The 576716-nt window shown below is 42.9% G+C and overlaps 1 protein-coding gene, 2 long non-coding RNA genes and 1 pseudogene across 8 annotated transcripts; 3 read left to right on the forward strand and 1 right to left on the reverse strand.

The window, feature by feature from the left end:
* Positions 1-44579: 44579 nt before the first annotated feature.
* Positions 44580-288828, reverse strand: RUNX1 (RUNX family transcription factor 1). 6 transcript variants are annotated; one of them, XM_033856037.2, is made up of 9 exons: positions 288626-288825; positions 288382-288498; positions 138570-138608; positions 132516-132769; positions 126427-126583; positions 108061-108165; positions 83470-83661; positions 50967-51128; positions 44580-45420 (listed from the first exon to the last, which is right to left on the reverse strand). In XM_033856037.2, exons 2-9 carry the CDS (start codon positions 288437-288439, stop codon positions 44945-44947), a joined length of 1443 nt encoding a protein of 480 aa, XP_033711928.1. In that variant the 5' UTR covers positions 288440-288498; positions 288626-288825; the 3' UTR covers positions 44580-44944. The 6 variants fall into 6 exon arrangements, with proteins under 6 accessions (XP_033711928.1, XP_033711931.1, XP_033711930.1 ...); XM_033856040.2 differs by lacking the exon at positions 83470-83661 and having other exon boundaries at positions 288626-288827; XM_033856039.2 differs by lacking the exon at positions 50967-51128 and having other exon boundaries at positions 288626-288827.
* LOC117312185 (uncharacterized) lies at positions 65561-75799 on the forward strand. The gene is made up of 3 exons (XR_012331600.1): positions 65561-65715; positions 65808-65882; positions 70424-75799. It is a non-coding gene; the product is annotated as an uncharacterized lncRNA (long non-coding RNA).
* A 176455-nt stretch (positions 288829-465283) lies between the features above and the next one.
* LOC109547967 (uncharacterized) lies at positions 465284-480459 on the forward strand. Its single transcript, XR_002173977.3, has 4 exons — positions 465284-465453; positions 471826-471911; positions 473674-477934; positions 480273-480459. It is a non-coding gene; the product is annotated as an uncharacterized lncRNA (long non-coding RNA).
* Positions 480460-564511: 84052 nt separating this feature from the next.
* LOC101327708 (DCN1-like protein 2 pseudogene) lies at positions 564512-569757 on the forward strand (annotated as a pseudogene).
* The last annotated feature ends 6959 nt before the right edge of the window (positions 569758-576716 follow it).

A 576716-nucleotide genomic window follows, 5' to 3' on the forward strand; every position in this document is an offset into this window, starting at 1 on the left:
GATGTGTTTTTCTGAGCAGGTCTTACGGGCTGAATTGTGTTCTTCAAAAAAATATGTTGAATTTCTAATCCCCGGCATCTCAGAATATGACATTATTTGGAAATAGGATTGTTGCAGATGTAATCGGCTAAGACGAGGTCATGCTGCAGTAGCGTTGGCCCTGATCTGGTATGACTGGTGTCCTTATGAGAAGAGGACAAAAGGCACAGACACGTGGGGCAGATGGCTGTGTAAAAATGGAGAGATGCAGGGAGAAGGCCACACAATGGCTGAGGCAGAGATTGGAGTGATGCTACCACGAGCCAAGGGATGCTAAGGAGTTCCAGTCACTCCCGGAAGACAGGAAGAGGCAAGGAAGGATTCTACACAGAGTCTCAGAGGAAACCAACCCTGCTGACACCTTGATCTTGGACTTCTGGCCTCTAGGAATGTGAGAAAATACATTTCTGCTCTTGGCGCGCCACCCAGTTTGCGTTGCTCCATTACTGCAGCCTTAGGAAACGAATACAGAAAGCTTCCCAGGTGATTCCTGTTTCAAAATAATCTACAACCACTGAGCTGAAGAGTCTCTTGTGCCTTCCAGCTTGGAGACCATGGTGCTACGATGGATGCCTCTTTAGGTCTGGACGCCTCCTCTTCCCCAAACCACTGTCCGTCCATACAGGGTCCTGATACCAGGGCTCTCCAGAAGAGGAAAAATGCCAAGGAGAAGCTTCTGAGGAAGATATTCATAACCTCGTCCCCACTTTGCAGATGGGAAGTGAGGAAATTTGTCTGAAGTTTCCTGGCTGGCGGGGGACCGAGCACGGCTTCCTACTCGGGTCTGGGGGATGCTCAGTTCTCTGCTGTGTCTGCCCTCCTGTTGTTTCTGGGTCTGATCTGGACAATTCAGCACATACCTTGAGCACCAGCTACCGAGGTAGGTCCTCAAGAGGCAAAAGTGAAACTCACCTCCACCTGCCAAGTGCTGCGGTGTAGACTTTTTTTTTCTTTTAAATAAATCAAAGCTTTCATTTGCACAGCCAAGTATCATTTGCACTCTTTGCAACTTGAATTTAATACCCCTGTAACAGGTTCTAAGCTTCTGTTGCCCAGGGAATAAAAGCTGCAACAGGCAAACTCTCTTCAACAGCCACTCCTACAAAATCTAAACCTGAAACAGATGTAATGAATGACACCAGTGCAAACGGAAATACTAAGTTCCACCATCCAACACAGTTCATCACAGCGTCTTTAGGGTTCAGCTGAAGAGGGGGTAAGTTCTAAAAAGAAGGTCACTGTCTTTCTCCCGTACTTTATAATATTGGTGGTTTTAATCCATATTTCTTTGCAACTTCTGTCTGGGATGGGCAGCATCACAGAGTGAGTGTAGATAGGCCATCTCCATGTCCGATTTGGCCAGGTTAATAGCTTTGTTGAACATGTTAATGCCTTTCTCCACGTCTCCTCTTTGTACTTCAATAGCTCCCATGGTTTCACGTGCAAAATCACATTTATTGTCAATTTCAATAGTCTTGCCGATAACCTCCAAATCTCTATCCATATCTGGGTGGCGCCTTCGGGCATCTGGGCTCTGCCTGCTGTCACCTTCTAAAGCCCAACAAGTGACACATTCCCCAAAGTTCGTTCTCTCTTGAAACCCTAAGGCAATGTAGAGAGCAGCCCCGACTCGGGTCCCGGAGAGATGCCCCCGTCTATCCTGCAGTGGACATTGACTCCCTCAGTGCCTGGCGGCTTGCCGAGTGCAGCCGGGGGAAGCCCGAAGGTCCTAACATGACCTAATTCTCAAGGAGCTGTAAAGGCTACGGATTCTGCATGAGTTCCCAGAAATGCTCCAGACTCGGGCCTCATCATCATCCTGCCTGGGGCAGTGACTGTGAATCACACAGAGGGGCACTTGTAGGGGTCCCGGGGCCCAGCAAAGGCTCCTCCTTGGTCTGTGTCAGGTCACAGCGGGCTGACCAGCTGAGGATGGTTTACAGCTCACGGACCCTGGTCCTCGGCCTTGTGCCTTCCCATGTTCCGTTTATGGCCCTTAATTGTTCCACAGAACTGCGTGTCAGACTCAGCTGTGTTTCTCTTCTCTGCTAGCCAAATCTGATTTTTCTCTGGGCCTTACCTCCCTCCAGGAAATATGTGAAAATTAGCTCAGACCAGCTGGCACAGGCCAGGGCTCTCCGCAAAAGAACTGCTTTAAAAGCTTTGAGGTTCGCTGCTTCCTCTTTTAGGGCACAGTAAAGCCAGGCCCCTGCTGCAGCCCAGGGTAGCTTCCCTCCCGTTTATTAAGACCTAACAAGCTCCAGTCTGTCAGACTAGCCTTTTACATAGCTTTGCTAATGTAGTCCTTGCAAACCATCCAGTTAGATAACCACTCTTATGCTTCCCAGTTTACAGATGCAAAAACCCAAAAGGAGGCACAGAGATGTCAAGTAACTTATCCGAAGTCACATAGCTAGTGATTTTTGGAAACTGGACTCTGACCCAGGTGCTACTGAGAGCTCATAATCAAAATTCCACATGGCAGCTTGAATGTCTGAGACTGTGAGCGTGTGGGTGGGAAGATAAATAGGTGACAGATAGATGTTAGATAGATGGGTAGATAGATAATATGTAGATAGATAATAGGTAGATAGTTAATAGGTAGATAGATAATAGGTAGATAACAGTAGGTAGGTAGATAATAGGTGGCATAAATAAATAATAGATAACATAGATAGCTTGATGGAAAGAAAGATAGAAAGGTAGAAAAATGGATAGAGGATAGAGGAAAAAGAGGATAGATGAATGGATAGATGATAGAAGATATAGATAGATAAAAAATAGGTGATTGAGAGATGATAGATGATTGATTGATAAATCAGTAATATAGATAGAGTGATAGAAAGAAGGAAAGATAGTTAAATGGATGGATGATAGATGATAGATAGATAGATAGATAGATGATAGATACTCCCTATATGTAAGAGACTGGTAAATCCCACAGGAGATAGATATAATTTGTTGTTATCACGTAGTTTTTCTAGTCAGTCTTCTGAAATTCCACGCAGGCACGCAGCCTCACAATGGCCATCTTCTAAAGGATGAAAGAAATGTTCAGAGGAATCAAGCTCGTCATGCAGGTGCTGCGACCCAGAGGCTGCGTGCTGACCTGTCCCCAAGCACTCCCTGTGAGGGGGCTTCCTGTGGCCGTGCATCGGGGGCTACGGTGGGCAGCGGGGACAGGAGCCTCTGCCTTGGAAGTGAACTTGAGGCAGGGAGACAGGAGCAGCCCTAAAGATGCTACCTTAAGTCTTCAGGACCCTGGATGTTGGGAACGAGGCCTCGCCCCCAGGGGTGTGTGGGCCACACCCAAGCACAGTGTCTAAGAGGGATGTGCAGGCCTAGAGCCTCTCTGGTCCTGGATCCCCATTCGCCCACCCTGGGGTCTGCAGCTGAAGAGGGTGCCCGGGTGGGTGAGGGGCTGGGGCAGGGGGATCCCAGCCCTGGGAGGCTGATCTGGAGCCAGACCCGGGGGTTCAGCCGTGCCCCACCACCTACCGTGAGAGCTAACCTCGTGTGCCTCAGTTTCCTCACCTGTACAATGATGACCTTAACAGTAACTGTGTCATAGAGAGGTTATGCGGTCAATGAGTTTCTCTGTGAAAGGTGGTGGGTAGAGGGCTGACCTTTGGGCCCATGTGACAATAGATTTGCCATGGCAGTTGCTAAGCCAGGCCCCGGGTTTGCCTTGGCCTGACGTGTTTCCATTTTCAATTGGAAATTGAATTTGGATAGACTTCACCCTGACTGGGTCTGCACCCTGGACCTCAGCCAGCCAGCTCTGAGTAACTGCAGAAAGGATGGGCTCACTGGGATTGGGTTATTGGATGTTTTCCCCCCTGCGGTTTTGGGCAGGCTGCTGCATGGCAGGCAGCTGCATTGTCTTAAGACTGGACTTTCCCGGAGGGAATTTGGATCACTCTGGGTATCGTTGGAAAGGCCTGTTCCTGGACAGACAGGGTCATCAGCTGTGCCGGAAGTTGCTTTCTTTTCACCACCCCTCAGCCATTCAAAGTCTGCGTGACACCAACTCCCACGGCAATTGCTCCATTGCAAGGCAACTGGGATCGCTGTTTCCATTCGGAAGGCATTGACCTCTCCTTTGTGACCATCTCAGTGCTTCCCTGGCCATAAGCCCCTTCTCCAGCCCCCTGACACCTCACCCATCTGGGCTCTGGGGGACGCAGAGGTAAGAAGCCCCAGCCAGCCATGTCCCTGGCCACCATGTTTCCCGCTCACCTCCCACCTTGAGGTCCCTTCCACTGGCAGGGATTCAGTCAGCTGGGCTGCTCTCCAGCTGTCCGCAGTGTGCTGACTGGGCCCCATCCCTCCATGCCCTCAGGAACCACTGCAGTCAGTTCCCATTGCCTATGACACCAGGATAGGATGAACACTGAAAATTCTGTGAATCTAAAACTCGAATGAAAAGAGTTTAGCTTGGGACACACAACTGTGCATGCCCCTCTCCCCCTCTCTGTTGGGGGCTTTTTAGTTATTAAAAAATTTTTATCTAGTGCAAGAAGTCCCTAGACATGCCAGCCCAGAGCCCTAAATCATGAGAGGCCAGACAGCCTTCAAAACATACAGACTGAAGGCTCCCTGTGGGCTAAGCCAGTCTTCTAGGGGACTGAGCTGCCAGCAGCCCCCTGAGGTGACCGGGTTATGATCAATGGGGGGCGGTCCTGAAGCCCCGGCACTCTGCACCTTGTCAGTGATGTAGGAATGATGCTCTTTTCTGAGTGCGTTCTGAGGCTTTATACCAGGCAAGGCCATTGGCATCAGATGCAAACAGAGTCAATAAGTCTGCAAAAAGTCACCAGATAATTTATCCCATTGCCGCCAAGCCTAGAATTATAATCAGTTCTTGACTTCTTCAAAGCCTTCTTGCCGTGGATTTCCCAAATCCAAACTAAATGTCGAGGGCAGTTACCTTCCCTTGGTCCTCTGGTGTGTGAAGCAGCGTTCTCATCCACAAATTCAAGAACCCTCTCGTTTCATTCAGAAAGCGTTGGCCCCTGGAACTTGTTAACTCAGTATGAACACAGTTTGTCTAGATGTTGAATAAAAAGAGAGAGGAATTATTGTGCAGGAAATATTTTCCTGTCTTGAAGAAGTCTTGGGCACGCCTGCTACTCCTCAGTTGAAAACAGCTGTTTTCTTCCCGTTACTGGATGCAGTGTTCCATCCGCCTGCTATCCTCAAAGCATCCTCAAGGGGGCAGCAAACTACAAAATCTGGCCGCGTTTCCGGGGCCGGGGCCGCCCCTCAACCCGCAGAGCCGATTTGGAACTTGTCAGCAGAGGGGGATGCTTATTGGATTACTGGTCGCCTTCTCAGGCGTTTCTCTGAGCTTGATGGGAAAGCAGTTCTCGTGGAGGGAAAGCCGGAGCTCCCTCAGTCTCATTTTTAGAGATCTGTGAACATGACCAGACCTATTAATTACTTGATTGAGGTTCTGGGCTTTGAAGACGACAAAGCTGTGTTAAGGGGGGAGCTCTTTCTCAAGGCGCGTCTGAGTGTCTCCTTCAAGCTATCAGGTTCACTCTGGTGACCTTCTCCGGTGACACGGACAACCCACCCCACCCCTGTGGGTCAAGGAAGTGTCTCCTCCGTGAAGCCACTTGCAAGCTGCCCACAGAGTCCCAGCAAAGGGCTTAGTCACACTCGGTGTGTGTCCCTGTCACTCTGCTCTGCCCAAGTCACAGGCCCCCAGTGGTGGCTGAGAAGCTGCGAGGGGTGCTGGCTCATGAATGACTCTTTGCTGGGCTGAGACCAACTGACACGGGAGCCCTGCTCGGGGTCAGAGGGGTATTGGCCGCATAACTGAGCAACACCTCCAGGCGCGGGGCCAGCTCTGCTCAGGTCCATCGTCCAGTGGAAGCGGGGAGTGGTGGTAATAATGGAAATCCTCGAATGTGGGGCTGGGGCTTCGTCTCCAAAGCACTTTCACAGCCGACATTATCTCCTGGGGGTCTCTGCAAGGTTCTGTGAAGTTGAGGATGTGCGTGGGAGGAGTAGGCAGGAGAAACCCAGAGCCGCAGAAGGAAGAGAGATGCTGGCGGGAGATAAGGACCCGGGAGCAGAGCCTCTTCCTTGAAAGCCCTGCTGCCCGGCTTCCTCTTTCCGATTAGATGGGACCGCCGATGTGGTCAGAAAGGCGAAATCCTAAAGGCCACCATCCCCAAACTGTGACCTCAGCTAAGATGGGAACCTTCGTGGGAACAGAATTTAAAATTAATCCCTTATAAAGCGGGACGTTTGACACTCCGCTGCTCTTAGTGAAGTAATTCTTGTAGATGCTGTGAATCGCTCTCCTTTGCATCTAGACCGAAGGGCAAGAGAAACCACTGAAGAACCTAAACAGTCCAGTTTCACTGCCAAGGGCTGGAGGGGAAAGAAGCCCTGGCTCCAGGGCGAGGTCTTTTCCTGCGCGGGGGAGCGTGGTTTCTTCCCCAGCGCGGGTGTCCTTTCACCGCAGCCCACAGCCTAACCCAGCTCTGCTTCACTTAATTTTTGGGGAACTTGAACAACTCTCTTGGCTGGATTACTGCAGCCTCAAGGGCAAGACCTTGACCTGCTTCCCTGGAAAGGGCACGAAGCGCCCAGCACAGGGCCGCCTACGTCGGTCTTCCACGCACGCGCGTGCTGAGGGCGCGGATGCGCAGGGGCGGGTGGGGTTGGGAGGGGAGACGCGAGGAGAGGGGCCGGATTCATTAACACGGCTTTGTGGTCGTTGAGGTCCTTTTGGTTACAAACCACAGAAGTGGATTTTGGCTTATCGGTTTAATCAAAGCGTTTAACTAAAACTGGGGATGTACTGGAGGGAGACCCGGGTTTCATGGCTCAGAGAGGGTGCTGGTGGGCGAAATTGTCCCTTCCTTGCGCAGCTGTCCAGAGAGATCAGAGGGATGACCTTGACTTGGCCACCTCAGCTCCTGGTGTGCGGGGTCGCTGGTCCAACCTCCAACTCCCCGGAGCCTGGATCTGCTTAGATCAATGGGGTGTGGCTAGAGGGTCAGTGTGTGCCTGTGTGTGTAGGTGTGTGTGTGATTTTAGGGAACCAGTAGCTCCTCCAGATTGTGTATTTCATAGCATGTATTTTCATGCATGACCTTCTGTAACCCTAGCAGAGGGGCCATCATTTTTATCTTACTGAATGCTAAACTCAGCAGGAAAGAGCCCTAATGTCTAGAATTTTCTTCACTTAACTCTGCATATTTCCTACAAGATAGCATATTTTCTTTAAGGGTTATCAGGTTTTCTCTTCATAGAAAGTTTATAAAACAGAGAGAAGTACCAAGAACAAAATTAACATTGCTCATGATCTCACCACTCAGAGAGAACAATTGTCTCCTTTGGTGGATATCATATACGTATCATATATCACGTATGTAATAAAAATGTATATGTATTATAATGTATATAAATATAATGAGCACATTGTTTTGTGATCTTTCTCTTCATTTGCTGCATTTCCCATTCCATTAGATAGTCTCTCCCATCATTTAAAATGGGTGTTTAATGGGTCCTATCACATACATGTAGCTAAATTTATTTACTCAGTCCTCCATTTTTGGACATCACGGTGCTTCAAATTCTTTGCTGTTATAAGCAATGAAATAAGCATCCTTGAAGAAGCATCTTTGTACATCCGTCTGATTATTTCCTTAGGATAAATTTCTACAAGTACAAATGCTGGATAAGAGATGGATATTTTTTAAGGTTTGCCTTTTTGTTTAAACTTGTGTGACCCTATTTTATTTTTAGTTTTTAAAATATTTATTTTTTTTTGGCTGTGTTGGGTCTTAGTTGCGGCACACATGGTCTTTTGTTGGGGCTTGCGGGCTCAGTAGTTGCGGCACGCAAGCTTAGTTGTCCCGCGGTGTGTGGGATCTTAGTTCCCCGACCAGGGATTGAACCCGTGTCCCCTGCATTGGTAGGGATTTTTTTTTTTTTTTTTTTTTTTTTGCGATACGCGGGCCTCTCACTGTTGTGGCCTCTCCCGTTGCGGAGCACAGGCTCCGGACGCGCAGGCCCAGCGGCCATGGCTCAAGGGCCTAGCCGCTCCGCGGCATGTGGGATCTTCCCGGACCGGGGCATGAACCTGTGTCCCCTGCATCGGCAGGAGGACTCTCAACCACTGCACCACTGGGGAAGCCCTTTTTTTTTTTTTTGGAAGGCAGATTCTTAACCACTGGACCACCAGGGAAGTCCCTAAGGTTTTTTGATAAGTAGGATCAAATGCCCTTCTGAAATGTTGTACCAAGTCCTCCCCACTGTACTAAATAAGATAGTAACACTGAGTATTATTCATTTGCAAAATAGTTTCCTATTTTACAGGAGACAATGACATTTCATTGTGTCTTAATTTTTTAATATTTTATAAATACTTTTTATTGAGGTATAACCTGTAAACCCACACATCTTAAGTGGGCAACTGGATGAATTTTTATGTATAGAAATGCCCACGTAACCACTGTCAAGATCAGGGTATGGAACACTTCCACCACTCCAGGAGGCCCTCTGTGCCCCCTCTTAGCTAATTTCCCCCACTGCAAGATAACCACTATTCTGCCCTTTTCCGCTTTAGACAGTTTGTCTGTTTGTGGCCCTCGTATAAATTGAAACATACAGTAACTACTCTGTCCGTGAGATTCACCCAGGTCGATATGTGCACCTGTAGTTTGCTTATTCTCACTGCTGAACCTATTCCATTGTCTGAATAAACTGCACTTTACTTATCCATTTGTCTGTGGAAGGATATTTTGGTTGTTTTCAGTCTTGAGCTGCAATGAGTAAAGCTACTATGAACGTCCTTGTAATGTCTTTTGGACCTAAGCACTCACATCCATGGAGTCTACGCCCAGGAGTGAAGGGCTGAGTCAGAGAGCATTCATATATTTAGTTTTAGTAGATCCTTCCAAAGATATTTTTCTAAGTGGTTGTATCAATTTAACTTCCCACCAGACATGCATGAGAGTTCCAGTTGCTCCACACCCTTGCCAACACATAGTATATTTGTCCTTTTAATTTCAGACATTCTGGTTTAATTTGTATTTTTATTATTAGAGGGGAGGTTGATGATTTTTGGTGCCTGTGCGTTGACCATTTGGATTTCTTCTTTTCTGAATTGCTTGTTCAAGAAGATTTCTACCCTTCCTTTGTATTGGAGTAACTGTATCTCTTATTGTTACTATGAGTTACAATAAGGTACAAGAGTTACTGTAACTCTTATTTTAAGAGTTCTTTGTATATTATTATTATTATTATTGTTATTATTACTTTAACACTTGGCCATACATGTTGCCAAGACCTACATGCTTTTAGATAAAATGGGGCTGATTGCAAACAAGTATAGAAACCTTATTATGGACCAGGCACTACTCTCAGGGTTTTATGTATAATGTCATCAATCCTTATAGTTTATAGGAGAAGAAACTAAGACACAGAAAGGTTAAAGAACTTACCTAAAATCATACGGTGAATAATTACTGGGGTGGGATTCATAGGTATGCCATTGCACACCAGATCACGACAGTCTACCATCTCATGAATTTGCACCTGGACCGCTAATTGTCAAGGTTACTGGCGGGAATTGTGGAGTCTTCCTTTACAATCATTTTTGGAGTGATGATTTCATTCCATGATGTGGCTGATTCTGTTTGAAGGGGGGTTTTGTGCTCATGACTGGAAGAGACACAATGTGACCAAGATTTCTGATGCCATTGGGCAGTAAGCAGCTGAGACTCCCTTGGTGGTCATCCGTCAGTCCTCAGTTCAGTCCATGACCCTGTATCTCCCACCCCCACCCCCGCTGATACCCTTGGCTCCTGCCGGACTGCGCTGCATGCTGTCTCCTGCCCACAGCTTGGGTTCAGGGCTGTCTAGCTCAGTCTTGTAAGTGCAGGGCTAAATTGTCGTTGGAGACATAGGTGTACTTAATTCTTTATCATCCTCCTCTCATGCCCAAGACATCTATACTCCCACTTTTGAGAAGTGATTCCTGAAATAATAGTGGCAGCCAACTCTACTCTGTTCATTGCAAGTACTTTATGTACAATACAGAAAAGTAGGTCATTTAATCCGCAGTTTTTCTGAATAACAATCATACCTACCACAGGTGTCATATTGATACTTACCTGTGCACAGTGATATAAAGTGGAAATTATTATACAGTGATTTATTAAAATGTGGTATTTAAAATTTAAGTATTTTTAAAACTAAAAGTTCAAAAATCTAACAAAGAAATTAAGATGGAATACAGAATAGTGGGATTTGGACAAAGTTTTTTGGACACACACACACTTCCTGGTCTTGGGAACTGTAGCCATCTGGGGGGTGGTGCCTGGGCTAGGCATTGGACAACCCCAGCTCTGCCCTGGGCACAGGCCACTGAATCCCTTGCAGTTGTGCAATCCCCGTCGCCAATTTTCTAGACCCTGTGTGGCAGGTCCCCTTCCTCTCAGTGGGGCTGGTGGCCACTCATCCCATCCTTGCTGTCATCACTCTAATCTCAGGCTTCCCCACTGGCCCCTTAATGACTCTTGAGTGCCTCCCTTCTCTGCCACTCCCTGCCAGATGCTCTCCCCAAAACCAATCCCCAAATCACTTCTAGGTTCATCTAAAACCATTCATGTCAACATGTCATTATTCAAAAACCCACAGTGAAGAAATGCATTTTAGACTGTGACCCCCTAGCTATGTAAGTGAGCACATATATACATGTTTGTATGCATACATATATGTGTATACACACGCACAGGTGAAAAACTCAAGACAAGATTCATGAAATGTGAATTTCCTATAGGATGTCCTCCCTGGCATCTTCTATTCCATTTCATTTTACTTTATTCTATTCCCTTCATTTTATTTGATTCCACTTCATTAAAATTAATGCTGCTGGTGCCCCAATGCCTTTATTTCATGACCCCTTAATGGGTTGTCCCATTTTGACTGTCCCACTTTGACTCAGAGGGAAAGTTCAAGATTTTTAGCCTTGTTTTCAAGGTTTTGCCAACCTGCCAGCCCCAGGCTCCCCACTCCTGCCACCCGCCCCCATCACCCCTTCAGCTTTTTTTTCAGGACCCCATGTAGGAACTTTTGGTTTTATTTCCCCAAACTGGCCCACCCTCAGTGGTTCCTGACGCTCAAGGCTCTTTTCTGCCTGTCCCAGTGTGTCCCATTCTCTTCTTCATCCTGTTGGTCCTGTGGGCCCAGCTCAACCCCTGCCTCCTTCTGAAGTGACCCGGACCAAGATGCCCACACACCTGGCACCTAGATCAGGAGGATGGGCTCTGTTTTCATGACGCTTACTTTATGAACAACCCACCACAAACAGATTGGTTCCCCGTTCAAACCATCGAGAAATACTGGGCCAGGAGCAGGACACTTAGCACTTCAGCAAGTTACTGGTGGCCGAGAATACCCACTCCCTCTTTCCCCAGAGCCCCTACCCTCAGGCTGCCCATGGTGTTGGTGAGGAAATCAGAATGTTTTGGTAACCAGAAACCAATTTTCCTGCAGAGGTAAACAACACTTCATCGGCAGGTGAACCTGAGAAAACGTTTTGAGTTCTGTGCTTAAAGACACAGGGGTACATAGGTTTTCATGAGCTAGCCAAACAACCTCTACTCAGAATATCGTTTTACAGGAAAATGCATTACATCACATACATGCTCTAAACTGCCGACCTACCAACTTTTGGAATTCTGCCCGTCCTTGGATCAAGCACCTCTTGTACTACCCTGTCTCACCACGTTTCCATGTGGGCATGTCTTATCTCTCCAACTCAATGGCAAGCCTTGGAGCACAGAACAGTGTCCCCAGCCACCCTCCACTTTCTCCCGGGCTGAGCAGGGCGACACCTTGTTCTCCCAGCCTCCTCCAGCCACCCAGACACCTCAGCTCTGCCTTCATCTTGGTTCATTCCAGTGTACGTGGGTCCCATCTGTTGTTTGGAAAATCTTAAGGGATTCTTAGCAGGAAAGTGAGGACAAAGAGAGAGAGGAGACAAGAGAATAGGGGAGGAGAAGAAAGGAAGAGGGATGGATGGAAAAAGGGATGAGAAAAAGGGAGAGAGGTGAGAAGGAAGACACAGCAATGAAGAGAGGAAGACAGACAATGAAAGGGGAAAAGCAAGAGAAGAAAGGAAGAAAAATGAAAACAGGGAAAGAAAGAGATGAGAATAGAAAAAGAAGAAGAGGAGAAAATGGAAAGATAAAAGGGTGATAGAAAAAGAAAAAAGAAAAAATATTCTACTAATCTTACCAGAAATTGTCTCCCTGCAGAAAAGAACAGGGAACCAGACTAGGTGAGGACAAAGGAGTGAGAACGGGATTCAGGATTCCCATCCTGGACAAAACGAGACAAAGGTGTACAGAGTTTCAGCTCTACAAGATGAAAAGGATCATGGAGATGGGTGGTGGTGGTGGTTGCCCAACATTATTCATGCACTTAACACCACTGAGCTGTACACCTGCAAGTGGTGAAGATGGTCAACTTTATGTTATCTGTATTTTGCCACAATGAAAAGAACAGTTTAAAAACTCCCCATAGATCCCCATTTGATCAAGCTCCCATTTGACGAACAATTAGGAGTTTGCACTTCGTATATGTACTAAATGTTATTGCATATTTTTAAAGTATAAAACAAATCCCAAGCTTCATACTAGATATTCAATAGAATTATTTATTTAAAATAAATAAGAGAAAGGCTCCAGGGTCAAGGTTTGACTGAAAAGGGAAATGAGGGAAACTTATGGGGTTTCGGTAATGTTCTATACCTCGATGAGGGGTTAGGTTACATGGGTGCATGCACGGACACTTAAGATCACAGATGTACATTTAAGGATTGTACATTTCCTTGTATGTAAATCTTACATCAAAAGAAAAAAAATGTAAATAAATATTTAACTCAAAAAAGAGAGGGCTTTGGACAGGTGTTTCTGACGGATAAGGAGCTAGATGACCTAACGGAATCAACAGCTGTTTCCCGACCCAGCTGAGCCACTGAGGACAGACTGCTCATTTTCCCAGGGCCTGGTTCAAGTCCCAGCCTCTTCAGTGTGAGGCATCACCTTGCAGCTGATGGGGCATCTTCCCCTCAGATTCCCTAGAGCTGTGGTCCTGCCTATCCTTGGAGCAGGAGGAGACAGATGTCAAGACGATAGAAGGTTCTGGAGGCTTTCAAATCCCCGACTGCTGTCAAGGTGTGGCCCTGAGCACCCACACGAGGGACCAGTGCACACCTGCCTCAGACACAGCAGGCTCTGAAAAGCAAAGAGAAGTTAAGAATACAGAATAAGATGTGTAGGTCCACTGGAAGGCCTTTCCTCCAACCTCCTAAACTGGCCTGTTTGTGGCACTGACAATAGGATTTTGGAGGACAAGGGGAAACTAACCCTCTGTGCTTCAGTTCCAAATGCGCTCTCTTGACTTATAACATGTTTGTCCTAAGGAGGATCCTTGAGCTGCAAGGAGAAAAAAAAAAATCCGTTGTGGGCTACATAATAGAAAACAACTTAATAATGAGTTTAACTTTGAAAGGGTGATACATGTAATGTTATCTACTTTTTTGGTAAACAATGTGGGACAGAAAACTCCATTTGACAAAAACAAAAATAATAAAATACATATGTTGGCTTAATACTGAAGTTAGTTAAGAGAAGGAGGCAAAAAGAGAAGGGGAGTGAGGATAGATGGAAATAAGAAAGATGGAGAGAGGCAAAAAAGAATGAGGCAGAGAAGGAGAATGAAGGAAGAGAGAGAGAGAGAGAGAGAGAGAGAGAGAGAGAGATGATTGACAGAGAGGGAAATAGAGACAGATATTCTGCATAAAGCACATAGATGCACGCAGGCAGAGACCATCAGAGACCAATCGAGAAAGATGCTCATGTGGGAGTGTACCTATAGGCAGGCACAAAGGCTGGATCCAGAAGAAACAGTTTCAACCTGAGGTCTTGAGAGTGGTCCCTAAAAGATAAATAAATCATGTTGCTTTTTCACATCTGCAGCACTGTGGAAGATTTCATCTGCTGCTTTCACCATGACCAGAGGCATTAAGCTAGAGGTCAGACATCAGAGTGACCATCTCTATTCCTGATTGACTTGGATGACACATGGGTCCCATTTTGGTGATAAGCTTTTTTATTTCCTTCCTCAGTGAAGACAGATTTTCAAGTACCAGTTATGCCTTTAGGATAATCTGTCATCAATTAATTTGGACATTAGATGAGCTTAATGACCCCTTAAAGATGTCCAGGTTCTAATCTTCAGAATCCATGACTAGGCTATGTTACACATTAAGGGGGAATTAAGGTAACAGATGAAACCAAGGTTGCTAATCAGCTGTTGGTGATTATCCTGGATTATATGAGGGACCAGGTGTAATCACAGGGTCTTTGAATGGGGATGCAGAAGAGTCCGGATCATCCTGAGAGAGACTCTATCTGTCATCGCTAGATTTAGGATGGAGGAAGGGACCATGAGCCATGGAATGCAGGCAGCCTCCAGGAGCTGGAAAAGGCAAGAAAATGGATTCTCCCCTAAAACCTCCAGAAAGGAACGCAGCCCTGCTGATACCTTGATTTGAGCCCAGTGAGACCCATTTCAGACTTCTGACCACCAGAACTATAAGAGAATAAATATGCGTTGTTTTTAAGCCTCTAAGTCTGTGCTAATTTGTTACAGCAGCCTTTAGGAACCAAATATAGACATAAATCCCTTGAACTTCTATTTGAAAGACTTGAAACTCTTTGGTCCACGTGCAATGAATACCTCATTTTCAGACCGCCTCTGTATTGTAGGTGTGTTTGAAAATATCAACCCTGATAATCTGTCCTGCAGTTCAACAAGTTGACTGTTATTATTATTATTTTTTAATAGCTGTTCTTTGAACTCAATTGAGGAGTATTCATTATTTTACCATTAGTTGGGAGTGTGTTTGTGTGTGTGCATCACCTCAAAACCCACATTACACAGGAAATTTGAAGTGGCCCAAGCTCCAGAGAGCTGTGAAAGTTGATCATCCGGAGAAGCTGGGAGGATAGAGACCCTGGTCATTTAACCGCATTTGCCGCCTTCTCACATTGGTACAAGCCTTAATTGTTCCCTTTATGTGGAGCTGAAACCTCCAGAACCACAAATCTTTGACTGAGAGGAGGCTTAGACTCTAGCTGCATGTTGGTACCACCTGGAATCTTCTAGAAATCCTGAGGGTCAGGTCACATGTAAATTGGAATCTTTGGAAGTGCCAGTAGCTATCAGTATTTTGTGCAGCTCCCCAAGTGATTCTGGTGCAGCCAAGATTAAGAACTAATGCTTTCACGGGACCTAAGGAGCAGATCTCCAGACCCTCTGGGGGCATCGAGCAGGCCTGCCTTCTGTAGACTGGCTGCACGGGTAGATGCAGAGGTGGGGATAGGGAAAGGTGTGGGGTGATTCAAGACTCCATGGCATAAAAAAGAATGGAATAATGCCTTTTGCAACAACATGGATGGACCTAGAAATAATCATATTAAGTGAAGTAAGTCAGACAGAGAAAGACAAATATATGATAACACTTATATATGGAATCTAATAAAATGATGCAAATGAACTTATTTACAAAACAGAAATAGACTCACAGACATGGAAAAACATCTTATGGTTACAAAGGGGATAGTGGCAGGGCAGGGGGCAGGGAGATAAATTAGGAGTTTGGGATTAACAGATACACACTACTATATATAAAATAAACAACCTACTGTATAGCACAGGAGAGAAGACTCAATATCTTTTTTTTTTGGCTGTGTTGGGTCTTTGTCGCTGTGCGCAGGCTTTCTCTAGTTGCGGCGAGCGGGGGCTACTCTTCCTTGTGGTGTGCGGGCTTCTCATTGTGGTGGCTGGGCTTTGTTGTGGAACATGGGCTCTAGGCACGCGGTCTTCAGTAGTTGTGGCTCGCGGGCTCAGTAGTTGTGGCTCGTGGGCTCTGGAGCACAGGCTCAGTAGTTGTGGCGCACGGGCTTAGTTGCTCTGCGGCATGTGGGATCTTCCCGGACCAGGGCTCGAACCCGTGTCCTCTGCATTGGCAGGCAGACTCTCAACCACCGCGCCACCAGGGAAGTCCCGAGAATACTCAATATCTTGTAATAACCTATAAGGGAAAAGGATCTGAAAAAGAATATATTTATTTGATCACTTTGCTATACACTTGAAATTAACACAACATTGTAAATTAACTATACTTCAATTTTAAAAAATGACTCCATGGCAAAGGCCTTACATGGTGTACCAAGTATTAATTAAGCCTGTATTAACATTTGCAATAAAACTAAGATGCCTTGGGAAGCGGTTCCAACAACTGCCTTACCCATATCAGCAGCCGACCACGATGGTCTTCAGTTCTCAATCCTTAGCACAGGGCTTGGTGCTGATGGAAACCTGTGGACAGGCAGCGCTCACAGAGGTCAAAGTCTCGGAGAGGTTCAAGGTGGATTGACAACTTCCAAGCGGGTCAGCCTCATCCCTCCTCAGTTGCTGCCTTATCCTCCTTGGTGACAGGGGCCCCACCTGTCTCCTCACTTCTCTGCTTCATAGGGTTGTGGGAGATAAGAGGACGAAAGTCATACGTGGGAGAGCAATGCTTTGGACACTCAGACGTCTGTGGAATGAATGAACAGCCCAATGTGGGAATGGAATCTCTGTTGGTGTTATCCTCTCTGCCCACAGGGGATCAAGGGGAAATAACTGAGTCCAAGGGTGGTTCTTCCTTCTAAAGTAATTGTCAAAAGAAATCTCATAGATTTTTTAAAATTTTATTTATTTATTTTTCTCTGTGTTGGGTCTTCATTGCTGTGCACGGGCTTTCTCTAGTTGCAGTGAGCCGGGGCTACTCTTTGTTGCGGTGTGCGGGCTGCTCATTGCGGTGGTTTCTCTTGTTGCAGAGCACGGGCTCTAGGTGCACGGGCTTCAGTAGTTGTGGTGCGCGGGCTCAGTAGTTGTGGCACACGGGCTTAGTTGCCCAGCGGCATGCAGGATCTTCCTGGAACAGGGCTCCAACCTGTGTCCCCTGCATTGGCAGGCAGATTCTTAACCACTGCGCCACCAGGGATGTCCCTCAAAAGAAATCTAGCTGTAAAATTCTACTTTGCTTGTATAAATAAACAGGAACCTCATAACCCTGAGCCACTGGAAAGTTGGAAAGTTCTCTCCGTAAAAATTTGTAGGGACTAGGAGCTTTTAAAGAACTAGAATTTCTCATGTTCCAGTCACTGATACAACAGTAACGTCATTAATTTGGATCCTGCAAATTTGGAATCTGCAGTAATATATACTTGTCCAACTAATTCTCCTTGAAAAAATGTTCAAAATAATTTGTTCCCTTATGGAAAAACTTTGTACTTACCAGCTAAACTTTTGACTGAGTCCGAAGTTTGAAAGTCTAGGGTCAAATCTCAGATTGGCGATTTATTAGCTAAGCGATGCTGGAAGAGTAGCAGCCTCTGTGACTCTGTTCTGTAAAACCAATAATAACCCCCAGTTTGCTGTAAGCTTAAACGTGATGAAACCATATGGCAAACTGTAGAGTGCTTTATCTAGTCTTTTTTTATCATCTAAATCTAGTTGTCCATGAGTAGCTTTCTTAAACTCAAGAGATATCAGATTCCTTCATGGGGCTCCTGCCCGTAGACCTCTCTGACCTGGACCTATGGGCTCCTGCCTTGCCGGGGCTGAGCCTCAAGGTCTCGTGTGTGCAGACAGCACTGATGACCAGAACAAGCCGCATCTGGTGCAGGTCCTGGGTGCTTCATGGTACAGCCAGGAAACAACGACTTATTGATTGATCACTTATTATCCTTGTCAAATTTGCAGCCCTCTCCTCATCTTCCATGGGACCGACAGGCTGGTTCACGGTTGGCACTGAGAATGAGAGGCTTACATTTTAATCAGGTTCAGGTAACAGGTGAGGACTGGTTCCCCAGCAAGGGGAAAAGCACAGCAAGTATTTTAGATTCAGCTATGTGTGCCATATCCTGCTGGAGCTTGCAGGCCCTTTGGAGGCTCTCAGGCGGCTCTTAATTAATGGCTGGAGCCCAGTGGGGCAATCTTGTGAGGGCCGTTGCTTTTACTAATCTGATCCAGCGAGCACTCGGGAGGGGGGCGGGGCTGGCCTTGGATTGGGGGGAATGAGTAGGGCGTGGGAGGATCTCGCCCTAGGTGGTTGGGACAAAGCTTGAATGGCCAACCTGTTGGTCAAGCAAAGGAACAGACTTTCCCTTCTAGGCTTAGTTCCCTGGCTTGGAAATAAGGGACCTGGAATTGAATCCCGGCTCTGTCACTACGTATCCCTGAGACCGTGGACCAATTAACCCCTCTGAGCTTCAGTGTCTCATCCGTACAATGAATACAGAACGACAACCTCGCAGGTTTTTGTGGGAATCAAATGAGATGAGAATGAGGCCATGTAACATAAGCCCGGGGTCTGGTCCTGCAAGGCTGCTGAGTAGCTGGGCATATGCCTGCAGCTAGAAGCTGTGCTGACCCTGCGGATGCGGATAGCGGAAGAGATCTGGGTGCGCACATTTCCACGGGGTGCCAAGGATTGGAGATTCTGGGGGTGGGAGCCTGCAGGTGCCAGGGACCATCTCCCTAACTCCTCTGCAGCAGGGCCGGCAGCTCCCAGGGAGCCTGGCAGAGCTGGACTTGGAGGGAGAGGTTCCTGCCTACCTGGTCTAGGCTCCCACTGGGTGCAAGGGGACCTTTCCCTTGGCCCTGGTCCTGGTAGAGCTCTGTTTTTGCTTTCACCGCCTCTGATGTAGCCTGTGCCTTGGTCACCGAGGTTGAGGATTCCTTCTATACGCTCCCGCGGAGGGCCACAGCCTCCTGGAGAATCAGTGGGCTGGCCCTCAGGAAGGACACAGGTATAGCTGCACCTGCCACTCCTCCTGGACCCACGCTGCCGCTTTAGTAATCCGTGCTGCTCCCCCACTCCTCTCTTTGTCTGGGACACCTTGCCCCATCACCCTTCTCCTGCAGGAAGTCTTCCCTGACCACACCAGAGAGGGACAAACTTTTTCCAGGCCCAAGAGCTCCCTGGAGATGTCTCTGCCATGACCTCTGACACATTCTGTCGCTCTTGTCCTTGTCTTAGCTGTCTCGTTCAGCCAGTCTGAAAGACTCCTGAGGGCAGGCTCTGGATCTCACACAGCTTTGAGTCTCCAGGATGAGAGCCACCTCCCAATATATATTAACGGAACTGAACTAATTCCTTTCTTTCTAGCGTAAGAATTGAAGCCACAAGAGGGATGGGGACCTCCCTAAAGTCTTGTGCTCATCAGCTTCTCAGGCAGGGTCAGACATAGCCTAGATTCTCATCGCATTCTTATTTGATTGAAGAATGCTATATTCATGACTCAATAGATCAGAATTAGTCAATCAGAAAACACTCCTTGAGCATCACAATGTGGAGGATACAGGTAGAGCAGGTAGTAATTTTTTACAAGTCTCAAACTCAGGTATGCAGAAATGCAACTTTATTTTTTTCTTATTTTTCGATAGATCATATTACATATAAGCAAAAAATATTAAAAAGCTATAACTTAATGTCTTTTTTTCTATTTTACTAGTTGCTTGTGAATCCTTTGAAAGTAGAACCAAATGTAAATATTCTCTCTTTTTTTTTTTGACCATGCTGTGGCTTGTGGGATCTTAGTTCCCTGACCAGGGATTGAACCTGGGCCCCTGGCAGTGAAAGCACTGAGTTCTAACCACTGGACCACTAGGGAATTCCCCAAATATAAATATTCTTATTCCTCCCTTTTTACATAAAAATGTAGCATATTGCTTGCACCTTGCTTTCTTCATTACCTTTCCATATCATTATTATTTCATAGCTATAGAATATTCCATTATTGATTTAAAAGGTCTCTTGTTGATGTTAGCTGTTTCCTATTTTTCTTTATTATAAACGAAACCGCAGCGAGTGACTATATGAATATGTCAATTTGAACAGGTAGGTCAAGAGGAGAAATTCCTAGAAGTGGAATCACTGGGATAGAGGGAAAATGCTTTTGTAAGACTTATAGACATTTCCAAACTCCCCTGCGCAGGGTTGTGTCAATTCAGCCAGCCCTGGAGAGAGCACCTGTTGGCCACAACTGCACCAACAGAGCATCATCAACTCAGTCCATGTTGGAGATCCTCTTTCTACCTAGTGATAGTGCCGTGGATTGAATTGTGTTGCCCCGAGTTCATATGTTGAAATGCTACCCTCACCCACTGTGACTGCATTTGGAGACAGAACCTTTAGGAGGTAATTAAGGTTAAGTGGGGTCATAAGGTTGGGGCCCTGATCCAATAGGATTGGTGGTCTTATAAGAAGAGAAAGAGAGAGACTACTCTCTCCCCACATGAGCACAAAGAAGAGGTTATGTGAGGACGAAGTGGCCACCCACAAGTCAGGAAGACAGCCCTTATCAGAAACTGAACCCTGATGGGCTTTGATCTGGGACTTCGAGCCTCCAGAACTGTGAGTAATAAATATCTGTTTTTTAAGCCACCCAGTCTGTGATGTTTTGTCATGGCAGCCCAAGCAGACTAATGTAGGTAGAAAAATCTTAGTTACTTCAGGGTAAACTCATTCATTTTTGTGTTTTTCTTAATTGCTTTGGGATCACGGTTGGGAGTTTAGGAGTCTCTGCCTTCCCCTTGCTTCCAGGGTAGCATCTGGCTGAAATCATGGCATTTTGTCACTAACTTTCTCTGCCCTCCTTGGCTTCCACTGAGAGGTCTGTGATCCCAACATTCCTGCCTCCAGGACATGGTATGTCTTTATCAGCCTGCTTCTTTTTCTTTTTGTGGGTCTCTGATGTGCAGATTGGATTAATCATAACCCTTAGTTCATGCCATACTTTCATTATGGTCCACTTTTTTGTTAGTTATTTCTAATAATGATTAAAATAATTAGTCATTTTATGAGATTCCTGTGGTCCCACCAAGGTCTCTAGTTATTAGCCCATGACTCTGTTTCCTTTTTGTCCTGACTATGACCCCTTTGCACTCTCCTCTGTTGCTCTCTGAGCCTCTCTGGTGCTATCTCAGGCCCTCCCGTTTGGTTCTGCTGCCTCTTGCACTCAACTGCTTTGGAGGGTGGGGGGGTGACTCTGTGAGGTCCCAGGCTCAGCTGTGCTGTTAAGTGTCTAATACCTGGCTCTGATGTGGGGGGAGGGGTGCAGAGAGGGCCCAATCTGTAGCGTTTACTGTTTTCAGGGGTGTCAAAACCCACACCCTGACCAATTTCAAGCTGCTAATCCCAACCAGTTCACAAAATTCCTGAAAATTTAACAGTTGGCTGCTGGAATGAGTTGGTTCCAGGTTCACCACTGGGATAAGGCACAAGGGCCTTCTCTAGACACCCACAACTTTCTCCTTTTCAGTTTGCATTCCCTAGCTGGGGCAGCCCTTCTCCAATCTCTAGGGAAATGGTAATCTATCTCCTCTTTGTGCTCTTTTCAACCCGTTACTTGACTGGGGCTTGGCATTCTTTGGGGGTTACCTTAGACAATTTTACTCTGGTCTCTGTCCTCTGTGTAACCCCTCTCATTCGTGTCTACAGGAACAAGGGAAGAGAGTTGTGGGGAGACCAAGGCAGCAAGGGGGGAGAGTGCACCCACTGCAGAAGGGATTTTGGTCTGTTTGTCTCAGTTGTCTTTTTGGTTGGCATATTGTTGATATGCCAACAATACATATCTAAAAATTAGTACCTGTCTAAAAATCTTATCATGCTACACAAAGACATAGAAGACATAGTCTTTGCCTTCATGGAGCTTACACTTGGTATAAGATACGGGATGAACAAAGATATGGAATGGCAAGTGCCAAATTATGGTCCAGACCATGAGTTTTGGTGGTTGTCTGGAGGATGGAGAAATTGCCCTGAACCAGGATGCTCAAAGGGTGGTCTGTGGAGAAGTTGGGATTTGTACTGAGTCTTGAAGGATGCTGTTTCTGGAATAAGCCCAATAACTAATTGAAAGCACATAATTCAACTTTGACAGTATGTCAAGGTGTCTCATAGAAAGCCAGCAGAATTCTTCCTGCTTGGCCAAGAGATATGTACCCTGTCACCAGGAAGCAGGTTTGATGGGCGCACTCTTGAGACTTTAGCTCTCCCAAGCAATGGCCCAAATTTGAGAACAGTCACATTGAGTCAGGACCTGCAAGTATTGGAGGCATGGTCCTTATTCTCTAAGAGCTCCTAGTCTGATTAGGAACATCCTGACACGCTCAGTTGACAGGGACATGTGCAATGCCAGAGAATTATGATTTCCCTTCTTTTCCATCTGCATGGATTGCAAACTTAGGAAGGGGAGGTATGTAAGAAGACCATTATGAGGAGCTTCCCAGGTGGCCCTCCACACAGCCAGGACTCAACCTAACACCTTCCTTCCAGGCTGACCAGATGCTCAACCTGTTGTGTTCTTTATCTCAGGGTCTGAGGGTAACACCTACCTGGATGTGAAAGTGAGAAAACTTAGCAGCACCCTAGCTTGCTGCAAGGCATGACGTACGTCCTCGATCCATAGTCCATTTCATTCACTTATTCATTTAACTGTTCATTAATTAATTCAGCAAACAAGAGCTTACTCTGTGGGGAGGTAGTATAATGTATGGACCAAGGGCATGGGCTCTGGACAGAGATAATTTGGGTTGGAACCCTGGCTTTGCCACTTACTAGCTGTGTGATTGTGAGCAAGCTGCTTAAAGCCTCTAAGGCTCGGGTGCTTTTATCTGTGATGGGAAAATAATAGCATGCTTTTCATATGGTCATTTTAAAGATTAAATGAGATAATCCATGAAGGGTGCTTCATAAGCATTAGACACGGAGTTAATACTCAACACATGTTTGCTAGTTATTATAACGATTGCTAGCAGCACTACAGTTGTGTTCTTGTACTTTAGGAGGAGTATGGATGAATACGACCCTGCCCTAGCGCCAGAGAAATTCTGTTGCCTCTTTTCTGAAGAGTGTACATTCCCCTTACCAAAAATGTGTGTGTGTGTGTGTGTGTGTGTGTGTGCTCCTTTTAATTAAATCACCCACGGGAGGTAGTGTCCACCGGGTGAACTTGACTTGAAGGGAAAATGTGAGCCCTACTTATCCCTTCCCTGTAGATCCATGTGTGGAAGGCCTCTATCTGCATCCTTCCCAATGCAGGGAATGGAGCTTCAAGTCCTACTTCAAATGGCGCTGTGACCGTGGGCTGCCGAATCCATGGCTGGATGGACTTCAGCTGCTTTTGTGCCTCAGCAGGTGCCCCCAGCCTCATTCCCAACAGTAGGATGCCAAAAGAGGGTCCCAGATGCCCTCTAAAAGATCCACCTCTTGCTGAAGGGAAAGGATGCAGACACGCGCAAGAGGACAAAGACGTAATCATGAAGCCCAGTACCAGCCAGGATCAAGCCGATTACTCAACCCCAGGCTCTGTGGCAGAGGCAGGGAGGACAATGCCACACAAACAACAGAACACCCCGTGTGGAGCAAATGTGGGCAGCGATGATTGCACCATCCTACCATTCAGACTTACTCAACTGTTAGGTTGGAGACGGCTGGGCCACATGGGTGGATTCAGCTGCAGAACCCAGGTGAGGTGGCCACTAACCTACTGACACCTGTGGGGAGAGAGGGAGGCCTCTGGTCAGAGTCACCAAGGAAAAGGTGGCCTGGTGGGAAAATGGGTGTGAGGGGTAAGGTCTGAGAAGACAAACAGGGAATGAAGTTCAAGGGCTTTAAGATTAAGTAAGCACCTCAGGTCTAGTTTTCCTCATGGCTTACACTAGGGTCAACTTCATGGCTACTGAGAAGGCTCCCTGTCTCCAACTCCACATCTTCCTCACCGGCTTTCCCTTAACAAGGCACTAAGCCTCCTGTAATTCCCGGGGATACTTGAAATGCATATCCCGCCATAGCAGGGAAAAATAAAACCCGAGTGATTCCTAATCACACTAGCATGTAAATCACTGGCCTGGGGTCTTTTTCTGATAAGAGGACATCAGAAAGGTGAAAAAAATACTGCCCAACTTGGAAGCCTCAACGGGGTGACAGAAGCAGTGGGAGGAGAAGGACGAGATTGCAGAGAAAGAGGCTTGAGTGTTCAAAGACAAACCTTGCTTCCTTTGCCCCCAAATTAATTTGAATTCCTCCCTCCCTTCCTTCCTTCCTTTCTTCTTTCCTTCCTCCTTCCTTCCTTTACTCCCTCCCTCCCTCCCTGTCTCCCTTCCTTCCTTCTTTCCTCTCTCTTTCCTTTCTTTCTTCTATAAAACGTTTTTGAGACTCACTACATTGTTTTGGCACTAGGCATATGAAAATAAATACTACACAGACCCTGTCCTCTCTGAGTTCCCAAGAGAAGACTAAGGGTAAACTAGCAAATTATCACAATGAAGTGTGACCATGCACTACAGAAAGATGAAATATAAGAGGCAATGGGAGAAAATGGGAGGGAGCGACTGCTTCTGTGTGGGGTTAACCCTCTATTTGCACAGGCTGATCTCGAGGGATTTCTATGAAGGTTGCACGTCTCACTCTTGCCTTCAGCTGGGATAAAAGCAGAAACAGGGGAAAAGAAAGGATGGTAGTGGTGGTGGTGTGGGAGTGCGGGTAGATTTATCTGAGTTTGGGGAACCTAGGTGGCTTTTAGACTTAACTTTTAAGAGTAGCTTGTGTCTAAGTAATGACCTTGAACAAGCCTGTTTGTCTGCAAGGGCCTCTGCTGGATTAGATAAACTTGGGTGTCCCTCCATGCCTTATTCCACAATTGTTTGAAGGGTTTTTGTGTTGATCTCCATGGGGCAGATGACTCACTTCCTTCACGAAGTTGGTGGCTGGGAGGGAGGGGTAGAACCGACCTAACTGAGCACCAGTTGCTTTCAGGCACCATGCTAGGCAATTTTCTGTGTCATCTAATTTACTCTTCCCCAAAACCCTATTGAGAGGCATGTTATTAGTTCCATGTTGTAGGTTAGAAAAGCAATGCTTAGAGCAATGCAGTCCAACTTTACGCAGTAAACTTGTGACACGGCATGGATTACCCCCTCTACCCCCAGATCTGATCTTACTTCAAAATCTGTGTTCCATGACACAGTATGTTCTGGCTTTTAAAAGCAATGGAAAAATGGAATCTGGGTAGCCATGTTCATGAATTTCATTAAATAAGCTTTGTGAAATTAGACTCCAAAGGGAAAATATGGTCAATCCTGGATTGCTCTGTTGTTATTAGATGACTTAGCATTGTGAAGTAGCTGTATCATCTTGGATGAGTCACTGAAATTTTCGTTAAAATGTTTCTTCATCTGTACTTGGGATAATAATACTATCGTAATACCCTATACTACCTTTGCCGACTGAAGTGAAGAGCAAGTAAATATAAAGGCATGTTTTTAAATCGTAAAGTTATGCAATTTTGATTTGCTCTAACTTGGTTTACTAGGTCTCAGGTGTCCAAATGTCAGCTTTTAGTTCTGATATTCAAATCCATTTATATTTTTTATATTGACCTATAAATAGATACAGAAAAATACACAAATCATAATTTGTGAATTAGCTTGATGAATTATTACAAAATGAAGCACTTTTATGTAACTGCCCATATCAGAGAGTGAACATTATCGGTACTCAAGACACCCCTCTTATGCCCCCTCCCAATTACTATGCCCTTCTTTCTTCCTAGAGGTAGTCACTACGAAACAGATCAGGACCCTACGGTCCTCCTCCACTCCCCCCAAGTGTCCTCAGCCTATCTTTTGTCTGTAGAAAAACTTCAGGCAAAGAATAAGTTTCATCAGAGAAGTGAGAAAATGCAGAAGCAAAGGAAAGCAGTCAAGCAGGACAAAATAATTATAGTTTAGTCATTAAGCAAAGTCAAGGACCTTTAGTTCCTCTTCAAGGGCTATTGATAATATTCTGAGCCATATCCCTTGTGCTGTTTGGTAGATACTGAAACCTTCACCAGGTGGAAAAAGTTAACTACGTAATGACCAGACTGTAGCCATCACATAAGCTGCCACAATTCTGAGAACTGGCTTCAAAGGAATGGGAACAAATTGACCCTGGAACTGAAGACTAACTGTACTGAAAACAATCAAGATGATGCTGATCAGACCACTAATGACCAATTTCAGGATGACTGTCAGAGCTGACTGTGCTCTTTCTGCATGTAGCCCCTCCCTCCACCTGTGCACCCCTGAAACTCCCCTTTAAAAGATCTTGCCCACGGATTATCAGGGGAGAGTTGTCGGTCTTTGGACATGAGTCCACTCCCCACCCCTTCGCCAGGCTGCAAAATAAAGCAAACTTTCCTTTCCACCAACTTTGCCTCTTTATTGGCTTTTGAGCAGTGAGCAGCCGGACCCCACTTTCAGTAACCACTATCCTGACCTAACCTTAGATTCATTTTGCCTAGTTTTGAACTTTACGTAGATGGAATCATACAATATGTATTTTTTTTGTTTCTTTAGCTTCTTAATTCAACCTTATGTTTGTGAGAAATAAGCAGGTGTTTATTAATTTTCACTACTGCCTAGTAAACTATTGCCTAAATAGATCACACTGTATACTAATCTAATAGATTGACTGTTGAATAGTAAACCAGTTTGAATTCTTGGAATAAACCCAACTTGATCTGATGTATTATTCTTTTTTACATAGCTGAATTCCATTTGATAGTATTGGCTCAACATTTTTGCTTCTGTGCTTGTGAGTGAAATTGGTTCGTACTTTTCCTTTTTTGTTTTACAGTGTTCTTGTCAGGTTTTGGTGTCAAGGTCATTCTGGCTTCATAAAAAGAGGTAGGAAATGTCTTTTCCTTTTTCCTCTGAAAAAGTTTGTGTACAATTGGTACTATTAATCTTAAGGAATTAATAGCACCATTGTACACAAACTTTTTACCAATGAAAGACATGGGTTTGGAGTTTTGTTTATGGGAAGGTTTTTTTTTTTTTTTTGCGGCACGTGGGCCTCTCGCTGCTGTGGCCTCTCCCGTTGCGGAGCACAGGCTCCGGACGCACAGGCTCAGCAGCCATGGCTCACGGGCCCAGCCACTCCGCGGCATGTAGGGATCCTCCCGTACTGGGGCACGAACCCGTGTCCCCTGCATCGGCAGGCGGACTCTGAACCACTGCACCACCAGGGAAGCCCCCTATGGGAAGGTTTTAAATCATGGATTCAATCACTTAAATAGACATGAGATCTATTTAGAGTTTTTATCACTTCTTATGTCAGTTTTGGTAAGCTATATATTTTTAGGAATTTTTTCATCCATTTAAATTTTCAAACTGATTGACGTAGACTTGTTCTTAATTTCTTTTATCTATTTAATATCTGTCGTATATTTCTTGGAGGATAAACCCTTTTACTACAAAATGTCATTATCATTATAAAATGTTCCTCTTTAGTAAGTCTTCTTGGCTTCAAAGTTATTTTGTTTGATATTAATATGGTTACATGCACTTCCTTTTGGTTAGTGTTTGCATGGAGGTATATCTATTTCCATCCTTTTATCTTAAATCTCTCTGTACACTTATATTTAAGGTATGCCTCAAAAAAGCAGCATATTTTTCTGTCTGGTCTGTTAATCTTTGTTATTTAATTGAAATATTTAATCTTTATACTTAAGAGTTTCTGATATATGTAGTTTTCAATCTGCTTTTTAAAAATGTTTTGTTTCCTATTTGTCTCACCTTCTATGATTTTTTTTCTCATGTTTTTCATGGTATTAAAATGTGTCCACAGGTTCTTTGATATGTCATCTTTCAAGAGGTGGATCTTGAAAGTCAAGATCTTCTGAGATCTTGACTTTCAAGGTCACATTTCCCTGAGTGTGACTTAATGGTTCAATTCTATCAAATAGAATAAGGCATAAATGACAGTGAGTGATTTAAAAAACTAGATCATGGGTGTAGCAGCCATGTTCTGAGGACACTAGAACAACCACTCACATGTAGTGAAGCACTGAGACCTCCTGCCAATAGCCTTAGGAACGAGTCATCTTGAAAGTAGGTTCTTCACTCAGTCACACCTTCACATGACTGCAGCTCTGGCTGACATCCTGGTGGCAAGCTCATGAGATGCTCTGAGTTAGAGCCACCTAGCTACCCTGCTTCCAAATTCCTGACCCACAGAAACTGTGAAGCATCAAATGTTCTGTTGTTTTAAGCTGCTAAGTTTTCTTTAAGCTTCTACGTTTCTTACTTTATTTGGAATACTTATCTCGTATTATTCTTTAATTCTGTTAGACATCTGTTGGTCACACATTCTTTTACATTTCTTACTCTGGGTTTTGTACACCTATCTCAGCTTATAGATAGTGACACTATCAGCTAGAAATGCCTAGGGACACTCACCTGGGTCTATGTCGAGCCCCCCCCACCCCCCGCCGCCCCGACAGACATCTTCCCTTTCAGAACCAATGTTGTAGCTGGACCAGCCCTCCTTATTATGATTGCAAAATGCCCTTAGCAACAACTACTTGGAAACTTTGAAAAAAAGAGACAAGGTTTATCACTCCCAGGTCTTGGAGGGTAGACAGCATGCCTGGGGCCACACGGTGAGGTGGGTGTGAGGGAAGAGAGAGAGTGAGGAAGCAGGCCTGGGGTTCTGCTTTTATTGGGGTCGAGAAGGGGGGCCTAGGGTTTGGCCGGTTCATTCTTTATTGGTGAATTGAAAACCTAAGAGTGAGAATTAAAGCGCGGGAAATAATGAACAAATAGCCCAAATAGTTATCTATGCCAACCAGAGATCTTTAAAACAAAGGAAACTTCAGCGGTGGGGTGGCCTGGCTCTTTGTCTAGTCTCTGGCTGGCGATCTGTTTATTTGAGATAGCTTCTTTGAAGTAGATGTCTCAGCAATCAAAAGCTTAAGTAGGACACTCGCATTACAATAATAATAAAAAACCCCAACTGTCAGACACTTATATTCATGGGTACTCTAGCTTACAACATGCATCTTTGACATTACAATCTACTATAAATTAGTATTTTTTATCACTCATGAATAATGCAAGGATCGTAAGACACCTTAACTTTTCTTTTTGCCTTTAGTGTTATTATCAGGACATATTTTAAATTTCTCTATATAGTTTAAACCTCACAAGACATTATTATCACAAATTTATACCCAGGTGTTTTACCATTTCCATTACTCTTCATTCCATTGTATGCTTCCATATGGAATCATTTTCCTTCTACCCAAAGAATTCTGTTTGTACTTGCTCTGTGCTGCAGTCCTATTTGGTGACAAATGGTTTGTTTTTGTCAGTTTGTCTAAAACTGTCTTTACTCCATCACTTTAAAATATATTTTGACTGAGTTCTAAGATTGCAAATTTTCTTTCAGCACTTGGAAGACACCACTCCGTTATTCTCTAGGTTTTGCTTTTTCTGTTTAAAAATTATCTGTCAGCTGTATGGTTGCTCTTTTTTTTTTTTTTTTTTTGATTGCTCTTTTGAAGGTAATATGTCTTTATTTCTCTCTCTGGCTAATTGTAAGAGTTTTTTGCCCTTTGTTTTTGGTTTTCAATAATTTTACTATTATGTACCTAAGGATAGTTTTCTTAGTATTTATACTGCTTGCTTTTTTTGTTTTTAATTTTTTTTAACAGTTTAAAATCTGTGGCTTGATGCCATTGGTTGTGGACATTTTTGGTTGTCATCTCTTTGAACATTGTATCTCTCTATTTTCTTTTTCTTCTCCTGGAATTTTGATTACATGTGTATCAGACCTTTCACCATGTACCATATGTTTCTTGTGCTGTGTTCTGTACATACTTTTTTTTTTTTAACTCTGGATATTACTTTTGACCTGTTTTCCAGTTCACTAATCCTCTCTTCAGCTGTCTCTCATTTACTATTAAATTCATTGATTAAGTTCTGAATTTCAGTACAAGTACTTTTCAGTTGTAGAATGCCTACTTTTTCTTTTGCTGAGGATCAACACCATAGCCATCTAACTTTCTTGCATTTATTAATCACATATATTTTGAAGTCCATATCTAATAATACCTGTGGGACTATTTCTTTAATCTGTGATTTCTCTCGGTTTTCAGTTATTTGTTCACGTCTTTTGGTGCACCAAATAATATCCAATTGAACGCTAAGCATTGTGTATAAACATTTTTTGAGGTAATTTGAGGCTCTATATGGTTTTAGTATATTGGTTCCTTAAGTCCATGCTCCCTTGGCTTGATGTTCTCAAACATACACACACACACTTGGAAGATTATTTTTTTAGTTCTTATCTCTGGGAGTGTTGATTTGCAACACACTAGTCCATCATTACTGGAGGCAGGGATCTTTCAAAACCTACTTTTCACCTACCACATGCATAAATCTTTTAACTTCAGGATAGGCAGCCTGGTATACTTCTGAGAACCAAGTCTTTGAAAACTGAAATTATATTTATGATGTCAGGAAAGGCATAAATTAAAACTGAAAGCTTCTGGCATTTATTAATCCTCCAGTTTTGTCCACCATCTCTTTGTCTGTGTAAGAAATACTTCAGCTGTCCCAAAGTTCAGATTTGAACTCAGCGTTGAATGTAAAGATGTTGCAAAGACAACACAAGGTAAACATGTAGGGACCACGACTGGTAAGCAATGTGACCTGGTCCCCAGGCTGTACATGGCTTTGGAACCATTCTTTACACTTAAGTTCTGGCAGCACCTAGCGAACTGGTGTTTTATAAGCTCTTATCTTTTTCCTGACTTTGTGATGGTTTCTTTTTCAATGTGACCAACCAATTTTTAATCAGAGTTATGGCATCTTCAGAATGATATTACATATGGAGGTTCTGACCTGCACCCTTTAAAATTCAGTTTCATTAAAGGGAGGCTGGGCTTTTTAACATGTTGGAAATAGTGTTGAATCCTCCATTAGAGACATTTCTTTACACAAACTGTAGGACTCAGTGTTAAGACAAGATGGGAAGAGCCTAATGGGCCATTCTGAAAGAACCACCTGTTAAAAGGTAAAGTACAGCATGTTTTAAGTGACAAAGCCCAAGAGCTGAACATGACTCTTTGATCTTTAAAAGGGTCATAAACAGGGGCAGTGCACTTGCAGACCTATATTTATGTATCCAAATACTGGGAGAAAATCCAAGCAGAGTCTCAGGACTGCAGGAGTTTGCAGTTTAGACAAAAAGAGGCTGTGGGGGAGGGCAATTACATCAAACTTTTTACAGCATGGAGCAAGCTTTCTTCCTTCCTTGTTAACCAATGAACTGGAATCTTGCTAAGAGCTTGTTTTTTAAGTGAGGTTTGAACCAATCATTACACAGACGTGAGGTATTTGTGAAGAAAGAAAGAGACAATGGAAACCAAAAGAAAGGATGTTTTGTTTCTGAATTAAATCTGTGGTCGTTACCACCTTCTTTTACTTCAGTGAAGGGTGTCCAACTATCTCCTATCCATCAGTGTTATATATAGATAGATAGATAGATAGATAGATAGATAGATATAGATATAGATACAGATATAGATATAGATAGATAGATAGATAGATACCCCTTCTTTAGTATTGAAATCATTAACCACATATGGATGGAGAGTTAATCTATGGACAACATGCCTACTTCCTCTGTTTCATGGAGCAACTAGAGAGGGCTCATAAATAACTGCAGGGCCCCTGTCAGGGCTTTGAAGGTGGTGGTTGTTAGGAGACATTCAAAGGAAGTCAAATAGCTATGCAACTTACACTCATGGCTACTTTCAGTCTCAATAGCATGTTGGCGTTTTCTCTTCCCCTGACCCAGATAGTCCATCCTTGAGAAGAAGTAAATTCTACCTTGCATAGAAGAACCACAGGCACTGGAATAGGGAATCTGAGTTGTGGTTCCAACAGCAGCCATTTACTCTTTTACCTGGTTCCCATGGTGACCACAGGTATGTATTTGTCACATGAGAGTTTGGTTCTAGGGATCCAAGGAAACCTTGGGCCAGAGCAAACTCTATTGAGTGAGTTCTGATCTCATTAGCTGTCTACTTAAACTAAGTTCTATGAATAATAAAATAAATACACATATTTACCACCTAAGCAAAGAAACAGAACATAACAGCATCCCAGAATCTCCTCAGTGTCCCTCCCCTTACTCACCAAATGTAACTGAGTATCCTGAATTTGGTATTAATCACTCCCCAATTTTCTTACGACACCTATGTATGAATCTCTAAAAGCTAATTATTTCGCTTTGCTTGCTTTTGAAGTTTACATAAATGGAATTATACTCTATATAGTCTTCTGTTTTTTTCCCCTATAGTTTATCTTGTTACATACAATGGTAGTTCATTCACTTTCACATATACAAATACTATCCCAGTTTAAGAATAAAACACAACTTATTTATTCATTCTTCTGTAGTGGACACTGGTGTTTCCAGGTTTTGCTATCACCATTGGTGCTGCTATTCGCATTTGTACACATCTCTTGGTGTGTATGAAGAGAATTTATGGAGTATGTTTTTACTGGTAGAAATGTTGGGACTTCGGGTAAGTAGGCATTCCGGTGTTTTGAGAGTAGCGTCAACTTGTTTTCCAAACGTGGTTAAACTAATTTATTTTCCCAACTGCGAAGTTTGGGAGCTATAGTGCTCTTCATCCACTCCGATGTGTTCCATTGTCCTCCTTTTCATTTTTTTTTGCCAAATATATTTATTATTCAAAATGGTTAAATGGTGCTTCCCTGGTGGCGCAGTGGTTGAGAGTCCGCCTGCCAATGCAGGGGACACGGTTTCGTGTCCTGGTCCGGGAAGATCCCACATGCCGCGGAGAGGCTAGGCCCGTGAGCCATGGCTGCTGAGCCTGCGCGTCCGGAGCCTGTGCTCCGCAACGGGAGAGGCCACAGCAGTGAGAGGCCCGCGTACCACAAAAAAAAAAAAAAAGATTAAATGGACATTTTTATTTGTACCTTAACTGTGTGGATGCTGAAGCTTGTAGGTTTCAAGTCATTTGATTAGGTTTAAGGAACATAGATTCTGGAAATGTGTTATGTGTAGGAAGGCGATCATATTACCCAAAACCAATCCATAGAAAGCCTCAATCATCTAATGGTCAGTTCTCTTCAAATTCACCTCTTTGAAAGTTTTGTATCTGTTTGGAAGCCCTTCATGTGAAATGAAATACAAAGCAACATTACTAAATGAAATTAAACTAAAAAATAAAAACCAATATAGCTTAACATTTGAGAAAAGGAGCTTTAGAATAAAAGCTTAAAAGTCCCACATTTATTCACAAGGGGAACAAAGGACACCCAATTAAAAAAAAAACAAAACATTATCCATAAAACACTTCAAGCTTGCTGACTGCTTGTCAAAGATTAAAAAAAGAAAGTCAGAATTGCCCTTAGACATATTCAACAGTTTAAAAACCAGGATGGAAAGTGAGGATGGGACATGGGAAAAAAATGCCAAAACCCTTGAAGCTGGATTGAATTTTAGGGTGACTTGACTCTCTCAGGCAAATGGATCACAGGCCAAGTAGTTTCCAACAAGATGACCCAGACACTTTTGAGTTGTTACAAACCCTAGGGCCGAGTTAAGGATGAGCCCTCCGTGAGGGCACTAGGCTGTTCATCACGGTAGTTTCTGGAGCCACCCTAGTACCCCCTCTCACGTCCTCATTACTTTGTAGTCCCTGAACACCCTGAAAGACCCTTGGTAACCTGGGAGGGACTAGAGTTTGGGAGAAAAGAAATCACTTTTTCCCCTAGCCACTGCTTCTGCTGGAGGTGACCCAGCAGAAACCATTTATGTATGTGTGTCAATTAGGATTGTTTGTCTGCGGTGACAGGAAATGCCACAGATGAGTGGCTTAAGTGAGAGAAATATTTAGTGTTCTTGGGTGTAGATGGATCCAGATGCGGGCAGCCCAGGGCTGGAATGAGGGCTCCACAAAGGCACTGGACCAGGCTCCTTCTAATGCCGGCTGCCCTTCTTGGGCTGTGGCCCTCTCCCTCTAACCATCGCCTCACCATTCTAGGCAGCAAGGCTGGGGAAGGGATGAAGAAGATATGCATTTAAGGAGATTTTCCAGAAGCTGCCACACCACACCTTCACTTAGATAACATTGGCCATAAATTTGTCACATGGGACACCAAACTGCAAGGGAGCCTGGGAGATGTGGTCTTTCTTCCAGGCAGTCATGTGCCCAAGGGAATCTCTTACTAAGGAAAATAGAGATTGGGGTAAGCAACTAGCAGGTTTTCACTCTCTTAAATTCGTTAATGGAAGGGAGATACAGGTATTTCAGCTCTGTGAATCCTATCGTTTTTGCAGGTTTTAACATGCAGGCCATTCTGTTTGGCAATCAAAATCAAGGCGCACAGAAACTTTGTGAAATTCTCCCTCCATCCTTGGGTGCCAGCTGGTTGGCATAAGAGGAAGATGAGCTAACACTTAGGACACTGCTGTGGGGCTGCCTGCCTGTGGACAGTAAGGCCAAAGGAAGAGGAAATCCCTCACTTATCAAAGTAGACTATGAGGACATGCAGAGGAGAGTTCAAGGGTCCCCCTTGTTTTGCAAAGAGTCAGCTCTAGATCATGGAGTACATGTCAGAAAATGGAATACAGCTTTCTTATCAAACCTATGCATGTGACTCTCAAGGAGCATTCCTAACAAGCAAGGTAGATCAACTTTTTTCATAGCTTCTCTTTCCACCTGGATGGATCCTTCATTGTTGGAAGAAATCTTGAAGAGCATATACAGTCCAGTCTCTCCTTCCCCTGCCCCACCATGAGACTGAGGTCCCTTGACAAACTCAATCTTCCCCAGATTTCCATCTCAGAGAATGGCTACATCATTCTTCTGGTTTCTCAGGCCCAAATCCTTGAAGGTGTCCTCAGATCCTTTCTTTCTCACACACCAGATCTAACCCATCAGCATACCCTGTGGACTCTACTTTGAAAATGGATTCAGAATCCAAACGACCCTTGCTACCTCTACTGTCACATCCCTTACCTACCTGGAGAACCTAGCTGAGCAGGTGAACAGGAGTGGAAACCCAACCCTGCTTCACTCACTGAATCATGTGCTTTGCTCCAAGGCTGTCCATTTGGACAAGGGGCACCCTTTTCGATTTGCACCAAGATGCCCTGTAGACAGGCAACTGCCTCGTATGTTAGCTCATGTCACTCATCTCCTCAAAACCCTCTCACTAAGAAGAAAGTCAAAATCCCACAATAATGGCTGTGTGTGACCTGGTCCTGCTCCCTCTGTGACATCATCTCCTTTTACTTTGGTCACACTGGTCTTCTCAATCGATCTCAGATATACCACGCAAGGTCCTGCCTTGGGGCCTTTGTACTTCCTGTCCCCTTTGCTTAAAGTCCCTAAAATGGCTCACTCCCCCTTTCATCCTTCAAGACATCTAATGTTCCATCTTTGGAGCACACCATCTTCCTTACTCTCCATAGCTGTACCCCCATCTGCTGTGGGCTGAAAAGATGTGTTCAAGTTTTAACCCCTGGTACTGTACCTGTGAATGTGATCTTATTTGGAAATAGGATCTTCGTAGACGTGGTCAAGATAAGATGAGGTGATACTAGATTAGAGTGGATTTTAATCCAGTGACTGGAGTCCTTATAAGAAGAGGGAACTTTGCACACAGAAACACATGGGGAAGAACGCCTAATGAAAGAGGCAGAGATTCCAGCGCTCCATGTACAAGGCAAGGAACACCAAGGATTGGGGTAAGCATCAGGTTCTCCCTCAGAGTCTACAGACAGAGTCAACCTTGCCAACGTCTTGATCTTGGACTTCGGCTTCCAGAATTGTGAGACTAAATATCTGTTGTTTGAAGCCATCTAGTTTGTGGTACTTTGTTACAGCAATCCCAGGAAATGATTATGCCCTCTGACATACAGTGTATTACTTGTTCATTGGTTTGGGGTCTGCCTCCCCTTTAGGAGGGAAAGGACTCTGCGCTTCACTGCCATAGGATACATTTTTGATGAAGGCAGCGATTCTGTAAGAGAGACACTGCAGCTTTTAACTACCTGCAGAAACCCTCATGTAACCAAGGAAGAAAGTGGTCTCATACAGTTATTTGTAATAACAAATAATCGTACTTTGTATGCGTGTAAGACTTTTCATCCTCAAAGCCCTTTCAAAACATCAATTAAGGGCTTCCCTGGTGGCGCAGTGGCTAAGAATCCTCCTGCCAATGCAGGGGACACGGGTTCGAGCCCTGGCGTGGGAAGATCCCACATGCCGCGGAGCAACTAAGCCCGTGCGCCACAACTACTGAGCCTGCGCTCTAGAGGCCGCAAGCCACAACTACTGAAGCCCGCACGCCTAGAGCTCTTGCTCCGCAACAAGAGAAGCCACCGCAATGAGAAGCCCATACACCACAACGAAGAGTAGCCTCCGCTCGCTGCACCTAGAGAAAGCCCGCGCACAGCAAAAAAAACTAATGCAGCCAAAAATAAATAAATTAATTAATTAAATAAATTAAAAAAAAATTAAAAAAAAAAACATCAATTAATCCTTACAACAGCATCAGTGAAATGGAAACGAGGGAGAATTTAAAGTATGCAAAATTTAATTTCTAATGTTAAAATTTGGCCCACGACTAATACTCCTCCTGCCTGGGCAGTAAACACATTCCATGCCATCTCCTCTCCCTTTGTAAAAGTGAGCTGGAAACTTAGTTCCGTAATATGTCAAGAAGGAGGCACACCTATTCCTGGGAAACCCCCGGGGGTGGGGACAGGTATTTGTGTATCAGAGAGAGGGGTGGATTCAAAGTTCCCTTAGGATGGTGACCTCTTGCGGTCATAGGCCACATTTGGATACTTTGGTGAGGATTTTATCAGCATCCTCTGGTTGCCGGGGAGTGGGGGGAACTTGGCTTTGTCCAAAGTGGGCCCAAAGTGACAGGCAACAGGGAGATGCTTCTAGAGCCCTGAACCTTTGGATTCTCTAAGCTGGAGGGGTGAAAGAGGGGGTGCACAAGCACTCAGAAGAAAGGGGAGCTGCCCATCCCCTACGGAGCAAAGAGAGTGCTTCATGCTGGGAGCATCTGGCCCTTGCATCCCACAGGGCTTGCCGCCTGCTGGTAGAGCTGCCCCAGCCAAGGGAGGGAGAGCATCATTTTCCATTTCTTAAATGTGGCCTGTGTGTAGGGAGTTCCTTCCAAAGAGTACCGTACAGAAAGGGGGAAGTAAAGGGTAACTTTGCAGAGGAGAATCTTGCAAACACCACTCCCCACCAGCTGATCAAGGTCAATGTCAACAGTCATAAGTCATGTTGATCGTACATACACTTGGTATGATATGGTAAGAATAGCATGTTACCTCTGTGATCGTGTTCCCCAAACCCATAACCTCAGTCAAGTCACAAGAGAAAACAGCAGAAAATTCTGATAGAGGGGCATCCTACGATACACCTGACTAGTACTCTTCAAAAGTATCGTGACCCTCCTAAACAAGGGAAGTCTGAGAAAATGTCCCTGCCCAGAGGAGCCTAAGAAGCCCTGACAATGAAATGTAATGCTGGACCCTGGAACAGAAAAAGGACATTAGGTGAATCCTAAGAACATCTGAATAAACTATGGACTTCAGTTAATAATGAGGTATCAATATTGGCTCACTCATTGTTGCAAATGTACCACCTTAATGTTTAAGATGTTAATAACCCGGGAAATTGTGTGCTGGTGTCAGGAGGTATGTGTAGGGGTCGGGGAGATGGGAACTCTCCTACTATCTGCTCAGTTTCTCTGTAATCCTAAAACTGTCCTAAAAATCGAATTTATTAATTAAAGATAAATAGATAAATGGAGGGCAGACTCGGGAAGGTGTGGAGGACTCCTGCAGAAGCTTCCCCTCAGAATTCACGGGGTCTGCCTGACATGCTCGGTCCTGCAGGGAAGGAGACTTTAATCTGGAACCCCTCCCCGGTCTCGAGCGCTGAGCAGGGTTGAACCATTTCCATGGAAGCCCTGTGGGCTCCAAGCCCTGCCCCCCTTTACCAGAAACCCTCCCACAATCATCTCTCCCTTCTGCTTTTCAGACTAGCAAGAAGCAGCATTATTTGAAGAGCCCGGCCACCCTTGAAGGTTTAGACAACTCTTTCGTCATCAAGGAATGTCTAGCGTCTCTCAGAGCTTCAGTACAGAAGAGTGATTAAGAGCAGGGGGTCCCGGGCTGGACTGCTGCTCCTCCAATAGCCGTGGGGCCATGTGAATTACTTAACCTCACGGACCTCAGTCTCCTTATTTGCAAAATGGAGACAACAACAGGATCTCTCCCATGGGGCCAGTGTCAGAACTGAAGAAGCTAGCCTACGTGAAGCGCTTAAACCAGAGCCCGGTTTGTAGTAGGCACTTTAAAAATGTTTGTTGTAATTTTTTTCTTCAGGCCGACACTCCTCCTCTGGAATGCTTTGAGCGCTTCCTCAGAAGATCCAAAATCTCTCTGACACTAAGGTCTGGATTAAACGCCTGCTACAGAGAGCAATCTACCTGGCAAGTTTCCGTTTTCTTCTTCCTAGTACAGGGCCCTGACCCTAGAAATCTAATTCAATAAAACCTTCCGAAACAGGTATCTGGAGGTACCTGTCAAAATGTAAAACTGTTTTGAACCAGCGGTTGCTTTTAAACGTACAAAAATTCTAGAACAAAAATTCTAGCACAAGGTGCTAAGATATATACAGAGAACGGTTGTCATAGCAAGAAGTTGGGAGCCACCTAGATGTCCAGCAATAAATGAAGGGGTAAATGGATTAGTACAACCATGAAATGCTATGCAGTGCAGTCGTTAAAAAGAATGATGGAGATCTAAGCTGACTGATGTGGAAGGATGCACGCTGTATACATATTAAGTGAAAAATCTATGCAATGATATGTATCATCTGATGCCTTTTTGCTTAGGCGTAGATTAAATACATGGTGTATGTTACGGTTATAGAAAAGAGTCTGGAATGGTGAACACGAAACAGTGACTAGCAACAGCAAGGCAGGGATTGGGCGAAGTGGAAGTCATTTAAACTTGCTATTTGATATTGTTTACATGTTTAATAACGTGTGGTATCACTTCGTGTATTTAACATTTATTGAGCATGTATTATGTGCCAAGAGCTTTTTAAAGTGTTTGATATGTATTAACTTATTTAAATTTCATAACTTAAAACAGTATCATCTCTATTTTACAGGTGAGAAAAACTAGGTCACTAGTTTAACTTGTTCCCTTGTGTGAGACAGAACTAGAACTCAAACCCTGAGTACATGCTTCCAGCAGCTCCCCTAGGCTCCCTTTCGGAATGTATATAACCCAGTCCTTCCACCCATTTCCTGCCCCTGCTCATTAGCCATTAACTCCTACGTCTGTGATTTCTGTTCTTTTTTTTAAGTTTTTTTTTGATATGGACCATTTTTAAAGTCTTTATTGAGTTTGTTACAATATTGCTTCTGTTTTACGTTTTGGTTTTTTGTCCACAAGGCATGTGGGATCTTAGCTCCCTGACCAGAGACTGAACCCGCACCCCCTACATTGGAAGGCAAAGTCTTAACCACTGGACGGCCGGGGAAGTCCCCGTGATTCCTTTTTTTTTTTTTTTTTTTTTTTGTGTGTGTGTGTGTGTTACGCGGGCCTCTCACTGCTGTGGCCCCTCCCATTGCGGAGCACAGGCTCCAGACGCGCAGGCTCAGCAGCCATGGCTCACGGGACCAGCCGCTCCGTGGCATGTGGGATCTTCCCGGACCGAGGTACGAACCTGCATCCCCTGCATCGGCAGGCGGACTCCCAACCACTGCGCCACCAGGGAAGCCCCGTGATTTCTTTTGATCACACTTGCTTAGGTTCCTGACATTCTGTGTGGCCATCCTGTAGGTCACTTGGGACCATGAGGTGGCAATGGCAAGAACTGGGAAGCAGCTTTAGCCCAGTCCTCGGCTGAGAGGTACATTGGATCACACAGAGCCTTGAGACTGAAGTACTAATACTCCTCTGCACAGGGCTGGTGGTGAGGGAAGCCCTTATAAACAACTTCCCATCACAGGCATCAGGGCTGACTCCTGAAATGTACAGAAATGGAGGCGGGTAAGGGTGTCCGGCCTCAGCTTCAACATACACCCTTTCCACCTTGTGTTTGGAAATCCCACTTAATTCCTTTCTTTTGTAAGACAGGCATTTATGCCATTTATGCATGTTTCGGTGTTCCTTCATACCCACAGCAGCAACCCCAGGAGCCTGGGCTGTGCCTAGGCCGTGGTGCTGTCGGCAGCAGGAGGCCCTGGGAGGGAGAGGCACAGACTTCAGCTTGCAGACTATAAACTGCCCGTTGAAGGCGGTTTCCCGTGTGCTGCATGGGGCTTCAGTTGGCTTCCCAGCCCTCCATCTCAGAGAAAGACAAAACCAATGTGATATGGTGTACGTAGTTGCCAAACTGTTTATTTGCCATTCACTAGTTATAATACTGGATTTACACAAGAAACTGTGGTACAAAGAAAGTAAGGCCCCGTGGTTCCTGGGCAGCAGCAGTCCAGCTGCCCTGCACAGGCTGGGCCCGGTGGATGCTCCTGGCAGAGGGGGCAGCCACTGTGACTACGTGCAGTGAGTGGAATCACGCACCGTGGAGCGTCTGCTCTCCTGCGCTATCTAGAAACACCTCGGAGAGGGGCTTCTGGGGTGTCCTCTCACAATGTATCTGGTTTAAAACTCAAGATTGGCAGTTCCCTTGCAGAAAATGTTCACTAGGTTAGTACGAGGGAGAAAGAAACCACACACAAATTTCCAGGATGCTTTGGGAACAGATCCAGTAAGTGCTACACAAATAGACACGAGGTGGAACCTAGTCAAGTAGTGTGCATTTCCCATCGTTACTTTTTCAATAGATGTGTTATACTGTCATTTCAATTTGGAAGTTTATTTTTTTCCATTGATTTTTATACATCCAGAATAGCACAAATAACCAACAGGTTTTTTTTTTTGCACATTCATTTCCCCAGAACAAAAAGTGAACTTCTTAAAAAAAAAATTAGAACCATGCTATTAGCTCTTTACAAAAGTGAATAAAAAGTAGCTCGTTTTTAAGTCTAAAATAAACAAAGTAGAAAGAAGCGGGGTTTTTTTTTGTCTACAGTATTTAGCAAACATAAGAAATGTCCTTAGAAACACACACAAAAAATTGAAAAAAATTATTACAGGTATTAACAATATTTTATAATGAAGCTTAAAATCTATTTACATACATAAATACAATTAACTTTGTTGATGCAACTCTTCTGGAAGGAAAAAACAATGCCAAATGATCAGCCTTATCCATACTGATCTGGCTAAAGGGTGGGGAAAACTCCAAACAAAGAAACAGACAAACAAGAAGTCCCAAAAGACTGTATACTGCGGGTAAACAAAAAGGCATTTTGTTCAGATGTAAAAAATGATATCATTGTTAAACCGACTTTTCATGTATAAAAGACCCCAAACATGTCATCCCCCAGAAAACAAAAAAACACCAAAAACAAAAGTCACCAGGACAGAATGTCCCAAGGAAACAGGTATTTCAAGACAGAAATCCGCAGTCCTAAATCGCAGTACATTTGAGTGAAACCATTCATTTCCTTTCTAATCAGAGCATTTCTGTTTATCTGCACAGAAACCCTAGGCAGCAGAAAGGCTGTCTGTTAAGTCACTGATTGTAATTTGCCCAGGAAGGCTTCTATTGCTGCATTTGGACAGCAAGCAGATCCCAAATGGTTGGCAATGTCTCCATTCTGCTGGAAGAAACCCATAGGCAGGAGAAAGGCTGACTCACTCTGTTCCTTTATGTAAAGGGAGGAAGCGTGTTTGGTGTCGGGATGGGTGTGCGTGCTATCTCCTTACACAAAATTGGAGAATGGAGGAGGGAAGAGGTGGGATTTGGAGGAGGGACGGGGAGAGACAAAGAGGGAGATAATTGCGGGGGGCAGAGAGGGAGAAAAATAGAAGTATTTTTAGATAGTGAGAAAAACAAAAATAACTGAAATATGTCTATGTTGAAATGATAAATAAGGGCATGAACGAGCAGTAAAGATGGCTATTTAATCTTTCTTCTCCTGGACCAGTGCTCCCAGATACATCCAGTTATTACTTAATTGGCTTAAGGATCTACTTGATAAAAGGACCACCTTAATTTAACCTGAAGGCAATAGAATGGAATTCCTCAGGGGAAAAATGCATTAAGTATGAGACCTATCTCCAAAACAACTAAGGTTTGACTTTTTTTTTTTTTTTTCTGGAAAGATTAAATACTATACATGCTGGTAAGGGTCTGTGAAACTCTGAACGGCCAAACCTGTGGGTCCACGACAAAGTGACAAGCTCTCCTCACACGTGGCTTTGAGAGTGAAGATTCAATGTGAGAGATTATCTGATTTCCCTTGTAGGGCATTGGGCTGATTTTGAGCTGGAATATCTTCAGGTACCAGAACTGAACTGAAAAGTATACATTTTTTTCCTTCATTTTTTTTAACCAACATTTTGTCAGGTCAGATAAGGCAACGTGCTGAAAAGAACGTTGATCATGAAAAGAAGGCTGATCATGAAAAGAAAGTTGAATTTGGGGCCAATGGGCTAATGGTCCTTTTCAGAAATAAAAAAGTTTTAAATTTACTGACATTTAAGGGTCATTTTGCTGTAAAAATGTAACATAGAATAAAACATGAAAATGTGTCATGGAGGGAGAATTATGCCTAAAATGAAAATAAATATATTCTGAGTTTCTCCAAGATCTGCTTTAGCTCTTTTCTAGATAAGAACGACCTGACTGACAACACAAACTGCTTTACTCTTACCAAAGTGCTACTGCATCTGTGTATAACAAATAATATATATATATATATATAAGAAAACTCAAAAACAAGTTGTTTTAAATAAGACCAGCTGTTTTGCTGCCTGCAGCCAAAGATCTTTCTAATTTGAATCCTTAAATTTATAAAATAAAAATCGAACACTGTTCTGAAGTCCTGCTTTCAAATACTCTTCAGAGTTGACCTGAAATCGTTTCAACTAATTTAAGAGGTACATTAAATAACAACCAGATCATTTTTGAGCACACATATGTCAAAATCAGCAGTTAGTATTTATGAGCTGTACAACAACTGCATTCTGACCAAATCCTCCAATAAAAATAGTGCCATAAAATTTACAGTGACATTGGGTATGTTTGGATTGTAGCCATGGGCAGCAGTGACATGAATCTTTCCTGTCATGCCGATGCACGGGTAAAAGTGCACACACCCTACGGGGTAGGGTCTCAGCCTAGTGAGAACAACACAAAGATGGGTGGTCAGTGAGCAGCATGGGACGGGGTCCTGCACAGGTGGGACGATGCTCTCCCATATGACTCCACTGAGGCACACGGAGGGGATTTGGCTTGTTCAGGCCTGCTTCTGGGCCCACCCTATGAAAACTGAGCTGGAGACCTTCAGCTGTCAAAGGCATCCGGTCTAGTCCCTTCCACTCCCAGCCTGGGGGGACAGCCACAAGTTTCGTTCTGCATCAATGAACAGGTACTCTATCAAAGAGGAATATTTTCTTGGAGCTAAAAAAATCTGAACTTTAGATTCAGATGATCTCCTCTCTTGATCTCCAGAATCAAGCAGTTAAGGAACCCCTGAATTCATCCACTCGGTTTCCATGTGGATACCGCTCCTCCACACAGCTTACTTCAGATTCATTCTGTTACAAAGCATGTCTGACATTAACAAGAGGCCATGGAGTGAGAAAACCCCTAGGCAGAAAATAAATCCTTTCCAGAGGTGCAATCATGGCATCTGCATGAACCCTCTGGAACCAGATTTGACCTTCTCCGTTTGAAGGGAGGGAGTCAGATATGAGACCCTTTGTTGAGCTTGGCAGAAAATTCCATACTTTAGATCTTTGGAGTGACCCTCAGTATCTAAAAAGCCTACTGAAAACATTGCTGCGTTAGCTACCAACTCGTTTGATTAACATTAAAGGGAGTTTAATGTAAACAATATTTAGATAACCAAGTGATCACATTACCCATCCTTTTTTTCCAACTTTCTTCAATGTGATACAATTAACTTTGGCTACTATCAAAAACAAAAACTGTAGTACTTGATATTTTTCTTCTTAATATAAGTACATTTAAATAATAAAAAAAGTATCAACACATTAAGTAAGTGTCTAAACATCAAGATACATAAATATCTAGGGATTCCTTGTGGGAATACAGTAGTTGAAAATGACCCAAAGCTGTAGCCGTTTCTCAAAAAACAACTACAAAAAAAGTCCAAAAAAAAGTTAAATAAAACTTACAGAAAAAGGAATCATATTTCTTTCATTTGTCAAAGCAAGAAAGAAGCAAGCTCAAATTTATGTATATATAAAAATAAAAACCACCCCAAATGCAAATACGCATTTTGCAATTTATAAGGTGCTGCAAAAGAAAATTAAAAATATGAATTAGATGCCAAACAGAATGAGTTGCATCTCCCCACCCCCCCCCCCCAAAAAAACCCCCGAAAAACCCGAATTCCATACTCTTTGGAATAAACAACTTGGTTAAAAAGTGAAGTCAAGGGTATAAAATCTTTCTTTTATTCACAGCATTGCTAAATCAGAAGCATTCACAGTTTCCCTCTGGGAATCTTTCTGTTTGCCTTACAGCGTGTCCACGGGGTGGTGAAGCGGACACCCTCAAGTTGCATCAGGTTAGAAAAATCTGAGATGGGCCAACGGCAATTGCGAACTGCACGGACTTGAGAAGCACAGGTGGCCCCGAGGCCCCGCCCGGAGCGACATCACCATGGCAGTTGGCAGCGGCGCGCTCCCCAGGGCCGGCGGCCGGGCCCACGCGGGTTTCCCAAGCACACGAGGCCGGAGCCCGAAGGAGGCGCTTCCGGGACGACGCCCGGCCGCACGGAGAGAGCGTGCGCAGCCTCAGTAGGGTCGCCACACGGCCTCCTCGAGGCGCGCGGCGGGCGCCATGTTGGTTGGGGAGTTGCTGTGGCTGCCCTCGGCCTCCACCACGTCGTTCTGGTTCGGGAGGCTGGGGTTGAGCAGCGCTGAGCCGGTGGAGGCGTTGGTGCAGGGCGGCAGAATGCGCGGCGGCGACCGCTCACCGCCCACCATGGAGAACTGGTAGGAGCCGGCTGACGCGCCGTAGTATAGGTGGTAGGACGGCGAGCTGGCCTGGAACGGGCCGCCCTGCGCCTGCGACGAGCCAGGGTAGGGCGGCGGCAGGTACGTGTGGTAGCGCGTGGCCGAGCTCATGGCCGACATGCCGATGCCGATGCCCGACGTGACGGGTGTCGGGGAGTAGGTGAAGGCGCCGGGGTAGTGCATGCGGGGGTCGGAGATGGAGGGCAGCGCGGAAAACTGGCGCGGGTCGCCGAAGGCTGTTAGGTCGGGCGCGGCTGCAGGGAGGGAGAGAAAAATATCGTGAGACAGGGGTTCAAGGAGGCCACGCCCCTTCCCCCGCCGGCCCGCTCGCGGGAGGATTACCCAGAACGTTGCTGCCCAGACAGCTGATACGATGATGATGGTAATATACGATCTCATGCAACGTAATACGGTATATGAAATAACACTTGCTTAATATAACCGTATTTCTGTAACTCTGGGGTTGGCAAACCCACCTGCCAGATCCACCAGCTACCAATTTTTGTAAGCCCACAGGCTAACAATGAGTTTCACTTTTCTAAATGGTTGAAAAAGAAAAAAAAAAATCAAAAGATGATGTCCTGACATGAAAATGATACGGAATTTAAATTTCAGTGTTCATACATGAAGTACTATTGGAAGGAGCCTGACTCATTCTTTTATGTATTATCTATGGCTGCTTTTTTTTTTTTTTTTTTTTTGCGGTACGCGGGCCTCTCACTGCTGTGGCCTCTCCCGTTGCGGAGCACAGGCTCCGGACGCGCAGGCTCAGCGGCCATGGCTCACAGGCCTAGCCACTCCACGGCATGTGGGATCTTCCCGGACCGGGGCACGAACCCGTGTCCCCTGCATCGGCAGGTGGACTCTGAACCACTGCGCCACCAGGGAAGCCCTCTATGGCTGCTTTTAAATCACCGCCGCAGAGTTGAGTGGTCATGGCAGAGACTGGAGGGCCGGACTGTAGGGCTCAGAAAGTCTAAAATATTTAGAATCTGGCCCTTTGCAGAAAAGTTTGCCACCTCTCTATATAATCAACATATTAATATATCAATAGTAATGTACATTTAATCGGTGATATTAATATAACAATATATAACAAAACAATGTAACACTAGAACTACTAATATAATGGATGCATTAATAGATTAATATTAATAGAATATATATACGTAATACGGTATTGTCATAACAATATTAATATGTAATAACATTTTAATACGTTATAATACGTTTAAAACTGCTGTTTCGGTAGGCCCGGAATAGTTAAAAATTGGCCGTTTCCTATGGTTGAAGCTGATGCCCGCCATAGTAGTGACTGGGACTGGGTGTCCGTGAACCGTCACATCACTCTTTCTCTCCCATATCTACCTTCAGACTAGTTCCACAGTTTTAGAAACAGTACAGCGTCGGTTTCACGTGCTTTTCTCTAAGATGCATCACCGGTTTGTTAAGAGGAGTGGCTGCAGGACCTTGACTTATCTGCTCCGTTTTGGTACATGTTGAAATTCCACCAGAAATGGCAGAGCTTTGTCTATACAACTCATTTGGTTAGGATGACGCATTTACCAGTGCGCGGACTGGCTTTGGCTGTCCGTTGTGGCATCTCTTTGCATTTTCCTTAACCGCAGGCTGCCCTTGGGAACCACTCGTGGGTTTGGGTGCTAGGATGGTTTCCTGTGTCCTGTAGATCAGAGTTTCCCAACAGTGGCATTACTGACATTTGAGGCCAGCTTTGTTGGGGTGATGTGGGTCTGGGATGGGTGTTTGGCAGCATCCTTGGCCTCTGCCCAGCAGATGTCAGTAATGAGCCCCACTCCCCCCATTGTGACCGCCAACAATGTCTCCCGACCTTTCAAGTGCCCTGGGGGTAGGGGTGAGGGGGGCAAGAGTCCCCCGCCCCCGCTGAGAACCACCACTGTGCATGTAGGATGGTGTCCTGGGGTAGTTTCTGTTCCTCAGAATTATGCGTTAAATGACCAGGCCAGGACCGTAGTCTTTACGTCAGCAAACCCAAAAGACAGCAACAAAACAGAGCAGAGGCAAGAACTGCATGTTTTAAAATGTATCAGTTCTCAAATGAACATACGAAATAACTCCAAGCTCAAGATGGCATGTGGCCTGTGTCCTTTTGTGTTCAGGCCCACAGAGAAACCTGGCTGGGCCAAAAGCTTGCTCTGAAAGGAAAGCCATCGGGTGGGTTCATCTGCTTTTGGACGGCATGGGCTGTTGATCAGCTTCCTCATATTTCAAGCCTGTTATTCCAGCAGGGAGAGCTAGTGTTCTCGTTCTCGCGCTCTCTTTCTCTTTCTCTTTCTCTCTCCCCCTCCCCTTCCCTCCCTCCAAGTGAACTCCTGTAAATTTGGGGTGCCTCTGGTGAGGGGATATACTCTTCATCAGAGAGGTAATTATAGAAACAACAGAAGTCTGCAGCAAATCTCTCCACTGATGAGGAAACCAGGAGTCTGACTTTGAAATAAACACTCCTGTTAACCTTTTCAACGCGAGTCAGACGTATGGGCAGGGAAAAAGTTGCAAACTGACAGTGGTTCTAGGGCAGCCCTTCCACGGACACTCTCTAGCTCGTCCTGAAGCCAGGCCGCACCTCATTCCACAGGGTTTGTCCCTGCCCGCTGGGGCCTTCTGTGAGCAAGCCCTGTGTCACTTGTTTGTGTTCACACACAGAGCTGTGACATACTTGAGAGTTAACAGGAAGCTTTACTCCATTTTTCCAGTGAGATTTCTATAGTCCAGGGAGCAGCATTAGGCAAATACAGTCCATTTGTTGTCATCTGATGCAATACTCTGGACACAAATAAATGACTCCACCCATTATTCCTCTTGCTTCATTTGCCATGAGACAAAAAGGTGAATCCACTGGAAAATGAATGAAAGGTCACCCTGTTTCATGATGGTGTCTGGACATGCTCTGCCAGTCTGTTCCAACTGCTGTGTGGTAACCTGGTGATGACAGCAAGTTACTGGAATCCCAAGTGAGCCCGTGATTTGTCACGGACATAAGTAATGGAATGATGTTATGGTCTCAGCTGTCAGGAGAAAATAGTTCTTTCACTTGTGGGCAGAATATCTGGAAGATCTTAGATGTTGCCTGTGATTCTTCTTCTGGCCACATAGTACCAGTGTCACACTACAGAAGACCATCCGTTTGGCCAAATTGTCCTTTACACACACATTGTGATAACAAAACAACTTCGGCCCACTAGGTGGGCTCAGAGTCAAGTGACCTATTAAAATATTTGTTTTCATTTCTATGTCCGGTCTGACACCCGCTACCAAGCACGCCCCACCAGTGACGCACGGTTCACCCCCCCGGCCTTAGCTCATTTGTCCTTTTGGCTGGGCTTGTGCCCCCTTATTCGGTAGCAGTGTGGGCAGAGGTGGGGACCCCTGATATTCACAGGGAGCTTTTAAACAGTAGGAAATCTGGGGATTAGGCGGCGCAGGTATTTTAGTTGGAAATGTTGCCCCACCGATGAAGCTGAATATTTGCCATGACAGCTCAAGTCTTCATTCTGCAGCTTGTTGTGGATGAAAGCGGCCCTGCTCTGGGCCCCTCCCACTGCCCCCGAAGGATTAAACAGCCTGAGCAGATAATGGCTGCCTTAAAAGGATCTCGCATGACTCAGATTAATGCATGCTGTCTGTCGCCCAGGTTGGCAGCTAAACATTATTTTAAAAAAAAGAAAAGAAAACCTCCAGATGACAACTCTTTTCAGACAAGGTGTGGAGCCTGTCTGCAAAGGTAAGAGACAGACACAGAGCACAGGTCTCTCCGGCCAGAGGAAGCCCAGGTGGCGCTGGGGGTGGGGAGAGGGGCAGAGCACAGAGCTGAGCTGGGGGGCGGGATTCAAGGAAAGCAGGCTCTCAAAGCAGCCACTTTTCTTTTAAGTATCCCAGACCCCTCCTGCCCACAGGTAGATGACAACACTTTTCAGGCCTGGGCTCCAGGCTCGATTTCTCAGAGGGAGACCTGCCCAGGTGGAGAGCAGTCTCCCATGCTATGCTCTGCCACCGGTGAAAGCTCCTCTGGCATTCTCCTGGGTCCACCGTCCAAGACAGCGCAGGGTCATGCTTGGGTGCTGAAATGGGATGCGGTTTTTATCTCCTTATACCCTCATGCCATAAAACGCCCTTCCATTGCTCCTTGGCTAACTGAAGTCCAGGCTATTCAGAAGTGTAACTGTGAGACGGGATTGGGGAGGGCACGTGTTACTCATTCCTATAAAAAAAGAAGTCACCCTTCCATCTGCACTGGTCAGCCAGAACAGCTGGCCCCTAGGGTTCTTGGACTCGAAGGTGCCGATGATCTTGGGTGCTGACCAAGTCAAAAGACTTATGAAATAAATTCCAAGGGACAGACCCACAGCAGGGACATTTCCAAGAAAAACAGTAATTGCTTCAGATGTAGACCACAGCCAGTGGGCAGAGCAGTGCCAACAAGAAGAAGAAACAATGAAAGATGACAAGTGCCTTTGGAAGCAGACCAGTCCTGAGGGGACAGAGCTTCTGCAACAACAACAAGCTGAATGGACTTCATAATTCCTACGCTAGTCCCTTAACTCCTTAGCCCGGCAGGTGCCATGAAATTCTTGGCAACAGTGGCTGAAAATAATGTGGAAACTGGGCAACGAAGTTGGCTTTCCTATTCCACTACCTCGCCCAAGAAGACAGTTCTGAACTGTGGGGCAGTGTGGCCCTCAGGACATTTGGCAACGTCTGGTGATTTTTGGTTGCCATGACTGGGGGTGCTGCTGGCATCTAGAGGCCAGAGACACTGATGAAGGCCCTGCAGTGCACAGGACTGCCCCCCCACAGTGAACAATCATCTGGCCCCAGGTGTCAGCACTGCTGCTGCTGAGAAGCTGAGAGGGATTCTGTGAAGCTCTGAGAAGAAGCTGAAGCATCTGGGGAAATCTCAAATAATCACAATCGTCCACAAAACACAACATTACACCACACGTAAAATGGCAGACGCAATGCCTTTGCCCCTTTGCCTGCCCCTAATCTGCTATAATCTGATTCCAGGAGCTGAAAAGCAAAAACAGCCGCCCTTCCACAGAAGTGTGTTCTCAGGCTTCCTACTGCTGAAGTCCTCTGAAGTATTTTCACAGTCTGGTCCAGCTCCAATTTCAAAGCCCCAAACAGGGAGTCGCTTCTTTTTGCTTTCAACAAAGGAATTTTTCTCTGTAACTCTGATTTCCCTGCCCACAAGCAAAGGTGAGTGCCAAGCCCAAAGGTCTCATAGGTTAAATGACTAGGTTTAATGAGCACGTATTAACAACAATCATGCCAGCCATGACACCTGAGCTTTCCAGTCTGTTCCTCAAACCTGATATAAGCGGCTCTTAGTTGAGAGTGTCCCGTTGGGGTAGATGTGTGTCTCACTCCATGTGTGCCCCAGTGCGCTGTTCACGTGGCCTGTGAAAGCTCGCCACCGCAAGATGGATCAGTCCCATCTGAGGCCCAGAAGCTGACTACTTTGGCCTTTTCTGTCACTGACCCTTCAGCTGCCACCCGTGCCTGCCGAATGTGAGCACCCCCAAACGCCCAAGGAATCCACTTTCTCCAAGCCACTTCTCCCTTCACATCTGTACGTAATCTCTGCCTCTGAGTGTCAAGGAAAATCAGCGTGTGGGCGGGGGACTTAGAGATAGACAGCCTTGTCTTTAAACCGTACTGCATCCAATCAAAAATGACTGCCACCCCGTTCGTGCATCCCTTCTGGTCTCCAGAACCTTCCACTGCAGCCGGACTTCAAAGAGTGTATTTTCAAGCAGCTTACTTGAGAGTCGACTGGAAAGCTCTGCAGAGAGGGTTGTCATGCCGCTGGCCCGTCCCGGCGAGATGGGTGTTGCTGGGTGGACAGAAGGAGAGGCAATGGGTCCCAGGTATTGGTAGGACTGCTCGTAGGACCATGGTGGGGATGGCTGGATCTGCCTTGTATCTGCAGAGAATCAGGGAGGTCACTTACATGTAGAGTGGGTCAGGATTTAGAAAAAAAAAATCTTTTAATAAAAAACCAGCTACCTTTGTTTAAATCTAATACATGTTTGTGGCCTGTTTACCAGTGTTTAATAAGCCTCCTTAAGTCCCAATATTTGCTTTTGTCTGATGATTTCCCCCCAAAACGATACTGAAATATAATTTATGTTTGACTCTTGAAGATTTTCCTCCGCTAACTGTTCCTTCCAAAGGTTTTCTTTAATCACACTACTGATGAGAGAGGCTGATTTATGCTTTCCAGGTAGAAGTGTTAACATTCGGACCGTTGACTGCATGTATTGGCTGCCCAGCTTTACGAGTAATCGTGGTTATCATTATCAGGCGATCACCCGTCTCTCTGTACTCAGTAAGCGCAAAAGAATGCAAGGGTTTGGGTCTTCTTTTTGTACCTTTGGCAAAAATATTCTGTGGCATTTAAATGTTTTCTGTTCAGGTGAACTCTCTCCCAAGGATAACTGAAAAGAAAGTCTGGCTAGGAAACTGGCAACAAGGCCTGATGACTAGTTCACAAACCCGGCAGTGCAGGGCTGCCTCTATCAACCCAGACTAACAGAGATGGCTTCCACTTTTTCTCAAGACCTCAAGTTTGCAACTTTTAAAGGGCAGAATGTTGAGCAAGTATTTTACAGATTGCCATTGAAAAAAGAGGCCTGGTTTGTAGTGAGGTGAATGGACCTAGAGTCTGTCATACAGAGAGAAATAAGTCAGCAAGAGAAAAACAAATACTGTATGCTAACACATATATGTATGAAATCTAAAAAAAATGGTTCTGAAGAACCTGGGGCAGGACAGGAATAAAGACGCAGACGTAGAGAATGGACTTGAGGACACAGGGAGGGGGAATGGTAAGCTGGGACGAAGTGAGAGAGTGGCATGGACATATATACACTACCAAACGTAAAACAGATAGCTAGTGGGAAGCAGCTGCATAGCACGGGGAGATCGGCTCGGTGCTTTGTGACCACCTAGAGGGGTGGGATAGGGAGGGTGGGAAGGAGACACAAGAGGGAGGAGATATGGGGACATATGTATATGTATAGCTGATTCATTTTGTTATAAAGCAGGAACTAACACACCATTGTAAAGCAATTATACTCCAATAAAGATGTTAACCCAAAAAAAAAAAAAAAAAAAGAGAGGCCTGGGCGAGAGAAGAGACAAAGATCTGACTTCAGAAGATTTAGGTAAAAAGCATTTTGTAAGTTTGACTCCAGCATTCATAGGAGTCTTAGTTTTCAAAAGCATCATACTGTTTGCAGAAGAGGAAAAAAAAACCCAACACCTTCTATTCTTAGGCAAAATGTGTAAGAAAATGTAAAAATCAACCACTGTCTCACCATAAGATAGCTTTACATTTCTGTCTTAGAATTAAATGTTAATTTTCTCTTTGTGTTCCACCTTCTTTGTAGACAAAGGTGACAGCAAACTACACTAACTCCAAAGGGTCTTCATAGCCAGGGGTTCATGATGCTGGGAGTAAATACAGAAAGAGCAGCAAAGTTCCTTAGGAAAACAACAGGTGTCAGTTTTCTGCGTGTCGTGACATAAAGAAATGAGTTATTCCTACTCGTTATACATTGTCCACACCTCCTCCCTCTGGGGCTTTGCACTTCCAGTTAAAGTGTCCCTTGTCTATTATGCCTTTGAAGCTGTCACCGTGGAGAACAGGATCAAGTAAATGGAGAGCCAGGTCTGCCTTCCTACTCTTCTCCCGAGATCTTCTACCCGGCTTCCCTCATACTGATATACTTCTTTCTTTTCTTTAAAATAACTGACATTTTAATTCTGAATTTTGAAGAACCTGGGGAAATATTTTAACTCAGAATCTTTGAAATCTATTATTAAAGAAAGGTCTTCATTTTCTTCTGAATTTTAGAGAATTGACGGGATGGCAAGGAATAAAGAGCCAGTCCATTCCAGACTCAGTGGAAAATAAGTGTTCAACTATAGTCAGAGATCCTGCATAATCTTACAGCTAACAGTGTTTCCAGCAACTGAAAGCGAATAGCAATAGCAGATTGTTTAACATTCCCATACTGCTACAAGTATTTTGCTCCAAGTGAAAATAAAATTATATACTCAGATATTTTCCGTAAGACATGCACGTGTCCTGGATACACGTATTTACAAAGTGAATATATATAGTATTCAAATATGTTAATCATTTAAAAAGCAAACAGAAGAGGTTTTATAATTGCCATAAAGCCCTTTGGGTGTGAATTGCGGTACAGTAATTCATGCGTTGTTGTGTAGACAGCCCAGCACCCCTAACCCCATGTCTAAAACTACAGTAAGCATAAAGTATTATGCCATGATTCATGCTCTGTCATGTTTTACTGTAGTGAAAAAGTTGTGCTAGGCTTTTCTAAACTCATAATTAAACCATGCAAATGTTGCATAATGTTTCACAGCCTTTTAAAAATATGCTTTGGTAAAATGATCTTTATGATTAAAGTCCAGGTTCTATGATTTTTTTTTTAACACAGGGTTTCAAATTCAACATCTTCTTTCTTCACACCACAACTCAGCCTTTCAGTGCTAGTTGGGGGACAGCATTAAAAACTCAATGACCCCTGATCATTTTTCATATCTGTGACCACAGTGAACTGTGTTTGGCTTCATTGGCAGAAGTGGGCCAGAAGGTGGTGATGGCGAGCTTCTCATGTCGGAGTTTGACCGTGTTTTCTTCTACTACATGGATTATTCATTAAAACGAAAACAAAACAAAACAAAAAACGAAGGGCCAATAATATGGTTTGCTGAGTTTACTATTGAGTTACCATGCTTGCCATGATGGGGCCAACGTGAACACACGAAGGCAAGTGTGGAAGTGACAGTGCTGTGGGCCACACGAGCACTGGACTGAGAGGCAGGAGACATGGCCTCTGGCCTGTATGTGTGATGACCCTGGGTTACTTGCTTACCCTTTCTTATTCTCATTTCTGAAAGGAGATGATCTCTGAGCCCCTTTCAGTGGTGACAGTGCAGGATCCTAACTCAAATAGGTCCCAAACAGTACTTCTCTGCTTAACTCGTATATTAAACAGAGTTAGGGAAGAATCAGGTGGGTGTTTGAGGTGAAGAACGGTGCTTGCAATAGTAAATACATGTATTCTGGGAAGAGGAAGTAGGACAGGGATAAGATGGGGGTTATCAAGAAAAAAGTCATAGGCTGAGGAAGAGAACCACTGTCCGTCATTCTTCAGAGGAGGGCTGCTTGTTCTTGAAGGGAATGCCTCTGATAGGTCAATCCACCAAAAAGAACAAGTTTATTGAAACTTACTATGTGCCAGGCATGTGCTAATTTATGAGTAAGAACAATACGGTCCCTGTCCCATTGGAACTTAGTGAAGATCCCAGGACTGTATGATGGTTGGAAAGGCTTTTTCCTATTGCATTCATCATCATGCTGAGTTACTTCATTCATTCACTCTTAGGCTCATGAAGTTATTTACTTCCTCATTCATTCATCTTGCCAATGGGCTTTTTGCTTTATTAGGGCCACTGTTTTGGGAACTCAGTAGTGAGTGGATTATAGTCCTTGCCTTCTGGAGTTGTGGCTAGTGGGGGCTGTATCCACGTGAACAGCTGGATTACCTCCCTAAACGGGACTTGGCAAACAGCCCTTCCCAAGTTAGAGATAAGAACCCTAGTGGTATTTATTACATGCTATGTTATACCTCTGAGAGGAACAGACGAGGGAAAGCACCTAATTTAAGTGATAAACAGATTTCGGTTTGCATTCTCCCTTCACCATAAACTAGCTGTATGACCTTGGGCAAGTCACTGATTTCCTCGGATACATAGTTTTCCTATTTCAGAGGGTAATAGGGATAAGTGAGATAAACTGTATATAAAGTGGGTGTCACTGTTTTTGGCCATATGAAATGCTCAGTGAGTCTGGCTAATTTTTATGATTATATTATTAAAAAGGAAAAGAAATCCGTGCCGAGGGACTTATCTGATATTTATTGGTAAGGCCACACACACCTGCTCCAGGATGAGACTCAGGTAACGCTGTTCTGTTCACTGAAAGAAGGCTGATGACACACAGAGTCTTCAGCACCGGAGAAGAACTGGACTCAGGAGATTAAGTGGTAAATGGGCAAGAAAACTGGAGAGTTGAGGTGAGGACGGAGAAGGTGAGGATCCAATCTCAACCAGCTCATGTTTCCGTTAAAAAAACTACTGGATTAGAAAATTTAAGTTTTAGTCTGTCTGCGTCCTGTTTTTTCCAGGGTACATAATGTTTTGATGTAGCTGCTTTACTGAGGCCGTTTTATGATGGGTTATTTTTAGCTTTTTGATCCATCAAGTAGTGGATAAAACAGCCCCCTTCCTCTGAGATCCTGAGCCCCACTCCTTTCCATTTGAGATGAGGTCAAAGAAGGGGGGGAGTTAGGAATAAGGGGGGTTGAGTCTAGTGGTGAGCTCAGAAGTATCCATAGCACACGTAAGAGTTAAGAGGGTAGAGTGCTTTTACCTCTGATGCAGCAATATCAAAATGTCTTCAGAGTAAAAAATGACTCTATCAGATAATTCAAGTCAAAATGTTCTGCTGGTTCCAAGTTCAGCTCTGAAATGTCAAGAGCTTAGAAGTTATCACTCCCATCTTTACAACATGAAAAAAAACCTAAAACTGATAATCCACGATTTTTCTCAGATCTAGTAGAGAATTGAGGTCATAGGGCAAACTGCCACCCTGAAATCTTGAGAGAGGTGAATACAGAAAATTACGCTGAGGTGTGCTTGCTGGGAGCAGAAGCCACTGGAGCCATGAGCTGGTAGGAACATATAAATGGTAATTTTGACAAATTGTTGGAGGCTGAGTATAGACTAGTGTGAGAGTAAGAAACTCGTGAGGGCTGCATTCTTGTCTGTGTGTATGGGGCTGGGGTGGGGACACTTTCATGGGTTTTTCATTTAGGGACTTCTCCAGCTCTTCATGGGATCCTGTATAATAGCAGCGGGTTACAGCTGAAGGAGCTGCAAGGCAGACTATTTAAGGAAGGGTTCTTAGGGAAGCCCAAAGACAGAAACAAAAACAAGGACATTAGTGTAATTTAAAGCCTCTGGCACCTTCAGCTACAGCAAACATTAAACACAGCCCAACTCCTAGTTAGATGAACATAAAATCTCACACCAAAGGCCTATTTACTTCAGTTCCTGTTACCTGATACATCATATCCAGCTTCCAAATCAGAAATAAGGCACGACAGAAGGCAAGAAAAAAATCTGAAGAGAGAAAACAAGCGTCAGGACCAGACACAGATGTGACGTAAATTTTGGAGTTATCAGGAAATTTAACTGATCAATATGTTAAGGGTTCTAGCGTGCTACAACTACTGAAGCCTGCATGCCTAGAGTCCGTGCTCCGCACAAGAGAAGCCACCGCAATGAAAAGCCCGCGCACCGCAACAAAAGAGTAGCCCCTGCTCTCTGCAAGTAGAGAAAGCCTGTGCAAGGCAACGAAGACCGAACTCAGCCGGAAAAAAAAAAAAAATGTTAAGAGCTCTAATGGAAAAAGAAAACAGCATGGAAGAACAGGTGGGTAATGTAAGCAGGGAGAGAGAGACTCTTAAGACTCAGAAGGAAATTCTGGAAATGAAAAACACTCTAACAGATATGAGAAATATCTTTGATGGGCTCATCAACAGACTGGACATGAGTGAGGAAAGAATCAATGAAATATGAAAGAATTTCAATGAAATTGAAAATATGTCAATAGAAACTTCCCAAACTATAAGGTAAAGAGAAAAAAGAAAAACACAGAAACAAAAAGTCAGAACATCCATGAACTTCGGGACAATTTCAAAAGTGTAATATATGTGTAGTAGAAATATCAGAAGGAAAAGGAGAAAACAGAGTGGAAGAAATATTTGAAGCATTAATAGCTGAGAACTTGACAAAATTAATGACAGACACGAAACCACAGAGCCAAGAAACTCAGGGACCACCAAGCAAAATAAATATCAAATAATCTACATCTAGGCATATCATATTGAAACTGCAGAAAACCTAAAGACAGAGAAAATCTTGAAAGAAACCAGAAAGGAAAGGTGTGAGGCAGATACCTTGCCCAGACAGGAGCAATGATAAGAATTACTTCAGACTTCTCTTCGGAAACCATGCAAGCAGAAGTAGAGTGTAGTAAATAAAGTGTTGAAAGGAAAAAGCTAGCAACCTAGAATTCTATATTCAGCAAAATCATTCTTCAAAGGTGAAGGAGAAATAAAGCCATTCTCTGACAAACAAAAACTGAGCTAATTTATCCAGCAGACCTGTCCTGCAGGAAATGTTAAAAAAAAGTTCTTCAGGGAAAAGGCAAATAATATACGTCAGAAACTTGGATCTACATAAAGAAAGGAAGAGCATAATAGAAAGAATAAATGAAGGTAAAGTCTTATTTTTCCTATTCTTAATTGATCCAAAAGATAACTGTTTAAAGTCATAATAGTAACGTATTGGGTGGTTGTAAGCGATGGATAAGTGAAGTGAATGACAGTACTGACAGAAATGGGAAGGAAGAAGTGGTCTTCTGTTATCTGACAGTGACTTACATTCATTACACAGTATTTTGCAAACTCTAGGACAACCACTAAAAACATTTTTTAAAGTATAACTGATACACCAAGAACAGAGATAAAATGGAATGGAATCAAATAAAATGCTCAGTTAAAACCAGAGAAGGCAGAAAAAGAGGAGAAAAGAAGAATAGGTGCGACGAATATAAAACAGTTACAAACATGGTAGGTGTTAATCCAGCTATATCAGTAATCGTTTTAAATATGAACGGTCTAATACATGTACCAACTGAAAGAGATTGTCAGAGTGAATTAAAAACAAAACTATGTGTTGTCTACAAGGAACCTACTTTAAAGTGTCAGGTTGAAAGTAAAGGGGTAGAGAAAGACTGGGCTAACAGTAATCAAAAGAAAGCCAGAGCAGCTATATTAATTTTATACAAAACTGACTTCAGAAGAAGGAAAAGTTTTAGGGAAAAAGAGGGGAATTACATGAAAAAGACTATATATGTAATATATAGTCTTTATATAACTGAATCACTTTTCTGTACAGCAGAAATTAACGCTGTAAATCACCTATACTTCAATAAAATACATTAAAAAAAAGAGCGGACTTACATGATGAAAAATGTTATGTCTAAGAAAACATAACAATCCTTAACACGTATGCACCTAACAGAGTGTCAAAAGACATGAGGCATAAACTGATAAGACGACAGGGAGAAAGAGAAAAATACACAGTTACAGCTGAAGCCTTCACAGGCCTCTTTCAGTAATTGATACATCAAGCAGGCAGAAAATGAGGGCACAGTTCATCTGAACAGTGCTACCAACCAGCTTGACCCAATGAACATCTTTGGAAAATTCCATCCAACAACAGCAGAGTACACGTTCTTTTCAAGCTCACAGGGAACATCCACCAAGATAGACCATAAAACACACCTTAAAATGAAAAGAACAGAAATCATACGAAGTATACTCTCAGGCCACATGGATTTAAACTAAAAAGCCAATGACAGAAAGACAGCTGGAACATCCCTGAATATTTGGAGCTTCAACAACACACTTCTGAATAACCCACGGGTCAAATAAGAAGTCTCAAGAGAAATTAAAATGTCTTTTGAACTGAATGAAAATCCAACACCACAATTTGTGGGATGCAGCGGAAAGCAGTGCTTAGAGGGAAATTTATAGCATCTTAGTGCATATATTAGAAAAGAGGAATGATTCAGAATCGATGAGTTTCCACCTTAGGAAACTAGAGAAAAAACGAGCAAAATAAACCTAACGCAAGCGGAAGGAAAGAAATAATAAAAATTAGAGTAGAAATCAAAGAAATCGAATACAAGAAAGCAACAGAAAGTGAACAAAACCAAAAGCTGCTCTTTGAAAAGTTTAAAATGTCCTACTTTGTCCTCATGTTCCCGCAGGGCCATAGAAGAGGATGGCCAGAGACGCCTGCTGGTTCTCTGAGCACCTACGTCTGTGGGCTTTTTAACACCCACCCTCAAAACCTGGGTCCCCTAAGGCGCACAGGTACACACATGCTGGTGACCCCCTCAGCCTGGGTCCAGAAGGTTGATGGCTTCTGTTGTTGGTTAGAGTTCGAGGGCCCTTTCCTTTGGCTATTTAGCTGATATCTCTAAAGACCTGATTTTTCAGACACCTTTCAGAGCCACTTAAAAACAAAGACCAGACAAGTTACGTATGCGTCAGGGCCCCAGTGTCTGTTTTTAAGAGCCAAACCTAAGTGGTGAACATATAAACGCTCCAGGCGGCTCTGGTTTTTTCCCTAGAGGGTTTTTTTTTTCCGCCTTTCAGCTTGGAAGGTGGCAGGGCAGTTCCCAGGGTGCCCTCCAAGTTCACCTCAGTCGTGGGCAGCTGGTGTAATGCCCTCTTGGATGCTTGAGAACACACAACAGGATGTGACTCAGGACTCAGATGTGAGTCAGTTTCCAGGGCGATGTGTCAGGGTGAGCCCCGGCGGTGGTTTGCATCTCCCTGTCTGGGACCCCTGGAAGAAAGATCCAGGCTCCCCTGTGAACAAAAAGGGTGCCCCCCGATGCTCTGCTGCTACCTTCAGAACCATGTGATACCAGCTTTCACGGCCCCAGGGCCTGTGTCCTCTGCTACGAAAGAGGCATTTCCCTGAAAGTCCCCCCATCTGTCTGAAGCGCTGTTTCCTCCGGCCTGTGCAGTACCAGTGTAGCACAGAACAAGAAGTAGGAACAGTGGTGCACCCAGGCAGAGACACTAACGAGCCTGATGTTGCTATCAGTGAAACACCCTGCTAACGTGAGTCAGTTCCCACCAGCTCTGGATCCTGGAAAAAGAAGTTGTGAAAGAGCTCCGGTATCTGCCAACCGTTTGTCTCTGCTGGCCGAAGACAGCTTGGTTAGTCATGTACAGCTAGGATGCGTTCCTTGTTCCGGCAATTACTCTGAAGGGGAGCATCCAGGACCGAGCCGGGGCAGAGGCCTGCCTCGGGCTGCTGCGTGTTAAAGGCCGTTGGGGTCTTGAGGGATCCCGTCCTCATAGCTGACCGGTGGGCCTGGGAGGTGACAGGCTACCTGCGGGAGGGCAGAAGGGAGCTGTGTGGCCACGTCCCTACCCCTCACTGCCTTGGGGACCCTTCCCTTTACCCGACCGGGAGAGGTCCCTGGCTTTGTGGTCGGGGTGCTGGTTCCTAACACGAGACCCACCGCCAACTCCGGCGGCTTACCACAGCCCTTTCCCTCTCAGACCTTTGTTTCTTCATCTCTAAAAATGGGGGTAACCAGACTCACCTGCCTCGCAGGTGTGAGAGTTAATTACTGTTTGTGGAGCAGCTTTGAGAGCCGCAGATGAAAGGCGCTCTGTAAATTCAAAGAGCTATTCCTCGTTAGACGTGCCAGACAGTTCCCAGGGGAAACAGTCCAATCCAGCCATGAGGCCTCTCGCCTCGGCCAGATGAGTCTGAGCCGCGTCTGGAAAGAGGCTCTGGACTCAGGCACAGTTGTCTCCGAGGCAGGGTTTGGGGACAAGTCACTGGCTTCTAGAAAGGATGGGGGTCTGGATAACACCTCTGATTCTCTGCCAGCGCTGACTCCCTAAGACTGGGGGAGAGTGGCCTTCAGGTCACACGGGGTGCAGGGATCTTGGTTCCAAGAGAATCCTCCCTCGCAGACACGTTATTTCCCTGGCCTTTGTCAGACAGACATCCATTGCAAACATCTTCCCGTAAAGATTTTCTGCACCCTCACTTTCTGAACCTCTGTCCCCCCGCCCCCATACACACTTTCCAGGCCTGAACTGATTGTACAGATGGGCTGGGTAGGTTCCTGTAAGGCCAGGCCATCACGGGCATGTTCAAATTATTCCACGACTGCCCTGCTAATTTCTGTCCATTCCTCCATGTCTGTCTCCTCCAACAAAAAATCTCAAAACGTGGAGGAGGGTAAAAATGGCTCTCTGCTCCCAACCGCTCATTCTTCAGCACCCTCGCCCCCTCTGCTAGTTCCCGAAAGGGATACCTGTCGAGGGCTGGGAAATCTCAGGCAGCTTCTAGCTTGGGACTGAGCCCCCAGTGCAGCAATGAGGACCCTCACTCATAGGAACCAAATTACTGACGCCTCAAAGTGGGACGCTACCAGCGGGAGAGGCACGGCACCCCTAGGACTGCCCATAGCTAAAGAAACTTAATTTGATGAAGGAACATCCCACCGAGGGCAGCACGTGCTCTAAAGAGGACGGTGCAGGCTTGAGAGCCTTGTTCCGTGGCCCAGGGCGAGAGACTGTCAGAGCCAAGCTACAGTCCCTACTGAGCACCGAAGGCCATGTGCCGATGGGGTGGGAGGGGAGCCTACGGGACTCCCCGGGGGGTGGGCGGGGGAGCAGCCATCTCTCCGACTAAGTAGATACAATAACAGCCGTCCCTTGGGCAGATCCTATCAAGTAACGTGGCTGAAGCTTTGCCAGGGTCCTTGAAATGCCTCAGGGTGGCAGCAGGCAAGAAAAAAAGAGTGATGTTATCACTGGGACCTCAGGGGCCATAAGATGAGTGCCCCTGCCCCGCCTCTGCCCTGTGAGTTGTCGGTATTGGAGGATGCTCTTAAGGCCGCCGCATAAGGACGTCTGACGCACAGCAGGTGCTGGTGAGGCCATCCTGCAGCCTGGCTGCCTCTGAGTGCCGCCCACCCCCTCTGGCTCTGTGCTAAACTTTTTACTTCAGCACTTCTGCGGGTTTGGAAAAAGTTAGGGCCTTTTGACAAATTCTGTTGTATTATTACTATGAGATTTGTTTATTTGTTGTAAAGTTATGATGCAAATCCATTCCACCGTACTTTTCGAGCTCCAGGCTGTAGCCTACACACAAATTTCAGAGTGGCTCGAAGCCCGGCCAAGCAGCCTCTGTGTCTTGTGCTCTCATGTGACATGTGCCCCAGCGCACCCGTACTGCATTTTACACCAGATACTCTGATTTTAAGCAGCAAACTCGGAAACATGGCGTTCTAATAAAACCAGAAGAAGAACTCTCATGAAGGGGGAAAAAGGGAGTGCAATAAATACCGTCTAGAGAATGCTGAGAGAGAACACAAAAGACACTGAACTCCTCCTTTGGTTTGTGTTGGCTCCAAACATTTCCGAGTTTTGGGAACCTCGTCCCTGAGCTGCCCCGCAGGGAGAAAGGGCCTGGACAAGGGCACGAGGGCAGGGTTTGGGAGTCTGAGAGATGAGGACTGAGCCCCCGCTCGCCCCTCACTCACCCTGTGCTGAGGCCAGCAGCTGAAGCCCTCGGAGACTCAGTTTCCCCACCTGTGAGGGGCTGGGGGGGGGGGCGGTGAAACGGCATCCGGACTCCAGCGTCGTTAATGCACCACCTGGCTCCTAGTAAGGCTCCTCTCCCCTGTCCCCTCAGAGAAAGGGTCCGTGTCCCGAGAGGGCCTGCTCCATGCCCCTCAGGCCCGAGTGCCCCATACGAGGGAGGAGGGTGGGCACAGCCCACGGAGTCGCCAGGATGAGGCCTGCCTCGGCCTCGGCCGAGGTGCAAAACGCCCTCAGCCCCTCACCTGGGGAAACATGGTTTCACCGTCGACGTGTACACCATTTCCGCGGCACCTGCACAGACTGCCAAACCGAATACAAGCCCTTTTCTGCCCGCCGAGCACCAGCCTCGCTCAGCGGGAGCACCCCGGCACCCTGCCCTGCGGAAGGCGCCCGCCAGCTGCTGCTCGGAAACCGGAGAGCCGAGCCTTGGAAACCGAGGATGCGCGGTTCTTCATCTTCGGGGCTGGGATTCAGGTTGAGCAACCACTCGCTCTCTAATAAGAGCTTCCATCCACACGCCCAGCCTGAAGAACGTTCTGCCAAGGGAAGTGCAGTGACGCCCACGCTGGGGCGCCACCCCCTAACACGTGCGCGCCAGCCAAGGCAGCGGCTGCCTCTGGTTGTCCCGTCCTCCCCGCCTGTCCCCACCGGCCTGTCCCAGCTTTCCCTTCCCGACCCACATGATCCTGGTTTTCCTTTCCTACACATCAGGCCCGGGCTCCCGGGATTCCCAGCAGCAGGACCAGGAGGCCAGACCCCGCGGGGGCATCACCCGCCCGCATCCCTCTAGCACCCTTCCTCGGGGGGCATGAACACACTGCGCCTGCCTCGAGGGGGCAGCCAGCACTGCCTGGTTCCTGGCCGTCCCTTCACCTCCAACACTCTGCACGTCCACGACGCTCCGGGAAGGTCTCTGGATGTACTGAGCAATGGATTTCTCCCTCTTAAAGGGCGCTGCCATCCCAGCTGGCCCCGACCCTTTTCTCCTCCCACTCTGCTGTGCCTGAAGTAATGACACAGTGAGACAGCCTGTTCTCTCCACATAAGGAGGGCCCTCACCCCCGACGCTGGAGACAGAAGACGCTGCAATTCGCGGACTCCCATCTTTTCGGTTGGGAGATGGCGGGACCGGCAGTCCTGAGCCCAGTGTCCTGCTTCACTCCTAGAACGTGACACCCTACAGCGCCGCCAGCTCTGGTTCACTTTTTGTAAACATCCTTTTTGGAGTAGTTTACGTCTTAAACGCAAGGCTTCTCCACACATAAAAAGACCCCAAGGAATGGCTCCGTTACGCTTCTCTGTTTTTTGAAAATCGGTAACCACTTGGATATTTGCCGTCGGAGCAGCTGGGAGGAAGAGGCGGAGCTGCCTGGCCGCTCGGTGGCAGGTTCCTGTGCCAGGATCACTGGGTGTCTCTGGCTTGCGAGCTGGGGTGGGGGGAGGGGATCACGATCGGCTTCCTCTGTGCCTCCTGCCCCTCCTGCGGTCTCCCCCCCCCCCCCACCTCCCTGCGAGATCCGCACAAGAGGAATCGGCTCACCTAAGTCTGCAGCCATTTCGCACACCCCGAAGAACTGACCTTGACGTGAGCTAATTGGAACGGCGACAGATTAACAGCACAGGTTGCTGAGGTGGAGTTTTGCGGCATCAAGGAGGCCTTTGAAGATAAGAGCCGCGTGTACTTTCATAAGCTCATCCCTGGTGCTCTGAACAAAGAACGCAAACTAATAAAGTCAGATGCGTCTGTGGGCGATCTACACTCACAGGGGAACATCGCCCCAAACTCTGATTCAGAAAGGCAAATGGAAATCTGCCGGAATTCTTTTAAACTCCAACACAGACCTCGGTTTTAAAACTGACACACACACACACACACACACACACACACACACACACACACACACACACACACAAAACTCTTGGTAATAAGCAGACTTCTGATGATCTGAAGGTCCACAGCTTCATGTACTGACTCAGAGAAAGTAAACGGCATTTCAAATACAACCTTCGTCCTTTAATAGATGAGGTCACTCTGAGAAAGATGATACTGTGAGCCCAGCAGTGGGAAACCTCCCTCCAGAGAACCGCTTTGATTTACAAGGTCAAGGAAGGCTTTCTCAGAGAAGCAGTAGGTTTTTAGTGACTTGGACTAAAATGGAGACTTTTTAAAAATTAAAAGCTGAGTTTGAGAGAGCAGACAATTAGAAACTCCTGCTCAGCAATAGGGACGACCCCGGAGAACAGGGATCCTGGCGACCTGCAGAAGCCAGGAGTCAGCACTGATTTGCTGATGAGGATAGAGGCCCAAGGGGCTGCCGTTTGTGGCCGACACTGACATCCTGTGTGGACCGACTGAACCCTTGTGAATTTCCCAGATGGGTCTCAACAAGGGCGGTTTCTCCTTCAGGGGACGCTGGACAATGTCTGGAGGTGTTTTTGCTTGTTGCCACTGGGGTAAGGGGATGCTACTGGCATCTCGTGGGTGGAGGCCAGGGGTGGGGTGCTATTAAACATCACCCAGTGCACAGGATGGCCCCCCAACAGCAGGGGATGATCCGGCCACAAATGCCAGTGGTGCCTTAGGGAAACCCAGCCCAGGGTAGGCATGCACAACCCCAGTGTCAAACCATGATGACAAAGCCGGACGCCGTGACTACCAGAGGTGCCCCCAGACTCAGAGAAATTTAATGCAGCACGTGGCCTGGGCCGAGCACAAGTGAAACTGAGGAGTGTTAAGAGATAAGGAGTGTGGCGGGCACCTTCTGGAGCCCTTCTGGGAACCAGGGGTGGCCATCCGTCTGCCGTCATGCTGCGGCCAGGGCTCTGTCCCCATGGCAGGGTTTGGGACGGCCGCTTTCTCACAGCCTCACGGCCTGGCACCCAGTCTCGGAGCTGGCATGCCGAGCCCCGGGCGAGCCGCAGGTGTAAACGACCGACAAGATCGCTCCTGAGCTGACCGCCGGCTTTGCCACCTGGGAAGGGACAGGCTAGCGCTTGCCTCTCCTGAGCTACCTGGGCATGAGTCACACGTAACCAGATAATGATGCAACTCACTGTCAACATTTCTAAGGTTTCATTCCAACATCTCGTGGAATGATAGAGCAGAAAGCAACCTCGGAGGCTATTCGAGCCAGCCCCACGTCGGAGCAAGCTGAAGTGTGGCGAGGTGAGAGGACTGCCTCTTGTTCCCCACGGCAGGTTAGTGACAGGGCAGGGACGGACCTTCTGGTTGCTCGTAGAGTGCTGCTCTTACTATATGATGATCGAAGCCATTTCCCCCTCGAACCTAGTTACCGTATGCTGACAAAACGAAGAAACTGGTCTACATTTCAAAAAAGAAAAAAAAAACACGCGCGCGCACGCAGGTAAGTAATCTCCAAGTACAGAGCCGTTTGGAGGCTGGGAGGGGTACCTTTTCCTGCTAACAGACCTGGGATTCTGAGCTTCGTGGGGCTGGCGGGAAGCCCTGACCCCATTTACGTCTCCTTTCCATCCTGAAACTGAGCCCAAACAACCCCAAATCTCAAAGAAAAGTTGATACCTGTTGCTGTGAATTCATGAATAATGCAACTCGAAATTAGGGAGGGAGGGAGGGGACCATTCCCGTGCCCCCCAGCCCCCGGCTGTGTTTTCGGGTGGGGGTTGCAAGAGGTGGGAGGCAGGGTCACACTGCCACCCTGGTTCTGCCTTTTCTTCTAATAGCCTTCAACTGCCAAGTGGCTGCAACCAACATGCCGATTTTAAACCCTTTTATGGAAAGTACCATACCCTCTTCTGCTCACATCACTTAAAATAATGAGTTAGGCGCAGTTGTATTAGTCTGTCTTTCAAGTGGATTAAATTCACGGGCTCGTTCTCCTGCAGTCTCGCAAGCTTTGGCCTGGCTGTCTGAACGTCCAGATTAGACAGACGAGCACATGCCAGACGGCAATGAAACGCAATTACCTAGGCAAACTTTTGAAGGATTTGAGCCCTGGGGCACAGGCTGTTTACGACAGACTAAAAGCACCGTTTGTACTGAGCAAGACCAGTTGCCTCCGTCTTTTCGAGTTCTCGGTCCTGCCTCTGCCACTGGACTCCAGGCAGGATTTCTAGGGGCCTGATAACATCAGGCTTCTGTCCACACCTCAGCACCTCGGTGTCTTTACCGTGTTTTTCAACAAGAAAATGCAAGTACCAACAAAAGCCTATTATAACATCTCCCTTTGTGTTCACGGACTCTCCCCCGTTGGTTTATTTTTTGGTATTGTGTACCACCCCCAAAAAAGGCAGCGAGAAATCATCCTATAGCTAGTTGCTTGGCTCCGTATACGGCGTCTTTGGAAACGAACAACCTTTCCAATAAACAAGAACTTCCTGCCATCCTTGAAAAAAAGAGCAAACCAGCCTCAACAACACGTTCAAAGTACTTTCCCCTCTATTGGAACTGAGGGACCAAGGGAGAGGAGACAAAAGTGGAAGGAAGATTGATAAGGAGGGTAGCAAATGGCTTTTCTGCTGCTGGCCCACATTCCAGCACTTTTTTCAGTTGGAGACCAGCGGGGCCAACACAGATGGGTTGGCGTGGCCCTTCGTCCACCAGCTGAAAACTATCATGTGACCATGAGAAGGGGTCTGGGGGAAGGGGGTTAACTGGATTTCTGTCGTCCTGTTAGGCACAGAGTGAAGCCGTCAAGGTGGTGGCAGGGAAAGGTTTCAGTGTTTGGGGACCCAAGGCCCTGAGGCCGGTCAGTGGGTCAGTTTGGGCAAGAGGCTGTGAGCACGGGTGGGAAGATAAGACGGGCTAGCAAGATAAAGAGTGAACTTGGAAGGATGGATTTGAAAAGTGCTGGAACCCAGAGGAACCTAGGGACGCTTCTGGGGAAGGAGGTGACACAGGGACACCTGAACACGGCGGGGGAGAGGGCAGAACACAGGCACCGGGGAGATGGCAGGGAGGTGGGGGCATGGCCTTAGGAGGAAGCAGTGGACAAACAGCCTGGTCCAACTTTGGGGTTCAAATCTGTAATTAAACACGTGAACCCAGGTTCAGGCGTTTTAATGACAGGCCCCGGGTGAGCTGTGTCAGGAGCTGAACGATGGCAAGGAAGGCAGGAGAGAGTTTGGCTTGCATGGGGCAGGGACAGCAAAAGGGAAAGGGTGGCTCTCTAGTTAACGGAAGCCGTAGAAGGTAACGAACGGGGGCAGAAGATTAAGAAGCGTAGAGACTTCCCAATTTCCTCTTTGTCGCAAAAGTGGAGAGAAAGGCCCCAGGGAGGGGTAGGTGTGCTGTCACCCCGGTAGGCCCAGCTGGGCTCCCTCCCCCAGGCTCCCAGCCAGGCTCTGGGAAGCAGAGAAAGGGCAAATGACGAAAGCAAGAAGCGAAAGTACCGAGGCTTGGTGCCTGCAAATCCTGCAAATCCTGAAAGCAGGGAACATGCTTCCTCAATGACTCCCCCTGAGCCCTTTCCCTGGAGATCCAGGCCAGGGTCGTGAGGTCTGGAGACGTCGGGGAGAGCGTTCCTGCCTGCCTGGAACTTCTAGGAGAACTTGTCATTCTTGGAAAACTGTGATTGCAGATGGGGAGGAGAGGGGCAGGTCGGTGGGGTGCTGTGTTGACCATCTGAGAGTCATCCCTCTGGTGGGTTTTGAGGTTTCGATGATCGCACCGCACAGAGGGAAACCTTAGGTGCTCGCTCCTGGGAGCCCATGATGGTTGGAGAAGCAGCAAACCTTCACCCTATCCAGTAACAATGGACAACGTATAGGGAGGGGAGAAGGCAAAGTGAGAGGTCCCGGGGCTTCCCTGGTGGCACAGTGGTTGAGAGTCTGCCTGCCGATGCAGGGGACACGGGTTCGTGCCCCGGTCCGGGAAGATCCCACATGCCACAGAGCGGCTGGGCTCGTGAGCCATGGCCACTGAACCTGTGCGTCCGGAGCCTGTGCTCCACAACGGGAGAGGCCACAGCAGTGAGAGGCCCACGTACCGCAAAAAAAAAAAAAAAAAAAAAAAAAAAGTGAGAGGACCCGATAGACGGGTCCAGGAGTAGAGAAGGGGGGTCCGTTTGGTCCTTGGTGGGGACGAAGATGTCCTGAAGGAGATGGGGCAGGATTGGGGAGGTGGAGGGGGTTAGGGGTAGGAGCTTTCTGGGTGGGCCACCGGCATGGACCAAAGCAGGTGGGCAGGGCTGGTCACAGGTGCTCAGAGCCCAGAAGAAAAGGCAGGTAAAAAGACAGCTGCTCACAGCGTCGGGGCCCCAGCTTCCCTTCGGCTCGTCTGCTTGCCTTTCGGTCATTTCAGAGCACGGCGGGCTCAGGGAGGAACATCTCATGACCCAGAGAAGGCAGGGCCTCGGCTGGAGGGGAAGCTAGGAAATCAGTGGCGAAGGTGCTCTTTTATTTCTGGACCAGGCCCCCTGTGGCTATCAGACATGGCAACATCTGCTTCCTCCGCCACGTTCCTCCACAGGTGACGTGCTTAGACAGGATGGGTTTTAGGAGGAGCCTGAGGGGAGGCTGGCCGTGCGATCCCGGCCTCCCTGAAGGCCAAGGTCTCAGCAGTGATGCCACCTCCCACTGCACAGGATCCAAACCCAGGTTGGAGGGGAGCCAGACATCCCCAGATTTTCTGTCACTCATTGCTGTTCACATGCCTCACTCCGCTGCCCCTGAAAAGTTGTCCTTTGGTCCCTCTGGGGACATCGGCTGATACATATATAGGCACCAGTTAAAAGTGATTTATGCTAAGAAAGTGGCCGGGGCACACACCGCCCCTCGGCTAAGTCCTAGGTCTCAGATCTCCCCTGCTGTGTCTCCGAGGCTGAGGTAACGAGACAGCAGTGGGCCTTAGTGCTGACACAGTAGTTTGCAGGTTAGGAGGATGGGGCTGTCTGTTTCTTGTTGGCGAACAAGCCGAACAGAGGGACCACTGGTGCCCAAATGCCTCCCAGCTCAGGTAAGAGCCTTGCTTACTGAGAGGTGTTGGCCACCGGAGCCCCCTAGACACGACAGCTCCACAGGAGAGGAATCACGAGGTGCTCCTGCATGGGCTCCCCACTGGCAGTGCTTGCGGGAAGGGGTGGATTATATAACTCTGGGAAACTCCTTTCTGGGCCGTTCTCCTATGGACCTCCACATCATGCATTCCTATGAAAAGCAAGTCATTTCAGGATGGCTTTGACCAACTAATGAGCACTCAGAGCCGCTGGCCTTGAGGGGTGCCAACCTGGACCCAGAAGAGGTCCTGCCCAGTGGTCGCCTCGAGTCAGGGTCTCGGGAGAACTGGATTTGCAAAGGGTCCGCAGACTTAGTGCTGGTGGCTGGCTCTGTCCTCTCTGTTGACGACAAGGGATGGGGGGGGGGGCTGAATTGGGACAGAACAGTTTGCTGTTTCATCAGTGGATAAGGACAGAGCTAAAGGCGAAGTCCCCTTCTGCTTTTTGCTCCAGTCACTGACACGTCAGCAATGGAAGGGAAAACCAGGAAGAGGAGACCCCATCGATGTGGGAAGAGTTCAAGTGTCAGCCCCATTTGCAGGAGCCGTACACCTAGCCCTAGGCACCTGGCTTCCCACTGCCTCGCTTAACCCGCCCGATGACTGAATTCATTCTCCAGCAGGCCCCGAGCTCCTTGTTTTGCAGTAGGAAATTCTCTTTCGTAAGAGGGCTACTGTTGGTATTGTTTATTTGTGTTTTTAAATTTCCAAAAATAAGGAAAGATTTATAAGATGGGGGGAGGGGAGGAGGGAGGAGAGGGCAAGGGAGGCAGCGACTCCAGCTTGTCCCAGCCCCAGCACGTCCCAGGTTCGCCACGGCTTCTCCTGGGCCCCCAGACCCCCCCCCCCCCCTTTCCCGTTCTGAATGTGAAAAGTAAGCAGCGTGAGCTGCCTGGGCTGGAGATGCGTCTAACAAGGCCCTCATTGTCTCAGACAGGTGTGAGATTGGACTTGATTCGGGGCCAACACCTCCAGTCCCGGAGCCAGGTCTGTGAGCCGAAAACATGCACCAACCCTCCAGTAATACCACTGCAGCCAGCCACAGTCTCAACAATTTAAGACTTAACACACACAGCATAAATCAGAGGAGGATGGACCAGCCGACCGGCAGGTTCTTGGGTGGATGCCTTCAGACTGTCTGCAGATCAGACCCTGCCTGTTTGGGTTATTTGAGGCTTTTTTTTTTTTTTTTTTGGAATATAAAAATGAGAAACTGGGTGGAGCGGCGTGCAGAGGCATACTGGTGTTTGCCCTATCTTGTTCCAACGGCCCCTTTTTCTCCCTAAGTGCTGTTTTGCAGGGACGGCTCGGGAAGCTTCGCTTTGCTCTATCCAAATACTAAGAATGTGTTCAAGCTGGGCAGGATGGGCAGAGGGAAGCCGAGCCCTCCAATACGGGTGCCGTCTGTGTGACCTTCAGCAAGTCACTTAACCTCTCTGGGCTTCCCAATTATCCATCTAAATGAGGTGGCTGGCCATCCCATTCTGGCCTGTCTCTGATTCACTCATCTCCAGTGGTCAGAAGTTCAGAGTCATTGTAAGAACTGCCTAACTCAGAGGAAATCATCACCCTTGGGAGAAAATGTACGACTGCACTGAATGCTCTGTGTCTGAGTGGATCAGTTTCTTGGAGCAAGAAAAGGCCCGTCATTGGTCTCCTCTTATCTGTTCCTTAGGAGTGTGTGATCCTCAAAACCCGGAGCTCCAGGCCTCGGGGCAGTGGTCAGGATGCTCCGAGAGCCCAGCACCGCCCGTGTCTCCTGTCGACCCTGAACTAAGTTTCATTTAGGAGAGGCCGCTATGGAGTCATGGGATCTCGGCCAAAGAAGGGAGCCCGGAAGCCACCAGTCAGTGCAGCACCTCAGGGAGAAAGGCATCTGGTCTCCGCTCATGGGATTCCTGCCACCGTCCTGGGTGGCTCTGGCCCGGGCATTCGTGCCCTTGACCCTGAGTTCACCAGCAAGGGCGTGGCCACCGCAGGGATGCTGGGGTCTGGCCAGGTGCCCTGGCTCTCACTGCCCTGCACCGTTCAGGGAGTGAATGACATGGACTTGGCAGCATCCTGACCTGGGACGGGGAGGACTGTCACTCAGCCCCAGGCCCTGACACCCCGCGCCTCGCTCCCACAGCTGCGGCTGCGGCCCTGGCCCATCTCACCCCACACCTGTTTGCTGGCCTGCTTCTGCCCCACGGCCTAGTTTGCAAGCAGGCTTTCAAGGCCTGGGCCTGGGGGTGGAATCAGCATGGGAGGCATTTACTTCAGATCACACAGGAGGGTGAAACATGGTTCAAAGAACTCCTTTTGTAGATGGTTTGTACAAAATGCCTTAGAGGCTGACCTTCCACATCCTCTGAATGTGTCTGATTCATGCAAGTAAGGGGACAGGGCAGGGGTCACCCCTGGCTGCTGCCCACGTGGGCCCTGTGGACAGGGAGTGTCCTGTCAGCCTCCCTGCTGCCGTCTTCCCCCTCCCCACCCCGGAGTAGGGTTGGGGACGCTTGGCGGGGCTGAGAAGGACAGAGGGTGGCCTTGGGACAGGTGTTCTATCCTTGCCTTTAAAAAAAAAAAATCCCTACCGCTTCAGTATGAAATTCAACGTTGAAAGGATGGAGACACAAGCACGTGATACCCAATCGAAACATGGGGATCCACCATCTCATCGAGAAAGATAGGGAGAGGCAGAGCCGGCGTAAACGTCCTAATGCGCCCTCTGTACTCACAGCAGAGCCCACATTCTGTGCCCCCCCATGCCCTGCCCCAGGCAGAGAGACAGCAAGCCAGTGGGCCAATCACTGATGCTCCCCGGGCCTCAGCGCCTCATGAGTGAAATAAAGGGCTTCTAGAAAGACATTTAAGGTCCCTTTCAACTATAAGAGTTTTCCATTTGCGTTTGACCCTGTGGAGAAGTGGGTATGTGCTCTCCTGTTAATTTACCCAAGGAAACTGAACTTGAACAGAGACGACACTAAGACCACCCTGCCCTTGTCTGCCCCAGGGCTATCATCACTCCCGGAAGTAAGGGGACACGGAAGAAGGTCATGATCACAGAGCAGCTGTGTGGCTCATAGGAGAGGACGGAAGTGCACCTCCCTGGTGAGGCACCAACGCCACCAACAAGAGCACGACAATAGCGATAACAGTAAAAAGCATAACACTGACCACTTACTGAGTGTTTAAAGTGCACCGGGCTCTACGTAAATACCTGACGAAAGTATATCTCAATCTCTGTGATGAGTTCGTGAGGCAGTGAGGGTAAATACCGCACGCCAGGCATCCAGTGCTTTGTGCATATGAACTCATTTCATCCTCGCACTCTCCCGTGAGCTGGGTACCGTCATTACCGTGCCTGTTTTACAGATGGGGAACAGCGGTGCAGAGGACTGAAGTAATTCTTGCAAGGTCACCTAATTGGGAAGTGGCCAGCCGGGGATTTGAATTCCCATCATTTATATCCACATAGATCTTAGCGTTAATCCGTGGATCCAGGTTCTGCTCTCCTCATGTACTGCACTCTGGGGGTTCCCATGTTTTTTCTGATTCCCTTATGACGATAAGGTGGGAGGAACAGCTCCATCCCGACTGATGGGGTGGATGGACAGAAGAACTGGCGTTCCGCTTTGACTTCTGCAGACCACTGAGCACTCCCGTGAACGACCAGGGAGAAAGTTTGAAAAATAAGAGAAATTCCTTATAGATTCTCTAAGGCGTCTCCGCCCACGGCCCTCCCCGCAAGGCGTGAAAGTATCAAATGAGGAAATCGGGAAGAGATTCTGGAATAAGAATAACAAGATTTCCTCTCCCTTCCACCTGAACTGGCCACCCGTAATTTTGCACTCATTCAATTTTAAAGTCATGCCTTGTAATTTGTGGAAAATCATATTAAACAGAGCCACGTCTGGGCAATGGCTTCTCCCATTTAGCAATACGTGGTGGCTCAGAAAGTCCAATCACACAGCAGAAATATTACCACAAAAAGAAAGGGGGGCCTCTTAATCAGGGGGCAGAGTGGGAGGCTCTGGGACATCTCTACTGGCTTCCTGAGAATGTTAGGCGTTAATCCCTGAGAGCCGCGGAATTACAGCCTATTAGAGTTAGGGCCACCTTGTTAATGACTTTCATGATCGGTGAGGGCCTGGGACTCACGGGCCTGCCAGCACCTGAGTGAGCACAGCAGGCAGGACCCTCAGGACCATGCCACGCACCTCGTGGGTGGCTAGTGGTGGGGGTTAAATGAACCAACAATATCAGTCATTCCAGAAACGTGAGCCATAATTATTTTGTTTCTGCCTTTAGTAAACGTGAGAACTAGGCAATGTCCTCGTCATTCTGCGGTGGCCCCGGCTCCAATAACAACCCAGGTATAGACCCGATCACAGACATACGCTGCAGTTTCAAACCTGGGCGGGGGAAAGATCTGCACATTTCAAAAGCTTCTGCATTCATCCCAAAGATCCCAGCCCCGCTGGATGACCAACAGAAGCACGGCTTAAAACTCAGGCAACGATGGTTGTTCCACATAGCAGGCAACTGACAACAAAGTACGGATGAAGATTAACAGACCCTGAGAGGAACAATGCAAATAAACTACTTAATGGGTAGAAATGCCAAGTCGAGCCCTTGAGCTTGTGCTGACTTTTACAGATATTTTAATAACTTTATCGTTATATAATTTGCCATCTGACATGGACAGAGAGATGCACTAATGGAGCATGCATGAGTGGCCGCAACAGTGAGATAACCCCCAGGAGATGTAATAAGACAATCACGTTCTCTTCCTTGTATGACCTACAACTCCAAGAAGCGCAATCACTAGTCGGATTATTCCTTCCTCCCTTTTTACCCCGAGATATTCTTTTGAAACCTCCCAAGCAAGTGTATGTGTGTAGCCCTTCCCAAGATGCATAGCATAAGCTCTCTCGGTCTTGATCTGGCCTTGGGATGATCAGGTTGAGCACATAAAGCTGGAGGGCAAAGAGGACTTCTTCTGCAGCAGGAACCAGCAAGTTACGGATCTGGGAAACTTCACTGCCCCAGATGGGTGAGCTGCTGACACCCAGAGTAGTGCTGACTCACCTGGGCCCCTCAGTTCCTCACACGCCTTCCCTAGGGACGCTCTGCTCTTTCGACACCTGGGTGGTCACCCCCAGATGCCAAGGCAGAAGGACCATAGCGCATCCTCCTTCACGCTCCCAGAAGGACCCAGATCTTGTTAGCCAGACTTGATAACATCGACTTGTGGAGGCTCAGATCCAGTGACACTGGGTGGAAGGACCCGTGGTGTGCAGAAATAAGCCCTATTTCAGTCCGTGCTGGCGAGTGTTTTAATGCTCAGGTTTCCCGAGCTGTTAAGTGACCTGAGATGCACAGATCAGAGTCCCCCACTACCTCCTCCACCCTCTTGTTCACGCTTCCTCCAGGTGGGAAAGCAGGGGGTCCCATCTTAAGAAGGAGAATCAACTTTACAAAAGGGACAGTTAACTCTTGCTACTGATTGCAACTGGAGGATGTTTTGACAATCCTGAAATGCTTGGAATGTTCTTATCCCCAAACCTGACCCTTAGGTGGTGTGAAATCACGGTGGGCCCTTGAGCCTGAGTCTGGAGGAAAGCACTGTCTTTTCTGCCCAATGATTCTCTCTCCTACCCATGGCTCATTCGGGGGCTTGGTGCCGTGGTTCTGTTTTCCCTGGAAACATGCTCATTTCTTTTAAACAAGAAATGTTATATTCCATGCCATTTGGGAGAGGCTGAATTAGCTAACACTCCATCTGAAGACTTTCCATAGCTTGATAATCAACAATCAACTGGATAAGAAGTGGTACATTCCTTTTTTCCTCCCCCCTATCAATTGTCAGGAGTGCCCAAAGAAACAGAAAATAAACATGATTGGCCAATGTTTGTTTTTAGGGTGCGTTCTATACTGGCTTTTTTTTTTAAATTATTATTATTTTGTTTTATTTACTGTGGCTGGTAACTGAATCTCTAGTATCAAAACATCAAATGTTCTGCCAGAAGGAGATTATGGAAGAAAAGTCTATGCTAGGAAACTGGGTTTGTCAGTGAAGACTTTATTTACAGGAGTTTTGCAATCCAGATCTTTAATCTCCATAACAATTGAGCTGTTCTAGGGCTTTGAAAGCAATTGTTCAATAATAAGAAGGCTCAGGTAGGGCTCTGTAGAGAATGGGCTTGAGGACAAGGGGAGGTTAAGCTGGGAGGAAGTGAGAGAGTGGCATACAGTACCAAATGTAAAATAGATAGCTAGTGGGAAGCAGCCACGTAGCACAGGGAGATCAGCTCGGTGCTTTGTGACCACCTAGAGGGGTGGGATAGGGAGGGTGGGAGGGAGATGCAAGAGGGAGGAGATATGGGGATATATGTATATGTATAGCTGATTCACTTTGTTATAAAGCAGAAACTAACACACCACTGTAAAGCAATTATACTCCAATAAAGATGTTAAAAAAAAAAAAAGGAAAGCTCACGTAGGGCTAAAGCTTTGCAAATAAAATGTGAAAATATAATACAAATACACACTGAGGTGTCTCTGAACAGTTGATAACCCCCCTGCCTCCCTACATTTTCCCCCTAAAAGTCAGGCTGCAGTGCTCCGAGGGTCAGAGGGAAGTAAGGGAAGATAGACGTAATTACAGTTCCTCAGCATTATTTAAATCATATGTGTTGAATTTTAAAGAGCCCTAAAATAACTGAATTACAGTGGGCCTGCATTTCTGTTCCATGATGTGAGGAAAAATAATGCAAATGAGGAAAACCAGCTCCGTTTGGAGAACTACAACCGACAAGAAAACACAATGGGTCGTTTTCTCACCAGAGCCTTTTTTTTCTCCCCTTATCGGCGTATATTGTTTGCCCCTCTCTTGGTACAAACTTTTGGTAAACTTTGATACTACTTCACGGCCGCAGTCAAAGTTTTGTTTTTAAATATCCAAATGTGAAAGGCTATCTTCGGGTGATTTGTAAATGTGGGATTATGAGATATGCAAAGTGAATCACCAGCCTTTAGCAATGGGTTTCTGGTCAACAGCACCTCGCAATAAAGCCATTTTTAACAAGGCAGCTTGTTCAAAACAACAGTGATATGCTGAGCTCCAGGCGACCACATTCTTGAGTCCCTCCCAACTGGCTGGCTGTGGTCCCCGTGTCATCTTCTGTCGCTATGCTTACTCCCAGCCGCGATGTCGTGAGCTTTTGGGGGCCAGGGCCAGAGGCACCCAAGCCTCCTGCTTTTCACGGCTCCCATGACACAGGGGAGAATCCCTTTTCTCTATCACTGCTGGGCCCTCTGATTCCATCAGCATAGGTGTCTAGAAAATGTTAAGAAATATCTGATCTCATGTAGAAAAAAAACATACATTCTCGTGGCTGGAAAATAAAAGTACCATGATACTGAGTTCCAGTAAATGATGGCCTGAAGTGAGAGTAGCTGGAAGATGTGCTTGATTATGCGTGGCATAAGACACTTGAGTTCACAGTTACCTGCCCATCATATCTGTTCTGGGGAAGTGAACAAGGGAAAGTGATCTCTGGACTCACCTGATGCCCTGTATCTGTTCCACCTTGGTGTAATGGGTAGAATGGTGGCCCTGCAAAGGTATGTCCATGCTCCGACCCACGGAACTGTGAACGTGACCTGATTTGGAAAAAGGGTCTTTGCGGATGTAATTAAGTGAAGGATCTCGAGATGAGATCATCTGGGTTATCTAGAGGGCGCCTAATTCCAATCACAAGTGTCTTTAGAGAAGGAGCGGGAGGTGACACAGAGAAAGAGGCCATGTGAAGATGGAGGCGAAGATTGGAGTGATGCGGCCACAAGCCAAGGGACACTAGGAGCCCCCAGAGGTTGCAAGAGACAAGAAAGGATCCTTCCCTGGGAACTTCAAAGGGAGTAGGGCACCTTGATTTTGGCTCCCGGCCTCCAGAACTGGAAGAGAATAAATGTCTGTTGTTTTAGGCCACCGAGTTTGTGGCAACTTGTTACAGCAATCACAGGAAACTAACAGACATGGTGTGGTGCTGCTGATGATAAAAGCCCACAGTTACTAAGTGTTACCCATGGGCTGGCTCTCATGCCCACTGCTTCACCTTTCACAGTGGTTCTAGGATCTCCAAGTACAATTATTACTCCCATTCTGCAGATAGGGAAAGTGAGGCTTTAAGAGGTTAAGTAACTTGCCAAAAGTCCTACGGTAGTACGTGGTGGAGGCCAGTTTTGGGCCAAGGTGGCCTGCCTGTTGAGCCCTCATTCTTAGCCACCAGACTCTGCTATCTTTCTTGGACGAGAGATTTTCAGCTTAACCTTCCTGCTGTTGTACCACTGATGACAGATAAGTGCTCCAACCACAGCTTTGTTAAACACTTATTCTTTTGAACAAAACCTTCGTGCATTTGTGAGTGTGCGTGTGAGTGTGCGTGTGTGTATTATCATTAGGTGTTGATAATAATAACTGAGTGTGTGCTGGGCCACAGATCACAAGAAGAAGGGAACATTTCAGAAGGTATCAAATCCATGGAAGGAATATTTTATCATTAGGATCAAACCCTAAAATGAACCCTTCATTCCTCTAATTAGAAAAGATGTCCACAGGCATTAACAACATGCTCTGGAAAGCATGGTCTGATCACCTTGAGTGACATCCATGAAAACACTTGGTCTGAAAACACGGTCCCACTAAAATGTGGTTTATGATTACTAGGGTGCTGACAGCTCACGAGGTTGGCGGCTCCTTTGAAGGGCTGGTTTATTAAGTACTTAGCTGAGGGGTGCTTGTAAAGACATCACAGGCATCAGAGCAGTGCTGTTCAAGGGAGTTCTGTGTTGGTGACCGTTCCGTCCATAAATAGAGCACGGAGGAAACGTAAGGCTGGTCACCACTCTGAGCACCGCTCCGTAAGTCACTCCAGGCAGCGGATGGGAAGCAAGGGCAGCTGACACGCTGCAGCCACATCAGACTCAACAAAGGCCACAGGCGGATTAGGAAGCCAAGGCCCGAGGGCCTTTTTTAAAGGAAAAAAATGAAGACTTAGCTTTCTCCCCATCCTTCGTCCCCATTTTTTAAATGCCTACGATGCAATTGATTAGCAGGGGCTTTTCAAGCCTTCCTTAAACTTTGTTTATGTGGCATCAGCCCAGAAGACGGAAAACAGTAACGGAGTTCTCAGTTCCTCTAGTTCTAGTAACTTGGAACCTCTCGGCCTGCTGGTGACGAAGAAGGGGGATGCGGCTGCAGCGCCCACCAACCCGCTTACACCCCACGCGAAAGCTCTTCATTTTGAGTTCATTCCACTGTTTTTCCTCTCTTCCCTGCCCCCCTTCCTTCTTACATTTATTTATTTTTATTTATTCATGGGAACACCCGATTCAGGCTTGTTTTCCGTGTAAGATTCTGGTGTTGTAGACCTTGAAAGGCTCTCAAACTCTACTATACCTAGATAAGAGTTATTTTTAGATCACTCCCTTTTCATGTTCACAGCATGTCTTGTAAGCTGATTTCTAGCACCCTGAATATTTTGCTTTGTGTAACCATGACCATTTGTAGATTTTACGCAGAAGAACGTCCGGTGTTTGACTGAGGGTAGCCTCTACCTCCAAGGTATTCCAACAGCTCCCGCCCCTGCCCTCCCACCCACTTTGTTTTTGAGCTTCCAGAATTGCTAGAAGAGAGAGGAAGGAGAGAGAGAGACAGAGAAAGAGGAAAGGGGAGGGAAGAGACGTTGTGCATTTTGATATTTTACCCCTGAGGCTGGAAAGGGCATTTATCTCTCCTCCTACAGAAAAGTGAAAAGGTTCTTTTTTTGTTTTTTGTTTTCTTTCGTCAATCCAGCTGATAAAGATTGACATAAGTAACCTGGTACAGCTGAGATTCAGTATCTCAAAAAGCTACACAGACAACAGGCACCAGAAAATGGTGTATCCAAAGTAACTTTAACTTGTAGGGTAACTCACTAGCAAAACAAAATCATTTGGAATACTAAAATTCAGGAGGTGATTTAAGAGGTCAAGGCCCCTCTGGACATACAGAAGTCTTAGAGCAAGGCACCCACACTCCTGCAGGCTGATCAGATGTTGCCGGAGTCTGGAGGTTAAGAAGGCCTCGGTCCCAATGGACCCCACAAGCGAGACTCTTTCATGCAAGAAGGCCAGGCAGTTACCCCAATAAAGTAAACAGAGTGGCTGGGAAGCTCTCTCGCTGCCCCCGCATCCTTCCTTCACTCATGCTTAGAGAGTCATTATTCTGCGTTCAGTTTTCTTTTCTCCCCATCTTTAAAAACAAATGTACACATCTCCAAAGGAGGGAATTTATTCAGATGCCCACCACAGAGTCCAGCCCTAAAGTTATTATTATCAACACCTAATGATAATAGAACACAGTCTTTACAGGCCTGCCGGGTGAGTGGCCAGCCCAGCACTGCTCCTGTCTCCCCTTTGGTGATTGGGATTTTACTTGACACGGGTCAGCCCTGTGTCTAATTGATCCTTGATCCAAGAGTGAGAGCCGGGGAGAAACTGCCACCCACCCGGACTGGCTTTGGAGCCAGAAAGGTCTGCGTCTGAGTCCAGGTCCTTCACTTCCAACCTTGGAGATCTGGGCAGTTGTTAACCTCTGAGGTTCAGTTTCTCTGTCTATGAACCACACCACAGGATTGTAGGTATAACACAATGTACACAAAAGGTCTGACTTGTTTCAAAATATGTCATAACTGTTCCAATTAAAGAGTTAAACCTCGTGTCTCGATGTTGATGGCAACACACACAAGAACAAAACTCGGCCTCTTAGTTTCTCTGGTTTTGACGGTTTTCTGCACCAGTAGATTTCACCCCGTCTCCATTTTCCCAGAAAGGAGGGACTTATGTAGCTTAAATGTGGTTCATCATTTTTGGTAAATCAGGAGTCAGAGTCTTAAAATGACGTGCTCGGGTTGCCTGAAGCCATCTCTAGGGGGTAGGTGTGGCCGCATTGGCAGCAGTGCCCTGTGGGTCTAGATTCTGCCCTGGTCCATCTTGGAAAAGGACATGTGTCAGTTTTCTTTCCCGTGACTGTAAAAGAATTCTAAAACTCGGCTGTAGAAGTTCATGATGATGTCCTGACTTACTTAAACGCGTAGCCACGACAAAATGGCTTTCTGTTCAATTTTAAAGACCTGGTAAAGTAGGAAGTTGAAATTAACCTCAGCCCTTTTATAGCTGAAACCTCAACAAATAAACAGTGGTTTGGTGGCATGGCAACCTGGCCCCCTTTCCCATCTGCACCCTGCTTCAGATCATTTGAGATGTCTATTTTGGGTGATTCTCAAGCACATCTCCTTCTAGATACATAGAGGCATTATTCTATATCTGTGATTTCGTACTGAAGGAGTTAAAGGGCCAGGCATGACCCTCTGATGAAATCCTAGCAAGACAGGGTGTAGCAGCCTATCAACTCGTGATCTCTCCGAGCCCGTAACTGTCGACAACTCCGCCGGGCTGAATACATCCACACATTGGTACGGCACTGCTGTAAAACTGCTCTGACTACTTTGGGGAGGTTTTGCTTCCAACTACTGCTGCCATTTCAAAGCGAGCCATAAACACATGCTGAATTTTTATATAAAGCATCTTCTTAAATATAATACAGAAGCTCTAGCGCTAAGCTGGGAAAATAACCATTTTCCTGTCCATCAAGAACAAAATGAAGGTTCTGGCTGAAAGAGACTTTACTGTTATCCTTGTTAACTTTCTAACTTCAGGGAGAAAAAGCTCCCAAGGGTCTACTCAAAACAGGACGAAGGTAAAAAAGCATTTTCTTATGGAAAAAAGAAAGAAAGAATAAGGAAAAGTAGATTTACATGAAAATCTCCCAGATACTTATTTTTTAAAAGTTGTTCCTACAATTTTACAAGTGACACCCTGAACGGCAAATCATGTTTTGGAAGGAAAGAACGTCAGCGATGTAGTTAACACATTCTCTCGAGTAGCAGCTAAGCCTCCAAGGCACTCTAAAAGCAAGTTATTATTACTTAGATGTTGCAGAAGTACAAAGTTTTTAAAAGGAACAAGAAACGGGGTTAAACCTGATACTCTGCTAAGCGTACAGTATTCCAAAGAGCTGAGGAATGCCCGTCCGTGGCAGTGCCTCCGCCTGAGAGATGCTGGCTGCTGAGGACAAGAATTCAACACCCCACCCTGCCATTTTCTTCTTGGTAAAGAGAGTGTATCTGACCAGGAGGGAAATCAGATCTGATTCACTCTTCACCAAAACTGAAACCAAGCCGAATTCACGGTGACGATTTCCACTTGCCCCCATGTGGTTACATTTTCCATTGCCTTTCAAAATGCTTACTATTTTTAGTTCCAATAGCAGTAGAAAAAGGCAAATCCCTTTATCAACCTAGTAGTAGAAATGGTCAGTTATGTCATGAGAGAATAAGAGAACAGAAGTCTCCTCTTAGATGTTACAGATGGAATCCTGAAGATGACATAAATGAATGTAAATGGCCCTAAACACAAGATCCAGCCATCCCCTGGAGAATTTTATTCTATTTAGAAGAAAAGTGGCATTTTCCCCTCAAGCCCATCTCTCTCACTTAATGTGCCGTTTCATCTAATTTCTCATACACACTTGCATTTTGGAATTAAAAAAAAATCTATATGCATATTTTGAATAAGTATGCAATGATTGAGCACCAGGACACCAATGGTTTCATGGGACCTCTTCTTAAATACACCTAAGATGAAACTGTAGATAAGAGGCAGCCCCCCAAAATCAAGCTGAGGTTTCTGTGGTCCACAAAAGGGCGACTCTACAGAGAAGCCACTTAACAGCTGTCTGCATAGTATCTTATGGGAGGAGTTCTCTGGGAATTTCCCCCGCAAATAAAAATAACTTCCCCCAGAATCATGACTGTGAGAGTGAATGGCATGGACCATCGGGCTCTGAGAAAGAGGGTGGGTGTGCCTTTAAGAGCCCCACATGTGCTAATCCCAAAAGAAACCCACGGGCTGGAAACCCTAAAGGACTTAGGATGCTTGCACATCTCACAATACAACTCAAACAGAGAAAACACCCGGGAAAGCTAATTTCTGCTGTCCCAGAAGGGCAAGGAGCATTCCCCTTGCTGGCCACCTGCCCTTTCCCCCAGATGTGTTGCTTATCTCTTCCTTTGAGTTAAACAAGCCTGACCCTTTGAGAAAGGAATCTTACTGTGACCCTACCATACACAGCTGTGTCCTGCACAGCACCGAGAAAACGACTGCCTTTCGGAAATTTGACATGGTATCACAGAGCAAATAATCATTGACGTCAGTGCTTTCTACAGTGTAAATGAACTCTGTGTATTATCTAATTTGGCACAGTGGGTTTTATGCAATTACTGTATTTTACAGTGTTTTTGCAATTGCCAGCTAACCCCACGGTGGGAGGGGGGATAACCCGCCTTCTTTATTGATTGCAGGCTTACGAATTGCAATGAATACCCTTGATGGGGTGGCATCCAGACACTCTTCCTATTTCTTTACATTTGCCAAAGAACGTATAGTAAATACAAACCGCTCAAGTAATCAGTAAGAACTTGAAACATCCTGACCTTCACCTGGCCTGATGTATGTGTGTGTGTGTGTGTGTGTGTGTGTGTGTGTGTGTGTGTGTGTGTGTGTGTGTGTGTCTTCAAGCTGAGGAGGTAAGAAAATAACCTAGCCAAAGCTAAGCTTAAAAAATTCGAGATCTGATCTACACAGCGATACATATCTGTCCATAACCTCTCTATACCCTCTGTAGCAGTGCCTTTCAATCTGGGGATCTTGTTACCACGCAGATCAGACTCAGTGGGTCTGGGGCGGGCCGAAGACTCTGCTGTTAACAAGCTGCCAGGCTGCTGGTCCGGGGACCAGCCGTTTCTGAGTGCGGACGAGGAGCCACAACCGGCCTGGGTGGGTTCCGCCCAAGGGTGAGGCGGGAAGCGGGCTCTGTCCGTCCGGGTACTTACCCTGCATCTGACTCTGAGGCTGAGGGTTAAAGGCAGTGGAGTGGTTCAAGGAGGCCCGAGGGTTGGGTGTAGGGGCCGGATGGTGTGGGCTGACCCTCATGGCCGTGCGCCGCAGCTGCTCCAGTTCACTGAGCCGCTCGGAAAAGGACAAGCTCCCGGGCTTGGTCTGATCATCTAGTTTCTGACGATGTCCTATTGCGGGGAGGGGGTGGGGAGGGGAGAGGGAGGCAAGAGATCAGAAAAGGTACCGTGGATTTGCTAAAACTCGGGCTTTTCTCGTCTTTCCCCTCCCTCTCCCCTCACCCCCAGCGTGGATCTGCTGGAGATCTGCACAGTTAGCTGCTCCCGGGGTCAGGGTGGGGGGGGATTCGGGGCCGCTGTCCCCACAGCAGACTGGGGCCCCTTCTGTCACACTGGCCGCTGGGCGCTCCGCCCAGACTGGGCCCCGGCACCCACCGCAACCCTCTGTGCCCGTCTCCACTGGGCGGGATGCGGTGGGCACGCGGGGCTTGGTGGCGGTGGCGGCTCGGAGAGAAGGGGCATTCGCTGTTGGCACTTGGCCAGGAAAGGAGCCCTGCCAGTGGCGTCGGAACAGCTGCCCCAGCTGCACACCCAACCCCGGGCAGGTTTCAGAGGCAGCAATGTGGGCCCTGGAGCTTAGAGGCGCGCCCCTTCTAACAGGAAGCGAGGTGTGGCTGCAAGCCCACAGCCCTGGGAGGTCAGATTTCCTGTTAAGTGCACGGCACGGGTGGCCCCTCTCCTCTGCTAGCAAGCTTTGCATGAGCATCCTTTCTTCCCTGAAGCCGACTTCCCCAGCTTCGGCCTTGTCCAGTCCAAGACTCCCAGCAGGCCGGGCCCACTGGAGCCCAAAGGGAGCCGCCAGCAGGTTGGCCGGGCTTCCCCAGGGGGCTCAGGGATCCGGGGTGGGGAGTCGGGCCCCTCAGCATCTGTAGACACAGCAAGTATCCTCGCCTCGCTCCTGGTCTAAATTGCTATCACCGGGCTGCAGCGGGCAGAGGCCATTCACTCAAGAAGGGCCAGGGGGGTTGGGCCTTAATCCTTCATCAAAATGTCTTTACACCAGAGACTCAGGCTTGTCGAGCAGAGCTGAGGCTCCCAGGTACTGATGTAGCCACGGGGGGCGGGGGGGTGGGGTGGTGGCGGTGGATTCATTCCTCTTTCAGAGAGGCTGCCCTCCTCCTCCTTACGTTGAACCAGGATGGTTCGAAGAGTCACTGACCAACTTCACGAAACCCTCGCCGGACTGTCAAGTGGCCTCAAACCAAGATTGGAGAAGCAGCCTCCTTGCTGCCACGCTCAAGTGCCCTTTCGCACACCCGACCCAGTCCTCAGTGAGGAAGAAGGTCCCTTGATTCCATGCCCCCCAGCCCGGCGTGGGAGTCGGGGTGGGAGACGTATATTTTAGCCCAGCTCCCGCTGCTACGATTATAAAATTAAAATTTATAACTTGTATTATGGTTCCAAATCTCCGTGGTTTGCCGTTTCTTCCTGCTGCCAGGCCCCATGGCACAGTTGACACTGTCTCAAATTCCAGACCAGAAAAAGGACGCACTATATTGCAGTGATTTTATCATGAACAAGACCTGTTTTGGCTCCGAGATGAGGAAAAATACTTAAGCATAATATTTGTGTAGTTCAAATGCAACGCTCCCTCTTTTCATGTGTCACCAAGGCAAATCTGGACTCTGATTCAGCCCCACAGCCCACAGTACTCGGTCTGAACACAAGGCAGCCTGAGTCACGCGGGCCCAGCACACATGTGAGAGGCCTCTTACCCGCTGAGTATTTTAAGCACCGGCCTTGTGGGCGAAAGGCCATGGGGCCAGGTCCCGGAACAACCCCTGTCGTCCCTTTCCCTCAGAAGTACGAAAACATCTTTTTCTAGAACATTCTATTTCGGTCCACCATGGACTCATCTGTGGTCCCTGGATGGAGCTTCCCTTGACTCCTCCTTCCTCTTATCTCTGTGATACATTCTCGGCTTCCCGATGGTCAGACTGAAAAATCTGAAGTTTTCTCGTAGAAGAGCAAACAATGCCAACTCAAAAGCCATCCCAGGCGTAGTAATTCAGCCCTTTAAATGCCTACCATGACCTGGTGTTAGGGGTCAAGCAGGGAAGAAGGCAGGACAAATGATTCTGGAAAGTTCTACCTCCTCAGAAAGAATGCCGGTTGGCAAAGCTTTGGAGTCTCCGGCCAGCCTTTGAAGAGAGGCCTTCCATTGTGTCTGCCTCAGTCACCAATCTTGAGTGCCATCACACATCACCAAGAAACCAAACGGGAATAAGTCATTGCAGGTGACAGCCACTGCTGCGGCCAGGAGCAACGTGAGATTACTTTTTCTTTATGAGACCCCTCTCATTGCCCTATGCTCAAAAAAAAAAAAAATAAAAGAAAGCTTTCAACACGTGAGCAACTTCTGCACCAGCTGACACCTGCCAAAGCCGTAGTCATTTACAGAGATTAACTGATGACTGTCTGCTCCACTAGGAATGTTCGGGCATAGCTCTCAGAGAAAACAATTCTTCACTCTAAGCTATTTCTTAAGCCCTGAGAGTTGCAGGGCTGAGTTTAATGCTGGAGGAGGGGATGAGAGTTCATCTCACACCCTCCCCGTGCTGTGATCCACAGAGTAAGTAAGAGCGTTACTGCCCTCCCAAGGAACCCTGAGCCCCTCCCTCACTACTAGTGCTAGAGAGCTGTGACACCAAGGCACGGGGGAAATAAAAAGCATTATCATATTAAAGGTGTGGTTCTGATGTGTTTATAAGCTAGATCAAAGGAAGACCTCATTCCTCTTTTCTGAAACCATCAGATTTCGTGCGCCAAAGAGCAATGTTTTGCGTGAAACGTAGAAGCTTCTGATATAAACTTTCAAGCTGGGGGAAATGAATGCGTTACGTCTCCAGTTTCCTGTATCTGTGTGCGATTAGCCCCCTGAATTTTAAATACAGGAGTATGGAAAATGTCCACGATCAAATTCACTTTTCTTCTTTCTTACTGACTACTGGGCCTCAGAGGGCAATAGGGAATTCAACCCCGGTGGTAGAATTACGCAATGAAGCCTCAAACACGTGCATGCGGGCAGCCTGGCTTTTTGAACACGTTGGAAGTCAGCTGTGTGTGTCTACGTGGCGGTCCTGAAAATAGTGGCTACCTCAAGATTTCATACTGGGACATCTTACTGAATCTTTAGCAGAGTTGAAAGAGACCCTAAACTACGTTTCTCTATTACTATTTTCACATTTTCCAAAAAGTACTTGATTAGCATTTTATATATATGCAAAACTATACGAAGCCAAAAGAACAAAAAAAGAATAAAAACAAACTAATCCCATCTGCTCAATTTTACGTCTTCATTCCAAAGACATATGTCCTGCCGTCTTCTGGAATGGGTGCCCAAGGGGTATCCCTAAATGTTAGGATATTTGTGATGGATAATGAGACCAGCTTTCAGTTTTCTGCTATAAGAACTGTAGGCTGAGTAGGTATACGCGTATTTCACTGACAAATGAAGTGCTTTTTCAAAGAAACATTGTTGATCTGTGGCTGTAAGTAACTGCAATACAACACAGATCATCCTTGAATTACAATTGGGTAATGTCCCAATAAATCCATCCTCAACTGAAAATACCATAGGCTGAAAATACATTTAAAATACTTAACCCACCGAACAAATTAGCTTAACCTAGCCTACCTTAAACGTTCTCAGCACGTTTACATTAGCCTACAGTTGGGCAAAATCATCTAACACAAAGCCCATTTTGCAATCAAGTGTTGACCGTCTCAAGTCATTTATTGAATACTGTACTGAAAGTGAAAAACAGAATTGTCATCTGAGCACAGAATGGTTAAGTGTATCAGTTGTTGATCCTTGAGATGGCATGGTTGATCACACAAGCATCACACCACACATCAACGGCCCGGGAAAAGAGCAAAGTTCACAATTTGAAGTGTGGTTTCTACCGAATATGTGTCGCTTTCACACCATCATAAAGTCGAAAAATTGTAAGTAGAACCATCCTAAGTCAGGGACTATCTGTATATGATTTTCTATGAAAGAAAACAGATGAGGCTAAGTTGTTACCTTTTCTTGGCAAGTTCTGGGTAGAGAGAATCATTTCCTGACAATCAAAGTGCTTGTCCATGTTTCTGATATGAGTTTAGTAGTTTTCTTGAAAGATTCTCCGCAGAAATATTAGAAAAGGCATATACTCAAAGCAGTGTCATGATGAGCAGTTGAAAAAAACTGATGCAAAATGATGAGACCAAAAGGATATCTGTCTATATGTGTGTGTATATAGATCTCTATCTCCTTCCTTCCATCCATCTGTCTCACTGTGATTCTTCCAAAAGGATATAGGTTTTTCTTTTCTTTTTTTTTTAACATCTTTATTGGGGTACAATTGCTTTACAATGGGATATAGGTTTTTCAAAAGATGTTTGCCAATCAATCTGATACTAACGACATATATCCGGGTGTAAGAACATTGACATTTCCTTCTTTAATTTGCTATTCTTTATGACTAGGGAAAAGAAACCAACACGTGTAGAGAACAGCTCATTTTTCCTGGTTTAACACTCTACCCAGGGTGAGAGTGCTCTGGGGTCATCAAAGGCATTAGGAATTTAAAGCACTGGTACTGAACATGGATGTGATCCTTCCTCAAAGTACCTTGCAGGCGGTGAAATAAAGCTTCCTAGGACTTCCCTGGTGGCACAGTGGTTAAGAATCTGCCTGCCAATGCAGGGGACACGGGTTCGAGCCCTGGTCCGGGAAGATCCCACATGCTGCGGAGCAACTAAGCCCGTGTGAGACAACTACTGAGCCTGTGCTCTACAGCCCGCGAGCCACAACTACTGAGCCCACGTGCCACAAGTAGTTAAGCCCACGCGCCTAGAGCCCATGCGCCGCACCAAGAGAAGCCACCGCAGTGAGAAGCCTGCGCACTGCTATGAAGAGTAGCCCCCCACTCGCCGCAACTAGAGAAAGCCTGCACGCAGCAACGAAGACCCAACACAGCCAAAAATAAATTTAAAATAAATGAATTTATTTAAAAAAAAACCCTTCCTAACTGCAAACCTATCCATCTGCTGGCTAATTAAATGTTGGGAGATACGGTCTCATATTATATATTGTGTATATATTGTACATATATTGTACATAGATTTATACATATAATTGTATACATAGATTATATATAGATTGTATATACCTTATATACACAATATATAATGTGATATAAAATATATACTGATATATGTAACTATATTAGAATACATATTATAATACATGTTTATATATCATCCAACTTTACATGTACACAGGTAGCCTAACTTTCCCCCCCCTCTATCTCCTCCCATATCGTTAAGCTTAGAAAACAGCGCAAGGTTGGAGTCCTTCTGAACTGAAGAAGGGCTGGAGAAATTAGCCTCGTTTTTTTCTTTTTTTCTTTTTTTTTTTTTTTTTTTTGCAGTACCTGAGCCTCTCACTGTTGTGGCCTCTCCCGTTGCGGAGCACAGGCTCCGGACGCGCAGGCTCAGCGGCCATGGCTCACGGGCCCAGCCGCTCCGCGGCATGTGGGATCGTCCCGGACCGGGGCACGAACCCGCGTCCCCTGCATCGGCAGGCGGACTCTCAACCACTGCGCCACCAGGGAAGCCCTAGCCTCGTTTTTTAACCCATACGTGGGAGTGAAGTTCAGAGAAGTTATGTCATTTTCCCAATCTCACACAGTCAACTAGAGAAAGAGGGCAGGTCTGAAAACACACCCACTCCCTCAACCTTCCCCCACCACCTCATGCTCCGTGCACCTAGAAATACCCATTTCCACGACTCCCACGTAACAGAGAGGAAAGGCGCACAATGTCCCATGGTTGTCCATCACAGGGACCCCGGGCACTTGCATGATTTGCACACCCTGCCTTTACAGTCCCACTTCTGTTCCCGGCTCGTCCTTAGAACAGAAGAGAGCCAGAGTCGTGGGGTGACCCCTGGCAGAGAGCTGGGTCTCACACGTCTGCAAGGGCATCCGAATCACCCGGACATCCTGGCAGGGCTGGGATGGGGCCAGTGAGTTCAGAATAAGGTCCCGGTGATGCTGAGGCTGCTGGTCCAGGCACCACCCTGGGAGCATGGGTGTGAGTGCCAGCGATTTGTCCCTGTGGTGCACATACTTCCAACATGCTTCTCATCTGCCGGGCTTGGAAATTAAAACACCAAATATACCAGAACTGTGTTTAGACTAAGTGCCCATGGACGCTGAGTGATGGCCTTGTTTTGGTGATAACTATTTTGTGGCCTTTAAAAAAAGTTTTTAAATTCTTCAGTGTGCTGTACAGAGTGGCTGAAAATGCCAAAACTCTGCCCGCAGAGAGGTGGGTTGTGACCGTCTCTCTCCCACCATCCCTGAGATGACTCCCTGAGTCGCTGTTGCAATAATCAGGTGGGTCTGCAAGGGGAAGCCAGCATTCTCAGGCAGGAAGCAACTTCCGCCCTGCCGTCTAAGGAAAGACTTTGGGGAACAGCAGAAAAGGGTTACTTGGACGCTATGAGTCCATTCCAGAAATGCAGCGGCTGAGACCTCTGAGCCCCCGCAAGGCTGGGGGTGCTAATGCGGATGCTGTAATCCTTCTCTCCCTGAGAGATACAGCATGGCACCAGGGAAATGGGGCTGCCAGTCTGGATGTTAATAACTCTCCATCGTAAATCTGCTTTTCCACCCAACTTTCCTGCGGACAAGAGCAAGTCTCTTCAGCCTCCTTATCTGCAAGCCTGGAATTAAAGGACTAAGACGGATTACTGTGAAGGCCTCTAAAAGCATTCGCGGCAATTACATCTGCAGCGATTCGACTCAACTGGTTCCTGTCAGACGACTCTAAGCGGGGGCTTTCTTGAACAACTTCATGTGACATTAGGACTTTCAGAGTTCTCTTTCTTTTTTTAAGGCAAATACCTGACCTTTGGGAGCCATGAGACTGGTCTTCAGAGCTCTGTCTTGAACCCGGGATTCTCCCTGGCCTGCCCGACCCTTGGGTGTGCTGGTGGCTGGCAGCTTTGTACAAGGTATCCTGAGAATTCACTCTCCCTCTGCCCCCTGCTCTTTCATCCGTGGCCCTTTGAACAGTTACTAGTGACCTTGGACATCAGTTTTCCCAGATCCTTCCCTCTCTCCCCTCAAGCCTCCACTGAGCCTTTCCTGGTACCCACTGAGCATCCCATTCTGTTTTTGCCCCTTCCCCACAATGGCCCAAAGGCCGCATCCAGAGGGAGTGGGCCATTAAACTCAGCTTCAAGCCTGCTAGCAGGTTGTCAGGGGCTGCAGCTGGGAAGAAAACCACTCTGCTGAATCTTAATCCAGGGTCTCATTTTCCTGCATGTCTTATTGGTTAGCAAATAATGATACTCTTTGGTTCCCTGCCCACCCCTTCCCATCAGCGGCCAGAGGAAGGTAAGGCTGAGATTAAGGCTTATCAACCTACCTGTGCAATTGTCCACCCGCCCTCACCCATGCGCCCTGTGCAGGGCTTCTGTTCCTCTCACTCATGCTCCTTCTAAACCACACCAAGCCAATGGGGCAAATCCACTAGGACGCCACCACTTCCTAGGCCATACATTTCTACTGACTGAGGGATTCTGCAGACGCGATGCCTTAGCCCAGAAGAATCACCAGCAGGGATGGCGATGCCTTTGGCTGAGAAGAGCTCTGGTTCTCTTGCAGGTGGCAACAGGTAAGTGAGTGACCCCTGAGTCTACCTGTGCACGGGGCTTCCCTATCCTGGGTCTTCCCAAACCGTGGTCCTGCACTGCCCCCTCACATGGCATGAAGCGCATGTTTTAGGGGTCAGGCTGGCGTTTTGCTAAGCGTGCTTTCTAGACTAGAAGGCAGACAGTTTGAATTCCCCACTTTGCTCCAGTCACACTGGCCATCTTGCTACTGCTCCCATAGGCCTGCCTCAGGGCCTTTGCACTTGCTGTTTCCTCGGCCCAGAACACTTATTCTCCAGATACCTGTGGACCAGATCTCTCCTATTTTTTTCCAGTCTTCGCTTAAATTTCATCTTCTCCCTGAGAAATTCCTGAACACCCTAGTTTAAGTTGCAAACCCTCTCCAACCTGGCCAACCCCTGACCCTTTACCTTGGGTTTTCTCCATACCATTTATTAATGTTACTTACAGTCTGTCTAGGCCCACTGGGCTGCAAGCTCCGTGAAGGTGGGATGTTGTCTCTTTTCTCCACAGCTGTATCCCCAGTGCATAGGAGAGTACCCGGCACACCGTAGGCTCACTAAATGTTCACTGAATGACCGACCGACTGGCTGAACACTGGTGCCAACCAATTGTCCTCCATTAGATTGTAGGAAAGTAGAACTTATTTGGGGCAAAGGAAATGTGAACTAAAGTTTTCAGCTGAAATGGAACTGTAGAGGGCTCAGGAAAACTACTTGGGGAGGAAAAATATCATAACTGAACATAGAGAGTTTCACGGAGAATTGACTCATGAGACGTTAAACCGTCCATAAAACTTGTCTTCTCTATTTTTTTCCCCTTCATTACACAAAAAGATAAAAAAGAATGGATACAATAGTGTTAGTATTTATAGTGATGCTATATTTACAATAAATTGCAACGTATTTTTCATAGAACCCATATGATCTTGTGGGTTAATTTACTGTTTACAGTTTCAAAATTAAAAGTAGTGATTATAATAATAAACGTATCAGCAAGAACTTAAAATAAAAAAAGAATGGATAAAAGGCCTTTCGTGCAGAGCTGAGTGTAGCACCCTCGTATAAGCAAGGCACTGCTACAGCTTCCTTGTGTTTCTGGGAGAGAGTATCCCCATACACACACACACACACACACACACATGCGCGTGCGCGCGCACGTCCCTCTAGACATGGGCTAAGCGTCCCATGTCCCTCTAGACATGGGCTAAGACATAACTGCTAGAGCAAAGCACGAAAGGAAAGGTGTAGAAAGCTAACGTGGAGAGCAAAGCGGCGGGCTGGGGCTAGAGCAAGAACGACAATTAACCCAGACTTTAGGCCAACACAGGGCCCGCCCCCTCCATCCCTCCCTGAACCTTGCCCTCAAAATTCATGGGACAAAAACAGAAACAAAACTGAATTTCCTGAAGTTCCAGGCTCACAGTAACAGGCAGTGGAGTTTTTAGCTCATATGCATGAGCTCTTGGAGACCTGGGCCTCCCTAAAAGCAGAGGAGTCAGGATCTGTGGTCATCGGTCGCCACGGGTTACCTCCTGTTTCTGTCTGGTGACTAAGGAGGTCATGGTAGCTTAGAGCAGAGAACCCTCCTGGTTTCTTTTGCTCCTGACCAGAGGCAGCCCTCTGGGGAGCGGCGGAGGCAATCTCCGTGGAAGGGTGCAGACAGCTCACAAGTTCCGGATTCATTCTCCTCTACAAGCTTGTGATTCCAAGGACTGTCAGCCCGTCCTCGGGGGAGAGACTGTCTCAAGAAAACCCCGGTAGAGGGTAACAGAAAGTAACCCCAGAGTGGCAACTGTTGGTCATGTGATCCATTTATCCGAATGGCCCCTGCTCCCCAAGGACAGGCTCTGTGAATGGGAGGTGACTTCGGAAGGGTACGTTCTGGTGGTGAGGCAGGGGTCAAGTTGAGAGGAAGTACTCCCCGAGGCTTTGACCTGGCTTTGGAGTCCAGGTCTGCAGCAGTGCTAGCTCTGGGAGGACAGGCGAGGCCTGGGGGAAGAGTCCACAGGCTGCGCCTCCTGCATCAGGCTGCCTGGGCGTTCCTGGTCTCCCCACCAGGCGTTCTGACACCCCTGCGGGTCTCCACTCCCCTCCTGTACCCGCACACACCACGCATAAAAGCCAGGGGCCCCGAGCCTGTTCAGAGAGGGCTGCGGTAAACCGAGGGCCCTCTGGAGGTTGGGTGGTGCCCCAATCAATGCTGGGTGAATGAACGAGTGACGAATGAATGCGTAAGTGAATGAACACCCCCTTCCTGAGCTAGGCTTACTCTGGGATGCACATCTAGCAGTGGGCAGGATGGTCCATTTCTCTTTGTTTTTAACAAAGGGTAAGGAAAGTTCCCTCCCATTCCTAAAAGCCCTCCTGTTGGTCCCTGGGGGAGCAGTATCTGATTCCCATCTCCTCTCATGGCACAAATGCCCACTGAATTCTGGGCTGGCCTCATGGCAGCAGGAGACCAAGGGGCCAGCCGAAGTCCTAACCCAAGTCCTTTAATAGATGGCTAAGCAGGCTTCGGCTGGTACAAAAGGACAGTGGCCCTCTGGCCGCTCACAGCTCTTGAGCACTTGCTAGTAAGAAAGCCAAGAGTGACTAGTGGTTGTTTTTAACAGGCCATTATCCCTACCTCACACCATCCAGAGAAGAAGCGGGCAGATTGTTTTAGGGATGATAGCCTCACTCAGGCTAACTTTTATCCACTGTCCACAGCTGAGTAGGAGTGTTTGTGGGGCAGGGGTCCTCCCCCCTCAGTTACTTGAACGGGCAGTGGCTCTTTGTCTGGGACTCCCTAAGAGTCACAGCACGGTGATGAAAATGTTGGTCCCAACGCTTGCCACGTAACGTTGGGAGGGAAAGTTCCATTTATTCCAAGACACAAGTGCCCCCTATTCACCCTGATGAGCGCATCTGAGTCTGGAGTGAAGGACAAAAAGGCTGTCAGAACTTCCCTCCAAAACACTGGCACCATTCTGCCATCCCAATCCTTTCCAGATTGGAAAGCAACAGGCCTTCCTCCTTCTGTCTTTACCTTGGGACTCTGCCTCCAGAAGGCTGGCACGGTAGGCCCAGCCTCCCTGCTCTGCTATGAATGCAACAGGACCAGTGTTTTGAACTTTCCTTTTCACACCGTCAACAGTCCCTCTTCTGTACGAACACTCTGCTATGTGAAAGTATACCTCACTGGGTGAGGGCGCCCTCGTAGACTGCAGGTCGTCATGCTTTGTCTTTTCCCAGCCCGAGGGCCACCCCCACTCCCTTCCCTGTCTCTTCCCCACCCCACCCCCACTTTTATTTTTTTTTTTAAACCACTTCTGCTTCCTTCATCTTCTTTGCAGCTGTGACCCAAAGATATAGGAAAGCTACTGTATAGGATTTTGAAAGCAGGGCCTCTGAGAGCTTTCCAAGCTCCGTACAAGCCGGTTATTCTCTGGCTTGTTTTCTTTGGCTTCAGGTTAGTAACACAGAATGAGTCAAACAGTATTAACTTTCAATAGGGAAGTGGTGTGGTCAACCCAAGCTGTTTGCGGCTAGATTGTGAAGATAGGTAAGTGAGGCAGGTAGTGAAGAACTGCTCATAGCCTGCGAGGAGGCAAAGGGGAGAGGCAGCCTCACTCAGAAACATCCAGCAATGAGGTCAACAGGACTCAACCCATCTTTCTTAAGTTGGCTGAGGAATAACACTGAGGTCTCCGGCTGGCCAGCTTCCGGAATTTGGCCGGGTTGGGGCTCTGTAGCTTGCACAACTGAGCACTTTGTGGGTATAAGGATGACTTTTTCCCCCCGTCCTTTCTTTCCCTTCCTTCCTTCCTTCCTTTCCTCCCTCCCTTCCTTCCCTCTTTCTTTCAAATGATGCCAAAGTCATGGGAAATCTAGTTAGGATAATTGGCTCTCCTTATGGCATGTCACTCTGGGTGGACCTTTATCCATTTCTTTCCCCTGTTTGGGGTGTGAGTAACTGTGCCTTCCCCCCTCCCTCCACCTGGCCCTTGCCCATCCTCTTAGCCCTAGATCTGGTTCCCCAGGTGGATGGGCTGGCTGCAAAGCCGGGGCTCTCCTCCAGGTTGGGTGATGCACTTGGCGGGGGTGGGGTGGTGGTGGAGGTGATGCAGTCACTCCTACAGACATCGAATCTTACTTTTAGAAGCTGATAAGGATCTTAAAACCATCAAATCCTCTCTCTCTCTTGTTCTGCAGAGGAGGAAACGGAGGCTGCTGAGCTTTGCAGAACCAGCCGGGGCCAGGATCTAGGGCTCCCAGCAGTCTTTCCATGCGGCTGCCTCTCCCTCGCCCAGGGCTCAGGATTCCTCTTACAGCTCAACAGAGTGGCTCCGAGAACAGCTCAGCACTCGAGACTCAAATTTCAGCAGTTTCCAGTTCTTTCTCCCTGCACTTGGCTACTTATTTATTTCGAGACTGGCTGAATCACCCAAGGAATAGAACGAGTTTCTCCTCCCAACCTGCTCTGAGCAGCACGTCCGCGAATGAACAGGACGGAAAGCCGGCCTCCGGAGCCTTGCAAGTTTCCCACCTTGGAGCAGCTGCAGGTTTTGACTCCTCCTGGGAAACTGGCACGAAGGCTCAAGGGTGTAATATTTCACCTCCTTGCAATCTAATCCAGAAATCTCAGGCGAGCAGCATATATAAAAAGCCACGGGTGGAAAAAAAAAGAAAGAAAGAAGGACTCAGCAAGCTGCCCTGCAATCTTTGCAATTCTCCCTAAGCCTTTCATGGAAAGAAAATGAAATAATACAGCTGGAGAGGAAAAACTGTATTTGGTTTTGGAAAAGAAATAGATCTTAAAATACAACTCAGTTCTCTTAACTGTCAAGGTTGCCTTTTGTCTGTTTGTTTCCAAAATGCCTAAAGGGTGTATAACGGTAGGAAAGAAAATATTAAGATATTTTAATGGCAAAAAGTAAACTTTCTGAAAGTATGGATTCACAGTGGGGCTGATTAAAATGTCTCTATTTTTCTCTATAGTTTTCTTCTCATCAATCCCGGAAGAAAGTATGAGATGAGATGTACCTTCAAGAAACCAATAATTATTTTATTTAAGATCCCTGAGATTTTTGTACAATATAATATACATATCAAGAGTAAAATTTCCTGATTGTTTTTCTGTTCATCTAATTCCATATCTCTATATTTCTATTATTTGATAGACTGTTTACAAAGCACCTTGATATCTATTATCTCAATTCATCCAAAGCAATCCTATGCATTAGAGCTCATATAATTATCCCCACCTTATAGATGACTCAGTGGAAGCTTCTAGATGCTAAGAATCCTAGCAGATCACACAGCAGCGTGTTCAGTTAAGAAACAACTACCTTCTGATAAAATCTTTGCTTGGGAAAAGAGACAAAGAAGCAGGGCCATATGGTGAACTTAGTTTTGCTTCAGTGAGGAGAATATTGGTGAAGTTGGCTCCGGAATTCAGTATTTGGGGTTAATCATAGGTAGCGGGGAAGGAAAACGAGAAAAAAGCCCTCCCTGTATTGTATCCTGAGAGTTCCATCTGCAATGATTAAAAAAAAAAAAAATTAGGGAGTATGGGATCAACGTGTACACACTGCTATATTTAAAATGGATCACCAGCAAGGACCTACTGTACAGTACAGGGAAGTCTGCTCAATGTTATGCAGCAGCCCGGATGGGACGGGAGTCTGGGGGAGAATGGCTACATGTATATGTATGGCTGAGTCGCTTTGCTGTGCACCTGGAACATCACAACATTGTTCATCGGCTATCCTCCAGCATAAAATAAAAAGTTTAAGAAAAAAATAACTTGGCAATGGCAAGTATGTGGCCTCCCACTTGGGCAGCATTCCAATTGCTTCTGCAGTGAGGACTATGGGATGTGGGAAGGGGGCCCACCTGTGTCCAGGGCATGTGCTTTAATAATAACAGCTAATACTTAAGAGGTACCTCTGTGCCAGACACTGTGTATCATCACATGTGTTACTTAATTCAGTTAGCACAAGAATCCCCCAAGATGGGGACATCTTCCTGGTGTGACACCCGAGGAGACTGAGCTTGGGGAAGCTAATCTGATCACAGTGGAGACGTGACCTTGAATCAGGCAGTCAGCTCTCTAGCTGGGCTTCTAACCACCACTCCAGCCTGCCCCTCAGGCTGTCTCATTTAATCCTCACATCCCCCAGCAAGGTGGGTGTCCCAAGCCCATTCTACAGATGGGGAAATTACACAGTTAGTAAGTAGCAGGGCTCAGACGTGAGGCCAGGTTGGTCCAGCTCCAAACTCCTCTTTCACTCCCTCAAGCTCAGAACTCTCTGCTTCATTTCTGAAACTTGGGGCTATGCCCTGTTAGCAACGCCAGAAATGAACAAAAAGATGTGACTGTGGACGTTTCTCCTTAGCTCTTTAACGTGAGTGAACTGGAAATATCATACATCTACTTCAGAGGTAGGGAAAAACAAGGTGATACGAGGAACAAATTCAAAGAGGGCCATAAATGTATATAGTTCTTAAGAGCTTAGTTATTTCAAATATTTACTTTTTATCTCAAATGACCAGAAGGCTGACTTCTAAGCCATGGTGAACAAAAACAAAAACAAAAACGAACAGATGGGATCTCAAATGCTCAACATTTCAGTGTATGAAAGTACCCTGAAAGATTCAGTAACAGGCTGAGTTTTAGTCAATACTTGCTTTAATGAACTCTGAGTATATGTAAATCATGGAGGTACCAAAGTAATGTATTGCCGCTAACTTACTTTATAGGGGTCTAGGGAGTTGGCAGATGAATTCAACTGTGTTCCTTAAAAAAAGGCAAACAGAAAAGAACTTTGCTTTGGGTACGGAAGTGTCTTTCACCTTGGCTTTCATCTACAAATGTACAGCCAGAATATTTCTCTTGGCTATTGGGAATTTTCCCAGTGACGATGCATAACTTACTTGCAGAAAGAACTCACTGCAAATATACCACGTGTAACTCAGAATATGAAAAAGGCATTTCACATCCACTGTCAGTGTTTGTGGTGTGTCTGATAATATAGCTGTAATGTTCAGTAATAGATTATACCTAATTTACCCCTTCTTTATCGTCAGCTTTTCATAGCAAAAAAGCAAACCTCTAAAACAAATTGTTTATAAAGGAAAAGAACATGGAAGAAATGGGAGAACACAGAAATTGCAAGCTAGCTCAAATGAACTTAAACACAGATCTAGGGCAAGGGGGTAGTTTTACTTAACTTACTTAAACTTAACCTGCATTTTTTTTTTTCTTTTTGGTCGTGGTGGAGTTCTATCAGACCTACTGGATCCAATTCTTACTAATGCCTTTCTTAGCTACATGCCTTACAGGAAAAAAATACAAGCCTTTGCAAAAACTCAAGTAGAGTTTTTTTTGAAAAATAAAAACTAGAACGTGGTTAGAGTATAAAAAATATTCTAAGTCCATCCCAAAGCCGACAAGCAGACGCATTATAATGCGCTGTGCCAACAGCAATCCGTCTGCAAACCGTGGGTCCACCCCCCGCCAGGAGAGTTTCGCACACAGAGATGGGGCCCATCTGGCTGCGCAGCGCCCAGGGTTCCAACACGCTTAGGTGCTTCCCAAAGTGCAACTAGATGGCAGCACGGACCTCAGCGGAGCTGTTCCCCAACCATCCCAGGTCAGAGGCCACTCCATCAGGTCACAAGGTGCGCAGGCCACAAACGAGGCACTGCGCATGCCCAGAAGGGTTTCCGATGGTGAAAGGTGGAAGCGCTGTCATTGAAATGTGCTACTGAGTGTCTTTGGGGAAAGAGAAGAAAAGGCCTAGCAAACACATACCAAAAAAGAAAATTCCAAAAATCCCAAGGCGAATCTAGAAAGACACATTGGTTTAGGAAACTCAGAGTGGCCGAGTGTTTCCTATGCCCGCAAAGCTGGGCTGCGGCTAACGGGTCCAGGCACCACCGCCCCTGAGGTGAGTTGCATGCATCTGACGCGAGAATTCAGACACCAAGAGACTCTGGCACATTTCATGTCAGTTTTCTAGATCAGTGTGGAAGAGCCTCTCCCAAGCTGTGTCATGCATGTATCTGAAAGGACCCAGACGTTAGACCTCAAATACTTTCGATGTTACTCAGGCAGGATTTTTCCCCCTGAGTTTGTGAAAACAAAGTTCAACCTTTGGGGGCAAAGCCATTTGCCCATGAGGGACTTAGGAACGGTGCCCGGAGTGTTTCAAGGGTCCATAAAAATGCCAGAAAAGAAATTTTACCTTGTCTAAATACAAAAGGAAAACTGAAAAAAAAAAAATCAAAATTTATAAATGTTTAATTGTGTCTAAAAAAATGAAACATTATGGCAACTTCATGAATTTTTAAACTTAGGAATCACAACTGTTTTTTTTTTAGCGTTTTCTCATTTCCAAAGGATTCTAAGACTCAAGGTAAATAAGTGTTCCATCTCCTGAACACTGACTGTGTGCCAGACATTGGTTCAAGATGTTCTACCAAGACTGTCGCGTGCAGGCTCCCTGCCCTGGGAGGCGCGTTCAGGCTCCCTGCCCTGGGACGCGCGTACAGCCCCTGTCCTTGTTCTGCGAAGGCTCAGCCAGGCTAGCATGCACCCCAGGTATGGTCACCCACACAGTAAGCAAATGCCAAAACGGGGATCTCAACCCGATGGCAATCACTGTGTTGACGGCAGCGAGATCAGGGCTGCAGGAAATTGAATGAGTTACTCATAGCCAGATAATTTCAACACCAAATGATAACAGCCGTTCAAAAACGTAGAGCAAAAAAATATCTAACGTAGGAGCTGAGTGTATATGGATATGTCTGACGTATGAAGGATACACCCCTGTGGACGGCGGCCCACGGGGGTCAGCCTCTGAGGGGCACTGTTTGTGGGGCAGCCCGTGGCTTCTGTTTTTCTGATGATACTTTGTTACTCCTTCAGTGCAGACTAATTTAGATATTATCTCGTCCCATTGCCTGGTTGGACAGAAGAGGGAAGTGAGGACAAAGTACTTAAGAACTGCCTGAGTTCACACCCACTGGCCTGGTGGCGCCAGTCTGAAACCCAGGTCCCCCCAGTTCAGGATCTAGAAAACTTTATACATTTTTTAAAAAAATAAATTTATTTATCTTTGGCTGTGTTGGGTCTTCGCTGCCGTGCGTGGTTTTCTCTAGTAACAGTGAGTGGGGGCTACTGTTTGTTGCGGTGCGCGGGCTTCTCATTGCGGTGGCTTCTCTTGTTGCGGAGAATGGGCTCTAGGCCCGTGGGCTTCAGTAGTTGTGGCATGCGGGCTCAGTAATTGTGGCTCGTGGGCTCTAGAGCGCAGGCTCAGTAGTTGTGGCACATGGGCTCACTTGCTCCGCGGCATGTGGGATCTTCCTGGACCAGGGCTCAAACCCATGTCCCCTGCATTGGCAGGCAGATTCTTAACCACTGCGCCACCAGGGAAGCCTTATACGTGTTCTAAGATTAAGAGATGGAAGCCTAAATGCAGACAAGATTTTTTTTTCTTTTAGCACTTCGTATACTAAATTCTAACAAGGACTGTGATATGTTAGCTTAGATCTTGACTTCACTGGTGTGGCATTTAAAATATTGATATGGGTTTGCAATGGTCTGGATGGAAGGAGATATTCAACGTCATGGTTTAAGGTTCATTCCATGTTTCTTCTCTCCCCCATGCCCGCTGCGTTAGACTGAGAAGGTACCTAGATCATTTCATTGGGTTCTCACTGGTACCTGGAAGGAACTATTTCCTTCCTTTCTGTAGCAATACAAATGCCACCTAAACATCTTGGTGACTTCTGTATAAGACAGAGCTAGTTACCAAGAGGTCACAGGTCTGCCCAGGTCTCGGGCGAGCTACTGAGGGGGGTTATCACTGCTTCCAGAGGCAGAACCCTACTCCCTCCAGGGTCCTTTTACACACCCCTCATCCAAGGGACCCTTTCAGACCTCAGCCTGGGTAAGTGCACTAAAAGCTCTATGAAGTCCACTAAAAGCTCAAGGGTCATGGAAGTCTTTATGTATATAAAATTCTTCTGTGATATAAAATTCTAGTTTGATGTTACTAAGCATAAAAACCAGAAAGACATTCTAAACTTCCTTGGAAATATTTAGGCAGGATAATCAGCACTTTAAAAACTGCTTTTGCCAAGGCATCAGATAGTTGGGGAGTTCAGCACAGTGGGGATTATAGCACCAGCGGAAGTCACCCCAGAATGTCTACGTTAGCAATGAATTGCCTTTCACAGTGGGAGGAGGAATATAAGTAGAACGTTCTACCTCTTTGACCCTCTGTCTCCTACTTTATATTTGGGTGAGAGGGAAGAAGGAATTATTTCCTTTTCTTTCGGGGATCGCAATTTCATCTAGAAAGAATGAAAATCCAAATCCGACATTGGAAGGATCCAAGGAAAGGGGGATTACGTAGATCATCGTTCATTACTTAGAGGACATGCTCGAAGCAATTCCCAGCGAACCAAGTAATCGGGGATTGATAATTACGATCCTGAGGTTACAGATCCAGAAAACCTCCTGGCATTCCACTAACAAGTCAGGAGCAAAGAATGACACGAACTTGCATCCTCCTAACAGGCTCCACAACTGTGTACGTGGGCCCTCTAGGAAGTTCTTTGCCGAAGGGGGAAACGGACTCGGACGGTTCACCTGGGGGTCATCTTTGTCACATGACTCATCTTTCCTGCCTGCCCGCACTGGAGGGAGAGGTTTATGTTGGGCAGCATCCCTGCTTCAGGCCCCCACTGATGCCAGGTCCCCAAGCAGACCCTGGTGAAAGATGTGGAACCAGAAGTTGGCACATGTGACAGCATGGCTGTACATTTCACTGCAGCACCGCCCCAGGGAAAACACTGATTCCATCCCATCGGTACAAAAATGACGACTGCCGAGGCTATGAGGCTCTGCTTTCTCCAAGAAAACTGTATTTGAACCAGAATTTTACTGATAAACTCTCCTAAAAATACAATTTCTGCACAGAAATTTCAACACAGTAAAGCTCAAGTAGCAGTTGGTGTAGTTCTTAAAACAGACTTTGGCGTCTGTGGCCTGCGGTGTCTGGACTGCTTCGTTTCAGTTCTGGCTGACTAACTGTGTGACCCTGGGCAAGGGAATGGATTTCTCTTTGTGTCAATTTCCTTACCTGATCTTGCAAAAATTATGTCAATGAAGGTATGCGCAGCACTTTGAACAGTGTTGGGCAAACAATTAGCGCTGTCTGAGTGTTAGGTATTATTATTATTTTTAGGTATTTTTATTATTAAGAGAAAATAACATTTTAAAAGAGAACTGTATGTCAGTCAATCACCAGAGCAAATCCATAAACATTTCTGCTCATCCCACACTTTGCTGGACAAACTTGATTTCAAACGTTTTTAGGTCCATTAGCACCATAAGTTTATGGGTGCCTGTCATGCATTCCTCTTTTTCACTTGAAACATGACTGTCATAAACAAAGATCCTGTTTCTTCTCTCTCTATGTATATTATAGGTTTGCAATTTACATTCAATATCATAGAAGAAAGTTATAGTTGTGTGATGTACTCTCAACAAAGTCCTTAACAAAGCAATTGAGTGATGGGGAATTAAGCGTATTTTAAATCGACCTATTTTAACTGTAACTCCCCATAAAAATAGTATTATAGTTAGTTGGCAAAAAGGCTAATGTCCCAGAAAGTAGCATATTCCGAAGTTTTAAAGTAACGGCTCCACCTGGCTATCCGTTATTCTGCATCTCAAGGGCTCAGACACAACAGTTACCGTGAAGGGCTCCCTTAACCTGAGGGCAGAAGTTGTCCCAGAAATGGCCAATATTTGTTTTAAGAACCTTTTCAATTTTTAATTAGTTACTCAGTGTTCCAGATGTAACGGACACCTGGCCAGCCAGATGATGGCTTGTGCCATCAGAATGTCCAATCCACGATCCACGCTACTGGGACATCTCCCCCACTCCCCGGCCCCCCATCACTGGGTCAGTCATTGGGGTCCCAACTACTCTTCAACCCCTCATCAGCCAAATATCTTCCTCTATAGCACTGAATTAATTCACGCATTCAAATGATTTAGGGAAATATCTACAGAGAATATGCTTCGGTATCTCAGTATTGTCATATTACAGACACATGGGCTAAATTACAGGCACATGGGTTGAGAGCTAGAGTTTTCCATTAGATCCCCTGAAATAGTAAAAAAAAAACAGAAAACAAAAACATAAAAACAATCTCAAATATCCTTTTCTTGAAAACTCCTTTCACTCTATCTTTCATGCTTAAAGAGAAGACTATCTTTTAATAGGTTGACAAGCTTCTAAATGTTCTACCTACAAACTGAAAACAGACCCCACATTGCTGCTTGCAAGAAGTATCCCAGCAGGAGATAGCTTCTGATGGTGTTCTTTCTCCGTAATAAATTTAATTTTTCAACAATTAATAATTTCTCTATTAATCTGAGATGTAAAAATAATCCTGTGGAATGTGGGAAAAACAAGTCTTGACTCACTAAGAGGCAGGTCAGCTACTGTCAAAGGGCAAGTAACCATCCGAAATGAAAAATATTTTCAATTCTCTTTGGAAGACTCTTTTTGCTACAACTTCACCACTGAAAACCAGGAAGATGGCTGGGAAACATCAAGTTATCCCATCGGCCCAGCCAGCAGACTAGCTGTGGCATGTTTCTTAATTCTTTGTCCTGTTCTTATTGACCTGACTGGCAGGTTGAATGAGATAAGCTTTCCTTCTGGTTTTGCACAAATGGTTTACGTTGAAGGCGCCGTGCCTGCAATCCAGCGCCAACAATTGCCCTTTCTAGACAATCTTAGAGCCGGGACACATGTGAGAAGTCCTATAAGCCGACACCTCGTTTAGAAAATGAGGATACCGAGGTTGGGTCAGAGAGCCTAGAATAGATGAGGTGTAGACGGTGTGGTATGGACGGGGAGGTGAATGCATGAACGGACAGACAGACGGATGGATACGAGCACAGGATGAGGCATCAGGAGCTCCTCATTTCTAATCCTGGCTTCATCACCAACTATTTCTCCCAACCTAAGCAGATCATGTCATTTCTCTGGGCCTGCTTTCCCTTATCGAGGAGGCCGTTAGCCCTGAAGCCTCTTTCAGGTCCCTTTTAGCTCTCAAAGTCATTGATTTCATGAAACAAAAGAACTTTTCAAAACTATTCACCTTGGTGATGCTGGGACCATTTTGCCAGAATCACCCAGAATTCATAGCACCATAATAATGATAGAAGGGACTTGGGAGGTGTTATTAACCCATAGATTTGACACCGCCTGGGCGTACGAATTTCTGTGCAATGAGCTCTCTTAAAATTGCATTAGAAAGAATAAGTCACAATAGTAAAGACATAGTAACAACCAAAGTATCTATCAACAGACAATGAATAAAGAAAACGTGACACACACACACACGTGCACATGCACACACGCACACATACAGGAATATCATTCAGGCATAAAAAAGAAATCCTGACATTTACCATTTGCAACAACATGGATGGCCCTTGAGGGCATTATGTTAAGTGGAAATAAGCCAAGCAGAGAAAGATAAATACCGTATGATCTCACTTACATGTGGAATCTAAAACAAAACAAACTCACAGAAACAGAGAGGAGATTGGTGGTTGCCAGGGGTTGGGGGTGGGGAAATGGGTCAAAGGGTACAAACTTCCAGTTATAAGATGAAAAAGTTCTGGGGACCTAATGTTCAGCATGGACTCTAGTCAACACATTTTTGACCAGAGACGTGTATTATGGCCACAGGAGTTAGTTTCTGCAAAAATCCCCCGGTCAATAATGTGTTAACAACAAAACTGCCAAGAAGGTAGATCTTAAAAGTTCTCAACACACACAAACAAACTGTCACCATACGATGTGATGGATGTGTTAACTAATCTTACTGAGGTAATCATTTCGCAATATATGCATATATCAAATAATCATGTTGTAAACCTTAAACTTATACAGTGTTATAAGTCAATGATATCTCAGTAAAGCCAGGGGAAAATTCTGTTAACTTTCTCTTAAAAACACAGAACAAAACTGGCTGTGAGCAGAGTTTCATCAAAAGAAGTAGTTCCCACCTTGAATCAAGACATTCAAGTAACCGTAAGAAAACAGCATGCCTTTAGGCCTGCCTTGCTTCAGAGAGTGAATAGAAAAGTGAGCATTACCTAAGTCACCCTGGGAGACTGTGTGCATCTGACTTTTGTGTAGAAGTCCCTTGTGAAATGGAGACTATCCACCTAGGCCTCTCACACCTCTTTATAGCATACGCATATGTATTCATTTAACTTAATTTGGTTTTTAAGTTAAATTTTCCCTAGACCCCAAACTCCATTTGGCAGGAAAGACTCTGTAAAAATGGGTGTCTTCTTGGAGCAAATCCCTTCTGCCTGCTCAAAGAGCCCTTCCCAATAATGACTGTTTTCTTAAGTCAACTGTATATACAGGCGGGCCATTACAATCACATGTTTTTCCCTTCTGACTGCCAGTTCTTAAAAATCCAAGCGGCCATCATTTGTTTTCCAAAGCTCAACCACCATTAGTTCTTTGAATGTTACAGGAAATACTGCCTGTGGGGCAAAAACTGCCCTTCATTATGCCTGAGAGAAGAGGGGCAGCGGAAGGCATATGGAGGGGTCTCCTGGTTTAAGCTTCCTCCTCCAGGCAGGTCTACCTTTGAACTGCCCCAGAGGTGGCTATTGCTCCTATTTTTATTTTTTTTAATGTTTTTATTGAGGTGTAGTTGATGTACAATATTATATAAGTTTCAGGTGTGTAACATAGTGATCCACAACTTTTAAAGGTTAGATTCCACTTATAGTTACTATAAAATATTGGTTATATCCCTATGGTACCATATATCTTTGTATCTTATTTATTTTATACATAGTAGTTTGTACCTCTTAATCTCCTACCTCTATCTTGCCCCTCCCCACTTCCCTGCTTCTGTTTTTAAAGATAGGGAACCTACAGCCTCCTAAGTGAGCCTTTCTGGAAGTTTAATTACCCTCAAGGTCAATTGCCTTACACCTCACAACTGCCGGCTCCCCAACCCCATGCCTGCTGTAATCTGAGCCTGCTTCCTCTTCGGTCCTCTGCAAGCACCAAGGTACCTGTGTGGTGTGTCTGTTATGTTTAATGCAGGGTCACTAGGAGTCTTCAATTTGCCATTCCTACTTTGGAAACCTCCCAAGTTGGGTTTGGTTGGAACTGTGTGTTTCTGAGCCTGTGGTTTGCTTTTCACACAGAAATTGGAATCAGGGGATGCTACCAAGTCCCAGAGTTTCCTGAGCCCGGATATGGCCAGAACATCTCCAGGCGCTTAAAGAGAAAAATCTGCCAGGGGGAAATGAGGTCACAAATAACGCGAGTCATGGAGCAGGCAAATGGCACGAAGGAGATGGTGAACGGACACCATGTCCTGGGGGGCAGGGGGGTGTCCCTGGTGGATGTGGTGGTTCTCTGCTGGGTTCTGCCCACTCTGGGGTATGGGGAAGGTTGAGGCAGCACCCAGGATGTTTCTAGCGGGTGATCAAGATGCCATGAGACTGTGGCCAGGACTGTAGGAAAGACTGCCATGAGCTGCGGTGCTCACAGGATGACCTGCAGAGAGCCACGCCCCAGGGGCGACCTTAGAGCCCCCAGAGGCACCAGGCAGGTCCTCTGGAGGAATGGTCCTGGGGTAGGGGGTGCAGAGCAGCAGCCAGAGATGCAGGCAGGGAGGCTCCGCTGGCATTTCCTGAGTTCATTCTCTGTGCCGGGCATATACAGCATTGTCTCATTCAAATTGATAGAGAAGCTCCCATTATTATCCCCATATTACAGATGAGGAAACTGAGGTTCAGAGAGGCTCCGTAACTTCCTGAAGGCTTAAGAGCCTCAACCGGAACTCCACTTGTTTGCCCCAGAACCCAAATTCTTAACCACTTCATTTTACGACCTGTCATCCCTGTATCTCAACTTGCTGGCATGGTAGGAAGCCCTGTTTCTGACACCCTCAACCCCACCCTTTATAAAAATTAATAGAGAATATTAATTTTCCACCGGGGGCATGACATGGTTAGGAGGCATGCAGATGCTGGGCGGGGGCTCCAGTCAGCTCCACAGATCTGGAACTGGAACCCAGCCTCCATCCCAGGGAAGGGTGTGGTTCTGGAAAAGTGTTACTGTGTGTTTACTCAAAGATAGTCATTAAGTCACCGTGAAGACATTTTTCTGCAGACTAAACAACCCCACTCCTTTTATAAAAAAGCTTTCCTCACAGGAACTATTTTTTTTGTACCCTCTTTCTATATTTACTGGTTTTCTCTCAGGCACTCTTCTCCCCTCCCATGCTCTATTTTAAACAATCCTGTAATAAGATTTTGATCTGTGGCACAGAAAGGAAAGGGTCATTTTCATAGATTTCATCTCCAGCCTCCAAGTGAATAAAAGGCCAGCATGGATGGTGATCAGCCCCTTGTGGTCCACTCTGACCCTCTGGCCTCTTTTGACCACCTCTGCCCCTGGCCAATCTTCCTTGAACTTTACCACGTATTCGGTCCTTAGGCCCATGCAGTCCTGAAATGATTCTGACATGCACTTGAGTCAGCCTGATTTCCTTTTGCCCTCCAAGAAGATGCTTCAAAACAAGAGCCCAGCGCTCAGAGACAACTTTGAGGAGCGAGAGTGTCAAAAGGAAAATTCTCCCTCCCTGCAGGGGTCTGACATTTCCCTGTGGCAGAAGTTTTAGCCACATCTGAGTGATGCTGATGGAACACAAGGGTTCTGGTGCCTGAGCGTACCAGCTGGGAGGGAAGGTGCCAGCCCCGGGGGGCGGCCCACTTACTTCGAGGTTCTCGGGGTCCGTCCACTGTGATTTTGATGGCTCTGTGGTAGGTGGCAACTTGTGGTGGGTTTGTGAAGACGGTGATGGTCAGAGTGAAGCTCTTTCCTGTTGGAACACAAAAGAGAGCAACGAAGAATGAGGCAATGGCCTGAATATATCTGCTGGGTAATTCAAAATTAATTTATGATTTCCAGCCCTCACGCTGGAAAGGTGGCAGGACTTCAGCACGCATTACTGGTTTTTCCAATACTCCTTTGAGTTTGGCTTTGCTTAAATTTTGGAATGTACATCTACGTTGTCTAGATGTGACACTTCCCTTAGTCACGTGGCTTTTGTTTAGTCATGAATAACACAGGATCAAGAGAGATTCAGTTGTGTTTTCTTTCAGGTCAGGACCCCAGGGACATAGGAGCAGATTGGCAGCCGTCCACTCCTTGCCCCCCCCCAGGTCCTCCCTTTTAATAAGCTCAGAGCAAAAGAAACCATTTCTGTCTTTGCCCTCTAAACTTGTTTGTACCTCCAAGGATTAGGAAAGATAGAATTCCTAAGTTTGAGGCTAGGCTAAATTGGAATGATTCTCTCTGTGTTAAAAATACTATTTGCTGGTTGATTCTAAATATTGTTTTGAAAGGCCAGATGTTATTATAGGCACTCATGGGGTTGGCCAGACAAAATTTATATTCAATAAATGGATTTAAGGATATGTAGCTGACAGATTGAGATTCAATGACAACTGTTAGCGTAAATACGCAGATGGATTTCCATCTAAGCATTTTATACATACTTAAGAAATGCAAGCATGCAAGCATGTCTTCATTGCATAGGTCGAATGCAATGCTTTTTTTTTTTTTTTTTTTTTTTTTGCGGTATGCGGGCCTCTCCCGTTGCGGAGCACAGGCTCCGGACGCGCAGGCTCAGCGGCCATGGCTCACGGGCCCAGCCGCTCCGCGGCATATGGGATCCTCCCGGACCGGGGCGCGACCCCGCGTCCCCTGCATCGGCAGGCGGACTCCCAACCACTGCGCCACCAGGGAAGCCCGAATGCAATGCTTTTAATAATTTTTAAAAATTGTTTTGAAATATATAATTTATAATAAAAGTATTAATATATAAATACATTAGTTACTTAAAAGCATTTCTTCTTTGCTAAGCAGTTCAGAGAATGCCCTCTGGTTTTGAATTCTGGCTAGCTGACCTTTGACAAGTCACTAGCCCTCCCTGTGCCTCAGTGTCCTTACATGGAAGATGGGTACATATAACTTCTCCTACCTTATCGAATTTGGGGAGAGGTTAAATGAATTAATATGAGTAAAATCATTAAAATAGCATCTGGCACATGGTATTCAAAGGTGTGTGTGTGTGTATGTGTGTGTGTGTGTGTGTGTGTATGGGGGAGGAGAGAGAGAGAGAGAGAGAGAGGCACAGCTCTTCCTGCAAAAGAGTTAGAAGATTTAGGTTCCTGTACCAATATTTGACCTCTCCAGATCTCAGCTTCCTGGTTTGCAAAATGAAGGCGTTCCTGGGATACATACAATGTCACCTTTAACTCTGATTTTATCTTCTTTTTTCTTTTTAAGATTTTTTTTTTTTGACGTGGACCATTTTTAAAGTCTTTACTGAATTTGTTACAATAGTGCTTCTGTTTTATGTTTTGGTTTTTTGGCCCCAAGGCATGTGGGATCTTAGCTCCCTGACCAGGGATGGAACCTGCACCCCCTGCATTGGAAGGCGAAGTCTTAACCACGGGACCGCCAGGGAAGTCCCTGGTTTTATCTTCTAGATGAAATCCCAGTGCCCATCTCCGTGTGTAGGCGTGTGCCTGTGCCAGGGGTGTTTCCCCGGCTGCCTGCAACTTCAGCATTTCAGAGATTCCATGAAAACACTATATTTCCGTCCTAGGGCTGCTGTAACAAATTACCACAAACTGGGTGGCTTAAAACAACTGAAATTTACTGTCTCCTAGTTCCGGTGTCCAGCGCTAGGAGACCATAAGCTGAGGTGTTGACGCAATTGCGGTGTCGACAGGGCCGTGCTCCCTCTGGGGAGGAATCCATCCCGGCCTTGTCTGGCTTCTGGCGGTCCCAGCAATCCCTGGCATTCTTTGGCTTGTGGCAGCATCACTTCACTCTCAGCCTCCTTCCTCATGTGGCCTCCCTCCCTCTCTGTCCTCTGTCTCCAAATCTCCCTCTCCTTACAGGGACACCGGTCACTGGATTTAGGGCTTACCCTACTCTAGGATGACTTTATCTTAACTTGATTACATCTGCAAAGCCCCTATTTCTAAATAAGGTCACATTCTGAGGTCACCCACGGACATGACTTTTTAGGGAATGCTATTCAACTCAGTCCAGACACCAAAGGTCATAGAGTTCCAGTCTTGGCACTACGAGTGACAACTACTCTCTCTGTACCTGTGGGTTTTACCCCCAAAACAGTCCCACTCCTGTGGCGGCCCTCCTACAACCATCCTATTCTTGTTTTCTTAATTTTTAAAAACTTTTTATTAGAGTATAGTTGATTTACAATGTTGTGTTAGTTTCAGGTGTACAGAAAAGTGATCAGTTACATATATATATACTTTTTCATATATATTCTTTTTCAGATTCTTATCCATGATAGGTTATTACAGGATATTGAATATAGTTCCCTGTGCTATACAGTAGGTCCTTGTTGTTTATCTATTTTATATATAGTAGTATGTATCTGTGAATCCCAAACTCTTAATTTGTCCCTCCCTGTCCCTTTCCCCTTTGGTAACCATAAGTTTACAACCATCCTACTCTTGATTTCCTAAATGGCAACAGAGAATCACTGTCTTCCTAATGTTGGCCTTTTCAGGTCTGTGTAAAACTTACAAGTTTTCAAGCACTTTCCCATATACTATTTTATTTGGTTCTCACAACACGCTCATGAAATAAACAAGAAAGATTTTATTGTCCTTGGTTAACAGGTAGCAAAGCTAAGGCTCAGAAAGGGTGAGTGGTTTGTCCAAAGTCACACAGCTTGGATACATGGAAAACCCAGATTTCCAGCTTTGTGCTTCACGTTATTGTCATGAGGTCCTAAATCTCTACCTTCAAACTCAGTGGTACCAGCACCAGTAATCCAGACTCGTGGTACCTTTTCCATGCTCTTCCCATTGCCCCCAAAAGCGAAAACAGTCCTGGTGACACTAATGTACCCAAACTGTACTCAACAGCTAATTGAAAGCCTGGGTTATAGTTCAAAAGCAGTTTCTAACTGAGCTGAATTTGGGCTCCTGGCGCTTACCCTGGTTAACCACAGACTGGCCTACTGAATCGGGAAGGAAATTCAACCAAAGTGAATATTTGTGAAATCGTTGCTTGTAATTATAATTCTACTATTTTATGCCCATCATTTTACGTGCAGTCAAGAAGTGTCTGTCCAGTAAAAGCTACTAGGTGGGGCATTTGGGCCACAGTAACTGTGGCTCACGAAGGTGGGGTATTCCGGTTCGCGTCCTGCACAACGGACTATTGTTTACAGCCTTGAGCACCAGGACATCTGCTTATGACCTCATAGACAGAGGCAATAAGAGATGTCATTTTGCTCATAGGTGTGTGTGACATTTTTCCACTTCAGGAGAACTCTGTCATCGGCTTCCTTGTATTCTTCCGAGCAGACCTGGCACCAGACTTGACACCTGGGGACAGCCACCCAGTGGGCACACTGAACCCTCGGAACTATGCCCTCTGTCCTCTTCTCTCCGCCCTGGCCACGCCCCCGCCACGCCCCCGCCACGCCCCACCACGCCCCCACCACGACCCGGCTTGCCCCTGCCGAGATGCAGCCCTTCTTAGCCAGCACCTGCAGCAGTGGTAGCTGCACTTAGAGCATGCGTGTTATTAACCAGATTCCGTCATCAAAATGACCTCTGGGCCTGGTATTTTAAGTGTGTGGGTGTGGAGAGCAAAAGCCTCTCAAGTGTTTTTCTCAGCAAGCTGTGGCCAGGCTAGTAAGAAGGTAGGGGAGAGCAAAGGAGGACGGATCGTCTAAATAACCAGCGAAATCGGCTTTTTGGGACTAACTCCAGGGTTGGGAGATGGGGCTGCCATAGAGAGAGCTGATGTTCCCATTTGTAGCCTGAGCGGGTCCTTGCCTGGAGAGGCCGGAAGGCTCCTTGCCGCCCTGGATTTGGCCCATGGGGTGAGCAGAGGTGCCCCTGGCTGTGCTGCTGAAAGACTGCAGCCCTGGGCTCCCCAGGGGGCAAGCTGCAGGGTCACAGGTGCTCTGCGTGGGGATTCACAGCGGAGGGAGCTAAGGAAAGGGGGTCCCTGAGACCTTCCTTCTCCTGCTCACGGAAACCTCACCCAAACAGCACCATGAGTTCTGGCAGGTGGTGTGCAGGAGGAATGCTGTTTAGAAGCACAAACAGCAGGACTGAATAAGAAGGCGGGAAGAAACAGTGAAGGAGAGAAGGGCTGTCTTGACTTAAGCCTGGAAGCAGCAAAAGACAAGAACTTGATTATACAACCCTGTGGAGGTGCCAAGGCATGGGGTGCTAGTTAACAGTGAGGACCGCCTGGGCTCAAACCTCAGCTCTGCACCTTGCTAGCTGTGTGACCTTGGGCAAGTTACTTAACCTCTCTGGGGGCCTCATCATCTGTAAAATAGGGGTGATAACAGTCCTTCCATCTCATACTGCTGTTATGCAAATTAACTGAAATAATGCATCGGCAAATATCAGTTTAATTATCACTAAAGATGTGACAAACATGATTCCACAAAGACCAGAGCTGCGGGCAATCCTGTGAGGTGCAGCTGGTGGTGAATCGACGTTGAGGTCTGATGGTGGGAGGTGAGGTGAGCCTCAGCGTGCAGTAGGTGGAACCGATTGAGCCCCTCCAGGCCCATCCTCTCTTCTTTAGGAACTTCAGCAAACGCAGGCAGCAGAATGGGGCCTAAAGACCCATCGGGGAAAACTGCACGTTCCCCTGGAACTTCCACTTCAACGTCAGTCCTACTCCCACAAGCTGGCGACCTTTGTAAGGCACAATTGCAACTGGCTGGTCCACTTTACAAACAAGCCGGGTCAAACGCTCCCCTCAGAGCCTGTGTGGTCCCCCTCGATGCCAGTGTGTTCATCCAAATGCCAGTGCAAAATCCTGAGTGCTTTATTTAGTTGGGAGGAAGGTCACGGGGCGAGCCTTCCTGGATATTTGCTGCCATAACAGACTCTCCAGGGTGAGGCAGTGACAGAGCCCCAGGTCTGTGCTTTCTTAGGTCCCACATTTACAGGCCCCGGGGCTGCTGGACTCTGGCAGCCGGCTGTGGTCTCATAAAGCCACGGCGGGATGCTGCAGTTCCGCAAGGGCCCAGGGCACCACGCCACTTCCTCACCACATCTGGGAAGTGGCGAAACCTCAGGATTGCTGCAAATGGGCACCTGTTCCCCAAGGGCGAGGGTGGAGAGAGGAGCAGAAGGTGAAAAGGCGATTCAAGATCATCTCACGCCCTTAGAAGCTCGTGCCCTGTCACGTCGCGGCCACGTCTTCCTATGGCGATGGGTGTCTCCCTCCGTCCTCTTGTGATCGCCCCTCCCTAAGTTTGGTTCACGGGTAGCCAAGCCACTTGCGGTGGCTCCTCAGCCATTGGGTTCTGGTTCAGTCACTCTCCTTGGTGAAGGTTTGGACCCATGAGTCATCTTCTCCTTTTTCGGCCAGTTTCGACGGGGTGTGAAACTTGCCCTTTTTCACGCAAGGGCAGGCTGTACACACGGAGGACCGTGTGCTGAGGGGGTCGCAGAGCTTAGGAAACGAAATCACGACAGTTTCCACTCATTTGTGCATCTCTGCGGGGAAACCGGTCATGCTCACACACGTTAAACACCCAAGAGAGGGAGAAAGGGAAAGTCAGAAAAAAAAAATAAAAATGCAGCTTTTGAAAACCAAGAAAGCCAGGGAAGGCTCAAGTTTTGCTCTTTGCAAATTCTGGAAATCCCAAAAGATTCTGCGATGTTGCAGGAAGATTTCTCCTCTTACCATGTAGTTTGTGCCAGGTCTAATTTTAATCACAGATAACTAAGTATTATAATGAACAAACCCTCAGATTCCAGGAGAAACCTGAATCAGGGGTATTTTTCACAAAGTACCTTTAAGTTATGTTTCTCGCTTTTCCGCTGGAACAACCTAACGGCCAAAGTGCACGTTTTTCTGCTCGTCCATTTCCTCACCCAAACACTTCCCACTAGTTTTGACAGTGGGGCTGTATAATTATTTATTTGGGGATTTCTGAATAGAGGACAGACTCTTTAAGTTGTGCAGAATCTCCCGGTTTCTCTGCATTGAATCGAGGCAGCGATGTCGGTGGGTGTCCACTTGGGTGTAAAGCGCCGGTGTTTACGATGTCCTTACCGATGGCACCCGCAGCCACGCAGGCGAAATGTACGGGGGAGGCCCCAGCTATTGGTACAAGGATAACCCCGCGAAGTTGCCTGAGAGTCAGGGGCTGAAAATACAGAACTAAGCTTTCTGTAAAAAACAGCATGCGTTGAGTATGATGCAACACTTGAAACATAGCAGTTTTACTTAGAGAAAACCAAAAACATGCCAAGTGTTTTCTCTGGAGCTGGTCTACAAAAATGAGTTGTGCGAGGACAGCAATGGTGTTTGATTAATCTTTGCATTTTCTGTTCTGAGGCAGTAAGAAAAAAATGTGTGATAAATGGATCAATGGATTATTCTGTAAACTTCGTTTGACAGCTGGTTCTTTATGAGGTCTGACTTCACTTGGAAGGCTCAGTTCTCCCTTTTGGTGGCATGGGTGTGAGCCCAGCTTTACTAAAGGGTTGGATGGGCAAGGCTTTCTCTTCATGAGGCGCACTACCGAACCCCAAAGAAGCATGATGCTCTCACGCTATTTCTGCACTTCCTTTCCCCAGATGTCATGGCCCCTTTCCGATCTTCCTTTTTTCTTTCGGTGTCCCAGTGCCTGAGCGTCTCGGATGAGGAACCAAGTTTTAATCCTTTTAGCCCAAACACCTCCAAGACCCTGAATTCACAGCCTCTTTAGGTCAAGGCCACGCCTGCTGCCCTGTACTTCCATCCTGGAGAACCCTTTGGTTGGCACACCCCAATTCCACAGTTTCCACCCAACGGGCCAAATGCCACACAGGACAGGTGACCAAAGTGACCTCCTGGGGCTGGCCTCGTCCTAGCCCTGACCTGCTGGTGCCCATAGCCCAGTGCCTCAAACACACAGCCCAAGGCCACATGCCACCACGGCAGAGAGGCCTGGTGGGGGATGGGGGGGTAGGGGGGCATTTTGGAGGGAAGGTAGCGTCAGGGTCCTCAGTGCCTGCCTGCCAGGCTGTTCGCACCCATAGCTCTACTGCAGGAAGCTGGGAGGGCAGGTGGGGATGGAGGCCAAGTAGGAAGAAGAAGGAAGGTCTAGGCAAGGCTGCAGGGTGTGGTAGGCGGGGCCTGGAGGGAGCTGATTTCTAGACATGGTGACATTTAGCAATGGTGGGTTTGCGAACTGGATATACAGTGACCCCTCCGTGTCCACGGGTTTGGCATCCATGAATTCAACTAACCTTGGATCCCGTCTCTCAGGTCCCAAGCACCCTCCAAAAAGCCCTGTCTGCTCTTCAGTCTGCAATCCCAGCATCTTCGTACCATTTGTATCTGGTGATGTCAATTCCCTGCTTAAAACCTGCTGGGGGGCCAGACCAAATTCCCAATGTGGATGTCAAGGCCCTTACCAGCTCTCTTGGCCAGCTCGGTGTTCTTCCCCAACCCTGTTTTCTGTGCTTGGACACTCGTCCTGATGCCTTCAGCTGGTAGCCCCCTCGTCACCCTGAAACATCTCCACTGAGATGACAAGCTGTCCAGAGAGACCCCTAAGCTTGCAGTGGGCTATGCACCCAGCTGTGCATTTTGCTTCCGTCACTCCTTTCACTATGGTGCGGGCCCCTCACCGGCCCCGGCATGCTGTGGCTTCTCTTTAGCTGGCCTTTGTGTCTCCAGTGCTAGCCCAGTGCCTTGCAAGCAGCAGGTACACAGTGCACATCTGATGAAGGAAAGAAAGACCCCCAGGAAATGACCTCTGTGGCTGGGGGACAGTTCTGATAAAGTAGCCATGGGCACTATGCTTCCCTGATCGAACAGGGTCCAAAGCCTGTGAGCAACTCACTAATGAAAACAGAGAACACAAGGTCCATCACCAGGCTGCTGCCCGGCAAACGCCTGGGATGATTATATTATTATTATTCCTTCATTTATTTATGAATATTTATGAAATTCCTGCTGTGTCTCAGGCACTCTAATTTTACAAAGTTCCTCGGAGGATAAAGGAATATAAATTCCTTGCCAACGAGGAGTGGACAATGGAAATAGCATTGTTCCTGACTTTCTGACTCAGGGAGACACGGGCTACCTCCTGCCCACTCTCTTCCCTCCTGCCTCAGTGACTCTCCCACAGAAGGAAGAACGATGCGGCGGTGAGTCATAGCTCTTTCTTCCTGTTTTGTTACACACCCCTTCTCATTTTAATCACCCTAATAACCTTTTGAGGTACATATGAAGAGCACTGTCATACCTATTGTACAGATGCGGAGACTGAGGCCGGCACATCTAAGTGAGTCCGGCAAGCACACCACCTTCTCATACTTTGTCACACTACCTTCCAAAGACCCGTAGAATCGTCACAAATAGATGCGTGTGTTTCTATGTTGTTATCATGAATCAGAGGACTATTAAATGGGACACAATGGCCTTAGTGGACTCCATAGCCCATGGATTTGGGCAGAATGCAAGATACCTCTCCAAGCAACAGCCAGATGGATCGATTCTCTGTTGACATGTGGCCAGAAAAGAAAACCATGTGTGGATGTTGGCTTGCGGTTTCTGAAAATGCTGAGATACAACCTTCAAAGGCTTCCAGGGGAACAGCCAGGATGCCCTGAAGTGTGGTCCAAGGCGAGCTGCCGCGGCACCACTATAAAACTCCCCTCAACCTGGGTGGAGTCAGCAACTACGGTGCAGGAAGAATGTGATGCTGCTGGGTGCCAGCCTGCGGAGCCCGGCAACAGGACAAAGGCATTATTCCGCTTCATTGTGAAAATGCCGTGTTTATTGTAAAAATACGATTGGGAATTAAAGGGGCATGTATGAATCATAAATATTTGCATGCTGTTAATGTTTGGGCAAAAAAGAGTTGGAAGGACTAAGTTGGGAGAGCTTCTTTTCCCATGAAAAACAGTGCCTCGGATTACAGTACATATTTAATTTCATCTCTTCCATTGCTGATCTGAAATCGCAGTGCCCGCTGCGCATAAATAACCCTTCCGTGTCCTGAGAGCTGGCTCTGTGGGGCCGAGGGATCAGGATAAGGGTTGATGTTCCCTCTCAGAAAAGTCATTCATTTAGACAAACAAAAAAGCAGGTCCCGGTTGTATTGTTTGTTAGGAGCTCACAGAGCTGCCGTCAGCTTCCCTGCAGAGTCAGTCACAGCAACTGATCTTACCACGAAAAGTAGTAACCCCTAAAGTCTGTGTTACTTCAGGTAATCCTCACTGTACCCCGCCCCCTTTGGACAAAGGCTGAATCGGGCTCAGACAGGTCAAGTGACTTGCCCACAGACACACAACTCTGAGCCAGTGTTCTCAATCAGTGTTTCTTCCCCCCACCTCTCCCCCAGGAAGCGACATTTGGCAAAGTCTGCAGACACTTCTTGTTGTCACCACCCATGAATGACATGGAAGGAATGCTCCTGGCTACTGGGTAGAGGCCAGGGATGCCACTAACCATCCCAAAATGCAGAGGATGGCTCCCATGACAAAGAATAAACAGCCCTAAACGTTGATGGTGCCCAGGGTGAGATACTGTCCTCCCAGGAAGAATTCAGTAATATCCATGTGCTAACCACTACGCTCTACTGCCTAGAATAAGGCAGAGTCCTGGGGTAGTCACTCATCTGGAGATATTTAATGAGTCCCCACTCTGTATCAGGCACTGGTCTAGTGACTGGTGATACCACACAGTGCTGTTCTAGTTAAAGGCGGGATCTCTTGTGTTTTGAAAATTCTTGGAAGGCCACCTCCTGGGGAGTCCCACGTCCATCTTCATCCTTTCCCTGGCGCTGAGGTCCCAGCAACGCAGTGCACCAGTGCGCGCCTCCCTGCCACAGCTGTTCCTAAGCTCCTTCCCCAGTGACCTTCACTTCCCAGAATGTGGGCAGCGTGTGGGCTCCGTACAGCCCAGCTCAGACGCCGCCCGGGAATTCCCAGGAGGATAGCTAACTCTTCCAGGTCTCAAATGATTTGACACACAATTGATCTCCACGCCGAACCTGGGAGCTGGTTGCTTTACTGAGGAAAACTTACAGGAAATAGAAGGGGCAGGAAAGTTCGGAGTGAGGGCCCCTGCAGAGTAAATGCAAACAAACAACTAGAGACCGCAGTCACAGCAAAATGTATTCAAGAAATTCCACCTGTAGCAGACACCACTGTGATTCAATGAGAACACCTAGAGGACTCTTTTTTGCAGACTTTTTTCAAGTCATCTTCCCCTGAGTCTTCTTGTATTATAGAAAATAGATGATAGCAGAACCAACATGTAAGGGCAGGCGGGAGAAGGCTCCAGAAGAACCCAGCCCTCTGTCTGTCCGTGGTCCCTGCACACCTAACACGTGGGCAGCAAACCAGGGCTTCCTAGGGATGGACGGCAAATCAGCCTCTGTCCCGTCCCTACTCCTTCCATGCATTGCCTTTGGGTGTGCAAACTGACTCCTTTTCGGAGTCTGTAAGGTATTGGTCAGTGATGCATACCAGGACCTTGCTTTTAGCCCTTTTTAGTTCAAGTGGACACTGTCCACTCACATCAATTCATGTTCCTGGATTAGAGGATCTGTGGCCCCTGACTGAAGCCTGATGGGGAGGAGGATGGCAACGAGAAGCCAGCGTGCACTTTCACTGTTTCTGATGGTCCCTGTGGACCTGCACCTGTGTGGTATTCCTGAGGGAGCAGCTGTAAGTGGGGGGAGTCCTCGAGGGAGAGCTTTCCCTGCCGGGTGGCCCCCTCCACCTGCAGCCTCTACTTCTGGCTGCCACACATCCTCCAACCCAGGAGATGCCAAGATGGTGCGATCCTATGCACACAGAACTCTAGTATATTTTCATATTTAGAAAAAGACTAATGTGCAGTGATGCTCTCTCGTTTTTTTTTTTTTTTTTTATTCTGTGTGAACTGAAGTTTTTCATGAGTTTGGTAAAGAGGAAGAAAGTGTTAGGGAAGAGAGGAGACATTTTATGACTTATCACGATCATTCGTGTGAGGCCAGCCCAGGGTTTCTCAGTCTCAGCGTGACTGACGCTTTGCAGGGGTAGGGCTGTCCTACGTGCTGTGGGAGTCACTCTACCCACTAGAGGCTAGGAGCACGCCTCACCCCAGGGGTGACAACCAAAAACGTCTTCAGATATTGCCAAATGTTGGGACCCGCCGAGGGAGACCAAATTGATAGGCAGATTGACAGATAAGATCTACCAACTATGACCTGCCCTGAGGTTTCAAGCAGGACGGGGAAGGCAGAACATCTGGACAGACCCAACTGCCATAGGTACTGGAAACACACCACGTAAAGAGGCCAAAGCTGTACTAGGATATGAGTTTAGACTGTTTGTCATTAATTACAGATAGATGGATAGATAGATACATAGATAGATAGTGACTACTCCATACAATGGTTTCAAATAGAATGAAGGAAAAACATCTCTACAAACCCAAAACCAATGTCTAGAGCAAACTGGAGTGTCTCCACCTACAAACAGGCCCATCCCTCCTTGCCTTCTCTGCTGAGATCTGATAAGCACACAGTTCACCAACTGTGCTCAAATGCCTGTATTCCTGTGTACAGCCTTTGTTTGAGCCAAGCAGAGTTTCCTTTGTTTGCATAAGGTGACTCAGTTAAGGCCACACACCACCCACGAGGGTGCCGGCCAGACCTCCCGCTCACCAGACCCAGAAGCATCCTTGGATCCGGAAGCTGCGGGGAGGGTGCAGCTCTGCAGACTGGGCTGCCCCTACCTCCTTAACGACGCTCTTAAATCTCAAGGTAAAAGCAGGGATTCATCTAAGTTGAGAAACAGACAGGAAATTTACTTACATCTTTGAGAAAAACACAGTTTAAGTGGCTCCTACGTGAATGTTTCTTCACCAAGGAAACCAGAGGAAACGCATTTTGAATCCAGTGGCAGGATGGCCACCGGGTCTCTCGAAGGAGGTTGTTGAGATCACCTTCTGATTTATGGGTACTTCAACTACCTGAAACCCTCGTTGGAGGAAGTTCAGTGACATAAAATGGAGTTCCTAAGTGGGATAAGCTGCTCGATATAGCCTAATAGAGACTGGAATGGGCTGGAATCCCAAATCGGCACCAGCAACAGGAATGCCATGGCAAGCTCGGTTCTTAACATGGACCGAAATACATCTCTGTTGAAAGTGGGACTCACATCAGGACCAATGACGGAGGGTGGGCTTTGCCTGAAGTCCACTAATGCATGCTTATAAACATAAAATCTTGAATGCCCCAAGAGTGAACTGATAAAACTGGCACCTTTGAAAGTATTCACAGGCAGCTCATTAAGTCCACACTGCTCACGTATTAATTCCTGTTAATTGCTTTACTGGGGCTTCAGATGAGAAGACCTTGTTAGTATGGATTTAGTCCTCAAAGATAATTTGGTCCAGGAAGTCTTCTGAGTGGTAGTATGGACAAACACACACACACACACACACACACACACACACACACACTTCTGGCTGAAAGTCCACGAAATCCTTCAAAACCACATAACCTCTCCATTTTGACAGTACATGGTTATTCATCAACATCCCCTTTCTCATCTGAACATGTTTTATAATCACCAACAGAAAGAAAACAATCATCAGACAATATACCATCTCTCCTTTCAACAAGTCATTTTTCTTTACAAATAATAAAGAAAAAGAAACAGAATATGTTCTTCCATAACCAGTCTTCTCCATCCTCTCTTGCCCCTCGCCAGCCAGCACAAAAGAAAATACAAAACTGATTCATTAGAACCAGAGCAGCAGTGCAGCCGTTGGCCGGATCACTGTTTATGTCTATAATGCTTGCTGCTAAAACAGGAAGCTCTAAAAATCACTCAACCATTATTTCTCTCGGAGGCACTTTCAGATTGATAGTCTTCTGTCCCCACCAAAAAGGGCTGCCTCAATCCAAAGCAAGCCGGCTGGCAAGGAAGGGGTTTGGGGGAGGGGTGGTGGAGAGAAGTCCAGCTTCTGCCCATCAGTTCTTAAATACTGTTCGTATAAATAACCTCAATTTTAAAAAAGCTGTCCAACACCATCAGCAATGCCTGGCACTTCGTTAAATCAGCAAGAAAACCATGAAGAGATCAATTGCAAAGCTGCGTGTTCCAGGAACAGGCAGTTTTCCAGAAAGCTCTCCTCTTTGCCATGACACCAAGCGGGACGGGGACTGCTGGGTGGTGGTTTGGGGGAGGCGTGGAAAGCAACATGCTTTGAGAAAGTGTTTTTACTCTTTTACGGGCAAGTTGAAACAGAATGAGAAAGCTGATCTCTAGAGACGAATTCTACATCAGATCGTGGGCACTAGCTTTCGCCCTGCCATCGAAAGGCATTATTTGCTAGGGCTGCCAGAGACCGCGGGTATCAGAGGCTGGGTCTTTTCCCATCCATATTTGCCCACACCGAAGTCTGAAAACAGATTTCAGTACATATATAATTTTAAAATGTAGATCAATAGCAGCCCAAAAGAGGGGGAAAATGGGAGAGTTGATTTTAACACAACTCTCCTCTTTTCTTTGTATTCTCTCCAGGAGACCTGACTGCCAGTTCATTATCTTGAATGTTATCCATGAAACAACACTGAGATTGTCAGATGAATTTTCCTCCCCCTATGACTTGGATCCTGTGATAATACTGTGAGTCATTCAGACCATTTCTCAGTAGTGACCACTCCATACAGACACGTCTCTGCTTAGAATACCGGTACACTCTATCCTTTTCTACACGTACCTTTCCTTCAACCATAGTCTATCACTCATCTGAGAGGCAGCCTCCCCACACTGTTCCCCGAATAACATAAAATACCTTAAGAATGAAAATGCCTTACGTAACAAACATTACACAAATATGCAATAACCCCGATTGTGACAGCGTAAATATTATGTCTGGGAAGACATCCACAGCAAGAACATAAGGAAGGAATTTCATTTTATAAAAGAGTTGGGAAGGGTACTTGTTTGAAAGTGGGCAAGATTAAAGTTGCCAGGGAGACCAGCATAAATACAAACGTCCACCAAGAAATTAACCCCAGTCCTAACGGATGGGGGAGCACGTGCCCTCTCTGGGCTGGTTGTGGAATTCGAGGTGCAGGTCTGCAGCTGGGAGGCCAGGCAGTCACTAGAGAGGAGGCTGCCCCTTCGATGACAAGACAAGCCCTTCTCCTTTGCAAGGGACCATATGCGTGCACACCTGATGGCCTCTCAAAGGTCTGGACCAGGGGTTTGACTGGGATCTGTTTTCCTAATTATACACACCAGGTCCTGGCTATAATAAAAGCAGGTGTAACCAAAACAGCACAGGGTGCAAGAAGAATGTCTAACTCATTTGTTCGTGTATTTCCTCATTTTCCAGTTATCTACAATGTGCAGCACGGCGCTAGGCGGGCCCTCCATAGTCAAGGCAAAGATCCAGATTCAGAGATTCTTGGCTTGGCGGGTCCATGGATCCCCGGAAGGTCCATAAACAAGCTTCAGCGGCCCTGAAAACTGAAATTGTAGAAGAAACTGTGTGTGTAAGTGCACGTGTGCATTTTTTTCCCCCTGGGGAGAAGACTTCCAAGGATTTTCAAAATTATTCATGACGTTCCCAAAGATTAAAAATCATAGTCTTAGGAAAATCAGAAGGACATTTGCAGTGCATTCTCTTCCCCCATTTACGATGCGGTAGATAATACGGTCTGGTAGATTTCCTCTTTGGTTCTAAAATGAATTAACTAAGGCCATAATCCCTGATTGATCGATTCCTTTACAGCTGATTAAGTACTCCAACAGCGACGGGAGCTCGCACAGATTTCACTGCTAAAGTTTCTTCAACGTCTCTCGGCTGCAGCCATGATACACTTTCTTGTAACTGAAAATACCCGTAGCACCTGCCCCAATGACAGATGTCAGCTGATGTCAGCTGCTGCTAACAATCTCACCTCTTGATCCTGAACTGTGATTTTCTGGAGGTAAGGGATAGTCCCAGGACGTGTGTTTAAGTGTGAATTATTCTGAACAAGAACCAGTGTGCTCCGCGTCAGCTCCCCTCTTCTGGGAGCTGCTATCTCTTCTTCCATTGTAAAGGAACGGTTGATCTATATGGAGACACTGAATCAAAGGGAGAAAATTCCCAGGGGGAGATAGCCCTGAAGGAGAGATTTAAATTGTCAGGGCCAGAAAGGAGGGAAGGAAAGGAAAGGAAGGAGGAAGGTTCAGACTGCTGAAGCCTTCACCAATACTTTTTAGGGGCCAGTGTTGTCAGCAAGGCCGTAAAAGCCGGATGGGCAGGTTTTCCCAGTTGCAGGCTGAACCCGAGGTTAGGAGCTGTGGTCCTGGACATCAGCCAGCACCCAGACAGATTGGTTTTGTCGAACAGAGAAAAACCCTTCCATGTTCAACCTCTGGCAATTTCTACGAGGTTTTACAATCCCCAGGGACTGGCAGCTGAGACAAGAAAAGGGAGTTTCTTTTTCTACTCTTTATTTGGAACTGAGCAACAGGCCCCTTTGAGAATCCATCAGACCAGTGGCTTTTGACAGAATGGGAAATTGGCACTGAAATGTTCGGTGAGCCAACAGCCAGGACCTTCTCGGCCCCTGTGTGGTGTGTTGATGCCAATGTCATATTTTCAGACACATTTTCAAAACCAGAAAACAAACTAGTGGATAGTCTTAAGATCACTTAATAAAACGTTATGAAACTTTTAAAGGACAAGATTCAGTGAGGCAGATTAAGACTAATTGTTAAAATGAGTGAGAGTCATCTGCTGTCTTCGTAATGGGAAGGAAATTGCAAAAAAAAAAAAAAAAAAAACCCAAACCAAAACAAAACAAAAAACCTGGCAGGCTTTGACGTTGACACTTAGACTTGAAAGCGTAAAATCAAGTTGTATTCTACCACTATGGGGAGAAATTATGAGAGAGTCAGACTGGGCCTTTTGATGGCTCGTTTTTTCTTGTAGTCCTAACCAAAAAAAAGAGAATCATTCAAGACTGACAATATACACAGCAACTGTAATCGGGCAAAACATTCATTTCGGGGTTCCTCTGTTTTGGATCGCTTATTATCATGCGTGGGAAGCAGAGACTGCTCAAAACAGATATTGTCCATATACGGAGTGTTTCAATTAATTTTCTCGTTCCAGGTTATCAGAAGACAGCCCAGCCTTGGGTGCAGTTATTTCACTCTGCAAACTCAAGGGCATCCTGGCACGAATCAGGCAGCCAAAGGCAAACACTCCACACCTTGGGGAAACAGTTCCTTGTTACCCAAGTAAACACGAGCTTCTCTTAGTCACCCACTTGAAACAGACATGGCCAGTGAGGGGCGAGAAACGCCAGAAAAGAAAGCAGGCTGCTTTCAAAATTTCACTCTTTATCATCACCGACCTCCTGGGCCTTGCCAAAAAGCCACTACCGCACTTCTTATGGGAAAATGGCATGGGTCATTAAAGAGCTTCCAAGACTTCCATAACCAAAACCTGACCCGTAGACCCACATAGATGCATATGATGATAATATAACTTCCTCTGGAAATGCAACTAAATGATACTCAGCTGTGGCTTCCTAAGAACAGAAATCCACAGGAATTGACCTGAGATGGTTACGAGGCTGGAAGGCATGGACCAGGCAGTAGGGCCTTTGTTTTTTATTGGCTTCTACTCATCTGAAGCCTTCCAGACGTTTTCTAAACGCACGTCTCTGAATCATAATGGGAATTCCATTTACTGAAAGGTGGGGACTTTTAATATAACAAGTGAACCCATAGAATGACTTGTGCCTTTATACCTTATAGCACCATTCATGCTTTCAATAAGTGGGTGTAATTTTCTTGGTATTACCCTATTATTAACATAGTGCTATGAACGAATATTTTCAATCACGTTATATAAGTTTTTTACAATTTCTCTACCTTTGATTCTATTTCGAAAATTCCCCAGACAGCTAGGATAGCACAAAAACAATAGCGCAAAGAAGCAGCATGCCTTTGCCCCCATTCCTCTTTGACTAATCAAATTCCCCCAAAACACAGACTTTCTTATATTTTTAAATGCCTTTATACAGACTAATGATTACTCTTATGTTCAAATGTCCATTGGTTGTACTTTTACTTTTTTTAATACAAGAGTCAGCTACTGTTATCTAGGTTACCACGTCTTTTCTATTATACTCAAAATAACTTTTATTCCTAAGCTTATTCAATACTATATTACAAAAATGAGATTTTCAAAACAAACTATATTACCTCCTTCAGTTAAACTACTACTACTTATTGCTATTTGTAAAATAGGACTAAGGTTCTTACAATACAAAGAAAACACAATATTTGAAAATAACTGGAAACCGGAGGAGATTACAATATGCCAAGATTCCTCTTTCTGCTCTAATACTTTGATAACGGGCACAGAAAAAGAAAACTACACATAGAACTTCACTGATGCAATCATTCCTCTGGAGAATCCAGTCTTTAATATTATTAGTACCTAAAATACTAATAAGGCATCCAAATTACATACAGGAAGGTCAGTCACATTGCCATCAAATTCACCAAGCCAGAATGTTACTATTTCTTCATATTTTACCATAAAAAATGCTTCCTTGAAACACATTTCAATCATCATCCACTATACAGCCCTTAAAATTATTAGAAGTGATCATTTGAAACTCTGTCACTTGTCAAAGGTAACACATGGACCCTAAGTTAAAGGTTTCCAGTAAAGAGATATCTGAAAATTATCAAAGAGAACCCCAGTTGTATGATCTTAGTTTCCATGACGGTAAGTTTTATATTTTTACATTTTAGAAAAGATCTGAGAGGTTTCCTTGAAATTCACAATTCATGTTTTGCCTGCTCCAAATCAGTCTTAAACCAATTCCATAATAGAAAGCAATAGCGTAAAGCCAGACTCTGTTAAAAACATTAAATTTTAAATAAAAAGCTGATGTAGCAATAATAACGGGAAGAAATGACTGTGTTTCTAGGGAATCCCATCACAGAAACTTCTAGATGTTTTGAAATCTGGGTTTGTTGCTATGTAAATACTGGGTATTTCAAGTTCAGTTCTGACAGATACATACCTCTTCCACTCCGACCGACAAACCTGAGGTCATTGAATCTCGCGACTTGGTTTTTCATGGCCGCTGTTGCATTTCTCAGTTCGGCTGAGTAGTTTTCATCATTGCCTGCCATCACAGTGACCAGAGTGCCATCTGGAACGTCCCCCAGTGCCACCACCTAGACACCAGACATCAGGCATGTTAGAAACTTTGATGTCATTTGCATAATTATTCTAAAATTGAATGTATATTAAGTGATGCTTTTTAGTTTGCGAAGGAATAACAGTCATAAATTAAGCAAAACAACAGAAAAGTTCTTAATGGGAAGATTTACTTTAAATTCCACTATGCAAAATTATAAATGTTTAAAGAATAAAACATTCACCTAGTGAAGCCACATAAGGTCACAGAGCAGAGTTGGAATAACACTCACTATAGCAAGGACTTTGAAAAGCTATGCCTTCTCACGAATACAATCATCTCTTAATTCTTCATATTTGAGAAACAGAATGTCTTGCTTTTTATAAGTTTATAACCTAACCCATCTTTCATTTGTCTAGACCTCCACCGACAGGCCGAATAGGGCGGGTTTTGCCTTTCAGGTGTTTAAACTTACTTCTGCTAAAATTAAATTTGATTGCTACCACTGAATTGCTGACGATTCTTGAATGACTTAAACTCTCCCTTCGCAATTAGTGCATCCTTGTTGCCCCTACTCGCTTCTACTATCTTGATTCTCACTAGCAGTGAATTCTGGTACGCAAGAGAAAAAAATCAGAAACGTGCCCTTCGCTTAACACTAACTACAAAATCAACAGACCTCAGAGAAGAGGGCTGCTCACTTTGATGCGCTCCTCTGAATTCAGGAGCGGAACTATGTCGCATTTTTATATCTGTGAGTCCCAGAGATGTGTTAACTTGGGACCTTATAGATGACTGAGGTTTTCTCCAAACCCAGTTGATCTTGAAGAAGAATTCCTTCAGTGTAACTGAATGGGAATGGATTTCCATCAGGACTACTAAAGTAAACCAGTAAATACATATTTTTTGACACTTAGGTTAAAAAAAAAAAAAAGCAGCAATTTCAAGGTAAAATGCTTTAAAGAGCATGGCCCGAAGATGCTTCATGCAGTAGTATCCATTTCTTGATCATCATTTGACCCTTCTAGAAACTATTTTCTTGATCAAAACATTTATTCTTAGCTATAGTTCCATTGTTTCTGTTTTTTAAGGTAGTTGTAGAATTTCAAATCGAGATGCCCCAAGTTCTACTTATTCCTATCACTTGTGATACCCCTTATGGTACTTTCTCAGTCACTAGTGAAATGTGGGCTCATCATTCCAATTATATAATCGTTTTGGGGGTTTTAGTTTTGAGCTGTGATAAGAAAGCATTCTACAGTGATTAGTCCTCCTTCTGTTTTCCACCTCCCCATTTTTCCCTAATATTTGCTACATAATTTGGGGGGGGTAACACCTATACTTCAGTCCTCTTTTTCTGTCTGTAAATAAGGCTGCCATAGGCTCCCTTGTATGATACAAAAGCCACGTTTCTCTAAATTCCCATCTTCATTGCCTGCTTAGTCATCACCCTTTCTCTGTGTCATCCAGATGACCATCTAGTGTTTTTATTCCCGAGGAGGCTGTGGCTCTTGGATTCTAAGGAGTACGATGGGGAAAATGAACCAACTCACTATAAGGGGTGGACGTACTTCCAACCCCAGGAGTACACCAGGAGAATCAATTCTCACAGCAATAGGTAGGCATGTTCTTCATCTATTTTATCCAACTTGCACTCTTATCTTTCTTTCCATCCAAATGGCCATGTTTTCTATAAAGGAAATTTAAAAACACAGCTATTTCTTCCCCAAGCACCCTCTAATTAGGTATTTAGAGCCCATTATTAGTACGTTTGTTGCTGTTTAGTTAAGAGCAGTAATATGACAATTCCCTTTTGTTTCAAAAACATTACTGAAATAAATCTCCTTGATCAGTTACTTAGTTACTGTTACCGTTTTTTCTATTCCCATAAAATATACTTACTTTATTCTGCTTTTCTCAGTCTCTTAAAAATCCCCCCTCCTTTTTTTCCCCACTGTTTTCACTTCCCTCTGTAAAATTAGCTCACAATGTTGAAATGTCCTCCTTGAAAACATATTTTTACTCCCTTTTCCCCATCTCCCTGTGATGACCTGGCATCTCTATTTTAATTCCACATTCAGTAAGCATACAGGGACCGGATCAACCACATGGTTTTCCAACTGAATAAGTCATTGTTGGTTAAATAGGTTAAAATAAATAAATCTTGTTTTATAACTACCAAATGTTTTCTAAATCACCTTCATCCTACTGGCCCCTCTCACAGGCTCCATGACTGTGCCTCACTCATCTTTCCAAAACGATCCTCGTCAGTAATACGGCAAATTCATGAGGCCAACACGAAATAGAAACAAATAGTAAAATAATCATGGTGGCTAAACAAGAAAATGCTGTTGATGTTGGAATTTAAGACTAAACAAATCAGGAGTTTAACTCCTTCTTTTCCCTTTTTTTAAACTGTAGCAGGAGTCAAAGGTATTTCGGGGCTCAAAGATCATTTACTTGGCCTTTTATCGATTTTTCATGGTGGGGGAAGGGAAAGAATATTAAATCCAGGAATATTACATTAATAAAGTATATCATCTAATTATTAGCAAGCATTCTTAGACTAGGAAAAAAGAATTTAAATTTAAAACTAACGTGTCTATTAATTTGATACAGATTTGATCTTTGATAGGCAATATGCAGAGATTTTTGAAAAAAAATCTAACTTCAAACAGAGAAAAAGAAGCAACTGGAATGAAAAGCTATAAACAATAGGTAAGGAAACACAAACATTTACATTTTAACACAGACCAAACAGACAAGAAGGGACTTGCTGGTCAAAGGATATCTCATTTTTTTTTTTTTTTTTTTTACTTCTCTGTTTTTAAAGTATCAGGAAGTTGGGCAAAATATCAAGCGTCGTCTATGTTACAGAACCTTCCCACACTGCTCTTGGTCGGCCTGTTCGCAGTTCAAACTGGCATTTTAAACTAACTCTAATTAGGTTGAAATTACAGTCACAATTCATTTATTTCAAATCCCTTAATTTTCCAGTGTTATAAAGAAAGCTGTGGGGTGGAACTTAACATTCAGCTGAGATGATATTTAATGCATAGCTAGGGGACCACGATCTTGCTGACACAAACGTTACTTATTTCTTTCCTATGAAAAGAATATTACTATCAGTGCCCAAGGCCTCTGAACTTGCTGAAGGCGTGTTTACGCCTTTGGACTCTGGTGTACCAGGGCCTAAATGAACTTTAATATTATAGTCTTACAAAATATATCCTAAGCCATCCAAACAGCCTTTTTGTGCTTCTGTAAATAACGGGTAACAGTAGCAAATTTAAGATTTTCTCGGTAGCAAAATAATGGATCTCTTCTAGGCTGAAAAATAAAGGTGTTTCGTGGGAGAAGGTAGGGGGCACTTTGGGGTCCAGGATAAGCAATTAGGATGACTGTAATCTATTTTAAGGAAAATTCATAACTTGAAATCTCCCTTTAGTTTCAGAGATTAAAGCTGGGGATTTACACGTATTCAGAAGACTCTTAAAGAATCACTTCAATGCTCTTTTCATCAATATCATCAGACTTTATCACTGTTTTTCATTTTCTCCTCCTTAATACAGGGAATGTAATAATTCTTTACTGATTAACTTCTTAAAGAGATTGTCTGAGGCTTATATAAGATCAAAATTTTAAAGTAATAATTTCTATAGAAACTGCTTGGGAGGTAGGTGGTGGCAGATGAGTACAGACTGGATTCAGGGACACACAGTGAATGCATCAAGCCGGACACAGTCACTTTTTTCAAGTTTAGCTTGCTTTATCCCTAATCTTTGCGCCTGTTGCCTCCCTGGAAATTTTGCCTGCCTCCTTCCGTTATGCAAAGAGCAGGTCTCCTTCCGAAAAAGGTCCCTCTTTATGGGGACGGGAGTGGTGACAGATTATTCATCGAGTGGTCTGATTCCTGTCCTTGCCTTTGCCCCAAATGTTCTCAAGACCCACTTGAACTTTTCTCAAGAGATCTATACCTTGATCTTTAACCTAGAAACTATCACTCAGTAAAACAGATTCTTTTTTAAAGTGAATTGTCAAAAGTCATTTTAAAACGGAAACTTCTATGGTTATTAAGATTTCCGCTAAAAGGAATTCCCTGATGGCTCATGAAAACAATTTATATGATTTTTTTCATTCTTTTAGAAGAAAATAAATACTTTCATGTGGTGGCTTGAGAAACGACATCGCTTTAACTTCTGAAGATTCTCGCTTAATCACTTAGTGCTTGGGGTGTGGGTCCCTAGTAGAGGAGGAGAGATACAGAAGAGACTTGATTTATCCCAAAGGAAGCCACAGATCCCTAAGAACCCACACCCTTGGCGTGTCCAGAGCACCTGGTCTTAAAGGACCCTTTAGTTGATTATCAGCTTGTCTCCTCCCCTCTGTACTTATCTGAAAGTGACCCCAGGGCCCATCCCTGTCAGGTCCTCTGGAACTGAGGGAGAGCTGAGGAGGTCTGCCTGCTGAGTCTGTTTATGTAAAGGGATTAGAGTGATTTCAAATTGAAATGGGCTCCTAACCCAAACCTACAGAGCTGGAGGAAGGGACACGAAAGCTTCGAGTGGCTGCTCAAACTTATCCTCATTTTCATCCCCCTCAAAAACTCCTGCTTTCAGAAAACGGAGGCAATTCTACAGACACAGACAATTGCACTTTTTTGTTGTTGTTTGTTTTAGAAATCATAATCTAAGTTTGGAAGGTATGTAAAGCTTAAAAATAAAGAACTCTGACAGTACTTTTTTAAAAAAGTGAACATTATTCATTGTAACTAACTCAAGATCCAGCGCAGGCTTGGAACCATAAAAAGCTTATATTAAATTAATCGCCCCTTAAGGGGACAATTATTTAAGCAGATTTATTTTTTTTTAAGAAAAAAGAGTAGCTGATCTTTACAGCTCTCCCCCCCCCCACCTGCTCTCCTTAGTCCCTGCAATGAACCGGAAATGACTGCACTGATTGTATTTAAAAGCCTGCCCCTTCTTCAACTCACCCAAGACAGAAGAACTGAATCCCCACCGCCGAAATGAAATGTCTACTGTTTGCTGCCAGGGTGGCGGTGGTTGTCCAAAAACGCCCGGGGTTGTTTATGTATCCCCTTTGAAGGCCAAGGTTTTTATAGGGAGCTCAAAGCTAGGGCAAGATCAAGGGTGAAAAGTGAACGGGGACCTCTCAAGCTGCTCGGCTTTAGTCACCCGGTCCACACCGCCCCTCCTCAAACAGCAAAGCGGGCGGATTAGACGGCCGTCTCACGCCAGACAGCCTTGCCTCCTTCCGCTGCCCCGGGCTTAAGCTAGGTGAGCCGGCGATAACGTTCAGTAGGGTACCAGGCAAAGAAAGAGCATTCGCTACTTGCGGCTTCTGGCAGGAGCAGCCTAGAAGCTCGAAAAAATTCTTCAGAAAACTTTTGCAAACTTAACTACTCCCGCCGTGGACTTTGAACCTGCTAATTCCTACAGGGCTGTTAAAGAGGGGGTGGAAGTGGAAAGCCTTGACAGTTTCCCTTGTCAGTTTATTTACATTGACCCGAAGGTATAAAAGTATCTCTATTTTATTTCCTGACGTCTCCCTCAGAATGGTTTGGGTGTCAAGCCAGAGGCGGGGAGAGAAGCAGAGGAGCCGACAGACAGGCTTGTCCCTGCTGGGTTATAACTTTTCCTACTTTAGATCAAAGCTAAGGACCCCTGCCGAGGAGAGGTCCGGCCGGCCCTCAGTGAACGTCTTTGGGGGCATCCTGAGTTTTTCGGCCATCCTTGGAGGCCGCCGCGGCCGGCTAAGGCGGGCCCCTCGAGGGTCGCCACGGCAACGCAGCATCCCCTGTCTCCCGAGCGCAGGAGGATGGACCACAGGCCTCAGCGCCGGCCCCTTTCTAGAACCCGGCCCCGCCTGCCTGGCCGCTGCCCTCCTCGATCTCCCTGGCCTCGACCGGCCTCTGCCTGTCCTCCCTCCACCCGCTCCGGCCCGAGTACCTTGAAAGCGATGGGCAGGGTCTTGTTGCAACGCCAGTGCGTGGGCAGCACAGAGCACAGGAAGTTGGGGCTGTCGGTGCGCACCAGCTCGCCCGGGTGGTCGGCCAGCACCTCCACCATGCTGCGGTCGCCGCTCCTCAGCTTGCCGGCCAGGGCGGCGCCGGCGTCCGGGGCGCCCAGCGGCAGCGCCTCGCTCATCTTGCCCGGGCTCAGCGCGGTGGAAGGCGGCGTGAAGCGGCGGCTCGTGCTGGCATCTACGGGGATACGCATCACAACAAGCCGATTGAGTTAGGACCCTGCAAACAGCTCCTACCAGACGGCGACAGGGGCGCGGATCTTCAGCAAGCAGCTCCCGGGAGACCAACATACAAGTTCAGGGAGCTTTATTGCTGTGGGGTGGCTGGGGAAGGGGGCAGACTAAGTTACTAAGAGTCCAGGAGGGGGAAAATTCTAGTTTTGCCGATCGGCCTCAGACCCACGCAGGACTCTTTAGCAACCGACCGCTCAGTGCTTTAAAAAGTGGGCGACCAGAATCCAAAGTCAAGTGCCAAGGGAGACTATCTTCTTCTGAGTCTTGCTTTGAGAGTTTTAAGTTCAGTCTTTGGCTGTTACCAAAGTTCCCAGAGGCAAAATTCCCATACACTTCCTAAAATATTTACGCGGAGAGCAAAAGGACCAGCAAATACATAATTTGGAAGTTCCAGTAGTCAATTGCCTGTCAGATTTTTCCCAGGTGAGTTTTGTCTAAAGTCCAACACAACAGAAAATACACGAGGAGTGTCTTCCAAATACGGCGCCACTTTTTATCATGCAACACTGGCTTCGGTCCTCAAAAGCAAGAGCTGAGACTTCCAAAGGTCCTGCTTCTCATGTATGTGCACATATATATATATAAATATACACATATGCTCTACTTCATAACATATTTACAATACAATCTGTAGAGAATTTAAACACAACAGAAATCCATTAATGTTCGCTGCAGGTTTTTTTTTTTTTTTTTTTTTTTTTTCTTTTTAAGTAGCCTTGAAACTCAGCTTCAGTAGTTGGAGAAGGGCTGGGCGAGAAGTACTTGTCATGTTCTCGATAAATTCTGGCAAAATGCTCAGTTCAGAAAATCCAGCTTTTCAAAGAAAAGCTAATCTTAAAAAAAAAAAAAAAAGTCCAAGTCAATGACACCTAGAGTTCAGCTCTCCACATCTGAGAACTCGGGTTTGGGGATGTTGGTCAAGTTTGCGGCTGGTCCTGTGGTTTGGTGGGAGGTGAACAGCAGCCGAGTCACACGCACGCAGGCACGCACCCTTCGGAAGCCAGCCGCTGTCTGCATCGACTGCGGTGAGTCAGCCCCGACTTGGGCAGTAGCGAGACGATCTTCCTCCAACGTCGCCCCAGCGTCGGCCGGTTAACTACTCAGACGCGCCAATACCCACGATCACAGCGTAACCGCAGCAGGTGGAGCGGGCCTTGTGAGGAGGCTCCGCAGCGCAGATCGAAACAGACGGGGCGGCTCGAGTTACACAAGCACGCACACACTGCCACGCACACGCAACTTCACCACTCGCCTCGAAGCACAGCGCACTTTCTCCAGCAGTTGCCAAAGGAAACAACCGGGTGAAAGTTCACACCCAGGAAAGAAGTTGAACCATCCAGCCAAGAAACCAGTTCATTCAAAAGTAAGAAAGAAAGAAGAAAAATAAAAATCGAAGCTCCGACGCGGGTCAAGGAGAAACGGCAAAGACTGACTTTCTTCTCGTGTCCCCAGGAGCCCCGGGAAGAGGTGCCTGCCGGCGCAGGGCCGGGCAGCGTGGTGCCCTGGCTGGGTCAGGCCGCGGGGCGCCCGTCCTGCCTGCGCCCGCTGGCTCTATGAATGAGAGTGCCTGGAAATGAACGTGCTTTTACTGTAAGCCCGGCCCGAGGAATTCCATTCCCTCAGCTCGTTTGCATAGGGGCGGCCGCTGGCCAATCACAGGCCTTTCCGGTATCAGCCAGGGCGCGGCTCGCGGCCGCGGGCTCCTGGAATTGGCCCGCGCGCCCCCGCTGCCGCCGCGCGCTACTGTACGCAGCCGGGGTGGAGAGTCCACCGCCGCCGCTGCCACCCGGCGTTCCCCGCGCATCCGCATCCACGCACACACACGAACACACGCACACGCTCCCACGCTCGCCCCAGGCCCCGCCCCGGTGCGGACCGCGGCCCTGCGGCTTTGCACATACGGGGGGTTGTGTGGCCGCCTGCTTCGGGGCTGCAGTGAACGGCCTCGCCAGGGGCGGCCGCGGTCCAGGGACCGAGGAGGTGGAGAAGAGGAGGCCTGCCGGCCTGGGGAGGACTCGGGCAGCTTTCTGAGCCCCGAGCAGCCCGGGACCGGAGACCTGCCGGAGGGAGGCGCCCCGCGAGCCATCGAGATGAATTGGCCGCCGCGAGGTTCCGGAGACTGGGGCCGGATCGGCCGGGCGACCCCAGGCCCTGCGCGGCCGCCCGCGGCCGAGACTCTGCTTTCCCGGCGTGGATGGGATTCGGCCGCGAGGGGGCTGGAGGGCCGAGGGCCCGGCCGGGGAGCCGTTCAGCGCGCCCACACGGCCCCGTTGGCAGCTGCGGCGAAGTGGCGCTGATTCACTTAACGAGGCCAGACGGTTGTCGGTCTCCACAACATGGTTTTTGTGTTTTTAGTTTTCTCTCTTGGTTTGTTTTCTTTAATTGGTGTTTTATCGCCGCGGCTGGGCTGCGGATTAATTACGCAGCGCGCCTTACTCAGGTTGATTGAGTTTAGCGGCGAGCAAAGGAGTTTCGTAGTTAGAAAAGACCCCAAAGAACAAGCGACTGGAAAGAAAGTTGAAAGCCTCCGCTCGGCTCGTTCCCCATCCTCGGAGCGTCGGCTCCCTCGCTAGGCCCAGGTCGCCCGCGCCCCCCACCCACCTCCGGCTCCCCGGAAACGGCCCCGGCTCCGCTCCCTGCCCGCGCGCGCGAGCCGCCGCGGGTGTTAAACCCACCCCGGCTTTGCGCGCTGGCGGGAACTTCCCCCGCTCCAGTCCCCGCGGCGCCGCGGGCATTTTCGCGGAGCTTAGAGGGGCCACGCCCCCGCCCGGCCGCGGGGCTTCCCCCCTCCGCGCGGAGCCCACCCGCTCCCTCCCTCGGGGGAGGCGCTCACCCACTCCCCCCCGTCGACTACCCGGGCGGGGGTCTCTGGCCCTCCCCCCGTGGGTCCCCTCCCTGCCGCCGGTTCGGACTCTCCTCGGGCTCTGGCGCTGTGGCCTGCCGGAGGCAGGGGCCGTGGCGAGCCAGTCGCGGAGGCCTTTCCGGGCGCCCAGGCAGCTTCCCTCGCCCCACGCCCAAAGAGGCCGGGAGGTGCTGCGGGCCGCGGGCTCAGGGCGGACGCTAGGGGGCAGCAGCCGCCCTCGCTCGCCGCCCCGGGCGCCCAGTGGCCTTGCAGCGCGCCGGGGAACGCCCCCGACGGCGCGGGGCTCTGCCGGCCTTCTCGCGGCCTTTGGGTCTCCTGTACGAACTTCAGTTAGGGAAGAAACGACAGGAAATGACTGCCCAAGCCAGCCTGTGCGGCATTCCCGCCCCCACACACCACCCGCTATACCGGCAGCGCAGCTGGCGGCCAGGGAACCCTCGGACAGGGGTCCTGGCTGTCCCGGCCGGCGCGCGTTAGGGTCTCTTCTCGAAACCCCTTTGCCCGAACCCCGCCGTCGGCCGGTCCCAGGCCGTCGGTGCTGCAGGCGTCCCGGGCGCCCTCCATCCTGCCCGGCTTCTCCCCACGTGGGCCGGTCCCCTCGCGCCCCTCGCTCCGGAAAACCCGGGACGTCTGGGAGCTCCCAGGACCCAGCTGCATTTTGTTTTCATGGGTCTGGGGTCTCAAAAAACGCCTTTGTATTTTTCTTTAAAAGTAATTTTGAAGAAGCCGCATTTCAGGTGTAAAGACCCCAAACGTCCTCTCTCCACCTGGGCCGAGGGATTCCAAATACTGCGCAGTCCCAAACCTCCCTGTCTGCCGCCCCTCCTGCCCGGGGCCACAGTCGCTCTGCGTCCGGGCTCGACGCTGCCCGCTCTAGAGGCGAGTTCGGGCGGAGTGAAATCTTTTTGCTTCAGCTCAACTGCATTTCCCTAAGAGCCGATCAAGCGCTCCTGGGGGCCGCCTCCAAGTGCATCCCCGTAGACCCCCACGGACGGGGGCTGGGACTCTGGAGATGTAGCGGTCTGGGGTATGCCGCCGCTCGGAAAGGTCAGAGAAGGCTCCTCTGGGGCTGCGACCGTTTGCCTGAAACCCTAAACCCTGCGAGGGGCTGCGGGGCGCACCCCGCGCTGCGGTCTCCCGGGCGGGGATCAAGTTCCCTTAGTAAGGTACAGCGGTAGATGCACCAGGTTTAGCCTTTCAAGGGCAGCGCGCTGCTCAGCTCAGAGTCTCAACCAGTAAATCCCGAGTTCGAACGCAGACACGGATGATAGTAGCAAGGAAAGCTTTTGCTGATTTATTCTGAATCGGGCCACCGGGCGTTTGGGGCTCCCCAGACTTTGCGCAGGTTATAACTGCGTTGCGCGGTGCACGCCTGAAAACCAGAAACAAACAACACTGGCCCTCCTTATCGAGGGACTAAAATGAATGCAAAGCAGGCAGCATGGGGCTCAACTAAAGGGTACCCGGAACCCCTTAGTCTGAAGGGCTTTTTACATAGTTTATGAAGTTGAGTAACCATGTACGAAATGAAGAATTCATTTCCACCAGGAGCGCTCATTTAAGGGGCGATATAGAATTTCCCTTCCCCTGCCTCTCTTAAGAGAAAAGGAAAGGAAACATTACAGTATACACTCCTGGTGTTCCCCTGGAATAATACGAAAACCTACTTTTGTCATAATACAATACAAAAAATATAACGAAGTAGTATGTTGGGCGAATGCTATGTGACAGATTCTTCCAAATTTGCTGCATGGGGGAAATTTCAAAAAGGCTCATCAACTGATTGAATGAAATGTAAGTTTTCACAGTGAATTTAAAAAGCAGCATTTGGTTAGTTGGAAGAAAAAAAAACAATTTCACCAGAAAACAACAGCTTATTGACATTTTTTTCTACAACTTTAGGTAAATATATAACTATGGGGAGGTCTCAGAAAATATCTAAATGTTTCACATTTTTTGCTCTTTCAAAACCCTCTCAAAAATAAGTAAGACTCAACCATTCTCTTAAAATCCCCCTCTGTAATATGATATTTCTAAAATTACTTTTCTAAAAATGTAATATTTCTAAAAGAATTATTTCTGCTTTCAGTGACTATTTTAATGAAAATAAAAATACAGAGAACGTATTTTGCTAGTGGTTCTGGACCAAACTGCTTCAGTTTGTACTAATGTCACAGGGAGGGAGAACAATTTTGTTGAAGACTAACATACATGTTAATGTATGTACAATACACACTGTCCAGTTTTCAACATTGGAATTTAATTAAACATCCCCTTCCCCCAGTGGATTTGAGATTATTTCACTTTTGAAGTCTAATAACTTTGCGGACAAGATTCCTTAGTTCTTCCATTATGTCCTTCCTCTATGTGATGACTTCCATGGGATCCTGCAGTTGACATGTGGCTATTTCACTAACTTTGTAAATCAATTTACAACTCACAAGTAGCAAACTGAGAAAAAAATTTTTTAAATCTTTAAAAACATTATGGATGCTTAGTGAACATTTTACTCTCACAAAAATTTTGCATTAGCACTGCTATAGCAAAAGTAATAAACTAGGTAATAACACACAGAAGCCAAGCTCTATTTTTTTTTTGTAGAGAGTCATATAGAGTCATTTAATAATAAACAACAGAATGCACCTGTGGTAAATACTGTAGAACTGAGGGTATCTTTGAAGGTTTCATTGGAACATTTTATATGTTTGACATTTACCATATAGAAAACAGCTTTTAAGTATTTTTGAATCAGCAAAAAAAGTTTTGATTATTTGGTTAATTTATATCGTGAGTTATTTATAGCGATACATGGATAAAATGTCATATATGCATATATGAGTGTGCATATTTTGTTAAAAATATAATTTGGAATCTAACATACCGTGAACGTCTCTAGATGGATTCATTCCATGTACACATTCTGAAAAAGTAGAAAGTGGGAAAATAAAAATAATTGTATGAATATACTGACAGCAAACACCACATTTACCAAAGTGGATTAATTTAATTGGAATTGGAATCAGTGCCAGTGTAAAAACTAAATCCCCCCTCTCATTTTTTTTGGTAGCTCGTTGCCTCTCACACTCTGTTAGCACTGGAGATTTTTACTGCATATTGTCTAGCTTTGGCTCAAAAATAACTTAAAACAGTAAATCATTATATAAAAAATGAACTGTTACCTAGGCATATGATTTCTACGTACCTTTGACCAATGTTTTTCATTGCTAGGTAATACTGAATCTTTATCTTTCATAGCATCACCTCTTTCAAGCTCTATATGTGATGCAAATGTGATTATTTAATGAACATTAAAAATCCATTTGGAGAATGTAGGGATGGATCACAATTCATAGTGAAATTAAAACCAAACCCTAACTTAATACAAGAACATTTAAAAATCTGTAACATGCTAGAAGCTAAATGCAAGAAGTAAAAATATGAATAGTTTTCAAAGTGATAAAAATAAACAATTTGGAATACACCTTCTAAAAGAAACAAACTAGTAGATAAATGTTATGATCATTTACTTCCAATGATAGGACATTTTAGAAATATTCCCTCTTTGCTTGATTTCCTTTCCCTTTGCTAGGAGGGCAGATTATTTATATGGAAAGCTTTCATTCTTAAAGTAACAGATGATATCAACCATTTTTGAAAATATTTGTCATATGATAATTTCCATATATGAATCACTATATACCGCTGCATGTCCAGTTACAGGTAAAGTCACAGGTAGATCCATTAAGCAAAGCCATATGAAGCTATTTCTCTTTCCCTTGAATATCTATGTATAATGTTCTGAATGTGAAATTATTCCATCAGCCTTGTATATTGATAATGGTCAGCACTGAATGATTAATGTGGAGGAAATAGCCTTTTTCAAAGCCTTAGGATTTGAGCATTTCAAATACTGCAGACCTAAAGCTTTCAACTCCACTGCACAATATTAGTATAACATAGCTTAAATAAAACCTTTAAAACTAAGAAAGGAGGTAATTATTTCAGATTTCTGGATGCTGTTTGAATAGGCAGGAGAACAAGATTTTCAGCTCCTTAGTCTTATATTTTTGCCAAAGCAAAAAGGGCAACTAAAATGATAAGGGGTTCTGAAGGACTGCCCTATGATAAAAAATTAAAGGAATTCAGTATGTGTAGTCTTAAAGGAGCATCCTTAAAACACACACATACACACACACACAAACACACACACATACACACACAAGATTGTGGTTTACAAGTACATAAAGTGACTCCATAAAGATTTTTAAAAAACAGAGCAGGGCAAGAATTATTTGCACTAATAATGAATGATAAGGCAAAAAATAACAAATGTACCCGGAAGTTAGTAAGTTTAGTTTTAATAGGCATGGGGGTCGGGGGAAATCCACAACAGTAAGATTGACCAGGCAGCTGAGTTTATACTAAAGAGACCCGACGAAACTAACCACTCTGGAAATTCTCTCTTGAGACCGCGAGGAGCCTTTCCATGTCTGAGCCTGAGAAATATGAGAAGCAGAGTGGAAAGGCAAGTGTTTTGTCTACACACCTAATATTTCAGTGATTCTGAGAGAAGAGCCAAGATTTTTTTTCTAAACCTAAAAGCAAAGGCAGAAGTAGTGGATTTTGAAAGGTGTGCATGCGGTCTGTTGAAAGCTTTCTTAGTTTGCCCTGTGTCAGTAGCTTTGAGGACACGCCATTAAGCTGGGGGGTGTTGGAGGGAAGAGAGAAGGGATGGGTGTCTGTACATGAAGTCATACCTGTAAAGATTTCTAATGATTTGCCCAAGGAGTTGTTAAAGGTGCTAGAACCTGAACTGTAAGAGAGGGAAGGTCTTGGATGTTCATGACGGTGAGAGCTAACTCCGGCGAGCACATCCTTCCACTCTCTCCATTGAATGCTGCTGTATGCCAGGCCATGGCCAAAATGCTTTCGCATACCTCGTCCAGTTGATTCCTTGCAACAATGCCATTACCACCCCATTTTACAGACCAGGAACCTTACACTTGGAGAGTTTAGGAAACCTGCCCAAAGTTGCTTCACGCTTGATCTCTGTGTACACACACACACACACACACACACACACATCCCCACATATGGGTCCACACACATCCCCACATATGGGTCCACACACATGATGAGCTGTTTCTTTTAGACCACAACTATGTATTTTTATCGGTGTCCTTTGTAGCCTTCTGAAAAATTAACTCTGATCTCATCTTTCACTTTTATCCCCTGGTCTCAAGGTCTCCATCAGAAAATAGCCCTGAAATTCTTTACCCTGCAAAATCTCAAATATTTAGGAGTCATATCTGAGGTTATTTCTGGCCATCTACAAAGTTTGAGGAGCAGGTCAGGGTCCCTTTGGCCAATAAGTGAGAGCGATGGAGTGTCAGACTGCTGATGGACACGTGTGTAGGGTGCAGGGAGCTGATGGGAGGAGGCACAGGGCTTGGCACCACCTGGTGGGCTCTGGGAAGACTTCTCTCCTGGTTAGAGGTGATATTTGATTTGACCCTTGGAGGTCGTGTAGATTTTCACCAGGTGCTTGGGAGGGTGGGAGGAAAGGCTTAGGGTGGGGAGTGGGGAGAGAAGCCTTTCCAGGCAGAAGGATGAGCCTGAGAAAGGCATGGATGAAGTTATGAAACAGACCCGCAGTACAGCTGGAGCATAGGCTGGGGATCAGGTTGGGGAGTGGCAGCTCGTAAATGACACGACGCCGGCAGACGTGAACGCAGGTCAGAGGCAGCTTACACAGCCTAAAGAAATCTGAACTTCAACATGAGGGCAGTGGGCTCTATCAGAGCCTTGAAATCTGGGAAATAACCTAACGAATACATATTTTAGGAAAATAAATCTGTCGGAGGTGGATAGGTGAATTAGAGAGGGCAGAGAAGGAGTAGGAAAGCTACAGCCTTGCCAGGCAAGGACTCATGAGCATTAAGGTGGAAACAATGGAGACAGAAAAGGGGGGACTGAGGTGAGGGACGGAGAGGGGTCTTCCCCCATTTCCGGCCCAGGTGCCATTAGTAGCAGTCAAGACCAGAGAGGATGGGTTTGGGGGTAGACATCAGGAATCAGCTTGGAATGGACAGAACAAAATTATAGATGCTGGTGGAAAAAACAGGAGGAATGGGTGTTGTGTAAGCTGCTAAGTTTGTAATCATTTGCTAGTTTGGCAGCAACAGAAAACTAGCACACCGAGCATGCCTTCCCCTCCTCTTATTGTTTTAGGGAGACGCTGCCTGTGTGCTTATAAATCTCTGTTTCTGGGGTTCAGTGGCAGGAAGCCACACACCCAAGTCACTGTTCTCCAAAAGTCCTGTCAGTGATAAAGCTGATAGTTTGGTCTCCATCTGCTCGACTTCGCCTGTCTCACAGGTGCTTCTGGATCATTGGGGAGAAAGGGTGTCTTTTATTGGCCCTCCTCAAGCCAACTCTGTACCTGTGTCATTCTCTTCTGATTCACCCTCACCTCACACAAACACATAACCACTAGAGTTTGGATACCTTACCAGTGAGGCTCCCTCCTCTTCAAATACTAGACAGTACTGGATAAGCAAGGTGTATCCCAAGCCCCTGGGAATCTGGTTAAGTGCAGATTCTGATTCAGTAGGTTTGGGGAGGGGCCTGAGTCGCTGCATTCCCAGCAAGCTCCCTTTGATGCCACTGCTGCTGGTTCAAGGACCCCACTCAGAGTTGGCAAGGCCAACTGCTCAGTACCCAGCAAACATTGTGCCTAGCACACACTGGACTGCAGTCTCTGAAAGGTTTCTGTGGCTTCCCTGGTGGCACAGTGGTTAAGAATCCACCTGCCAATGCAGGGGACATGGGTTCGAGCCCTGGTCCAGGAAGATCCCACATGCCGCAGAGCAACTAAGCCCGTGTGCCACAACTACTGAGCCCTCGTGCCACAACTACTGAAGCCCACAAACCTAGAGCCCGTGCTCTGCAACAAGAGAAGACATCACAGTGAGAAGCCCGTGCACCACAAGGAAGAGCAGCCCCCGCTCGCTGCAACTAGAGAAAGGCTGCACACAGCAACGAAGACCCAACTCAGCCAAAAATAAATAAATAAAATAAATTTATTCAAAAATTTTTTAAAATTGAAAAAAAAATGTTTTTGTAAACAACATTGCAAATTGACATGAACTCTATCTCTGATTGGACTTTTAAAACTAATGGGATGGACTGAATGTTTGCATCCCTCCCCCAGCCAAACTCATACGTTGAAGCCCTAAACCCTAATGTGATGGTATTAGGAGGTGAGGCCTTTAGGAGGTCATTGGGTTTAAATGAGGTCATGTGGGTGGGGTTTTCATGGGATTAGTGCCCTTGTAAGAAGAGACTGGAGCCGTTCTCTCTCTCTCTCTCTCATCATGTGAGCACATAGGAAGAAGGCAGCCAACTACAAGCCGGGAAGAGGGCTCTCATGAGACCCCAACCATGCTGGCATCCTGATCACAGACTTCCAGTTAACAGAACTATGAGAAATAAATTTCTGTTGCGTAAGCCACCCAGTCTATGGTATTTTGTTATAGCAGCCCTGAGTTGACCAAGACAACCATGATAATAGAAGCTCCCTTTTATCAGTGCGTCAGACCTCACACTAATGACTTTACATGCCTTATTCCATTTAACCCGCTAGCAGCAAAGAGTCCATAATTTTTCCCTTCACTTTACAGATGAAGAAACTGAGCTTCAGTAATTGGCCCAATCTGAACCCATTCAATTTGCCCCTGGAGTGCCAGTTGTAGTCAGCAAGCTAAACCAACCTTGCAAGATTCATATCATTATGCTATTATCAAATTTCTTTACTAGTTCTTGACAAGTTGCCTTTAAACCGTGTGGGCATTCTTTCTTATTTTGAGCAGCTTTGTCCACTAGAAATGTAATATGAGCCATATATGTAATTAAAATTTTTCTAATAACTGCATTAAAAAAGTAAAGAGAAATAGGTGAAATTAATTTTAATAATATATTTTATTTAACTTAGTATAGCCAAAACATTTTCATTCCAACATGTAATCAATATAAAATTGTTAATAAGATATTTTACATTCTTTTTCTTTTTTTTTAGTAAGTTTTCAAATTCCTGTGTGTATTTTACATTCACAGTGCATCTCAGTTCGGTCTAGCCACGTTTCAGGTCCCCAAATGTCACCCGTGGCTAGTGGCTACTCTACTAGGCAGTGCAGTTCAAGGGCAACCACTCAAAACGCAATTCCCTCTGAAGAGCAGTTTTGTTGCTATTCTGCTTGTGCTCAAGTGAGCCTTGTTTTTAACCTGCTATTAGCAAAGGCCATTAAGTAATTCATCTTCCTTGACTCATTTTCCCTCTGAGCTGTCCTGAAGCGAAGTTCAGGATTTTATTACAGCATCACTTGATTGGCTTGTAGTCATAAGGAAACACACACACGGTGAAAACAACTAAGTTACAAAGGCCTACTGACCACTGTCGTTGCCACTAAAGCATTTTCACAGCCACGGATAAGCTACAAGTCCACCTCACGCAGTGTTCATTTCCATTTAATGTTTACCAGCTGCCGATGCCTCAGCCCATACAATATGCTTTGGTTTCTTTGACTCTGAAAGAATACTACCAAAGTATCTCTTGACCCTTTCTTTTCCAATACACTTGTTTTTCTGTGAAATTCATATAGGCAACACGGGTTAGAACAAGAAGTTTTACTAGCTCATGACTTCAAAATGATTGCAAAGTGATTCAGTGATATTCTCAAATAGCAATTTCTATAAACAGGTTTATTTAGAAATATAGCATATAGATTTTTCAAACAAAAAAAAAACACTCAATATGTCAATTTGCTAGCAATCTTCCAGGTTAAAAAATGAGTTCGAATCAAAGGTGAGGTAGCTCCTGGCCTCAGTTAGGGAGTGGGTCCACCTGTCTTTCTTCCAGTCCTCAGAAGAAACAACCAAGAAACATGGAGTCAGGTCTGTAACAGAAACCACAGGCCCTACCTCACTACATTTGTTCCTCTGGGGCTGCTGGAACCTTCAAAGGTCTGAGCATCTCTCTCTTTCTCTCTCTCTTTTTATTTTGACTTTTATTTTAATTTTATTTTTTTATTAATTTTGATTAGAGTATAGTTCCTTTACAATGTTGTGTTGGTTTCTACTGTACGGCAAAGTGAATCAGCTCTACATATACCTATATCCCCTCTTTTCTGGATTTCCTTCCCATTTAGGTCACCACAGAGCACTGAGTAGAGTTCCCTGTGCTATACAGTAGGTTCTCATTAGTTATCTATTCTGTACATAGTATCAGTAGTGTATATATGTTGTAGAGATGTGGATGGACCTAGAGACTGTCATACACAATGAAGTAAGTCAGGAAGAGAAAAACAAATATCGTATATTAACGCATATATGTGGAATCCAGCAAAATAGTACAGATGATCTTATTTGCAAAGCAGAAATAGAGACATAGACGTAGAGAACAAATGTATGGACGCCAAGGGGGGAGGGGGGGTGGGAGGAATTGGGAGATTGGGTCCGAGCATCTCTTAAGAGCAAGCATACCTGGTTTCCACCCCTTAGTGTTTTGGGTTGGGTACAGAGGTCAAGGGGCTGATGCGCGGACCCTAGAAGGGGTCTGGATCTTCCCCACATTGTCTTTGGCCCCATTTAAATGACAGGCTGAGAAACCACTTGCTGTGCATGAAACTGTTCTCTTTTTGAGTGCTTTCCCCTATGCAAGCACTATGGAAAGTACCCAAGTGTCAAGGAGTGTCTCAAAGTCTACTACACTTGAGGAACAGGGAGGTGAATTTACATATTTTTCTATGGCTTTGAGTTCCTTAATTGGGGAATGTTGCAGCAGTCAAGTTTTCTGGTGAATGATAGAAGTAGCATCTATTAAAAAAGTTACTTTTAGAGTCTGCTTTACTTTAGACATTTTAATTAGTATATTTAAAACAATTTCTGCTGCTATGAATTAGAAACAAAACACAAGTTTTCTAAGTTGAGGAAAAAAATAAATGAATGAATGTCTGAATGAATAAACGGGAGTCTTGGTCCACATTTCCCATGGGTCCTTCCACAGGGAGCTCTCCCCAAATCAAGCGCTTTTGTTTTATTCCTTGTGTTTATAGTTTATCTTTACTCTCTCACTGGGGCAATTATGACCTGGGATGGTCTAACTATTTTCCTTCTGCAACATTTATGTTTAAAAATAATCAGGTGAGTCAGTTACTGCTAGACATAGGGAGGAGGGTTGGGGGTTAATTGTGGGTCTGTTTGATTAGTCACTTACTTTGTACCGGTCTCATTTTCCTCACCTACAAAATGGGAGCCTTGGGCAAGAAGGCTTTCCAGCTCTGTGAACTTTATATATAAACGTCACTTGGAACTGTGAGAAATTGACCTGGTCTGGTGCTGACTGAAGTCAGCACATGGCTGGGGTGAACTTGGATTTTGAGTGAGGAGGGGAAAGGAAAGAAAAAGGGGAACATAGAATCAACTCAAGATAATATATTCTAAGGGTGTTACCAATTTACATAGGGTTCCTCTAACTGCACATATGTAATTTCTATTCATTCAAGCAGGCCTGAGGATCTGTGATTTAAACAACCACACAAATAATTTTGAGATTCTACATCTTCTAGAAAATAACAGAAATATATTGCTGTTCTGTACTTATAATTTACAGAGGATTGAGATTAGAGAGAAACACATATCTATTCATAAATATTACTTATAATTTATTACTACAGTTATTTTAAAATATTAAAATTATCCTTTTCACTACTTCTGTTTTCTCCATGTCAACCCAACTAGCGAGGTTTCACTATATACTGTATTATATAATAACTAAAACATAATATGGGTATACAACATAGTTTAATTCCTTTAGAATAAAAAGTTAAAGGCTCTTTGCCATTATTATTACAGCTGTTAGTACATCAAAGTGGAGTTCCCCCCACCACTGAAATAAAAAAATTTCTATCTATGATCCCATACAGACGGTAGAGAAATTTCCCCAAATATAGCAGAGCTTTCTAGAGCTTGAGATAAATCTTGGGTGCTGACTTCCCAGTCTGTCCTAGACATGGGAAGTCTACCTAAGAATCAAGTATAAGAAGTATATTTATCTGTGAAGGACTTGCTGAGATATCTATATTGATCAATTAAATAATAAATTTCCAACTGTTGGTCTTAGAGGGTTTTTACAGGCATTCAGACAAGATGAATCCTTTTGTATTAATCCTTTTGTATTAATCCTTCTATCTTCAGGTTTGGAAAACAGAATTTTCTATGGAATAATGGGCTAAGACTATCATTATCCTGCTTTCTGTGAGGTCATGGAATTATACTCCATAAAAGCTTTAAAATTTCATGTTGTAGTATGAAATTAAAAAGAGCTTAAAAAAATCAGCAACAATGGAAGCAATCATTCTATGTAATTGAAGAATTACATTTTCTAAGTTTCATAAAAATCCTAAGATCTGCATTGTAATTACAAATTTTCAGATTACAGTAATAATATCAGAAAATTAAATATTATATATTTGATGTTCCAATAACAATCACATTTTTATGGATAAGGTTCCAGACACTGAAGTGGAATATTAACAATTTTGTTAACAACTAACAAGTATATATTGTATGACACAGGAAATATAGTCAATATTTTATAATAACTATTGAGTTGGCCAAAAAGTGAGTTCAGGTTTTTCCTGAACTGGTTCTCAAACTGCTAGACATAGGGAGGAGGGTTGGGGGTTAATTGTAGGTCTGTCTGATTAGTCACTTACTTTGTGCGGGTCTCAGTTTCCTCACCTACATCTTATGGAAAAACCCGAGCGCACTTTTTGGCCAACCCAATATAAATGAAATATAACTTTAACAATTGTGAATAACTGTATTGTACACCTGGGACTTATATAATATTGTACAGCAACTATACATCAATAAAAAATGTCTGTTTTAATTAGAACAATTTTTTTGGAGATTTCTTATGAAACATTATTGCCTATTTCTCAATCAAGCAATGGTCAAGTCAGATTTAAACTTTCGGATAGGATTGTCTTGGACTTGCTTAGAAAAACGCTATAATTTAAACCTACTCAAAAAATGAAACAACTTTTGCTGCCTTTTTTGAATGAATAATGGTGCTAATTCTAGAGAGTTCACCTCTTCTTAAAAGGTAGAAGGGAAGAGTGAAATAATTTTTAACAAAATTAAAAGCAGCTGAAAAATAGATATTATCTGTTAGCTAATTGCCAATTTATACTTATATGTACAATGAAAGCAATATACAGAGATGATCCAAAACTTATTAAAAATGGTTAAACACATAAGCTCAAAGATTTTTGTCATATATTTTTGCAAAGCTGGTAGTTTTTTTAATAGCAAGAGCAAAGGAACAGATGACTGACTGGCCAAATATGATGACAAATAAGCCCTCAAATGAACTCCAGTTCTTTTCTAGTTGAACTACTGATCTGGAAATTCACCGATGTTTAGCAACTACAAGCGACTCCCATAATTCTTGTTTCTCTTGTCACCTTAAAAATTCCATTGTCCATGAAGATACCCATCCCAGGAGAATTTCACAAGCATTATTGGGAAATACAGTACTCTAGGGTAAGTTTTGAAAAGGGGCATGAAGTAAGTATTTATATAAATGTGGATTTGAATAATTTTTAAAAAGCATTCAATTACAAGAAGTTCTGTAATTGTCACGTTCTCCATTTAAGGGGACATCTCACTTTTTCTTCAGAGAAAAATATCCCGGATCAAGCCTATTCACTTCTGAATTAGGAAATATTTATTTAGCTAAGAACTCTCTTTTGCCGAAGACACCAGATAGTGAAATGGACTTCTAAGGACGAAAGAAGAAAACTTTACTCAGTGTGCCATTGGGGGATCCCCTCTGTGTCTGTAAACACCACGCTGAGTTGTCAAACTGAGCCGACTCCAGGTTTAGCAGAATGAGGGAGAGTGTCCAGAAATTTCCCTGTGACCTCAGCCTAAGAGACCTGGGCAGGGGCTTCCCTGGTGGCGCAGTGGTTGAGAGTCCGCCTGCCGATGCAGGGGACACGGGTTCGTGCCCCGGGCCGGGAAGATCCCACATGCCAGGGAGCGGCTAGGCCCGTGAGCCATGGCCGCTGAGCCTGCATGTCCGGAGCCTGTGCTACGCAATGGGAGAGGCCACAACAATGAGAGGCCCACATACCATAAAAAAAAAAAAAAGAGAGACCTGGGCAGACAGGCCCCTTCTCTTGATCCACACACTGCTTTGGAGATCATTATTTAACACTGGCACACTGAACAATGACATGAAGTCAGGGGCAAGATGGAGATTTCCTTCCTCCTCACTAACCAAGCTCACAGGAGAATTCATTTCTTTTCTTTTTGCCTCGGGCATCTATAGGCTAGCAATTTTCATTCTGTTACTGAAATGATTTTCCACCCATCCTTCCCAATTAGAGTGGAAATGGGTTAAGACTTCAGGTTAACCCCTTGCTTACCAGGAATGAGAAGGAAACTTACATGGAAGCTTTATTTTCACTTTTGTATATGATTTATTTTTCTGATTATGATAAATGACAGTTTGATTTATCATAGTCTCTCCCAAAGACACTCCTTTAGCGAAAATGTGATAATGCCTTAAGGTAAAGCACGGAAAAAAAAAAAACCCCAGAACAAAAAACAAAAACAAAAGAAAAAGACCCCAAAACAAAAAACAAAACTTCTTTTATGAGAATGTTACGGCTACTGCTCTTTGTCAACTTTATAAGTGTTCTAGAATTCTTATGAGTAAAATTAGATACAAATTCAGATATACCCTAAGAAGTTATAGCATTAAATGCACACTGCCTCCCCATATTATAGAGAATGGATACAGTAGAAGTGGAATTTTTTTCTTTTCTGTTTGGTTTTTCCTAAGCTTGAAATATCTGGAGCTGAAAAAGAAAAGTGTGGATAAATATCTAGAAAATGCTGGATCACCTGAAACTTATCAAGTAGCTCTCCCCTCCTTGAATCTAAGAATAAAAACTTCTAGAGAAAAATATCTTCCCTTTACTGATCTTTAAGATTTTGGTATGTTGCAATCCAAAGTGCACAGACCTCAAATAACTCCTTGGTAGCAACCTGTGAAACAAGAATCTTCTCTCTTCTGAAGGTCTGTTTGTTTCACTTTGAACAGAAGGGAAAGGAGCATTTCTGACTTGTGATATAAATCAGCATTCCCCCCAAAAGCAAAACTCCTCTCTGGGACACATTTTTGGATCTTTCAAAGTAAATATAAATTTTTTTCTATTTTTTAAAAGAAAACTAATATATAATTGTTTATATTGACTTAGTATGTCAAGGAAATAATTGATCATATCAGGGGCAGCCTGGACAGCATTACAGCAGCTCGATGCACGACGGCATTGGATTTTGGCTATGCTAGGTTTTAACAGGTTTGGGGCGTTCATTTACCTGAAGACAAGAGACTAGGTCACTTGACCTCTGGGGGTCCCTCAAGTGTTTCTTGTCTCTGAGAATAGAGAAAGCTGTAGAACTGATTTATCCAAAGTGAAAGTTTTATTTATGCTAAGAGGGTTATGATGACTGAGAGAATTTTAGTGGACAAATAAGAATGATCGCTAGGGCTTCCCTGGTGGCGCAGTGGTTGAGAGTCTGCGTGCCGATGCAGGGGACGCGGGTGCGTGCTCCGGTCTGGAAAGATCCCACGTGCCGCGGAGCGGTGGGCCTGTGAGCCATGGCCGCTGAGCCTGCGCATCCGGAGCCTGTGCTCCGCAACAGGAGAGGCCACAACAGTGAGAGGCCCGCGTACCGCAAAAAAAAAAAAAAAAAAAAAGAATGATAGCTAACATTCATTCAGAGGCTGAGCTTCTCTGAGCCCCAGGCATTGTGGCAAGGGCTGTCCATGCATTATCTCATTTAATCCTCTCCATAATCCTATTAAGTTTGGAACTCTTATCCCCTTAAGTTTAAAGAGGTTAAAGAGCTTGCCCTTGGCCATGTACAGATGGAGCAGTGAAAGCAAGAACTTGACCAACTGCACGGAGAAATCAATCTTTGTGTTGAGTGTATTTTTAATAACAATGTTGTCCTTCATATTTCTCATTTAAGAAGTTTCATAGACAATGACTTTCCAGAGGGACTGCCTTTGCTTCTGACAGGGAGCCCATCCCCAGCTCATGGGGATGTGTAAAGCAGGGCCACTCTAGGAATGTGACACGAGGAAATGAGCTGCTTCAGAATCACTGAGCCCAGATTGATGGATAAATATTTCAAAGGTTTTTCCAGAATGGTACTTAAGTATTAGAGCCCATCTCAGTTTGGGTTTGAGCCCAGGGCCTTATGGTTTAAATATAAAATGCATTAAATCCCTTTATTTAGAGAGCCATGTGCCATTTTTAGGGAGCAGCCCTGGTTCTCCCTCTGACTTTATTGGGAGTACAAAGCAAACAGGTGTCTCAATGTTGTCATTGGTATTCATTATTTTTTAGGACTTGATGGTGTATTCATAGCCAGGGGGGTCATGAACCACCTACAGTGGAAGGCTTGACCCTAAGGACAGTGCTTCGCGAGCATACAGCCTTGTGGGTTGGGGGCTCTTGACAGAGAGAGAAAACCATAAGAGGAGAACCACTCTCAGTATCACCTGTGGGGGGCTCTGGAACTCAGATGTATGCCCCTGATTTAGAAAACAGTGAGACACTGCCATGTGAAAAGTTTCTGAACAGTAACTTCAAAATCATAGATTTTGACCATTCATTGGTTTCAAATTAAACAATAATAATAATTATTATTATTATACAAATACAAGAAAGGGAAGAAAAAGAAATAGAAGGAAATAAATGGAAAACAGAGTGCCTCACATGCAGTAAGAACAAGTATTGCTTCCTGAAACCCTTTTTTTGATTGATAGAGCCATCTCCTGAGTCATGCATGCAACTTACTTCCTACTGTCGCTTGCAATTCAGAAAAGTTTGAAAGCCTCTGGCCTAAAATGTCTTTTTCATCTTGGTACTTATTTTATTAAGGGGACTCTGTGTACAAGCCTTTGTGACATCTTCAGGTCCCCTAACCTTGCTGTGCCTCTGTTTCCTCACTGGCCAAGTCTAGAGCCGCTGCCACTGTCATCAGGTGTATCAAGAAGATCACATTCAACCAACGCTGCTGAAGCACTTGGAAAAGCCAGACACAATCATCAAAGTTCAAGGATTATTATAAAACAAATCAGGGTGAAACTGTTTCGAAGGCCACCCTTCTGTGGAATGGCATCTGATCATTTTGAGAGATGAAAAGAACCTGAGCAAAGACTGAGAAGAACCAAAGACTTTGTGCGATCCATTCATCTTATAGAGAGAAAGAGAGGCTCTGAAAATGAGTGGTTTCTCCCAGGTCCCGAAAACAGTGGCCGATCTGGGACTCCTGGACCCGTGAATTAATGTCCTGTTCCCAAACCTGCTACTGTTGTCGACAGCCGTGTTGTGACTCCTTTTAAGAAAGAGATAGTCTTGTGAAATTTTTTTACAGAAAATTTACAACTCATGAAAAACTAAATTGATTTCTTCCCTTTCAAAGTGGTTTCCTGATTGCAATCACATCAATTAAACTCCAGCCCCGAAGAAACTGCAGGGACTGAGTAATAAATCTCCAAGAACAGATACCAAGAATCCTTTGGAAATCTCGAGAAATAATGCAATAAGATGCAAAGAGTGAATATGACTCATCTCCTATTTGAAATGTCAATCGGAAAGGGATTTTTAAAATTGTATTAGAAAGGAAGAAGGGAGAATGTCTCTTTTCTCTCTTTGATCATTTAAATTGAAAGTAATGAACCAAAAACTGTCAGCCAAAATTGCCCATTTGTCTCTCCAGCGGGGGGAAAAAGTGCTATAAAACAAAGACTTGGATGATATACCAAGGTCGTTGCTCAATGCTGTGTTGTAACACTATTTAACTGTCACTGAAGGCCAGGACGGCAAACATTGCATCAACTCCTCTGCAAGGTGTTTCCTGGGCTTTGCAGACAGTGTAGTTCAGGGCCGGTGCAATCTCTATTCTTGTGGAGGCCAGATAAAGCCTTCTGCTCTGGGCCACTATCTTCAGTGCTGAAGCTGTAGATAACACAGTTTCACACCCGCTGCCCAAGTCCTGCTTTCCCAATTTGTAAGTCTTTATTGCTAAAGTCTTTTGTGTGTGTTTTATCAGACACATTTTATCATCCCTCTCCAAATGCCCTTTGTCAAAGTCAGCCTTTGAACTTCTTTTGCATATACATTGAATGTGACCAATGATTCAGGATATGTAAAAGACATAATTCTAAAGAAAGAGGAAGGAGTCATTGATCTTTCTGATATAATAGATCTTTTGGGGGCCAGTGTGTGTGTGTGTTGTGTGTGTGTGTGTGTGTGCGTGCGCGTGTGCACGAGTATGTACGGATGCCGAGGAGACAGGAGGTATAATCTTGCTATTTATCTTTAAGATATTACGCAACTGATTACTCTAAGCAAATAGTTTATGCCTTTTGTTTTCCTGCACAAATTAAACCTGAATCCTGGGGCAGCGTAAAAAATGCTAACAGCCAGCCTCTCTTGGCTGGCACTAAAGGCTACTGAGGGTGGGGCTGACTTTGGGGTCTTGTTCACAGGACCCCCTGCGTGGACTGCACACCAGGCCAACTCCATGTTCTTTTTTTTGTGCAGTTTGTGGTCAGACAGCCAGGGTCTTAATTAGACTCCTGCTTTCCTCTCATTTGATATGGGCGCTCTCTGGAACTGAGCGCCCACCCTCACAAGAGGAATTGATGCTCGCTCGTGTTATTTATAGCTCCTTTATTCGACAAGCAGATGGAATCCATTTGGATCACATCAGATAGGTTTATAACTTCATCCCTCGCTTCTCATTTTTTTCAGGTCTCACATCAAACCCAACGCTGCGTCTGTGAAAATCAACTAGAAAAGGAGAGATGGGGACAGATGAAGGGGGCACTGTTGCCTTCTGGGGCACAGAGGCAAATTCTCAATTCAGCTCACGCACTGCCCCCAACACAGAGAACGTTGAGCTCTATGGGGACCACGTTATACTTCTTAAAAAAAAAAAGAAAGAAAAATAGATGATCTTCTGTCTCATGTCCTGTCCGTCCCCAGAGGGACATGCAGAGGGTGGTGAGCTGCTGAAATGGGTCAGGAGTGTTCCCCGTGGCTTTCTGGCTCCAGCCCGGCCATCCTTCACTAGAGCTAAGATGAGCTTCTCTCATGGTTGGAAAGTACAGAGGAGCAGATACATCTCTGCAAGATACAAACCTACTCTTTGGGGTTCTGGGTCCTCTCACCAAATTTCCTCACTTCACATCACATCTTTCTCTTTTTCTTCCTCCTCCTTTTTGAAACTCTTCCCTGCCAGGTTGTGCTTGGGCCACCCTGCAGTGTTTTATGGTGTGAAGGACACCCACCGGCCAGCATGGACAGTGAAACAAGCCAACGGATTCAGTTTCTTTTTTTTAAAATAATTTTTAAAAAGTCTTTATTGAATTTTCTTCAATATTGTTTCTGTTTTATGTTTTGTTTTTTTGCGAGGCATGTGGGATCTTGGCTCCCCGACCAGGGATCGAATCTGTACCCCCTGCATTGGAAGGCGAAGTCTTAACCACTGGACCGCCAGGGAAGTCCGCGGATTCAGTTTTAAGCAAATCAAGATTTACATCAACTGACCCTGAAATCAGCTTCCACCAACCAGCTGTATTCCTGGCTTAGCTGTCTCTTCCCCAGGGGCTCACAGACTTCTCTCCCCCTCGGTCTGCCGTCTTGGAAAACCAAAGCTGCCGTGTGGGTGTGCTTGAGTCATACCGCGTGCCTCCCCGGTGTCTGGCAAGTGAGCAAAGGGCTCTGCTTCTCTTGCACCCTCACCTCCCCAACTAGCTGGAGGCTCGAGGCCCTTCCAGATCCTAGTTTTCTCCCTTTTGTAATTTCCTGATCGAATCATCAGTGATGGTGATCATTTTCACAACGTATTTATTTTTTTCTGGTAGGGAATTCATTTAGGCTTCTGGGAACTAAGAACAAATGAACTGCCTTTCTGAAGGCAAGCACCGCATAACGAAAGTGACACGCAGAGACAGAAGTCTCTCTTGCACGTCATCCTCTCCATCGCTAGCCCTCGACGTGACAGTAAACTCCCCCTCTCCCACTGGAACCCAGCACCGGATAGAGCTCCCTGCATACTGGACAGAGTCTAGACGCTGCCCTCTGAGTGGGCTCCATCCTCACCCAGCCAATACCGGGCACTACAGGTGGGCTTGTGTGTGAATCACACAGCAGTCAGGACTCCTGCCATGCATGTTGCACGTGGGTTCCATATTGCGTAATACTTCAATACAAGACCTGTGAGGAGGGTACAGAAAGCCTTTGTTGGAGTTTCCTGGGGGAAGTAGGGGCTATCGGATTTGGGGGGAAAGGGATGCTTCCTGATTCTGGATCATAAAACTGCTCCTGTGGTGGTACAGGACCCAGGTGATAAAGAGTAGGTGCTCCGTAAATGTTTGCTGAAAAAAAGTTGGTAAAAATCAGCTTCAGAAATGCATTCATGGGGATAACGTAGGGAGTGAAGTTGAAATTAACAACGGCAGCAACCAGGGTCTATGAAATGAGAAGCCGAATACCAGATGTCTTGCAGACAGCAGCCCTGGGAGGGGATCTTATTCTTGATCAGATATTGAGGCACAGAGAGATGGGGGAATCTGGCAAGGTTATGTACCTAGCGGTCACCTTTGAAGCCAAGCTCCCATAGAGGAAGAGCTGTGGTCTGCTCGGCGCTGAGTTTGTGGTGGGGAGAAAGGACAGCAGCCCTTCCAGCCAGCCCTGTTGTAATCTCACAGCCAGAGACTGATGTCAATCCGATCCTGTGTCTCCTCTACCCAGACTCTGTGAGGGCTTTCCAGGGTACAGAGAATGCCAGGTCCTGGGCCACCTCTCTGACGTCACAGAGACCCTGTATTCCTCAGCTTGCTCTGTCTTAGCCTCCATTCTGTTCCTCAAATACACCAAGCTCTTCCCGGATCTTTTCATGTGCCTGGACCAATTGTTCCCCCCGCCTTGCCCCCAGTTTTTCCCAATGCTGCCCAAATGTCATCTATTAGAGTAACAGCTAGAGATACCCCACTTCCTCCCCCTGTATGGTCACTTGTATCATATGACAACACTGATTTATTTTTGACATTGCATTGGTCTTATTTAACTTCCGTGTTCACTTATTTATTGCCTGCCTCCATCTTCCAAGTGATGGATGGAGTGGATGTGAGAGAGACTTTATCTTGTTCATTGCTGGAGAGCACGCAGGATAAAAAAAAAAAGTGTTTGGAACTGAGTTGATTCTCATTAAATACTTTTTATGAATAAATGAGTGAATGAATGAATGATAAGGAACTGTAGCAGCCGCCTCCTCTCCAGCCTTTCGTGCCCTGAGGCAGCCCAAGTCTCAGAGCAAGAGGGTAACTGCTTGCAGGTGCTGAGTGGTGAAAAAATATCCCCTTTTATGACTTGCCCTTTTAATCTCTGGGTCTCAGTCTCGGAGCCCGGGGAAACACTTCTCTGTTTCTGACCCTTGGTGCCTTGAGGGTTTTGGAGGTTGACATGGCCACCACCCTGCAGAACCACTTAAGATGGCATCTGAGTTTCAGACACAGTGATAACCGCAGCTGGCCAGCAGTTGGAGGAGGCTTCTTCCTAACAGGAGCTGCGGACGCTTTGGTTATGCAAATGTATGGTTTTTCTCACTCCGATGCTAAACGTTTCTGGTTAAATCAAAACCAAAGAAACACAGCAAGGGAGACTCATCTGTCTAGGCCCCAGCCTGGGCCCTCATCTTACAGCTACAGACCATTGTCTCCCCTGCTTCCCTTGTCTTTGGGGTGCAGGCTAAGTTGAGGTGGGAAGGGATTCTCTCTACGTTTGGGGAATCCGCGTCTGATGCCTATCTGAAGCGCCAGGTCAGTCTTAGCATTGTTCCCAGAAAAACAGGACATGGATGGATGAGTGTGATTGGATCTGAGCTAAACATTCCTTGGTGACACAAACTGGGGCATGGGAGAAGCTCCGGCCTCCCACCCAGGGAGCTCTACCGGCCCAGGCCAGGCTGGAGACAGGCCTAGAACTGCAGGAGTCGGGGGAGTGGGGGGCTTTGCAGGAGCTTGTCTCTGGGATGAGTAGGGCTCTGGGAGAGAAAGAAGTCTGTAGGGCTCTGCACAGGGCCGCCCATCTACCAATGAATGGAGATGAGCAGATGGGGGTATATTTTCTGCTGCCTTGTCTGAAGACATAGGGGCACATGCTGGAAAACCCAGAGATGGGTAGCGTCATGGGGCAGCCTCTAGCAGCCTCAGCGAACGCCTACTTCTGCTCCACACCTCCTACGCCTAGTCATTCTCTCTCTCTCTCTCTCTCTCTCTCTCTCTCTCTCTCTCTCTTCTTTTTTTTGGCCCCCTCAGCTTTGTATGATTTTCATTTAGGATTCAGGGAACCTTTTGAACACGGGGAGGGGGGGGTGGGGGATGTTACATTATATTCTTTAATAATTCACATGGCAGCTTTGTAGGGATACTCTTAACTGCTTCTTAAAAGTAATTAATTGATTTTCTGACAGATCAGTTAACAATGTATGCCACTGACACACAATTGCGTTGAGGCTCTAGATTGGGCCAGAGAACTGCATGGATTAAATTCAGCCCAGAGTTTAGCTTTGGAGACTCTAAAAATATGCCTCTATAAAAGGAAAGGCTTTTTTACATGGAGTGTTGTCTAAAAATCTAAACCATATGTCCTTTCCGGGCCTGTCAATGGGGTAAAATATAGGTTCAAGTGTGTGTAGCTGTTCAGACATTGAACATTCAAGAGGCATGAAATAACCTACTGTCACTCAATATGGTCAACACTCTGGATGACACTCGCCTGGGTTCTGCGGAGGGACTTCTCTCTCTCTCTCTGTCGGTGTTTGGCAGGAGGAACGCCATCAAAACATGGTTTGCTCAGGACTCTTGGAAGAAGGCAGACGAGCCCTGTACTGGGTGGGAGTGGTCGCGGCAGGCTGGCTCTTTTTGTAGCTGAGTTTGCAGGATCCCTTTACCGCTGCCCGTGATGGAGGAATTCTCTATAGAGAGGATTCCCGTCCACAATGCAGACTTTATTAATGGGGACATTAAGACACTGACTAATTAAGTGGCTTGCCCTGGGTCATACAGTGAGTCAGTGAAGCCCTGCAAACAAGGACTTCTGACATCTTGGCCTCTGTAGGCCAAGATTCGTGTGGCAAACTTCTGCAGGAGGGATAGTGGACTATTAAAGGGTTATACCTGCCAGGAAGTCACCGTGTATATTTAAACACCAATGGTGCCCGTGATGTAAAACTCCTTAGAGTAAACTTTGAGGGAACGAGTATTTCTTCCCCATTCCCGATGCTGGCTGCCACATGGGGGGCCGCCCTGGCAGGTATGGCTCCTGGCTTCTCTCTTCCTCTCACTTGCTGGGTTGGTGGGTCTGGGAGAAGGAAGTGATGGATCTGGGAACTTGGTCCCCTCCCTTTCTCCCCGGGTCTGGTAGCTGCAGGAGCCACGCGTTCTGGTCTGTGTCTTCATGTGGTGTGTTTTGCAGGCCCAGCACTGGTTCAAGGTGCCTGAGGCAGAGAGTGAGCCTATTGAATTTTGAGTGCAGTGTTGGGGAGGCCATTGGTACCGCATGGCTAAGCTTTGTTCTGCAGTCTGGCTCTGAGCGGCAGTACCGCTGGCCTTTGGACCTACATCTGTCCCACTCCTTTTTGTCTCATAATTGATTCAGAATTCAGGAAGACTGCCATTTATTGGGCATGCTTCAATCTTTAGCATCCACAGAGCATAGAACATCCGAGCATGAAGCCAGAACACGTGGTAATAGGAGAACAAGCCCACTTGAACTTGATATACAGAGAGCTGAGTCTGACTTCCTGGCTCTGTTACTTCCCTTGGGCTGGTTAATGTATCTGTTTCCTCAATTACAGAATGGGGACAATTCTTCCTTTATAACTCTGTTATGAGGATCTGATGAAATATCCTATAAGAAAAATCTTAGACTATGCTTAGCCTATCTGTTGCCCATTAATGGGACTTGAACTATTTTCTATTGCAGAATGCCAGAAGAGGGACATACAAAAGTATTTGAAAACCTTAAAACATTTCCATAGCATGCCATTTTTCTTTTTACTAATTTGAGAACATCTTAAGTTCTGACTGAGTCTTATGAGGAAGAGAATTTAATGGAAGAATGAGAGGCCACGTGGCAAAAAAAGGAGTGGACCTTTCAAGAGGAGGGAGACGAGTAACAAACACTTCACAGGTAAAGTCCAGCTCATCACTGATCTGGTCCTGCTGAGAACAGACTTAACAGTCCTTTGGTAATTATTCAAGTTACCGTTCTTTCCTCCTTGCTGAGTCCAAACCCAAGTGGGCGTAAAGACTCATGCTCATAGCACCTGTTTTGATTGCATAGAAGGGTTGCCGTGGTGAGCCGCAAAGGAGGAAAGCATTTGAAAATCAGCAAAGAAGAATGATATGCAAATACAAAATGTTCTTATGGATATTCCTGTGACACTCTGTTTAGATGGCATCTATCACCATGTTTGTTGCTTCTTGGCAAAGTGCAAGGTGTTGTCAGACCAGAGAAATAAGGGCAAGGGATCCAGAATGTTTAGATGACTCATTTCAGAATTTTCTTCAAATTTTAACATTTGGTAAATTCCATTTTTTCTAAGTCAATGTTATTTTGCTGATGCGGAGAATAAACGGTAACATTATAAATACATGAAAAAAGTAACCTCAGGGGTCCAAAGTGTTGAATATCAAGAACCTCTTCAAGTTCTTAATCTTGGAAAGTGAAAAGTTTTACCTTGGGATGGAAGTTGTCTTCTTTATTCTTTAAGTATGGTAATAGGAGATCCAAGCAGATTCAATAATGCATATTCCGAAAGTCATTCAGGTTTAAGAATAGAAGAGTTTTTTTGTAGAGAGAGTGGGGAAAGGGACATCAATTATTTACCGTGGCCCTAGAGACGGAGGAAAGTCTCAAGATTTTGCTAAAGTCACTGATTGATTTTCTGACACAACAAGTGAAATGAAACTCCAGTGGCCCATTGGTATAACATGTCAGATACACCATCCCCTGTTCAAAACAGAGCTGCATTTCAAGTGCTAGAAATTTGTGTCTCAGGGTATGGGAAAGGGTGGTGATTTCTGCTGCCTTCAAATTAGTACAACCTGTAAAGTTCTTGAAGCAATCAACAAAATATGAATTCCATAATCAATTAATGTCATGCAAGCACTCTTCACTCATGTACCAAAGACTTAGTCTGGACATTCTTGAGGAGTAATATCTGCTGAAGACGTGGGCTCAGCCCTTATCCAACTCACAGTCTAGAAGGAGTGGCTGTTTGATGGCCAAATACTGACAGTTTGTTGTAGAGTATAATGAATGTGATGATGGAGGAATAAACCCAGTGTCATGGAAGCTTAGGAAAGGGGAGCAATGAGATCCATCTGAAAGGGCTGGGGACCCTTTGAGGAAGAGACGGAGGGAGGATTGAGCCTGGAGAGAGTATAGAGTTTGGGAAGAGAATTTAAGATAGCTTGCAAGACATGAGCAAGGGAAGAAGGAAGCACAGGGGAAGTGATGGATGCAGGACACAGCTGCAGTGCATGCTGGCCTGGGGAAGAGAAGGCCCAGGAAGGACCTGAGGCTGCGGGGAGGCCAACCTCAGTAAGGGGCTGTGTTTACTGGGCACCTACCGTGGGCTGCCAGGCCCCAAGTCAGTCCTGTATGGATATTATCTAGTTTAACGCTCACAACAACCCCTTGAGACAGTCACCGTCCATAAAACAGCAGGTTTATAGAGAGCCAGTAATACCCAAGGCAACTGAGACCATAAGTGCAGAGATAGGACCTGGACTCAAGACTGTGGATGTCCAAGTCCCTGCTCGGAATACATGCTGTTCCCTGTATAACATGAGGTCCCTGACTCTATCACTAAGAGGTTTGGAGATTAAAGTTCTGACTCCAATTCCAAAGTATGTATGGGGGCGGTGGTTTCCCCACACATCCAAGGAATTCTCCCTCTTTTTTTAGTAGAAGTGTAGTTGATTTACAATATTGTGTTAGTTTCAGGTGTATAGCAAAGTGATTCAGTTATACATACATATATATCTATTTCTTTTTCAGATTCTTTTCCCTCATAGGTTACTACAAAATATTGAGTATAGTTCCCTGTGCTATACAGTAAGTCTCAAGGAATTCTCTGACACAAGCTGGGTGTCCTACAAGTCAACTTAATTCTGACACTACCTACCTGGAGACAGCGTCAGATCCCACTGGTTAAAGCTCAGCCCTCTAAAACTGCCCCTACCCCTTCCATACCGCAGATGTCAAATGCAAGTCCAGGTTGTCACCTGTGCTTCTGACTATGAATTGGAGGTTCCAAAGACGCCCCTTCTTGGGTTTGATTAATTTGCTGGAGTGGCTCATAGAACTCAGAGAAACATTTTACCTACCAGATCACTAGTTTATTATAAAAGGACATAACTCAGGAACAGCCAGACGGAAGAGATGTAAAGGGCAAGGGAGAGGGAAGGGGCCCAGAGCTTCCATGCCCCTTTTTCAGCACGCAGCTCTCCTCACCTCTCTGTGTGTTACCAGCCCAGAAGTTCTCCCAACCCTGGATTTTTGGGGTTTTATGGAGGCTTCATTACATAGGCTGACTGATTGAATCATTAGCCATTGGGACTTGAGCTCAACCTCTAGCCCTTCCCCCTTCCCCAGAGGTTGGGGTGGGAGGGTAGGGTGGGACTGACAGTTCCAAGCCTCTAATCACATGGTTGATTCTCCTGGCAACCAGTCCCAAAGTCACCTTATTAATATAACAAGAGACACCTTTATCATTCTCATCATAGGAGATTCCAATGGATTTAGGAGTTCTGTGTCAAAAAACAGGGACGAAGACCAAATATATTATTTCTTATTGTAAATCACAATATCACAGGAGACTTGTTTCCCAAGAGCAGGTGTGCCCTACGGAAGCATCATAGTCTTAGGGCTATGCTTCAGGGACAGTGTCAGGGATCAATGAGAAGGACAAGTCTGAGTGGGATTGGAAGCCCATAGACCAGTTAGGAGATGTGACAGGGGTCTTGGCGAGGGGACTGTGGCAGCCACAGAAAGAGAAGGTGGATGGAGAAGAGGGAGTGGAAAAGAAGAGTCAGAACTTGGAACTGAACGTTGGTGTGGGGCTAGGGCACAGGTAGAGATGTCCAGGATTTTAGTCTGGATGACTGGGAGATGGAAAAAACCCACATAACAAATCACGAAATGGCTTTTTGTTGAACTCAAAGAAATAGAATTCTTTAGCTTTCTACCTTCTAATTCTGAATGCATGAGTATTTGGTTCTTAGCTAGTAAAAGATGTTGGACAGAGTCGTAATGCTATATCAAACCTAGGATGCCTCTGTAGCGGTTGAGAAATGTAATGAGATGATGGCAGCCCTTGATATTTCTTCTTGGAAGAAATATCTCAGAGAAGATAGACAGATGGAAATGTGTACAGACACAGAGAAAATGACAGAAAGTGCTGAAATGAATGTGGAGCTTGGCAGTTACAAAAGGCGAGTCGATTCTCACCACTGGAACTTAGAATCAATGTGTAAGATGTCTCAATGGGACCCCAGACACATAAACAGAAAATTAAGAGATGGTTATAAAGTCCTTGGTTTTGCCCAAGTTGTAAGGCTGTGGTAAGATCAGCTTTATCTGAGAATCACTGTGCAATAATCTGAGTTTTTCCCCTGTGGGTGCTCATGAGGTGGGAAATACAGTGGATGGTGACACCTCTCACCTTGAAAATGTCTTGGGAACATTTCTCAACATAGGTCTATGATAATTGTCCTCTGGCCTGTGAATTGAAAAAGTCTGGCTGATCACCAGCATTGCCAGACTAACATTTCACTTGGTGAAGTGCTTATCCCCAGCTGTAACGGGTACATGGAAAGATCTACGTTTATCAGATTACTTTTTTAAATTTTGTTTTTTTTAATATACTGTGCTCTCTTATGGATGCCCTGATTTTATCCTTTGTTGGGGAGAAATATCATGGCTTTATAATCACGAGGGCTGTACTCTCAATCTTTCACAAATCTAATAAATTACATAAAGTAAAATACATAAGATAGATGTAAAATTATAATATAGTGTATTTTGAGATATAGCATAATATTTAATACATGCTAGATGCTGTTGCAATATATCAATTCCTTACAAACTAATGTATCAATTCCTTTCACATCAGTGCTATGAGGTAGGTATTATTATGATCATCCATATTTTATAGATGAAGAAAAGGAGGAACAGAGCTGTTGATTAACTTGCCTAAGGTCACACAGCTAGCAGAGCTGGGATTTGAACTTAGACACTTTGGCTCCAGAGCACATGCTCAACCAGTTTCCTAAACTGCCCCCTCTTGATACCAAAGCTTAATTCTTGGTGTGGATTTGCAAGTACAGTTTTTGAAAAGTGATGACCAAGGAGAAAAGGGATATCAGAGAGACGGAAGCTCCGATCTAGTAGCCAATGAGAATCAGATGACTAAACTCATTTATGACTGTATTTAACAACTGCACCCTTTTGCCGGAGACCAGATAAGGGACCTTCCCAGTTCTTTCGACTTGTTGACCTATTGACCTACTATATTATTTTACCAGTTTTGCGTAGAAGCCCCACCGTACAAGGTTTCACCAGCACCATGGCCTGTCCTTTGCTTCAGTGGGTCTGGTGGGCTGCCTTCACTCCTCTGGGGCTTGGTAACCACCCCGTATCTGCATGTGCCCAGCAGAGCTTGACTCTTCTGGGGAAAAAATGATTGACCAAATTAGCGTGGAGATAAAAATACTTCCTTCTTTGATTGGATGGTCTCCTTATAGAACTGAAACAAAATTAGATCCAGGAAGTGGCAGGTATTTTGGAAACTAATACTTGATAATTGAGTATTATTAGATTCAGGTTTTTGCCCTAAGCAAGCTTTGTAGATTTTTAGGAAAGACTATTTCAGGTGAACATGTTTAGATGTGAATCAAATAGTAAAGAGAATGTGCACATCCTATTTTGTATTTAGTGCTCTATTTTTGAAACATCCTTGAGAACTAGATTTAAGCATTCATTCATCCAACACATCTTTTTGAGTTTGTGCTCCTGGCCAGGCACTGTTTTAGGAACCTGGATGAAAGCAGTGAACCAAACAACAAAACCCTCTTCCTTCGGAAAGCCGACCTTCTAGGTTCAGATGGAGAAAGCTGAATGGATTCAAATTCCATGTTTGGCACATGGACAAAGCAAATGACCACTGTCAAGGCTAAAAATGCTCTTCATCTTTACATCCTTACATTCACACTATTGACCAATTTGTGGGGGGTATTCCCAGCTATTTTCTTCCAAGGATATATTTTAGCTTCTTAGCACGTTTTATGGCCTCACCCCCAACACCTTCCATAACTGTCTGTTACTCTTCCAGAAAACTGTCTGTTTTCTGATTTCACAACCAAAGCCTTCCCCAAGACCCCAGGCTTCCCACCTCCCAAAGCTACTTATGGCCAAGTCATCATGGATGGTGACTGTCCCAGTTTCTGGCCAAAAAGATGCAGCAAGAATAAAAGCAGGCTTCCCTGGTGGCGCAGTGGTTGAGAGTCCGCCTGCCGATGCAGGGGACACGGGTTCGTGCCCCAGTCCGGGAGGGTCCCACATGCCGCGGAGCGGCTGGGCCCGTGAGCCATGGCCGCTGAGCCTGAGCGTCCGGAGTCTGTGCTCCGCAACGGGAGAGGCCACAACAGTGAGAGGCCCGCGCACCGCAAAAAAAAAAAAAACAAAAATAAAAATAAAAGCACTTGAGGCTCCTGGTACCACCTACAAGGAGATAACTCTCAACCGGAAACACACCAAGAAATCTTCCAATTTCAAACCAAATGGAAAATCAGTAGAAAATCTACACAAGTATTCCCTCCTTTTTTCCTATTATTAATGCTACACATAATTGCATTCCTGGGGACACAGGAAAACATCTTTTGGTGTGATTCTCTGGAGAAGATCTTAACTCTTTGCAGACTGAAGGCATTATCCTGTTCTTCATCTAAAAACTAGAATTAAAAACCTGGGTTCTGGGCTTCTCTGGTGGCGCAGCAGTTGAGAATCTGCCTGCTAATGCAGGGGACACGGGTTCGAGCCCTGGTCTAGGAGGATCCCACATGCCGTGGAGCAACGAGGCCCGTGAGCCACAACTACTGCGCCTGCGCGTCTGGAGCCTGTGCTCCGCCACAAGAGAGGCCCCGATAGTGAGAGGCCCCCGCACGGCGATGGAGAGTGGCCCCCGCTCGCTGCAATTAGAGAAAGCCCTCGCACAGAAACGAAGACCCAACACAGCAAAAATAAAAAATAAATTAATAAAACAAAGGACTAGTCTTTAAAAGAAAACAAACCTGGGTTCTGAGTCTGCTGCCCTAATCCCTTGGTGATACTGGGGTGGGTTGGAGCAGTTATAGATGTGTCCACATGGACAAATTCCACACACATTAAAGAAGCCCTTTTGCATAACTACCAGGAGCTACTTAAACATTCCTTTCCCTTTTGTGTTGTAGTAAACTATACGTAAAAATTTACCATTTCAACGATTTTTAAGTGTGCGATTCTATGAGACTAATTACGTTTACATTGTTGTATAACCATCCATCTTTGGACATTTTTCATCTTCCCAAACTGAAACTCTGTACCCATTAGATACTAACTTCCCATTCCTCCATCCTCCCAGTCCCTGGCAACCACAATTCTGTGCTCTGTGTCTATGAATTTGACTACCTAGGCACCTCATATAAGTGGAATCATAGAATATTTGTCCTTTTGTGATGGACAAATTATGCTATTTCCCTTAGCATAATGTCTTTAAAGTTCATCCATGTTGTAGCCTGTGTCAGAATTTCTTTCCCTTTTAAGGTTGAATAATAGCCTATTGTATGTGTTACACTGCATTTCGTTTACCTATTCAGTGGTCGATAGACACTTGGGTTGCGTCCAAATTTTACTAATGCTGCTCTGAACATGCGTGTACAAATATCAATATTCTTATTCACTCTCTTGACAAACAGATCTTTAAAAAATGTGACAGACTCAACTATGAACACACTCTTTTGAAAACCTGTGACAGAATAAGGTTAACTTAACTTTTCTTGAACACTTTGTACCCTTTAGATAGATTCATTCATTTGTTGGACAGACGAATGTCCACTGGGTACTAAGCACTATGTGAGATCTTGGGAATTCCGGTAGGTACTAGGAGTGGTTCCGGCTTTTTAAAGCAGACAGATCTATAAGTGGGGGTTAGGCCGGCGCTCTGCGTGACTTCAGCAAGGTGTGTGCTGGCTAGAAAGGAGAGTGCAGTTGTGCTTCACCTTTCCTGGATAGTCGGGGAGGCTCTGAGTGCTGGTGATACCAGATCTAAAGGAGGAGCCCTGGAGATGTGTGGTCCCTGGACCAGGTACTTGACATATATTGTTTGGAGCAATTCTCTCAATAGTTTTATGAGGTAGGTGCTTTATTGCCCTACATTACAGATAAAGAATCAAGGCTTGTAGAGATTAAGTAATTTGTCCAAGGTCACACACCTAGCATTTTACAGCTCTTAACTACTCTGTTATACGGGTGTTCCAAACAGGAAGTGACAAGGTAACGTGGGGGGCGGGATGAAGGGCATTCCAGGATGTGAGCTGGATGCACGGACTAAGGAAGGAGCATGGAGGAATTAGAGATCCTCAAAGCATCCTTTCCAAGTGGCTTAACAAGCAGTTGCCTACTGGAGCCCTCAGTGTTTCGGCTTGGAGGGGAGCCCCTGGTTTCCACATCTCTCCCTCATTGTCCTTCTGGGTAGGATGGCACCTGTGGCATCTGTCTGATTTGGGTCCCTGCTGCTTGGAAACTCCTGGTAGAAACAGATGGAAAATATCAAAATCATTTTGACTGAATAAATATGTATCTACCATTGATGGACGGCTTATTCTAAGCCAGGCACTATTCTAAGTACTTCTCACGTATTAACATTTTAAGTCTTGGCCACCATCCTTAGATGTAGGTTCCAAGATCGTTCTCTTTTATAGAAGAAAATAAATCCCAGGGAAGGTAAGCAACTTGTTTATGGTAACACAGCTGGGAATGGGCAGGGCCATGATTTGAAGTATATGGAGGATGGTCATTACCAATGTCCTCCTTTTGCGTTAGACTCTCAAGGTCAACTTTCTCTCCTTAGCGTAATGCAGTGAGGTTCTTGGTCCACCCTCTCTGAGAATGCTGTTAGGACAGGTGGCTGTACAGCTCAGGGTGCCCAGAAAGATACAGAGCACCGGGGGGCTGTTGATTCCCTTTCATCATGTGCAGCAGCAAAGATGAACTATATTTAAGTGGAACTCTTTAAGAGGCAGGTCACCGTCTGTTAGCTTTGTGGTTTCCATTTCTTTCCAGTTCACAACTGGACTCATGAAGAAACTGTGAGGTGATGAGCTGGGTCCTGCTCGCCTTGAACGGCAGTTGTGTTCATTTTTAAGTCATGATGTCATGAAAACCTGAGGCACATTTCTCAAGAGTCAGAACTTGATCTCGAATGAAATTCTAATTATAGTTGTTACTAAAAACCACCCCAACCCTCACAAACTAGTTGTTAACTTTATAAAACCTAGATGTCTCATGGGAATTCAAAGTACTCACGAGTGAAACTGAACTTGTGGCCAACCCCACACCTACCTCGCTTCCCATAGTCTCCGTTTCTATAAGCAGCAGTTCTGTCACCCATCACTCAAGGGAGAAATCTCACCTCTTTCTTTCCCAACACTGCAGTCCTGTCAATTTTACCCCCCATCGTCGTTGCTTCATGTTCATTACCTCCTTCCTCCATGTTCTTTTGGAGGTAGGTACAAACCTACGTCCATGTTTCTTTTGCCCATGTTCTCTTTAGAGTTGACTTAGGATATTCCCTGCATCTGGTCTTGACCTCACTTTGCCATCCCCCATGTCGCTGCTAAACCATGTCTCTTATATTCAAATACGAACACATTTCCTCGCTGGAAAAACTTCTGTAGTCACCTGTCACCCGAGGCCCTGCTCCCTGGGCCTCTATCCTCGTCTCCTGTCTTCCTCCTCTTGAATCTCCTGCTCTGGTTGTATTGACTTTGTATTGTATTTGTGTTTTCCTAGCACGTCAGGCCATGTCACAAGTCAGGGCCTTTACTCACACAGTGACCACCACTCCCCACCCACGGTGTGTTTTGCCCATTCCACAGTGGTGACTCGCTTCTCTTCATGACAGCTTAGTCATCAGCCCCTCTGCAGAACCTGGCCCTTGGCTAGGCTGCAATTAGGTTCATCCCCTCATTTCCTGTCCACAAACAATTCAGTTCAACTAAATTTCAGGAAACCATTGGTGACCACTGGCAGTGCTAGGCTCTGTGTTATACGTTGGAGGTACAGAGACTCTTGAGACAGAGTTCCTGTCCTTAAGGGACACCAGGCTATGATATCTACAAGGTGTCGTGGTGGCCCTGGGTGGGTGGTGACTAATTCTCTCCAGGGGTCCAGGATTCCTGGAGCTATGATGTCAAGGTTGGGCTTGTGGAAGGATGAATGGGAAATCGGTGGGGGTAGTCGTGATGGTAGGAAATGATGCGGAGACATTCTGGTTAGAAAGAGTGACAAATGAGCAGGTGTGATGGTGCAAAAGAAGAAGGTGTCTGAGGGCTCCTGTGTGGTTTAGCATTGCTGAGTGAGTCTCCCGGGGCCTGAGACTCAAGAGGAGGGCAAGAGCCATTTGGAGGAGTACCTTGTTTACTCTGCTAGAGTTAAAATTTCATCCCTTTCCCTGGAATGTCTGTTTCCCCCTCCATCCACCTTTCCGACCAAGATCCATATAAGTGCAATGAAATCCATCAATCCTTCCTAAACTATCTCATCCTTCTAGAATGATTCTTTGAATTCCCATAGCACAGGCAGTTTGGGTCATATATCTGAAAGCTTAATTATGCAGGTCTTTTATCATTCTCTAACTGAATCCTGTGAGTTTTTCTGCTTCCTCAATGCTGTGGGTTGAATACACTGAAGTTCCCACTCCCAGTATACCTGTGACTGTGACCTTATTTGGAAATAGGATCATTGCAGTTATAATGAAGTTAAGAAGAGGGTCGTTAGGGTGGGTCCTAATCCAATATGACTAGGGTCCTTGTAAGAAGAGGAAATTCCATAGGAAGACACAGACACACTAAACGCTACATGATGTCAGAGGCAGAGATTGGAGTGATGTAGCCGGAAGCCAAGGAACGTTAAGGATTGCCGGCAACCGGCAGAAGCTAGGAAGAGGCGTGGAAGGGTTATCCCCTGCAGCTTTCAGAGGGAGTGTGGCCCGGCAGACACCTTGAGTTTGGACTTCAGGCCTCTAGAACCACGAGACAATACACTTCTGTTGTTTTAAGCCTTGCCGTTTGTGGTACTTTGTTAAGGCAGTCGCAGGAAACTAATATATCCAACTAAATTGTAAGTTCCTTAGAGGCTGAAAATAGATGAGGTATTTTAGCAGCATTACAGCACAGCTCAGAAGGTGTTCAAGAAACCCTGACTGAAGGTGGAATAAGTGCTTGGAGTGCAGGCAGGGTTTACAATAGTCAGAAGGGCATAGAGTCATCTGTGTTCACTGTAGCAGGCTTTCCTGCGCATCTCATTTAGCCATGGAAAAGCTGGGCTTCTCTCCATTAAACTTACCCTCTTCCATGGTGATGAAAAACAAAAATAAGGGTAGAACATGCACACAATTTTTAACAGAAATGATCTCTGTTAGAGGGTGAAACTTTGAGCAATTTTGATCCACTTTTTGCTTGGCTGTATTTTCTAGTCTTCTAAACATCGAACAAGTATTACTTTCATAATAAAAGGCATACGTAGTTTTTAAAAAAAGGTAAATGTCTCCTGTGCCCAATATGAAGAGACAGTACCTATTTATTCTTGATTGATTAAATCTGTCAGCATTTGGATCCACAGCAAACACAAACAACTTGGGTTTTTCTAAAGTTCTTTGGGGCTTCTCATAAAGCAGGCTTTTTAAGCAATGTTTTGAACAGATCAGGTTAAGGTATGCGAAACAGTCGTTCCAAGTGGGATTTTTTTATAATGCAATAAGAACTGAAGATTTAATAGGGGATTTCTTCCCTGAGCATAGGAAGAACCAGGTAGTTGTTTATCATTCTTTGTATGGAACATTTTGCTTTTACTCTTGGACAGACAGTTGAAACAGATGTTCCCTGAAGACATCAGCACCTTCCATAGAAAATCAAAACCACTCAGCAGAAAAACACAAGGATAGTGAGAGAGGCAGGTACTGTCCATAAAGGGTGGCTACGTAGTGCTGGTTTGTTTTTTCTCCCCTGCATCTCTTTCCCCAGATGTCCTGGGCTTTGCCTTTGGCTAAAGTGTTATCAAAGGATGAGCTGTTGGAACCAGTTGCCTGCACAGTGAGTTGCTCAGCCAGAAGTGGACAAAAAGGGTGAATTCAAGCATTTCAGAAAGTTTGACTCCTATTTTATAAGAGCAGGCAGAAAATTCATGAAGAAAACGAGCTCATTAAAGAATGGAGTTTACAGGATGCCGACCCAGGGAAAGAACTCAGTCTTGGGAAGCACCAGTAAAGAATGAATGACAGCAGCCCGGGCTTCAGCTTTCTTTTCCTGTGCCACACTCCTTGTAACACAGAATGCACAGACACCAAGCCACGTGTGTGGTTTCTTCTGTGCACAATTGTAGGGTAACCTAACACTCAATTGTTAATCAGTTTTCCATTTGCTGACTGCTACCTATGAGGCAATTACTTTTCCAGAGATGATGCTTTGTTTGGGATAGAAGGCGATGGGTGACATGCAGAAGCCCTGTTCCAAAGGTGGTCCCTCTTCTCTTCTGTACCTTGGGTGGATGGGGCAACTCCTTTCTCTTGAGGCTTTTCCTTTGACTATAGATGACTTGCTTGTATATATGGACTCTGAATTCAGCTAAGTTTCCCTTCAACTGAGTTGGTAATTTGCACGAGCGCCATATAAGAGCATTGTAGCATCATGTACTGGCTATGTCGGAGCATATTAAGGGTGCCGTTAGAATAGATTAGACATCATGCCTGCTGGTGGTAGATACTTGACACATGTTGTCTTAAAAGAGTCTGTTTTGGGGACACAATCAAACTGCCTGTTGCACTGATGATATGCAGGGGTTTGAATCCATCCAGTTAACTGATTGTCTAGCTTGCTAGCTCTGAGGATGTCTCTTCTAGAAAAGTGATTCTCAACTTTTCCCATACATTAATGATTATCTGAAGAGTTTTTAAAAGTCATGATGCCAAGTCTACTGTTCATACCGAATGAAATCAGAATCCCTGGGAGTGGTACTCAGTCATTGGAATTTTTGAAATATACCTCAGGTGATTCCATTAAGTAGCCAAATCTGAGGACTATTTACTACTCTAGACAAGAGCTAGACTATCCAAAAGTGGCTACTAGTCTTGTGGTAATTTGAATTTAATATCATTTAAAATGAATTCCTCAGTTGCAATAGCCAATTTTCAAGTGCCCAGTAGCCACATGTTGTTGGCGGCTACCATAAGGGACAGAGCAGATTATAGAACTTGCCCATCATGGCCGAAATTTCCATTGTACAGCATTACTCTAGAGTCTAGAGGTTTAGATTTATGTCTAGTTCTTCAAACGGAATGAATACCAAATGACTACACTGTCAATAAGAATTTTAAATAAAATATTCTTGAGCATTGTCATCATTCCCCTGTTGTGATATCCATCTCTGAAATGGTCAAGTAACAATTAGAAGGCTAATTAAAATAATTGAAGATTTTTTCTGGCCAAAGCTACATCCTTCTTGGAAGGAGGGAATCTGATGTACAGGCCAAAACAGTAGTGTGCTTTCTTGAACCATGACTGTGGTTGGTGCCCATGGTGGTTGCAAAACCCTTTAGAAGGGACAGTCCCACCAGAATGCACTGATGGGTTCTGGGGCTCAGACAGGCCCCTACAACCTTGAAAGTTTCTTTCCCTAGATCTCTTTGGGATTTCACTTGGTGAATAAAATCCTCTTTAGAGCTGTTCTCATTCTGCCCCAAAGTCTTGAATCTGTGAGGAAGCATCTAGGCATGTCCCCTTGGTGACAACCCTGTGGATCAGCCTGAAGCAACTTGCCACCAAAAAATAGAAGGTTAGAAGCAGGTTTCCTCTCAAACTTAGTACTGCAACTTATGAAATGCATTAAGCACATGAAAAGATGCTCAACATCACTAATCATTAGAGAAATGCAAATCAAAACTACAATGAGGTATCACCTCGCAGCAGTCAGCATGGCCATCATCAAAAAATCTACAAACAATAAATGCTGGAGAGGGGGTGGAGAAAAGGGAACGCTCCTGCACTGTTGGTGGAATGTAAACTGGTACAGCCACTATGGAGAACAGTAGGGAGGTTCCTTAAAAAGCTAAAAATAGAGCTACCGTGAGATCCAGCAATCCCACTCTTGGACATATATTTGGAGAAAACTATAATTTGAAAAGATACATGAACGCCAAATGTTCATTGCAGCACTATTTACAATAGCCAAGACATGGAAGCAACCTAAATGTCCACTGACAGAGGAATGGATAAAGGAGATGTGGTATATATATACAATGGAATATTACTCAGCCATAAAAAGAACAAAATAATGCCATTTGCAGTAACATGGATGGACCTAGAGATTTTCATACTGAATGAAGTAAGTCAGACAGAGAAAGACAAATATCATATGATATCACTTACAGGTGGAATCTAAAAAAGGTACAACTGAACTTATTTACAAAACAGAAATAGAGTTACAGATGTAGAAAACAAACCTATGGTTATCAGGGAGTAAGGGGGGGATAAATTGGGAGATGGGGATTGACATATACACACCACTATATATAAAATAGATAACTAATAAGGACCTCCTGTATAGCACAGGGAACTCTACTCAATACTCTGTAATGACCTATATGGGAAAAGAATCTAAAAAAGAGTGGCTATATGTATATGTATAACAGATTCACTTTATTGTACAGCATAAACTAAGTCAATACTGTAAATCAACTATACTGCTATAAAGTTAAAAAAAAAGAAAAAAATGCAGTCCTTATTTGGAAAAATCAGATATTCAAGTTAGGACTTTCAACAAACTCCTGAATTCCTCAGAATATATTTACTTAAGGGTTTGCTATAAAACACTCCTACAGCAACACTATTGAATGACTCATCTTAGGGGGCAAAAAAAGTGGAATCTGGTGGTCAACTTGGAAATAGCATCACTTTGATAATTTGACTCCATTTAAATGAATAGAAATAGATTTATCCCCAGAAATTTTTGTGGGGTGGAGGATGAGAGACGACAGAGAAAGAGGGCATCCAGGGAAGATGCTGATCTCTTTGTCCTTTGTCTAAGGCAGATTCTCAATTTTTTGACATTTTATGGAGCTTACCGAGGTGCCTAGATCAGTCCTTCGGTGGAAAGACATTTTGGCTGAACAATATGACCACCAAGGGAGAGACTGGTGTTGGTTTTGATAAAATACGGATGAGGACAATTTTTAAGAAACTCAATACACGATGCATCTAAGAAAAACAAGTGACATGGACAGAAACACTGGTTCCTCAAAAGATAAAACTAAGAACCACCTTGAGGCCCCTCAGGAGGGTCCAACTTTAATAATTTGTACTTAAGTTACTCTTTTGCTGCCCTTTTCTGTGCCCTTCACCAAACACACACGCACGCACACACACAAGCACATGTGTAGCAGACTCCTCACACTGTGTTCTTTAGAGCTCTGAATGCTGCTACCTATGTATTCTTTGAATGGTCTTGGAAAATTTCTAATATTTGAGTATTCACATATACACCATAGCAGATACAAAGGAGTATAAGACATAATTCTTTGTTCCTTAAGGATAAAAGATGCCCCATATCTAGAGGCAGTTACTCAATTCTAAGGTCATACCCATTTCTTTCCTGATTTTTAGAAAGAAGATGACAGTTTTTCTCCCAGGAACTGGTTGGCTCCACCAGGTAATTCATATTTACTAACCTACGAGCTCACCATGAAGTCTCAGTGGCAGCGAACAAAGCTGGCTGGGAACTGGTAAGAGAAGCTTCATCTCTGTCATCCACTTATCTTTTGGGTTGGGATCAGGTGGGTTTTGTTGTCTAGTATGAGGATCATCTAATTTATCTCTGAGTTTTTCTACGTGATTCTTGGAGCCCAGAATCCTGATGCATGTATGCAAGGGGTTTTGAAGTGGTTTGTGGTAGTTGCTCTTACACACTTATGCCTAGAGGTGACTCACTCTTTTAAAATTCCTCCAATAATATTATTATTTTTCTAAATGTCTGGAAGGTAGAGTTTTTGGTTGCTAGGGATTATTTACATTTGAAAACTGGTTAATCAACATAGCTTTTTTTTCAAATAGTCTGAAACCAAGTTAGAGTCTGATTCTTTTTTTCTGACAAGATGAACTAGTGGAGGGATGGCCAAATAAAGTTCAGCTGGAGTCCCAACTCTGATTCATTGGTACTGGCTGAGGGATTCAGAGACCATGACTCAGGCACAGGAGGAAGGAGTGCTGTGATCAATTACTGACGTCTGCAATAGGCAAGGGGGAAAGATATGGCCATATACGTGCCAGATATTTCCAATCTCTGGACTAAGGAATTAAACATTTGGAGAGGATAGTGGAAGATAGGGCAGTAGAGGAAGGTTGGTTTCATGATGAAATTTGTACCTCTTTCCTTAGGCAGTGAAGAGTCATGGAAGAGTCTTGAGCATGATAGAAATATGATCAGATTTAAACTTTCAGGGAACTTGGCCATATGTGTAAGATGAATTGAAGTGGGACAGGGTAACCAATGGACAAGGAGTCCAAATACGAAGAGACAAGGAAAGGGCAGATGTAAGAAATATTAGAACTTCCCAGGAGCCAATGAAACCATGAGATTTCCCATTTCGGATGATTGATTCATAGAGGGTTTTGTTATTCTTTTTATCTATTTCCAAATAGATTTCTTTGTATACCATAGACATGGCAAAAATGGTTAATGAGTAATATACGCGTGAAGGAATGAATGAGTGAGTGACTGAAAGTTAGGAGGAGGGGCTGGTTTTGAGGAAAAGAGGACAATTTTTATTGTAGACATTCCGAGTTTTGGGTGTTGGTAGAGCCTTTATGAAAGAGATGTCCCCAGGTCAGATGTAGTTCCCCAGGTCTCTTCAACCCTGATACCACTGAAAGACCGTAAGTTCCTTTCTCTGAACAACTATTTTCAACACATCACTTTCCCTATAGCTGGCCAAGATGCTCCTTTAGGAAACCATGCCAGAGGTCTTTACCCACCTAAGACAATTACCATTTATTGAGGACTCAATTTAATAGTATGTGTGATACAAGGTGTCATTAAAACTTTAAAACTCCATAATATTGGGGAGAGTTTATTTCCCCTTTCTGCAGAAGCAGGGACCAAGCCATGGAGAGGTTAAACCACCTGCCGAAGCCCACAGGAATGGTTACTAACTCAAGGAGCAGAGCCAGGATGACCCAAATCTCTCTCCCTCCAAATTTTACTCACGTTACATTTTCCCACACTGCCTCTCACTACCAGGTGATATATTCTAGAAAATGCTCATCCCAGGTTGCTGATATAATGTTAACTGATCAGGTACAGTGGACCCTGCATCATCCCCTGCATTTTCTATCCTTTCCTACTTACTCGCCAATTTGCCTCATCCCTGCTTCTCTGACCAATAAGCTGTTCTTTCCTGTTCTCCAGACACATCTGTGTCCTCATTGCATCTGCATCCTCATTTATGTTCTCACTTTTTGCTCCTGTTTCTCTCATGGGTACATATGCATCTATGGGCATAGAGATCAAACATCTTTGGAGCATCTAAGATAATTTGTGCAGGAAAATGTGGGACAAATATGGGTGCATTGTGGTATGTTGGTTCAAGCAAAGCTGCAGGCTCTAACCAGGGACTGGAAAGGCATATGCATGAGACATTAACTGTTTATCTTAGAAAATTATTGGTTGGGACCATCACGATGGTGAAGTTGTTTAGAACTAAACACCTCTTCTCCAACCTATAGGCCACTTGCCTTCTACAGATCTCTCAGTGCATGGGTGTCATGAGATGTATGCTTGTTACATGCTACAAATAGCCCTGCAGGTAGGAGTCTGTGTTTCCAAATACCCACATAACTAGGTCAGAGTACATCCAGAGCTAGGCTGTGATGCTCTGGTGCGTTTACATGTAGCTTTTCATTGAATATAACACTTTAAGTCACTAATAAGACACCTGACATGTGACATTTTAGGAGTCGTGGGATGTTATTCATCTTTTACCAAGTTTTGATGTGATTTTTTAAAATGACTTCTGACAAGTTGGAGTTATTAAGATTTATTACCAGAAAAGGAAACAAATTCTTCGTTTTACTATGTTCAATGTATAAGGTAAGAGTAGAAAATTGTCAAGTCTAATATTTCTTTTTAAATTAAAAGTTCCTATGTATTGCCTTAGTCTTTGGTTTGACTGGGCATGCAATACACTGCCAAAGGGTGCTTACCCAAGAGGATGAGGATCTCTCAGTTCAACTTGGCTTTGACCTTCATGTTATGCCCAAGTTGCTACACATATGTTCATCTGGCTTGTTTTGTCCTGCCAGATGTTGGAAACTTTGGCCTTGGAGGCACTAAAGAGTTAAGAGGACTGCAAGATGTGAACGCACAGGCTGACTCACGTGCTTTAGGGGTCGTGGAAAGCACGCCACAGAAGCAGAAATGGAGGATGCAGGGCCATCTTTGTGGCCGCTGCCTCTGCAGGTCTAGCAGTGACAGTGGAGGGTGTGATGGACTCAGGGAAAGAGGATGAAGGCAGGGGTGGGAGCTGGGCTGGAGAATGGGCACATGACCCAAAGGTTCCACGGAGGTCTCACGAGTCAAAGACTTTCAGCCGCCCACCAGGAAACAGAAGTCATTGCCTTTCATTTCCCCCCTTTCCTTTCTTTTTTTCCCTGGTTTTCCTTTATTCATTTTTTTCTCTCTCTCTCACTGCCTTCTTTTTCACACTTTTGATTGTCTTCATTCAACATTGGATGATTTAAAATATAATCTCCTTATAGCAAATGAGTTCTTAAACCAATGACATTTTTAAAAGAGTGAAATTAATAAAAAGGATTAGAGAGGAAACCAAAATATACTTCTATAATTAAAATAACATGTTCCTCATATGTTCACTGATTCTAGTTGATTGCTCTTGAGGAACATAAAGAGAACCAAGAAATGGATGCCACAGCTGTGGGCTCTCTTTCTACACCATGATTTCCCTTTACAGAGTCAAATCATTGGTGATTTCTAATTTGGATGGCATTGGACTGAAACCTGGGCTTAGATCCTGACTCCAATAGTCAACATTATATGACCTTGAGTTAAGTACATGTTTTCTTAGTTTCTCCTTTGCTACTCAGATAATACCTTCCCAAACATATGCGTTATGGAGGTTTAGGAAAGATAAATGAAACAATGGGTAAATGTGACTTTGAACATTTTCAACAGCACTCTGGATCCAGGGAGTTTGTATTGGTGCTAATAATATGATAGATACACTCATGATGAGAATAATAGAACAAGCCCCTCAGTGAACAAGTTTGAGGTGTTTTAGTAAACTGGTTAAAGCAGGGTTTCTCCACCTCGGAACTATTGACATTTTGGGCAGTTAATTCTTTGTTGTGGAGAGCTGTCCTAGGTATTGTTGGATGTAGAGCAGCATCCCGGCCTCTGTCTACCAGATGCCATTAGCACCCCCTGCCTATGGTACAATGACCAAAAATGTCTCTAGATGTTACCAAATGTTCCCTTTTGAGCAAAATCGTGCCCAGTTGAGAACCACTGTGATGCAACATGCCCAGTACAGCTGTAGCCTCCCTCCCTCATACTAATGTTTTGAATAAAACTTAGAAAGCTAACATAATAGATACCCCCCAAAACAGCAAAGTGGGCTAATGAGGTTGGTCTACACAAAAGTATGTTTGCCAATGTTTACACAGAACACATAGCTCTACTTAGCTCCAGCCAGTGATAGACGGAATTCAGAGTTTACTTTCAGTCTTTACTTAGAAGAGACCAATATGAGGGGGCAAAAAGCCAGACTTCACTCTCCAGAAGCCCCCCTTCCAGATCAGAATTGTCTATGGGAGTACTGACTATGAACTGATTTACAACACAAACGCTATTTGTTCACATCCATCAAATAAAATCTGAGAGTTAGAGACATAAGCCAACGTGTTCATTTCCCCCTTAGATTCACTTGTGATAGCCATTGAAAATTCAGCCTCTCTGCTTTTTTTTTTTTAACAAAAGCACCCTGTCATTTCCAGAAAATGTTTTAAATTAGTATAAAACTTGGCTAAATTTAGCTTTTATAGAAGAACGAATAAAACATAATTAACGGTTTAAAGAAGAAAACAAAAACCACATGAAGGCATGAGACTTGCTGGCGAGAAATCTAACAGTAGTGTTTGGTAGCTAACCCATCTCCTGTGTAACAGATGTTCACGAATTTAAATGGAAACAGGATGGGTATCCGTGTAGAAGGCGTTGGTGATAAAAAAAAAGCTGGTAACTGCGTACACGTAGGAGTCCAGTACAAGTGTGGTATTTCATCTCTAATTGCCCAGATATGGGTTCTCAAAAACACTGGAGTGGACAGAGGAAAAAAATCTCAGCGTGGCCAAAAATCTCGGTAGATAGCTGCTCAGCAGGGCTCTGACAAGCAGGCTGCCCCTTAGTACTGTCTGCTTGCTAATAATTGTCAGCCCAGGTGGAAGAGCAAGCACTCTATTTTAAGGCTCTGGAAGAATTTGTCTCTGATTTTAGCAGAACATATACTATCTCCAGTAATTTTTATGTAAATGCTTGCAAGTTGAGAAGAACTGTTTTTTTCTCTCTATCCAGACTACTATTTATGACTGTTCACTGGGAAAAGGGGTTAATTTGATTTAAAAGCTAAAACTGACTCTCTGTTTGGCTTCAAAAAAAGTATTAAAAAATCCTCCATAATACAGAGAGAGACAAAGGATTCTATTGTACCCCTGACCTAGGCGTGCCGTGTCTTTTTCCTCTGTACACAGACACAGGGCTTGGCCCAAAGCACGAACGATTATGCACAGATGGGTCCAATCTTTGTCACCTAATAAAGACTCATTAAATCAAAGGTCAGGTTATTATTTATTCTGCTGGACTGACATGCAACATTCCCTCTTTCATGCAGTCTTTTCTTAATACTCAAACAATTATCATTATTATTACTGTTGTTGGTACTGTAATATTTTTAAAACGCAGATGGACCTGGGAGAGTGCCATTGTGACATTGTGGCCATGAGCCAAAAAAACTACAATCCTCTATTGTTGAGAACTGGAATGCCTTGGGTGACTCATAGAGGCTCTGGGGTAATATGCCTGCAATGATCCCCCAAAGTTAATCGACTAGTTCTGCTTACATTCCTCAGTCTCTGCATTTTATCTCCTTTGAGATGAATAAATAAAATGAATAATAAATTAATTATAAATACATTAATAACACATGAAATAGATTCATATTAAACGATATAACCAAGAAGCACCTTGTAAGATGACTTCATTGACAATCAGTTTTGGGTTTTTTTTGGCAGTACGCGGGCCTCTCACTGTTGTGGCCTCTCCCGTTGCCGAGCACAGGCTCCGGACGTGCAGGCTCAGAGGCCATGGCTCACGCACCCAGACGCTCCGCGGCATGTGGGATCCTCCCGGACCGGGGCACGAACCCGTGTCCCCTGCATCGGCAGGTGGACTCTCAACCACTGCGCCACCAGGGAAGCCCAACAATCAGTTTTTATTTGAGGTCCCTCTAAACATTCCAGGAACGGTTTTCTTCAGTTGGAAAAAAATCTAAAACATTGGATCCTAAAACGTTTTGAGGCTCAGTGTGGGGTTCTGGGGTTCACCTTTTATGTCATACCTCATTCCATGAAGTGATACGGTTTTATAGTGAAAAAGCAAAAAGAAAAAATAATTCTGTCCCCTGAGTATGGGGATGGGAAGGGAGCATCCCCTTCCGTGTCAGTGAGCCCACTTGCCACCTGTATATTGGGAGATTTTAAATAGAAAATACCAGGTAAAGTTAACCTTCCTTCCTCTAAAAGTGCTTTCTCTTTGACTCAGGGATTTAGTAGTAATGCAAAAGGTCTCTGAGCTCCAAAGAAATAAGAAGTTAAGTTTACTATTTCTTTTTTAATATAATTCTTCCCCAAGATGCCAAACCTTAGTATGCAAGTCTTTGAGGGCTTTTATTGTGCAGGCAATCCTGCATTTCAGAACCTGAAGAGTGTTAGTTTATGGCTTCTAAAGTTTACATTTTGATTGATAGGAACAATTAATAAACCACGAGTTATATGATTAAAGTGAAAAGACCCAATGTGACCAAGAAGAGATTGAGATATTAAATGCCTAAATATATCATTCATGATTTTTTCAAGTAGTCTCATGCCAATTTCATTTCCAGGAGAACTAAAGTAGTCATATTTTTCTTTTCTCACTGAGGAGTAATCTCTTTCAAAACCAAAAGCAAGTGAATTCTCTCAGAATTTCATATTTAACTAAAGCATTCCAGTCTCTAATTTAGGACTAAATTAGTTCTCACTAAATTGAGAAATTGGAATGAGTTTCTTCTCCCTTAAGCTTAGATACATTCTCTTAGTCTGACATATTGGTCAGGGTCTGTGCAGACAAGTTCTGTTTGTTTCCTAGTTCCTCTCCATTTTCGTACTGCTCTGCATTTGTTCTTTTCTTTCTTGGAACTTAATGCTTTTCTATCTTTGGGGATCCTTCTGGCCACATCTGTCAAAGTGCTGAACACAAATTGTTTCAATATAAGGATGGATTCAACCAATGGTGCTGGAACAACACCCACATGTCAAAAAAAAAAAAAAAAAAAAAGAAAAGGGATCTAGACACAGACCTTACACCCTTCACAAAAATGAACCCAAAATAAATCACACACCTAAACGTAAAACACAAAACTCTAACACTCCTAGAAGATAATGTAGTAGAAAAGTCAGATAAGCTTGGGTTCAGTGACAACTTCTTTTAGATACAACACCAAAGGCATGATCCATGAAAGAAATAATTGATAAGCTGGACTTCGGACTTCATTAAAATTAAAAGCTTGTGCTCTGTGAAAGACAATGTTGTGAATGAGAAGACAAGCCACAAACTGGGAGAAAATATTTGCAAAAGACACAGCTGATAAAGGACTATTATCTGAAATATGCAAAGAACTCTTAAAACTCAACAATAAGAAAACCAGTAACCCAATTAAAAAATGGGCCAAAGATCTTAACAGATACCACACCAAAGAAGATATGTAGATGGCAAATAAGCGTATGAAAAGATGCTCCACATCATATATCATCAGGGAAATGTAAATTGAAACAACAGTGAGATATCACTATACCCCTATTAGAACAGCCAAAATACAGAACAGTGATAACACCAAATGCTGACAAGGATGTGGAACAATAGGAACTCTCATTCATTGCTGGTGGGATTGTAAAATGGTCCAGCCAACTTAGGAAGAAAATTTAGCAGTTTTTTTAAAAAACTAAGCATACTCTTACCATATAATCCAGCAATCTCACTCCTTGGTATTTAGCCAAAGGAGTTGAAAACATATGTCTACACAAAAACATGCACACGGATTTTTATAGCAGCTTTATACATAAGTGTCAAAACATAAAAGCAATCAAGATGTCCTTCAGTAGGTGAATGGATAAATAAACTGTGGTGCACCAGACGATGGAGTATTATTCAGTACTAAAAAGAAGTGAGCTATCAAGCTACAAAAAGACATGAAAGAATCTTAAATGTATATTACTAAGTGAAAGAAGCCAATCTGAAAAGGCTACATACTGTATGATTCCAACTGTATGTCATTCTGGAAAGGCAAAACTATAGAGAGAGTTAAAAAGATCAGTGGTTGCCAGGGGTTGAGGGCAGAAAAGAGGGAGTGAGTAGGGAGAACACAAGGGATTTTTAGGTCAGTAAAAATATTTTATATGATACCATAATGGATACATGCCATTATACATTTGTCCAAATCCATAGGATGTACAACACCAAGGTGAACCTTAATGTAAACTATGGACTTTGGGTGATAATGTTGTGTCAGTGTAGTCTCGTCAGTTGTAATAAATGTACCTCACCATTGGTGGGGGAAGTTGGTAATGGGGGAGGCTATGCGTGTGTGGGAGCAGAGTATATCTGGGAACTCTCTGTACCTTCCCCCTCAATTTTGCTGTGAACCTAAAACTGCTCTAAAAAATAAAGTCTTAATTAAAGAAGGTGATTATAAACCAATAATAATAAAAGAGTTGGAAACTTTGTCTTTCATTAAAATCTATAAAACAAATGCCATTATCTTTTTCTCAATATTTTTAAAATTAATTTTTATTGGAGTATAGTTGATTTACTATGTTGTGTTCATTTCTGCTGTACAACAAAGTGAATCAACTATACATATACATATAGCCACTCTTTTTTAGATTCTATTCCCATATAGGTCATTACAGAGTATAGAGTAGAGTTCCCTGTGCTATACAGGAGGTTCTTATTTGTTATCTATTTTATATATAGTAGTGTGTATATGTCAATCCCAATCTCCCACTTTATGAATACTTTTTGTATTTGATATTGTCATTTGTAATAAACTTTTATTATGTCTTTGCCTATGTCTTTTCTATGTCTATTATATAGAGTAACAAAAAGGAATAATCTTCCTATGATAACTTTTAGTCAAATAGGTTGCTGAGAATTTTCTGATGATGAAGTTTAATCTTGGTTTTGTTACTTATCTAGAAAAGTGTTGGGACCAAAGGGACTTATGTATTTTACCGGCAAAAAGAATTCTAAAGAAAACTTATATTTATCACTGTTTTTCTAGACTCAGTTCATATAGAGGCAAATTTCATATTTTAAATGTTTTCTTCACAAAAGTTTTATAGATGAAATTGATAAGCAAATCGGATGATTAATCAATGGTCATACTGTGCCAGCGTTTGCTACTTTAAAAAACAAGTAAATGGTTAATGTAAGTGATAGGTGCTTTCTGTATTAGAGACTTCTAATGTATTTTTCATTACACAGTTTATCCCAGGCAACAAAAAAATTCAAAAAACATAATTGAATTCTTTGCTAGGCTCAATAGATACCCTTTCTTATTCTAACAGCTGCTTCTGTGGGCAACAACAGAAGATGGACAAACGTTATTATTTCACAGCAGAAATGGCCACATCTGTTGGATTGCTAATTGCCAATAGCACCAGTTTGCTTTTATATTGTCCATCGATGGATTTATCTACTGCTAAAATAGACCGTTTTTTAAAAAAAAATTATTGGATTATATTATAGTTGATTTACAATGTCGTGTTAGTTTCAGGTGTAGAGCAATTCAGTTATACAGCTAAAACAGACTTTGAATTCTTCCTTTGGAGAACATAACAACCATGTGTGATATATAGCAAAGATACATATTCATGGAGAGAATTTGCCCTGGCAAGCCAAAGTACCCCTGCCATGTCAGAATGGGAGGAGAAACAGGGGTGCCCTAGTCCCAGTCTTGAGCACCTTAAGCAAACAGCACTTGGAGCCAGCCTTCCAGGCTCCAGCCTCCCAGAAAGTTACCAAAGAGCATAAGCACCAAGAATCATCTCCCAAGACAGGGGTTACTAGAAACTGCCTGAAACTTCCTACCCAGGGAGTCTAGACATATCTGCAAAAACAAGAGCCTGTGGAAGCAGGGTTGCTCACTAGCTTCTGCTTGGCTGGTTTGGAAAACTCTGGAACATTTCCAGTTCTGAGATCTTTGCATCACTTTGTTTCCAGGTTTTGTTTTGTTCCTTCCTCTCAGACAAGGTCTTTCAGGTTAGCCTAACAATTGTGCAATCTATAACCAGCTATGCCTCTCCCATTCATACTTGCTTTTGTTTTTCATTTAAAAGAGGAATCAACAGCCAACCACCCATTTATTGATCTGCAACAAAGAGACTGAGATGTTTCACCCTCATAACTTTTCTGGATTCTTTTCTGTGTCAAAAAAAAAAAAAAATGTTAGCTTCTTCTGGTCCACTGTCAACCCCTACTGCTTTTGCTTTGCAAGTCCATCCAATGGGTGGCACGAGTTGAGAAATAATGCCAGAAAGTGGTTCCTGAGAATCTCATGGAATGGAAACTTTCCAATGGGAAAGAGAAACATTAATGACTTATGAGACAAATTAATAATGGCAGTGCCCACATAAACCACAGTCCAGAATTCTTGGGCCATAAGTAAAGTGTTGCTTGTGGCACGTCAAGTGGTAACTACTCACTGGTTCTTTAGTGTCCCAGTTACATGGTTTCTGTTAGTCATGAAAATCTGGAATTTCTCAAGCCAAGTTCTAAACACACAGAAAATAATAAATGGCACATAAAAGGAATAATTATCTTCATGATTTTTAAACTCAGTGCTTTGATAGCACCCTGCCCATGTTCCTATATAGAGAAGTGCAGGAGAATATACTCACATATGTACACATCCTCTAACACAAACATAGATGAAAAAGAACAGTTTGGGTCCAATTTAGTCCTAAATCCTAAATCAGAGTTGAGGAAAGAGATGAGTCAACTACAATTTAGTTTTGTTTTAGGAGCAAGAGGCTTGTGAGCACTTCAGAAGTCTCACCATTAGTCAATTACACTTAGCCTTGAACTTTTCCCCTTTTCAAATGAAGTAAGATGATGCTTCACCTACAACTTTCATAAGGAAGTGTAGGAACTTTCTGGTTCTTTAAAGAGTGATAATTAGTAGGTGTCTCTTCCACTGGGCTTAGAAACCTTTGATCTGTGCTTCTGGCTCCTCCAAAATATATTTGCCTTCTTCAACTCAAAATCAAAGAAATGCAAACCTAGCTTTCCTTCTTGATGAGAGCAATGACTCAGCACTATTCAGACAGCAGTACAGAGAGGTGGAGATGTCTGATCCTGCCCTGGAGGGATGGCTGTGGCTACCAGTGCACTGGAGATGCCAAGAAATGGCCCTTCCTCAGGTCTCTCTTTTCTAAATATCTTGGCTGAGGGTTATTCTGTCCCCTTCTCTAAGCTTAATCATTTAATCAACATATGAACAACCAAAGCATCCTTCTGACAAGTCTTCATCCAGAATTGTGCCAATTCCTATGTTCACTCTGGTGTCCAGGAGTCAATCTGGCTCCTTTTACCCTCTGTGCCTCCAGCGGGTCTCAGACAAGAGTGACAAGTTGCTAAGGATGCACTATTCTGCCTCTGAGGGAAGCAGATCTGTTTACCTGACCTTGGTCTAAATAAATATATATAGAGAGAAAGATCACTGAACTGGGAGTTAAGATCCACTTTCTCCTCCTGACTCTGCCACTAACTAGGAGTGAGACATGGGGAAATTTCCTCTTTGGGACTCAGTCTCTGCATCTTTAAAAGCAAGGCTATCCAATGATACCCATGAACCCGAACTGTGCACCATCTACGTTAACCCCTTCTCTTTCAGAGCAGTCTTAAGCAATACATTGTTTTGTACCCCCATGTGTTTTAGAATAAGAGAAATAGGTAAACTGAACACAATGGCACTCTTTGAGGGAGAAAGCTGAGGTTGACTGTGGAAGGTGCCTATCATGGAAAAAGAGGGAGCTGGTGATTTCCTGCTGATGTTGACCGTATTCTCAGACACCAATACCAAGTTTCCCTTCCCCTCATCCTGGAATTTCAGCCTCTCTGTTCCTGCAGCAACTCCTGGGACTTCTCCCAAATATTCTATGTGAATAGCTATCTACTCTTCTATATGGGTTCAGATTCATGCCTAGTTCAACATATCCTGAGCAAGATATCTGACTTTACTATACAGAAGAGTCTGAAAATGAGACACAAAGACCTACCCAAACATAAGTCCAAAGAAACATGCTTTACTTTGTGATTTTTACCATAATCTACCAATTGGTCTTTCAAAACTCTCATCTTTTCATGTATGACATGTTAAGACTCTTACTAAAAAGCTCTCTTAAATGTCAGCCAATATACTCTGCAGGAAATATTTTACCTCTATTCATCCACATTCTTTTTGAAGGTCATTTTACTAAAGCTAGACATCTGAAAGATGAAGGTATAAAATCTAATTTCTTAATAGTATGGAAGGCTAATAATAGTTTTATTGTTTGATGTTTAACTATAGATGATGATTTGATGATTTCTTTTTCTTTCTTCTCTCTTTTTTTTTGAAGTTCAGTGGATTATTTAACGAGAGACATATGCAGCAAGTTAAAGCTTGCAAGCTTACTTCATCTTGGTAATGCAGAAAACTCCTTAAACTGTGGATTTTCTTTCAGAGGGCACTCTGAATCATGCAAAATAGGATCTGATTTCTCAAGGAAAATTAGTAAACAATGAAGAAAAATGTACCTTCAAATTTTATGAGCTCATCACCCACTTGTCCCTGTAACCCAATCCAGGGTTGAATTAATGAGATTCAAATACCAGAGATGTTATGGTAGTGGGATGTTTAAAATCATTCCCTTGAGGCACCCCACCTATATTGAGGTGGACTTCTGTGTTTCTGAGGATGGGAGTGGACCCAAGTTGCAGTGGTTCGATCATTAAGCTAGGTGATCTTCTATAGGTTATTTATATTGCAGTTTTCCAAGATTTATAAGACTGTATCATCTTTGGACTTGCCCTAATGCAATCAAGCAAAAATTTCATGTTCAACTACTTATACATTGATGGCTGTGTCTGGTAAGATTGTCTACCAGTGTCACTGTGCAGAATTTTCACGGTCTATTGGCCCACTGTGTGGATTTCATAGTCACTTGACAATCATTCACCAGATGCCTCAAGGAGCTTCCTTCTCTCTGCTCCAAGTCAGGTAAGTATCCATTATTACTCTAAGAGCTATTCTTGATGGTGCTTAATTGATATTTCCATTAGTCTGATGAATACAAATGGCAATAAATGCCGGAATTGGCCACAAATTGAGTACAAGGCACCCTTTGCATCCACATGGGAGGGTGAGCAGGGTTTTAAGGCAGAGTGGTGAGGACAATTAGCAGGGTTAATGGACCCTTTCCAGCGATGAGATGACACCAGCTGCCCTTCTGTTGCTTGCATTCAGTGCACACTTAAGTCTGTTTTTTTCTGTGTAGCAAATCACACTCTTTTGGACCCAGGAGGGTCCATTCATTGATAGTATAACTCTGTTACTGCGGTAAAACAGTGGGACAGCAAGTGGGCTGGAAGCCTCGGGTCAGGTTGGAGGATGGTTTCCTTCCTCCCTCTAATGGATGGTCACATCAAGCATGGACCCTGAAGTTCCTCAAAGCTGTCATGACTGCCCCCTGTCCTGAGTTCAGAGCTCCAAGTAAGTCTGGTCAGCTTTTAACCCTCTTTCCTCAGCCTGTGTCAGTACATTGTACTTCTCCAAGTAATTGGGAAGCACAAATGGAAAAGGTCCACAGGGGCCCATCAATCATGTCATCAGGATCAGTTTCTGCAGAAAACAACCAGGACTGTTCAAATGAAAATAGACTAATTTCACTCTGACTCTTCTACTGTTCTTAGTTTTATGACCAGGTTTCCACACTGGGTGGAAAAATACAAACAACTGCCCAGGAACTAAACACAGAAAAGAATCTGTTTTGAGGACAATTTCCCCCCTTAACTTCTCTGCTGTGTTGACAAGATGGACCCCATGGAGGCTCCAACAGGAACCCCACAATGGACCTTAGGCCCAGTGCAGCACACAGCATGTAAAACACGGATGTTTAAAGCGTAAGAATCATCTTGACTATCTTCCTGGCAGAGTACTCACATGAATCTCCAGTCTGCCAGTTGTTACACCAAAGAGGGATAAGGGGATCAACTAATCAAGATCCATTTTACTTAATAAGGAAGAGAGGAATGATTATAGAAAGCCAGTGGGGTTATGGGGAGAGAACATGGAACCAGGTCCCAGTGTCGGTCCAAGTATTAGACCACATGATCTTCCATATGTTATTCATGTTGATGTTTTCCCACCCCTTTAAGCAGGCTCAGAGATTTATAAGATTGTGCCTTTGGGCTTGCTCTAATGAACTCAAGTAAAAATCGCATATTGATTTACTTGTACATCAACAACTGGGTCTAGTAAAACTTCTAACCCTCCAAGTCCATTGTATACAAATGCGTTCAAGCCAAATACAATATTTTCACTTCTAGTCACTTGATAAGGATGTTGGTGGTAGATTTGCCTAAATAGTGCATTTACTTACATAATACCTTTTCTCTTTCCCCCCAATACGTTCTTTCTTTTTTTCCTTTTGTAGTCAAGGAGGAAGAGGGAAGGAGATTAAGGAAATTATTTCATGTGCTTACTACACCCTCCCAACAATTTTCTTATTCTTTGAGAGTCTCAGCCTTACTGAATAAAGAGAGTTTCCTTGAATTACATAGTGATCAGGGAAAAATTGTGTAGAAGAAAATCATATAACACTTCTCCTTTTCTTGAGCAGTTCTTCTGAAAGTTTAGGTGGGGAGAGTATTCTTCTGGATTGGTGAGTATTTGGGTGCACAAGCATGCCAGCACATGAATTTGTCATTAAGTATTATGTTACTTTGGGTGTTTAGCCTAATATGAATGCTAGTTTCTTCAAGCATGAAGTTCATTTGGCTAACTTGATCCTCCCAGTTCAAATGACCAATATGGAGGGAAAGGGTTAGAAGGTCCATGCTGCACTGGGAATGTTAGAATTGGGAAGAATTTGGTCTGCATTTACATGATTAGAGAATATACTAACCATCATAATCATGTTGTGGCTGTAAGAGAATTATTTTATTTTCAGTAATATCAGTGGTTAAGTGAGCATTTTGAGATTAAATCTATAACTCTAATATCTTCTCCGGCTAATGTTCATCAATCAGCTAAAAGCTAATTATATTAGCAACGTAATAGGTTCAGGGTTAACACTTCCACTCTCAAATGAATTGTTTGTTTAACAGGTGACTTCTGACTTATTTGGGAACTGTTATAACATCAAAGCCTGGCTTATGAGGCTTGGCAAATGATGCATTGTATTTGAGTGTAATCTTTTGTTTCCAGTTACTTTTAAATTACCTCTTTTGATACCTAAGATTAATAATGAGTACAGTATAAAGCATTTCATTGAGAACAGGCATGCCAATATAGATATTATAAAGACACGTAATTTGCCAGAAAATATTGGTTGAGTATCAGCTATGTGCCAGCCATACAGTGCTGAACATTTATTGATCACTCATGGACATTAGTTGTAATATATGTATAATCTGTAGCTTCAGGTGGACTGAAATATCCTAAATACATAAAATACAGGAAAACATATTCTAGAGTTTTTTCTTTTTCAAGGGGAAAACAATTCCATGATCATACAGACAGAAGCAAGTCCATTTCTCTGTGATTAGAAATAAGCTCGAGCTTGCCTAGTGGGCAGGTAACCCACCTTCCCTTGACGTTGCTACCTACCTCCTTTGAGTGCACTTTCCTTTCCCCACTTCTTTGCCAGAAACCTCGCAAAAGTGCTCCCACCTTCCACCTCCACATTTTCACCATCTCCTCACTGCCCAGCCCAGCAACATACTTTTTGCTCCACTGCTCTCCTGAAATTGCTTTCTCAAATGTCACCAGGGTCAACAGTTTCAATTCTTCCCCTCTAGATTTCTCTGCAACACCCTTGACAACACCTTCCTTGAAATGTCCTCTGCCCTTGTCCTTGGCACTGTAGCAGCCGGGAGTTTTCTCCACCCCTTTGACAGTTCCTTCCATCTTCTTTGCTCTCGCCCCCCCCATGGAAGCCTTCTTTAAGGCTTTCTTTTCCCTCTCTGCACACCTTTTCTTGTAGAACTTGGGTACTTCCTGAGCTTCAACTACTGTATGTATATATGAAAGTGACGATTGAAAATCTTTCTCCAGACTTGCCTTCTTCAACTCCAGTCCTATGTCTCCATCTGTTAGCTGGATAGCTCGTCTCTTGAGGAGCTTTGGTACTCAACATATCCCAAAGAAACTCATTGACTTCTTCTCTCTAATGATCTCCTCTGCCAGATGTTCTGGTTTGGACGTGGCACTCTGTTCTCCCAGTCGCCCATGTAATCATAGACGTGGGTCCTCCCACTCCGTTGGTTGTCCAGTCCTGTCAGTCCTCCTCTCACTGTGTCTAGTGATATGTCTCACCCCTTGGGTTGTCCCACCATCACCTCCACCCAGGGCCTCATGGGTTCCCTCTCTGAACTGGTCTCCCCAACTCCAGTCCTTTCCCACCCTACAATGTGCTCATGTCTTACGAAATCTCTAGGCTAATCTTTCCAAAGAAATTATACCACTGTGACATTTCTCTCTACAAAAATACTTTATTGAGTTCTGACTCCTAAACTCATGTTTTTAGCCTTTTCTCTGCTCTTCCTAAAACAGGTGACCCTGTCCTTCAAACCCAGTGGACATGGCGATGGTCCAAATCACACACGACATTCCTCTCTCTGCTCCTTTGTCTGTGCTCTTCCAGCTGCTTGGAATACCCTCCTTCACACATCCCTGCCCTTGTCATCCTTCTAGTCCCAGTTCTGTTGTCACATTTTCCACAAAGCTTGTGGTGATGTTCTGAAAATTAGAATGAAGCTTTTTACTTTTCCATAGCTTAGCTTGATGAATGTGCTACAGATACCAACGTTGTCGGGGATGTCATATCATACAGCAACACATGATTGACAAATCAACATAGGAAATGGCTGCTGAGAGCAGAGATTTATTTACCAAAGGATCCAGCTCTACGAGCTGAGTGTACGAGAGTCTCTCTGGCCAGGGTCATCTGGTGACAGGCAGACATGGGTGGCAGTCAGAAAAGAGTTTGGGTGGTGACATCCCAGCTGTCTACAGACTCTCCCAGTCATCTCAAAGGGACCAGTGAGCCCCACAGGACTCTACAGAGTGGGCATCACATGACTCCCGAGCTCCAGAGGAGAGACAAGCTCTTCCACCTTCAGGTTCACCCATATGCACTGCACTTTGTCTTCCCTCAGTCTGTAATCAATTACTTATTCTCACCTTGACCAAGCTAATGCATCTTCTAGAGACCAGCTTAGGGAGTACCTCCTCTGTGGTCTCCGTTGGACTCATGGTCTCTCCTCGGACCACACATGGTCAATCATATATGAGTACCTCAATTGGCCTGATTTCTATACTCCCTATTTTACATGTGTCATCTCTCCAAATAGAATACAAAATTTCTGAATGGGAGACTGAATTCTATTCATTATGACAACACTTAACATATTCTTTTGGTCATAATTGGGATTTAATAAATGTTAGTTGAGAAAAACATTGTAGAACAAAGTTTCAGATTCTCTGGACCACCGTCACTCCCAGATATTTTGACATGTGTCCCATAGAAATATGTATCTGTCAACCTACCACTCAGATTGATGAGTCTTTATAGGCTTCTAGTAGGGCAGCATTTAGAATAAAGACACACACCCACATGTACCCTCTCAATTGAATGGTTGAATAATCTCAAACTTTTTAATGTAAATACAAGTAAATATGCTGAAACTTCACTTATTTCCTGAAAATGGAAATCCTTTGCATTATAAGTCACTCTGTCTCATTTTTTCAAGTTTTTCCCCTGATGTGTTTATAAAGGTGTCCTTTAGGAGACGGGAATCCACCCTTATCTCTCTGGTGGTATGAACTCTTTGGCAGAAGCCCTCTATATTGTGGTAAGTGATACATGACTCCTTAATTTTCTCCACAGAAGTTTTTATCTTCCTCCCTGCATTCCCCTCAGGGGCCTGTCCACTGTCTGAAGGGACCAACAATTGTACTGCACAGAAACATGGTCACGTTCAAGCCTTTCCCAGAAGCCTTTCCTCCAGGGTCCTTATAAAATTTCTTGCAGAGAAGGTGGCCCTAGGCTCATGTTTGGAAAGTAATTGTCAGGCTGTGGGAGGTTATGGGATCGAACGTCCAACACCTCAGAGCCGGGTCTCTGTAGGCAGTTCATCTCCTCTGCTAATGGACACCCAAGGCCTCGACTCCGACACGAAGTCACTCTCCTCACACGAGATCTCGCTTAATGCTCCTTCTTATATCCCGCTTGTCACCAGGCTCATCGCTCCCACCAGATGTTCATTGGAAAGGATCCTTTTTTGTTCTACTTTCAAAATGAAGGTCAGTATTTCATCTTTAGATTTAGAATGATTATCTATTTTAAAAATTCATTTTTCCTATAAATTAAAAAGGGGGTTATAAGCAAAACCAGGACAACAAGACCTTTTCAACAATGGCCTCAGACACAGCTGATGTGGTCTCATGTTCCCTCGCGAGGCCAGGCCAGAGCCTAGTGCAAGAGAATCAAGCCTTCTAAGCTCCACCTCAATCGAGAGAGACTTTCATTTTGTTCATCTGAACTCACCCACAAAAATAGTTTTAAAAGGCTGCTTTCTAGAAAGGAATGGGCTTTCTGTGGGAGCCCATTAGGAATGGGAGAATTTCTCAGAGGAAGTCCCAAGGGGTCTGCCTAGGTTACCCGATGCTCAGACTCTCTGGGCTATGAGCCCATGCAGGGGACTGAGGTGGCCTTGTGGGCAGAGTGAGTAGCATCCTAATTTGGGAATGGCCCATTGCCAAGGATGGTGCTACTCGGACCGCTGGAACCGAGCAGAGCAGACCACAGACCACTTCCAGTCCATCTCAGCCGTGCAGAAACGAGGGAATGTGCAGCATTTCTTGCCTGGAGATGTTTATTTATTTAGACGTTACTTCTCTGCCCCATTCCCCCCAAACAACGTAACAGGACTTATCTGGAGATTTGGAAGACGGGAAATAACAGGTGTTTGCGAGGTTTCAGTTCAGTCTGGCCTAAAAATGGAGGCGTGAACTATACAACACAACAAAATCCTTTCTGTTCAACAACCAACAGCAGGAGAGCAATTAGTTTGAATCTTTGCATTAGCCTACTTTCGGGGTTCACTGGGGGGCTTTATGAATGGCAGGATTTAAAAACAGTAACCTCCATCTTCTTGAATGCATTCCCTCCAGCTGTAGAACTGTAAAGTGAATTTCCATAAGGCAAATTCTGTGTGTTTTTTTAAATCTTATTTTTCCATACTAAAAACAGAGATGCAACCTTTACCTCGATGAGGCTGGGTTGAAAGCTTTGGCCAGGGACTGATGAAGGGGACGTTTTGAAAATGTCCCCAGCCAGTAGAATGAGGAAAGAGGACTTTGCTCGCCAGGCTGGCCTCCCCAGGGGTGCTCATCTGTTAAAGGCAAAGGCACGAGGGCAGCCCCAAGCGTGGAGACAACCCCAGGGGACACGACAACCGCACCAATGAGAAAAAAGGTCAGTAAGGCCTGTCTTGAGATTTGTACTCTGTCACAACCCTACAGGGAATGGGGAGGGGACACCTCAGTGTTGTCACCCAGCTCTGTTTAGCCAACCGATAGCTGATATTTATTGGTCATATCCCTTCTGGCAAGTATTGAGCTAGACCCTGTGGGCACAGAGATGAATAATACATGAGGCCCTCCTACAAGGAGCTTATAGTTCTTCCAGGCAAACCAAATCAGGGTCCTTATGAACAGACTGGACACCAGTGAAAGACGCTGGTGTCAGCGTCTTGTGCTCAGAGTTACAGAATCACTGCTCGACGGCCACCGTATTGTAAAATGTTGCAAGACTAAAGGATCTTAAAGATCTTGTAGCAAATTGAGGTAAAATGAAATGATTGTTTAGTTGCTTATAAACTGCCCAGAGGTAAACAAACATTATTATCTGGTCTAAGCCTCTCAGTATATGAAGAAGATGGATTGACACAAAGTTAAGTGATTGTCCAGGGTTTTAGGGCCACCTCATTACACCTGTAGTTTAATAATCACAGCTCATATTTTATTTTTTCTTAAGTATTCAAAACTAATATGTTAAATACTATACCATGAGTAACAGAAATTACACATAGATAGATGCATAGAAATTATGGGAAGGAAATTATATTCAAGTGCAATTTTGTTCTGCAAAATTCAAGCACTTGTAAGTGTGAGCTTAAGTAATGATGAATTATGCTCATAATTATGCAATGATTTAGTTGCATTTTATAGAGTATCTGTGGTAGGCAGAATCCTAAGACAGCCCCCCAAGGTTTCGCACCCTAATCCCAACAGGAGTCCCTCTTTGTGCCAACTTCCAGCATGATTTAGGGGAAGCAGTAACATCCTGTCGAATCCTAGAAAGTATGATTAAAGTTCTGTTTATGAATCCTTTATGGACGTTTAGTCAATGATTACAGTACTACATGTTGCCCCGTTCTGTAATAGCTCATTATGAAGTTCACTAGAAAAGACATTAGAAACAATTTCTAATTTCCAGAAAGACAAATGCCCTATGATATCGCTTTTATGTGGAATAAAAAAAGAATGGCACAAATGAACTTATTTACAAAACAGAAATAGAGTCACAAATGTAGAAAACAAACTCATGGTTACCAGGAGGGAAGGGGGGAGGGAAGCATAAATTGGGAGATTGGGATTGACATATACACACTTAATAGATAAGTAATAGGGACCTACTGTATAGCACAGGGAACTCTTCTCAATACTCTGTAAGGACCTATATGGGAAAAGAATCTGAAAAAGAGTGGATATATGTATATGTGTAACTGATTCACTTTGCTGTACAGCGGAAACTAACAGAACATTATAAATAAACTATACTCCAATAAAAATTAAATAAATAAATAAAAGAAAAAGTTAAAAAAGAAAAAAAGAAGCAATTTGTCAACAACCTCTGGAAATCAAGTGAGCAGGTATTTACATTTTACAGTGTTGCCAGCTCTTAGGTGGGGACGCTTTATCAACTCATCTTCCCAAAGGGACTTCACACAGGTGGCTCAGATGTTTTGAATGAATTCTCCAAGCCAGCTAGGAGCATGACAGTAATCTCACCAAAGTGGCCTTGTCACTTAAACCTGAGAAGCTATGTGGAATCACTTTTGTGTCTTTCTAATGAACTGTAATTCTTTTGAACAGGAGAATTTCTGTTACAAAAAGTGTGGAACTGGCCTGTCATCATGCTGGGTGCCTGAGATTCGAACCTAGGGTCACCTGGGTGCTTCCTATTCCTATAGAATAATTGTGCGGCATGGATTAGAGGTGAATGTATCTGAAGGAATGAATGTATTATAAATTTATAATTGCTTTATGACTTCTCAGCTTTTATATTTATATTTATCTGATTTAATTACCTAGTTCTCACTACTCTGAAAGGTTAAAAAATAATGTCTTCATTTTACAGAAAAAAGGGACTGAGGTTTGAGAGGTTTAACTTGTCCCAGGGCAGTGGCAGGCCTTTAATCTCATGTCCATCAGAGTTCCTACTTACTGAACATCTTAGATGCTGATATTAGCAGTTAGTTCTTGTACGTTCCTTCATTTCATTTGTTCCTAATTAGTTATAGCCTCACATCATGAGGTAGGTCTTTTTATCCCCATCTGTCAGATGAGAGGCTCAATGGAGTTATGTAACTTGACTGAATCCCACAGGCTGTGACTGACCTCACAGGGCTTCAGTCCGAGGTCTCTCTACTCTAGAGCTTTGACCTTCCTGCTATAACCCAGCTGCTCTTCCAATGAAAGTAAAAGGCTATTGCTTTTTCATTTTTAAGTCTGAAAAGCACCAAGCACTGACTTGAGGCAATGTTAAAGCTCATTCAGGGAGTCTCTGTTTTTGGCAGTTTAAAAAAAGAACGTGCTTTGCAGCATTGTTATACTGTCCAATAAATGTAATTTAATCCAACAAGCTTTGATGAGTGCCTGTTTTCTACAAGTTCCATGTGGTACCCAATGTCTATTCACCCTTCTTCCCTTGAAAAAGTCCCATTTTTTTTTTTTGAGGACAGCAATGTGTTTAGGTGCCATTTCCCATCTTTTCTTGCAGCTAGGCAGTCATGTGAACACATTCTGACATCTACATGGGATGTCCAGGAAAGTGCTTTAAAGGGCCTTTCCATCCTCCCCCACTTCCCTCTGACTAGAGTGTGGATGGGATGTCTGGAGCTCTGGTTGCCATTCTGGATCATGAAGCATCCTTGAGAATGGAAGCCAAGTGTTAAGGATGATGGAGAAGAAAGATATAAGGAGTCTAGATATAAGGAGCCCCTGATGTGATGGGGCTGCCAGGTCAGCCTTGGACTACTTACATCTGGAATCATGTGAAAGACATAGACTTTTATCTTATTTAAGCCACTCCTTTCTTCTGGTCTGTAAATGCAATTTCTAAATGATGGAGTATAAGAAAACTGAATAAAAATACATTTATTGGTCTCTAGGAAAGACAAATGCACAACTCACTAGTGTATGTTTTGAATATGATTTGAGCTAACAAAAGCATAAAATCAGTGGGGGAGCAACCCAGAGATAGAGGAAATTAATTCTGCTAAGAGGAGGGTGTCCAGAAAGGCTCTTGCCTTTTGGATGGAGGGAGGTAAGAAGTAGAAGAGCAAATACATTGAGCAAAAGCGTAGAGTTGGAGAAGTCAAGTTGAAGAAATGGCAAATTTGTTGTAAAAAATGGCATTGATGTTTCAGAAATGATTTTACTGAGGTTTTCAGCAAAATGTTGACCATCAGTTGTGAACCATGCTCTTATGGACCCAAATGTAAACCAAATAGCAAGTTCTTGTGTGTCATTTGGGATATTGCCTATTGGCTCATTCAAATCCTTCTCTTCAAACATATCACTTAAGTGGCAATATTTTAAGTTATAGAAAGGGTAGTTCTCCTTTATACATTTGGCTATAATTGAGTTAAAAAATGTGTTTTTAAAAATATAAGTTTCAGTTCACATTTTTAGGGCTGAGTTAAATAACTGCCTTTGAGGTGGGAAGAGAAAATGAGAGGAGAAATGCCATTTATATGGGATCCCTTCTGGGATGATGTTATGGGCTAGGACTAGATGTTTGTGTACCCCTCCAACCCTGTCCCCCAACCACCCCCCCACCCCTGCCAAATTCATATGTTGAAGTCCTAAGCCCCAGTGTGTAGGAGTATTAGGAGGTGGGGCCTTTGTAATCAGGTTTAGATGAGCTCATGAGGGTGGGGGACCTCATGATAGGATTAGTGACCTTGTAAGAATAGACCAGAGAGTTTTCTCTTTCTCACTTTCCCCCACATGAGGACACAGCAAAAAGTTGGCTGTCTGTAAACCAGGAAGAGAGTTTTCACCGGAACCTGATCATGCTAGCACACTGATTTTGAACTTCTCAGCCTCCAGAACTGTAAGAAATAAATGCCTGCTGTTTAAGCCCTGCGGTCTATGATTTTGTTATAGCAGCCTGAACTGACTAATACAGATGCGTTTTACACCTTACTACCTGTGGAGGGGTGCTTTGCTGACAGTTTCATTGCAGGAGTGATCATGCTGGAGGTGATCCTGAAAGGCAGAAGACAAAACTAGCAGAATGCAGAAGATGAAGAAACAATGTCCAGTTCCAGTGGTTAATGAAACTGGGGGAGCTTTATGCAATGGTGGTTAGTCCCAGCTCTCTCACTTGGGTGTTCACTAAATGTACATGTGATCCTATCCTTTCCTCAGCCTCTCTCACAATTAGACTGTGGCCAACTGGCTGAAATATGGCCAATGTGATGTAGGTAGAAATGATCTAACCCATTCCAGGGGGAACCCAGCAGTGTCCTGGGTGATGGTCCAGCCCTCCCTCTCCCCATTGTGCTGACATCAGATCTTGTATTCCAGGTGGTATATACAAGGTGGAAGCAGCCTGGAGTACTGAGTCACTGGCTGGAGGAGATCCTTGCAGACAAGTTACCCTCAGAACATTAGTCTTTGCAAAAGAGAGAAATAAGCCTTGGTTGAATGAAGACCTTGGACCTTGGGAACTATTTAAAATGTCAGCTAGAGTTAACTACTCTGACATTATCCCTTGGTGGGAAAATCAGTATCAGTCCTTCATAAAATGAGCGAGAGTTGGTGCACCTCTGGATAGGAGCACGGAATTCGGATTTGGCATAATACAGCCTTGGTTTGATTCCTGAGTTAGTTTGGGCAAGTTTCCTACCCTCTTTAAGCCCAAGATTCTTACCTACAAAATGGGAATAATAGTTGTACCTACTTCTTAGGGCAATATTTTGCGAAACGTAGTCTCACAGACCACCCATCAAGACTCTGCTAAACCCAAATATTTGCAGAGTTGGGGGGAGACTTGGAAGTCTTGTTTTTGATAAGCTCCCCCAGCTGATTCCTACACTTTGTAGTTTGAGAATGACTGTTCTCAGGGGTTGTGAGGATTAGATGAGATCATATGAACAAATGCACAGCATATATCTGGCACATGGTGAGGCCTCCATAAATGGGAGCAATTGCTTTCATCATTAGAGAACACAATGGTATAAGACTCTAAATTACTCAGGAAAGTGGGCAAGTGTAAAGAGGGAGAAGGCTTTGTGTTTTCTCAGGTTTATCACTCTGGCCTCAAAGGAAGCCGAGGGTGGGGGGGGGGTAGGCATACTGAATGTAACCCGATTTGACTTAAATGGAGGGTTGAGTCAAATTGCTGTGATGTGGTGCATATTCAGAAACAAAGTAACAACTTGAAAACAGATGAAGGAGAAGGTCAGTCTCCTATCAGCAAAATCCCTAAAGACTCCCAGGCTTTACCAAGGTGAATTTTTAAGTTTGATGGAAACGCGTTAATGAGCATATACAAATGTGGTCGAATGGTGCCCACCATGCCTGAAGCTCTGTTGGGAAAGTATTGACAGCTATATTGCTTATTCCTGTAGTGGTTAGGAAATGAAATGCCTTTCTCTCATCAAGTAATTGCATTAAGGAGCTACTGGGAACATTTGGTTGCTTTGCTGGAATAGGCAAGAAGTCAACTGCACTTCAACCAGGTTAACTGTCAAGAGGAGTTTGGCTCAAATTTCTTTTAGTTCAATTAACGTATTTTTTTCCCCCTCTTGCATATGGAAACAACAATAGAAAAACAAAGCCAACTAATAGTCAAAACACAGCAGCACATTTGTAATAAATCCTTGCATGTTTGTAAAATGAAATTCAGCGAAAGAGGTGTTTTTGTTTTTTCCTTTTTTTGGAGGGGAGTTGAAGGGTGGTTTTTGACACAATATTAAGCCCTGAAATGAGTAGCTACAGAGCTGGGGTGAGAAGGATCTCCAATGGCTTAAGACGGGCAGCTCTGAGCCGCCCTTAACTGCAGGGAGAGCCATTATACATTTTGCTACAACTCAAGCAGAGAGAGATTTTTCTAGTTAGGATGATTTCCATTGACAGTATTTTCCTGAACATACAAAGTCCAAAATGTTTCTCATTTGAAAAATCAACTGAGGGAAAAACACGAACATACAGAATAGAAAAGTAAGTGGACAAAAAGTGGTCAGTTTTTGGTTAACTTGATATTATGCAATTTCAAGCTCTTGGGTTTTCAAAAGGCCCCTTTTATGTCTACACTTTCATAAACATATGGCCACTAAGTGAAAACACATTTACCTGGACATTTTGTTCACACAATGTCAAATTCTTGGCCAGTCCTGCTTGTCACCCACTTGCCAACAATGAGTGTTGTTTTTACGACACACACCAGGCACAACTTTGGGAGTTTATGTTTCTCCCGCCAGGATGGGTGACCACCTCACTCATGAGCTGTGGTTCCAAGGCCCCTGGACACTGAGGAAGGTGCGTCTGAGTTGGTAGAACTTTTGGCCTTACTGCCCCCAATTTCTCCTTATTCTCTCCCATCTTCTTCTTTAGCTTTGAATTTGCCCACCAGGCTTGCTGTGAAGAATGAACAATTTTCACGTGGAAGGACAGCAGGTTACAGAGCACAGGTGGGCCACCAGGACAAGCCCCCATACTGTTCTTGTTTGAAAAGATGGTGTCCTGGAAGAGGATGCCAGGGAGAGCTGACACCAGAAAGAAACTGGCGTCGTGCACCTGAGTTTTGGGACACTGTGCTCATCCAGGTTGCCTCCTCAGAACCTCACAGCATCCAGGTGCCAAACAGGGAGAAAAACATAGACTTGGCCAACATGGGTGTTACGAGTGTTTGCTCATGTCTGCTGACTGCTTTGAAGATGCAAAGCATTATGGGGCACTAAGCACGAAAATGATCAATTATAAATCCTCACGCAGTTCCCTGGAAAATTAGGGATAAATAGGCAGGAAATATAAATGTTTGTGACAGGAAGCCAGGAGCCAGGGTGGCTTGTGAAATAGGAGCTTAGCACACACTGTCCTTACCTGGAGCCAGCCAGGAGCTCACTTGTCTTTGGAAAGTCAAGGCCTCCTTGAGCTAAAGTAGTAATATTGGGGGCTTGGGGAAGATGAGAGGGAGCTCCCTTAAAGACCTGTCTTCTTAAGCACCCATGGCATCCTGAGCTGACTGTGCTTGTGTGCCTCTTACTCCCTGAGAGGAAGCATCTCTCAAGCATGGCGCTGCCCCATGGGTGTCATGAAAGGAATACCCTATTTAGAGTTTGGCCTGGACTTTCTCCGCAACCCTGTTCTGGAATAGGATGATGGATAGAAGACTTTTGGGTCATTCAGATATTTACACATTCTGGAATAATCACTCTATTCATGTCTCCCAGAATGAGGTGTGCCTCCTCTGGTCATGTGATGGTGTTTACAAACTTGAGCTTTCTCAACTCAGAAATCTGTAACCTTTTCTGGTCATCTAAGGTCATCAGGCTGATGGTGTGTCTGGCTAATGGCACATGGAGTGCAGACAGTTGACTATCTGGCTTCATCTGGGGGTTGCTGGGCAGGGTGTCTGTGCCAATGTTCTGCCCTCTTGCCTGTCATGGCGCCAATGGGAATCCATTCTGCCATCGGTTTGTCTGCTGGAGTCTTGAATCAAACTCACCCTTGCAAAGAATGGTGGTGAAATGAAAACTCAATTTACCTTCTTTGAAAGACAGAGAAGACTTTGGGGGCACTCATAGGAATTACACTGTATTTACTTCATTTTAGATAAGGGATTTTCTAACAAGCTGACGTGTGGCTGTGATAGAAGTGACCTAATGTGGTGCCTTCTTATCGAGGGAACAGATAACATCGGTATTCACCTCTGAAAACTGCCAACAACCAGCTGCTTGGCTGTGGACAACCTCCATCACCTTTCCAAGACTCGGTATCGACATCTGTAAGATGAAGTGTAGCTAGACCAGTGGTTTTAAGTTCCTTTCTTGCTCTGAAGATTTAATGTCCTCTGAGCTAGGTCTAAAATGCTGTCACCCGGGGAAGGGAAGACAGAGTATTTTGACTTGCATGGGGAGAAACTATTTGGCTATGTGACCCTGGAAAAGTTACTTAACCTCTCTGTGCTTCAGTTTCCTCAACCTCAAAGTGGGGGTAAGACTGTAACTAACTCATAAGATCCTGAGGAATATGTTAATATTTGTATTGCACTTGGAACAGTGCATAGCGTATAATAAATGCTGTGTGGATTTTTATTAATAAATATAAGGAAACTAAACTATGGATTCCTTAGGCAGCCAGAGGGGGATGAAGAGGGCTGAAGGCTCATGAGCCAGTGACAAATGTGATAAAAATAAGACCAGAGAGAGAAGATAAAAAGACCCTCCTTTCCTCCTCCTCCTTCTTCTCTTACAATATCTCTAATGTTTATTTCTCCCAGTTTTATTGAGATATAATTGACATATAACATTGTATAAGTTTAAAGCATACAGCATAATGATTTGATATATGTATACATTCTGAAATGAAATGATTTGATATATGTATATACTCTGAAATGATTATGACAATAACTTTAGTTAACAACCATCACCTCACATAGTTATACATTATTTTCCTTGTGATAAGAACTTTTAAGATCTACTCTGTGAGTGAGTTTTGAATATACAAAACAGTACTGTTAGCTACAGTCATCAGGTTGAACATTGCACCCCAGAATTTATTTATCCTATAACTGGAAGTTCTACCATCTTCACCCAATTCCCCTTCTGAGTGTACAAAAGAAGACAAGTATTTAGGAAAGTTAAGGAGTTGAAGTGTCCAGGTTTGAATGAGTGGTGGGGGTGAGGGCTCATTGCTTCAGGGATCTGAAAGCCCAAGAGAAAGCAAGCTTGGCTTAGAGCTGGAAGCAGAAGAAGAGAAACCTCAAAAGCAGTGAGTGGCTCAAGGCATCGGCTACACGGATAAGCCAAGGCTTCCTGGGAAAGGCTGTTTTTGGCTAGAAGCCCATCTGTTCTGAGCAGAACCGTAGTGACTGTACAGGGGACACTGGTGCAGGGTGGGCAACCTGCTAACATGTACGAGGGGACTAACCAGAACTAGAAGTGAGGACAAGGTGTGTGCAGAGCTGGGCCGGCAGGTGAGGTTAAGCACAGGGGGATCAGTGAGAAAGTTGGCAGGAGAGGGTCAGCATGCACAAGGAGGTTGGCAAGCCTGAGGAAATAGAGCAAAACAGTCCAGGAAACAGGCCCCAAACCCTGGGCAAAGACATGGAAAGGCAGGTCCCAGCAGATCCAGGATATCAGGTACGAGAGAGAAGCTTGGGGCAAAACCTGGCATCTACAGGGGCAGAGCTGTTCAGTGTGCAGGTGATTAAACCAAGTATTCACCAAATCGACTCCCTGTTCTTTCTAGGTCCATGACCAGAGAAATAACCAAGCCTCTCTGGTGGTTAGGCACTGACTTAGACTGGGAAGTGGGATGTGGGCAGAAGTGGTGGGCATCATTCCAGTGGCCCCACAGACTCCCCTGCACAATCCTCCATACTCTCCCTCCTGCCGACTGGGTGCAGACCAGTACAGCAACCATGGAAGATGGCAGAGCTGCAAGATGGGGAAACTTGGGTCACTCAATCTGATCAGGAACACCCGTTTTGAACTTTATTTTGATAACCTAGATTTTTGAGTTCCTTTGTTGTATCAATTGGTGGTCCCCAAACTACTAAACTGAATCTCCCATGGATAGAGTCAATGTAAGGTTAAGATTGAAGACATCCTAAGACCCTCTCAGACTTGAGAAGCAATGGAGGGCCCTTTTGCCCTTAGCCATGATCCTTCAAGGTAGCTGAGTTGTATGAGAGAGTTTACTTTTCATTGACTGTGTATAATTTTTAACCCCAAGAGTCCCTTATGTTGTTGACCATGACCAGATGAATAGGTGAGTCTCTGGACACATTGGAGAAGGTGGGAGAAGTGGCACTGAGTGAAGTATGGACAAATGAGTATCATAAATGTCTTTGGGTGAGGGAGGACGAGAAGGGGAGGGAAAGTTTGGGAGCTGTCCTGCAAAGTTACTCTATGATTCAGGAATCACATCTTTTCTGAATTAGCAGATAACTGTGAAGAAAAAACTCTATGTCACTCTTGTGGCTTAAGAGACCTTAGCAGCCATAAGAAAGATTTTAACCAAACCTAATGAGCTTTAGAAAACAAGGATAGATAGCCCATGTCCATGGATTGGAAGAATTAATAGTGTTAAAGTGTCTGCGCTACACAAAGCAATCTACAGATTTAGTGCAATCCCTATCTATCAAGATACCCATGACATTTTTCAGAGGACTAGAACAAATAATCTTAAAATTTGTATGGAACCACAAAAAACCTGAATCGCCAAAGCAATCTTGAGAAAAAAGAAGAAAGCTGGAGGTATCATGCTCCCTAACATCAGACTGTACTAAAAAACTACAATAATCAAAACAGCATAGTATTGGCACAAAAACAGACATATAACATAGATCAATGGGACAGAATAGAAAGTCCAGAAATAAACCCATGCACTTATGGACAATTAATCTACAACAAAGGAGACAAAAACATACAATGGAGAAAACACAATCTCTTCAATAAGTGGTGCTGGGAAAACTGGACAGCTACATGTAAAAAAATAAAATTAGAACATTTTCTCACACTATATACAAAAATAAACTCAAAATGGATTAAAGCCCTAAATGTAAGAATGGAAACCAGAAAACTCCTAGAAGAGAAGATAGGCAGAACGCTCTTTTACATAAATCATAGCAGTAGTTTTTTGGATTTGTTTCCTAAGGCAAAGGAAAAAAAACCCAAAATAAACAAATGGGACCTAATTAAAAGCTTTTGCACTGCAAAGGAAACCACTGACAAAATGAAAAGACAACCTAGTGAATGAGAGAAAATATTTGCAAATGATATGACCTTTAAGCGGCGAATATCCAAAATATATAAACAGCTCAGACAATGCAATATCAAAAAAACAAACAACCTGATTAAAAAATGGGCAGAAGACCCGAATAGACATTTTCGCAAAGAAGACATACAGACGGCCAACAGACACATGAAAAGATGTTCAACATTGCTAAGCATCATAGAAATGCACATCAAAATCACAATGAGATATAACCTCACACATGTCAGAATGGCTATCATCAAAAAGATCACAGATGTTGGCAAGGATGTGGACAAAAAGGAACCCTTGTGCACTGTTGGTGGGAATGTAAGTTGGTGCAGTCACTGTGGAAAACAGTAAGGAGGTTCCTCAAGAAACTAAAAATAGAATTACCATATGATCCAGCAATTCCACTCCTGGGTATATATCTGAAGAAAACAAAAAGACTAATTCAAAAAGATACATGCACTCCCATATTCATAGGAGCATTATTTACAATAGCCAAGATATGGAAGCAACCTAAGTGCCCATCAACAGATGCATGAATAAAGAAGATATGATATATATATATATACACACACACATATATACATATACTGGAATATTACTCAGCCATAAAAAAGAATAAAATTTTGCCATTTGCAGCAACAGGGATGGACCTGGAGGGTATTATGCTTAACAAAATAAGTCAGAGAAAGACAAGTGCTGTATGTTATCACTTATATGTGGAATCTAAAAATCAGAAATGGATGAATGTAACAAAACAAAAACAGACTAACAGATACAGAGAACAAACTAGTGGTTACCAGTAGGGAGAGGGAGGGAGTGAGGGTCATAGGGGTAGAAGATTAAGAGGTACAAACTAACGTGTGTAAAATAAATAAGCTACAAGGATATATTGCACAGCACAGGGAATATAGCCAATATTTTATAATAACAATAAATGGAATATAATCGATAAAATATTGAATCAGTATGTTGTAAACCTGAAACTAATACAATATTGTAAATCAACTATACTTGAATAAAAATTTTTTAATAAAGTAAAAAAAAGAAACAAGTGTATTCATGTTTCCTCCATATTTTGACTGACCACTTGAGAGAGTGATAAATGATGATGTATGAAGAAAAAATTGGGTGCAATACATTTTGCAATACAATACATTCTGCAATACATTTTGAAATTTAGCTATCCTGAAACTCTGGCTGTGGAACTTTCCTTGACAACTGTACTTGCAGGAGAGAGGTAAGTTATTTCAAGGCAAGCCGTGGCCGCTCTCATGTTTTACGGATAATGGTGTGACCCTATGTCAGCCTGTTATTTCGGTTTCTACAGTGAGCAGTGATTTTTGTCACGATGCACAGATGATATTCTTTCCCAAGTAAACCTTCCATGAGAGATGGGGGGAGGGGTGGACAGGCATAGTTGGTCTTTTCTCAGCAACTTATCTTTCTGAATCTGTGTCCTCTTCTAAGTATGCCTCTTTCTGTGTTTCAAAGTTCTTGCCCAGCTTAATGGAAGTTCTATTTATGTGTTTTATTAATTTACAGATTTTTGATGTCTAAGTTCATTGCACTTTCTGGCGCCACTAAACATTTTTAAACATTTAGAGAGAAGAGGCTGTGTTTTGCCAAAGGCAAAGGGCTTAGCACCCTTTTTGACTTAAGAGCTTGCGTGGGACTCAAAACACGATGTTCTGTTTGCCCAAAAGAAATTTCTTTCTCTGCTTTTAATGCTCCGGTTCGCTCTTCTTCTTGGATGGGATTTGAGAGGAATATCATCAGACAGCCAGTAAATGGACAGCTTACAGAAATTTGCACGAATGAGGTAGTTTTTCCCCCTCTGTTCCTTTAACTATGAAGACTTGAGATCTCTCTATCGCTCTATTATTGCTGTTTTGTGTTAGTTTCTTTACTGCTCTTCTCTGGCACTTGAAGGCTATGCTTGAGTTCAAACAATTAAGCCAAAAGATCTTGACCAAATGGCCCAAATCTAGATTTAAGCACCATGTAACTTTCCATGTCCTCAGCCCCAGACATACACATTCCCACCACAACCATTTTCCAGAGTATGACTAAGGGATGGAGAGCACGGTGTTTCTTCTGAGAAGCAAATGAAATTTGCCCACACTTGTCCCTTTCCCTACAACCTTGGCCGTGAATATAAGCTTTGAATAAGTTTGAATATAAGTTCTTGTGTTTTGCCAGTCAAAACCTGCCTGCCTCTTGTCCCCCGGAGAGGCCACAGCAAACAGAGGAAAGAAATAAAATGGTCCTATTGATACCAGCACTTGGCTCTCAGTAGTTTTGAAAAGCTCCCAAGGCGATTCTAGTATGGAGTCAAGGTTGAGAGTTCGGGTGACAGAGCATTTGATGTCCGCAGGTCAGGCTGTGGTCCCCTTGAGGGCAGGGCCATGTCTCATGGGGTTGGTGTCCCAGGAACATGACCCAGGGCAGCACGGCAGGGGCACTCACTAAGCACCTACACGGAAGACACACCCACATCCCCGCACTACGGGGTGTCCATGGCTTTCCAGGACAGCAGTGCCCTTTCAAAGTCCCAGCAGGGAGGAGGCATTGGTGTAAGACCCCGGGACCTGCCAGGTGAGGGTGAAAAAGCCCCGAACGGAGTGCGGTCTCTCGCCCCAGCTTGGCTATAGATTGGCCAAGTATCAGTACCTCGCTGGGTCTCGATGTTCTCAAACACGTGAGTCGGCCACACTCAGATGTCTCAAAGGCCCTTTGCACCGTTAAAAATCCATCATTCCATTTGCTAAAATGCCAGGCCCATCAAGAAAGGGAGAGGGGGAAGGAAAGGTCAGGAATGGGGCAACCTGGACCATGAGGGATGACTTTTGATTTTTTTCCCCATATGATGTGCTGTCCAAGCTCCAGGCCACCCCCGAGGAGTATCAGAGGCAGGTAGCGCAAGGCCGGGCAGGAGGTGGATTTGGACAGCGGATCAATGGGACATTGCATCTGGCACATCTGTTTCTGTCATGATGATAGAACAGGGAGACCCTGAGCACACAGCTGACTTGGAGAGCAGATGCCTCAGGTGGGGAGGCTTTTGAGGGACGTGCTCGGCCACGAGGAGCACCGAGCCTGGCGCACTGAGCGGTGCCCTCTGTCTCGGAATATTCTAGGAGCCTGCTTTCCTCCCGTTCAAATAAGTAAAGCTCAGTTGTGTAGGCCGAAGGCTGGGGCTGCCATTCATTCGTTCATTCCCTCCAACTCCTGTCCATGTGCTCACACCGCTGATGTGAGAGGGTCCGTGCACTTGGACTCGTGCTGACATGGGGACCACAGAGAAGAACCAGCTGACTGAGTCGGGGAACCCAGGTGCCACCATGAACCCCATCGGAGCCGTGAAGAACCAGGTAGGGAGGCTGTGGGCCTCATGGCGTTCAAGGGCATTTTAGTGCCAATCCTAGACTGCAGACACTCCTCTAGATGTGGGTGCATGTCCCCCATAGCAAGGGCTGGAGAAACACACAGCTGACGTGGCCGGAGGTGAGACCAGCCCGGAGGTGGTGGCATCGCAGAGGTCAGCAAAGAGGAAGGAAAAGGAGCGCGATGGAAAGAGAGGTGGAAGAGGAAAGTGCTTTCAGGTCAGGCCTCTGCCACAAACCAGCTCTGCCATCAGGTGAGATCTGTCCCTCCCCCGGCCTCAGGCCCCTCAACTACGAACGGAATGCAAAATGTCCCAAATGTCTTCTGGCTTCTCCTGAGGGCATGATGGATGTGTAGAACAGAGCCACACACAGAATGCTCTCAGTGCGCACACACACACACACACACACACACACACACACACACACTCACATGCACACACAGATACACTCCCTCTCATATGCTTGTGGGTGTACACGCACATTCACATACACAACCTGACACACCCACACTCACAAACAGGCTCACAGACACACACACTTCCATGCACAAGCAACCTGCACACGCCTATACTCATGCACACACACAGAAACACACTCCCTGGCATGTACTTCAACCCATGCGCACACTCTCATGCACACAAACACGCCAGTCTGAGTACAGATTCCACACTTGATCTCCAAATTTTCAGAAAGTGGTAACAGACCAGTCAGGAAACTACAATAAAAATCATCTGGAGTGTTTTTATCAGCTTCGGATGCTCTTGCTGCCTCTGGTTTAGCCTCCTTCTCCACTGCAGAGGACCAGATACTTCAGTTTTTACATAGGCATCACTTTCAGGGCAACAAGGCATTAGGAGAAAAGAGCAAAAGCAAAGACATTTGTAAGAGAAAAAAAGGAAGTTGTTCCACCCCCATCCATGTGGGGAGGAGGGATTTTTGGAGGGCTCTTTGAGAATATTTGTATAAAGAACTGTATGTTCTTGTTTACTTTATGTGGAGCCCCATTTCCTCCTTAGAATTCCTGGTGGTAAGACTCATCAGTTACGGGGCTCTTCAGATGAAAATCTGAGACACAGAAAATGCACACACACACACACGAGGCCAGGGGCGTCCTCGGGTCTGGGTCTCCTCTCTGAGACCCAGGGCGTTTCTGGATGAAACGTCTACCTTGCTCTCACCACTGCCTGGTCTGACCCTGGAGCTGCAGAGAGAAGCTGAGGAACATCTCTGGGGGGTCACACCTGGAGATACCTGTGTATCCTGTGGGTAGCAGTTCAGGAAAGCCATGCAGAAATGGAGCACACCAGGGGAGGGACTGGCCAATCACATCCCAGGGCGCCTTGCTGGAACTGTCCCCTCTGTGGCAATTCCGATGTCCCCAGAAGAAAGGTGAGTTCTGTGGTCTCAGGTTCAGTTACAGAGTGCTCTCCTATTTCTTAGTCAGTGTCCTGGGCATAGTTATGCAAATTGATAGAGGCCCATTTTACAGATAAGGAACCTGAGGCTTAGAGAGGTTAACTTGCCCAAAACGACATGGCAAGAAAACAGGAGAGCTTAAACTCAGATTTGCATCTGCTAAGCCCAAATCTACTCCTATTACTATCGATTAATGGATAATAAATAATGATGAAAAGAAAGAATAATTTTAATAATAAGCTAACATTTTAAAAGTTTACCAGGCACCTGGCACCATTTTAAGTGCATTACGTGGATCATTTTACTTAATCCTTAAAACCCTATGAGGTGGGCACTTTTAGAATCCCCAGTGAGCAGATGAGGAAATCGAGCCCCAAGGGGTCAAGAAACTTGCCCGAAGCCACCTGTCAATGAATGGAGAAGTGGATGCCTTGGTCTAAAAACCGCTCTGCTGTCCAGAGGAAGCCCGGGGGTCACCTCCGCTCCCACTGGGGTTTCAAGGGTTTCCCACTCCTGCCAGCCTAGTTTCAATGTACATCATCACATGCGTTTCCTTCTGTCCTGTGTGTACATAGAGGGCTTCACCCACCAATCGGTGGCAACCTACTTTCTCCCCAAGGATCTGATAATTGATCGAATTCTGGGTTTGCTGCAGATGTAAATTAATGTCATTTGGTCTTCTATTTATTTTTGCTTTCCCCACTGAAATGGCTATTATGGTTACATACGCCACACAAGAATTGTGGTAATGTTGTTTCTAAATTAATTTCCACCTAAGAGTTTTCGATTTTCACTTTTTGTTGTGATGGAGGCTATCAACAAGGAAACTACAATTACGGCAAATGGTTCTTGTCACTGAAGCACGTGGAGGACGTGAGGAAGGGATGGGGCAGGAGTCTGAGAGTAAGGGCACATTTAAAAAATATATTCAGACAGCCATCTAATTTCTTCAGTAACCGGAAAAAAATCTTAGTGGTGTAATGAAAGCAAATTCACAAATTCATAAATTCGCAATTTTTTAAAATTGTGTTTTGTTTTTGCATGGAGCTTTGGGTTGGATGGAAGGAATGGTTGGTGGACCCCTCTTAGCAGGCCACTGTGAGTATACTAACCCATCAGTCTTTCTCATAAGTGTGTTGGCATCAGTGAGGGAGGCTGGCTCCCCTCAAAAGCCCCTGAACACGGGGGCCCCGTGATGTTGCAAATCCACCCTTTTGTGGGTGTGCACGAGGCATACAAGCGTCATTTCTGGTGTCAGCTTGAACAGGTCTAATTTAGTGTTTTAGACAAAAGGATTCTCCAGCCCCGCTGTGGTGAGAAGTGAGTGATACACAGTCATGTTAATAAAATGACAAGGCATGATGTCCGTGTAACATCAAGGTGACTAATTGATACTAGTACTGGGGTCCTCTGAGACCCCCAGCAGTGTCCTAAGTATTTGATTGAAGGACTGCAATTTGGAGATGGCCAGAAGCAGGCTGCCCTCTCCTAGGGCTGCGGGCATTTGTTTGTAAAGCAGCTTCCATCAAAGAGGGTTGCAAACTCACTGTGTCAGGCCTGTTCCAGAGAAACAGCCTCTTTTCCATTTCATAACAGAATCAGTTTGGAGGCCTCCTAAATGCAGCTCCTAAGTCTGGGCAAGCAAGAGAATCAGTGGATGGCTCCCCTGCCCCCAAGCCCTCTCTCCCCACAGCCTGGATGTCTGGGGAAAACACTGATTGGCCTTTCTGGGCTGCTGAATTCCCCACGCCGGCCCTACACCCTGGACGCAGCTCTCTACAACCTTCTGGGGTCCAGAACGTCCTTGGGAGGCAGGCGGCAAAGTCGCTTGGGTCTAGGACTGCGTCCTGGTCTGGCTGTGGTGTTTGAGCAAGAGAATTGGTTCTAGGCTCTCGGCAGGGCTCTGGGTGTCTTGTTGCTTTGGCCTGGAGACTCTTCTGATCAATGCAACCCTCCACAGGGACCCTTAGGTACCAGGCAGAATGGGACAATCAGAAGGGATGCTGGGACACTGTAGAAATTGCAGTCCTAGTTAAAAGGACCCTTTGGCCTTACCCTCTGAAGAGTCTGAATCTGGGACAGGACCCTCCGAAGGAAATGACTTGTGGAGCTATTGGTGGAGAGGCTCCCACTGGAAGGAAGTGGCTCTGCCGCCATTGGCGAGATTTCCGCTCCACATTCTCACAGAGGCAAAATCCATCTCGATCTCACCTGTCCTTCAGGTGGCCTCCCTGACACTCCATTTTCCATTCCAGGCTAAGACTTTCTGGAATGTTCCTTCATGCTTAGTCCAGCTGCCAGTAATGGTATGGGGGTGCCTATGAGGAAAGCCATGTGACTTGCTCCCAGGCATCCCCCTTAGCAAACCCCAGGTGGTCTTTTGGGGAGAAGGTTTCTGGAGCATTCTAACACTGCTGCAGGGTGTCCATGAAGCAGGTACCACAGTGAGAGGGTGGCCTGGCCTTTCTCACCCGAGGGTGAGAAACTGCCCTTTGCGATTTGAAAAAGTAACGCTGATAGAGAACTTCGTCAGTTCTGAATCTGTCCCCTCCCTAGTGAGGGCTAAATTTGGGTATATTAGGAAGAAGCCATTTGGGAGTTTACATCCAGCTAAAACATTCAGCAACCACGCAGGCAATGCTGCAATAGGTCTTAGAGTGGCAAAATCAAGAACGAAAAGTTCTCTTTCCCTATTTAGAAACAATTGGGCAGAGAGGTCTAGGTCAGACCTTTCATATCACAGCCTCCTTCTGTCTGAAGACGAGGTTCAGTTTTCCTTTATCTCTTGTGCCCTTTGAAGTACGAGCCTCTGTCTGCTTAATGCCCTAAGCCAGAGAGACTACGATGAATTCCTTTTACATTAAACAAATCCGAGTCTGGAAAGGCAGTAATATTTCTAAATAAGTAAACCCAGCCATGACTTTGGCCTTTGCAAAGCTCGAGATGGTTATCCAGGACTGCTGCTAACAGAGCAGAAATCTAACGTGCATCTAGCAAGGAGCTGACGGAGGTGACTGGAGACCCTCTGACGGGTCGTCCGGCTGTAAACCCACCTCCTCTTTGAATCCATCCTATTCACAAGACAGACTGTCTCCTTCGGGGTCTAAAAAAAAAAGGAGAGAGGGAGTTGGGAGAAAGTGTGGGCAAAAAAGGAAGAAAAGATGAAATAGCAAAAGGAAATGAAAAGAACTTTACTGCTCAGTTTCTTCTCCTGCCTGACCCAATTATCAGATTTTGCATTTAAGTTTAAGACAGGAGATCAAACAGCCAGAGACACTTTGTACTTCTGCCAGGAGACCATATGATATCTTTCAGTGACTCTCCTGCATGCCAGGAGTACGGAACCGTGCCTCTCTGCCGGGCCTGCATATGGTGCGATGTGCAAAAAATAGCAAAATTCATAAGTGACTGCACTCATGGATGTTGTCCAGGATTTACGGCACTTTATCAGTTCAAGAAAAAAAAAAGGCAAAGCACGATCTAATTATAACTTTCCACAAATAAGTCAAAAGTAGAATGAGAACCGAAAGAAAGACAAAAGGAGTGGGTCACGCTGACTCTGCAAAATCGATCATCTTCAGGCTTGTTTTCATGTGATACAGAACTTTTTACAAGGTATGGGTCATATGTGTTCTGGGTATTTGGACATTGCTGGCAATGGCCACGTGCATTCTCCGTGAAGGCCTGGATGGCAGACGTTAACTTCTTCGAGCCCTTATGGTTTGCCTCCTGAGAGAATTAGTCAAAGAGCATCCTTTGTTGTGTATTGAGATGGTTTATTTGGGCTGTGCGTGGCATTTAAGTGGTTTTCGTGCCTTTGGACGAGGGTTTGTCTTTGTGCAGGTAAATGAATAGATGTTTTGGAAAGGCCACTTTTCACTTCTGATAATCGTGATAAGTACTGGGAAATCATGATTCTATGCCAGGGCTGGGGGTTGGCGAGGAAATGGGGCAGAAGGATGTTCTAATCTTCACAATAACAATTTGGAAGCTCTGCTCCATGGATGGTGGTGGAATTAGCAGCACTTACTTCTCCAAATTAATATCCAGCTAATATTCTTTAGAAATTTTTCAAATTCAGCCCTTTCTCAGGCGAAGACAATGGGTGAGCATGGAAATCACTGTTTGGTTCTGATGCTGGATGGCTGGGTGTTTAAAGACTGACCTCAGGGTCACCTCCTCTGTAGTGGCCTCCTCACTGACTGGAGGTCCCATTAGGTTTTGCTGTAGCTATTCATTTATGGGTCTTAGTTTTTACATCTGTGAACTCATTGAATCCTCACAATGACCCTCTGAGGTCGGCACCATTATCGAGCCCATTTTACAGACTATCCTAGACCCCATAGTGCACTGATGGAAAACATGGGCTCATGGAGCAAGAAGGGAACAATTGGTCAATCTGAGTGAAGAGCATCAGAAGCTCTTTGTATTACTCTTGCAACTTTCCTGTACGTTCAACTCATTTCAAAATAAAAAGTCAAAAAAAGTCTCAGGAGTTAGGTAATTCTGGATTTCAGCACTGGCTCCACCACTTACCAGCTGTTTGTAAACTAAGGTACATAAATTAGCCCACTCGATCTTCATAATCCTATAAGGTGAGGTAGGTATTATATATTTATCCCAACCGTACACATGAGGAAACTGAGGTTCCTAGAGGCTGAAGAAAATGTCAAAAAAGCTGGCGCTCATGTATACTACACTGGTTATCCACAGTTTGAATTGACTTATTAACATAGTGTTAAGCTCCCTAAAGCACTGGAAAAAAAAGAAATACAATGTTGGGTCAATTCCTTTCACCAAAGAAAATTTTATGGAACACGTAACAGGCTCCAATCAAGACTCTGACCTTAAGAGATGGGGCGTGTAACTTGAAATCCTTTAACTTCTCAATTAATTTCTGGATAATAGATCAATAAGGAGAATCCAGGAAAGGCTAAACATTTGGAATTTTGTTAATGTTATCCATTCTTTGTATTCATGACAGTTTGAAGAACGATAATGCTTTTACCGTATCTTAAGAAAATACTTTAACATCTTGATGGCTTTAATTGCCTTCTAAGCACATTTAAAATTTTTGTTATACTTCCTTCCTTCCACTCACCACTGATCCATCCATCCATCCATCCACCCATCCATCTACCAATTTATCCATCTATCTATCCATCCACAACCTATCCATCCAAAAACGTATCCATCTATCAACCCATCCATCCACCAACTTGTCAATCCATCCATCCACTTATCCAACCATCCTTCCATCATCCATTATGTATGGTGTATGTACCATGAACAAGGTCTTTGTTAAAGGGAAGGTGCATATCTTGCCTTCACTGAGTTGAAGAAGGAGATGCATGCATAACCAGACATAGAGAGGGAGGAAAACTCCAGCAGCTCAGAGGAGGGAGAAATGATTCTTCTATGAGGCCCATGCATTGCAACAATCAAACCTCAAGCACCACATATTGCACAGAACAAGCATAACAACATGTTGTGTGGTTCACCAGCCCCTTATAAAAGATTTCTGTGGCCTGCCTGGATGGAACAGTACATTGCACTGATGTCTCTTCTGGAAGAACACTTTCTGGGACAATTTTAATGGCCCTTTGTAGAGCTGTAACTGATCACTTAGAGACCATAATCTTCTAAATACAGTTCAAAAGAATTTCTCCTAAACACAATAACAGGCCAACATTTAAGTTGATGTGGCATTCTCATATCCACTACCCAGATCTTTACTTAGTTTATTCCATTTATACGGCACTTGGATAAGTTCAGTTTTCACTAGAAATACTGTAAATTTCATTGCCCACTGCTCCAACTTCCAGGTGACTAATGAAATATTGAACTAGAGAGCCCAACAGTGACCTCTGGGGCCTTTAATTAATACTTTTCATCTAGGGAAATGTCCATTTGGTTTCTGCCTCTATATCAATATTTAATGGCAAAATATCTTCCAATTCCATGGTTATTAAACAAATAGACGTTTTCACTAGGCTCTGTGCTAAAGAACCTCTGGAAGTGAAAACTGATTATATCCATTTATCCACTCACTTATTATCGACCTAAAGAAATGTATAATATGCATGGCCCTAAAAAGCAAACACACGAAAATAACCAAAAGCAAACCCATGTTCCCCCAAAGTGTGGGCAAATGTAATTTTTGTTTTGTGATTGGGGAAGTGAGTCATATGTTACCATCACCAAAGACGTTTGTTATTATTTGATAGAATTCCACTGTGAATCCGATCATAAAATAAATGATCATCCTTGATGATCTTTTATGTAAATAAGGTGTTTATACATTAGGTTTGGTATTTACTATAGACTATCCTATAGTGGATAGTGAGACATGACTTTCTACTTAAAGGCAAAAGTGGTTTGGGATTTTGCATGATCAACTCTGCAGGATGGTGATGAGAATGCTCCTTTCAGCTGGTGGTGTGTGGCCTTAGCTAACAGTCATCATTTACTAGGCCTGTTGTCTTAGATGTCCTGTGTCATCCAGTTGCATGTATAGGACATACGGGTCAAAACCCCTGCTGCTCCCTCTGACCTCTTCTTCCTCAACATATTGCCCTGGGGGGTATTGCGGACCTACGACCTTTACATTGGTGACTCTCAAATCCATGTCTCCAGCCCAGAACTCTTTCCCTGAACTTCTAGACCTAACTTTCCGGAGGACCTTGAGAGCTCTACTTGTATATTTCATGGGAACCTCAAAGCCAATATATCTAAAACCGAGCCCACCACTTGGATGGCTTCTGTAGCTCATTGAATGGTACCATGTTTTCAGGCTCTTTCTCTGCAGATCTGTCTCCAGGAGAGTATCTAGTTTTCTGTCCTGCATTCTATTACACAGAAACAAAGGATGCAGATGTGGGGATCTTTAATCCTGCCCCTTCACTCTTTACAAGATATTCCCACCCTGGTCCCTGAGACAATATATTGCAATGATTAGTGCATCTGATTGTCTCCTTTGCTGTACAGTAATCATGCCAAGGATATATTATTGTCTGTGGATGGAGGTTAATGAGGGAAGGTCAAACTCCTGCAGTTTACAGGCTTCTGGACCTGGATTGGACAAGTACATCATCTCTCCAGGACCTGAATTGACTACGTCATAGATTGTTTTTTTTTTTTTTTTTTGGGGGGGGGGGGATCCAGTATGGTCATGTGTGGGAAATTTTTGTGTGTGAATTTTATAGTATTACACAGATATAAGCTCTTTTTAACAAGCCATTTATTTTCTCTTATTGTTAATCTTTAAAATTTTGCATTTATTGATGTAAAAAATGCTTTATTATAGATTCAATCCACTGTTCCATGTGTTCACTATTATAATCTTCTTATAAATCCCAAGCACTAGTTTAATTTACAGAGAGAACAATGGTGGGTTCCTTTAATGTCATGGAGATCTCAGCTTGGAGTTCCTTCATATTAATCCTTCTCCAAATGTCATCACCTCCCAGGGCAAATGGCTCATCTGACACTGTTAGCTTCTAACGAGGATTTTAATCTCCTTCTAAGGAGGGCAAAACTGAGTGGTTTCATTCCTCCATATACTCATATAGGCCACTTTGCATTTATTATCTCAGTATTTCCAACGAATGTGGAATTTTGGCCCAGATTACCCTAAGAATTGCTTCAAATCTCCTCTTTGCCTCCATACGTAGATAAAGTTTTAGACCATCCCACCTCTTCTTTTGATTCATTGCTTTTCAAAACTTTTCTTCTCTGTTTTTGTAAAAGCTAAGTGCAGAGATGAACTAACTGACTGTATTTCTTATCCATACTGATGATTTTCAGCCATCTTAATGATCACGTGATCAAGATTGCTCAAAACCTGGCCCTTCGGAGGGCAGAAAGAAAAGGAATCGCCTCCACACAGGCTGACGGCGGCTCCTGATGACGCAGAGTCCATGCTCGCGGAAGCCTTGCCTGCACCCTGCCAGGGAACTCTTCTGAAACTAGGGCAAGCTTTGCATGAAACCCGATTTTCAAACCGAAACCATGAAAAAAAATGGTGGTTCGGTGTGGTTTTTACTCAAAACCAGGTGATGCTTTGTGGTTCAGCCACGTTTTGACTTGAAGCCAGAGAGAGCTCACTGTGTTTGGCTGGATCTTATTTTATGTTTCATGTTCCATTTGGTTTTGTTTCCCCAACCTGAAATCTGGGGTTCAGATGAGGGGTGCTGAATAAAGAAAATGAAGGTGGCATGAAATCTGGGGCAGATAAAGACAGCACTGGGTTTACAAAGGCCATACCACTCTCCTGGGTTACTGTCTGCTCCTGCTTTGTTTCAACATTCCTTCTGGAAAGAATCTTCTGCACACTAAATAGTTCTCTGAGATTTTCTTTAAAGGAGCAGAATTATTAACACCATACAAAAATAGCAAAGCCTATCTTGCTTTTGCTTTTTTTCCAATAAGTACACTAATAAATCTCTTTCTTCAGGTCAGCCATTGAAATATTTGGAGAAAACATTTTAAGCAACAGACTGTGACATTATGCATGCATGTCATGCTTTAAGCTTCTACTCTGTTGGATACTTGAACTTGTTAAATTTTCACCATGTATCAGAATACTTTACAGATGAGGAAACTGGGCTCAGAGTGATTGGATAACCTGCCCATGTACAAAAAGGGAAGGCAAACAATTGTAACACTAGGTAGACCCAGCCAACAAATGGTAGAAGAAAATGTTGCTCTCAGGTCTTTCTCTAGCTCTTTCCATTATACAATGTTGCCTAGAAATCAGACCATAGTTCTGTCCTCCAAGAGCTTTTACCTTGGAGAAGGAGAAAATATATATACTTAAAACCATAGTATGTAGTGGAAAGTGATAAGTGTCCTAAGAATTGTCCAGATGGCAAGTTGTGTAAGTTCAGAGGAGAGGGGAAATCACTTCCATACACAACATTATATGTCAATTGTATCTCAATAAAGATGGAAAAACCCTGTGGAAACAGTGACATTGGGACACTGAAGAGTAGTTGGGTGTGGAAATTTTGGGGAGGAAGGGAAAAATAGTCATGGCGAGGAAATAGGGTGGATAAAATCATAGAAATGAGAGGTTTGGTGGTTTAAGGGCAGGTTATAAAGGACAGCTGAGGAAAGTAACTTTGGATGGAAAGGTTGGGACTAGATCTTAGAGGGTCTTGGCTTTAGGAGTTGTATTCTACCTGTGGAGGAAAGCCATTTCACATTTTTGAGTTGAGAATTAATAAATTCAGGGCAAAAGGCAGGCAAAAGCCTATGATTTAACTCTGAAAGTTGCTTGGGTCTCACTGGAAAGTCAGATGAGGATAAAAAATAATTCAGTAATTGGTCTTAAAAAAATCACTGAAGAAAAATGAATCATCCATATACCGTCTGAGCTCAACAATGAGTTATACTTGAAATTACAGAATAATATCAAGCTCTTGCTTGAATTTTGAAGTTAGAATTTATTAGCACATATCTTGAAGGAATACACTGTCAACTGCTTATCTTTCCAAATTAAAACAATTCCCCAAACATATGGGGTCTGTTTTTCATTATTATCCCCACATCTACCCCACCAGAGAAAAAAGAAATTAAATTTAGATTCTCCCTAATGAGAGATACGAAACACTAAGGAATAAGATTTGGTCAAGCAGTATTGAGTTTTGGAGGGCCACAGATCATTGTGATATCAAAGATTTTATTCACCCTCTAAGAATGAATTTTTGTCCCCTTGGGTTTGATATTGTCCCCATTGGGAACCCATGATAGAGACCCAAGCTTTCTTTGACAGGCTGTTTTCCTAAACACAAAGGAAACACTAATGTCTGGTGAAGTCTTTATTACAGAAGGGAGGACAGATACAGTCTCCAAGCCCAATAGGTTGACAATTGATAGAGATGCCACCTGAGAGGTTAGATGCAAAGATTAGATGGAGAACGCAGAGAACTATCACGGAGGACAATCTTATTAGAGCATCAAGGTCAGTAACATGTTGGTTGAGTCTATTTCCCTCTAGCTACCAGTCCTTTCTATAAAATAACTTATTTTTTACCATGCATTCCAGCAGTAGCAAAGTCAAGAAAATGCTATAAGTCCCACAAAACACAACGTGAAGGTGCTCATTAATGTAATATACTTCTGAAGCCTTGACATTACACCAGCTCTCCAACCTGCCTCACTTATAAGGCAATGTTCCTTTAAGCAGTGGCTGTGACAATATTCGTTTTAAACAACTAGATGGATATTCCTTGGAGAAATCACAACTTAAATAATAAAAAACACCCCAATATTCATTGCAGCACTATTTACAATAGCCAAGACACGGACACAACCTAAATGTCCATCAACAGATGAATGGTTAAAGAAGATGTGCTATGTATATACACAATGGAATATTACCCAGCCATTAAAAAGAATGAGATAAAGCCATTTGCAGCAACATGGATCTAGAGATGATCCTACTAAGTGAAGTAAGCCAGACAAAGACAAATATCACATGATATCGCTTATATGAGGAATCTAAAAAAAAAATGATAGAAATTAACTTACATGCAAAACAGAAATAGATCCACACACATAGAAAACAAACTTACGGTTACCAAAGGGGAAGGGGGGGAGGGATAAATTAGGAGTTTGGGATTAACATATATACACTACTATATATAAAACAGATACCCAGCAAGGACCTATTGTATAGCACAGGAAACTCTATTCAATGTTTTGTAATAATCTATAAGGGAAAAGAATCTGAAAAAAATAGGTATATATATATATATATATATATATGTATATATAACTGAATCACTTTGCTGTACACCTGAAACTAACACAACATTGTAAATCAACTATACTTCAATGAAAAATAAATTTAAAAAATACTTCCACAAAACCCCAAATTAAACATAAATAAATAAATAAAACCAAACTGATCATTTAAGTTTGAGAGTGTTTGAACATATAGTTGTTTGCTTTCTTTTAATTGAATGTGGCTATTGTTTGAAATGGCCAGTGTCTTCACCAAGTAAACACTGAAGTGTTTTATGCCCAGTGAACAATCTATCCAAAAGTTCTACCACAATGACTTACTTTCCATGGATGAGTATGAAGGTACTGCTTCTAGGTTAGTTTTATAATGAACTCAGAATTCGGTGGTCCTCACGGGGGAAATGAATGGGAATACTATTTCACAAAGAACAAAAGAAACGAATGTGTCTTCCCTTTTTACCACCCTCAAGTGTATGACAAAAAGCCTAGTTTTATTGTGTTTTTATTTGTACTTTCACAGGAAGAAAAACTATTGCCAAACTTGAGGATTCTAATTTTTACTAGAATAACAAGATGTCATTGGGAGAGCATTACTTTATTGGAAAGTTTTTATTTTTTATTTTTTAACTTGTCTACCACAGCTTCACATATTTCATAGCTGTGTGTTTCCTGGCTAAAAAGCACCAAACTTTTCAACATTTGCTGCTCCTTGTGTGAACCAGATCAGGGCTAGGAAATTCCAATATTTAAGAAGAGCTGTAGAGGGTAATTAAGGGATTGTCTGATGTTTCGGCCAGTTCTGTTGATAAAGTGTGGGTTGCTTTATTATTTAAAGCTCTGCATGCTTCTAAGTCTCCTTTTTCTGATACTGAAGCATGTCTTTCTAAGCTACCTGGATTCAGAAAAGGAGTTTTTAGGTGGCCATGGGGTGTCCCTGGCCAGAGTTCTCAGACAAAATTAACACCTTTATTCATACTGGGCCAGGTAAGCTCTTTGTTTCTTTTAGGAGACAGATGTTCTCCCTTGAGTTGGAAAGAGTAAAGCTCCACTGTGATGTCCACTCTCTTCAGTAGGCTGTGAGCACTGAAGTTTCCAGCCGTGCATGGCTAATTGGGAGCCGTGAGGGCTCAAGGATGCTGTATATATTCTCATGCCCAAGTTCTAGGATATCTAACCTGTGATCCACACAACCCATAGAATGATAGAAAGATTCTTTCCGGGTCTGGTTTTGCTCTTAAACATATGCTGCAAACTTTATATGCTGTAAACCTTCTTCATTTTTTTCCTATAAGTCAATGTCTTTATGGCCAATGCATTTTTTTTTTCATAGGTAGGCAACTCAGAGGCAAGCACTCTCTATAATCACCATCAAACAATATTAAGAAAAACCTTTCCATGGGTGCTTTACCAGATGCTCTGCAAAGCGAATTATATAGGCGTGTACATGATTTAGAGGGGCTTATGGCGTCATTCAGGCAGACCTTGACAATCAAATGCTAACATGAAAACCACAGGGCCGATAGGTAGCCAGTCTGCCCGGGGGTGGCCATATTCATCGTCTTATTGCCACCTTCCTTTCTGAGTGGTTGTTGTCGGTTACTGTACCTGTCGTTCAACAGTTTGATTATCTTCCCTGAAAACATATTTATTACCTGGTAAGTCTATGTCATATCTATTTTGAAGCCTCCTCTGTTTTTTAAGTGCCTGTGGTAGTACTTGGATAATGTTCATAGTAATATAAAAATATCAGCTTGGAAAAATCGGGCTAAGTTTTCACTAACAACCTTTTCTCTCCTTGGTCCAAAAGCAACATAATACAGAGAAGAAGGTAGGAGTAAGAGTCCAAAGTGCTGGCTCTGGTTGGTGGGGTGAGGTGTGGAACTCACCAGACTCTCGAACCAGGGAGCCTGGCTCCAGCACAGCCCTGCCCTCCGCTGGTGCATGGCCTGGGGCAAGCTGCTTGCTGTAAATAGTTGGATCTACCCTGCAGATAGGATTAAATGAGTCACTATACATAGAGGGCTCCAAAGAGCCCCTGCCTTGACCATAAGTGCCACACAAAGGTTTGCCGTTACTACTTGGATCCTGGCTTTGCCACCGAGGAGCAGGGCTTGGACCCCTCTGGGTCTGCGTCTCTCCCTATGAACAATGGACTAAGTTCTCTGAAACCATTTTGCCTTGTTGTTTTCTTTCTAAATAAGGCATCTTGCAAACACCTAGGGGTAAGTCACAGAAAGGAGGGGGATCATATCACTTATCATCAAAATAGAATACTTTTCAGCTTGAATGGAGATGCTATTACTAATTAAGAACTACACTGGGCAATGCCGAAAGTCAAGCCAGTGTGGTCACACCACATACAGCAGGCAAGTCGTGAGCCCTACATACACTGGGGCTGGGGGATTCTGCTTTAAAGATATGAAGGGTGTGTTTCCTGGTCCATGTTGTAAGGGTGGCATTTAAATAGCACACAATTGAACCAACGATTTCCGAAACATCCTGTACTGTTTGTCCTCCCACGTTTTTCAACGTCCCTCTTCATTTATTCCCAGCTCACAGGCAGAATAAGGATCAAGATCACTGCAAAAGAACAGGCTTGGATTAAAAATCAGTCGTGCTGATTTTTATTTCTGCTGAGTTTTCTAAAGCTACCTCCACCATCCCGAGAGAAAGTTTTCCTCATTACTGATGGAAAGTTAAGTCTTCTCATAAGGAGGATTTCCCTTCCAGAAATTCAAAACGAGAAAAAGTACCAGACAATGTGATTTTGTGCCAGCGAACAGCCCTTTCCAAAGATTTGAACGGAATAATCTGTTTTCCACGGTTTATAGGTAGCAGATAAAACCTACATGGAAAAAAGGGACAAGGAGAAATGGAAAATAAGACACAGAATCTGGAATTATAAGCTTAAAAAGCAATTTGTTTTATTTCAGCTGTGCCCAGAAATAACTTGAGGTTAACAAGTGAGTATTTCTACTGGAAGCATCGGCTACAATTAGGTCACCAACTTAGAGAAGACGTAGGCAGAAATTTAAACACCAAGTCTATCATTATAAAGGTACTTTATCAGCAGAACTGTCAGCTATGGATTGTTGACTTAAAATGATTAAGAGGCTAAAATATCAAAGAGGAAGATGAAGTTTGTGGAAAGGTCCCTGTTAAGATCAACAGCAGCTGAGGGTCTAAATATGAGAGAGTTGCTTTACTAACTTTCCTTAGGGAGTGAGTTTTGAACTTCTTGATTTCTACATCAGTCTGATGTGAAAAAACATAAATACTTGCTTCCTCTTGAAGGCTCTGTTCTGACCAGGCAAACCCAGGGCCACATGTTTAATTCTGGTGATGATAAAATGACAAACCTGTTGTCGTTTAGGAAAACTGAGACAGGGTAATACTCTTCCAATTTCCCACGGAAAATCAGCTGTGAGAAGTCTGTAACAGTACTATTCAAACGTCCTATTTAAAAAATAAGCAAAAACCAATAAAAACATGGAACCTTTGGACCTGGTACCAAGAATAGATTCTGCATGGATTGTCTTAGCTCACCCAAGAATGGATTTTTTTTTTCCTGGAAGTTTATTTGAGAGTCTAAAAAAGATTTAATTGTTAATTTTATACCTATCATTGCATAGTTTAGTAATGACTAGACTTTACAACTATCTGAATCCACATGAGCAATGGAATTCAGAAGAATATTATTTCCTTTTATATTGAGAACCGATTTTTCATGGTAGATTTTACTTGATCGTTCATTTGATCCATTTAGTTTGATCATTTAGATGTTCCAAACTACTAAATGCTGACCTTTTTTTTTAAGTTTCTGTTCATGATACAGGTTTAAGTTTCACAATGGCTGTGTCTATTTCCTTAGAACCGAAAATGTCCTGAGACCTGTTTTCTCGGTCTTTGTAGGTCTTTGCCATCAGTGCCATGGGAGCCCCCATTTCAAATTTCTCTTCTTTACGTGGGGCTGTTGCTTGAACAAAAGCCTGAAAGGATGGCTTTTAGAATAGCTGCTAGACACGCAGCTGTAGAGCGAGGCTGCAGTGTGCCACGCCAGCAGTCAGCTGGGCACATTCATTAGTACGTGTGGAGGCTGAGGGCTGCATGCAGACAGAAGGGGCTTCCTTTTGTCCGGCATTCACTGAGTGCCTGGCTCTACTTTCTCTGTCACAGGAACATCAGTGTTTATCTCCTTGAATCACTGCAACTATGCATTGCTGTTCCCCCTCCCATCAAAGATTTAAAGTCTCTTTCGCCACATCTGAGGTATAGAGAACCCTTTTAGGGACAGATTTTTAAATCCAGTCTACCATGGAACTACCACTGATACCAGACATTAAGTAAAATGAAGGTTTACTTTTGATGAAGGTGTAGCTCTTACGAGGGTCCCAGGGTTAGCTCAAGACTCAGTTATGAAGTCAGAAGATGCTAGTGTGTGTGTGTGCGTGTCTGTGTGTGAGTGTGTGTGTGTGTGTGAGAGAGAGAGAGAGAGAGAGTGCTACCATCCCCTAGACTCTCAGCCTCGTCAGTTTTTTCTTCTTTTACAATTGAAAACATCTAGCCTCATGAAAAAATTGTGATATCTCCATTTTTTAAAAAGGGAAATAAACTCAGAGAAGTTAAACCATCCCCCAAAGTCTCACAACCAGGTGGTAGTAGAACCAAGATTTGAAGCCAGGTTGGCATGTTCCAAAGTCTACTCCATTATGCTGTTAACCACATGAATCTTCAGAAACATTCCAAGCCCCCAGTTCTATGTCCTCCGCAGCTCTGCCCTGCACTCAGCAGGCTGCGAAGGGAGAAGGCATTAAATGTACATGTTGTCAACCAGCGAGCGCACAAAGTTGAATTTTTGGAAGATTAAGGTCTTACAGGACACCCCAAATTATGCCCCAAGCATCTGTCTTGTCTTTCAATATGACTTCTAGGAAGGTTAAGCGTTAGAAGCTCTAGGGGTGATGTGAATCACAGGAAGTGCTCAGCTAAAATACTGACTGACTCATTCTTTCCATACACAATGGCCTTTATTTCTCTAAAACTCTTCATAGACTTTTATAAACTGGGGTAAAATAAAAACTAGTTAAATTTAATATTATGGCTACTACTAATAAATATTAAACTAAATTTACTACTACGACTACTACTAAATCGCTTTCACTTTTTGATAAGTTATCAACATGTTGGATTCTTTGCTCATCAAAACATCTGATAGCATGCCCCGTGCCTTCTGGGTATAAAATAAACGTTAATTACAATAAATGCAATGGTGCACAGTCTCTTTACTGCATCGTCTCACACACACAATCTCTCTTGCATTCTGGACCTGTTACAACACATTTGGTTCTTGGATAGCAGGGGATGGGCTCTAGAAACATTGTGGACATGGAGTCAGTAGAGCTCAGCTGTGCTTGGCGGTGGGGGTGAAGGGGGAGGGCATTCAATTCAAGTCTGAAATTTTAGCCCTGGTGACTGAGGGCTACTTGTCAGAAAATAGGGAAGGTGGAAAGTCTGAGAAGATGAAGCCCAGGTTAGAATAAAAGAAATGTGTGTCCCAGTGGTTTTGTGATTCCAGCAATGCTTAGGAGACTTAGAGTGAAGGTAGAGAAAGCACGTGTGGGGTGCCTACAAGGGGAGTGACTTGACACAGTCACTCTGTGTGGCTAAAGAATGAAGGTGAGGGGCTCAGAGCCCTGCTGAAAGGAGGAGGGAATTCATCTGAGTGTTGCGTTGGAAGCCCTTCGTTCCCCCATGGTCCGGTCACAGTGCCTTGCAATAAGGTTGATGGGAGTAGGCAACTATATGTGCTGGTGAGACCTCCAGGGAACGATGGAGCTGAGGGGTGAGCCCACCGTGGCGGGACAGGGATTATCAAGGTGCCGACTGGCTTGAGGAAAAGGTTGGCCAGAGACCTCTGGGGTCACCATGAAGGAGTGAGGATGGTTGGCTGGAAAGAGTGGAGACTGTGGATGGAAGAACATTCCAGAATATGAACTCTTGGAAATAGTACCATTTTTGCTCTGAAGGCTAATAGCCTATGGTGAGCATTAAAACATTCCAAGGCCATGAGTTACCCAACACCCATCCTGATTCCCTGCTCCAAAATTTGGAGGGGGGTCCTTGGGACATGTTACTGGGATTCCTCCCATGTTCCTTAGTGGGCATATCTTCCTTTCTCACATGTGGACAGAGATTATTATGTATGGGGCAAACATGTATCTTATTCAATCATATTTTATTATCTTTTACTATTTTATTACTGTCATTTTATTGGAATCAACATTTCCTTCTCCAGTGATGGGGCATCAGATGTAACAAAGAGTTTTAGGGAAATGTGTCCACTGGTCTTTCAGGAAGTAACTCTTTGACCAGACTCTGCAGACTGGCTGCTGCCCACCGTTCCACTTTCTAGGTTTCACCGCATTAACATCCAATACTCTTTCCATCAAACCAGGCCAGTCATGTGTCACAGGCTGACACTGTTTGTTTTCTCAAACATGAAAGTTGAAAGGTCAGGATTCAACATTACGCACCAAGGTTCCAGTCCAGGAGTTGTTCCTGGCCTCCAAAATCGAGGCCAGGAACAACTAACTCCCCAAGATGGGGCAGGCGGTGATGTGTGGAATACAGCCAGTGAGCCATGGTCCCTGGAGTGTCCTCAAAGATGCATGTCTACCTAGAACCTCAGAATGTGATTTGATTTGGAAATAAGATCTTTGTAGATGTGATCGGTTCAACTTAAGATGAGGTCACACCAGATTAGGGTGGGCTCTAAATCTAATGACATATGTCCTTGTGAGAAGAAGAGACACACAGATGCACAGAAAGAACATGTCTGAAGACAGAGGCAGAGACTGGGTGATGCAGATACAATTTAAGGAATGCCAGGGATTACTGGGAGGCATCGGAAGTCAGGAAGTATCTTCCCTAGAACCTTGGGAGGGAGCATCACCCTGCTGACACCTTGATTTTGAACTTCTAGCCTCTAAAATTGTGAACTAATACATTTCTGTTGTTTTAAACCAGCCCATTTGTGGTCATCTGTTACGGCAGCCTAGGACACTGACACATCCCCTAACCCTGCTGACTTAACTTGTCACTGCCCACCTGGGAAGCTCCTCCCTGGAGCCAGTGTCCCTGTAACTAACATAACTGAAAGTCTCGGGACATCTCGTCCCAGAAGGCTTCATGCCCAGGTAAGTGTATTTCTTCAGACCGCCCTTGTCATGACATCGCTCTGACTTACATCTTTGTTCCTTTGAACTTCAATCAATGGCTGAACCAGGAACGTTGTTTTGACTACGCCGATGGTTTCTAAACTCCCCACTATGTGGTTTCCAGGTCAGACCGTTGGACTTTGTTCTGTGAATCATTGCCAAAAGATTCAGTTAAATCTCACTTCACCCGCCTTGTGGCCAGGGTTTCGGTGACTTAGTGAGAACAGGGGTACTTAGGGAGTTACTGAGGAAAGCCAGACGTGAGAGGGGGAGCCCAGTGTTGACACGAGGCAGAGAGAGCGGAGATTAGGGGGCTCGGGGTCGTGGGTGACGAATGAAGTCACCAGGAGCTCAGCTTCTTGGCTGGGAAGGCAGCTGTTGATTCCTGACATACTATTTTAGGACCCGAAAGAGAAAGTGAGGGGGCTTTGTGAAATCACTTAAAAGAGACTGCATGTCAAGGGGAGATGAGACATGTGTTACCACCACCATTCTTTCCCCGCAGGAATGAGAAAGAATCACAAATGTGAGTCTGCTCGTGATCTTTATGGTGGGAGGCTTCCTTTGAAGCCTGACATCACTAAAAAAAAGCCTCATAAAACCAAAAAGAAAAAATAAAAGTCTCACCAAGGAATATCGGGATGAGAAACAGTTACAGCTCTGCAGGAGCAGGAATTCGGTGGAACCAGAAGTTACTCAGGAAGAGAAAAGAGAAAGACAAGATTTCTCAATGGGCCCGGAGGATGTTGCCTTCGTGGGGAGGCTCGCTCCATTGGGGAAGAGTCCTAACTGATGCCAGGAGAGCCAGGTGAAGGAAGACCCCGCACACCCCGAGTGCACGAGTGGTCCTGGGCAAGTCACGGAGACTTGGAATCTTGGGCTTTTATTTCTAGTTTGCTTGTGAAGCAAGGAAGGTCTGGACCCTACTAATCATGGAGGACTTGCAGAAGGTGATTGCTTCTGGAAACTCCCCACGTATAAGCAGGGATCTCTGGGATGGGAGAGCCAGATGTGTAATAGTGTGGTACCTGTGTGCTTACGCCTCACATCAAAGAGAATCAGGTGTGGGTCCTTGCCACAGTGGGAAAAATGGGCAGATGTGATAGGTCATAAAGGTAGATCAGAAGGATGGGTTTAAGTTGAAAGCCTTCAGGATGGGGAACCTCATTGCCCTGCTGTGGCTGTATCATGAACCAGGCTGATGTACACACACACATGTGGAACGCCTCCTTTACTAGGTACAATGCTGGGAGACGAAATGAATTTTTGCTGACATTTTTTCATCAAACTAGACAAAAGCTCAGCACCTCTTTCACAGGAAACATCAGCTCTGGGTTTCATTTGTGATCACAGTGCCACAGGCAACCCACATATTTGTCCTGAGAGCTGGATAGTTCAAGGGAATGCTGGGTCATTCTGACCATCCAGGAGTTTGGAGAACTATGGATGCCGTAGACTGAATGGATGTGTCCCCTGAAAGCTTGTGTTAAATCCTGATATCCCAGGGGATGGTATTTGGAGGTGGGGCCTCTGAGAGGTGAGTAGGTCATAAGGGTGGAGCCCTCATGGGTGGGATTCGGTTTCTCATAAAAGAGACCCCAGAGAGCCCCTGCCATATGAGGACATAACAGAGAAGATGGCCATCTATGAACCAGGAAGCCAGCCCTCACCGGACACCAAATCTGCTAGAACCTTAGTCTTGGACTTCCCAGCTTCCAGGACTGTGAGAAATAAATGTCTACTGCTTATAAGCTACCCAGTCTATGGTATTTTTGATAGCACAGCCTGAGAAGACTAAGACCAGAAGAAAACTAAGACTAAGACGTCGAAAGCCAGAAGCAACCTTTGTGGACTCCAGGGCTGGTGAAGCCCAGCGGCCTGGCCCCTTGCCTCCACCTTGCCTACCTCTCTTGCTAACCATCTTGACCAATGGGAGGTTTTCTGAACACACCAGGTCCCTTCCTGACCACCCGCATCCTTGAACATTCCGCTCCCTCCAGATGAGAGACCCCTTTCCCCCTCTTCCCTTGGGTCAGTTCTTCCAGATCAAGAGTATTCATGTCTGCCATCGCCTCCTCTAACTGGTTGGGTGTCCTGCCCTGTGCTTCCCGGCTGGCCCTGTGGGTCTGTTTCCTTGTCTGTCATCCCCAGAGGGGTCCTGGATGACATGGACATCCAGTTGACCAGCCACCCTGCTAAGCACGTCACAGTAACCCACGGAAGCAGGGATTACCGCCATTGCTATTTTACAGATGAGCAAATAGAGCACAAAGAAGTCAGAGGACTTGCCTGTCACACAACTAACGAGTGGTGGATGGTGTCCATATGCCCGATCTGGGTTGAATAGTGTCTCCAAAATTCATGCCCACCCCAGAGTCTCAGAGCACGACCTTCTTTGGATATAGGGTCTTTGCAGAAGCAACTAGTTAAAGTGAGGTCATGTTGGATTAGAGTGGGCTCTAAATCCATTGACTGATGTCCTTGTAAGAAGAGAAAACAGAATCACACGGAGGGAAGAAAGACTGCCACGACGATGGAGACAGACATGAGACACCAATGGCTGGCAACCAGCAGAACCTAAAAGCAGGCCAGGAAGGATTCTCCCTGGAAGCTTTCAGAGGTAGGGTGGCCCTGCCGTAATTTCAGACTTCTACCATCTGGAACTATGAGAGAAAAAAATTTCTGTTGTTTACAGCCATCTGTGCTATGGTCGTTTGTTATGGCAGACACAGAAAAATAATAAACTACCTCTCAGAAAGAGCAGGGAAAAGTTTCTCTGGGGGCTGTGGCATCCCCGTGCTTTCCCTAGACAGGGGAGAGGGCCAGCGGGCCTGCTTCCCTTGCAAGCTCTGCCCGGTGGCAGGATTCCCAGACCACACACACACTGAGAAGGCCTGCCTGTCCTTTCATGAGATGGCATTTTGGGAGGGACACAGGCCTGGAACACAAGGCAGGAGCCTGGGGCACATTCCTGGCAGCTGGACTTTGGGAAGATAGGAGGCAGCCACCTGGTGCCTCAATTTTCATTTTTTAAAAATGGAGCCCTTATGTGAACGAGAGTCAGGCACTGGGAGTGCAATAGACAGTGTAACTGACCACGTCTCTGTCCCCATGAAATTAACACGCTAGGGGAGACAGGCTATGACTCAATCAGTAAACAAGTGATGATTACAGACAATGACAAGGGATAGGAAGGAAAATTCCCCTCTCGAAAGATGGTGAGGTTTCACAAAACTAAGCGTTATAAATAAAAACAAAAAAACCCACATGGTGATGCTCTATGCCCTTGTTAACGATTGCACAAGTGTCTGCATGGCGGACCAGGCAGGACCCTGCAAACTCTGACTCAGATGGTCCTCGGGCTGGCCCCACTAGACTTATGCCAGAGGCCAGCCTAATGTGCGGTCAGAGTGTGGTCCATCCAAGTCTAGTTTCTCCATCGCGAGGCCAGCAATAAAAGGGGTGACTGGCTATTCAGCCTGCCCAGACCTCGCAGGAGGGAGCGTGTGTCCCCTGGGCCGGTTCCCCAGGCTGCAAGGCCGGCAGTTCCCCGAAACGGCCACGCTTCTTCCTGCCAGGAAAAGCATCTTCAGGGCCTTTGGGGATACCTGCGAGAGGTGCCGGGCACCAGACTTGTCTCTTGTCTGCAGATACCATCCCCCCGGGGGTGCGTCTCGGGTGGCCGCTTTGAGAAAGACACATGGAGCCAACTGCAGGAAGAACAAAACTTTCAGGAAGAACAAAAGAGAACAAATCTAATGAACACGATAATGAACATGAACAAGGATGATTTTAGATGCAAGCACAGTGACTTAGCTACAGAAAAGGATAAGAGAAAATACAGGGTGCTGTTAGGGACGGGATAATAGAAACCATTATTGTAAAACAGAACTATTTTGGAGAGAGGAGCAAACAAAACTGCTCCTGGGGCTCCTGCGTCCTCAGTGACTTTTCACCTGTTATGCATTCTGAGGTCAAACACCATTACTACGAGCCAGTGCGGGGTTGGGACACACACACACACACACACACACGCACACAAGCGATTGAGGAATGTAGAGGGAAAAGCCTGGAATAAATGCACTGGTCTCATTTCTTCCACATCACTCACTGAAATTCCCCACTCACTAATTTTCCTAAAAGCTGATTTTCTCATATACTTTGAAGTCAGGCAAGTGGGTTTGGGGAAAGTCAGATTGTCTCTGAGGTGTCTGTTAACATGCTAAGGTATCTCAGGAGCCCCTTCAGCAACAGGAGAAAGCTCCCCTTTGTGAATGAAGAAGGAGAAAATGAAGGCGGTGATTCTAACTGAATAAATATGGAGCTTGTTTTGACGATCATTGGATCACTTCATGGTTCCCCAGAGCAACCAGGAGGAACAGGGTTTTCTTGACCATTGACATTCAAAGTTTTCTTTAAAAAAATAGCCAAGATTTTATAATAATTTAAATGAAGTATAATCTATAAAATATTGAATCACAATGTTGTACACCTGAAACTAGTATTGTAAATCAACTATACTTCAATTAAAAAAATTCAAAAAACCCAAGATGTAAACTGTCTAAATGAAACGATCCATTATCTTTTCCCCCTGGTGAGGGAGTAATGAAGGGTTTCCTGTTTTAAACTCATGCACATATACATGGACATTATTATGCTTGTAGAGAAATTGCTCAATAGTGGTAGGCTAACCTAAAAAAAATCGGTATCGGTGTTTTGTATCTATATGAGATGGTGATTGTTAACTAATCTTATGGTGATAATCATTTCCCAAGATACGTAAATCATTATGCTGAACATCTCAGACTTACATAGTGCTGTGTGTCAATTATATCTCAATAAAGTGGGGAGAAAAAAGGAGTGGAAGTAAAAACAAAAAAAAAATTGGCGTTCACCTCCAACCTCACTATTGACAGGGAACCTCTGTTCTTATCCACCCTCGAGGACCTCAGCCAAATTCTGGGACGGTTAGTTTGGTTTCCTGGATGGAATTGCGACACCGTTGGGGCAGAGAGTCTTGTAGCTGCAGACAAGCCCGTGAACAGGGTGTCAGGAAGTCCGGGAAAGCATGAGTCAGCTCAGCACTGGTACCCCTGGCACTGGGCTCCAGAGGGAACTTGACCAGTAGCCGAAGTCAACAAAGGGCGTCGAGCAAGCCGTGCAGTTGGGGGGAGGCCATGGGGGGCCTGCCAGCATGTCCCCACAAACCCTACACACTAAGCTCCACCCTTCCCAGCAGCGGTAGACCAACCCCTGCAGCTCTGACCACAGAGGGTGGACTTTACGACCTGGGAACTAATTTCTCGTTGGTTTTGGTAAACTAAAAATGATGGAATGAGTAATGCATTAAAATCATCTTTTTCCTAATTGAAAAAAAAAAGTATTACAATTCTGTTGGAGATGACGTCTTTGGAATCAAGACTGTAAATTTCTGGGAGATAATTTGAGATTTAAATGTCTAAATGTTCTAATTTACTCATTGTCCTGTACTGACACGGGACATGGTTTATAGCAAAGGCTACAGGAACTAGGAACTAACGGTCTCTTAGTTCTTTCTGTCTTTTCTCTGCCTCTTGGCACGTATGCGTAGGTATGGGTTTGTGTAGGTATGTCTTTGTATGCTTAGTTACTTCTATCCATCACTCCTCCTTTCTAGAATATCCTTGCCCCACCTTCAGTGTACACTTGCTTTTTAGAATTTTGAACACTGAGAATTATTTGAAGCTCCTGATCAGCTTTTTTAACACGTTGAACCTGATATGTCTGCAGCCTGCCCCTCGTTATGGAGAATAATAAAAGTTCAGACTCGGTAGGACAGTGGAGTCATGGGACTCTCCCTTCACGGGGGAGGAATCCCCCCCAAAGTACCACACATTCAGGGTTTGACCTGACTTAACCAGGCTCCATCTCTGCTTCTGTCCTGCAGCCCAGCTGGCGAGCTCAGATGTGATAACTCTGCTGAAGAGGGGAGGGAGTTAAATTGTGGGCAAAGTGAGGAAAGCCCGGGATCCAGTGAAGGAAAGGAAATGGAGAGACGAGAGATGGTAGGAGAGGTTTTGCCCATGGGGCTATGGTCACAAGCTGGGGGCCTTCTATGGAAGGGAGAGGGCTGGAGACGTAGCCTTCCCACGTCCTGCCCCGCCTGTCTCTGGCCCTTGTTCTTCCTTCTCAGACCCTGAAGATGAGTCTATTAAGTCAGCCCATCACACACATCTAGAGGTTTCTGGGTGCTGCAGGGAACTCGAAGACGGAAACTTTGGCCTCAGAGCAGACTTCTCGGAACAATATTGACGCAATAACAGTTAGCTTGAAAAAAAATAGCAAACTCCTCCTCTCTCTCTCTCCTCCCCAACTTGACTTCATAACCCATCTCTCCTCTGTTAAAACTGTAAGTGGAAAAAAAGCTAGTTTCGCAAAGATCATTGTTACAGAGAGTGTGGCTCTAAACTATCTAGAAACATCGGCATTTCTGCTTTATAACTTTCACCTGAGCTTATCGCTTTTCTTTGCACCATGAGGCCAGGAGAAGCAAAAACAGAAAAAAAAACCCCAACCCAACAAAAAATAATATTTTAGCTCTTGAGCAAAAGGACATAGATACTATCAAAACATTTTGCAAAATTACAGAAACATTGCTACATTTTCCATAGGGTTAACTTTTGAGATGAAAAACTAATTTGGAACTTATGATTTCTTCGAAAAAAATTCCCTTAACCAAACCAAAGACATTTACTGGGAGAAGAAAATGACTAACTTGTAGTTTCCACAATGAGAAACACATTCCCATGGCTTCTGGCCACTTTCTGTCATTACGTGATGGGCTTAAATTGCATTCATTTATAATGAGTGAAAAATATGAATGAAATCTTTAAATTAGTCAAAATAACGTCATGCTTTAAACATCCTCCCCTGCGAAGATAGAGAGGCTATTGGATGGTAATTGACCTCACGATCATCTCTGAGGATCGATCCCAAACCTGATGGCCCATATTTAACTTCAAACCAAGTATTGCAACTTCACAATTAAAAAAAAACAAAAAGAAAGAAAAAAAAAAAGCAGGCTTCTTATTGCTGCAGTGAGATAGGGCAGCCTAATGGCTTTGAGCGTGTCTCTTCCTGCCGTGTATCTGGCCTTGAGTCCACAGAGCCTCCCGCCAACATCAAAGGAAGCTGTAGGAGATGGTGTGTGGAACCCCAGATAGCCCCGGGAAGTGGGGGAACCCACCCTCTGTCAAGAGGAGTTGCTAAAATTAGATGGTGAGGTAGTCTCAGCGCTGGAAGAGATCTTACCGATCATCTGTTTCCATCAGTGATAGAACCCGTCAGACCTTCCAGACCTTCAAAGAGAAGGGCTTATGCGATCGGCAGGAATGCCTTTCTGTTTGGAGATTCTTCCCTCCGTCTATCTTAAGCTCTTCATGCTGATATTAAAGTCAATTTCCTCTTACTTCGGGGCTCAGTGCACATGGGGGGCAGCTAGGCCCTGTATTTTCCTCTGGGCTTTCTAAAAATTTTTTTTTTTTTTAAATAATCTAAGACCATCATTTGGCCCTTCCTATTCATCTGGGATGCTGTCCTGTGGTCTTCATTTTGGTATTCTGGGTGCATTTGGGATGCACATGAAATCCTGCAAGGAGGGCTGGAAGAGTCAGGGCCAGCCTCATACTGGGGCCGAGCGAGTGAGTGGTCACCTGCTCAGCAGCGTCTTTATCTCCCCCTTATCTCCCTTTCCAGCCGCCTTGCCTGGCTCTGGTGACAGTATCTGAACGTCTGCCACTTGAGATTTATGCACTGGAGTAAGCGCTGCCCCTCCTTCTATGTTTCTCTTTGAAACTTTGCGTCCATCAGGAAAAGGTTAAGTCCCTTAAAATTAATATCTTTGCTGCCCTGATTTCCTCTCTTGAAAATATTTAGGGAAGCAAGACAGGCTGGGAGAGGGGATGGGTAGGAGAAGAAAGGGGCTTAGGAAAAGGGGACCTGAGTAGGGACCACAGAGATCAGCCTCGCTTCCCTGAGAACGTTCCTTGTGGCTTCCTCGGCAGGACCACACAATGTCCAGAGACCACTGTGTGACTCGCAGAGATAACGGCGGCAGTTCCTGGCAACATTTGCTCCATCCCTCCCCCTCCATCATCTGTCTTCCTCCCCAGGGAATCTTTCTTTTGCTTTGGGCACCATGAACCTCAACTTTGCAGAGCGGGGAAGGAGCCAGACCCTTGTGAATCCAATCCGCATCCCATCTTGTCAATTTCTTTCTTCTCGAGACCCAAACAAACCACAAACCCTCTTATCCCACTAAATATCCATCCATGAAGCACAATCAAGGAATCTGTGTTCCAAAGCAAAACGCTTCTCTTTGAAGGAGCCAGCCCTTACCGCTCTGCCCTACAAATGGGCAATTTAATAGACCTGACCCGAGGCAGGCATATGCGAGCAAGTAGGTTTATTATGAGGTTGAATTTGTGACTTGCAGTGGCTGTCAAGCATTGGGGGCCTTGAAATCAGGTCTGTGGGTGAGCAGGGTACAAACAGCTGGGCAGAGCGGCCCTTAATCCCCTGCCAGCTGGACCCAGAGACAGGCCTTGGAGGCTGGAGTGCTCGGGCTGCTCTTGGCTTGGGTTCCAGAAACAATTCTGGTGGCAATGTGGGGCTGTGACTCCAGGCCTGCCCCAGAATAACACACTGTCAGCATATGTTAACAGGCTGCCTTTTCTCCAAAGATCACAAAATGCATTCCATTTAGTGTCTGTTTTGCAAGTGTTACTATCTGTGTTTTATGGGCAACAAAACCAAGATACAGCAAGGCCTTTGAGCTCTGCCATGTGAGTGTGAGTGGTGAGGGGCTGACCTTGGGAGACCTGTGCTTCCTGAGTCTCGGGCTGTTGCAAAACAGCTTCCTCCAACCTTTCCAAACTCCTTCCAGAATGGTCATGCTGGCTGGCAGATCTCAGGGGCTGGTGGGAGTTAAAAGGAACACATGTGTTCCAAACTCCCTGGAAGAGAGAGTGGTATTAAAAACACACACACAAGCTAGTGTTCAGCATATGGGGACACAGATGAAAGCAGTCGGCTGCTTCAGTACTGGGCTTTGTGACCACACGTGGTGAGGCCTTCACCCCACAGGAAGCACGTGGAAATGAGCAGAAGACCTGACTCCTTCTTCTCTCCTGGGTCTTCTCTCCTATGAAGCATAAGACCATGCAGATTCTGGTCTTTCTCCTTTTAACAATATGACCATCTGTAAGACTAAACTTTCTCAGGAACTCACCACTGACACCAGTCAACAGAAAGAGGAACTTGCTAGTCTATTACTAAGTGAAATTTTTCAGCTGGCCCTGTTCTATTTCAGCCTCATCTGCCCAAGTGGAGCTTCATCTCCATTGGGGGAAATGAGATAAGCTTCTCCCCAAAGATGTTGGAGCCACACTTACAATATTTGACTCTTACACAAATGAAATCCAATTGAAGACCCATGATCTCCAGGGTTAGGACTTAAACTGTAAGACACTGAGACATCTCAAAACACTAGGCTGGAAGATGTCTAAGGGATCTTTACTCAGTGTTGAGCCATAATGAATTCCAAAAAAGGAAACTCACATCTACTGACTTTTTCAAATCTACAGGGAAGATGATCCCAGAATTTTCATTGGAAGCTAGTGTTTTAACAACCAACCAACAAGCATTTACCATATACCCACTGTGTGTAAGGTTCTGTGGGGCACAAAGAGAGCTATTTTGTGAATGTTCCCATGGTCGAGTGGTTCTTGCTCTTTGCACTTGTATCATTAGCAATAACTACTCTCAATATTTTAGAAATTCTTTGTTATCTCTCTCAACTGTGTCTCACATCCTTGTCTTCTAGAGTGACCTCCTAACTTGAGGTCTGTTCTGGGGGAGCTGGGGTTTGGGGTCACTCTAGATGCTAGCCTGGCACATACAGGGAACAGTTAGTTACCAGTGGCTGGGCCACTTCTTCCAGTGTCAGGGTGAGCTGGGGATAAGGCAGCAGAAAGCAAAAGGCAGCCCCTAGTGTGTCTGAGCTCTTGATCGTTTCTTCCAAATCTATTCCTCCCATAGTTTTCCCTGCTTCTATAGCAACTGTAGTTTCCAGATGGCTTATGCTAAGGAACATTTGATTCTTCCATGCCTCTTTTCTTTTGCTCGTGTTGTCCATCCAAACTGTCATTAAATAATGTTTTGAACCTTTAAAATGGCCACTTTATTGTTCCCACAAGTTACCCTCATTTCTTGCCTCCATTTGCAATATTCTCCTATTTGGCTTTTTTAAGTTTTTTTTTTCTTTTAATCTTTATTTGAGACATAATTCACATAAAATTCACCTAATTAAAGTGTAAAATTCAAATTTTTTGGGTACATTACATTACTAATTTTTTTGAGTTGTAAAATATATATAACATAAAATTTCCCACTTTAACCATTTTTAAGTAAACAATCAGTGGTATGAATTATATTCACGATGATTGCTGTGTAACTATTATCACTATCTATTACCAACACTGTTTAAACACCCCTAAACAAACACTGTAAACTAGGAATAGAAGGGAACTTCTTCAACATGATAAAGACCATATATGAAAAACTTATAGCTAATATTATACTCAACAATGAAAAGCTGAAAGCTTTTCCCCTGCAATCAGGAACAAGATAAGGAAGCCCACTTTTGCTATTTCTGTGTAACACAGTACTGGAAATTCTAGCCAGAGCAATTAGGCAAGAAAAAAATTATCTCTGTTCATAGATGACATGATCTTATATGTAGAAAAGCCAAAAGAATTCACAGAAAAACCTGTTAAATCTAATAAATGGTTTCAACAAAGCTGTAGATATAAGGTTAACACAACAAATTAGTTGTATTTTTATACACTAGCAATGAACACTCCAAAAAGGAAATTAAAAATCAGTTCCACTTAACAATAGCATCAAAAAGAACAAAATACTAGGAATAAATTTAACCAAGAAGTCAAAGACTTATACACTGAAAACTACAAAACATTACTCAAAGAAATTAGGAGATCTAGGTAAATGGAAGGACATTCAACGTTCATGGGCTGAAAGACTTAGTAATGTTAAGATGACACACAATTCACAATTTCAATATTTCCCAAAGCAATACAGAAATTCAACGCAATCCCTATCAAAATCCCAATAGTGTTTTTTGCAGAAATAGAAAACCTATTCTAAAATCCTAATTGGCTCTTCACTTGTGGTTTCTTCTGCCTGACATGCTCTGCCATCATCTGCATGGCTCCCTGTCTCACCTCCATCAGGTAAGGATGAGGCTGTCACCACCTCAATCACATGTCACCTGTCATCTTCTTATCATGGCCCTCCCTCACCACCCTTGCACTCCCAATCATCTCTTATTTGCCTTACTTTTCTTCATTGCTCTTAATATCATCTGCCCACACTGTATATTTTACTTATTTATTTTTTGACTTCCCTTTTTGAATATAAATTTGATGAGGTCAGGGATTTTTGTCTATTGGTTCACTGCTATACTCCCAGCACCCAGAACGTGTCAGGCACATAGTAGGCACTAAAGATAGATATTTATTGAGTGCAGGCATGAATGTAAAATACACAAGAACAATAAATAGATTTGAGTCTATTGTTTTTGTAATGAAACAAGACCAACAAGTGACTACCAACTGGATTTTTGCCTCACATCCTCCTTAACAAAATTTAGCATTAAAGAGAAAGAAACACATTGGTGACAGAACAATACAGCTTCATTAAACACCCAAAGAAGTGGTGAGTGCAAATATTTCCTCCTTTTTAAAAGTCATGTTCACTTTGGGCCGTTTTCAGATCATCAATTCTCTCTCCAATGTACTGCTCCCCGAATCCCAATATATTTGAAATCACTTCCCGGTCTGAAAAAGTCATCAGAGTATCTTAATCCATCTTAATCTTCCATGGCAAAGGAACTGAGTGTGTAGAGCTTCAGTTGTGACTATATGTGGGATGCCAAGAACTTGTCTTTGGCTGGGTGAGAGCAAATCTCAATACCAAGGGAGCAAGCAGACAGCTGGTAGGAAAATAACAGGAATGTATGCAAGGAAGTAAAAGAGATGAACAGTAACGGGAGACTCCCATGAGTGGGAAACTTAGTACGTGTAGACGCAACTACATGCCAAACAAATTTACAATTTCACATACTTAACTTATGATTTTCACTGTGATGATGATGAGTGAACAAGAAGGAGGAGAGCTGCCTGTTAAAAGGGATGACTCATCTATGTCCTATTTTAAATCGATCTTGAGAGCGTTCTCCTGAATCACATCACTGACCTCATGAATCTGTGAAATCTCCAGAGAACTGCACAAAACTGCACTTTCAGTGGGAGGGTCAATGCATCGCGACGGCCCCTCTTCAAGGCTCAATTCCTGCATGTCCATTCTCACAGGGCGGCTACTGTCCTTAAGAAGGAGGAGTCTGCTGCCTCTTTTGGTAAAGGTGTGTACCTTCCAACTTTGTACTTATCTGTGTAGTCAACATATTTTCAAAATAATCCACTTAGACTCATGAATCCCACCCGTATAAGATTTCTTTAAAGTGGAAAAGCTTTTCACTACCATTTGCTGTTGAGAAAATGAAGGTACGAGGTAGCCATGGTAGCTGCCTTCAGGAAATGGTAGAGTCAAAGAAGGAAGAACTTGAAAATTCAGAACTGTGTTCATCCCTCTCTGCCAGCCATTGGCTACTTGTTCAAACTTGAGCCAAGGGACTGATGGGATATGAGTCACACCCATGATGATGGCACTCCACAGATGGCTCAGCATCTTTGGTTGCATCAGAATTTTGTTGTATCAAATAATTCTAAAAAGCCAAGAGGCCCAGAAGCTATAACTAGGACATCCGTTTTATATGAATAACGAAGACCTCACTTGGATTGCAATAGCAGCTCCTGTGACAGCATGTGAGTTGCAGACCTTAGCATCGTGGCAAATCTCAAAGGATCCTGGGTAAAATCTGCTCTCTTCTTGTGCTGTCTAAAGAACAGCCCGGCGATGACAGGGCACAGCTAAGGGCGTGTCACCAGTCAAGTCCCATAAAGCTCAGACTAGAACCCAGAAGTTTTGACCCTATTCTTATCACCCTGTCCAGTGTAAAATTAACCATTTAATTTTCCCGAATGGACCAGGGATCCTTTGCAGTGGGGTCTTACCTGATCCCACCCACCTCCAATTTATCCTATTGCTTCTGTGCCTTGGGATTTCACCATGTGTTGGTGTCATGTCCAGGGGAAACGGAAACATTCAACTTTCAGGTTCACGAAGGAGGCAGCTCCAAGTCCAGCCCTGGCTTGTTGCTTGCCTACTGGAGGGGTGACCGTCTCATGACCCCAGGCCCAGCTCGCCCTCAGCCCTGGACAAAAGCCCAGGCCTCCAAGAGCACAACTTGGACGTGATGCCTGTGTTTCAAACTCGCATCACTTTCCCATCACCAAGGGACTTTGATTTTAGCTCTTTCTAAGATGAGATTGGGAGATTCTTATTTCTAATTTAAATTTCTGGTGCCTCAGTGTTTTAAGACGACCTCATTCCTGCTTTTAACATCTGCAGCAAAAACCTTGAAACCTGCTATCACTGCCTCACTGTTGAAAAAGAAGTCCTGGGCAGATGTTATTGATCTATACAGAGGTAGGAAGCATGTTCTTTATTAGGGTAGGACTTCTTACTTTTACCAGTATGCTCATCCCATTTGACAGAGCAGTGGGGAAATAGGAGAGACAGAGATGAGAGAAAGGAGAAGAGAGAGACACAAAGAGGCAGGGGGAGAGAGACAGAGGAAGAGAGAGACAGAGACAGAAAGAGAGACAGAGAGAGAGAGAGAGAGAGAGAGAGACTGTATCTTACTTTTTAAAGACCGGGCTGTCTACAGTCTATAAACACCATTTGGATTCCGTGTGACTCATTTTACATCCCAGAGAATAGTCTCTTCTGCCCTCCAAAGCACCACATTTTAAATTCTAGCCTTGAGTCAGATTGGAATCAGATTAGATTTATGCCCCCATCCCTTCAGACCCCACCAATTATTTAATTAATAAATGCTATGAAACTCCACAGTACTTAGTCTCTATTTTTAAGCCTAGGGACTCTCCCCTTTCCAAGCATACTGTACTGCTTAACAGACAGTCTCCACAATTCCATCCTTATCCCTGGCACCTAATCTCCATCCCCAGAAGGAACACTAAATGTTCTTGCTGCCCCTAAGCTTCCTTCTTGAAGCTCAGCCTCCAGTGAGTGGGACTCTAAACGCTCCTTCAGAGCTTGCCCGCAGGGCACCTTTCTCCCCACTGAGGACGCTGCCTAAGGAGGAAGAACCTGGCATCTGGCTGCAGCTGGAACCTCTGCCTGACCTTATATCTTTGAAGCTCCCTTTGAATTTCATGCCAATACCCAGAGCGTGGGGTGTCACTATTTTGTGATTTTCCTGCTGCCCCGGCAGGATTGCTACACGGCCTTGACACGTTTAAAGTTACTCCCTGCTCAACTGGGACTCGTGGCAGCCGGTGCCCCCCACCCCCAGCCGGAATGCCTGGGATTGTACTTTACCGCATCGGCATCTTCACAGCTGGGAAGCGTCTCCCCAGGGTCTCCGACAATGTGTAAGTTTCTCACATCATCCTTGGCAGGCTGATCCCAGTCGTAAGTCATCCTCCAAGACAAGACTGACAAGTCTGATCAATTATTGCCACAAGTTCTTTAAGTGTTGAGGAGCTAATGTGTCACTTTGTAGCCAGGGGTCGGGTGCATTGTATCTGAGAGACGGGATCCACGGAGGGAGATGAAAACACGCACACACTGAAGATTGGAGATTTACAAATTCAGTGTCCTCGATATTTTTACAGAAAATCTGCTTTGCCTGCATAAAAGCCTCACGTAGGCAAACTGAACTCAATATCTTTCTCAGAAAGCACAACGAGAAGGATATTCCATAACAAAATAAAGCCATGTTACTGTGTCTTTCAAGCCTTCCAAAGCCCTCCAGAGGTAACATCCTCCCTCCAGCCAACACAGACGAACATTTTCCCTGTGGCTCAGAGGCTGAGATCCTGAGAAATAGAGGCAGTCAGATCTGAACTTGAGTCCCTGTCCTGCAGGGTGACTTTGGGCAAGTTAGGTAGCCTCTCTGAAACTCATGAAGATAACGGTAATACCAATGTCAATGGTGTCACATATGAAGGGCTCAGCCCAGCATGGGGCACATACAAGTTCAGTATGTGTTAGTGACATTGTGATGATTAACATTTCCTTTCTCAGGGTAGGAACAAGGTGCATGCAGAGGGAGTTGTGTCAGCCAGTCCTTTGATGCCAGGACTCAGCTTGGTGCTTTAGATAGGCTGCCGGCAAGACCTGAATCAATGCTTGGACACAGCCCATTCCCTTCCTCTGCCAGGCTGAAGGCACTGGAATAACAGGGGAGAAAATGAGAGGTCTTACGAGGAGTCCTGTGTAGGACACCACCCTTCCTGTTTCACCAGGACAATCCTTGTTTACTGCCACATCCCTTCCTACTCCCGGAAGTGCCCCAGTTAGGAGGACAAATGATGAGGTCACCCTATCTATGAGCTACCTCAAGTAGCTTCCAGAGCTGTGCTGTCCAATATCGTAGCCAACAGCAAATGTGGCTAATAAAAAAAAATGTCAACTATCACATGAATAATTTTTATAATAGAATACATGTTGAAATGATAATATTTGGCTACATTGGCTAAGTAAAAATATAAGTAGAATTAATTTTGCATGTCTCTTTCTACTTATTTGATTGTGGCTACTAGAAAATTTAATATGTGGGCTTGTGTTATATTCTAATGGACAGTGCTATTCTAGAGTTTGAGCTCTGTGGACCATACACACGTTACTGCTCTTGGACATATGCTGTGCCTGCCTTCAAATGTTCTCTCGGGCTTTGGGGACAAATATCCTTGCCACAGGACTGTGCCACAACGCCCTTGGCTGGCTGCATCTCCACTCCTAAAACCTTGCCTCTGAGCCTGACTTCTCTCCTTTGCACCTTGGCTACATGTCATCACATGGATGTTTGAAAGGGGCCCAAATTCAACAAATCCAAAACATACCCCATCATGTCCTGCATTCCACCCTTGGTCTTGCTTCTCAGCTGGGATAACTACTCTTCCGGTAACCAGACTCCAGACTTCCACAGCACCTCTCACTGGCCCTGACTCCTTCCCTCCAGAGACTAAATCAATTGCCAATCTCCTGGGTCACGTCTTTGTCACATCTCTTCACTATTCTTGCTACTACTCTCCGTGTTCAGGCATCTGTATTCTTTAATAATAAATATTACCATTTATAAAAATATAATAATATTGTTTCAACATTCTAGCCTCTCTCAGAACCACTGTCCTAAACATTCTCCAAGCAACATTGGCAAGGTCTTTCTACAATCCAGAACTATTTCATATCTCAACTTAAAAAATGTTCTTGGCCTTTCATTGTGTCCAAGCTCTTTCATCCCAAAGCCCTTGAGAACCCATTTTATGGATCCTGCTTAATTCCCTGTTATTTTCCCTGCCCCTCCCACCTACCCTATCCCCCCCACCCCTCACCAGACCACACTATTTTACATGAAGATGAACCACGCCCTTTCACCTCTAAGCCTTTAATTGGTGCTGCTTCCTGCTGCCAATGTCATCTTCACTGCCTCATCTGCTTTGGGGACTTCTGTGTAACTCGAGGATGCAGTTAAAACACACATTCTTCAAAAGCTTCCCCAACCCCTCCCCCAGGGAGAACTGATGTATCCTCCTACTTTCATCATGGTGCCATGATAGCACATTCAAGTTGGTTCCATGTTAGCATCATGTACTTGAGTTTTTCCTCTTCCCAGCTAGAGGTAGACTTCTTTAATATTTAGGTTATTCATCTTCTGACCCTCCCTTCCCCATGACAAGTAGCCCCGATTTCCAACAGTCGTTTGAAAAGTGCTCAGTCCATGAGGGTGAGTTGAATCAGTGACGAATGTGAGCTTAGCATGTTCTTTGGAGGGATCGCCTGCCAGGCTTGTCTCAGCTCTGGTCTGGGAGAATTCCTTGAGGACAGATAAGGAGGGGCCAGACCAAGGTGGCATTTAAGGAGAAAAAGGGAAAAATTAGGTTGTGCACACCTCTCTAAGCAGATTTTCTAATTATGCTATGTCAAAATATTTGTTGAATGTGCACTTCAAGAATATTTACTATCAAGATCCAACTTCAGGAGTATTGAGCTCAGGATGTGTTTCAAACACTGTTTATTCCACGACTTACACCTTCTTTTCCTTCATTACAGGTATGACAGTTGCCTAGACGTGGATTCAGTCCTTCTAACCACACTGATGATGGAATGGTCATTAGAGGCCATGAAAAAGGTAGGCTTCTGGAGAAAGATGAAATTACACTTATATTAGGATTCAAACAGGACCTTGCATGAAAAGAGCCACAGATCCAAAGGGAAAAGAAATGAAGGAAAAAAACCAAACCCAAACTTGAGGCCATCCGTTGTAATAGAGAAGCTTATGCTTGGCTTTCAGGAGTGCTGGTCGTGTGTGTGTTGTATTACAGGCAATTATCGGTGGTCTCCTTGCTGGCCCTAAAGAATTTTGAACAGCATCAAAGGGAAATATGATCTATCAGAAGGGAAATCCTACTGCATCTTTTAACTCTGGGCCAACTCTGCTGGGTTGATGATGCATTTTATTTTTGATGATGTATTTTATTTCCATGATGCACTTTATTCTTGAAGTCTCACAAATAGCTGTTGGTGAAAGTTGATGTGAGGATAAATTTCTCTCCCAGGACACGTGTTTTGAAAAAGCCAAACTGGGCCTGGGACATTGCTGAGTGATTCTGAAGACTGAAATTAATCCAGCTCCATGGCTTCTCTGCCATACGGCAGTCAATCCACAAGGGAGGAAGCGACGTTTTTGCATAAATCAGCTGTGTGTTGCTCACCACCATGAACTTGGGGTGCAAGACCATGAAGTTTGGTCTGATTCTTCAAAGAAAATGACACCCTGGTCAATACCATTTTAGTATTACTTACACTTCATTATATTATTATATTTCTGGAAAACGATACACTTACATGCAAGCATACGAGATACTGAATGTGCACCACTGAAAAATAAGGGAGACCAGGGTGGTTCAAACCCTCCATTGGGCCAGGCCAGCTGGAGGGCAATAGACATTCTCCCACTTAGTGCAGGGCCACCTGGGCTGATTAGAGTTGGCTTTGTTCAACTCTGTTTCCAGCCCGAATCGACAACGGAAACACACTGCACTTCTGACTTAGATGGAATGAAGCTTATTGAGGAAGAAAATGGAAGCTAAATGCTTTAAGAATGGCTCTTTCTAGGTTCTTATTTTCCAGTTGGATTAAAATTTGGACACTAACTAAACGTGAACTGTGGCCAAATAGGCTAAAATTTCTGTGCTTCGGTTTCCTTTCGTGCAGACAATGAGCATATGAGCACGTGCTGCTCTCAAACCCAAAAGTTCTATCAGTGGACGCTGAAGAACTATCAGTGATTTGTGTCAGACAAACTACACCCCCGTATAAATATTCTAGATGAAAATCTCCCCTGAGTGTTCACCAGAGTTTCAAAAATTGATGATGTCGAGAATGAGATCTTACGTTAGAATAGTTCAGGGAAAGCATTTCAGTCTGTGATAGTCTGACTATTGCCTGGTGATTTGAAGTTGGAGTCTCTTTCAACTCTGGCTTTAGGGCGTATGAAAACCATATTGCATGTTCTGGTTTCAAGTATTTTTTCCCCTACATTTAGACCAATAGCAAGGGATTATTGCTCCATAAACTTCAGGAAAATAATTCTTAAAAATACCCAATACAATAGATTTGGGGATACTGATAACCATTGTTGGAAATTTAATCTGTTTTTTAATGTCCTTTTCATCATCTTTTCCACCTTAATGTTTAAATAAGCAGAGGCCCAAAGCACCAACAACTCCTGTACTTAGTATATTCCTACTATACTTGTCACATAAAGGTACAGTCTTTGTTTATGAGAATGTCTTTATCTGATTGTATCTTGGATTTCTTGCCATTCCTAGTCTCTGGAATACTTCCTAGTAGAGAAGGATGGTCAACAGAAGTTTGTTAAAGGAATCAATAGATGAATGTAAAAGATGGTAGCCACACCACACATGCACACACACACGCACACTCACACATAATCCTACACAAGAAACAATTGATCCTGGCAACTCCGCTGAAGATCCTTCTCTCCCAGCTCCAAGGCACTGGGAAGGTCACTACTGATTCATGAGTTGTCACTTGGGAGAAAATCAATGTTTGGACTAGACATTGCTTCTCACTGGCCGAGAATATGTTCATGTGTTGGGTTAAGGTAGATCCCTCAGTGGGTTGAAATGGAAAAGAACTCAAAACAATTTAGTATCGGTCAAAGGAAGCAAAGGAAGATAGGTGATAAATCTACATTAACCAAAAATGCCAGATGAAGTTTTAGTGACCTTAACAGTCATTGCCTGAGGAAAAGAATGTCTACTGATTGCCAAACGTATCTATCACATTCAAGTTTCATCATTTTAATAGTGAATGAAAGCAGAGGAGCGCTTATTACCACAAAACAAAGAGAATGCTTGCTAACACCCTTGCCATTTTGTTTCAAAGTATAGTAAAATTTGGGGCACTCTCTCTACCCCAACTAGCTTCTTTCCTTGGCTTTTATGTGGGCAGGGTTGTTGTAATTTCCCTGTTCAAATAAAGTCTGTAGAAAGCCACAAAAGGAGATCTGGACCCTACAGCTTAATGGATTCTGGAAAGCAGCTGGCTTGTAACATGAGTCATTCCAGCCAAGGCTTTCTCTTTTGTATGTTTTTCTCTGACCTAAAGAGTGGGTTATTGGATGTCTTCTGGCAGGTGCTATGGGATAAAAGAGGTAGCTGCTCAGGAACAAACTTTGAATTAGGGTTCTTTTTAAAAGAGTTTACTAAAGTAAATATGATCGTTAGCTTAATCTCCCGTATCTAATGTATCTAACATGAGGCTCACATTTGATAGCGAGGTTTAAAAATATTGGTTGGCATGTGCATCTATTATTTGTGTATAGATCTCCGTGCTTTTCTCCAAGAGTTGTATTTTAATGTAAATGATGAAATTTCCAGTACATTCCTATTTATCAGGATCCAAGCATTCCAAAAGCTCAAATACACGCATGACTTTGCCTTTCCTGCCATTAGGAGAGAAAACCTAGTGGAATATTAATGAACTGACAATGGGGGGGGATTTTTTTAAAAGTCACTTTTGAGGGCTATTACAAGGTCTGTTGGGATTCAGAACAATCATGCACACCTATAATTCTGGGCAATGCTATGTTAATAGATTTTCCTATGGTAACTCTCAGGTATTTCTGAAGATGCCTTGGGCTTCTGAATCATGGCAGAAAGATTAACTTAGATGTCAACTCTGTCAATATACCTAGGACTCCAATTTTATATCCACATATTTTATATCTATATATACAAGATATAGGCTAGGATCTATTTGTGTATGGCATCACCACCATCACATCACTCAAGTTACCAAAGTGAAGAGCTTATGAGGAGAATTTGGGAAGAAAATAACACACAGTGGTTGGTAAGGAGAGATACAAGAATGGGCAAAATACAGTAGCTTTTTGTGTCTAGAAAGTATGAAGCATCAGATATCAGACCTGAAGATCTAGATTCAAACTTCAGCTCGTGCTCACACAAACTAAACATGATCTTGAACACAACGTTTACCTTGAAGAGACTATTTACACATCCATACACTGAGATGAGTAATTTTGCCAGCTCTCTGTCACGGGACAGTGAGGAATAAATGGGGTCTTTCTAGTGAAAACCCTTTGTATGCTCTTAAGTAGAATATAAACTGGTGCTGGACACATTTTTTGGTAAAGTACCAGACAACAAATATTTTAGGCTTTGTGGACAAGGTCTGTACCAAAACGACCCAACTGTGAAACTGTAGCAAGGGAGCAGTTGCAGACAGTGTGTCAATAAATGGGCGTGGCTTTGCCAATAAAAATCTATTCACAAAATCAAGTGGCGGCCAGATTTGGTCCATGGGCTGTAGTTCGCTGATCCCTGATATAAATGATAGTTCCGGTCGTGACTGCGCAATGCAAATGTCCGCAGTATAGCACATTTGCAAATAGATTACCCCAGTCCTAATATACACATCGCCATCATTTCTCTTCATTAAAGATGTCCCGCCCTTTTCCTGTCCACCTGTGTTTGTAAGTAAATGAAATTGAATGGGGGTCTACAGGTGTAGTTGAATTTTCACCTTGGTGTTGTAGGGCAGAGAGCCGGGCTCAGGTGAAGCATTTGAGAGCTGCTACTTGCATGATATGAAGTCTTATCTAGATACGACTAACTCATAGACACTTTTAACATAGTATAAATCTGGCTTCTAATTGAATATCAACTGTTCTGTCCATTATATACTTAATCATGGATCCACAAACAGTAAGGAATGCTACCAAAATAAAAGAGCAACTCTGAGAAGCTGAAATGAGGGGGTAAGGGTATCAGAGGTGAGTTTATTAAAGGCCCTCAACCCCAAACTGGAGATGGGCTATAATCAAAAAAGAATAAAACAAAGTGAAGCTCTTGTCCAGTAATGGTAAGGGTCACTCACTCCGGGTTGGAATGTTCATTGGTGTAGCCTTTCCAGGGGGTAACGTATCAGCATCAAAACTCTTAAAAACTGCTTGTAGCCTCTGAACCAACTTCCATTTCTAGGAATTTATCTTAAGGAATAATCAGAAATGCACCCAAAGATTATGTTCAGAGATGTTTAATGTCACATCCATCATTATAGTGAAACATTGGAAACAATAGAAATTACCAAAGATTTAAGATTGGTTGAATAAATTGTGTGTCATGAAAATCCATGCAATAATTAAAATAACATTTTAGAATACTTTTTAATGGCACGGAAATGCTCACAATATTTTTGAAGAGATAAAAGGTAGTAGTTTATAATGAGGGTCCCACCGTATAGCACAGAGAGCTCTACCCAATATTCTGTAATAACCTATATGGGAAAAGAGTCTGAAAAAGAATGGATATATGAATTGATACATGTATAACTAAATCATTTTGCTACACACCTGAAACTAACACAATATTGTAAATCAAGTATACTCCAATATAAAAGAAAAATTAAATTTAGAAAGGTAGTTTATAAAGTAATGCTTCAAACGTGATGTCAACTAAAAATATACTTTAAAGGACACCAAAATGTTAACAAGGGGCAGGAATAATTATTAGGCTTATAGATGATGCAAACTTCTTCTCTATACTTTTCTGATTTTTCAAAATTTCTCCAATTAACTTTTATTTTTTTTTTTTTGTTTGTTTGTTTTTTGCGGTACGCGGGCCTCTCACTGTTGTGGCCTCTCCCATTGCGGAGCACAGGCTCCGGATGCGCAGGCTCAGCGGCCATGGCTCACGGGCCCAGCCGCTCCACGGCATGTGGGATCTTCCCGGACCGGGGCACGAGCCCATGTCCCCTGCATCGGCAGGCGGACTCTCAACCACTGCGCCACCAGGGAAGCCCTCCAATTAACTTTAAAAAAAAATTTTATTGGAGTATAGTTGACTGGAGTATATTGTGTTAGTTTCAGGTGTACAGTGAAGTGAATCAGTTACACATATACATATATCCACTCTTTTTTAGAATCAACTTTTGAAATAAAAAAGAAAAAAGAAAACTTTATTTAAAAATCAATATTGTGATTAACCAGAGTCAGCGGAATTTTAATTAACTGGATTTTTTTAAAAAAGAAATGGACAGTCTCCCCAGGTATTTAAGAGTACAGTTTTCATACTGAGGAGCACACAGAATCAGTCTAATATTTCAGTCTCCTGCAGCTACTGAATTATAGTGTGGTAAGTCCTGCTCAGATGATCCATATAGACTGGATTAGGAATCAGACAACTTTCCTTCTGGTCCAAGATCAAGTCTAGCCTTGAGCACATTTCATAACTCATTGTCTCAGTTTCTACAGCTATAAGCAGGAGCTAATCATCTTTGCTCAGTTTACCTCCAGAGAGCTGCTGGGAAGGTCAAGCATGGTAGGTATGTAAATGTGAAAAACAGACATAGGATTAAAAAATATCATGGTCCTCTACCTCAATCAGTAGTTACATAATACTATATGCAGTATTTAGACAGGAAATTGAGCTTAAAGATTTTAGAGTGGTGGTGAGGAACATGGTAGAAACGAAGTTTTCTGGTGAAGTTTGAGTCAACCATACAATCCAATTTGCCAGACTCTTCCTGAACTTTCTACTTAACGCAGGTTTTCCTCTGCCGAGGAAAACGGGAAACCAGAACTTCCTTCTAGGAACCCAAGTCATACTGTCCTCAAACCCATCTGCAAAAGTAAAAATGTTCAACTCAACCACCTGGTCACATTCCAGCCTAGGTAATTATGACCCGCCTACAATTTCACCACAGAGAATATGCAGACAATTGGGAGGGCGGGACGGGAGATTCTGAAAGCTGACAGCCTTGGCTGTGGTGAGGAAGGGGCAGATGGTGGTCAGTCTAGCTCGCCAGTATCCAAAACAGCTCTGGGGGAGTCGGGTCTCGGGTACATCCTTTCACGTTTGCACCTCCAGTTTCCTGACCGACTTCCAGCCCTGCAACCCTGGAGCAGATGCACTGCTTCTGTGGACCCGTCCCAGCACCTGAGATGCTGCATTATCGTGGACACTGCGTGTGTGTGTGTGTGTGTGTGTGTGTGTGTGTGTGTGTGTGTGTCTCCCCAGCTACACGGGGATGCCTCTGGTCGGAGCTGGGCTGATGCACCCGGGATTTCCCGCGAGCTTCCCGCCAGGTCCGGGTGGCAGAGCTGACGCTGCACAATCTACGCAGCTATCCTGTGGGCACTGTGAGGACGAGCGAGTATCCAAGTTGTCACAGCTTTGGGGAGGAAGGAGAGAAAACAGCTAATGGGGGAGAGTGGGTCAGAGCAGAGACTCTTAGGCCAACTGCCCGAGACTGTCCATCAGTTCTGCCTTCTCCCAGGGGGGAGACCCCGGCATCCTGAATCCCATGCATTTCAGCTTCCTCACCTGTAAAATGGGACCATAATTCTACCTGACTCGAGGGGCTGCTGTGGGTACTAAAGGAGTTAATATATATAAAGCGCTTAGGAGAGGTACCATGTGAGGGTGTGCTATTATTATTATTACTGTTGTTGTCAGAGGAAAGTCGACAGAAGGTATTTAGGTGTTTTTTGGTTTTTGTTTTGTTTTGCTTTAGCACGAGAGGCTCTTGGGCGTGTGTATGAGTGGAGAGGGAGGGCGGGACTGATGGGCAGTTTCCACGTGCAGGTGGGGACGGGGCTCATGGGAGGAGGTGCAGGGAGCCAGGCATGGAGGGTGCAAGTCTGCAGGTGAGGGTGCAGGTCTGGCTGCCCAAGGAGAGGGCAGGTGGGCCGAGCGGGAAAAGCAGCATCTGGCAGAGATGTGGCAGGGAACGAAGGGGCTGCCGCAAGGTCAAGTGAAATGAGCGTGGAACCCACGATTGCCCGACTAGGCTTCTGGGCTGAGAGTGGTGAAGGCGGTGATGGTGTCGGCCCTTGGCTGGAGTGTGGACACTCATGGGAATGGAGGGAGGCCAAGGGAGAAGCAAGAACATAACTCAGTGACCCACAAGGTGGTCTGGGCAGAAGGGACGGATGCATAGACTGCAGCCAAAGCAGCAATGGCGGGGCTGGAAGTCTCTAGAAGCTGACCGGTGGCTCCCGGGAAGTGGCTGCGTGAGTTCCTGGGGAGGAGAACACTGGGAGACACGGGCATGGGAGGACGACGAAGAACGGGGTCCCAAGAGCACGTGGAATGAGGCGATGGGCTCGGGTTCTGCAGGTACCAATGACAAGCAGACTCAGCTTCTCCAGTCCTAGTCTGCGCCCCACGGCCCATGGTTAAAGTTCAGGAAGCACAGAAAACAATGATCTGAATCAGTTATCCAACACCTGTCTCCTCCCTGACTTCCGTGAGAGGTAGAACATGAATCTCAAAAACCAAACCTCAATCAAGGACCCTCAACCTGACCTTGACCTTCCCCAGTGACCTTCCCTTCCATCCTCTACTTCATTCTGAGCAGCTGTCCTTGTGAGGTCAGGGTCTCATTTTCCTTCTGCGGTGGATTCTCAAACCCGCTGACTGATGGGCTCCAACCTGCTCGTACACACGGGCGTCCGAGTGGATTTTCCCTTCGGGGAGGTGCTGCGGGGGGCGGGGGGGGCACGGTCACAGAGGGAGGCTCCACGTGTGGCCAGCCTAGTTGCTGCCTCTCAAACCATTTGAAAGACTTCCCTCCTGGCCTCTCTTAGAGGCTGCCTGTGAGTTCCACAGGACATGAAAGTTATTAACGGTACTTCACAGTTTTTACATAAAATACATATTATTGTCCATTCTCAGATCCCCATGAATTGTGATTCTTTTTAGAAGTCAATCAGCTTTTGAAGGAAGAAGATTTTCTTCCCCACCTCTCTTTAGATGTTCACCAGAGATTTATTTCCAAATGAGAAGATCAGAAAACAGAACTCCTTACATAGGATCTGTTCAGCTAATCCCCATGTGTGCGTGTCCTGGGGTGCTAGTAAAAGGAGGGTTTGTTGTTACATCAGTTGGGGAACAGAGGTAAACACAAACAGGAACTTTTCATTCCTGCAGAACTTCTGAGAGCCTCTAACGTACCAGTGGGCCTTGTGACTCTTTCAGAGGGGGCTTTGTGGGCAACAGAAACATATCTGCATCGCTAAGACCAATGTTCTGGGGACCCTTCTTTGGAAAACGTCACTTTGGTGATGCCCTCTCACCCTCTGGATGAGGCATGCACCCAGGAAGGTAAGGTGACTTGGTTAGACCCACAAAGCTAGTGAGTTACAGAACCAAGATTAATGCAAAACCACTGTGAAGTGTGCTTCCCTTTGCCATAAAGATTTCATCCCTGGGAGGAATGTGCACCTTTTCAAAGGGACCACTTTGAATGAGAAAATATCCCTGCATATATGCAGCTTGTCCCAGGCTGCCTTTGTATTTGGGCTACAAGCAATCTCTTGATTGGGCACAGAGAAGGCAGTAGGACGTTAGAGACGTGGCTTCCTTTAGATAGTCTGGGAAGTCTGCCCCAGGGTGGGTAACAGGACACTCGGAAGGCCACAGAGAGGGGAGCACAGCCAGAGAGACTTGTACAGTAGAATAAAGAGGAGGCAAATAAACTACACCTATTGTACAATTTGTTTGTTCTAGAAAGGGGGTGACAGCCACCCCTTCCTCCTACAGCACATGGTATCTTTATCTTAGGATCTTCAGTGACTTCTGCAGTTGACGTATGATGGGGACCATCCCATAAACCTAATTCCCACCTATAACCTTATTTTAATAGAAAACTTGACTCGGGCTCCAAACGACTTACACGTCAGTGCTCTTTATGAGAGAAGCTGTTTACAAGAAGCAGGGGGGGTCCTGCAACCCTCACTCCAGATTGGCCCCTTCACCTTGTAGCCATACCCCATGCACGAGTGAGGCGGGGGGCTTTGGAAGATGATGCCACATTGGGTTGCCGACGGAGAGTGATGGGAATATAGTTAACTATACCCAAAGCCTGGCCTCAGCAATCTCGCCAAATAGAAATTGTTTCCAGTCCACCCAGTATCCCAGCTTTGTCTCCTTCCCACTGAATGGCTCTTTGCAGGCTTCCAAAGCTGTGATTAGGTGATCAGGCTACTGTCATCAAACAAAACAACACATCACAACAGTTAACCTAATATACACACAATGGTTTCTGTAATTGCTATAGGGCTGCGTGGTATGGAGTTTAACAGCTAGTGTGTTGGAGTCATAAAGTCCCAAGCTGAACTCTCTGCTGTGTCATTAAATAGCTCTTGGCCTTGGGTGATCTCTTCACCTCTCTGAACCTCGGTTTTGTCGTCCCTAAAATGGGGACAACACCTACCCGGGTTCTTGTGAGGTGAATGGGAGATGATGCAAGTAAAACACTCCTCTTGTCCCACGAGATGCACCTTTGCTTCCTCCTTCCTGAATCATCATCAGGCACACCTGGTAGACAGGTGACTTTTGTCCAGTTAAGCCTTGCCATGAGTTTTCTCGTACTTGTTACGAGCACCAGTGTTTGATGTTCATACCTGGGTCACCACCGCCTCCACTGTCATCTGTGTATCTCACTACAGGTCAGAGGGGCAAGTTCTTTCTACCAAGGGGACATGGACAGTCTCAGTAAATCAGCCCTAATCCTTCCAGGCCCATGAACCAAGGGTCAGTGTGGTCATTTCTGGGGCCAGGAGGATCCAGGAATAAAGGGGCCAAGACAGGAGCCCTTGGGGGCCTCCCAATGCTTGCCCACGTGCCCAGGCATCCAGGCCTCTTTCTTGTCCTCCCTCAATGAGGGCTCTAAGTGAGCAGCCAGAGGGGCTCTTACATCAGAATCTCTGGGGCTTAAGCCATGTGGATGTTCTCTGTGTGTGTCTGGGGAGCTGAGGCCGGATCCCTATGGCCTTGGGATGGAACAGGAGGCAGTGAAGCTCAGAAAAGGCTGAGTGACAGCGAGAAAGCAAAGGATGGGAGGGGACGAGGGATTTAAGTGGAAGAGAGGTGGGGGGGGGTGGAAGGAGTGGGTGGAGGGGACCTCCCTCACAACCAAGCTGGACTCACCTGCCACCTAGGAGGCATGAAGGGAGCGGGGCCCGTGCCAGCCTTCCTTTCCCTGTACCCAGATCTTCCCTACTGCTTAGGATGAGAAATGCTTTCGGTAGGGCCAAGCCCTTCATTCCACAGTGAAATCAGGGACTTCTGGGTGTGCTGACATCTTCTTTAAATGATTCTCAGAACCTGTCTGGTTCGTTAGGAATGAAGAACACAAAGCTGGATGTAATGGAGGAGTCCTGAGCGTATAAAGGGGTCTGGAGGAAGAGAAGCAGAATCTAAAAATCACCAATTTGCAGATGGTTGGAGCATCACCCTTAGGTGAGGAATCACGCTCATTTTTATCCACTTCTGAACCAGAAAGTCCGAGCTGGAAACTGTGAGAAGGAACCAGGCTCAACTGTGGAAAAGTGCAAGAATACTGAACTGGAAATGAGGACTTCTGAGGTCAGGTTGTCATGCTGCCCTGTGTGACTTTGGACAAGTTACTTGACCTCTCTGAGCCAGGAAGCACTGATCTATGAAAGGGGCACGGAACAAGTGTGTCCTGAATTCTGTCTTGCTGTGACTTGCTCTGGGTCTATATTTAGGGAGCTACTCAAACCCCGGGGAGCCTGTGTCCTCAACCTTTCTCCTTGTTCTGCATCTCCAATTCACTTTTATCATAACCAGCTTTCAGGAAGGGATCTGTGAGCCCTCATTCCGGATACCAATGACCAGCAACCCTTCCAGAGAGAGAACTAAATTCTTCAAATAAAGAATGGAAGTTGAGTAGTGGAATTGTCCATGAGTAATTTGATTATTAGGGTCATCTGATACCGTTCAGGTTACTAGTCAATTTGGGGACTAGATAAAGGTACTCTAGACATATGCAGGTCCCTGGGTGTGTGGCTTGGTGAGCAGATGATCCCTTTGTTTGAAGAAGGCACCTCTCCTTCTGGGCAGTCACACCCCACACAGTGATTCTTGATCAGCCAGTGGAGCCCAGGCTGGATTTCAGCCTTCACTGTCCCCTCAGCTGGTTGCCTTGTGCAGTGCCCAACCTGTTCAACTACCCATAGTGAACCCACATGAGACCAGGAGCCTGTCAGGGACAGGGACTTACCTTACTCTTTCTGGGGCCCTAGGACTTAGCCCAGGGCTGGCTCTCCAAGGACCCTTAGCTAACTTTTCTTGTTTGAATAAAGACAGCTTAAAAGAATAGATATCTGAATAGGTATAACTGAGTTACTTTGCTGTGCACCTGAAACTAACACAACATTGTAACTCATCTATAGTCAATGTAAAATAATAATTTAAAAAAATAGATAAACTATAGGGACCTACTTTATAGCCCAGGGAACTATATTCAATATCTTGTGATAACCTATAATGGAAAAGAATCTGGAAAAGAATATATATATATTATATATGTCTAACTGAACCACTTTGCTGTACACCTGAAACATTGTAAGGCAACTCTACTTCAATTAAAAAAATAAATTAAAAAAAAAGCAGCTTGATTTGATTTTGGATTTGGAGGAGAGCAGGGAATCATTTCACCTGCACCCCCTCAGCTCAAAAGTTTCCATAGCTCCCTACTGCCTTGGGGATGAAGTCCTACCACCTGGTTTAGACTGGCCTGGACTAACTTACACTGGTTCCACCAACCCGACATGACCTTCCTGCACTACACTCCGTTTAGTAAAAGTGATAGGCTCATCGTACTCAACCATGTGGCAGCACTTCCTGCCTTGCATATGCTGTTCCCCTTTCCTGGATAACTCTTCCCTGTTCTCCTCTTAATATTTAAATCCTGACTTGGCCTGAGGCCTCTGTAATGGTTCCAGCCACACTGTGACCTGCCAGTTCTTTGAACTGCCATTGCACGACTGCAGGTATCGCTCAATCTCATACAGTTTTAGGACGCCACCCACCCAGCTATTCCACGCGCACGTGTCTTTTGTACCCAACGATTATGTAATTGCTGGGGGCAGAAGCTACATAGGCCTCTTTTGTGTTTACAAGAGGCCTGGTATACTACTGTCCATGTGCAGAGCAAGTCAGCCACAAATCAATATAAAGTACTAACGCTTAGGAAATAAAAATGATTTAGCATGTGTTTTTAAAAGTCCTTTGGAAAAATAAGTTCTTTGGAAAAATATTGAGATTACCTATACTTGGGTAAAACGTTCTGGAATCAAAGTAAGTAAATGAGGTGAAGTTCCTTGAAATCCCAGGTCATACGGGATCACATGACAGAGTCCTTGCCCTAGAAAAATGAGTAAGATGCTATTCTCAGCCACCATCCAGGGAACCGGATTGACAGTTCGCCAAGCCAGCCTCTTGCCTGGTTAATCATAAACTCAAACCTACAGAAGCCAAGACCATCGCCAGAACAAAGGGACAGTTAATATTGCCTTTTGCACATGGACTCACTGGGAAACCCATTTACTGCTTGGCTGGCACACAGCACCAACTTTCTCTTACACCCAGAGTATTCTAGCAGAGGGCAGCTTATCAGCAAGATGTCATTTTCATGGCAAAGCAGGGCACTGTAAGCAGATAATGGGCCATTTGCACAGTCTCAGGCATACAAAATGCCTAGGGTTTCCCAACTTTAGATTTTTCAGACATGGAAAACATCAAAACAAGTCATGCCCTTCCCCCCAAACGATTCAATACTGTATATATAGCAAAGAAAGAACTGAAAGAGTATTATTCCCTAAATCCTTAAAATTTATAAGTGGTTTTGAAATAGAAATAGTCTGATTTCTATTTCAAGCTCTCTGTAGAAAGTTTTTGTCATTTTCTCCTAGACCTTATTCTCCAGACAGCCTGGAAACACACAGGATGGTGCATGTGTCATCACAAAGTCATCTATTTACCAGCACACACGGATCCTGGGCTGCAGTGGTGGCCGGTAGAAAGCACGGTGATTTAGTGGTTGGGTTTGGTTTGCCCTCATTTATTTATTTATTTTTAAAATTTTTTTTTTACATCTTTATTGGAGTATAATTGCTTTACATTGGTGTGTTAGTTTCTGCTTTATAACAAAGTGAATCAGCTATACATATACATATGTCCCCATATCTCTTCTCTCTTGAGTCTCCCTCCCTCCCACCCTCCCTATCCCACCCCTCTAGGTGGTCAAAAACCACATAGCTGATCTCCCTGTGCTATGTGGCTGCTTCCCACTAGCTAGCTATTTTACGTTTGGTAGTGTATATATGTCCATGCCACTCTCTCATTTGTCACAGCTCACCCTTCCCCCTTCCCATCTCCTCAAGTCCATTCTCCAGTAGGTCTGTGTCTTTATTCCTGTCTTACCCCTAGGTTCTTCATGACATTTATTTTTTCTTAAATTCCATATACATGTGTTAGCATACGGTATTTGTCTTTCTCTTTCTGACTTACTTCACTCTGTATGACAGACTCTAGGTCTATCTACCTCATTACAAATAGTTCAGTTTCGTTTCTTTTTATGGCTGAGGAATATTCCATTGTATATATATGTGCCACATCTTCTTTATCCATTCATCCGATGCTGGACACTTAGGTTGTTTCCATCGCCGGTGGTTTGCCCTCACTTAGAAAGTGGCCGCTAAACAAAGGTTGACTGTATCCTGATTTCTGAGGGATGATCCTGAGGGGCTTTGACAGGTTCTTGGCAGAGGTCAGAACTGGGAGAAGAAAGTTAAAGGCAATGAGACCTGAATGGGTTCGGTTATGCAAAAGAATATCCAAGTCCCCCAGAAAAAAGCAGGCGCTTGGTCCTGGAGGCTTTCTTAGTCTCACTGTCATCTTTTTCTTTTGGCTGTGTTGGGTCTTTGTTGCTGTGCGTGGGCTTTTCTCTAGTTGCGGCGAGCTCTTCTTTGCAGTACGCAGGCTTCTCATTGCGGTGGCTTCTCTTGTTGTGGAGCACGGGCTCTAGGTGTGCGGGATTCAGTAGCTGTGGCACGCAGGCTCAGTAGTTGTGGCTTGCGGGCTCTAGAGCGCAGGCTCAGTAGTTGTGGCGCACGGGCTTAGTTGCTCCGCGACATGTGGGATCTTCCCGGACCAGGGCTCGAGCCCGTGTCGCCTGCATTGGCAAGCGGATTCTTAACCACTGGGTCACCAGGGAAGTCCAGTCTCACTGTCATCTTGCGGATGGGGGAGAGGAAGCTGCCAATGTCACCTGCACAGACCTCTTCCTCTTACCCCATGTTCCATCTCTGTTTTAGAATTAAGTCAGGACTAATTCTCTGGGGGCTAGGCTGAGGTATAGGTAGAAATCTTGGTTTTAAAAAGTAAGTGACAGAAATATAATTAATCTACAACTTTTACTTTTTTTTTTTGCGGTACATGGGCCTCTCACTGTTGTGGCCTCTCCCGTTGCGGAGCACAGGCTCCGGACGCGCAGGCTTAGCGGCCATGGCTCACGGGCCCAGCCGCTCCGTGGCATGTGGGATCCTCCCGGACCGGGGCACGAACCCGTGTCCCCTGCATCGGCAGGCGGACTCTCAACCACTGCACCACCAGGGAAGCCCTACTTTTCTTTTTTAAAAAATTTTATTGGAGTATAGCTGATTTACGATGTTGTGTTACTTTCTGCCGTACAGCAAAGTGAATCTAATATACATATACATATATACACTCTTTTTTTAGATTCTTTTCCCATATAGGTCATTACAGAGTATTGAGTAGAGGTCCCTGTGCTATGCAGTAAGTCTTTATTATCTATTTTATATATAGTAGTGTGTATATTACAGAGTATTGAGTAGAGGTCCCTGTGCTATGCAGTAGGTCTTTATTATCTATTTTATATATAGTAGTGTATTCTACAACTTTTAAAAGAGGATTTGCTTCCAGGTGTCTCACAGAAGGTTCTGACCTGAGTTTCTGTTGGTGGCCTTTGAGAAGGGTGATGGGAAGGCCATTATTTCTTCCCCATAAGAAGGGGCTCTAGCCTATCTGTGACTCATCAGAAAGCTTCATTAGGTCTGGATGGAGGTGGGGAATGAGGTGCCCAGAGGACCTTGAGGCCTCACATTATTCCCAGCTTATCTCCATGCTGGCTGGCAGCAGCACCTGGGAACTGACCACGGGGGGAGCTGGGGACATATGTGGCTTTTCTCAAGAGAGAAAAGCCCGTGCTTGGCAGAGCCCCGTGAGTACCTTGTCCTTGGGTTTTGGGCGACACTTAGGCAAGGTGGAATTGGACCCAGGAAACAGCCTGAGTTGGAACTCGAGACCCTGGGCACCAATTTGTGCCTCAGTTTCCTCATCTGTAAAATGGGGTTAACAACAGTATCTACCATGTGAGGGGACTGCCTTTTTTTTTTTTTTTTTTTTTTGCGTTATGCAGGCCTCTCACTGTTGTGGCCTCTCCCGTTGCGGAGCACAGGCTCCGGACGCACAGGCTCAGCAGCCATGGCTCATGGGCCTAGCCGCTCCATGGCATGTGGGATCCTCCCGGACCAGGGCACCAACCCGTGTCTCCTTCATTGGCAGGCGGACTCTCAACCACTGCGCCACCAGGGAAGCCCCAGAGGGGACCACTTTGAGGATGACATGAGTTACCATTTGCAAACATTAGAACAATGCCTGGCATGTAAGTGTTTGTGAACTAAGTAGCTAACTAAATAAATGAGATGGTCCTAACCTTCTAGGCAGTGATATTTTTTTCTCTATTAGGGAAATTTTGTTTGTTTGCTATTTGTGAGATAAGCGACAATCACAGAAACTCGAAACATAGCCACTATATGGGGCACTATAGACATTCTGTGTATTTGTGAATATATACATGATAGAAATATGCCAACTCAAACACTACTGCCCTCCCCACTTCAAACTCTGAAGCAACTGAGAAATAGACCCTAAAATCAAATGGAAACATAAGATGTCAACATTTCGCTTGTAGAGATGGGTTGGAGGATGGGGCTTAGTTCTGAGTCCAGGAGTCCAACTGGGGTTTCCTGCAGTCTCCACCGAGTGTGGACCATGGGAAAGCACCCCTAAGGACCCACGAAGCCAGCCACAAGGGCCTGAATTCCTAACCTCTGCTGAGCCCTGAGATCTGATGTAGTTGGGTAAGGAGCAGGAAATCTGGAAGGCCGGCCCGCCTGGGGCATCATCCCAGGAGATGGGAGCCGAAGGATATGTACCCATTCCAGGCAGGCTGGTCCCAATGGCTCCCATCGGATGTGTCTCTCCTCCCACAGGGGGAGGGGGACGGAGGGAAAAGGAAGGTCAGAGCTATTATCTCCATGTTTCAAGAGGGCGGGAGTTGCCATGTACGAAGATGGCAAGAGCTCCAGGAGCAGGTGAAAAATTCCCTAACATAGAATCAGTGAGAAATGCATATTTTTATCTTTTGACCCCATCAACCTACGTATAAAAAGCAGTTTGCTGAGGGATCATCATTGTCTAATCTGGATTGGGCACAGGTTCATGGGTAGCTGAGATGGCATGTGGGTAAGAGCAACTTTCCAGAGGGAGCTGCTCGGTGGTCCTGTGGTTTGCAGACAGCACTGAAGACAGGAGTGTGGCTTGTCTTTGAACAGGATAAGCAGAGTGGAAGCGTCTATACGGGGTGGGTACAATCAAAAGGGGCAAGAGTTAGGGTCGGGGGGACAAAGAGATTCCTTCTTGGCCTTGCTTTTGATGGAGCCCGTGGTCCTCTCAGACCCACCGGGATGGCCTGAAATGCATCTGATGTTGAAGGAGAGCCTGCAGCTCTTTCCCAGCCCTAAACCAGCGGGTCCTGGGGAGAATTTCACAACCAGCTCTCCAGGACAAAATGTCTGTTGGGGCATTTGCAGATTTCAGCGATTACCCATCGGTACCCTTCCCACACTGCAGCAGCCATCCACGATAGAGTGTTTTCACTGTTTAGAGACAACTGGCGTAAATGACCTGATCATTGTAAACTGTGGTAAAATAATCTGACAGTGGTGGGTTTCGAGTATTTATAACATGTGTTGTAAAATAATTTGTTGAACTCCAACTTTATATAATTTCATTTTGAATGATGGCTGTATTTAACTACCAGCATGCAAAATTCCTGAAAATTTGCAAGCGACTCTTGTGAGATGAGTCAGGCATGACATGTTTGAAACCCATCTTTCCTTGCTGTGGGAAGAAGAGGCCACAAAGTTTTCCCTTCTCCTTCTGTGATTCTCTCTCCCTCCCAGTTTGGCGGCAGATTGGGCTGAAGCAGCCCTTTACAAGGCAAGCAGGGAGGGCTGCAAATGACCGGCTCCCCTTCCCACAGAGAGGCCGAGGGGCCTGTGGGCCAGACAGGCCTTCCCTGGCCTTTGTGCCCCAGCTGAGCAGCCCTGCTTTCTCTCCTGGGTGCTCCCATACATGTGCAAATGTATCTGGGTATAAATGGGACAGAAGCCTGAGGGTGGGGAAAAGGTAGGGGAGTGGTGCTCAGGAATCAGCCCAGCATTGCATAGTCCGCAGGGTGACTGCTGGGGACCGCAGGTGTGTACGACTAAGAATGATGGAGAGAGAAATAGGGGGAGCATCTGTGGATGCTGGAAGCTCCTGTATGTCAGACTGTTTCTTTTGTACATATAGATAATATATAGATAAAATCTAAAATATAAATATATTAACTGCATGGCTATATAGTAGATGTTGATAGGTATTATATTATTATTTTAATATGTTAAGATATATTATATTATTATAATGATCAGAAAAATATAGTATGTTAATATATTTATAATCTATACTTTAAACTATTTCTATTATATTATTACAATTAATATAATTATATTATATTTTATGTAGTAATATAGTAATATAATTATATACTAAATTAAACATTTAATTATATTATATTAAATTATTGCATATTATATCATATATTTATATTAAATGTATATGTTTTACATATTGTATTAAATATAAATATATGCTAATATATTAAATATGAATAGATATAAATATATATATTTAGCTTGGCACATGGTTGCACAGCAAAAGACTACATTTCCCAGCTTCCCTTACAGCTAGGTGACCCCTAGGTGTTTGTTTAGACAATGGATTGTGAGCAGGTGTGTTATGCCAAATTTCAGAGCCTGGTCTTAAAGGGAAAGAATAGATCTTTTCCTTCCGTATTCTCCCTTTCTGCTGGTTGGGATGTGGATGTGATGTTGGGGGGTAGAGCAGCTATTTTGAGCCATGAGTTAAGAACCAGGTTTTAGAGGGGAAGAGACCTGGTTCCTTGTGATTATGAAGATCCCATACCAACCTACCCAAACTTCTACAATGGAGAGAAGCACACTTCTATTTTGTTGAAGCCCAAATAATTTGGAGTCTCTCTGTTACAGCAGGCAAACCAATACCCTGATACAGCACAATGTATTTATCAGCCTGCTATTAATAATTAGAGCATGTCTTGCATAATAGCTGATCTCTTAGCATTCCCCAAAAGACTTTACAGAATTTCAATTTCTGCACCTTATTCTTTTAACTTTTTAAATAGTGAGGATCAGTTATACAGTAAAGTTCCTATCCAGTGCAAGTAATTTAAGGCTAAAAGTCCTACATCATGACATTAGTGCATCAGGCTGGCTACTTTTTGTTTTCTTTTTAACCAGCTGTGGCTGTAAGTTGAAGCTGACTTTTTAGACCCTATATAAGAGGTTGTAGGCTGATAATATTTCCTTTTTCAACCTAGATACCTTGCAACTTTACATTATATTTTGGTGATGCTGAAATTCTGAGCATCCAGCTAGAATTCCTTTTTCATAACAGCATTCATAGGATGGAGCATATTCTCTGGAATAACCACAATGCCTGGAACATGAGCAACGGATTTGAATTTTAGGGATAGCCAGAAGCCATTTAAGGTGGAGACAAGTGATAAATAAGGTAGCTAACAAAGACTGGTGATGCTTGTCCGGGTCAAAAATGAGGTGGATGTAAAAGTCAGGAGATTGTTTTACTTGTTTAACCAATAAGCTGCCCTGAAAGTCATTTTAACACAGCAGCTCCCAAAAGGCTTAAAATAATAATGCAGCTGTTGGAATGATGGCGGATTTTCCCCAGGGGACTACTTTGAAGGACACTGCAGTTATAGATGTGTAAATTCCAGACTGTATAGTTAAAATCAGGTCTATTATTTTCTATCCACAATCTTTGTATTCATTTGTTTATGATCATTTTTAAATGAGAAGGAAGTCCACTTAGGACCTTTCATTGGGGTCTGCAAAGTATATAACAAAAATAATCACGCATCAATTTGGGCCATGGCCCGCAAAACAAAGTTCCTTCTTAAGTGCATTCAGAGCTCTCCATTGGCCTTTCAGCACCAGAGCAGCAGCATACCCCTCACCCCCAGCGCCCCCGGTGCCCTAGGTCAGTCTCAGGAGACAGCCAACGTTCCCCATTAGACTGTGTACGTCACCAATCCTACCCGGCTCATGTCAGCCCATCTCATCCCCTCCTCTGTCCCTAAGAATCAGCCATCCTTTGCCTTGAGTTTTCACTCCTTTATCTCATTATACAGTTGACTTTTTCCTTGTTAGAGTCTGTACCTAGATTAGCCAAAATATGTGGGTCTCTTTATTTACTTGCATCAAACCAAAGAACTCCAACCAGGAGAACATGACAATAGAACATGAGGCCATACATGAGATAAAAGAACAAAAGGTCATAGAAATGGGAACAGGAGTTCCTTAATTAGAGGTGTGAGGAGTGATTTCCCCTGGAGAATTGCTCAACAGAAGAGTTAGCAAATCTGCAGAAGTTTCTGGGGGAGGAACGGAAAAATGACAGGGTTCTCTGGAAATCCTTAAAAATAGGTGTGTTCTTATTCACCGAGCATAGTTATTCATCATGTACACAGAAACATTAATGAATGTGTGTGGTCTGTTTCTAGCCTGCTTTTTTGGGCAAAGAAAAATAACAGAAGCAAATTTGAAACTTCAGGACAAGAGCCTTAGTCAGGGGAGCCAGCGGCCCCAGCAATTATCCCGACCCCTGGAAGCACGGTGGTCTGCTGTGTCTTCAGTCGGCCCCAGTAGGAGCCATTTTCTGTGACTGGTGACGTTCTTTTGTGTGTTTGTGGCGGGGCAGGAGGGGGGTTGTTCTTTTTACACTCAGAGAAGTCTGCGTTCCTGACTTGAGAACAGTGAGTTTTACGACTTGTGCGAACCTATTTTCAGGTTAATTCTCAATTACACACTTTGCCTTGGAGGGTCAAGTCCTTTGGTTTCCAGCGAATCCTGTGGTTGTACCTGTGGTTACCCACCGACCTCTCATCTGCTTTGCTTATCTGATAACAGGCGAATGGGGAAAGAGCTTTTAATATCCCCCAAAAGGGGAAGATTGGTAATTAGTTATTCACCGCAGGGAATCAGGCCAGGTCAGCTTTACTCCAAGAAAGAAAACAATGTGGATATTGGACTTGGGAGTTCCTTTTACACGAGATTTTGGTCTTACAGGTCCCATCTGGATTGCTTTTTCTTTGTCTTTCTTTTTTAAAGCCAGGTCAAAGCATTACATACTGCAGGGGAGAGAGAAACTTCAGTCTCTCCTAAACTGTCAGTTTCGTGACAGCTTGTAAATTTCAGGCCTGTCAGGGATCTGCCCGCCTATCCGCCAGGGGAGTAGTCCCTTCATCCCTCCTCAGGGAGTAGCGAGGGGATCCTCTAGAAAAAAACAATGGGTGAAGTAACTGAAAGAGCAGGGCAGAGGCAACAGCCAGAAACGGCGAGGACGCGAGAGGCCGAGACAGGAAAGGCGGCGGTGGCGCGGGCCCTGGTGCTCCGCGCGCTGCAGCGACGGAACTTCTGCAAAAGCTGCCCGCCCGCGCGTTATCAGAGGCACGCAGGCCTGTGGTTTTCTCGCTCTCGCAACCCTGCTTTAACTGCCGGTTTATTTTTCGACAAACAGGATGCCTCCATCTGAGGCTGTCAGCATCCCAGTCTTTGAGAGAAAAGAGGTAGTGCAGCCCCACCCTAGAGGCAAGGCCACGGGGCTCTGTTTCAAGAGGCTTCCCAGAGAAGCGACAACACTGCAGGTGCAGCCGCTGGGAAAACATTAACAAGGGCGAGGAGGCAGGAGGGAGTGAAACTTGCCGTCCCCCTCCATGTCCCCACCCCCTTTTCTGCAACTGATTCCACTGTCCCATCTCTGCAAGCATCCTGAGGCAGAGAGGCTCAAATCATGGGAAAGGCTGGAGATACAGGACAGTGCCTTCTCCAACTTTAATGTGCACGGAAATCACCTGCAGCTCTTGCGAACATGCAGACTCTGATTCCGCGGGTCTGGGACGCTGCCTGAGATTCTGCACTTCTACACGGTTCCCAGCGATGCTGCTGTTGCTGATCCAAAGCCACACTTTGAATGGCAAAGGCATTGGGGGATTCCTGTCCAATCCCTCTCCATAAATGTCTTGCCGCCAGTCTCTGTACAGGCTACAAGCCACATACAGAGGCTTCCACATTAGAACGAATCCTAATGCAGGACGTTCAAGTATTTCAGCCCAGCTGTATTTATTTATTCCCGTGGCTCGGAGTGAACACCAGCCACCTTGCTAATAGAGAAGCATCTTCCTTTGTGCTCCAGAGGGAAGGGAAGTTTGAAAAAGCCAAGAGATTTCTTAAATCCTAATTGGCAACACCTTCAGGGATTCAGGAGAGTCTAGATTAGGTTCTGAGCCAAGAGATGGTTGGGGGATGGCTGGGACGGAAAAACACATCCCCCAAAACCCAACCTAGTCAGGGCCTTTCCTACTGAGGAAAACATTTGCATCTCACAGCTGGCATTCAATGAATGTCCACATTTCTCAGAAGCTGTCTAGTTTTGTGTAGTGGTACGGAATTTGGAGCCCATATTTGAGTATTCCAGACCCAACTGGATCTCAGACTACCTTTAGGATCTTGTGGCATGCACTTTAAAGTATATGTTTTTGAGTCACGTTTAATTAGCACTAAGTACTACCTGAGAGGCTAGACTAGGAAATCCATAGTACGCGAATAAGATTGCAAGAGAGTACTTGCAATCTAGTACGTGTAGATCCTGCCCGAGGCGGTGCTGTCAAAATTTTCGGCTAAATTTTGCTAAACCCTGAAATTTCACGAAGATTCCATCTTGACTTTATCAAAACCAGTCATGGGCTTCCTGTTACCGCGTGTTTCTCAGAGTACAAGTAAAATTACAGGGTGGTTAAAATGCAGACTCTTGGGCTCTTGGGCCTTGTGTCTCTCAAGGCATCCAGGATGGGATCCAGGAATGTGCATTTTAACAGACACGCCACAGGATTCTGACTTACTGCCTGGTCTGCAAGTTCAAGTCCAGCGTTCTTGCTGCAGCATTCAGAGATCTGCCTTCAGTTTCACTGTTCACCAGTGAGCTGAAGTGGCCTCTGCGTGGCCCATGAGCACGCCCTGACCCCGTCTGACTGGCTGCCTCTTTCGTTTCATCTCCTGCGTCTTCCCAGCCCCGTATAAAATGACTTCTTTCTCTCCGAGCCCTGCTCAGATCACGGTTCCTCATTTAGCAATCAGTTATTTTCCTGCCCTGTGATGGCTCTTGTATTAGGGCTGTGCTATTCAGTTCTCATTTTGTTCACTGCCTATTTCTGACGCTTTGCTTGGCCTCTCTAACTAGACAGTCAGCTTCTGGAGAGACATTTAATGCCGTATGATCTTTGTATTCCAGAACATTTTTTAACACGGTATCACACACACATCAACTGTTCAGTAAATTTACCGATGGGTCATTACTGACACGTTTTACAGTGTGTGATGAACCTGGTACACTAGGTTCTAGGATCAGAAGAAGCTGGGAAGGGAAATGGGGGTGGTGGTGAGAGAGCTGATAATCTGGTTATAAGGTCACAAAAGACACAGAGAAAGTGAGAAAAAGGGAGTGTGGACCCTCACTCATCTGTCTGCTCTATGAATTGGGGAAGGAATTTCTTTTTGTTAAATATAGTTTTCATTCTACATGAAATTTAGATTATTAAATAAAGGAACCGAAGGGAGGGTGTTTGCTTTTCACTCCTATTCCCCAGTGGTAGATTTCTTGGGTGGCCCACTGTCTCTTGCTCTGGCTGGCCTCCCTCTTTCCTTTTTGCCCAGCTAGTGGTCAGCTCAATTGCCCAACTCCAAGCTCAGACTGGAAGAAATTTCGGGGTATGACATATAGCTAGGCAGATTAGATGAATGGTAGTACTTTAATGATTTACTGGAAAGCTATAAACACACCTCTTTTTTTGTTTGGTTTTTTTTTTTTGGTTTTTTGGCCACGCCGAATGGCTTGGGAGATCTCGGTTCCCTGACCAGGGATCGAACCTGGGCCATGGCAGCGAAAGCACCGAATCCGAACCACTAGACCACCAGGGAACTCCCAACGTACCTCTGCTTTAATCCCGACATGGCTGGGGTTGTTGATCATGCAACCTTGTTCTTTCTTAACGTTTCTAAGCTTCACTCTTCTGGTTTTTCTTATCTAAACCCTGAGCCTCTATGTTTTCATCTTCAAAGTCAGCCTAACAATACTAGGTCACAAGGCATTGAGTGGGTCAGTGCAATAACTTTCGGAGACTGCTGAGAGATCCTGGCTCCCAGCAGCTGCTAGTAACCCATAGTTCCCTGCCCCTTAGCCCAGGTGTATTTCCTGGATGAATGTCTCCTCATGTTCTAGGTTCTTCTTTGCTTCCCACACTTTACTATCATCTCAGCCTCAGTCCCCCTGCTCTTCCTGTCCTACCCTGCTGCTGTGCTCCAGTCCTTAGGTTCTCTCTTAAGGGAATCTTTCAGCCTCTCTAGGAACACCTTCCTTCTTGGGCTTCAGGCATAGCTCTGTCGGCCATCTGGTCACCCTCAGCCTGGTGGTGCCCCCAGCTCTGCTCCAAGGACCCCTTCACCTTGCCTTCTCTTTCCAGCCTCTGATCTGGGGTCTCTCAATGCTTCCTCCAGCCTTGACTTTTCATACTCGATTCTCTTCTGTCTTCTTCCTTTTCCTCTGATGCTCAAAGGTCTTACGATAGTCTTCAGACCATCTGTTTAAGGTGATAGCTCCCTCCTCCACATAATACAGAGATTAGGATCCCCTTTTATAATATTAAGGTGCCTACAATAGACACTGGATCATGAAAGGCCTTGGAGATCCTTGTGACAGCTACCATCGTAATTTCTAAGACCTTTCAGGTTCCCCCTTTACCCTTTGACAGGTACTTGCTCTGAAGACATGCACAATTGTTTTCCCAATTTTGGGAGGCAATGAGGGTTGCACTTTATAGAAAGTAAAACACCAAGAGGGAAAAAAGGGCCGAAATACGTCTCTACAAGCATCATTCTGGTGGTTGGATTTCCCAACCTTGTCACTATTCAATTTGGGGAACTGATAATTCTTTGCTGGTGGGGGGAGTGTCCTGTGCCTTGTAGGATGTTCAGTAGCTTCTCTGGTCTCTACCCCCTAGATGCCAATACACCTCTCCTACTCTCCACCAGCTGTGACCACTAGAAATGTCGCTATACATTACCAAATGTGCCCTGGGGACAAAACTACACCTCTCCCACCTCTTACCCTCTCTCTCCAGTTAAGAACCACTGATCTGGGCTTCCCTGGTGGCGCAGTGGTTGAGAGTCTGCCTGCCGATGCAGGGGACACGGGGTCGTGACCCGGTCTGGGAAGATCCCACATGCAGCGGAGCGGCTGGGCCTGTGAGCCGTGGCCACTGGACCTGCGCGTCCGGAGCCTGTGCTCCGCAATGGGAGAGGCCACAACAGTGAGAGGCCCGTGTACTGCAAAATAAATAAATAAATAAATCAAAGAACCACTGATCTGAGATATCTGAAGGTGATAGGCATGGAGAAAAAAGTGGGCAAAGTAATGAGAAAGGACTGCTCTGGCAAGAATTTCCCTGTATATGATCTAAATAAAAGAAAGGAGTCTGAACAAACAGACCCATGAGGAAGGAACCAGGAGGCCAAATCTTAAGGAAAAGTATGACAATTACAAAGATAAGAAGGCATTTATTTGGACAAAAGATCCACTAAGGAACATTCTTCAATGGAGCAAAGAATGAGGTCCAACCTTCACGAAATTCCTCTCATATGTGGACATGGCTATGGACAAAGCTGAGTGTTTCCACGTGACCGAAGTCCAGGCTTGGCTAAAGGGGATTTAAGTGCAGAGGGACTTTTGGAGAATGGTCAGGGGTGATTTGGAGCACCAGACCCTACAGTTATTCAACAGGTGCCAAAGGTCTTGGAATGGAAGGGGAAAACACACAATACAACGTCACATGCCCAACAATTCCCTGAAGAAAATTCTCCCCTAAATTGAGGGATATAGAGAAGGAGTGCCAGGCACAATGGGCTTGAGGTCCAGCAGGACAGGAAATGTGCACACTCAGCTCCCCAACTTCACCAAGATAGGTAAGACCTAGAACTCCATGTCAAATCTACTGTAAGTTATTCACCAAACCCTTTCTGGTTTTCCACTAACTTCGTCTTTTGAACAGAGAAAAACATGGTTAAGTTCTCCCATTAAAAAAAGGTCTCTTTGAGCAGATAACAGAGGAATACAGAACATCCTTTCTGGCCTTTGTTTGGTATCATAGAGGTAACCTAATGGGAAATGGACTGGGCCTCATTGTCAGTCCTGTGATTATGACTCTCTTGGTCATAGACATTTATCTTTCCACCTAGGTATTCTATTTAATGCACAAACCAATCAACTCAGGAACAGAAAGAATCCCCTTGACTCTGTAGTGTTTCTCATGCTTCTTCTTGCACTTGTCTAACCTTCCACAAGGAACACGCACAGGATTTCTAGCTCCTCACCCTTTGGACAGAAGTGGAACCAGCCCCTGCCACCTGCTCTTCTTTGCTCCAATATCTCCACACACTCTTTCCTATTCTTAGCTGATCACAAGTCTTAAGGGGAACCAAGTCTGGTTGGAGGTCCAATTACTTGCTCCCTGTTGTGGCTGTGTGGGTGGAGACACTACTGTGGACTCTTCTGCTCATACCCACTGGGGTTTCTACACCTCAGCAGTAAGTACAAGGCTGATGGATCTTCATCCTTCTATCTATTCACCTGTCTATCCACCTATTCATCCATCCATTCATCCATCCATCCATCCATCCATCCATCCATCCATCCATTCATCCATCCATCCATCCATCCATCCATCCATCCATCCATCCATTCATCCATCCATCCATCCATCCATCTATCCATCCATTCATCCATCCATCCATCCATCTATCCATCAATACATCCATCCATACATACATTCATTTATCTATCTATCTATCCATCCATCCATCCATTTATCCATCTATCCATCCATTCATCCATCCATCCATCCATCCATTTATCCATCTATCCATCCATCCATCCATCCATCCATCCATCCATCCATCCATCCGTCCAACCATCCATTTATCCATCTATGCATCCATCCATCCATTCATTTATCCATCTATCTATCCATCAATTCATTCATTTATCCATCTATTTATCCATCCATCCATCCATCTATTCATTTATCCATCTATCTATCCATCCATCCATCCATCCATCAGTCCATTCATTTATCCATCTATCTATCCATCCATTCATCCATCCAACATTTGTTGAGTGCCCCCACACTTCCATGTGTTGTGAATAAAGAGAAAAATGAGAAGAGCTTATCTCTCAAAGAATTCAGAGTCTCTGGGAGAATACATTTATAAACAGAAAACTTTGCATTATATTTTGGTAAGTGCTACAGTAGATATATGGACTGAACAAATGAGTCATAACTAGAACATGGCCTTTTGCATGAGCTCCCAGTGGGTATCCTAGAAAACTTGGTCATCAGCGCATCACTGTGGTAACCCCACTGCTTCAGGGAGCAGACATACATCGTGTCCATCCACGTCTGTGTGGAGATGTGGGGAGGCCTGTTCTTGTACCCCAGCACCCCTTGTGGACACATGTCCCAGCACTTGTGACATGCACAATGACTTCCCTCCATTTATCAACAGCCCAGTTAGGTGGTTCCTGTGACCCTGTTACCAGAAATTATGAGAGTGGTGGAAATTGTGCAAAGGAGCATGGAGAAATATACTCCCAGAGGAGATTTGAAAATAGCATGTAGAAAAGTGAAACTGAATGTGCTTTGGGATTTTTGAAACTTTTGACCAAATCTTCAGTGATCCTTGGATCGATCATTAGCTGGTCTTTTTGATTACCTCTTTTCTAGATTTCAAGAACCTCTTCAAAGACATGCTAACAATCCCTTTACAAAAAGGGAAGGAAAACAAGTTATTCAAAACCAGGCACTGGAAGGATTCAGACTGACAGTACCATGCATTTCAAATACAGTTTTAGAATAGTTAAGGGCTCTTTCATCATCAAATCATAGTCCTACTTCCCATGATGCCTGTAATTAGAGACTCAGATCACTCATTTTGAATTTATTTCAGAGGACATGAGTGTCCAGGCTACACCCTCTCTAGAAGACCATCTCTTGGGAATATGCATAGTTTAGTGGTTAAGTGCTGAAGAGCCAAATCCAGACTGGAGTGTAATTCAGCCCTGCCACTTCCCAGCTGTGTAACCTTGGACAAATCTCTGGGCCACTCTGGGCCTTAGCCACTCGTGTAAAATGAGGAGGCTAATTGTCCCCACTGTCTATGTGACAATGATGACATGAGTTCTATTTGTAAGACACTTGCAACAGGGCCCAGCCCATGGAAAATGCTTCATAAGAGTGCTTGTTCAATAAAACTTGACATTCCAACAGTGCTTTCTCATCACTTCCTATCAGCTGACTTCTGTCTTCTGAATTTTTTTTTTTTTTTTGCGGTACGCGGGCCTCTCACTGTTGTGGCCTCTCCCATTGCGGAGCACAGGCTCCGGACGCACAGACTCAGCAGCCATGGCTCACGGGCCCAGCCGCTCCGCGGCACGTGGGATCTTCCCGGACCAGGGCACGAACCCATGTCCCCTGTATCGGCAGGTGGACTCTCAACCACTGTGCCACCAGGGAAGCCCTGTCTTCTGAATTTAATCATAGTGTACGTTAACCAAAGCAACCTGGATGCATTGTTCTAGGAGTACCTAATTTTCTCTCCCTTGCCCTAGTTTTTCAGTAGAAAAATTATTGAAAATTGAGTTAACAGGCTTGGCTTACTCTAGAAAGTAATCCCAGTGTATCAGTTCTTTCTGGTTTGCCCTCAGCAGACTGGAATCATGGACGCTTTTAGTTTCTGCTCTTAGTTATGGGGTATATGACTGACTGCCCTGCTTTCAAGCTCCCTGCTCATGGACTGTTAGTTTCTGTGGACGGCTTGGACCAGCACGAGGGGGCTGAGGTGGGACCAGGGTTCAAACTAGGTGTAGGAGTAAAAACATGTAGCAGAGGGTCAACTCGTTACATCTTTTTATTTCCTTGGCCCATAAATAAATGGGAATTGACCATAGTGCACTGGTTCCTAAGGGTTCCCTGGAGCAGTGTTTCTCAAACAGGGTGATTGTAGCCCTTGGGAGACATTGGGCCATGTGTGCAGACAGTTTTGGTTGTCACATCTTGGAGAGCCGGTGCTACTGGCATCTCGTAGGTGCAGGTCTGGGTCACGGCTACACATCCTGCGATATACAGGCCCCCTCAACGAAGAATGAGCCCATCCCCCATGTCAACATTGGTGAGGTTAATTCAAGGCAAATTCTCAGCCTGCATGATGTCAGATGCCTTCCTTAAAACACCAGAGCTGACAGATCTCAGGCACCTGCTTCCTAGTTTTACAGGGACTAGAAGATCAGGGTGCAAGGGCGCACATAACCCCAGTGGAGACCGCGAATCAGCCCGAGGCTCCTTCTGTCACACTCCACGCCTCGCCCCGTACATCAGTCATTCACTGCCAGCAGCACGGAGGCATTAGATGCCCACGTGCGGTCACATGAATGACAGGATCAGGGTTCACTTTTGGGATTTGGGTTGCCATAGTGTGTAAAGAGGAAAACAGGAGAATCAAGCAGAACGGTGTCTAATGAAAAAAAGCAAATCAGATGGAAAGGAAAAGCGCTTTACAATCGGTAGAATCAACTCGAAGTGGCCCGTGGGTCAGGCAGCCCTCTGGTGCTCCTAACTCAGTCCTCACGACAGTCTCTAAGGTGGCATCATCGTCATTGCCACTCTGTACAGATGAGAAAAGCGAGGCCCAGAGTGGGGAGGCAGTCTGCCCATAGGATGGAAGTTGGGTAAAGCAGAGAGAATACACGCTTCCCATGGGCTCAGCCTCCTACAAGCTGTATGGCCTGGGTGGCTTTTAGTCTATTTTACTTATTTTATTTTTAAACATTTTAATCTATTTTTTATTCAAAATTGTAATATTTTTATTTTATTTTATGTTTTATTTATTGTTTTACTTAATTTTTATTTTATATTAGAGTATAGTTGACTTACAATATTGTGTTAATTTCAGGTGTACAGCAAAGTGGTTCAGTTACACGTATATATCCTTTCTTTTTCAGGTTCTTTTCACATATAGGTTATTACAGAATATTTTATATTCCTTTTTTTAATCAACTGGGGATTAAGAGCTGTATTTATCTCACAACGGTTTTTGATTAAAAGGGATGATGGAGGGGATGTGCCTGATACATTGTAAGCACTTGGAGAATGTTAGCTGTACTTGTCATTATTGATAAGCAACAATGTAACTTAATTATCTAATGTGAAGACCAGAATCTTTCCCAGCAAGAGTGTGAAGGAGGCAGGATGCAACTGGGGGAGGGGCCTCCCTCCCTATCTCCCTTGGTGTGGACTTTTCCAGAACCCATGGCCGGGCCCAGGCCGCAAGGGTTGTCCAGGCTCACGTGAGGCCGCGGGGTCAAGGTCCCTCTCTGTTTTTATACTCTTTCAGGCTGTGTGATCTTCACAGAAAAACAGACGAGCGAGAGGAGGCTGTTTAGAAACAACTCCAACTACTTCTGTGTAAATGACCTGCTGGATTCTAAACTGACTTGTCCCTGTTGGGGGTGAGATGTGTCCCACAAAATGGTGGGAGGCCACTGTGGGCAGGTCAGCTTGGACCTGAGGCCAGGACTCCCCAGAAGAAACCAAAGCCTGAGTAAAGGTCAAGTGGAACTCACGGAGCAAAGATGGAAGAGGGAAGGAGGGAAGTGGGGCTGGGACAGACCAGGCTTTGGGGTGTATGCAGAGGGTGCTAAATAAGTACGGCAAGGGTGTTTTCTGAGTCACAAGAATTCCCCAACTATAACATTCAGTTTATACCACGGAGTTTTTGTTTCCCTGCGTACTTTGCACAGGGAAAGCAAGTCTCACACAAGGTCGCCTTTCTAAAGGAGCTTTCTTAGTTTATTATTAGTTTTATCTCGAAGAATAATTAGCACGAGCGCCTTTTAATTTGTTCCCATTGAGACGTCTGCATAACAACAATTAGAGGCTGGTGGGTCTCCCTGTTTCTAGGCGAGCAGGGGACTCTTGCAGGGCTGGCTGGGACCTGGCTTTGTTGCGGGGGGGGGGGGGGGCATGTGATTAATTATTCCGTCCTTTGCCACGTGGAGCTCGAGGAGAAAGGGAAGGAACTTTCTGAGACTCTGTGGTCACTCGCTGGAGAATAACCAGATGAGAAATGCCTTTTGTACAAATAAGGTTGGAGAGAAAAAAAGAAAACCTCAAACCCACCTACTTGAGAAAAGGATTTGTAATGATGTCAGAGGGCTGGTGACGTGGACTTTTGAAATTGCAGATGTTTCTGCAGAAGGATGGAGAGATGATTCCCAAAGGCCCATCAGTGAGTGGGTCTCTGGCTTTGCAATTGAGGACTTTGTGATGTGAAGGGTTCTGTTGACAGGAGGGCGTGAGGCCACTTTTACTATCAACTGCTTCCAGGTGGAATTTTCATCCCAGCCATGGGAATAACTGGATGTGGGTGTTTGCTGGGAACCTTGCTGAAAACCCTGGCCGGGGTCAAGGTCCTGACAGGCTGCCAGGGGCTCCCCGGCATCCTGGAGGATGGACTCCCATATGAGGCCCCTGATTTTGGTGGGGGAGGGGTCATTCCATGGGTTCTTCTGTATGTGGGTCCCAGGACATGGACAAGGATGGGGCAAGAGAGGCATCTCGGGCACAAAATGTCTCTCCAAGTCATGTGAGAGCAGGGTGAGCCTTACAGGACCCTGAGAGTGAGCGCCTCCTAAAGGTTTTTGGGGGAAGTGCCTCGCTGACTCAGTCTTACCCCAGATGGACTGCCAGACTGATAAACTGGCAACTAGCTGGTAGGAAGATAGGCTTAGTCATGGTCTCCCTCCACCCTCACCCCCAGCCAGCATTTCGCCATCATCTTGGGAACAGGTGATTCCAATGTACGCTTCATTGAGCACTGCTGGCTTAGAGAAACATCCCTTGTGGACAACCCTGGAACCACCAGGATGTCTCCCTTAGGGGCTGCTCTGATGGGGAGGGGCTATGAGGATGAAACTAGTGGTCAGGGGAGCCAATGACACCGACGTTGGGGACCTAAAGCCACCGAATGCATCTAGAATCATGTGAGCAGTCCAGGACGGTGAACTTGACAGTGGACAGTGGCCTCAGCTTGAGGCCACCTGAGGTTCAGCAACCCCCCCCAATAGTGTCACTTGCTGTCCAGGGCCCTTGGCCAGTCTCTAACTCCACAAAGCTCAGCTCTCTTTTGCGTCAAACTGACAGAATGGTAACATCCACCCTCCTCCCTGCAGGCAGACCCTGAGCTCTGCAGAACAAACCCCTCATTTTACCAGCAGCTTAACCTCAGGCAGGTTACCTAACCTCTTCATGCCATGCTCCCCTGAATAAAATAGGATTAGTAATGAGGGTACCTACTCACAGGTTTGTGTGAAGGATTTAACGAGTTAACACAAGGAAAAGCTTGGTGCAGTGCCAATGCTGGCACATAGAATATGCTCAATAAACACTACCTGTTGCTATGGTCCTCTTTAATATTTGTAAGCTCAGCGTCTGCCAAGGAGCGCTAAGACCATTTGTGCACTGCTGCATGGTGAGAGGAAGAGACCCAGGTCTTCATCCTGCTACATGCTGGTTCCTGGCACAGCTACAGGGCCATGTTCTGGGCTTAGCACAGGTTCCTTTCCTGCCCCACCTCCATTCTGTACACCGTCAGTGGCATTTTCCAGAGTTACCTTTACTTACTGACTTCTTCTCTGTGTCCATTGCTTCGTATATATTATCTCAAACCCTTTTGACAACCATACAAAGTAGGGATCATTGCACCCACTTCACAGGTGAGAAACCCAGGCTCTGCAAGATTGGGGAAGCAAGTGAAGTTCACACAGGCGGCCCAGTGCTGGCAAGGGGGTAGAAACGAACCCCCCGGCCCCAAAGCGCTGGGCTCCCTTCTCCCCTTCTCCCCAACCCACTCGGTTGTCAAGCCTGTCCTTCTTGTGGCCTCCCTGGCAATGACAGCTCATAGAGCAGGGCTGGGGCTCAAGAACACACGGTCCCTTCTGGAGTGGAGTTGATACTTCAACACCTATGGGGGGATGGGGGGCGGATGGAGTGGGAGGTTAAGGTTATATAAAAGCTATTATATATGGAAGGGATAAACAACAAGGTCCTACTGTATAGCACAGGGAACTATATTTAGTATCCTATGATAAACCATAATGGAAAAGAATTTAAAGAAAGAATGTATATATATATATATATATATATATATATATATATATATATATATATGTATGTATGTATAAAACTGAATCAATTTGCTGTACAGCAGAAATTAACACAACATTGTAAATCAATTATACTTCAATAAAAAACCAAACCAAACAAAAAAACAAAACAAAACACATTGATTGGAGCTTCAGCTGAAGGACTCAAGGCTGCTGGTACAAGCTGAGTCCCAGCGAGCAAAACACGAAAAGTACAGGTATCTGGGGACGTCCTGACTCAAACTGAGGTGTTCATGGGGGTGTGGGGGCGGACATCACAACTTGCCTTTTTAGTTTTTATCTTATTTTAATTTCTATTTTGGGGATGTGTTGTATACTGCACATACTATAATTATATGAGTACAGTAGTGCAGGCATGTAATTTCTAGGTACATAAATGTGCGTAGGTTTGGGGACATGCTAAATCGGTTTTACTTATGTTTGGCGTGATCAGAAGAGTTTGGAAATGACCATCTTGCTGCTCAGCAGTTCCTGGTCCACTTGGACGCCGCTTCGCTGAGCTGAGTACATCAGGGGAAGAGATGCCAATGGAATCTCTAAGTCATGAGAATTGAACACCGGCTCGTGTGTGTGTGTGACAGAGACAGAGACAGAGAGACAGAGAGAGGGCTTTATCTCTCTTGAGGGAGGCCACTTCCTAGTGTAAGAGCTTTGAATCCAGAGTGCTGTGAAGATAGATATCCCTAATGGGAATTGTAGCTGGGTTCAAATTTGGTCTGAAGACAGCAACTGCACACTTCCCAGGGGCTCCCTTGAGAGCTGGTCTCCGCACCCTCTGTGTGAACACGCTTGCGTCCTCTTCTGCTGGTCGTTCAGATTTCACGAGAGATTCTCATCAAAACCAACCTGCTTAACTGGACACTTGCCTAAGGGGGACGGGGGGCACATGGTGGGTGCTTTGCTGAGGCAGTGCTGGGTTTCCGGGTAAGAGAGGACACCCAAACCACAGGGCAGGAAAGAGCGTCCAGCCTGCACCAGTGAGGCTGTTCCGTTCCTGACACATACCTACAGCAGTTCTTCTGGGCTGTGGGCTCTGCATAAATTGTCTACCTGATGTTTCCACACAGAGAAAGGGACTTGGCCTGTCAAGAGCTGTGACTAAGGCAAAGGAATGGAGCGTGATTAGGAGAGATGTCCCCAAGTGGAATCAGTCTGCCAAGTCCAGTGTCTGCAAAACTCTAGGGTCAGGAGGAGAGCTGACCCATTTTCTGGTTCTGACTCAGGGACTGACCAGTGGTGGGACCTCGGACAAGGAAATGTCTGTGGTGCCCTGAGGCAGAGAGATGTCTAAGATGATTCCAGCCACATATATATAACTATAACTATATATATATATAACTAAATATTACTATATATATATAGTTATATAGTTTCAGATGCCAACTGAGACTATATAGAGTTATATATAGAGAACACACACACATAACTTAGAAAGTATCACATGGGACAATGTCTCACAGTTTACATGTCTTGTAGTTCATTTGTTATTTAAACAGATTCATCCACCTCTAGGATACAATTATTTCTTTGTTTTGAACACAATCTAGAGGGAAGCATGTAGGAGGTGTAGCTTTTTTTTCTTTTTAACGTGAAGTAATGATGTGGGATGATTGGCAGTTGAACAGAATTTCCATTGTTGGCATTTGTACTTCTTTATACCACCCCCCCCCCCGCTTCGCAGTCCTAATATTTGTTTAAGGTTGTTCAGTGATTGTTCCTCTCCTCTCGGACTTTGAGAGTCATAGCCATTCTGATCTTTATGAATGGCGGAGTCGATAATAATAAACAGCAGTGTGAGTTTCTGTTCATACCCATCGATGCCTAGATCATTTCGTTTTTGCCCAATGGTTTCATGCTGCTCAGGCTGGATTGCAAAGGGCAGAGACAAGAGAGCAAACTCATAAAAGATGTGGCTATTCTTTCCCTTCCTCCTAATTCCTCCAGACCCTTGCATGTATATATATTTATATGCAGTTTCAGGGTTTACAAACTGTACGCTTTCAAAGCGGGTTAATGTCAAGTTCAGCTGTGACTGTTAGCAAGGTGGATAGGGCTGCACAGATGCAGCCTGCAGATGGTGTGGCATGAGGGGCCTCATACACGTAGTTCAAAGTGCAAACAGAAGCTGCGTAATAAAGCAGCAAACTGTGGTTGGCATTGAAACTGCTCCTGGAAACATGGTGCCCTAACTCATGTATTTTAGTCTACATTCTCTTTTGCACGTTTTGAAGTTGTAATAAGAAATAAACATCAAAGCCTATAGATGTCAAGATATTTTGTGTGTAGAAAATGGAAATTATTCCTCCCCTGAGCAATAAGAGATTTTCTGATGACCTCCCTTAAAGATTTTCTGCTTAGCCTCCCTTAAAAAACTCACCCACAACAGCCTATGACCACCAAACAGCGTGCAGTGTGCTCAGGGTTCTGACTTTATTTTTACTGAATTATAGTTGATTTACAATGTTGTGTTAGTTTCAGGTGTACAGCAAAGTGATTCCATTTTGCATGTATATCTATATAGGTATTCTTTTCCAGATTATTTTCCATTATAGGTTATTACAAGATATTGAATATAGTTCCCTGTGCTATGCAGTAGGTCCTTGTTGTTTATCTATTTTATATACAGTAGTGTGTATCTGTTAATCCCAGGGTTCTGACTTTTGTTTTCTCTCTTTAACATATCCCTATTCAGCAACCTGACAACTGCAATATTTTCCAGATCAGTCTTCAGGATCTAGTACTAATGAAAAAATCTGAATTCCTACACATTTTCAGAAAAACTGAAGTGCTCAGCAGGACCAATATAGCCCTCAAGGAGAAGAGGAGACAGAGGCTTGCTTTGAGGTCCCAGGATATATTTGATGTATTGCTCATATCTTATAATTTTCTTCCCTATCAGAGATCAGGAAAGGTTTATTTTAGGAGTCCTAGCCTTCACAGAGGACATCCAAAAGACCAGGAGTAAAAGCCAGATGGTTGGCAGGGAAGGCAAGCAGGAGTTTTGCAAAATGTTGGAGTAACTTATTTCTCCCAATGGACATGGTTTCAAGACTTAAGTTGAGTCGTCAACTTTGCATCAGTTTAGCACAGGCTGCAAGTTTACACAAAAAAGCATCAGACTTGAAATCAGCAGAGCCACTGAACAAGCCCAACTAGCCGACTGCAATTTCCATTTTGGGTGACATTTTACCTTGGGGGCCCCTAAAATGTCTGGGGGAGCCCACTGTTTAAAAAGGAGTCCATCTGAAAATAGCCACAGAAGGACCACGGGCTGTTAGGGCAGTGCTGTCCACGAAAGCAATGATCCTCAAGGAATACTAAGCTTGCAGCAAAGCAAAACGAAAGCTTTACACTGTTTCTTATTTCAGGGAAAAACTGAATAAAGGCTTTTTTTTTTTTTTTTTTTTTTTAAGGCATTGACTTGTAGGGAGGTAGATTTGTATCCAGACTCAGGAAGTAGACAGGCCAGTAACTATGAAGCAGAAATAATCTGTAACTTGCGGAAATACAAGTTATGAATGTGTTCTATCTCCCACATAGAGCGATATTATCTGGTTGTCGTATTTCAGTCAAAGGTAAAAACATCTTTAGGTAAATTTAAGGAGGGCGACTTAAAAGAAAATTTCCCTCAAGAAATTCTGTAGAAAGAATTCTCTTAAAAAAAGATGTAGGGCTTCCCTGGTGGCTCAGTGGTTGAGAGTCGGCCTGCCGATGCAGGGGACACGGGTTCATGCTCCGGTCCGGGAAGATCCCACATGCCGCGGAGCGGCTGGGCCCGTGAGCCATGGCTGCTGAGCCTGCGCGTCCGGAGCCTGTGCTCCGCAACGGGAGAGGCCACAACGGTGAGAGGCCCGCGTACCGCAAAAAAAAAAAAAAAAAAAGATGTAGAGTGTGGGCTGTGGGGTTTTGAGAATTCAAAAGAGTGAGGAAGAGATAAAAGGAAACTAGTTATAGTTAGCATTGATGTATCCTAACAGATACATCAATCCCGGGGCCAGGTGTGGTGGTTCACATACAAGCCACACTCCTGTCCATACAAGGCTGGCTGTTTTTCTTTCCTAACACTGTGGGAGTCAAGTGTGCTTCTGGGTTTTGACCCTGAAAATAGGTGTAACCCTGGCTCCCCTTTAACCAGCTCCCTGCTCCGCCCCCTCCCATCTCCTGCCTGTTTTGCTTTCAGTAAGTCAAGAATAAAAGGGGCCGGGGGAGGGATAAATTAGGAGCTTGGGATGAACAGATTCACACTACTATATATAAAACAGAGAAACAGCAAGGACCTACTGTATAGCACAGGGAACTATATTCAATACCTTGTAATAAACTATAATGGAAAAGAATCTGAAAAAGGATATATATATTCTCTATATATCATATATATATATAATATATATATATATAGTATGTATGCATATAACTGAGTCACTTTGTTGTATACCTGAAACTAACACAACATTGTAAATCAATTACACTTCCAAAAAAAAAAGACCTTTGCTTTAAGGTGACTTCATTTTCTTCCATAAAGCAAAAAAAAATAAATAAAATAAAAGAAGAAGAAAAAAGAAAGAAAGAAAAAAAGGATAAATATCACCCTCTCCCCCACCCCCAGCATCCACCTGCAACTTCTAAGAAGGACTGAAGGAGGAACTTCGAGTTTCTCTGCATGTATTTTCAAAGCACTGTCCACATGGAAAACATAGGAGGTGAGATGTCACCTGGAAAAAGCAGGATACCTGCCTGGGAGCAGTCCACAAGTCCACTGTCCTAGGCTTCTTCCCGCTAGAGACCCTGTGACATTGTTCTGGCCTATGAGATACATAAGGGGGAGTTGGCAGAGAGGGGCTTCCTTCCCTGAGTAAAAAGATGGAGCTTCACAAAGAGAAGGGTTTGAAGCCCCTCATCTCCTTCCTGCCTGGACAGGTCTGAGATGCAGGCATCTGACGGTGGAACCGGAACACAGGAGCATCCCGCCGTATCAGCCCTGGACCACTTACTCCCTATCCATGCCTGGCTGCTTGAGCCACCGTAGCCGAGTTTCCCGTAATATGCAGCAAACAGAGTTCTCACTGGTAGATCCTAGCAAGAGCTTCATGCCCTTTATGTCACTGTTAGAAAATGCAGCACTTCAGTCGGCTTTTGGATGCGTGGTTTACTTTTCCACTTGAGTTCCTTCTTTCCCTTCTCTGGCATTGTTCAGTGTTATCAGGAGAGTAAAGGGGAGAAGGATGGGGGAGAGAGATTAGGGAGCGAGAGATTCAGGAAGTTAAGAGAGGATGAGGGGATGTCTCTCTGACGAAAAGGGAAGTCTATGTGATCCAGGGGAGTGTCCATCTTACTTGTCCAGTAGGTCAAAGGTTACGCGAGGCTTTAAACTCCGTTTCATGTTCAAGAATTACCCATAGTTCTCTGAACGCACACCCTGATTATGTTCACAGCTTGCAAAGCTCTTAAAAGAAATGCTCCCTTTCTACCGCTCTGGGGCATCATCTTATGGGGGCGGATGTGAAGGCAGGCCAAGAAAGACACATCACTTGAGGCTTATTTTACTCAGCAAAGAGGCTGAGGCCGGGCATTGGCGGCCCCAAGGAGAAGGGACAGGGGAGCTCAAGGAACAAGAGTTTCAGAAAAAAGTGTTTTGCAAGTTTTAAGGTCTGTTTCAGGCACCAGAGCAGCTTCTGGAGAGTTCTCTGAAGAGTGGGGGTTGGAAAAAACAATTTGTTTTTGAGAGAATATGGGAAAATGCTTGCCATATGTGAAATGGTAGGATAGCTGTTTCCCACCAGAAAATAAAATAATTAACAAAAAATAGTCGCTTCATGTTGTTAAACTAAGAAAATTTGTGATGCATTTTATGGTACCTCTTTCTGACACGTTTAAAGATTTCCAACAGGAACTCTGTCATTCGGAGGCAAGTTTGTCTAGAACATTATTAGCCCCTTTTGCAGAACTAAAACGAGACACAGAGATGTCTAATGACTCATCTAGGTCACTAGGAAGTTACCTGAGAAACTGAAAATTCGCTTGAGTTTCCTGTGCAGCCTCCACTCCTGCCCCCAACATGACAAGCACCCGAGGTGCCTTCACTGCTGGGCTTTGACAAATGCATGGTCAGAAATGTCACCAGAAGCACGGAGCCAGGAACCTGCAGAGGGTCACCGGGTGAAGTGGCTTTTTCATTAAGAAGGGCCTTCAGTAGAGTAAAGCGATACCAGGACCTCAAGGAGGAGAAACTTCTGTCAAGATTCCAATACAACACGCCCCAGTTAGCCTCAATATTGAAAAGCTAAGCCCGTGGAGTTACGTAAAGAGCCCTTGCTCTTTCTCTGTCCTCTTTTTGGTTACTAACAAGTAGAACAAGGGTAACATGGTGTTGAAGAGGTGGACCTCCCACACCCCACTGTGGTCCTGCTGCCCCACCTCTGCCCTGGGTGGACCCTCACCTAGACCCCCCTTCCCTCCATTCTTGGCTCCGACCTTCCACACCATCTCCTCCCCAACCCCTGGGACTCTGTCTCCAGGGAGCCTCTCCCGGGGTCCCCCCACGGCCTCGTGACTTCTCCTTTCTGAGAGGAGACAGCTCTGACTGAGCGTCATCTTAGGAAACTGAACATCAGTAGCCACGGCTGACATTAGCTGCCCGTTATATTCATGACTGTGCTGAGCACTTCACACTGGTTGCTTAGTTCAGTCCACGCAGGTACTTTAACGACAGGTCCTACTACTATCCTCGCTTTATACACGAGGAAACCAAAGCTCAAGAGAGAAGCCGCTATTCGGGAAAAGCCAGACAAATGGAAAAGATAGCAAAGGGCGTCACTGTCCTGAGTCTGTACCTGCCCCTCATTCAGCCCCTGCGCCTTCTCTTTCTGGTCCTGGCAGCTTTTACAAACTCCTGGGCTCTGTCCTCTAGACCGACACCCGCAAGCGTTTCCCTATTAGATTCTGCACGTGCAGTGGCCCTGGAGCCTCCCTCTGCCCCAGCATCACTTTCTTTCTCAGTAAAGGGGCAGATCTTTTCAGAGAACACATTTCAGATCTATTTCAAGAGAAGAGAGAAATCTCCTGGCTATGAATTTGCTTCCAAAGCTCTTCAAGCCTTCTTGCTGGTTAGATCCTGGCTCAGCTGCTCCTTCTGAAGTTGCTTCTGTCCCTGGTGGCTCACTGTGCCGGCCCTTAGAGTGTGGGCAGGTGCGGGGCCTCCTGTGGCCTGTCCCCCACCCCCAAGGGGGGAGTGTGTCCTGGGAGGGTTTGGAATTACAGGGACGATCCCTGGGGAAGAGGCAGAGCTAAGGAGGTGGTGTCTTTTGGGGGACTGAGTTTTGCTCTTTTAAAGCTTAAACATTTCAAAATCGCCTTGTCATTTTCAAAGGTTTCTTAGCATGCAAAGGAACTAAATGGCAAAGGCTATGATTGTGAGTTTAGCTAGATTTTAACACCTTTTTTTCCCCCTCAGTTTCAAAATGTGTGGGCAGTTTCAGAATGCAAAGCTGCATCTCACATGGGGGAGCTGGGGTCTGATTCTTCCACATCCAGGAGGGCACTTAGGAAAAGTACAGGTTCCTGGTGGCTCAGAGGGAATCAGATTTGCTAACACACACTGTTAGGGACTGAACTGTGTCCTCCCCAAGTTCATACTTGAAGTCCTAACTCCTAGTACTTCAGAAGGTGACTGCATTTGGAGATTGGGCTTTTACAGAGAAAATTAAGATTAAACGAGGTCCTTCGGGTGTGCTCTAATGCAATATGACTAGTGTCCTTGTAAGAAGAGGAAATTATGACATAGGTAAATACAAAGGAAGACCGGCTGAGGACATGGAGAAGATGGCCTTCTACAAGCCAAAGAAAGAAGCCTCAGAAGAAACCGACCTCCTGACACCTTGAAACCTTCCAAAAAACAAAGCTACACCAGGATTCACCATGAGATTTCTGACTTCCAGGATCATGAGACAACCCACCCCAGTCCGTGGTAGTTTGTTACGGCAGCCCTAGCAAACTAATACAGTTTTCACACAGTGTCTGATACCCAGTTAAATCGACGGCTTTCTGTGATCTTAAAGCTTCAGCAGAGCCAGAAATGCCTTCATAAATATTTCTCTGAAAAAAGTGGCAAACCGAGGCTCACAGAGAAGCACGCTTCACACGTGCAGCCTTGGATCCTGCAATTCCCTTTGAGAGATGCCTCGAGAAGACAGCAGAGAGTCAGCCCCGCCGAGATTTTTACCTGTGGTTCTAGGAACTCGGAGGCACATTAGCATTCAGGCTTTGCATAGACCACTAAGCCACTTCTAAGAACAAGGCTACCTGAGGCATTTTGCAAAAACATACGTGCCGATGCTCTTCCTCTCTAAGCCTACCGCAGCTCTGAGGGCCCACACGTGGTACCCCTCCAGGAGACCCAAGTTTGGGTCCTGCAGAGACTTCACGCCGTGAACCACATGGAATCATGCAAGGGAATTTCAACCACACCTCGTCTTCTTGCCTGAGCACATTCAGTGAGAAGCCGGTGCAGTGGGACAGAAAGAGAGCGGCCTTCTCTGTGGTAGACCACACTTGTTTTGCATGCCAGGCTCTCAGACTCTCGCTTGCCTTGTCACACAGAAGGGAACAATGGCTTGCTGGGCACCACGCTTCTTTTTCCCCTCCATTTCCACATGGGTATCTTGCTAAAAATGAGTTACGGGTTTCCTCCTGTGAGAATTGCATGCACTGATAAAAGACCATCCCAGGAACAAAACAAAATGTTTTCCCTGCTCGCTCGGAGCTGCAGCTGGGGAGGGCACAGACACTTTAAATTACAGGCAGTGAGAAATGACCACAGTGCTGGGAGCCGCTGATGGCCGGGCTGGGGAAACAGGGGTACCAACTCTGGGGAGAACACTTTGTTAGAGAGGAGGGCGATTCTTCTAGCATCACACTCTGAGGCACTACCCACATAGCACCAAATGCCATGACATTCTGCCACCTTTCCAGCTCAGATGAGTGGTGTGGACAGCTAACGCAGACAATGTAAACCCTTGGCTTGACAAATCACCTAGATAAAGTGAGCTGTGAAAATGACCAAGATTTCACTTTGATTCTCTGAAATTCAATCTCAATATTATATTCTTGAGTTAGAGATTATGAGAGGCCCCGAGTTCCTTGGAGAGGAAGGAGTGAAAAGACCTTTTCCCACAAGCCCTTCTAGGTCTTGCTTGGGGTCCTGGGGTCCACTCCATTTTGCCCCCTTGAAAGCTAACTGCCACTGGTTCCTAACCTGGGGCAGGCTGGTGACTGTCCTGGGGACACAGAGGCTGTGGGGCTGCGTTAGAGGCTGAGCTCCCTGTCTTTCCCGGCATCTGAGCAGGTCACCGGGTCCCCTCATTATCTCTGTTGTCCGACCAGTAAGGACAGAAGGCAGGCCAGCACTGCACACAGAAATCCAATCTATTACCCAGTGGAATGTTGAAAACTTTCCTGAACCTGCCTTCCTGAGTTGATAGAATAGGAAACAATCATCGTTTGGAGGGGGTATTGAAAGCAGCGTCGAAGCAGGAAGATCTTTTTTTTTTTTTGTCTGTTATTCTACAAATATTGCTTCCTTGCTTGTTAGCGGCCTAGAGGAAATGCAACGAGAGCCGTCCACAGCTTCTCACCAGCGGCCGGTGTTTCGGCCCATCGCCGCGAGGATGTGTGACTCATATGCATCGCATGATTCAACTTCACTAAAATGTCCTCAGCTGCCAGTAAAGAAGCACTCGAAAACCCTTTAATTTGAAGCTTTGAATCAGTTAATGACTTGCTTTCTTCTCCGTCTGAAATCCTACTGTCCCCCAGCACACACACACACACACACACACACACACACACACACACACACAGATCTTTGTCAAGTGTTTAAATTTCAGAGACCCGGAAACATAGAGGCTCTGTGACATCCACAATAGCGTTTGTTGTGACAAAGTGGCTGGCAGCCCTCTGCATTCTTCGGCTCACTTGGCTTGATGAATAAATAATGAGTCACAGATACTATTTGGGTGCGCGCGAGAGTTTGTAGCCAGAAAATTAATTATTTCCCCATCCCATCCATCCCACTCCATCCCAGCTCTGCCAAACCATGAAGCCACACTCCGCAGGCACTGGTCACAGTGCTTGCCCCGGCACACGGCAATGCCTCCGTGACATTTCTCTGTTATTATTTGTGTTGGTTTAGGCGCGGCCCTATATTCCCAGCAAAGATACACAGAACGCACATGCACACACACGTACTCGTACACTCAGAGCTCAACCCCAGCTCTGTGTATTTCAAGAAGCTGGTTGCAAAAATGCACACAGGTATCCCACAGTAGCTGCTCCTATTAGGAAACGGGTAATCTAATGACTTCAGCTGCCACAAACGCTTGCCTTAGGCAACTTTTTCATTGCTCTTGGCGAGAGAAACCTCTGTACCCTTTGCTTTCTTTCTCTCTCAGAAGAAGCCGGCTGCCTCTTTGCACTGAGGCTGCAAGGACTAACCCAGCATGGCCCCATCCTAGGGCTTTCGACCTACACGAGTCTGCCCAGCTCCTGTTCTCTCTGCCTTTTGGAGACAACTGACTTGCTACTTGGTCCCTGCCGTTCCCGCCCGGGCTGTGAGCCTACCTCCGCCTCTGCCCTACGCTGGCACCGGCCCTCCTGGCTGGCCGTGCACGAGCCCACTGAAGCCTGGGACAGGCTGGCATGTGGGGCATACTGCACGCCCAGCGCAGAACAACTCAGCCACAGTCATCCCAGGCAAGGGGCAACCGAAGAAAACCCAGAGAGCTTCCTGCAAACGTTCTAATCTCTAGGATTTTAATCCGGAGCAGCCCAACTTACTTGTACTTGACAAAGTTCTCACCCACCGACTGAACCCTTCAACAGCTCAACTAAGTATTTATGAGAACATTTCTGAAGAGGGGCCATCTGATGAAGAAGTAATCCAATAGTCTTGAAATCATATGCCCGAGTCTGAATTCCTCCTATCCCAGACAGACAGGGCACCGGCAGGGGCTCTCTCTGCACCAAGTTACAACAGGCTGCCACTTCATTACCAGCAACGCTGAGCAAAAGTAGATATGAAAAGCCCAGAGTGTACTCACCTCTCATGAAGCACTGTGGGTATGAAGGAAATGACTCAAATATGCTGTCTGAAGCCATCGCTTCCTCCTGAAAAGGTACCTTCTTCTGAAGGCGGGGGATTCAATGATTTCTTTTACCTTAAGAACGAAAACCCAAGAAAGGTCACTGTTTTAACCTCACCCCCAACCATGGTTTCCTACGGCTCCTTTTCTCCCCCCCCTCGACACCTCTGGGGCTCCCTGAGCCTTATGAAAAAGAATGTACCTTTGCGAAGACAAATATTCAAATTGGTAAAGATTAAAAAAAAAAAAAAGCGGCGTCTTGGCTGTGGGTTGATGATGTTCAGAACTCTGCGAAACCCTGTGGTTTGCAGTCAGTGTGATTCGTCCTGCTTACTGACCACTATGCCGGGCTCAGACTTCTGACACTGCCAGGCTACCCAACTTGTGGTTCTGTGGTTGTTTATGAGGCCCAAAGAAGTTTTCACACAACCCAAATTACAAATTTAACTGTTCCCCTTTCCACAGCCCATCTTAATTGGTTCTTGCCAATCATGTGACTTCAGTGATGTCAATTCTTTTTTTTTTTTTTTTACTTTCTGAGCAATGCCCTTCCTTCCCTCCACCTGCCCTCCCCCCGGGTGGTGCAAGAAAATAGCCGAGTAGACTTTGCAAGAGAGAGAGAGAGAGAGAGAGAGAGAGAGAGAGGACTGTAGAAGAAAGTGACTCAGTCTCTTATTTTATCAATGGTCTTTGCTGATTTAGTACAACTTGAGTCCTGTTGTTGTTATTTGTGGTTTTGGGAACTCCTGATTATTTTGATAAAGATTTCATTGCTGCTTATTCAATAGTAATTCAACCCTAGCATCGGGCTGCTGCTCAGACAGGATGTGGACCTCATCATTTAAGATGCTGGGCACTGGCTCAGGAGAATTCAGCCCTTGGTAAAGACGATCATGGCATAAGTGAAACTAGGAAAGGAAAAAAAAAAAAAACTAGAAGGGAATGTTTTGATGAGAGTCTGACCCCTAAGGGGGTCTAGCAACTTACTGGTATTTTAAAGCCTGCAAAAAGGAAAGCATTTTAATTGTGATCAAAAGACCCTTTTAATAAAACCAAAAGTTTGTGGTTTTCTTCCTGCTAACTGGACGTCTTTTCAATAAAGAGATAAAATTATAGTACTCTCTTACACACACATACACACACTTGTAACTTAGGAAGCTAAAGGAAAACAAAGAAAAGAGAGATTCTGTATTTTGGGTCCAAGCAGTGGCTATCTGGCAACTGTTTACTTTTTGTTCTCACCCATGAAAGATCGCTGTATTGCCTTTTCAACTCAAATCAGTAGGCTAATTCAGCCCAGGACTACCGTAACTGTACTTTAAGAGCATTTAGAAGAACTCACAAAAGATAGAGGAACCAGAGGCGGTGATCTTCCAGAGCAAGAGGCTGATGAAAGAATATTATACAGCTCATCCTCTACCTTAGGAAGAAGACATGCCGGCTTGGAAGTGCTAAAAATAGGCTAAATTTGCACGTGGGCCAGCCATCCTGGGCGCACACATATTTATTTATTTTTCCTGCCCATTGGTTTTACCTACTAACAAATCAAATATTGATCTGAAGTTCCAAAATAAGCATCCCCTTTCCCCATTAATGACTTTATTTCTTTTGCTCTGTTCCATATACGTCATCCACGGCATTCTGTATATAGTTTCAATGCACACGGTCAAGAGAAACTATGAGACAAGGGGTTTTAAAATGCCAACCCTGGATTCCAAGCTGGTCTGTGATAGCCACAGCAAAGGCACTCTGTAAAGTCTGTACTATCAGGACAGCTCCTGAGGGTTTCCCTTCATCTTTTCAATTGCGTCCCCACGCACCAGGGATAACACATTCAAAGGCCATGGCACAGGGTTTTTAGAAGGAATAGACATGATTTTTACTAACTCTTGTTTTGACATGAGCAGGAATTGAAACTCGAGAGACTGCTTTCTCCCAGACTCGTGTGACGTTAGCTTGGCAAAGGTTGACACCTCATTAATATTTCAAAGAGTAATAATGTGTGTATTTCTTTTATGAAGTTTATGAAGATCTCAATGTCATGCGTGTTGCGTAGAACTCTCAAGGAAAATCCTCTGTGAAGATAATTAACAGTATGTTTCTGGGCTCCCTGATAAAGTCGCGGCTGGTTAAACCCCATATCGAGTTCTTTTCTCTCTGCCACACTGAATGCTGGCTGGCAGGATCCTAGGAGCTCAACGCTGTAACATGCAGCTGTCACTTCAGAGTCGGCTGAGAGTTAATAACGACTTAGAAATTCGAGTGGTGATGCAGCTAAATCCTTTGGCTATCTCATTTTAGGAACTCCCCAGATGATTTTAGCCTTACGTGTCCAGATGCTTGAGGGGAGGGTTTGGATATGTCAGTTAAATGCCCAAATTCTTGGCTTTCCTCTGTGGGCCTCGTTGGAGCCAAACACGCATCTTTCCCATGGGGTCTTCGTAGGACAGGTCAAGTTTAAAGATCACAGTAAGGCTGGGATTTGCTGTGGCCTCGAGGTTTGCTGTAATCATCTGGGCTGGGGTTTCCATGGGGCACCAGGGGGCAGAGTCTGAAGGCCTGCACGCCGGCCCTGAGCTGCCTTTCTCCGGGTTATCTGACGTGACAACCAACAACAGAACTTGACGGCTCGCTGAGGCCACAGTTGGGGTTTTTCTGGGCATCCTCCAAGTCATGACGATAATAAAGACTCGCCCAGCTGGTGGTGAACTTGGCCTTCTCTCTTCCTTAGGAGCCCAAGACGAAAGGACACGTGTGTCATCAGTGAACCGCCTAGGGGGATACTCAACTGTATCTCAGCTAGAACCGTTCGGGATTCTTTAAGTTTGTGCCCTGACCCCACACCCTCTGTCCTACTTCCTTCAAGTGACTCAGACTCTGGGCTGCTGGCTTGGGAATTTTACCCAAGCGGCTACAGCAACTGTGGCTTTGCAGAGTAATTGAATGGCAGTTTGCATCCCCGCTCAGTTTGTCTACAGCTTCTATTCGGGAGGCAAATATGCTCAGGTGTCATTTTTAACGGTTCTATAAAAATACTGGCCAAGGTGGGAAGATGCACATTTGTGTAACCTCATAATTAACGTATAGGCTTCTGTGTGCCGTCCGATCCAATCCAAACATTCTGTTAGGCTTTTTCATTCCATGATTACCGTACACTGTCTCTGAACGTGTTTATGGTTAAGAACATTCTCTGGCCATAAAACGGAGGCAAAGAAGATCCCCCCCCCAACTGTATATAGTCTAAAATCCCAGGAGGACAAGTAAATAATCTCTTGTAAATAATCTCTCCGCGGCACACGTTTCCATTATTTTCTAAATCTTTGTGTTCCAACAGAGGTGCTATCCAGAAACTTCCATGCCATGCTGATAATAACCTCAGTGATAATTTTTAAACTGGGACATAGACGTCAGAGCTTCATGGAAGGAATATAATCTGCTCTTGGCAAATCCTAGATTTTAAAACAACTGGAGAGCTCTGCAGGCCCAAACGTTAAAGGTTTTCTCTCCTGGACCCTCGTGGTGGCGTCCCCGGTGGGGCACATCTGTCTTATGCACAAGCCCCTCTGGATAAAAGTACAATTCAAATGTAAGACTTTGTTTTATAGTCAGGCAAGAGTTTCAGTATTTATTTCTTAACCTTCCCTAGATGAAGATGTATGGCTCAATGGGGAAATAGGAAAATCGGATTTTTTAAAAAAATGCATTGAAACCAACCCATCAAATGAAAGCCGTCTAATGGTATAAAAAGCTGTTTCATGACCGATGTTTCAAATATAAGACTTTAAACTACTTCGCTGCTCCAAGAGTGGCCTGTGGACCCGCATTACTAACATTACACAGGAATTTGTTAGGAGTCAGAACCTTGGGCTCCCCCGCAGGCCCACTGAACCAGAATCCAGTAGCTTTATAAGATTTCCTGGGGCATTCCTACACACATGAAACTCTGAGAAAGGTAGCTCAGAGAGAAGCCTTGAAAATGTAGGAATTTGGTAAAGAAAGAATATGATAATTTTCTACATTCTTTGAGATCACTTTTTTTCCTTGGAACTTTCTGAAAGGTCTGACTTTTCTACCTTGCTACCTTGGCGTAATTTTGTAAGCCCTGGATATTTCTAGACAGCGGACACCGCCAAGAGGCATGGTTCATGTCCTTCAAGACTGAGATTTCTTGGATTGTCACTCTTGGCTCAAGTGTTGGGTTCGGGTCACGTGTGCAGTCTGAGGCTTGACAGACACACAGTGTAGGAGGTTCCCGTGCCCTCCCGCTGCCAGGCCGACAGCCCCATGCATGTAAACGGAAGGCTTTTTTTTCCTCCAGGGACATGAGACTCTCGGTTTTCACCTAGCTTGCACTTTGGAAGCACATTCACCCTGAGAGTTCCTCCAGCACATCACAACATTGCAGGTGGTCTTAGGAGTCCCATGGTGGACTGTCCTCCTTGCCACCGGTTGCCTGCCTCTGCTCTCCAGCCATGGCCTTGCCGCTGTCACACCCGCGCTCTGGTCCAGAAGAAAGGACCCAGCCTTACACTGCAACCGCTTGTAACCGCCAAACCATCCAGAGTCTAGAGGTCCCATTTCCATAGGCACCCAGGAGTTTGGCTACTTCTTTCAGATGCATCTGGGTCCTCTCAGGCCTGCCTTGGGCCAGGAATCTTGCTTAGAATAGTTTCTCCTTACAGCATTTTGGCTCTTCTGCTTCTGGTGCCATTTGAAACCAGGAGGGTAAAGCTGAGAAACTCCAACACACCCTCCTTGAATGTTAGAATGTTCAGTATTTGAGGTTTGGTCAGAAGACGGAAAACATTTCTGGTTGGTACTGAACTTTCCAGTTCCTCCAACCTTGAGGTTAATTTTAGCATGAGATCCAGGCAGGGAAAGCTAAGGGAAATGAGGAAACTAAAATTATTCTGAGTGAGAGAAGCCAGAATTCATATTGCTTAAATGGCGGAGTCAACAATACAGTTTGTGTGGCAAAGAGTGAGCCGTATCCCCAGTCTGAGCAAAGCACCTGGCCTCAGGAACTTTTTTTTTTTTTTTTCTTGTTTGTGCGGTACGCGGGCCTTTCGCTGCTGTGGCCTCTCCTGTTGCGGAGCACAGGCTCCGGCCGCGCAGACCCAGCGGCCATGGCTCACAGGCCCAACCGCTCCGCGGCATGTGGGATCCTCCCGGACCGGGGCACAAACCCGCGTCCCCTGCATCAGCAGGCGGACTCTCAACCACTGCGCCACCAGGAAAGCCCCTCAGGAACTTTTGAATTTTACTGTAATTGCTGCTTATTTTCCTGGTGGTAGGCAAATTAACAAACTTCCATATGACTCTCTAGAAACTGAAGCATAACACTACCTTTTTCACTGGGGTGCTGTGAGGATCAGTAATTTTTGGACTATGCAAAGCGGGTTTGAATGGAATAAGAGAGATCTGTGGTTGATGTTTCAATATGGAAAAATGCAATATGTGAATATTAATACATGTATTTGCCAGGTGTCCTAAAGACATGGCATTAGCCCCCTAAATTAGAGGTCTGGGTAAGAATGAGTTGAAAATCTCCTCTGCGGAAAGAAATCTTTAGTGCTCATCACTTAATTATTGCATTAAATGTTCTTTTGGAAGAATATCATTCAGCCTTACAGATGCAGGCTGCAAATTCTTACAGAACCTCAAAATGTCAAAATGAAAAAAACGTCAACTCTATTGAGAAAACAGCATATCACACTTAACATTTGTGGTGTGTATTTTAATTTCCTTCTCCTTAAATTCCCTTCCCCTCCTATGGCCAGTTCAGACACTGGCTGGATTTCTGGAAGGAGGGCAGGAAGAAAAGTCTTGTTCATGTTCTGGTTCTGATTTCATCTTCTTCTCAAGTTTTTAGTTTACTCAAAGCAGAAAGAAGAAACCGAAGTATCACTTTATGCCACTCTGCTACATACAACTATCAGACCATGACTCCCTCAGCCTCTGGGACTGCCTGTGAATGGCCAGTCATAGAACATTACCACTGGGACCCAGGGTCTTAAGAGATACGTATACATGTAGAGATTTTATTGAAGATATTGCTTCCCACATAGGACTTATATCTGAGATAATATTCCTTGCGGGATAAGGAAATTTCCAGGACTGGAAAGCGTTAGTGGAACTAAAAGATTACTGAGAAGTAAAACAGAGGAGCGTTCATTTGGGTTTCCATCATCAGAGGGCAATCAACGATCTTTGCTTGCAGGCCACATCAGAGCTTTAATGGCCTTCAGTTGTTACAGAAGTATTATCCTGAGTTTGTTTCCCTGTGCTTTTTCAGATTTTACCAATGCTTGTTTATAATTCTCAAATTTATATTGAAAATGGAGACTCAAGACATTAGCTTTTGCCCGCATGGTCTTCATGGTGTGAACTGAGACTCCAGAACTTACTGAAACTCAAAGTAGTTGTCCAACAGACATTAAGGGTTTCAGAAAATCAATCTAATGAATGTTGAAAGGTCTGGAATTATACCCAAGTCATCTGGGGCTCTTAAAAAATTTTTGAGCTCTTTGAGAATATTGTTTCTTATATCTACATTACTGTCATTGTCAATGAAAAGACTTTCAGGAGCATGCACTTTACCAAATTTTGTGGGTGACCTTTAACCTTTTCCTGCTGTGTCTTTGTCTTTTTTTTTAATTCGCTTATATTTATTTATTTATTTTACAGTAGGTCCTTGCTGTTCATCTATTTTATTTTATCTTTTAATATTTCGTTTTGTTTATTTATTTATTTTTGGCTGCGTCGGGTCTTAGTTGCGATGCGCATGTTCTCTAGTTGTGGCACGTGGGCTTTGTTGTCCCTCGGCATGTGGGACCTTAGTTCCCTGACCATGGATTGAACCCACATCCCTGGTATGGGAAGGTAAATTCTTAACTACTGGACCACCAGGGAAGTCCCTGGTTATCTATTTTAAATATAGCAGTGTGTACATGTCAATCCCAACCTCCCAATCTATCCCTTCCCCCTATCCATCCCCCCCATGTAACCATTAGTCTTATCTTTGTTAAACAGGAACCCATCATTGCCCTTCTGACTGTTCCTTTTAAAATCACAACATTTCCATGATGTGATGGGCCTCCTTTCTCTTGACCCCTTATCTTGGCTATGGCCATAGCCAAGTATGTATGTATCACCCAAAAACTCAGGTCTCCCCATCTATGTGAGTTTTTTCCATCTATATGAATTTACATCCGGATCCTCCCTCTGACCCCCTCAGACTCCTAATTTTTATGCTTCTCTACATCCAGTGAGCAGTGCTCCTCCCAAGGATGTTCTATATTGTGGCAGTGTTGTTTGCCTTTAACTCTTATCACAACATGAATTCACTTGTCTTCGTCTTTGGCAGAATTATCCAATTGCCCCTTTATCCCTTCATTCTTTGCCTCTTCCAATCTTTTCCCTGGGCTTTACCAATTATCAGGAACACCTCACTTTCCCCGCAACCCTTGTTGTTTCACTGAGTATTTCCGAACCTCCAGCGAGGCAGACTTGGTCCTGCTCAGAAGAAGGTTTACAATCTTATGAACCATTTACATAAGAAACAAAATGAATAGCAAATACCAAAATGACAGGTATGGCCAGGGCTGGGACTGGGGAGAAGTGAGTGAGGCTCCCAGGATGCAATATTTAACCCTAAACTTGCAGAATCCTAGAAGTGAGTGCTTCCTTAAATTTTGCACCCTAGGTGCCTCACTTGTCTCACCCTAGTCCAGACCCTGGGTCTGGCTCACAAAACTGAGCATAGACCACTGGCTGGGCAGAGGGTGGTGTCTGAGTCAGGAAGAAACTCTGTGGCTGAAAAGCCTGTAGCCTTGGAATAGTGGAGTCCTGAGCTGGACCTTGGCAGGTATGGGTTTCATTTTGTTTCACCAGACACGTACATTTTTCATAGATAAAAGGACAGATGCAGCAGAGCTCTGAGGCCAAAAGCAGATCAGAAATAAACTCAACCTGCTTGGGAGATAGTGAGAAGCCTAGCCTGGTGGTGAAGGGGACCAGAGAAGAACTCTGGTTTTATCTAGAAAGAAAAAGCCTGGGCCAGGTAAAGGGGACGACAAAGGCCAGGATAAGGAGTTTGCTTTTATTCTGTATATAATGGGGAGCTGTCAAAAGCTTTGGACCAGGAAAGTGATGGACTGAAATTGGAGCTTTTGGCAAATTGATCTGGCAGTGGTACCTCTGGTTATTTGGTTCATCTGTTGACTTTTGAGAGTAGGGTCTTGACTATTTTTGGTCATTAATGTATCTTCAGCATCTATCATTACGCTTGGTATGTGGAAACATTTTGAATGAATGGATGGATGGATGGATGGACAGATGGACGGACAGGTGGATCGATGGATATGAGGCTATATTAAGACAAGAGGCTGGGGAATCATGCCTTTTGCCCTGTAACTTGGTCCCCTCCCACTCTGACCCTGAGCTCAGCCTTATGACTTGCTTTGGCCAATGGGACAGTAACAAGTTGATGGAAGCAGAGGCTCGGGAAAGTGCTTGCATACTTGAACACCTGGGCTGGTGCACTGGAAAGAGAAACACATGGAAGAGTGCAATTGTCCCAGCTGAGGCCATCCTATATCAGCCAGTAGTCAGCTGATTATCAGATACTTAACGAGCTCCACCTAACCCAGAAGAACTGACCAGCCAAACCCAGCCATGACCAGCACAACTGCCCAGCCTCCCTATAGGCACATGAGCTGTAACACATGGTGGTTGTTAGAAGCCATAGTTTTGGGGTGGTTTGCAACGTTGCATCATTATGGAAGAAGTTTTTGTTGTAGAAGAGGTAGAGATGCAGAAAGAGCAGTGCTGAGCTGCTGGCTGAGATAATCAGGCAGAATCAGTAAATTTTCAAGGTGAAAGAAAATAGAAAGCTGAAGATGGGGAATCCATGTAAGAAGGGAGTGGGAGGAGACAGGAGCCAGAGGAAGAGGGCAAGAGAAGGAGGACAGAGAAAAAGAAGCTTGGTACAAGCCAAGGGAGGAAGAACTTTCAAGAGATGGATGGTATGCAGAGTTAGATGTGGAAAAGAGAGAGACCAGACAAACAAAAACGTTGGGAAAGTCAACAGATTTGACAAGTAGGATCCACTTGAGATCTTTTCCTTTGTGATGCCTCCTCAGACTACACAGAAGGGTGACATCCAATTTTGCTATTATGCAAACAAGCAGCTCCTCGTTTGCTTGAATGGAAAGCTAATATGAAATTATATTATTACACGTTTCTATGTGTCCCAATATATCTAAGTTGGTTATATGGCTTTTTCTGTTTCAATTCAATTCAAAAGAAATGTTTATAGAGCATCTACAGGGAGAGAAAGTGCATCCAAAGAAAGACTTTGAGTAGTGCTTGCTGCTGCATCCCACAAAATGGCTAGACTTTGAGGGTATGTTTGAGATGAGCTGTCATGGGGCAAATGAGGGGACCCTTCAAAGAGATAGGCCCTCTACTTTGGTGGTCACCCATGTGACCAAGATATAATGGATATTCCATGTCAGAGTGAGGGGTGAGCCATGTACCACGTGTAAACTTCCAAAGAGGTGTCCAAGATCCACATGGACAACTGATCCCCAGTGAGGATATAAAGGGTCAAGAGTGGTCATTAAAGAGGAAGGTTTTAGGAGAGGGTTTTGAGGTGTGACTACCCCACTCCTTTCCCCACACCAAAGTGGTCAAGGCCTAGGAGAGAGTTTGTCACTTGAGATAACAAATTTAGTGAGGGGGTTTGAGTTGGACCATACAGGGATCATGTGTCCCTCAGTCTGGGCCTTGAGTCACCCCTGGGAGAGCGAGTGACCTCTTGCAAGGTAGGTTGGGGGCTGCATTAAGAATTTCCAGCAATCCACTCCAAGATGCCTCAGATATGGAATCTGAGGATGTTGGCACTATTTTAAAAGGGATTCTGCCCAGGGTTGGGCTGCCCAGGTAAAAAGATTTCAACCCCAAAGAGGTTATGGTGTGAATCCCTGGGAGAAGGAATTGAGATAGATTGGGGGCCAAGAGCCTAGAGAGAAGGGCATAGCGGAAGGAGCCTGATGAGAGAGCCCAACGTAGAACCCACAAAATTGCACCCAGAGAAACCATCCACATCAAACGTCTATAAGGCCGAGAGAGCCAAGCCACTTACAGCAGTGGCTGATAAGTAAGTGCCTCCTGATCGCTCTCCCTCACTCCCTTCGCCTTCCCAAGCACTGCCCTGTGAGGAGCCTCAGCTACCAAAAGCTGGAGGTGGACAGACAAATGCTAGGCTGTAAGAAGAAAGGAGTTGGACCACACTCCATTAACCACCGAAGCAGTCAGCCCAATGGGCTTCACCTGCGGCCATGGGCGTCTAAGCAAGTTTGCAGTTTTGGTTATTTGGGACTCTGTATACAATGTAGAGGGTCCCTGTGACTTTTGTCATCTACATGAGGATCAGGAAAAGGGTCACTCACACTAAACAGATTTATAAGGACAGTGAAAGACAAAGACTCAAGTGGCTTTTCACAAGGTGGAAACAATGCAAAGTGTCCATCAGTGGATGAATGGATAAACAAACTGTGGTTTATCCAGACAATGGAATATCCAGACAACGGAATATGTCATAAAAAGAAATGACCTTTGATATGTATTACAATATGGATGGACCTTGAAAACATCATGCTAACTGAAATAAACCAGACATGAAAAGACATATATTGTATGATTTCACTTATGTGAAGTACCCAGGGTAGTCAAATTCAGAGACAACAAATAGAGTAGTCGTTACCAGGGACTGAGAGGAAGGGGAATTGGGGAGTCATTTTTGAATGGGTATAGAGTTTCAGTTTGGGAAAATGAAAAATCTGGAGATGGATAGTGGTTATGGTTGCACAACATTATGAGAATAATTGTAAATGCCACTGAATTATACACTTATGGTTAAAATGATAAATGTGAAAACAAAATGAAATGACGACCTACAGACTGGGAGAAAATATTTGCAAACGATGCAACTGACAAGGGCTTAATTTCCAAAAGAGACAAAGAGCTCATACAACTCAATGACAAGAAAAACAAACAACCCAAGTAAAAAATGGGCAGAAAAACTAAATAGACATTTCTCCAAAGAAGACATACACATGGCCAACAGGCACATGAAAAGATCCTCAACATCGCTAATTATTAGAGAGAAATGCAAATCCAAACTACAGTGAGGTACCACCTCAAACGGGTCAGAATGGCCATCATCAGAAAGTCTACAAATAATAAACACTGGAGCGGTTGCAGAGAAAGGGAACCCTTCTATGCTGTTGGTCAGAATGTAAATTGGTGCAGCCACTATGGAAACAGTATGGAGTTTCCTTAAAAAACTAAAAATAAAGTTACCATATGATCCTGCCAACCCACTCTTGGGCATATATACAGAAAAGACAAAAACTCTAATTTGAAAAGATACAGGCACCCAAATGTTCATAGCAGCACTATTTACAATAGCCAAGACATGGAAGCAACCTAAGTGTCCATTGACAGATGAATGGATAAAGAAGAAGTGATGTATATATATAATAATGGCAGCAACAGGGATGGACCTAGACAATATCATACTAAGTGAAGTAAGTTAGACAGAAAAAGGCAAATATTACATGATATCACTTATATGTGGAATCTAAAAAATAACAGAAATGAACTTATTTGCAAAACAGAAACAGACTCCCAGACATAGAAAACAAACTTATGGCTACCAAAGGGGAAGGTGGGGAGAGGAATAAATTAGGAGTATGGGATTTACAGGTGCATACTACTATATATAAAATAGATAAACAATGAGGGTTTACTGTATAGCATAGGAAACTATATTCAATATCTTGTAATAAACTATAGTGGAAAAGAATCAAAAAAGTGATTCGATTTTATATGTATATATAACCAAATAACTTTGCTGTATACCTGAAACTAACACATTACTGGAAATTAACTGTATTTCAATAAAAAGAATAATGAATATGTATATTTTACCACAATAAAGAAAAGTCAAGTGGTTTTTATGATTGGACCCAATGAATTCTTTGTGTCCAAAATAACTGATTATATCCACGGTGGGACCCTTGTATATTGATTCGCAAAGCTCCGGGGTAAGTAGGAGTGGGATTTATTTATTAATTATTTTTTATTCCCCTTAGCAAAGCTGGCTTCATCAGTTTAAAGTAGATACAGTCCGATCTGGACAGGCATACCTCATTTTATTGTGCTTCCATTTATTGCACTTAGCTGATATTTCAGTTTTTAAAAATTGAAGGTTTGAGGCAACTCTGCATCAAGCAAGTCTAACAGTATAATTTTTCCAACAGCATTTAATCACTTTGTGTCTCTGTGTCACATTTTGGTAATTCTTGCCATCTTTCAAACCTTTTCCTTGTTATTTTACTTGTGATGGTGATCTGTGATAAGTGATCTCTCACGTGACAGCTACAAAAATTTATGACTCTCTGAAGGCTCAGATGATGGTTAGCATTTTTTAGCAATAAAGCATTTTTTAGTGTGTGTACATTGTTTTTTAGACATAATGCTATTGCACACTCAAGAGACTACAGCTTACTGTAAACATAACTTTTGTATATGCACTGGGACACCAAAAAATTCATGTGACTCACTCTATTGCAATATTTGATTTATTGTGATGGTCTGCAGCTGAGCCCTCAGTATCTCTGAGGTCTGCCTGTATAGATACTGCCTTTAGGTAATTGGGTCAGTGGAGTATATCTTATGGCTTGAGATTCCCGAGAAGTTTCCTTTACCTCCATGTGCGACACAATTAAAATAGTACTTATTACTTGATAGGCATTTACTAAATCTTTATTATTTCTATGATAATTGGAAGAAATCAGAAGACCACCCAGAAAAATGATTCTTCAGAAAGTTTCTGACTTTGGCTGCACCTTACATGGTAGTCTATACTTTTTCCTTGCTTACAGAAGAATCTGGAGTTCTATCTTAAGTTGAGAAAAGTGAAATTTAAGATTTTTTTCCAGGATAGGTTATCTTGTAATACATTTTGTTTCAAAAATTAGATAGACCCACACACTCAGATAAGCATGTGTGCATGTGTGCTTGCACACACACACACACACACACACACACACACACACACACACTTGAATCCAGGGTACTGATTTCACTTTATGATCTGTCCTTACTTGGCCACCAATGTGCGATCAAACTCAAACATTATCTTTCGATGTTCCCTGTTCCTGTAACTAGTAGGCCACACAGAGGGCAGACCTAGAGGAGATAACTGATTCAATGATGAGTCAATGATTTATCTTTTTGTGCAGCATCTTAACATGCAGATGTTATATTGTTTGATGCCTGAACTATAAATATGTTGCTACTTGTGATTAATCCTACACAATACCTATCTTCTCCTTGGATCTCCTCAAGGATTCACCAACAGCCTCTTGGGCTTCTAGCTCCCAGGTCAATAAGATGAACCTACAAAAACATGCTGATTAAATTGTTTTATCCTTTGGGATCGGCGTGCCCCCCAGTACTCCCTTTTCAGATATGCCAGTGGAAATTGACAGTAAAAGATGGAGGAATGACTCCATGTTGACAATTATGCTCCCTGTGCCATGCTGTCCCTGGACTACCTGGGACCTGGTTATTACGGTGATGAGAAGGAAGTGATGGGTTCTTCTAGATTCAGAACGCTTCACCTATTGAAATAGGTACCTTTTAACTCCAAGATTTCCATCATTATTCATATCCCTCACTCCGTGAGTAAATAAAATTTAGCTCATTCTCTCTTTTAGGATGGACTGAAAACATCTGGAACAACTAGGTGGTTTCACTGTACTTCAAGCCCTAACCTTATGGGAGAAACATATTTTTGGCTTATCACTTACTTTCAAGTTCAAGTTCATCTCTACGCTTCTGTGATGCAATCTGATAGGGTTGCCAGATTTAGCAAAAGAAAACAAAAAAAGATGCATTGTTATCTTTGAATTAAAGAGGAAAAAATGCATAAGTGTTTAATATGTCCCAACTATTGCATGGGACATACTTCTAGTAAAGAACTATTCACTGTTTAACCGACATTCAAATTTAACTGGGTGTCCTGTATTTTACCTGGCAGTCCTCACTGATGGTCAAGATGTAAGATATGGATCTATATACATATCATCTAAGAAGCAGGAAGCTTTTGGGAGTAAATTTAAGCATACAGGAGATGATAATAGAATATGCCAGTGAACTTCAAGCTCAGCAGGCTAGGGTGGATTTTTGTTTTCCCCTTTCTTGCAGCCCTTTCAAGGCCCAGGAGGAGTGTTTAAAACCAAGCTCACCTTGCCAGTGGTTTGTCCAACAGTAAAGAAACAATGGCCAAAGGGATCATTTACCTTGTTTTTTCCATGCTGGACTCATCTGCTTTCTTGTCCAGGAGGACTCATTGTGGCATTGCTCTTCTCTGTTCCTTTTCCAAAGGAGAACCCAGGTGTACTAATTGCTATGTGGCAGCCCCACTAAATGGAGGTGGACGACAGCTGGGGGCAAGGCACATTCTACAAGGAGAGGTTTGGGTCTCCATTGTAGTCAGCCTCATAATCTTGCACCCTTCCATCTGCACTAACTTTTGTTTTTGGTCTTAAGCAATAGAGCTGAAAACATAAACACCTCCGTGCGCTTGCCCTTATCATTTTCCTTTTATGTTGGTTTAGGAAATACACCTGAGAGACCAAAGGCACACAATGAACCCAGCAATTACCAACCACCATGAGCGGGCTGCAAATGCTCAAAAAACAAAAGCCATCTTTAGGAGGATGGGGCTGCTGCGGGCTCCTGACCTTCCTCGTGGCGCTGGGGGCCCCTTGCAGTGGCCAGGCTCCGGATCTGAGTCTAGGACTCCCTCCCACTTCTGTCCTGCGACAGCTGACGTCAGTGTTGCCAAATATGGGGAACTTAGGAAGATATTCTCCTGATTTATTTTGAGTAACAACTGGTGCAGATCATGCACAGTGCTGGGAAAACTTTAATAAAGGGGAAGAAGCAGGACATAACTAGTCATCTATGAAACACTTAATTGTGAAATTGTTAAAAGGAAAAATGGATCTCTTTTTTTTCCCCCAAGGTATGACTGACAGAAAAATCCCAAAAGGACATTAGGAAATGGACGGGGAGAGGTGAGGGGTACAGACGGGGGATTGAAAACATCATCTCCATTTCACAGCTCAGGGACTGAAATTTCTATTCATTCAACAAGCCTTTATTCAACACATTCTGTGTGCCAGGCACCGCTGTAGTGAGCAAAATAGACAAAAATGCCTGTCCCATTGAAGTTCTGGGGCAAGGCAGTCTAGAATAGAGGTTATGGATGTGAACTTCGGGGCTACACTGCCTGAGTTTGCCTCCCAGCTCAGTCACTTACTAGCTCTGCGTCCTTGGGCAAGCAACCTAACTAACCTGTGATCTGGCTTTCTCATCTGAAAAATGGGGATAATATCATTACTCCCTTCATATGGCTGTTGTGAGATGACAGTAATAATATTTCTTACCTCATAGGGTATTGTGAGGACTACATGGGTTAATGCCTATGGAGCACTTAGAAGAACCCTTGGCACACGCTAAGTACGGGGTACTTATCAGCCCTTACTTGGCGGTATCGTTGAGTCGCTATTCAATGCTAATTAATGTGCTATCTGTGGGACGTGTTGCAGAAATGATGGAGAAAGGGAGAAGCTATTACCTCTCAAACCTATTAGCGGAAGGCTGGGCAGATGGGCTTTTATGCTCATGCGCCCTCCTACGATAGTAAATGGTTTAAGGAATTGTTTTTATTTGCCACATTCTTGGTTGGTCCCGAGATGTCAAAAGCATTTCTTTGATTTATTTATTTATTTATTATTTTAATTGAAGTATAGTTAATTTCCAATGTTGTGTTGGTTTCAGGTGCACAGCAAAGTGATTCAGTTATATATGTGTGTGTATATATATATATATATATATATATATATATATATATATATACATATATATACTTTTTCAGATTCTCTTCCATTATAGGTTATTATAAGATATTAAGTATAGTTCCCTGTGCTATACAATAAAAATAATTTCTTCCTTTAAGAAATTCTTTAAAAATTATCAGAATGGCATCAGTGATATGAGCCATCTTTCAGAACATGTAGAAAGCACATTTACCACCACCAAACTAGAAATCAGAGTTATCCTATTGGATGGTTAGACCAGGTTCTTGTCAAGAGTGTCCTCTGGGTTCCTTGGTGCCTCACCAGCACATGTCCCATCCTTCACAACTCCGTCTGCCCTGAGCCTGGCAGCGTCTTGGCTGGGGCTGTTTTTCAGCAGACAAAGGGCAGAGCCACAGCCAATGTGTAGCTGGCAAGCAACATGGGCAAGAACTCAGTCTCTGTGGTCGTAAACCACTGAGATTTGGGTAGTTTGGGGCCATAATCTAGTCCGCCCTGACTGATATATTGGCTCCAACCAATACTCACCTAACTCATGGTTTTCTCTCTTTCTCTGAAGTCAACTATGGCTTTTTTGTTAGTTGATTGATTATTATAGAAAGAGTATAAGTTTCACGTACTAAAAAGTAAGGGTTGCATCCAGAACCACTCTTGTCTCCTTACTAAATTATTATGGGTCCACCACTCATGCATTGATCTAACTGCACCATTCTTTCACTTATTCACTTAACAGACCTTTTGATAACACCCAGTCTATGTTACTTTCTGGGCTAAGTGCTGGGAGAAGCAGAGAGACAGTTCAGAAATGCATAAGGCAGGGCTCCTGTCCTCAGGTGCTTATCAAAAGAGTGGAAACAATTTGTTTTAAGACATGTAGAATTCTAGACATTTATTATATGCTGTGTAAAGTAACACTATATTTGGCTTTTACCACCTACCCTCCACTTCAAGTCCTAGGTCCTAGTTACAATATTTTATGAGCTGGTATTGGCTTAGTGATGCCCTAACTAGTAACCTTTATAAATGTTACAACCTAAATCACATCCCTCCCTCCTTAGCTTTCCAAGATAAACACTGCCTTTAATTAAAATAATCTCTTTCCAAGTGTCCCCTCTATCTCCTCAATACTGTTATTTACCTCTTATTGGCTATTCACACCTCAGTAGCTTTTCTCTTCTGGGCAGATATCTAGGGTAACCAAAACCTCTCCAGGTTTCACCACCCTGTTATTATTTTGGAGCAGAAGATAATTTTTTTCCTTCCAAAAAACATTCAGGTGATAAACACTGCAAACATATTTCTGATTGACATTAGTGTTGGGCTAGAACTTTCCAGATCATGGGTTCAGTCTTCCATTTCTTCTCCCTTGTCATCCACTTGCACTTGGAATGTTATACACACTGGGGTCCAGGAATAGGGGAGTAAAATTCCTTAAACTGTCACTTTTTCCAGGATCCTGGGTATATCACGTATGTTATTAACTGCCAAATGACTCTGCTTTTAATAAGTTCTACAATCTTTTCATAGGTCTAAACTCTAAAACAAAGAAACCTAACATTTCATGTAAAGATCGACAATTGGAGTTTTGCATCTCAACCAAAGTAAGGAGCTAGACTAAAAAGATATAAAGTAATAATAATAACAAGAAATAATTTTTTTCTCTGGTGACCATATTTTCACTTGGAAAGTTTTCTTTGTATGAACAGAAAAGGAAAGAAATGATTCTATTTATTTTAATTGTCAAATTAATAACCTTTGATAACTTAAAAAATCTCCCTTTATAAAAAAATTAAAAATGAAGAAATAATAGGAAAACACTTGATATATCTTTGACACATCATGACATGTGACATGTGACATCTAGATTTCATCAACAATGGAATTCATTGAGTTTACTAATTAGACTAGCAACTGTCATTGGTTGACCCCCCTTGCTAAGTGCTTTACACTCATTTAATTCTTACAACCCCATATTTATCCCCATTTTACAGATGGGAAAACTGAGGTATAAAGAGACTAAGTAATTTCCAAGACTACACAGATAGAAAATGGGGGAGCCAGGGTTTCAAACCTAGGTAGTCTGACTCCAAATGCTGCACACGTCCTCACTACATAATGGTGCTTGGAGTATTCCATGCCTTCAACCTTACTCTTTGTTTTTATTCTTAATCCAAGAATCAGCTAAGATTAGGAAAGAGAAGATTTGCTTCAACAGGAATTCAAATTTTACATGCTTTGTAGATTGGCGCTGGGATCTTTTGCTTGAGGTTAGTAGAAATATTTTCACTCAAGTTCAGAGGGTTTGTAGGAGGTAGTTTCCAAATTTTATTGTCTTTCTTGTCTCCACAATATGAGTTATTTATAAGATGTTCAATTATACTACAAAGAGGTCATATGTTCCCTTTGGAGATTTAAATAACATTTTTTTCAGGAATAACATAAGTTGACCATGCCTAGGCCTGCAAGTGTCCTTGTTTTTGTAAAACATAGGATGCATTAGGTCATTTTAGATCTTGCTCAACAAGGGAAGGGGATGATTAGGAGTTAACTAGATTGTCTGTGAGGTCATTCAAAATGACCATGAAATCTTTCCTTCCTCCAAGTACCATGGGCATTTTTTAACCACTCATGCAATTAATATTGTGTACCACCCTAGCTACCAATGCCCACACCTTATCTTCCCTGACAGACTGTAATACTTGGAGTGCAAAGGGCCTGTCTCAATCATTGCTATGGTGCCTTTAGGATTTAGAAAGTGGTAGGGGCCCATCACTTTTTGTTGACCAGTGTGTCCATTATCTATTGCTAAATCATGCTGAATTAAAAATATCCTCCAATCCTGAGTGCATTTAACAATGAACATTTATCAACGTTCTTGGTCTGTGAGTCAGTGGGGCTCACTCATGCATCTTCTGTCAGCTGCAGGTTGGGTGGGCAGCTCTACTCATCTTGGCTGGGCTCTCTTACTGGTTGGGAGTTGGCTGGGATAGCCAGACTGTCTTCTACATGGTCTCCTGTCCTCTAGGACACCAGCCTAGGCAGGTTCCCATGGAGGTAGAAGGGGCAGAAAGCAAGCAGAAACACATATTGCCTCTAGAGGTCTAAGCTGGGAAATGACAAGCAGTCAATTCTACTATATTCTATTGGCCAAAGCAAGTGACCAGGCCAGGCACCATTCAAGGGGTAGGGAAGTAGGCTGCATCTCTTGATGGGAAGAGCTGCAGAGTCACATTATAAAGGATGGGTCCACAGGATGGGTGAAGAATTGTGACCATCTTAGAAATCAATCTGCCACAACTAGAATAAATAAATAAAAATGAATGGTGTCATGAAATGGGAAGAAGGGCAAAGGTGGAGCAGCTGATTCAAAGTCCCTGCCCTTTCCATAGATGCTGGACCACAAACATGTCATATCTCATCATGTCATGTCATGTCCTTAATCACAGTTCCTCATCTCCTCAAGGTTGTTAGGGGAATCCAATGGAACAACACACGCCAAATTGCTTCGTAAATTATAAATCTCAATGCATGTGTGAATCGTCATTGCTGTTATTTTATTTGAGGCTGAGAAGCCTTCCAACAATTCAAGTTATTAACAAATTCTGAAGAGCACCCACAAAGAATGTGTAAACCTCTTTAAGCAGCATTTCTTCACTTTCTTCCAGGCCTGGATCTGATGCCTCCTGAGAATCGGGGATGGTCCTACGTAGTGTACAAGGTGTCAACAGGAGCCCACCTGAAATGCAGAAAATTTCTACATCTGCTGCTGTAACCCTCACCTTCCAAAGTATAGGCATGTGTTCCTGCCCTGGGTGGCTCCCACACTGAAGGAGGGCGGCATACAGAACATCCGACTTCTCTATCTGTTCCTGCTTGAAGGATTAACAAGCTCTTAAAAAAAATAAAGTCACAACTTCTCCTCTTCCAGACTGTCCCTCTTTATTGCTGCCTAGGATGATTTTTATGGACTTTGTTGATGTGAGAAATAGTCTCTGGTGATATTGAAAACAGTTGTCCCTCGGTATCCGCAGAGGATTGGTTCCAGGAGCCCCCATGGATACCAAAATCCACGGATGCTCAAGTCTCTTATGAAATGGTCCAGTTCAATGAATACAGTCCACCCTCTCTATGGGTGATTACATAATCCAAGGATACAGATACAGAGCTCTGGGCCGATTGTATCTGAATGGATGGATTTCCCCCTCTTGTGTCATCCCTTGTGATTAAAATAGAGATGCATTTTGCATAAATGACTTTTAGGGAGTCTCTTACATACCCCAGGGGTCTGTCCCTGTTTATGAGCCAAGTGTGAATGCAAATATTTGACACATCGCAAGAAATGACATTTAGGGGAAAGAAGGCCAACACTGATTTCATATGTGTAGGGAATGGCCCCCATTGTACTTTCCCAACTAAGTTGCCTCTTAGTCTGCAACTGAGGCCTCTTGAGAGGCTCCATGGGCATTTATGGTGCCCGAGAGCACGTGGGACCCCAAAGTAAAAGACCTCGCCAGCCTGAGAGAGAGGTTAGAGAGAATTTGTCACTCTTCTGGATTCTCCAAAAGATTTGTCACTGCCTGTATAAATCCTAAATCCCAAATTAGCTTAAATGGCATTACACCTTGTATGTAAAACAACGGGACATGTAAACCCACGTTTTTTTTTTTTCCCCTCTTCTTGGCATTGACATAACTCACACACTATATGAAGTTCAACCTGCCATTCATTTATAACCAGACCCAAAGGCAAAGGCTGTACCATTTCTGCACATACAATCATTAATTCCTTTGAAATGGAGCTGCTTCACTTGCTGGGACTGACTTAAGCTAGAAGGGGGAAAAACAAGGCTGGCTTTTGCCTTCCTAATGTACAAGCCACTTACCTTTTCCTAGCTCCCTGTCTCTCTCCTGTCTTGGCAGAGGGGCTAGAGTTTAGAAGGTGGCCTTGGAGGAGTGGGTCATTCTCTTGACTTCCTTGGAGTGCCATTGTGCTGTCAGGGTGAACTGTCTGCTGGGAGGGTGGTAGGGTCTCTGGGGGGGGATCCCAGAGCTGAACTATCTGGCCAACAGCAGCAGTGAAGTAGTGGAGGAAAGACAGCAATGTCCTTTTTTCATTAAATGTATTTATAAACATACTGAACGTGAAACATTTTTCCTTTCTTCACAGTGATGGATGATTATATGTCTATGAAATGTTTTCATTTATTTGGCGCCAGGGTAATCAAAATCAGTTGAAACTGTCCCACTGAAGGGAAAGAAAACAAGTAGGCGTGGGACAGCCTGTGCTCCTTCCCTCCTGCTCTGCAAGGGTAGTAGCTGGCAGAAGGGCTGGCTTTGCAAGGAGCACGCTCTCCAACTGGTAATTACTCCCAGTTGTGCTCAGGGCTGCCATCCACAGAGGCTGCAGCTCTGCAGGACGTTCAAAGCCATCGTGTCCTCTCTGGGAGCAGTGTGGGAGCGTTGGGGCCAGCCTGTGCGTGACTCTGTTTAGGCTGAGAAAGAGCTGGTCCCAGGAAACCTTTGTGAATGAAACTCTCGTGCTTTCATGTCTGCCCTGGCCCATGTTCTGGGTCAGCCGTCCTGATCCCCAACATCCTGTTTAAACTTGGTTTTCCACTACACACAGACAAAACGATTTCTACTTTAGGCTCGCAATGGTCGCGCAAAGACAGGCAAGGGAGATTAGGTAGGGAAGCCGGGTGGGGTTGACCTGCCAGTGAGAAAAATACAGGAAGCAGATGCCCAATTCCTGCTTTTGATGGGGTTCCTTGGACGGCTAAGGAGCTCCCATCTTTGTTTTACAAAACCAAGTTTGTTTGTAAAGGCCACTTTTCTGGTGAGCTTATCCAGCCTAAACCACGGAAGGGTTTTGCTCACTTCTGGTTAACTCTGTGCTTTATGGTTTGTGATACAGACCAGTTGAGAAGCACAAGGGTTAAGCTCTTCAGTGGGTAAAGAGCAAATGATTTCCCTGATTTCAAATCATCACCTTTCAAGGAAATAATTTGAATACTAGAGCAAGGAAGGGACTTTCACTTCTTGAATAGAGGTCAGAATTTTTTTAAGTGAATTAAGAGAATCTCTTTATAGTTGTTTTCTTATTAAAACAGGCAGAGTCCTGAGTGATGGTTTCAAAGCAGGCTCAGAAAGGGATGACACTCATTTCCTGGCTCCAAATTAACAAGATGCAGAAGGGCTTGGAGAGGGTCCTTTCAGAACTTACCTATATCTAGTTAAAAAAAATTATAATCGCAGATACAGTGTAGAAACCACTGTCCTATATAAACATGTTGCATTTATTTTGTAGTCATTAGCTATAGAAAACTAGTGACCTATCCTAGGGTTCTTAAAATTCTGACATTGGAATTCCCAAATTCTTCACCTTAGGGAAGATAATTACTTGATATACTTCACCTACAAGGGAGCAAAGATTTTACCTTTGTGCTGTGCCAGGGCATGAAGTTGGCATTTGTAAGTATGAGATCTGAATAAAAATTATAAAATTAAAAATTTCTGAGCAAAGGACATCTTTTCCATAAGGAGCAAGGGACAAAAGTGACCATTGAATAACCAATAGAACTTCCTGTTGTTTTCATAAATTCCCATGTTTAGCTGTGAACTTTGGAGGTGTCCAGTTTCTAAAAGTAAATCTCAAATAACACAGTGCATTACTGAAGATATTTAAAATTGCTTCTGGAATGCTGGGGCAGTTTGAAAAGACAAATATAGGCATGGCAGAAGGTTTTGAATGTCTCATGTTATCTTTCCATAATTAAAAATTAACCACTATGATTAAAAAATATATTGGTAATACTAATAAAAGAAGGTGTGAGAAGGAGACTCTTTGACCAAAAAGAGATGGTTCGAAAAATGCTGGGGGTGGCTACCCTGACTTCAAATGTTTAGCTTTTCAATTACTTGATGTGAAATCTGTTACTTCACTAAGAGAGGAACTGATTGATTCAGAAACTGGTAGCAACAAACTTCCTCCCAGTGAGTTAAGAAGACATCATCCCAAAGGTCCAATGGTAAGCTAAATACAATTTTGAAATAGCCAGTCCCATTGGCTGAGATGAAGAGGCCACAGACAACCACTATCACCCATTCTTCATCATCCAGCCCCGTGGCCTAAGCCTTCAGGAAGCATCAGGGTGAGCAAAACCAGGGACATCCAGCCAAGTCTTAAACAAATCCCTGAGACGCCTTTATCTCTGGATGAATAGATCATGTTAAGGGTTTCTGTAGCAGAAATGGACCCCATAGACAGCATAACTTTGGTGTCTTTTTAGGTAATATTTTTCCTTCCTAGACAGAGCCCACTGATTTATTTTAGAATGAGCATTTTCATTTTTATAGATGTCTTTTCCATTTTACTTAGAATCTTATGTGAAGTGTGAACAAATCCTCAAATGTTTAGTATGAACTGAGAGGAAAGAGCCCCTTAATCAGAGTTCAGTTAACTGGTTTTGTTTGCCAGCAGATTACATATTTCAGAAAGACAACCAGCTGCCACTCCTGCTTGGTTAGTTCCCAGTGGGTTCCAATCCCTTCATTTCTGCCTGTAGCTTCTTCCAGGTTCAGCCAAATATACATCCTTCTCCCCGTTTGCCATCAATCATTCTTACTGTAGAATATTCAGTTTATTTAAATATACACAAGGCCTCATACACACAGTCACTTCTATTCAGAACAGGCTATATAATTTGTGAGACCCAGTGCAAAGTGAAAATGTTGGTCCCTTGTTATAAAGAATTTCAAGATGGCAACAAACTTATTAAGAATTTCAAGATGGTGGCAACAGAATTTCAAGAGCATTAAACCAAGAGCAAAGCCTTTTTGAGATGAATCCTTGTAAGACCACATGGGTTGCATGTCCCTGTCGCCAGCCCCAACTGCATTACTAATTACACTCACACATGTCTCCTTACAAGTAGCCAGCAAAGAACATGCGTGGAGCAACTGAACGTTTACTTTGTGCTAAAATTTCCTTTCAGTCCAACACCAATTGCCCATAATGCAGTCATAGTATGTTTGTAATGAAAACTGATTTCTTACATTAGATTTCTAGCACTTTTACATGTATTTTCTCCTTTGATCTTAAGAAGGTCTTATTATTCCCAATTTGCCAATATGCAAACAGACAAAGTCACTTCCCCAAGGCCACACTCAATAATTTTTCCTGATTATAAGTGTACTATATAGAACGTTTGAAAACTATGGGGAGAAAGAGAACATTCATTACTCATAAAGTACCATCAATTAGAGAAACCACTATTAAAGCTTTGGTGTGCATGCTTCCATTTTTCTATAATTTCTAAAGTAAGAATTTGTATAGGTCCTTGTATATTTTCCAGTGTAAATGGAGATCATATCATCTATACTGCTTAATAACATTTTTGACTCAGTAATATGTCCCAGGCCTCACCCACTTTATTAAACACTCTTACGAAAAATTATTTTTAATGGCTACATACTATTGCATCATGGTTGGTAAAGAATCCACTTAGGAATAAATGAGAAATGGTAAACAGAGAAAAGATGACACAATTAGTGCTAATTCCTTTTCATACTATAACTCTTTTACTCCTCGCAACTGCCTTATAAGCAAGACGTTATCTCCATTTCACAGGTAAAGAAACTGAGACACCAAGGGTTTAATTAATTAGCTATAAGTCACACATTTATTAGGACAAAGCTGGAATGAAGGCAAAGCTTATATTCAAATCATTCTGCAATGACAATGATACATAATTTATTATTCTATTCTGAAAATAGTCCCTGAGTTAGCTCATCATTTAGAGCCTTGGAGATGTTTCAGGGGTGGCAGGTTCTCTGCTATTGGGAAAAGGCAGCCAGGGGAGTCCATGGAACTGAGAGGCTTCTGGAGATCCTGAGAAATAATGACCAAGAACAACCTCTGGGCCAATGAACTATCACTGCAGAAGTTATCTCCTGGTTAATGGGAATTCTTTTGGTCACAGAAAGTCATATTCACACATTAGGAAAAACTAGCAAAGAAGGCTGTATACTCATGAAGAACAAATCTAGGAGTGGGGGTGGTGGAGGGTAGATTGTTTTCCACCTTAAGAAAGTAGCATTTGGGGTGCTATGTGTCTGTTGGACTGTGTGTTTACTCTCTAAGTGAGAATTCAGGACAATTTCAGAAAAAAACATTATGTTCCTAAAAGTTCTCAGAAGAGATCACTTGAAAGAGATTTCCCTGGTGTAATGGTATTTTCTTGCCTCACTCACCCCCAACCCCGCCTGGCTTAGTCAGCTAGTTTCTCACTGGCATCCTTAGTTCCAGGAGCTTGGTCTCAGAGGGGAATGGAAAAGATTCCTAGCACGTACATTAGATCAAAAAAAATTGACGATGAGTAAGAGTAGCCTACTACCCCTCTCATCTTGACTACAAAATCTCCCCCAAAAGGGAAAGCAATTAGTGGGGAAAGTTTCCTGTGTCTGCTGTAACAAAATACCACAGATTGAGTGGCTTGAAACAAGAGAAATGTACTCTCCTCCCATTTCTGGAGGCCGGAAGTCTGAAATCAAGGTGCAGATGGGGCCATATACCCTCTGACAGTTCCAGAGGAGGATGCTTCCTGCCTCTTCCCGCCTCTGGTGGCTCCAGGTGTCCCTTAGCTTGGGGCTGTACCACTCTAGTCTCTGCCTCCGTCTTACATGGCCTTCTCATGTCTGTGCCTTCTCCTTGTATGTCTTCTCCTCTTTGAGTATTTTTAAGGACCCTTGTCATTGGATTTAGGGTCCTCTTGGATAATCTAGGTGATCTTATCTGGAGATCCTTAATTACATCTGTAAAGATCCTTTTTCCAAATAAGTTTACATTCACAGGTTCTGTGAATGGGGTTAGCTCATGGATGTATGTATATTTTGGGGGGCCACCATTGACCCTCTCCAGTGTCAGAGCTTAGATGTTGATGTGTCCCTGAGAAAGGGCTACTGAGCCCTCCTGGTTTAGACCTTGTGTAGGGCCTTCTTCCCTGGACAAAGCTCTGGGATGGAAGGAAGAGCTCAGAGCCAAAGAGCTGTTTAGGTTACCTAGGCAGACAGGTCTCTCTGGCTGTCTCTGAGCTCCTGAGTTCTAGATTCAGCAAAATGATGTCTGTGGGTCTCAGAGGGGCTTGGAGACAGTTGAGAAAGAGGAAGCTATGTTGAAAGAGGCCACCCACCTGTGTGGCAAAGGAGTTGTACGGCCAGGTGGGATGATGGCCACCTCGGTAGATTCAAATCTAGAGATAGAAGATTACCAAAGACCCAGGTCCCACTTTCCCACCTGAGTGGGCATGGCATAGCCCGGAGCTTTGACTCTGGGCAAGAAGGTGCTACTGAGTTGGAGGAGATGAGCATTCTGACCCAGTGATTCTGAACGGAGAGTCAGAATAGAAATTGAAGTTGTACTTTTCTTAATGTATTTGTCAGGGTTCTTCAGAAAAATAACCATTAGAGGAGAAAGATTTATTTTAAGGAATTAGTTTATTCAATTGTGAACCTGGCATGTCTGGAATCTATAGGGCAGGTCAGCAGGCTGGAAATTCAGCTGAGAGTTGAGGTCACTGTCTTGAGTCCGAATTCCACAGGGTAACAGGCTGGAAACTCTAGCAGGGTTTCTATGTTGTAGTCTTGAGAATTACTTCCGCTTTGGAGACCCTCAGTTTTTGCTCCCAAGACCTTCAACTGGTTGAATGGAGCTCATGCACATTATGGAGGATAGCCTGCTTTACTTGAAGACTACTGATTTAAATGTTAATTACATCTAAAAGATACCTCCCCAACCACAGCTAGCCTGGTGTTTGACTAAACAACTGGACACTGTAGCCTTAGACAAGTTGACGCATAAAATTAACTGTCACATTTATACACTGGAGCATGTGGACTTGAAATTCCGACTTGTTCTTCAAATACTCCTGAGCACCTAGTAAGTGTCAGGCATTGTGCTAAGTGCTAGAGATATTGCAGTGGACAGAACAGCTGTGACCTCTGATGCCACAGAGTTTACCATCGACCCATCAATGTAGACCAAACCAAGGCGGCAGTTACAGCACCTGAAGGTGTGTAGAGGTGTCGAGAACACCCCGAGGGGTCTTGATTGACATCTGTGATGCCTGGAAAAGTTTCCTCCAGGCTTGGAGGAAAATAGGTGTGAACCAGGGGAAGTGAGGAAGGTAAAGAAAGGAGGAGTATCACAGGTAGAGATGAAACTTAGAGTAAAAGAAAAGCAAGAGGTGTTTGAGAAACTGAAATAAATTCATTATGGGGAAAGAATGTGAGACTCGTAGTGCTGGTGAGATGAAGCTAGAGGGGTGAGCTTGGGGGCTGATTATCCTTCACCTCTTCTGAGGTGTGGTAGAAGTCACAGTTTAGCTTAAGAGCACTGGGGAGCCCCTGAAGTGTGTTGAGCTGGGGGGTGGCATGATCAGACTTCCCTTCTGAGAAGAGAACACTGGCTCGTGGTGGGGGTCAGGCCTTGGTGGTTGAAGGATCCCAGCGAGATATGATAATGGCCAAAGTTAGGGTATGACGGGGGTGGACAGCACAAAGTATTTGTTAGAGGACAAGTCAACCAAGATGGTATTTGTTCCATTTACAGATCGCTGTTGGAGCTCATCAGGCAGAAATAAACTCTCAAATTTCTTATTTCATGTGGGGATGGAATTTGAAAGCCTTACCAGTAGTTTATCATTTCTGATTATCTTTCTACCAGCCTTTCCTCTCCTCTCCCCATCCTTAATTCTTGTGTTTAGAATTAGATACTGATCTTTCTTTTTCAAATGTTTGATGTCTAATTCAGAGTAAAGTTTCTTTTTATTTAAAGCATATCTTGTAAATTAACTTATCACAAAAGGGAAGAGAAGTAGATGATCATGTCAATGTGAAATGTGCCACATGCGTAAATCTTTGCAGGACTGTGCACACCCTCAGCAGAACCCCTTCCCTACTCCCACCCCTCCTCAGGTGCTGAAATCTTCCCAGCTTACCTCTCTTTGGCAGCCCCTTGCCTCTCATTGAGAAGATGAAAATTGGAGTGAATTGTAATTGAATGTTATTAACCTTTGCATATTAAAGTGAACATGAGATCAGATTGTCGGTTCTCCCAAACTCTGTATCATTTTGTATTAGATTACTTTCCTCATGCCAGGATGTAGAGCTCACATGAACCCAAAGTGGAAGGAATCTTCAAAGTCTATAATACGGAGGGAAAAAAAATCTAGGTGAGGTACATCTGAACGTGAATGAACCCCCAGCTCTGCCTTGGCAGCAGGATGAAATGAACTCAGCTCGTACTTGGCCTTTGGGTTGCTGATGTCCTGAACCACATCTCCTGAGCAGTCCGAATTCTACCAAACCAGAAACACGTTTTGCCAGATGCTTTCCCCACTCACTTCCAACGTGTGCGCTTGTGTGCAATGGAATCCATATGTTTCTTATCCATTTACACTTAAATCATCAAGATGTTACTCAATGATGCTTCTGTGATTTCCAGATCTTTTCAGTTCTTTTTTTAATTTGAAAAAGTAAAATCATATTTTGCAAAGTGTAGACTTGAAACCACAAATTTGTACAATGAAGAAATATGTGAATTTGCTGTTTTCTTTCTTTCCTCTTCCAAGTTTCAAAGGGGGCACTGCCAACTTGCAAACACATGAATTCCAGAAGCATCCACACCAACTGCATGGATGAGTCTCCATCTTCTATTACCGCCATATTCCCTCACCATGGGCAATGTGTGTGTGTATGTGGCAGGGGGTAGGGCAGGGAGGTAGATGAAGAGAGAATGATTTATAGAGAAATTGATAAGAAGGAGGAAAAGGAAGGAAGATACAAAGGAAGGGTGGAAGGGAAGACTTTAAAATTTTGGAACATATGGGAAATCGATATATTCAGAGGTAAAGGAAGAGAATATACATGTAACAGGAAAAGGTTAAGGTGGTCAACTACTTAATCATCCACTTGTTAAAAAGATATTTGTATAGTGCCTTCTATGTACCGAACTGTGGCAAAATAAAGATGGGCGCGAATTCTTTGGCACGTCCACATCAAGAGGTGGGCATATTGCTTCTCCATTTGACTATGAGGTAGCCTGTGGTTACTTTGATGAATGGAGCTTTGTGAAAGTGATGCTATGTCAGTTCTGGACCTAGCCTTTACGAGGACTGGCACCTTCTGCCTTGGCCTCTGGAACCTAGCCACCATGCTGCAGCCATGTGTGAACCAGTTGACAACCCCAGCCATGCTCCCTGGTGACAGCCAGCATCAGCTGCCAGCCTTGTGAGTGTGCCGTCTTGGACTCCCAGCCCATTCAAGCCTTCAGATACAAAGATTGCATCAGCATTTCATCAGCTCCTTCTTTGGAGCCAAAAAGTTGTTTTTCTATAAAACTTTTGTTAACATTAGCCATCAGAAGTATTTGCTTATGCTGTGGTGTCTTTAAGATGAATCTTTAAAAATTTCATGCCATCACTGGCATGCACAAATGATGTATATTTTTCCAGGTTATGAAACTTTTCCTTTTAATGACTTGATGTCCAAGTAACAATCATTGCCTTCCTAGAAGCCTTTCTCAATTGCACCATGGTGACTCTATTCAAGATATCATTGCCAATTTCTATGGGTATGACCCTTGTATTCAATATCTAGCTACTATCTGTTGACCTATCTATCTATCTACTCATGCATCTCAAATCTCAAATTTTAAATATATCTCATATATGTAATATGCACATACATATATTGACACTCTATATTTTAATTTCATTGTTCCTTGAATGGATTAATCAATTCAGTTATTTTAGTTTTTGATTCATTTTTCTGGAAACTAGCTTTGTTTTGCCCTCCAGATTCATTTTCTTGGATTTTGATGTAAGTCTGGAGGGAATATATAAGTAACTTCTGAAATACTGACATCCCTTACCTACGTTGCTTCCTATAATCGTCCTTTTTTTCAACTGTTTTTGAAAGATAATGATAGCTGTCATTTTTGAATATTAGTTCCAGGAACTATGCTAATGAGGTAACATGTTCTCTCACTTAATTCTCGTAACAACCCCTAGAGGTTGGTATTGTTTTTCTCATTTTACTGTTCAGGAAGCAGAGACTTAGAGAAATTTAGAAACTTGCTCAGGGTCACACAGCTGATGATAACATCAGTGTTTGAATCCATATTTATCTGATTCCAAATCAATGAGATCATAATATCCTGCCTTCCTGTCTTCCTATATACACTGACTCATTCAAAGGGATTAATTTTGTCATCTATCCAGTCATTTCAAAAATTCCTCAGACAGCTTCTGTATTGAATAGTTTAGTTAAACCATACAAGGTAAAAGGCCAGTAAAAATAAATAGGACATTCTTCACATTCATAAGGAAATTTCTGGGCAAGAATTTGAGTCTTGTTTAATTTTATCAGTGAAATGGGACTGTAAATTTTTTTGCCTTCCTTAATGTATCAATCAGTATAAGCTGGGTTATGCTGCAGTAACAAACAATCCCACAATCTCAATGGTTTAAAACAAGGTTAATTTCTTGTCCATGCTGTTCATCCCCTGAGGCTGGGGTGGGAGCTCTCTTCCTTGTTGTCATCATTTTCACTCTGGGACACAGTACTAACTGGGACATTTATGGTGACTGTGGCAGAAGAAAATGGGAGCTCTATAGGGTCTCACTGGGGCAAGGAACTCCTCCAGCCAGAAAGTGACACACTTACGTATATTCACAATGTATTGGCCAGAGCTAGTCATAGCCCACCACAAGGGAGCTAAAGTAGGCAATTGTCCAGAAGGTGAAATTGCTGAGAAGAGGGAAGAATGAGAATATTTGGAAACCAGCACTAATGACTACTACATTTATGGTAATATAAGAATTCATAGTCTAAGATATGGAAGGACTTTAAAACCAGAGAACATTTTATGCCTGACATGTGTCAGTGCTTCATCAGTGTCATGGAATTCTATTGAGAAATTTGGTAATTTCAAGATTTTCTTCAAATCCCTTCTTCCAGGCTACCCTAAAGGGGAAAGAAAAAGTATTTAATGGAAAGGTTACTATGAATCCTTTATTTTTTGGTTTTTCTATCTTTAGGAAAAGGCTTCAGCTAGTAGCTCTGAAGGACCAGCTTGAGACAAACCAGTATTGCAGTCAAGAACCAGGAAAAACTGGATTAAGTTGGCCTGTGCACATGCACATGCACACACATGCACAGAGTCTGAGTAAAGAGTTACTAAAATGAACTATATTTGAGGGTCTAATATCTTGCAGAGAAAGGTCACTAATTGAAGAGAACCTGGCATTCATTACATGGCTGAAGGACAGCTTGTTACTGGGAATCCATCAGTAGAAAATATCCAAACTAGAGCAGGGAGAAAACTATAACTACAAGTGTTTTGTGATCAGTTAAAATGAACATAAATAAATGAAAATAAACACAAAACAGTTGATAATGTTCAGGGACTGGAAGACTCAATATCGCAAAATAACAATTTTCCCCAAATTAAACATTTTGTTTGATATAATCTGAGGAAAACAACAGCAAATTTGTATTTATGTGTGTGGAAATTGACAAGTTGATATTAAAATGTATGTAGAAATGCAAAAGGTCAAAATTAGCCAAGTTTTATGTTCAAGAACAACAAAGTTGGTGGATTCATATGACCAGATTTCAAGATGTATTAGAAAGCTGAAGTTACCGAGACGATATATATTAGTGCAAAGAAAGGTATACAGTCTTACTTAGTATAATCTTTTTTGGAAAAATAGGTGAATAGCAAAAAAAGAAAAAAAAAACACACAAACCAAAGCATTCAGTGGAATAACGTGTCAGAATGTGGTAAGCTGTAAAATAAGAAAAAATACTTGTGATACTTTCACATTTTTATTCTGATTTGCCTCTTTGTTGGGTATAAATACAGAAACTAGAAAAGATAAATTTGGGGGCTTTAAAGGAAAACTTTTGTTTGAACAGTGAAATCAATTTATGGAAATGTTTTTCATTGTGTATTTTTGTACTTTGTTAAATAATAACAATAATGACAACAATAACTAATAATAATAATTCTTTACAATTCTATAACACATTAGTGCTCAAAGCACGTGGTCTAGGTTTAATTTTTCCCCTCTTTATTTAAAAAAAATGAGACAGGGAGCACAATGGTTAAGAATCCACCTGCCAATTCAGGAGACACGGGTTCAATCCCTAGTCCGAGACGATCCCACATGCTGCAGAGGAACTAAGCCCGTGCGCCACAACTACTGAGCCTGTGCTCTAGGGCCCATGAGCTACAGCTACTGAGCCCACACACCACAACTACTGAAGCCCACGCACCTGGAGCCCGTGCTCTGCAACAAGGGAGGCCACTGCAGCGAGGAGCCTGTGCACTGCAGTGAAGAGTAGCCCCCACTGGCCGCAACTAGAGAGGGTCCGCGTGCAGCAACGAAGACCCAACGCCGCCAAAAATAAATAAATAAATAAATAAATTAATTAATTAATTAAAAAATGAGGCAATCCAATGTTGATTCATCCTTGCAGTAATTCTGTAAAGTAGGACTGGAAAGACTGACTCTACTTCCTATGAGAGTTGAGAAAACTGTGGTGCAGGGGGCATTAACCTACTTGTCTATTATCTCACATCTAGTAAAGTACAGACCAAAGGCCAGGATACAAGCATTGTGACATTGATTGATGCTGGCGTTTCCCACTAAGTTCATCTTTTCTTCCTCTCTGCCTTGATTTGGGTTTAGAACGCTTAGGATTATCAGTTTCAGTTCAGGCCTGGTAGAGATAGATAAAGAAGATAGTTGTGTAATAGGACAAAGTTGAGCTGAGATGGCTGGATAGCTGGATTGAGGTAAGATTGGGCTCCAATTTCTAGAATCAAACCATAATCCAAGAACTTGAAAAAGCACAGTCACTCTACCATAGCTGTTATTGATTTAAAAAAAGTAATATGAAGAAAGTATAAAACCAGGTACTGAAAATGCAGTCTCAAGACAACACATCTGTTTCTTAAAATTTCCACTGTTGTATAAAACCAAAACTGATCATCTTCTAACAACTCCCTGCTTCCCTTCTAGTCCCATTCCTCTGGGAAATTACTTGCAGAGCTGCACTGTGAACATTTTGTGTTTCCTGTGAAGCAGGAGAAGGATTGTGTGAAGGCAATTTCAACTCTGCATCAAAAGCCAAGAGAATCATCAAAGACCCCTCAGACTTCAACTGCCTGACCCTGGTGGCTACTCTCAAAGGGCCTTGAGAGCATAGACCTGAACTCCCAATTTCCTAGCTCTCCCTCTCAGTGCTCTCTGCCTACACTTTAGTGGGGTAGGAAATGGCATGACAGTAAATTACATATCTCCTTTGCATCCATTGACTTGATGATAACAGGATGAATGGGTTGGGATACTCTGGATTCATTGCTGAGACACTCTGGGTTCATTCTCCATGGGTGCAAAAAATATTTCGACCAGTTGGACCTCCTTCTCCTCCCTCCCTCCCTCCACTATGGGTCCTTCTTCTCTCTAATCTCTGGTTCTCATTGTCACTCATTGGCTCCAGAGATTAGAATTGACCCTTTATCCCATCTCTGATACCTTCTTCCATTTTCCCACTAGTCCCCATCTCAGGGATGGGATCCTTCCCTAGGGCCCAGAAGGGTCTTTCCTTCCTCCATGTCCTTGAGAATTCCTGTCCTCTCTCCATCTCTTTGATGAGCCTTGGGAGTGAGGGCTGCATGAACAACCACGTAGGCCATTGTTAGGTTCTTACTCTGAGACCTCCCATTGGAATCCATGCTGCCTGCATTGTGATGGCAAGGAACAGAAAGAAAGTAATTCTGGTTCAGAGATACAGTCATTTTATTATCTTCCATAATGTTTGGAGGTAGATGATTTTATCTTTGGTGTAGCAAGTGGTTTGTGTCCTCAAAGACTAAGGCTTTGGGCTTCCCTGGTGGCGCAGTGGTTGAGAGTCCGCCTGCCGATGCAGGGGACACGGGTTCGTGCCCCGGTCCGGGAAGATCCCACATGCTGCGGAGCGGCTGTGCCCGTGAGCCATGGCTGCTGAGCCTGCGCGTCCGGCTCCGCAACGGGAGAGGCCACAACAGTGAGAGGCCCGCGTACCGCAAAAAAAAAAAAAAAAAAAAAAAAAAAGACTAAGGCTTTTTCTCTCCTCCCTTCTCTGGGATCTTTGGGCAGCTGGTTTTTTGTCTACAGACTTGTCACCTGATGGTGATAAGATGGCTGACATGGTTCCAGATGACACATTGTCATTCCAGTTAGTCAAGCAGGATGGAAGGGAATGACACAAAAGGCATTCTCCTCAAGAAGTTATGTTTTGATTCAGAGCATGAAGGACCTCCAGTATATTTCCCTTTGTATCTCAAGGTGGAGAACAAAGGCATATTCCCATCTCTCGTTAATCACTGGTAAAGGGTATTAGGATTCCCACAACTGGTTCAGGCCAATAAGGATTCATGCTAAATTCAGAAAGGGCCTCATTTCCTGGGGATGAAGTCACCTCTGTTCAACATTTTGAAACAAAATTGGGAGGAAACAACTACTGGGTAAACACGGGACCGTGAGGACACAGTCTGAAGTTGGGCTTTGCATCTAGGCATCTGGTGCTACAGGGTGGGTTCAACTATCCATCTTCTCCTTTGCCTTGACCACTGTCCATGGTAAGTACAAAAAGAAAACCATGCAATGCATGCATCGTGCATGAAAGAATGAACGCATGAATGAGTAAATGAATGAATGAGTGAGTGATTGTGTGCATGCCTTTCTCCTTATTCATGACAGATTTACCAGAACTTTCTTCTTTATCCTGGTATTTGTCTCTGCAAAGAGGCTACTTTGAGTTCTGTTGTTCCAACTAGTCTTGTATTTTATCATTCCACCTTCTCTATTTATAATTCTAAACTCTTTGATTTCCAGGAAGCTTGTCTCTATCACGTTCCTTTTTCTTAAGCAGTCTTCCCCTCATCAAATCCTTTCCCTTTCTTCACTGCTCTCCTCCCTTGGCAGTGTTCTCCTAGCTGGCTTCCCTGACTCTAGTTTAATGTTTCTCATTTTTTAAAGTCAAGTGTATTGAGGTATATTTTAAATATATTAAAATTCACCATTTTTAGCTGCACAATTTAATGTTTTGCCAAACAACTATGCAATCCCCCACTACAAACTATAGAACATTCTCATCAGACTCAAAAGTCACCTTTTGCCCCATCTTGCTCCTTTGCAGTCAGTCCTCTCCTGATACCCCAGCCCTTAGAAACCACTAGTCTGATCTCTGTTCCCATAAATTCAGCAAACAGACTTTTGATCATAGCTTATTTCACCTCATCTAATGTTTGTGAGATGCATCCACTTGTTGCATGTATCAGTAGTTTTGGGGTATATTTTACTGTTGAGTATGGGTGTACCTTGTATGGATGTACCACAATTTGTCCATTCACTAGCTGATAGACATTTGTGTTGTTTCCAGTTCTTAGCTGATATAAATAATGTTGCTATGAATATTCATGAACAAGTCTTAGTGTTGACAAATATTTTCATAAGTGATGCTGGATCATTGGTAAGTTTATTTTTGCTTTTTTAAGAAAATGCCAAGCTGTTTGCAAACTGGACATTTTATTTTACATTTCTACCATAAAACATGAGGATTCCAGTTTCTTCTTGCTGACACTTAGATTTGTCTTTCTTTTTTATTATAAGCATCCTAGTGGATGTGACATGATATTTTATTGTGGTTTTGTTTTGCATTTCTCTAATGATGTTGAGCATCTTTTCATGTACATGTTAATCATTTGTATACCCGCTTTGGTGAATAAAAGAATTTTATTAGAAGACTACTGCTCACCAGAGGGAGTGTTTGGTGAGGACAATATAAGAAATGTCAAGGTCTGCCCAGTGGAGAAAGGCCAGTTTGAGATGAGACCTCAGGCAGCCAGTGGTTCTTCCAGAAGGAGGGGTAGAATGGTCTTTCCATCATCAGAGCACAGGGGATTCTGATGCTGGCAGAAACGTCGCAAAGAACTTCAGTGCTCTGAGCGGTCTGGTATTTGATGTGAATGAGATACAGAACTTCTTCGCTATTCTTGTGTTATCTAGCATCTTCCTCTGTATTTCCCCACTCACCCTTACACACACACACACACACTCTCTCTCTCTCTCTCTCTCTTCCCTGCCTAGAAAATGCTATTTATTTCTAAAAATTCAGACTAAAGGTTTTTTTGTTTTCTGGAAAGCTTCTGTAGCCCAACCAAGCAGAATTAATGGTTCCTTCTTCTGGGTTCCTATAGGAACGTGGGCACGTTTCTTATAAGCACTTAGTACATTGAATGTAATTAGGTGTTTGTGTGTCTGTCTCCCTCACCAGACAGACGGTCAGTTTCATTAGAGGTGGGACTCCATCATGTACTTTTTCATCTTCAGAGCTTGCCCACAGCCTGGCACTGAGGACTCAGCACACACTTGTTGAGTCAATAAAGGCAATCCCTTTCAGTTTGCAATACTTTTCACATAGAGATGCTATGGCAAAAAAAGAGAAATAAATGCTTAGCACCTGAACTTGTTTCTTTGCTGATTATTACCTAATTTCAGTGGAAGTGTGGGGTGAACCAGGTCATAGTAGCCCATTTCATCCGGTCTTTTGGACCAGGGAAATAATTTCCCAACCATCTGCAGCTTGTTCTACTGTTTCCATATGAACCTTCTTGACCCTTACACATCTACATGTTATGATTGCTGCCCTTCAAATTTTATTTTGAAGAAATGTGGTTTTTTTTTGAGAACTTTACACACTCATCCAAAATGCTTTAATTTAGAAATTCCATATTCTAGAAAACTCTTCCCCATAGGTACAATAAAAATAATTCTGAATAATGTCATCAGACTTTTCTTTCTTACAGTCTCACTTAACTGCTTCCTTTGGGTCTTTGTTACCCATTGCAATGTCTACCATGGTTCTTCTTTAGGTTCAACTAAACCTTCAGACTCGCAAGTTATCACAGGATATGCTTGACATCCATTTACTCAGAAGATGGGGGACAGGAGTCACAGTTTGCCAACCAATAGCCAACATTCATAGGAGTTCTTGCAACAGTTGTCTACACAGCAGGGAGATGAAACCACTTTGGGCACGTATGGAATCTGACCTGGCTTCAAAGCCTCATACCTGCAAAGTGCACCAACATATCTTGTAAAACTGCAGAGGTATAGCTCCCAGGGTCCCCTTAAGAGTCATATCTAATTGTAAGAGTTACCATGCTCAGGGAAGCCCCCAAACAGGACACCCTAATTGGGTTCATTGATAGTTTCTCCCAGTCCAGATGTGAGCTACGTCAGGGTCATTTTCACCATAACGAATGCTGCCTAGGAACATAGTTGACGTTTTAATTTTATCACGTGTCAGGAGAACAGAGCTAAACAAAGATTGGATTCTTACACAGAAGGCAAGACAGTTTGGTCGAGTAACCCTTTGCCCACAACCGTATAACATAAAAGCCAAATTCCTTAGTACAGCATTCAAGGGCATCCACTGCCACAGGGGAGGGGAACTGTTCCAGGTTCATTCACGTTCCCTCCGAGTCTTAAGCATCAGTCACATCTAACGTCTCACAGTGTTCTGGAAACACTGCATTTTCATACGGTCTAAACTTCTCCCCTGAAAGGTTTCCCCTCTTATAAGCGCTGCTCCCATATCCATTTTCACCCTTTCTCTTTTCCAATTCATGTTCCCTTGTGAAGGTGTAGACCCAATGTGACCCCTTCTATTAAATGTGTCCCTGACATGACTCCCCAGGAAGATTTAGTCTTCTCATCTCTGGCCTCACAGCGTTTTATTCACGCCATTATTTAAAATGAAAAAAGATAGAAAGAAAGAGTCAGAATTTCAGTGAATTCCACTTGCATCTTCAGCCAGACTGGCAGACTCTAGCACACAGAGCAGTTGTGGGTGTCCCAGAAATATTGTGGAGAATTTAATGAAATCACATTAATTCCAATAATGGGTATAGAAATTTTCTGAACCATTGTAAAGGTGAAAAAGCCCAAGTTCACAGTGTTTTGTAAAGGTTTATGATGATTGCAAGCAATTCTTGAGTGCTCAATTTACGGCCACATTTAAATTTCCTCAGTGAATCCTCACCAAAGCCCTATGTAATAAGCATTATTATTGTTCCCATTTAATTGATGAGGAAACTGAGCTTTAGAGCTATTGAGTGGTGTGCTTGTGATCACGCAGCTATCCAGAGGTGAGCTGGATGAGCTGGATTAAAACCCAGGCAGGCTGGCTCAGAGGCTGACTCACACCTCTGTGTCATACAAGCTCTCTTGCACCTTGAAGGATGCCGACAGGAGAGCCCAGGGTCATGAGGATCTTTTATTCCAATTTTCTGGAAAGGTCAGTGAGTTTGAGCTGTTCACTCTACTCCCAGTCTTCCCAGGCTGTATGAAAAACAATTTCAAGGTCATCTTTCAATTTCACCTCGTATGGCCCACTGGAACAATGGATAAGTTGAGTAAAATAATCCATTGACTGCCTTATTTGGTAATTCTGTAGAAATTATTTCTATAATATTGGTAAAATTCACTGTAACATTTTGACTTTTGACCTCAAAAATCATTTTGGCAATTTGGGCGTCATGATGGGAATTTGATACTCTTAAGCCCCATATTGATAAACGATTTCACACACAAAAAGCAAGAAAGGATTGAAGTTCCCAGTGCCAGGGATGTATTTCTTTCTAGTGTTAATATTTGTGTTATTAGTGTTTTACCATTACAAATTATTATTTTAAGATAAGTATCCTCCATATACATATCTATCTGTGTTCCATTTGTATGGTCTAAGAGGAATAGCACCCATCACTTAAAGAGTATGTCCAACAGTTTCCAATCAAGGACAGAGATGTGTGATGTTTTATCCTTCACCTTTGATATTTTAAATCACATATTATATTTTATTGACATTTATGTCCACCAGGTACATTAAAATAAAAATATTTTAAATGATCTCTTGGACTATTTTGTCCACTTCACCCAGGGGCATGAATTCCATTCCTGGGGCATTAACAAGGATACCCAAGCAGTATGGTAGAGTCCATCCTATTACTGAAACTCTTCCAGAAGATTCTATTTTCTTCTGAAACAGATGTGGTTTAATTTTATTGAATGGTATTTAGAGTTAGATACTTAGGAAGCAGGAAATGGAATAGTCTGTATCCATTTATTTGCTCATTCATTCAAGCATTTGTAAAGCCCCTTCCATCCAGCTTCTGCCATGAACAGACTGTGACAGTACTTCTTTCATTGTGTCAGTCTTACACTCCCATGCTATTTTCTCACTGGCCTCAAACCCAGTTCTAGATCTAAGGAAATCCATTTTCTGACACCTTGGGATAGTAATATCTTGGGTGCGGAGTTGGTAAGAAGATCATCAGTCAAATTGAAGATAAGACTGAACTATTTTCTTCTCACGACACCTACAAACCTGACAATACCTGACTCCAGTCTAAAAATATCAACTCCAGGATTATAAAGACTCAAGGCCTCTTTTTTTTAAAAAAAAAAAATTATTTATTTATTTGGCTGTGTTGGGTCTTAGTTGCGGCACGCAGGATCTTCGTTGCTCTGCGCAGGCTCCTCTTTGTGGCGCAGAGGCTCTTCTTTGTGGTGTGCGGGCTTCTCTCTAGTGACTCACAGCCTCAGTAGTTGTGGTGCACGGGGGATAACCAACAAGGACCTACTGTATAGCACAGGGAACTCTGCTCAATATTATGTAACAACTTACACAGGAAAAGAATTGGAAACAAAAATAGATATATGTATATGTATAACTGATCACTTTGCTGTACACCTGAAACTATTACAACGTTGTTAATCAACTATACTCCAATATAAAATAAAAAGTTAAAAAAAAAAGATTCAATGCCTCTGGTGGGACTGCCCATTGCCACAGAGCTCTTAGGCCTAGGAAGAAAGGGAACAGGGGTTGGCTACTTCTGGAGGGAAGCAGCAAATGGAGAGTCTTTGTAATTCTTAGAAGACTGAATTTTTTGAGTATGGATTGGACCCTTGGAGAGTTGTTTAGGCTACATTTGTCTTTCCATAGCCTCTCTCTGTCTGTTTCTCTACTATCTATTTATCTATCTATCTACCTACTATCTATCTATCTATCTATCTATCTATCTATCTATCTATCTATCTAACTATCTATCTGTCTATCTATAATCATCATCATCCATCTTGTTTGAAGTAATTCCTAAAATGGATGTAGCTGAGGCAGACTTAACCTTCTGGTGTGTTTTAACTCTGGACTCCTCCGAGTGACTTTTGATCTTTAAAGACAATGGTCTATGCTGGCACCAATAGTGACCATTTCACCATGAAGAGAGGAAGAGAGAGAGGAGTTATATGCATTTTGTCTTTATGACATTCAATTTCATTATTCTTAGCTAATAACAATGCCCATTGAGGTCCTGTTGATTTAAATTGGTTTTTTTACAGATAATTTGTATTTTGGGCTTAGTTGCAGGTTAAACTATAATATATAAAGGTTTAAAGAAAAATCAGATGACCACTGTTTTTTTTTTTCATCAGGCACATTGCTCTGGTTGCAAATAAACCTTCTTATGTATAGGAATATAATAATTTGACTCTATAAAGAAAAAAAATGTAGCCATTTGTTTGGGTTAAGTTAAATTAAAAGGTGTACTCATTACATTTTTTCTAGTTTTCTTATTGTATTATTATAAAGTAAATGGTCGTGTGTCACAAACAACACCTAATTAGTCTAGCCTCCTTTTCCAGGGCTGTCAAAGAGCATAATTCCAGGGATTAAATTATTCATCCCTATAGGACACACATGAGGAAAATATTTATTGGGGCTCTTTAATCCCTACATCTTAAAGCATAAGAGCAATGATGATGTAGATTAACTCCTCCTTTTCCCCAAATTCAGCATGTGTCTAAAAGAGCATCACACATATGTATAGTATGCAGAGCATAAAAAGAGTTAAAATATAGTTTCCCCAAGTGGTCAATGGTTTATGTAAGAGTTTATACAAAATATGTTTATTGACTGGTATGTACTTCAATATGTGTTGGGTGGTGTTTTACATAGACTCTCAGAGTTGAAGTGGAGCTAAGTGTTCGCCCAGCCCTCTAGCTTTACTAAACAAGAAAAAGATGCTTGTGTTGTCTCGGTTCAAGTGTAATGAGGTCACCTCCTATCACAGAGATTTCACCTCAGTTATGACTCAGATACTTCCAGTTAAGTCCAACGCCCAAACCGTCCTCACCAATTCTGTTAAGCCACAGCTCCCCATTTTGCTTTACACTCCCTCAAAGTTTTATTCTCACCATTCCCACTCTTAATTTCCTAAAATCTGTCCACACTTTGGTTCCTCCATTTTCCTTCAATCCATCAGGATCTACCAGACTTGGCTTCTCTCCTTCTCTAGTCCAGGCTCCTTGGTTTACAGGGCATGTTAGTTTTCACTGGTAATTCCCTGTTCTCTCTGTCTTCTTGTCATCCAGACCCAGCAAAATGCCAACTGTCAAATCCCTCCATCATTGACCTTCTCTGTTCTCAAGCCTGGAAGACAGTGTACAGATGGAGAAAATCACTAAGATTCTTCAACCAGTCACACCAGGAAGCGTGCGTGGCTATTCCAAACCTCCACCTCCTTTCTCCATGCCTTTGCCTCACTAGCTTCCTGTATCACAGCAGATGACCTGGCCTCTGAGGACAACCAGCCCCTCAACTTCTTGTCTTGAAGGCCCAGAGGAATGTATCACATGCACAGACTCACCTTTAACTCCTGCCCCTCGTTTCAGCTCTCTGCAGCCAATCTTACCAGTGGTCCTCTTGTTTGTTCTCTCTCCCACTTCCTCTAGACCTTGACCCCTCAACCATCTTCCCTCTTGGCTGTATCCTTACAGCTCTCTCTGTTCCAGGTCCTTCTCCTTAGCACAGAAGCATGCTTAAGTTGTTCCCCTGTGTAAGAGCAAACAAACATAGCAATGATTAATATTTTTTTTTTCATTCAACTCTTTTCTGGACATTCTCAACACCATCGATTTTCACCCCCCTCCTCGCTCCAGACACTCCCAGGGCTGTGCCCTGGATCTTGTTATAACCTGGAATTCTTCCTTCTATGAAAATGTACACCCAGTTATTTCTCCTTCTGCCCACAATATTGTATTATTTTTTCGTTCATACTGCTATATGACTACTACATTTGTTCTTTTATATCTGGGCGGATCTGTTGGCTCTTCATCCCTTACTAGTCTCACTTCAAGCACTAAGTAGCCTAGATCTCATGACCCATAACTTCAATCTGTCTCCTGTCTTCATCTTCCATTCGCAGATGTTCTTATCCTTTCAACACACTTGCTTGGTAAGCCCCTCCCTGGAGCCACACAACCATCTAGCTTTTCTGCACCTGGACTACTGATGAAACTTGGATACCATGTAGATTGGGGTCCTACACATCCATAGCCTCCAACTTGAGTTGGGATCAACTCTATCCAATTCTCTTTCTACAAATCTCATGATAGCTCTCTCCTTCACTTCCCTAATGGAATGGAGACTGCCACTTCTCTCCAGTCTTTACAGACCCTGGGACTATCTCCCTTCTCCCTCTTAGAGGATGCCATCTTTCTTAATTCTCTGAGAAATGGAGACCACAAGATGTAATACCTTCATGTTATGCCCCAAGCAGAAGATAAGGGGATCTTTTTTCAGGGCCCTGAAACTTCCATGGAGAAGCTGATGTCCCCTTCTCACAGTTAATGTCCTCACATGGCCTTCAACTCCTATCCCCTATCTGCTTCCTCCAGGGTCTTTCCTTATCAATTACCTCCTCACTATCTTTAATTTCCAGTGACTTTTGTTCTACTTTCTCTTTCCTCTAAACATATACTTATCTTTAAATATTCCCCCATGTATAAACAGACAAAAAATTTAAATAAGAACAAAGCACAAAATTCATCCTTAACCTTATATCTTTCTATAGTGTCCACCTTCTTTTTCACTCACATAACAGGCAAATTTTGGAAATAGTGGTCTCCTCTGTCTCATCTTGTAGACCTTCTAGGGACCTTGTTTCTGTCCCACCACTCCACCAAATTCATCCTTAAATCACTAGGATCTTCCTGTCATCATGCATGACTGTTTCACATCATTCAGCCTCTGCAGGAACTTTATGGGGGGAAATTCTCTCCAGCTCAGATTGCTGTGATAGTTGCCTCCTAGGTCTTTTTCTTTCTCTGACCATTTCTTCTCATACCCCTCTGCAGGTCCCTCGTCCTCTGCTTTCCCTTAATCACTGGCATATCCCAATCCATATCCCTTACCAGCATGCTTCAAAACCTACCTCTCCATTCTTCTCCTTGGTGAAGTGTTTCTTAACTGAAGCCCATAACACTATGGAAACTTAACATCTTGATGCATAATCTAGTGATCTGTGTGTTCCTGGTAGTGGCTTTTTACATAGAAGACAGTAAATACTTGTTTAATTGAACTGAGTCTAGTTGTTATCCTTCCTCTCTGTTGTCTGTTTATATTTTGTACCAGCTGCCCTTACAGAAGGTCTATCCTGTCCTTGTTCTTTTTCTTGACTCTCATTTCAGACCTTAGCATATTTTTCAAACCTCTTCAAAGCACAAGGCTTCCTGACACTATTTCTTACTCTCATTTATATTCATCTTCATTTTTTTTTACAAGTGTTTTCACATCTGACTTTACAAAGAATTTCCTGTTTGGCCACCTCTTTAACTACTTCCCCATTTTCTTCCCAGTCAGGATTATGTTATTAACAAGAGATCCCTATTCCTTTGGAAGCAACCTGCTATTTCATCAAGTCTTAGAATCCCACTGGTCTTTGCTCTCAACTTTTAGAACTCTGCCTTCTCAAAACCAGGTCATGAATCTGACAATACCCAGCTCACCTATCGTTGGCTGTCTCTGGAGTAACCTGCTTTTTTTTTTTCCAGGGCCCCTGCCACTTCCTGGTTGGTTAGAATAGATCCAGAGAAGCAGTTCTGCATCACTTCCTCTTTAAGCAAGTCAATTTCTAGCAGATGTCCCTACAGCTCCTCCCATCCAGCCCCCTTCCTCTGCCACCACCAGCTCCTCTTGCTGCATCTGTGTCTGCTGTTTGATCCATGCCTGGAAAACATCATCACTTCCGCCATCTGGATGGGTGGTCTCAGCATAGTCCCACTCTGCTTCTTTCCTTTAATCTTCAACCAAACACTCTCTTCTCTGATAACATCATCCTAGTCACATGTTTCACCTCAGGTGTTCGTGACTCTGTCTGGTTGAACATTGAACCTGTTTCTCTTGAACAGACATTTCCTAGACTGTGGTGTCTTCAGCCAGTCAAGATTCTGCTTCTTTACACCCTGGTGATGGCAAGAAGTGATGCTTATCTTGCCTTGTTAAAACCCAGTTTACCTTTTTGTTAACTATATTTTATGCCTACCAATTTGTATGTGGACAAAAGCACTAATTCTAGGCTTCTTGCGAGTGATTCTTGACTGAAAATTACCTTCTCAGTAGTGTTATTATGTAGTATTATTTTCTCTGTTTCCACATAAATTTTCCCAGTATTTATTTGATGTTACCCTTTTTGCAGAACAAAGCCTTATTTTTCTTCTTTATTTTTTTAGTTTTGACTTTTAAATTTTTAACTTTCTATTCCATTTTTTTACAGAACAGAGTTGTTTGTTATTACTATTACTATTATTATTATTTGAACTTTTTTGGCTTATCTTCATGAGATACAATTTCTAGCCAAGAATTCATATTTCAGTATAATAATTCTGAAAACCAAATTCTGTTCTGACAACAATTGTAATAGTAGTAGTACTAGCAGTAGAAGTAGTAATAGCAGCAGTTACCATTCATTCAACGAGTATTTGTTAAGCACCTACTGTATGCCAAGCAGCACGCTATAAATTGAGGAGAAAATTGTGAGACATTCTCAAACTGTCCCTGGTCCCATGGACCCTGCTGTCTAGTGAGGAATACAAATGTTAATCAGATATTCACACAAACAAAAACAAAAATCAGCCCAGCAATACAAGCATGGCAGAGATTGCTGGTCACCCACAACCATCCTGCTTCTCTCTTGGCTTTCAGTGGTAGCACGCCTCAGTTAGCTGGGCTCATGGCTGTCCAGGCAGAGACAGAGAGACCACATCCTCTTTCTAATAAAGAAAGAGAGAGTCTTCTATTTACTAAGCACTTATGTAACACTCCCTGAGTGCCAGCTACTCTTCTAGTCCCTGACACATACGGGCTCATTTTGTTCTCTCATGAACCCTTTTTGGGTACAGACTATTATTATCCTACTTTTGCAGTTGAATATTTAGAGGTCATGTACCTCTTAAGAGAAGAAGTTGGGATACAAATCCAGTCAGTCTATCTTCAGAGTCAATGTTCTTAACCATGGCACTAGGCTTTCTGTATAAAGATCTCCCATGTTGTACGTGTGTGTACATATGATCTATATGTGTAAATGCTAACCTGAAAGAGTGTATCTGTGTCTATGTCTGTGTGTCTCTGTGTATGTCTATGTGTCCATGTGTATGTCTGTGTGTGTTTGTGTGTGAACAGAAGTCCGTGATTTCACTTAGATCAACACAAGTCTTTTGATTTAATACTACAAATCTAATCCTGCCTCCTTACCCTAGAGGATCAACTCAGTGGACATCTACAGTTATTGACTATGGACACCATTTGATCAAATGTATAGATTGGGAAATGGATTATACTCCATTTAAATTTATTATAAAATATTGGCTATATTCCCTGAGCTATACATTACATCCTTGTATCATATTTATTTTATACCTAGTAGTTTGTATCTCTTAATTTCTCTTAGAAAACTAACTTCAGCCACGGGTTATTCAGATTATCATGATTATTCAGATTATACATGATCTCAGTATCCAAAGGACCTTCGATAACTCATCTTACAACTTCAGCTGCTCCTGCAAATAGGACCCTCATGCTATTTTAGATACATGAGGTCACTAAAAATCTAAATACAAACCTAACTGTGATAATTTTAGAAAAACACTTTTCTTACTGCTGTTAAGTGAAACACACAGTTCTGCTGAGCATAAACATGGGAGAGAAAAAGTTCTTTTCTAACACCTGATGCCTCATTTGTTGGTCATCTGTTCTGAGCTGGACTTGAGTGCAGCCTTCAGTGGAGTCAGTGTTGGAAGATAAGTGAGAGCACATGGCGAGTGCATGATAAGGCCTCGGCAGCCTTAAGTAAATGTGAACAACAGTGCTCTTCTAAGGGGTGTTCTGAGAAAAAAGCATTGTTATCATCAGCATCTTCTTAACACACATCACACTTCTTAACAACCTTCCTTGGAGTTTTCAACATGTTTGTTCTTTGAACCCTGAATTATCTGCCAGGGAAGAAATTCTTCCCAAGACCAACCAGTGGTTGTTAGTGTGGCTTGTGGCTCTCAAAGCAGTTTTCTGCTGTTGTCAGCACAGCAGGAAGGAGCCTGTCCCTAGATAGCCACTGCCTGGGGCCAGCCCAGCCCTGCCCAGTGGGCCGGGAGAGGGCCATCAGCCAAAGCTTTTGGAAAAACCTATAGCAAGCCTTTCAGAGGTGTGCTAGGTCTAGTTGGAGAAATTAAGAGGTACAGACTACTAGGTGTAAAATAAATAAGATACAAGGACGTAATACAGCCGGTATTTTATAATAACTCTAAATGGAGGATTATTTAGTATTAATATCACATGGGGTAGGCCCAAGATGAATATAATATTATAAACCAACTATACTTCAATAAAAAATAAATATTAAGTCAAATATCATATGATATCATTTACACGTGGAATCTAAAAAATGATATAAATGAATGTATTTGTAAAACAGAAATAGATTCACAGACATAGAAAACAAACTTATGGTTACCAAAGGGGATAGCAGAAGTGGGGGGAGGGATAATTTAAGGGTTTGTGATGAACAGATACACTACTCTATATAAAATAGATAAACAACAAGGACTTACTGTATAGCACAGGGAACTCTATTCAATATCTTGTAATAACCTACAATGGAAAAGTATCTGAAAAAATACATACATATATATATATATATATATATATATATATAAAACAGACTCACTTTGCTGTACACCTGAAACTAACACAACCTTGTAAATTAACTATACTTCAATTTTTAAAAGTGGTTAAAAATTAATTAATTAATTTTTAAAAAGCTAAAAAAATTAAGAAGAGTAGGATACGCAGTTTGCCTCTTCTCCATTTTCTGACTATCCCTTTTAAAGTGTCAGTGTAAAAATGGCTCCTCCACTATCCAGAAGGGGCCTAAAAGTTCAATGGGAAATTCTAATTCTAGTCTATTGGTTTCCTAATTTGGACCAGATGAAGTATTCCACCAAGTAGCTTTAGCTCTGCAAAGACAGGTCCCATCACAATTTCTCCCTGACTCTCCAAGCTGCCAACATGCCCAGTGCAGTCAGTATTTACAAAAAGAAAATAAATGTTAAAGTGAATGGAAGATGCTAAATTCTACTGCTTCTTGTCATCCACTGATGAACCTTTGAGAGTAATCTTACAGCGTTTCCCGTAGATGTCCTGGAGACATTTATAGAGCTATTTTGAGGGACTAAATATAAATATTGAGAATGCAGAGAGATAAAAGCTCTGAGATAAATCTTCCATTTTGATAATCAGGAAAAGGTGTGGAGAAGTGTTGGGACCTTTGTTTTCAGTCTCTGGACCGTTTTCTTACTTTGTGTGTTCCTTGACTCATTAGTTCATTCATAGGCTTTGGAGTTAGGTCAGGGCGAACACATCCTAGTAGTCACTTGACTGGTGCTGTCTGGCAAGTCTCTGGTATCCCTCAACTTCAGTGTCCTGTAAAATGTGAAATTCATTCATTTAGTCAAGAGATGTTTGGGGCCCCTTCCTAGGTTCCACACATAGCACAGAGTAGAGAGACATTGTTCCTACTCTCCTGGAGCAGTTGAATGTCAAAATAGCAAATTAGAATATAGATTTGAAGAAATGTGGAATGCTGCCCACAGACAAAAGATGGAAAATATGAAAGGGCAATTAAAATAAGAAGGACTAGTTGAAATTTCAAGGAGAGACTTGAGAGATAAGAAATGTTGAAGATATCAAGGCTGATGGTTTTTCAGACATTATGAAAGACAGACCTAGATTCAGAGAGCATAATACATCTCAGGTGGAATTAAAAAAGGAAATTTGTATCAAGGCACATAATAGTGTCATTGTAGAATTTCAAACATGGAATTTTGACAGAAACACTTCAAAGCTGCCATAGAGAAAAGGCAGATATATAAAGGAGCAATAATCATATCAACAGCAGAATTCTCAACAATAATGGATGTCCAAAGACAGTGAAATAAATGCAAAGAGAAAATAACTTTACCTAGTTAAACTATAGTCTCACTTCTAAAGAATCCTCAAAAGAAGAGCTTTTAAAAGATATACAGTTGACCATTGAACAATGCTGGGGTTATGGTCACTGACCCCTGGGCTGTCAAAAATCCACATATAATTTTTGACTCCCCCAAAACTTAACCACTAATAGCCCACTGTTGAGCAGAAGCCTTACTGATAACATAAACAGTTGATTCAAATATATATTGTATGTTATATATACTGTGTACTTACAATAAGGTAAACTAAAGAAAAGAAAATATTATTAGAAAAACATAAGGAAGAGAAAATACATTTATGGGACTGCACTGTACTTATTGATACCATAAGTTTACGTTGCCTGTTTACAAAATAGTCTTGCTCTCAATTCCTACATCAATATTGTCTTATATTATACAAAACACTGTGGATGTTATATTATTACTAACACTAGACATCAAAAATGAAAAGATAATGTGAAAAAGAAATTTATATTTACTTGCAGGTATAATGATTCATGTATTGAAAACAAAGAAGCAGCAATATAATTGCCTTATTATAGCCTAGTGTAATCTATACAATTGCTTCGTGATAGCCCAGCCTATACACTTATGAATAAATCATTATAAATTTTTTTGACATTCAGTATTACCATCATGTTCATAATACAGTGCTACAAACATTGTTACATCTTTTAAAAAAAACACTTACTTGTGATGATAGGCTGAAATGCATCTTCTCCCAGTATGAGAGGGGCATACTGTACAATAATGTAATATTTTGAAAACAAAGTTATAAAATAGTAATAAATTTAACACATTATTAATTTTATATTAAATATCACTCACCTTATGCCTATATAAAGATAGACTAGTACTACAAATATTTTTTTAACTTTTTATTCTATATTGGAGTATAGTTGATTAACAATGTTGTGATAGTTTCAGGTGTACAGCAAGGTGATTCAGTTATACACATACATGTATCTATTCTTTTTCAAATTCTTTTGCCATTTAGGTTGTTATATAATATCGAGCAGAGTTCCCTGTTCCAGACAGTAGGTCCTTGTTGGTTATCAATTTTAAATATAGCAGTGTGTACATGTCAATCCCACGCTCTCTAACTATCCCTCCCCCCACTTCCCCCCTGGTAACCATAAGGTCAGTTCTCTAAGTCTGTGAGTCTGTTTCTGTTTTGCAAATAAGTCCATTTGTATCATTTCTTTTTAGGTTCCACATAAAAGCAATATCTTATATTTCAGTACTACATATATTTTATGCATTCCTGATATACTTAATTTTTCTTAATTTTTTGATATTTCTAGTTACATGGTTCATCTGTGAGTTTTTTCAAATTGCTGCAAATCTCTAAAATTTTTTTCAATATATTTACTGAACAAAATCTCTGTATAAGTAGACCAGTGCAATTCAAACCCATGTTATTCAAGGGTGGACTGTACTTCAGAGAAAAAGAACATAAATACAGAAGCAATATCTCAGATCTCAGATATGCTCAGGAATGTGAGCAAAGAAAAACTGGGAACCATGGGGGCAAAACCAAACATACTTTGATTGTATAAACCAACAGTAGTAATAATGATGAATTATAGCATAGAGAACATCGTGGAATTAAAACCCAGTACAGGGAAACTATAATATATAAGATAGGAAGTAGGGTGATGAGAATTAGAGCAATATTGGTTTTCTCTTAATTATTCAGGAGGAGGGGGAATATTGATTAATATTAAATAAAAATAGTACAATTTAAAAGTCTAATTAGTTTGGAATTAAAAAAGAAAAAGAATAAAAATTGAATATAAAACGTCCAATCAAGTAACAGAAAAAAAGGGGACTGAACTCAGCCGAGTACTGTAATATGAAGAGTTCTTTAGAAAGGAATTCATGATGAAATGGAGATTGAATTGGATGAGTTGAGAAAGTGGGGTCAGGGAGATTATTAATGAGGTGAAGTGTAAGTTTTCTGTTTAGAATTGTGAATTGTGTTGAAACCATTTAGGGGAATAATAAGTGAGTCTGGACCCCAACATGCCAGGACCTGAATGACATGATGTGGAGTTTAGACCTTATTGGGAAGGTGATTGGGAAGTTTGTGATCAGATGTGTAGTTGAGTAGGAACAATGTGAAAGTTAGATTTAGTGGGAAAGTACTAGCGGTGGTATATCATCAGTTAGGAATACTTTCAGCTGCAACTCAGGGTAAATTTAAAAGGAGCTGATAAAGAGTGGTCGTGTTTGTCACGTAACCCAAGCTGTGGAGGGCATCCGTGGCTGGCTGTGGTCAGATGTTCAGTTATATCTGCAAAAGACCCCAGCTCTTTCTGTTGTTTTGCTCTGCCATGCTCAGCACACATTAGTGGCTTTACACTTCACGGCCACAAGATGACTGCTAGCTTCATGTTTCATAACCTCAAATGAGAGCAAGAGTCAAGGGTGTCATCAAGGCAAAGAAAAACTTTTGTTTGTGTTGCTCTCACCTTTAATCAGTGTTTTAATCTGCCCTAACAAAGAGCCACAAACTGGTGGCTTAAAATAACAGAAGAGTGCTCTCTTACAGTTCTGGAGGCCAGAAGTCTGAAGACAAGGTTTTGGTAAAACCAGGCTCCCTCTGAAGGCTCTAGGATCCTTTTTTACCACTTCCTAACTTCTGGGGGTTGACAGCAATCCTTGGCAGTCCTTGGCTTGTAGCTATATCCCTCCAATCTCTGCCTGTGTCATCACTTGGACTTCTTCCCTTTGTGTCTCTTCTCTGTGTCTGTATGTCCAAATCTCCAACTCCTGTCTCTCTATAAAGACACTTGTCATTGCATTTTGGGTCCTCTCATCTAGTATGACCTCATCTTAACTTGATTATCTGCAAAGTCTGTATCTCAAAATAAGGTCACAGGCACAGGTACTGAGGTTAGGACTTGAACATAACTTGTTGAGGGATACAATTCAATTCACTACAATCAGGGATCAAAACATTTTCTCAGAAGTGCCCAGCAGCCATCCCTTCACATCCTGTGGCCAGTTCTGAGTCACAGACACAATCTTCAGCCAGGGGCTTACACTTCTTCTATGGATATCAAGAGCTTTCTGGTTGACATCTAGCAAAAATCAGAATTAAAATAACAAGGGAGAAGAGAAGTGGCTGCTTCATCTTTAGATGCTTACTAAACGAGCCCCAGGGTCTGTTATGCAGGGAGACAAATTGGGAAGCTACTGTATATATATATTGATGAGTTAAGGGACTGAACTAAAAAAGAGGGTATGATATATGAGCAACACATGCAGAGATGGACTCAATACATCCTGGAAACTACAATTATGAGCACAAGAGAATCCATGCACAAGGATAAGAGCAATCTAGACTCTGGGAAACAAGAGACTCTGTGAAACCTGACATTGAATGAGTGAGCAGATGGTGATTTGGAAAAGGTGAGTAATAACCAAGCTACAGAGAGATGTGGACACCAAGAAAGCTGTTAAAGCCACAGTTTTCTTTCTTTGTTTATTTGTAATCCCCATCTCCAACCCACCACACCCGCTCCTCCACTCATCAACCCAAAGTGGAAAGTGTATTTCCTGCTTCAACGAATCCCTGGCAAGAACAGCTCTCAGGGAAGATACCCAGCACATGCCATGGAGACAGGAAAGCTTCTGGATGACATGGTTGCTTTTTTTGGAAGATGAACATCAAGAGTGCCCTGGTGGTGCAGTGGTTAAGAATCCACCTGCCAATGCAGGGGATGAGGGTTTGAGCCCTGGTCCAGAAAGATCCCACATGTTGCGGAGCAACTAAGCCTGTGTGCCACAGCTACTGAGCCCACGTGCCACAACTACTGAAGGCCGTGCGTCTAGAGCCTGTGCTCTGCAACAAGAGAAGCCACTGCAATGAGAAGCCTGTGCACTGCAACAAAGAGTAGACCCTGATTGCCACAACTAGAGAAAGCCCACACACAACAATGAAGACCCAACACAGCCATAAATAAATAAATAAATTTTTAAAAAATGGTGCCCGAGAAATGATGGTGTGAACTGCTCCAATGTCATCTTGCCTGTATTTGAATATAGTGTTTTAACCATTCCTAAGGCCCCACCTCCATCTACCTGAGTGTCTGGGGTGGAGATGTACACACTGGACTTTTCTATTAGTCACTGACTTGGTTGGCCTCCAGCTGGAAGGAGTTAAGGATGGTGCTCGAAGCTGAGATCATCCCTTGGATTCTGGTAACCTGGTTGGAGATTCCACACCCTTGGAATCCAGCACATTCATTTCCAGAAAATCAAGGTTGGTAAATTAGTACCTAATCTATTTCATTCTCAAATCCCCATCATGACAGTTTATATGAAGTTCAAGGAAAAACGTCCCAAGTCTCTTCATTTAAAACATACTGCATATTTTATATTAGCACTGAGAAACGGTCTACTTTTCTCCATTTCCTTCACAGTTTTTAGACCTCTGATTCTCACCCTATATTTTTAACCCACACTAAACTTCCTGCAAAGTTTTTCTTGAGACTTGACCTGTAGGAAGAAATACATGGTAACCCTACTCATTTTGCTGGCCTTGTTTATATCAAGAATTATCTAGTTGATCCAGAGCCCTTAGTACACTTATCTCCTCATTTAGTAGGAGATAAAAGAACACAGGGCCAATTATCCCCATTTTTCACATACAAAGACTGGGTTTTTGACAAAGGAGTCTGAAGACTTGACTGGGTTGCCCAACCATGGTGTCCAGTCTGGGGGAAAAATTAGTCATCTTTCCACCCTTTAAGATGAAGAGGCAGCCTTTAGCTTTCCTGTGGGTGGACACAAGCATTGAGGAAGAGAATTCAAAATGCTAACTGATTTAAAATGCACGTACATTGAACTGAAATAAGTTATCTGAAAGCACAGAATGCCTATCTGTTACATAGAACATGATCTACTATAAAATTTAACTTCCTGCCTCCCAATCTTGACCTAAGTGTAGATTTTTGTATTAATATTTAGATGTGGTACCTTCACACACTTGAGTTTAAACACAATCATGTGACACTGTGGTTTTCTGACTTGAGCCAGAAATGATTTTTTCCTTCTGGCTGAGCTGCGCCGAATCTTCCCTTACCTCCTCTGATCAGTGGCGATTTGTGTGGGAGGAAGGGTATGAGTTCAGCCTCTTACCTTCATTCACTGAGAAAATGTTGAATCTGTGTTTAAAAATGTTGTGTACTCGACTGCATAAGGAAATAAAAGTGAACTGAAATCTGAGGAACCAAGTTAATAATTCATTTTATCATCTAGGAAGACTGATTCTTGCATTTGCTACTGCTCTCCTTGGGGTCCCTGGTGGAGCATGTTGCCCCTCTGAACCTGTCTCCCAGTTATTATGGTAGGTTCAAGATTATTATGATAGAGAATCTCTAGGTTTCTTTTCAGCTACAGAGATTGGGCTGAATTACATCCCTCAAAACTCATATGCTGAAGCCCTAATCCCTAGAACCTCAGAATGTGATCCTTGAAGATAGTGCCTTTACAGAGGTAATCAAGGTAAAATGAGATCATGAGGGTGGGTCCTAACCCAATATGACTCATGTCCTTATAAAAAGAGGTTATTTGGACACAGAGAAATGTAAGGAGGGAAGATCATGTGAGGATATAGGGAGAAAACGGTCACCTGCAAGCCAAGAAAATTGGCCTTAGAAGGAACCAACTCTGTTGACACCTCGATCTCAGACATCTGGCCTTCAGAACTGTGACACAATACATTTCTGTTGTTTTAGCCGCCCAGTCTGTGGTACTTTGTTCTGGCAGCCTTAGCAAACCAATACAGAGTTCCATGATTCCACTCTGTTTAATTACATCATTACAAATTTAATACTAATGAATAACACTTTTGTCAATGCTTACATATCCTGATCTTATTGAATCCTGGCAATAGTGTGAGACAAGGGTAATTTTTCCTAGTTTCAGAGAGGTTAGACACTCTACTCCAATTTAAAGACAAAGAAAGATGGGCTCAGGTGGGACTAGACCAGTCACTCAATGTTGTGGGACAGATCTAGGTCACGAAGACATGGCGTGCTTCCAAGGTACATGTTCGAGCTTCTACTTCACTCTCCCTTGTGAAGGATCATAAGAGATAACATTATAATTTTAATCAACAAATCCATGTTTTAAGAAAATAGGGATCATATATTTATACAATGGAATACTACTCAGCCATAAGAAAGAATGAAATAATGCCATTTGCAGCAACATGATGGACCTAGAAATTATCATACTAAGTGAAGTAAGTCAGAAAGAGAAAGACAAATATCATATCACTTATATGTGGAATCTAAAAGAAAATGATACAAAAGAACTTATTTACAAAACAGAAATAGACCCAGAGACATAGAGAACAAACGATTACCAAAGGGGAAAGGGTAGGGGGAGGTATAAGTTAAGAGTTTAGGATTAACATACACATACTACCATATATAAAGTAGATAATCAACAAGGACCTACTGTATAGCACAGAGAGCTATACTCAGTATTTTGTAATAAGTTATAAAGGAAAAGAATCTGAAAAAAGAATATATATATATATGTAATTGAATCAGTTTACTGTGCACCTGAAACTAACACAACATTGTAAATCAAACTATACTTTAATTAAAAAAAATAGGGGTCACAAAAGTTAAGGTAGCTGTCCTGGGAACTTACATAAACTCTCTAAACAAAGTTAGGGCTGACTATATGGGCACCATCCAAGGACAGAAAAAATATGATAAGAATGCTTGCCTTATCAGTACATCTCATTTGCTCGCTTCTTTAGCCAAATTTGGCTGAAAAGATGACCATTGCTGCCAAAAACTGCAAGATGAAGAAGGCACAGGTTTCTCAGGAAAAAAAATTCTGAGTAAAATACCCCTAATTGCTTCCAGCTCCAGGGAGCACCCTTTAATGCATGAAGACAGGCATTTACTGCCCTCATGACAGGGAGAGAGTGGCACGCATGGTGCTGGAGGGGCTGCCAACTGGTAGAACCTTCTGGAAGGCAATTTGGTAGTATGTCTCAAAGACCTCCATAGTCTTTGACCGCATAATTCTACTTCTATGAGTTTATCTTGCTGAAACAGTCCTGTCAAAGATGGGAGAAGCATGTGGATAAGAATGTTCTCAGCAGCTCAGGTAACCACGTCAGGGGACAGTAGAGGAATGTGGAGACAGGAAAGGAGAGCTGGTCTTGGGGTAACTTGGCAGCCTCAGAGCTACCATTGAGGGCCGCAGACCTGAGACTGATTATCATGAAATCATGGTGAAAATTGGTGTGATAAAGTGTATATCTAATAACATGCAAAGGTGTCCATGACATAGCTAAAAAAAAAAAAATTATACAAGTGATGTATATAGTCTGACCTTATATATATGTATGTGTGTCTATATATACACACACATGTGTACACACACAATTGAGGAGGGGTGGGACTTGAATGATGTACACCAAATGCTGACTACAGTTATCTTTGAGCCATGGAATCATGGGAGATATGATTTTTCCTTTTGTTTTTCTTACAAGTAATTTCTGAAATTTCTACAACATACGTTTATTAATTTAGTAATAAAAAGCATTTTAATAAAGATTTAATAGATGAAGGTCTATACTATTCTCTTGGTCATTATTTTTATTCTAATGTGTCATCCACCTCTCCTGAGTTATTTGATTGTTAATCCTAGCGCCAATATTTGCTAAGAACACCAAGCACTTTCTTATTCAACATGAGCTTTCAATCTTTCTTTGATGCAGTTTGCCTTCACCCAAGTTCAAATGAAATTAAAGTTGTTTGTCTTATGTTCTTGGAAGCTTGGATTATTGTATCACTCACATTCTACCATGTCTAGAGAGAACTAATGATTGGTAGTATGACTGAAATGTGATTTCACCTCTCATGCACTCTTGGTTGACAGCATTGGTACTGTGCATCTTGTCTGTACTAATCAGGGTTCTCCAGAGGAACAGAACTTTTATTATAAAGAATTGAATAATGTGATTATGGAGGCTGAGAAGTCCCAAGATCTGTAGCTGGCAAGCTGGAGACCCAGGAGAGCAGATGGTGTATTTTGAGTCTGAAAGCTGGCAGCCTTGAGATCTGAGAAGACCTGATTTTTCAGGCTAAGTCTGAAGGCAGGATAAGACCAATGACCCAGCTCAGCCCTCAGGCAAGAGGGGTTCCCTCTTATTCAGCTTTTTTATTCTATCCACGTATTCGATTGTCTTAATCCGTTCAAGCTGCTATAACAGAATACCTGGACCGGGTGACTTAAACAACAAACATTTGTCTCTCACAGTTCGGAAGGCTGAGAAGACAAGATCAGCTCTAGAAGCTCTGATGAGGACCTGCTTCCTGCTTCAGAGACAGTCGTCATCTCGCTGTGTCCTTATGTGGTGAAAGGGACAAATGAGTTCTCTAGGATCTCTTTGATAAGGACACTAATTCCATCATGGGGGCTCCATCCTCATGACCTAATCGCCTCCTAAAGGCTCCACTTTCTAAAAGCATCACATTGAGGGTCATGATTTCAGCATATGAATTTGGTGGTGGGGGGTACACAAACATTCAGTTTATGGCAGACTCAATGATGGCCACCCACATAAGGGAGGGCAATCTGCTTTCCTCAGTCAACCAATTCAAATGCTCCTTTCACACAGAAACACCCTCACAGACACAGTCAGAATAGTGCTTGGCCAAACATCTGGGCAACTCATGGCCAGGTCAAGTTGAGACATAAAATTAGCCATCACATTGTCCAACAGAAAAATGTGTCTCAGTGGGTATAAGCCACTGAGCCCATACCTCCTGAAATGCTGTTCCCATGTGATCTGTTGAGTCTGGCAGACCCCCTGGGCTGACTTTCTCTCCTGGGGTCACCCCACAGTGTGGGGGCACAAGAGACCTGGACAATACCATGACTTAGTTATTAGAATATACTTGTATATATTTGATTTGAATTAAACTGTATACAGCAGATGTATTCTATCAGAGCAAAATTATTCAAATTACAAAATATATGGTTTAAATTCTTCCCTGACACTTAGGAAGTACATTATCAGTCTTTCTGTGGTTTGGTGAGGTGGGCACACAAAAGCAAGCTGTTGTCACCATCAGGTTGGCCACACCATATAAGCGTTCTGCTCAGATTCATGTTCTCGAAAGCAGAAGGGTGGAGTCATTCACCTGTTCTCCCTTAGGTGCTGCACTCTGGCAATTTTGGAGCCAAAAGTAAATGCCAAAGCACAGCGTTGGTTGTTTGTCCCTGAATGCATGGTTTTACCCAGACTCAAGAATGGTGTTGGCTCTCTCAAGACAGAATCAGGACCGGGGATGACACTGCACTCAGGGGCTGGGAGAAGTGAGCATGCTTTGGAACAGGACTTCGGAGATTCTGGTAGACAAGATGGATTCAGTGTCCAAGGGGTCCAAGGGTCTTGTCAACTCGGAAAATGGGCAGCTCTGGTTTCCCAATCTAGAGGTAGATTGCAGACATGGCGGATCAAGTGGGGCTCAGGACTGGAGTGTGTGGCTGTGGTCACCAGGGACACCTGTTCGTGGACAGTGGGGTCCAAGGTGGAGGACCGGGGCAAGACAGGCAGTGCAGAAGGCAGGGGAAGTAGGGGAAGGGCAGGAATTGAAGCCCAAATCTAGCTCAGAGGTTCTCAACTGTGGACCCTTTTGCAGTGTCTGGAGACATTTAGGGGCATAATAATGGAGAGAGGGGGATAATGGCATCTAGTGGAAAGAGATCGGGGTGCTGCTAACACCCTACATGCCCATTGGCTCCCAAAGTCAGCAATGTATATGTTTTTATGTACACACACACACACACACACACACACACACACACACACACACACGCATGTGCCCACACAGATGAAGGGTGTGGAGCCTTATAGACTGGGACAGCAAAGATTGGGGGAAGAGAGCTTAGAGCAGGGAGGAGAGTTCAGAGTGGGGAGGAGAGTTTAGAGGGGGGACTTGGGGCAGCACAGCAGCCTGGAAGCCACCACCGAGGGCTGCAGGCTTGGTCTGATTTGCAGGAAAGGCACTGATTGACAGGAGCCCACTGATGACAACAAGGTTGTAATCAAATGCTGGGTCCGGGGGTGCTTCTTACCAAGATCCACCAAACTTGATGGAGGGAGAAGAACAAGAGGATGTTCCTCCCACCTCAGGCAGGAATGACTCAGGATCCAGGAGCACACTGAAATACGGGGTGTCATCTGGGCACTCATTTATGAGAGATAATGGCAAGGGTAATGAGGCAGGGGCACCAACCCCTGAAAGCCAGAGAGGCGACATGTGAAAACTCCCAACGAGGCCCATTTTAGGGGCTTTCTCTTTACCTCCAGCCCCCCTCTCCATGCATAGGCTCTCCTGGAGGGAACAAACTCTGGCCGTAAGAGCATGTGCTCTCCAGCTAGCCTGCCTTGATGTTAGCATCCTGCCTCTACCCCTTGCTGGCTGAGTGACTTTCAGCAATCTACTTAACCTCTCTGTGCCTCAGTTTCCTCATCTTTAAAGTGGGCACAATAAAAATAATGCTTATCTCCCAGAAATAACGAGAGTTAAATGAGATATTATTTGTACAGCTGAGGGCTCTCTGTGACAACTGTTTCCCTTTGCTTCTCAAAATAGACAATCATTGATTTTCCGTCTTCCAAAATTCAACCTCTCACAAAATTGAAACCAAGGAGGTGAGCAAGAGAAATTGAGAGAGACAGAGAGACAGAGAAAGAAAATTATTGGATTCTGCTCTTCTTTTCTCACCACTCCCAGGTTCCAGGGCTGTGAGATTTAGGGTCAGTCACATCTTCTTTGCAGGGACTAACATGAAGAGGGGACTCTGATCAGGCTGTTTCACGGGCAAAGCAGTCTTGGCGTGACCTGGAGCGTGTATTTCCCCCCATGGATATAAAAGAGCCCACTGAAATTATTTTTTTATTTTATTTTATTGAATGTATTTGACATATAACATCATGTAAACTTAAGGTATACCACATGTTAATTTGATACATTTATATGTTGTAATATGATTGTCATTGTAGTGATATTTAGCACCTCTATCACCTTTTATCATTATAGTACAATATTGTTGTCTATAGTCATTATATTGTGCATCAGATCTCTGTCTTATTTACTACTCATTGCAAATGTATACCCTTAAACAATGTTTTGCTCCCAAAACATTCCAAAAAGCGCAGGCCAGAGCAGAGATTTACAATAGAGGGTGTGTAAACTGCCTCAATGCAGTAGAAAGTACCATGTCTGGTACAGAGTGACTTATCAAAACTCCCACAGAGCAAATCTCTGTACCCCCAGTACGGGAATGCTGTTGAATCCTATATCCAGAATATGAAAAAATGAATAGAAAATGAAACAAGCTGAGATTTATTTTTAAAAGGTCTGCTAAAGGATAAACATGCACAAGGGAAGGTTTTTATTAACGTGCATAGAGGTATTTACACATTTCATCAACTGTCTCACTAATGCATGCCAGAATAAGAAAAGTTTTGTGTTTCCTTGCTAGATTTTTTTTTTTTTTCTCCATGAGCTTTTCTGCTGTGATTCTGCTTCTTGTAAAGGGACAAGACAGACTTGGTTGACCAAGTTGGACACTGGACCCTTGACTGCATGTGATGACTTTTTTACTGCTGGTTCTGGCTTGATGAAACCGATTCCCTAGAAAGTGAACATGGAATAGGGAATGGTATAGAGTTAAAGAGGTGATTTAAGAGAGCTGCAATTTCTGCTTCCCACTGAGCTTCATAGCACTCAGGACACTCGTAAATACGGGGGGCTTTGTTGACAAGTGGCAGCTCAGGGGTCACAAATGACCCCTGGTGCATCTCTCATCCCTGTGGCCTCGGGAAGGAAGTTTTCAATGAGAAAGTTTTTAGGTTGAAACCAATATACACAAGTCACGGGGCTGGTTTTTCCTTTATGATTTACACTGCAACACTCTGTAGGAGCTGGAGTTGACCTTTGCCCCACACGTGGCCTCGTTTTAAGGGGAGTTGAGAGCCACTGAATTTATGTCCTTGTTGGAACCTCCACCACCAGTTAGCGTCAGAGTCAAGCCTTGATCATAGAACTTCTGGTTCTTACTTCTGGGATCCTTCCCCCGCGCTGGGTGGGTCCCTTCCTGCAGAGACATCTGCTCTGAAGCATTCAAGCCTCAAGAGTGACGTGACAAGTTTCAGCATCAATTACACTCTGGAAACTGGCATCCATTGTCATCCTTCACTTGGTACTAGCCAGTCTTCATTTCCTACTTTGCATTAATTCAAACCTCGTGTAATGTTTCCAAATGCCTGCCTCAATCCACACTAACCTTCAACATCACTAACCCCAAATGGGAGATTTCACTTACAAGTTTGCTCTTGGGGAAAAGGACAAAAATTAATTCTCAAGTTCCTCTTCTCCAGTCCATATTTACAGCTAGACATGTAGGCAGAGCCCACCCAGCTCACTTTCTTTGTGACCCTCTTTCCTAATCCCAGCTTGGTTGTCAATGGTCTAGAAGATTAATTGCAAGAAAAACACCATTGTGGTTTTTCCAAACCCTCAACGTTTTAGAGATTAGTCAATTATTTCTACTTTCGACACTCACAAGTGTGAACACGGCCTAAATCTTACCTTCAGTGAGCTTACAGATAAGAAAGATGAAAAAATATTGGCACATATGAAAAGGCATGAGCATCAGTAAGATGGTACTATTAAAGCAACAGTGATTTGTGAAAGTAGTGTGTGCACTTATTTCCAGAAAGCATCAGGTGTTAATTCATAGAAAATGTTGAATTTCAGACCTTGGGGAAGAGTCTATCCTGTATCTTTCATTGACTTCAGTCTAAAAGAACAACTGTTTCTTGAATATATTCTGTGCTGTCTCCTCTGTCCCAATCAGCTGTCTATCACCAATTCAGTGGTGATATGGCATGTGGCTAGATTCCTCCATACCATCCATCATATATGTATTTTCTTTCTCAATTTCCTTTTTTTTTATTCTGGCCGCACTGCGAGGCATGTGGGATCTTAGTTCCCCGACCAGGGATCAAACCTCTGACCCCTGCTGTGGAAGCTCGGCATCCTAACCACTGGACCGCCAAGGAATTCCCTCAATTTCCTTTCTTAACACTTATCTAAATCTTTATTATGAGGAAAGAAATGTGTGAATGTACTTAACGCCACTTAACTAGACCCTTAAAACATGGTTAAAATGGTAAATTTTATGTTATGTGTATTTGACCACAATAAAAAAGAAATACGTGATTTTAGAAAGAAAAGAATGATTTTTTTAAAAAACAGAATTCTAGCTGCAGGTAAAGAGTAAACTTAAGATGAAAGGTAGGTGAGCCAGCAGCGCAGTGGGTCTGAGCTTCTAAGCCCTCAGTAGGTGTTTTACCTCCTAAACCAACCCTGGAGTGGTGCCGGGGTCTTAAAATTTTTTATCTATGTCCCAGGGTTATATAAGTGACTTTCTACCGATGTATCTCATTAAACTGGGGAGGTATTCAGCTGGAAAGTGAGGACTGGTGCCAAGGAATTCAATTGGTCTATTGCTACTTGTTGCTATTTATGTGTGAGAATGACACAGATTTATCCTGCCATCCACAATTTTAAACAAAAACAAATAACTTTCATGAAAAAACCTCATTTTCTGTCTGGTTTCCCCTTGGGAGCAAAGCCTTGCTTTTCTTAAGTGGGATGAATTTTGCACTTCATTAAATGCCCCGATCTTTTCATCACGTTAGCCTTTAAGGCAATAACATAATCTTAGATCATCTAGATTAATGATTGCAATAAAACCGTGGGTATAAATCTTAAGAGGGCTGTGAAAATAAACAGCTGCAGATGATAAAGTCTGATTTCTAAAATTTCAGAAAGATTTATCGCTATTGATGGTGATCCTATGGGTATTTTTTTTTCTTTTTCTTTTCTTGTCTAATTAAACCAAACAATCTTTCCTAGATACTTATCAAACTTCCAGTTGAGGAGTTGAACAGGTCTTCAGGGGTAATGTATCCCCTGGACAAAATGTTCAACCTAAATCCTTCCGGTGTGATTTAAATTCAGTCTTGACACTTTCATGGGAACCCTGAGAGTACAAGTAAGGAGCGCTGTCTACACACAAAACGGCATTCTCCAAGATTCGCTATAGCACAAGATTGGTGCCCTGAATTTAGGACAGGATGATGAAGACTATTCCAAATGCTAGAAGATACTCAGGTCATCTCCCTGACCCTTACTGATCCACAAAGGAAAAATGTCTCCTCGGCCTACACACCAGCAGGAGTGAGGGACCTCTAGATTTCCAAGGAAAACAGGGTAGTGAACCAAAACGATGTCGCTTCTATATTCATGTTGGCCAAGGAGTTCCAAATTTTCCTTAAATCTGGCTCAAGACATCAGTTAGGGTTCCTTAACAAGGTGGGAAAAAGAGACTTGGAAGAAGTTGGAGCTTTGCTGATTCTTCTGCATGGGGCAGCAGCTCATGGTTCTATCAGGAGGTCCATTCAGATTGTTCTGGAATATTCTATGGCTCCACAGGTACAAGACACAAAATGTATGACTATTCCATCCTCTCTTTTGAGATAAAGTTTGAAGTTGCTTATGTGAAAGAACCTAGAGACATCGTATGGCTTAGAGATACTAGTGTCTTCACCCTCGTGCTAGCAAACACTTAGAGGTCCAAGTGAGAAAATCCACATCAGTGTCTGATTTTTTCAGTTTTAATCCCTTTGCATCACAGGCTCAGCATGTCCGGTTTCCCTAGACATGGGGTCACTGAGACAGGAAGCGCTGCTGGAGAGGGCGTCAGGCCCCCCTCCTCACTCATAGACAGCAACCCTCCAAACTCGGTGCACGCCCCAGCCCCTCTGCCCAGGACCACATAGAAATCATCTTCAGTTTTTCGATGACTTACACTAGTTTCGATCTCTTTTCAATGCTGTTTCAACCTTGTACTGCAGTGTGTTTATTCTGCATTAGAGTTGCTGGGTATTTGCCTTCATAGCATCCTTGGGGGAAAGCTCTCTGAGGTCAGAAGTCACCCTCATGTCCCTCCTAGTACCTGGTCTAACTGCCTTCCACTCCCAACTTCCCCCTTCAAAGTTGCACATCTGAAAGAGGTGCGATTGGGATTGTGAGAGATTGGGAAGTAAGGTCAGTCCTTAGTGAAGTCTCCTGAAGAGGTGGAAACGGGGCAGCCTGGGAGTGATGCTCCATGGGAAGAATGAAACCCCCTTCTGCCTCCAGCTTAGACACATCCCTCTCCAGTCCCCACATCCCACCTTCACTGTTGTTTTCCAGGTTTGTCCTCTTGTGAATGACTCAGAGTCCTTTCCTCACCCTGATTCCTGAATACACCACAAGGCTCCGAAGCCCAGAAGACCGAGCTTCTAAACTGTGTGTGTGCGCGTGTGTCTGTGGGTGGAGGTTGGCGCAGAGTGGCTTGAAGCCAGGAATCTGTAAACATTTTTACCCTCATCATAATAATATGAATATTATAAATAGTATGTGCTTACTAAATATTTATAGCATTGGATGATTTCTCTATCACACAGATGGGTGGCTCTGGGGACTAATTAGTTGTGGATCAAAAGCCCATGACAGGGACTCACATCCCCCCTGCACTCCCATGAGGGCTTAGAGTGAACTAGGGGATGGAAAAAAGGACCCGTTTCCTTAGCGGTAGCAGTGAAAGCTCTGAAAGAAGGGGTGTTGGGACGTGTGTGGTTGTGTCCCTGTGAGTGTGTTGTTGTGAGCAGGGACTAGTCCGTGCAGGCCAATAAGGTGAAGAGGAAGACCTTGGATTTGAACTTTGGTTGGCTGGCTCCTTGCACCAGCTCTGAGCCTTTGGGCAATTTCTTTAACTTATCTCAAGGCTACAGTTTTCTCATCTGTCCTTCATAGAGTTCTTGGAAGGACTAAATATCCCAACACGCATAAAACGTTAGCATGGAGCCTGGTGTACAGTAAACACTCAATAAACATCAGCTATTACTATTATTAGGGCTGACCCCAGCTACAGATGAGAGGCTTCTAAGCCTCCAATAAATCCTCATGAGAGGGGCCCACGAGCAGCCGAGGCTGTGCTGGCTTGAATTTTTGGAACTGTCTTAATATATTTGAAATTTATACTGAAATCCAATGTGCTGAGGTCTCCTGATAAAAACAGAAAAAAAAAAAAAAAGTGGAAGCATATGGTGGTCTGGGTCTTAAAGAAAAATGACTTCCGTGATAGAAACACGCTGTTGGAGGAATATGTCTTTTCAGCCCCGTCAGTCACAAACCTTTTCCAAATGTTGACATTACGCATGATATTAATATACTCTAAAGGATCCGTGGAAAGTGGAAAAGCACAAATGTGCCATGCAAAGCCCGAGCCGTGCTAATGCCCTTCATGGAGTAGAAGTAACAGTTCACAGCTAGCTTTGAGTATTAGGGTTTGCAGTGGCTGGTGTCAGGATGCGTACAACAATTGGTCACCACCCCAGGGTGTGGCCAAATCTGGATTTTTCTAAATTAAAGAAAACATATTCTCTCTCGTCCAAGGATGTATTAAGGTTTTATTTTATTTTACTTCATTATCAAGGACTTTTTCCCTTTGGGATCCCTTCTTGGTTTGGGAGGTAAATTCCTATTTAGAAGAAAGCTTCGTTTTTTACCTCCGCAAGCTTGGAGGAGTTACTCAGGCAGAGAATAACCTTTGAAGTTAAGAGAAACTGTGCTATCAAGCCAGGATACGAAACAAAACCAGAAAGGCACCCCTAATGCATTATGGAATACAATGCAGAATCTGCCCGAAGGTGATGCTAATTTCTGCTCTTGTCAATGAAAAACAGGTGTCAGGATGACTTGCTCTGTATTCATCCGAATCCTCAGGACTCTGGAGGTACCACATGGTGATACGGGAAAGCTAGTGGGCCTGGTGGGCAAGCGGGTAGCCCCGTGATGGGGCAAGGGCTGGCTCCTTTATTTTCTTTGGCATGGCTTATGGAAAAGTCAGAGAAAATGAATTTCAAATCATGGGTCAAAACTCAAGATCTGAAACACATTTCTTCCATCCTGTAGGTCTCCTGCATCCATGGAAATGATTCTGATAACTTTAATTTCATTGTCAGTTGCAGGTATATTGTTCATAGAGTTCTATTCAAAAAAATCTCTTCATTTCAGTCATTTATCAGGCAATGAATCTTTCTCAATCCTGTAAAATCGTGGAAAAAAGTTCAAATTGGCTGTAAATGATTACACTAATTTCCTGTTTTCTTTCCATCTCTTTTCTCCTTTGCCTTTTAAAATTGTCCCTTTCGCCTGCGGCATATTTTGCATCAAAAATGTGGAGGGGGACAGAAGATCTACATTAAGGCAGCAGCTGGGATGGAGCATCGCTCAGGCAACTTTTTCCCTCACTCAGTAATTTTGTCCACGTTGTAAAAATATTTCAAATGCTCAACAAATGTTGGCGTGCTAAACGGAAATGTGGAAATAACAAAATACCGTTTGGTGGGAAATTTTAAGAAATTAGACAGACGCATGAATGCACTTATGGACAAAAGAGAGGCGACTGTTTTCTAAAGACTCTGAACTTTCCGAAAAGGGAGGAGACAGATGCTAGAAGCAGAAGGAAGAACATTGCCTGCAGGACTGCTTCCGGTTTCTCCTTTTGGTTAACTTGGTTCTGGAAGGCAGCTTCTGAGGGGTCTCACATGCACTGTGTTCTGGAGCAAAACAAATCATGAGAAAGAGAGGAATATCTCTCCTCCCCCAACCCACCACCGACTTGAGCCAAGGGAGGACATCGTCTTCCCTGCATCTCTGGCACAGGGATACCTGCAGAGAATGGCAGGCTCTGACCCTGACCTTGGGGACCCCCAGAGCTGCAGGACTGCTGTGTCCTCTCCCTCTCCTAGCCCCGTGTCACCCTGTCCCACACCCCATCCCTGTTGATCGGGCCTTTCTTATTCCTCCTGGGTTCAGCTCTGTCTTGTTCTCAAACACAGCAGGTCCAGTGTGTACAAAAGACTGGGGATCCAGTTGCACAAATGACCCCCACCTGTGAGAAGGCTTAGAGCAGAGTCCATTGCCAGTACACCATGGAGCCCATGGGAGGGTGGCGTGCCCCTGTTTCTTCCCATCCTGAGGGTCTACAGGGAGGAAAGCTTGCTCCCAGAGTTGGGGATGCAATGTTGTTTCCTCGGGTTGAGGTTAGATGGAAAAATGGGGGTCTGTGTCTAATTTAAAGGGTAGTGAAGAATTTAAACTTGCCCAAAGAGAGAGCTGGTCTTTGCCCTTGCTTTCTGGGCAAGGGCTGGTCTCTGCCCTTGCTTTCGCTAAGCCCCTGGAATGTGAATCCTGATAGGAGTGTGTTGGCCTCCGGGCCGTGGACCACCCGGATAATAACAGCATGATTTAGGGTGGGGACTGTGAGCCACAACAGCATGCTCTAGGGGTGGGGCTCTGGATCCTTGGTGTCAGCTCTGCCCCTCAACTCTGTCTGCATAATGGAGCCCCAGGAAAGACTCTGGACCCCAAGGCTCAAGTGAGCTTCCTGGTGGGCAATGCTCTGTGCATACATCACACATCACCCCCGGGAGGATAATTGTCCTGCGTGCACGGACAGGACACCTGCTAGCTCTGGGTCTGGTGCCCTCCTGGAGTTCACCCCATGCTCCTGCTTCTTTGGCTAATTTTAACCTGTGTTCTTTTCCTTTAAGAAATGCAACTGGAGGATAACAGCTTCCAAAGAGCTCTGTGTGTCCTTCTAGTGAATTATTGAAACTAAGGGTGCTTTCAGAACACCCTGAACTTGCAATTGATGTCAGAAGTGAAGGCGGTGATCTTCCAGACATTGTCCCTCTAACTTCGCAGTTGGTGAGGGTTCTCACCTGGGGTCTTTTTATTTACTTTTTCCTAATTAAAAGAAAAATTCTGTAATGGAAAATTTTAAATATACGTAATGACGATTTTTCAACTCCATCACTCCTTTTACATTTACCATTTGGAAATTGCCAGTCTAGTGTAAGCAAGAGCCTTCTCTCTCTCACCTGGGGTCTTCTTCCTGAAGTGAAGACCTCAGGGTTTGCAAGGTGAGCCTTCTAGAACCTTCTCGCTTCTCCACTTCCTAAGAGCTACTTATTCTTATTCCTACCTCTTGGCCGCACTTAATCCACTTAACAGTATTTTCATTTGAGTCACTTATATCTAAACCAGCAATTACTTCTTATGTTCAGCTGATAGAATTTTTTAAATGATTCCTTTAAGGCTTACATATCCAGGTAAAAGGAAAACTTCTACTTCCATTTCCGAATCTGCAGACTTGATACGATGTACACATTCTCTGGGAATGGTGAAAGTTAGACAAAACGCACATAATAGGCTCTTGAGAAATGTTAGTTCCCACCTGTATGAGTTTCCTGGGGCTGCCTTAACGAAGTGTCACAAACCGGGTGACTGAAAACAACAGAAATTCGTTTTCTCACCGTTCTGGAGGCTGGACGTTTGAAATTAAAGGATTGGCAGGGCCGTGCTCCCTCTGAAACGTGTAGGGAAAGCCTTCTTGCCTCTTCCAGATTCTGGTGGTTTGCTGGCACTCCTTGGCGTTGCCTGGCTTGTAGCTGCATCACCCCAATCCTCCATCTTCACGTGGGTTTCTCCCTGTGTCTGTCTCTTCACACAGGCTTCTTTCTCTAAGTCGTATTTTATTAGAGGGCCATCCTCCTCCATTATGACCTCATCTTAGCTAATTACATCTTCAAGGACCCTATCTCCAAATAAGGTCACATTCCAGGTACGGGGTGTTAGGACACGAAAATACCTTTTCTAAAGGGATACAGTCAAATCCCTGACACCCTCCATTTCCCCTTTCTGAAAACTAAAGCTAAACATGTGAGATCCTACAGCCTCAGTTCCTTCATCTGTGAAATGGGAAGTGTTACGTCACTACCTTCCCGTCTAGGAAGGAATCAAAGAGATGAAAGCAGGCACGTGCCCAGCACGCACCTCCATGGGTGGACCTGATAGCTTAGACGCTCGAGAAATGATACCTCATTATCCCTATGAGCAGTGACTCCAAGTAGGATGTTTTCTCATGCATTTACATTCATTAAAATCTGAGATGTGCAACGGCTCTTGCCTCACCTGTTTTTTCTCATCCCGCTGCCACCGGGTGCCTGGGGAGCTGGGAAGAGTACAAACCAAGGGGGCATTGTTTCCCGAGGAACCACATTCATCGACTCCGTTTGGACAGCCAGCACGCTGAGGCAGTCCCCGGCTACACCTTGCCTTCTTCCGTGTCTTGACTTCAAGCTTATCTGAGAGCCTTTTGTTCAGGCTCATAATTAGTCAGTGACTCAGTAGCCCACAAACATTACCCGGGAGCCAGACAAGACCAGCAAGCTCTGAGGACCACCTGTTCCAAGTCATTTCCTGTGTGGGTGGTAACTTCACAGGCCTGAAAATGTGAGTTACGGTAAAAATGGCTTCAGCCCTGGCACCCTGAGTTGTTGAAACTAGATGCAATCTCGCTTAACTATGTTCTGGCCAGACATACTTCGTTATTGCCTTTTGCAAATATATTAAAAACTCTCACCCCTTTATAAACAAATGTTCTCCAGGGGTAGGCAACACACCCTGGCTATAAGGGAGAAAACACACCAGTGTTTCATCTACTGGGTCAGCTCTGCAAGGACAGAAGACACTTGGGGGGGGTGTTGATTGAGGTGGTGTGTTTGTTCCAGTGGGGATCATTACCGATGGGGGTTCAAGAACATTCACAGTCAACGTTAAGCTACACCTCACACTACACTGGAGTTTTGGAAACATTAAAATCAAATCTTCTGTTCACAGTACTCTTAAATTGGCCAATGGAGTGGAAAAAAAAAACAAACAGCTCAGTTATTTATGTCATGTAGACAAAACACTGGGTTGGTTGACTGATTATTTCCACTGTATAATGAGCCATCGTTGCCATTTTGACTCTGAATTTAACTGCCACATTTTTCCATGAATGTAACTGTTCCCTCATGAAGAAGGTTCATTTTTCAACCTATTGCCCCTCATCTTCCGGCTTCCTGATCTTGCTGTAGATTGTCAAGTGCTTGGGTCATGATGAAACTTTAAAAGTCATTTCTTTTTATTTTTTCTGATTAGAAAAACAATACAGGCTCACTATTGCACATTTTAACCACAGGCCCACAACCCAGGAAAAAGTAGTATCAAATTTATTTAACCAATCTTTTTTGTTGAGCATTTGGATGGTCCTAATATGTAGTTATTATTAAACAATTAGCATTCTATTAGTCTTTGATACAAATAATAACTGATCATCTTAGTGCAGGATTAGTCTTAACATTAACATATATTTTAATAATGCTGTTATTTCATCTTATTTTTCAAACTTTCGTTGCTTTGCCCTTCAGTGAAGAGGGCGGTTTTAGCTAAGGATGCAAATTTATTCATCATAAAAATAAAATCAGAACAGAGTACACAGGAATCACAATAGGATGTAGGACAAGGTGTAGACTAGAGGCGAGGTTCTAGCCCCAATCACAACTGCTCAACCTTTGAAAATAAAACAACTCATTTCTAAGCACTAAGTTGATGCTCTCCCATTAAACCAACTCTTACATTGTCCCCGGAAACTGGCCACCAAGACTAGTGAGCTACTAGTGAAGGTCGAGTGAACTGCTCTGTGTTGTATGCTTATTATGTGTGTGAGGTTGCACTGAAAGCCCAGGTCTTTCAGCTCCACACAATTTTTTTTTTTTAGGTATATGCCTGTTCCAAGTATTGCTTATACTGAAAAATTGTTCTTTATCTGAAATTCAAAGTTACCTTAAGGTCCTGTATTTTTATCTGGGACACTTATAGAGAGAACTGGTGGTTTCACAAGCATCATTTGTGTCTACTGGTTGGTCTGTGCCTGTGAGCTGTTAAATGTTTTGACCATCACACCCCTGCAAACAACAAACGACCTTGTCATTCGAGAAGGCTCCTTATTTATGACCAAGAGAGACAGTCTAGAAAAAAGTCCTCTTAAGTTCATGGGGCAGGAAGGCAGTGTGATATCACAGAAAGAACAGGGACTTAGGAACCTGATGACTTGAGTCAAGTCTTAGCTGTGTGACCTGGTGTTAATTACTTAACCTCTCTGAGCCTCGATTTCTTGATCAAAATAGGACTAATAATGCCTATTTCCCATGGTTTTAGCGATTGTGAATGAGATAATGTACATTATTTCATAGAAGACCCTCAACTAAAATGGGGATTCTTTAGCTACAACTTATAATTTAGTCATAACAACTGAAAACACTGAGTACTCCAGTCCCCAATCCTTACTTCCCATATACCCCAGTGACAATTATTAAAGCCGGCGTCACACACATTTTGCAAGGTAGAGGTAGATAGAGATGGGGTAAAAGGACAGTGTGCCCGGGAAAACCTGAAGTTCCCAGAGTGAAGTGGGCAGATCTCAAGTACAAACTATCCTCTTTGCTTGTAAAAGTGACTTTATTGGCTTCACTCAACAGTTAGCCTTGCATTTTGACGGGGATCATTAATTCACACACTCATGCATTTATTTATTTAAAAAATCCCTGGGGCAGACAGCATCCCAGGCTCTGGGGCGTAGGAAACATGCACTGGACCTGTTCCTGTCCTCACGCAGCTCGCAGTCCAGAGGGCTAGACGGGCATTAAGCAAATGATCATGCAGAGAAGTATTGTAGCACAAGTTCTGATTAGCATTGTAAGAGCAAAGTACAGGCTGGTTTGGGAGGGTAAAACGGGCAAAGGTGGTTGAGAATAGCGCTTGGTCATCTCCACACTCTCTCCTCCCGCTCCCAACCAGGTAAATGCACGGTCCATGCAACACTGAAAAGACATTATTGGGTAGGATGAATCTGGGAATCTAAAAAGCAGGATAGGGCTTCCCTGATGGCGCAGTGGTTGAGAGTCCACCTGCCGATGAAGGGGACGCGGGTTCGTGTCCCGGTCCGGGAAGATCCCACATGCCGTGGAGCAGCTGGGTCCGTGAGCCATGGCCGCTGGCCCTGCGTGTCCGGAGCCTGTGCTCCACGACGGGAGAGGCCTCAGCGGTGAGAGGCCCACGTACCGAAAAATAAAATAAAATAAAAGAACTGAATGTTATTAAAAAGAAGAATTGTGAAAAAGCTTGCTAATGACACTGATTCTCGGGACCCAAGGCAGACTTAACTCTATCCAAATCCCCAGTCCAGAGGCCTGATAAGCCATCATAGAAATCATTAGGCAAGTTTGAAGAAACACAACATCCATCCGGATCTGTGGTCTCAAGCTGGGTTGCACATTGGAATCACCGGGGAGCTTAGAAAAATGGGGATGCCTGGATCCCACCCTAGAGATTATGATTTACATGGTTTGGGATGTGTCCTGAGTGTCAGGCCTGTTAACCTCTCCCCAGGTGATTACAAGGGCAGTCAAGGTTGAAGCCCATCCAGCTAGAGCAAGTTCTGTTGTCGTGCAGATGAAATGAAAGGGCTGGGTGAGGCTAATCTCACACATGTAAAAACCATGTCCAAAGCCGCTCACTGATTAGGGACAATACAGGGCTGGATTCTGAGTCCCAGCCTTCTGACTCCACCTCTCCCCCTCTTCACTGCATTACCTGATGCCCATACGCCTGAATGTAAAAGTTGTCTTTTACATATACACAAAAGGTTTTAATTACATTAGTTAAAAAAAAACGTATCAATAATTGAACATTTGGGATTTCATAAACCATTTGACTATTCAGAAATCAAAATGGCCTCCATCACCACCACCAATAACACAAAGGTAGTTAAAAGACCCGTTTTAACTTGCAAAAATACTTGCAACATAGATGATAAAGTGTTATGTGCAGCATGTTTTGAAATAAATAAGAAGATGAATAATCCAATAGAATAAGGATAAAAACCTGTGGATAGAAAATTACACAAAAGGAAATTTAAGTGACCAATAAAAACATAAAAGTGTCTTTGACCTCCTTAATCATTAAAGTCATATAAACTAAAATATTTGTGAATTATTGATATCCACTTATCAAATTATGAATGATTAAAAGATTGATAATATCGGTTATTGGTAAGGATGTGACGACTGGTGATAAAGTAAACTGACATAAGCTTTCTGCAGAGCAGTTTGGCAAAAGCCTTAAAATATGGGCATGCTCTTTGACCAGGTAATTCTATTTTAAACAAATTTTCCTAAAAGAGAAGTGTATTAAGATGTATGTGTAAGGATCTTTTCCATCATAGGGTTTCTTGTGATATCAAATATTTGGCAATAATCCAAACATCCATCAATAGAGAATTGGTGAGGTAAATCTTAATAGATCCACACAAAGGAATAATGGGCAACTGGTAAAAATTTTATTGCAGAATTACATTTATTGACATAGAAATATGTTTCATGTATATAAAGTGAATAGTTACCAAACTATGCATCACAGGTGCTCATTTTTTCACATGCATGAGTGAGTGTGTATGCGTTGACAACAAAAACCTAGGTTTGAGGTTCAATCCTGGTTTTGCCTAGGGTCTCACTCTTCCAGGGGTTGAGGTGTTTTCCAGGATGCAGGAATTTCCATGTTAAACCTGGGACGACCCTGAGCAAAGCAGAATGATTAATCATCCAGTCTTGCCACTAACTAGCTGTGTGATTTTGGACATGGCTTTTCATCTTTGTGGCACAGATTTGAAACAGCAGTGGCTGGGAAATTTGTAATGCTTCCCCGGTCCGACATATTAACAATATTTCTCTTTAGGTGTTGAGAATAAGGTATTTTAAAGTTTCTTCCATATTTCTTTAGAGTACCTATCCATCATATTCATAATATAAAAAGCAATAAAGTCATTTCTATTAAAAATAATCCCATGGTTCAACGACATCTATTCCTAGTACCAAGGCAATGGCACTTAATTGTAAAGAAGTGTTTCCATAGACTGTCGATCACAGACATTTGCTACAGAACAAGAGCTGAGGCCTAGAAATTCAAGAACAGGGAGAGGATCACAGACAATATCTCCCTGCACGACAAGATCTTAGACTAGACGTGCTAAATGAATAAACAGAAATTTACTCCTTGTTTTACAGAAATAGCAGCACCCCCCCTGTATGGATTCAGTGGGTATTAGATTAGAATCTAGGATGATTTATTTATTTTGTCCCCCAAATAAGAAGACTGCAGCTTATAAACAATTTTCAAAGTGAGTACATTTTGTTTGAAAACATTCACCTTGAAAGTTTCAATATTAATAATTTTTATATTGCTTTGATAAGACTAAACAGTGATGCCTTTCAAAGAATCTTCTGTTGATAGTATTAGTTTACTAAGAAAGGAGTCCTACTAACAAGTGAAACAGTCAGTCTAGAGGGCCTTTAGGAGGAAGTTTCCCAGAAAAGGCTTTGATTTAGGTCAAGCCTAAAATTTGCTGGGTTTGAGTAGTGATGGCGCTGGGCAAGGAGAAGTTGCCACAAGTCCCAAGGTATGAACCATAGCTTGGAAGGTGGGTAGAAATAAAACATACTCTTCTTAGAAATATCAGAATTGTACATTTTGGCATGCATGAAATGGAAGGCTCATTCTGCAGCCTTTAACACATCTCAAGTCCTGACTTCCTCTAGAGCAAGCATCCCTGCCAATTTCTCACCTGTCCGGTAGCAGCTGCAGAAGTTGGTGGAGTCTGAAAAAAGCAAAAGAATCTAGAGGCTGTGCCCTGCAAAGACCTGGCTGCCATCTTTCCAACAGAATCCCCTGCCACACCCCTAAACCCTCACCTGAATACTGGATGCATTTATGTTACAACTTTTGAAATTTCCTTCCTAACTTTGTACTCTTTGTGCTCTGTTCTCCATTTCAGGAGAAAGCAGAAACAGTCCTGAAATCACTGACAGTTCTGCCTCTGAAAACCCCTTAACTTCCTTCTGTATCTGTAAATTACACCTGGGTTCCAAAATATCCTTCGTTGCTTTTGATGAGAAAGTCTGATAAGAGTGTACGGTTTGATTCACTGGCCAGGATTCCTGACAAGTTTTCACATGAATATTCCTATTGCAGTTTGACAAGTCATTTGGTGTGAAGGATGATATTTAGCGATCCTATTAAGCAGTGAATTTCTCCTTATCTATTTCCCCCAATTTATTTTAATTAAGTAGAAAAAGGTTTGCACAATTTCCTTCTCCAGATTTACAATCCTCTCCACCACTGGCAGGGTGCCTGGTAGGCTGCAGCTTTAGATCCCAGACGGGGTTGCTGGAAATACAACAGTCCGTGGCTGATGTGCAGCTCCTAAGCCTTCCTGTCTGAAATACACTTTTAACCCAGAAAGATGAAAACAAAAATTGCATTTCTGAATATGGACAAGGAAAGGCACTGTGTGTATTTTCTCTGGGTGCTTTGGAAAACTACACGCTAATCCAAATGTCACTCCCTTAAACATTGCTATGGAATTATCACGGTTTAGGAATAGAGCATTGAATAGAATGCTTATTGAAAACTTTGAACTCATTCTACTGTGTTACCACCTTAATCTGTCAAACTTTAGCTATGTCCAAAAAATTACAAAAAAGAACCCTCTTGTCCTTTCACAACCAAATCTTTTGAATAGCAAAATCAATTAAATCTGACTTCAGTCACGGTCTTTGGTCTGCTGCTAACTGGCTGCAGTGGATAATGGATTTCAAGGGTTAATTTTTACTTTTTACTTTATTTTTATTTTCAGTACGTGGGTCTCTCACTGTTGTGGTCTCTCCCATTGAGGAGCACAGGCTCCAGACGCGCAGGCTTAGCATGCGCAGGCTCAGCGGCCATGGCTCATGGGCCCAGCCACTCCGTGGCATGTGGGATCTTCCCGGACCGGGGCACAAACCCGTGTCCCCTGCATCGGCAGGTGGACTCTCAACCACTGCGCCACCAGGGAAGCCCTCAAGGGTTAATTTTTTAACAGTTCCAACAATTTATGTGTTTATGAGTGACTTGTTTTCTTTCTTTTGCTTCATTTTCATTCTTTTCTTATCTTTCTTCCTTCCTTTCTTTTTTTTAATATACAGTTGATTAGTCTGCTTAGGCTGCCATAACAAAAGACCACAGACTGGGTGGCTGAAACAATAGAAATTTATTTCTCAAAGTTCTGGAGGCTGGAAAGTTCAAGGTCAAGGTGCCAGCAGATCTAGTTCCTGGAGACTCTCTTCTTGGCTTGCAGAGCTACCTTCTCACTATGTCCTCACATGGAAGAGAGAGGAAAAGAGTGAGACAGAGACAGAGAGACAGAGAGAGAAAAGAGTACACTCTGGTGTCTCTTGTAAGAACACTAACCCTATAGGACCAGGACCCCACCCTTATGACCTCACAGCTTTAATTACCTCCTTATAGGCCCCATCCCCAAATTATAGTCACAATGGGGGTTAGGGCTTCAACATATAATTTTTGGGGAGGACACAATTCAGTCCAGAGTAGTAACTAATTAAGTAAATGAAAAGAGACAATTTGTTTTGGGAAAGCAGGTAGAGTCTGAACGTTTCTTGCTTTTCAGATGAAAAGGTTTGGTACAAAACCTTCATATAACAGTTGTAAAGTATTGCTGATGAGAAAGACCATCACAGAATGAGTAAAGACTCAGAAACATCTAGACTTCCTTCTCTGCTCTATCCCTTTCTGGTTGGGTGACCATGAGCACATGCTATAAGATTTTTTTATATAAATATATTAATTTAATTTATTTATTTTTGGCTGCATTGGGTCTTCATTGCTGCACGCGGGCTTTCTCTGGTTGTGGCAAGCAGGGGCTACTCTTCGTTGCGGTGCGCAGGCTTCTCATTGTGGTGGCTTCTCTTGTTGTGGAGCACAGGCTCTAGGCATGTGGACTTCAGTAGTTGTGGCATGTAGGTTTCCATAGTTGTGGCTCATGGGCTCTTGAGTGAAGACTCGGTAGTTGTGGTGCACTGGCTTAGCTGCTCCATGGCATGTGGGATCTTCTCGGACCAGGGCTCGAACCTGTGTCCCCTGCATTGGCAGGTGGATTCTTAACCACTACACCACCAGGAAGTCCCTATAAGATTTTATAACCTGTTTCTTTGTGGGAATAATGGTATTTATCTCAGATAACTGTTGACTAGTTTAACTGGGAATTTGCACGTACAATGCTTGGTGAGGGGGCTGGTGCAGAGTCAGTCCTCACTTTCAGCCACTATTACTATCATCACCATCATCATCATCATCATCAACAACATCAACATCATCATTAACATTTCCAGACTAGTTAACAGAAGGGTAAAAGCATTTTGACTTGCAAATAGTCATCACAACCCCCAAACTGACATATGTAGTAAATTAGCCCAGAAGCACAAATTTAAATACGTTTTTGCTCAAAGCCAACCTTAAAGAATCCTATTGATTGGTTGTGTCACACGTTCCACATTTCACTCTTCAGAGAAAAGCTGTCTAGACTCCTAACCTCAACTCTGACCCTTATGAAGATCATTGTTCACTGAACAGAAGATACCTTTAATAGTTTGCTTTCTTTTCCATCTTAATGGTGACTCTGCAGTGGTTTGCAGGAACCTTACCACAGATCCAACGTCAGAAGAGTCTCCAAGATGAACCAACACTTATTACAGAAGGACAGACAGAAAACTGTCACCTGAATGAAATTTCAGTTCAATACAGTAAGTTTTTCTCAAAATGTTCAACATTTGTAATGCTTAAAAACACTTTCTCCAAAACCACTTCCAACCCACAAGTCATAATATTTTCATGATTAACCTTAGAGAGAGGAAAAAATATAACCAGAACTGTGTCACATTCCCACAACCAAACTTCTGGTCTTTTTCCCCATTGGGTGAGGAAGGGTGGATGGTGGGTGGTGCAAAGGATGGAGAGAGAGGTCCTTTGTCTGGAGTTGTTAATTGCTGAGTGGTTTTATCAAAGAGCAATTTCTTTCACACACACTATGTCTCACCTTGAGCTCTTATCCACTGGGGACATAGTTGATCAATGATGTAATTCTCCAGTTATTTAAGGATAGTGATTCTTTTATTCTCACAAAGGGTTTGCAGAAATTTAAAAGAAGCCTGCAGTCATTTATTTTAATCTCTCAAGATTGTTTATTATTTCTACAAGTCAGGACAGCCCCATCTTTTGAAAGCATATTCCAAGGGAAACGTTGATAAAATGGTTGCATTGTTGGATGGGTGGGGCTTTTGCAAAATAGACTCATTGTTGACGGTCTTTTAAGGCCACACTTTATGTTTTATGTCATGGTCTTTCTGAAATCCATGGATGGTCATTTGGTGTAAATAACAATAATATTAATTTACCCTTAGAAACTTTTCTACCTTTGAAAAGACAGTAAAGGTCTATAGTTCTAAACTAAACTTCAGTAATAGATTATTGAAAATGTTCATTTCCCATGCGACTTCCTTCCCATGCATTGCCATAAAGCATTTTGGCTTTTATACCAAGTATAAAATGAGGAGGAATAATATGGTTTCCTTGATATTATAAGTTTCTCCCTCCCAATATAATTAGTCACTTTTCTGTGTGTAATGGAAATTGCAAAATGATTTTTTCCCCCTTGAGTTATAAAAATATCCTGAGTTTGTCAACTTTTGGTTTTCATACTCTTTGATCTACTTTAAATATGAAAGGTGCAGGACCCCCAAACTGGGTGGGTGGCCTCTACCCTGTAGCGTGAGGAAAAAAACTGTGAATTTTCTACCTTATTTTTTTGTACCCATGAGTTTCTTATTTAGAGGAAAATTTAATACACAGTGGGTACCTTTACAGTTAACTCACCCAAATGTTACTTGTTTAAGAGGTATTTGGTGCTCAATATACCCCGTGTTTTTATTTTTTTTAAATAAGGCTTGTTTAAGCTCTTTTCCTAGAAAAAAAGATACTGCCTTTTGCCAAGGGCACATTATCTTAAATATCCAGCGTTTCAGTCTATTCTCTGCAACTTAAAATTTCCACGTCTTAAATTGTTTCAGTTCTCCAAACTACAGATTGGTAGGATTAAGAAGCACCTTCCTTTCTTAGTGGCTGAGTCTTCTTCCTTTGGAAGTTGACAGGTCTCCCTCATTTGATGGAAAAACCTATCATTAAGCACTAATGGAAGAATGGCAAGGTCTTCAAAGTCTTCCTCTGTTTAGATAAGCACCTTCCAATTTCCAAATCTGCTCTAAGCCACTCTAATGTTTACCATGTTTAAAACCATGTTTAAAACATGTAAAAAACCATGTTTAAAACATAAAAATGCCTTATAAGGCAAATCGCCTGTGAGTCAACATTTAAAAAATGCTGTTATGATGATAAAACATCAGTGGAAAAGGACTCAGTGATTAAGAAGTCCTAAAGGGAGAGCAGCTCACCTGTTATTACAGATGTGAATAAATTACATGAGTTAATTTTCCCAAGTAGACGATCAACCCTTGCATCTATAGGGGAGACCGCTACTTAAAGCATGGCCCCAGAATCAGTATCCAGCCCATTTCTGAAGATGACTATGAAGGTGGTTTTGGAAGGAAGTGTTTTTAAAAACCTGGCTGTGGTTCCTTAGGTCTAAATTATTTTGCTACATTTGCTGTGCCAAGAAGAGAGTTTCATCCTTTCCCACTGGAGCATAACTCCAGTGGGATGTTTGGTCAAGAGAAAGTCAGTCATGTAAGATACTGTGAAATGATGCCTTCCGTTCTTGTCCCTAAATTCTACCCATTCCAAGTGTCTCTATACTTAGTACAGACTGATCAGCACTCAGGTGGGCCTCCTGGTCCTTGGATGTTCTTCTGGGCCTCACACTAGGAAAGTCTGCAGCAGGTAAGGACTGGTGTGAAAAGCTTCCTTGATCAACACTGGATGGCCCTGGGAGGTTACTTGAGAAAACATGGTTGCAGAGGTATATTAGGTCCCTTTGTATCCAGTACTTTTTAAAAAACGATTCTTCAAAAGTTCTTATGGGATGGTACAAACCTCAGATTGTTAATGTCTGCTCTTGGACTTCATGAAATATTCTTGCTCCCTCTAGAAACATTCTCCACCACTGCAGAAAGCTGTTGAATACTTGTTAGGTTCATTAGTGACCTAACTTGGTGACTTTTAGGCAAACCCCCAAAGATGAGAGAAGATGAAGAAGAAAACTAGGAAATGTCACTTGTAGACCCAGTCAAAGCATTCATTTCTTGTTTTTGAAGTTATCAACTCTTGAATTAAGAGTTTAGAAATTCTATTTGGACATTAGAAATTCTATTTAGACATGCTTGCAACAGTGAGTATATGAATGATTTCCAAATAGCCCACTCTGTAGTTCATACTTAGTGGGATAATGCAGTAGTTGCTGCAGGCAATGTCAAGAAAAATTTGATTTCCCTATAACAAACTTCTGATTAAATACTCAGTGGATTGTGTTTATCAACCATGACCTTCAGCTGACCTGTTGTTCCAAACTAGTCAGGAAGCAAGAAAGATTGGTCTTCGGAGAAACAAGGTCTATTGTCTGTAACTCTGAACTAGAGGGTCAAGAAATCTGTCATGAATTTACTCATGATTTTTAGTCAGTTTCTTGTCTTATCTGTAAAAAAAAGGGAAAAGAAATAGAAAAACATATATCTTTTAAGGATCTGATAGAAAAGATGCTGGTTCTAGGAAAAATGTTATTACTGGGTCGACCCCTCAAGGACATTGTGCTTAGTGAAAAAAGTAAACCTCAAAAAGTTACATGCTCCTTGATTCCATTTATGTAACATTCTTGAAAGGAGAAAGTTATAGAGATCGAGAATAGATTGGTGGTTGCCAGGGGACAAGGATGGTGGGTATACCTGTAAAAGCATAGCATGAAAGAGTTTCTTTGTGGTGATAAAACAGTTCTGTATCTTGGTTGTGTTGGTAGTTACATGAGTCTATACACTAGATAATGTTGCATAGAGTTACACGCACACATACACACACACACACGAATGAATGCTAAAAAGTGGTAAAAAACTGATTAAGGTTTGCAGGCCTTTTAATAGTATTGTACCAACGTCAACTTCTGGGTCTTGATATTTTACTTTGGTTGTATGAGATGTCATCATTGGGGAGAGCTGGAGGAGGGTACACTTAGACTCCATGTATTATTTTTCTAATTTCCTGAGAATCTTATACTCATTTCAAAATAAAACATGTTTAAAAATGGCATTACATACCTGTCACAAAGTGCCTTCTTGACCAATCCTATCTTCTCTGTGTGTATGATTACAATGAAAATAAAAGTAGAAATAATTATAACAAAAGAAAGTGGTGAAGGAATGACAGTTGTTACATGGAGTGGGATGCGTCACAGCAAAACCATCAGAGTTCTTCTTTTGTAACTTAACTTTGCATAAACGTGAATACAATGGCTCTTTGTTGAACAACACTTTGAACTTACAAGGCAAAGTTCTTAGGGACAGCCTTTTGAAATCTAAGCCTTTTGTAAGTTGAGATGCTGTGGACCATTTGTTCTATGGGCTGCTTCACAAAAACAAAGACATCTGTAGTAAAGTAAGTTTGGGAATACTGAGATTAAACATTTTTTTCCTGGATCTCTTTTCATAATAATTTAGAAAGCCATACTTCTGAAAAAATAGACTTCAGAATTCTACTTCCTGAAATAGTAGACTAGGTGATCCAGATGATTTGGACCAACTCTTTGCTGAAGACAAGGAGAAGGTTAGATAAAACACACACACACACACACACACACACACACACACACACACACACACACACCATCTAATTGAAGTAATTGAAGTCTTTGGAGAGTTGTCAATGCAATGAAGAATTACAAGGTCAAGATCCAGGAGGAGACAGAAATACATAGAGGTGGTCCCATTTGGGGTCATTTTTACTCTAAAGGTGAATGGGATTCTGGAAACAGGAGCTAAGAACTTGAAAATACGTACTGAGCTTTTGCCAACCTCACATGGTGAGTGGGAGAAAAACAGGAGTTCAAGGGGGGCAGGGCTTGGAAAACCTCTCATGCTTTGGGTTGAGACACGTAAGTCCTATATCATAAGAGCGAGGGTGAGTGGGATACAGTGCAGCCCTGTGGGAATGGAAGGCTGTCTTAGGATCATCTCAATCCTTGAAACTGATACTGATCAATAGCATGCTGGTGCTTCTGGCCACAAACAAAAGTAAATCATTTCTCTAGGAAGTTACAGTCTTAAATAAATTATATAATTTGTGATATACACCAGGTAGCTCATCAAAAATATCAAGACATAGGAGGGAATAACAGATAAAAACAGATCCCTAAGGGCTTCAGATTAGAGTTACCAACAATAGAATTTAACATAACAAAGTGTAAATAAATCATCAAAGAGATACAAGAAAAGATGAAGAAGTTTGATGAATAAATGGGAACTGTCAGGATAATCAAAGGGAAATTTTAGAATTGAAAAGTGTAATAACTAAAATTAGAAACAGTAGAAGGAATTAAGCCTATTAAAGGATAAAAGAGAATCAGTGAATTGAAAGATAGATTCAAAGTAAATATCCAGAAAAGTCATATGAGAAAAAAGAATAAGAAACATGAAGAAAGGGTAAGAGACAAAAGGAATACAATAAGAAGATTTATCATGCATGTAATAAGTTCCTTTCAGAAGAATAAAAGAAAGAGAATGGTGTGGACATAGAGGCAGTGACTGACAAATTTCCAAACTAGAGGAGATTCAAGAAGCAGAATAAATTCAGAGAAAATCACATCAGAGAAAAATGGCTGAAAATCAAACACAATGAGAAATCTTAAAAGTTACCAGAGGAAGAAAGACATATTGATTTCAAAGGAAAAACAGTGGATTGACAGCTGTCATTTGAAAAAGAAAATAAATTAAAATAATGAAATAAAATAATGAATTTTAAAAGTAAAATAAAATAAATTTTGAAAATATAACAAGCAAAATAAAATAATAAAAAAACATAAAATTTAAAATATAAAGTAAAATAAAATATAGAATAAAATAAATTAAAATAATAAAACTAAATTATAAAATTTATAAATCAAATAAAAATTAACATAAATACAATAAAATATAAAATAAAAATAATAAAATAAATAATGAAATAACATGTAAAATAAAACATAGAGTAAAATAAAATAAATAATAGAAGCCAAAATGTAACAGAAGAAAATTTTCAAAATGCTGAAAGTTAATTTCCAACCTAGACTTCTATATTAGGTGAAAAAACGTCTTCAAGAATAAAGATAAAATAAAGACATTTTCAGAAAAGCAAACAACAGAGAGGATTTGTCACTGGCAAGCTTGCACTTACTAGAGCAATATTACAGGGCAGGAAAATATAAAAGTCATTCTTCAGGAGGAAGGAAAATGATCCCAGATGGGGACCTGGGGAGGCAGGAAGGATGAAGAACAAGAAGAGACGTTTATGTCTGTAAATTGAAATGAATGTTGACTGTACAAATCTATAATAATAATATTTGAATAAATATGAAATATGTATGCAATTAAATGACAGCAATAGCAAATAAGTTGAAAGGGCGGGGAAAGCAGTCCCTGCATTGTCTGAATGAGGTGAAAAGGACTCGATTTGTGAGTCAAGCAGGTCTGCAGGGATCTCTAAGTCAGCTGTGAAAAAGCAGTTAACTCCCTACGCTCAGAGGGGAAAACCGGATTTGTAATGAGGTGGATGGACCTAGAGTCTGTCATACAGAGTGAAGTAAGTCAGAAAGAGAAAGACAAATACCATATGCTAACACATATATATGGAATTTAAGAAAAAATAAATGTCATGAAGAACCTAGGGGTAAGACAGGAATAAAGACACAGACCTACTAGAGAATGGACTTGAGGATATGGGGAGGGGGAAGGGTAAGCTGTGACAAAGTGAGAGAGTGGCATGGACATATATACACTACCAAACGTAAAATAGATAGCTAGTGGGAAGCAGTCGCATAGCACAGGGAGACCAGATCTGTGCTTTGTGACCACCTAGAGGGGTGGGATAGGGAGGGTGGGAGGGAGATGCAGGTGGGAGGGAGATGCAAGAGGGAGGAGATATGGGGATATATGTATATGTATAACTGATTCACTTTGTTATAAAGCAGAAACTAACACACCATTGTAAAGCAATTATACTCCAATAAAGATGTAAAAAAAAAAAAAAAAAACAAACTGTAAATACTCCGTAAAACCAAAATAATGCGAGGACAGAGGAAAAGGAATATAGAAGCAGGTAGAGCAAGTAGGAAGCAAATAATAGGGTTCAAATTTTGTCTCAAATATATTAGTATTTACAAGACCACAGTTATTGTAAACTGTGCTCTCAGTGACTGACAATAAAACTAATTTTGGAGTCATACCACATGTCAAACCACTTAACATGCAGCAGCTCATTTAATCCTCATGGCATCCATATGTAGTAAGTATTATTACTTATTAAGTTAGTACTGTTGTTTATACCCATTTTTAAAATAAGAAAATTTAGGCACAGAGGGGTTGAATAACTGGCCCAAGATTGCCCAGCAGGAAGGGGGCAGAGCTGGGGATGGAAAGCATGCCTTTAACTCCAAGCCTGTGCTTTTGACGACCAAGTTGTGCTGTATGACCTTGCTCCTCACGTGCTAGCGTTGAGAAAGTTCTAGACTTGTTGGGCATGAAAGAAAATAAGTTGTTTGAGTTGTCAAGAATTTCCCCTGAATTAGGTAGTGAAGCCACCAAAATATTAAAACATAAAGTTAAAAAAAAACATAATGGGGGGCTTCCCTGGTGGTACAGTGGTTGGCCTGCTGATGCAGGGGACACGGGTTCGTGCCCTGGTCCGGGAAGATCCCACATGCCGCGGAGCGGCTGGGCCTGTGAGCCATGGCCACTGATCCTGCGTGTCCAGAGCCTGTGCTCCACAGTGGGAGAGGCCACAACAGTGAGAGGCCTGTGTACCGCAAAATAAAACCAAAAAACGTATTGAAAGCAGTTTGGTTGCCATTTATATTAAGATCCTTAAGCAATTTCATTCTTTGATGCATGATTTGCACTTCAAGGAAACCATCCCAATGGCAAAGTAAGCACAGGAAAAAATGGATGGAAAGAGATGTGCATGGGAGCCTTACTTGTGAGAGAGAAAAGGTGAAACAGTGTGAATATGTCATTAATATGTTTAATTGATGAGTTAATAAGTGACTATTAAAAGAGTGTTGATAAATAAAAACATGTATATTAGGGTTAGGGTTATACATATATATGCTTTTATTTATCAATTTTATTTTTATTATAGGTATAAATTTATTTTATTATATACATAAAAATTGTATGCATATACACACTATTTATATGTATACAATAAAAACCTATTATAGTAAATAAGGGGGAATGGGAACAAGATAGTGTATACTAGAATCATCACAAGTGTATACATACAACTCCTCTTTCCCATTCTTCTTGACAAAAATCCCCACGGGGTGGGGGGAAACTATGCAAAAGCTAATAAAGCTAATATAGTCTTGAAGCAAATATGCTAAAATATTAGCAATATGTATATTTGGGTTGTAGGAATAGATATGTATTTGTTTCTCTTTTTTGTATTTTCTGTTTCTCCTTGGTACACACATTAGAGTTAATATGTAAATTCATTAGCACAAAATATGGTTGTTTGAAATGGCGAATCTCATCTGATGAGGGGTCACTTGTGCTCTCCCTGAGTGCATTTAGAAAAGGATCCATTAACCAACAAGGGCAGGGTTCTTGATGGGACGTAGCCTTGTGTGCATCCATGGAAAAATCAACAGTGAATACCAAGTGGTTTGGGCGTATTCATCCTGCCCCCTTTGCCCTTGGTGTGGAAGGAACGGAACGTAAGACCACCTGGCTTCTGGCTGACGATGCCCGACAGCCGCCAGAGCCAGCTGCTCTAAGGAAAGACAGTGCCTCTGCCTGCCTCACAGATGGCACGAGAGGAGAGGAAAGAGGACACTGGAGAGGAGCACATAAGAAAACAAGCTGTGTGAGGCCACTGCTCTCTTTGCAAACTTTTGTAAGTTTGTCAATCTATCCATTGATGATCATTAATTCAGTAAATAATATTGAGTGTCTGTTACATGGAAGTACTACACTAGGGACCCAGAGGGGCTAAAATAGTTTGTAGTAGAGATGTAGTTTTTGTCCCAAAGACCAATCAATCATGGAAAAGGAGACTTCTCTCTCTCTTTTTTTTTTTTTTTTTTTTGCGGTACGCAGGCCTCTCACTGTTGTGGCCTCTCCCGTTGCGGAGCGCAGGCTCCGGACGCGCAGGCTCCGGACGCGCAGGCTCCGGACGCGCAGACTCAGCGGCCATGGCTCACGGGCCCAGCCGCTCCGCGGCATGTGGGATCTTCCCGGACCGGGGCACGACCCCGCGTCCCCTGCATCGGCAGGCAGACTCTCAACCACTGCGCCACCAGGGAAGCCCCTCTCTCTCCCTTTTTTAACCAAAGTCTACTTCCGTTTCCTTGTCTACAGAGCACATGATATTTTTCAGATGTTTGGTTATCCTGAGAATCAAAGAGCCCATTGGGTATTTACTACGTCTCTTTAAAGGTAGTTTCTCAAAGGGTAGTTTATCCAGGAAGGTGTAAAGGGATGGTTGTCTTTCTTTATCTCAGAGGTTCTTTTCTTGAGCTTTATGGACCCTGAGGGATCCATAGTGAGGATACTTATGAGACTGGTTACAGCAAAAATACATCTTTATTTTTTCTAGCCTCTAACTCAAACGTAGCATTTTCTTCAATCACAAATATAGATAATAAATGGCAGTAGTATTAGAAGGACATACGATTTTCTCATCAATAGAAATCACAGATATTTTTAAACCATGTTACAGTTGTTGCAGATGTATCACAATATTGTATATGTTCATCACCACCTTGAAATTATAGTCGTTCAGCTTGGCAATAGGTCTTGTTCTTTAATGAGTTAGTGAAGAAGCATAACTGTTTCTACTTATAATTTTTTTTAAAAAAACTCTTTTAATAAATATTTTGAGATTATTTAGGATTCTCCAGAGAAGCAGAATCAATAGTAAATATGTATCTATATATTATAGAAAGATTTATTATAAAAAATTTGGTATAAGGAATTAGCTCATGCAATTATGGAGGTTGACAAGTCCTGAGATGTATAGTCAGCAAGCTGGAGGCCCAGGTGAAGTCCATTTTCCCTTTGGAGGTCAGAATCAGTCTCCCCAGCCAGCACAGTAACCCCCTTCTTTCCCTGTTCATTCAGAAGCACGAGGAACCCAAAGGGGCTGAGTGGCTGTGAGCCCAGTGGCTGTCTTAACTCCCAATTCAATGGAGTCATTGTGGTGACTCCTGGTGGAAGCGCTTTGGAACTGAGACCTTTGGGCCGACGGAGCTTAAGGTCATGGGAACAGGAAGCAGAAGTGTTGCTAGTGGGTCACTAAGGGTAATAGTGGGTGGTGCCACTCCCCTTTCCACCCTTGATTCCTGGACCTGGGAGTCTTGGCTCTGGGAGAAATAGCACCATATATTGAATGCTGATTTAGAATATACACAGCCTTCTGGAGAACTATGCCTCAGCCTTACAAGGTATTGATACCTAGTTGGCACTATAACTGAGTCTTCACAAGGCCAGTCCACCATTCTATCAAGCCAGTTGTTTTAGGATGGTGGGAAATACAGTTAGAATTCCAGTGACTTCCACGAGCATGGGCCCATTACTGTACTTCATTTGCTGTCGGATGAGAGCCTGGGTCAGAAGCAATGCTGTGTGGAGTACCATGGCAGTGGACAAGGCATTCTATATGTCCACGAATGGTAGTTTGGGCAGAAGTATTATGTGTAGGGTAGGCAAGTCCCTATTCAGCGTGCCTGTCCAGTAAGAAGGAAATGCTAGCCCTCTGAAGGCAGGATCTAATGTCATCAACGTGCCACCAGGGGGCTGGTGATCATCCCTGGTAATGGTGTCATGTTGGGGGGCTCTGTGCTGGCCTGTGCACTGGCAGATTGGGCACTCGGAGTGGCCAGAGCCATGTTGGCCTTGGTGAGTGGAAGTCTATGTTGCTGAGCCTGTGAATTACCTCCAACCCTGCCACCATGGCCACTCCCTTCATGAGCCCATTGGGTGATGATGGGAATGACTGGGAAAGATGCTGACTGGTACCCAAGGAAAAAGTCATCCTATTCTCTTGACTATCAAACTGCCTCTCTGCTGAGATATCCTTTTGGTGAGCATTCACATGAGACACAAATATGTTCACTTTTTTGCCCATTCTGAGGGGTCTATCCACATACCTTTTCCCCAAATTTCCTTGTCATCAATTTTCCAATACTGTTCTTTCCAAGTCCTTGACTTTCCTGCTAAACAATTGAGCACAGCGCAGGAGGCAGTATATAATCACACACCTGACCATTTCCCTTCCAAGCAAAGTGCAGCCAAGGGCATGGCTCAGAGCTCTACCCATTGGAAGGACTGCCCTTCACCCTTGTCCTTCAGGGATGTCCCCAAGGGCTGCAGCATTGCAGCTGTCCACTTGCTAGTGGTGCCTGCATATTTGCAGAACTATCTGTAAGCCAGGCCCAAGTCTTTTCTTCCTCTGTCAACTGATTGCAGGGAATTCCTGCTGAGCCATAGGTATGGGCTAGGAGAGAGAAGGCAGTGTAGCAGGAGTGGGGACCATGGGCATTTGAGCCATTTCTTTGTGTAACTTACTTATGCCTTCAGGGCGTGCTTGGGACCAATCACATATGTATCACTTCCTTCCATTTGACGACAGAGTGCTGCTGTACACCCCCAAAGTAATGGTTTATGGTCACATGGTAACTTGGTGACCCATGGTTAAGCATTCAGTCTCTGCTAAGGCACAGTAATAGGCCAAGAGCTGTTTCTCAAATGGAGAGCAGTTACCTGCACAGAATGGCAGGGTTTTGCTCCAAAATCCTAAGGGCCTGCACTGTGATTCACCCACAAGGGCCTGCTGAAGACTCCACACAGCATCCCACTCTGCCATCCCATCAGGCCCCTTTACATCTGTTGACTCATAGGGTCCAAGTGGCATGGGACCCTGGTCCTGCTGCAGAGACTTCTTGTGTTCTGGGCCCTCCACTCAAAAGCAGCACATTTTCAGGTCACTCAGTAACAGGCTGGAGCAGCACACCCATGTCAGAAATAGGGTGTCTCCAAAATCTAAAGAGGCCCGCTAGGCACTGTGCCTCCTTTTGGTTGTAGGCAGGGCCACTGACAAGCAAATGTCTTACCAGTAAGTCTAGAGTAGTTACTGCTTCTTGCTCACTAGGTCCAATCAGCATAATGTCATCAACACAATGACCAGTATAATAAATATCTTATGGAAGAGAAAAGCAATCCAGATCCCTGCAGATCACAGGGTTGTCATCATTCTCCAGCCCTGTGATGACACAGGGCTGGAGAGTTGATATACCCCCAAGGTGAGAGAGTGGAAGTGTATTGCTGGCCTTACCAGCTAAAAGCAAACTGTTTCCGCTGGTCTTTTCTAATATATTTCAAGAAAAAAGCATTTGCCAGATCAATAGCTGCACACCAGGTACCAGGTTATGTGTTAGTTTGCTCAAGCAATGAAACCACAGCTGGCATTGCAGCTGCATTGGAGTCACCACCTGGTGAAGCTTACAATAATCCATCGTCATTGTCCAAGCTCCATCTGCCTTTGGCACAGGCCAAGTAAGCGAGTTGAATGGGAATGCTATGGGAATCACCATTCCTGTGTCTTTCAGGTGCTTGATGGTGACATTAATGTCTGCAGTCCCTCTAGGAATCCAGTATTGGTTATCCTGAGACTCAAAGAGCCCACTGGCTATTTATGATGTCCTTCTAAATGTAGCTTCTCAAGGGTTGTTTATCCAGGAAGAAGTCAAAGAAAACGTCTCTCTGCATCTCAGGAGTTCTTCTATGATGAGCATTTTTGTGACCTGGGCTAGAATACATCTTTACTTTACTAATCTCTAACTCAAATGCAGTGTTTTCTTCAAACATGAATATAGACAACTCATGGCAGTAATATTAGAAATACTTATGACTTTCTCACCAATAGAAATTACAGATATTTTCAAATCACATTACAGTTGTTACAAATGTAGCAAAATATTGTGTATGCTCATCACTACCCTGAAATTCAAGTCATTCATCTCAGTAGTAGACCTTGCTTTTTAATGAGTTAATAAAGAAGCATAAAATCACTATTTACAATTATTTAAAAAAATATTTTAATGACTACATTTCAATATATAATAATTGCATTTGACAGAGTAAAGTCTTGGTACAATACTGGATGTCTAGCATCCCTGATCACCTTCATAGCTTATTTTGGTGTGGGGAAACATCTGTATTTTCTGTCTGGCTGGGCAATCTGTAACAATCTTCCATGACACTGATAACATTAATTTATTTTTTGGTTTTCCTCTCACTCAGCTATTTCCCAAGTTATTTTGGACCTGAGGCACATGATTTCTATGAAAATGTATACCTTCTTATTTCTACTCCCCCAATTGTTCCTTTGAATCTATTTCTATTGAAAGAGTTATACCCTCTGTTTTTGCATTCCAATCATGAGCCTTACTATAACCTCAGTTTTAGGAATGGCAGAACGAGGAAGAGCTTTCCATCACAGGTAATCACAGAAGATATTTCTTCATTGTTCTTGATTCAACTAGTACTTTTCACAGCCCATACTGGATGTCAGGAATAATACCAGGTTATTTAACGCTTCAAGGATGGACGCAACATGGTTGCAATGGTAAAGAATCTTAATCGATCAGGAGAGACAGGCATGCAAAATGCTCTGGGGACACATAACATGGAGCAGGGGACTCTGGAGCAGGAGAAGATGGATTTGTGGGTGAAGGCACATATAAACTTGGTCTCTAAGAATGAGTATGGTTTGCAAAGTAGAGAAGGGACAAAGGAGAAGACCTGACTACAAAAGAATGGGGTTGCTGGTGGAGCCATTACAGTCAGAGGAAGCCAAAAAGGTAAAGGAACATGTGTTTTAGGGAGCAAAATTGGTGTCAGTGGGCCTGGAACAAAAGTTATCTGGGTGGGAAAAGGGGAGAGGGTGTACTGGAGAGGTATCATGCTATGGAGACTGGACTTAGGATTTCTCAATAGGTAATTGAAAGCTGTTAATAACTTTTTTTTAATTATTTTTTTAATGGAGTATAGTTGGTTTACAATGTTTTGTTACTTTCTGCCATACAGCAAAGTGAGTCTGTTATACATATACATATATCCACTCTTTTTTGGATTCTATTCCCATATAGGTCATTACAGAGTATTTGAAGAGTTCCCTATGCTATACAGTAGGAGATAGTTATTATTATCTATTTTATATAGTGTTAATAACTTTTAAGTAGGGGAATAACATGATGAGATGCAAGTGTTAGAAAGCTGATTCAGGAGATGACACATTGAAGGAAGACAATGACATCAAAAAGAGCCTGTGAGCCATCTGAATTTGAAGCAAAAGAGAAAAGAGTCAAAGGTGCCTTTCAAATATCTTGCTTAGGTGAGAGGTTTGGTGGCCACATGCTCAACTGAGGAAAGGTCAAGTTAGGGGCAGAAAGTAAAGCTCTGGAGCTCATGAGAGATATTGAGTCTGGGAAAATGAATGTATGAGTCATTCACATGGAAGTGATAGTTAAAGCTCTGGGAACAAACGAGCCTTCCTAGGAGAGTGTCTAGACTTGAGATGTGAAGAGCTTTGAGAACAAGACCCCGGGGAGCACTAACATGAAAGAGTGAAGCCGAGAAAGATGAGTCAGGGAAGCAAAGCAAAAGAGAGGGGTTAGAGGATCCTGGAGAATCAAAAAGCACCATATGAGGCAAACTCAGGGCTGTGGGTGGGAGGAGAGCATTTCAGTAAGGATTTCAAAAGTAGCTACCAAGGCTGAGGTCGCAGATGAATATCCTGGAGGTAGAGTGACATTATCTACCTAAGGATGACATCTAGGGGGCTGTATTAGTCTGCTAAGGCTCATAACAGAGTACCACAGACTGGGGGGGCTGAAACAACAGCAGTTTATCTTCTCATCATTCTGGAGGCTGAAGTCCAAGATCAAGGTGCCATCAGGTCTGGCACCTGAGGCCTCTCTCCTTGGCGCACAGATGGCCACCTTCTGATTGTGGCCTCACATGCCCTTTTCTCTGTGTGTGGACACCCTTGGTGCCTCTTCCTCTTCTTATAAAGACATCAGTCCTATTGGAAGAGGCCCTCATCCTATGACTTCATTTAACCTTAATTGCCTCTGTAAATGCCTTAGCTCTTAATACAGTCGCACTGTAGGTAAAGGCTTCAGGAGATAAATATGGGTTGGACACAATTCAGGGTGTAACAGGAACTGTGGTGGGAAATGGTGACATGGAATGGAACTGAAAAGATCCGGCATTTCAGAGTTATGGAGTGAATCAGTTTCTCAGAGAAGAGACTTAAAAGGAATGATGCACTGCTTGAGAGAAGTTCATGGATGAGAAGACATGTCTCTGACTTTGGAGGGTTACAGACCTCTGCGAAGATGGCATCTGTGAGTCCTTCACAATGGACTCGCAGAGTGAGGAAAGAGTGACCCTCCAGTAGGAAAATTTGTTACTGGGCAGTTTTCTAGTCGTACTGACTGTTGGCGCTGCTTGAGGATGTGACATAGTCAATCCAGAGAGGGGACATGCGCCCAAGCTACCATGTGTACGGATCCACTTGGCTGTGCCTGGACCAGCCTGCAGGCTTATCCTCGTACCACTGAGCTCTCAACCACCTAAGAAACTGTCTTTTCCAGATGCCTTTCCCATCAGGAGCTACTTTTTTGGTCACTACCACAGCTGCCTCAGCAATTTGGGGGTTGGCGCTGGACAGTAGAGAAAGGTCATTTCATGACATGGTCGGATACCTGGGGACATGCATGAGGATCGGGTACGTTCTCCCTTCCTAGCCTAGATGTCCTGTGAAAACCCAACCTTCTGCTCCTGTTCTCACCACTTTCTGAGCCACCCCCAGCCTGCAGTCACCTTCACTGCCCACCAGCCAGAGTTCCCTTTGGAATGAAAATTATATTGCATTACTCTCCTGCTGAAAATCCTCCAGCAGATTTCTATTGCATTTAGAATAAAACCGAGAGTCATTGCCAAGACCTATTCTTGCCATAACCTACAGGAGTGATTTTGCACACACACACACACACACACACACACACACACACACACACACACACACACACACACCTCCCCATGAGAGGACATTTGGCAGTGTCTGAAAACTTTGAGGTAGTTACAACTTATGGAGGTGCTAACAGCATCTGGTGGGTAAAGCCCAAGGATGTGTTAAACGTCCTACTATGCGTAGCACTCTGACCTCCCTCTCTCTGCCATGACAAACAACTCTCCAGCCCCAAAGGTCAAGGATGCTGAGGCTGAGAGGCCCTACAGGCCCCCATGTTCTGGCCCTGCCTACCCTGCCCACCTCTCTGGTATTCCTCTTGGGTCACTCTTCTCCTTCACAGTCATGATTTTTCCAGACACATCATGGCCCCCTTAGAACATTTGCATTTACTGCTCCTTCTGATGTGTCCCCGAACTGTTTGCAGGGCTTGCCCTTTCCTAAGGCTTTCTCTAATTCCGTGGACTAAAAATGCCCCCCATCTCCCCTCTTTCTTCATAGCACTTCTGTTCATGGGCAATTAGAGTACTGCTGTTGCAGGAAGCGGGACCCCTTCCAGGGCCCGAGAGTGGGCTCTTGTCTAACACTCAGAAATGCATTGTCCGAGGAGACACACGTGCTGACAAAGCAAGAGACTTTATTGGGAAGGGGTGCTCGGGAGGAGAGCAGCAGGGTGAGGGAACCCAGGAGAACTGCTCTGCCACGAGGCTCACGGTCTCGGGGTTTATGGTGATGGGGTTAGTTTTCGGGTTGTCTCAGGCCAATCACGTTGCTTGGCCCATAGTTGGTCTGACTCAGGGTCCTTCCTGGTGGCATGCGCATCTCTCAGCCAAGATGGATTCCAGCCCAAAGGCTTCTGAAATGTTGGTCGTCTCCTCTCTCCTCCTTTTAGCCCCTCCCAAATTCTTCCGGGTTAGTTTTACGCCACATATTATGGGCTGGCGTGTCCCCCCTCCTTTCACCACCTCCTGAATTCTCCTCGTTAGTTTTCGGTGGCAGCACCGAGTTTTCTATCGGGACCTCCTGTTGTGAGACAACTTAGGCCAGCAGTTATCATCATGCCTGGCCAAGGAGGGCGGTTTTGGTCAACAGTTCCCTAACACCACTGGCCTCTTTCCATGTGTCTTCCTTGCTAGAAGGTGACCTCTATGACAGCGTGGGCTTGGTCTCATTCACTGCCTGGTATCCCATCCCCAAAATAAGGCCCTGCACGCAGTGGACACACAATACACTCAATCCCTTCACTCTCTTGATACTCATCCAATGAAAACTCTTCCATTAGATTTTGAAGCTGTCTGGCTCCACAAGTGCCCAGCACCCACCCAACATAATAAAGGGAGGTCAATGGATCCAGAGGGTTAAAAGTCATGGAGGCAAATGACAGGCTTCTCAGATGCACTTGCTTTGGTGAAACGACCTTCATTTCATTTTCCTTTTATTCTGGACTCTCGGCTTTTACAATAATGGGCTGGACAGCAGGACAAGCAACCTCAACACTAAATTCAAGTGCAGTTTCCAACACTGTCTGCATTGCATTGTGCAAACTACATGTCTGCATATGAGTATGTGCACGTTCATGGGCTTGTCGTCATATGGGGCCAAGGTTCTCTTCTAACGGGTCAACCCGAGTGTTGGTCAAATTGCTTCTATTAGAACATGAATGCAACTCAGACCAAAGCAAGTCCCTGCAGATTGAGCGTTGGAGAAGGAGAGCCAGCCGGAAACTATGATAACTTTGTGTTCTCAAACAGGGAAGGCTGCGGCTTCCATTTAATTCATTGACAGTGGAAACACTTTATAGCATCGTATGAAATATTCTTCTATAAGATAATTTCAGAACCCACTCATCTTCAAGACTCCTGATTTCCTGTCAACAGCAGTTTTTGCTTTTCTTTCTTCTTCTTTTTTTTTTTTTCTTTCTTTTTTTGATGAGAGCTCTCCCTAGGGAAAAAGTAAAAACAGCTTTTCCTGGAAGAGTTCCTGCTGCCCTCATTTACCTTTTGCATAACAAAAGCCCAGACTATAATTCTGAATGGCTGTTTTGTGTCGTTGAACCAGGTGTCCTGCTTGCAGAGACTGAACATTAGAAGTCAAAGAACTGCCAATTTGCTCTGTTTCAAAACACTTTGTTTCAGTTGCTGCCAAAGCCTTGGGGCAAAATGCTATAATCTATTTTCAGTTCCAGCTTTTCAATTGGCTAGGCCTCTTTTTCTTTTTTTTTTTTTTAACTTATTAACATGCCCAAGTGACAGTATCACTTATTAACCTTATTAATCTGGGAAGACTTTTATTAACTACAAAAGATATTCCTTATTTGAAATTAGTACTAGTTATTTCTTGGCAAGAGAACATCAAAGTCCCGAAAGATGAACACTGATTTATAAATAAATAACAAACATGCTGGTTAAAATACATCAGCGATATATCTGTTTATAGATTAAATAATTAGATAATAGTAAGTCAAATTGAGAAAGGTATGGCCATGCAATTTGAAGAAGGGTACTGACATATTTGGTAAAGGCATATTTTCAACTTAAAGGGTTAGAGAGACATTCTGTCACAGATGGAGTTATGTCACATCTGGTGGATCCGGTCCCTTTTTCTCCTGGCAGCACTACAGGGGCAAAGAAGGATGTTAAAGAAAAGATAGCATATGGATGGCTAGCTGCCAGAGACACAAAAGATGAACCCCTAAATGAACGCACAAGACTCATTCATTCAAATATTTTCTGAGCATTTACTATGAGCTGGGTATCATTTTAGATGGTAAGTTTGCAAAATAAACATATATATTTGTGTTAACAGAATATTAAATGCCTGGTACTCTGAGCTGGGATTTTCCCATAATTCTTAATCCATATCTGGACGATCTTATATATCATAGACCTGTGGTTTTTCTCTCCAAAGGAGGACGCTAAAGACCTGAGAAGTTTACGCAATGGAAAGAAATCTCTTCAAAGATGTGGAATCAAATTCTGACACGACGAACTGAGATAGGCAAGTGATTTTAGGTCCTTGAATCTCAGGATTCCACTTTATAAAATAACCTGACCTCATCAAGTCAGTATCATGGGCAACATGAGATAATGTCCACACATTGCTGGTGAGAATATATAATATAAATATACACTGCTATGGAAAACAATTTGGAAGTCCCTCAAAAAGTTAAAATTACCACATGATTCAGCAATTCCATGCTTATGTATATATCAAAAGAATTAAAAACAGGTATTCAAACAAATACATGTAAATGCATGTTCGTAGCAGTGCTATTTACAATAGCCAAAAGGTGGAAACAGCCCAAATGTCCATCAGTAGATGAGTGAATAAACAAATTGTGATATCTACAGACAACGGAATATTATCCAGCCAAAAAAAAGAAATGAAGTACAGATACATGCTACAGATACAATGTGGATCTACCTCAAAAACATTATGTTACATGAAAGAAGCCAGACACAGAAGGTCACACATTGTACGATTTCATGTATATGAATACCCAGAATAATTAAATCCACAGAGAAAGAAAGCAGGTAAGTGGCTGCCAAAGCCTGTGAAGAGGGGCAACGGGAGGGATGCTCAATGGGCACAGAGTTCCCTTTTGGGTGGTGAAAACATTCTGAAACTAAAGAGAAGTGATGGTCACACACATTGTGAATGTACTAAAAGCCACTGGAATGTTCACCTTTAAAGTGGTAAATTTTAGGTTTGTTAACTTCACCTCAGTTAAAAAACAAAAGCAAAACCAAAACATGAGATAGTTGTTTATGAAAATACTCCATCCATTTTTTTAGTGACTTACCCAGGGTCACTGAGGATTGGAATTCATATGGGTAAAAGGCTATGTAGGAAGGTTGACAGGAGTCTGAAATTTTTAGTGACTCTTTCTTAAGGGAGAAAGAAACTTTCCTTTGACGGGATGCACCCCTAAACTTCCCCTTGTCTCATTGGCCAGAATCAGGTCACATACCCTTTCCAATCATGCAAGAGGAGGGGGTTATCCTCAGACCAATCAGGTCCCCTTGGAGCTGGGGATGGGTCAGCTTCCCCTAAGACCATGGCTGTGTGTGTGTCTGTGTGTGTGTCTGTGTGTGTGTGTGTGTGTGTGTGTGTGTGTGTGTGTGTGTGTATGTAAATACTGGAGGAGAACCAGAGTTCTCTAAGATAAGATAGAGACACAAGGACATCACTTAGGTAATCCCCAGCAACCCTCCTGTTAGAAGAGCTGGCTTCATGGTCAGTATGGTAAAGCCCATACTGCTGACTAAACATATGTTGTAGGAAATGCTGAGCTTCTCCACACAGATTCAGAAATACTTTACAAAACTAAAGGACAATCAAGAAGGAGATTAAAAAAGCTGCCTCAAAATATTGTCCACTACATCTATAAAATACAGTGACTGTTTTAAGAAACCCTCACTTTTGGAGACAATTCTTCAAAAGACCCTAGAGTGAGAGGTGATTAGGGAGACAGTGGTGGAGAGGTGGATGGGGCCCCTGGAGAGAAGGACCTAGATGGAACCTTGGCTCAAAGTCCTAGTAAGTCTGGATTTATCCTCCATGACATGAAGCCTCCTTGAGCTTCATTTTTAATCTGTTAAACAAGGAAAGCAAGAGCTTCCACACAGATAACTTGAAAGAATTATACTTAAGGGTGGAAAAATGCTTCATAAGTGATGGTAGATAGAGAGAGCATTGACTGAATTCCTTAGACAGTCATGCCACAAGGACATGACTTACACCCGGCTTCTCACTTTATGATAAATATTGTTGTGTCATAATATATCGAAGGGTTTGAAACAGTTCATGCATAGTGGATGAATGAATGAATGAAGCATTAAAATGCCTGACTGCATTCACACCCAATATAATTGGAAGCAGAAGATCCGATCATTCAGTGAGCTCCTCAAAATCCCCCCAGTGGGGCTTCCCTGGTGGTGCAGTGGTTAAGAATCCGCCTGCCAATGCAGGGGACATGGATCTGAGCCCTGGTCTGGGAAGATCCCACATGCCGCGGAGCAACTAAGCCTGTGCGCCACAACTACTGAGTCTGCACTCTAGAGCCTGCGAGCCACAACTACTGAGCCCACATGCCACAACTACTGAAGCCCGTGCACCTAGAGCTCGTGCTCCACAAGTGAAGCCACTGCAGTGAGAAGCCCGTGCACCGCAACGAAGACCAGCCCCCACTCACTGCAACTAGATAAAGCCTGCGCGCAGCAACAAAGACCCAACGCAGCCAAAAGTAAATAAATAAAATAAATAAATTAAAAAAAAATCCCCCCAGTGGTGCAACCGTCATTGGTTTCCCATGAGCACACTTCCCTCCTTGGAAATCTCCAACTCATACACCATAGACCTGGCTTACACCATTCTTTATGGTGTTCATTTCTAGGCTCCTTACTGTCAGGACTGGATACATAATTTGGGGGACCCAGTGCAAAATCAAGGCTCCTTATTTAAAATTATTAATAAACTCAAAATGGTGACAGGAGAACATTAAACCAAGGAGGGGCTTTCTAAGCACAAGACCTGTTTGACTCTCCATGTCACATGGTCATGAACTCAGCCCTACTTATTACCTACAAGTAAGAGATGCAAATGCTTTAGCACAGTATACAAGGCTTCCATCCTTGGTTCCCCAGGGTCTCAATTAGCATTTGTCTCATGGCACCTAAATCACATTTTTTTACACCTTGATCTCTCCCCTCAAGAAGGTGAGCTCCTTGAGTTCAGGGAATGTTTCTTATCTCCTTCTGTGCTTTTAGCTCTCCACCCAGTGTCTGGCATACGGGTGGTTCCTAAGTGAACATGGGAATGGCTGGATCACACCAATACTGAACCATTCATTCTCTGATGTGACTCTGGCTCAGACCTCTGAATCTTATCCCGTGTCTGTTCAGGTTTTGGCTTTGACTCTGACCTTGCCCCTTGTGGATGTGACACTCTGTCTTTTCTTGGACTCCTAATACGTACTTCCTCTCTCTTTCCTTTGATTTTGAGCCTCAGGGATGGTGCTGGTACTCAGATCCCAACTCTGGTCATTCATATTTTTGAAGCAGCGTGACCTAGGATGAAGTTCCTCTAAAGCAGATCCCAAGACAAGGATTTGGGCCAAGTATTTTATTTGCATGGTGAGGGAGTGGGAAAGTGGAGGGTGCAAAGTTAAGAAGAGATACCTTAATTAGTAGGTTCCATTATGTGCAAACTGGGCTCAGGCTGTAGGGGACCTTCTGAAAAGTTCTGTTGAACCCAACTCTAAGTGATCCTATCAGGGGTCTTTATTCACAACTGTTGCCTCTCCGTGATTGATGGTCACTCTGGGAACTTTCTGGCGCTTTAGCCTGTTTTGTATGTGAGTGTGTGTGCCCATGGTCAGAGGATGCTCTTAGCCAGGAGATGCAGGAAGCCATCAGCAGGGCTGCAGGTAGCCTCTGGGATAGGGGTGTGTGTGTGTGTGTGTGTGTGTGTGTGTGTGTATGGGATGAATGTGTGGACCACCGATGACATCTGCTGCATAGAGGAATGGTAGTAAACCATCCCTGGCAGAAATGTTCTGAAGTGATCATGAGCTCCAGCTAGTGCATCCATGGCAGAAACTACAGCAGATAGTTTCTTAAGGCTGTTGTTACAAAGTCCCACAAAGTGAGTAATACATCGTCTCACAGTTCTGGAGGTCAGAAGTCCATAGTCAAGGTGTCAGCAGGGCCATGCTCCCTCTAAATGCTCCAGGGAAAGATCTGTTCCTGGCCTCTCAGCTTGGTCCTTGGCTTATAGATGACCATCTTCTCCTTGTACATTTTTACATGGCCTTTCCTCCATGTGTGTCTGTCTGTGTCCAATTTCCCTTTTTTATAAGGACACCAATCATATTGGATTAGGACCCACCCTAATGATCCCATTTTACCCTGATTACCTCTGCAAAGACCCTCTCTCCAAATTATGGTTATTCTGTAGTATGGGGGTATTAGGACTTCAACATATTTTTTTAGAGGACATAATTCAATCTAAAGCATAGCCAAATGAAAAGAAACCACCACCTGAGTCCCACTTAGTCTCCCTAAGTTGGCAAACACCTAACAAGGAATTGCACCCCCTGTCGACCTAGGTGCTTAGAGCAGTCCCCCAAACAACAGCCACTGGAATTTTTCACTTCATTCCCTCACATTAAAGAGAAAAGTGGGCCAAACTCAGCAGGAAGACGGACTATCACCAAAGTTACATGCAAAAATGAATGGAAGATGAAAGCCAGCATAGCTTACAAAAACAGTGGGGTAATTTTGTCCAAGGGGAAGCCCTTTTGGGTTAAGACTGACTATTGTGGGAGGTATGTGGTAAACTAAGGGAAAATCCACAGGGGAATCTTTCTAAAAACTGAAATAATTAAAGACTTCAAAAACAGGACCTAGAGAAAAAGCCGAAAGGAATTTGATAATTTTGCCTGCAGGAAAGTAGACTGAGGTGCGGCTTCCCAGCTTCCCTGCATTTGAAAGGTGTCCAAAGGCACTCCTATTCCTGCTGAGAAGACAGTGATGGGAAAAAGGCTTAGACTGGATGGGGAGATTTGGGTGGGATAAACTGAAGAATGTTCCAGAATTAGCCTACATGTGTCAACACTCCGGGATTGGTTCACTGAGAGAAGAGACTTTACTTTTGCATGAACTTAATGATTTATGCAGATTCCTTTTACATACCTCATCTCATTTGAGTCTCCCCACGCTCCTTTGTGGGGGACAGAGTAGGTAACACTGTATAAGCTGTAAAGTTGTATACAATGTATAAGCTGTGTGCATGATTTACACTAGTAGCCTATAAAATGCGTCCTTTTTTGCCAGTCCAGGGTGTCTCAACCTCAGTACTGTTGACTTTGGGGGCCTGATCATTCTCTCTTGTGAGAAGCTGTCCTGTGCACAGTAAGATGTTTAGCAGCATCTCTGGTCTTTACCCGATGGATGTAAATAAGACCCCTCATCCTATCTTGACACCCCAAAATGTTTCCAATTATTGTCAAATGTCTCCCCCGTTGAGAACCACTGAGTAGTCTAAGTTCCCCCAACTTCAGTTTAAGCCTTTTCATTATTTTTTTTTATCCTCTGGGGAGATGAGAAGTATTGTTGTTCATTTTTTAAATATTTAAGAAAGATGAAGAAACATAGCCAGTGACTCCCAGGACCACCCAGACCACTGGGGAATGGTGCCTGCATTCTCCTCCCAATGGGAAGGGGACTGTCATGTGTTGCACCCAAAGAGTACAGAGGTCATGGGACCTGTAATCTGCCCAGCATCGTCAAGGAGGAAAAGTTTCACAGAAGAGGGAGGATAGAGACTAAATTGTTAAAGGATGAATAGGGGTTTATCTACTAGATGTTGTCACTTATCATATTATATACAATTTTTTATTCAAGGCCAGGGGTTGTCACATGGGCCATGGGCCAAATCAGGCCTGCTGTCTGTTTTTATTAATAAAGTTTTATTGGAACATAGTCATGATTATTCATTTTAGTAATGTCTATAGCTGCTTACATGATACAACAGCAGATCTGAATGGTTGCATCAGAGTCCACATGGATCACAAAGTTGAAAATACTTACTAACTTGCCCATAGAAAAAACTTGCCGAGCCCCATCTAGGACCTGGGACCATGAAGCACAGGGGCCCTTACTGAATGTCTGTTCTGCCACTTCACTTCTCATTGCTTTAGGTAAGATCATCTACTGTGTACCAAGCACTCTGGTTTATAGATGCTCCATTGCTTCTTTGCAATGACCTTGAAAAATATATATTGTACTCACCCGTCCAACAAATAGAAGTTCCGATAAAATAATGAACTTGACAAAATTATATAATGAGTAAGCAGGTGGATGCGGTGTTCAAATTCCCATTTTCTCGATTCAATGTCATTCAAACTCCGTGAGCATCAGTGTCTTCACCTATTAAAAGCAAATAAAGGTACCTACCTACCTGTCTTCAGTGGATAAACTTTCTTCCGAAATAAAAGTGATATAACTCTTCTAATAACAAAATGCCATGTCGGTAACAAGGATTCCAGCAGTATAATGAAGTACTAGGTGACTTCTGTGCTCTGTCTTCTAGTAGCACTGGCTTTGGGACCAGCAGTATCACATACATAAATCATCGCAGCTTTATCCTTTTACATCATTCATGGCTCACTTCAGTAAATGCTTCCTTCCCGATCACACAGCTCGGTTGGCAACTCCAGGGAAACAAATAAAATTCGAACGTGGAGTTAAAAGAGGCTTGAGAGCAGCAACTTGAATAAATCTGCTCTGTAAAGGGTTTAGAGATCCTGGAGGCCACATTAAAGACATTCCCTAAATCAATTCAGGATGGGGCTGCCTGGGTGGTGAGGGAAATTGACATGCCCCAAAGACCTGATGTTGCCTTCTCTCCACCCCACCAAATAAGGTTAAGGTTAAGGTTAGGGTTAGGGTTTGGGTTAGGGTTAGTGGATAGGAAAGTTGGCGGCAATTGTGCAGGTGAGCCTCAAACACAATAGACCAGTGGATCGTGTGTCCCCCTTGCCTTGCTTCCCCTCTTCACTGGATGCTTCACTGGGTGCACATACATTACTAGGCCTGTGTATAAAACAAAATGATTATTGTGAATGATGGAGTGATGTGTCACCAACCAGGACCCAACACATTACACAAAGCATTTTGTTTTTATTTTTTTATTTTATTATTATTTTTTAAGAAGTTAAACTCCTTTTATTCATAGACAACATGATCATGCGTATTAAAAAAAATAAGAAATTTTCAAAAAAGATACTAGAACTAATAGCAAATTCAAAGAATAAAATGAAGAGTTATGTTTCTAGAAATTGACAAGATAACCTTAAATTTATGTAGAAGTGCAAAAGATGTAGAAGAGCCAAAACAATTTTGAAGAAGAAAACAAATTTGGAGGACATAAACAATCTGATTTCAAGAGTTACTCTAAAGCTACAGTAATTAAGACAAAAGATATGCACTAAAGTAAATATTAAAGGACATTCAATATTTGAATAATGAACCTAGATAGAATCATGGCAGTTCAGGAAGGAATGAGAATTATGGAAAGGATAATATGTGGCTAAATTTAAATGGCCATTAACACACAAAGCATTTTAAATTCATTGTCTCATTGGGTCCTTACAATTTCCCTCTGTGGTAGGCACTGGTTTTAGCCCCATTTTACAGACGAGGAACATGAGGCTTGGGAGCTTAAGCAACTTCCCTCGAGTCGTATAAATACAAAGATTGAAAAGCAGATCTTTCTGTTTCCTAATCACAATTTCCCAGCTCCCTCCTCAATGAAAAATGGGATTCCCTGTTGAGGGCATTTCCTGCCCAGGGATCAGAGAGGCATTCCAGCTTCCCTGAGCCAAAGTGGTTCTGCCCACATCTGACTGCCAGGTCTCTGGCCTTGCCAAGCTTGCTCAGATGGGCTACGGGTGTGTGGAGCGCCTCTGATAGTGTAGACCCTCCCAGAATGGGCATATGTAACCAATCAGTGTAGTAAAAAAAGAAGGAAATGATTAAGCCCCCTCCACCCCCATGTATACGACTTGTGGAAGGTATCTGAGCAGTAGAAGAAAGAGGTGTGAAAGGCCCTAGAGCCTTAGACCAGAGGCTGAGCCCACGTGGGGGGACTCACCTTCCCCGCCAAAGCCGTGGCCTGCATCAGCCTTGGCCGCATGGGATCCGTCCTGCACCTGTACGGACAAACACTGGGCGGGGATCGTCCCCTACTCCCCAGCCACAGCTGCCTTTCTGCTCTGAGGTTCCTCCAGTTGTCAGAAGCCCACAAGAGCCCAGCACTAACATCTCTGTTCTCAGTGCGGGTCCCCCCAGGACAAGTATGGAAAGGTGAGTCCTCCAGAATCACCCTCCAGGGGGCTCTGAATGGAACCCCCCAGGCTCATTGCCTTTTGTTGTAAGGTTGAATCGTGTCCCTCAAAAAGATATGTTGAAGTCTTAACCCCCAGGGCCTGTGAATGTGATCTTATTTGGAAACAGGGCTGCTGGGACTGATATTTGCCACCCAGCCCCAATCCATATGTTGAGCTAACCCCCAATGTGACTATATCTGGATAATACAGCAGGTAATTAATGTTAAATGAGATTGTAAGTGTAGGACTCTAATCCAATAGGACTGCAGCCTTATACAAAAAGGAAGAGAGAGCTTGTTCTCTTTCTCTCTTGTGCTCTCTCTCTCTCTCTGCCATGTGAAGACACAGTGAGAAGGTGGCCTTCTGCAAACCAGGAAGAAAGCTCTCACCAGATATCAAACCAGCTGGCACCTTGATCTTGGACTTCTCAGCCTCCAGAACTGTGAGAAAATTAATTTCTGTTGCTTAAGTGACTCAGTCTATGGTATTTTACTACAGCAGCTCAACCAGACTAAGACAAGGGTCTTTACAGTTCTAATCTAGTTCAAATCGTTAATCATTAGCGTGGGTCCCAATACAAGAGGAGAAGAGATGAAGAGACAGACACACACAGAGGAAAGACAAAGTGAAGGCACACAGGGAACATGGCCATGTGAAGGCGGAGGCGGAGATGGCAGTGAGGCTCCCTTGGGAGGAGAATTGGGGGTAATGACAGGAAGATAAAGGGGCTGTCCAAGTGGGCAGGTAGTTCACGCATGGTCTTCAATGCACATTGTGTTGTTTTCCTCTTGCTGCTGTAACTAATGATCACAAACCTTGTATTGAAATAACACAAATGTATCATCTTGCAGTTCTGGAGCTCCGAAGTTCAAAATGGGTCTTACAGTTATAAAATTAAGGTATCAGCAGATTTGCATTTCTTCTGGAGGCTCCAGGGGAGAATCAGCGTCCTTCCATTTTCCAGCTTCTAAAGGCTGCCTGCATTCCTTGGTTTATAGCCCCACTTCATTCTCACTTCTGCTTCTGCTGTCACATCTCTTAGACTTAGACTCTGCTGCATTGTTTTTATAAGAACCCTTGTGATTACATAAGGCCCACCCAGATAATCCCCTATCTCAAGATCCTTAATTTAATCATAACTGCAATGTCCCTTTTGCCATGGAAAGTAGCATGTTTGCAGGTTCCAGGGATTAGTTGTCTACCTTGTGTAGGAAAGCACTTGCCAAGTGAAATGCCACCCTCTGCTGCCCTCCAGGAGCACACAATCTGAAAGTCTACTCTTGGACTACAACCTCTGGCCTATCTACCTCTCTCGCCCCCATGATTTTCACTTCATCCCCGCTGTCCCTGGATTTATGGAGTAGATTATCTATCAAATCATTAAGAGTTGAATTTGGCTTTAGTCTTTACCTTTACTGAAAACAAGATTTTTGTACAACCTCAACTTAATATTTTCACCTGCAACATGTGACTTAAAACCTTCTTATGAAGGTTGGTAAGATTAGATGAACTAGTTTAGCACAGAAACTGTACGAGCTAAGAGTTCAATAGATATCATTTCTTTCCCCTTACTTCCTCCCTGAGGTCTTCTCCTCTGACAGTCTTCCACTCTGAGATGTCTCCTTTTCTGAGGCTTTATCTCATCTCCATCACCGATGCTTTTCCTACCAGTGCACATTCCTGGCCTCTGTTTTCTTGACTTTACCACTTCTCAGGGCAAACTCATCTGTCCTGGTAACATCAACAAACACTCCTCTCGAAATGATGACTCCCAAACTCTGATCTCCAACTCTTCCCAAGAGCTCTGGACCTTTGCTCCAACTCCCTGATCAGCATCTTCTTGAGTATACCATTCGCCCAGTCAACTGAACAGCTTTCAAACAGAACCATTTTATATTCTCGTCCCACTCTCACCTGGGTTCTGACTCTCACCAGCCACACTCCTGCCCACCCACTCCTGCATCCTAGAAATCTCACAGACACATTGGACTCTTCTCTCTTTGCATCTTTCACATGGAAGGAGCCTGGAAACCCAGGGAAACCTCCCCTGGGAATACATTTCCAGGCCCACGATCCTGGTTTGACAACATCCTCCTACCTTTGGCCTCTCGCCTCTCTTGGCACCAGTCTCTCTGCTGTTAGAGTTTATTTTTTGCTAAAGACAGATCATCTCATAATATCCCTCTTTTCAAAAGCCTCTGCTGACACTTCAGTTCCTAAAGTTTGAATGCTTTATAGTGGGTGTGTAATCAGTGCTTCGGGAATAATTGAAGAGATGTGTCTCTGGTAGGGCACAGTGTTTATCTGAGGGAACGCTGATGAGCTTCATTGGCTTTTCCCATGGTGGGAAGAGAGGCACGGTGGTGCAGGTGAGGCTTTGGGGCCCCTGCACCTACACACGAAACATGGGAGTCTGGTCTACCTCCAGCTCTAAGCTGGAACCTACAAGATTGCAGGTCAGGAGGAGATGATCTTAGGGACCCAGAAACAGCAAGGCCCAGTGTTCATGCCTCAAGAGAACTTCTAGACCCTTCATGCTAATAGGAGGGTTTCCAGAACAAAGCGCTCAGAACCACAAAGGAGATCTTTCTGTTGATCTCAGGCAGATCTGCAAATTCCCTGATGAGCTGTAGATCGTAGTCTTCTTGCTGGTTCTACTGCTCCAATTAGGCTTTTGGAATGATCCCTGAGGGCTGTTTTCTCAGGCTATCAGAAGGGCCTGCCTGCCGTCCTGAGGTCTATAGGATGTGGCTCTGATAAGGGTACCGGTTATTCTCCCTGAGCTCCCCTCATAGCCATTCTCCCCAATCCTCTGCCCTGCTACCTGCTCCTGGGAATGACCTCTGTGGGGCATGACTGTGTTCCCTGGGTTGCCTTGCCCTCTGGCAGGAGACTGCAGTAAGAGGGGAGAGAGAAGTCAAAGCACTTCTTTCTTTTCCCCTCTTCCCACCTTGCTATAGTTTCACGGGGGACCAGGTTGTATGGCTACAGCTCCTGTTGGATGGTCCCTCTTCTGCATCCAATCTCAGCTCTACTCTTTCTCCTTGCTTCCTCAGACTTAGAGGCTGCTACTACCTGGGTGCCTCACTATTCCTTATGAGTTTCCCAAGCTTATACATCTGTAAATTGTTTCTTTCATTAAATTCTCCATAATACTCACAATTTAATGGCAGACCACCTTTTTCCTGCTAGGAGTCTAATGGCTATGGTAAGCACCAAGAAATATTAGCAAACATTTTTATCATTCTTGTGGCACCCTTGGCCCATGCTCTGGAAGATGCAATGAGGACCTTGAGCCCGTATTTACCTGTGAGAACTAGAGGATTAGCCTTTTTGGTATGTGCACCGCCTCCGTGGAAAACATACCTCCAAAGGAGCCCGAGAATTCTGAGAACATCTTGCTTTATGTCACGCCTTTTATTTTTCAAAAAGTGTGTCTATATCTGCTGAAGGAATGTTTGCAACTTCTTTTGAGGCAAATCATAGAGCTAGTAGCACCCTTCCCGTTTCTCATACTTTTGCCCAAGGACATCTCAATGGCAAATGTACAACTTGCACCCGTGTGTGTGGCTTTTCAGCCAGCTCTCTTTTCCGCTGAGCTGGGAGGACTCCATTATGGATTTTCTTTTCTTCCTCCTACAGCTTTACTTTGGCAGTTTCCTGAAGCAGAAAATCCAACAAAAACTCACTGATTACAATGGAATGTACCAGCTCATGCTGTAAAAGGTCACAGCACTTCATGGCATCCTGTGACACAACACAACATCAGCTTAGTCAGAAGCATGTTCCATCTGACTAACGATGGGACTTGAATTGAGCATTGTGCAGTATAGCTGGAGCAGGTGGCCCTATCACTCTACAGTACCCCGTGTCGAATGAGCAATGCCCAGTGATGCCAAGAAACCCCATGAGTGAGTACAGAAAAATCTCAGTGTCAGCGCGATGCAAGTGATCTCTGCACAGGGTACATACTTAGTGCCCTATAACAAAACCATGCCCAAAGCCAAATGGAACTTCAACAGCAAAGTGGAAGCTGTTAAAGCCAAACTGGGGAAGCACAGAGCGCCAGCCTTAACTTCCTTGAAGTTTGTTTGTGCAGCTTTGGAAATCACAGAGAGATGGGTGAACTGTTGGCCGATGGTGGAAAAAAAACACTCGGTTAAAGAAAGGACAAATGGAGAGAATTGTGATAAGAGGCAACGGTGAGGTTCCTACTTATGAGTATTCTATACTCTAGGTAGTAATAAGTGACTTGTTGCCAAAATCCAACAGTGGTATAGATGTAAATCCTGTATTAGTGTCTTTTGGAAAATGTCATTTCATGCATAACTAAAAGTAAAAAGAACAGTGGTTGCCTCGGAGTGGGTGGGGATTGACTTGAGAATGGGCATGAGAGAACCTAGTGGGTGCTGGTCTTGTTCTGTAGCTTGATAAGGGTTGCATTATATACCTGTGCGTTTTTGTCGAAACTTTTAGAAAGGTACACATAAGATTTATGCATTTCACTGCATGCAATTTTTTCCTAAATAAATATATATAAGCAAATATTGAGCTCTCGCTAATGATATGCATAAGGAAATATTTACAGATGAAGTATACTGATGTCTGCGACTTGCTTTTAAATGCATCAGAAATAAAATGGACTTCTATTGGTTGTAGAATCTAGGCAGTGGGTATGGGTATCTTCTGTACAATTCTTCCAATTTTTTTGTATGTTTGAAAGTTTCAGTTACTACTAAATGTAAAATAGATAACCGACAAGGACCCACTGTATAGCACAGGGATCTATAGTCAATATTTTTTAATAACTTGTAAGGGAAAAGAATTTATTTATATATATCTATCTATATACATAGATATATAGATAGATAGATCTGAATCACTTTGCTGTATACCTGAAACTAACACAACATTGTAAATCAACTATACTTTAATAAAAGAATAAAATAAAACAAATTTTTGAAAAGTGTTGGAAAAAAATGAAAAGAAACTGAAAAGAAAAATCCCAGGGTTTTTCACTGAGTTGAGGATTATATTTTAACACAAGTGGCATCACGCTGTCAAATTATTTAAATATTACTTTTAGAAATGAAGTATGCCCCATAGGATAAGACACAGGTAATCCAAAGTAAAGTCAAATTCCCCCAAACTAAACAGAAAACTGGTCCCTAGGGAGATGAACAGGGATTTATGTGGAAGACCCTTGAGGATCGCAATATTGCAAGGAATGCACGATTTTGAAGAGCCTATTTCTAAGAAAGCACTTTGGGGCTAAAGGTTGATTCAGTCCCTTCCCCCGGCAGACCGACTCCATTCCCTTACCGCCAAACCACTAGCTTCAGAGAGGTCACAGATGGTCTAGAGGTATGAACCATTCATGAGCTATGGGCAAATGCTGGATCCTGCAAGGTAGAATGGAGACAATTATAGACTCATACTTTCAGCTACTTCAGAACAAGCCTTTCAGATCTTCAATTTTTATAGAATGTCTACAGTTTGACTCTTTAACAGTTTGACATCTTGACTCTCTTTTTGGAGTGACTGTCAACAGGGTGAGTCTGTTTGTCAACATCTGGCTTTACTAACAGACTAATAACGTTATAGAGAGTACCTTGTGGAGTGTAGGTGCTTAATGAATGTATTACAATGACTTTGGAATCCTCCAGCTGCTCCTGTGCCTGACTGCACAACCTTTAGACAAATGCTTAAACTCTGTGAACCTCAGTTTCCCTATCTGTTCAAAACAATATCGATAATAACACTGACCTCTAGGGTCATCGTGAGAATCATATACATCTAAAAAGATGTGAGGTCTCTGGCAGGTGGTTGAATGAGACCCAAAAGAAACAAAACAAGATGAATAAGAAAGTTTTCATCTGCTGGCCCAGTCTGTTGGACTGGCTTACAAGTGGAAAGGCGAAAATGATCACAACCCCTGTTGGGATGGAAAGTTGCTCTTGTTGGGCTCTCAGAAGACAGTGGAGGAGGCCACTGCAGTGGGAGGATCAGAAAACTGGCTACAGTGTCCAGAAATTTCTTGGGAATAATCCTGCTGGGGAGAGAGGTGTGAGGGGTATATACCCCAGTTCTGCGGGGTATGGAGGTGAACAAAAATGTGAGTTAACAATAATCACCATGAGACAGATGGAACAGCGGGACACTGGAGGCTCCAGGAGGCAATGCTCTTTCCAGTTAAGCTATTATTTGTACTACACCAGCTCTGATTATTAAAGAATATTATTTTATATTTCCATCATTATTAATTACTCCTCATATTTGTAATTCTGGCTAAAGGATGAAATAGAAGAGATGAGGGTTAGGGATGTACGTCACTCCTGGGTCAAGGAAGAGCGTTTACAGAAAAACAACAGTAACGCTAACACGTGCATTTGAAGAAGTGTATGGAAACCAGTCAATCAGGCTGGAATTCCAGTGGAAATTGCACAGTCTCCAAGAATAGTGCTTTCCATGTTGAGTATGGAGAGTTGCTTCTGATAACGGGACCCATTTGGACCTGTTTTATTAACTTGTTCCATTCACAAAGATGAAAGCTTTTAATGGAAGTAATAAGACAGTGCTGCAAGCTGAAGCAACTTCCTTAAGAAGTGGAAAATAAGCATTTGACTGCAGCTGTGGCCTATGCTAAACAGCATGTAATGTACAGGAAAATCCCCCTGTAACATCCTCCTCGGACTGCATGAAGGAAAATGCTACTAGTGGGGGATTTTGCTAAGAAAGAAATCGGAGAGCAAAGTCTTAATAAAGCCTCTGTTTATTAGCTATCAAACTGATAATCTGAGTGGTTCAAATCAATTGATAAAATGACAGTTGTTGGTTAATGAGAAATTTATTGAAAGCAATTTCCCACTAAGATTTTTCATGTTAACTGAGGTTGCATGGTAGAAATATTTTAGACTGTAAGTTGTGTTTGATAAACCAAGAAGGGAATGTTGCTTTATCTTCTCCCAAGTATAAAAGCCCTTTGATGTTGTACTTGAAGATACATGAGGCTCAGATAGTTTATTCTAATATTCCTCTAAGTCATGGGTTGCGTTTTTTTTATTTGTTTGCTTAATAGTGCACGGGCATTTTTGCCCTTGGTCAGAGACTGGAGAGATGGCGAAATTTTATTGGGCTTCCAAACCTTGTAAAAGAGAACACTTTTCTCACTCTGACTGTGTGTTCCATCTGGGAGGCCAACTTCCAATATTCAGTGGAAATTTTGTCTTGCTCTTCAGTCTTTTAGATCTACGGAAGATTTCTATATATTTTTTATTGAAGTGTTAAAAGGAAATACTTGTCATGTAAGCCTGAAGGAAAATTCAGACTTTTTTGACCCTTAAAGAAACGTAGATAAAAGAGTGTAAGAATATTCAAACATGGATAAAGAAACACTTTCCAGTACAATTTAGAACTGAAAATTTACCTTTTCTTAATGTACCTCATGACTTTGAACCACAAATCTCAAAAAAAAAAGTTGTTTTTTGTATTTAGAAATGGGCAAGTGGTTATCCACACTTGAAGAAACTAGGTTTATCAGAAAACTCTACAGAAATAGATTTTTCCTATTAGGTTTATTTAGGTTATTGCATGAATCAGGCTTTGCAAGGTTATCTTGTAATAATACATGATCCCCCAAATATGAGAAGCTTCTAAAAATGAAAGTTTATTTATTCACGTGCCTTCCATTCTAGCATCTGAATTAAAGGAGCACTTTTTGTTGATAGCCCTGGCTAAGAATTGCAGTCATGCAGACTTGGACCACACCTGCCTCTGCGACTGCAGGCTAATTCCTTTTTCTTTTCTTTTTTGCTGCAAATATAACTTTATTTTTTTACTTTATTATTTAAGCATCATTTCCAAACTTCTTTGTACATGTCATTTTTTAATGATGTGTACTATTCTTTTTTTCAGCTTTATTGAGATATAACTGACAAATAAACATTGTATATATTTAAGGCGTTCAACTTGATGATTTGATAAATATCTGTGAAATGATCACCACAATTCACCTGATTCTTGGAGTAAGACAGCGATCTTAAGGCCACCCAAGGGCTCTAAGGATCCTAGAAGGAAGGGAAATGTGTACATCTCAGGTGCAGCCTTCAGTGTTAGAATGGACACACGGCAGGAGGGTGTAAATATGTGTGTAGACTTTGGCAGGGATTAGCCTCCTCACTCAGTCTTTTCAAACTCCAATCATGTGTGACAGCCACATGTGGCACCCCTAAATCTGATGTATTATAGTGGATAAACTAGCAGTGAGTCAGGAAACTGACAGATCATCCCAGCCAGGACGAAGGTGTTGTCAGTTTCCATTCACACAACCATGTAAATAACCAGGAAGCTCGAAGAAAGATATGCTTTTTTGTTGGGAGGTATAACAGCAATAGCTCATATTAAATGCACATTTAATGAACATCCCCAACATGCCAAGCGCTTTGCCCGCATTATCTCCTTTGATCCTCACATCAGCCCGATGAGGTGGCTATTATCATGCTTATTTTTTACAGATGAGGAAACCACGGTTTAGGAAGATTAACTTGAAAAAGACCGCACACTTAGCAAGTGGCAGAGCCTTGATTCAATCCAAGGCAATCTGATTTCAGAATTTACACTTATAACATTGTAGAGGCTAACCGTAACTGAGGTTCATAACCTTGAACCTGGAATATTACAAGTTAGAAGTGGCTTTTGAATCATAAAAAATTAAATTATGTTCCATGAGGTTTTTGCGTTAAATGTATTTTGTTATAGCCTAATTCAGTGGTCAACACACCTTTTCTAAAGGACCAAATAATAGATATTTTAGACCTGGTGGGCTACAAACAGCCTCTGTTGCATATTTTGGTTTTTTCGCTTTTTTTTTTTTTTTTTTTTTGGCTGTGTTGGGTCTTCATTGCTGCACGCAGGCTTCCTCTGGTTGCGGCAAGCAGGGGCTACTCTTCATTGTGGTGTGCGGGCTTATTGTGGTGGCTTCCCTTGTTGCAGAGCATGGGCTCTAGGTGTGTGGTCTTCAGTACTTGCAGCCCGCAGTCTCAGTAGTTGCAGCGCGTGGGCTCAGTAGTTGTGACGCACGGGCTTAGTTGCTCCGCGGCATGTGGGATCTTCCCGGACCAAGGATCGAACCCGTGTCCCCTGCATTGGCAAGCGGATTCTTAGCCACTGTGCCACCAGGGAAGTCCCTGTTATTTTTATAACCCTTTAGAAATGTAAAAAAACACTGTTAGCTCAAAACAAGACTTGGCCAGATTTGGCCCATAGGCCATATTTTGCCAGCCCCTGGCAACGCATCAAGGCTTGATATTCTGAGTATGAGATACTGAGAGTTAGTCTTTCTGCCAAATAATGTGATTAGCCAGAATATCCCATTTACAGCTGCCTGGAAGCAGTGAGAAGTTTCTTAAACTGGAAGGTGAGTTTGGACACATACTGTCTATTCTCTATGAACTTGTTTTCTTGAGTAACCTCAGTGTGGAGTCAGGTTTACATGAGGATTCCAAATGCCACCTTAGAACCTGGAAATGCCCTTTTCAGTCCTTGTTCTGCTCCTGAAAATGGCACGCGGTGATACTTGGTAGATGTGCACGCTGTTGTTCTTGACAATTTCATCAAAAACACCAGTGTGTTTTATTGAGATTAAAAGCCTCCTCTTTCTCAAAAGATATCAAAAAGCACCACAGGGCTTCCCTGGTGGCGCAGTGGTTGAGTGTCCGCCTGCCGATGCAGGGGACGCGGGGTCATGCCCCGGTCCGGGAAGATCCCACATGCCGCGGAGCGGCGGGGCCCGTGAGCCATGGCCGCTGAGCCTGCGCGTCAGGAGCCTGTGCTCCGCAACAGGAGAGGCCACAACAGTGAGAGGCCCGCGTACCGAAAAAAAAAAAAAAAAAAGCACCACAAAAAAATATTGGACCCCAAATAATTTACAGACCAATAACATGGCCACAAATGGTGCCTTGGATCTTTGGCATCATACTGTTGGAAATCCTATCGGGAAGGATGAAGGTCAGTATTACTTATAACAGGCAGCACGTGTATAGAACTTACTGGGTACAGTAAGTTCTCTGTCAATATGTTAAATGTTTTCTCATCACTTTAATCCCCCTTCCTCCATGGGGGTCATATGCAGACAGGCTGTGGCATTTTCAACACCAGGCCTGGGACCTCAGGGAAAGTTCTATCTCTGGGCATTGGTCTCATTCATTTATTCTACAAATATTAATACAGAGCAATCATGTCTTCTCATCTATGTAATAAAAGGGTCAGGCTGCGTGACCTCTCAGGTATCTTCCATCAATAATATTTGCATTATTTAATGGCTCCCGTGGTATTTGCTCACTGAGGGAAGTCTTTCCTTGCTGAAGAAGGTCTTTACTCACTAAAGGAAGTCTTCCCTTAAAGAAAGCTCTAAAAAATCTCTCTTGACTGTTTGCAACAGAAAATGCTTTTTCATTAACGACAGGATAAAACTGTCCTTAAAATTGGATCAGCATTCATAACAACCCAGTATAATAATAACCGTGTAACCTCACTTCACAAGAGATTCAGCCCTTCAGGAGGAAAAACGACTAAACTTAACTCATTCTTCTTCTAGGGCCAAGATAAAAATCTCAAGGTATCCTTTAGATGCTGTAATCTGCTTTGAACTTTGGCTCAGCTATTTCCATGAATATCCTCCATTTCCACTGGGGTAGATACTATATAAGACAGAACATTACAAATCACTTTGTTTAAAGTTACAGAAGAAAGAGTGGGGGGAAGAAAAAGCAGCTTGGAGTCTGCTGTTAATTAAAACCAGACGATGATGTACAGCGATTTGTCTGGGGCACTTCTGACTGGGCTGGTTCCTTGACAGCTGTACATTCTTTCCTGCCTGTATTGTTTGAACTGTGTCCAATGGTACAATCGTTAAATCTTTGATAGCTGTTGTTTAAATACAAGAAAGGGGGAGCTTTTTGTTCTAAGCAAGAGACGGAGATGAGTCTTGTATTACATTTAAAAAGTTAGGTTTTATTAGATCATTTTTGCTGGGTTTTCATAGAATGCCTCTGGTCATTTTTGATTGTCTGTTGACGCTTTTTCAATACACACAAATGTCAAAAGTCTTACTTCCTCCCTTCTTTCCTAAGGGATTCTTGCTGTGGGTAGGAGGGAAAAATATGGAGCACCTGGTCTGACTAGGGATAGGTTAATTTCAAAGTTGAAAGCTCCCTAGGCTGGACTACATTTAAATGTTTGCTAATAGTGAGAGAGACTACCAAAAAGAAATTCAAGTGGCTTCAGGAAAATTGCTCAGAAACACAAAACTTCTGTTTCATCCTCAAGTTTGACACTTGATAGCTAACCAAAGATTGTTAAGCTGTGTATCTCCAAATACCCCAGCAACTTTAAAAGGAATCATTCACACTTTCTAAAAGACAAATTGACATTAAAGAATGTATATAAAAAAGTATTTGTACATTTATCCATACCTTAAAGTTTGGGTGTTAAATATAAGCATAATACCCTTTCTAAATAGCCATTGTGATATATCTATCTATCTAGATGTATAGATTAGATAGATGATAGATAGATAGATAGGTAGGTAGATAGATAGACTTAGTGTTTCAATTTATATTTCAGGTCAAATTTTATTTTTAAAGTTCTTTTTCAAGATAGCCTCACCTACTATCAGGAGGGTGTTTGGGGGTTCAGATGAACATTCTTGCCAGCAATGGTAGCTGTGGAGTTCTGCCACAATGTTGTAACTCCCTTTCTTTCAAGGTCATCCTACAAGTGTGACCTCATTTCCTCTGAAGATTAGACAGATTGTCTTTTTACTGGGACTCTAGATTCCGGGGGCAAAATTTTTCAAAGACAGGTGTGAAAATTATCCTTGCTTATTCCGAACTAGGTCATTATTCCAGGATGCTATCGCTTATCTCAACCTGGTAAAGGTCAAATGAAGTTCTGGTTCACAGAAAGGTGTCTTATGCTGAGTTTTCAGCCTCAGTGGGGTTTCTTTTATTTCATTTGGTTTGGGAGAACCCAACATTGCTGATGTATTCATCTGTGTTGGGTGAAACTTTGACCAAACAACCATGGAACAGCTGGCCCATAGGAAGGTAAGTAAGGTGGTAACTTTATTAGGCTTACTCCTGGAGTCCAAACACAATACCAACAGGCAGACAGTAAAGAAAGTAAACCTTACTGGTAATAAAGGCAACTACCTCAGTGCCATTTGCTTTTGTCAAATATGAGAAATATTTGACTTTGCTCTGACTATGGATATTTTTTAGTTTAATCAATCTCAATTAAAATTCGTTGAGACTATCCATTTAGAGTCAGATAAATACATACATTTGTCCAGGTCTAATCCATTTAAACTAGAGCCCAGTGTTTGCTTATTTGCCTTAGAAATTGTGGCTCAGGAAATATAAGCACCCATGAAGATCTCATTTCTGTTAGCCAGGCTGTGTAAGCATGAGACAGCTAGCAGAGTAGCAAGCTAAGTTTGTTGTCTACACTCAACTCTCTCCTCCCTCCACACTCCTACAGGCTCACAGACCTTACCTCCACTAGAGTGTCTGAAAATACCAGGTATTAGATTTAGAGCTAGATCATGAGGATCAACTGTAGACTGGGATCTGAGGGGAAAACATCTGCAGGACTTATGAGAAAGGTTTTACTTCCTAATTACAAAGCACTACCCAGGAGGACATGTTCCTCTTTTATGGTCAGATGTTGCTGTAGTGATCGCCGGAATAGCTGTATCCATTTTGTGACCAGAGGATGGCACACAGGAAAGGAGAAAGAGCCCAAGTGTGTGATAACATCAATGAGCCACCAAACTGACCCTGGACTTACCTACCTCTGGATGTCTTTTTTTTTGGTTATTTGTTTATTTATTGATGTATACTTGATATATAATATTATATGTTACAGATGTACAATATAATGATTTGGATTCACACTTTTAAAGGTTATACTCCATTTATAGTCACTATAAAATACTGGCTATATTCCTGTGTTGTACAATATATCCTTATAGCTTATTTTATTTTTTAAAATTAATTTTTATTGGAGTATAGTTGCTTTACAATGTTATGTTAGTTTCTACTGTACAGCAAAGTGAATCAACTATATGTATACATATACCCCTCTTTCTTGGATTTCCTTCCCATTTAGGTCACCATAGAACATTGAGTAGAGCTCCCTGAAGGTCTTTTAATGTGTCTCAGCATGCACCTGAAGCTGTCTTAACTGAGAGAAGCTTGAATTAAAAAATTTGATTCCTTTCACTCTCCTCTTGTGCTTACAGATCCATAGCAATGGTCTCAATGTTCACTAAATACAACAGCTCTAAGGAACTAAGAGCAACAGGATCTGGCTGCAAGATATGGAAGGCTCAAAGGCAGGGACCAAGTCAGGAATCAGTACTGAGGACACTAAGCAAGATATAGAAGAAAGAAATGAGCACCCTCTAGTTTCACGGTAGGTAATATTTAATCCAAAGCTGGGCTCTAAAAGTGTAAGAAGGCCAGGAAAAAGAAAGAGATTCCTGCACTGAATGAGAGGCTGGGCTCCAGAACTCTGTTTCCTTCAACTTATAACATTGCCTGATGTTTAGAAACACAGGCAAAACATTAAGGAAATGCCACCCCAAAAGTAATCCATTAATGAATTAAAAATATCCTCATGCTCTCTGCCTTTCAAGGAAGGTTGATCTACAGCTTGAGTTTATGGATAATGGACTTGAAAGAGAGGGAGGGTGAGCAGGTCAGCTCTCCTTGAATGAGGGTCTGTCCATGGCAATTAGACTTCTGAGCTCATGTAAATGAACAGGTATGTAGTACAGAGGCAGACTCGGGTTCAAATCCCAGCCTGACCTTCAACAGTTTTGTGAATAGGGTTACTCAACCCTCTCAGCTTCAGTTACTTCATTTTAGAAATGGAAAAAAAAATAGTATTTGTCTTATGGGAGCTTTTTGGTGATAATTCAATAAAATAATCCAGATAAAGCTATTTGTCATGCCAGGAGCATAATAAATGCAAAAAATTTTAGTGACTATGATTATTTTTATTATCTCTTACAACTGTATAATATGATGCTCTGGAGAGACTGAAATAGTTTCTAAATGGCTCCATATGTTCAACAGAAATAATAATGCTAACAGGAGGAAAATACCTGTCAGTACTACATTTCTTACACTAATCATTGCTTTTCTAGAATTACATTTTTAAAAAATATTTCAGGGAGTAATTTTGAGACAGACACCTGGATAGCATGTGAAAATGTTTAGTTCTCTCACATAGGATTTGCCAAATTGCTGATCTCTGCATAAAACATGAAGATTTTGCATTATGAATATAGAATAAGAGTTTTAAAAAGATGAAAAAAAAAAGATGGACAGATTAAGTATTTCCATGTTTGAACTGCTTCTGGATTATATCTGATTTTATATCATCACTATTTTAATGGGCTACTTTGTGGCCAAATAGTTTTAACATGTGTTCAAACCTAAATAATCACTCATTAATCTTATGTGATAACCAGGTTTTAATATTTATTAGACTGCTATTGTTAACAACAGACTTTATGCTATTTACAGTATCTGAATTCTTTTTTTCCAGAATAAAGTTACCTACACACCAAACTGCTTGTCTCAAAACCATAGCAATTAGATACAATCTTAGGCAAAACTTTATGAGATGTATGTTTTTACTAAAAACCAGTCCTGAATGTTTATTTGAAATCAATTGGCAGAGCTAGGTAAAGGAATTTTGTGATTCATTCTTCAAAAATAAATAGATTTCATAAATTTTGTTGGCTTGAATACAAATATACACTGATTGTTGTTGAAAGCTTCTGACATAATTACTAAACCTGGTAAAGAGAGGTCAAGATATCCATAGTTGGTTAATTCATATGATAATGAAGACAATGATAAGCATTTCAAGGGTAAACTATGACTTCAATTTGGTTGAGTGGTTTATTTTCTTTTTGAACATTATACCACTTCCCTGCAGCCCCTAGAGAGAAAGCTGATTATTTTTCAAGGATGTAGGTGTCAGAGGTGGAATTAAATACTCTTTTTACTTTACACTGAGGCTGGTAAACCATTACCCCAACACCCTCGAAATATCATGGCTTCACTGAGGCTAAGTTCTCCTCACATTATCCTCTTCTACTTCTTCTTGTTCTTAGTTGCCTGCCATTTTCTAAGCCAACCCTACACATCCATTGAAGAATCTGATACCTAAAAAATTTCTTCTTTATTCAAAATTCACTCATCAACCATTATCTTCAGTGACTTTGGAGTCCAAGCAGACCCTTCTGCTTTCCTTTCTCTCTACTTCTTAACTTCCACATCTACAATGGCCTTCATCTGCACTCCTTTTTAGGCACTCTCTCTCAAGGTTAAGTCCTAGAATCTCTCCATCCTTGAATTCTTAAACACAAATATTCTACTCTTTGAGAAAAATCTTCAGTTCATTTGGTTTTATCACTACTTCTACTCTCTCTGCTTTCTAGACTTATCATGCCCTTTGATACCTCACTTTCTTTCAGAATCAGCCTCTCCTGATCTCTTTCCCTCCCTTGGCTCCTACCATTAACATCACTAGGACTGTCAGTTCTCTCACCCTCTAGCTTTCCATACATTCACTCAACAAAACTACAGCATTGAATCAATCCTTCCAGCTGCCTTCTTGACTCCTGAACCAAGGTGGTGGAAGTGGAGGACTTTTAAAGAACATGTATGATTTCATGTCTCAATTAGATCCTCAATCATCAATCAATTCTTTTACTCATTGTTGGGCAAGACATTTTCCAATACTTTTCCAATGTCCATGAAAAACCTTCATCACTCTTCTCAAGAACCATTTCTCATACAGACTCCTATAGCTTCGTAGACAAACTTGACACTTTAATAGAAAATTGAAGTGAATAGGCAGTTTATTCCACGACCTTGCTGCAAATGTATCTGTGTGTACCAACTCTGCTATTTATGATTCCCATTTCAAGCCATGAGGCTTGCTCCTGTTGAAGTCCACAAGCTATGACTTTACTGGCACCTTTTTCTTTTCCCCTCAAGTCCTTTTCATTCATCATCCTTACTCTCTCCCATATCTTTGAACTTACCTCAGTTGGATCCCGTACTTCAGACTACTAATGGGTTCAAGATTTTCTCAATGTAAGCCTTTCTTCCTGGATTGGGCTTTCATCTAGCCACCAACTTGTTCTATCTATTCCCTTCTTGTCTATGTGGCTTCAGAACAGCATATATTTCCAGTATGCCCTTTCCTCCTTTACCATTCCTTCCTTGGTCCTATCATCATACTCTATTTTAATAGTTCTCTCAGTGAGTAACCAGTAATCTTTTTACTGAAAACTCTACTAAAAAGTTCAGTCCTTAATTTCCAGGCTTCTTGAAGCTTTGCTGATTAGGGAGTAGTGAAGAAGCATTTGGAGAGGTCCACCCAAAGCCGATGGAGGGCTCTGTGAGGAGAACTGAGGAATCTTTCACTGAAATTCTGAAGAGGTTCTGCAAGTTCACATTCATGAAGCTCTTTACTCCCTTTGCTTCCATGATTTTGTACTCTCTTGATTCTCTTTCTATACTTTCTATCCCTTTCTTAGACACAGTTTCTTCTGCTTACCAATGAAATGGTGTGGCCCAGAAGTTGCTCCTGGGAGAGCTCATCCACTCTCATGTTTTCAAGTGTCTGATATAAGATATTGATTCCCCTGTGGACAACTTTAGTACTGGCCTCTATTGCAGTGGATTTCATATTTACTTATACTGTTGGCACTGGGAGGGTGGAATGTTCCAAAATTGGGAAAGAGGATGAACTTGGTGTACACATGTGTGCAGAAAAGAGGTAATATAACAAACCTGGGACTTAGAAAGGTCTTCTTGCAAGGTTGGCCCTTGGCTGACATCTGGAAACTTGGATTTCAGTAGTGTTCTCACCATTCTCTAACAGATAAGGTTAGTTTACTGTGCCTAAACTGTTTGTACACACAATGTGATTTATGCTTTCTTTTTGGGAGTCTGGAATTTTGGTATGCGTTGGGGAAAGAGTACCTACATGACCAACCCCCAGTAGGAATCCTGGGTGCTGAGTCTCTAACGTGCTTCCTTGGTAGACGACAGTTCACGTGTATTGTCCCAGTTTAATGCTAGAGGAACTATGCCTGTTTTGTGTGACTCCAATGGGAGAGGACTCTTAGAAGCCTGTGCCTGGTTTCCTCTGGACTTTACTTCATGTGCCTTTTCCCTTTGCTGATTTTCCTTGGTATCCTTTCACTATAATACATTGTAACCATGAGGATGACTATATTCTGAGTCCTATGGGTCTTTCTGGTGAATCCATTGCCTCTGGGGATTGTCTTGGGGACTCCTGATACACATGTATTCTTATTTCATGGAATTCATGTCATACATTTGGAGACAGAAGTCAGAATGAACGAAAGAGTTGGATTGAATGCTAAAAGCAAAAAGAAATAAGAGGGGTATAGGAAAGATGGGCTTAAGAGAAAGATCACCAGGCTCCATGGTGATGAAACCCTAGGCAGGTTTCATTCAACAGCTTTAACTATTTTTTGATATTTTTATTCCCATTCTTTACAGGTAACCCCAAGAATTTAAGCACTTTTTAAAAAATTGAAGTATAGTTGATTTAACAATTTACAGTGTTAGCTTCAGGTGTATGGCAAAGTGACCCGGTTATACGTACATACATATATATATACATATGTACATATGTATATATATATTTTTCAGATTCTTTTCCCTTATACGTTATTACAAAATTGAGTATAGTACCTTTCAGGTGTGCTATACAGTAGGCCCTTGATGGTTATCTATTTTATATATAGTAGAGTGTATATGTTAATCTCAAACTCCTAATTTATCCCTCCCCGTCTAAGTACTTTTAAATACATTCCTGAATATTGATCTAAGTCTCTGTCTTTCTACAATGTTTTTTCTGTATTTACAGCCATAACAATCCACAAAATACAAATTAACCATCTATAAGATTTCTTGAGATTACATTATTCCATCACTCAATAAATATTCATTGAGCCTAGATGTTTCATTGTGCCCCAGGTACTATGGTAGTCATTGGTGATTCAAAGATGACTAAGGCAAATCTCTCTCTTATCCTCAGGGAACTCACTTAAGGGAAGAAAGATGCCAAAGGAATAACAGGCAAAAGAACTTTGTTCAGATCACAGTTTTGCATATAAGTCTCAGGAGCTTTCTGGCCACCCAAAGCCTCAAATGCTCTGCCACAGCCATGCTCCCAACAGGTGAACACAGAAAACTGTTAGGTGAGTCAGCATATGGAAAAGGCTGGGGATTCCTGAAATAGCACTGAGTCATTAATCACTGATATCCTGGCTCAGTCCATGAAGCAACTGGAAATGAATAAGCAAAGAAAGTGAACTAATGGTTAGAGGATGGAAATACCCCAGGAGACATTTGTTGAGTCAGTATAAGAATGTGGAAAACTTCAACAGTCATAGATTCAAATGGAATGAAATTAAAAGAGAAGAGAGTTTTCCAAAAGCTTGATCTTCATTCAGAAATTTCTGGCAAGGCTTATTCTTCTGGATTCTTTGGGGAACTGGAGAAAGGAGGAAAAGAGAGGAATAAAATGTTCTGACAACAGTGGATTCTAGATTTACATGGTATGACAATCATAGTACATAGACAGTGTTTGATACATGATTTGGGGTTGAATTATAAAGGATATATTATCCTATAAAGGAAAAGAGAGATGACACGTAAGAATACAACCCTGAGAAACTGCTGGGAGGAGAAATGGGCTTTGGAAGTTGTAAATTAATAAACATAACATATACTTTTTAAAACTATACGTGGGAATACATATGCACAACTTCTTTCAAAATATTGGGTCTTGGCACAGTTGACTTGAAAGATCAAAGTGACACCAGATATTGATAAGTCTTGTTTAGTGGAACCTCCCATAAAAGTTGGAACTTTCCAAATTTTGAATAAGTGAGTTTCTGAAGAATATGACCACATTTTTCATTGATTCCCACTGCAAAATTTGGGATGTATTTTTTTAGAAAACAAAGTTCTTGCATATATGTAAAAACCATATTTAGGAACACAGTCAATTTTTAAAAACACAACTTGGAAAAAAACACATCATTTCTAACAATACATGATTTTCCAAAATATTAACAATAATAGTACATACTAAGTCATAAAAATGTTGAATTGGCTTAAATTTGTTTATACTTTTCAGTTAAAGATATCAGTTTCGAATATTGACCAAGTCCTTTCAGGAAACTCAAATCATCTTCATATTCAGCATAGAAGTTTTTCATTTTTTCTACTTTCTTCACTTATGAACCTATTTCTACATATCTCGCTTTACCATCTGTCCATGTTTCAGCATCCCCAAAGCAGAGATAGGACTGAACACCAACAGGACCACAAACCTAATAACCACTAATGATGCACCTCCCCATTCGGGCATTGTGTTAAGCTGGATGGTCTTATTCTATTTAATTTTCTCAACATAATGCCCAGTGGGTGTTCTCACCCTCATGTTATGGGTGAGAGAAGTAAAGCTGAAACGTCCATTCTCTCCTCACAAGTGGAGAAGGCTCCTTTGCTCTAGACACCAGCTTGTTTCTAGGATGGCCCGGCCACCAGGGGACAGAGCTATACACTGGTCCCATCCCAGTGGTTTCTGCCAGGCCAGCCTAGGGTGGATTGCTGCTGGGCCATTGCCTAGAATTATTCAGTCTCAGTGTTTGGAAGGCCATTGAAGGACCTCAGCCAGCCACACAGAACGCATGACCTCCTGGGATTCTACCCCTCCTCAGAAAGTAGAAGTAGCTCAGTAACCTGGCCAGGAATTTAGTACAAGCCAGGACTGGGTGATGATAACTTATCCATAGATTTACCTGTGGAAGCTGTTTGGCTGGGTCATCATGCAGGTTTGGCAACTCCTGGACTCACCTCTGCCTCCAAGAAAGGCATTTGGAGAAAAAGTCTGATGGGTTTGGGTTTTATCTCTGGGTTTCACTGATTCTTCAGTTTGCCTTGTGGATGCCAATCAATAGGGACTGAATACAGTGCTCATAGCTGTGTAGAGAAGCTTTGTGCATGCAAAGCACACCCTGTTAAAGCAAATAACAATAATGTCAAGTGAAATACTGTCTTTCAGGAAGTTATTGGCTCTTCACAGATATCTGTCGCTGAATTCTTCCCATTCACGTTAAGGAAGACATTTTCTCAAGTCTCATCATCTTTCTGAGACCACACATAATTCAGGAAGCTATAGGTTTAATAATTAATAGGATCTGACCAGCCAGTTTCTTTCCTTATGTTTTCAATCAATCAGTCATCCACGATGAGCAGCTACGATATCCTTGACCCTTCTTGGAGTGAGAGCATTATCTTTTATCTTTACTTCATTGACATATTCTTTTCCTGTCTCAGTGAATAAAGCTCATTTGCTCAAGGCAGACACCTGAGGGGATCTTAACTGTCCACTCTTCATTTTGTCCCCTCCGATCTGTTACCTGGTCCTGCCCGCTGTGCCTTCCAAGCCTCTCACCTGGTCCTCAACTTCTCCCCACTCCATTGGTCTGGCCCTGGTCCAGGCAGCTCAGGTTGTTAGAAGAAATCCTCAACAGTTCACCCTCAAAGATGCTTCCAGGCACTCTTCCCAAAAGGAAAACATGACTGCATTTTCCCTTGCTTAGAATTCTTCAGGGTTTCTCTGGCCAAAGGGTAAGCTCACATTTTTGCCCATCAGAGAGAGCTCTGCATTCACTACCCTCATCCCTTCAGGTCAACTTCTATTTATTGAGCACCTACTGTGTGTCAGGCAGTGATCTAGATGCTGGAGATACAGCGGCAGACAATGTTCACGCTCTTATGGAACTTCATTCTACTGAGGAGAGACAGATAATAAACAAAATAAATCGTGTGTGTGTGTGTGTGTGTGTGTGAGACACACACACACACACACACACACACCTCGATATGTATGTTTGGAAGGTGACTTGTGGAAAAGTTATAGTGGATGACTTTGAGAAAAACAAAGCAGAGCAGGATTCTAGGGAATGATGGGGAAGGGATTATTATTATTTTTTTTTACATCTTTATTGGAGTATAATTGCTTCAATGGTGTGTTAGTTCTGCTTTATAACAAAATGAATCAGTTATACATATACATATGTTCCCATATCTCTTCCCTCTTGCGTCTCCCTCCCTCCCACCCTCCCTATCCCACCCCTCCAGGCGGTCACAAAGCACCTAGCCGATCTCCCTGTGCTATGCGGCTGCTTCCCACTAGCTATCTACCTTACGTTTGGTAGTGTATATATGTCCATGCCTCTCTCTCACTTTGTCACAGGGGAAGGGATTATTTAAATAGGGGATTAAGAAAAGTCTCGTTGAGACACTGAGATTTTGATAAAGATGTGAGCTAGTCCCCTCCTCTCTGTGCAGCATCATTCCCACCACCTCTCTGCCTCTCATTTTGTTCCACAACACTGAACCCATGGTCGTCCCCAGATGCACCAGTTCCTCTGGTCCCTAAGCCTTTGTGTGTACTGCTGCCTCCCTAGGACACATCTGCTCTCCTGCAAAGGCAGACCCAGATGTCTTTGTCTCTGCCCCCTCTGCCCCACAACTAAACTTCGCCAGTCAGGCTAACTATGACCTCCAACTTCACCTGGAACAAACCTACCAGAGCGACTGGAATTTCACACCATAATTCCCTTTCCCTGTCTAAACACATAGATACAGATATAAACATGTGCTTACATGATATACAACATCTTTTACTTATTGAGTCTTACCACATACATACTCTGTATTCTACATTCCTTTTCATAACAACCTAATGGGGTGATATTATCTCTATTTTACAAGTGAGAGAAGTCATTTGCCCAGTCCCTTTCTACTGGTGGAGCTGGACTCAAACTGAGAACTCTCTGACCCCTATGACCTTGCTCTCTCACACCCTCCCACAGCTTCCTCCCAAGACTAAGCTACCTTAGGGCACATTCTGTCACTTTGGATTTTTATATCCATGTACCTAGCACAGTACCCGACACAGAGTAAGTGCTCAGTAACTATTTCTCCAATAAACACATTTTAATACTATGCATTCATTCATTTATCATTCACAATGTGCAAAGTTTCCATGTCCAGACCCTGAGCATCTCTCCATAGGCCTAACCTTTCAATAATAACAATAGCAACATTTTCACAGCACCTACCATGGGACAAATACCCTTCTAAGTACTAATACCAGTTTCTTTAATACTCACAACAACCGGATGAAGTGGGAGGTTCCCCATTTTACAGATGGAGAAGCTGAGACTCCAGTCAATTAGATCACTTTCCAAAGCTCACACAGCTAGTAAGTGATGGGGTTGAGATTTGAACCCAGATATCCATGACCTGGCTCTGGAACCTCTACTTCCTTTCTTTTTTTTTTTTTTTTTATTGAAGTATAGTTGATTTACAATGTTGTGTTAGTTTCAGGTGTGAAGCAAAATCATAATATAGATACTGGATGGATATATATATATATATATATATATATATATATATATATATATACACACACACTTTTTAAGATTCTTTTCCATTATAGTTTATTACAAGGTATTGAATATAGTTCCCTGTGCTATATAGTAGGTCCTTATTGTTTATCTATTTTATATATAGTAGTGTGTATCTGTTAATCCCAAACTCCTAATTTATCCCTCTCCCGCCTTTCCCCTTTGGTAACCATAAGTTTGTTTTCTGTTTGTGAGTCTGTTTCTGTTTTGTAAATAAGCTCATTTGTATCATATTTTAGATTCCACATATAAGTGATATCATATGATATTTGTCTTTCTCCGTCTGACTTACTTCACTTAGTACAATAATCTTTCCTTTTTATGGCTGAGTAGTATGTATGTATGTATATATATATATATATATATCTATCTCACATCTTCTTTACCCATTCATCTGTGGATAGACATTTATGTTGATTTGTGTTGTTTCCATGTCTTGGCTATTGTAAATAGTGCTGCTATGAACATTGGGGTGCATGTATCTTTTTGAATTAGAGTTTTCTCCAGATATATGCCCAGCAGTGGGATTGCTGGGTCATACAGCAATTCTATTTTTAGTTTTTTAAGGAACCTCCATACTGTTTGCCATAGTGGCTGCACCAATTTACATTCCCACCAACAGTGAGGAAGGCTCCTTTTACTCCACACCTCCAGCATTTTTTTGTAGACTTTTTTTTTTTTTTTTTTTTTTTTTTGCGGTACGCGGGCCTCTCACTGCCTTGGCCTCTCCCGTTGCGTAGCACAGGCTCCGGACGTGCAGGCTCAGCGGCCATGACTCACGGCCCCAGCCGCTCCGCGGCATGCGGCATCTTCCCGGACCGGGGCACGAACCCGTGTCCCCTGCATCGGCAGGCGGACTCTCAACCACTGCCCCACCAGGGAAGCCCTTTGTAGACTTTTTAATGATGGCTTTTCTGCCTGGTGGGAGGTGGTACCTCATCGTAGTGCTGATTTGCGTTTCTCTAATAATTGCTGATGTTGAGCGTCTTTTCATGTACCTGTTGGTCATCTATATGTCTTCTTTGGAGAAATGTTGAAGCCTCTACTTTCCATCGCTGCATCGCACTGCCTGCCTTGGCTTTCCAGATTCAGGTCGCAGACCCACTGAGGGATGTGCAGTGATGTGTATTGTCAGTTTTCTACATCTGAAACAAGGAATCATCACTAACATCTACTTGGTATTGACATAGTTGAGAAAGTAACCTTTTAAACCCGTTTTTTTCCAGTGCTAAGCAATATCCAGGGGAAATTTGACAGCACCTTGGAGAAGGGGTAATCAAAACATGAAAGGAAAAGTATCCGAAAAGAAAGTGGCTAACTCCGTGATGGAGGAAAAACAACAAGAAGGAATTTTGTTAGTGTTTGTTTTTTTAAAGCAAGGAAGTATTGGTAAAACTGCTGTTGAAAGAGGATTGAAGCTGGCACAAAGGCAGCAATATTCCAGATCACAAATGAAATCTGTCTTTTAATCAAATATCTAAAAACCCATAAACCTACCCTGGAGCCAAGAAGGAATATATTAAATTATATCAGAATCCTTAGACCTAGGGAATGTGTTACTTTCAGCAAGTGGCTACTTTTGAGCTGAAATGAAACATCTGAAAAACTTAAAAGGAAAATGTGATTAGGAAATCAATCTGTGCTTTGTACACTGCCTACCTCTCTCCCCAATCTCCTCCAAAAGAAAAGGAGTCATTTTTCCACTACCCCACGAAGGGGACATCATCTTTGGTGATTTCTTTTCCGTAGAATACTGTTCATCTTATAAACCTGAACCTCTGACCACAGGGCTGATTCCAGCGTTAAACAAGCACCACTACTTTATTGAGGATGGTGAGAAACCCTCAGTGAAGAGGTAATTCTGCTCAAGGGTCATTATTTTTTTCTTTTTTGTCTTTATCAGCACTTGAAAGAAAACCAGATATTTTCTTTTCATGAAAGTTGATGACTTCAGGTGGGGAATAAGCAGCTGTGGCAGATGGACTTCTCAAACGCAGTAAAATATCCTGTCTTCATATAAATGTTTATGGTAGCAGGAGAACTGAAGAAGAAAAACACAAGCAAAAAGTTACATGACTCACAGGCTGAATTGCTTCTAAATAAAGCATTTCTCAGAGTTTCCCATGAGGTGTTTTGAGTGAACAAGCAGCAGGGTCCCTGCTAGTGTAGGGAAGGACGTTTTTAAAAGACAAAAAGGTGCATCCAATAGTAAGTCAAGAAAATCATTCTGTTGTTTTTGATGTTTAAGAAAAATATACGTCTAAAATGAAGCTATGTGATCACATATGTCCTGTCCTAGTCCAAATGCGGGCGGTGGCGTCACTAGCCGTTCTTGGCTGGACCACTCTGTAGGTGATGAGGAGAGGTTGAGCGGGATGTCTCCTGCTGACTCACAGACTTTCCTCTAACAGAGCATCGTGAAGCGATGATAATTAAGTTTAATTTTAGACCTTGTGTGCCGAACCTGGGAATGTTTTCAAATTCAGAGCAGGCTCCTTTGACTTTGGCAATTGAGATTTGAAAGGAAGGTCAGAAGTCCTAGACTACCTATACACTCTTCGGTTCTTTACTTCCAGAAAATTGCAAATTTGGAACTAATTAGGGAATAATCTTCTATTGAAACTATCCTGCAAATAGCAGGCACTTCTGGCCTTGACTCAGATTCAAACACAGAAGCATCACCACCTTCCTTCACAGTCAAGACTTTCTAACTAATTACTCAGTGCCTTTTCCACTTGTGTGAAAAATCTTTTTTTTTCTTTTTTTTCCCCAGTCAAGTCTAAAGGGCTTGAGCTTGTTAGGAAACATGTTGGAATAATCTTCAGATTCTCATTGGGGCTTGCTAGTGATGGTCTCATACGACCTGATGACAAATTGGCAATATTATGTTAGTTGACTCAACCATTTCTAGGTACCTGGTATGAGTAGCAATATAAAAATGAGACAGTTGTTCCAGTGAATAGAATAATTACTATCTAGAATGAGTTCAACCTTCCAAATGCTCAGAGGACCCTAGGGTTGAATGAGCTGGCTTGTTCTGGGTTGCCAAATTAAAAAAAATAAAAATACAAGACACTCAATCACATTTGAATTTCAGGTCAACACGGATGACACTTTAGCATCTCTATATCCCATGCAACATTTCATTATTCATAGTTTACCTGGACATCAAAAAAAATGTACCTGCTGTTTATCTGAAATTTAAATTTTAGCTGAATAACCTATATGTTATCTGGTAACCCTTCGAGATGCACGAGCTTTTCTGAGGTACTACCTTATCAAAAACCCATTCCGAATATTGTCCTGCAAGAAGTGGGGAATCTAGAGGAAATACATCAAAACAAAATTTAATTTAAGCAAGAAAATAGCCACTCTGGAGAGGCCTTTCCCAGCCATTAATACATACTGTAAAGCTACCCCCAGAAAACCAGCGGGGGGAAAAGTAAAAGCAACATGACAATTTAATGAATCCTGTGACCTAATACTTCCACCAGACAGAATGCAAACTCCCTGCCAGTCACCCTGAGGTTCTAGTTCCAGTATCCTCATTTTTCTTTCCTATGTTTCACTGCCTCCTGTAGGGGAAAATAAAGGAAGAGATAAAAGGAAAAGAGAAAAAAAAAGAAGTCCAGCATTTTAATGTACATTTGTTTTGGCATTAGCTGAGTTCTGGAGACAAAAACAATCTCCTGCCTTTAATGCAGTCCATGTGTAACAGAGTTGTATGTTGGGAGATGTGGCTTTCAATAAAAACAATTAACAAGCGTTTTTGATCACGGGAAGTTCAGAAGAGTCCCTGCTCCTTAGAATATAATAAACATCGACTTAGCAGTTAGAGAGTCCACATTGTGTAGAGTCATTTTGAAGCATCCACTTTGATTGGCGGCAGAGGGAGATGGGCCCTGAGAGCTCACGCCGCCTCCATCCATCTATCCATGGGCCTCTCTGTTCAGAGCTGAGCTGTCCTTCCTTCCTGCCCGGGGAGGCTAGCTCTGCTGCCGTTTCTGGGCAAGTGGCCACGGCAGGGATGTTTGCTTTAGATAGCCTGCAGCTGGCTGAGTGGGCGTTTCATTCAGACAACACAGGCGCCTCCCACTGTCTCTACTGTTTCAGGCTAGTGAAGCCTCTGGGGCCTTTTGATTTATAAGGAGCTTTACATGCCCAGAGTTATAGTTTTAGGAAGCAAAGTCGTGATGAATGAGGGTCTGGCTGTTGATCTCAGGGATCCACACACACCACAAGGTTTGCAAACCCCTCTTCCCTTGGGATGGTCTGAAGAAGATGCCCGGCAGGCAACGTGGAGGACGTGGGCGCCCGCACGTAGAAACCTGGTCATCACTAGGGCAGTGATGCCACGGTGCTTGTTCATCCCACAGCCGCCCATCTCAGGGCTGACCCTAATAGTGAGAACTCAACATGGGAGGCCTCCTGGCTGTTTAATATCTGTTTAAACAGATATTCTTACATCTGTATCATTTTCAATTTGAGACCATAGAGGGCTGTGAAGGGAACTGTGTTAACTTTTCTGGGCAAAGCCTGAAGTTGATACTATTTTTTTTTTTTTTTAGATGATTGTTCTCATAGGTGCTGAGAATGCACACGCTGTCAGGAGGAGGGTGGGGAATTTTACATGGAGAAGTCCGAGAAGTCTTATTTTCTTATCCCAGACGACAAATGACCGCTTAATTGAGAAAAATTCTAGCTACAGCAGTTCACTGGGGGAATGTGAAAACAAAGTGAACCAGAAAAGAAATAGAAACCCAGACTTTTCAGTTCCTGTTTATCCTATTTTTAATCTCGACATCTCAGTTGCTCTCTTTCTTGTTTCCCTGGCCTTGCTGGAATACTTATACACACCTGGCTTTCCATGTGCCTTGGGGACAGAGAGGGGGTGAGGCCCAACACGGAGAGGGCTCTGCTGCCTGCCCGTGGGCTCAGAACCAGTGTCCACGCTGGTGTGTGTAAGAGGAGGGGCTATCAGGAAACTGGGCCACATCTAATTTGAAGCTGTTGGCAAAGTATGAACGATCATTCCTCCCTGCATTCATTATCTACCTTGGCTAAGAGACTGGCAATTCCAGACCAGTGGGAAGAAGGAAAGGTGGGGAAGGGTAATCGTGAGACTGTGGACAAATGTTCAGACTGACTGGTGGCTGAGGAGATAGGAATGTCTATGCTCATTGAGCCCCATGCGTATTCTCTCTCTCCCTCTCTATCTCTCTCTCTCTCTCCCTCTTCCTAGCCTCCAGAGATACAGAGGCAAAGGAGACCAAGGGATTCCTGGCCCTTAGAAAACTTATAAGGAAAAAAGCCTTCCACAGAGGATGCCTGTGACGTAGTGGACGTTGGTACCCCATACCACCATGCACTTACATGTGTGAACTTATTTTTTCTTTCCCCTACGAGTGAAATAATTCATACCACTATGTGGTTCCACAACTGAAACAGAGAAAAGTGAATAAAGCATTACCTCCCGCCCCCACGAAACATCTTCTGAAATAAAGAGTCAAATGCGTAAACTGGGATTTCAAAGCCTGAGGGGAGAGCACCGTGGGCCCCCGCTCTCGTCTCCCAGAGCGGCCTGGAGCCCTGATCTGCAGTTAGGTGTCTGTGAGTCTGTCTTCCCAGCCGACTGTAGCCTCTGAGGGAAGGGCTGTACCTGTGTGCTGGCTTCTGCCCAGCACTGCCCAACACTGCAGCTGGGCACAGGACAGGGGACCTGCGGGGACATTCTGCCAGGGTCGTGCGTACCCAGGTCCCCTACCACGGTTTATCTCCCATTCAGCATATCTCGCAGCCTGGAAACCCAGAGTCACTGATCAAGGGTCACTTCCGGCCTCCAGCCTGCTTAGCTATTAACATCTGCAGTCGGCAGCCCTCCCAGGACCCCCGAGGGTGGCACCAGTGTAGCTTCCCTCTTCCCCTGATGGCTTGCATTTGGCTAACTGACCCAGCATATTACCATGTGAGAAGAACTGTCCCTAGTTTCCATCTCAGAGGAAGAATGAGAAGTTCCTGAGACCCCTGTGGAACCAGGTCTACATCTACTTCTACCACGGACCCCTCTCCCCCAAGCTGGAGAGCTGGAACCTTCTGGAACCCTCTGGAACGTTGTCCAGGCTGTTGAGCTGCTAGCGCAGAGCTCAGTAATACATTTACTCAGCTCAAGCAGTCTTCCGCTGTAAGGCTGCTCATTAGCAACTGTTGCACTGCATAGGCGTAAATGATTTGAATAGAAATGGATACATTTAATAAAAATGATCCGCTTTGCAGAATTACTTCAGGGTTTTGGTTTTTTTCTTTGTCGGTTCTTGTTTATTTTCTTCAGTCCCAGATAATCTTGAAATAGATTGCTGGTGTATAATTAATTTTAAATGTCATAACATTTTGAGCCAGGCTAATTTTGATGACAGTAAAGAACATTTTGAAGTAGTTTCATGATTTTTCACAGCACGACTGATTTTATAAGGGAAAAAAAAATATTCCCATATAGTAAAGCTTTAAAAGTGCTAGCAGTGTGGTTGTTTCCTCCAACATAAGCACCCACAACAGGAAACAAGCCCACGGTAGACCGAAAATGTGGTTTCTGGAACTCTCTAAAACCTTGGCTAGGTTTTGGGGGCTCCCAAAGGACAGGATTACTTCATGTCAAAGCAAAAACTCTCCTGACTCTGTAAACAGCCTACGGTTCCGGGAAATATGGAAAATGTAGATGAGAAATGAAGTTGTGTTGTATTTGGAAAAGCTGTCGAGATCATGAAGCTTTCGTCCTGGGGGATCCACCTCTGCTGCTTTGGGGCCTTTGGGGCCCTTCTCTTCCTTGTGTTCACTCCATCTGTTACCGAGCCAAGCTCACACTGCTCTCTGCACAGCAGGCCAATCGATCACGAGACGAGGTGTTGGGGAGAGAAAAAGCGACTTTATTCAGAAAGCCAGCAGACCAAGAAGATGGTGGACTCGTGTCCCAAAGAACCCTCTTGCCCGGGTTTGAACGCTAGTTTCTTTTATAGAGCAAAGAGAGGAGGTGAGGAGGTAAAGGAAAAACGGTGATAAGTTGTTGCAGCTATTTCCTGGTTCTGGTCAGACACTGGAGGGGATGTGTTAATTTCTTCTTTCTTCAGCCATTCACAGGTGGTCAGGATGTTTCCTGGGAGCTAAACAAAGATATTTTAGCTTAAAGCTCAGGCATGGGAAGCAGGGCTCCTGGAGACAGGCCATTATGTATACTTTAAGCTATAGGCAACATCCCATTAGTGATTAAATTGTAGTAAAAACAATAGAATACAAAGGTTAAAGAAAAAGAAACAGATCCAATATGGAGTCAGATTTGTTCTTCCCTGTCACACATCTCTCTTTACCTTTTTTTTCCCAAGAACACCCATCCCCCAATAGAAACCACTAATGATGATATCACAAGCAACAAAACACCAATGATGATACGACAGACCCCGTTCAATCCTATTGCTTCTTTCGAGTGCAAACTCCACTGTGCATTTTCACAGGAATAGCTGTGTGTGGCATATACAAAACTCCCAAAGTAAAAGACAAAAGTCACCGAGTCCCTCATTTCCTACTAGTTTTGTGGTAAAAACCAAATTGATACTCTCTCTTCTCCTCCCCACCACAGGACTGATTCTCGTTTCATGCAGCAGTATAGATAAGTGTCAACACTTTGCTCTCACTGAGAACACTTTATGGTTCAGTGACTATCTAATGAATTTAAAATATTATTCTGATTCTATCCAGAAAAAAAGCATTTAGCATAATACAGTATTCCATCAGAATAAGCTCTGAGCTTTTCTTTTGTTCCTTCATAAAATTCATGTCAGGAAGGTGGAGGGTTGATCCTCCCACAAAGAAAAGCATGTGATACAGGCTGTATCCCAGAATTTTAAACTCCATCTAACACATCATCCAGACAAAGAAGATTAGGGCTCTTGGCAGACTCATCGACAGTTTGCCTCTATTAGAAGTGAGAGAGCTCAAAGAGAAGAAACTACAGTGTATTCCATCCATTCCTTTGGCAACAAGGATCTTCCCTTGTTTTAAACCAAACAAACATTGACAACGAAAACCAGCTGCTTTTACAATGAATAAACCCATTACCTCAACTCTTTGTACATTACTGAGGTATTTTTACTTGTCAGATTTTCTGTTTTGTGGATGCTTGGATTTTCTCAGTATGCTGTCAATGCAGACAAAACAGAGCTGGTTTTAGCAGCAGTACCAGATGTGGATGAGAACACGGGCCTTCCTGGCCCTTGGAGTCCAAGGTTTGGTGGTAAGTTACCGCTGCTGTCAAAAATAGTAACAGCGGGGTCTGGCATCTTGACACGACACTGCCTGGTGCTGGCTAAGCTCTCTGCACAGTAGCCAACAGAGAGGAGGCTGCACTCATGCACGGGGAAAAGAGGGCACCCTGGAGTTTTGACTCAGACTGTGCGTCGGGAGTCAGCCCTGTTGTAGTTTCTACTGCAGCAAAGAAACCTCGTGCAGATTGATCCAAGGAACCACCTGACTCTGGGGTCCCTATGTTTGGCCCACTGCAGTCAGTAACATTAATTGTGCCAGGGGAACAAATGAACACTAAAAATCTAAAGCAGGAGAGTAGGAAGGATTTTCCAAAAGTACCAGCACCAGGGCTTCTTCCTTTTCCCACATCCCCTCTTTTCTAGCTTATTGGGAATCATCCATGCTCAGCGTCACAGCGGCTGGTATTGGGAGCGCCACATGCTCCTAGAACCAATCAGAGGACCCCGTGACCCACAGGTCAGACAACTCGGGTCTGCTGAGGCAGACAAGGGTGCTGTTTGACTGGCAAAGAAGAGAGAACAGTATCCATGTAAAAATGAACAAGTGGGGTCTACCAGAGGGGTCAAGCTGTCACAAACCAGCACCGTGATGCAGGTTCGGAGCCAGGATCTCTGAAATGATTTGCAATAGAAGTGAAAGTTGTAGTTTAAAATAACGTGTTTGTACACCTAGTGCCTTCCGACAGCTAGCCTCCAGCCTTGGCCCCATCTCGTTTGCACAGAGTCTAGGCCATGGACTGAGGATGCCTTCAGACTATTTCTGTGTCGGTCTTGGTACAACCGCTTGTTAACTAAGTGACCCCGAGCAAGTTTCTTCAGTTCTTTGGCCTTCACTTTTCTCACTTATGGAATGGGGACAACGAAATAGTATCTGCCTCGGAGTTTATTGTGAATATTCAATGAGACGATGCATGGAATACATTTATCACAATGTCAAGCACATATTCAACATTCAGTAGATGCTGGGTATGGTTATTAGACAGCAATCACAATAAGCCTCCTTTTCAATGACTGCCCAATGCCCATAAGCACGTTACAGAGTCTAATATGGCTGAGAGACTCTTCATACTGGGGTCCCTGCCTCTCACCAACCTTATCTCTCAGCACTCTCCCCTCTGAATTCAACACTCCAGAGATGTTGAAAATCAGTCAGGTCCTCAAAAATCTTGTTTTCTCTCTAATTCTCAGGACTTGGGACATGTGCTCCCTTTCCTTGGAATATTCTGTCAGTACCTTTTAGTCATCCACATGCTAGTCACTTCACATTAACTTGGGTCTCCCTTCCCCAAGCTTCCCAGAGTATACACTCTATTACCTTCACTTGTTCAGTGCTGGTCTTTCTCTGTGACTGACAGCCCCATGACATCAGGGGCCATGATGAACATCTCACTATCCCTAAACCCTAGTAAAGGTCTCATCCCATAATAGGTGTTCTGTCAATATTGAGTGAATGAGTGAATGAAGTTATAAAACCACCTGGGGGTCTGAAAATTATGAATACCCTCTTTCTAGGTGGCTCAGTTCAGAAGTGAATAGACCTCTGAATAGGATAAGAATAGCTAGTGAACATTCAGTGCAGAAGTGAATAGGATATAACCTGTTCCTCTCTAAAGGCATGGCTTTTGCTGAAGAAATGACCAGTTGTCTCCCAGTATGTGGTCTAATCTTTTTCCATAGCAATAGAAGTCTTGATTTTTAATTGGGCCCATGGTCACTTAAAAAAAAACAAACTTTCCTAACATCCTTTGCAGTTAGATGTGATCCAGTTTTGGATAAGTTCTGACCAATACAATGTAAGCTAAATGTTGCACCTTTTCATTCCATTCTTTACAAAACCCAGGTTATAAGTGTGTAGTCAAAGTCATCAGACCGCCACCTGCTGTGTGCTTTATAGCAGACTCTGGCATCCTACCTTGAATGACAGTTGGAAGGCATTCTCTATTGTGTTCTTTTTTTTCTCTCTTTCTCTACTCTGATACTTGGAATAAAGGTGCAATGGCTGGAGCTTTGGCTGCAATACTGAACTTTGAGGAACAAGGCTGTACTTTAGCACCGGCAAAGCACAGAGCTGGAAGGAGTTTGGGTGCCTGAGTATTTTAGGGAGCCATCCATCAGGTAACCACCATACCAGCCCTGGACTGCTTACTCTCTGAAGTTTTCATTTGGTTAAGCTATAATTTTGCTCTGTTACTTGCTGTTGGGATTCAAAGAAAACTCTTGATTATCAAGAATTGCATTATAAAAATAATTATTTCAGTTGGAGGAAAAGAACTTAAAGCTATTTTTACTGAAGAACCTTTATAATAAAATTTTAATAGCAATAATGCTTTTTACTGGTGCTAACTAAAGTTTTTTTAAAATCCTAAACATAACTAAACAAGTTATAAATATCATGAAAGATCAGACCAAAGTCAGTGGATTTCTAGATTCAAAACACATAGTAGAGGGCTTCCCTGGTGGCGCAGTGGTTGAGCGTCCGCCTGCTGATGCAGGGGACACGGGTTCGTGCCCCGGTCCGGGAAGATCCCACATGCCGCGGAGCAGCTGGGCCCGTGAGCCATGGCCGCTGAGCCTGCGCGTCTGGAGCCTGTGCTCCGCAACGGGAGAGGTCACGACAGTGAGAGACCCGCGTACCACAAACAAACAAACAAACACACAGTAGAACCTTACACAACTGCCACAGGTGAACAAAAGAATATAATGTCAACTGAGCAGCCGGTCACTCCAGAAAGCAGCTCTGCTTTCCAAAGCAGAGAACACTATGCCATTTTTTCTTATGTTCATGGTACTATTTCTCAATTACAAGCCCATGATAACTGGGAACAATATTCAAAGTATTTATCAATCTGTACAGTCTAGACACTGACCCATCAGAACAGATGCTGGTTGTAGAACAACTAGTATACCCATCCTGGTGCAGGCTGAGGTACTACCAGCCCGATGACACCAATAGCAGCCTGTGGATGGAAATCACGTTTCCTAGAGAATTGACCACATTCTGTGTATTCTGTGGTATAACCCGTGGGAGAAATGCCTAGAGGGTGCACAGAATGCCCTTGTCTATAGACGTAGCTTTTTTAAATTTGTGAGTTGCCTGATGGATTAGTTTAGAAGAAAACAAACCCATGGATCCTTTTAGAGAGATTTTTTTTTTTTTTTTTTTTTTTCCCGGCACGCAGGCCTCTCACTGTTGTGGCCTCTCCCGTTGCGGAGCACAGGCTCCGGACGCGCAGGCTCAGCGGCCATGGCTCACGGGCCCAGCCGCTCCGCGGCATGTGGGATCTTCCTGGACCGGGGCACGAACCCGCGTCCCCTGCATCAGCAGGCGGACTCTCAACCACTGCGCCACCAGGGAAGCCCTAGAGAGATTTTTGAATGGTGATTAACTAGCTCTTTAACATATACTTTCCTTAACCATTGGTTGCCTGTGTTGGAATGAGTGCTTACGCCCAAGCATGTGTACACACACACACACACACAGTAGTGTGATCGCAATCACTAAGGCATTGAATTGGACCTGTGACAGCAATGCTGCTTCCTTTCATTCCAGGAACAAGAAACGTCAGCGCCTCCAACATCCTGGACCTGCTTCTGGCATTTGTTTCGCAGCTCCCAGTGTCTAAAGACTGCTATTTTTGATGTGCAGCTGTTGAGTTGAAACATCTGATAGTTTCTCTTCTCCAGGCGGGTTTGGTGCAAGATACCAGTAAACGACCATTTGTTTCAGTTCTTATAAGCGTCAAGAGACTAATATTAGAGAATGGTTCCTCCTACACATGCTCCTTCTCTTCTGGCTTTCAGCCTAGAGGATCTCAGACCCTGAGGAACTGTGCGGAGCCATGATCAGGCAGACCTGGGCTTTAATCCTCAACGCCTGGGGAGACCCATCTGGTTTACACGGCTGACCGATGGGAGAACGGGAACATCCTGGGTCAGCCCCGCATCCTGGAGTCCACACTGAGTCCTTGCTAGAGCTGAACGCATCTCCGTTTGCCTTATTCCCTGTGGATTTGGACACTCACTGGCTATGATTCTCTGAAACAGTCATCTGTGTACTTGGAGGCCCTGTGAAATCCCCTTTCAGCTGAGGGGGAAGAGGGTGGTCAAAATATTGAACAACTGGTAAGATTTAACAACTGCTGAGGCCAGAGCATTATCCAGCTGGATTGGCCACTGAACACAAAGCTTGAGCCGCCTCCTGGCGACTCCTTGTCATAGACTCCAGGGGCTCAGGGAAGCAGCTCTTTGCCCGTTGGCGTGGGACACATCTCCACAGCTTAACAAAAGGCAGGTCCGTTGTAGCAGTTTTCTACGGAGAATCCCCAGCCTCGAGTCTGACGATCATCCTGTTTACCTGTCCTCGTGGTGTTTATCAACCTTGCTCACACGATGATCCAAAACTGGATATTCACAAGGTCAAAACGACATCCCTATTTGCCAATAGCCAGACGGTCTTTGCCTATATCTGGAGAATGATTTAAGATCATGTACAAAAAATGCAATCAAATTGTTAAAGTGTGCAAACGAGAGATTATAGTAACACGAATGCCAGTTTATTTCTGACTTAGAGTGTATTGAATTTCACTGGAATCAGTAGTGCAGTGTCCTATGTTAAAAAGACCCTGATACAATTGTAGGTTGCTCCAGCAGAAGTGTGATACTTCGTGCTGCTCACCGGTCAGTCTACGTCTGCTCTCTGGGCTCTCGTTCTGGCCACCACGCTCGGAGGAAGTGACGCAAAAGTATTCATATCCATGCACAGGTGAAGGGTCCTAGAAACATGTCATGTGGGTAAAGATTGAGGGGTGTTTCATTATGGGTGTCATGAATGATGCCTTCCATTCTGCATGAGGCTTTAGAGGAAATAAACTTATTCTGTGTTGCCTCCAAAGGGTGAAATAGGGGCAGTGAGTAGAAGTTAAAGGAGGTGGAACTGGGGTCAACCTAAGGAAGAAGTAATGGAAAGAAAATGAACTAAACAGTAATGTAAGTTCAAGGTCATCACAGTTCAGTTCAAGAAACATCTGTGAGGCACTTACCATGCCCTGGTTACTATGTACAATGTTGTAAACATAAAGAAGAGTACAGGAACTTCAGTCGACAATGAGATACAGATATGGAAAGAATTAATAAGAAAACATCAGAATATGTGCCACAAGAAATACTTTTATGAGATTCCAAGGAGTAAGGAAGTAATGAATTCTTCTGAGGGGATTAAGAAAGTGTCTATAAAAGAATAAAAGACAGATCTAACATTTGAAGGATTAATTTCTGTTTGAATAAGACAGACAGACCGACAGACAAGGGATGGAAAGTATTCCAGGGTGAGGGGACAGTACATGCAAAGCCTAGGGAGGCACTTTAAGTTGTGTCTAGAAAACTCCAAAACAGCTTTGGAATTGATTATTTCATTAGCGAGCACTGACTTAGGATATTCTACATACATACAGTGAGCTAGGATTTTAATTCTTCGTTCATTGGGAAGCATCGCTTATGTTTCTACATTTGTTTGGTTTTCCTTGGTCTGCTCTTCCAGTCACTGTAAGGACATTAATTAGCAAACTGTTTTCTGAATTTATGGAAAGGGAAACATTCAAATATGAGAAAAGTTTAAGTTGGTTTTGGTTTCAATGTTGTTTTTTTTTTTTTTTCTTTTCAAGTTGGCCTTTTTTACTTTACATAGGAATAAGCTTCTGTTTTGATGGCTTTGGAGCCTGTGCTGCAATTTAAAGAAATATATACAGTAGCCTGAACCTTGGTTCTTGGAGGGTAGATTGGAACTCTGCAAATGGCTAAAGGTTTGGTGAAAAACACGGATGATGAGGCAAGGGTAGTACCAGTCTTTTAGTTTAAAAAAAAAAAAAGATAATCTGAAGGGTCCCACACTCAATCAGATATATAAACATTTTCAAAATTGCTTCAAATAAGTTTTCTTTAAATTTTTTTCTTTTTTTTTTTTTTTTTTTTTTTTTTTTTTTGCGGTACGCGGGCCTCTCACTGTTGTGGCCTCTCCCGTTGTGGAGCACAGGCTCCAGACGTGCAGGCTCAGCTGCCATGGCTCACGGGCCCAGCCGCTCCGAGGCATGTAGGATCTTCCCGGACCGGGGCACGAACCTGTGTCCCCTGCATCGGCAGGCGGACTCTCAACCACTGCGCCACCAGGGAAGCCCTAAATTTTTTTCTTATAAAAATTACATTTATTAGTTTTTGATTCTTTTCAAGTAGCTTTGGTATTCACTTTACAGTAAACAACAAAAATAATAAAAACCAAAATAATTCCAGGAGAGGTCTCCTGATACATAAGTATGGAAAGATCTCTTTTGGAGACTGATACACTGATATTAAAATTATTTTATGTGTCTTTAAGCATAATATCTTATGTCATAAAACTTGATACTTCTCACAAACTAAATTCTATGAAATTCTTTTTTTTCCCCCAAGGTCTTTCTGCACGTTTATTTCTGCTTGAGGACTTCTGGTCAGTGTAATTCATTGTGTTTGCTTGTTGTTGCAATCAGCAACAATTTTCTTTCTTTATGCCTGCCTCCTTTTTTAAAAAATAATTTTTGTCAGAGTATGGTTGATTTACAATGTTGTGTTAGTTTCTGCTGTACAGCAATAATTTTTAAATTATATTTATTTTATATCCAAACCTTGAGTTTCCTGGTCCTCTATTCATCAAGCTAGAATCATAGAATGAGGATGGACGGTCCCCAGGAACTGAGAATTATGGAGAAGTGGGCTGGCCATGGCAGCTGTGCCAAGAGGCAAACCTCTACTTCTATCAGGCCTCAGGGACTTAGGAATGTTCTGGCTGCTGGTCTACCAGCGTTTCTTCTGCCTACCGCAAACCCACCCATCGCCACCACGGGAGCTGGGGAGGTCAGCTTTGTGTCCCCTTAGATGTTTGTCATCCCTGGATTTGAAAGGCACTCCCACAGTCTTGTGCAAAGTAAAAACTGCTAAATATTCCCCAGTCATAAGCTGATGACTTACAAAGAGCAAGTAAGTATCCTTAAAGGATCACTACTTTATGCCCAGTTTAACAGAAATGTCTGTTGGGTTCTGCCACGTAATCACTTCACCAAGAATTTCTCTACAAAAATGACATCCCCAGTTGGAATAGTAGTATGTATACAGAGGAATCTATTTGTGTTTTGGTTCAGTTTGAAATAATTTTGAGAAATGAGCTGAATGGATAGAATTTAAGCAATTTGTGCACCTCTGGAAAGATATGGCAGACGTTAGCTCTTGAATTGGTGGAAATAGAAATGATAAACTTTCATCTCACGAGCACACTTATTTAGGATTTTGGTGTTATGCTGACTTTTTAACATAAACTAGAGCAGAAGTTACTTATCGTGAACAACACTATCTTATTCAAACTTTTGGTTTGAGAAGTTGTTGGCCTTCCTTCTGTCTCCTGGTTCAGATGTTTCATAGAACAAGCTTCCCAGAAGGGATGCATTGAGTGTGCAGAAGTGCTGGCCGCTGGGACAGGGGCTTTGCATAGTTTGCCTCCTTTAATCCTGACACACCTTTGAAACAATTGTTCTTTGCAGATGAGGAAAGGAGGCCCAGAGCAGCTAAGCTACAGGGTCCTGCAGTCCTAAGTTGTTTCTCTGGGTGTGTCTCTCATTGCCTCAGCAATGCTCAGTCCTTGGTTCTCAGTACCCTCTGAACTTACCTTTACAGTGGACTCATCTCATATTTTAATTACCTCTTCCTCTTGGATAGCAGGGATGGGTCATGTTCACTGCAGCGTCCCCAGGACGCAGCATAGAGCTGGAACCTCAGTGGGGCTTGTATTTGTTGAAGGAACTGAAGCCAGATGAGAAAACAGAGCAGAAAGTGCCTTTGGAGGCCAAAGAGGGATTAGCCTGGACTGGAATGAATAGAAAAGGATTCCCAGAAATGGAAATTGCAACTCACCTGCAAGAATGGGTAGAATTTCAAGCCAGGATGATAGTATGAAAAGGGTAGGGTTGAGGTGGGGGGCAAATGATGTTGCCTCTTTGTCAAGAAAAATGCACAAAATTGAATGAGACAATTCTTTCATTCTAATGTGTCTCACTTTTCTTCTACCTTTCTAAAATCATACACGGCAATTTGGAAAAATTGCGCTTTTCTTCCTCCCAAAGTAAAAATCTGATTTCATTCATCATAATAAATACAAATTTATTTAGAGTGCATTCATGGGTTTTGGTCACTTAATTGAAGATATATAGTATGCATTTCAATTTAGCCAGATAATTTTCAATTGTCTCAGGTACTGATTTGAAAATTATATTTTCTATTTCTAATCTGAGCTTACTTAAATTCCCTGTTGTTCAAATGATACAAGCTTAACTTTTCTTGTAATTAAGAAACATTTTACTTTTTGGAGACTGCTAAATGTTCTAAGATACTAAATTTGTTGCTCTTGACACTAGAGTTGGTAGCAAAATTCTAGAGAAGGAGGTTAAATAAAAATGTATTATTTTTTGTTTGTGTTTTAATCTTTCAATGGGCTAGGGCAGGATCTAAGAAAAACTGCTTCTCAGTATTCTAAACACCTAGAGACCAGTTTCCTTAGAACATGAACGTGTAGTCAGATGAAGCCTTCCAAGCATTCAAGTTTTCATAGTTCTGAGCTGAGCTCTTCTTACTGCTGAAGAAAAGGTGGATAGAAAGAAGCGAATGTTACAAGCTGTTTCTCTCAAGGCGATTAACCTGTCCCCACCTCCTTCCCCATACATAGAGCCTTTTGATGCAAACCTGCCAGGAGCGGTGCACTAAAACATAAATATTTCCCAGTTCAAAGAGGCAGTCTTACACTTCCCCTTAAAGTGATATTGAAAAAGTTATTTGCTTTCTTGTCTCTTTAGACTAGCAAAGCAAAGCTGGAGCCCCCATGGGTTCACTTTTTCAACAGCAACCTCTTTCCAAAGATGAGCTTGCCAGGGAAAGAGATAGACTTTCTCAAAGCCACTAACGGAAGGTGATCCTTGGATGAGATTAGGTGACTCCACCAACTGAAGAGAAGCAAGATATTGCCCTTCTTAAGTGAGCACATTGAAGAGGGTTATCAGTAAACCCAAGGAGTCTAATGGAAAAATCTGATAATGTATCAGGAAGCAGCACAGATCTGCAAGATGGCAGTGGCTCCCCCAGCAGAGGGGGTGTTTACGGACATCATCGCTCTCAGGGGCAGGTACATATGCTGGGAAGGGGTGCACCAGGGCACAAGCCTCCTCACCGAGACCAATGACAGCACCTGAGAGAGAGAGATCGAGTGCACTGATTTCAGATTCACTGAAATCTGGGACTCAAACTCTCCCACATACCAGAGGAGGGTGCGAGGTGCTAAAAGAAATGACAAAGCTTGGGGAGTGGATGCACACTGACTCAGGGAGAAGAAATGTGGTTGAGAACAGCACAGGGTGGATTGGAATGTTCAAGCCCTAATCTTGGAGGCATGTGCCTTTGCAACACCTCAACACATTTTGATTATCCATGACATTGATGTCTGTGGACACATTTTGATTCTGCAGTAACGAGTAATGTCAATTGTTCATTCAAGAAGTATTTAATGAATATCTATGATTTTAGAGTATTGTGCTGGGACTTGTGAAGCCTGAAGATATTCAAGAACAGTCTGTCTCAAAGTTATTTAAAGGGTTTTTTCATTATTTTCAAAGAAAGTGTGTGTGTGTGTGTGTGTGTATACATATACAAACATGTATGTATATATACACACACACACACACACACATATACTCTTTCTAAGTTATAAAAATGTTGGTAATAAGGTTTTCTAAAAATTGGCTAGAATTCTAGATTTTGCATGAGGTTGTCTGGCGTCAGTTGGTGAAAGAGAAGTCTTGGTCCTTTGCTGTTTAAGAAGACACTGGATAACTTTCTAAACAGCAGAGAAAAACTCTTCTATGGTTGGAGGAGAGCTGTGAAGAAATAACTGAATCTATAAAGTAGCACAATAAAGGGTTCTGAGTCCCAGCTCCACCCCTGTGTAACTGTGGACTGATTTCTTAACTACCGAAGACTCGGTCTGTGAGGATGAACGCATCTCCTTCAAAGCGTTAGGTGAGGATTACATTTTGTAACGGCTGGCCTGTGGCACACAGTCTGTAAATGTCCGTTCTTTCCCCAAGATATTTTCCCTTTGGTTGTACTTCAGTACCCTGGATTTGCACAGAACGAGGTTTCGTACACTGAAGATCTGACTGCCAATTGCAAAGGCCCATGAAGGGGCAGGTCGACTTCCTTGGCAATGTGGCACCCAACATATCCTAAAACCTGCTCTCTTCAAAACACATTATAATGCTGGATAAAATATTAAATGCTCTTTAAGTACACGGCTTGGGGAATTGATCAGAGGCCAAAAAAGCAAAGCACGGGCACAAATCCAGAGAGGGGACCACTAAAGTCGTCGGTAGCCCAAGTGGCCTGGCTATTCCGGGAGGCTAGGGCTTTGCATTTAACTTAGTGGTGAGCTGATGAGTTAGGTGAACCCATGTAAAACTAGGGTCTTTGAAATTAGGGTCTTTGTGTTGGCACATACCTAAGGGAAAATCTACAAAGAAAATCAGGCAATAATAAACACTAAGTTTCAGATAGTATTTACCTGATAACTAGAAGGAAAGCAAAGAGAGTTTCAATATATTTTTATGTTCTACTTCTGGAGCTCTGAGGTGAGTACATGAATGCTTATTTTATACCTTGAAAGTCAGTTATGTGTACACATACTCTTTGGTATGTTTGAAACATTTCTTACTATAAAAGATTTAAATATTGTCTTAAAATCCACCTTGAAAATTGCAGATAGTAATAAATTTTGAGTAAAAATTTCAAAAGTTTTCTTCATCAGGTTGTATTCATTTCTGCAAAAGTTGGGAAGATGAGAATCAAGAGGGAGAAGGAGACAACATTGCAATTAGAAAATACAGCACTCCCTAGCTGCACTTGAAATCGATAATTAGATAATAGATGAATGACAGAGGAGAAATTTTACCATTTGATGATGTAATCTGTCAGAGTATTTCAGGAGACAGTTTGGTCATGTGGTCTTTTGTGCTTCCCTCTTTGCCATGCCCTATAGGAAGCTCAAAGCCCAGTCTGTGCTCAGCTGCTCTGGCTTTCCCTGCAGCAGGGGCCCAGCATCGCTTTCCTTTCCTGAGGGCTCCTCAAGGCATCCCAAAGCTGAGCCAGATTTGAGGCTGGTAGGTTTGAGTAACAAGAAGGAGTCTTGCAGTCAGGTCGAGGCTAAACCAGGAAGGGGTATCAAAGCAAAGGGGGCTAAAGAGTTCCCTGTACTTCCTCTGCCAAAGCACTTTCCAGGCTGCCCTGTCGTGAGCTTTCTCTCCCCCAAGACTGTATGCTCCTTGAAGGCAGGGTCCCTGTCACTGTGGTACTTCACCATGTAGCCAGCGGTACAGGCACAATGGAGGGTGCCCAAGGTAAGACTTCTAAGAATGGGTATCAAGTGAACGAATAAATGATTCATCATGAGCCCGGCAATCCTGGTTTTCCTTGTAGATTTCCTCCTATATATGTGCCCAAACGAGATGTACCAAAACCTTTGTAAATGGTTCTCTGATGAGTGAATTAATCTGAGCTTTGCGTCTTTGGTTCTGCATTAAACTTGTGAGGCTCATGTGTTTTCTTAGCTCTGTTCCTATCCCACTGCTCAGTGTAGAGGACACGTACTCACAAGCATGGGCATGCTCGTGAAGATGTGTGCATCCATGCACATCCCCACACACCACACACACACACACACACACCCCCCACACACAACACACGCCATATACTACACACACCACACAGAGAACACATATGACACAACACATGCTACATACTTGTACATAACACACGCACACACCATACACCACACATTCACACCCACCACACGAGTCATTTACAAGCAAATATTCCACAATGCGTTCATGCCACCATCTGAGAATTCTGAAGAGAGTATCAAGCAAAATATTTTAAATTATTTTTCACATGCTACCAGATCACAAGAGTATGGGTTCATAAAAAATAAGACACTGAAACTGAATTAGCAACAGAGAATGGAGGTAATCTGCCTTTTAGCAAATGGGAAAGCAACATGAATGCCAGGCGGGACTCAGGTGCCATGCGTGGGTGTTTGGGGGATCCCACTAGATGGCCGTTCCCACCTTCCAGGAAGGTAGCGGGGGACTGAGTAGGTTCAGAGAGCGTTTCTGAAAAGTCCTTTTGTTTACTTGAATTGTGTTGCCTCCCCGGCCCGGTGCTCCCCTGGCCGTGTGCCCTGTTTCTGGTGAGAACTCTGACCTAAGTTCCTTTATTTCAGGACTTATCAGAACTGCCTGCTGCCGTGGCTGTATCTGTGGGCCTTAGGAGTTGGGGAAGAGGCCTGAGAACCCTGAGGTCAGGATCTACAGGAAGCGGCACTGCAGTGACCTTCAGTGACAGCAAGCCTGTGACTTGGCCTCAGCAGAGGGGAATGGGTCATTCTCACTCACGGAGCTCGTCAGGGGACCTCTCGTGGAGTCCCCATCAGCAGGGGAATTTATCTAATTGCTGGGACACCAGAGATTAGGAGATGGGCCCATTGGTTTTGTAGGGTGGATTAACCTTCTAGATGGGACAGGAATCTGACAGATACCTATTTATCTGCAAAATGACATCTCCCTTTCTGGTTGGTTCTCTAAGTTGCTCAGGATTTGACCCGTGGGTAAAAGCCATACAATCTGCATGGGAGTCCAGGAGCAAGGTAGTCAGTGAGCAGGGTGTTCATTTAGACTCTTCGGGTGTCCAGGAGAGCCCTCTCTACTAGCTTCAGAAAGATGGGGAGTGGGGCAAGGCAGACCCACAGTCAGAGCCAAGAAAGATCTGACGTTCTCATAAACAGCCCTCCCCTTCTCGCCTACCTGCCTAAATCAGAGCTCCTCTGATCCTCCTTCAAGACTTTTCCTAGCCTCTATTTACATACTTGAGTCAGGTGGCTGGAAAGGGGAGAAAAGAAAAGTAGAGTCTGCCTTGGTCCATCCCTCCCTAGGATAAACCTTGATCTTGGGATCGTAGACTCTTGAGACTGCAGGGGACGGACTGGAGCAAATTGTTGAGGAGTTGGGAGAAGGATGGGAGGTGGGAGGGATGGGAGGGTCACATGGAGGGACTTCCCCAGAAGTCTGGCTCCTGCTTTCCCAGCGCTTTCAAATGTGCTGTGCTCCACTGAGATCAAATACTCAGCATCTGGGCATTCTTCCAACTTGTCCTTAATTGTACTCTTGACAGCATGGCTATATTATTAGTTTCTAAGTAAGTGTTGTGAATGCCAAGAAAATCAGACTCCGTAAAATGAAGGCTAGATTTTAAAACCAAATATTATCCATACCTTTCATGTTTATGTGTTTCCCAGTAGACAGCACATTTTTTATAACCATTATGGCATTTCTCTTCATCACCATTGTATGAGTTATGCAAAGACGGATGCCCACTCTGCGTATGAAAAAACTGAAACTCAGAAAGTTTAAGTCATTTGCCTTAGGTCATACAGCTAGTCAGGGGCGGAATCAGGACGAGGAATCAGGGCTTCCTTTCACGTCAGTAATTTGGTTTCGGCAGGTCTCTGTCCCATCTGCTGTTGACAAAGACTTAACCCTGGCTCTGCTACAAGGGTACAGATAATTCACTCATTGACAATTTCCACCCACCCCCCAAATTTTCCTCTCCCTTTCTCAATAAAGTTGGTCATGATTTGGATAGTTAGACATCCCTGAAAGTTGAAAATATGAGAAATTCTGGATTGCAACATCAAGAAAAAGTGTCTTCTGAACTATAAGGAAATGCTGTGGAAAGGAATTGATTTTGTCACAGTCTCTTGGATAGATAATCCAATTCTCTGCTTTCTCTGGGGTCAATCCATCAGTTAGAGAATCCATCAGTTATCAAATTCTGGAAAGGTAGGCACATTGTCCAAATTTAGATAGGGAAAAACTCTACTCAGAAGTTGGCATGAAACTGTGACCCAGGAGCCATAAATCTTGCCCCCTCTTGCCAATGCAAAGCAGGCTGTGTCCTTTTGAGAGCTAAATGCTTCTAAGAATTGGGTGACAATATATAAGAGAAATTCTGGCACTGAAGACCAGGTGTGACCTTCACGAAAGAAATATCTAATTTACAAGCCCAAGAAGTCGCATTCTTCCTTCTTTATTGCTCTCTGTAAAAATGAGGGTTTGCCTGATTGGAGTAGCTCATTGTCATCTAGGAGAGCAATAAATGTAGGCACATCTGGATGGGCTATGACTATAGAAGTTTGCACATCGAAAATTATTTGGTTAGGGCCAGGAATCAAGTATTCTTTCCATGTGGTCCATCTTGTGTGATAGTTCCAAAGAAATAAAGAAATATACAATTTTGGTACCCCATTTCATGCAGTGGGGATAATGTCCTCTCATACACTGTTGTTTGGTGTGAAAACAACACAGTGTTTTAGGAAGCAAAATTTAGCAATTTCTCTAAAATATGAAATATTCCTAACTTTTGACCCAGCAATGCCTCTTCTAGGAATTTATCATAAAGAGATACTTCCAGGTGAGCACAGAGAGGTCCACTCAGTGATGCTTTATCTTACCATCACTTATAAAAGTAAGCAACTAACAACTTGCTTGTCAGTCAATGGTCAATGGGTTGGATAAATGGTGGTCTAGTTATGCCATAGAATACTATTCAGTTAATAGATAAAAAGAGATAGACCTCCATGTACCACTGTGAAGCTCTCTCTACAACACAAAGCAGAAAAAGCAAATTACTGGATAGTTTGTATATCGGGTTTCTTTTTTTTGCAAAAAGTAAACTTAAAAGGGCATATATACATAATATATGTTTAAAAGATCATATGTGCATAAATAATGGACTAGAAAGAGATATACTACGTTTGAATGGTTTTCACCTATTGGGAGAGACAATAAGGAGAGGATTTCTTTCTTATTCTCTTCAATTTTTCCTCCCTCCCTCCTTTCCTTCTTTCCTTCCTCCCTTGCTTCCTCCCTTCCTTCCTTGCTTCTTTTTTTATACAGTCCAGTATTTTTAAGTTTCTTTTCATTGAGCAAGTACATCTTTCAGAACTTAAAATGTCAATAAAAATTTTAAGGAAGGAATAGCCAACCTGTCTGGGGAGCTTGTTTTATCCTAGGCAGAATGCTAAATACCACACATGCATAATCTCATGGGCTACTCACCATGACTCTATGGGGTAGGCGATGGTGTCATCTCATCTTACAAATGAGGAAAGTGAGAATCAAAAAGACTAAATAACTCATCCAAGTTTACATAGCTGGTACGTGCAGAACAGAGACCCAACTTGGGGCTCCAGGCAAGGAGATCCATGCTCTTCCCCCCTCACTATGACTCCCCCCACAGTGGGTGGTCTGTGTCTGGAGGTCTACAGGGAACTGTAAAAGGATCTGAATGGGGGACGAGGAGATTCGATTTTCCCAGAGAGAGGAGGGCTGGAGCCCCTTTTTTTTTTTTTTTCATGCAGCCCCAGAGGGGCAAGAAGAGGCTTTAATTAGGGGAGGGAGAATCCAGCAGAAAAAGATGGTGCTGATTCCCTGAACCAGCTTGTGATGCAGTGATGGGAGAATTGAAGGGCACGGACCTGGCCTTCTCTGGGCTTCCTCTTCGGGGAAAAAACAATCCTTTAGTGGAAATATAATAGCTTCCCCACCCCAGCTCCTAAAGAAAGCCAAGGGCAGCTTGATCTCAGAAGTGTTGTTTTCTTGGGTGAACTGGGTCAAAGGTGTGGATGGGAGAGAGGCTGCCCAATGGGCACTGGCATCTCTTCTTCTGGGAACAGGGTTTTGGCTCTTCTGCAAGTGGCCACGGAGATCTGGTTACAGCCGGGCTGAGCTGGAGTAAAGGCCACGCTTGGGGTCAAGCAAAGCCTGAGAAGTGTTTGGGAACTAAGTCACCCTCAGTCCTCAGCCAAGTAGGACAGGTCTTAGGGTCCCCTTCCCTCACCTCTCAGAGGCCAGGACAGCACCCTCCTGCCAGCTTCCGGGGAACACTGAAGACCAAGGAAGCTTGAGAAAGTGAACATGCGGGGATTCAAAAGTTCTAGTAAAACCACTTCAGGGACCTGTTCCTTGACAAGGTGCATAACACTGCTAATACGAACTTTATTTTCTATCCTGAATTTCTTCATCCTGGAAGAAATGTCTACCTGACTACACCTGGACAAGTCTTCATCTTTGAAGATTCAACACAAGTATGGCTTCCTCCAGGCAGATTTGTCCATGTCTAGGATGGGCAGGAGCACTTCCGCTGCCCTAAAAATCCTGGGAGTCACATCCCGCCTGCCACAGCACTCCCCATTCCATGGACACTGTTCCTTTTCACGTATCACTCCTCCACTCAGCTGTGAACCCTGGTAAGGCATCAGGGTCCCCTCCACAGCACAGAGCTGACACAGTCAATAGCTCTAGCCTGCCTGCACTGAAAGGTAAGACAGCTCCTCTCTGCCCAACAGAGACTGGGGTGTGAACCACCATGCTGGGCCTTGGTGTAGGGTTTGTGTCCCCCTGAAGAGGGGAAATCCTTCCAAAGGGAACCTAGGGAAAGTGGAGGGAGGAGCAGCCTGTGAGTGAGGTTGAAGGTAAAGGACCCACAAGGGATGACAAGCACCTGTCACAAAGGACACCCCTCCTGGCTGATGAATCGAACCAAAGACAGACATTTAAGAAGACACATTCAAACAAGGAGAGTCCTCTAGAAAGATAAATGGCAGAGAATGACTCTCTCAGCTCCTGCTTGCTCCCTTCCTAGCTGATTGGGCACTTTTGTGCAGTACACTAACTGCACAACCAGACATGGTGGCCTTAAAATAATATTCAAATACCATGTGCTGAGCTGCTGCTGGAGCCATTCTAGATTAGCTGCTTTGTATATGTGATTTTATTAGATCTCCACATCAGTTTTATGATACCATCTTCACTTTAAAGAGAAGATAATCTGAGGTTTAAAGAGGACATTTTCTCAAGGTCATCCAGCTAATAAGAAGTTGGTGTCCGATTCCACTGTGCTGGCTCTCAAAGACTGTTTCTAACCAACACGTTACTAGGAGTCAGGAAAACAAAAGCCAAAGGAGGGAATTCCCTGGTGGTTCAGTGTTTAGAACTCAGCTCTTTCACTGCCAAGGAACCAGGTTCTATCCCTAAGATCCTGCAAGCCCTGTGGCAGGGCCAAAGAAAAAAAAAAAAGCCAAGGGACATCACTATCCACCCTGCACAAGAAGCTAGTGGATGAGGGGAAACACATCCAGGGAAAAGAAAGTCATCATCTTCAGAAAATGGGAGACTTCAGATGAAGGGGAGATGTCACCTGGGCAATTTTACAAAACAAGCTGATGGCAAAAGCCAACAGGTGTCTGTTTTAGGAGAAGCAGCGCCCGCCTGTGTGGGGGACATGGAGGGTGGAGAAAGGGTGATGCAGCACCACCTGTTCTCCTAACGTGCCATGGCAAAGGCTTCCAGACAGCTGGCAAAGATTATAAGACAGAAGGATGGGCAAGCTCTGGCCTCAGCGAGCCAGGCTGTGGGGCAGATAAAGAAGAAACAACAAAGAATTCTTACTGGGTGTGAAACACTTACAGCAGCATCAGCAGAAATGCTCAAAACATTAAGTTTGCAAACAAAACAGGAAAGGAACGGGTTGGCAGATGATGCCCCTAGGACATGATGGAGTAGAAGTAGCAGAATAAAAAAGAATGGAAATTTTAAATCCATTTGTTGAAACAAAGCTACCCCTAAGTATATACATAAACAGTAGTTGTAAGAATTACAGACCTGTTGTTTGAGGAATGTTGGGAGAAGCTTGTTTAGTGGTAGGAAGAAAATTATAAATATGTTTGGAGTATACATAATATTTCATTTTTAAAACAAGTCTGCTAAGAGGACATTAAATAATCTGTATGAGAGTAATTAGTATGTAAACCTAGGTTTAAATCTAAGGTATAGCTAGATCAATCTGCAGCTGAGCTTGAACAACATGGGTTTGAATTTTGTGGTCCACCATTTGTGAATATTTTTCAGTAGTAAATACTACAATACTACACCATCCATGGTTGGTTGAATCCAGGGATTCAGAGGAACCATGGGTACGGAGGGCCAACCATAAGTTGTATATGGATTAATCCCCCCCACTGTTCAAGGCTCAATGGTATTTCAGAAATAATTATTAAGCACACTCCTAAAGTACAAGGCCCAGTGGTAGAACCTGGGGCCACCAAGAAGAACTGGACATCAATCATACCTTCAAGGGCCTACACCATAGTTAGAAGTAGATGATGCTGTGCCAGTGGCAGGCAGTAGGGTGCAACCCAGCTTTGGCAATAAGAGGGTGCATCTTCCATAGAGAATTTAAAAACAATAATAAAACAAAGAGCCAGTCATTCTAAACAAAGTCAATGATAAAATACTCCTCCTTCCAAGAAAGTCTTTTGTTGGTCTAAGTTGGGCTTTGACAGAGTATAACCTGTGGGCTAAATCCAGCTGGCTGTCTGGTTTTGTAAATAAAGTTTTATTGGAACACAGCCATGCTCATTCATTTATGTGTTATCTTTGGCTTCTTTCTTTCATGCTAAAAAGACAGAGTTAAGTAGTTGTGACAGAGACCAGATGGCTTCAAAGAATAAAATATTTGCTATCTGGTTCTTACAGAAAAATTTTGCCAATCCCTGGTTTAAGTCATAAACAACTGTTGCAGTTACTGTTGAGTTTTGATAATATATATGTCAACTTCATTTAGCACATTATAATTGCTTGTCCTTTAATAAATATTGTATTCTATAGGGAAGTTAATTCTACAGCTCCCAGGAATATAGTCTCACCTGAGGACTCAGCTCCATGCATTTGTTTTGAGAGTTAGTTTGTCACTGATTGGGCTCTGTTCCTCTCTCCAACCCTTATAATATTCTCACCTCTAAAGAGTAGATTCAGAATGAATGATGATAGCACTCTGGTGTAAAATAGAAAAAAATAGAACTTGAGTTACTGCAATTATTTTGTTCTGTGTGTTCATTTATAAATGTTATACATATTTAAAACTTAAAATGATGAAGCAGAGTGCAAACTGCAAGGCATAATAATTTTACTCAGTAAGTGCAAATTTTAGTTCCTACAGGTACTATTTTATAGAATTTAAATAGTATCTTTAAAATTGAAATTAATTTACTTACAAATATTATTTGGTTTAAAACTACAGAATGAATTAAGAAGATCATGATTATTACAGATTATTATGTGATTATTACTGTAAGTAATTTTGTCAAAAAAAGAGAGAGTATCCAAAGATATGTGACCCTTGAATAGTGACCATGTCATGAAGAAAGTCCAAGAGTCATGAGAAATATGTCATGATAGAGAGTCAGGGAGGTTTCAGATGAGGACAATCCTTCCAAATGGAGGAAATCAGTGTTTGCCCTGTTTGTAGAAAATGCTTCTGGGTAGCCCTCATTATGCTTATGAGGATGTACGTGTGTACATTGGTTTGTGCACCAGCAAACATAAGAATGCACAATGAACGACTCACTGCTCTTTGTTGGTGGGTTATTCAACTCCAAGCCCATACGTGAGACTCAAGACCATCCTCAGGATTGCACTGGTAGAAATGGAGATGAAAGTCAGAAAGAAAGTCACAAGGACTGCCTTCCTTCCTTCCACAAGCATGTAGTGAACTCACACCATGTGCTAAGCATTGAGCTAGGTTTGGGAAATATTGCCCCTGCTCTACTGGGACTTACAGTGGGTTGGGTGTATCTGGGTGCATGTGTGCATCTCAAGGAAGCCAAGGGGTTCACGGAGCCTTGTGTGCTTCCTTCCCAGAGCAGCTTCAACACTAATGATTGCTGGAAAAATCAGACTATTGGATAAATTGGAAAAAGATGATGAGTGTGGTCTCCAGCTACCTGTTGGTCATCCTCATTACTGTTGGTGGCTTCTCAGCCCACAGGTCCAATCCTTTGTGCACACCCATGGCTTGTGAGTCACTGAGGAGACATAGCAGTGACCCTGACCATAACAAGGATAAACATTTATTTGCCCCTTGAAACGTGACCGACTGGCCCATTAATTTTGCAGCATTAATTCTGAAAGGAAATTAGATTCCAACCAGAGTCATTAATCTTTTAAAGATAGAGCCACAAGAAGAGAGCACTGATAATCAGAATGCAATCTTCTGAGTTAGGAAGTGGTCAAGACATCAGTGTCGGGGCTCCTATATACATGTAAGTCTTCCAAGGTATTTTCTTGAAAGACTTAACCAGGTCAAGCCAATGGTTTTAAGTCTAGAGAAAAGACCACTTCAAAGGGCCATTGCCTCCTAAGATTCAGCCAAGACCCTTCTCTAGCAGCGATGACGGGAGTGACATGTATTGAATCAATAACATCAAGTCATCGGTCATTCTCCCAGCCAAGTATATTTCTTACCAAGACAGGTCTATTTAGGACATGGGTTTCTACAGTATTGCTGCTCAAAGTGGTTCAGTTATGGTTAGAGAATGATCCATTTATTTACATTTATAATATTTTTTTCTTTAAACTTGTTAATCCTTCTGTCCTTCTGTAGTCTGTCAGCTCTTTAAATAAATGATGATGTTTCTCATTAAAGGAAACTAAGTCTTTCTCAATAATTTAATTTAAAATCAAAACCTCCCTTAACTAGTTTATATCCTTTTAACTTAATTATTTATTGCTTCTGTAGGCTACTAAAATTGAAATATTACTTATCCAGATTTGTTTTTTTTTTTCCAGTTCATCTCTCTTATTTTTATTCATTCAATTCCAGGCCTTTTAAAAAATACATTCCTAGTGTCTAAAACTTCTAAGGAAAATTTGTTGCTGAGAGTAAATATTTTTCTATGTCACCCACCTTTTATAAGAATAATAACATGAGTCAACAGAAAACCAAGTACTGTGAGCATTTACCGTATCACTTGTAGGCCCAACTTAATATTTTTTGATTGATAATTAAGGCCTTCAGTAGGTCTTGTTATACCAACTCCTGTTAATTATTCAAGAGTTGTAAGTATTTGTACCATCTGCCATAGTGGAAAGAAGAAAGACAGGCTAAAGAGGACTTAAAATTAATGCACGATTTTCGGGTCACAATAAGAAGGAATGGAGTGATTGGCCAGAACCCAATGCTGATGAATCAAAGTTTGGTTTGGTTTCACGCTTACTCCCATTGACGTGAGGGATTATGCATTTGGCCTTAATAATCAAATGAGAACCAAGAGGCCACTCACATTCGAAGGGGCCTCTATAGATCTTTATTAAAAATATTTTCTCAACTGCTTGACTCTATTTTTTTAATACAAAGCAAGAATTTCTTCTAAAATACCTCCTTTTTTTCCTTTTGCAAATCAATTTCTATTAACATTATTTTCCATCACCAACTATCTAACATCTAAGTTGTCTCTTTATAATCCCAAATCCGTTATACATTAATCTCCCCAGATGGCTTAGGTTGTGTAAGAGATGTGTGTCTCCAAACACAGATTGGAATCTTCTGAAAACTCATTAGGAGTGATTCTGAGGAAGAGGTACATCTTCAACATTTCTCTGTGTTGTGGCGGGAATAACACATCTGTCCACTCTGCTCTAGATAAGAAACCTTGATAACTTTGTCTATGGATGTGACAGCATTTCTGCTGATATCTTCATGTGCCCATTGATAGAATATATATTGGTAGGCAAGAAGGAAGTAAATCAATGCTGTTTATTTTCCATAGGAAATCTTCCACCTGCCCAGTCATCTCGATGTGTTTTGACTTTTCTTCTATGATGAGTGTTATTAGTACACATAGAAACTGTCATCTATGAATGCCAGTTATACAAATAATGTCAAAACAGCAAATTTAAAGCATAGAAAAGGCGTCTTTCTATTTACTGGAAACACTGAAATAGAATAAATACTAAATATTGGCAAATTACTATCCCATGAGTCTCCTGGGTTGAGACGTTCAATTTATTTTGTGGATGAGAAATATCTTGATGAATGTGTCATTTAACTCCTATGTCAATGGCAAATTAATTTTGTTATAGAAGAAAAAGTGACTTTTATTTTTAATTCAAAACATCAGAAATGTCAGCAGCCTAAGTGGCTGTTGGTTTAACCACATCTTCTCTAAATTGGCAACACAAGGCAATGGCCTAAATTTAAGCACTGCAATTGTGGCTTTGGTTTCAGAACCATTGCACAGTTGTTAGTTACCATCCTTGAGCAGAGGAAAAAACTGTTCACGGTAGGAAAGGAATTTGCAAACTGCCATAGCAGGTTAATTTAGACTTAGACCTCAGTTATGAGAGTCACACATGCCTTTTGGAATTATTTGGCCAAGCTTGTCTTGGGTAGATCAACAAGAAAAGACTGCTCTGGTTTTTTAAATTAAAAAGACAGAGAAATGAGAAAGACATTTAAAAACTTAACGCCGAGCAATGTTTTCAAGTGGAAAATACCTTAGCTGGAAACCTGAATTTTGAAGCCTGACTTTTGGGTTTCAATATCTTTCAACCTACCTATGGTGATCCCCTACAGTGATTGTTGCACAGAGGTTTGGAATCAAGATTTGTGTTCTGTGTCACACCATAATTATGCCATCGTGACATGTTACCTCTTTTTGTCTCATTTTTTTACAGCCATAAAATGGGCTCCATGTTTCCAAGGTGATGTGTGATCAAGGGGGCAATGACTGTTGTTTCCATTCATTCATTCTAACAACCCAGAAATTCCACTCCAAGTCTCTATCCTAGAGTAATTCTTGCACATGTGCACGAGAAGACACAAACAAGAATATTCTTGGCCAAAAATTGTAAACATATAAAAAATGCCTAAATTTATCACCCCAGGAGAATGGATTTTAAGCAGGACACATGTATGTATATACATTTGTGTGTTTGAGGACATTCACAAAACACACATTCACAAAAATGTGAACACAATTCAGGAGCAAAATGTATGTATCAACATGGATATATCGCCAAACACAAAGTACTGAAGAAAATGACAATTTGAAGAAGGATACATAGGTGTAGTACCATTTATTTGGAGATTATATGCAAGTTCATACTTTGCTGTGTTTTAGAAAAGCATATAGTAAGCTATAATTAAATGCATGGGAATGAGAAACACCAAACCCAGAGCGTGGTTCTTTCCATGAGGCTGGGAGGAGAATTATATCAAGAGACATAATGACAAGGCAATGTTTAATTTCTATTACTTTATTGGATAGTAAGCACAAGAGTCATTATTGTACTATTTTTATTAATTAATTTTATTGACTAATCAATAAGATATATTTCAGTATACCACTTTTATTCCTTTTTGTACATATGAAATATTCTTTCAAAAGTCTAGGAAGAAAGAGGTAAATGGGGTGAGGAACTGAAGACAAATTCTTTCTAGATACTTAGTAGAGAAAGCAGCCTGTTGTAAAGGTGAGCAGCAGAGTTTAATCATTACCAAGGTTACCTGTATAGTCTTGAGGGCAAATGTAAAGAAACCAGTGGGAAAAGAGAGATTTACTGTTCTATTAAGAGTGATGATTTATGTGGTGGGATGACTGAGCAGGCTGGAGAGAATGGTATTAAGGAGGCAGATGGAAAGGTTGACTTATAATGAAGAATGAGCAACATTTCCTCTGAGGCTGGAATGGAGTGAAAGATGGAATCAGAGAGGGAAATTCTTTGACATTCAGAGGAAATTAACTAAGGAAGCTCATGCTGGTTGCTGTTGATTTCATCCAATAAAGAAGTGGTCCTGGCCCTAAGTCTCACGTTGTTTCCATTTCTTTATGCCCTCTCCCATCACCATCTCAGAAAAATCTATGTACCTATTGGTCCTCTCCACAACCTTCCCACGACCACCACTAAATTCTTTGAAGGGAGGTGCAGCGCCTGCTGTCTTTACTCTGGTATCTTCAGCATCTGCATACTCATTCAGAACATATAAGAGATGGTCAAGAAACCTTTGCTAACTGAGTAAAAAGCAAGAGGTAGTATTAAGATTGGGTTTCAAAAGAGAAAAGGCAATCTACAGCTTCTTTGGAAAACTTACATAAGCTCTACAGCCCAAAGGAATGAAAGATTTATAGATTGGAACCCAGATTGAACCGTGCAAGGGTCAGGTCTGCAAATGCCTGTGACTTTCTTCAGTGACACACTGAAGTCTAAAATCAAAAACTGAAAAGGGACTTTGGAAGTAAGCTGGCTGGGATTGTGGTTGGCTGGGCAGGCTCAAGAGTAGGTCAAAGGAGCCTTGAGGCTCTGGGTTGAGCGTGAGAGCAAAGTTGAAATGTCTGACCACAGAACGTCAGCTGGACGGGGCTTAGGAGTAGCAAGTGAGAAAAACAAAGTGAAGCAGAAGTGGGGAAGATCCTGGAGGCCCCATCTGGGTTTTTTGTGTTTTTTTGTTTGTTTGTTTTTGCGGTACGCGGGCCTCTCACTGTTGTGGCCTCTCCCGTTGCGGAGCACAGGCTCCGGACGCGCAGGCTCAGCGGCCATGGCTCACGGGCCCAGCCGCTCCGCGGCATGTGGGATCTTCCCGGACCGGGGCACGACCCCGCGTCCCCTGCATCGGCAGGCGGACTCTCAACCATTGCGCCACCAGGGAAGCCCCTGGAGGCCCCATCTGGGACAAAGAGCGTGAACGTCAGAGGTGGCAGCTGAACTGGTATGTGACTGTGAATAAAGCTGGATATCAGTGGAGTCATCCGGGTGATGGAAAAGAAAACTGTGCTTCAGCCACTAAAGTCGCCACGGAAGAGGGTGATTGATGATCGGGGAGAGGATCTGTAGAGCTGGCCAGATGGCAGGGACATGAGAGGGAAGGTGGAGTGAGGCTCACAGACCAGTGGGAAGCAAAGAAAAGGCAGATTACTCTTTCCCTTGTCCACCAATGATCTTAACTTTCTAGACATATGATCAGGTTAATAAAAGCACAAAGAACTAGCACTAAGAATAAAGTCACTGCATACAGTTGAGAACTATACAATGAGAGCCACGACTCAATGGACACTCTGATATCTTTACCACTCAATGTGGCCTTCACCGTGCCGTTTTCTATCCACATGCAATCTAACTGTGCTGACTTTTACACACATTTCATATGACCATCTAAACTTCCATTTTAGAATAAATGCACCCAATCTGATATAAGAATGAACCAAGACAGTAAAAAAAAAAAAAAGATAAAAATGGGCATGTGTATTGTTTCTATAAATATTATCATAACAATAACTATTTGTCAATAAATAACTGGGAGAAAACAGCTTTAGTTTATCATTTTGTAACACAAAAAGCAAATTAACTGAACTTCCAGGTTTGTTTACCAAAGGCAGCAAACATTAAATAGCCGTGGAGCCCTTAAAAAGCATTGACTCAGATTCTTAAAGTGAGACAAGTGGTTTCCATATTAAAAATATATAAAACAACACCCAAATCCAAACACTATGAGACGAAGGGACTGTGAAAACTACTTTGCAAAATCATGTTCAGATCTGCCAGTGGGATGTGGCCCTTCCAGCTTCCTGGCTAAAATGGAGCTCATCAAAATACAGTCAATAGACGGTGAAAATGATATTCGCAGCCTATCTTCAACAGCCCTTAAATATAACCTGATGTTATAAACAATCTAACTAAGGATGATCAGGAAAAAAATATTGAAGCCTATGATTCATAGTGGGGGCAGGTGGGGCAGGAAAGTTTTGAACGAGAAATTAATCTAAATATGTGTGCATTTACTTTGGTCCATGTAAGATGATACCAGTCATTTAGAGATTCCTAAAGATGGTCACGTACAGTCAAATTGTTTGGTACCTGGAGGAAAGTTAAGCAATTCTTTCCTCCCCATGCAATTCTTTTCCTTTTGCAAAACTAAAGGATATAAACTCTTAAAATGGAGCTACCCACACTATTTCTAAAATGCTAAGTATCCTCCACTGCTAAATAAGAAGAAATATTCAGGGAGAAATTGGGTCTTTAAAATGCTGCTTCATTTATCCACAGAGCATGCATCTTCCAGCAATCTGACAGCCATGGCTAGCCTAAAACTGGGCAATCATTTCTCAGAGAGCCGTGTTTACCTAATTAAGAGCTTCTCTGTAGTCCCCAGTTACTTAATTGTGTCATTAGCAGCAGTTTTGACATGAAGAGCAACTGTGTCTGTTGCACCAGCCTGGCCTCCGATAGGGAAGCCCAGCAGAGCATCTCCCAAGGGGGCTGGCAGCAGCCCGCTGCAGTATGGACAGCGCAAAATAGAATAATTGGTCCCCAGAGGGGCTGTCTCTTCAGCTGCCAATAGGGATTGCTTTTTTCCTTGTGATTTAAAAGCCAAGCCTCCACGACTTCTCTGCTGACTATTAACTTGTGGCTGCGGTGTGCAGTGGCTCCTGGGAAGGATTAGGTCCCAGCGATTGTCACCGCTGTCCTCTTCGCAGTCCTGCCATTTATGACAGCGTGAAATCGACAGTCCTGATCAAGGGAATCATGTGGTCAAGCTTCCTGGTAGTCAGACTGGTAAAATGTGCCGTGTACCACAGAGGTATCCAACTGGGTGGGATCGTAGGGGGTAAACTTCAGACTCCGGGTCAAAAGGACGCTTTGCCCTTCTGTAACATAACATAGCAAAGGGCCCAAATTGACCATGACCATCAGGGAAGTCAGGTGGGAGCCTCCTGCAGCTCCTTCCTTTCTCCAGCAGAAAGAACAAAAGAAAAAGAGTGGTTACCAGTGGGGACAGGGCTGGGGGGAGGGGCAACATGGGGTAGGGGGTTAAGAGGCACAACTATGATGTATAAAATAAGCTACAAGGATACATTGTACAACACAGGGAATAGAGCCATTTTTTAAGAATAATAACTATAAAATGCAGTATGACCTTTACAAACCGTGAGTCACTATATTGTACATCTGTAACTTAGGTAATATTGCATATCAACTATACTTCAATTAAAAAATTAAAATGAGTGAATGCGAGATTTTCCTAGGAAAAAAACATTCAATATCAACTACTCTTAGAAAGTTTTTTTGTTGTTGTTTTTAAGGTTTTTTTCCTTATTGAGCTATAATTCACATATAATAAATTCACCCTTTCAAAGTGTACAATTCGGTGGTTTTAGTATATTCAGAAAGTTGTGTAACCATACCACTGCCTAATTCTAGAACCTTTTTATTACCCCTAAAAGAAACCCCTTACCAGTTAGTAGTTACTCCCAATTCCTTTCTGCCCTGAGTCCCGAGCAACCACTAATCCATTTTCTGACTCTGTGGATTTGCCTATTCCAGATATTTCTAGAGAGATTTTTGATTAAAGAGGTTTTAGATATCTAATATGGGTTCAAGTTGGCAAGTATTAAAAGTGGGACATCTAAATTGGAGGGAAAATGAATTCTCTGGAACCTATAACTAAGACTTCAAAAAAATGATCACAGAACAGCACAAAGATGGTCATGAATACATCAGCCTACACTGTTTTCTCCCTATTCTTTGGATATTAGAGTAAAATTTGTCATAGAAATTTAAACTACATTTGTTAGTTGGAAGACTTTTTCTTTAGGCTAGCACAGTGATGATTCATTGAGGAAATAGATATTTTCATTTGCACTTTCAGTCTCTGTTTTAGAGCCTTTTAATTCAAGACTATATCTCTGGCTGTAAAAAAGAAAAAAATACTGTTTTTTGGAAGGTGTCTTGAAAAGAAGAATATAAAAAAATCTTTTAATAAAATTTTATTTTGTTAAAAAGCATAAAGGATTCAGATTTACTTAGCCTAGGCAGCTAATTGAAAATTAGCTATTATATATCTATAGATAATGCAGCCCTCTGTTATATATTCTAGGACACAAATTTCTTTAATATAGTGTCACTGGAATAATTTTAGGATGCATCATTCTACCCCTTTTTTATCAAAATTGAATTATAACTATTGGTCCAATTTCGCCTTGGGGTTTCCCAATAGAGCCTTGGGCTCTTAATTCTAGAACAGCTGCTTGGAGCACCTTACTTTAATGGTTCCTTGAGAGGGACATGTTTGCTACTAATTAAAGCTGCTTCACTTCATCTCAAGTCTTAACGTCGTTCAGGATCTCAGCCTTGGTTCTCCCAGAAAACAGAGTGTGAGACAAGGGTTTGTGTGTAGCTTATTTTGGGGAAAGTCACAAGGAACAGGAGTGGGAGACTGGACAGAGGGAAACGGAAGGAGCAAATGTCCATCCAAAGGTACATTATTGAGCTAAACCGAGAAAGCAAGAGACACCAGCACAGCTGAGGCAAGATGCTGTCAGGCTATAGCTGTGTGCAGATGGTTGCTGCAATAAATGGCCGGAGTAACATGTAGTTGTAAGAAGTGTGCAGGAAAGGGTAGCCCAATTTCACACACAGGATGGATGCTTAAGGGGTTGCAAAGGATCTCTGCACATGGAGGATCTGTGTCTATGTGGAATTTCAGATAAGAAGAAATCTTTTTCAGTCAGTGCAGCTTTACAAACTCTCGTATTGTTCTGGCCACAAAGATAGTAGATGTCATAAGATCGGTGTAGGGATCACGGCCAGGAAAGGAGCCCCCTGTGGTTGAGACACAAAGATGGGGAACTGCAGACCAGAAGTAGCAGCTGAGATCAAGAAGCAGGAACCCCAGGGTAGAGCAGGCAAGATCCGGGTGGGACCACAAGAGGGAATATTCTTCTCTTGGCCATATCAGATAAGGAGAGGGTCAGCCCCCCTGTGAGGATGAACTGAAACCCACCCTTGGAGGGGTATATAGATCTCACTCCAGAGTTCAAGTTCAGTTATCCTCAACACAACACTTTGCTTCATGAAGGCTGGCATTAAAATAACACCTGAGCTGAGTGGGCTATTCCTGATTAAGAGAACTAATATTCTTCTGTTTTTCAAACACTGCTAGCGTAGGCACAAATCGGATGAGCTTTCTGGAGGAGGGCAATCTGATGGTGGAAACCAAAAACCAAAACCTTAAAAATGTATGTGTCTAGTTTTAAGAATTGATCCGAAGAAGACAAGCAAATATACTTACAAATATGTATGTGTGTATATATATATATATATGGATGGTTATTAAAACATAGTTAATAACATTGAAGACAACATAGTTAATAACTGGGGAAGGGCTTCCCTGGTGGCGCAGTGGTTTGGAGTACGCCTGCCGTTGCAGGGGACACGGGTTCGTGCCCTGGTGCAGGAAGATCCCACATGCCGCAGAGCGGCTGGGCCCGTAAGCCAGGGCTGCTGAGCCTGCGCGTCTGGAGCCTGTGCTCCGCAACGGGAGAGGCCACAATGGTAAGAGGTCTGCGTACCACAAAAAAATAAATAAAAAAATAACTGGGGAAGAGTTAATAACATTTTGGTATAGTCATAAAATGAAATACCAGGAAGTTATCAAAAGCTATGGTGTAAATGTATACATATTAACATAGAAAGAAGACCTCAATATTGTTAAATAACAAAACAAGTTAACAAACCACATGATTCCATTTACTTAAAATTGTATATGCCTGGAGATGTACCTAGACACTTACCAAACGTTTAACTGCGCTCATCACGAAGTAGCACTGTTTCAGGAGATTTTTTTCTTCTATAGAGTACATGTATCATCTGGGATATTATAAGTCACACTATTATTTTTGCAATCTGAAAAAACAGTGAAGATATTTTCATTTTGAGGAAAATAGATTCCAGTTCTCAGTTTGGGTAAAAACATGTGGGCAGCTCCAACCTCACCAAATTTAGTCTGGGTATGCTACATGCTACAACAGCGTGCGATAATTGGCTGACTCAGGGTGTATTTCCACTCTACTGAAACACAAGATTTTAGCTGTGTTACCTTAGGGTGAACTGGGGAAGCTTTGCCGAGAATCTAGAGTCATGTGAGGAAAAACTAATTTACCAAAAATCTAAGGACTCTTCATATCTTTCTGTATGTTGTCAGAGGGCTCACCCGGTGTGCCCAATATTCCAATCACCCAGCCCCAGAAACTTATTCTTGGTTTGCTCAGAGTACAAGTGAGTCATTCACATTGAAAGACTAGCGTTTGGGACACAGAAAATAAGATCAGTATCAAGGGACTGTTCCCCTGTGATTCTCTAAACATCCTTCTTCCTTCTCAATCCTCTCCCAGTATTTGCTAGGTTCATCTGAGGTTTGTTCCTTACCCTGTCATACTTCAGTGGAGATTGGATTCAATTTATTAATGACTGCATTGGTTTAAAATATTGTATGCAATATATCCAACGGCATATGGTGAGAATATGCAAACTGTAGATCATATGCTGATAAAGTTTATTTTGTCTGTCTATTAATTAGATTAATACACTAATTAATTGGTGCTAACTAATTAATAAGTTTCACTGCGGTAACACTAATGATCATCTTACTGATGGCTTAGGAGCACGTATACCTTCTGATTCATCAAAAGACAATAATTTGCTCCTCAAATAATTGCATTGCATTTTAATGCTCTACTAACTGGAAATTCATACGTGATAGTTACAGAAAGTCTTGATAAAAGAAACATCCCTTTCCTTCTTGACGTCAGCTAAAGAATTCACTGCATGTTGTCACATATTTGTCTACAGGTGGCTTTGTAAGTGTTCTCTTTTCAGGTCCATATCTTTTTCCTCCCCAGTTAGGCAAAAATCACTCACTGTATTCTGAGTTCTGGAAGAACTTGGACTGTGCCTCGGAATCCCCAATGCTTGGCTCATGTCCTGCCCCCTGGAACCCTCCACTCATACCCGGGACTGAAACCTGGGTATGTTCACCCCTGGACGAGGCTGGACACCCAAGAGCAGAGAATTGATGTTTGCAGGTGACAGGAGTTTTGGAGAGGAACATGAATGGCTTCTTAACATAGCACTTTGCCAGGGGGTGCCTTGGTAAGAGAATCAGGTGCAGATACCCTTTTCTGGTTTGCATTTGACAGTGGAGTTGCTTCCCCTAGACTAGCAACTCCAAGCTTGGATGGACCAGGGTAGAAACTCACAGCTGGGTGTCTGCAGGGGATTCTGTCTCTGGCACAGCCCCTGGGGCTTAAATTTTGTTTGCCTTTGTTGCCTTTATTGTCTCTAGAACACAGAGGTTTTAACAAACAGCTTTAGGCTATTTTGATCTTAGTGATTTTTCTTTTAAACCTAGAAACTTTTTTTTTCATAAAGCATTTAATTTTGTCTTTGCATCTTGTATCCAAATTAACTCCTTTTCCTTTGATTTTTAAAAATTAATTAATTAATTTACTTATTTATTTTGGGCTGTGTTGGGTCTTCATTTCTGTGCCAGGGCTTTCTCTAGTTGTGGCGAGTGGGGGTCAATCTTCATCACGGTGCGCGGGCCTCTCACTATCACGGCCTCTCTTGTTGCGGAGCACAGGCTCCAGACGCGCAGGCTCAGTTTTCCTTTGATTTTTAAGAGTATTTACAATTATAGATTCATAACCCTTACCTCCAGAGATTCTGATTGTTAGGTGAGTCTGGGTTGGGCCCCAGACTTTCTTACTCATTACAAAGCAGTCCCAGTGATTCTCAGAGACGGCCGAGTTTCACAACCACTGACTGTGTCGTTCAGTCTCAAAGAATGGGGAAACCTAGTCTTGGACTTATGACATTTTCTGGCACCAGCAATCCTCCGCATCTGTTATTTGTAATTCCAATATTTATTAAGAACATAAATATGTATCAGTTACTGTTTCGCCCTGGGAACAGAGACAATATGATGGGCTGAGAAAAAATCAGGTAGAAAGTCAAACTCTGAAGGATCATGCCTTGAATCAATCAGTGTCGTTTTGTTTACCAAAAAGAACCAGGTTCTCTTGACATTTCTAAATGGTCCTTTGGGAAAAGCAAATTGAGCATTTTAAATAGGATATAACTTATTTGCATCTTTTCAGAAGAATGGCTTACACATGTTTTAAACAATGGAACCATATTTTTCTTTCAGACAAGAATGTCACTTAGAAATCTATACATATTCCAACGGCGCTTTGGACTGCACCTGATTAAACTGACCTTCCAGTCAACAAGGCAGGACTTAGAAGGACTTTTAAATAGAGTTTTTAAATTCTAATCAGTTACAACAACCAAAAAAACACATTAAAATAAAAACCCTCACTTTGGCAGCTACAGATCCAAAATTGTAGCTTAATATCACACCATGGAAGAATAGACAAGCCCTCTCTAAGCTACTGCTTCTATTTCTGGTAGCTCTGCTGAATTCACACAGCTCCGAGGAGCTCCATTCATGTTGCCTCAATGTCAATAGTGCCCCCAATGGTTGGATGAACTGGTTTTCAAGAGTCCTTTCAGTCCTTTCCCTGGGGATTCTGTGGTTATACTTGGAGGTTTGACCAATGTTGTTCTCTCTTGTGGTGAGCAGAACAATGGCCCCTCAAATATTTCCACATCCTAATCTCTAGAATCTATATATACGTAAACATGTTATCTTAAAACGTGGCAAAAAAGGACTTTGTAGCTAGGATTAAGTTAAAGACCAAGAGATGGGGAGAGGATCATGGATTATACAGGCAGGTCCAACCCAATCCCATGAGCCATTAAAAGCAGAACAATCTTCCTGGTTGTGATAGGCAGGAGAGGTGACTAAAGAACAATGGCCAGAGATGCAACCCTGCTGGTTCTAAAGATGGAGGAAGGGGGCCCAAGCCAAGGAGAGAGACTCTACAGACTAGAGGCCTAGAGATTAGACTAGGCCTCTAGAGACTAGAAAAGGCAAAGAAACAGATTCTCCCATTGAAGCTCCTGAAAGCAATGCAGCCTTGCTGATGTCCTGATTTTACTCCAGCAGGCCCTGCATTGGACTTCTGATCTCCAGGACTGTAAGACAACATGTTCGAACTGTTTTAACCCACTAAGTTTGTGGTAATTTGTTACAGTAGCAATAGAAAATTTTAGCAATTCTTCAGTGAGTTTCTCTTTAAGTGTAAAACAACAAAACAAGACAAAACAAACAAACAGAAAATCCCATATCCTTTTTGACAAAATGGACCTGATTTAAATGTATGTAGTCATCCCCTCAAAAAAGACATTTGCTGTTTTTTCAGAACTTCCTGGATGTTAGATTCTGTGTTACACTTAGCAACACAGAGATGGAAAGAACAGGAAGGCTTCTCCTGAGAAGTCGACTGTCTACTTGGGAGAAACAAATTCTTCCTTCTTCTCCTCCTTCCCCATTCACTGAGCAAAGTGCACACACCTGGAGGTTTCTAGACATTAATTTAATTGATTCTCCAACAATTCTAATAAGTAGTAATATTATCATTATCCCTGCCTTACCGATGGGAAAACTGAAACACAGATAGATGAAGAGCTTGCCAAGGTCACGTGGTAAAAACGGTTGGGTCAGAATACAATCCCACGCAGCCTGGCTCCAGAACTCATGGCATTGAGTATTACAACACACTGCCTCATGTATAAATAATATACAAATTCTAGCAATGCCAAGGTGATAAGAAAAACAATAGAGATGAGAGAGAGGGCATGTTATGCCTGAGTGCTATGGGATATCAAAGTGATAGTCTCTTGAAGGAGATGGAAAATGCTTGTTGGAATGGTAACATTCTACCTTAATATGAGTTAATAATAGTACCTAACATTTGTTCTTTGTCCATGTATCAGTTAACTATTGCTGCATGACATTCTGAAACTTAATGCCTTAAAATAATAGTATTACTTGTTCATACTCATCAGTCTATGGGTCATCCAGATGGTTCTCCTGGAATGGGCTGGACTCAGTCATGAATCTGTGGTCCAGTGAAATTTAGGTGGACAACTCTGCTCATCTAGGCTGGGCTTCCTCAGATGTTGGGAGTCAGCTGGCTATAGGCTGGGCTGCCTCAGTCTCCCTCATGGACTCTGTGCTCCAGGGTGCTAATCCAAACTTGTTCACATGGAGGTGGCAGGGTTCCTTGAGAGGCAGCAGATTGGCATGGCACAGCTTCTGCTATCTTCAGCAGGATAGAGCAAGACAGGGCATTCAAGGGGATCCAAGAGGAAAGGTTTCAAGAGAACATAGATGCTACCTCTTGATGGGAAAACCTGCAAGGCACAATGCAAACGGACATGGACACAGGAGGGTAGAACATTGGGAACATTTTTGTCATCAATCAAACACAGCACACATTGGTTTCTTTAACCCTCATAGAAAATCTCTGATGTGGGTAATATCATTGCACTCATTTGACAGCTGAGTAAACTTCAGAGCCAGCTCTGGCACTAGAAGCTCCCTGATGCCAGAGTGTGAAGGTAGACAAGGGGGAAGAGTATGTGCACCCAAAGCTCACAGGGAAGGCAGAGCAGGGGTGCAAGTATTCTCTGGCTCTCAGTTTAGCAGGAATACAGATGATGCTATGGAGGGTCAGGAGGCTGGGGAGGAGACCAGGAGGCAGAATGAGGTACCAGCCAGGAGGAGCTAAGGGTGGAGAGAACCATGAAAAGTTAAGAGTCTACTGCAATCCAGGAGAGAAATGATAAGTGACTGAACCCAGGCCATGGCTGGGGACTTTGATTAGAGGAGAGAATTGAGAGACACTTAGGAGGTAGACTGGACAGGATGTGGCCACAGCTGGAGGTAGGGGCTGAGGGAGAGGGAGGATTTGAATAGCATGAATTGATGGGCACCATTCCCAGAACAGGGAATTGAGAAGACAACTCGTTTGATGGGTTTGGGAAGATGAGAGGTTGTAGGCAGGTGGGGACAATTCATTCACCATTTACCCAATAAATATTTTGGTGGCATTATATGCAGGTACTGTTCTAGGTGCTTGAGATACATCAGACACAAGACAGACAAAAATCTGTGCCTCCTGGAGCTTTTATTTTAGTGAAGAGAGACTAATAATATTCACCAAAAACATAACGAAGAAGCAATTTTTATAGTGTGAAAAGAGGTTGCGATTACTATGCGTATTTGTTACCTCTGGCCCCTGTAATAAAATTACCACAAAGTGGATGACATAAAACAGAAACGTATTTTCATGCAGGTCTGAAGACCAGAAGTCCAAAATCAGTATCATTGGGCCAAAATCAATGTGTCATCATGGCTCCCTCTGGAGTCTCTGGGGGAGAATTCATTCCTTGTCTCTTCTAGTTTCTGGCGGCTGCCAGCATTCCTTGGCTTGTGGCTGCATCCCTCCCATCTCTGCCTCCAAGTTTACACTGCCTTCTCCTCTTCTGTCTGTATGAAATCTCCCTCTGCTTTCCCTCTCACAAAGATACTTATGATTACATTAAGGGCCCACCTAGATAATCCAGGATAATCTCTTCATCTCAAACTCCTTAATTTAATCACATCTGCTAAGTCTTTGCCATATAAAGAGACATTCACAGGTTCTAGTAATTAGGATGCAGATATCTTTTTTTTTTTTCAGGGGAAGGCATTATTCAGCCCACTAAACTGTGGCTCAAGGGAAATGCAAAGCAGGATGTGTGGGGGCAGGAGTGCTGGGAATTGGGAAGGTCATCTTGAGCAAGAAGACAAGATGGTCCAGAAAGGGCCTACTGTGGAAGTGACAACCAAGGATGTCTGGGGGGAAAGCATCCTAGGCAGATGTGAGTGTTAAGGCAATGATGGGGGCAGGGTGCAGCAATGTGGCACAGGTGGAGGAAGTGAGGGCAGAGGAGGACCAGTGAGGGTACTGGAGTGACCTGACGAAGCCTTAAGGTGACCATGGAACCTCCAGATCCTGGGCTGGATGGAGGAAAGGCTTTAAGCATTTAAAGGGGAGGTGAGGTCATAATCTGAGATGAGGTCAACTCGGAGAAATCTGTAGAAATGAAAAGAACAGAAGTCAGGGGACACAACCATATGGCAAACCAATGTTTCAGGGTCAGTTGACTTTAACCTCATCTGTCTACCAAAACCTGGATTTTCGAAAGCAAAGTACTGGTCTCTTTTTTTGGATAGCCTTCAAGCTAGGCTAGGCTCTGGTCTTGGTTCATGGAAAGCTGCAGAGGTTCACAGAAGGACTAAATACCCTCTCCTTCTTGAGCCACTTTCCTGATCACCAGTGAGTCACATGTTTCTTCAGCAGTTTTGCATCCTGAACTCCAGGATGTCTCATACTCTGGGCCAGCATCCTCTACTTGCTGGGTGCAAGAGTTCATTAGCCATGTTACTTTTGACTGTTAGGATTGATAATGATTCTATCACAAGAAATCAGGACAGCCAATGGTGTTTTTTTAATGGGCCACTTCTCCAAGAAAATATGCACAAAAAGAGGAAAACGCCTGGTCGAAATTCACCTATTGTCATAATCTACTTCTATGACAGTGTGAGAAGGCTAGGTATAATTTGGCTTACCACTATTATCAAGGAATCAGAATTACAATTCAGGTGACAAGAAGCCTTACTTGTCTGTCACAATTAAAATAGTTTATGAACCGTTTTCTATTTCTTCTTAAAAGATATATTTTTGTTTGCATTGATGTTTTTTTAAATTTTTAAATTTTTATTGGAGTCTAGTTGATTTACAATGTTCTTGCATTGATTTTTTTCTTATGTCAGGTCTTTACATATATATTTCTACTTTGTGATGATATATATATATAATTTGTGAATTTGGGGGAATAAAAATTTTATGTTAGAGTGAGATTTTATTCCACTGTTGTTTGTGTCAAATTCTTCCTTAGTATCCATGAACAAACGTAGAGAATGATGTTTGACTTATTCCAGTATTCATGCCCTCCCATTAGCTCTGGACACCTTATAGATTATTTAATATAAATGTGATAACCATCCCAGACTTCTAATATTGCCCCAAACCCTATATCTTACTACTGCTGCCAAATTCACAGTGGATTGGAGCTATCTTTCGACTGATTAGTCCTAATATTAAGTCATGTACCATAGGCAAATCAAACATATTTAACTAATTTGATACAGCTATAAGACACCATAACCAGCAAGAAGACACCTACTCTCTACTAAATTGAGGCCTCAGCTATGTTATGAAGACCTGCAGCCATCCTTATGAAGTGGCTGAACCTGTTGTGTAATTACACTCAAAAACATCAGCTCAGCATCAATCATGCCCACCCGAAAAAGTCACTGTACTGGGTTGACAGTTTTCAGCATTGAATGGAGACTGAAACTAACCTTGATCAATCACTCAAATCTTTCAGCTACATGAATCTATGGTTTATAGCTGATTTCTTTCCACATGAGTATTCAGCCTCATATGGGCCACTTTTATGATTGAGATGGCCACTTGAAAACTCTTGCCATTAAAAGATTTCAGACCAAGATAACTTTTCCCATATTTTATGAGGTGGATTTCCCCACTGTGTACATGTACAGGAGTGTATGTCAAGGTTGTGGTCTGTCTGCACCTTCACATCTCAACTTTTCTAGAAGTACCACTATGGTCCACTTCTAAATAAGTGAGGTAGGTACACATACTAAGATGCAAATCAGACTTCCATCAAATCGTGGTCCCTGCTTTACCTGCTTGTGGGTCATCCTAAGCATTGGTTCCCAAATTTGCTCTTCATTAGAATCATCTGAGAGCCTTTATAGACATCAAAGATCATCCCTGCCCCAGGCTAGCTGACTGACTCTTGGGGATTGGGGAGAGTGTAGAATTTGACTCCCCAGGTGATTTTGAAGCATGAGAGAGTTAACTATTGACATAAAGCATATGGACCACCTTTTCAATCAATACCATGTCCAAGGCTTAAACCATAATTTGACTATGATCCATGACTTTCCAAAAGTTTACTTTAGCTTTCTTACATTTAAGAAAGGCTATCTAAAAATAATGATGAGTTGGTTATGATGGAAGTCACCACTTACAACCACTGAGCTGGGTGTTGTGTACTTTCTTATTTAATCCCCATGGCAGCCCAATGAGGAAGTTTTATTCATTAGCTTCATTCTACGGATCAAGCACCTGGGGTTCAGCAAAGAAAATTCCTCAAGGCCAAACGGTCGGTAAGTGCCAGAGCTAATATGTAAGTGCATATGTGTCAAATTCCAAAGTCATAGGTCAATAGGAATGCAGTAAAGGGGTTGCAGGCTGTGGGGCTGTGTGGGGTCGGGGATGCTAGCCCAATCCTGGCTTCTCAGAGGAAGGGAATCTAAGCTGTAACTTGGAGGAAAAGATGAAGCCAGACTGGGGAGGCCAGAGAGGGGTGCTGAGGGAGGGAGAGGGCTGCTGGAAAGGAAGTCAAGTAGGAGGGAAGGAGTGTTCCAGGCGAGGGTAGGGAGTGAGGTGTGGTCACCAAGTGCAGCTCTGGAGGCAAAAGAGAATATGCTAATGATCCAGGTGCTACATAACCTGAGATGTCCCCAACTGGTTCAGGTAGAAATGGCAAAGTATCAAAATGAACATATTAGGAAAAAATCTATGGAAAAGTGAGGCCTTTGAGTTTATACGGTCTGAATTCATACGTGTTTAATAATGGAACTGGCGTATAAGAATTCAACAGTGATGTGAGCAAAGCTTATTACAGACACTGGATGACAAAGAAGGCTCTATTCTTAAGACCAGCAGTGTGCTTATCTTCTAAGATAATTGCCACCACCCATTCTAGAAGGGGATTTGACATTATCTACTGTAGTCCTTTCATTTAGTTAAAGAATCTAAGCCTCAGAGAGGGTCTGTGGCTTTCCTAGCAGCTGTCTAAATGGCCCTGAGCTGGCCCTGGGATATAGGGTGGTTGGTTCCAGACAGGATTCTTTTTTATTCAGCCCTACTTGGAGGTACGTCAGCAGAGAGGATGGAAATTATTTTACATAATTTAAATAATAAAAAATAATGAAGAAAAGGCACGGCTGACTGCTTCTTGTGGGACCCACTACCCCTCTGACTTAAGCAGCTCTCTATCAGTGTCCTTCATCTGGGCATCCAAAGCAGCTATTGCATAAACGCAAGTTCAGGGACATGCTTATATAAGCATCTTTGTGGAGAGAAATTCTGTCACAATCCCATGTGTATTTCCATAGCTTTCAAAGGATCTCTGCTTCCCAAAGAAGTTTTACAATGGCAAAGTGCTTTTATTAAAAATCCAAAAGTCAGAGAATTTTTTCCAAAGCTTACATATTCAGTACTGTTGGATAATTTTATTTAATAGTATGTTTGAAACAGGTTTTTCCAATGTAAAGCTAGCCTATGTCTATAAACATAAGACAGTCTGAGGATAGTATGCTCAATCATCGTTATCATCAGTAATGATGGCTAATGCTTAATTAACACAATATGCTGCACAGAATTCTAAGACCCACAATATTACTGTACTTAATCTCAACACTACACTGTAAGGGCGGCGTTGTTATCATCCCCATGTTACAGGGAAGAAAACTCAACAACAAAAAGATTGAGTTAGTTGCCCTATGTTAGTGGTTCTCAAAGTGTGGTCATTAGACCAGTAGCATCAACATCATCTGGGAATTTACTAGAAATGCAAACCCTTGGGCCCCACCCTGGACCTGTGAATCAGAAGCTCCTTGTTTTAATAAGACCCTCAGGTAATTCATGCTTTTAGTCATCCAGTCTGAGAACCACAGCCCTAGGGCATCCACATAAAAACTGAAGCCAGGATTTAAATATAGGTCCTTTTGCCCCAAATCACAGCTGGTAAATGACAGAGCTGAGACTCAAGCCAGGGCACCAACTGCTGGTTTACCTTCTCTGGTTTAAGCAGTCTAACTATGGACACAGTCTAACTAGGTTATTTAAGCCCTAACTGCTATTGGGACTTAATTTTATGACTCTCCTTTATGGAATAAACTTTGGGACAGCAACCTCTGCCCAGCTGTCCCCACTGGTTTGTCCTACACCATGGCATTCTCAGTGAGGGGATCCAAACACTGGGGATTACCGAATTTGAGCCATCTGACCTTAGATAATTTTTACAAGCCTTGAGGACAGGCATTTAGGCAGGCTCTTACTCCAAACATGTCTGGTTAAAAAATAATAATAATCAGTAGGTCAGATTGTCTTTATAAGAATTAACTTTTTTTTAAAAGATTTTTTTTTGATGTGGACCATTCTTTTAGTCTTTATTGAATTTGTTACAATATTGCTCCTGTTTTCTACTTTGGTTTTTTGGCCACGAGGCATGTGGGATCTTAGCTCCCCGACCAGGAATCGAACCCGCACCCCCTGCTTTGGAAGGTGAGTCTTAACCACTGGACCACCAGGGAAGTCCCTAAAAATTAACTTTTCATCTTTTAAGACAAATCTGTAGGAGCATTTCACAAGGCAGTTAGAACCTCATTTTAAATAAATGCTCTCCTGGTACAACTGAGCCACAGTGTTGAAAGGTGAAGCCGATGTTTGGTGTTAAGTGACAGCTCTAGATTCTCAAGTTCACCACAATAGCTGGAAAGACCTTGTCCACACTGAAAATGTAAAGTATACTGCATACACCCACAAAAGACACTCTCCATGTTGCCTTCAACCTTGGTTTAACCTCTTTGACCTCTTCCCTCCAAACTCATTTTGAGGTGTTGAAAATACACATTACAGCTGCAAGTCCACATTTGGGGAATAAGGACAGTTTTAGAAATAATGACTTGAAATCAGAGTAGATTATGTCCCTTTTTCAGTTTACAAGTTGCATAATTTCACTGGCTTCTTGCATCTTGGGAAGGAAGACTCTTCCAACATATTCCAAACATCTCACAAATCAGTTTACAAAAAGCTTACTATTCTGATTGCGTATAAGACAAAATGTGACACCAAGTGCAGGGCATTCTTGAAACAGCAGATGCCTGGGAGGGAGCTCTGTGCCACAGAGTCTGAATTACCTCATACCTCGAGATTAGCAGGCCCTCCAGATCAGGGAGTGGTACCTAAACTTTTTTTTCTTTTTATTAATAAGTCCCTTTAACTCTAGTTCCAGCTTTCGTTCCTCCCTGGCTTTCATAAGGAGTGTCACCAGCGCAGTGACACAATGTTCTGTTTGTTTGCACTAGCAAACACAGGAAGTGTAATGGGGAAAAGGACTGCTAATAAAAATGAGTTCAGACACTTGATATAGATGTGACAAATGCCAAGCCGACTTCCATGTAGGAGATTCTGGTCTCATTTTATGTGAAAATAAGGTAATAAAACAAGGCAAAAGGAGTGATAGGACTCTAATTTCAGCTTTTTAAACAATATAAATACACTGATATCTTATAATAAATATCCCCTACGGTGGGGTCATTTTTTATGTGTTTAAATTTGTGTATGTGTGTGTGTATCCATCTATCTATCTATTATCTATCAGTCTATCTTTTATCTATAAAGTGATAAGTCTTTCTACACATTAATATAGAACTTGGATTTCTCAACAATCTGAGAATACCAAAAAAGGCCTAGTCAGTGCCTACACAGTTATGATAAATAGTATGGTATGATGTGTCCTTAATAGAATTAAAACAGGTATTATTTGATGTTAAATTATTAACCCAAAATTGGAATATCTTAAAAGACATATATCAAATAGTAGGAATTAAAATATGCCTAAAGAAAAAATAAAATTATATACAGAATAGTTATGTGGTAAAAACTTTACCAGTTTATTTTCTTCTCTCTCTCTCTCTCTCTATATATATATATATACATTTATATACATATATATAATATAATAATTTGATATGATATATAATATAGTATAGCACATGTGTATATATAATACATATATTTCATAGATACATATAGAGAAATAGAACTGATATTGTATATATAAGAAATATGTCTTCATATATATATATATATATATATATATATATATATATACACATATATAGAGAGAACAATTCCTTCTCACCCGGAAGGAGTAATGCCATTCTTCATTTAACTACCATACTCATAAGATGATGGAGTTAATAGTCAGAAATGGGTCTAAAAGATCAACAGGATCAAAGGGGAGGAAATATGTACCCTCATGAGAATGCTCAAGAGCTTCTAACATTTAACCAGTCATTTTTCTTGGCAGTCCCATTTTAGGTGAAAATGAAGGAGCAAGGAGAAAAGAAGATGCCAGGATGGAGAATAATAACAGGGCAGAGGCAACAGAAACAAAATGATACATTCTTAAAAGCCATCTGTTTCTGTCACAGTGGCTATTCTCATCCCTCTCCCTTTACCCCACTGATACCCTGATGCCCTGTTTCGTTTTCATTTTTCCAGTTGTGACATGTTCGGTTGGTCTTTGATACCAGGTGGAGAAAGGAGTGCAGCCCAGGCCAGTACAAACTTATTCATAGGACTGTCTCCACTTTCCCATCACCCCCACCAGCCTGCCTTCTAATGGCTCCAGTAATCCGGATTTAAATCACATGCTAAATCCCATGTCCTACTTGATCTTAATGACTAATCTGCTCTTCTGCCAAGAAGAGATGACACTCCTTGTCATCCCTCCAGTTCCTGTGGTCAAAATTAATTAATTCAGGCTTCCCTGGTGGCGCAGTGGTTGAGAGTCCGCCTGCCGAGGCAGGGGACACGGGTTCGTGCCTCGGTCCGAGAAGATCCCACATGCCGTGGAGCGGCTGGGCCCGTGAGCCATGGCCGCTGAGCCTGCACGTCCGGAGCCTGTGCTCCGCAACGGAGAGGCCACAATGGTGAGGCCCGCGTACCGAAAAAAAAAAAGAATTAATTAATTCAACCAATACTTATTAAGCATTACTATGAAGTAGGCAGTGGGCGAGCAACGAAACTCCCCCTGCCTCCTCAGTTCTCTATAAAAATACAGAGAGATCAACTATTCTCCTTTGAACTTAGAATATGTATTCTCCAAGGAGCTGAGCTGACAAAACTGTTTAATGCATTTAAAAATATGCACTTTAAAATTGTTTAATCCATTAAAGTACCTAGCAAGCTTACCGGTTGATAGTAATTTATTTTACCAACATCTATGTAATGAAAAGATTTTATTCTTGGGAAAGAAAATTAATTTATTTTTTATTCTGTCTTCAGACTGGTCTGAAACTATCAGAATTATAGCTTTTGGGTTCGATCACAAAAAGGAAGTTGATTATAGTGAACTCAAATAGCCAAATCAGATTTTTCTGCCAAATAAGTGCAATGGAAACAAGACCTCATCTAAATGTGGAAATCATGATTTCATGCCAGAATTTTAGGGAAATGAAGTTTATGTCTAATGACCATTAATATTAGTAATTATTTACTGCTTCTTTGTTAAAAGTGTACCTGAAAGAACTACTCTAAGATATCTGCCTTTATAGCGTTTTTAAAAAAATTAAAAATAGGTTAAAAAATAGGTTTAAAAAAATTAAAAATAGGTATTGTGTCAAGGTTGTGTTATTTCAGGTAATTATGTTTTCTTCTCCAAACATGTCTTTATCATTCTTTCATATCATATATGTTTTGCACTTTTTAAAATTGAAGTATAGTTAATTAATAATGTTGTGTTAGTTTCAAGTGTACAGCAAAGTGATTCAGTTATACATATATATATTATTTTTCAGATTCTTTTCCATTATAGATTATTATATCATATTTTATAATGCAAAGATATACATCAGCTTTAACCGTATTTTTCTACATTCCCTACTGTGTTAAGGAAAAAGTTGTATAAGCTCACAAAATATGAACATGCTCTACTGCTTGTACTTTTTGTTGTTTGGATGGCTTTGCTTTGTTTTTATTGTTGCCCAGTTGAGTAAATTTAAAACTATCATAATATTTTGTAGAAAACTATTCCTAGATGAATGAAATCTTTCTGAAATCCCCCAAATCTCACATTGGCCAACTTAGACCTACTGGCATGAATAGTACTCAGCTTCCTGCTTCTGACCCACAATTTTATATGTGAAAGTCATTGTCAAAGCTTGCAAGACAAGTCATGTTGAACATTTCCAGATACCAAACCTCCCCTCTGTGATTTCAAACAGTCAACAGCTGCTCAGCCTGTTCTTCCCATCACTGTTCATGACTGCATCAGAAAAAATCCACCTTTAAAAAAATTGTGAAAACTCAGAACAGCAAAGCAACCAGTGGCAACTAAGTGACACTGTGCTGTTATCGACCTCAGCTCATTTTCTTGCGCTCTTGTCCAATGGGACTAAACTCTCTTTACAGCAAGGGATGGTTTCAGCTGACCTGCTATGAATGTCCCAAGTGAGTCACTGCCGTTAACTCCATCAGTGCCATTTGCTGTCCACTTGGACACTTCTGAACAGCTGCTGGGCTCCAGTGCCAACTTCTAACTGGAAATATGGTTGGTCTGACTCAGTTTCAGAAGGGGAAAAGAAGGAGGGGAAGGGAGGGAGAGAAGGAGAGAATAAACTCACATGTCTCCTCTCAAAGAAGACTGACAACTCTGTTTTTTTCCATTGATTATGGTGGAAACACATTTTGAAGAAGTGAGAGTACTAAACCCAGTTTGTCACATTCTCTCTGCATTGTTTCCTATTATTTTATTCATGAAGTTGGGTTGGGGTTTTATATTGAAAGTATGTGCTGATGTGGAAATTTGCAGCCCATACGATATCACCCCATTTCCACTTTTTTTAGACCCATTCATCTTATTTTCCAAATACAAAAGTGAATATTTCCTTTACTCTGAAAATATTTTTCATAGAATTGAAAATCCATTTTGGTTCAATCAACTTTTTTGGAGCATTTGCTAGAACAGGCTTCTGGACTAGACATTAACAAGGATTCTGAGAAATATCAGACATGATCCTTGGATTCAAGAATTTGTAATAAAATGAAGAGAAAAGGTCTGTTTAAATAGATGGTCCAGGAACAATATGAGAGAGTGTGCATAAAAGTGCCAGATGCCTGGTACAGCTACCAGGGTCTGCAAGAACTCAGAGAAGGGCTCTGGGCTGGTGGTTTTAAATCTGGAATGGTGGTAACTGATACTAACAAGTGAAATTAAATTGACTCTATAAACATGGGCTATGTGTCATAGTTGGGCATGAAGCCTAAGTGTTTAAGTTAAAGGCTGAAATATGCTCACATGACCTCAGCATTTCATTTCAGGGGAAGTCTGTGATTTATATGTGCATTGTTGTGTGTACAAGCACATATATACATTTTTCAAAAACTTTTATATTACCAGAGATACCAAGGAGGTGGCTGTGTACTTGTTCTCTTGGGAATATTTATCTACCATCTTGTTGGCAGTGAACAAACAGCTATCCAGGTTTCTGGGGCTTATGAAGAGTTAGAAAATAGATTAATAGGGTAAGAAGAGTTCTTTCATTTTGAAAGCTCCCCCCATCCAACTATTTTCACTTCTTGAAAGGAGATTTCAGACTACAGACAGGTTAATTCTTACTTTCTTTTATGATGATGAGGTAACTATAGACTTAGAGAATTTTCAACACAATTTCAGTGCTTACAAATATTTTCCCTGAGTGGTAAACATAGAAATCTTATTCCATGATCATTGGTACTTTGAGTTAATTTACCTCTCACTATGTTACTCACTCCAATTCATTGAGATTTGGGTTAAGAGAGCTTGTTCTCCAAATGCCAGGACAATGTTTATTTACTAAAAAAGTGAGTATACATAATTAATCTCAAAGTCATTGATGTGACCACAAATTCAATATGGAAAAAAATAAACCTGAAGTTTTAATCCTGAGGAGGTTTGCAAATATTAGAAAATAATAAATCTAAAAGAATGCTTTAATTTGGGACCCTAAAACCAACTAGCAGTTTTTCCTGTAGTTTCCCAATTCATATCTAAGGCTGCTAGAATAATTAATGAACTATTACCAGTTTTTCCTAGGTGCAAAAAGAGAAATCCTGTTTATAATTTAAAAAATCACACTTATCTAGAATTACGTATAATCAAGTCTGTCTTAGACCTTGTCTATGGGCTTGATGGGAACCAAGGAGCTTTTCTTCAAATGGGGAGCCAAGCCAAAAGGGCAGCGGGTCTGAAGAGAACTAAGAGTTATGTGGTGAATAAGTACAATGAATGGGACTACAAGTCAACACATGAGTAATCTTGCTTTAATACTGTGGTACACTGGTAAACCCAGAAAGAGGCAGAGAAATAAGACAGAGAAATAAGGAAGACGAGTTCTATGGAAAAATGGATGAAGACTTAATAATTTATTATATATGTGTGAGGGGATGTTAGAAAATTCCAAAGGGAAGAAAACAATTGAGCTGGGTTCTTAGAATGCCTTTGCTACATGGTTTTGGGCAGAGAGTAAGAACAATATTCATCCAATAAATATTTATTGAAGTGCCTATTATAAACCAGGCATTCTTCTGAATAGTAGAGATACTATAGTGAACCAAACCAAGTCTTTGATATCAAGATCCTTACATTCCAATGTGGAAGACATGTAATAATATATATGTATGTATATATATATATATATGTGTGTGTGTGTGTGTGTGTGTGTGTGTGTGTGTGTGTGTGTGTACACACACAGATCTGTATTACACCGCCAAGTAAACATTATAATGTTTATAATATATTATAATAAGTATCTCATATAATTATAAAATATAATGTCAAATGGCTAAAGAGAAAAATAATGCAGGGTAAGGTGATGTTAACTGCAAGTACGTGGCAGTGTGAAAATGCAGGTGACTTTCATGCATCAGCAAGATTTGATTGTCCTTAGAGCACAGTGTACTTGGTTGGAGTAGGGGTAGGAAAGGGGTGAGAAAATTACCACAGAGGAGGTAAAATGTTCAGATTTCAAGTCTCATATGGTCTTATAAGTCCTGCTAAGAAATTTTGGTTTTCTCTGTAGGCAAATCAGGAGCCATGGAAGAATTCTTAAGCAGCAAAGTGACATGATGTGATCTGTTTTTATATAGATCATGGCAGTATAGAAAGAGGATATGGGGTGAATAACTCCAGAGATAGTTGTCTCAGTTAGGGAGCTAGTTGCTGTGTACTACCAGTTTAGTTGAGAGGATTAAATGCAAGCTACAGTGTATCTTGTAGTCTGAGCTCTAGAGAGAAGGAATTCTAGACCAGATGACCACTGTGAATAGTTAACCCAGTTGTGGTCAGCTTGCCTAGTGGACCAGAATTGAGAGGTTTCTCCCAGCTCCATATTCTGCCTGTCTGGAATTTTTGCTTCTGGTAATAGCAGAGTAGTTTCTGTTGTTCAAACGGTACCACAGTTAACAACTATGCATCCTGGATAAAGTTTTAAAATATCAATTACTGAAGACATTGGAAAGACACAAAAAGAAGGCAGAGACTGGGAGACAGTGGATATTTGGAAGAAGGAAATAGCACTGATAAGTCTTCTGCTTCTTGCAGTTGTTTTGTTGTTTGTTTGTGCCAGATACAAGGTCCCAGTCTGCCAATTAAAACTTGGATAAAAAAGTAATAGTTTTAGAGGCTTGAAGAGCCTGAATACACATTTTGGGGAGACCAAACAAGATAGGAGACAGCCAGAGAATTATATACAAGATTTTGTGTATAAATTCTGTCTACATCTCTGAATGATCCTTGAAATATGCATGTACAGGGCAGACTCCAAGCAGTTCAGCTGAGGCTAAAGGAAGTAAACATAGATTTCAGCTGCTGCCCAACACAGGGATGACAGAATTGAAATTCAGTTCTAACCAAATTAACTTCCACTTATAGCAAAAGAATCAATAATCTTTGGAGGAATATAACAGAATCCAGTGTCTCTGAAACATATTTTTCACAATGTCCAGTATTACTAGACATACAAGGCAAACTTACTAAACATACAAAGAAACAAGAAAACATAACAGAAACCCAAGATAAAAGACTTAATAGAATTTGGCCTCAAAATGACCCAGACATTGGGATTAGCAGACAAGGATTTTAGAGTAAATATCATAACTATGATCCAAAATATGAAGAAAATGTATGTGGAATAAATGAAAAAGTGCTAAATAGAAACTGTAAATAATAACAAAGTAGAACTGAAAACTCCAATACCTGAGAAAAAAATTAACTGGATGGGTTTAACAACTAGGAGATGACACAAGAAAAAGCCAATGATGTTGAAGATAGATCGATACAGTTATAAAGTCTGAAGAACAGGAGGAAAAAAGATTGGCCTGTGGGACAATATCAGAAGTCCAAATATACATGTAATTTGAGTCCTAGAAAGAATAGGGCATAAGAAATATTTGAAGTAGAAATACCTGAAAATTTCCCAAATTTGGTGAGACAATTCCAGATTCAAGAAGATCAGCAAACTCAATCAAGATCCCCCCAAAATCATAGCAAGGCCCATAAAGGTTAATTTAAAGAAAATCAAAGATTACAAAAAGTTCTTAAAGCAGCCAGGGAAAAATGACACATTGTATGTAGTGAAACAACATTATAAATGACTGCTAACTTCTCATCAGAAACTATGGAAGCCAGAAGGCAATGGATCAATTTGTTGAAATGATTGGAAAAAAAAAAACTTTCAAGTTAGAATTCTATATCTAATGAAAAGAATCTTCAAGAATGAAAGCAAACTAAAGCCATTTTTAATTAAATAAAAATTAAGAGAATTTATTGCCAGCAATCTGTACTACAAGATATGCTTTAAGGAGCTCTTCAGACTGAGGGAATTGATACTAGGTATAAATTTCCTCTTTTGAAAAGAATGAAGAACACTAGAAATAGTAAATATGTGGTTAAATAAAAAAGGCTATTTAAAACAAACAATTACAACTTTGTATTATGAGATTTATAAAGCATGTAGGTAATATTTATGACAACTATGGCAAAAAGTATAAGATACATGGACCTACATAAGTGCTAAGTTTGTGTATTTTACATGAAGTGGTATGATATTAATTCTAAGTGGACTGTTAAAATTTAAGAATGTGTACAGCAGTCCTTAGAGCAACAACTGAAAATTAATGCAAAGCGGTGTAGCTACAAAGCCAATACAGACAGTCCCTGACTTATGATGTTTCAAGTTATGATTTTGCAACTTTAGAGTGTTGTGAAAGCAATATGCATTCAGTAGAAACCATTCTTTAAATTTTGAGTGTTTATCTTTTCCCAGGCTAACAATGTGTGGTAGGATACTCCCTTGTGATTCTGGGCATCAGCAGCAAGCCACAGCTCCCAGTCAGCCACGTAATCACATGGGTAAGCAACCAATACACTTACAACCATTCTGTACCCATACAGCCATTCTGTTTTTCACTTTCAGTACAGTATTCATTAAATTATATGATATATTCAACACTTGATTGTAAAATAGGATTTGTGTTAGATGATTTTGCCCAACTGTAGGACATTTAATGTAGGCTAGGCTAAGCTATGATGTTTGGTAGGTTAAGTGTACTAAATGCACTTTCGACATAATATTTTCAACATATGATGAGTTTATCAGGACATAACCCCATTGTAATTCAAGGAAAATCTGTAGATAAATTAAAATCACTTCTAAAAAATATATAGTTAGCCCAAAACAAAACAGGCATAAGGCTTTAATTTCCTTCTCTAGATACACTCCTTGGTGATTTCATTCACTTCCATTGATTGAACTGTCACTGATAAGATGACTTAAAAAATTACAAAAGCTAAACATCTATCACCAGTCCACATCTTTCTCCTAAGATCCAGACAATATGTCTAACACAGAAATAAAAATGAGAAGCCCATCAGCTAGATACAGCCTATTTTTTTTTAAATTCAGGATATTTGGAAACTGGAATTTTTTTATATTACAATCCAAATTTCAAGATCTTCCTGGAAAAAAAAGTGAAAATTTGGAATACAGATCCTGAATTCCTACAACAGCATCATCATAGTAAGCTGCATAGTGGCTGTGTTCTTTAAACTGGACATTTACCATTCCCTACATATTGCATGACTGTTGAATGAAAAAAACAGGTGAATGAATTATATCATTAAATCTGCTGATATGAATACTATAAAGCTTATAATGTAATCTGTGAGGCATTAGCTTTTTTGTCAACCCAGTCACATCAACCTGAACTGAGTTTGCAGTCAACACTTTTCCCAAGGAAGTTCAGTTTAAGTAGGTCTCTCCATTTTGTATCTTTGTGGTTGATTTTCTGAACCTCAGTGCTGACTTTCCGTGTTATCCCTGGTAGATTTCATCATTGGTTTTAGCCTATCATCATGGCCAGTTGAGATATTCTAGAATCCCAATTCTATCATCTACCAGAGTAACTTTCCTTCTCAATTCTGTCCTTTAGAAATCTAACATTATGCCTTCTGCATTTTCCAATTTAAGTGGAACCAATCTTTGGTGACAGCTAAGCTGATGTGTAATTAGTGTCATTTAAAAATGATTCAACCTAGGAACAACTTCTCACAGATGACATTCTATTTTCACCTGAAGCTATATCAAGGTCTAGAGGCATGACTTTATGATTAATATTTTAATTAATGTTTGCATGTTGACCCTAGTAAGCTTTTCTTTTGACACATTTTTCAATGTCAGGAACACAAAGAATTTTAACTGATAGTGGCAGAAAGAGAAAAATAGGTGGAACACGAGGGGGCAGTTGAGGTGTGGGTTGGACTCTGGTTAATGCTCAGAATTAGGCAGCCTCTGTGGAACTGTCTGATCCAAAGTTTCGTTGCTTTTTGCCCCTGGGAATGTGAGAACTGGGAATGGTTTGCAAATATTTTCATAACCCTCCCATCTTCGTCATTATAAAGAGGAGGATTCTTTCAGCTCCCTCTTCTTTTTACTGGCACACATTGAAAGAAAAATGCAAGACAATATACATCTGGGAAACAAAGGTTGCCACATACATATGCAGATTGTTAAACAATATTTGGGAAAATGAATAATTTTGATTTATGTGTGTAAATGTCTTGAATTTATGCCCTTTTATGTTGAGTAACACACTGATTCTCTGTTATGCCTTAGGTTCTGAAACGAGGAAGAAGATACTTCATAATTTAGCAAAAACTGAAGATTTCTCAAGCTAATAATAGATCTATCATTTTGAATCAAAGATTATCTCCTGCAATAGATAGAAGAGTGAAGAGCCAGCCATCCTTTACCTTCAGTTGGTCCAAGAGGCTCTGTGGGTTAGTGTATCGCATCCTTGAAGGAGGGGTGGTGTCCTGGCTTATATAAGAGAAACAAAAAGAAACTGGTTTAGAGGTTTTAGAAATTATGTCTTAGATGTCTAGGAAAATCACCCCAAACAATCAAAACATTATACAACCTTTTTATTGAGATATAAAATCTATCACAGAAACCAGCCACTAAAACTCAAAGCGTGCACCAATCCTTGTGGAGATCTTTTAGGAAAAATATGATCAAGTATGAGATATAACAATAAAACAGCGTGGTGTACTCTTCTCATCTTCAAAAACACTTTACAAACTTTATCTAGTAAATGATCACAACTCATCACTGAGACGGCAGGTGGTGCTATTCATCCCACTCTACAGGTGATAACCCCAGGAAAGGTGAGTGGGCCACCCCAGGACACACAGTGGGTATCAGAGATGACACAATCTTAGAAGTCCAGATATTCTCACTGTGACCAGAGACTATCATGCTTTCAGAAAGCCCTGGTGTCCCAGGTTCCAGTCTTAAGGCCAGCAGACTAGAGATTCAGGAGAGTTGATAATTAAATGAAGTCTGAAGGTGGTCTCAAGAATTTCTGCTTGCTCAGAGAGGCTGGTCTTTTTATCCTATTTAAACCTTCAACTGATTGTACAAGGCCCACCCACATTTTAGAGAGTGATCTCTTTTTTCTTCACCGATTTAAATGCTAATCTCATCCAAAAACACACTTCAAGTTAAAATATAAAATTAACTATCACAGTTACTATTATAAAACGGATAAACAATTCCAAGAGAATAATTACAATTTTTTGAATAAGTTGGTATCACTCATGACCAATTACTTCTTCAGAGTATAAATCAAGTAATGCCTTTTAATAGAGAGAAAGATGGATTATGACCAAAATTATTGTTTTACTACTATGGGTTATGATAAAGAATAGGAATTATGATACAAAACTTGAGATAGTTGTGTCAATCTGTGGAAGCTTCTGGGGAAGATATGAGCCTGCTTGATGCCTTTGTGCAAATGCATTTTTTGACAAATGCTGGCAAGTGGAGAGCAGGCTGAATTTCATCCTTCAACCACAGTACATGAGGTCTGGTTTTGTGTGACCTGTGTATTCCACCATACCATATATGAACTGTACCCTTAGACTGTGTTGTAGTCTAAATCTGGTTACGTTCTAGTGAGGATACAATTTAATGATGCGCCACTTATGTCAGAAAAAAGTTGATTACACTTATCAACAGGCCAAATATAATAAACTAGCATAAGTGAAATCGAATTTGCCTTCTTAAAGTTAGGCAGGAATTTGCCCTATTTTTAAATATGTCCTGGACAGATAAGCCAACTTTCTTAGGAACCTATTGTAGGGTCTTCAACCAAAACACCAAAAAATTATTCCTTGTGTCAAAGCAAAATCACTTACATGGAATTTAAGTAAAGTCATCATTTTATTCTGTTATGAATGCAAGGAAACATTATGCATTTTCTTCTATTATTACAACACAATGAGTTTTAAGAACACGAAGGCTAACAGAAATTTGGGGTTGAGACTTAGAAGTAGACTGTTTTCTTCACTGGACCTAAACAAAATAATTTTACATCCCAACAAGCAGATCAGAAAGCCAGACAATTTGAAACTCACCTAAAAATTTTTCTCACAGCTTTTCATTTCCCTGGTGTCTTTTAGCCTCTTGCCTTTCACAATAAAAATTAGAAAACAACCTATTTTCCCTTTCACAACCACTGCTAAGGTGTGGGCGTGACGAAAGAGAAGAGCCCTGCCAGCCAGTGTCAAACCAGTCCTAGGGATCATATGGTAAACCCTCACTTCTACCCACCAAAACCACCAATAAAAATAATGACAACAGTACCTCCCACTTGGGTACTGCTTTGATTTTCAATAGGATTAATTCACACTCTCTTACTTAAAACTCTTGCATGTTTATTGCCAATAAAATAAAAAAAGCAAGACAAAACACATACACACATAGTGTGAGGTAGTCATCGCATAAGGGGATTGTAGCTAAAGGAAAAGGGAGATTTAGTAATTTGCACATGGTCATATCACAAGTAAGTGACAGATTTGGTTTGGAAACAAGATCCTCTTCCATATCCAACAATCTTTCCAGGTTCTGGAACTTCCATAAGATGGGTGGGATGACTCTGCATCTCCGTCCCCTTCCTGCTTATACATCCTCCTCCATCAAGCCTGCAATTTAGTCCATTTTCCCCTGCCCATCCCCAGATGGAATGGCTTTGCAGAGGAGAAGCACATTGATCGCTTTCTCTTTCTCCAAACCATCCTGAAAGGCTGTGCCACATACACGGAGGCGAGCAGCAAAGTAATCCACTCGCTTTCCCACTCATCATGGTTGGACCTTATCTTCCCTTTTACCCACAGAGGTAGGATTCACAAGAAATATGTAATCCACTTTGGTCCCTAATTTTGTCTCATATACCCATATCTATATATTTCTGTGGTGTCTCATGTTTATTTCATTCAAAGGTAATCTTTTTTCCTCTTTTCTGTTTCTGTTTTTGTTTTGTTTTGTTCTGTTTTTCTGATGTTTCCACAACTTACCTATATAATTTCAGGTTGTTTTTTCAGAATTCCAAGAACTTCCATGGAAAACTGAAGATGTACTCACATTTAACATATAATAATATTACTCAGTTGTTAAAATTGTTGGACCAGTTCTTCTTTTTCACTTTCTACCTCCCCTTTACCCCATTGAAATTCATCTTTTTTGTCTCTGAGCACTTCTAAACAGCTAAAGATCCTTCAGTTCAAAAACTTAATCACTTTGACCAAACATTCCACTAAAGCAGAAGAGATATCAAGTGGGTTGATGTATTTTAAAAGGCCAAAGAAGATCAGTTTAATATTTTTTTCTCTTTTAAACATACTCAGTATGGCCACAGTTTTCTCAAAGAGTCCACAATTTTAATTTAAAAACATGTTTCCTTTTTGGGACAAAAACCACACTAAAATACCGAGACCATTCTCCTGGCTCATCCTCTTTGCACAATATCCTACTTGATACTGTGATGGATTGAAGACCTAACTAAATACCCCCAGTTCATACTGAGTACACACCCTCCAAGCTCCCCAAACCAGTTAGGCATTATGGAGGGAGTTTTGCAATACGAATATTTTCCCAGTTGCTGTCTCTTGGCCACACCCCAGAAACAAATGAAAATGTTCTAGAGTTTTCAGAGTGGTTAAACACAGCTCTGCTTCCAGCCTCTCCTGAGTCAGGCACACATTTGGCCTGAAGCTGTTTTGTTGTTTTGTACAAATGGAAGCCACTCAACTGTTTTACACCTTATTTTAATGTCTAATTATTTCAAAGTGATCTCTGTTTTTATTGACAATAATTACCCATCAAGTTCAAAGGCTCCCCCAATTATGAAACATCTTCTAAGGACTAACTGATTAGTCCAGCTTGTTATTAAACTAGAAGTATATTCTTGACCTGCTTTTAGTGAAGATTTTATTATTGCTTTCCTAATAAGCTTAATCATCCCCTTGAAATCACATTAATATTTTTCTAATCTCTATTATCTCTATTAAGAGGCTATGGGCTCACTCACTATTAGGTAAGCATTTAATGTCTCCTCTAATATGGTTCTAGATCATCTTTTCAATCCCATGTTTAACTCCTTGATTTTCCAGCCTCCCCCTTCCACACCCCAGCCCCCCACTCAAACCCTCTGGTCTAACCAAATAGGTTTATACTTTGATGTCTGGAAATGATATGTACCTGTATCAGTCTCCTTGCCTTTACTCTAGTAGCAATAATGGTTTTCATTGAAAACTTCTTTTCTCTATATTCTTCTTATCCCAGCTCTCCCAGGTCACCATGCCATGCTCACTCTGTACTCAGATCTCAAAAAGCACTGTGGCTTCTCCCACTCACATAGCACTTAGCACATGGCAGTTGCCACTAAGTCCCTTAAAACATTATTTATCTCTAGATTCTGACTCCACTGCTAGATTACAAACTTCAAGAAAGTGGGATTTGCTCTTATACATCACTGTGGCCTCACAATCTAACAAAATAGAAGGACTGGATCTGGAGCCTAAAGAACTGGCAGGTGGTAAGTAGTTAACGCTCTTGCATTATTCAACTTGTCTTCCTTTTGGTCTCAGTTTCTCGTTCATAAATTGGAGAAAATTCTTGTCTATTTACCTGGCAGTAAGCCCTGGTGTCATCCTTGACTCCCCACTACCTCTCCCTCCAAAGTCCAATTCTGCCAGCTTCCCCTCTACAGTACATCTTGGATAAAACCACTTCCCTCCACCTCCAATATGCCCACCTTGGCCCAAGTCCCATCATATGTCCCCTGGATGCTGCAATGGTCACCCTGCTTCCATCCTCCCACACTCGCCTGATGCTTCCTACAATCTCTTTCCATGTGATCTTTTAAAGCTTATGCCAGAGACTGTCCCTGCTCTGCTCAGAAACAGAAGTTGAGTCACAAATGTAGAAAACACACTTGTGGTTACTGGGGGGAAAAGGGGGAAGGGATAAATTGGGAGACTGGGATTGACATATACACACTACTAGATATAAAATAGATAACTAATAAGGACCTACTGTATAGCACAGGGAACTCTACTCAATACCCTGTAATGGTCTATATGGGAAAAGAATCTAAAAAAGAGTGGATATATATATATGTATAACTGACTCACTTTGCTGTACAGCAGATACTAACACAACATTGAAAATCAACTATACTCCAATAAAGAATTTTTAAAAATAAATATTTAGCTTTAAAAACAGTAAATAAATATGCCTTAATTTCGGATTAAAAAAAAAAAGAAAGAAAAAGAACTTGCCAGTGCCCTAGGATCTCACTTGGAATGAAAGGCAAAGTCCTTACCAAGGTGCCTCTCAGCCCATCTCCTCTGCTTTGCTCTGACCTCCACTCCAGCCATTGCCTCCTTCTCGCTCCTAGGACATGCCAAGCGTGCTCCCGCCTCAGAGCTCAGAGCTCACTCTCCCTCTGCCTGGCGTGGCCCTGCTCACATAGCTGCATGGCTCTCTTCCTCACTTCCTTCAGTTCTCTGTGTCTTCAGGCCATTTTGTCAGAGAGGACTTACCAGTGGCCCTATCTTAAAAAGCACCCTCACGCATACACTCGTTCTTTAGTCCCTTACCTTGCTTTACTTCTCTTCAGAGCTTGTATCACCGATGACACGTATTTATGTGTTTATGTATGTAGCTTCTGTCTTTCCTCTACTAGAACGTTAACCTCTTGGGAGCAGATGCCTTGTTTTGTTTACTACTATATCCCCAGGACCTTGAGGGGTACCTGGAACATAGTGGGTAGGTGCTCAATAAATATCCATTAAATAAATGAACAGATGAATAGGTACAGGTGTGTCTACTTGAGACCCTAAAGTTTGAGTCCACGGTTCTCCATCTTGGCTGCCCATTACAATCCAGTGGGGAATTTTAAAGAATGTTGATGTCCAGATCACAACCTAGGCTATTTAAATCAGAATTTCTTGGAGTGGAGCCCAGGTACTGGTACCTTTTAAACACTCCCTAAATGTTTCCAATGTATAAACAAGATTGAAAACCATTGTTCCGTAGCATATAAAATAGTGTTTGTGTTCTAATGGTCTTTGTGTTCCTGGCTAGCTCCTCACTAGCTAAGTATTTTGTACAATTTCAATTACTTAATAAATACTTTTTGAGTGGTGATTTAAGAAATGTCACTTTTAGTGCCTAGAGTAGTTTGTGCTCTGGGAAAATCTCAATACTATTTTGCTTGGTTGGATTTATATCTGTATCTTGCTTAGAAAAAGATGGCTGGAGAGTGGAACCATAAGAATGGAGCAGCTGCTCCCTGCCAGGTACTCTGCCAGTTACCAAACATACAAATCCCATATAATACTCACGTAACCAGGGTAATATTTTTGGTATGGTAAACCAATGTATTTTTTTTTTATTCTTGGCAAATTACTTTGCCCAGTGGCTCCCCCCAGATTGAATCAGAGGCAATTTATTGCTTTAGGTAAAGGTAGGTGGAGTAAACTAGATTCGTTCAGCTCAGATAAGACAACAATCTTGAAAGCTGGGTTTGTAGGGAGAAAAAAGAATTCGATAAATACCCAAAATTTCCCTTTAATAGAAATAAGAAAACTTGCCGGAATGACCAGTAGGTCCTGGAACGTTTTGGTCTCAGGACCCCTTGCACTATGACAAATGAGTGTAACCCCCCACAAAGAGTTTTTGTTTGTTAAGGTCAGCTCTATTAATAGTTATCATATTTGTAAATTAAAATTAAGATGTTTTTCAAATGTTTATTAATTCATTTAAAAATAATAATATTAAACCCATTACATGTTATTAAAGTAAATATTTTATGAAAATAATTATATTGTCTAAAACAAAAAAGTGACTTTTAAAAAACATTTTTGCAGGGCTTCCCTGGTGGCGCAGTGGTTGAGAGTCCACCTGCCAATGCAGGGGACACGGGTTCGTGCCCCAGTCCAGGAAGATCCCACATGCCACGGAGCGGCTGGGTCCGTGAGCCATGGCCGCTGAGCCTGCGCGTCCGGAGCCTGTGCTCCGCAATGGGGGAGACCACAACAGTGAGAGGCCCGCATACCGCCAAAAAAATAAAAAAAAATTTTTGCAAATCTCGTTAATGTCTAGTTTAATGAGACAGTTGTATTTTCATATCTACTTCGGTTTCAATCCATTGTTTTGGTTGAAGGATATAAAGAAAATCCAACTTTACACACATATGTAGCTCAAAAAAGCAAGCGTGTATTATCATAACCATCCCAGGTTATTGTGGAATTTTTCTTTGATACTACACCAGAACCCAACAAGTGGCAGTTTCTTAAAGTTTAGTTGCAGCATGGGATCTGAGACCATATCAGTAAATCTTCGTTCTCTGTTATGGTAAAATCAATTGATTAATCTTGCACTCTGAATAGATCTTTACTCATGAATGCTTTTTCAACATCATGCATTGGTCTTTTGGAAAATATGAATTCACTAAGTTATGCAGATCTTCCAAATGTTGACATATTTCATTACTCAATATTTTAAAAATCACATTTGTTAATATCAGTACCCACTGCATCAGAAATGTCTTTAAGTATTGGGAAGCCAGTTCACAGTGGCGGATATAAGATTTCTAAAATTCTAATTTTCACTTGAAAGCTCAGATTTTATCATTGGCAACAAATGCTCTCACGTGTTCATGAAGTGAGAGGCTCACTTTGTTCATTTTCGAGAAAATGTTGTCCAAATGCCCAGGTCTGAATAGCTATACAATCATTCTTTCAAGTAAAAGTGATGTTCCAAGGAAAAAGAGACCAGTTCAAAATGTTCACAATGTGATGCTGCTCCCTGGGGAAACCACTGTGGTCCAGTAAGTAGCAGCAGTGCTTTCTGCATACTTCCTGTCTGTTCCATAAAATATTAAAAACATGTGTACTCAAGGGTTGAGATTTAATAGCGTTAATACTTTTTATTGCTTCATCAAGGATATTCTTTAGTTAAATTGACATTTTTTTTAGTGTGAGTCGGTGACAGTGAAAAACACGATGAATACTAACAGTGTTCGGTGCCATTGACTTGATTTTTGCTAAAATGCTAGCAATCTTATCCAGGGCGGTTTTTGCAACATTAATGAAAATGTCAATACATTTTTTTAAATAGATCTTTACTGGAGTATAATTGCTTCACAATACCGTGTTAGTTTCTGTTTCACAACAAGGTGAATCAGCCATATGCATACACTTGTCCCCATATCCCTCCCTCTTGAGCCTCCCTCCCACCCTTCCTATCCCACCCCTCTAAGTCATCGCAAAGCACCAAGCTGATCTCCCTGTGCTATGCTCCTGCTTCCCACCAGCCAACTATTTTACATTCAGTAGTATATATGTCAATGCTACTCTCACTTCACCCCAGTCTTGCCTTCCCACCCCATGTCATCAAGCCCACTTTCTATGTCTATCTCTTTATTCCTGCCCTGAAACTAGGTTCATCAGTACCATTTTTTTTTTTTTTAGATTCCATATACATGTGTTAGAACACGGTATTTGTTTTTCTCTTTCTAACTTCACTCTGTATGACAGACTCTAGGTCCATCCACCTCACTACAAATCACTCAATTTCATTTCTTTTTATAGCTGAGTAATATTCCACTGTATGTATGTGCCACATCTTCTTTATCCATTCATCTGTCAATGGACGTTTAGGTTGGTTCCATGTCCTGGCTATTGTAAATAGTGCTGCAATGAACATTGTGGTACATGTCTCTCTTTGAATTATGGTTTTCTCAGGGTATATGCCCAGTAGTGGGATTGCTGGGTCTTATGGTAGTTCTATTTTTAGTTTTTTAAGGAACTTCCATACTGTTTTCCATAGTGGTTGTATCAAATTACATTCCCACCAACAGTGCAGGAGGGTTCCCTTTTCACCACACCCTTTCCAGCATTTATTGTTTCTAGATTTTTTGATAATGGCCATTCTGACCAAAGTGAGGTGATACCTCATTGTAGTTTTGATTTGCATTTCTCTAATAATTAGTGATGTTGAGCATCTTTTCATGTGCCTCTTGGCAATCTGTATGTCTTTTTTTTTTTTTTTTGCTGTACGCGGGCCTCTCACTGTTGTGGCCTCTCCCTCTGTGGAGCACAGGCTCCGGGCGCACAGGCTCAGCAGCCATGGCTCACAAGCCCAGCCGCTCCAGGACACATGGGATCCTCCGGGACCAGGGCACGAACCCGTGTCCCCTGCATCGGCAGGCGGACTCTCAACAACTGCGCCACCAGGGAAGCTCTTCTGCCCATTTTTTAATTGGATTGTTTGTGTTTTTGATATTGAGCTCCATGTGCTGTTTTGTATATTTTGGAGATTAATCTTTTGTCTGTTGTTTCACATGCAAATATTTTCTCCCATTCTGGGGGTTATCTTTTTGTCTTGTTGATGGTTTCCTTTGCTGTGCAAAAGCTTTTAAGTTTCATTAAGTCCCATTTGTTTATTTTTATTTCTGTTACCCTAGGAAGTGAGTCAAAAAAGATCTTGCTGTGGTTTATGTCAGAGTGTTTTTCCTTTGTTTTCCTCTAAGGGTTTCATAGTGTCTGGTCTTACATTTAAGTCTTTAATCCATTTGGAGTTTATTTTTGTGTATGGTGTTAGGTAGTGCTCTAATTTCATTCTTTTACATGTAGCTGTCCAGTTTTCCCAGCACCACTTATTGAAGAGGCTGTCTTTTCTCCATTGTATGTTCTTGCCTCCTTTGTCATAAATTAGGTGCCCATATGTGTGTGGGTTTATCTCTGGGCATTCTATCTTGTACCATTGATCTATATTTCTGTTTTTGTGCCAGTACCATACTTCAATACATTTTTAAAAGGCAAATAATGTCTTAATATTTATTACAATAGTTTTATGTTTCATGGACCCACAGAAAGGGTCTCAGAACCCTCAGGAGTCCACATACCACACTTTGCCCTAGAGTAATCAGAAAGATGTGTTGTAAAGGAAGCTTCATTCCTGATAGCTTCCAGGAAGGAAGGAAGACCTCTGGTCCCTCTGTGTGGAACTAAGAGGAGAGAGGAAATAAATGGCAGGTGAGCCCATCTCCTTCAATTTCTTAGGATGGAGACATATGGCAAGGACATGGTGTTTGAAACAAACAGAAAGATCTGAGGTTATTTCTCTAAGGAAGAAGCCTTGTTTCTGCTTCCCAGGGCATAACTCAGAAAAATATCAGTCTCCCAAGAAAGCCTGATATTCAGCATAGCATGGGGCCAACATGGTGCTGCCCAAATGTGATTAAAAATGGTTCATGCATAACATCATATTTAATGGTGAAAGACTGAGTGCTTTTTATCTAAGAGTAGAAAGAAGGATGTTCCCAGCAAAGATGTCTGCACTCACCACTCTGCTCTTATTCAACAGAGTACTAGAAGTTCTTGCCATTGCAATAAGGCAAGAACATTTTTAAAAGGCATGCAGATTGGAAAGGAAGAAATAAAACTGTCCCTATTTGCAAATGACGTGACTGTCTACATAGAAAAGCTCAAGGAATCTATAAAAGAAGAAAGAAAAACAAACCTCTTAAACATAAGGAGTGAATTAAGAAAGGCTGTAGGATACATAATTGACATACAGAAATTAATTACATATTCTATATTCTAAAAAAGGACTTGTGGAAACAGAGATTAAAAACACAGTGCCATTTACAATTGTGTCCAAGAAAATGCAATACTCAGGTATAAACTTGACAAATCATGCATAGGGTCTGCATGATGAAAATTACAAACTGATGATAAAAGAAATCAAAAAATACCTGAATTAATGGAGATACATAATGTGTCCATGGATTAGAAGATGCAATGTGTATTAAAGATGTCAATTCTTCTCAAACTGATCTTAGATTTAATGTTACTTCTATCAAAATCCAGCAAGCTTTTTGTAGATGTAGACAAGCTTATTCTAAAACTTATATGAAAAGTCATAGGCCCTACAATAGCTAAAAGGACCTTAACAGAGAAAAATAGTGGGAAGAATGAGTGCTTGATGGTAAGGCTTACTATATAGCTCCAGTAATCAAGACGGTGTGGTATCAAGACAGTGAGAACAGGCATATACATCTATGTACCAGAATAGAAAAACCCAGAAATAAACCCACACATATTTGTGCAATTCTTTTCCATAGAAAGTGAATTCCAGCTGTAATGAAATATGCACACAGGAACTAATAACAGTAAACTACATCAAGTATAATTCTGACCATGAATGAATTTTAAAAATTGAGATGTAATTCACACATGAAAAATTCACCTTTTTAAAGTATACAGTTCAGTGGTGTTTAGTATATTCATGAAGTTGTGAGACTGCCACTACTATCTAATTCTAAAACATTTCCATCACCCCCAAAAGAAAGCCCATATCCATTATCCATTAGTACTCACTCCCCATTTCCCTTCTCTGTTGAGCGCTGTCAACCACTAATTTACTTTCCTTCTACAGACTCACCTACTTCGAGCATTTCATATAAATAGAAACATATGATAAGTGTATTTCTGTGTCAGGCTTCTTTCATGGGCCAGAGAGAGCCCAGGGGGCAGCCCAAGGACCTAAAGTGGGTCCAGCACCCACCATGTCCACACTGATACCTGGATGATGTCCAACAAGGATCCTGATCAGCCCCAGGAGAAATCCTAAATTGAACTCAAAGCCTCAAAAGACTGACCACTTACTCAGAGGTGACTGACTTAATCTGAAAGGGAATATTTTAAACCAGAAGAGACTAAGATACTCATACTGACCAGTGTGAGTTTTCTTCTTCCCCTTTCATGGGGGAATAGGGAAGCTCCAAAACAGAATGAGATCAGTTATGGAAAATAAGGAACACTCTCTTTTTTGAAAATCTGAGTCATAGCATTTAAGCTCCAGTCTTCTCTGCTCTTAGCAATTCCAGTTTCAAGATGAAGACACTGAGGCTCAGAAGTGCTCCATGATTGCCCAATGTCATGAGCAAATTCACGTCTGTTTGCCTCCAAATCCTGGACTCTTTCTGAGCAAAAGTTAGTCTCTTGCTAGTGAGATTTATATGACAGGTAGATGTTTTTCCTCTCACTAGGAAGGCTCATATACTAGACCATCTCACCCAAAACAATGTCTACAATGTCTGAGGAATTATAAAATGAAACAAAATGAAATCAAACTTTCTAATTTCCAGAAAACCTTTAAATACAATCTCCTGTTTCCTACTCAAAACTGAAAACACGTTTAAAAAAATTTTTTAAAGTAATTACAGAATTCCTTCTATAACTTTTATACATAGTATTTTCAAAGCTACAACCAGAAATCAATGGGCATATTATATATATGCTGCTTAATAGCCCACTAACATTAAATGAGCATCTATTAGCTGCCGGGCCCTGAGCTGAGCACTTTCCCTGTATCATCTCATTCACCTTCACAACCACCCCTTGATGGTGGCTGAGTAATGGAGCTCAAAACATACCACGAGTCAGTGACAGCCTGACCCTAACCTCTTCTCTTGGCCTCCAAGTCCATTCTTTTAACTGATACACCATTCTGTCAACAGAATATTGAATCCTACAAAGTTTTGGTCGTACAGTTTTTAGGGCTGAAAGGAGGGCCATAACATATGGGAAATGTGAAGGGGTCAACGCAGGAGGCTGATTTCATTGGCCAGGCATTTTAGTCTATTTGTTTTATTTCAAATGGAAAAGAGCAAAACTGGAATAAAATTTATTCTTGAATGCATATGTATGATCATTCAAAATGTGTATTATAATTTGTTATTAAATCCCTAAGAAAAGAAGTAAATGAGAGAGGAGAGAGAGAGAGAGAAACCATGTGTGTACGTAGTAAACATGCATGTTAATGCAGAGGTTTCCTCAAAATAGTGACATTTTATTTTGAAAAGATAATTTTTGTAATTAATTAAAACTTCAATATATGTATTGTTAAAGAAATTTTAAGCCATATTTGTGGGGATATTTGAACTCATACTACAACTAAGCATAAGTGACATAGGGTATTATGGGTTGAATTGTTGAATTGTATCCCCACCAAAAGATATGTTGCAGTCCTAATGCCTGGTTTATGTGAATATGACCTTATTTGGAAATAAGGTCTTCACAGATGTAATGAAGTTAAGACGAGGTCACTAAGGTGGGCCCTGATCCAAACATGACTTGTGTCCTTATAAGAAGAGGAAAACTTGGACACAGACATACAGGGAAAACTCCGTGTGAGGACAGAGGCAGAGATTGGAGTGATGCAGCTGCAAGATAAGGAACACCTGGGAGTGTCATCAAACCAGAAGCTGAAAGAGGCAAGGAAGGATCCTACCCAGAGTCTCAGAGGGTGCTCGGCCCTGCTGACACCTTGGTTTTGGACTTCTGGTGTCTAGAAGTGTGAGAGAATAAAGTTATGTTGTTTTGAGCCACCCGGTTTGTGGTATTTTGTTATGACAACCTCAGGAAACTAATTCAATGGGTTTAGGCAGAAAAGGGAGGGCGCAGTTTGAAGAAAAGGATGATCCTGTACTGTTGGAAAGGGGAAGAGAAATAGTAGTGACATGGGAAAGAGGTGACGTGTTCTGGAAAAAAAAGGAAGTCTTGATGCACCTACTTTCTTGTTCTGATTTTCTTAGAATTCAAAATACGCAGAAAAACGTTCATGTAAATTGGGTGTCACAGACATCATCAAGGAAAACCACCCATAAATCTTGCTGTACAGATGCATAAGCCTTAATCAAAATGGATGGCATAATTCACAAAATGGAACCAACCACGTACCATAATTACTAAAAAGAGTACCACATAATGCACACACATGCTTGTGTGTGTGTGTGTGTGTGTATGTGTGTGTTTGTGTGTGTGTGTGTGTAATTCAGTGTACTTGCCAGCACTGAGCCTCGTTTAGAAAGAACATGTTTTAGGGACTTTCTTATTGGATTTTTTCCCACTCTGAGTCTCAAACACTGATGATACCACCCTTGATTCAGGTGTTGATCAAACAGCCCTCAGAGTTCTTTAACTCCGAAATTGGTGACAATCACAGAAGAATTGGATAATTATTACTGGATACACCACAAGAGGAAATGGGTATTATTTATCATACGGATTTACATAAAATGATCTAGAGCGGGCATGGGTAGGATTCTGGGATGAGTCACCATTTTGTCCCCAGCAAGGGGTGGGAGAGACATCTTCCCAGGATGACCGACAGAACCATCTTGGCGGAGGGCTGGTATGGGGGCTCTGCTGTTCACTGCACTTTGTCCTTAGGCCGGAAAGTCAATCTGAGCTCCTCTCAACGATCCTTGAAACTTGCCTTGCCTTTGCTTCCACCCAAGCTCAAAGACTCTCCTGTCCTTCTAATCCCAGGAATGACCAGATCCCTCTAACTGGAGCAAACTTGGCCCATACACCCTGAGAGGCTGGAGTTCTGCTGTGCCAGCTGTGTCAATGTGAGGGTCATTTTTGTATTCACATTTTGGGGAGACATTCTCCTTAACTGGTGGTATAAACTATAACCAGATGCTGACTTCATTCTCTTCTCCTGTGGTTTGGTGCCCACCCTTTGGAAGGAACCTGATGTCAAGCTCTAGTCATGACATTTAATAGCTGTTTGACACAGGATACATTCCTTAACCCCAGAATAAGTCTCTTCACCTGTCAAATGGACATGTTAATATCTGTGAACTTTAGTAAGCATGGAATGAGGCCATTTTTAAAAGTTGGTTTCTTTTATTATAAGAATGAGAGACTTATTCGTCCTAGCATTTTTAGAGGGAGGGAGTGGTAGGGCTACACGCAGAGAACTGAGGGAATATCTCAAATTGGAAGTTAGATCCCAGGACCCTCTTAGAATGAGTACGATGAGGTTTGCTCAGGTCCCCTTTCAGATGACACAGGTTCGCGTTGTTAAGATGGGATCATCACACTTGTCCTCCCCTGCCTGTGGTCCTCCTTTCCTCTCTCCCTCTCACCACACATGGCTCTGGCTGAGCGCATCCATCCCCAAGGTGAACAGACCATTTTAATGGTGAAGGCTCTCAGCTGAGCTCCAGGCCAGTGTATCCAACTCCTCCACTTGGAGCACAGATGTCTCAAAATTAAGTGTCCAGAACGGCTTTATTACTTCTTGCTTGCCCCCCACACCCATTTCTCCTTCGTCTTCCACACTTCAGAAAATGGTGCCTTGGGCCACCCAGCCAATCCAGCCAGAGCCATCATCCCACACTCAGACACCAGCAAGTGACTTGATGCCAAGTCAAGACTCCATCACAAATCTGCCACTTCCCCTCCCCCTCCCCAAGACTCTTGTCTCCCACCACTTGTCTCTTTATTCTTCACTCCTGCCCTCCCATCCATGCTGCACCCTACAGCCAGAAGGACGGCTTCTCAAACTGTGAATGAGATCATTTCATTTTCCCACTTACTGCCCTCCCATGGTTTCCTAGTGTACTTATGGCAAAACCTAAACTTCCTGCAGCTTCCGAGGCTCTGAGTGGCCCCCTCCCTGCCTGCTTCTCCACCTCACCTCAGGCCACTTTCTGCACATTCGTTTTGAGCTGTGTTTCATGCTTGGTGCATCCTACCTCAGGGCCTTTGCACTTGCAGTGCCCTCTGCCTGGGCGGCTCTCCCACCTGATATTCTGGTGGCAAGCTCCTTCAAATCCCATAGGTCTCAGCGGAAACGGCACCTCCACGCAGACCGCTCTAAAAGCAGGTCATTTATCTGCAGTGTTCCCCCATTTCAGCCCTACTATTGTTTCCTTCAGAAAGCACAGTGAGTGATTATTTTCATCTGTTTTCTTTTGTATTACAGTATAACATACACTGAAGTGCACTGATTTTAAATGTACAGCTTGATGAATTTTTAAACATCTATATACCTGTGTCATCACCACCCATATCAAGAAATAGAACATGACTACAACCCCAGATTTGCCTGTGTCTTTCTCAAGTCAACCTCTGCAGTATCTTCCTTCCCTGTTTCCAGAGATAAGCACCGTTCTGACTTCTCTCAACCACCGATTCTTTTTGCCTGTCCTTGAACTTCATGGAATCATAATCACACGCATGTACTCTGTTGTGTGTGACTTCTTTCATTTATCAGAACGTTGTAAGATTTCACCCACAGTTGTGTCTAAAATAATGTGTTCCCTTTTCTTCTGACTGTGTAATATTCCATTGTGTGATTATAACACAGCTCATGTATTCATTCTACTTTTGGTGGACATTTGGGCTGTTTCTGGTTTATGGCTCTTATAAATGAAACTGTATATGCCTTTTGGTGTCCGTCAGAATTCCTCTCTGTGGTTGAGTGAATACCTAAATATGGAATTGCTGGGTCACAAGGTGGGCATATGTGTTGCTTTCACAGATTATATCAGTAGTGTTACTTTGTTTTTGATTTTGATTTTTGTCTTCCTTAGTAGAATTAAGCTCTGTGTCAGCTGGGACCTGACCTGTCCATCTTTCCTATTTTTAAACTCTTAACATCCAGTGCAGTACCTAGCACATTTTTAAGCACTCAGCTAATACTTGTTGAACTGACAAGTACTGGGTTCTGTTCTTTCAGTTTCTGATTTCTCATTTTACTTATAAGTTTTGCTTCCATGGCCAGCTTACCATGTCTCTTCATGGTATCTTTTAAGCATCAGACCTCATTAGTGCCATATTCCCTTTGTGATACTAAAAAGTCCAGGGACAATCTGAGGAAGCAGTCCACCCTTCCCAGTCAGCCCCAGCGTGGTGTGAGAAGACTCTCACTGGTCCCCTGGGCTTGTGACAACCCTGGGCCAACAGAGTGTGATTGACGGTTAGAGTCATGTGGTCAGCCCATGCCCACCTCTGTGGAGGACCTTGTAGGACTGAGCCTGTAGCAGGAATTGTGACATTTCTCCTGACCGGCACATGTATGTAGTTGGCCCAGTACCTGACATAAAGTTGATGCTCAGCAAACAAACGACTATTATCATAACTTTGACTATTGATACCATAGTTCATAATTGACTTTCCTCATGTTACGCCATCAAACATTCCTTAAAGAGGCAACCACAGTTTGGGAACTTCGATCTCAATTTCTATACACCCAATGTTGTGTGGAATGTGTGGATTATAAAATATAAAATTCATAATAAAAGGACACGGCCACTTTATGCAGGAAACAATAATGCATCATTCAAAAGGTATATTCGTTCTAATTTCATTTAGGAAAGGGGTAGAGGCATTTATATTAAAAGTAATCATTTTGTATCTGAATACTCATCTGTAATGGAAAGACTCTGGGGGTAGGCCCCATAATCCCTGCCTCATGGTATTCACACCCTCCTCTCGAGTGTGGACAGGACCTGCCACTTGCGGCTAACCAATAGACTATGCTAAAGATGACAGGGTATATGGTGTTGGGATTGTGTATGTGGTTACATGACTACACTACATAAATCTGTATCATCCGTCTTGCTAGAGTCTCTCCATCCCTTGCTGGCTTTGAAGAAGTAAATAATCATGTTAGGGAACCGCACACAACAAGGAAATAGGGGCAGTCTCTAGGAGATGAAGACAGTCTCTAGCCCACAAGGGCTTCCAACTGACACCCTCAGTGAAATAAACTCCTGAGTTATACAACCACAAGGAACTGAACTCTGCCAATAACTATGTGAGTGTGGCATTCAATCCTTCCCCAGTCAAACTTCAGATGAGACCACAGCCCCAGTCAACACTTTCATGGCAGCCTTTGAGACCTTGAAGCATATGACCTAGGAAAAATGTGCTCAGGCTCCTGACCCACAGAAACTGTCATGATAAATGTGTGTTGTTTTAAGCCATTAAGTTTGTTGTAATATTGTTCCACAGCAATAGATTTCTAATATAGCACCCATTTTGTCATTTGTTTAACCAGCATCTATTAAGAGCATACTGCCAAATGTGATCTTGGGCGTGGATAGAGGATATTATTTAGTTATTGTTCAACCCAAATATGACCAGCTTGAAAGCCATCCCCCATTCTATATTCAGTTGTTTCAGAAACACCAAAACAATAACACAAAGACTATCTGAGACTGCACAGCTCTGGTATCATTTATCTTATTTAGTGTTTTTTCCATAAACAATTTCCCCTTAGGTAAGATTAAATGTTCATGGCAAAACAAGCTTATTTGGTATAGTTGTTGCTCTTAATTGAGTTATATTTTAATAAAATTAGTAATGTCTCAAACTTTCTGAAAGAAGTTTGAAAAATGTCACATCTCAGAAAGAAAGCCTGGCTAAACACATACAACTACAGTAAATTATTGTCCATCAAGTCTGGGGTTAATGTCAATCTTCCACATAGCTGGGTTGGAAAGATAAGAAATATCACCATCTTTTTATGATATGCACTATTCTAGATGTGAATAATAAATTAATATTTCTGGTTATATGCACTGTATACAGTGGTTATATTATTCTGTATTTCTGTGGTTAAATAATTGGAGCTGTCTTGGTTTTTAGCAGCCGTGAATTTTGTGGTTAAATTATGTTGTCTAGTTTTGTTTTAACAGCTATGTGTGTGTATATATGTGTATGTGTATTTGTAGGTGATTTTCACACAAGTTATAGGTCATCATAACTAAGCCACAGAAATCTATGAAGCTATACTATGTATGGGAGTCATATGTCACTCCCACTTCTGGTTTAAATTTTGTCCTATAAATCATAACCATTAGTGGAAACTTGAAGTTGTTCCCAAGGCTTATAAATAGAGAGTAAATCTTTGTTATTAATTTTTAGAGATACAATTGTCTTAAGGGCAATTGTAGAATGGAAATCTTCTCCTTTATAGAAAATGTAAAATATGAAATCTTCTGTTTAAAAATGTAATTCTGATGTTTTTGTTCATTAATAAGAACAAATTTCTCTAGGAAACTGACAAGTGAAATTCCATTATCTTGAACTTTATTATTCTTCCAAATCCCAAACTTTTTATCAGATTTTAAATTACTATTTATGTTGTCCTTATGTTCTTTTGTGGTACGTTTCTGAGTTTTTATTTACATAAAAGTATGGTTTCCCTTAAAAACAAATAAAACCATAAAAAAGCTTGCTTTGTATGAGAGAAAGCAGGTTTATAAAACTAGTATGTTGGTGAACAAGTAATGAGATCACAAGGACTTTCCAACCAAAGGTTGCTATTTTGACATTGAGTCTACTCTAACCAAAGTATTGTTTAATTTTTAATCATAGATATTTGTCAGCCAAATAGATACTCTACTGTACTACAATTGTAATATAAGATAACATGTTAGTTCAAAATCTACCCATGCCTGTTTCTGTATTTTTATTTTTCTTCATAGTGTTTATTAGTGTGTTGTTCAAAAGATAACAAAAGTATTTTCCCAAGATTATTTAATGTTGATGAGGATTCGATCACATACTCTGCAGGTGAAAGCGTAAACTGAAATCAATCTCTTCAATAAACAATTTAACAATAATTATTAAGAGCTGAAAACAGTTGATCCTCTGACTCAGTGGTTTCTCATCCAGGAATTTATAATATGGGATTAATCAGAGATATGTATAAAGACATATGTACAAAATTATCTGTCACAGAGTACTTTATTTTATTATAAAAATAGAAGTTGAATAATAGTCCATTGTGTATATGTACCACATCATTTCTATCCATTCATCTGTTGATTGGCATTTGGGTTGTTTCCATATCTTGGCTATTGTGAATAATAAAATGGTAGATCTATTTTTAATTTTTTGAGGAACCTTCATATTATTTTCCACAGTGGTTAGACAAATTTACATTCCCATCAACAGCAGGTTCCCTTTTCACCACATCCTCACCAGCACCTGTTGTCTCTTGTCTTCTTGATGATAGCCATTCTAACAGGTGTGAGGTGATATCTCATTGTGGTTTTGATTTGCATTTCCCAGACGATTAGTGGTGTTGAGCATCTTTTTTTGTTGCCCATTTTAATGTCCTTTTTGGAGAAATGTCTATTTAGTTCTTCCAGCATGAGAAAGGAAGATTTGTGACAACATGGATGAAACTTGAGCACATCATGCTGAGGGAGATAAGTCAGAGAAAAAGACAAGCACTGTATGATATCACATATATGTGGAATCTGAAAAAGTTAAACCTGTAAAAAACGGAGTAAAATGGTGGTTACCAGGGGATGGAGGGTGGAATAAGGATAATGGTATTTAAGGATACAAACTTGTAATGGGTAGCAAATAAGCCATAGAGATCTAACGCACAGTATAATAAATATAGACAATAATATTGTACTATAACTATGTAATGTGATAAATATCACTATATCTACAATCATATTATAGTATATAAATGTATCAAAGTAACACACTGTACCCCTTAAACTTTTACAATGCTACAAGTCAAATTTATTCAATTTTTTTAAGTTGCCAATTAAAAAATATAGAACTTGACAACATAGGGATATGTCTATTATAGAAAATAAATCGATTGTGGAATCTCCATATGATAGAATATTATGCAATTATTAAAGCAAGATTTTTAAAAATTATATAATGGCATAAAATATTTTAATGTTAAAAGGTAGAGCAGAATCCAAAACTATACTATTAAAATAGGTACCTATGGAAGAAATGTGGACGGGAAATACAGTAGCATGTTAATATTGTTTCTGATTGGAAAGATCATGGGTAATTAAAAATGATGGATATCTAATTTTATCTCCTATCAAGTTTGTGCCACAGCTCTTCAGTAAACCTTAATATCACCTTAGCCCAGGTATAGGTTTACTGTGAAGAATTAGGATATGGACAGTGTCTATACCCAGGATAAATTAATGAGGGCAGAACAGCCTTCTCTGAGCTACACTGTTCTCAGAGACCATTGTGTTGGTGGTAGAATAATCTCGAAAGCAGATTGTAGTTTTGGAGTTGAAGAAGCAGCTTATAATAAGAGGTCACATGTAACAACCAAGAAAATATAGGCCCCTTGCGGGGTTTAGAAATACTGGGGAAAGATATAGAACTCCTTTCCATCTAGTGGTATGGGAATGCTAATGAACCTTATTTGTATAATAAAGGAAAGAGTTACCTCTGCAGTTTGGAAAGCTTGGAGAGAGTTGGATCACTTAGTGGTAGACACATGCCCAAGAGTGGACAGTTAGAGCTGTCCGTTTGTATTTCTAGTTCTTTTCTTTCAGGACACACAGCAGGATTGCAACCTTTGACGCTGGGCATGATCATGAGACTAGCTTTGGCTAATGGTATATGAGAAATAACTTGTTCTGGTCACAAGCATATTTTCTTCCTGCTATCAAGATGAAAAATCTCATTCCAGACAGTAGAGACTTGCTCAGCCTGGAGCCTTGAGTAGGGACACCAAGGAGAAGAGCTTCTTACTCACCCAAGGTGAATATAGATCCTAAGTATGAATGAACCATTGTCGTTTAAGCCACTGGGATTTGTTTTTTTGTTGTTGTTGTTACTGCAGCATAACCTGGCACATCCTGACTGATCCGTTAACGTTTTGAGGTCAATGCATTAAAGAGAAACTGTATAGAAACTGAAATGTGGTAAATCAAATATTTTACTCACACTCTTTTAGAAGTTCTTTAGAATTTGTTTAAAATTGATTTAAAAGCTAAGATATGTTTTATATTTTGAATCATTATGGTCTAATAAAAATGGGATTAATAAAATTTTATAGTGTCTCAGCAAGTGCAAATTAACTTTTACAAATTTTTCAAAGTTCTTAATTAACAGAAAGTTTTAAAATAATGTACCTATCAAATGATGATACCATTTTTATTGAAAGGAGAATTTGTTTTTCTTTTCATTAATATGTTAAAAGAATCTGTTAGTCAGAGGTCCTTGGGGAAATTACTGATTGTGGGGCTGAATAAGTAAAGTACAAGGTGTGCCTAGAGTACCAAAAAGTAAGGAGGTATTTACATACATAAATATACACATGCATGAAAGATAGGGGTATATCAAAGGGACAAGGAGCAAATCTGAAAGAGCTACCAAAGGCTACATCTGATATGATTTGAGCCACAAAATAAATAACATATTTTTGGACTATAACCCAGAGTTATCTATGAGCCCATATTGATGTAAATAAATGACTCAAGAAAGAAAGAAGAAAGAAAGACCAAACCTCTCTTTCAGAAAAGTTTCAAGTAATATACACACATGCCACCCCTTCCAGGAGGTAGGGTTCCATTGACTTCCCCTCCCTCGAACCTATAGGGTGGGTTAGGCTTACGAACTCACTTCCAAAGAATAGAGGCTAGAAAAGGGAAATATTACCTTTACAGTGGAGAACCCTAAGAAACACTACTTCAACCAAGTGATGAAGGTTAAAGTCACCCATGATGTCATGTGGATATCACGTACCTCCTAATTGAATGGGATGAGAAGGACATATCACCTCTGTCCCATTCCCTCCAAAATTCTAGAACCCCATGAAGAAGACAACAGACAAACCCAGGCTGGGGGTCATTCTACAAGATTCTTGGCTAAGACTCCTTAAGATTCTCAAGTAGTGAAAAATAAGAAAATACTGGGAAACTGTTACAGACCAGAGGAGACTGGGGAGACATGACAACTGAATGCAGTGGGTCCCCTGGATTGAATCTTGGAACAGAAAGAAGACATTATTGAAAGAACTGGTGAGATCCAAATAAGATCTGGAGTTTAGTTGACAGTAATAAAGCAATGTTGGTTTCTTTGTTGTGACAAAAATACCACAGTAACATAAAATGTTAATGACTGGGAAGACTGGGTGAAGAGTATACAGGAACTCTCTGAGTTATTGTTCCAACTTTTAAAAATCTAAAATTATTCCATATATAAAGTTTATATAAGAAGGAATCTGTTAAATGGACTCATTCAATTTCCGTGTGTATATACCATCACATTCACCAGGTATTGCTCGTTTCATTTCTTTGTGTAACCAACTGGTCACCAAAATGGCAGCATTTGAGCTTTGCTCCCTGCCTCTTGTTCAGTGAAAGTAGTTGAAGGTGAAGAAACCAAAGTGGTGTACTTAATACAGGATGATTGAGCATAAAGGCTTGAATGCAAATTACAGAATCAATTGGAAAGCTATATTATAATGACTTTAAAGAGACCTGTAATCAGTACACTGGTGTCTGTTGAACTTAACTGTATGTGAATACAAAACAACTGAGTCAAAAGTAGTATGATTTCTGTGGCCTGTACAGGATACTCTCTAGTTTCCGCATTTAACTGTACAAGTATACCTGACTGATAAGTAGATTGTATTCAGTGGGAAAATGAATTTAGAATATTGGGTAAAACAGGGAATGGAGGATATAACAAAGCACTCAAAAGCAACTTGGAAATGAAGAAAACCTTCAGCCTTGCAAATTTCAATTGCAAATTAAAATTTCCTCTCTTCCATCTGATTTTGCAAAGCATCAAAATTAACACCTATTTTTTAAAGATACCTACCTAATTCCTTAATGCTTTCTGTCATATTTACATATTATTCTATTTCTCTATACCCAATACAGTCCTTGGTACCGGAAAGTTTAAAATCATAACAAGTAATTGCTTTAAAATTTAAAAATAATTTAAATGTTAATTGTTTTATGACTATAAGCTCTAGTGCCCAAATGAATAAATGAAATTATTTTCCTGTCCTCCACATATGAAAGCTTTCTGTATTCCACACTCAAAATTTCAAATGTAACATTACAATAAAATTATTGAATTTGACTTGTGATACAGGCAGGGAAAAACAAATACAAGTTGTATATCTTTATCATTAATGACATTTACCTCTCATTTCAGACCCATCCCATTGTTCAATGTTCCTTTCTAATGGTACCTCCTTCATCATGACTTGTCTGATTTTTTCCCCGTCGCCATACAAGAAAAAGAAAATCTCCTTTCTAGCTTATTCAAACTTAACTTTTATTTATTTTGTGGCATGCACTATTTACCATGATCATATTGTTGTATGTACATGATTCCATTTCCAGACTAGACATTTCTTGATGTTCAAGTCCATTTTCTATTGGCCTGACCAGCTTAGTTTAGGCTGTGAGAACATCAAAGTTTCTTTGATATGATGGAGAACTATTTATTTTTCTAGAATAATCTACCAGTTTGAAATCATAGTTAATTCATGCTAATTATCAAGATTGGGGGAAAAGTATTTGATATTGTCATACTAAGCTCATAATTGTACAATTCGTATTCTAAATATGAATATAATTAAAATTCCTACTTCCTAAAACTACCATGAATAGCAGTGAAGACCCTGGAAGCAGAAGACCAAGGACAGATTGATTGCTAAACAGTTCTTTCCTGGATATGATTGGGAATTTAGGGATGTGAGGGAGAATGGTGAAGAGAGGGGAGCAGAAAGGGAAAGAAGGGGAACATGGTGACGAATATCCCCAAATACCTGAAGGACTTTTATGAACAAGGATCTCATATTTAAAGTATTTAGACTGTGATATGCAATACCCTTCAACCTTTTGTAAAGTAATGTCTGTTGTGTACAAGGACGTTATATACAGCTTCTGCTTGTATAGGTGTTTGAGAAGTGTGTTCGTGTGAGAAAGAAAGCACCTGGATATGTGTCTGAAAGAGGAGTGTGAGTATATGTGTCTCTGTGTATGTGTGTGTGAGTGTATGTGTCCAAGAGAGAAAGACGGAGATGGGGAGAGATGAGCATGTGTTTCTATTCGTGTGTGTGCGTATATGTGTGTGAGTGTGTGTATGAGAGAGTGAACATTTGTTAGAAAGGGAAACGTGGTGAGTGTGTGTGTCCATCTGTGTGTGTGTGTGTGTGTGTGTGTGAATGTATGTGAGAAAGAGAGAATATGCGTCTGAGAGAGAGACGTGTGTATGTGTGTGACAGAGCACACACTAGGGGATCATAAGGTCTAAGTCTTCTGTCTGGGTCCCAGGAGCCCAGAGGAATGACATGTGTGGAGTGACAGGGGGACAGAACCCAGAACTATTTCAGCAGAAACAGGAGATGAGAAGCAGACAGAACAGAGCTTGTGCCTTGACCACCTGTTCATGCACCCACATCACAAACTCATCCTCTCCCCTCTCAGACCTTAAGAGTTTGAAAAACTTGGGAATGAGTCCATTCTCCTTTCCACAAGTCACAGAAAGGGCATTTGAGCTATAGACTCCAGATCTTCAGTCACTTGGGGACTCCAGCTGTCATCAGAGTTGATCACAAAGATGAATCTAGACACTTAGCTTTCAGCCCAACAAAATGCTCATCTGTGCCTGGAGAGGATCCTATAGAACAAGCAAAGGTGGTGTTTGAATGTGGGGACAGGATTCACATATGCATACAATTTGGGGGTTGTCAGCTGTGCAGGCCAAGCAATTCTGCACACGAGACCCCAGGGACTAACTAATAGAAATGGGTCAGCTAGTGACCATGTCTCCCATCCTGCTGGCTAATACCATTATCTTGCAAAGTTCTTCAGTTGCTTGCAACACCTGGTAAAATGGTGGGCCACTACTCAGGTTGTTCAAGCTCCGCCAGACAAGGAGACAATCAAGTACCTGCAGTGTAGGCTCCATGAGAGAACCTGGACGCTAACTGACGTGCATTCCATTCTGGAGTGTTTCTGTTACCGTTAGGAGCACTGATTCTCCTTAAACAGCCAGTGGTGGTGAGAGGTTCCCATTAAAATAGAGTGGTTGAGAGGTTGAACTTTGGTGTAAGAGAGACCCATCTGCCACCACTTTTTAGCTTTGAAACCTTGTGATGTTAATCTTGCAAAGCTTCCAGATCTTCTTCTATAACATGGAATTAACAGCACTACCTCCTTAAGGTTGTTATAGGGAACTCATGGGATAATATACTTAATGTGCTTCAGACAATGTTTTAAGACAACTGTAACAATATTTGTTATAATTCTTAGCATCAGCTACAAGTAAAAGCATTCTGGGAGATATTATAATCAATTCACAGCAGACACCTGTCCCCCAGGCAAGAAAGAAACACCACTGTGTAGCTAGAACTTATTGCCATTCACTTGTGATTTGTTTGTTTTTCCTTGATAAGTCTTGATTGAGTTAATGGAGAGGACCAGCGGGAGTGTTCAGATATGTCACTCAAAGGCCAAAACCACATCAGTGTCTTCCCTCCCTTGTTCTTAGATTCACCCTTACCTCATCCAAACCAATCAGTGATAAAAACAGTTTGGGTTTGGTTGATGAAACGGTGACTTTGGGGTTTCGATTCACTTTACTGCAGCTGATTTGCCCTTGCTTTTTAGCACTGATAAGGAGATATAAATATAATCAGATACTAGGTTGGGAGAGAGGGAAAGACAATGGAACCCAAGTTTAAAACAAAACTAGATGCCCTGTGCTGATACTGGGGCTCAGGGCCAGTGTCTGGCAGCTTGACAGTAAGGGCTTAAAAAAAAAAAAGGAAAGAAAAACAAAGCCTGAACCATTTACCACACAGTAATTGGACACAAGGAAACTTACCACTGGCACCTGGCCTTTGAGGTAATTATCCTTCTCCCAAGAGCATAATAGCCTCATTGTTCGACTTGTGAGTAGAGCAGACGGGCAATCAGAAAGGGAGAGAGTCAGACCCAGAGCATGAAAAGAAGGTAAGTGTGGCCTTTGATGTGCTTCCAGGCCTGGGTTGGGGACCTGGGCTGTGAGGAATAAGCATGTCAGCGATCTTTGTCTTCTCACCTGTGAAGGCACTTCTAATGTTGCAAATCCTCGCCTTTATCTGCACAGAGCCCATTAAATCAACTGGGCACAACTGTCATCGGCTGGGGCTCGAAACCAAAGCACACACTTGGGTTTGACTTTGTTGACACGCCTCACTAGCAAGAGAAAGATCGGATAACTTCGGGCCGAGAGAATGCAGGTAGATTCAGCAGTGGTGTGATGTTTCTTAGCCTGGCTCATTAGATGTTTCCCAGACAAGTTCTCCTGGCACAAGTGAAACAATCCTGAAGTTCGAGAACACTTTTGGATGTAGAGGATGCCAAGGACCCCGTGCTCAAGGGCCTGAGTTCCAACAAGCAGTGACATTCATTCACTCATTCATCCTACAAACATTACAGTGAGCCCCCAGGCACGGGACCTGAACGTTTTATTAACCAATATCAACTATTATCAGATGTCAGTTGCTGTGGTCCCTGTTCTCCAGGTGTCTATAATTTTAGGTGTCTGATTCATCAATACAAATATGTCAACCATTTCTAGAACATGCTTTACTTTAAAATTTCTAGCTATACAACTGATTATGATTCTGTACTTGTTAGTTTAAGCTCACAAACCTTTAATAAGAAACTTTCCATAAAAAATTATAGGAACAATCGAATTATAAGGAATGAGCCATTAACCTTTAGACACTGACCACCTCCTTGATATCCTCTTCACCCACATTACTGCCCTATGCTACCCAGAAATTTATTAAATGGAATCTTCCTCAACCCGCAAGACCCAGCTGGTCCCTTGAGCCTTGTAAAATCTGCTGCCTTCCTGTTTCTTCAGATTCTGTAACCATGGAGATTGACTTTTGCCTTGCTGCCACTGGCCAAAACTTGTTACAACAACACTATGGCTAATATATGTAATTGATAAAATACGGTATGCCCTTCCCCATACTTCTAAACTCTATAATTTCTTAATTTTATAAAGTAAACATGTATTATTTTAATAACTGAAAAAATAAATGAAATGTTATTTTTCATACTCATTTGTAGTGTCAAGTTGAATAGAAACTGATGGAAGGAAAATATAATGAAAAAAATCCTACAGTTCTGTTTCTAATGTATATTTGTAGGAATGTGGTATCAAGCCACAAAACTCTGTATCCACTCTCTGTTTCTGTGAGCCTCAGTTTCCTTATTTGAAAATGGCAACAGTATGGTCCTACCTCTCAATCCCCTTGTGGAGATTAAATATCATAAACGCATCTATTGCAGGGGTCTGTCACCATATCAGTTTCCAGCCTCCTGCTTCTTCTCCCTTTACTTTAGACTTTAAATAAATGGCCATGAATGCAAGAGAAAACACAGTACCAATCTTGAAGGTAATGTTATCTGAATCCAATTTGAAAAATTGGATCATGTGGAAGACAGCTTCTGAGTCAGCTTCCAGTGATCTCTGCCTTCTGGTATTCACATCCTTCTGTAATTCTCTCTCCCTGAATGTGGGCTGGACCTAGGGACTCGTTTCGAATGCATGGAACACAGCCTTAGTGATGGATGTTCCCTCCAAGATTGTTATAAAAATGCTGTGGCTTCCATCTTGTGCTCCCTCTTTTGCTCCTTCTGATGGAAGCCAGATGCCCCCTTATGATCTGCTAGATGGAGAAGTAACTGAGGGTGGCCTGTACCAATACGTGAGTGAGCTTGTAAGTGCATCTTTCCCTCGCTGAGCCTTCAAATCACTGCATCCCCAGAGGGTACCTTGATTACAGCCTTACGGGAGACTCTGAGCCAAAGGCACCCACCAAAGCTGCTCCCAGATTCCTGACTTACAGAAACTCTGAGACAATAAACATTGTTGTTTTAAGATACTCCATTTTGGTGTAATTTTTATGTAGCAATAAATAACTAATGCAAACTGATAGATTTTCTTTTTTGAAAAATTGTATTTTTTAATGGAAGTATAGTTAATTTACAATGTTGTGTTAGTTTCAAGTGTATAGCAAAGTGATTCAGTTAATTTTTCAGATTCTTTTTCATTGTAGGTTATTACAAGATACCGAATATAGTTCCCTTCCTCTAAGTAGGTCCTTGTTTACCTATTTTATATATAGTAGTGTGTATCTGTTAATCCCAAACTCAACATATATTTATTAATGACATAGTTTACATGTTTTTAATTTCACACTAGGTCTTTGAAATCTGATGTATATTTCACACTATTTCACACTAACAGCCCAACTCAGTTCTGACCAATTATATTCAAGTGGTCCACAGACTCACGTGGGTAGTGGTTGGTTAGCTACTGAGCAGTGCTATAGACCAATATATTTTCCTACACTCCTTCTCTGCTATTTTTAATTGAACCCTTCCAGGTGACCACAACTAACATTTACACTCCTTTTTGTTAAACACACACACACACACACACACACACACACACACACACACACTTTCCAAAAAAGTTTGTTATCCTCTTCCTAATTTCCTGTTACTCCTATATTCTATAGAGACCTAGCTAGGCACTACATGCTGATAGGGGAGATGATGCTTTTTTCCCCCAAAATACCCCACACTTGTCCTCCAATCACCTTCTAATAAAACCCATGTCCCTGTGAAAGCTGTCTCAGAAAATCCCCCTTCCCTCAAGGTGATGTTTTGTGTGTGGTGACCAAGTAGGAAGGCCACATCCTCAGGCTGTGATGGCTTCTAGGAGATGCCATGCAAGTTAAAAAGGGCTGTGGTGCTGAATGACCAAAACTTTAAGCCCAGCATCAAGAGAGGCATGGAAAATGACAGCAAACTAGGACAGCTGGCGAATTGCTTTGCCAACCAAAACGTGTGCCAAAGCCCACTGATATTTTTAAACTCAAATCTCTCCCATGCCTGCAACTGGAAGGACAAAAAGGAACAATGTGCTTGTGAAAGAGCTATTGTCTGGATTATCAAATATTTTATTCTTATTCAAACAATAATACTAATTGTAAGCAGTTATGAAAAAGGTGGTCAAACTATAACAAATTCCAATCACTGGTTTGGGTTTTTATTGAATTAAAAGTAATAAAAATACACATCTAGCTCCTTTCATTGTCACATTTAAATCACACGGTAACAATATCCATGTGTTGATGTCACAAGAGGCAGAATTGCCATTTATTTATTCATCACATAATTCAGGTAAGTAAAAAGAAATTTTTTAGTTCAAGTCTTTCGGTTAACTATTTTAAAGTACCCACACAGTAATATATAGAACCCCAAATCATGCTGATTTGGTTGTTGCCGTCATTTTGGACTCTAAGAATGAGTGTTTTCTTGCTATGCTCTCTTGGTAACACCCACCCAGGGAGGTTCTGAGAGCACATCCTCCCCCAATTTTCTCATAACTTGTGGTGTTTTTTTTTCTTTTTTTAATCTCCATGTCTAAGCAGAGAACAGAATTGGGATGTAAGACAAAAATTATCTGCAGGAAAATATTTCCCATAACTATTCCTACAATGCCATTACATTTAATTGACCAGCAGAAAGAAAATAAGAATTGTTTTTTTGTCTTCACCAAAGAGAGAAAAACAAGGCGTAAATAATGTCTCTACTTCCTGGCCTACCTTGGAAAACAGAGCTAGACTGAAAAAGTCAAGACTCCTCTACAGAATGGAGCCCAAGTCCAATGAAAGAAAGAATGAAAGCGTCAACCACTGGGTGCGTAAAGAGAGGTAAAGAAAGCAGCCCTGGGGATGAGTTAAATGGATTAAATCATCAGCAATTATTAACCCATCAGCCAAGGTGTGCCTCCTTTATGATCAGTCTCCTGATACTGTTTGGGTATTGAAATAGTCCCCAGAAGGGGACAGGGGACAAGTTGACTTGTCCATGGACTGTCTGCTTGCAGAACCCTGGACCTTGAGAACTTGGCTGTGGCTAATGGATGTTCACAACTGGTGTCTCAGCAGGGTGTGGAGAGAGATGGGATCCCCACCTCCCACTATGTTGCCCATGGATCAGGTATGTTCTCAATAAAAGCTTGTGGAATGAGTGAATAAATGTGATAAGTGCAGAAGATTTTTCAGTCTAACTGCAGAAGGGATTTCTTCCTGGGAAGCATAAAAAAATCTATAGGAAATAAATTAAATTATAAAAATCTGTAGGAAGGTAAACACAGTAGCCTCCAGTTTTTAAAGCCTTGGTTGATCTCTGCATAACTCCTTGTGAGCCAATTCCCAGAATAACCTCAGGCACTTGGTCAAATGATGGGACAAGTCTTGCCATTTCTCTTCCATGATGTCTTTCCTCACCCCAAACTCAACTTCCTTCTGGGCTGCCTGTTTTCTTAACCTCCCCACCCCATGTTGCTTAGTTATCCTACACAAGTCAAAACTGTGAACAGCCTCCAAAATCATGTGTGCATGTGTATATGTGTTTATGTATGTGTGTGTGTGTAAAGTTCTACATGTCTGTGTGGCTATTCACAGGAACTTTGTTATGGGGAAAGCACTAGAAGAAAATTCTGGAAACTTACAATTTCACCAGCTGGAAAGATATCTAGGAACCCCAGTTTTAACATATTTCCAGTTTTTGACATAATACAATACATGCAATATATGAATAAAATTTAACATTCAAATCATTTTAAAATCTTTCTACATATTATTAAGAAGGGTAATTTCATCAGATATATTTCTTAAATCAATATGCAGTAAGTCTGAAGTGAGGTCAACCCATTTAACAACTGACACATAGAAATACAAAGGATGAGGTGGGAAGGGCAAGGGACTTAGTATTTGTTATATTTCTATTAATATTCTTCAGCTATGTGTAGTTATCCCAGGTCATACGTCTCAACTTTTCCAGGAGTGAAACTGGGGGTGGAGATGTGGAAAGAAAATACAGACTTGATTCTCAAGTCTCTGAGATAATTACTTCCTGTCCCTTCATGACAAATTCATCATTCTTTTCTAAATCTACAAAGAAAAGCAAGGATATGCAATGTGGTGGAAATAAGGTGAATAGTACAGTTTCTTACAGGAAAAACATTTGTGTGTCATTTTATCAGAAAACATAGGTGTTGAGTCAAGGAATTATTTTAAAGTATATATTTGGCATCCTCCTTGCTAAATATTAAATATTATATTACAGTCTAATAACCTATAATAAAAACCTAAAATAAGCATTGGATGATGTATTCATTATATTTAAATAATAATGTACCATATCAAAGAGACGATCTTGGGGGAATGAGTCTCAAAACATCTGTATCACATACTTGGATACATGTGTATATGATATCAATAATATATTCTATACATAGGTATTTTTTAATATTAAAAGAGCACTGGATGTATCTATGTCTACAGTTACATCTACATCTTTATCTACATCCACATCCCCCTGTTCTCTCGTCTGGGGTCCTATGGCATTCTCTGTATACCATTATATTCACTTTCACAAAAACGTTTTGTTGTACCACAACTCCATTTTTAAAATATCTGTCTTGTTCCAGTGCTGGCCCGGTTGAACAGTGAACTCCGACAGCAGCTCACGGAGGCTCATCAAGAACAGATTGCATTGGAAAATCAATTGGAACAACTTTGTCCAGTCACTGTGTTGTGACCCCCAAGTAACAAGTAACAGTGGGTGACCTTTTCTGCCAAGGTCTTTCCTCTGGATGTTTCAACCCTTCTTCTTGTCATCGATGTCTGAGACTGTGTCAAAAGCTGTGAGCAGTGGAATATAATCCATATCACCTTTCCTCTTGTGCTTCACATGTACGTCTTACTGTGGTGGACAAAATACAACTGATTATCACACTTGAAATTGTAATCATCAGTGGAATTTATCTCTCATTCTTAAGTACTTCACCAAGGTGTTAGATGTTGGTCCTTACCCAAAACCAATCTTCCAGCAAATAAAAAACAATTTAGAGCATTATTATTTTCAAAGTCATAGAAGGCAGGAACTGTGATTTCTTTTTTTCACTGTTGAGTCCCCAGTACCTGGAATCTAAGTGTGGATCAAGTGTTTATAAAAGAAACAAGGGGTGATTCTAGATTTATCAATGATCAAAAATTTATTTCATATAGGATCCAGGATTTTGAAGGATGGCCTCAGAGTATAAAAGTTTTAAACTGTTTGTATTAAGAATAATATACTATAGCTCTTCCTGATTTTTTCTTAATTCCCAAGGAAAACATTTTCCTGTCCACTAGCAAGTCCTTATTTCATTCGTAATCGACTGTAATAGCCTTTCTCCACTTATCTATTGCTATACGGCAAAGTATCCCATAGTTTGGTAGCTTAAACCAATGATTTTATTTTCTCTGTTGTTCGGGGGAGTCAAGAATTTGGGGAGGTCTTGACTGGATAACCTACCTCTGCTCTATGTGGCTTCAGCTGTGGGGTGACTGGGGCTAAAGAAACCACTTCCAGGATGTCCTCTGCACTCACACATCTGGCTTCTTGGTGCAGCTCTCTCTCTCTCTCTCTCTCTCTCTCTCTCTCCCTCTGTAACATCTCATTTTCCAGAGCCTCTCTTAGGTTGTGACTTTGGTTCCTCCCAGTATACATGACAGCCTCAGTCTTTATATACTGGTACTTCTATATGATGCTTCAGGGTTCTAAGAGCAAGTTTTCTGAGAGACAAGGAAGAAGCTCTAAGACCTTTGTATCCTAACCTCTCATGAGAAGTACATCATGTCACTTATCCCATACTCTCTTGGCCAAACAAATCACAGAGCCCACCCAGATTTGAGGGTTGGGAGCATAACACTCTCCACAGGAGATGGATTAGAGAATTTCTGGCTACCTTTAATCTGCCACAGGACTCACAAAGAAGACATGAGAATAAGCACTCTCTTTAAAAACAAGAGAGTATGTTTCACGAATCAGGGTCGGGCACATAGCAAATGCTCCATATATTTTTGTGGATCAATTGAATAGATGAATTAATGAAAGAAGTACTAATAAGGTTTTCAGTGCTGCACTATGCCTGTTATTAATAGTCTTTATTTTAAATAGGTAAATAGAGTTAATCATGCCAATATAAATATTATATCCTGTATACTTAATGCAATTCCCCTCTGGGTGGAAAAATGCAACAATGTGAATATATTCAAATGTGGTCAAAACTTTCCATACTAAATACATGGAGTTTGTGTTCAAAATGTGAATAGTGGTTACATTTTGTGGAATCTCTTTTTGTTTAAGTATCCATCCGATAGTACAGTTGTAAATTTGAAACAGGGGGATATCATTAATTTGAAGACCAAACCAACCAAAATCTGGTTATAACCAAAATCAGAATAAAATTAAAGGATGGACGAATAGTTGTCTCAATCAAACTAATCTCCAAATATTCGATTAAATCCCCAACGCTTTTTACAAAACACCTCTTCCCCTAGATTCTTATTTTCATTTATCACAGAAAATGTCATGCATTTATGATTCATTTTCACTTTACTTAGCGAAATGCTGTTTCATAGCAATTTACTTGATATTCATAAAACTTATGAGTCAATTACATTTTTGTTAAAAACAGGAAGTTGACTTTTGCCAAGAATAAATGAACTTGAACACAAAGTTTTAAATGTCACCTCAAGGTTGGAATCCTCCGTTCTCAGGCCCATTCTGATGTTGGCAAGACCCTTCTCCTGCCCAGACTATGCAACAATAAAGATGTCCTTTAGCAATGTAAGCTTTGGGTTCTAGAAAACCTGAGTCTGTTACTAAATTTCACTTAACAACAGGATCTTTTTTTTAACTTTAGCAAATATCCTGGGACGTGTTTAAGTACCAGAGACAAACTGCTACATTACAGATTTTAAACTTGGAATGATGAGCTGATAAATATTTCAAAATATAACAGGAACAGATTCTATGAAATGAATGCAAAGTAGATATTACGTTGGCCGACTTCCAACAGAGACACAAAAAGTTGAGAAAGCTAAGTGAAGTCAAGTAACAAAAGACGTAATAAAGCTTTTGAGATACAAGGTTGAACATTTTGAGGCTTATCAATTTAAAATGTAAGACAAAAACCTAATTTTAACATGTTAATTATAGTGCTCTTTTGTTACCCAATTTTTTTGAAATGAATAACAGCAAATAGCAACTTATAGGTGTTTGTGTGACTAGATCTAGAACCTGAAGTTCTAGCAGATCGAAGGATCCATGAGCGATTTGTATTAACCAAGTGCCTCCTGGATGCCAGAAGATACTTTTCCAAAGTAGATTCTTACACCTTCCCCTGAAACATTCAAATGGATTTCTTTAATCCAATCCATTAAGGCAACCACATTTTCATTCTCTCATTTTACTTAATGCAAAGTCAATTTCAATGAAATTCAACTATATAACCAATTATTAGCTCTACTGCAGACTAGGTCTAAACTACAAATATATATACGTACATGCTTTAAATAATCTCATTCTAGAATCATTATTTACCTAAAGTATAGTGCTTGAATAATGGACAGTTTAAATTTGGCTTTGGAAAATATTTTGGTCCAGAAAAGAGTATGTTTGAAAAATATGCACATGGCTGTAAACTTAATTATGAATTCTTCCCATGGTTACTCTAGACATGGGTTAGAGAAATAAATGCAAACCCGCAGAGGAACGGTCTACCTCTTGTGCGTGTGCTGTTTCTAATCCAGATAAGCTCCTCCAGGTAAATGTTGGCAATTGAAATCCAGTTCATTATTTAGTTGCTGATACTTTTATCCAGTGTTAATGTATGTCCACTACGTGCCAAAAAAACAGTGTTACGTGCTTTTGGCAGAGACCCTTGTTACTCATGGAATATCACAACTCTTCCCGGTTTCCCAGGAGTCACCACCTTCACTTGAAGGTCAGGCAAAAGGGAAGTGAGGGCTTGTGCTCTGGAGCACTGAAAATTATGTGTTCTTCCTTCATCCCTAATTTCTCTGCCAGAGACACTCAGAAGCTGTATTACTTTTCTATTGTTGCTGTAACAAATGATCACAAACTAGTGTCTGAAACAATTCAAACACTATCTTACAGTTCAAAACTTACCTTACAGGGCTTCCCTGGTGGCGCAGTGGTTGAGAGTCCACCTGCCGATGCAGGGGACACGGGTTCGTGCCCCGGTCCGGGAAGATGCCACGTGCCGCGGAGCGGCTGGGCCCGTGAGCCATGGCTGCTGAGCCTGAGCATCCGGAGCCTGTGCTCCGTGATGGGAGAGGCCACAAGGGTGAGAGGCCCGCGTACTGAAAAAAGAAAAAAAACACAAAACACCTTATCTTACAGTTCTGGAGGTCAGAAGTCCAGCATGAGTCTCCCTGACCTAAAATCAAGGTGTTAGCAGGACTGAGTTCCTTCTGGAGGTTCCAGGGAAGAATCTGTTTCCTTGAGTTTTCCAGCTTCTAGAGGACACCTGCATTCCTTGGCTCATGGCCCCTTCCTCCATCTTGAAAGCCAGCCATGGTGGCTCAAGGGCTTTTCACAATGCATCTCTCTGACTCATGTCCTGTAGTCACATCTCTCTTTGACGGAGTTGGGAAACGTTCTCTATTTTTAAGGATTCTGTGATTAGATTGGGCCCATCCAGATAAACCAGGATAATTCCCTTCTCAATGTCAGTAAATTTAATTACATCTACCAAGTCTATTTTGTCATGTAAAGTAACATGCACAGGATCTGGGAATTAGGGCATGGACATTTTGAGGAGCCCTAATTCTGCCACCACAAAGCCATATGTGGAGCTGCTGGTGCACAAGTTGAAGGAAGCCTGGATCCCTGAGTTACAAGATGGAGAAAAGACATTAATTACCCATGTAGAACTTTGACAATAAGTGAACTTTTTTTGGTAAAGCCAGTGGGATTTGGGTGCTTTTCTGTGTGGCTACTAGCATTAATCTTCCTAACTAACATGGTGATGGTTAGGAATTTGTGAATTTGTTCAGGTTTTTTTTTTTCTTTTTCTTTTCTTCCAGCTATACAGACTGGGTTTTCCGTTCCAACTAATATATTTCCTATGCATCTTCAGTAAAATTATCCAAAGATAATTTGGATCTTCAACATTTAATAGAGAGTCTAAAACAATGAATGTTGAATGGAACTGAATAAAAAATAAACAAAAACAATGAAAAACCATGCCAACTGAGATACTTTGATCTATTTTGAGCAATTCTTTATGGGAAGAGAATTATCTTGGTCAAAGACTATTGTTCTATCCTGAGTTAGGATAAGGCCAGGATTTCTCTGGGAATAATCCTTCCTGCCCAACTCACTTCCAAGCTGGTCCATGCATGGAAGGAGCTACAGGAGACCAAGGATCTGGTCCAAGTCTCTGGCCAAGGTTTTGGGACTTAAGATATATGGACCACTGAAAAGCATGCTGAGAGAAGTTCACTTATCAGGAAATAGCATAGATTTTTGGAAACAGGTGATTCTGGGAACCAATTTAAGCTCAACCAATTCTTAGGTGTGCGGTTTGGGCAAGTAACTCTATGAGCTTCTGTTTATTCAGCTATGAAACAAGATACATAACCTATCTTGGGATGTTGATGTGAAGATTCCATGGGACACAGCTGATCTAGTACAGATTTAGGTGCCTAGTAGGGCTTTGTTCTTATCATTCTGAATTGATAAGAGGATCTTGAGTGATAAGGTTAATTTTATGTGTCAACTTGGCTGGGCCACAGGGTGCCCAGATATTTGGTCAAACATTATTCTAGGTGTTTCTGTGAAGGTGTTTTGGATGAGATCAACATTTAAATCAGTAGATTTTTAGTAAGCAGCTTGCCCTCCTTCATGTGAGTGGGCGAACCTCATCCAATCAGTTGAAGGACTGAAGAGAGAAAAAGGCCATTTCCCCTGCACAGGAGAGAATTCTCCAGCAGACTGCCTTCAGAGTTCATCTGCACTCTTGGTTCTTTCTGGTGCTACAGAAAATTGCCTTTGGACTTGATCTGAAACTTTGGCTTTCCTGGATCTCCAGTCTGCTGGTCTACCCTGATTTTGGACTCTCCAGCCTCCATAATAGTGTGAGCCAATTCCTTATAATAAATCCCTTTATATGTATACACACATTGTATTTGTTCTGTTTCTCTGGAAAACCCTGACTAATAGGCTGAGAGTAAGTAAAAAATGAGCTTATTTTAACATTCTATCCAGGTAAATTGGTAAAGTTTATTCTAGATCTGAAAGATAATTTTATAATAATTTAATTATTGTGGGAGGTAATTGTATGCAGGAACACACCTTCAATCGATCTTCATTCAGTTACCCTAGTAAGACCTAGAAGAATCTCAAGATCCATGAAATAACCGTGTAGAAGCTTTGTTTTAGAGACTTGTATTAAAGATAAAATTTTTTTAAATTGCAGTAATTTAATAAGGTGATGCAAGTACTTAAATAGCACATCATAAGTATAATAAAAATTATTTGTAGAGCTGAAGACCTATGAACTTTCAATGTATGGAACCAAGTATTTTAAAAATGAATAATTGGGGCTTCCCTGGTGGCGCAGTGGTTGGGAGTCCGCCTGCCGATGCAGGGGGCATGGGTTCGTGCCGTGGTCCGGGAAGGTCCCACGTGCCGTGGAGTGGCTGGGCCCGTGAGCCATGGCCGCTGAGCCTGTGCATCTGGAGCCTGTGCTCCACAGCAGGAGAGGCCACAGCGGTGAGAGGCCCGCGTACTGCAAAAAAAATAAGAAGTATAATTGGTGAACACCAAATTGGGTTTAATTTATCTTCTAATTTACAGTTTTACTCTTCATATTCTCAGGTCATGCTAGGTAAAAGCTGGAAATATTTGCCACCTCATTTGGAAAGAAACAAACCATCTAAAAAGAAGCCAGCAGAATACTTTTGCATGCAACGTGAAGATTTGCAGAGGCTATAAATATTAATTTCAAGCCCAGATCACTCAAAATGCTCTCAAAGTGATATTGCAAATAATTTCAAGTTATGTCATAGTACAAATGGCCCAATAACTAAGAATAACTCACCATTCACCAAATGCAGTGGACAGGCTGAGAGTAATAACATCAGACAGAAAAAAATGATTAAACTATGTCAACTTATATTTGTCCAAAGCATTCAAATAGTCTGCTCTGCTTGTTAATGACCATGAGAATATGCTCTTTTAAAAAAAAAAAAATATATATATATATATATATATATACACACTTTCAATTTTAAAATAGTTTTAGAACTTTTATAGAAAATTTGCAAGGATAGTACATAGAGTTTTTGTATACCCCTCACCCATTTGCTCCAGTGGTTAACATGTTACATAGCTGTGACACATGTGTTCCAAATAAGAACCCAACATTAACACATTACTATGAACTGAATTCTACATTTTATTTGGATTTCGCTAGTTTTCCCCTTAAGCCTTATTTCTGTCCCAGTTTCCCACCCCACGGTACATTTGTTCATCATCTCTCCTTCAGCTCCTCTACACTGTCACTTTCTCAGTCATTCCTTGTTGTTCATGACCTTGATGGTTTTGAGGAGTATGTGGTGTATATAAATCTCCTTTTACTTGGTCCATCTAATGTTTCTCTCATGGTTAGACTGAGGTTATGGGTCTTGGGGAAGAATATCACAGATGAAGTACCCTTCTCCTCATGCCATATGTGGGGTACCTGCTATCAATATGACCTATCACTGATGATGTCATCTTTGACCACCTGGCCAAGGTGAGGTTTGCCAGGTTTCTCAACTGAAAAGTCACTTCTCCCCACCTTTCCATAATCTCCTCTTTGAAAGCACTAAACCCAGCTCACATGCAAAAGAGCAGGTGTAGGTACCAAACGTAAGGTAGATAGCTAGTGGGAAGCAGCCGCATAGCACAGGGAGATCAGCTCGGTGCTTTGTGACCACCTGGAGGGGTGGGATAGGGAGGGTGGGAGGGAGGGAGATGCAAGAGGGAAGAGATATAGGAACATATGTATATATATAACTGATTCATTTTGTTGTAAAGCAGAAAGTAACACACCATTGTAAAGCAATTATACTCCAATAAAGATGTTAAAAAAAAAAAAAGAGTGCACAAGGGTTCCCTTTTCTCCAAAAAACAAAACAAAAGAGCAGGGGTAGGAATAAGCTGCACCTCGTGGAGGGGGTGGGTATCTATGTATATTATTTGTAATTCATTAAGGAAGATTTATCTTCCTCTCCCCATTTTTTTTTAAATTTACTTATTCAATTATTTATATCAGTATAAATATTTATTTTAAACTCTGCATTATAATCTAATATTATGTCATTTATTTTTTTGCTCAAATCACTCCAGCTTTGGCTCTTGGTAGTTCATTCAGGTTGGTGCTATGTCTCTCTGACATAGGCTCATCTCTTTGTTTTTCTACAGCTTCCTTACTTTCTGTCAGTACAAGGTGCTCCAGGCTTTGTCTTTTCCCTTTCCCAGCCCTAGAATCTATCATTTCCTTTCATCTGTTTTTTTTTCTTTTTCTGCTCTGTCTTTCTGTGTTGTTTTTTTTTTAATATTTTTATTGGAGTAAAATTGCTTTACAATGGTGTGTTAGTTTCTGCTTTAGTTAGTTAGTTTCTGCTTTATAACAAAGTGAATCAGTTATACATATACATATGTCCCCATATATCTTCCCTCTTGCATCTCCCTCCCTCCCACCCTCCCTATCCCACCCCTCTAGGTGGTCACAAAGCACTGAGTTGATCTCCCTGTGCTATGTGGCTGCTTCCCACTCGCTATCTATTTTACATTTGGTAGTGTATATATGTCCATGCCACTCTCTCACTCTGTCCCAGCTTACCCTTCCCCCTCCCCATATCCTCAAGTCCATTCTCTAGTAGGTCTGCATCTTTATTCCCGTCATGCCCCTGGGTTCTTCTGACCATTTTTTGTTGTTGTTGTTAGAGTCCATATATATGTGTTAGCATATGGTATTTGGTTTTCTCTTTCTGACTTACTTCACTCTGTATGACAGTCTCTAGGTCCATCCAGCTCACTACAAATAACTCAGTTTCATTCCTTTTGATGGCTGAGTAATATTCCATTGTATCTATGTGCCACATCTTCTTTGTCCATTCATCTGTTGGTGGGCACTTAGGTTGGTTCCATGTCCTGGCTATTGTAAATAGAGCTGCAATGAATATTTTGGTACATGACTCTTTTTGAATTATAGTTTTCTCAGGGTATATGCCCAGTAGTGGGATTGCTGGGCGTATGGTAGTTCTATTTTTAGTTTTTTAAGGAAGCTGCATACTGTTCTCCATAGTGGCTGTATCAATTTACATTCCCACCAACAGTGCAAGAAGGTTTCCTTTTCTCCACACCCCCTCTAGCATTTATTGTTTGTAGATATTTTGATGATGGCCATTCTGACTGGTGTTAGATGTTATCTCATTGTAGTTTTTATTTGTATGCTTTCATCTGTTTTTAAGGAATTTTTTAGAAAATTATTGCCTTTGGGGCTTCCCTGGTGGCGCAGTGGTTGGGGGTCCGCCTGCCGATGCAGGGGACGCGGGTTCGTACCCCAGTCCGGGAAGATCCCACATGCCGCGGAGCGGCTGGGCCCGTGAGCCATGGCCGCTGAGCCTGCGCATCCAGAGCCTGTGCTCCACAACGGGAGAGGCCACAACAGTGAGAGGCCTGCGTACAGCAAAAAAAAAAAAAAAAAAAATTATTGCCTTTAACCTAAAAATGGATTAATTCATATGTCTCAAAATACTGCCTATATTCATAGATTTTAAGTTAGAGATCAATAAAGGGGCAATTTTGAGTGGCAATTTTTTTTTTTTTTTTGAAGGGGCATTAGCTCCAACTAGATAGCATTAGAAGTGTTAGTATTTCGGACCTGGTCAAATGGCTGATTTTTGTAACCCTGGATCCTTTAGTAACAAAATTCCAGCCAAAGCATCCACATTTATTTGTGGGTCAAGCTCAATATTCTGCTGCCAGATTGAAGAAGAGGTCTCAACCTGGAGCACTATCAGCAGAGAGAAATGTACCTTGGGCCTTGAATAAAAAGGGTTTTATATGCCAAGTCAAAACATTTGGACTAAATGCTTTAAGGACATGGTGAATCAACAAATGTTTGCAAAATGTTGGAAATATGAGATGTATCTGTTTGCTATCTATCTATATCTATATATAAATATATATTTTAAAGACAATCATTTATGGGTTCACAATTCTGTATGTTGGCAATTTGGACAGGGCTCAGCTGATAGGTTCTTCTTCTGGTCTCCACATGGCTGGTCTCAGTCAACTGGCAGAGCTTGGTGGAGTCTGGTAGCCCAACAGTACCTCATTCACATGCCTGGTGGTTGGTCTTGGCTGTCAGCTAGTCTCCTCTCTCCCTGTGGTCCCTCATTCTCAAGGAGGCTAGCCTGGACTTCTTGCCCCCAATATATAATTTACCTGCAAGTTTGTGTACTGTTCAGTGATGGCAACTTTGGTCTCTGGACTCTGACCACCAGTCATGTAGAGGTTTGTCCTTTTGGGTAAGTAGCTTAATTGCTTTAAACCTTTGTTATAATGATAAAAGTAGGATTCAAAATTACTTAAAACAGTGCCTGACAAATGGAAAGTCTCAAAAACTATCAGCTACTTCAATTATTATTATCATTGTTGTGGTTTTAAAAATGATTATTATCATTAAATCTAAGACATTTGTTGTTCTTCCTCCCATGTAGTTAGGTGTGACCATGTGACTGACTTCTGGCCAAAAGAATGTGGGCAGAAGTGATACAAGCTATTTGTAGGCCTGAACCTTAAAAACTTCTCTATGATCCTTCACAACTCTCTCCTCCTTGTTCTACCAGCTGGATACTGAAATCCTGACAAGGACCAGGAGATCCTAAAGGATGGTGAGCCACAAGATGGCAGGGGCCTGGGTCCCTGTGTGACCACATGGAAGGCCACTCACTGAGCATCCACATCTGCTGTGTGAACAAGAAATACATTTTTATTATGTTAAATCACTGAGATGTTGGGGATTGTTACTAGAGAGATAAGCGATACTTACCCTAATACAGACATTAAAGGGGAAACCTAAAGGAAACTTCCTTGGTCAATTTTTTTTTTTCTGAAGGAACAGAAACTCACTTGAATTACCAAAGATGCAGGCAATTTAATTGGAAGTATACAGAAGTATCTCAAGAATCCCAGGAAAGAGTTATAGACAGGGTTTGTAAAAGACAGAAACATGAACTATAACGCTAACCATTCAAGTTACTCCTTCCATCTCTCCAGTGGTGCTTGGAATCTCATTTCTGGTTCTTTCTGATGCTGTTCATTCATTTTTTTCTGTCTACAGACTGGCTTTCTCTGCTTCTCCCTGCACCTAGACAAGAGTTGCCTCCTTCAGTAGCCCAGAGACCCTATCAGAGAAGGTGATTGGTTCAGGTTGGACCAAATTTACACCCTGATCCAATCAGCTGTGGCTAAATGGTGGGGCCACTTCACAAACACTGGTATTTTTTCATAGAATGGAGAGAACACCCAAAGGTATCCAGAGGAACTTTAGTGAGATTAGACAGAACTCTCCTTTAGCTCACTGCAATAGTTGTTGGTGGGTCTAACACTTCACATTTTATTTTGTTATTAGTCCCTTATTTTCACAACTTGCACCTCAAATTTTTAAAAATGTGTATTTAATGGAAGGCTCCTCTCTTTGGTTATCTATTATAATTAAGACTATACATGACTTTTCTATCCCTTGGAATTTCATCTCAACTATGAAGACGTAGTAATTCTAAGCTGAGGAGGCAAAATTTATTTCTATATCACTTCTCATCAAATTTTAGTTGTGTGCTGTTGAACTGACTCAGGAACAAGGCAGACAGTTTGGTTGAAATGTTCGCAATTTCCTGCTGACCTTGACTCTTAGACAAGAACATTTTGTAAGACACCAATCTCATTACTTTTAGGTAATACAAATCATGTAGAGTGTTTGCAACACAGTGATGTTGTCTTAATGCTGAACTATGCTATGTTTTAAGCCTCAGCATGCAGGCATCCCCTGGGCTTACTCTCGAGCTCCCCATTTGAATTACTTTATACTTTAGCTCTCAGTCGGAATCTCCTCCAACTCCCTGGCCGAACTGCTTTGCCACATTTGGGGCCAATCAGCAGGAGCTGTTTATCTCTCAGAAGAGTATGAACTGTTGTTTCTCATCGCACTTAGCAATCCCTTTCAGTGACATCAACTAAGCGTCATTTTCATTAAGTAATTTTCATTGCATTTCTGGTGCCAGACAGCCAAGGATGATATCAAGGATGAGAAGGCTGCAATGAAACTGTTAATATAAAATTTAACAGCATATCCTTAGCTTGTCACAAATAGGGATGACAGAGGCAACACCAGAGAAAGGAAAAAAAAAACACAAATTGATGAGGGAGGGAGATTCCAGGGGTATTTCTCCCAATATATAGAAAGAGACAAAGAGGGGGGAGTTGACACTGAGCGAAGAAACATACAAAGGTGGCATCTCTTAAAAATGACCGAAGGTAAGAACCTAGGGGTAAGACAGGAATAAAGACACAGACCTACTAGAGAATGGACTTGAGGATATGGGGAGGGGGAAGGGTAAGCTGTGACAAAGTGAGAGAGTGGCATGGACATATATACACTACCAAAGGTAAAATAGATAGCTGGTGGGAAGCAGCCACATAGCACAGGGAGATCAGCTCGGTGCTTTGTGACCACCTGGAGGGGTGGGATAGGGAGGGTGGGAGGGAGGGAGATGCAAGAGGGAAGAGATATGGGAACATATGTATATGTATAACTGATTCACTTTGTTATAAAGCAGAAAAGAACACACCATTGTAAAGCAATTATACTCCAATAAAGATGTAAAAAAAAAAAATGACTGAGGGTTTCTGCTTTCCCTTAGATTGAAGTCACAAGTATGAGAGGGAGATGTGAAATGAAACCAGGAAACCAAGACACAGCCCAAGAGGGTAGGGCTTTCAGAAGGTCTAAAGTTACTGGCCATCAACAGGCACATGAAAAGATGCTCAACATCACTAATTATTTGAGAAATGCAAATCAAAACTACAATGAGGTACCACTTCACAATGGTTAGAATGGCCATCACTAAAAAATCTACAAATAACAATGCTGGAGAGGGTGTGAAGAAAAGGGAAGCCTCCTACACTGCTGGTAGGAATGTAAGTTGGTGCAGCCACTATGGAGAACAGTATGGAGGTTCCTCAAAAAACTAAAAATGCATTGCCATATGATCCAGTAATCCCACTCCTAGGCATATATCCAGACAAAACTCTAATTCAAAAAGATACATGCAGCCCTATGTTCATAGCAGCGCTATTTATAATAGCCAAGATGTGGAAACAACGTAAAGGTCCATCAATAGCTGAACAGACAAAGAAGATGTGGTACATATACAATGGAATATTACTCAGCCATAAAAAAGAATGAAATAATGCCATTTGTGGCAACATGGATGGAACTTGAGACTATCATACTAATTGAAGTAAGTCAGACAGAGGAAGACAAATACCGTATGATATCACTTATATGTGGAATCTAAAATATGACGCAAATGAACTTATCTACAAAATAGAAACAGACTCACAGACATAGAGAGCAGATTTGTGGTTGCCAAGGGAGAGTGGGGTGGGGGAGGGATGGAGTGAGAGCTTGGAGTTAGCAAATGCAAATTATTATATAGAGAATGGATAAATACCAAGGTCCCATTGTATGGCACAGGGAACTATGTTCAATATCCTGTGATAAACCATAAATGGAAAAAAACATTAAAAAAATGTGTATATATATATATATATATATATGTATAACTGAAGGACTTTTCTGTATAGCAGAAATTAACACAACATTATAAATCAACTATACCTCAATAACAATAATAATAATGATAATAATAATAATAATAAAGTTACTGGCCATGACAGAGAGCCATAGACACTGGTTGCATGCCCCCAAAACCAGTGAGAAAGCTTCATCCAGAGAGCTCCACCACTTCAGCAACCAGGGGCAGATGGAAGGCAGCCAAAAGACTGGGAATCTAGTGGTTGAGGAAATCTCAGCTACCGTATTTCCATTTACGGATTGTCCGTGGTGTGTCACTTGCTGTTTTCAGCTTCTTTTCTGGTAATTTGCGGTACAGAGCGCCAGAGAGAGGGAGGCCCAGGTCATGCCCTCTACATCCTTCAGATTGTCCTAGGGGTGTGCGGAGGGGCAAGCTTGCTGGCAAACTAATCACAGTGCCCATTTATTAGCACTTACCATGGGCGGGCGCTTTACCTGGAGGTGCACGTCCTCGCTGGAGCCCCAGGATGAAGATATTACCGTTGCTCCTTTACAGATGAGGAAACAGAGCCCAAAGAGACTGTGGGACTAGGCAAAGCTGGGTATGAACCCTGTTCGCTATGACTTCAGAGCTTCCTTGTAACCACAGAAATCTATGGCTCTCAAATTGTGTGGGAGAGTTAAGGAAGGTTCGCTCAACTCATCATATGAAAGGCTCCAGCATAGTTTAAGAGTCGACGGCTGCTGACCTGTTTGCTCCCTTTGCTTTAGCTTTGCTGTTCTGTGGAGGAGCTGCCTTTGGATGGGATGTTGGGTCGGAGGGATTATTTCAGGGCCGAGTGGACCTCCAGTTCTGCCTCTTCCAACCTCTCTCAGAGAAGTCAAGTCCCCCAACCCTCGGGGAGGTGGGCAGTGTGAGAAGTATCACACCTGCTTGTGGGAGGAGAAGAAAATCAGAGCTGGTCCAGCTCATCTGTGCACCCTTTCTAGGAGCCGGGATGTGTGGGTTCATCCCGGGAGTGAGAGTGGTTCAGTAAGGGTGTGGCAGCAGAGGTAGGGCTGGGTCTTGAGTTTTAGACCGAGGGCTCTGTTCCGAGGCCCTGTGCCTAGGATGCGGTTAGGGGCAAACCCTCACTGTACAGTATTGGGGCAGGGGTGACGTGCCGAAGAGCAGCGCCATTGCAGCGCCTTTGAGCACCATTTTTCAAACTGCACGGGTTCTTGCTGCTCAGGCCCAACATCTTGAAATTCAACAGAACCAACAATATTGGCAACCATCTGCTGCTAACTCCCTAGGAGGATATTTTGTTATCTTATCAACCCAGATGACTCAGAGACGCGTACATCAAAGAGGGGTGAGATGTAGAGGAGATGGAATCTGGGGGCTTTCCCAGTCTGAGATGATGATTCTATGATGACACGACACATGTTCATGCAGCCCACTGCTAGGTTTTGTGAAGTGAGCCCCATCTTCCAAATGCACCTTGGCTGTCACTGCCCTGGGACTAGGGGTGCCCTTTTCCCTCTGCCTGAGTCCCCCTCACCCTGGGATTATCCCCGTGGTCCTTAACCTCTCTCTCTGTGCAATGCTCTTGGCCTCTGGTCATTTAATGACATAAGACGCTACGGAAGATATCCCTCTGTGCCTTTGTCCGGCTGGACCACTCCTGCTCTCTGCTTCCTTCAGTTACTGAGTATGTGGAACATGTGTTGTTACAGAAAACCCATTCCTGCTTTCTTTGGAGTTCATGGGCCTTAGGAAACAAATTCTAGCAGGGCTAAGAGCCTGCAAGGGTAACTAACAGATGACTCTAGGCAAACCAAGTAAAAAATCTTATTAGAAAATTGTCTTTGGGGGACATCAGTTGTGCCATGCAGCAGAGACCCACCTGGAAATCCAACCAGCACCTGCAGACCGCTCAGGGTACAGCACCAAGTGTGAGGGCCACACTGCACACCGTCACTGCCAGGGAGGCCTGTCCACTGGGAACGGGCGGCGTGGCCTGTGTGTCTCCCAGCAGGGGTGAGACCCTATGCCGTGAGAACTGCTGAGACTCACGTGAACTGGCCCCTGCAGACCCTCCTACCCTTGCCCAGCAGTCACGACCCCAGTGAGCCTCCTGAAGCAGAGGAGGGTTGTGCCCTGAAGTGAAAACACGGAGCCCCTGGCCTTGGGCAGGAACACACATTGGTGCAAGCTCACTGTGTTACAAGTGGGAATTTGCTCAGGGTATAAACCAACCTATGTCACCATCATCCCATGTAGTGGGTAAAGGCAGGGCAGTAAGCAGAAGAGACACCGAGATGTAAGTTTAATGCCTGGGGTAAACAGGGCTACCAAGTAACCCTTGGTTCCTGTGTCATGTACTGTTGTTCCAGTGGGGCTCTTGGGAAAGGCCACATGGTAAGGCAATAGCACCCTGCAGGTGTGGAGACAAGGTGGGTGGTCCCAGGTGAGGGCCCGGTGGCAGTGGGGTCGAGGAGAGGCAGGTCTGCAGTGTTAGTGGAATCCAGGGGAATTTAAGAAAGGTCACTGTGTCTTGGCCATGCTGGGGAGCCCAGTTACGGGCTTTGTGAGCTGTGGACATCAGTGACTAGTGTCAGTGGGGCATCTTGTAACCAGGCAGGATAAAGACATCTCCAAGGAGTCAAGAGGATCCAGAGAAAAGGAGAAGGACCTGTATCCAGGTGTGATACACATCCTTCTCCTTCTCACCCTGCTGCTGCCACGAGGACACGTAGGCTATCCCATAAGCTAGAGCCTATAGGCTGTATCCAACACCACCTTAGAGAGGAAAGCTTGGCTGGCCAGAGGGGATCAGGGGAGGTGTTAGAAGAAAAACCTTGAAAGAATTAGCATTTGCCCAAAAGCGTGGGATTAATCCAAAGTAATACTATTACTCATACTCATAGTAAGACTAATAAGACTTAGTAATAAGACTTAGTAAGTAAGTAAGTAACTTAGACTTAGTAACTTAGTAACTTAGTAACTTAGTAAGTAAGTAACTAAGACTTATACTACATTTTAAATGAAAGACACTGAGGTCCATCTCATCAAGCATTGTTATGGTCTTCTTGAATTATGCTGTCCAGTACAGCAGCCGATAGCTGCATGTGGCAATTAGATTTAAATTAACTCAAAATAAAAGTTAAAGATTCAGTTCCTCAGTCCCACCAGTCACATTTCAAGGGCTCAGTAGCCACACGTGGCTAATAGCTACCCTATTGGACAGAGCAGATACAGACCACTTCCAGCATCACAGGATGTTCTACTAGACAATGCTGGTCTGAAACCTAAGCCCCAGGATACTAGGTCTCTTCTCTGTCGTATTCCCAACTGTGTTCGTAGGCATCTAGAGAGACCCCAGCACATAAGTGAATAGGGTCAAGGTTTTCCCTAAAGTACAGCGCTCCAAAATATGGTCCTAATCAACCTCTCCAGACCTTGCTTCTCGTTATTCATTCATTCACTAAACATATACTTACTGAGGGTCTTTGATGTGCCTGGTGCTCTGCTAGATGCTGAGAACAAAAACTAAGACATAATCCCTCTCCTTATAGAGCTCACTTTCCACCAGGGAAGACAACAAAAAAAGCAAACAAATAGATGCACCCAGTAGTGACAGCTGGTGAGAAATACTGTGAAGGAAACACACAGGGCAGAAACGGCAGAAGCAGCTGCTTCAGGTACTGTAGCCAGAGAAGGTGTCTCAAGGAGGTGGCATTCTGGTTGTGACCAGAAGCTGGCTGAATCTGTTTCCCCAGAATGTGCCTTATCAGTGATACATAAGAGCGGCCGTAAGCAGTTGTCAGGTATGTACATGAGAAGGAGACAGGTATTCAAAGAGGCAGGGGCAGGCCATTCCTGGTAAAATGAGTCTGAATCCCTTAATGGGGGCCTGAGCTTGGTCAGTGCAAAGAGCAGAAAGAAGACCACTGAGACTGGACCAGACTCTGCACATGGGAGAGAGATGTGAGTAGGGATGTTAAGAACTATATGGACCTCTTTCGGGAGGTTGCGTGCTGTGACCTCATTTGTGTTTAAATGAGGTCACTCTAGCTGCCCTGCAGAGACTGTGCTGGGGTGGGAGGAAGAACCAAAGCTGCAGGGAATTCAGTAAATAGCCTCTGACAGCCTCCAGCAAGAAGAGGTGATGGTGCTGCTTGGACCACCTGGGACCTGGGGTACGGAGATGTGTTAGTCAGATTGGACTTAACTTTCCCAAGGCTGTTCAGACTGTCCTCCCTGCTCTGTTTCCCATCCTCATCCCCAGTCGCCCTTCTCACCTTGGGATGCTCTTTCCTTTTTATTTTTGCTTTTGAAATTCCACCTTTCCTTTAAGACCTCAGATATATCCTCCCCCTTGGTGAATTTATCCTTTATTGCTTGGAAACCTTACGGCACCGATTATCAGTACTGTCCGCATATGTGTTGCTCAGCAAGCTGGATCCCATTCTGAGTTCGCTCTTCTGTCCTCTTCAAGAACGCCCGGACAGTGTGAATACCTCTTATACATCTTCCTGTCCCCTGCTTCAGGGGTAGCACCTGGTCCAGCATCTTAGGTATGAGTACTCGAGAATATCTGTTGAAGGAACAGACGATGAACTGTAGCTGTCTTTGCTGATATGTCTTTCCTTTTGATTAACATCTGATTTCTTTTTCTGCATAAGCCCACTTCTTTGACTATCATTTCCTAACCAACTCTGTGGAGAGAATACAAAACTGTTCTTTTAAACATAGTGTCTGTCCCTGGTGGGCTGCATTTGGCAACAACAATGGTCTGAAACCTCCAAAGGCTTGGTAAGAGCTGTGGGGAAGCATGAAATGTGCTCAATTAACTCCTGTTACTCAAAGTAAATGGAGGTGCTTAAGCCAACAGTCATATATTCTCAATTGCTCTTGTGACGAGGCTGTGAATGCCTTAAACTCACCTTATTCATCTCAGCACAGGCAGTACTGCACGTGCCTGACACACAATAGGCTCTCTGGACACATAGGTCAAAGGCACAAATAATTATACAAACGCTGAGCCTTCTGATGGGCTCCCTTGGAAGGGACAAGCCCCATGGTGGCTGCTTGTCTGTAGTTGCGGAGCCCACTGAGAAGCAGGCCACACCATCCTTGTGAAGGGTGCACTATATTTTTACTGCCCGCTCTGGTCCAATTTAGATGTTCAACGAGGGCAGCAAGCAGGTGGAAACGTAAGGATAAATATGATCGGCCATTTCCCATCTTCCCTGTCACCTGCCACCACTTAGAGTCACGTCATTTTCTCTCTACCGCCTTCACTGATCCCGTCGCACACCCTTCATTCTGTTTGTCAGGGATCCTGATGAAGGGGGTCCTTCCCTCGCCCACGTAATCAGGCAAGGGAAGGAAGCCATGGGTCTTCTCTTCCTTCTTTCTTTTCTATGAAAGGATTATTTTAATGCATTTCATTTGCAAATATTAGTATCATGTCTATTTTTACACTTGCTTGGAGTGCCTGAGTTTGTGGTATCTTCCAGCCCATTAGTCACTGTCTTAATTCAGAAGTAAAAATGAGAGGGTCTGTACGGTGGGAAGCTGGAAAGGAGGCTCCACAAGGGAGATGCACTGGCCCAGGTCTTCCATGAGTATTCTGTTTAAACTTGTACCATCCCCAACAGAACTGCTTCTCTGCTCTTCTTTTCCTCATGGTGATAGGAGGGAAGGGGGGTTCCTCCTATTTTCTGCAACCGTTTACTTAGGCAGGCATCAATAGTTCAGGACACGATCTCCCTTTCTGGAAGCCCGGGTGAGGGCAAAGGGCCTAGTCCAGGCCAGCAGGTCACTTGCTCTTTCCTGCAAGACTCCACGGAGATCACTCCAGGCTCCTAACTGGCCAGACCACAGATGCACTTGGAGAGGAGAACAGAGTAAGCGTTGACTTTCCAGTTGAGATCTGCTCTTTGTGCTCTTTCTTTGGCTACTTCCCAGATCTCCTTGACCCATGAGAATGCCAGAGTCCATGTCTGGGGTGGAGACCCCACTGTCCCTTCAAGCAGCAGCGTGACACCCAGAGAGTTTTTTGATCCCAGCCTCAGACCCAGGCTTCTCACACCAGAGCAGGTAAGGGGATTTCACATTCATTCTTTGATTTTAGAAATATTTATATGAGACTCAGATGAAGGTGTGGCCATGCCTTAAGAGAGGCTGACTTACTACCTGACTTAGACTTTATAAGTAGGGTCTGGAAGGAGGTGGGATGTACCCTCATCTCTAGGATGTGCGTAAGTTTCACAGCTGCAGCGACCTATATAAGCAGGTCTTTAAACCCTCTTCTTTCCAAAACACTCAAGGAGCTTTTTCTCTGGGATTGTTCTTTGTTCTAGAGTTGAGTCTGACTTCTCCATGCAGACCTCAAAAATCCTGCCCCCAGCCTTAGAGAAGTTGCTATGTTCAGCATTTCTCTGAGACATTAGTTGGAATTTCTAATTAAATTGTGAGAAAAGATTTCATTTCCCAGGATAAAGACACAGGGACATATGTCCCAACCTTCCCATCTGCCTTCCCTGCTGGCCCCATCCCCTAACTTGAGTCAAGACACTTAACCACCCCTGCCTGGGGAGGGCCATCTCTATTCTTTAAAGATCTCCAGAGAAGATTCCAGAACTTTCTTTGCTATCCCGCTCCCCTGTGCAGCAGTTCTCACTGGCAGAACAACCTTCTTATACCCCCGAATACTCATACCACTTCTGAGGGTGCTTCCTAGCATCTCCCCCAAACAATCAATGGTGGGTCATTCGCCACCCTTCTCGTAATAGTAATACTTTTAACTCAAAGACGTTTTACAGTTGTGTTTATAGTTTTAGGCATCATGACCTCTCTCCTGCAGTTATTTAAGTTGCTTGACTAATATTTTCCTGCCTCCAGACTTTGTCTACTCCAATTTATACTGAAAACTACTTCCAGTTTAGTCTTCCCCTGGCATAGTTCCCATCAAGCCACCCTCAGCCCATCCCCAAGCCATCACCAAAGGCATATTAGAGCGTCCCATGGCCTGGTAAACTGAGTACAAAAGTGTCATGTGAGGCCTCTGGCACTCCAACCGGGCCCCAGACATTCTCTAAACAATCTCATTGCACAGATCTTCTCTGAGACCTTGACCATTTCTCCTTTTAAGTTATTCTCTATCCAGCAGGCTACCCACCATCCGCATTTCTACCAAGCAAAATCCTACCCACTCACTGAGTGCCACAGGGGTGTATGAATGAGTTATACGGGGTCCCTGACCTACTCACTCATAGCAAGTCTAGGTAAGACAGACAAAACACAGACATTTCAACACATACAACGTGGTAGGCCCAGTGCTTTGGGGGCTGCTCTGGGGATAGAGCATGGGAACCCATAACCTTCTTTGTGGGGATGAAACTTAAGCCATGTCTTGTTGGGCAGGAAGGAGTTAGTCCCATGAAGAAGTTGATGGCAGGGTATTCCAGGTAGAGGGAACCACAGAAGTGAAGGAAACTAAAGTGGTTTATCAGAGTATTTGGTACATGGTGGAGAAGGGCCAAGGCTAGCCACTATTGAGAACTTACCACGTAGCAGCCCTGTACTGCACTCTCTGCCTGGCCTTTCTTATGTCACTTGCCTATTAGCCTATAAGGTGGGTGTTGTTATATCATCAAAGCCATTCAACAGATGAAGACACTGAGACACAATGAAATGGGGGAATATAGCTGTGCTCACATAGATAGTAAGTTAAGCTCAGAGTCCAGGTCTGAACCCAGAATCCAGCTCTCCACGGTTGTCCTGCTTCTTTTGACACTGCAGTCATAAAAAAGGCCAGGACACCTTCAAAGCTCTTTGCTTAGTGGTTTCCATATCTGGTTTTGCACTGATTTCTCATGCAAACCCAGATGTGCCACATTGGCTTTCTGGGTCTTATCTCTTCCTCTATCACAGTGGTTCTCAACCAGGGAGTGACTGTGCTCCCCAGGAGACAACTGATAACATCTGAAGATATTTTGGGTTGTCCCAGCGGCAGGGAGGGGACCAGCATCTCGTGAATAGAGGTCAGTGGCGCTGTGCAACATCCTACAGTGCACAGGGCATCCCCGCAACCCGGGAGGACCCTGCTCTCCAGAGCGGGCATCCTGATGCAGCCTACCTCACATACCATTCTAAGCCATTACTTCCGGGAGCTAATGTAGGTTAATCTCCCAAGGCGGAAACCATTGGTTTCAACGGCAGAGTCCCCGAGGGGACCCAAACCTCTTGGGTGGATCTTCTTCACGTTTGCTTCAATGAAAGCCTCCAGCTCCTCCATGAACCCCACGTGTTCTCCAAGTAAAATCCTGCAGGGCTCCACAGCTGCCTGGCTTGCTGGCTGCCATCCATCGGCTCCCGTTCTGCTGGGTTGTTTTCTCCAGAAGGTTGGACCTCCTTCCCCTGACTGCTCTGCATCTCGCCTGTTCCTGGCATTGCCTCTGACAGCAGGACTTATTGAGAGACCAGGCCCCAGAGGAAAGTGATCAACACGGCCCCTCCACGCTCCCTGGCTTGACCTGGACCCGGAGGAGGACAGTCAGACATTTCTTCTCTGCAGAGCATCGGCCTTTCTTTCCCCAGTTTATCTGTATTTACTTGGAAAATGATTTCCTCTGCTTTACTCAGTTTTCCTTTGAGCCCAATTGCCTGCTCAGTTCTCTGTCCTTTCTGTTTATTTCTACTTCTCATTTTTCCCATTGATCAGATGCCCTGGAAATATAGCAGGAACAGTGTGTGCCCTGTAATATTCAGTTACACTTAATATTTCTCAGCGAAACATTGACTTGGAAACGCCAAGCAGTCAGAATCCATGCCTGCTCTGCTTACACTGGACGTGGGCTTCAGCACAGGCTCCGATTCATGTCGGATCTATTCCCTCCTTAAAGGGGAACAGTGCCCATGCTAACACAGGAAGGTGCCCCAGCCAGCAGGCCGCCAAGCATCCCCACAGAAAGCAGTTTCCTCACATAACTGAGTGGCTATAACACACTTGGTGTTCGGCACAATAAAGACATCACGTCGCATCAAACTGTCAGATGAATATACTGTGGAATCACAAACGCTCCTTAAACAGAAAGTTTGTCTAAACCAGCCTTTGCCATCAGTGCTATTACTAGTTTTCTTGGATGCCACCTTCTGATGATGTGTGTCACACTGAGAACTCATGAAGCTCTTCAGTGCCGTAGTGTTGAGAGACCTCTCGGGCGAGCTGGGGAAAGCAGCATACTCTCTCTCCAGAACTGCCAACATCACAGATTAGTCTGAGAATCAGCAGCATGTACGGGTGAAATTCAATGCCCGGGGCAGAGAGCTTAAGGGGGCCCAGTTCTCTTGGGTGGATCTTTTCCATCTTGGCTTCAATAATAGTATCCACCTCCTCCACGAATCGTATGTTTTCTTCAGAACAAAATCCTGCAGGGTGACCCCATCCATGGATGGCCATGTTTTCAAACTCAAGAACCAGTCTCTGCCTTCCTGGTTTAGGAAACACTATTAGGAAATACTGCAAGTGAAGTATTATTTGATTATGTTAACAGAAAACAACAATAAAAACTCTCACTCAGACCTATCAACATTTTGCATCCCGAAGTGTTTCTTTGGGTACAAGATATACTTTCTTGTGTGGTTTAAAGAGGCCAGGAAAATAAATAAAGACATTGAGAAGCAAGAAACAAATTGAAAACCAAGGTTTTCTAGGAAGCCTGTCCTCCTCTCTCACCTAAGAGAATGCAGTTAACCAGCATTAAGGCACTGGGCAACCTCCAGGGGCAGCTCAGAACTAAGGTCTCAATTATGGGAGGACATGACCAGATGTTCCCTGGAAGCTCTGGGAACAGCCCCCAGGGCTACATCCCCCGCAGAATGGAAAGACCTTTACCTTGGTCCTACTCCCGCTGAGTCAGAGAATATGTAGTTCCAAGTATCTGCATCACTGTCCTTAGCCTATAGCCTTCTAAGGGGGTAGGGTCTGGACGAGCTACCAGACCTTTGCCATGAGAAGTGGGGAGCGGCTGCTGCAGAGCTCACCAAGTCATTTCTAGCAAGAAATAAGAGGAGGGGCAGTGTGAGGGGACTGGTCGGTAAGGAGAGCTATCCAGGAGGTGGGGAGAGCAGAGGGCTGGGAAGCTGTAGAGGGAGAGAACAGTAGGGAAGTGATTGTTACAAGGAGGGAATTGTGTGCAGCGTGGACGTTTAGGAAGCCTTCCTGGACAGCATGATTATCATTCTCTCTTTCTCAAAAGACAGAGTACATAACTGCATCACTGCTCAGCTCTCCTGCAGTTGGGTGTGTGTTCCCACTGGTACTCAAGTAACCCCATCCGTCTCCTCATGGAGACTTTCAGGGATCTTTTGGACGCCTACACTGGTTGAGATGATCCTTACCCTGTAAGGATCCAGATTTATTCAGATTCCATAGATTGTTCTTTTTCTCATGAATATGTTCCATGCCTTCATCCAAAAGACAGAGTTCTCATCAACAATCAGGGGTGAGAAAGTGAAAGCCGAGAAGATGGGAGAATGGGAAACTTTCCTTCGGAAAATGTTTGAAAGTGTCATGAAGACCTTTTAATAAATTAAAAAGAATAGGGGCTTCCCTGGTGGCGCAGTGGTTGAGAGTCTGCCTGCCAATGCAGGGGACATGGGTTCGAGCCCTGGTCTGGGAAGATCCCACATGCCGCAGAGCAGCTAGGCCCGTGAGCCACAACTACTGAGCCTGCATGTCTGGAGCCTGTGCCCCGCAACAAGAGAGGCCGCGACAGTGAGAGGCCCGCACACCGCGATGAAGAGTGGCTCCCGCTCGCCGCAACTGGAGAAAGCCCTTGCACAGAAACGAAGACCCAACACAGGAAACATAAATAAATAAATAAATAAATTTAAAAGTCATCTTCTTAATAAATAAATAAACAAATAAAAAAGAATCACTTTCAGACTAAATTATTCAGGGGAATATGAAAATTATTAATCAGAAAACAATCAGAATAATCCAATTAAACTGTGGTTTTTTCTGAGTCAGAAATGAATTTCAGCTACTGCCCCAAGGGCTAGCAGGTTATCATGGGATTAAGATTGAAGTAACAGGCACCTCGGAAAAGGCTTTCTCAGGAAAGGTGGAGAGTTTATTTCTGGTTAAAGTTTCTCTTTACCTAAGCCTCTAGAGCCTTCTATGTCATCTGTTGTGATTAGGACTAGAAATGAGAAAGAAAAGAGTTGGTCAGAGAGTCAAAAAGCTGAACACTTTTGAACTATATTCTTATCTGCAGCTAACGTCTTTTATATACTGGGCTGATCGGAGAATGTAGGTACAATACACCCATTTTATCCAGGGGTCCCAATTCCATTCCACCTACATTGTGGTAGAGAAGTAACACAGCGTGCACATTTGGATTTCTTTTCATTTTCTTTTCATTCATTTCTTTTCATTTCATTTTCCTTTCCCTCTGAACAAGGCAGGGAACTCACGGCTAAAGCAGGAGGGAGAGAAGGGTGAGTAATGCAGAGCATGGGCAGGGAGACACCAATTTATACCAAGAGGATTTCTAGACCCGGGTCAGAGCATGGGCACTTCTTTTCCAGCTTATCAGCTTCTCTATTTCACCATGGCAAGCGTTTTTCCATGCAGATAAGCCCATAACAGAGGGGATAACCCATTCCAGCCTCTGGACCCCTCACCTCAAAGGCAGTGTTTCTGAGCATCTCAGAGGCAGAAGAGCTGGGCCCTTTCCTTTTAATCTCATCCATCTTTCGGGCTCTCCATCCCTTGATTTCAAAGCCTTTCTCAAACAAATGTGAAGTTGAAAGGATAGACTTCAATTATTTCATTTTGTGAAGGTTAAAAAGGTTCTTGTAAATGACTGATGCAAATCCTGGAAACCCGGTTAAAACAACTGGATACCAGATGGGGAAGGAAAGTGGTTTACTGTAAAGTGCTGCAGAGAGTAGGAGCTCATTTACAAGAAGCAATTACACAAACAGCCCTGAGAATCCAAGATCCCATGAAAGGATGGCTGGGGTGGAAGCACACAAGAAGCTGTGCTTGTGTGAGTTCTACCCTCACACAAAAAATGCTAACAGTGCAATCGGTCACCTTCCCTGTTCCCTGGCACCTTTTACCTTCCTTGTGATACTAAGTCTAGGCTGACCTGCCAATAAGCAAAGAGCTACCGCCCCACATAGAGACTTCCACTTTCTCCATTACTCAGCTACCTGGGGGAGTCTCCCAATAAGAGAAATTGAACAATATAAGGAAGTATTCAGCTGTCATCATCGATGTTTAAGTCTGGGGAACTTGGTTTGTGTATCAAGTCAAAGAAACGGGAGAAAATTCCTTTACAATCCGGATGCCTTTTTACCCCCAATCTCTCTTTAGATTGAAAGTGAGCATAATACACTTTATTACTTATGTTCATATATAGGTATATTCTTGCATGTTGATTGATATAGTAAGCAGGTTATAAATGTGCAAATGTGGGTTATAAAGTTATAGGTGAGAACGGGACATTGTGTTGAAGTTTCTTGCTCTGCACTCCTGGCCAGTCTGAGCTGACCTGTCTGCCTTCCTCTACACAGAGCCTCCTGTGCCCAATTCCGTTGCCCTGAGACTGAGTCTCTGCCTCCATGTGTCATACCTTTCCCAAGATCAATTCTCTGTCTGATCCCACTTTGGCCAGACTGGCCAGGCCTTCCCACATGGTCATCAACTTGACTGTAATCTGTGCTGGGAAGAGACCAGGAGCCCATCCAGCACTCAGTCCTTTTGCAAATGAGAACATACATTTTCATGGAGGCCTTCTGTAAACCCATATACATCTCAGGCGTTACTCTCCATCAGAACCTTCCTCTGGAGTTAATACAGCCAGGCAAGAATGTAGGTGGTACCTTGCCAAGGCAGTGAGAGAAATGCTTTTGTGCAAGTGGACATATCCAGGGCCCTGTAATCTCAGTATCCATCCTCACAGTTATGCAGCATGTGTGCCTGTGAACTGTGAACCTTCATCCTGGATTAGAAACCAGTCCGCCATGCTGGTACTTGTACCCCACGAACTCCTACAGATGGAGCTTGACAGAGGGGGCTTCCAGAGTCCCCAAGACACAGTGAAATGGACCTGGCATGTCAGAGCCATATGGAATATGCCTGATAAAATCATCTGATTTCCAAATGTCCGTCAGTTAATGAATGGATAACAAAATGTAGTTGCTTACGTTTGTTAGAGCTACTATAGCAAAATTCCACAAACTGAGTGGCTTAAACAGAAATTGATTTTCTTCCAGTTTTGGAGGCCAGAAGTCCAAGATGAAGGTGTTGGTAGGTTTAGTTTCTTCACAGGCCTCTCTCCTTGACTTGCAGACAGCCGCCTTCTCCCTGTGTCCTAAACATGGTCTCTCCTTTGTACGTGTACATGTCTGTGTCCAAATTTCCTCCTCTTATAAGGACACAAGTCATATGGAATTACAGCCCAAAATAAAGATCTCCTTTTAACTTCATTACCTCTTTAAAGACCTTATCTCCAAATACAATGACATTCAAAGGTACTGGGAGTTAGAACTTCAACATATGAATTTGGGGGAAACAACCAGTCCATAGCGGTGTACATCTATTTCATGGCATATTATTTGACAATGAAAAGGAATGGAGTACCGATGTATGCTACAACATGGATAAAACTTGGAAATATTAAGCCAAATGAAATAAGCCAGGCAAAAAGACCACATATTGTATGATACCATTTACGTGACATGTCCAGAATAAGCAAATCTATAGACACAGAAAATAAATGAAAGGATTCCAGGGGCTTGGGGGAGGGGAGAATGGGGTGTGACTACTGACTGGTATGGGTTGCTTTCTGGAACAAAAATATTCTAGAATTAGATGTGATGGTAGCCCAACTTTGAATATATACTAAAAACTGTTGAATTGGATCCTTTAAAAGAGTGAACTTATGCAGTGTGAAATACATCTTAAACCAAAAAATATGTGATGCGGCTTCCCTGGTGGTGCAGTGGTTGAGAGTCCGCCTGCCAATGCAGGGGACACGGGTTCGTGCCCCGGTCCGGGAAGATCCCACATGCGGCCGAGCGGCTGGGCCCGTGAGCCATGGCCGCTGAGCCTGCGCATCTGGAGCCTGTGCTCCACAGCGGGAGAGGCCACAACAGTGAGAGGCCTGTGTACCGCAAAAAACAACAACAACAACAACAAAAATGTGATGTTTCTGCTTCACAGGGTTAGTGGTCCCTATACCCATTTGGGGGCTATCACAGTGGAACACTGTGTCTACGTTTCACAAGAAAACTTCTTAAGCATTTTTATAACAGATTTAGCACTCAAATTAAAGCAGTTTTACACGAATATCTTTTTCCTGAGGGTGAACCACTTGGGTATTGCAAAGCCGGATTCAAATTCCTGCTCTGCTTTCATTGGGGTTTGGGGAGGTTGGAGAGACACCAGGGACTGTCATCCGAAGACAGTCACAGTTTACTTATGCTCTTGAACTTCATCAGAACTGAGACCTACAGTCTAACTCCAAGTAGGTCACTGTATGATCCTTGATCACTGTATGATCACCATATGATCCTTCTCAAACTTCCCAGTCCGCTTCCATCCTCTCTGAACTCCAGTCTTTTAAGACCTCTGGACTCATGAAAGTCATTGCTGCTTCCTTACTTTGCCCCCACCCTGCCCTCCACAGTTCACTCCATCCACAAGGGTAGCCGTTACTTAGGATCTGCCTCTCCTCCCTGCTATGTGCACATCTCCCAGGCCTGTAAAGTTGCTCACCTCCTTAGACTGAGATCCATCCATTCCTTCACCCCACCAGTGTTTACTGAGCACTTACTACATGCCAAGCACTGTTCCAGAAGCAGGGAGTACAGTGCTGAACAAGATAGTCAAGGTAAAGTGTGGACAGTACAAATAAACAAACACCAGTAGAGCCCCAAGTCAGAATTTCCACCACTCAGTCCTCAGTGGGCTCAACCTGCCAGGTCCCCCTCCTCTACTCTCTCCCCCCCTGCATTCTTCTTTCTCAGTGCATGTCTGCCATCTCTTCTTTGAGGCCACACACAGTGCTGTATATACCTTTCCCCTTTCTATTTCATAATATTATCCTCTGTCCTTTGCACACAATAAGTACTGAAGAAGTGTTTATTGTATAAATCTAAAAACATGGCACACACTCCGTGTTTTGGGAAGTCTGCTTGTATTGTTTTATATCTCAAGTGGTTCTCAGCATGGTGCCTCTTTGTAATGTGATAGTGTATCAAGTGTTTGATTGGGCCACTCCACGCTCAGAGCCTCCACATAAACCCCATGGGTTCTCTGCTGTGAATAAAAGAAGGTCTCCCTAAAGCCACAAAGAAATTAAAGACCATAATTCCACTGCACATTAGTATGTATTTTGTGGTGTGTTAATATATTGAAATATTTGGATGAGTGTGTTGGTTTTCATTTATGTATGTGTGTACACTTTATACACACACACACTCATACCTAGGTGAAGTGATCATGACTCTTGGGATGAACCTACCCCATAATATCCACCAAGCATGATTGCATTATCTGTGGATGTGTTTGTTTCATTCTTGGTCCCTGGGTGTGGTTGCTGTGTCTTGCTCATCTCCATGTGGCTCGTGCCTAAGGTGCTTAGAGCATGGCAGGTGCTCGGGGGATGCCTGCAAGTTTGTCTAATGAATAAGTGACATCACCAGCACCTCTTAAAGTTTATGTTTTAGGTGTATGGGAATTCTGCTTTTGTGGGACCCAATGTCTGTAATTTTTTATTTATAAATCTTAAAATATATGAGGGATGAAAATAAATTGCTTAAGAAATGGAAAAACTTAAACCACAAAGCGTCTGCCTACAATGAGACACCTAAGTTCACAACCTTGAACTTAAGGTTAAGGGTTCTCAAACTTAACACTATGGACATTGTGAGCTGGATTATTCTGTGTTGGTCGAGCTGTCCTGTGACTTGTCAGTGATGCCAGTAACACCCCGCTCCCAGTTATGACAGTGAAAACTGTCCCCAGACATTACCACAGCTTTCCTGAGAAAATTGTCCTCAGTTTTAGAATTATATGGGAGAGGCTTCTTGGATATTTTTTTCCTCTACCTATATAAATTTGGTTTCTCATTGAAAGAGTTCTAGTTTTGAATATCTTTGCAAACCTCATACTCAATCAATGAACAAAAACAGTAAGAATATAAACATCTAAATCGGCTACTTTCTGTGTTCTAGTTACACTACTCACACATCCTCATGGTCAACCTTTACGCATTACCCAGACACAAGACCACTTAAAATTCATTTTCAGATCAGAAGAATACCTGCCACCGTCACACTGCCCTCTTTATACAATTCATCTCTCTCAAACTCTCTCTCTCTCTCTTTCTCTCTCTGTCTCACAATCACACACATGCACACACACAGACACACACACAAATACTCACAACTTCCTATCTAAAGGTGAATAATTAGATTGTTTCCTTTTCCCCACTGTGGTAAGACTTCTAGGGATCCATCTTCATTCTGCTTTCCTGTCCTTCCAGCCACATGGCACTTCTCCTTTCCTGACATATCCAAGTTTCTGGACCAATGTGGACTAGTCCTGCTCAATGGATTACAAGACAAGTGCTGTGTCCCTCTAACCACCCATTGTAGCAGCTATGGAAGAGGCCTTGTGTTGACATGGTCAGGCCTCAGGATGGAAGCAATCTGGGTTGTCAGGTTGCTGCATGGGGGACAGTTGCCTTGAGGAGTTTCCCAAAGCCATGGTGGATTTTGCCTGACTGAGAAATAAACCTTGGTGGTATCAAGCCACTGAGACTGTGGGATTGTTTGTTACACAGCCTAACCAGGCTTATGGTGCACTAGTAACTGACTGGTACACCCACAAATGAACAAGGTCAAAAGCTGCATGTGAGCTCTCTGGAACATTTTCTGGACACTTCTGACAGAAGAGCAGATCACAGACTACAGTAGGGTCTGCCCGACTGAGAAATAAAAGAGAACAGACTGATTATATTTCATATTCAATTGTACTTAAATTATATGAGCTATCAGTTACATTAAAAAATCACAATTACAAATAGTTTTGATAATCAAAATTGATGGTGCAGAGCATTCAAATGTGCTCCTGTTTCTTTAAGTACTAGAGGGAAACCTGATGGATTCAGGGAGCTACTTGGAGTGGCTTCTCATCCCAAAGATATATTTGTATCTATATTTTGGGCCTCCAGCCATTCACATTCGATATAAACAACCCAAGAATAGCTTCTGATACTGATAAATGGTGTGACCTTGGGCTGACAATTTATTTAGATATCAGTGAGGCCAGGCTGTCCTGTGTCTTTTTAAGCCACTCTCTGCATTGATTCCGGTCAATAGCCTGTTTTAAGAAAAGCTTAGGCCAGATTAAAAAAAAAGAAAATCTGCCTTCCCTTGAGTAAACATGGTAACCTGACAGCTCCAGTGGGTAAATAATGCACTTTTTAAAAGCCTTTCCAAGTAAGTCTTTATCCAGCAAGCTGCTTTTATAAGTGACCACTCTTCCTAATATCCACTTATTCAAAACGCCTTAAAAAATATCATGGGTCAAAAATGATAGACATCCTACTAGATCTTCGTTTTCTGGATTTTTTTTTTTTTTAAGAAAAAATTTATTTTTTCCCTTTGGTTAGGAAAAGAGCCTTTCTTGAAATATGATCCTCTCAGATAAATAATGGCAATAAAAGTAAATGGAAAGTGGGAAAGAACATGGTTTCTTAGTGCAGTGTGCAGCACTTTCTAATTGGAAAATGCTAAAAGGGAGTTTTCCTTGGAGGCCTACCATTTGACTTGAGACCAAACAAAACAGTGATTTGCTTATGAGCATTGAGGTCTCTGTTTTCCTTGTTAAAGGAGAAGCTAAGAATGGAAGAAAAGAACAAAGTTATAAAACTGTATTATAGTCATGATTTGGTTTGATATTTCATACATTAGGGTGGAATGGAGCAATTCCAGAACATATGGAGCAGAAAAGAGCTTTGGGGTCATCTGGTCAACCCCAAGAGGAAACAAAGATTGTCACCATGAAGAGTGTTGATGAAGAGCTCCATACATTTTTTATTCTTGCTAGCATAGTGCTTCTGCTCATATGGAAGTATTCCATTTTTGCACATAAAAGAAATCTACCTATTTAGCTGAGTTTTTCTGGAATTTGGTGAGGCATTTATTCATTTGTCTCAGAACAGGCCTTTGGTTTGCAGGTGGCTGAAAGCCAGAACTTTTTTTAGTTCAGGACCTCTTGCCTCCTCTGGTCCTGTTACCTAATTGACTGTCAAAAATGGATAATGTCAGTCTTTTTCAAAGTCTCCTCATTTCCTTAACTAAAAATAGTAGATTTGTAATGTTTGCATAATTAGTATTAAAATATTGTAGAGTAGAAAAAAACAAGTGGTGTGACTGGCCTATGATTTGACAATATATTCAGTGCTTCTGCCTTCATATTTCTCTCCTTTTTTCCCACCCTCACTCTCATTTGCTTGCCACTTGTGTTATTTTAATTTATATTTTTATTCATGCACAATATACATACAGATAAGTGTATACATCATAAATATAGCTGGAGTTTTTCTAACAGAACCTACTCATGTATCCAGCAATCAGCTCAAGAAAAGAACATAACCATCACCCCAAAGCCCCCCTGGGTAGCCACCATCCTGACTCCTCACACCATAGATGGATTTTGCCTGTGTTTATTTGATAGGAATGGAATCTTTTAGCATATAGCTTTTGCTTCCAGCTTCTTTCACTCAAGATTATGTTGGTGAGATTCATATGTTGTAGTATGTTTCTTCTTTCCACTTTAAAACCTATTCTCCCCATTTCCCACCCACCTCCAGTTAGGGGTACATTGTCGTACATCTCTCTAGCTGCTATTTCCCCTCTTCTCTTCCAAATTTCGTGTTAGATTCACTGCCATCTTCTGATTTCTTCCCTCTGTCCAGTCAGACATGTTACTCAGACTAGAGCAGCAAAGGCCCAGCACGCAGCCCTTGGGATGTGCAGGTTGAGCCTTTTCTCCCAGGGTCCACCCAATGGGTATAGATCGTGTTGACCACACATGCAGGTGAAGTACGGTACCATCAATGGTCCAGTCTAAAGTGCTTTCACTAGAGAGGTGGCAGGCACCTGTGCTGGTATATTTTATGTATCTACTTGGCCAGGCCATGGTACCCAAATATTTGGTCAAACATTATTCTAGATGGACACCTTCTTCCTAGTACAATCTAGCCCACAAAATATTCATCTGAGTCAGCAGTCTCCTGACCAAGTGGAACATCCTACAGATCCTGGGAAAGAGATTGAAGGAAATTAATAAATGGCACCTTCCTTCACTTGGCCATCAACAATAACAAAACATCAAAAGAGCAGAATTCAGTAGTCAATATGGATTTTCTCATTCCTGGCAACTAAAGGTCTTTCTAACAGGAGAGATTCGCCCAGCCTAGTGTTCACCATTGGTTTGGGCGTCAGCCCAGGAGGTCTTTCTAAATATGTTAAACATTTAACACTTGATACAGGAGGCCCTGACTATGAACTTGCTAGAAGAGGGCTCTATACTCTCAAGGGTATAGGATCAGTAGGAATTTGCATAAGAACTTTTGTCTGTTATATTCTCTAAGGCACAGCACGATACTAATACAACACTAATGTGGTAGTATGTAATTTACTGGATTTTTTAAAAGCAAATTCTTCTAAGTAGAGCGCAAGTTATAGTAATTTAAGATACTTGTAGCACAGGACATGTGATATGTATGGGGAAAAAGTGTAAGTTAGAGAAGATGTAAACCTGATGTTTTATTGACATGGGATTTCACTGTGTTTTAGAGTATAATATTAATTCCCAACAACCAGGGTAGAAAGAAATGAGTGACTCTTTTTATAGTGAACAAAGTTCATAAGAAAACTATGTGAATATTCTCTGGAGACCCTAAAGACAGAAAGAAATCAAATAAACATAAATCAGCTTAGAAATCCATGAATGTTTCTGTAGAATATCAGAAAATCAGCACTTGGGAAACTGACACATTCAAATTATTATTACTGCTTTGTATTAGAGCAGTTATCTAATTGTGTCACCCATGAGAAGAAAGTGGTATATTTTTCAGTTTGGTACTTTCAGCACTGCTGGAGATTAGCTGAGTAAATAAATATGTAAGCAAATTATTTTTATCTCCTTCTGTCATAGCTAAGTAGCTGGTCAATCGTCTTTAATAGATTTTATTTCTACAAGCCACACATAAGAAAGGAAGGTCAACAGATGAAAAGGATCCAGCACTTTAGCTTGGATTTCAAGACATTGATGGCAATATTCCAGATGTCATTAAGCTTTGGATATCTTATAAATGCCGTACTGTTATGAGGCTCAGAACTCTTAGTTCTGAATCGCAATTGCATTGTACATGGTCCACTGAAAAAATTTAAAACATCATGCCTTATTTCCAGCATAGGTCTAAGCATGTTCCAAAACTGGGCAACTGATTTGTGCTCCAATAAAAATTACAATAATTGTTGGTGAAACAAAACATAGCTAGGAAGATAGGATAAGGTTGAAGAGATAGAATAATTATCTATATTTTGAATTATACGTGGACTCAGTTGATGCATAGATTAAGGAGCAAGAAGGAGGTGCACAAAGGGTCTTATCAGATACACATGTGTTGTACTAAAGGTAAGGAAGGAATCTGGGTCTACAGCAGTTGTAGCTGAGTAGGGTTGGCTGTGCAGTCAGTCATCTAGTTGACTTCTGCTTTTTATCATGCAACACTATGGCTTGACCTAAACTATCCTTACATCTTTTGAAGTGGGTCTGATGAAACTTGCTTATTGGTAAATTGGCACAGGCTGGCCTGCTCCTGTTGTATCACCATCTCTGAGAACTCAAAAGGAAAGCCATCGGATTTTGTCTTGCAGGGCCGTGAGTATATTTCCCCACATTGGCCAAGATTGGTTCCCCATACTGACTGCTGTCGTGAACCACTGGTAGCAATGTCATTTGTAGCACTGAGTGATCCATCCTTCAGACTGCTATAGCACTCCCTTGACAGCAGCCTAATTTCTTACAAGTCCACCCCAAATGCATCAAGCAAGTTAATGCTGCGGCCAAGACCTGACTCAGACTCCAAAGGAAGCCAGATCTGGGTTCAGCTTCTGCTTCTGCCACCTAGCACCTCTGTCTTCCTACTCAAGCTACCTTACTCTAAGTCTGGTTTTCTCATTTGAAAAAGGGGCACCATACTAGCTAGTATTTATTGATTGCCTATAATGTGCCAGACTCTGTTCCCACTGAAGGCAATGCCATTTAATTGTCATAATAAAAACCCTACAAGGCAGGTACCATTATCATGCCATTTTACAGATGAGGAAACAAAGGCCCAGCACCCACATGGAAACTGACAGAGAGGTGTTGGTACCCAAAGACTGCATAGACAAGTGTCTCGTACTGCCTCTCTAACTTCTGAACTGCTATGCTTCTCATCAGGGAACTACTCTGACTCACTTCAGCATCCGTGTTGAAGTATTGTTCCCAGGAGGAAATAAATCAGTACAAATGGCACCCAGCAAAAGAATTCACACGTGCACTCCTTCATCCACTCAACAAATATTGATTGATGGCCCTTATGTGTCAGGCACTGTTCTAGGACTCGGGCATACAAGATGATCAAAGACCCTGCCTTCTTGGAGCTTGTGATGTACAAAGGAAACAAGTCTCAGCCAAAACAATATATCTTCAATGAAACATCACTATTGCCATGAAGAAAGATAAAGCAGGGGACAGAGAGCAACAATGTTAGTAGGCAGTGGTTCAGCATGGGCGGAGGGAGGTGGGGAGGATGCTTCAGATAGAGGAATGGGTTCTGTGAAGAAGTGACCTTTGATCCAAGCCCTGCTTGATGGGTAGAGAAGCCGTGCAAAGATCTGGTGAACATTATCATTGCTTTTATAATAAAATTAATTATGTGCTAATTTCTTAGCCTAACCAAAGAGAATTCTTGTCACCAGTGCCAACCAAAGGCATAATCTTTTACCCTTTCCTCAAACTCTAACAACAAAAGAATAAAATTGAAAGTGTGATGGAAAAAGAAAAAGAGAGAGACCAGAGAGAGTTTGGTTCACACAAACTCTGAAGGTATCCTGAATGAAAAGAGACCATTTCCATCTCCCAGGCTGTTGATAATTCACAAAGTCTCTCCAAGGCAAAACCACAGTTGGTCACAGTTTTATTGGTTTCACTTAATTCTCTGACCCTGACTCCTTGTGTAGCTAAAAGCATATCACAATCTCAGTAAATTCTGCCTCTCTTCATTCCATTAAAGGGAACCAAACACCATCTTCCCCTCCAATCTTGATTTTACAATACTTTTCACTGAAGATTAGAGTTAATGCTTTTCTAAGAGGTTTATCACAAAAGGGAGCTTAATTGGGGCTCATTTTCTCCATCTACACATTTGTTCAAAAGCTTTACTTTTAGAGAGTGTGTCCGTCATGAATGATTCATGTTCTATGGGTACAGATTATGACTTTGGAGAACCAAATCATGCAGGAAGGGAAAAGCTACCCTGGCTTCCTGGAGATACAACCATTTCACTCTGTGTGGTGGACTAAATAGTGTCCCCCCACAAAAGAGAAGTCCATGGGCTGACATCCATACCTGTGAATGTGATTTTGTTTGGAAATAGGGTCTTTGTGGGTGTAATTTAGGATCTCAAGATGAGATCATCCTGGATTAGGATGGGCCCTAAATCCAATGACAAGTGTCCTTCAAAGAGAAAGGGGGGAGATTTGAGAGACAGGGACACAAGGGGAAGACCATGTGAAGACAGAGGCAGAGACGGAGACCAGCAACCTCAAGCCAGGGAATGCCAAGGGTGCCAGCAGGCTCCAGAAGCTAAGAGAGAGACATGGAACAGATTCTCCCTCGGAGTCTCCAGAGGAAGCCAACCCTGTTGACACCTGGATTTCAGATTTCTGGCCTCCATAATTGTGAGGGGATCAATTTCTGTTGTTTTAGCCCAATACTTTGGTGGGGTTTTGTTAAGGCAGCCCTAGAATTTCATACATTTGGTTTGAACCTTTGATATTGAATAGAAGACTCATTCTTAAGAGTCATTTAGTTCCTCAGAACAAAGACCCAAAGCAATGTCCCCTAGGGGATCTGAATCGCCCCTGGCTGAGAGCACTGGCAGTCCAAGTTAATATCTCTGGGCTAAGACAGCTTGATTCAGTTATGATCACAATAGAAATATATTTGCTGACAGCAAAACTAGAGCATTTAGAAGTCCATTAGCTATGAGCTAGTTTACCTCTATAAGCCTATGTTTATTTTTATTTTTTTAAATTGAGTGACCAACTGTCCTCTGATTGACCATTGTTTTCCATGTGTTCTCAATGTGCTACATTCAAGTATTTTACAGATGAAGCTCACCAGCTGGTGACCCAGTCTCTTTCCTTATGGTGACTTAGAAGATTTCTGTCTTCATCTCTTTTGTTTTGACTTATAGCTTAACTCTCAGAGAGTCATCTTACTTCTAATTCCTTGAGGATATCTAATTATTCTGGAGAGGGGGAAACACTGGGGGAAGGCAAGAGGTGGGCCTTAAAATGGAGCCAGAGCGCCATCACAGAGTTCCTGAGTTGGTCTTTACCCCAAAGGCCATGAGGCTCCAAGGAAATGTGCTCATCAGGGCTGACATGACCAGGCTTATGTAGCCATAAGAATATGGGATTGAAGCTGATAACGACCTGTCAGGGAGGAAGAGGTGATTGTGGGGACCTATGAGAACCGACCCAGGACAGGACCAAGGCAGTAGCAGCAGGAACAAAGAAGAGAGAAGAGAGAGAAATAGTAATGATAAAAAGTTATACTCAAGACACAGATGCCAACTGGATGCAGAGAATAAAGGGGGGGAGATGTCAAGGGCTCCTCACTAAATTCGATTTTCAAGATCACTGAAAGTGGAATAGAGCCAAATTCTTTTGATGCTTTCAAGAGCTTTCCTCTAAACATTTTGGGTGTGTTTAAGGACAATAAAGGAAGTTAAGCAATTCAGGAATTTGGAGGCTCCAGCGATCAAATACTTTAGGGTAGCAGCTAAGAAGGAGTGCATTCTGGAAGTTTTATGTTCCATTACACTTACTTTTCCCCCAGGTGTGAAACTTTCTTAGAAATGATTTAAACAAATATCAATGTTCTTTCCTAAGGCAAAAGTTTAAAACAAAAGGGCTACAGAAGAAATTTAAAACAAAAGGGCTACCCTGTAGGAGTCCTGCAAAGTCCTGCAAAGTCCCTTTTTCCTTCTAAGGTAACATTACAGGTTCCAGGGGTTAGGACCTGACATCTTTGTCAAGGTCATTATTTCATCTGCTGTCCTCCCAAATGTTAAAAGATATTTTCTTTCCTTGTGTTGTTTCCATTCTTTCTTAGAGTGAGCATCTGATAACTTCATTAAGAGGATTCATTTCTATTAGATTCAAATAAACCAAGTATTTATGAATTCTCACTTTGTATCTGACCTTATGAGTAGAGTATTTCTGCCTAGGAGCCAAAAAATAAACAAAACAATAGTACTAACATAAAATCTGTCTGCCCCTTAGAGTATTAAAAAAAATGTTCAATATCCAAGACTTAAGATATATTAAAAAATACAAACATACGATATTTTTATTTTATCAAATACGACTTTGGATAGTATAGAAAAATATTACAAGTTAGAAAAATTCAAGAAAGGGAGAGGAGAAGATAGACTTAAGTAGTTACCATGAGCTCCTTGGGAAGCATGATTCAACATGGGCTTTAAATATGAATAGAGATTAGGATTTAATGAAATAACATAAATAAAGGCAGTGTTCATCATGATTTAGAAGAATTTCCAGCAGATGTTTCTAACTGCACAAAAAACAAAGGGATGTGTGTAATGTGAAAGAAAAAATAACTATGTCACAGGTAAGTGTGGGCCCAGATTCTGAACGAACTTTAATGTTAGGAAAAAGATTTGTTTCCAACAATAAGACATACCATTAAAAACAGGAACAAAAATAAGCATCATTTTCAATTCTGAAAGGTAAATGATGAAGAAAGCAACTCAGTGATTCATTTCAGGTGGGGAATCTGGTTATATCTCCAAAGAAGGAAAGAAGGCTCTAGGACAGAGAAAGGTACCAGAGAAAGTCCTCTCCTGCTTCTATACTTGTATGCTAGTTTCTGAATTATAGTGGGAGATACACACATGCTTTAAATAGGTGTCTTGTCCTCAAGAAGCTTATAGCCCAGTAAGAAGGATATGAATAAAGAGTACTGATACAAAATGTTATGCAGTCAATGTTCAGGAAAGGCACAAATCAATGCCTCCAGAATTAGAGGGAAGACTTTGCCCTTGAGGGGCAGGGATTGCAGAGCAGAGGAAGCTGAGTGGAAAAGGCAGAATGTGAATGATAGGGTTTTTTTTTTAATTGGAAGGAATAATATATCCAAAAAAACCTCAAAACACTAATTCAAAAAGATGCATGCACCCCAGTGTTCATAGCAGCATTATTTACAATAGCCAAGGTATGGAAGCAGCCTAAGTGTCCATCAACAGATAAATGGATAAAGAAGATGTGATATATATACAATGGAATATTACTCAGCCATGAAAAAGAATGAGCTTATAATTTGCAGCAACATGGATGGACTTGTAGGGCATCATGCTAAGTGAAATAAATCAGACAGAGAAAGACGAATACTGTATGATATAATTTATATGTGGAATCTAAACAATACAACAAACTAGTGAATATAACAAAAAAGCAGCAGACTCATATATGTAGGAAACAAACTAGTGGTTGTCAGTGGGGAGAGGGAAGGGGGGAGGGGAAATATAAGTGTAGGGGAGTAAGAGGTACAAACTATTAGTTATAACATAAGCTATAGTGATATATTGTACAACATGGGGAACATAGTCAATATTTTTTAATAATTATAAATGGAATATAACCTTTAAAAATTGTGAATCACTATCTTGTACTCCTATAACATGTACTATTGTATAGCAACTGTACCCAATTTAAAAAAAAATATGAGGATGGAGATAAGGGATTTAGTTTTTCATGTATATATATTTTCAGTTATCTATGCTAAGGTTGTTATAAAGAAAAATACATCAATATGCTTGGGAAAATTTCAGCTTTACAGATATCATCTTACTTTACATAAATTCAAACTTGCCTAACAGCAGAGTGAAGGAGAAGGAATATAACTACTATTAATTTAAGAAATTGGATAGTACATGATTTTTTCTAAGACCTTTTGAACATAACTATTATTTCCTCTAAAGTGTATAGCCCATAGTATTTAATAAATTGTTTTGTAAAAAAAAAAGGAAGAAATAAAGGTAGAAAAATGATAATGGTGATATCCAAATTTATCTACTCAAATGCCAGACACTGGGATAAGATTTTTTTTAATCAGTTGGGAAGAAAAATATTTTTCTCCACCTTCTTAGGATCTTTCTCTAGGGATATGTGAGTTAAACTAAGAAAAGTTGGATTAACAAGAGAAAGAGCACACAATTTTTATTAATATTTATGTTTATGAGAGTTCACAGAATAGAAGTGAAACTCAAGTAAGTGGTTAGACCTGGTACCCTTTCAACAAAGAAAAGAGGGTTTGGGCTTCAAGGAATGATAAATTGGGGGGAAGTAACTAGGAAATATATGGGGAAACCAATGGAAGATATGGGCTATTTAAGTAAGGTCTGTTTATGCAAACTCATCTTAGTCTTGACTCCCTGTTTTCAGTGATAAGAGTTGTTCTTTTCTTCCTAGCAGAGTTGGGGCAGGGGGGCACCTTTCTCAAAGGGAAATTTATGCCCTACTTTTGGACAGATAAAGGGAGGGCAAAAAACTCTTTTTCTATCATTGATTCTCAATTGCCTTTAACTCAAAATAATACTTAGACCAAAGTGTCAAAACTTTGGTTGGCATATTTTGTTTTCTTTCACGACAAATATATGTAATCCTGATACTACTGTGATGTAGGCACAATTGTTGCCTCTTTTTATAGGTGGAAAAATTGAGGAACAGGGAGGTTATTCTAAGAGACGTGCCTGAGAGAAAGGCACGTATTCATTTTGCTGGAGCGTAGAGTAAGTGGTGTAGGTAATACCCAGGTTTCAATACAAGAGACTGAAAAATTTCTAAATGTACTGCCTTCATTTGCTTCATTTCTCAGAAGAACGAGGTGGCTTCACCACTCTTTAACTGGTTCCTTTCCTCCTCTCCAATGGAAAACCATTCAAGGAACATTTTAATAAATAAAGTGAATAGAGCAGGTGAGGAACAGCAAGAAATAAGAGAAAAACTCAATGAGAAGGAATTAGAGAAAGTCCATTCTGATGCTTTCGCGTACTGCAATTGTAAGAAAGAAAAAAATGCATAAAGTTGTATGAAAATAGAGCAGCGATATAATAATAGCTCAGGCGACAGTTCCTTTTGCTGTGCAAATTTTGACAAACATGATTCAACAGCTTAAGAGGTAAGGGGAAAAATGTGTTTGCTTAAAGCAAATGTGCACACACAAACACACACACACAACACATGCACACACTCAGATGCACACATATAGTCCCCTAACTGCTGAACTTCATAGACCTGAAAAGTCTTAAGGAAGAAAGCATACAGCAGCAGAAAGCTCGTTAGATGAGAAACCTGACTGATGCTCTGGTGCTGACCAGAAACAGCCGACCAGGGCAGCTCATAAAGAGCCCAAGTTCAGGGACCTAGTCCCCTCAGTTGCTCCATTTGGTTTTGCACAGCTCATGACCAAAGGTGACGCTCAGAAACACTGGTCCTGGCACCAGCACCTCCTGTCTGTCTTGATTGAAGCTTGGTGATAAATTGTGACACCAGAGAAGCCTAATCTGCCACTGCTTGGGGGGAAAAAAATCAAACTGTGTGATGCTTTCACCTGACTAGTTCAAGATGTTTATTATTTGAGTACCTAGAAGCCACCGGGTTGACTCTGGGAAGATCTAACATTTTAGATGTCATAGTTCTTGCCTTGAGGAGCATTGTACTAGTAGTTTTCTATTGCTCTGTAACAAATTTCCACAAACTTAGCTGTTTTAAACAATACCCATTTATTGGCTCACAGTTCTGTAAGTCAGAAGTCTGTGACTGGGTTCTCTGCTCTGGGTCTTATGAGGCTAGATCAAGGTGTTGGGTGGCTATGCTCTCATCTGGAGACCCTGGGGGGAAAGTCTATTTCCACACTCATTCAGGTTGCTGGCAGAAGTCACTTCTTTGAGTTTGTAGGACTGAGGTCCCCATTTCCTTTCTGGCTATGTACATCTAGAGACCGCCCACATTCCCTCCATTTCCAAAGCTGACAATGAAGAATCTCCCTCACATTGAATCCCTCTCATTCTTGGTTCTCTCTCACCAGAAAGAGCCCTGTCTCTCTTAAAGGTTCACCTGATTAGGCCAGGCCCACCAAGAATAATTTCCCTTTCTTAAAGCCAACTGATTTTGAATCTTCATTGCACCTGCAAAATCCCTTCACTAGAGGACTTAGATTAGTGCTTGACTGTACACAAGCAGGCAGAAATCTCCAGGGTAATCTTAGAATTCTGCCTACAAGTATCTGAAAAATATTTATTGAATATTGAATGAATGAGAAAACAAATGAAACATTTCTGGCATTTCAGTGGAATTATCCATAAGTGAAAGACAGCGCAGCTTTTTAATAATCTCATCTCACGTCCACTTAGTGTTTCATTGTTTACAAAGAGCCTACCCTCACATTAAGTGTTCGTTTGCTATTAACAGCAACTCTACAGGGTATGCTCATGGGACAAAGTTTATCATTCCTCTTCCCCAACTCTGTGTGCTTCTGACTTCGGGTCCAGTGCTCCTTTCACTATGAGAATTTACAGTTTCCTTAGGACTGATCGCAGACAAAGTTTTTAGTGACATTGAAACAATGTGATGGAGAGAGAGAGGAGAACATGGGACCCCATAGGAGACCCATGAGCCAGGGCAGGTTAAGGATGGCACCCTTGTCTGCAGAAGCCAACTCTCTAGGTATAAGCGGAAGTGTGTGCCCAGGACCTACCTCTGTGATCTAGCATGGGGCAAGAGACCTCAGCAGGGTATTCAAAACCAGATTAATCATATTGTCAGTGTAGGGCCAGTGGGCAGTTTTCACCAGTGAGGTTATTCCTTAGGTGGTGACACCTTGATTAGCTGTTGAATATGGCTGTTATGTCTGTAATCCCAGGCTGAGGAGTAGCATTACTGAAGCAAGAAGTAGAAGGTCATCTGCCGTTTTTCCATTACTTAGAGCCAACCAAGAAAAGTGCTGGGTGAGAAGAAGGATAGAAAAGCTGAGGCTTCCAAGGACCAGGTCTGAGGATCGATAGGGGAGGTTGGGACTGTGTGACAGAATCTTGATACCCCTTAGTATCACCAAGGGTGGGGCTGAGGCTGTTGAGTCTGCTTCAATCAGATTCTTCACCAAAGGGGGCCAGCAGAGATTGGAGGTGGGGCGTCTGTGGTTCCAGGGGTGGGAAACAAGGCAGAAGCGGAGAGGAGAGATAGGAATGGATGCAAAATTGATGGGGACTCTCCTAGTGGGTTTCACTGCCCCAAGTACCCAGGGTTTCTGGACATTCCATTGACTCCTGAAAGACAAGACCAGTGTATCTCCATTTTCATAGGAGAGAAAGAAGGGAAATAGACTGCACGATGGAAAGACCACCAGCCAGCCGTCCATTCACCTGGGTTCTAGTCTGCATGCTCTTGGCTCGGCCACTTAACACGATGGGTCTCCTTTTCCTCACTGTTTAAAGCCTGTGGTTGAGATCTTTGATTTACGTAATCCCTTCTTGCTATAAATTCTATGTCTTATGACGAGTTTTGGTTATCTGGACTAGATTAAAAATCCTCACCCTGGGATTAATAAGAGTACATGGCAGCCGTCTCATTTTCCTTCCTTTTTTTAATAGTTGCTCCCCAATCAGCACTATAAAGTATTCAAATCTTAAAAAATAATTCACTGAATGTGTCTCTTTTTTAGCACCAGCTGGAACAAACATCCATATATCAGTGGTTAATTCCCAGCATGTGGAGCAACAGCTACGCGCCCACGGAAGTAAGCTACAAAGTCTTATTTTAATAGGAGGCTGTTTGCCCAAACACACTTGATTTGAAATCTGGCACCAAACTTGCAGTCTGCCTCCTTCAAAAACCTTCCACAATCACCCTGCATGATAAACAAGAACCTCCAAAAAAAGTTCAAGAAATAGTCAACATGGGAAGACAAAAAGTGACGGTGGAATTTTATGAACTGTGCTCTGTTGGAGGCGTCCAATGGCTCACAGTTAACTGCAAATTCTTTGGAAAACGAATCTTTGCCATGAGATGTGTCTCTGTCATTTGGGAAGAGCCGATTCTACAGCCGATTCTACAAGCCATAATTTCCTGGGATGTAAATTTAATGAATGGCATTTTTTCAGTTTAATAAAAATCTTGGAGTCATCTTTGACTCTTTTCTTCAACTGACTGCGCTCTTCCTGGCTCTCCCTTCCAGAAATATCCAGAACCCAACCACCTCTCACCACCCTCTACCACTTCCGTATTCGGAGCCAACAGTGTCTCTCTGGAGTGACCCCAATTAGCCTCCTAACAGATCTCACAGTTTTCAACTTTTCTCCCCACGGTCTGTTCTTAACACATCAGCTAGCGTGTTTATCACTGAAGTCGACTCGTGTCGCTCTTCTGCCCAGACCCTTCAGTGGTTCTCCATTTCACAGAAAATAACAGCCAAATTTCAGAGTGCCAAGAGGCTCCCCGGTTCCTCTGCAATCTCCTCTTTTCCTCCTGCCCCCCTTCACCCACTCAGCACCGTCACATTGGCCTCTGTGTTAATCCTGTGGCTTCCAGTCAACCTCCTTGAGGTATGAATGTTTCCTCTACCCGGCATATTCATCTCTCAGACATCTTGTCCAATTACCTCTCCCCCCTTCAGGCTTTGCTCCAATTTCCTCTCAGTGAGGCTTAACTTAATCTTCCTTTGTAATATTGCAACTTGCCCCCAGCAATCCTGACCCTCCTTACCCTGCTCTGCTTTCTTTCATAGCATTAAGCACCTTTGATAGAATGTATTTATTTATAATCAATGTTGTTTAATTTCCATCTCCTTCTGCTAGAGTGTCAGCTCCATGAGGGCAGGAATCATTATTGTGTTTTCTGATATATCCTGAACACCTAGAACAGTGCTGGGCAAATAAGAGCTTTCAAATGAAATTTAATGTTCGTGTGGGTTAAACATCAAATTAAACAATACATTTTAACTGAATATAATCAGCTGAAATGTGTTCATTTAGATAATGTTTTCTATGATCCTTCTTGTAAATTGTCTTTAGCAATTATCTGGGAATATACCCAGTCAAGAAAAGAGGATTCTAGCTGATCTCTAGAATATAGTCGCACTGATTACATCAAAGAACCATAATAACTACCTCCCACATTAAAAAAAATAAAAACAGTAGCTTCTTACCATCAAGTGAGTACTTTATAGAACACTACAATCCCTTATCTCCTCCTTATAAACTTTAATTTATATATAAAACTATTTTGGATAAAGCCTATACACAACTATAATTTAAAGCTACTCCATTGTATTTTTCCCAATTCCAGGAGAGGCAGAAGGCAGACCTAAATTAGAATGAGCTGAGGATATGGTAGGGTGGGCAGGGTGTCTCTCCTCATTGAGACCCCACGAAATGTAAGCTGGGGAAATGAAGGCTGACTTGACCAGTCTATTTTCCCTTCATGCCTTGCTGGGCTTCCTGTTAGCTGAACCCAATGGGGACCAGAGTCAAGAGGGGTCACTGAGGCAGTCCTCAGTGGAGAAGGATGGAGGGCAAGGGGAGTTAACCAACACACTGAGAAAGAGGCTTGATCCACAGTAAAGAGATTAGAGTATCAACTCTGCCAGTGCATTTCAGAATTCAGAATATATTTTACATCATAATATAGCAAGCATATGCCTAAACACATAAGTGTTTTTTAATAACATGCTTCCTGAAACCAGGACTTACACTTAACCACCTGCAATAAAACAACAAAAACTCATTCATTCTCTTCTGTTCCCTGTTTCGGTGCCGGTTGCAACCCATGAAATCGATTTCATAAGCCATAGTTTGAAAACCTCTGTCCAAAGCCAATCCCTCCATTTAAAAATTATAGCTTCTAGGACCTTGCAAGGTGAAGGGCCTTGTCCAAATGTATAATATATGTGTTTAGAGTGATGTGGGCGTATACGCTTGTTAGAAAAAAAAAAAAAAACTCAGCTCATTTCACCTATCCAAATGTTCTCTTCCAAACCACATGCAATCAGCTTGTTTTGAAAGAAGGTTTTTAGTGAAGCAGGTGTCAGGTGACACCTCAAGCTAATGACCAGTAAAATAAACAGTCTTCCTTGAGCTGTGAAAGGGGCAGAGCTTGGGGAACCAGAGGAGTGAGGTCATGATACTTGTTGCAGGGGGAGCTACTTGGGATCCAGTACCCACATCTTTAGGAGGGATGGCTGTTAGCAGGCTCACATCCTCTACCTGCAGGTAAAGCAAGGTGTCCCTGCTGTCTTGAGGAGGACACTTACTGGACAGTAGGAGGGTGGCCAATGACAGCTTCTCATGCACTGGCGTAGAGGGCTGTGAGGCCAGCAGAGGTCACAGCCTGGCATGTAGGCTAGGTACATATCGCTGACAGTTGTACAGGAAGTCTTCCTGTTCTGAAATATTTCATCCCAGAGAAGCTCGCTTTGGTGACTTTGAAAAGTAGCAGAACTTGTTCCCTCCTTGGCAGGCGTTTGTGCATTTCACTCATTTCAAGTCAGGACTAATAGTCCTAATGATTTTGAAGGGCCCTAAATGATTCCTTTATGCTTGTCCAGGATAGGCCAGGGTTCCACTTACAACCCACAACATACACACACGTTCCCCAGAAAAATAAATACTGGCGTAACCACGTTGGTGCCATGCCACTTAAAATGGCCATTTTCTTAAGTACTCATTTTAAAAGCAACTTTGTTATTTCAGCATCTGCCTTTGAAAGCTGGCTTTCTGTATCTCTGGTGGTATGTTTTCATCACAGGGGGAAAAATAAAACACTAATTCTTTCAACAGTTTGAGAGCTGACTTGTGTTTAAGAAAAGAATTAAGTCTGGAGAAAATGTATCACTCCCTGCTTTCTTGGTTCTGTATCAGAGTTTCCACAAAGCATCCTGCCCAAACTCCTGGACAGTCATCAAATGAAGAGCTCTGCCTTGCTCCATCTCCCCCACAATGATGTCTTTTGCCCGTGATCCCAGAGTTTATGAGGGTTTCTGAGCCTGCTAGGTGCTGTGTGTGTGTAGGAAACGTGTGTGTGTGTGTGTGTGTGTGCGTACATGTACTCATGTGGGTACGTGCCTATAGTCTATGGAAGATGGGAAGTGGGCAAGATGAATCAAATACAGTCAGTCCTTTAAGGGATTTATCATTCCAATGCTGAATTGTGACAGAACAGATGAAAAGTGAAATCACTATCCAAGGAAGTTATGATTGAATGAATCCAGAGGGCGGGCATTGTGCAAGACAGTCCCACGTGTTCCCATTCCAAACATCAAGCCCTTCTACCTTCTGTTGACTTTTATTCATCAATGTCAGGTTGACATGATAAATGCTTACAACTCTGCTTCCTGACCACCAGAGCAATGGCCAAGGTTGTTAACAATAGCTGCTGTTTGTGCAGGGCTGGCCTCTCCCAGGGCTGACAACGCCCAAGGCACACACACCCCCTCCTTGACCCGAAGGGTGTTTTCACCACCCTACGTCACCCAATTGTACTTGTAATTAGAGATTTTTCCCATGTCATTCTTGTGATAACTGATGTAGTCACTTAAAAAAAAATCAGCAATTTTTAAATTTTGAGGTAGTTTTAGATTTATAGAAAAATGGAAATGCTAAAATAGAGTTTCTGTTACACCATACCCAGTTTCCCCCGTTGTTAACATCCTACATTACTACGTATATTTGTCACAACTAGTGAACCAGTATTGAAACATTGTTATAAATTAAAGTTGATATTTTATTCACACTTCCCTAGTGTTTCCCTAATGTCCTTTTTCTGTCCCAGGATACCATCCAGGATATCACAATACATGGAGTCATCATGTCTCTTCAGGTTCCTCCTGGTCTTGACAGTTTCTCAGGCTCTCCTTGTTTTGATAACCTTGACAATTTGGGGGAGTATTGGTCAAGTAGTTTGTAGGCTCTCCCTCCATTTGGCTTTGTCTTATCTTCTTTCCTCATTTTTAGACTGGGTGTCGTATTGCCCTTTGGGGATGTAAGCATAAACGTTGTATTGAAAGATATGTGTGTTCTATGAAGTTTGGGTATTGAAAACCAATAGAGGCTCTGCTGGGAACATGTTAATACATGGGTTATATCCATGTGAAGAGTGACTCACAGTGAACTACAGTGGATGCAGTTCCTTAAACTCATATGAAACATAGGCTTCAGCTGCCTTAGGTACACCTGAGAATTTCCTTATTTCAGCACACAAATAGCTCAGGCATACACATCATTCAGTGTGGGCTATCTGCTATAACAAACAAGCCAATTCTTAGTGACTTAAAATCAAACTCTAGTTCTCATTTATGCCATAGATAAAGGCAAGACTTCTGAGTGGCACTGGGCTTTTTCCAGTAGTGACTTGCACTGAGGCTTCTTTTTTCCTGAATGTGCCCTCCCCTAGGGCTTTGAAGCTCTTATCCGCATTAGTTAGTGGTCAAGAGAAGAGAGAGATCTTGGTGAATTAGGTGGCAGGTTTTAAGGGCCAGACTTAGAAGTGCTATGCGTTAATTCTGCCCACATTTCATTGGCTAGAATTCAATCACATGACACCACCCAATAGCAAAGGAGACTGGGAAATGTGGTCTTGCTATTATAGCAGGAGGATAAAGAATTGGGAATTTGGGAACACACAGTAGCCTCTGCCATCCTTTGAATTTATGCCATATAAATTTCCTGTAGATAAAAGGGGATACAATGCCTGGAAAGATGCAAGCTGTTGTTTTCTTACAGATATCCCTGTTTAGATTGTGCCAAAGATGTTGGGGGTCATGGTGTCTTACGCATCAGGACTTCCGTTATAACACTGATATTTTCTTAAATGCTGAAATCTATCCTTTAAAGAAATATAGAGGGAGAAGAATGAAGACATACAAACTGGAGTTAATTATTGCACCAAACAAATGTGTTTTGCACTAAATATATATAAAATTATTAAACCAGATGATTGGAAGAAATACCTGTCATTATCTACATTTATGGAAACAGGGGCCAAGCAGAGGCTCATGAAAGGAAGCTGTACTTCAAAGCATATCTCAATCCAAAGTTAAATTCCAATGTATACCTTTCTAGAAAAAGAATGAACTGAGTCTTTCTTTCCCAAAGAGGCCAATTCTCTCTTTCATTTTTTAATGACCTTCCCCAATCTGAGCTATAGTATGTCTGGATGTTAATTGTCCAGTAGTCTAGACAGTGATGATATTATGACCAAGTTATGCACAGATAATCACTGTGTCACTGTTTCCAATGCTGCCTACACACATTGCTTCACTGAACACACTTGGCATGTGTGATTATTCTCTTGATATTTATTTTCACCATTTAAGTAGAGAAGGCCACTTACTTAATCAAACCATCTGGTGAACCAAGCTTTTTTTTTTTTAATAATTCAAGTGAAATATGAGATTCTTGAAGCTAAAAGGAAAAATAATATTAATGTGCCTCATATCTTTCTGGAAATGCTGGGGCAATCCACCCTATACTTTTCTTGCTTCACTCACCAGGGATAGATCTTACACAGGTCCTTCAAATACTTTTACTACAAATCATTCCCTCCTAGATAGGTTGGCTTACCCGAAGCCATTCTTATAAAAAAAAGACCCAGGAATTTCTGGAGATATCTTTTATTTACCCAGAATTGGGCTTTGTAATCTAGTTTCATGTGCCTACATGGCCCACCTGGCCCAATGCACAGGTGGCAGGAAAATGGACCATGGCTTGACTCTTGGGTGCATTCAAAATAAAACAATGTGTTTTTAAAAACCACCATCTTAATGAAGAATAAGGGTCGTAGGCTCCCCTGGTGGCGCAGTGGTTGAGAGTCCGCCTGCCGATGCAGGGGGCACGGGTTCGTGCCCCGGTCCGGGAGGATCCCACATGCCGCGGAGCGGCTGGGTCCGTGAGCCATGGCCGCTGAGCCTGCGCATCCAGAGCCTGTGCTCCGCAACGGGAGAGGCCACAACAGTGAGAGGCCCACATACCGCAAAAAAAAAAAAAAAAAAAAAAGAATAAGGGTCGTGATGTCATGACATCACTTAAACCCACCTGAAGGAGGAAGATTTTGAAATCAATGCAGAAATGAAAAACAATATGGTTTGGAAAGTGGGAGGATGTTCCAGACACAGCAGATAACAATGTTTATTTTTGGCATGGAAAGGGAAAATGATCTAAGGGACCTGGAAGAAGTTTGTTTGGCCAAGGAAAAGGCATAGCCTGGGAGTAACAAGCAGACACACAGGCTTGGCAGGGGGATGGTGTTGATACGGCAAGACCTGGGGGCAGTATAAAGGCTCCACTGTTTTACATGCTTGTTTCCACCAGTGTAATCACCTCCGGAGTCAGTGTATTACCTAAAGAAGATCCCATTACATGAACATATAGGGCTGGATGGGGTAAAATGGAACCTTCCCCCACTCCTGTGATATCAGCCTGCTTGCTCTCTCATGTAAAATGGAAACAAGACATTTAAGGTAAATTTAAAATTCATCTGTGCAGGTACTGAGCTTAGGCGTCTGGCAGGACAGGTGGGGTGGACCTTATGGGAGGGCGATAAAATGGGGTGCAACGGACAGCCAGGGGTCAGGAATAAGTTTCTGTAGCCTACTGGAAGGGATAGGGGCAGCTCATTGACAAGTTTGCTTTGCTTCGTAATTCTGAGTGAAGCTAGCTTTTTCCAAATGTACTGGGTCACGTTGTGTACTGCCCCCCAAAAAAGGATATGTCCACTCAGAACCTGCAGATGTGATCTTACGTGGAAAAAGGGACTTTGCAGATGTAATTAAGTTAGGGATATCAAGATAAGAGAATCCTGGATTCAGTATGAAACAAGTCCTATGATAGGTGGCTTTATAAGAGAAAGGCAGAGGGAGATTCAAGATCCAGAGACACAGGGCCATGTGAAGAGGGAGGTGAATTGAAGTCATGCACCTACAAGCCAAAGAACAGCACACACACACGCGCACATGCACACACACCACATTTTGTTCATCCATTCATCTGCTGATGAACACTTGGTTGCTTCCACCTTTTGGCTATTGTGAAGAGGCAGGAACAGAGTCTTCTTCAGGGTCTCCGCAAGAAACCAACCTTGCTGGCACCTTGATTTCAGACTCCTGGCCTCCAGAACTGTGAGAAAATAACTTTCTGTTGTTTCAAGCCACAAGTTTGTAGCAATTTGTTACAGTCGCCCTGGGAAACTAATACACCAAACAAGAAACACTGAATAATGCTTATTTCCCTGCCCTAACCCATCCCATCCTCAGACTACTTGAATTTTGGCAAAATACATATAACATGAAGTTTACACCTTAACCATTTTGAGTGTACAATTCAGCAGCATTAAGTACATGCCCAAGGTTGCACAGCCGTCACCACCATCCATCTCCAGAATTTTTCATCTTCCCAAACAGGAACTCTTTACCCTTCCTGGTAACCAATATTCTACTTTCTCTTAGGATGAATACTTCTACTCTAGGTACTGCATATAATTGGGATCATACAATATTCATCCTCTTGTGTCTGGCTTCTTTCACTTAGCATAATTTCCTCAAGGTCCATTCTTGTCACAGCACGTATCAATACTTTATTCCCTTCTAATATGGGCTTCCCTGGTGGCGCAGTGATTGGGAGTCCGCCTGCCGATGCAGGGGACGCGGGTTTTGTGGCCCGGTCCGGGAAGATTCCATCATGTCGCGGAGCGGCTGGGCCCGTGAGCCATGGCCGCTGAGCCTGCGTGTCCGGAGCCGGTGCTCCGCAACGGGAGGGGCCGCGGCGGTGAAAGGCCCGCGTACCGCAAAAAAAAAAATAAATAAAACTGAATAATAATCCATTACATATGCTATATACATTTTATATATGCATTTCATATATATATGCACACACACACATATATACCACATTTTATTTATCCGTTCATCTGCTGATGGACACTTGGGTTGCTTCCACCTTTTGGCTATTGTGAATAATGCTGCTGTGAAGATGGATAAACACGTATCCTCATCCTCAAATTCTTTTACTTCCCCTTTGTCACCTCTCTTGAACTCCTTCATCTCTCACTTTCTTCTAACTGGACTCATCCCTAGACCAGGCTCCTTCTTCCTCAGTAATGCCCTTTGCAGTGAAGGCAGTGAAGACGTAAGGTTTCTATAAAGATATTTAAGTGAGATTTAGGGGTAGAACCCAATGGCTGTTGGAGCTTGGGGGTAGGGGTAGGAAGCAGCAACTGAGGGATATCTTGATGTTGTATTTGCATAGCAAGCACAATGTTTTGACTTATAAGCTACAGATCAATAAAAATAGTTAGCTGCCAGCAATAAAAATAGTTAAGTCTGATAAAAAAGGCTACTATTTACATTTTATACAAGATCAAGAAAGCATCAGTCATCCATGTCAAGGATTATTAATACTGCCTTTCTTTGAGGTGACTTGAGAGATGTTATGGAGGCTTAACCTGGGTGTCTCCCCACCATCCTCGATACTTAACCAAAGTTAATGGTAACTGTAAAATTTACCATCCAATAAAGTGGAGTGAAAGGTGAGATATGAGCAGTTACCCCCAAAGACAACTGGCCCCAACTGGGGTTCATCCAGGCAAAGGGCTGTGTGGGCACCCTGCTGAAACTCACCTCCTCCAGCCCACACCCTCTGCCCTCAGGACCCACAGCACCCTCGTTATTCCCATACAGGTGTCACAGATAGAGCATAACGTCTTCAAACATATCTTCTGTGATACAGAATCCCAAGCTACCTAATAACATGAGATATACACTATGCCCAAGCCAAAGACGTATGATGTGAAATTTATTCTGCTTCCTCATTCTTCCTGCTTGCTTTATTTCTTCCCTGAAAACGAGAGATAGCTAATGACAGCCAGAGTAACTCCAAAACATAAAAATGATTATTCGTTATACCACTTGCAAAGAGTCAAAATTTTGTGTTATTAGCCTATTGTATGTCCTCCTACTTGTGAAGTTTTTATTTTGGGGGAAACTAGTGTTTTCATGGCCTGGAGAACAATCTCACACAAATAGCACAAGTATTCTGTGCTAGGAATAGCAAAAGCTTACCTCTGATGGGGGAAAATTCTAGCTTCTATTTATTTATACTGCTTTTTTTCCCTCAACAGTTGCTGCTCTCTATAATTTCAATGTTTGCAAAAATAGCAGTTATGTAAACATTAATGTATAAAAAACTATCATTTCGATGTAGCCTGCAAATCCTGGAAGCTAAACATTAAGGAATCATGAGATTTTTTCCCTCTAAACAAGAGAAGGGAGTTCACTATTTTTTATCCCTAAAACGTACCCTTCACAGCTTTTCAAGTTCCAATTGTTAAGCAAGCCTGAATTACCATTAGTATTGCAGTTTGGTAAATGTTCGTTTTCCCTCTCTGCCTCCGATCAGACGAATCTGTCTTTGCCCATAGCAGATTTGTATATTTTGTTTCTGTATTTGCTGATTTTCCAGTGTTAAGCATGGACTCTTCCTTTCTCTGTCAACATGAATGTTCCTTTTCTAACCATAATATAATAAATATATGCATCCAAGTTAGGCTAGCTTTGAAAAACATAGTATCAAATAAATTCAATGATCCCTTTGGCTTTCATAAATTCACAGGCACGTGCCAACAGTGGGAGGAAAAAACCTTATATTCTGAGTAAAAATTCATTCCCAGGAGAGCTCACAAATTTGTGATAAGACTGATGTAATTCTAGAAGGTGTTGGACCAACAGAAAAAAAAAAGAGGGGGGGAGTGGTAGAGAAATTTACAAAAGCCAAAGCACAGGTGAGCTGTTTATCTGTGGGTATTAGGACCCCCAGGCTGGAGCAGAGATCTCTCACTATGTCTGCCCATCGGTTGGCCTTACATCACCACAGGCTTGCCTCCTCGAAATCCGTGGGCTTACCTAGAGCTACAAATTCTTAGGATGGGATCCTCTGAAAACTCCAGAAGCCCTCAGTCCCCACTACCGATAGTCACAATGAACTTAAGGAATCTTTACTTTTTATATGATGGACACTTGAACCCATATGGCTGAGTCCATGGTGTCCAGCAGCTATAACAATTATAGTAACCATTCATTCCATCTGCCTTCATTGAGTTTCTACCATGTGTAAGACACTATGCTAAAATCCTTTGCCTAAAAAGAGTGGATAGTCTAATAGGTCTAGCGATAGAGGGGATAGTGAAACCACATGTAGAGGAAGTCAGGAAGGGCTAGTTTTCCCTGGAGAAGTGGAGAGAGCTTCATAGAAGAGGTGCCCTTTAAGTTGAGCCTTAAAAGATGAGCAAGAAGGCAGCTGATATAGAAGGCAAGTGGGGTAGAGGAATGAAGAAGAAAAACCAGGAAGTTTAATGCTTAGACTCCTAGAAGAAGAGTAAATAAGCTTCTTTGACTATAGCTAAGGATGCAATGAGTAGAAGGAAAGACAATGTATTTCAAGAGAGGTAGACTGGAGCCAGATAGTAACTTGCTAATTATTTCTTAAATAAATGAATGTATGAATAAATAATTTTTTTTAAAAAAAGATACTTTCCTCCTGGAAGTATTTAGAAAGCAATGGTTAATGACATTAAAAGAGATAGCTCATTGGTTTTGGGGGGTGTTATGGACTGAATGTATATGTCCCTCCCCAAATTCCTACTTGAAACTCTGATGGTATCTGGAGATGGGGCCTTGGGAGGAAATTGGAGTTTGATGAGGTCATGAGGATGGGACCCTCATGATAGGATTAGTGCCCTTATGAGGAGAGACACCAGAGTGTTTACATTTGATTCCTCCCCTCCTCCCCACCGAAATGTGAGGACACAAAATGAAGGCAGCTGTCTACAAGCCAGGAAAAGGAACCTCATCAAGAATTGAATTGGCTGGTACTTCCAGCCTCTAGAATTGTGAGATATAAATTTCTGTTGTTTAAGTCACCCGGTCTATGATATTTCATTATGACAACCCAAGCTGAAAAAGACAGGCTATATTTTAAAATAATATTTTGAAATCGATGTCAGTTTTACACTGAGGATTTGGGAAGCAGAGTTGCTAAACAGCTAAAATATCTCAAATTCGGGATATTTGGGAGAATATACATTTAATATATGGGAGAACAAATTTGTTAAAAGAGAACATCAGTGTTTGTTGAATTATAAAGTAGGGGCCTGAGAAATGTGTCTAAGTAAATGAAAATATATAAGGAAACAGTGGCCCATGTTTTTAGACCACAGATTATTTTCCAGTAGACGGTAAAGGGGAAGTGATGAGACTCCAGCAAGTATTGGCATGAACCAGATAAAAATGACATTTTAGAAGACAAAGCTGATCTCATAAGAGCAGTTTCATGTTCACAGACTTAGAAAACAAACTTCTGGTTACCAGGGGGAAGAGTGTGGGGGGGAAATAGTTAGTGAGTTTGGGATTGACATGTACACACTGCTGTATTTAAAATAGATAACCAACAAGGACCTATTCTGCAATGGCCTATATGGGAGAATCTAAAAGAGAGTGGAAATATGTATATGTATAACTGAATCACTTTGCTGTACACCTGAAACCAACATGACATTGTTAATCAACTATACTCCAATATAAGATAAAAAGTTTAAAAAGAAAAGGCAGTTTCGTGTTGTAGAGGAAAAACTCACTCCTCCTGTGTCTCCCTTACTCATACTGTGACCACACCTCACTTCACTTTTGACACCATATGTATGGGTTTTATACACATCAAGCTGGGACACGAGCTGGGTGCCCTACAATTCAACTCAGTCCTGATGCTGTCTACCTAGAGATAGGATCAGGTTCCACAGGCTAAGGACTCAGTGCTACAAGACTGACTCCAACCTCCCTGCACACTTCAGATGCCAATCTCAAGCCCAGGTGGTCACCTGTCCTTCTACCCTACTGAATACAAATCAGAAATTCCCACAATCCCCTTCTCAGGCTAAATCAATTTGCTAGAGAGGCTCACAAAACTCAGGAAACCAGTTTCCTTATTAGATTACTGGTTTATTACAAAGGATATTAAAGGATAAGAATAAACACCCAGATGAAGAGGTACATAGGGTGAAGTCCAGAAGGATCCTAAACAGAAAAATTTTTGTTCCAGTGGAGTTTGGGGAATACCACCCTCCTGGCACATGGGTGTTCACGAAGCTGGAAACTCTGAATTCTGTAGTTCAGGATTTTTATGGAAGTTTCTTTCCATAGGCCTGATTGGCTAACTCAATGGCCATTGGTGATTGAACTCAGTTTCCAGCTCCTCTCCCCTCCCCAGAGTTTGGGTGTGGGGAGGAGATTGGGCTGAAAGTTCCAATCCTCTAATTACAAGGTTGGGTCCCCCAGCATCCAGCCCCCATCAGGAGGTTACCCAATGGCTTTCCAAAAGTCACTTCATTAACATACACTCAAGTGTGGTTGAAAGTTGCTTTTTATGAACAACGAAAGATGTTCCTTTCACCCTTATTGTTTTAATCACATAGGAAATTCCAAAGGTTTTAGGAGCTCTGTGCCAGGAAAAGGGATGAAGACCAAATATATATTTCTTACTATACATCACAATATCACACATACGTTTTAAGCTAATTCTAAAAGATGATGTTGCTGTAATTAGTGTCTTAACGAATGAGTTTTATGTCATTTATCACATTTCATAGTGTTTGAAAAATAAGCTGTTAACTGAGCACAAATTAGTCTTGAGAGTAGCTTTTTAGAAATTAATTTTTTTTAAGACTGTGATAAACCAGATGATTAGTAATAAAACTGATAATTGTGAAATTTGCAGAATTTGATCTTTGGCTATAATTCATAGAATAATTCCTCATAAAAGAAAATTAAATGTTAGTAAAGTGTTTAATTTTAAAGATTATTGCCTGACAATTGATTTTTTAAGAAGGAAAAAAACTGAATTTATATTAAAAGCAAACAATTGTATTATAATATCAGTGGAAAAAAATTGTTGTTTTAAATGACCACAGGATCATTAAGTTACATCCTTTGTGGAAGATGGGTCCCAAGCCAGAGTTTTAAACTCTATTAACTGTCTTCCTCTTAATACAGGATATTTTGGGAATGTGTTTTAGTTTTCCCTACAAAAAAATTATTCCACTCTGTAAATGAAACTTACTTTCTTTAATATATGGGAGAGTAAAGCCCTAAGCCAATCAAATTTAACTCTGTCCTTAAGAAAAATTGTCAAATACACACATACCCACTTGCACACATACACGCACATACACACACTAGCGGAAAGAAATAGCATGCATTGATAGTTGTTTCTCTGGACAGTAAAGAAAAAAAATTCTCCAAAACCCTCCAAGGTTCTGACCAACAATAACAGTAATTTGTAGACTTTTCTTTAAGCATTTGCTTTATTTTAATTTTTATTATTTTAAAATTTATTTAGCTTTTAAGTAGGTAATATATGCCTGTGGAAAAAATATAAAAAACACAAGAGAACACCCTAAAAGTTGAGTCTCCCTCTACACCTCCTCAAGTCACCCGATTCCCTGCTTCAGAGTTAACTATTGTGAGTGGTTTTTAAGAATCATCCCAGATATATTCTATAACAACTTAACAGCAATTATTGTGCTGTCCAGTAGAAATATTGATAGAATGCGACCCCCAAGTGCAACTGAAAATTTTCTAGCAGCTAGGTTTAAAAAGTAAAAAGAAACTGGTGAAATTTATTAATATATTATTTTTATTTGGCCCGATATAGGCAACATGTTATTTCAACATATAAACAGTATAGAAGTATGAATGAGATATTTTATATTCTTTTTTTTTCTCCCAAGACTTTGAAATCCAGTGTAAGTGTACACTCACAACACATCTCAATTCGGACCACCCACACTTCACTTTAAAAGTGGGTACTATGTTGAACAGCACAGTTCTATCAAGTTCCATAATGTCTAAGCATCTTTTTTTTTAAGGAATGAAGAAGAATTCTTTTTAATGCTCACATACAATATACATCGTTCTTCATTTTCTTACTCTTTTAGACATAGGTACAGAGTTACATACATATAAGTAAACACATTACATAAAAACTAGAAAATACACAGAAGAAAAATTTTAAATCATCTATAATGCTGTTTTAGTGTTTTAGTACAGGTACAAGGATAATTCTGACGCTTCTGGAACAAGTGTAGAATATAAACAAAATTTAGTCAAAGCCTTATAGGTCTTAGAAGGCTGCCCAAAATGTCAATCAGTTAAAATTTTGTATTGTGAGGTGAGGGGATTCACTAACCAATAGTAAATATATATTTTTTGTTTGAAATGTGAAGTCTCTCTTTCTGTCTCTCTCTCCTTTCCTACCAGTCAAATGGAAAGCCAATGTGGAACATTGTTAACAACTGGATTTTTTTTTTTTTTTTTAGCTTCAGTTTTATTGTTTGTTCTGTAGCTGGGGAGGGGACCACGCAGTACACTTCATTGTATACCATGCATTGCCTTTGAAAACCAGGGTAAAAGGGCTTCTTCTTTGCCTGAAGCCAATTTCTGCCTTCATACAGCTGTGTTTGGATATGCAGATGTGGCACAGAAATTTGGAAAATTACCACGTGAAATTATTGTTTATCTTTTCTTCTCAGGGGAACAAAGTTTTAAAGAAGCTTTTCACTGAAGAATAAAAATCTCAGTGTCTAGCTAACTATGAAGTATGCATTTTAAAATCATGATATTCGGTGCCATGGAAAGAACACCAGGCCAGGAGTCAGAAACAGTCCTCCAGCTTGTAGTGTGACCTGGAAGCGTTCACATCGCCTGCTGTTCCACGGGTTAGGAGGGGGGGACTCGGAATTTTTAGGCCTCTAACAATCCCACAATTCTTCTTGCCATGCATCAGGGCAATGTTCTTTTAAAACCTTCCTGTCAAAATATCTATTTTTAATCTTGAATCTTAATTTACAAGAAAATGTGTTATTCACAAAAGAACTACTGGCTACAATTTTTCTAACTTATCCTTATGATTTATAGCAGGGGTTGGCAAACTGTGACTTCCAAAGCCAACTGTTTTTGTATGGCCCCTGAACTAAGAATAGTTTTTATATGTTTCAATGGTTGGAAAAAAAAAAAAAAACCCACAGAAGAAGAAGATTTCATAGCATACAAAAATTATATGAAATTCAGCCCACGGCCCCAGGCGGCGCAGTGCACGCCGGGAATTGGAGTCCCGCTGGCCCGACCTGTCGCTGCCTCCCTGGGCGGGTGTCCCGGGGCCCGGGGGTGGGGGGGGGCTGAGGACAGGGACGGGGACGACACAGCTGGGCCGGGGCGCCTGCGCAGACGGCCAGGGCTGGCGACAAGCTGAGGAGCGCGGGGAGAATGCATAAGCTTAAATCATCTTAGAAGGACAAGGTCCACCAGTTCATGGCATTTGCTCAGGCTGGTGAGAGAACTGCCATCCACTGCTTAGCACAAAGTGAGTGGAAACTGGACGTGCCACGGACAGCTTCTTCCAGAACCCGGACTCGTTCCACAAGGACTCCATGAGAACCTACGTGGACAAGAAGCTGGAGCAGCTGTATAACAGATCCACAAGATAAGAATAAAATTGGAATTGATGGAATTCAACAGTTTTGTGATGATTTAAGCCTAGATCCTGCCAGTATCACTGTTTTGGTTATAGCGCGGAAATTCAGGGCTGCGACTCAATGTGAATTTAACAAAAAGGAATTTGTAGATGGCATGACAGAGCCTGGGGTTGGAATAAAACTTCATTCCTACCTTAAGATGTTTCTTACTTGCTGGATGAGTCGGAGAGGGTGGGTCTGCTTCCACTTCTTAAGGCCCTGGAATTCTGTGTTCCTTGTCATATTCAGCTGTGGATGCACATCCCGTGAGTTCTCAGTTCCCCCAACTCCAGCCCAAGGCAGGCAGAGCAGGATGGTATTTAGCAACTGGTATCACAATTCCAGAAGACCTCACAAGATGTCTCAACTAGAGACATTTTGACAAAGAGGAACCAAACAGTATATACATGGAGGGGACAACAAGGAGGGGAAGGTTATGTGTTAATGAATTAAAGAGCAGAGGAAAGGGGGAAGGAAGGAAGGGAGGAGGGAAGGAAGGAAGGAGGGAAAAAGAGGAAGGAGAGGAAGGGAGGGGGAATCTGAAGGACATTTCTTAATGATAAAAGTTTTATTTCATGAGGAGGGTAATAGTTTATTTAAAGCAGAAGTTAACACTGTAAAGAGAAAGATACAAATCTACAAGCAAAGTGGGGAATTCTCACATACATCTTACCAACTGGTAGAATAAGTGGATGAAAAATCAGTAAGGAAATAGAAGATTTGGAAAAGGAAATAGAACACTGCCCTTGATGTTGAAGAATACATATTCTTTTCAAAAAGACATAGAACATTTATAAATATTGACCATAAACTGGGCCATAAAGTAAGCTGCAACAAATTTCAAAGACTTGAAATGAAACAGAGCATGTTTTCTGAGCACAATACAATCAAGCAAGGAATATAACAAAAAGATAGATAGGTTGAAATATGTGTGGCTATTATACCTCTGAATAACACTTGTGTTGAGAAAGAAGGTACAATGGAAATTAGAAAGTATTTTGAATGATAAAACACTACTTATGAAAACTTGCAGGATTCAGCTTCTTAAATGCATATTTTAAAAAGAAAAGTTGAAAATCAGTAAGGAAAGCATCCATCCATTTCTCTCAAAGCAGAGAAAAGAGGAAGAAGTTAAACTCAAAGAGTATAGACAGAAGGAATTAATTTTTTTAAACAGGCAGTAACTTAATGAAATTTTTTAAAAGTTGTAAGTAGAAAGGATTTGTAAAGCTAAAAGCTTGTTATCTGAAGACTTATAAAGTAATGAATAACAAATAACCAATATAGAATGAAGGGGGGACATCACTATAGACCCTACAGATTAAAGGATGAAAGTATTATGAACAACTTTATGTTAGTAAATTTGAAAACCTAAATGAAATAGACAAGTTCTTTAAAAAATGACAACTTACTGAAATGGGCATGTGAAGAAATAGTTCCGTAACTCTTAAAGAATCTGAACCCATAATTTAAAATCTTTTCAAAGAGAAACCTCTTGGCCAGGATTGGTTCACTGGCACATCCTACCAAGCTTTTAATAAAGAGAATAACACCAATTTCACACCACCTCTTCCAGAGAATAGTACAGGAGGAAGCACTCCCCAATATGTTTTGAGGCCAGCACAACCTAGATAATAAGACCTAGAAAGGACGTTTTGAGAATGGAAAATTACAGGCTGCTCTCAGTCACAAGAATCACAAGATGCCTATGATGAACATAAGGTGCAAATATCCTAAACAAATTTTTAGCAAAATAAATCGAGCCCCCAAAACAAATCAACCAAAAACCAGGATAATTTGTCATGACAAAGTTTGTTGTAGTCCAGGAATGCAAGATTTTTTTAACATTACAAAGTTGGTCAATGTAATTTGTCACAGTAACAGAAAAGTGAGGGGGTGGATATTATCTCAGTGCATAACATGGGACTTTTAAAGCTACAGTAATTAGGAGTACATGGAATTGGGGGCCAGAATAGATGAAAAGGCCAGTGGAGCAGAATGGAAAGCCCAGAAACAAATCCATGTTTACAGGAACACTTGATTTATGGGAAAGGTGGCCCTTTAGAGGAGTGGAGAAGGGACAGCTTTTCAGTAAATGGTCCTGAGAGAATTGGCTAGTCGTATGGAAAAAAAATGCATCTTGATCTCTACCTCACACCGTACATGAAAGTCAGTTCAAGTGGGTTGTAGATCTTGGTGTGAAAGGCTGAAGGCAGAAACCTTTAGAAAATAATGGAGGAGAATATCCTTACGGCCATGCCATAGGGCAGGTTGTAAAACGTCATCAAAAATCACTGTAGAGGTATGGTACTGGCACAAAAACAGAAATATACATCAATGGAACAGGATAGAAAGCCCAGAGATAAACCCACGCACATATGGTCACCTTGTCTTTGATAAAGGAGGCAAGAATATACAACAGATAAAAGACAGCCCCTTCAATAAGTGGTGCTGGGAAAACTGGACAGCTACATGTAAAAGAATGAAATTAGAACACTCCCTAACACCATACACAAAAATAAACTCAAGATGGATTAAAGACCTAAAAGTAAGGCCAGACCCTATAAAACTCTTAGAGGAAAACATAGGCAGAACGCTGTACAACACATATCACAGCAAGATCCTTTTTGACCCACCTCCTAGAGAAATGGAAATAAAAACAAAAATAAACAAATGGGACCTAATGAAACTTAAAAGCTCTTGCACAGTAAGGGAAACCATAAACAAGACAAAAAGACAGAATGGCAGGAAATATTTGCAAATGAAGCAACTGACAAAGGATTAATCTCCAAAATTTACAATCAGCTCATGCAGCTCAACATCAAAAAATCAAACAACCTAATCCAAAAATGGGCAGAAGACCTGAATAAACATTGCCCCAAAGAAGATATACAGATTGCCAACAAACACATGAAAGGATGCTTAACATCACTAATTGTTAGAGAAATGCCAATCAAAACTACAATGAGGTATCACCTCACACCGGTCAGAATGGCCATCATCAAAAAATCTACGAACAATAAATGCTGGAGAGGGTGTGGAGAAAAGGGAACCCTCCTGACTGTTGGTGGGAATGTAAACTGATACAGCCACTATGGAGAACAGTATGGAGGTTCCTTAAAAAACTAAAAATAGAACTACCATATGCCCAGCAATCCCATCATGTACCCTGAGAAAACCATAATTCAAAAAGAGACATGTACCACAATGTTCATTGCAGCTCTATTTACAATAGCCAGGACATGGAAGCAACCTAAGTGTCCATCAACAGATGAATGGATAAAGAAGATGTGGCACATATATACAGTGGAATATTACTCAGCCATAAAAAAAGAAACTGAATTATTTGTAGTGAGGTGGATGGACCTAGAGTCTGTCATACAGAGTGAAGTAAGTCAGAAAGAGAAAAACAAATACCATATGCTAACACATATATATGGAATCTAAGAAAAAAATTGGTTCTGAAGAACCTAGGGGCAGGACAGTAATAAAGACACAGATGTAGAGAATGGACTTGAGGATACGGGGAGGGGGAAGGGTAAGGTGGGACGAAGTGAGAGAGTGGCATGGACATATACACACTAGCAAATGTAAAATAGATAGCTAGTGGGAAGCAGCCGCGTAGCACAGGGAGAGCAGGTTGGTGCTTTGTGACCACCTAGGGGGTGGGATAGGGAGAGTGGGAGGGAGGGAGACGCAAGAGGGAGGAAATATGGGGATGTATGTATATGTATGACTGATTCACTTTGTTATAAAGCAGAAACTAACACACCATTGTAGACCAATTATACTCCAATAAAGATGTTAAAAAAATAATCACTGTAGAGAAGACTGATAGAGTGTAGTACACTAAAATAAGAACTTCTGACCAAGAAACAGCATTGAGAGGTGAAGAGGCATCCACGTGAGGGGTTGGGGCCATGAGATACACAACTGACAAAGGCCTGTGTCCCTGATGCGTAGAGAATTCCCACAGAACAACAAGAAAAAGATAACCTAATTGAGAATGGGCAAGAGACTTGACCAAGCCCTTCACCAAAGATGCTTTCCACATGGCCAGTGAAAATACAAGCAGGCGTTCAGCCTCATTCGTGGCAGCGTGCAAATTAGAATACAACGAAATAGGACCTCACACTCACTCTTCCAGGACGGCTCCGGAGCATGCTGGTGGGCAGTCAGCTTGGAGAACCGTTTAACAAGACTTATGAAATCATGGGAGGGTGTCTGCCTCGACACATTCACTTGTGTGCCAGGATACATGTACAGAAACCATTTAACAACATTCTTTGTGACCAGAAAACTAGAAACAGCCAAAATATTTACCATCAGTAGCGCATAGAAGTTATAAAATATGAATACGGTGGAGTGCGGCGTGACAGTGGAAACGATCCAGCCAGAGCCCCACGGTCACACACACAATGTTGGTGCAGAAATCCAGACGCCAAATAGCACACCGGGGGTTCCCACTTGTAAACTTCGAAGCAGGGGTGCAACAGCGCAGAGAAGCCGAAAGCTCTTCTGCCGAGACTGGAGCTGGAGCTTAAGGACACACTGAAGTTCAAGGACTTTTACCAGCTCACCTTCACCTTTGCTAAGGGCCCCGGGGCAGAAGGGACTAGGTGTGCGTTCCATGGACGTTCTTACCTTCTGTGTCGGTCATCCTACGTTTTCACCTCTAAGCAGCACATCGAGAGGGTCCGACTGAGGCAGCAGGCCCTCCGGGGTCAGATCAGGGAGGGGGGCCCAGGCCCTCTGGAGCACCATTTCCTTGTTCCCATGGCCGGGATTGCCCCCCTTTTTTTTGTTTTCTCCAGGTTTGTGGGTCTGTGTTGTCATTTGGGCGCTTTGCCCTGCGATGAGCATCTTGTCACACTCTGTGACACTGCCTCTCTCCGGGGTGGCCCGCCCTGTGGACGGGTTTCTTGCCCTGCATGCTACCCACTCATCATGTACCGCCAGGGCCCCATCAGGAACTTACTGGGACGGATCTGCTTGTAACTCCTTGACCCACTGGAGACTATGGGGCGTCTGCTGCCGTCGAGGGGAGCTGGGGGCAGAGGAGGCACCCGGGGCTGTGAAGGCGCAAGGGCTCTGCGCGTCCCACCCACCCCCAGCCCCCACCCCCGTCGCGTGAATGTCTGTGGGCCGCAGGAGGAGAATGGTCCGCACACGAAGGCTTCCGACCAGGAGGGTCATTTTCCATTTGTCCTGATGTTGGTGAGGATTTGGCCTCAACGCGGAGCATGGACGAGAAGGATAGGCGAGTCCCCAGCAGCGCGGCCAGGAGAACAGCAAGGGCAGGCTGCCGGGCCTGTGTGTCCCACCCCGGGGGTGGCAGGGGCAGAGCCGCCGGGACAGGAGTGCGCCCAGTGCGCCCAGAGGGCCGGCGAGGGGGCGGGCCGGAGGCGCCAGCCAGGGGCCCTGGCGCCCAGCGAATTTCAGGCGCTGTTGATGGGGTGGGTGCGTAGTGGAGCGCTGGCCTCACGCTCCAGGGAAAGGGCCGCGCTTGGCCTGCTCTCGGAAGAAACCGTGGCCTGGCGCCCAGCCCGTCCCCGCCGCTACCTCTGCCCTGGACGCCGCCTCCCTCCCTGTCTTCTGTGCCCGCCTCCTGCACACACACATCCAGACTCAGGACTGGCCGCAGCGGGCAGTCTCACTGTCGTCCGCATCTCTTACCTCGTTCCTGGAGAGAAAGGTAGAAACAGGCGTTGATCAAGCAGGTTTAGAGCCCACCCTCCCCTGTCCCGTGTGGTCACAGCTCCTGGCCCGGCCGCCTGCCGTGACCTGAGAGCCCAGGGACGGTGCCCGGGGCGCAGCGGCCCAGAACTCCAGCTCAGTCTCACTGTTGCAGCCGGTGGGGACGGGTCTGTCTGGGCCCGTTCGTCCGCTAGGGTCACCCTGCTGGCCTCGGGCCACCTTCTCCTCCTCGGCTTTCTCCTCCGAGCCCTGGGGTCTGTCCTCAACAGCCTTCCCGTCTCAGGACCCACCTGTAGCCAGCGTTGGGGCCGGGGTGCTCCGCCCTGCATGCATCTTGCATTTTACGGTGTTACGTCTTGGTTTACGTGCTTTGTACCACGCGGGTACCTTGTACGAGGGAAGTTCACCGCAATTTGGACACCCATAAAAGACGCACGGCTCGATTTCAGCACACATGACTTCAGCTCCGGTTTGAAAAGCAGCAAACGTTGGCCAGAAAGGGTAGCGGCTCCTCATGCAGCGTTGCCTCGTCTGGTTCCGCCGAGGTTGGAGCCGTCGAGGACGTTCGCTCCCGCGTGGACGCGAGAGGCTTCTTGCCCAGGAAGCAACTGTGGCGCATCTTGCAGGGTCACCAGGCTCGAGTGTGGCTTCGTCCAGGCCACTGGCACGGTCATCGAGGGTGTTGGGACGTTGGGAAGACCTCAGGCCGTGAGCTTTGCTCTCACGGTGACAGGACAGGCGCCGAGTTCAGCTCCTGCGCCTGCGCCCCCCGCCCCCCAGAATCACTCTGCCCTCCGCCGACGCGTTCCATGCAGCCTTGATTCTGTGTTCGAGGTATCATAGCAACACCCCCTTCAGCCTGAAGATGTCTGCTCTTCGGGAACCTCGCGCACACCCGGAGGAGGTACAACTGCACTGTCACCTCCGCTGCGCCAGCATCCGGGGGCTGCCAGTTGAAGCAGGATAGCGGCGGGATTGGCGTTTGGGGGCTGCAGCGACACCCCCCCCCAGTGGGGAGGGGACACCTGGGGAGGGGGGAGTGCCGGGAGCCTCATCTTGTCCTGGGCCCGTTCCCTTCCCCTGTCACCTGCTGTGCCATCTGGGGTGGCAGCTCTTGGGGGCTGCCGGTGTCTATACAGTCTGAGTGATGGTTTCTACTTCAATAGTGTTAGGAGGGCGAAGAAAATATATAAATGTCACTGGAGCTGTGCCACCCGGAAAGGTGATGGGTGGATGCCCCACTGTGCTCCTGGACGCAGTGAGGGGGGGGGGCATGGCTCACCGTCTTTTCTTCTTAACTTTTTCCCATTACCTGATTTTCCCTCAATAATAGTCACCTGAACAAGAAATACAGCTTCCCATGCTTTTCTAAAGTTTGGCTGGGAGAGGGAAAGGTAAGCTGGGACAAAGTGAGAGAGTGGCATGGACATACACACACTACCAAATGTAAAATAGATAGCTAGTGGGAAGCAGCCGCATAGCCCAGGAAGATCAGCTCGGTGCTTTGTGACCACCTAGAGGGGTGCGGTAGGGAGGGTGGGAGGGAGATGCAAGAGGGAGGAGATATGGGGATATATGAATATGTATAGCTGATTCACTTTGTGATACAGCAGAAACTGACACACCATTGTAAAGAAATTATACTCCAATAAAGGTGTTAAAAATAAAATAAAATAAAATTTGGCTTAAAAGAATTATATGAAATTCAAATTTCAGGGTTTATAAATAAAGTTGCGTTGGAATACAGCTACACTCTGGTTTCCTATTGACTGTGGTTGCTGTCATGTGATAAGGGTCAAGTTGGATACTTGTGACAGAGACCACAGGGCCCACAGAACCTGAAATATTTATCATCTAACCCTATAGGGAAAATGTTTGCCACCCCTTGATTTAGAGCATTTGAAAACAAGTAGAAGTTTGCAGAAAGACTAGGTACAGTTTATTAAAGCATTTAGAATATGCCAGGCAATGCAGTAAGTGATTTGGTTGATTTTTGAAAAATACAGCAACCTCATAAAGTAGGTAGTAGTATCAGCCCCAATTTTTGAGATAAGGAAACTCAGGCTTGCCCAGGACATGGCCCTCAGGCTTGCCACACCACAGAAAAGTGGTAGAAGCAGGATTTGATTCCAGGGCTCTCTGATACAGAGCCTGTGCCTTTAACCTCTGCTCCAGAGCACTAACCTTCCCCCATACTTCACTTAAAAGACGGGGATCCTTTCTGCAAAGCAGAAAGGTTCAATCTGCCTTAGGAATTACCAACAGAGTGATTTATGACTTCAGGACTATGAACAGTAACTCAGATTGACCTATTCAGCTTGAATCCACCCATCTACAGAATGTGTAACACAAAAGGGAAAAGTTAAAGAAAGTTATATATTTAAAGTAGCAAACAATATATCACCACACTGCAGACAGAGAAGGGTTCCACAAAGCACCCACCGATGGGTCTCCATTCATGACCAAATTGTCACCAGTACAGAGTAAAATTAAAAATAATGAAGACAACAAACTGAGTTTGACATGGAACTAAATTATTCAGCTTAAAGCTAATCCTTTATTGTGAGATTATATCCTCTCAAATTTTTAGTGTAAAATATATTCTCTGTTATGAATAATCATGCTATACCATAAGGTTTTTTTTTACTTAATGTACTTACTTGACAAAAAAAAATGTAGACAACTCTATTTTGGTCCTTCATCTATTTTTTTAATGTCTTGGTCTGTGGAAATCTTAGTCTGGGAATCTCTGGTTTACATGTCCTTTGACCCAGTAATTCAACTTCTAGGAAATGATCTTCCAGAAATAATGTATGCCATAAGAAAAAAAAATGTAAGCAAAAACATACAGTGCAGCATTATTTGTAGAAAGCAAAAATCTCAAAATAAAATTATGGAATACTTAAATTATCATAGGACAGTACAGTCATATGATGAAATAGAATGTGACCATCAAAAATCCCTTGTGTAATTTATCTAATGATGTGGAAAATGCTCATATATAATGTTAAGAGGAAAAGAAAGAAATAACACACATATATAATATGATCGCAACTTCATGAAAATTAAATGTACAATCATAATATATGAAAACAAAACCTAAATGTATTTACAGTTAGGTATTTTTTTAGATCAAGAATATTTTCTTCAACTATTTTCTTTTCTAATTAGCCTGACCTTTTTTCATAAATACCCATAATTGCATGTGAAATCTGTTTTTTGGCCCTTTGCCTTTCACTTTCTCTTCCATCCTTCTTATCCTTGTGTCCTTAACGTCTGTATTCTAGAACTCACTGCTATTCTTGGCAGTGTCAATTCTGCAGTGAACAGTGGGTAATTAAGCTTTTGATCCTACTTGATGTTTTCTTTCTTTCCAATACTTCCTGTTCCATCTAGGTATCTATTTAGGTCACTATCATCTCAGCACAGCTTTTAGCTGCTGCCTTGGAGAGACCATATATTTTTGCATCCCAATTGCTAAATTATTTTCTTCTGGTTACCTTGGTAAACAGTGTTTAGAAGGCTTCCTCGGAATACATTCCTCAGAATGACACGCCTTTCCTCTGGACCTAGAGTAATTATTGTAGGTTGTGTTTTATCCAGTTTATTCCAAACAGAAGAGAGATCTCAGCAGACCCAGTGTTTGCTGATGGGAATAGGTGGCCCTCGCCCCGTGCTTCTCTCACCGTCCACGTGATCAGCCCCTTCTCCGATCCACGGCCGGAGGACTGGGTGACCTCGGACCCTGTTCCCAGTGTGCGGCTGTGTTCCCTTATTAGGAACTGAAGTGAGATCTACCCTATTGGGGTCTCTGCCACCAAGAACCAATGATGAGAGCAGATTTCCTGGGCTGAAGGCCACCAGGCCTCTTAGGGTGCCCACTTAAACTTTTTCATCCATCTTCACTGTAACAAGTTGAGTTGCATCCTCCAGAAACCCCTATGTTGACATCCTAACCCCCAGTAGCTTAAAATGTGGCCTTCTTTGGAAATGTGACCTTCTTTGGAAATAGGGTCATTGCAGATATAATTAGTTAAAATAAGATAAGGTCCTTAGGGAGGCCTAAATCCATTATGGCTGGTATCATTATAAAAAGGGGAAATTTGGAAACACACACACACACACACGGAGAACATCATGTGAAGATGAAAGCAGAGATCAGTGTGATGATCTTCTACAAGCCAAGGACTCCAAGACTGCCAGCAACCTTCAGACCAGAGGAGAGGGATGGAACAGACTCCCCCTTACAGCCTCAGAAGGAATCAACCCTGCTGATACCTTGATCTAGGACTTCTGGTCTCCAGAACCACAAGACAATAAATTTCTGTTGTTTAAGCCACCCATTGTGTGGTGCTACGTTCCAGCAGCCCTAGCAAGCTACGCACTTACCTAAGCCCCTCTACCCTCTGTGATCAGGCCTTGGTCAACTGAGGCCAGATCACAGCTGAGGCCTTTCCCCAGCTCCATTCCCACCAACTAACAATTCCTTACATACACTGTACTGCTTCTCTACTCCCACAGGCTCTCCTCTGCCTGGAATCCACCCGCAATCCTCACCCCGACCCTTTACACCCTTGCCGTGCTTGTCCCTTCCTGACTGGAAGATTCAGCCCAGAAGTCCAGGACCACCTCCTCCAGAAAGCCTTAGCTGGGTTAGATGCCTTTTCTAAGATGACCAACCGCCTTCATTTGTCTGAGGCTGAAGAGGTTTCTGTACTTTCAGTGCTAAAAACAAGAAGGTCTTGGGCAAACCAGGACAAGTTGGTGACCGTACCTTTCTCAGGGTTCCCATAATTCCCTGCACAAAACTTTCTACATTTTTTTCTTCCTAAACTTATATTAGGATGATCTGATCTGATCAGACCCACACTAGATCACATGCTCCTTCTGAGCAGTGTTTTCTGACACCCGTATCCCCAGCACTTCAACAGAGCAGGTGCTCTGTTAAGGTTTCTAAATGAATGAAAGATTAAAAACTTGCCAAATCGCCTCAGGGTTACCCTGGCACAAATGCAGTTATCCATTCATTTACTCAACATGCATCCATGAACCGCTATGCTCCAGGAACCATTCTCCACTTGTAGCTTTTACATCCTCCTTGACTAAGGAACCAAAGACCTCAAAGTAACATGACTCTAGAAATGTCCTATGAAATACCTACTTTGTTTAATAGATATGCCAAAAGTAAACCATGACTGCTTAGTACACTAACAAAGTCATTTTCCAACAGTCAAAATCCAAAATTGATAAGTTCCTTGGAAGACTGAACTTCATCTAATTGTTGTTTAATTGTTACAAGTTTTGTTAATTAAGTCTAGCCTTCACACCAGAAGTTGCTCTAAATCCCCCTTTTTAATTGATAGCATACAAATAGAAAAATGATTAATAAGAATACTTTCCTGAGAAATGATTATGTAGCATTGTGGAATACCTCTGTTTTAAGTCAATAGTGAACATCTTTACAATGTAACTGTAGTCCTCCAAAGGCATTGTGAATATCTATTAGCATTTTACTGAATGAAAAGACCTTTTTCTGTTATAAAAAATTCTGCAAGGAATATCATTTTAAGAATATGTTTTTGTACATCCTGATTGATTCCTTTAGAATAAGTTCTTAAGAGTGGGATTTTTCAGGTCAAAATACATTTTGGAATTCCTTGGATTTAATTATTCCATATATTTTTCTAGCCTTGGAAGACAATAAAAATATTTACTGACAATAATGGTCTTCTTGTATGAACTTGTATGGATACTTTTCATTCTTTAAGTTTCACAGTTCACAGTTTCATTTAATTTGAAAGGTAATTTCATTGCAGGTCAAGAATCTTTTTGATGACAAGATGTTTATTTTTACCTAAAAGAGGATTACAGTGAAGATGTTCCTTCTTAAGTTAAGTACAAAAGTTCTCTCTCTATTTACATTGTTTAGCAGAAAAATAGTTTGAAAATGTAGGGTGGAGACAAGCTGAATGAGCTAAAAGTACCAACGGTATTTTAGCTGTCTCACTGAAGAGACATTCCAAAATCTTGCAGCACAAGAAATACTTTGAAAGTCGGCCTTAAACTTAATCCCATAGGAGGGAGACTTGGCAAGCAAGTCAGCATCTTTCTTGTAACCCTAACAAGTTCACAGATTCCAGTAAGCTTCCATGCATTTTGCAATCCAGATTCTACCCCATGAATCTTTCTTTCTTTAGAGTTTATGCAATTTTCTAATTTTCCTAAAACATCATACAAATCCTCTAACTGGTATATATCTT

Source organism: Tursiops truncatus, chromosome 4, assembly GCF_011762595.2.
Source record: "Tursiops truncatus isolate mTurTru1 chromosome 4, mTurTru1.mat.Y, whole genome shotgun sequence".
NCBI lineage: Eukaryota > Metazoa > Chordata > Mammalia > Artiodactyla > Delphinidae > Tursiops > Tursiops truncatus.

Excerpts from the sequence above, each read along its gene's own strand:
- RUNX1 (XM_033856037.2), bottom strand. The coding sequence starts at position 288,439 with ATGGCTTCAGACAGCATATTTGAGTCATTTCCTTCATACCCACAGTGC. Across the intron at positions 138,609-288,381 it reads CCCACAGTGCTTCATGAGAG|AATGTGTACATGGAATGAAT; the intron begins GTGAGTACACTC and ends CTACTTTTTCAG. Across the intron at positions 45,421-50,966 it reads GCTTTCCAGTCGACTCTCAA|CCGCGCCCGACCTAACAGCC; the intron begins GTAAGCTGCTTG and ends CCCTCCCTGCAG.